At 42.0% G+C, this 541638-nt stretch overlaps 14 protein-coding genes, 1 non-coding gene and 3 pseudogenes across 38 annotated transcripts; 10 read left to right on the top strand and 8 right to left on the bottom strand.

The window, feature by feature from the left end:
* Positions 1–30980: 30980 nt before the first annotated feature.
* On the bottom strand, positions 30981–41274 carry LOC129487945 (cytokine receptor-like factor 2). The gene is made up of 4 exons (XM_055289495.1): positions 41180–41274; positions 39312–39432; positions 36775–36859; positions 30981–31069 (listed from the first exon to the last, which is right to left on the bottom strand). The coding sequence occupies exons 1-4, from the start codon at positions 41256–41258 to the stop codon at positions 31037–31039; spliced, it is 318 nt and encodes a 105-aa protein (XP_055145470.1). The 5' UTR covers positions 41259–41274; the 3' UTR covers positions 30981–31036.
* A 63195-nt stretch (positions 41275–104469) lies between these two features.
* On the top strand, positions 104470–112875 carry LOC129488748 (endogenous retrovirus group K member 25 Env polyprotein-like). Of its 3 annotated transcripts, none has more exons than XM_063645592.1 (2): positions 104470–104524; positions 109968–112108. In XM_063645592.1, exon 2 carries the CDS (start codon positions 109985–109987, stop codon positions 112055–112057), a length of 2073 nt encoding a protein of 690 aa, XP_063501662.1. In that variant the 5' UTR covers positions 104470–104524; positions 109968–109984; the 3' UTR covers positions 112058–112108. The 3 variants fall into 3 exon arrangements, with proteins under 3 accessions (XP_063501662.1, XP_055147279.2, XP_063501663.1); XM_055291304.2 differs by lacking the exon at positions 104470–104524 and having other exon boundaries at positions 109680–110245; positions 111936–112875; XM_063645593.1 differs by lacking the exon at positions 104470–104524 and having other exon boundaries at positions 109681–110188; positions 111936–112875.
* On the top strand, positions 104483–109820 carry LOC129488749 (endogenous retrovirus group K member 8 Gag polyprotein-like). Its single transcript, XM_055291305.2, is given in 5 exon segments — positions 104483–105150; positions 105241–106564; positions 106567–107050; positions 108780–109164; positions 109779–109820. Coding segments are annotated over 5 exon segments (2826 nt in total). The 5' UTR covers positions 104483–104559.
* An 8460-nt stretch (positions 112876–121335) lies between the features above and the next one.
* LOC129488747 (protein FAM47A-like) lies at positions 121336–126160 on the top strand. The gene is given in 6 exon segments (XM_063645591.1): positions 121336–122026; positions 122219–122610; positions 123133–123408; positions 124570–125166; positions 125169–125365; positions 125367–126160. Coding segments are annotated over 6 exon segments (2049 nt in total). The 5' UTR covers positions 121336–121847; the 3' UTR covers positions 125775–126160.
* Positions 126161–237114: 110954 nt separating this feature from the next.
* Positions 237115–262391, bottom strand: RPS29 (ribosomal protein S29). 3 transcript variants are annotated; one of them, XM_055289491.2, is made up of 3 exons: positions 249275–249433; positions 248940–249039; positions 237115–240715 (listed from the first exon to the last, which is right to left on the bottom strand). In XM_055289491.2, the coding sequence occupies exons 1-3, from the start codon at positions 249334–249336 to the stop codon at positions 240674–240676; spliced, it is 204 nt and encodes a 67-aa protein (XP_055145466.1). In that variant the 5' UTR covers positions 249337–249433; the 3' UTR covers positions 237115–240673. The 3 variants fall into 3 exon arrangements, with proteins under 3 accessions (XP_055145466.1, XP_055145468.1, XP_055145467.1); XM_055289493.2 differs by lacking the exons at positions 237115–240715; positions 249275–249433 and adding exons at positions 246499–246602; positions 262081–262391; XM_055289492.1 differs by lacking the exon at positions 237115–240715 and adding an exon at positions 246499–246602.
* On the bottom strand, positions 240251–240656 carry LOC129487938 (large ribosomal subunit protein eL32-like; annotated as a pseudogene).
* A 73-nt stretch (positions 262392–262464) lies between the features above and the next one.
* LRR1 (leucine rich repeat protein 1) lies at positions 262465–275939 on the top strand. 2 transcript variants are annotated; one of them, XM_055289487.2, is made up of 4 exons: positions 262465–262884; positions 264424–264522; positions 269434–270155; positions 275200–275939. In XM_055289487.2, exons 1-4 carry the CDS (start codon positions 262702–262704, stop codon positions 275438–275440), a joined length of 1245 nt encoding a protein of 414 aa, XP_055145462.1. In that variant the 5' UTR covers positions 262465–262701; the 3' UTR covers positions 275441–275939. The 2 variants fall into 2 exon arrangements, with proteins under 2 accessions (XP_055145462.1, XP_055145463.1); XM_055289488.2 differs by lacking the exon at positions 269434–270155.
* A 4308-nt stretch (positions 275940–280247) lies between these two features.
* Positions 280248–282246, bottom strand: RPL36AL (ribosomal protein L36a like). Of its 2 annotated transcripts, XM_055289490.2 has the most exons (3): positions 282104–282171; positions 281082–281147; positions 280248–280700 (listed from the first exon to the last, which is right to left on the bottom strand). In XM_055289490.2, the coding sequence occupies exon 3, from the start codon at positions 280663–280665 to the stop codon at positions 280345–280347; it is 321 nt and encodes a 106-aa protein (XP_055145465.1). In that variant the 5' UTR covers positions 280666–280700; positions 281082–281147; positions 282104–282171; the 3' UTR covers positions 280248–280344. The 2 variants fall into 2 exon arrangements, with proteins under 2 accessions (XP_055145465.1, XP_055145464.1); XM_055289489.1 differs by lacking the exon at positions 281082–281147 and having other exon boundaries at positions 282104–282246.
* An 82-nt stretch (positions 282247–282328) lies between these two features.
* Positions 282329–284847, top strand: MGAT2 (alpha-1,6-mannosyl-glycoprotein 2-beta-N-acetylglucosaminyltransferase). Its single transcript, XM_055289486.2, has one exon. The coding sequence runs from the start codon at positions 282789–282791 to the stop codon at positions 284130–284132; it is 1344 nt and encodes a 447-aa protein (XP_055145461.1). The 5' UTR covers positions 282329–282788; the 3' UTR covers positions 284133–284847.
* Positions 284848–286997: 2150 nt separating this feature from the next.
* Positions 286998–297751, bottom strand: DNAAF2 (dynein axonemal assembly factor 2). 2 transcript variants are annotated; one of them, XM_055289477.2, is made up of 3 exons: positions 295322–297599; positions 289820–289963; positions 286998–287854 (listed from the first exon to the last, which is right to left on the bottom strand). In XM_055289477.2, exons 1-3 carry the CDS (start codon positions 297395–297397, stop codon positions 287348–287350), a joined length of 2727 nt encoding a protein of 908 aa, XP_055145452.1. In that variant the 5' UTR covers positions 297398–297599; the 3' UTR covers positions 286998–287347. The 2 variants fall into 2 exon arrangements, with proteins under 2 accessions (XP_055145452.1, XP_055145453.1); XM_055289478.2 differs by lacking the exon at positions 289820–289963 and having other exon boundaries at positions 295322–297751.
* An 8039-nt stretch (positions 297752–305790) lies between these two features.
* On the bottom strand, positions 305791–351903 carry POLE2 (DNA polymerase epsilon 2, accessory subunit). 11 transcript variants are annotated; one of them, XM_063644588.1, is made up of 20 exons: positions 351808–351903; positions 346621–346721; positions 342572–342647; positions 336870–336947; positions 336641–336734; positions 331935–332009; positions 328126–328209; positions 326908–326964; positions 326427–326475; positions 325129–325201; positions 323841–324026; positions 317730–317902; positions 317068–317157; positions 316849–316903; positions 316229–316288; positions 316064–316141; positions 313490–313598; positions 312485–312661; positions 309566–309633; positions 305791–305906 (listed from the first exon to the last, which is right to left on the bottom strand). In XM_063644588.1, exons 1-20 carry the CDS (start codon positions 351873–351875, stop codon positions 305888–305890), a joined length of 1770 nt encoding a protein of 589 aa, XP_063500658.1. In that variant the 5' UTR covers positions 351876–351903; the 3' UTR covers positions 305791–305887. The 11 variants fall into 11 exon arrangements, with proteins under 11 accessions (XP_063500658.1, XP_055145454.1, XP_055145456.1 ...); XM_063644589.1 differs by having other exon boundaries at positions 305801–305906; positions 323841–323972; XM_055289479.2 differs by lacking the exon at positions 323841–324026.
* Positions 337009–340436, top strand: LOC129487317 (serine/threonine-protein kinase 16-like; annotated as a pseudogene).
* On the top strand, positions 347932–348054 carry LOC129489056 (U6atac minor spliceosomal RNA). The gene has a single exon (XR_008659875.1). It is a non-coding gene; the product is annotated as a U6atac minor spliceosomal RNA (small nuclear RNA).
* Positions 351904–355087: 3184 nt separating the features above from the next.
* Positions 355088–424592, top strand: KLHDC1 (kelch domain containing 1). 2 transcript variants are annotated; one of them, XR_008659524.2, is made up of 14 exons: positions 355088–356903; positions 375251–375321; positions 375793–375910; positions 376355–376473; positions 390616–390694; positions 393062–393145; positions 397099–397182; positions 397652–397710; positions 401160–401272; positions 403375–403447; positions 408866–408950; positions 412813–412865; positions 420565–420976; positions 424158–424592. XR_008659524.2 is itself a non-coding variant. In XM_055289473.2 (13 exons), exons 1-13 carry the CDS (start codon positions 356808–356810, stop codon positions 420749–420751), a joined length of 1221 nt encoding a protein of 406 aa, XP_055145448.1. In that variant the 5' UTR covers positions 355088–356807; the 3' UTR covers positions 420752–422936. The 2 variants fall into 2 exon arrangements, 1 of the variants encoding a protein (XP_055145448.1); XM_055289473.2 differs by lacking the exon at positions 424158–424592 and having other exon boundaries at positions 420565–422936.
* On the bottom strand, positions 370156–370682 carry LOC129487933 (small ribosomal subunit protein eS17-like). The gene has a single exon (XM_055289476.2). It carries the CDS (start codon positions 370639–370641, stop codon positions 370234–370236), a length of 408 nt encoding a protein of 135 aa, XP_055145451.1. The 5' UTR covers positions 370642–370682; the 3' UTR covers positions 370156–370233.
* A 22004-nt stretch (positions 424593–446596) lies between the features above and the next one.
* KLHDC2 (kelch domain containing 2) lies at positions 446597–464690 on the top strand. 2 transcript variants are annotated; one of them, XM_055289470.2, is made up of 13 exons: positions 446597–447104; positions 450238–450317; positions 453212–453329; positions 456496–456611; positions 456835–456916; positions 457061–457144; positions 458213–458293; positions 458366–458424; positions 458821–458930; positions 459317–459389; positions 460978–461065; positions 461146–461198; positions 461433–461744. In XM_055289470.2, the coding sequence occupies exons 1-13, from the start codon at positions 446952–446954 to the stop codon at positions 461554–461556; spliced, it is 1221 nt and encodes a 406-aa protein (XP_055145445.1). In that variant the 5' UTR covers positions 446597–446951; the 3' UTR covers positions 461557–461744. The 2 variants fall into 2 exon arrangements, with proteins under 2 accessions (XP_055145445.1, XP_055145446.1); XM_055289471.2 differs by lacking the exon at positions 461433–461744 and adding an exon at positions 463912–464690 and having other exon boundaries at positions 446952–447104.
* NEMF (nuclear export mediator factor) lies at positions 461886–539610 on the bottom strand. Of its 5 annotated transcripts, none has more exons than XM_055289467.2 (33): positions 539229–539610; positions 538352–538420; positions 538106–538208; positions 533508–533633; positions 523591–523739; positions 521049–521116; positions 516933–517019; positions 515990–516063; positions 514761–514831; positions 514605–514680; positions 513851–513913; positions 511885–511962; positions 511590–511798; positions 511152–511343; positions 510831–510894; positions 504758–504846; positions 494928–495031; positions 494164–494226; positions 486248–486360; positions 483458–483515; positions 482894–482952; positions 482678–482798; positions 480635–480914; positions 479854–479896; positions 479677–479726; positions 476007–476160; positions 469468–469545; positions 469118–469315; positions 465020–465052; positions 463555–463655; positions 463427–463470; positions 463263–463342; positions 461886–463051 (listed from the first exon to the last, which is right to left on the bottom strand). In XM_055289467.2, the coding sequence occupies exons 1-33, from the start codon at positions 539285–539287 to the stop codon at positions 462974–462976; spliced, it is 3234 nt and encodes a 1077-aa protein (XP_055145442.1). In that variant the 5' UTR covers positions 539288–539610; the 3' UTR covers positions 461886–462973. The 5 variants fall into 5 exon arrangements, with proteins under 5 accessions (XP_055145442.1, XP_063500646.1, XP_055145444.1 ...); XM_063644576.1 differs by having other exon boundaries at positions 516969–517019; positions 539229–539577; XM_055289469.2 differs by lacking the exon at positions 494164–494226.
* On the top strand, positions 522622–522720 carry LOC129488933 (uncharacterized; annotated as a pseudogene).
* Positions 539611–541638: the final 2028 nt, after the last annotated feature.

Here is a 541638-nt window from a genome sequence, read left to right as displayed (position 1 = left end):
TCTTCATTTTTTACAAACAGCATAATATTCCATTATGTGGATGTATAATAATTTATTGACCTGGTGAACTTCTGATTCACCTTGAGTTGTTTGCAATCTTTTTAAAATTACAAACAGGGTAGTGATGACTGTTGTTGTGTATATTTTTTCTCACATGTGTGAGTATATCTACAGAATAATATAGAATTACTATAAGGAGATTTGATCAAAGTTCTGTGCACTTGTCACTAGATGGTTATCAAGAAATGTCACTGTTAATAGAAACTAGAAAGTTGTTCCTCAGTGAATTTATATTCATCATAGTCTAGCAAAAACTGAGAGTACATTTCTTCTCACGCCAAAGCTGTTACAGTACGTGTAGTAGGCAGGGTTTCTAAAATAGCCCCTCCACTCATAGATCCTGAACTAATTCACAAAACCTGTGGATATGATGAGTTATCACTCCCACGATTATGTAAATTTGTATGGCATAACCGATCTTAAGATACGGAGAGTATCCAGGTGAGCCTAATTTAACATAAGAGCGCTTTCTCAAGCTCAGGAGTGAGCAAGAAGTCAGACATTTTCATTTCTTTTTTTTTTTTTTTTTTTGAGATGGAGTCTCGCTCTGTCATCCAGGCTGGAGTGCAGTGGCGTGATCTTGGCTCACTGCAAGCTCCGCCTCCCAGGTTCACACCGTTCTTCTGCCTCAGTCTCCCGATTAGCTGGGACTACAGGCGCCCGCCACCATGCCAGGCTAATTTTTTGTATTTTTAGTAGAGACGGGGTTTCGCCCTGTTAGCCAGGATGGTCTCGATCTCCTGACCTTGTGATCCGCCCGCCTCGTCCTCCCAAAGTGCTGGGATTACAGGCGTAAGCCACCGTGCCCGGCCAGTCAGGGACATTTTTAGTATGAGAAGGACTTAATACACCATTACTGATTTGAATTTGAATATTCTAGTATAAATGAATTAAATCCTATCAACAACCTAAATGACCTTGGAATCAAGTTCTTCCTCTAGAGCCACCAGAAAGGAGTGTAGCTTTGCAGGCATCTTGATTTTGTATGCATTTCTGAGCAGAGAATCCAGCCATGCAGTACTCAGATTTCTGCCCCACAAAAAACGTGAGATAATAAATGTCTGTTGTCTTAAGTTGTTAACTTTGTGGTAATTTGTTATGCAGCAATAGAAAACAAAAACTTTATCAATGTTTTGATTTTTTTGCAATTATCTTACATAAGAAATGATATTTCCATGCAGCTTAATTTGCATTTATCTTATTATGATAGAAATGAACATCTTCATTTATTTAAAAGTCATTAGTATTTATTTTTTCCTATACTCTGTCTATTCATATATTTTTTCTTGGAATGTTGATCTATTTATTATCAATAGTGGAAGTGCTTTACATATTAAGGAAATTAGTCTTGTCTGCATAAATATATGTTTCTGTATATCTATTTTTTAAACTTTTCTAATTACTGTGTTAGTGAAATGTATCATTTTTTATGGCTTCAGGTTTTTAAAAAGCATTTTTATTTATTCCTAGAAAAACTCTCCTTATGCCAAAATTGGATAATGAAGAACCCGCGTTCTCCCATGGTTCCTTCTGGTGCTTTTACTATTTGTTTACTATTGTTTCTGTTTGGGGTTTTTTGGGGGCTTTTTCATGTTTTTGTTTGTCCGGGTTTTTATTCATATAAAATTTATCCTGATATAAAAGTGATTTGCTGATCCAAACTACCCCAACATCATTTACTGCATAATTTATGATAATAATTTCAAAATGTAGTATAATATTTTAAAAGTTTCCTCAAAAGTTTAATTTAGTGCATGATTAGCAGAACTTAACAACTGAACATTAATTCTTTAGATAGCACATTCCCTTATTTATTCTCTGGGAATTGCTTGTAGAGTTTCAATACTTCTATCAAATAATCACTTTTGCATATTGGTTTTCCTACTTTTTCTCTTCAATTTCTATTAATAATTATATTTCTCTGTTGTGATTTACTATATCTAGGTAATGACTCTGAATGTATTTTTAAATTGTTTCACTCCAATTTTTTCCATAGTTTCAACATGCCTGAATTTTTGCCCTTTCCCTTTGTTGTATATTTCGAATTCCGTTTTTGTCATTTCTCCCTTTAACTTCATGCTTTTGTCGAAGCAAAAATTGCTGTATCTTTCTATCTTTTATTTAAGAGTTCAGTATTTCATTGCTGAACTATATACGCTGGCGTTTTAGACAAACTAGTTTTGTATCAAATATATTTTGGCTATGGGATATTGATGCCTATTGAATTATGTGACGCAACTACAATCAAATCAGGGCCTGAATAAATGTGACTAGTTGACTGAGAAAAAAGTCCCAAAGTAGTAATTGTGAAAGCAATTATTCATCCAATGATTCAACAATCTTTCATACCTCATTTCCTAGTGCTTCCCGAAACCCCTTTGGTATTAATTATGTGTAATAGAATAAAAAATCTATTTCCATAGGGCTTGTGATATTGGCAAAATAAATGAGATAATTTGAAGATATGTTCTGTAACCAAAGGGGATGAAAAACCTGTGAAACAGGTAATGAAAAAAAAGTTTGATTACAGATTCTAAAATAATATATATGTATAATATAATTATATATCATTTGATATATTAATTTTCAGTATGTTTTGCTTTTCAATAAAAGAAAAGCATACTAAAAATTAATCTATCAAATTATACATATATTATTTTCTTTTCCCTTATAGAAAAGCATACTGAAAATTAATATATCAAATCATCTATATACATATATTATTTTAGAAAGTAAATATATAAAGTAGCTGATTCTTCATAATAAAAAAATGAGTGTTTAAAAATGCACTAATAATTTGCATCTGAAGAGTACCAGTAATACTAGCAATGATATCTTCAGGGGCAGGAGTCAGGAGGTGAGAGTGGGAATAGGAAAGTTTTGTTCTTGTTGAATGGTTAGAGAAAATATAACTTGTAGTGTACCCAAATCCTTTATGTTATTCAATGTTAGATAAACTGCATTTTCATCCCTGTTAGCATACATCAGAAACTCTTTCCTCTCCATGAAAAAGCTCTTGAAAGTTTTGTCTCTTCCCCTCTTCCCAACACCCTCCTACTCCCCTTTTTCCTCTTTTTTTGGTGGCGGGGGGCGGGGGTTTGCTTTTGGCTGAGCTCTCAATACACTGTTTTACAACCAGATTTACATGCAGTTTCCACAAATGACAGCCATTATTTCTATTACATCAATAAAATAAAAAAGAGATTCTGAGACCTAGGACTTTCTTGGTGTGATTGTAAAGAGATGTTATTATACATAACTAAATTTGTTAAGAAAGAGAAAATCACTGGAGGCCAGGGACAGTGGCTCACACCTGTAATCCTAGAACTTTGGGAGGCCGAGGTGGGTGGATCACTGGATGCCAGGAATTCGAGACCAGCCTGGCCAACATGGTGAAACCTATCTCTACTAAAAATACAAAAATTAGCCAGGCTTCATAGTGCACACCTGTAGTCCCAGCTACTCAAGAGGCTGAGGCATGAGAATCGCTTGAACCTGGGTGGTGGAGGTTGCAGTGTGCTGAGATCATGCCACTGCACTCCAGCCTGGGTGACACAGTGAGACTCTGTCTCAAAAAAATTTTAAAAAAAGAAATAAAGACTTTAACAAACAAACAAAAGCTGAGGGATTTCATCAACACCAGATCTGTCCTACATGAAATGCTAAAGGGTGTAATTCATTAAGAAAGAAAAGGCCATTAACATTAATGAGCAACAAGAAATCATCTGAAAGTACAAGACTCACTAGTAATAGTAAGTACACAGAAAACACAGAATATTATAACACTGTGCGGTATGCAAAATACTCTAATCTTAAGTAGAAAGACTAAATGATGTACCAATAAAAAAATAACTACAACAACTTTTCAAGACACAGTAGAGTCAGATGTAAGTAGAAACAACAAAAAGTTAAAAACTAGGGTGATGAACTTAGAGTGCAGAGTCTTTATTAGTTTCCTTTTTGTTTGTTTATGCAAACAGTGTTAAGTTTTTATTAGCTTAAAATAATGGAATTTAAAATAGTATTTGCAAGGCTTATGATAACCTCAAACCAAAACGTATACAATGCATACACACAAAATTAAAAAGCAAGAAACCAAATTATATCACCAGAGAAAATCACCTTCACTTAAAGAAAGACAGGAAGGAAGGAAAGAAGGAACAGAAGACCACAAACAATCAGAAAAACAAATAACAAAATGGCAGGAATAAGCTTACCTATCAATAAAACATTCAATGTAAATAAACTAAACTTTCCAAGCAAAAGATTTTAAGTGGCCGAATGGATAAAAATACAACACCCAATGATATGTTCTCTACAGGCAACACACTTCGCCTATAAAGATACAAATAGACTGAAAATAAAGGGATGGAAAAAGATACTGCATGTAAGTGGAAACCAAAAAAGAGCAGGAGTAGCAATTCTCATATCAAACAAAATAGATTTCAAGACAAAAACGATAAGAAAAGACAAAGAAGGTCACTGTATAATGATAAAGGGGTCAATTCAGCAAGAGGCTATAATAATTATGGATATATTTATATGCACCTGACACTGGAGCACTCACATAGAAAAAGGAAACATTATTACAGCTAAGGAGAGAAATAGCCCCCAATACAGTAATTGCTGGAGACTTCAAAACCCCACTTTCAGCATTGGACAAATCTTCCAGAAAGAAAAATCAATAAAGAAACATCAGACTTCATCTACACTATATACCAAAAGGACCTAATAGATATTTGCAGAACATTTTATCCAATGGCTCAGAATACACATTATTTTTCTCAGCACATGAATCATTCTCAAGGACAGACCATATGTTAGGTCACAAAACAAGTCTTAAAACATTCAAAATAATTAAAATAATATCAAGCATCTACTTTGACCACAATAGAATAAAACTACAAATCAATAACAAAAGGAATTTTGGCATCTGTACAAATAACATGGAAATTAAATAATATCCTCCTGAATGATCAGTGGATCAATGAAGAAATTAAGAAAGAAATTGAAAAATTTCTTGAAACAAATGAAAATGGAAACACAACATAACAAAACCTGTAGGATACAGGGAAAGCAGTACTAAGAAGGAATTTTATAGTTACAAATGCCTACTTCAAAAAAGAAGAAAAACTTCAAATAAACCACCTAATGATGCATCTGAAAGAACTAGAAAAGCAAGTGCAAACCAAACCTAAAATTCATAGAAGGAAAGAAATAATCAAGATCAGAGCATAAATAAATGGATTTGAAGCATATCCTCTAAGATCTAGAACACAACAAGGATGTCCACTTTCACCAGTGTTATTCAATATAGTAGTGGAAATCCTGGCTAGAGCAATCAGACAAGAGAAAGAAATAAAGGGCATCAAAAGTGGAAAAGAAGAAGTAAAATTATCCTTGTTTACAAATGATATGATCTTATATTTGAAAAAACCTAAAGACCAAAAAAAATACTATTAGAACTGATAAACAAATTCAGTAAGTTTGCAGAATACAAAATAACATACAAAAGTCAGTAGCATTTTATATACCAACAGTGAACAATCTGAAAAAGAAATTTAAAAAGTAATCCCATTTACAAATAAAATTAAATATCTAGGAATTAACCAAAGAAGTAAAAAATCTCTATAATGAAAACCATAAAGCACCGATAAAAAAAAATTAAAGAAGATACCAAAAAGTGAAAAAGTATTCCATGTTCCTGGATTGGAAGAATCAATATTATTAAAATGTCCATAAGACCCAAAACAATCTGCAGATTCAATGTAATCCCTATCAATGTACCAATGACATTCTTCACAGAAACAGAAAAAATAATACTAAAAATTAGGTGAAACCACAAAAGACCCATAGTAGCCAAAACTATACTAAGCAAAAAAAGAAAACAGAACAAACCACATTACCTTACTTCAGATTATACTATAGAACTACAGTAACCAAAACAGCATGGTACTGGCATAAAGACAGACACATAGACCAATGGAACAGAAGAGAGAACCCAGAAACAAATCCACATACCTATAGTGAACTCATTTTTGACAAGGTGCCAAGAACATACACTGGGAAAAAGACAGTCTCTTTAATAAATGGTGCTGGGAAAGCTGAATATCCATATGCAGAAGGAAACCAGCCCCATATATCTCGTCATATACAAAAATCAAATCAAAAGGGCTTAAAGACTTAAATTTAAGACTTCAGACTATAGAACTGCTATTAGAAAGCATTGAGAAAACTCTCCAGGGTACTGTTCTAGGCAAAAACTTTTTGAGTACTAAGTACTCCACAAGCACAGGCAAGCAAGGCAAAAATAGACAAACAGGATCACATTAAGTTAAAAAGCTTATGTACAGCAAAGGGAACAATCCACAAAGGGAAGATACAACACACAGCATGGGAGAAAATATTTGCAAACTATCAATCTGACATGGGATTAATAACCAGAGTATATAAGGTGCTCAAACAACTCTATAAGAAAAAAATATATAATAACCTGATTTAAAAATGGGCAAAATATTTGAATAGACATTTCTCAAAAGACATACAAATAGCAAACAGGCATATAAAAAGGTGTCCAATAGTATTGATCAAGATGGCTGAATAGAAACAGCTCTGGTCCACACCTCCCAGCAAGACCAATGCAGAAGGCAAGTGATTTCTGCATTTCAAACTGAAGCACCCAGTTCATTTCATCAAGACTGGTCAGGCAGTGGGTGCAACCCATGGAGAGTGAGCAGAAGCAGGATGGGGCATCATTTTACCCAGGAAGTGCAAGGAACTGGGGGACCTCCCTCCCCCAGCCAAGGAAAGCAGTGAGGGACTGTGTTACCTGTCCCAGGTACTACTCTTTTCCCATGGATTTTTGCATTCTGCAGATCAGGAGATTCCCCTGTGAGCCTATACCACCAGGGCCCTGGGTTTCCATCACAAAACTGGGCAACTGTTTGGGCAGGCACCGAGCTAGCTGCAGGAGTTTTTTCGTACTCCTGTGGTGCCTGTAACTCCAGTGAGACAGGAGAACTATCCACTCCCCTGGAAAGGGGGCTGAAGCCAGGGAGCCAAGCAGTCTTGCTCAGCAAATCCCACTCCCACAGAGTCCAGCAAGCTAAGAACCACTGGCTTGAAATTCTCACTGCCAGCACAGCAGTCTGGAGTCAACCTGGGATGATCAACCTTGGTGGGGGAGAAGGGCATCTGCCACTACTGAGGCTTTAGTAGGCAGTTTTCCCCTGACAGTGCTAAGGAGACTGAGAGGTTTGGACTGGACGGAATTCACCACAGCACAGAAAAGTGGCTGTGGCCAGACTGCTTCTCTAGATTCCTCCTCACTGGGCAGGACATCTCTACAGGAAATGCAGCAGCCCCAGTCAGGGGCTTACAGATAAAATTCTCATTTCCCTGGGATGGAGCACCTTGGGGGAGGGGCGGTTGCAGTCACAGCTTCAGCAGACTTAATCTTTCCTGCTGGCCAGTTCTGAAGAGAGCAACAGATCTTGACAAGGGGGATTCTCCCAGCACAGTGCACCAGCTCTGCTAAGGGACAGATGGCATCCTCAAATGGGTCCCTGACCCCCGTGCCTCCTGACTAGGAGAGACCTCCCAACAGGGGTCGACAGATACCTCATACAGGAGAGCTCCACCTGGCATCAGACTAGTGACCGTCTGGCACAAAGCTTCTAGAGGAAGGAGCAGGCAGCAATCTTTGCTGTTCTGCAACCTCCACTGGTGATACCCAGGTGAACAAGGTCTGGACTGAACCTTTGGCAAACTGCAATAGACCTGCAGAAGAAGGGCCTGACGGTTAGAAAAAAAAAACAAACAAACAGAAAGCAAGGACAACAACAAAATCAACAAAAAGGACACCCCACACACATATACCCCATCCAAAGGTCATCACAGCCTCAAAGATCAAAGGTAGATAAATCCACGAAGATGAGGAAAAACCAGTGCAAAAACACTGAAAATTCCAAAAGCCAAAATGCCTCTTCTACTCCAAATAGTCACAACACCTCTCCAGCAAGTGTACAAAACTAGACGGAGAATCAGATTGACTAATTGACAGATATAGGCTTCAGAGGGTGGGTAATAACAAACTCCTCTGAGCTGAAGGAGCATGGTCTAACCCAATGCAAGGAAGTTAAGAAACTTGATAAAAGGTTACAGGAACTTCTAACTAGAATAACCAGTTTAAAGAGGAACATAAATTACCCGATAGAACTGAAAAGCACAGCACAAGAATTTCGTGAAGCATACAAAAGTATCAATAGCTTAATCGATAAAGTGGAAGAAAGGATATCAGAAATTGTAGACCACCTTGCTGAAATAAGGTGTGCAGACAAGAGAACAGAAAAAACAATGAAAAGGAACGAACAAAGCCTCCAAGAAATAAGGGACTATGTAAAAAGACCAAACCTACAATTGATTGGTGTACCTGAAAGTGATGGGGAGAATGGAACCAAGTTGGAAAACACACTTCAGGATATTATCCAGGAGAACTTACCCAACCTAGCAAGACAGGTCAACATTCAAATTCAGTAAATACAGAGAACACCACTAAGATACTCCATGAGAAGATCAACCCCAAGACACATAATCATCAGATTGTCCAAGGTTGAAATGAAGGAAAAAATGTTAAGGGCAGCCAGAGAAAAAGATCAGGTCACTGACAAAGGCAAGCCCATCAGACTAACAGCAGATTTCTCAGCAGAAACCCTGCAAGCCAGAAGAGAGTGGGGGCCAATATTCAACATTCTTAAAGAAAAGAATTTTCAATCCAGAATTTCATATCCAGCCAAACTAGGCTTCATAAGCAAAGGAGAAATAAAATCCTTTCCAGACAAGCAAATGCTGAAGGATTTTGTCACAACCAGGCCTGCCTTACAGGAGCTCCTGAAGGAAGCACTAAATGTGGAAGGGAAAAACCAGTACCAGTCACTGCAAAAACACACCAAGATATAAAGACTGATGACACTATGAAGAAACCGCATTGAATAATGGGCAAAATCACCAACTAGCATCATGATGACAGGATCACATTCACACATAACAATATTAACCATAAATGTAAATGGGCTAAATGCCCCCAATTAAAAGACACAGACTGGTAAATTGGATAAAGAGTCAAGACCCACTGGTGTTCTGTATTCAGGAGACCCATCTCACATGCAAAGACACACATAGGTTCAAAATAAAGGGATGGAGGAAGATCAACCAAGCAAATGGAAAGCAAAAAAAAAGCAGGGGTTGCAATTCCAGTCTCTGATAAAACAGACTTCAAACCAACAAAGATCAAAAGAGACAAGGAGGGCCATTACATAATGGTAAAGGGATCAATTCAACAAGAAGAGCTAATTATCCTAAATATATATGCACCCAATATAGGGGCACCCAGATTCATAAAGCAAGTTCTTAGAGAACTACAAAGAGACTTAGACTCCCACACCATAACACTGGGAGATGTTAACATCCCATTGTCAATATTAGACAGCTCAACAAGACAGGAAATCAATGAGGATGTTCAGGAATTGAAGTCAGTTCTGGTTTAAGTAGACATAATAGACATCTACAGAACTCTCCACCCCAAATCAACAGAATATATATTCTTCTCAGTGGCACATGGCACTTATTTTAAAATTGACCACATAATTGTAAGTCAAATACTCCTCAGCAAATGCAAAAGAACTGAAATCATAAGAAATAGTCTCTCAGACCACAGTGCAATCAACTTAGAACTCAGGATTAAGAAACTCGCTCAAAACCACACAACTACATGGAAACTGAACAACCTGCTCCTGAATTACTCCTGGGTAAATAACGAAATTAAGGCAGAAATAAAGAAGTTCTTTGAAACCAATGGGAACAAAGAGACAATGTACGAGAATCTCTGGGACACAGCTAAAGAGGGAATTTATAGCACTAAATGCCCACAGGACAAAGTGGGAAAGATCTAAAATCAACACCCTAACATCATAATTAAAAGAACTAGAGAAGCAAGAGCAAACAAATTCAAAAGCTAACAGAAGACAATAACTAACTAAGATTAGAGCAGAACTGAAGGACATAGAGACACAAAAAACCCTTTAAAAAAGCAATGAATCCAGGAGCTGGTTCTTTGAATAAATTAACAAAACAGATAGACCACTAGCTAGACTAATAGAGAAGAAAAGAGAGAAGACTCAAATAGACACAATAAAAAATGACAAAAGAGATATCACCACTGATCCTACGGAAATACAAACTACCATCAGAGAATACTAAAAACACCTCTACACAAATAAACTAGAAATCTAGAAGAAATGGATAAATTCCTGGACACATACACCATCCCAAGACTAAACCAGGAAGAAGTCGAATCCATGAATAGACCAATAACAAGTTCTGAAGTTGAGACAGTAATTAGTAGCCTACCAACTAAAAAATACCCAGGACCAGATAGCTTCACAGCCAAATTTTACCAGAGGTACAAAGAGGAGCTAGTACCATTCCTTCTGAAACTATCCTGAACAACTGAAAAAGAGGGACTCCTCCCTAACTCATTTTATGAGGCCAGCATCATCCCATTACGGAAACCTGGCAGAGACACAACAAAATAAGAAAACTTCAGGCCAAATATCCCTGATGAACATCAATGCAAAAATCACCAATAAAATACTGGTAAACTGAATCCAGCAGCACATCAAAAATCTTATCCACCATGATCAAGTCAGCTTCATCCCTGGGATGCAAGGTTGGTTCAGCATATGCAAATCAATAAATGTAATCCATCACATAAAGAGAACCAATGACAAAAACCACATGATTATCTCAATAGACGCAGAAAAGGCTTGCAATAAAATTCAACATCCCTTCATGTTAAAAACTCTCAATAAACTAGGTGTTGATGGAGCATATCTCAAAATACTAAGAGCTATTTATGACAAACCCATAGCCAATATTATACTCAACTGGCAAAAGCTAGAAGCATTCCCTCTGAAAACTGGCACAAGACAAAGGATGCCCTCTCTAATCACTCCTATTCAACATAGTACTGGAAGTTCTGGCCAGGGCAATCAGGCAAGAGAAAGAAATAAAGTGTATTTAAATAGGAAGAGAGGAAGTCAAATTGTCTCTATTTGCAGATGACATGATTCTATATTTAGAAAACCGCAGCATTTCAGCCCCAAAACTCCTTAAGCTGATAAGCAACTTCAGCAAAGTCTCAGGATACAAAATCAATGTGCAAAAATCACAAGCAGTCCTATATACTAATAATAGACAAGCAAAGAGCCAAATCATGAATGAACTCTCATTCACAATTGCTACAAAGAGAATAAAATACCTAGGAATACAGCTTACAAGAGACATGTAATTCAAGGAGAATTACAAACCACTGCTCAAGGAAATAAGGGAGGACACAAACAAATGGAAAAACATCCCATGCTCATGGATAAGAAGAATCAATATTGTTAAAATGGCCATATTGCACCAAGTAATTTATAGATTCAATGCTATTCCCATCAAACTACCATTGACTTTCTTCACAGAATTAGAAAAACAACTTTAAATTTCATATGGAACCAAAAAAGAGCCCACATAGCCAAGATAAAAAGAATAAAGCTAGAGGCATCACACTACCTGACTTCAAACTATACTTACAAGACTACAGTAACCAAAACAGCATGGTACTGGTACCAAAACAGATACATAGACCAGTGGGACAGAACAGAGACCTCAGAAATAACACCACACATCTACAATCATCTGATCTTTGACAAACCTTACAAAAACAAGAAATGGGGAAAGGAGTCTCTATTTAATAAACAGTGCTGGGAAAACTGGCTAGCCATATGAAAAAAAACTGAAACTGGACCCCTTCCTTACACCTTATACAAAAATTAACTCAAGATGGATTAGACTTAAGTGTAAACCCAAAACCATAAAAACCCTAGAAGAAAACCTAGGCAATAACATTCAGGACATAGGCATGGGCAAAGACTTCATGACTAAAACACCAAAAGCAATTGCAACAAAAACCAAAATTGACAAATGGGATCTAATGAAACTAAAGAGCTTCCGCACATTAAAAGAAACTATCATCAGAGTGAACAGGCAACCTACAGAATAAGAGAAAATGTTTGCAATCTACCCATCTGACAAAGATCTAGTATCTAGAATCTACAAGGAACTTAAACACATTTACAAGAAAAAAACAACCCCATCAAAAAGTGGGCAAAGGATATGAACAGACACTTCTCAAAAGAAGACATTTATGCAGCTGACAAATATATGACAAAAAGCTCACTGATCATTAGAAAAATGCAAATCAAAACCACAATGAGATACCATCTCACACCAGTCAGGATGGCAATTATTAAAAAGTCAGGAAACAATAGATGCTGGTGAGGCCGTAGAGAAATAGGAACACTTTTACACTGTTGGTGGGAGTGTAAACTAGTTCAATCATTGTGGAAGACAGTGTGGCAATTCCTCGAGGATCTGGTACCAGAAATACCATTTGACCCAGCAATCCCATTACTGGGCATATACCCAAAGGAATATAAATAATTGTACTATAAAGACACATGTACACATATGTTTATTGCAGCACTAGTCACATTAGCAAAGACTTGGAACCAACTCAAATGTCCATCAATGATAGACTGGATAAAGAAAATGTGGTACACATACACCATGGAATACTATGTAGCCATAAAAAAGAATAAGATCATGTCCTTTGCCAGAACATGGATGAGGCTGGAAGCCATCATCCTCAGTAAACTAACACAGGAACAGAAAACCAAACACTGCATGTTCTCATTCACAGGTGGGAGTTGAACGATGAGAACACATGGACACAGAGAGGGGAACAACACACACCAGGGCCTTTTGAGAGGTGGGCGGCAAGGGGAGGGAGAGCATTAGGACAAATACCTAATGCATGTGGGGCTTAAAACCTAGATGACGGGTTGACAGGTGCAGCAAACCACCATGGCACACGTATACCTACGTAACATACCTGCACACTGTGCACACATATCCCGGAACTTAAAGTAAAATAAATTCAAAAAAAAAAGAGAGAAAAAGAAAAAAAAAAAAAGAAAAGGTGCTCAACATCATTCATCATCAGAGAAATGCAAATCAAAACTACAACATGGTATCATCTCATCCCACTTAAAATAGCTTATATCCAAAGGCAGGCAATAGCGAATGCTGGCCAGGATGTGGAGAAAAGGGAACTCTCAAACACTGTTGGTGGGAATGTAAATTAGTACAACCACTATGGAGAACAGTTTGGAGGTTCCTCAGAAAACTAAAAATTGAGCTGCCATATGATCCAGCAATTCCACCGCTGAGTATATACCAAAGGAAATCTGTGTATCAAAGAGGTATCTGCACTCCCATGTTTGTTGCAGCACTGTTCACAGCTGCCAAGATTTGGAAGCAAGCTAACTGTCCATCAACAGATGAACAGATAAAGAAAGTGTGGTACTTATACAGAACGGATTAATATCCAGCCATAAAAAGAATGAGGTCCTGTTATTTGCAACAACATGGATGAAACTGGAGGTCATTATGCCAAATCAAAGAAACCAGGTACAAAAAGACAAACTTCTCATGTTTTCATTTATTTGTAGCATCTAAAAATCAAAACAATTGAAATCATGGAGGTAGAGAGTAGAGGGATGGTTACCAGAGTCTGGGAAGGGTAGTGGGAGGGTGGGGCAGAGGTTGAGATGGTTAATGTGTACAAAAAAAAAATGTAGTTAGGAATAATGTGTAAGATCTAGTCTCTGATAGCACAACAGGGCCACTACAGTCAAAAATAATTTAATTTTATATTTTAAAATAACTAAAACAGTATAATTGAATTGTTTATAACACAAAAGACAAATGCTTGAAGGAACAGATATCCCATTTCACATAATGTGATTATTATGTATTACATGCCTGTATCAAAACATCACATGTACCCCATAAATATATATGCCCATTACCTCCCCTCAAAAATTAAAATCAAAATAAAAAAAAAAGTTGTATGTTAATCCAAACAAAATTATGCTAAACTATATGGGGAACTCGGTGATGAGGGAAGTGTTTGTATGTAACCGAGAGCTGCTTGGTGAAAGACCACTAAATTTTCAACTTCTAATATAAAAAATAAGGATAACATCAAATGCTGATGAGAATGTGGAGCCACTGGATCATTCAGAAATTTCTGGTAGGAATGTAACATTTATAGCCACTCTGGAAAGCAGTTTTACATTTTCTTATTAAAGTAAAAATATAACTACCATACAGTCCACCAATTGCAGTCACACACATTCATCCTAGAGACGCAAACTATGTTCACACAAAACTGAATATTCATTGCAGCTTTATTCATAATAATAAAACCTGAAAACAGTTGAGTGCTCTTCAACAGGTAAATTGTTAAACTGTCAAATATCTATACAATGGAACACTACTCAGTAATGAAGAGGAATTAACTACTGATACATGCAAAAACTTGGGTGTATCAATAGTTGAGTGAGAAAAAAATCTATTCCCAAAAGATGACAAAATGCATGATTCCTTTCTGTAATCTTTAAAATGAAACATTTTAGAAATGGAGGACATTTCAGTAGTTAAGTATAGGGTGAGGCAGAAGCAAGCTGGGCATGATTAGAAAAGAGCAGGATAAGGTATCTTTGTGGTGTTGGAAGTGTTATCTTGACTTTGGTTGAGGATACATGAAACTTTAAAGGTGAAAAAATTGTATAGAACTAAATACACACATACACAGACACACACACACACATACACATACATGTACTGGTAAAACTGGCAATCTGAATAATATAGGGGTATTATATAAATGTTAACAGCCTGGATATGATATTATATGATAGTTTTGCAAAATGTTACCATTAAGGGAAGCTTGAAAAATTTTACACAAGAGATTTCTGTATTATTTCTTATAAGTGCATGTGAATCCACAATTATATTAATACAGAATTTAAATAAAATTTTGAATAAATGCAAATAAATAAAATGTATATAGTATCCTCTACTCCCGAAAGTGTTACCATTGAGATATCTGAGGAAAATGTATATGAGGTCTAAGAATATAACAAAACATAGTATCTCGTTGTGTTTGGGCACAATACTCCTGATGGTGAGTGTACCACTTTGCTCAAAATTCTAAACCATTCCACTTTTGTTGTGGATTCAAAGGGAGATTTATTTCATTTATATGAATATAATTCAGCCAGACAGTGTAAAGAATATATAAAATCCTGCAGAGACAGCACACCAGGTGAGAATTCGCTCAGTAAATTTGTGCCAGTGAGGCAGATTGATTATCTGGTTTCCCGTTTCAAGTGTCCTCCACTATATTTATAGGTAGCTGTAAGTTGTCTGTTGTTTTCTTGTGGAAATGTAAATAGCCAGCCAGTTGGTACTCTCTTGGTTGACCTATGTAGCAAGAAAACGTGAAATCAGCAGTAAAGGCCCTGATTTATTTTTAGTGGTAACCCTTTCCCATGCCACATAAGGTTTCAGTATAATCAAAAGTGCTAGCAGACAATTGCAGTTATATTTGACATCCTTGACTGGACTAATTTGTTTGTCCGTCAAACCTCTCCTTTTCTTGTGGGCCATTCACAGGTCTTCTTGGCCAGTGTATCGAATTATGTTTCCTTATAAGGTAGCCACTAGCCACATGTGGCTATTTAAAGCTTAAATCAATTGAAATTAAATGAAATAAAATATGTAGCTCTTGTATCACAATAGCCATATAACAAGTGCTCTGACATTTTATGTTTTCATAATTCTGTTATGAAAACAAACTATTTTCAAAAAAATTCTATGACAAAAGGAATTGAGCTGGGTGCAGTGGCTCACGCCTATAATCCCAGCACTTTGGGAGGCTGAGGCAGGCAGATCACGAGGTCAGGAGATCAAGACCATCCTGGCTAACATGGTGAAACCCTGTCTCTACTAAAATACAAAAAATTAGCCAGGGGTGGCGGCGCATGCCTATAGTCCTAGCTACTCAGGAGGCTGAGTCAGGGGAAATCTCTTGAACCAAGGAGGCGGAGGTTGCAGTGAGCCAAAATTGCACCACTGCACTCCAGCCTGGTGACAGAGCAAGACTCCATCTCTAAAAAAAAAAAAAAGAGGAATTGGCAGTGATATGACCAGTTCATGTTAAATAATGAAAACTCAAGTGTTCAGCCCCAGTTACACAATATGCATGACTGGAGTTGAAAGTATAACTTTTATATTATTTAGCTTTTCATTTCATTTAAAAATTGTATTTATTAACATAGCACAGCATGAGGTATATGTACCTCTAAAACCATCAGTGTTTGCTGTTAAGATCTTAGAGGCCGAATAGTACTATTATTCTCTTCTTTCCAACTCTTGAAATATTTGTCATTCTTTCTTATTTATCTCCTCTTACTTTTAGTCTCTAACCAAGGAACTATGGAGGAAGAGTTACAGACTTTATCTTTTCAAACTTATTTTTAAAATAAGTAATCTAATACTATGTTTATATTTTTAAAAAATAGCGTGTAGATAAGAAAATTGAATCAGTTATTAGAAAAGCAGGTCAATTAAATGATATTTAATTTCCAAAGTTGACAAATATTTTCCCTATTCCTGTGATGTCTTCACATAGGAGTCAGAGAAAGGGAAAGAAGGAAACCTTCATTTTGTCCCCAATAATAAGGCAAAGTAATAGACTCTACTCAAACTGCCCAATCCCTCAATTATTAATTCTTCTCTGAGAAGCCTAGAGTAAGGGAGAAAGTTTCAAGTTGGAGGTTTTGGGTCGACTACCTCATATTTCAAATAAACTATTTGTCAGGGATTAAACTTTCTGAAAAATGGAAGAATATTAGAAAGAATAACCTGTTTACTCTCAATATGTAGAATATTCCATTGAGGTCTCATATTCACCTGTAATCTAATTCAGAGATTCCTGGACATTTTTCAAGACTTCATTTCAATTTTTTATTTCTCTGGAAACTTGAGATAATCAAATGGGTTCTGGGAAGTGCCTAGCAACTGTCATCTTCTCCTTATATTTTCATGTGGGCCTCAAAGGATCAAGATTAAATATTTTCTGCCCCCTCTTGCAAGTATTTTTGTTTCCATCAAGGGTCAACTTCTGAATTTTTTAAATAAAATGAGGGGTTATTGACAGCAAGCTTTCTAGATCTAAATTTCATTTTTCTTTCTGTGATTCCCAGGTAACTCTGTTGTAAGTTTGTTTTGGATCTTGAAGCTACATGCATAAAAACTGTAAATTAGCTTTTCTATTTACTCGTTTAAAAATAAAGTAGGTGGGGTGCAGTGGTTCCCAGCACTTTGGGAGGCCGGGGCAGGTGGATCACCTGAGGTCAAGAGTTCAAGACCATTCTGGCCAACATGGTGAAACCCCGTCTCTCCACAGTTCCTTGGTTAGAGACTAAAAGTAAGAGGAAATAAATAAGAAAGAATGACAAATATTTCAACCCCCTCACTTGTATTTTGTAAAAATATAAAAATTAGCCGGGGGTAGTAGTGGGCACCTATAATCTCAGCTACTTGGGAGGCTGAGGCAGGAGAATCACTTGAACTCAGGAGGCAGAGGTTTCACTGAGCAGAGATCACACCATTGCATTCCAGCCTGGGTAACGAGCGACACGGTTTCAAAAAATAAGTAAATAAATAAAAATAAAGTACATACAATAAAATTTGCTCTTTCTGGTGTAGTTTTATGAGTTTTGACAAATGCATATAGTCAGGTGACCAACATCACAATCAAGATATAGAGCACTATCACCCCAAAATATTACCTCATACTCTCCCCTTATCACCAACCCCAAGCATTGATCTGCTTTCTGCCCCTAAAATATTGTTTTACCTTTAAATTCACATAAATGGAATTATGCAGTACATAGCCTTTTGAGTGGTTTATTTTGGCATAATTCATTGCAATTCATCCATGTTGCTACATGGATTAGTAGCTCATACCTTTTTATTGCTGAGTGGTATTTCATTATATGGTCTGACATTAGAGTGCTACCCAGCAGGGCACTGACTATGAAGCAGTGAGTGGATGATAAATTCAGCTAATGGTGGAGAAGCCATTGGCTGGTACAAGTCATGAACAGCAGGAACCTTGAGTTATACACTGAAAAAACAAACTTGGTATTACATATCTACAGGATATGCCAGCAAGGTGTAGCTTTTCTTAAGAGAAGGACAGGATACCTGTATTGCTAAGGCTGTGTTGCATTCTGATCGACAATTCAATCGCACATGAGTCCTGGCTGTGTGGCTGCTGTTCCTGCCTTCTCTGCTTATCTTTAAAACAAATCCTATTACAGGAAGGAAATTGAGCATGTGTCTTGCAACTTGAAAGAGGCTAACATATGTACAGAAAACTATGTTACAAAATAGAACAAAATTAATCTTTTAAAACACCAATGTTCTTGGGTTTGTTATTCATTTTTATAGTACATAGAAACTAAAAGCTCTACTCAGTTTTTAAATCATTTTGCTGATCCCTTCTTTCTCTTTTTATGGAGATTACTTCCTTATTTATACCAGGCTTTTAAATATAAGATTTATCATAATATATCACAATTATTTGCTTTCACTACTTGATTATGGGTACCTGGAGAATAAAGACAGTGTCTTATCCAACTTTACGTAATAAACACCTCATTTAATGATGACACAAAAAACCAATGCCCATAATTGTTTATTGAATGAAGGACTAAACGTGCTATAACAATTTGGAAACAGTTGATATTACCTTTTTTTTTTTTTGAGATAGAGTCTCATTCTGTCACCCAGGCTGGAGTGCAGTGGCGCGATCCCAGCTCACTGCAACCTCTGCCTCCCGGGTTCAAGTGATTCTTCTGCCTCAGCCTCCGAGTAGCTGGGGCTACAGGTGCGCACCACCACACTCAGCTAATTTTTGTATTTTTAGTAAAGACGGGGTTTCACCATATTGGCCAGGCTGATCTCGAACTCCTGACCTCATGATCCGCCCACCTTGGCCTCCCAAAGTGCTGGGATCATATTACCTTCTAACATTTCTATTCATGTGTCCAAATTTAAAATCCCTCAACTTTTACAGAAGCATATTCGATATTGGTTTATCCATATTTATCATTAGGTTATGTTTGCTCTTTGATGTCTGTAAGATTTTCTTATAAATTTCTTATAAATTTTCTTGATTTCTTTGTAGGCTTTTGTGTTGTTTTTATTAATTTTTGATACTATTTTGAATTAATCATCCATTATTTCAATTATAGACAAACAGAATTAATATATAATGACTTAAATGTTGTATAATACTGACATTGTGTCTGTTTTAAATACATGTCTTGCTAAAAAAAAAAGTGGTACCATATTAAAGAAAATAAATAAACATGTTTATCTGCCCATAATCCTACTCTCTAATATAACCATTTGAATTTCTTCATTTTACCTCAATCTTTATCCACCATTCACTTTAAATAGTAGCTAATACCCTATACGCATTTTTGTGTGCATCTTTGTTTACCTAATATTAGTTTTAAAATATTTTCTCTGCAATAACGCTTTCAATCATTTCAGTTGATGAATAACACCAATCAGTTTGCTATGCTAACAGATATTCGATTGCATCTTATAATTTTTTATACATTTATTATTTTATTTTTATATTTTCTTAATATAATTATGTGTTAGGCTTCAAAATACTCCTCACTGATCCTCACCCCCAGATATTCACACCCTTATGTAATCCCCTCCAATAAAGAATGAGGCAGACCTGCAACCTATGAAATACTAAAAACGACAGTTTGTGACTTGAAAGGATATGCCATAAAAGATTTTGCAGCTTCCTCCTTGTGCTCTTGAATCACTAACTGTGGGAGAAGCCAGCAGGTATATATTGAGGACATGCAAGTAGTCCCGTGGCTGCTCTCCTCATGAGGAGAGGAACTGTGCTCTTTGATCCACAAGCCAGCACTATCTTCCCCGCCATGTAAATGATCTACCTTGGAATCTGATCTTTCAGTCCTGAGACCTAATAGGACACCCAAAGCCAGAAGCAACCATCCAAGGCCCTTTCCAATTTCTGACTCATAACAACTATGGTAAATAACAATTGATTGTTATTTTAAGCCATTATGCAGTAACACCTAGCTTATGCAATTATTTCTATTTTCATTACAAATAATCTAAAAGGCAGCTTCTGTTAATATTCAAAAATGGTTGCCATCAATATATTACTGTCAATTATGAAATAGATTTGCTACTTCATATGAATGCAAAATTATGTCAGAAAAAATATAATGAAGATAGCAAATAAATATCATAGGCATTATATATTATACCTGAATATATCACTGTCAGCATACTTAAATTTTTCTAAACATGCACTAATATATACATTTTTACTAAACTGCATATTCTAATATCTTAAACAATTTTTCACGCAACAAATAAAGATCATCTTTGTCTTATACACATACATAAATCCTCATTTCAATGGTTCTATATTATTCAGTTTTATAGATACACCCTAATTTATTTTACCAATCCCTTCTTTGAATATTTAGGTCATCTCCAACTATTTAGTGTTGTATCGGTGCTGCAATCAGTACCTTTTCACTGTCATTTGTTTCATACTCGTCTGTGTGTTTTTATTATGACTAATTTTTGGGGGCTTGGGGGAAAAGCATATTCACAGACATTTATCATGGAAAGAATCATTTAAATGTATTCTTATGGAGGAGTTGGGGAAGGAGTCTAGCAGTATTTGTTCCCTAAATTTTTCCTGATAGACATTATTTATTGAATACTATTCTGTATCTACAGTGATATAAAATAACTCTTTTGTGATATGCTAAGTTAATTATGTGCTCTTGATCTATCAGTCTATTTAAATCCTGGGGTTTTTCTTTTTTATTTTAAACTACAACAACTTTATACTACTCTTTATTATTTTTCACAGAAAGTTCTACCTCAAAGCTATCAATTACATTGATTCCTTGACTCTTTTCATCCATTCAATTGTCTATACTGTTGAATAATTTTTTTCTGTGTTAAGAAATAAAAAGTTTTGTAATGTTGAATTGGGATGACCTTAAATATATAATTTTCAGAAAACTGATACATTTAAGACATTGAGTTTTTCCATTCAAGAAATGGCAAATTTTACCATGTATTTAAGTTTATCTTTAATATGCACATATATTGTAAGTGGGAAATATTTTTCATTATTATTTTTAATTTGTTATTGCTGATTAAAAGAAAGCTTAATTTTATTTATTTCCATTTCATCTGGCATCTGGTTCCCTCACTGAACTTCTCTGATTATTTCTAGTATATCATCAGTTATTTTTCAAGGTTTTCTAAGTAAACAGTTTCTCAATCTCATATAATGATATTTTACTAAATGTTTAACTTTATGTCAAGAATTTATGCATCTCCATCATCATCGTTATCATTTCCTTTTTTATGATCGCATTACATTGGTCAGAACATCCAGAATTATATTTAAGGTTTGTGGTGATGTCAGGCATGCTGACCTTATTCCTGTCTGTAAGGAAATACATATATTGTTTCATAATTACTGTCAGCCAAGGAAACACAGGGCAAACTCAAAGGAAGTAACTTATCGCAGATGAGTTAAGGCAATCTGTACTCCTATCTCCTCATCTACCATCCCACTCTCTACTCCACTATACTCAAACCACTCTTGCAAATGTCACCAAGAAAAAATCCAGTGGACACTTCTAAGTCTTTTCACTAATGGAACTTACTGCACTATTTTACACCATTGGCCCTTTCTATCATTTGTAAATACCCTCCTACATGTGTTTCCCCAACATCCTCCTCTCCAATTTCCTTCTATTTTTCTCTGTCCTTCTAATGGCTCCTACTCCATTCACCCTTCAGAGGAAAGATTTCTGTTTTCTTCAGGAGATACTCTCAGGGTTTTCTTATCCACTGACAGGTTTCTGGAATTGATTCCACATAGTGATATTTTTGACCTCTGAACATGTTCAGGGGCACTACAGGTTGAAATAAAGTCTGCAGCCTGTGATGCATTTTCAAACCTGGCTTGCTAGCTCTTGCCCACAGCTTTCGCAATGAAATGCCTTAGAAAGTTTGACACTGGGGCTCAAGATTGTCAATTTTATGTGGATCCAACCAATTGTCTCCATTGCAAATTTCAGCATCCCATTCTTAGCCCTAAATTTCACAAGAAACTTGGCAAGCCTGAGAATTTAACTGTCATTGTAATTCAGCAACCCACATAATTAAATTTTGTGTTTGATTTTCAGCAACAACAGCCCTCTGAGTACAATAAGTAATAGCTCCTTTTAGGACTGTCATAGAAGTTCTCTGATTCGTGAACTATAACTGGAGCTGGGATTTAACATTTCTGAGCTTGTCATTTTCTCTTTGTTAGCACTCAAGTGAACTCCAAATAATCTATTCCATACCACAGCCATTCTAGTCATCATTACTGTCATAATAATCAAGTTTAGCAGCCACTTGGGCTCCTAAGGCACAAGTTTCAGTTAGCATTTTATCACAACCACAAGTGATAGCTTGATTAATTTTGAGGCCACCACACCAACATCAATCTCCCCATTGGCAAGGAGATCAGCACAGCTCTCAAACCCAAAGGTATGACCAAACTAAAATCCTATTTTTGACAGAGAGTCTATCTCCTGGGATCACTACTGGTACCAATTGCATATCAATCTGAATCTGAGACAAACCATATTATAATCTGAACAGGGAGGGAGTGTTTCATATAATTAATATTCACTATAATCATTAACTATAGCATAAAAAATTATCAACAATAATGTAATTATATTATTGGCATCATGAAAGACTGGTTAGTAGGAAGAAAAGATGACTCTAAAGAATATACAAATAGCAGATATAATGAGTAGTCACTATGTCAGGGTTAAGATAGAGCACCCCAGGAAGACACCCCTCCCCTAGGGTTGAAATCCAGACCTTGTTGGAGAGACCACAGCCATGGTTCACTGAATAACAGAGACGTTTCTGGAATACTACACTCACAGAACTTTTTGGAAGTCTTCCCTCTATGGTGAGGAGGTAAGTTGCCCATGGAGAGGTATTTCTTTTTCTTTTTTTTTTTTTTTTTGAGACGGAGTCTTGCTCTTGGTGCCCAGGCTGGAATGCAGTGGCACGATCTCGGCTCACTGCAACCTCTGCCTCCCGGGTTCAAGTGATTCTCCTGCCTCAACCTCCTGAGTACCTGGGATTACAGGCATGTGCCACCATGCCCGGCTAATTTTTTGTATTTTTAGTAGAGACGAGGTTTCACCATGTTGGCCAGGATGGTATCAGTCTCCTGACCTCGTGATCCGCCCGCCTTGGCCTCCCAAAGTGCTGGGATTACAGGCGTGAGCCACCGCGCCCAGCGTGGAGAGGTATTTCATCAGAAACACTTTGCTACAGAAAGGCTTTCGGGAGGATGCCAGGGGAAGCTACTTACTGCTGGATACTGCTGGCACTGCACACTTCAGGAGCTAGGTACTGGAGAAACTGCCTGTGCTACAGGAGCCTAATGTCAGAGAAAGCTAAGGATGCTTCAGGAACCCGCTGAGTCAGCGGAACAAGGAAGTACAACCCTTTCCTCCTGCAGTGTATCTTTGGCGCCCTCTATTGAGAATGATTCAATGTCAGTTGGCAAAGGAAAAATTTAAAGAGCCCAGATTCAATTTCAGAGAGCATCCTTTTTTTTTTTTTTTTTTTTTGTTGTTGTTGTTTTTTTAAAAGGATTTTTATACTATATTAAAAAACCACAAAATAAAAAAGGGATCAATCAACATGTATCTTAGAAGTCCTTCCAAGAGTCTTGGTATGCAACAGCCATGGAGGCTGTGACCTTTTTCCTTCTTTTCTCAGCCTGCAGTTCATTTAAGGATCACCGGAGATGACTCGTGCTCTAGTTCTTAAAATCAAACTTGTTCTGCCAAATCCAAGACCCTGAATTTGTCCAAATTGTAGAAACATGCTTTTACCACCAGAGAGCATCCTGAAATTTTGCATTTGGAGCTGAGTCAATAAATTGATAACTAGCAGAATAATATGTAACATACAAAGAAAAACGAAAATATTTTCTTCCAGTGTTTCTTATCTTTAAACATTGTTTTTTGCAGTGCTTTTTACCTTCAAACTTTTTAAAAAAGTTTTAAATTTGCAGACTGTCAGTTATGGGCTTTTTCTTCATGATTTATGGAAAGTGTCAATCTTTAAAAAGGATTTCCCCTACCTGAATTTTTTTTTTTTGAGACGCAATTTCGCTCTTGTTGCCCAGGCTACAGTGCAATGGCGCTATCCCTGCTCGCTGCAACTTCTGCCTCCCGGGTTCAAGCGATTCTCATGCCTCAGCCTCCCGAGTAGCAGGGATTACAAGCATGCGCCACTACGCCCGGATAATTTTGTATTTTTAGTACAGATGGTCTTTCTCCATGTTGGTCAGGCTGGTGACCTCAGGTGATCCACCCATCTGGGCCTCCCAAAGTGCTGGGATTACAGGTGTGAGCCACCGTGCCTGGCCTACCTAAAGATTTTAAAGATATTCACCAAAATTCCTTCCTATGTATTTAAACTTAATTATAGAGATAATTGTTACATTGTCTATGTGTTAGATTTAATCCCTACAAGCTAAATTCCTGGACTTTCAATTTCCTCATCTGGAATAGGGGGAAGATAATAATACTTAATGGAGTTGCTTTGAGCATCCAAAACATTTATTGGAGTGACTGGCATATAGTATAGGCTTACTATAGCGTTGATTAATAATGTTTTCTAGTAATAATTAACATTATAATAAACATTAGCAGGCCCGTGCTATGGCTTACACCTGTAATCCCAGCACTTTGGGAGCACGAGGCGGGCAGATTGCTTGACCCCAGGAGTTCAAGACCAGCCTGGTCAACATAGCAAAACCCCATCTCTACAAAAAATTAGCTGGGCATGGTGATGCGCACTTGTGGTCCCAGCTACTCTTGAGGCTGAGGTGGGAGGATTGCTGGAGCCTGGGAGGCAGGGGTTGCAACGAACCGAAATCAGTCCTCTGCACTCCAGCCTGGGTGACAGAGTAAGACCCTGTCTCAGAACAAAACAAAACAAACATTACTATTGAGTGCATAATATACATATTTGATTTTGCATCTTATATTTTTCACTCTATTTTATTATAAAAACATTTCCAGAATGTTTATTATGTCACCTTTTGTTGCTTCAAAATTAATTTTTTACAAATATTATGTTTTAAAGGTTAGGTAATACATTTATATTAATTAAATCTGATAAAAAGATAGCTAAGGCAATTTTATTTATTACACAGAAATATTTTGTAGTAATTTTTCACAATATAATTTTGCTGTTTTTAACATATCTTAAATCATACAATAATGTTACCTATAAATTATATACAATTCATGTCCCATCTTGTACAATCACAAAGCTTAAATAACTTCTTTTTTTAGTACACATTTGAACATGACCTATGCTCTGATGTAATTTTTGTATTTTGTTTTGAAATATTTTATTAGCTATAACAGAAAATCCTGTATTAGATTACCCAATGTATTGGGTTTTTGAGTATGTCAACTTGGCTTTGCTAAAGTCCTCAGCTATTGAAACACTAGTCTAGGTATTGTTATGAAGGTATTTTGTAGATGTGATTTAAGTCTATAATCTTTTGATTTTTTTTTGACAGCGTCTCACTATGTTGCCCAGGCTGGTCTTGAACTCCTGGCCTCAAGTGATCCTCCCAACTCAGCCTCCTGAGCAGCTGGGATTACAGGCATTTGCCACTGCACCAGGCTCATAATCAATAGATTTTAAGTAAAGTAAAGTACCCGAGATAATCAGGGTAAGGCTAAATCAATCAGTTACTAGACATTAAAATCAGAGCTGAGGCTTCCCTGCACAAGAATAAATTCTGTGTATAGCAGTGGTTCTTATTGTAGCATTCTAGCCTGCCCTTCCTGATGGCCAGCACTATAAATTTCAGACTTGCCTCAACAACCTCCACAATCATGTAAGCCAATTCCTGGCAATAAATTTTTAAATATATATCTCCTTTTGATCCTGTTCAAACCTTGAGTGTTATGCTCAGCAAAACTTCTTTAAAACTTTTTCCTTCTCAAAAGAAAGGTCAGCTGTGATCTGGCAAATAGAGAAGTTGGCACTTACAGTGATAGGTAAGTAAGTAAACCTGAGCTAAAGAGTATTTAAATAACTTAGAAACATAAAGCACAATAAGCACATTTAGAAATTTAATTAGAAACTTAATGTTTCCTTCACAGAAGTAATATAAGTATCATGGTAAAATATTGGTTAAAAAAAAAAGAGGAATAATCTTGCCATTCTAACACAACTGTTAACAGCTTTCCCTATATTCACATGTGTATGAGCTGTTATCATAAAGCCAATATAAATTTGTTTGTAAAAAAATTTGGACTTTAGTTCTTAAAAAGATACATATGGCCGGGCGCAGTGGCTCATGCCTGTAATCCCAGCACTTTGGGAGGCTGAGGCGGGTGGATTACTGGAGGTCAGGAGTTCAAGACCAGCCTGGCCAACATGGTGAAACCCCGTCTCTACTAAAAATACAAAAATTAGCCAGGCTTGGTGGCATGCGCCCATAATCCCAGCTACTCGGGAGGCTGAGGCAGGAGAATTGCTTGAATCCGAGAGGCGGAGGTTGCAGTGAGCTGAGATCATGCCACTGCACTCCAGCCTGGGCAACAAGAGCAAAACTCCATCTCAAAACATAAATAAATAAATACAGATTTCTCTTTGTTCCTCACATTAAACAGAGCTAAAACTCCTATACATGATACATAAAGCAACCATAGAAATACCCTCCAAAAAGTTAGAAAGGATGAGGAATTTGGCTAGAGATCTTGGCATTTGATGAACAGCAAGGCAGTGAGTTTTCTGGGTTTTGGTTTTCTTCTTGCTTCCTATGTATCCCAGACAAGATGCTGGAAAAACTCACAATCTAGAAAAGGTAACAAGTATAGAAAAAAAAAAAAAAAAAAAACAGCTCCCTCTGGAGCCTAAGGACCAGAAAGGGGACTAAACAGGAGAGCAAAAATCACTTTTACGATAATCACCCTTCTTCAGCTGAAGACCACGATGAAAAACACTGACCTGTTCCTCTCTGCTGTCCACACAGTGTCTTTGGAGGCTGAGGAGGAAGTATGAATTTTCATCCCCTCCCCAACGGCAGTGAAGCAGTGCCCCCTCCTCACTGACAAAAACTGAGTGGGAAACCTAGAATTTTATCCACACAGAGCAGTAATGAGGCAATGACACTTCCACTTGCTGCTGCTGATACAGTGTCAGCAGAGATTGAGTGGGGAGCTCAGACATCAACTCCCTGCATAGCAGTAACAAGGAGGTGCCTCTTCCTCTTCCCACTGCTGGTTTAGAATCAACAGAGGTTGACTGGAGGACATGGACTCCCAATTCCTTCCCAGTACAAATGAAGCAGTGCTCCCGCCCCTCCACACTAGAGAGGTGAAAAGGAATTATGGAGAGGGTAGAGGTGAGAAAAAGGGACTCTTAAAACAAATATAAAGTCCTGTGCAAACTCCTGAGTAAGTCTCATGCGAAACTGACCATATCAAAATGTCAGAAGGTTTAAGAACTAAAACCTTAAACCTTCAGAATTTTCCAAGAATCAGATTGCTCTCCGGGTACTGCACAAAAGAAACAGACAAGAATAACACTGAAGTAGTTCTGAAATTCGAAGTTGTCATTTAACCACAGCTCACAAAAGTAGGCTAAGTTCTGTTTGCTAAGTCAAAACTGAAGAGCTGCCTGCTAAAATAGATTATTTCCGTAGGAATAAGAGTCTTAAAACATAATATGCAAAATGTAGAGATACTAAAAACCAGACAAATCTCAACTTGAATAAGAAAAAAAATCAACAAACATCAACATGAGTCTGACACAGAGGTTGTAATTATCTAGCAAGGATTTTAAAGCAACTAGTATAAAAAGAACCAAGGAGAAATTACAAACACTCTTGAAACAAATGGAAATAATAGAACATCTTAGCAAAAAATTTAAAAAAGAAAAATATTTTTAAAAAGAAAATTTTAAATACAAAATATATAACCATGAAACTAAAAAAATGTACAGGAAGCATTCAATAGCAGATTAGAGATAGCAAATGAAGGAATCAGTGAATTTGAAGATAGTTAAAAAGAAAACACCCATTCTGAATAACAGAGAAAATATAGGCTAAAAATAAACAAAATAACAGAGCCTTAGAGACCTGTGGTCAACATCTAAATATCTGAATTTTGTATCACCGGAGTCCAAGAAGGTAAGGAAAAAGAATAATATAGGCATGAGAAATAATTAAAGAAATACAGAAACTTTTCCAAATTTGGCAAACAAGTGAAAACCTATAAAATAATGAAACTGAGCAAATTCCAAATAGGATAAATTTCAAACAAATCAACACCAAAACACATTGTCTTAACATTTCTGGCAACTGAAGATAAACAAAATGTTCTAAAACAGATAGAAATGGCACATAACTTATAGAGGAACAAAATATATTGAATGATGGCATATTTCTATTCAGAAGCCATGCAGTCCAGAAGGAAGTAGCACAACATTTTTCAAGTGCAAAAAATAATTGTGAATGTCAAATTCTATATGCAATAAAAATATACTTAAGACAAAAGGTGAAATAAAGACATCCTCAGGTGGATGTAAACTAAGAGACGTTGTCAGCAGCCCATCCCTAAAAGCGTGGATAAAGTAAGATCTTCAAACAGACAAGAAATAACAAAAGGAAACATTGAACATTAAAAAGTAATAGTGAACAACAGGAAAGATAAAAATAGGGGCGAATATAACTGATTATTCTCCTTTTGAGTGTGTAAAATTCTATTTGATTGTTGAAACAAAAAGTATAAGATTGTCAGATGGGGAAATGGTAGAGAGGCTGAAACAGATATCTACATCTATATAGTTATGTCTGTCCATTGATCCATATATATATATGCATGTGTGTGTATATGTATGTGTGTAAATATGCCAATGTATATACACACATATACACGCATACATACACACACATACACATACATACACACATATATACACACGTATACACACACATATACATACACACATATATACCAATAAAATTGTATGTATGCAAAACATTACAGAAATCATAGATTTAACAAAATAGAATTCTAAAAAAAAACCCCACCTAACCCACAGGAAGGTTAGAAAGGGGGGAAAGGAAGCTGATTAATAAAGGAAACAAATAATAAAGTGGCAGATTTAGTTCTAACATATCTATTATTTATATTACATGTAAATTATCTCAATATGCCAATTTTAAAAAAGAGTAGGTTTTTAAAACTCCCTACAAATATAATATGAGAAGGTGGTAACTAAAAGGATAAATAAGTTATACCATGCAAGCACCCATACCAAAAAAAAAATCAAAAAAGACTATTCCATACATGAATAAATAGCTAGATATAGGTATATAGATTTTATGTATATACAAGTACATATATAGTTACATATATATAGAAACGTATTCACACATGTATATTTATACATATTTATATATACATATGTTTGGGATATATATAGGCAAATATATATAAATATATGTATTATTTCATGAAAAGTAGTCTTCATTGCCATGAAAATTACACGACAAGAACAAAGGGCATTATGTAACGGTAAAAAGGCAAATATATCTAGAAAACTTAGCAATCCTAAATGTATATACTAAACAACAGAGCTAGAAAAATACAAGAAGCAATTTTGCTAGAACTGAAAGGAGAGGCAAATCGGCAATTAGACTTGGTGACTTCAACATACCCATCTGAGGAACTGACAGAACTACTAGACAGTTATTCAGAAAAATATATAGAATAGCTGAACAACATAATCCATCGACATATCTAATTCACACTTAGAACATTCTATCAACAATAGTAGAATTCTGGAGAAAATTTTGCAAACCATACATCAAAAAATTGTATGCAGATTACATAAAGAACTTTCAAAACTTAACAGTAAAAAAACTCAATTAGAAAATCAGAAAAAGACATAGAGATTTCAGTGAAGAATATATACAGATGGCTAATAAGCACATGAAAAGTTGGACACCATTAGCCATTACAAATAAAATACCACACTGACCTATCACTAGACTCCTATTGGAATAGCTATAGTTAAAAATAGTGGCAACACTAAATGCTGGCAAGAATGCAAAGAAATTGGATCACTCACGGATTGCTGGCGTGAATATAAAGTAATACAGTCATTCTGGAAAACAATTTAGAACTTTCTTATGACATTAAATTTGCTATTACTTATATGACATGGTAATGATACTTTTGGGCATTCATCTGCACAAAAACCTATGCATGTACACACATAAAACCTGCACTGAAGTGTTTATAGCAGCATTATTTGTAATAGTCAAAAACAGGAAAAGCCCAGATATCTTTCGATGAGTGAGTGGTTAAAGTTGTTGTGGGCCAGGCATAGTAACTCACACCAGTAATCCTAGCACTTTGGGAGGCCATGGTGAGAGGATTGCTTGAGGCCAGGAGTTCAAGACCAGCCTGGACAACATAGCAAGACCCTGTCTCTAAATAAAAAACAAATAAATAAAATTATTGTACATACACACCACGGAATATTAATTCAGCAATAAAAATGAACAAATTACATATACACAAACAACTTGACTGGGTCCCAAGAACCTTATTATGCTGAGTAAATAAAGTCAATCTCAAAATGTTACATACTATGTTATTATATTTATATAACATTCTTGAAATCACAAAATTTTACAAAAGAAGACCTGATTAATGGTTTCCAGTGTTTAGGGACATAGGCAAGGATGCAGCTCTAATGGGGTAGCACAAAGGAATTTCTTGATGGTGATGGAGTTATTCTTCTATGTCTTGGTTGCTATGGTGGTTATGTGAATCTATAAATTTGAAAAAAATACATAGAACTACACACACACACACAACTCTCCCACAAATCAGTGCATGTAAAAATGGATTAATTCTAAATAAATTTATAGTGTAATTAATCATATTGTACCAACGTTAATTTCCTGATTTTGATATTATAGCATAACTGTAGGATATTACCATTGTAGGGTGCTAGAAGAAGTATACAAGAACTCTGTATTATTTTTGTAACTTTTTATGCATCTATCATTATTTCAACATAAATATTAAAAAACTAAAAGCATACTAAATATTCATATATTCACATCATAGTATGTCCCACTTGAGCATCATTGGATTTTCAAAACTAAACACTAGCAATTTGAATTTTCTCTCTTTTAAGGTGCTCTAGCAAATACAAAAATGACAGAAATACTGGAAATAACTCAACGATGCAATGAGAATGTTTTAAGTATGAACAATTTAAACATACTACATGTCTTTAGCTTTCGGAAATAAGGCATCATGGTAGCTTTATCCCTGAATACTTTTGGAATCTATTATGAACCCAATTTGTTAGATTTTAAATACATAATTTTGTCAGATAATAAATATGGAATAAAAATAATTCGTGATTATATCGAAGAACAAATCATCCATGGCCTTATGTGTAAATATCTATGTATATTTTGGCTTTTTAGTAATGTTTATAATTCAATTCTGTTGCAAAAAAAAAAAAAAACCAGAAAGTGCAATTCAAACCTCAAATTTGCAGATGGTAGAAACCTGTGCAAGCTACCTACTATAATAGATGAATGAGAAAGAATCAAAGTTAAAACATTGACCAGCTGGAATAATATACTGAAACTAACAAGCCAAATTTTAATTGAAAAATTAATACGGAAAACAGAGACAGAATTCTGTCAGGATACTATTTGCCCCTGTATGTTACAGCACAAGTCTGGTGATCAGCCTGCCAGGGTTTAAATGCTGGTACCACCACTAACTGTGAATTAACACTTGGCAATGACAGTTACCTCACTGTGCCTCAGTTTCCTTATTTGGTAAGCATAGATAATGATGATGATAGTAGTAATGGTGATGGTGGTGGTGATGATGATGATGATGCTGCTGATGATTAATGCTTACATCAGAGGATGACTGCAAAGTTTAAAAAATACTTAGAAAAATTACCCAGAATAGTCTCTGGCACCCAGTAAGTTCTCAATAAATGTTCTTGTTAAATTAGCTGCTGTTGTTACTTGAAAAACTTGCATGCAAATAAAGCCTTTAAAGTCACATAAAGATTAAGTAGAGAAAATTGAATAATCCATGAAGAGTGGGGCATCACCATCTCCATTTGAGCCAACCTTCTGATGTGACTTGAGAAGTGTAATAACTGCAGTTTAGTGCGTGATCTTTGGAGCAGGCCTGGCCCAGAATCAAATCCTGCCTCTGACATTTACCAGCTCTCTGACTTTAGGAAAATTACTAGACCTCTCTAAGCCTTGTTTCTTCTCCTATAATAGAGAGTAATAGTAGTGACTGCATCAGAGTTGTTTCGAGAATTCAAAAAGACTGCGCAGACTTGGAACAGAGCAATAGCTCAGCAATAATATCTTTTTTTATTACTATTATGTGGCTGCTGTAAAAGCTGTCCTTTATTTCTAGGATATAATCCAAGACTTGAATGTCACAATATTCTGGGGAGCTTTTTAAATTTTGCAATAAAGGGAATAAATATTTCCTTTAGCTTAATGCTAATCTCTTAGCTACACCAATGCAATATTTTTGGAATGCCAAATCCTGTCTTCTTTCATTAACTTTCTTGGTTTCATTCCTTATGTCTATCCCTAATTTTATCTCCTATTTTCAGTTTTTGACAGATTTGGCCTGAATTATGGCAAGTGCCTTCTAAATTTTTTTCCAGTTTCCAAAAATAGTGAATCTTATGAATAGGGTGGATTAGAGGTTAAGCTGGAATCAATTCTAAGAATTATAATTTTTCAGTGGAGAAGGTTGACTCACATCCGATTATATAAGCAGATAACTACTTCCATTCTTCTCACCTCTGTCATATTCTGTACCCATAGCATCCGTGAGCAACACATTTATATAGTAAGCCATTGATGGAAATGCAGAAAACACATTTCCCCACCTGCTGCTTGACCAAGCTTTCAAAAACAATGCTTTAAATTCTGTCTTTATAGGTTAATAATAGTGAATTTACTAAAAACTCACTATCAGACACACATTATCTCATTGTATTCTAGGATAAAAATAGCTCTTGTGCTCATTTTAATTTTGAGGAAACTGTGACATGGAGATATAATGCCACTAGAAGAGCAAAAGAAAGCTGAGATTAAATGTAAGGTGTGCCAGCACTGAAAGCCCAGAAAAACAGCTACTTTCTGTGTGTATCTAATGGAGCATGTATGGTGTTGAGTTTCATGTAGATCACCATAAATGTACAAGATACAGTCCTTGTCATTGCCCTCCACTTGCCTTTAAAGAACTGAGTGTATAAGTAAAATACACTTCAAACCCTCAGAATATTTAGTTGCTACTGTGCATGATATTTTCTTAAAACTGTAGCAGAAGTACAGAGAAGAAAGAGCACGATTTATCAGAGATGGTCTACTGAAAAAGGCAGAGTTTAAAGTTTGGACACGATGTGGAAGATGGAAGAAACAGGTTAGGCAAAAGTTCTTAAGCAGTCCTAAAAGTGGAATAGATAGAAGTAACTTGGCAAGGGCTTGGTGGTCATGAAGATTAGAAATTGGGCAATGGAAAATAAATGACATTAGAAATTATGGAGCTATTTAATTGCCATAACTTTTTCATAGGCAGTAGGGAGCCGTTTTAAGTTCTTGAGCAAGGAACTGAAAGATTTATAGTACATTTTCAAGAAATTAGTCTGGTAGTGAAGTGTTGAAGAAATAGGTCAGTAGGGAACACAACAGCAGGGGAAGTTGTTATAATAAAATATGTTGGTTACCATAGTGATGACTAGGCAAGAAAAAAATCCCCCCTTCAGAAACCAATGGGCTGGAAGAGGAAAGCTTTGAGAAATGTCGAGATGTTAAAAATACAATCACAGGCCGGGCGCAGTGGCTCACACCTGTCATCCCAGCACTTTGGGAGGCCAAGGCGGGGAAGTCACGAGGTCAGGAGATCGAGACCAGCCTGGCCAATATAGTGAAACCCTGTCTCTACTGAAAATACAAAAAATGAGCTGGGCGTGGGGGCAGGTGCCTGTAATCACAGCTACTCAAGAGGCCGAGGCAGGAGAATCTCTTGAACCCTGGAGGCGGTGGTTGCAGTGAGCTGAGATCACGCCACTGCACTCCAGCCTGGGTGACGGAACGAGACTCTGTCTCAGAAAAAAAAAAAAAAAAAAAAAAATGCAATCACATGACTTTTACCAAAGCCATCGACAAGGGTCCCCAAAAAGACTAGAAACAAATTTGCAGCATTTTAACTGGAAAGAGTGAGGGCGTTAAGATATTATATGATCGGCGGGGCGCGGTGGCTCAAGCCTGTAATCTCAGCACATTGGGAGGCCGAGGCGGGTGGATCACAAGGTCAGGAGATCGAGGCCATCTGGCTAACATGGTGAAACCCCGTCTCTACTAAAAATACAAAAAAATTAGCCAGGCGTGGTGGCAGGCGCCTGTAGTGCCAGCTACTCAGGAGGCTGAGGCAGGAGAATGGCGTGAACCCAGGAGGCGGAGCTTGCAGTGAGCCGAGATCACACCACTGCACTCCAGCCTGGGCGACAGAGCGAGACTCAGTTTCAAAAAAAAAAAGATATTATATAATCATAAATCCCACCTGTAGAGTTTGAGTATTAATGAGTTTCACCTGTATTAGGTAAATTACAGCGGACTCTGAATTTCAGAACATTTATGCAATATTTGGTTAACCTGTACATAATTGCGTTCTGTGTGTGTGTGTGTGTGTGTTTAAAAAAAGGAAACTTTGAATTATTTAACTCTGAAGAAAAGGGGACATTTCATTGTACATGATTTTTAATAATATTTTTATGGGGCTTAATTCTATTGCAAAGTTTCCCTCTCCTGGAAAATTCTTAACAGGTGCCATTTGCTTGGATTATCCAAAGCCCTAAAGTGCAAATGCAGAGGTAAAGACCTCCGTCATTTTATCGCATTTGGTCTCTCCTGGTTCTCTGTTGAGTGGATGTAATGATGGTGATCAATTCTCAATGCTGATTTTGCTTCAGCACTAAAAAAAAACTTTTTTGTTTTGTTTTGAGACGGAGTCTCACTCTGTCGCCCAGGCTGGAGTGCAGTGGCCCAATCTCAGCTCACTGCAAGCTCTGCCTCCCGGGTTCAAGTGATTCTCCTGCCTCAGCCTCCCAAGTAGCTGGGACTATAGGCACCCACTGCCACACCCGGCTAATTTTTTGTATTTTTAGTAGAGACGGCGTGTCACCATGTTAGCCAGGCTGGTCTCGATCTCCTGACCTGAAAATCAGATGAGGTGGCTCAAGCCTGTCATCCTAGCACTTTGAGAGCGGAGGCAGGTGGATCACCAGAGGTCAGGAATTTGAGACCAGCCTAGTCAAAGTGGCGAAACCCTGTCTCTACTAAAAATGCAAAAATTAGCCATGTGTGGTGGTGCACGCCTGTAGTCCAAGCTACTCCGGAGGCTGAGGCAGGAGAATGGCGTGAACCCGGGAGGCAGAGCTTGCAGTGAGCCGAGATCGTGCCACTGCACTCCAGCCTGGGCAACAGAGCAAGACTCTGTCTTAAAAAAAAAAAACCTAGTCTGAGTCATAATGGGAAGTCACAGTTGGACATGCTTCTTTATACCCTCTTCCCTTTGAAATTCAGACACAGCTTACCAGCATTAAAATCAACACATAGGACACATAAGCCGGGCACGGTGGCTCATGCCTGTAATCCCAGCACTTTGGGAGGCCAAGGTGGGTGGACTTAAGTTTGAGACCAGCCTGGACAACATGGTGAAAAAACCCGTCTGTACTAAAAATACAAAAAATTAGCCAGGTGTGGTGGTGGGCGCCTGTAATCCCAGCTGCTCAGGAGGCTGAGGCAGGAGAATCGCTTGACCCCAGGAGGTGGAGGTTGCAGTGAGCCGAGATCATGCCACTTTTCTTTCTTCCTTCCTTTCTTCCTTTCTTTCTTTCCTTCTTTCTCTCTCTTTTTCCTTCTTTTCTTTTTTCTTTCTCTTTCTTTCCTTTTTTCTTTCTTTCTTTCTCTCTTTCTTTCTTTCTTCTTCCTTCCTTTCCTTCCTTCCTTCCTTCCTCTCTCCCTTCCTCTCTCCCCCTTTCCTCCCTCCCTCCTTCCCTTCCTTCCTTTATTTTTTTTCTTGACAGAGTCTCATTCTGTCACCCAGGCTGGAGTGCAATGGCACAATCTCAGCTCACCGCAACCTCTGCCTCCACAGTTCAAGCGATTCTCTTGCCCCAACCTCCAGAGTCACTAGGATTACAGGAGTGAGCCAGCACGCCCAGCTAATTCTTGTACTTTTAGTAGAGACAGGGTTTCACATGTTGGCCAGGCTGGTCTCGAACTCCTGACCTGAAGTGATCCTCCCACCTCAGCCTCCGAAAGTGCTGGGATGACAGGCGTGAGCCACCGCGCCCGGCCGTTAACGTCGTTCTCTAAAAGAGTCGTGCTCACAGAGATAGGAGTGCGGGCACGGTGCACCTGCTTGGTGGAGAAGAGAAGAGACACAAGGAGAGGGTGGATACCTGGAAGTTCCCTTGGTGTATCTCAAAGAGCCCGGGGAAGATGGATTTCGGGTCTGGCACACTGGGCATGAGAAACTTCTTCACTCTGAAATAGAGATGGAGAGTGTGGTCAGGTCGGCCACAGCCCCGCAGGCAGGGTTGGCAAGAAGCACCTGCAGGGCATATACCCCAGGGAGAGACCAAGAAAGGCAGAGCGGGGCCTTCCACGTGGACACATGTGTCTCCTCCCGCTCCCCATGGACCCTGCCTCTGGGTCCTCATAAAGTTCCCACCAGGAGGCGGGGCGTGGTGGCTCACGCCTGTAATCCCAGCACTTTGGGAGGCCGAGGCGGGTGGATCACCTGAGGTCAGGAGTTCGAGATCAGCCTGGCCAAAATGGTGAAACCCCCTCTCTAATAAAAATACAAAAAAAAAAAAATTAGTCAGGCGTGGTGGCGGGCACCTGTAGTCCCAGCTACTCAGGAGGCTGAGGCAGGAGAATTGCTTGAACCTGGGAGGCAGAAGTTGCAGTGATCCAAGATCACGCCACTGCTCTCCAGCCTGGGCGACAGAGCAAGACTCCGTCTCAAAAAAAAAAAAAAAAAAAAAAAAATACAAAAATTAGCCAGGTGTGGTGGCGGATGCCTGTAATCCCAGCTACTTGGGATGCTGAGGCAGGAGAATCGCTTGAACCTGGGAGGCAGAGGTTGCAGTGAGCCGAGATCGCGCCACTGCACTACAGCCTGGGTGACAGAGTGAGGCTCAGTCTCAAAATAAATACCTACATACATAAATAAATAAATAAGAAAATGACTAGAACTCCCAGCTACTCGGGAGGCTGAGGCAGGAGAATTGCTTGAACCCGGGAGGCGGAGGTTGCAGTGAGCCGAGATCGTGCCACGGCACTCCAGCCTGGGTGACAGAGTGAGACTCCATCTCGAAATAAATAAATAAATAAATAAATAAATAAGAAAATGACTCAACCTCACATTTTTGGAACGCTCTCTGTGGTCTGAAAGAATATTGTTTCGGCTAGAACTCTAACTGGATTCAAAGCCAAAAATTCAGTGACAGATGGAGCAAAGACAATATTAGATCTTGGACAGTTCTTCTTGCTACCCTCACCAAGTTGCCCAGCTTACCTGGACTTCTTTAGTTGTTTTTTTTTTTTTTTTTTTTTTTGAGAGACAGGATCTTGCTCTGTCACCCAGGCTGGGGTGCAGTGGTGCAAGCACAGCTCACTGCAGCCTTAAACTCCCAAGCTCAAGCCATCCTTCCACCTCAGCCTCCCAAACAGCTGGGAGTACAAGTGCACGCTACCACACCCAGCTAATTTTATTTTTTCCTTTTTTTCAGACAGAGTTTCACCCTTGTCACCCAGGAGGGAATATAATGGTGTGATCTCAGCTCACGGCAACCTCCACCTCCTGGGTTCAAGCAGTTCTCCTGCCTCAGCCTCCGGAGCAGCTGGGACTACAGGTGCGCGCTACTGCGCCCGGCTAATTTTTATATTTTTATTTTTATTTTTTATTTATTGTTTTTATGTTTCTGAGGCGGAGTCTCGCTCTCACCCAGGCTGGAGTGCAGTGGCGTGATCTCGGCTCACTGCAAGCTCCAACTCCCAGGTTCACGCCATTCTCCTGCCTCAGCCTCCCGTGTAGCTGGGACTACAGGCACCCACTACCATGCCTGGCTAATTTTTTTGTATTTTTAGTAGAGATGGGGTTTCACCATATTAGCCAGGATGGTCTCGATCTCCTGACCTCATGATTTGCCCGCCTCGGCCTCCCAAAGTGCTGGGATTACAGGCGTGAGCCACCAAGCCCGGCCAATTTTTATATTTTTAGTAGAGGTGGGGTTTCGCCAGGTTGGCCAGGCTAGTCTCGAACTCCAGACCTCAGGTGATCCGCCTGCCTCAGCCTCCTAAAGTGCTGGGTTTACAGGCGTGAGCCACCGCACCCGGCTGGGCTATTTTTTTTTTTTTTTGAGACGGAGTCTCACTCTGTTGCCCAGGCTGGAGTGCAGGGATGCAATCTCGGCTCACTGCAACCTCCGCCTCCCGGGTTCAAGCAATTCTCCTGCCTCAGCCTCCCAAGTAGCTGGGATTACAGGTGCACCACCATGCCCGGCTAATTTTTGTATTTTTATTAGAGAAGGGGTTTCACCACGTTGGCCAGGATGGTCTCGATCTCTTGACCTCGTGATTCACCTGCCTCGGCCTCACAAAGTACTGGGATTACAGGGGTGAACCACTGCGCCCGGCCCTAATTTTTGTATTCTTAGTAGATACAGGATTTCACCATATTGGCCAGGCTGGTCTCGAACTGGTGACCTTGTGATCTGCCCGCCTCGGTCTCCCCAAGTGCTGGGATGACAGGTGTGAGCCACCGTGCCCAGTCCCTCCGAAATTTCTTGTAATGCACCATCAGAAAAGTGGGCATTGTATGGAAACTGAGGCCCAGCGAAATGACTCTATCAGGCAATTAATCTTTTTTCCTACTTCACAGACATTTTGCCAGCAGATCCCTCCACCCACGGGCGGCAAGAGTCATCCTTACCTCCATAATTTCCATAAAGACAGAAAGAGGAGAGACACCATCAGAAGGATGGCCAGGCTGGAAATTAAAATAAATTTGGACAGCTTTGGTTTGGGAGGCGTTGGTGTCTCTGTGCAGGAATCTGAAACAAAATGAAAAGGCGGCTGTAAGTTTTCAACATGATGTTACATCTCATCCCTAACCACCCTCCTCATTTTTTTGGTGTTTTTATTTTTTCTTGGTTGTCGTTGCTTGTTTTTTGTTTTGTTTTTGTTTTTTATAAATATTCCTGTCAGCAAATCTTTTACTTACTTTTTTTTTTTTTTTTTTTTTGAGACAGAATCTCACTCCGTCACCCAGGCTGGAGTGCAGTGGTGCCATCTCAGCTCACTGCAACCTCCGCCTCCCGGATTCAAGCGATTTGCCTGCCTCAGCCTCCCGAGTACTGGGATGACAGGCACCTGCCACCATGCCCAGCTAATTTTTTGTATTTTTGAGTAGAGACAGGATTTCGCTATGTTGGCCATGCTGGTCTCGAACTCCTGATCTCAGGTGATCCACCTGCCTCAGCCTCCCAAAGTGCTGGGATCACAGGCTTGAGCCACTGTGCCCAGCCCAGTCTGGTATTTTTAATACAGCAATTCTCCTGCCTCAGCTTCCTGAGTAGCCGGGACTACAGGCATCCGCCACCACACTGGGCTAATTTTTGTATTTTTAGTAGAGATGGCCCTCTTTTTTTTTAAAATGAATATTAGTGTCAGCAAATTTTGATTCCTGTGGAAAATATCCTGGAAAGAGACACTGTGTCTCTGGACAACAACACATCCCACAGCCACCCCAGGAAGTAAGGGTAGGTTCAACACCCAGCCTTTGGAGGCTTGTGGTTGCTGGAGGTCTTTACAGCATATGAGAGCTTGCTTTTGTCTGTTGGTGGCTGTGTACCTTAAATCATGCCCCCTGAAAACATACGTTGAAGGCTGGGCACGGTGGCTCACGCCTTTAATCCCAGCACTTTGGGAGGCTGAGGCGGGTGGATCACAAGGTCAGGAGTTCGAGATCAGCCTGGCCAATATGGGGAAACCCCGTCCCTACTAAGCATACAAAAATTAGCCGGGCTTGGAGGTGCGTGCCTGTAATCCCAGCTACTCAGGAGGCTGAGGCAGGAGAATCACTTGAACCCGGGAGGTAGAGGTTGCAGTGAGCCAAGATTGCGCCACTGCACTCCAGCCTGGGCCACAGACTGAGACTCCCTCTAAAAAAATAAAATAAAATAAATAAATAAAAACATTTAGCCAGGTGTGGTGGCGGGTGCCTGTAATCCCAGCCACTCGGGAGGCTGAGGCAGGAGAATCGCTTGAACTCGGGAGGCAGAGGTTGCAGTGAGCCAAAATCACACCACTGAACTCCAGCCTGGGCCACAGACTGAGACTCCCTCTAAAAAAAAATAAAAATTAAAAAATTAAAAATAAAAACATTTAGTTGGCCGTGGTGGTGCGTGCCTGTAATCCCAGCCACTCGGGAGGCTGAGGCAGGAGAATCGCTTGAACTCGGGAGGTGGAGGTTGCAGTGAGCTGAGATTGCACCACTGCACTCCAGCCTGGGCACCGTGAGAATGTTTCTCAAAAAAACAAAAGAAAGAAAACTCTCCCGAGTGAAAGCAGCCAGGGAGTGAAACAAAGAGAGGTATTGCTTTCAGATGGAGCCCTGGAGGATGACAGAAGGCTGAGCTTGGTCAGACACATCCTGCTCAGACACACCCTCCCTCCCACCTCCCGGGAAGGCAGGACACCTTCCCTCCCACCTCCCAGGAAGGCAGGACAGGGTCAGTGGCTATGCCTACTCCAGCCTGGTAACAATGCTATGGGACACTGCCACATAACAAGCATTACCCCGAATCTCGCCTCTCTGCCAGCACGTCATCTCTGACCAGTTGCTTGGGTATGTGCCTGGCCCATATGCATCCCCCATAGCCTTCACCCTGACCTGGAAGGAGTAACACTTCTTGGCATCCAAGCTTTCTATGGTGACATTGCAGGTATTTTCCTGTTTGGACTGGAGAAACACACACACACACACACACACACACACACTATGATCAGTGAAGAACATTCTAGATGGCTCCTTCACATACCTGGAAGCTGGGCTGAGTGTCATCTGATAGTGTTTGACTTAGGCCATATCTATCTACAAACTTAATAGGTCCAGAACATTCTCAAGGGTCCATTCATTTGGAAGCCCACCTGGAGGCTGAGTGGAAAGTCAGCTGAGAGTTTGACTTGGACCCTATCTATCTGCAAACCTCAGAATATTCTCAAGGGCCCACTGATATGGAAGCTCACCTGGAAGCTGAGCAGAAGGTCAGTTGAGAGCTAGACTTGGACTGTATCTATGTGCAGACTTACTTGGTGTGGAATCTTCTAGATGGTTGACTTACATAGGTGGAAGCTGGGCGGAGACTCAGCCCATTTGTGCTGGAAGGCTGATAGAACCAGAACATTCTAGAAGGTTCACTCACATGACTTTCATTTCCACCACATTCTATTGGCCAAAGCAAACCATGGGTTAGCCCAGACTCAATGGGAGACAAAGTGTACTCCAGCTCTCCTGGGGGTTTGGGAAAAGGCCTCTGTGAAGCATTTGCACCCACCTTTCTTTCTCCACAATAGGTATCTCCTTTCAATAAAGTCTACTGGCCAGGCACGGTGGCTCACGCCTGTAATCCCAGTACTTTGGGAGGCCAAGGTGGGTGGATCACCTGAGGTCAGGAGTTCGAGATCAGCCTGGCCAATATGGTGAAACCCCGTCTCTACTAAAAATACAAAAATCAGCCTGACGTGATTGCGGGTGCCTGTAGTCCCAGCTACTCAGGAGGCTGAGGCAAGAGAATCACTTGAACCCGGGAGGTGGAGGTTGCAGCGAGCCGAGATCGAGCCACTGCACTCCAGCCTGGGCAACAGAGTGAGACTCCGTCTCAGAAAAAAAGAAAAGCAGCCGGGCGTGGTAGCTCACGCCTGTAATCCCAGCAGTTTGGGAGGCTGAGGCAGGAGAATCACTTGAACCCAGGAGGCGGAGGTTGCAGTGAGCCGAGATTGCGCCACTGCACTCCAGCCTGGGCAACAGAGCAAGACTCCATCTCAAAAATGTAAATAAATTTAAAAAAAATTTTTTTAATTAAATAAAAATTAAAAAAAATAAAATACAGGCTAATGTTACATCCAAAAGAAAAAAAAAAACATCACTCTCAGCCTTAACTCAAGATTGGGTCTGCTCATCACAAGGGTAATGCCTCAACCTTAAATGTCAGACACCTTCTGTATTGAATTGAGTCAAAACTGTACATTGTGAGGTGATCTCTTATCTCTAGTCTAGCTGTTTCTATTTCGAAACTCTGCCAGACCAGCTGGATCTAATCATGAAGAAGAAAAAGGGGCTTGCTGCTGTGAGCAGTGTGGTTTGCTGTCAGATTAAGTGCTGAGCCAAAGCCAATTGATTCCACCTTGCTGTGAGGACTCCCCTCCCCTCCCAACCCTCCATTGTCCCCAACGCCCCAGGGTCACTGGAGCTTCCAGCTTTTCTCCAATGGCCTTCTGGGAGCTGTGATTTCAGGAATTTTACACAGGAAGCGGAGACAATTGTAGGCTAATGAGGGGAGACCTGCAGGCCACAGAGTCCAATCCCAAGTCAAAATACATAACCAGGGTTCACCTTGGTCCCTCTGAGACTTAGGAATTGTAATCTGGAGACATGGGTCTTTTATGGAGACAGAAACATGTGGTTCCTGAAAATGGATTATTACAGCTACTCAGCTCAATTAAATTAAAAAAAGGAGTATTTGCTCTTCGGGGGAACCATAACAAAAGGGTTTCCCCACTCCAGCAGAGGGAATGGCGGCTATATGCATAGTACTGCAGTGTTTTATTTTATTTTATTTTTTGAGGCACAGTCTCACTCTGTCACCCAGGCTAGAGTGCAATGGTGAGATCTTGGCTCACTGCAACCTCCGCCTCCCGGGTTCAAGTGATTCTCCTGCCTCAGGCTCCTGAGAAGCTGGGAGTACAGGTGCTCCCCACCACGCCCGGTTAACTTTTGTACTTTTAGTAGAGACGGGGTTTCACCATGTTGGCCAGGCTGGTCTGGAACTCCCGACCTTGTGATCCACCCGCCTCAGCCTCTTGAAGTGCTGGGATTACAGGCCTGAGCCGCAGCGCCCGGCCACAGCAGTGTTTTATAGCACAGAATAATGTGAGGAGTCTGTTGTGATTTCATTTCTTTTAGTCAAGACTTTGTTCTGGGCTGGGCACAGTGGCTCACACCTGTAATCCCATCACTTTGGGAGGCCGAGGTGGGCAGATCACCTGAGGTCAGGAGATTGAAACCATCATGGCTAACATGGTGAAACCCCATCTCTACTAAAAATACAAAAAGTAGCTGGGCGTGGTGGCGGGTGCCTGTAGTCCCAGTTACTTGGGAGGCTGAAGCAGGAGAATCACTTGAACCCGGGAGGCGGAGGTTGCAGTGAACTGAGGTCGAGCCACTGCACTCTGGCCTGGTGACAGAGCAAGACTCCGTCTCAAAAAAAAAAAAAAAGATTTTGTTCTGATTCAGAACCTTTCAGGCTGCAGAGAGAGTTGACTTCAGAGACTGCGTGAGTAGACTAGGGTGGAGGGGCTGTACATGCCAGGGAGAAGGACACCTGTTACCCACCTTGTCCACGATGGTTTATTTTATGGCTATGCCTGTCCACCCCACTCTCTGAGGACAGGTCAGTGGGGAGCATTGTAATGGGGCATGAACCTGTGCTTAATGCTGACATCACAAGCAACAGAAAACACAAATTCTGGCCAGGCGCGGTGGCTGACACCTGTCATCCCAGCACTTTGGGAGGCGGAGGCGGGTGGATCACCTGAGATCACGAGTTTGAGACCAGCCTGGCCAATATGGTGAAACTCCGTCTCTACTAAAAATATAAAAAATTAGCTGGATGTGGTGGCACATGCCTGTAATCTCAGCTACTTGGGAGGCTGAGGCAGGAGAATCACTTGAACCCGGGAGACAGAGCTTGCAGTGAGCCGAGATCGTGCCACTGCACTCCAGCCTGGGTGACAGAGCGAGATACCATCCCAATTAATAAAAAAAAAAGTCTGGGTGCGGTGGCTCACGCCCGTCATCCCAGCACTTTGGGAGGCCAAGGCGGGCGGATCACGAGGTCAGGAGATCAAGACCAGCCTGGCCAACATGGTGAAACCCCATCTCTACTAAAAATACAAAAAAATTAGCCAGGCATGGTGGAGGGCACCTGTAATCCCAGCTACTCAGGAGGGTGAGGCAGGAGAATCACTTGAACCCGGCAGGCAGAGGTTGCAGCGAGCCGAGATGGCACCATTGCACTCCAGCCTGGGCAACAGAACGAGGCTCTATCTCAATAAAAAAAGAAAAGAGAAGAGAGAAAAGAAAAGAAAAGAAAAGAAAAGAAAAGAAAAGAAAAGAAAAGAAAAGAAAAGAAAAGAAGGAAAAGAAAACACAGGTCTACTTTAAATGCATAAATTTTTTCTGGGTGGAATAATTACAACACTGACCACAAGGGATGGCCTTCCTAAGTCATGTTCCCTAAATAAATAACTGAGAAAGCAGGGGTTGAAGGGCAGCTGGGGTTACCTCTGTCTCAGTTTCCTGTCTTCCACCATTCGGACTCACCCCACCCCCTACCCCAGTCTTGCTTCTCACAGAAGTATCCAGAAGGAATATAGGTGGTGACAAGTGTTCAGGATATAAATGGGAAAGTTAAGCCTAATAAAATGCAGGCCAGGCGCAGTGGCTCACACCTGTCATCCCAGCACTTTGGGAGGCCGAGGCAGGTAGATCACCTGAGATCAGGAGTTCGAGACCAGGCTGGCCAACATGCTGAAACCCCGTCTCTACTAAAAACATAAAAAATTAGCCGGGTGTGGTGGCGTGATCTCGGCTCACCGCAACCTCCACCTCCAGGGTTCAAGCAACTCTCCTGCCTCAGCCTCCTGAGTAGCTGGGATTACAGGCACATACCAACACATCCAGCTAATTTTTTGTATTTTTAGTAGAGATGGGGTTTTGCCATGTTGGCCAGGCTGGTCTTGATCTCCTTACCTCGTGATCCGCCCCCCAAAGTCCTGGGATTACAGGCGTGAGCCACTGCCCCCAGCCAATCTGTGCCTGTATTACAAACGTGTGATCTAAACACCAGTGAGGTAAAATGCCCAAGATAATGCAACCACTGGCAGGGTGCTTTGTGTGAGCAATAAAGCTGTTTATTCACTTGGGTGCAAGGGGCTGAGCCCGAAAAGATGTTCAGCAAAGGGAGATGGGGGAAGTTGTGGCTTTATAGGAGCTGGGTAGGTAATAGAAAATTACAGCAAAAGGTGGTTCTCTATTGTTAGCACAGGAGGGGATTGTAAGGTGCACGGTGAATGAGAAGGGAAGGGATAGTATAAAATTATTAATAAATTACGCTAGACGCCAAGGCTCATGCTTGTAATCCCAGCACTTTGGGAGGCTGAAGCAGGCTGATCACTTTCATGCGTGTCCGTGTGAAGAGACCACCAAACAGGCTTTGTGTGAGCAATAAAGCTTTTAATCACCTGGGTGCAGGCGGGCTCAGTCCGAAAAGAGAGTCAGCGAAGGGAGATAAGGGTGGGGCCATTTTATAGGATTTGGGTAGATAAAGGAAAATTACAGTCAAAGGGGGTTGTTCTCTGGCGGGCAGAGTGAGGGGTCACAAGATGCTCAGTAGGGGAGCTTTTGAGCCAGGATGAGCCAGGAGAAGGAATTTCACAAGACAATGTCATCAGTTAAGGCAGGAACAGGCCATTTTCACTTCTTTTGTGGTGGAATGTCATCAGTTAAGGCAGGAACCAGCCATCTGGATGTGTACGCGCAGGTCACAGGGGATATGATGGCTTAGCTTGGGCTCAGAGGCCTGACAATCACAAGGTCAGGAGATCGAGACCAGCCTGGCCAACATAGTGAAACCCAATCTCCACTAAAAATACAAAAATTAGCCGGGCGTGGTGGTGGGCACCTGTATTCCCAGCTGCTGGGGAGGTTGAGACAGAAGAATCACTTGAACCCGGGAGGCGGAGGTTGCAGTGAGCTGAGATTGCCCTATTGCACCCTATCCTCGGTGAAAGAGCAAAACTCCGTCAAAAAAAAAAAGAAAGAAGGGAGGGAGGAAGGAAGGAAGGAAAGAAGGAAAGAAAGAAGGAAGGGAGGGAAGAAAGAAGGAAGGAAGGAAGGAAAGAGAGAGAGAGAAAGAAAGAAAGAAAGATGCAACCACCATTGGATAAGGAAAATGTAGTACATTAGAGGCCGGGCGCGGTGGCTCACACGTGTAATCCCAGCACTTTGGGAGGCCGAGATGGGTGGATCACGAGGTCAGGAGATCGAGACCATCCTGGCTAACACGAGACCAGCCTGGCTAACATGGTGAAACCCCGTCTCTACTAATAATACAAAAAATCAGCCGCCTGTAGTCCCAGCTACTCGGGAGGCTGAGGCAGGAGAATGGCGTGAACCTGGAAGGTGGAGCTTGCAGTGAGCCGAGATCATGCCACTGCACTCCAGTCTGGGCAACAGAGTGCCAAAAAAAAAGAAAAAAGAAAACGTGGTACATTAGGCTAGGAATGGTGGCACGTGCCTGTAGTCCCACGTATTTGGGAGGCTGAGGCAGGAGGATCTCTCGAACCCGGGAGGTGGAGGTTGCAGTGAGCCAAGATCGCACCATTGCACTCCAGCCTGGGTGAAAGAGCAAAACTCCATCAAAAAAAAAAGAAAGAAAGAAGGAAGGAAGAGAGGGAGGGAGGGGGAGAGAGAGAGAGAGAGAAAGAGACAGAAAGAAGGAAAGAAAGAAGAAAGAAAAGAAAGAGAGAAAGAAAGAGAAAAATGCAACCACCAGTGGATAAAGAAAATGTGGTACATTAGGCTGGGAATGGTGGCTTGCATCTGTAGTCCCACCTACTCGGGAGGCTGAGGCAGGAGAATCTCTTGAACCTGGGAGGTGGAGGTTGCAGTGAGCCAAGATCGCACCACTGCACTCCAGCCTGGGTGACAGAGTGAGATACTGTCAAAAAAAAAAAAAAAAAGTGGTACATCTGAGACTAAGATCTGATTTTTTTATCTTGCCCAAGTTCCTGTGTAAGGGATCTGGGGAGTCATGCCTTACAAACCATAAATTTTCATTCAGTGGGTTTTATTTATTGCTATATATCATGACTTACTTTCCAGTCAGACTCTGGCATAACATTATGTGACAAAGAAGGAAGTCAAAATATTTTACCCCCAAACATGTTCCTTTGCTGTATTTTGAAATGGCCTCACAAAGCCATCCTTTGTGGGGGGAAATGGGCATCTGTAAACAATCTGTATTGACGTAGTTAGATCTTTTTCTTTGAGACCCTCTCGATCCTGAAGACATTAACGGAGGGTCTAGCAGCTTTTGAAGATCCGAATAGGAAACATTTGTCTTCTATTGTCTCTAAGGGCAGCCACTTTAGGATTTCAAAAGGACCTTGATCTTGATCTGAATTCACAATCTTTTATCTTTTTTTTTTTTTTTTTCTGAGACAGAGTTTCACTCTTCTTGCCCAGGCTGGTGTGCAGTGGCATGATCTCGGCTCACGGAAACCTCCGCCTCCTGGGTTCAAGCGATTCTCCTGCCTCAGCCTCCCTAGTAGCTGGAATGACAGGCGCCTGCCACCACACCTGGCTAATTGTTGTATTTTTAGTAGAGGTGGGGTTTCACCATGTTGGCCAGGCTGGTCTCAAACTCCCGACCGCAGGTGATCTGCCCACCTCGGCCTCCTACACTGCTGGGATTACAGGCGTGAGCAACTGAGTCTGGCCACAATCTTCTATCTCAACACATCCTTTCTATCAGTCCCAGGTCTAAGACAAACTCAAGCAATTGTCAACCAGAAAATGTTTAAATTTACCTGCAGCCTGGAAACCCCAGCCCAACCCCACCAACTTTGACTTCTCTCGCCTTTCTGGACCAAACCCATGTATTTCTTTTTGTTTGGTTTGGTTTGGTTTGGTTTCAGTTTTTGGTTTTTTTTTTTTTTTTTTTTTTGAGACGGAGTCTCACCCTGTCACCCAGGCTGGAGTGCAGTGACACAATTGTGGCTCACCACAACTTCCACCTCCCAGGTTCAAGCAATTCTTCTGCCTCAGCCTCCCAAGTAGCCGGAACCACAGGCACCTGCCACCATGCCCGGCTAATTTTGTATTTTTGGTAGAGACAGGGTTTCACCATGTTGGCCAGGCTGGTCTAAAACTCCTCACCTCAAGTGATCCGTCTGCCTCGGCCTCCCAAAATGCTAGGATTACAGGCGTGAGCCACCGCGCCGGGCCATATTTTTTCTTTAAGAAAATAGGTTAAACAATTTGTTAAAAATTTTCCATGTTATTTCATTTCTGTAACAGTTGATATCTGGCTGTCCTTTTTACAATGCAGAGTAAGAACTTTCCCTACCGTGTTTGATAAATGTTGTCCTGGTTCCGTTGCCAAGAATGTGTTGTCCAAGTTGCCTGTTTAGCTTTTAAAGATGGAACTCCACCCTTTGCTTTTTTTTTTTTTTTTTCTCTTCTTTTTGACGGAGTGTCGTTCTGTCGCCAGGCTGGAGTGCAGTGGCACGATCTCAGCTCACTGCAAGCACCGCCTCCCGGATTCACACCATTCTCCTGCCTCAGCCTCTGGAGTAGCTGGGACCACAGGTGCCTGCCACCACGCCCAGCTAATATTTGTGCTTTTAGTAGAGATGGGGTTTCACCGTGTTAGCCAGGATGGTCTCGATCTCCTGACCTCGTGATCCGCCCCCCTCGGCCTCCCAAAGTGCTGGGATTACAGGCATGAGCCACTGCGCCTGGCCACCTTTGCTTGGTGTTAAGTATGTATGGAACCTTATGATAGGACATAGTCGTAGCAGTGGTCAGACGTGGAAATGATGGGGAGACAAAAATATACATGTGAAATAAAACTCAGTATTTTAATAAAGTAGCACAGTTTCTATTGAAAAAATAAAAAATAAATAAAAATACAAAAATTAGCCAGGCATGCCGGTGGGTGGTGTATTACATGTGTGAGCCACCGCACCCGGCCTTATCCCCGCCTTTCTACACTGAACCAATGTTCATCTTACCCATACTGATAGATGTTTCACAACTCCCTAAAATGTATGAGAGCAAGCTGCGCCCGGACCACCCTCGGCACATGTCATCAGGACCTTCTGAGGCTGCGTCACAGGGACGAATCTTCACGTCCTCAACCTTGGCAAAATAAACTTTCTAAATTAACTGAGACCTGAGGCCGGGCGTGGGGGCTCACGCCTGTAATCCCAACACTTTGGGAGGCCGAGGTGGGTGGATCACCTGAGGTCAGGAGTTCGAGACCAGCTTGGTCAACATGGTGAAACCCATCTCTACTGAAAATACACAAATTAGCCGGGCATGGTGGCGCAAGCCTGCAATCCCAGCTATCTGGGAGGCTGAGACAGGAGAATCGCTTGAACCCAGAGGCAGAGGTTGCAGTGAGCTGAGATCATACCACTGCCCTCCAGCCTGGGTAACAGAGTTAGACCCTGCCTCAAAACAAAACAATAAAATAAATTAACCAGGCATGGTGGCAGGTGCCTGTAATCCCAGCTGCTTGGGAGGCTGAGACAGGAGAATTGCTTGAACCCGGGAGGTTGAGGTTGCAGTGAGCTGAGATTGCACCACTGCACTCCAGCCTGGGTGACAAGAGTAAAACTCCATCTCAAAAAATAAAATAGGCCAGGTACGGTGGCTCACGCCGGTCATCCCAGCGCTTAGCGAGGCTGAGATGGGCAGATCATCTGAGGTCGGGAGTTAGAGAGCAGCCTGACCAACCTGGAGAAACCCCGTCTCTACTAACAATACAAAAATTAGCTGGGTGTGGTGGTGGGCACCTGTATTCCCAGCTACTGGGGAGGCTGAGGCAGGAGAATTGCTTGAACCCTGGAGGTGGAGGTTGCGGTGAGCCGAGATCACGCTATTGCACTCCAGCCTGGGCGACAGAGCGAGACTCTGTCTCAAAAAAATAAAATAATAAAATAAATAAAGGCCGGGCACGGTGGCTCACGCCTGTAATCCCAGCACTTTGGGAGGCTGAGGTGGGTGGATCATGAGGTCAGGAGATCGAGACCATCCTGGCTAACATAGTGAAACCCCATCTCTACTAAAAATACAAAAAATTAGCCGGGCGTGGTGGCAGGCGCCTGTAGTCCCAGCTACTTGGGAGGCTGAGGCAGGAGAATGGCATGAACCCAGGAGGCAGAGCTTGCAGTGAGCCAAGGTCGCGCCACTGCACTCCAGCCTGGGCAACAGAGCGAGACTCCGCCTAAAAAAAAAAAAAAATACAAAAATTAGGCTGGGTGTGGTGGCTCATGCCTGTCATCCCAGCACTTTGGGAGGCTGAGGCAGGCAGATCACCTGAGGTCAGGAGTTTGAGACCAGGCTGACCAACATGGCAAAAACCTGTGTCTATTAAAAATACAAAAATTAGGCCGGGTGCAGTGGCTCACACCTGTAATCCCAGCACTTTGGGAGGCCAAGGTGGGTGTATCACGAGGTCAGGAGATCGAGAGCATCCTGGCTAACATAGTGAAACCCTGTCTCTACTAAAAATACAAAAAATTAGCCAGGCGTGGTGGCAGGCACCTGTGGTCCCAGCTACTTGGGAGGCTGAGGCAGGAGAATGGCGTGAACCCGGGAGGCAGAGCTTGCAGTGAGCCGAGATCGCACCACTGCACTCCAGCCTGGGCGACAGAGCAAGACTCCATCTTAAAAAAAAAAAAAAAAAAATACAAAAATTAGGCTGGGCGTGGTGGTTCATGTCTGTAATCCCAGCACTCTAGGAGGCCAAGGCGGATGGATCACCTGAGGTCAGGAGTTTGAGACCAGATTGGACAACATGGCAAAAATCTGTCTCCATTAAAAATACAAAAATTAGGCTGGGTGCGGTGGCTCACGCCTGTCTTCTCAGCACTTTGGGAAGCCGTGGTGGGCAGCTCACTTGAGGTCAGGAGTTCGAGACCGGCCTGCCCCACACTGCGAAACCCCATCTCTATTAAAAATACAAATATTTTACCGGGCGTGGTGGCGGGCGCCTGTAATCCCAGCTACAGGGGAAGCTGAGGCAGGAGAATCACTTGAACCTGGGAGGTGGAGGTTGCAGTGAGGTGAGATAGGTCCATTGCATTCCAGCCTGGGTGACAGAGCAAGACTCTGTCTTGGATAGATAGATAAAGAAAGAAAGAAAATTAGCTGGGTATGGTGGCGTGCACCAGTAATCCCAGCTACTTGTGATGCTGAGGCAGAATTACTTGAACCTAGGAAGCAGAGGTTGCAATCAGCCAAGATCTCACTGTTGCACTCCAGCCTGGGCAACAAGAGCAAAACTCCATCTCCAAAGAGGAAAAAAGAGTTAGACTCTGTAAAATATATAGGTATGTATGTTTTTTAGACGGAATTTCACTCTTGATGCCCAGGCTGGAGTGCAATGGTGCGATCTCATCTCATTGCAACCTACGCCTCCTGGGTTCAAGTGATTCTCCTGCCTCAACCTCCTGAGTAGCTGGGATTACAGGCATGTGCCACCAGGCCCAGCTAATTTTTTTTTTTTTTTTTTTTTGAGATGGAGTCTCACTCTATTGCCCAGGCTGCAGTGCAGTGGTGCGATCTCGGCTCACTACAGGCTCTGCCTGCAGGGTTCACGCCATTCTCCTGCCTCAGCCTCCCAAGTATCTGAGACTACAGGTGCCCGCCACCATGCCCAGCTAATTTTTCGTATTTTTAGTAGAGACGGGGTTTCACTGTGTTAGCCAGGATGGTCTCGATCTCCTGACCACGTGATCCGCCTGCCTCGGCCTCCCAAAGTGCTAGGATTACAGGCATGAGCCACTGCGCCCGGCCAATTTTTGTATTTTTTAGTAGAGATGGGGTTTCACCTTGTTGGTCAGGCTGGTCTCGAACTCCCGACCTCAGGTGATCCACCCGCCTCAGCCTCCCAAAGTGCTGGGATGACAGGCATGAGCCACCTCACTCAGCCAACTCTAAAATATTTGAAGAGATTTATTCTGAGCCAAATATGACTGACCCATGGCCCATGATACAGTCTCAGGAGGTCCTGAGAACAGGTACTGAAGGCGGTTGGGGGCACCCCTTGGTTTTATACATTTTAGGGAGACATGAGACCTTGATCAACATGTGTAAGATGCAGATTGCTTCTGTACAGAAAGGCAGGGGTAAAACTGGAAGTGGGGGCTTCCAGCTCATGGGTAGCTAAGACACAAAAGGTTGCATTCTCGGCTGGGCACAGTGGCTCAGGCCTGTCATCCCAGCACTTTGGGAGGCCGAGATGGGCAGATCACCTGAGGTCAGGAGTTCGAGACCAGTCTGAGCAACATGGAGAAACCGCGTCTCTACTAAAAATACAAAATTAGCCAGGCAGTCACGGTGGCTCACGCCTGTCATCCCAGCACTTTGGGAGGCCGAGGTAGGCAGATCACCTGAGGTCGGGAGTTCGAGACCAGCCTGAGCAACATGGAGAAACCCCATCTCTACTAAAAATACAAAAATTAGCCAGGCGTGCTGGCGCGTGCCTGTAATCCCAGATACTCCAGAGGCTGAGGCAGAAGAATCGCTTGAACCTGGAAGGTGGAGGTTACAGTGAGCCAAGATTGCACCATTGCACTCCAGCCTGGTGACAAAGGGAGACTCCATCTCAAAAAAAAAAAAAAAAAAAGACAAGACAGGACAAGACATCCATAAAGATCCCTGAATTGCCTAGGACCACTGAGCAGTCTGCCACGGCCCCATCCCAGAGGCTCATGGCCCCAGCCTCGGAGCCCGCCAGCTGAGTGCGCTCTCTGGGGCACGGTAGAGACTTGGGGTGAGTGAAGGCCTCTGCAGGAGGGATGATTTGGGGTGAGTGGGGGTCTCTGTGAGGGATGGAGATTTGGGGTGAGTGGGGGTCTCTCTGAGGGATGGAGATTTGGGGTAAGTGGGGTGTATCTGACAGATGAAGATTTGGGGTGAGTGGGGGTCTCTGCGGGATGGAGATTTGGGGTGAGTGGGGGTCTCTCTGAGGGATGGAGATTGAGGTGAGTGGGGGTCTCTCTCTGAAGGATGGAGATTTGGGGTGAGTGGGGGTCTCTCTCTGAGGGATGGAGACTTGGGGTGAGTGTGGATCTCTCTCTGAGGGATGGAGATTTGGGGTGAGTGGGGGTCTCTGTGAGGGATGGAGATTTGGGGTGAGTGGGAGTCTCTGAGGGATGGAGATTGGGGTGAGTGGGGGTCTCTCTCTGAGGGATGGAGATTTGGGGTAAGTGGGGATCTCTCTCTCTGAGGGATGGAGATTTGGAGTGAGTGGGGGTCTCTCTCTGAGTCCATCTCGAAAAAAATTAAATCATAAAAAAAAAAGGGCAGGCCGGGCACAGTGGCTCACGCCTGTAATCCCAGCAGTTTGGGAGGCTGAGGCAGGTGGATCACTTGAGGTCAGGAGTTCGAGACCAGCCTGACTAACATGGTGAAACCCCGTCACTCCTAAAAATACAACAATGAGCCAGGCACGGTGGCAGGCACCTGTAATCCCAGCTACTCGGGAGGCTGAGGCAGGAGAATTGCTTGAACCCGGGAGACGGCGGTTGCAGTGAGCCCAGATCATGCCATTGCACTCCAGCCTAGGTGACAGAGCAACACTCTGTCTTGGAAAAATACATTTTAAAAAATAATAATAATAAATAAAATTAGCCAAGCGTGGTGATGCATGCTTGTCATCCCAGCTACTCGGAAGGCTGAGGCAGAAGAATTACTTGAACCTAGGAAGCAGAGGTTGCAGTGAGCTGAGATCGCACCACTGCACTCCAGCCTGGGCAACGAGAGCGAAAGTCTGCCTCAATCAATCAATCAATCAATAAAATTAAATAAATAAATAAATAAATGAATAGGGCCGGGCACGGTGGCTCCTACCTGTAATCCCAGCACTTTGGGAGGCCGAGGCAGGCGGAACACTTGAGGTCAGGAGTTCCAGACCAGCCTGACTAACGGTGAAACCTCCGTCACTCCTAAAAATACAAAAATTAGCTAGGCGTGTTGGTGGGCACCTGTAATCCCAGCTACTCGGGAAGATAAGGCAGGAGCATCGCTTGAACCTGGGAGGCAGAAGTTGCAGTGAGCCGAAATCACACCAGTGCATTCCAGCCTAGGCAACAAGAGCAAAACTCCATCTGAAAAAAAAAAAAAAAAAAACACACAGCAACCCTCCTCTTCCCAGCTGTCATCCCACCTGTGGCTTCCCACTCAGTGCTTGCTTTCAGGGTGTGAGAATATGCCCTGAGGCCTAGGGCCGAACCCCACAGGAGAAAACAGCAGGGGGCTGGACGGCAAAGATACTGGGAGACCCCCCAAGCCAGGAAGGTCCCCCCACCCTCCCCACCCAGGAAGGACCCAGCATGTGGGAGTTACACCCCAGTTTGCGGGTCTCCCAGCCCAGGATGTTTTATCAACACTTAGCAAACCAGAGAGCGTCCTGGCCTTCTTGAAGGCATCTGATTTCTCTTTTCTTGTGAAGATTTTTCAAGCCAAGTGCTGGAGGTGGGAAGGGGGTTTCTGAGGCACCAACAGACAAGATAACTCCAGGAGATAAGGATGCTGAGAGTTTTCAGGCAGAGCCGGTTCTGCAAACACCAGGAAATAGAAACAACACGCAAACTACCGGCCTGGCAGGGCAGCTCACACCTGTCGTCCCAGCACTTTGGGAGGCCGAGGCGGGTGGACCTCCTGAGGCCGGGAGTTCGAGACCAGCCTGGCTTACGTGGTGAAACCCCGTCTCTACTAAAAATACAAAAATCAGCTGGGCATGATGGCGCGCACCTGTAATCCCAGCTACTCGGGAGGTTGAGGCAGGAGGATCGCTTGAACCCCGGAGGCACAGGTTGCAGTGAGACGAGATCGTGCCATTGTACTATAGCCTGGGCAACAAGAGCGAAAACTCCATCAAAAAAAAAAAAAGCGGCCGGGTGTGGTGGCTCATGCCTGTAATCCCAGCACTTTGGGAGGCCAAGGCAGGCGGATCATGAGGTCAGGAGATCGAGACCATCCTGGCTAACACGATGAAACCCCATCTCTACTAAAAATACAAAAAATCAGCTGAGCGTGGTGGTGGGCACCTGTAGTCCCAGCTACTCGGGAGGCTGAGGCAGGAGAATGGCATGAACCTGGGAGGCGGAGCTTGCAGTGAGCAGAGATCGCACCACTGCACTCTAGCCTGGGCGACAGAGCAAGACTCCGTCTCAAAAAAAAAAAAAAAAAAAAAATGGAACCCTTATAAGCTGGGGTTTCTCTGTATAGCCATTAATCCCTAAACCATATCATGGTATTTGAGTTGTTTAGCCACAGGAAGTTTTCAGGTTCAACCTGCTTTCCTTAGTACTCCATGCATTACAGACACTGGTTTTCTATTTAGCAAACCCATTTCCTTTTCTTTTTTTTTCTTTTTGAGACAGAGTCTCACTCTGATACGAGGCTGGCATGAGGTGGCACAGTCACAGATCACTGTAACGTTGACCGCCTGGGCTCCAGTGATTCTCCCACCTCAGCTTCCCAAGTAGCTGGTACAACAGACACACACCACCATGCCTGGCTAATTTGTTTATTATTTGTAGAGCAAGATCTTGCTCTGCTGCCCAGACTGGTCCCAAACTTCTGGGCTCCAGTGATACTTCTATCTCTGCCTTCCAAATTGCTGGGATCACAGGAGTGAGCCACTGTACATGCCTCCTTTTCTTCAGGGACACCTTTCCTGACCCTCCTTGCAGCAGAGGAGGACACCCAGATAGAAGTGATACAAACCACTTCCAGATGTAACCCATCAATAAATCTCTTGAGCTATCCTTTGTGACACAGTATACTGTGCACCAGTACCACTCCTTGAGAGGGGAATGCTATACATAGGTTACCAATGCCAGGGAAGGACTTTAAATGCCTCATCAATTTCTGCACCAGTTCCTAGATCTGGCAGGAAGTTTTGCACAAACTCAGGTAGCAGAGGTTTTGCACAAACCTGGCTGTCAGAGTATGAGTCTAGTGAGACACAACACTTGCATGAATCAGAGAAAGCAAATTTATTAGACACAAATGGGCAGCAAGAATAAACAGAGGCCTAGGATCCACAGTGAGCCAGTTCCCCAAGGCTCAGGAAAGCTTCCCAGGACAAATGAAGTTTTTCTGTGGGTACTCCACAGCTGTGGGACCCCAAAAAGCACTCCACTCTGGGTTTTATACCCCAAAGATAACTTGGCTTGTTGAGATCGAGTGTTGCAGGTTGTCCTGTTCTAGGAGGAATGAGGAAAAAGCCTGGGTCGTTCCCATTTCTCCTTCTCTTAGGATGCTGCATTCTAGGTATATTTCATCTGAGAATTGCAAGCGATAGTGGGGAGAGCTGTGTCAGTCAAGATTATTCAGGGTCCTGTGCTTTTGAATTCTCCACTTTCTTTTTTTTTTTTTTGGTACCTAGAAGATGAAAACCTGGCAGGAGACCTTGAGGTTCTACAAGTTAGCAGCGCTATTAAGAAGGAAAAGTCTGGGTCCTGTATCTCTCCATGTAAGATCACCCACCAAACACACACGGAACAATTTCATGGGCCAGTACTAGATTTGTGTCATATTAAGCAACTAAGATTTAGGAGTTGGTAGTTAGGCAGTTAACCTTCCTGGAATGATACATCCTATTAGTTTAAGCCCTGATTTAGGCCTTATTTGCCTTAATTATCACTCCAAATTCCTTCCTACTGCTCTCTGAACCAGTTCATTTATAAAAGATTTTCAAGAATGTGGAACCTTGAGAGGGAAAGAAGTCAGACATTATATATATATCTTTTCTCAGGAGAATATTCGGCCCCTTTGCCAATTTGACTGCTATGTCTTCCTAACAAACTCACTCTTTCTTCAAAACCTGTGGGAACTTGAATTCATACAACCTCTGAAGCTGAACCCATCATCAATTACTTGGCAGAAGTAAAGGAAATTCTATCTGAAAGATTGTACTTTAAATTCCAAAAATTACTCCACTTAAAGCTCTGTAATATAAGATATTACAGTAACACACACATATACAGAGAAACAAAGTATCATAAATAAATGTCGACAAAAATACTGTGATGTCAAGTTCACAAAGAATATTGGCATTATCAGACACGTGTCTAATATCTTTTTTTTTTTTTTTGAGACGGAGTCTTGCTCTGTCGCCCAGGCTGGAGTGCAGTGGTGCAATCTCGGCTCACTGCAAGCTCCGCCTCCTGGGTTCACACCATTCTCCTGCCTCAGCCTCCCGAGTAGCTGGGACCACAGGCGCCGGCCACAACACCTGGCTAATTTTTTGTATTTTTAGTAGAGATGGGGTTTCACCATGTTAGCCAGGATGGTCTCGATCTCCTGACCTCGTGATACACCCGCCTTGGCCTCCCGAAGTGCTGGGATTACAGGCGTGAGCCACCGCACCTGGCCCGTGTCTAATATTTTTAAATAAATAAAAGTATTAAAAGTATGGCAATGATAAATTACATTAGTTTTCAGCAAATATTTATCTCTCACCCCATCTTCTTGAGAGGAGTGTGTCTATTTATCTCCATCCCATTAATTCTGGACTTGATGATGTGAGTTGCTTTGACAATACAAAGTGGATTGAAGTGACAATGTGCCAGTTTCAAACCTAGGTCAGGAGGCATTGTGTGTTTTCATCCACCCTTTGGGGGCAATTTATATTTCTGCCATAATGAGAATATGCCCTAGGTAGCTAGGGCCCCTTCAGCCTGTGTCCCAGAATGAGGCAGATGGGAAGAGATGAATCTGACTCACAACGTGAAGCAGAGCTTCCTCCAGCCACACAAAAACATCATATTGGCTAGCAATTGTATTGTTCACCTCAATGCTCTTTAAATGTGTTATATGCTATACATGCTATTTTATATGTATAATGGGTGATGATGGTTATGATAATGCTGAGGCTGATAAAAGCAAATATCTTCATTTTTGTTAACAGCTACATTATCTATATGCCTTCCTTAGGGCATAGAATGGGAAACATTTTAGGATGATTGTCTTAAGAAATTAGTCTATCAGTGTCAAAAGCTATGTAATCAAAAAGGGTGAGAGAAATCCTTTATTTCTGTGTGTTAGTGTCCAAGGAAAGGATGAAAGTTACTGTGATTATATCAGCACAAGCTCTGAATTTAGGAGTGAAAATCCCCTATTTCTTAGATAGGACTATTTTAGCTAGTATGATTTTGGAGTGTAGAGTTGAAAATCAATGTAAATAAAGAGATTTGTGGCACTACTGCATTAGTGTTCTGAGAATGAAAAAGTAAGTATACTTCCAATGCTTGCTTAAGATAAATAGAATTTGTGTAAACATGTGTATTCCTAAGTATAGGTTAGTGTGTATCTGGACTTTTGTTGTCTCTGAGCTAAGCTACTGTAATATAGCTGAAAATGCTTACTATTTCCTCCCTTAAACAGTTTCAGCTGAGTCTGGTTAGAAACTGCAGAATCAGGGCTACAGTCTAAAAAAAAGAATTCTTCTGGAACACTTTCAGTAAAAGGAGGACATTTGATGACCCAATTCTTGCCTACACTGCATTTCTGAATAGTGGCTTTTCCCTGAAAGTGAAAGTCAGCCAAACTCTGATTGCACTGTGCCATTCACACTGGAGGCCGTTGAGTGGCTGGTTCTTATTTCTTCCTATGCCACTCCTCTGACTCTAATCTTAAAAAGTTTGTCTTCCTCTATTCAAAAAACCGATTTTCTTAACTCAATAAAGAGATAATCATGATTCTAAGACTGATTTGGAATATCTAGGAAATAAATGACAAAAGTGGATTTATTCTATAGGATTCTGACCACACAATGCATGTCGTATATTTAATTTTGTACTTGGCATCAATATGTTTACAGATACTTAGCTTTTCGGTAACAAAACTTAATGAAGACTGTGTGATAATAACTAATGTATAGGATAATTCTCAAATCAGTAGGAAAGACTATTATTGATTCCCATTGATTAACACATGGTATGGCCTTGGAGACATAATTATTTGTTATATATACGTATGCTTTAGCACCAATTCGAATATAATTATAAACATAGATCAATATATTTTTTCACTGACATTTCAAATCATATCTGTAGTACTAGTTTACATCAGCTCTCACTGATTTTGAAATAGAAACTAATTTGGAAATATTTGCCTTTCTTACACTAAGTAGGATTGAAGAGACTAACAAATATTAAACAGGGTAAGTAGGGGAAAGAAAGGGTCTGAGATCAAGTAGTAGAAGTTAGCCCAAAAGATAAGAAGTCAATCACATGGGCAGGTCCAGAAATTGTGGAATTTGAATTTTATACAATTTGAGGATGTCCCTTTAAGGAAAATAATACAAGATTATGAAAATATAGGAAATTGAATATATATTTAAAATAAGATAATAAATAACACTTTTGTATACTCTTGGAAATCCAGATTCCTTTCTCCCAGAAACTTCAGGAAATTTGCCAACAATGGTTATATAGACAGGTTTCATTTTGGCAAATTTACTTCCTCTCTCTACCTAGAACACTCTACAACTCCCAGAAAATTCCAATGTACTCAAGGGTCCATGCAATTGAAAGGTGCTGATGATGCTGAAGCATCATTTACTTCCTTGGGAATCCACCTCTGGTCAGTAGGATGTCTAAATGCATTTTGTTTCCCAAGTGTTGCCTCTTAAGGATATGAGAAAAAAGTTACATTGCATCATTTTGTAACAGTTGCTCTATAACTAAAAGTGACAGTATCTGTATTGTGTCTATATTCAATTCTAACTTAAAAGACACATAACCCGTAAACTTATTACAGTGCCAAGCAATAAAAATCAAAATTCATTTACACTTGTCTCAAAAATTCTTGTCAAGAAAGCTTGGTTATTAAAAATTTCAAAAGGATTTGATGACCACTCTGACTCATTCATAGTATCATTCCCAGAATCATCATAGACCTCAAGATTGTCTGTCACATATTTTCACTGTTATTATGAGCTGTGTGTGTGTGTGTGCATATGTGTGTGCAACTCCTGCCAAGGACTCTGATTTTTATATCCTTAAGATTATCACAAATTATGTGTTAGTGTCTTCACACTCTCAGAAATGTGGTATATTTGGTAATAATAAGGACAGCAGACAGTGACACTCTGGTAATTGAATGCCAACTCATATTCTTTAGTTATATTTACTTATTTGATGTTTACAATGACCCCACGAGGAAAATTTTATTATTATACTCATATACATTGCATTAGGCCATTCTTGCATTGCTATGAAGAAATACCTGAGACTGGGTAATTTACTTTAAAAAGAAAAGTTTAATTGGCTCATGGTTCTGCAGGCTGTACAGGAAACATAGCAACATAGCAGCATCTACTTTTGGGGAGGTCCTAGAAAGCTTCCAATCATGGCAGAAAGCTAAGAGGAAGCAGGCATGTCACCTGGTGAAAGTAGAAGAAAGAGAGCAATGGGAGACCTGCTACACACTTTTAAACAACCAGATCTCATGAGAACTTACTCATTATCATGAGGACAGTACCAAGTGGATAGTGCTAAACCATTCACGAGAAATCCGCCCTCATGATCCAATCACTTCCCACCAGACCCCACCTCCAACACTGAATATTACATTTCAATATGAGATTTCGGCGGTGACACACATCCAAACTGTATCATTACACCCCTGTAACCTCCAAAATCTCATGTCCTTCTCACATTTTAAAATACTATTGTGCCTTCACAAGATCTCCCAAAGCCTTAAATTATTTCAATGTTAACTAACTCAAAAGTCCACAGTTTGAAGTCTCATTTGAGATAAGGCAAGACATTTCTACCTATGAGCCTGTAAAATAAAAAATAAGTTAGTTACTTCCAAGGTACAATGAAGGTACAAGCATTGGATAAACACTCTGATTCCAAAAGGAAGAAATCGCACAGAAGAAAGGGGCTTGTATTAGTCTGTTCTCACACTGCTAATAAAGACATACCAGAGACTGGGTAATTTGTAAGGGAAAGAGCACTCACAATTTCACATGGCTGGGGAGGCCTCACAATCGTGACAGAAGACAAAGGAAGAACAAAGGGACGTCTTACATGGTGGTGGGCAAAGAGAGCTTGTGCAGGGGAACTCCTATTTATAAAAACATCAGATCTTGTGAGACTTATTCACCACCAGGAGAATAGTATGAGGGAAACCACCCCTATGATTCAATTATGTCCACCTAACCCCACCATTGACCTATGGGGATTATCACAATTCAAGGTGAGATTTGAGTGGGGACACAGCCAAACCAAATCAGGCTACAGGCCTCAGGCAAGTACTAAACCTAACAGAGTAGTCATTAAATCTTTTTTTTTTTTTTTCTTAGACGGAGTTTCACGTTTCACTCTTGTTGCTCAGGCGATGGCGTGATCTCAGCTCAACACAACCTCCACCTTCGGGGTTCAAGCAATTCTCCTGCCTCATCCTCTCTGGGATTACAGGCATGTGCCACCATGCCCAACTAATTTTGTATTTTTTAAGTAGAGACAAGGTTTCTTCATGTTGGTCAGGCTGGTCTCAAACTCCCAACCTCAGGTGATCTGCCTGCCTCGACCTCCCAAAGCACTGGGATTACAAGCATGAACCACTGTGCCTGGCCATCATTAAATCTTAAAGCTCCAAACTAATCTCCTTTGACTCCATATCTCACATCCAGGGACCATTGATGCAGTGGGTGGACTCTGAAGGCCTTGGACAGCTCTGCCCTTGTGGCTTTACAGGGTTCAGTTCCAGATGCTGTACTCAGGTTGTTGAGGGCCTGTGGCTTTTCTAAGTTGAAAATACAGGCTGTTGGTAGGTCTACCATTCTGGGGTCTGGAGGATAGTGGACTTCTTTTCACATCTCCACTAGGCAGTGCCCCTGTGGAGACTTTGTGTAGGGGTTTTGACCCCATGATTCCTCTCTGTACTGCTCTAGTATAGGTTCTTTGTGAGGGTTCTTCCCCTGAAGAAGGCTTCTGCCTGGACACCCAGGCTTTTCCATACATCCTCTGAAATCTATGTGGAGGCTCCCAAGCCTCATTCAGTCTTGCACTCTGTGCACATGCAGGCATAACACCACATGGAAGCCACCAAAGATTATGGCTTGCAGTCTTTGAAGTTGCTGCCCAAGCAGTGCCTGGATTCCTTGGCGATACAGCAGGAGCTAGAGTGGGTAGGATGCAGAGAACCATGTCCCAAGGCTGCACAGGGCAGTGGGGACCTGGGCCTGACAAACAAAACAATTCTGTCCCCCTACGCTTCTGGACCTGTGATGGGAGGAGCTGCCTCTTATGTCTCTGATATATCTTCAAGGGCTTTTCCCCATTGTGTTGGCTATTAGCACTTTCCTCCATTTTAGTTATGCAAGTTTCTCTAGCAAGTGGTTGCTCAGTGTCCACTTGAATTCTTTTTCTGAAAATGGGCTTTTCTTTTCTACCACACAGCCAGGGTGCAAATATTCCAAACTTTTATGCTCTGCTTTCCCTTTAAATATAATTTCCAGATTTAAGTCATTTATTTGCACCCACATCTGAACATAGGCTGTCAGAAGCAGCCAGATTACATCTTGAACATTTTGCTGTTTAGAACTTTCTTATGCCAGATTCCCTAAATTATGATTCTCAAGTTCAAAGTTTTTAGTTCCCCAAAGCATGGGCACAATGTAGCCAAGTTCTTTGCTAATGACTAACATGTGTGACCTTTGCTCTAGTTCCCAATAAGTTGATCATTTCCATCTGAGACCTCCTCAGTCTGGGCTTCATTGTCCATAACAGTATCAGCATTTTGATCACAACCATTTATATAGTCTCTAAGAAACTCCAAACTTTCTTTCATCCTACTGTCTTTTACTGAGCTCTCTAAATTATTTCAACTTATGCTGTTACCCATTTCCACATTTTCAGGTATCTTTATAATGATGTCACACTCCTGGTACTAATTTTCTATATTAGGTCATTCCTGCACTGCTATGAAAAAATACCTGAGACTGGGTAACTTATATTTTTTAAAGTTTTGATTGGCTCATGGTTTTGTGGGCTCTATGGGAAGAGTAGCAGCATCTGCTTCTGGGAAGGCCTCAGGAAGCTTTCAACTGTGGCAAAAGGAAAGGGGAGTAGACATGTCACATGAAAAAAGCAGGAGCAAGAGAGTGAGGAGACACTTCCAAACTTATTCTACAAGGCCAGTATTACAATGATACCAAAACTGGACACACAAAAAGAAGGAAAAAGAAAAGAAAAGAAAACTAGAGGCCAATAACACATAGAAATATTTATGCAAAAATACTCAACAAAATACTGGCACACCAAATTCAACAGTACATTAGAAAGATCATTCATCATGACCAAGTAGGATTTATCCCAGAGCATTTGATAAAATTCATTATTGTTGCATGATAAGAACCTTCAAAAAATGAGGATAGAAGGAACACACCTCCATATAATAAAAGCCATATGCCTCAGACCCACAGTTAGTATCATATAGAATAGAGAAAAACCGAAAGCCTTTCCTCTAATATCTGGAACACAACAAGGTTGCCCACTGTAACCACTGTTATTCAACATAGTACCTGAAGTCCTAGCTAGAGCAATCAGACAAGAGAAAGATATACAGGGCATCCAAACTGGAAAGAAGAAGTCAAATTATCCTTGTTTACAGATGGTATGATGCTATATTTGAAAAAAAACTAAAGACTCCACAAGAATATTATAAGAACTGATAAACAAATGTAGTAAAGTTGCAGGATACACAATCAACATACAAACGTCATTAGCATTTCTACATGCCATCAGTGAACAATATAAAAAATAAATTTAAAAAGTCACATCATTTACAATAGCCAGACATAAAATTAAATAACTAGGAATTTTAAAAAAAGAAGTGAATGATCTGTAAAATGAACTCATTTTTGACAAACCTACTATGGACATGCACTGAAGAACATACAGTCTCTTCAATAAATGGTGCTGGGAAAACTGGATATCTATATAAAGCACTGCTGAAAGAAATTGAAGAGGACACCACAAAATGGAAAAATATTCCATGTGCATGGATTGGAAGAATCAATATTATTAAAACGCCCATACTATCCAAAGCAATCTACAGATTCAGTGCAATATCTATCAAAATACCAATGACATTCTCCACAGAAATAGAAAACGGAATCTTAAAATTTATATGGAACCACAAAAGATACAGAGTAGTCAAAGCAAAGTATACTTAGTACACAAAGTATACAAACTATACAAAGCTTATGCTAAGCAAAAATAATGAAACTGGAGGAATTACATTAACTAACTTCAAATTATACTATAGAGATATAGTAACCAAAACAACATGGTACTGGCATAACACAGAGACATGGATCAATGGAGCAGAATAGAAAATCCAGAAACAAATCCACACACCTTCAGTGAACTCATTTTTGACAAACCTACTATGGACATGCACTGAGGAACATACAGTCTCTTCAATAAATGGTCCTGGGAAAACTGGATATCTATATGCAGAAGAATGAAACTAGACCTCTATCTCTCACCATGTACAAAATTCAAATCAAAATGTATTAAGAGTTAAATCTATGACCTCAAACTAAGAAACTACTACAAGAAAACATCAGGGAAATCTCCGGAACATTGGTCTGGGAAAAAAAATTCTTGAGCAATATCCCAGAAGCACAGACAACCAAAACAAATATGGACAAATGGAATCACATCGAGCCAAAAAAACTTCTGCAAAGCAAAGGATACAATCAAAAAAGTGAAGAGATAACCCACAGAATGAGAGAAAATACTTGCAAACTACACATCTGACAAGGGATTAATAACCAGAATATATTAGGAGCTTAAACAACTCTACAGGAATAAAATGTAATAACCTAATAAAAAATGGGCAAAAAATTTGAATAGGCATTTGTCAAAAGAAGACATATAAATGGCAAACAGACATACAAAAAGGTGCTCAAAAATTGATCATCAAAGAAATGCGAATCAAACCTACAGTGAGATATCATCTCACTGCAGTCAAAATGGCTTATACCCCAAAGGCAGGCAATTACAATTGCTAGCAAAGATGTGAAGAAAAGGATACCTTTGTACAGTGTTGGTGGGAATATAAATTAGTACAATCTCTGTGGTGAACAGTTTGGAGGTTCCTCAAAACCTAGAAGTTGAGTTTACATATGATTCAGCAATCTCACTGCTGGGTATGTACCCCAGAGAAAGGAAATCATTATATGAAAGAGATGTCTATGGTTTTTGCAGCCCTGTTTACAATAGCTATGATTTGGAAGCAATCTAAATGTCCATCAAGAGGTGGATGGATAAAAAAAAGTGGCAAATACACACAATGGAGGACTACTTAGTGATAACTAATGAATGAGATGCAGTCATTTTCAGCAACATAAATGGGACTGGCAATCATTATGTTAAGTAAAATAAGCTGGCACGGAAAGACAAATATCCCATGTTCTCACTCATTTGTGATATTTAATAATCAAGACAGTTGAACTCATGGACATAGAGAGTAAAAGGATGGTTACCAGAGGATGGTAAGGGTAGTGAGGAGTTGTGTGGTGAAGTGTGAATGGTTAATGGGTCCAAAAATAATTTTAAATAATGAATAATACCTACTATTTGATAGCACAACAGAGTGACTATGGTGAATAAAAACTTAACTGTACATTTTAAAATAACTTAGAGTATAATTGAATTGTTTGAAACTCAAAGGATAAATGCTTGAGGGAAAGAATATCCCATTCTCCATGATGTGCTTATTTCACATTGCATGCCTATATCAAAACATCTCATATACCCCATAAATATATACACCTACTATGTACCCATGAAAATTAAAAATTAAAATTTACCAGAAATTTGTATTCGAGAGTAGTTATCAGAGTATTTTCCATGAATCTCCTTGAAGACAAAGCAATTTTGGACTCTAGCTGAATGCAAATACTTTTACATTATAATTAATGTAAAACAATAACTGTCTATGGATGACAATGTCCTTAAAATGGCCACAGTTAAAAATATAATGTGAATTCATTATAATAACGATGTAAATGAAAAGAAAATTTACTTAGCTTTGTGGCATATAACATTTTAACATAATAACCAAAAGTGTCATTTTTTTTAAACTGATAGATTTCTAGGAATTATTAAATATCATTTAATCATTGATTATAATGATTATACATTATTTAATTATACTGATACATTAGATTTCTAGGAATCTTATGAAATTTGGGGGAAACTCATATCAATAATATAGTCATAAATATAACTTAAGTTTTAGCATTTCTTATTTGACAATGCTTCTCATCAAAAAACCAGGATCCAATAGATAGAGAGAATAGGGAGAATAGACAAGCCTCACAGAAAGCCAGGAAGAAGGACCAGTGAGTCAGGGAATAATCCCCACTCAGGAAAAGAGCCAGCAAGAAGAAACTACCAGTCCGAAGAGTCGGGGAATAATGTCAACACAGAACAAGGGCCCAGGTAGAAAACTTTCCAGCCCAGGACATATTTTTCCAGGGAGTCCTAGGACTCTAACCAAGTTTCAGAGAGCACACACTTACCTTAAGAATCAAAATGTGACTTTGCCAGCTTCAACTGACTTTGTTCTGGAACAGTGGTTCAGAAGACTGTCTCACCAATTGATCCCCAATCAATCAGAAGCAAAGACAAAGGCTTCAGAGGCATGCACTTAGAGTTCTGGGTGAAAGTCTGGACCATTCCATGATGAATCTGATCCTATCTGAGTCGTGCTACCATTAAAGGTTAAAGAAAAAAATTATTCAATGATTCTTGTTAAAGCACTGTAAAAAAAAAGACTCTAAAAAAGGCCCTAAAATAGATTTACGGCCATTGTAATAAGTATAGGGACCATTCCAACAGAGTTTTGCAGTGGGGTAGAGAGATTGGGCTAAACTACAAATACAGCATGAGCAAGTGGGAATTTATAGCCAAGGAGCAGTGTGGGGGTCAGTGAATGAAAACATTTTTAAAGGAAACTGTTTTTTTTTTTTTTTCCTAGACGGCTGATTAGGGACACCAGATGCCAGTTCTCCTTAGAAGCGAGCTCAAAGTTACCAGTGAGTGGACAAATTCTGAAGAGAGCCAGGACCTGTTGGAGTGCCCATGGGAAGAAGCTGGAGTACAGAAAAGAAAAGCAGCAAGAGGCTGGCAGAAAGTGACCAAGTATAGATGGGAGTGCTTTTCCGGACCCATTACCTCTCTGACAATCTGCTGACTGCTAAACTGTTGGAAAGCCCCTCTTCCCTTGTGACTCAGTGCAAAACTTTCGGTAGCAATTTGAGGACATCCCAAGGAGGTCCAGGTGAACTGCTTTCACAGGTGTGACTGTACTTCTCTCAGACCTGAACTGAGTTGGTGGGCACCATACTGGTTGTGCACCCAAGATGGGTCCCTGCCCTGCCCAGGGATTCTCCACCCTTGAGCCATCACATCACCTGATCTCTTACAAACATAGCCGAGAACCTGCTCTGACTTTGGCAAGCAAAGGGGACCAGCAGGTCCCGGAGGAGCTGTAGGAACCCTGGAGATATAGCCCTTGGCATTGGACATCCCTAAGGCATGGGGAGTGCTGCTCACCAACGCAGCCCTTGGTGCAAAGAAAATGTGGGTGTGGGACCAACCACTGAAGTGGGCAGCACTTATGCCCCGGAGTGGATGTGGGGAGGGAGTTTTCTCCTGCATTCCCGTACACTGTTGCAGGTGCAGCAGTGGTTCTTCCCACTGGGGGACAGACAACTAGTGCAACTAAAAAAAAGTGTTTTTCATGCCACTTGCAGTGACTCCACCTCATCTGAATGTGAATGTGTGCCCACTCAGGCTTTCATGAAGGGTGAGGCCCACATCCCCATCCCTACACAAAATGACAGTGCCCCAGCAACAGGGGACATACCACAGAGTTGCCTGCCCCAGCCTGGGAAAAAAATGGCTGTGCTCCAAGCCCTATTTTTAGTGGTAGCCATCAGAAAAGCTTGTCAGTAGCCCACAGCCTCACTGAGACTGGGAACCAAATGATGAAGTCTTTATAAACTGAAGGTCATGAGCCCTGAAACAGGGGCACAGTGAGGAAGTGGAGAATATTCCTGCTGGTTCAGAATGAGGAGCCGGTGCACCTCCTCCCAAGACGTCAGTGCAGCTTATTACAATCTCTTCCTGCAACCCACATCAGGGCAGGTGCGTCCACTAATCACCAGCCTACCTGTAGGCTATTATCTTTAATCAACATATACTTGACTGCAGCCTGAAACGCACCACCAAATAAAAAACCTTCAACCTGAAGGGCTTAATGCTAGTCCACAAGATAAAACTCCTGAGTCTTCCACACCGTCAACCCTTCCAGAGATAGTGTGTTGGCCCTTATGTTCAATACACTGCTACAACAAGCAGCAGAAAGCCATCACACAAAAGATATCCACAACTAAGGAATTCATGCAAAGCATTGGACCACGGAAAGCACCCTGAAATTGCACACCTAGTCATATTTTTAAGGGAAAAAGAATAAAATAATTTTAAAAGCCCCATCTGAATGATAGCAAATACAGAAATAAGAAGCAACAGCTTCTTCAAGTGAGAAGGAATCAATACTGAAATTCAGCAGTACAAAAAGTCAGTGATTCATACTTTTAAAGGTTCACGTTAGCTCTCTAGCAAAGAATCTTAACTAGATTGAAATGTCTGATATGACAGACTACAATTCAAAATATGGATTGCAAGGAAACTCAACAAGATGCAAGATAAATTTTTAAATTAAATATAAAGAAAAGAAAAATGATCCAGGATATGAACAACAAGATAACTACATTAAGGAAAAACCAAATAGAATTTTTGGAATTGTAAAAATTTTACCACAGAAATTTTAAAACACAGTTGGAAGTTTTAACAACAGACTAGACTAAGGATATGAACAATGAGATAGATATAGTAAGGAAAAACCAAATAGAATTTTTTTTTCTTTTTGAGACACAGACTCTCTCTGTCACCAGGCTGGAGTGCAGTGGCACAATCTCGGCTTACTGCAACCTCCGCCTCCCAGGTTCAAGCAATTCTCTTGCCTTAGCCTCCCAAGTAGCTGGGACTACAGGTGTGCACCACCACACCTAGTTAATTTTTTGTGTTTTTAGTAGAGACAGGGTTTCACCATGTTGGCCAGGATGGTCTTGATCTCTTGACCTTGTGATCTGCCCGCCTTGGCCTCCCAAAATGCTGGGATTACAGGCGTGAGCCACTGTGCCTGGCCCAAATAGAATTTTTTAAAAAATGAACTGAATCTTATTGAAACATGTGATTGTGTAAAGCAACTGAATCAATGATTTATGGGCATTCCTGAGAAGGAAAAGAAAAAGGAAGAAACTTGGAAAACACATTTAAGTTAATAATTCAGGAAAATTTCCCAAATCTTGCTAGAGGGATTGTCATACAGATACAAGAAATACAGAGAACTCTTTCAAAATACTATACAAGACAACCATCCCCAAGACATACAGTCATCTGACTATCCAAGGTCAAAGCAAATGAAAAAAATCTTAAAGGTGGCCAGAGAAAAGGGCCAAATTAACTATAAAGGGAATCTCATGAGAGTAGCAACAAACTTCTCAGAAGAAACCTTATAAGCAAGAAGAGATGGGGGTCTATTTTTGCCATCTTAAAAAAAATCCAGCCAATCATTTTATATAGAGCCAAACTTAGCTTCATAAAGAAAGGAAAAAAAAAACTAGCCCAGATAAGCAAACACTAAAGGATTTCATCACAAACAGACCAGCCTACAAAAAAAACAAAATAGTCAAAGAAGTTCTAAATATGGGAACAAACAAAAACAACAACAAAAGGTACTTACTATCATAAAAGCACATGCAAGTACAAACCTCACAGACCTTATAAAGCAATTACTCAATTGAGACTACAAATAAACTAGCTAACAACACTATGACAGTAACAAAACCTCACATGTCAATATTAACTTTGAATGTAAATGACCTAAATCCTCCATTTAATAGAAATAGAGTGACACATTAGATTTTTTTAAAAAGGACCCAACCTTCTGCTGCCTTCAAGAGACCCATGTCACATGACACCATTGTTCACGAGAGACAATCTCACATGGTGTAATGATGCCCACAGGTTCAAAGTAAAGGGATGGAAAAAGATCTGTCATGCAAATATAAAACAGAAAAGAGCAGAAGTTGCTATTCTTGTATCAGACAAAAGTGATTTTAAACCAACAACAGTAAAAAAATGACAAAGAGGGCCTTATACGGTGGTAAATGGGTGAATTCAAGAATAAGAATTAACTGTACTAAATATATATGCATGCAACATTGGAGCACCAAGATTTATAAAACAAATATTACTAGACCTAGGAAAAGAGAGACATATGGACATGCATTAATATTGGGGGAATTTAACACTCCACTGACAATATTAGATCATTGTGGCAGAAAGCTCACAAAAATCTCTGGACTTGAATTCGTTTCTTGACAAAATGTATGTAATAGTTATTCCATCCAACAACCACAGAATATGTGTTCTTCGCATCCTAGCGTGGAATGTATTGTAAGACTGACTTCATGTTTGGTCATAAAACAAGTCTCAATAAATTAAAAAAAATCACATCAAGCATTTTTTCAGACCACAGTTGAAAAAATTAGAAAACAATACAAAGAGTAAATCAATATTAGATATCAATACAAAGGTCTTGAACCCACATAAATACACACAAACTAACCAACTTGATTCTGAATAACTTTTGGATAAACAACAACATGAAGGCAAAAATCCAAAAATTATTTGAAACAAATGAAAATAGAGATACAATACACCAAAATATCTGTGATACAGCAAAAGCACTGTTTTTTTTTCTCTTTTTCTTTTTTTTTCTTTTTTTATTTGAGATGGAGTCTCAGTCTGCCACCCAGGCTGGAGTGCAGTGGCACAATCTCAGCTTACTGAAACCTCCATCTCCTGGTTTCAAGTGATTCTCCTGCCTCAGCCTCCTGAGTAGCTGGAGTTACAGGCATGTGCCACCATGCCCAACTAATTTTTGTATTTTTAGTAGAGGCGAGGTTTTTTCATGTTGACTAGGCTGGTCATGAACTCCTGACCTCAGGTGATCTGCCCACCTTGGCCTAAAAGCACTGTTAACAGAAAAGTTCATAGCACTAAATGCCTACATCAAGTAGATAGATTGCAAATTGAAAACCTAACATCACGCCTAAAGGAACTAGAAAAATAAGAACAAACCAAAACCAAAGATAATAAAAGAAAACAAGTAAGTAATACCAGAGTGGAACTAAATGAACCTGAGACTCAAAAGTCATACACAGAATTAACAAAACAAAAAGTTGGTTAGTGGAAAGGAAAATAAGGTTGATAGACCACTAGCTAGATCAAGCAAGCAAGCAAGAAAGAAGATCCAAATAAGCACAATCAGAAGTGACTAAAGTGACAACAGCTACCATAGATGTATAAAAGATTTTCAGAGACTACTATAAACATCTTTATGCCAACAAACTAGAAAACCTAGATTAGATTAATAAACTCCTGGAAACACGCAACTTCCCAAGATTGAACCAGGAGGAAAGTGAAGTGCTGGAAAGACCAAAAAATGACTTACAAAATTGAATCAGTAATAAATAATCTACCAACCAAAAAAGTCAAGGAAAAATGGATTTACAGCTGAATTCTACAAGACATACAAAGAAGATCTGGTACCAGTCCTACTATAACTATTCCAAAAAGTCAAAGAGGAGAGATTCCACTCTAACTCATTCTACAAACCAGTATATCTTGATACCAAAATCTGGCAAGGACAAAACAAAAAAGAAAATTACCGGCAAATATTTCTGATGAGCATAGACACAAAAATCCTGAATGAAATGCTAGCAATCCTAATCCAGCAGCACATCAAAAAGATAATTCACCATAATCAAGTGGGCTTTATTACTGGGATACAATGGTGGTTCAACATACACAAGACAATAAATGCGATTCACCACATAAATAGAATTAAAAACAAAAACTATATGATCTTGCGAATAGATGCAGAAAAAGTATTCAATAAAATCCAACATCTCTTTATGATAAAAACTCACAACAAATTACGCATTGAATGAACATACCTCAAAATAATAAGTGATCTATGACAAACCCACAGCCAACATACTGAATGAGCAAAACTTGTAATCATGTCGTCTAAGAACTGGAACAAGACAAACATTTCCACTCTCACACCTTTATTGAACATGGTACTGGAAGGTCTACCCAGAACAAGCAGGCAAGAAAAAGAAATAGAAGGCATGCCAACAGGAAAAGGGGAAGTCACATTATCTCCCCTCACTGATGGCAAAATCCTATACCTAGAAAACCCTACAGATTCCTTCAAAATACACGTAGACCTGATAAATGACTTCAGTAAAGTTTGACAATTTAAAATCAAGATACAAAAACCAGTAGAATTTCTACACGTCAGTAAAGTTCCAGTTGAGAACCCAATCAAGAATGCAATATCATTTACAATAGCCATAGATAAAATAAAGTACTTACAAATACATTTAGCCAGGGAGTTGAACAATCTCTACAAGAAGAACCACGAAACACTACTGAAAGAAACCATGAATGACACAAACAAATGGAAAAACATTCCATGCTCATGAATTGGAAAAATCAATATGGCTAAAATAACCATTCTGCTCAAAGCAATCTACAGATTCATGCAACTCCCATCAAATTACCAATGCCATTCTTCACATAATTCTAAAAAATAATTCTAAATATCAAACCAAAAAAGAGTCCAAATAGCCAAAGCAATCCTAAGTGAAAACAATAAAGTCAGAGACATCTCATTACCTGACTTCAAACTGTACTACAAGGCTATAGGAACCAAAACCAAATGGTACAGGTACAAAAACAAATACAGAGATAAATAAAACAGAATAAAGAACCCAGAAATAAAGCCACACACCCATAGCCAACTGATCTTTGACAAAATCAACAAAAGTGTACAATAGGGAAAGGAAGCCCTTTTGTAAAAATGGTGCTGGGATAACTGGCTAGCTATATACAGAAGGATGAAACTGGAGCTCTACCTCTCACCATATAAAAAAATTAACCAAGATGGACGAAAGACATAAATATGAGACCACAAACTAAGAATCCTAGAAGAAAACCTAGGAGAATTCCCATGGACATTGGTTTAAGCAAATAATTTATGACTAAGACCCCAAATGCAAATGCAACAAAAATAAAATGTGAGAAATGGGACCCATTTAAACTAAAGAGCTCTGCACGGCAAAAGAAACAATGAACAGAGTAAGAGATAACCTATAGAATAGGAGGAAATATTTGCAAACTATGTGTCTGACACAGGAATAATGCCTAGAATACATGAAGATCTTAAACAAATTTAAAAAACCACATTAAAAAGTGAGCAAAGGACATGGACACTTTTTAAATAAGACATATAAGTAGCCAACAAACAAACAATGCTCAACATTGCTAATTATCAGAAAATGCAAATTAAAACCACAATGAGATATCATCTTCACCAGTCAGAATGGCTATTACTTAGAAGCCAAGAAATAACAGATGTTGGCGAGGAGGCAGAGAAAAGGCAATGCTTATACACTGTTTGGGGGAATATAAATTAGTTCAGCCCCATGGAAAACACCGTGGAGAATCCTCAAAAAACTAAAAATAGAATTGCAATTTGACCCAGCAATCTCACAACTGGGTATCTACCCAAGGAAAAATAAATCATTCTATCAAAAAGGCACTTGCATTTGCACGTATATTATAGCACTATTCACAATAGAAAAGTCATGGAATTACCATATGTGTCCATCAGTGGTGGATTGAATAAAGAAAATGTGGTACATAAACACCATGCAGTACTATGCAGCCATAAAAATAACAAAATCATGTTTTTTTGCAGCAACATGGATGCAACTGGAGGCCATTATCTTGAGAGAAATAACACAGAAACACAAAAATCAAATACCACATGTACTAAGTTATAAATGGGATCTAAATAATGGATTCACATGATCACAAAGATGGAAATAATAGACATGGAACTCCAAAGAAGGAGAGAGTGGGTAAAGGGTTGAAAAACTACCTAGAGGGTACTAAGTTCACTACTTAGGTGGCAGGTTCAGTAGAAGCCTAAACCCCACTATTATGCAATATACCTTCACATGTACTCCCTGAATCAAATATAATAAGCAAAAAAGAATAAAAAAGGAAACATCAGGGGTGAAAGATATTCTGGCTAAACTGATCTAACAGGATCCCTGCTGAAGACAGGCCAGAGTGGTAAAACATCACTTGGGGGACAGTGGAGAAAGACGAACCTGATCAGATATCAGGGATGATCAGATATCAACAATAGGGGTTCTTGACCTGGCAGGAATCACTTTTAAAACTGAATTTTACAGAGAAGTGCTCAGATGGGCTCAGCAGAAGTTTCAGAAGCCTGACCAAAGCTTGGCCAATCAAAAAAATTTTGCTATTACAAGAAGTTCATTATGGGATGATGCCCGAAAAAGATACAATGCGGGAGGGACCAGGATTGGGCAGAGAGGGGCTTAGTTCAAAATTCAGATCTGACAAAGTCTCAGCCTACCCAGAGAGGAGCTGAAGAGCTAGGTTGCTTGTTTGAGTACCCATGCATTGGGCAGAAGTGCCAGGCCTTAGTAACCCCATGTTGCACAGTCATCGACTGACCACTGTCCAAGAAGAGCAGGCATCAGCTGGAAAACTGTAGTAGATCTTGAAGGTCATGCAGCTGGAAGCTGTCAGCCAATTGCACCCCTTGAAGCTGAAGAGTGAGTTTTGTTTTGAAATGAGATCTAAACTGCTCATATCCCTGGCTTCCATCACTGATTGTGTATTCAATTTTGTATTCACAGCTTTTCGTTTAATTGTACTGTGATACTTTTTTGTGGCGCTTCATTATATACTCAATAACCACTTCTATATAGACAAACATCTGGACACCCAGGATGCTCAACTGTTCAGAAGAGCCAATTTAGTACAAATGGAGCAAGAATCACTGTAGGACTTGGCCAGATTCTGTGTCACATTTCAGTTTCATTTTGATAAAATGAAGTGTGGATTCCCTGGCAAAGAGTACTATCTTTTATTCTTATGTATATATTTTCTTTCTTTATTTTTGTGAGACAGAGTCTCACTCTGTCAGCCAGGCTGGAGTGCAGTGGCATGACCTCGGCTCACTGCAATCTCTGCCTCATGGGTTCAAGTGATTTGCCTGCCTCAGCCTCCCAAGGAGCTGGAATTACAAGCATGTGCCACCATGCTTGGCTAATTTTTGTATTTTCAGTAGAGATGGGGTTTTGCTATGTTGGCCAGGCTTGTCTTGAACTCCTGGCCTCAAGTGATCTATCCACCTCGGCCTCGCAAAGTGTTGGGATTACAGGTGTGAGCCACTTTGTCCAGCTATTTATATATTTTCATTGTAATCTCACCCCACACACACAAATTAAGAGCCTAGTGTAGCACCTGCTGCCACGGAGGATCACAGTAAATGTATTTAATAGAATGACTAATCATTGAGAGGTTCACCTTTTCCCCCTCACTTCATGTCCATATATAGAGCTTTTGTATCACTTGCTTTTGCTGATGGATCTGGCTCTGGTTTTGAAATCAATTAATTTGTCTTTTTTTTATGAAAGAAGGAATACAATTCCTATTGGTAAAGGATAATACAAATAAAACAAAATTGAGAAGAAGAAATGTTACCTTAATAAAAACAATAGATTGAATGACAATTTTCTGGGATTTGCCTCACCAGTGACATCCCCAGAAAGATAACCTGCTTTTCAGCACAACACAGCAAATGCTGAGAGCAAGATGTGTTACAGATTGATGGAACCAAGTATTTGTGTGTCAAGAAAAGCTAGAAGGAAGGAGGGAAGGAAAGGAGGGAGGAAGGAAAGGAAGGAAGGAAGGAAGGAAGGAAGGAAGGAAGGAAGGAAGGAAGGAAGGAAGGAAGGAAGGAAGGAGGGAGGGAGGGAGGGAGGGAGGGAGGGAGGGAGGGAGGGGGGAGGGAGGGAGGGAGGAAGGAAGGAAGCACATGTCTTTTGCAAGGTCTGGAAAAGAGAGGAAATGCTCAGTCTGTAGCATGCCCTGGCGGTAACCCAAAGGGTAAGTCTGGCAAGTCAGAAGGCTGAAAGTAAACCTAAAAAGGTGAATAAGAACCAATCCTTTTATAGGAGGTGGCTTCATTTGCAAAGCCTTTCACTGATAGACGCCTTTCAGTGCTAGGAGCCAAGCCTCTTAACTCCCGACTTTCTGAAGCTCCCTGGGAGAGCTGCAAATGCAGAAGTTAAAAACAAAGCAGCATAGGGGCTTCCTGGAAGGCTCTTTTATACAACTGATTATGATATTCTTCTGGATAATTTACTTGTTTCAAGTGCATAATTAATGGAATTATTATTCATAATTAAGACGTGCCCAGAAAGCAAAGAACGCAAACAATGTTCTGACTGGCTGTCAGTAATTTTCAGCCTTACACTAATAATGCTCAGGAAGCTAAAAGGCTCTGGCATTTTCCTTCAATAGTAGTTAGAAATGTCCATTCTTAACAGCAATTTGGTGCTGTGGGCAGTGTATATCCTGTAGATTATGTCACCTCGAAGCACCATTCCTCATGGCATCCCTTGCAGAGTACACAGAGAAAGTCAGTCAGGTATCATTGCTTATTTATAAGTAGGGCCATTCTAGTAGGAGCCTTTGTAAATGATATCTGCCTCTTCTCTTGCTTCTCCTCATGTCTTGGTGTAATCACCTGTGCTGCTGGTCCCTTAAGATGACACACTATGTTAGAGGAACTGAGTTCTGTAAGCTACCAGCTTGGCCTCTAATGAAATGTTTTATAAGGCCCATCAACTAAGTTTTCATGGCATAGCCTCTCTTCTTCGAGTGGTGGGGGAAATGTCTTAGCAGGCTTTTTGATTTGTTCCATCATTATTTTGTTTTATTTGCTACAACTAAGCACAACACTGTCATGCTCACCAGCACAGTGTTGCAACTACAATATGCTCTAGAAAGACTCCAATCGGAGTGAAGACTATTTGTACAGGCAGTTGCCTCTCCAGTCTAGTTGTTTCTGTTGTTGTTGTTGTTGTTGTTGTTGTTGTTGTTTTCAGAATAGAGCAATCAAAAAGCCTGGGCTTCCCTGTGCAAGTGTCCAAATAAATTCAACTAAAATGGGAGAAAAGCAGGTAACAGGCCTCAAACACAACTTGCAGTTTGCTTCTCCATTTGTGTGTGTATGCTAGATTTTCAAAAAAGTGTGTGGCCTGGGGTGCTGGGTAAGATGTTTGACTTGTTTGTGAATCTGGGAGCAGGAAAGGGAGGAGGTGGAAAGCACATTGGTATTGACCAATTCAAAGCAAGTTACATGCAAAAAGCTAAATGTGGCAATTTGGGCCACAGGCAGAGTTAGCCCAAAGTCTCTGCAAAGCTCACAAAAAATTATTCTATTTGGTTCTGCCTCAGAGCACCTAAATCTATAGCAGAACTGTGTAGTTTAATCTCAAAATGGGTCACTTTTGCTCACGCCAAGCTAAACAGAGAATGGAAGGGCATAAAGGTTAAGCTAGTTCATTCCTGCCAGGGCTTTGACCAGAATAAATTTGTCCACTCAGGGTATCCATCTCCTTGCTTGTCAAAGTGTGGTGCATGGTCCAGCATCCCCTAGGAACTTATTAGAAATGCAGAATTTCCATCCCCATACGAGACCCACTGAATCAGAATCTACAAGTTAACAAAATATGCAGGAGATTTGTATAGATGTTACAGTTTAGAATCCTTTATTCAGGGCACTTGTTAAAGTTATCTCTGTAGTTTAAATGGGACGAAGGGCATATTTGGCTTCAAATCATAAATCTATTTAGTATGTTAGGGACTTGACTTTCTTTTCAGAAAGACTTGATTCCCAAACTTTTGAAAACAAAGATTGAGATGTACCATGGGAATGACAAGAGTCACATTTTTCCAGCACTGGGGAATAATTTTAGTGAGCAGTGGTCTATTTTCAGAGAAAACCTTATATTGTTAGCCCCAAAGTTACATGAAATATTATAAATAATAGACTTCTATTTCTGCTTTTTTGAGGCAGCAAATAGACAAATTCAGGGGTACTACCCACTTTCTGTCCCAGGATTCTGAAAATTATTTTTATCAAACTAAGGAGAAATAATCTGTAACATAAAGCGGGTTTCCTTTTTAAAAATGAGAGTATGGTTTGTGGGGTTCCATTGGGGGAAAACACAAACTCTCCAGGGGTCAAATTTTAAGGCACTGGGCTGTTGTGACATTAGAAAGAAGAAGACTTGATGATTCAAAGTCTTGGATCATGGAATTAGGTAATTTTCTCTAAATATCTGTTGGGGCTAGTTTTTGATCTCAGAGCCTCAGCTGGTCTCTTTGCCCAGAGTCCACTCTGCACAGTAGGGGCCCATTCTTTCCTGCCACTGAGGAGAACTTCACAGCTGGCTACAGGAGGAGTGAATTACAAAGAGAATCAAAGAATAGATAAATCTTCCATGCACAATTCCAAATTATTTACGTAGACACTCCATCCTCAAAGAGGTAGAACATAACTTCCTATTTCTTAAGTGTGGCTTGCCCATATTGACTTCCTTCAAAGAGTACAGTATGGGAAGGGGGACAAAAGGATAACTTTACAGTGAAGAATCCCGACAAATATTCCTTCAATCAAGTGATCCAAATTAACTTTAACAATATGATCTAGCAATCACACTACTGGGCATATAACCAAAAGAAATGAAGTCAGCATGTAAAAAAGATGTCTGCACTCCCATGTTTATTGCAGCATTGTTCACAATAGCCAAGATATGGAATCAGACTAGGTGTCCATCAATAGATGAACCGATAAAGAAAATGTGGTACATATATTTACAATGGAATAGTATTCAGCCTTAAAAAAGAAGCAATCCTGTCATTCTTGACAACACAGATGAACGCAGAGGACATTAAAGACCAGGTACAGAAAGGTAAACATTGTATGATTTCACTTACGTATGGAATCGAACAAAGTTGAACTCATAGAAGTACAGGGTAGATGGTAGTTACTAGGGGCTGGGATGGAGCAGATTTTGAGGAGATGTTAGTCAAAGTATACAAAATTTCACTTATACAGGAGGCATAGGTTCAAGAGTTCTTTTGTGAAACATGGGGACTGTAGTTGATGACAATGCATTGTATTCTTGAAAATCACTGAGAGATCTTAGGTGTTCTCACCACAAAATATAGTAAGTATGTGAGGTAATGTATGTGTGACTTAGTTATTTCACAATGTATACATATTTTAAAATTCATATTATACACAATAAATACATACAATAAAAGAAACAAGGGAAACATAGTAATATCAATAATCATAACATTGTTGATCCGATGTGATAAAAATGAAAATTTATCTTTGTGATTTTCCTCTCCAAAACCCAAAATCCCAGTCTAATTGTGAGACAAACAGAAGACATTGATATGGTTTAGATTTGTGTCCCCGCCCAGATCTCATGTCAAATTGTAATCCCCAGTGTTGGAGGAGGGGCCTGGTGGGAGGTGATTGGCTCGTGGGAGCAGATTTTCCCCTTGTTGTTTTCAGGATAATGAAGGAGTTCTCATGAGATCTTGTTGTTTAAAAGTTTGTAGCACCACCCCCTTCACTCTCTTCCTCCTGCTCCAGACATGCCTTGCTTCTCCTTCACCTGCTGCCATGACTGTATGTTTCCTGAGTCCTCCCCAGCCACGTTCGTCATACAGCCTTTGGAACTGTGAGCCAATTAAACCTCCCTTCTTTATAAATTACCCAGTCTCAGTAGTTCTTTATAGCGATGAGAAAATGGATTGAAACATACATATTCCAACTGAGAGGCATGTGATATTGGTAATTGTATGAAACACTGGTATGGAAAAAGACATTAGACAAAGAACACTAAAAATGCAAAAGAAAAAAAACATAATTACAAAATGGACAGAAATATTAACAAATACTTCAACAGGCTTTACATATTTTCACCATCGTCTACCGCATCGCTCTTTATAATTTCATAGAAAGGTATACAGTTCAGAATCAGAATATTCATGTGTTCATTTTTTGTTGGTTGGTTGGCTTAGGTTGGTTTACTTTTTAAGGAGAAAGTATCCACAAGTCTTTCAGGTCTTTTCTGCTGTGTAGGAATCAGACATCTTATGCCACCAGTGAATTCAGTTGGCATCAAACTATTCAAAAGATTAGGAATCACACATTGGTTGAGGGTAGAAGGTTCTAATATAGTCCTCTCTGTGCATCTGATTATTGAATATAATATACGTAGACTGTCACTTAGTGCATGACCAAGTCAGTTGAATAGCCTCTGTAGCTACTTTATGAGGCACATCCCAGTTTTAATATAACCACTGACTCAGGGATACCTGTTTTTTTCACATTTCATCTTTCACGTGGGACCAGAATAGTATACCCATTCTAAGCACTTGAAAGTATCTTATTTTGGAAATTCTTACAAGAAAACTGTCTTCATATTATAGAACAAGTAATAAATTTTAATTTACAAAACAGAAATAACCTTCCAAGGTTTGGGGTTTATGTTCCCAGATCTCTATATGCATTGATTCATCTTACATATTTTAGATTCCGCCTCCCCAAGTATGTATTTGTGCTTCTACATAAAATGGCCCTAATCAGAATGTTCTGCATTAATGAAAAAAATGGCTTTTAAATAGTAATTGTTTATTTGACAGTAAAGAATGTAATAAAAAGTTTGTTTTTAGCAATTTCAATTTGTTTCCTAAGATAAACAATTGAATAATACCCACAAATTAACACCTTTACAATGGAATTAATCCTGCTACAATAAATGAGACATCTAGCCAATGAATATGTTTTTTGCTTTCTTTAATATTCAGGTGTGACATATTGTGTTTATATTTATACTCTTTGTTTGCTTAACAATAGTAAAATAACATCTTCAATTACTCACATTATGTATCTCAGAGGCGTATGTCACAGACATAGTTTTTCAAAAGATAGAATATAATGGTTTACAAATAAAATCAAGCTTCTTTGTAACCTGAGGCATCTTATGCTGAAAATCAGCAGCAAAGTAATGTTGTTGAAAAAAGTATGTCTTACACCAAAATTATGATTCCCATTATTCATATGGTAGGTGAAACATGTTTGGGGTGGAGAAAAATAAGATTAAAAATTATTAATTAATCCCACCAAAGTTTTTGCGGCTTTTTGACCCCGCCGCCGCGGCTTTTTGCTGCCTTTTGCGCCCGCCGCCGCGGTTTTTTGCCCCCCACCGCCGCGGCTTTTTCTTGCCGCCGCCGCTTTTTCTTGCCGCCGCCGCTTTTTGCTGCTTTTAGCCCCCGTCGCCAAGGCTTTTTGCCGCCGCGGCTTTTTACCCCTGCCGCCGTGGCTTTTTGCGGCTTTTTGACCGTGCCTCCGCGGCTTTCTGCCCCCTCCGATGCGGCTTTTTGCCCCTGCCGCCGAGGTTTTTTGCCCCCGCCGCCGTGGCTTATTCGCCAACCACATATTGTTAAATATTTAGTTTATGAGTATTTTACTTTACCAAATGTTACTATGATGAACAACTTTGTAACTAAAGTTTTATGCAATTTATTATTATCTACTTAGAATAAATTCCCAGGTTTCAAATTTCTGAATCAGAGGCATATATATTTTTGAATATTTTGTTACGTGTTGTTAAATTGCCTTTAAGCGAGTTTGCACCAATGATGAGCAATTAAGAAATTTCATCTATCTCCATTATCACTCAAGAAAATGAAAAATATTTGATAATTTTATAAGCAAAAATATCTAATAATAATTATATATAGGTGTTTTGTTAATTTAAAAACCTAATTGTATTATTCTGCAATGCTTTATAACTGAAATTGAACTTTTATTCATATGTTGACTGGACATTTACCTTTATCCTGTTCAGAAATTTCTGGTACTTATTTTTATTATTGTGGCAAAAAAAAAAACCCATAACATTAAATTTAACATCTTAGCCATTTTAAAGTGTACAGGTCAGTAATTTTAAATACATTCACGTTGTTGTACAACAAATCTCTACAACTTTTTTTTTTTTTTGAGACAGAGTCTCACTCTGTCACCAGGCTGGAGTGCAGTGTCGCGATCTCGGCTCACTGCAAACTCCGCCTCCCGGGTTCAAATGATTCTCCTGCCTCAGCCTCCTGAGTAGCTGGGACTACAGGCGTGCGCCACCACGCCCAGCTAATTTTTGTATTTTTAGTAGAGACAGGGTTTCACCATGTTCGCCAGGATGGTCTCAATCTCTTGACCTTGTGATCCGCCCTCCTGGGCCTCCCAAAGTGCTGGGATTACAGGCGTGAGTCACCGTGCCTGGTCGAATCTCTACATTTTTATTTTGAGAAAGTGAAACTCCATAGCCACTAAACACTAATTCTCTCGTTTCTCCATTCAACCCTTGGTAACCACCTTTCAATTTTCTGTTTCTATGATTTTTACTAGTACAGATATTTCATATAAGTAGAATAACACAGATTTAACCTTTTATGACTGGCTTATTTCTCTTAGCACAATGTTCTTAAGATTCATCCATGTTGTAGCATGTGACAGGATTTCCTTCTCTTTAAATGCTACATATTTTATTTTATGTATATACCACCTTCTATTTATCCATTTATCTGTTGACAGATATTTTGCTTGCATATGACTCATTGCTATTGTGAAAAATGCAGTGATGAAAATGAATGTGTATCTCTTTGTGATCTCACTTTACATTCTTTTGGATTAATGCTCGGAAGTGGGATTGCTGGATCATATACTAATTCTATTTTTCATATTCTGAAGAACCACTATAACATTTTCTGTAATTCCCACCAAGAGGGTACGATTCTTCCAACTTCTCCGCGTTTTCACGAAAACTTGATATATTTTGTTATTTTGATAGCGGCCTTTCTGAGGAGGGGTGGGATTATATCTTATTGTGTTTATCTGCATTTCCCTGATGATGAGGGATGTCGAGCATCTTTTCATATGCTTATTGTCATTTGTACATGTTCTTTGGAGAAATGACTATTTCAATCCTTTGCTTATTTAAAAATAATCAAGTTGTTTTGTTGCTATTGAGGTATAGGACTTCCTTATATATTCTGGATGTCAACCTTTTATCATATATGTAATTTGCAAGTATCTTATTCCTCTATGTAAGTTGTCTTCCCACTCTGTCCGTTGTTTCCTTTGCTGTGCAGAAATGTTTGTTTGTTGCATTCTTACTTGGCTATTTAAAAAAATATTTTTCTATGCTTTTGGTGTCATATCCAATAAATCATTGCCAAATTTAATTTCCCGAAGATTTTACCATATGTTCGATTCTACAAATTTTATAGTTTTAATTCAATTCTTACATTTCAGTATTTAATTCATTTTAAATTAGTTTTGTATGTGATGTAAATAAGGGTCCAACTTCATTTTTTTCTTGTGAATATTGTTTTCTCAATACCATTTGTTGAAGAGACTGGCCTTTCTCTACTGTGTAATCTGGGCACACTGTTGAAACATCATTTGAAGATTTATCTCTGGGCTCTGTGTTCTATTTCATTAATTTATACATCTACATTTATGCCAGTAACATACTATCTTAATAATTATTGTTTGGTAGTATGTTTTGAAATTAGGAAGTGTGAAACCTACCACCTTGTTATTTTCAAGACTGTTTTGGCTTTTCAGTGTCTGGAGTTTACATATGAATTTTAGCATTTTTTTCTATTTCTGTGAAAAATGACATTGGTATTTTAATAGGAGTTCTTTGAAAATGTCAATGAAAACATGAACAGACACTTTTCAAAAGAAGACATAAATGTGGTCAACAATCATGAATAAAAGTTCATCATCACTGATCATTAGAGAAATACAAATCAAAACCACAATGAGATACCATATCACACCAGTCAGAATGGCTATGATTAAAAAGTCAAAAAATAACACATTACAGTGAGGTTGTGGAGAAAAGGGAATGCTTATATACTGTTGGTGGGAGTGTAAATTGGTTCACCCATTGTGGAAGACAGTGTGGCAATTCCTCAAAGACCTAAAGACAGAAGTATCATTTGAACCAGCAATCTCATTACTTGGAATTGCCTTTGGAAATACCCCAAGGAATATAAATCATTTTATTATAAAGACACATGCATACATGTTCATTGCAGCACCCTTTACCATAGCTAAGGCACTTAATCAACCTAAATGTCCATCAGTGGTAGACTGGATAAAGAAAATCAGGTATATATAAAACCATTGCATACTATGCAGCCATAAAAAAGAATGAGATCATGTTCCTTTGTATTAACGTGGATGGAGCTGGAGGTCATTATCATTAACAAACTAATTCAGGAATAGAAAACCAAATACCACATGTTCTCACTTATTAGTGGGAGCTAAATGATGAGAACACATGGACACATAGCAGGGAACAACAGACACTGGGGCCTATCAGAGCTTGGAAGGTGGGAGGAGGGAGAGAATCAGGAAAAATAACTAATAGATACTAGGCTTAATAACTGGATGATGAAATAATCTATACAACAAACCCCCATGACACACGTTTACCTGCATAACAAACCTGCACATCCTGCACATGTACCCCTCAACTTAAACGTTCAAAAAAAGGAGGTAGGGTGCAGTGGCTCATTGCTGTAATCACAGTGATTTGTGAGGCTGAGACAGTATGATCGCTTGAGGCCAGGAGTTTGAGACAAGGCTGAGCAACATAGCAAGGCCCCATCTCTACAATTTTTTTTTTAATTAACTGGGCATGGTAGTACGCACCTGAAGTCCCAGCTACTCAGGAGGCTGAGGTGAGAGGATCACTGAGCCAAGGAGTTTAAGGTTGCAGTGAGTTATGGTCATGCCACTACACTCCAGCTTGTGTGATAGAGAGACATCCTGTCTCTAAATACGCACACACACACACACACACACACAAAACACAAACATACGCATATTTATATTATTTGTAGCTACTGTAAATGGGATTGCCTTTTTGATTTGGTCCTCAGCTAGATTGTTATTGATGTACAGAAATGCTACTAATTTCTGTGCATTAATTTTTTATCCTAAAACTTTACTGAATCAATTTATGAAATCTAAAAGATTTTTGGTGAAGCATTTAAGGTTTTCTAGATATGAGATCATATCATCAGCAAACAGGGATACTGTGAATTTTTATTTTCCAATTTGGATAGCTTTTTTTGTTCTATTGCCTGATTGCTCTGGTGAGAGCTTCCAGTACTATGTTCAATAAGAGTGGTGAAAGTGGATATCCTTGTATTTCTCCAGTTCTTAGAAGGAATGTTTTTAACTTTTCTTCACTAAGTATGATGTTGGCTGTAGATTTGTCATAAAGGACCTTTATTATGTTGAGGTGTGTTCCTTCTATGTCTAGTTTGTTGAGGATTTTTATCAGGAAGGGATGCAGAATTTAACTGAATGCTTTTTCTCTGTCTATTGAGATAATCCCGTGGATTTTGTCCTTAATTCTGTTTATGTGATGTATCACATGTACTAATTTGCATATGTTGAATTATTCTTGCATTCCCGGGATAAATCCCACTGGGTCATAGTGTACTATCTTTCTGATGTGCTACTGGATTATATTTGCTACTGTATTATTGAGGACTATTTCATCTATATTCACCAGGCATCACATTACCTGACTTCAAATTATACTTCAAGACTATAGTAACCAAAGCAGCATGGCACTGGTATAAAAATAGACACATAGAACAATGAAACAGAATAGAGAACCCAGAAACGAAGCCACATACCTACAACCAGCTGATCATTGAAATAGTCAATGAAAATATACACTGGGGAAATGAGAACCTACATAATAAATGGTGCTGGGAAAATTAGATAGCCATATGCAAAAGAAAGAAAGACTCCTACCTCTCACCATATAGAAATATTAACTCAAGGTGGATTGAAAACCACAAACTATAAAAATTCTAGAAGAAAACCTAGGATGAACTCTTTTGGACATTGGCCTAGGGAAAGAATTTATGATCAAGTCCTCAAAAACAGATTTGCAACAAAACCAAAAATAGATAAAATGGAACTTAATTAAACTAAAGAGCTTCTGTACTGCAAAAGAAACAATCAACAGAGTAAACAGATAACCTAGAGGAGAAAATATTTGAAATCTATGCATGTGACAAAAGGCTAATATCCCGAATCTACAAGGAAGTCATACATCTCAACAAGAAAAAGAAAAAAACTCCATTAAAAAATGGGCAAATGACATGAACAGACATTTTTTGAAAGGAAATAAACAAGTTGCCAACAAACATTAAAAAAAGTCAACATCTCTAATTAGCAGAGAAATGCAAGTCAAAACCACAATGAGATTTTACACCCATCAGAATGGCTAACAAAAACAATGAAAAGATCAGATGTTGGCAAGGATGCAGAGAAAATGGAGTGTTTATACACCACCATTTATACTGATGGAAATGTAAGTTAGTATAACTGCTCTGGAAAACAGTGTGGAAATTTCTCAAAGAACTAAAAATGGAACTACCATTGATTCAGCAATCCTAATTCTGTGTGTCTACCCCCTCAAAAAATATATTAAAAAGATACCTGAATTTGTATGTTTGTAGAATGAGCAGGTTTTTTAGTTTCCATGTAGCTGTGCGGTTTTGAGTGAGTCTCTTAATCCTGAGTTCTAATTTGATTGCACTGTGGTCTGAGAAACTGTTTGTTATGGTTTATGTTATTTTGCATTTGCTGAGGAGTGTTTTACTTCCAATTAGGTGGTCAATTTTAGAATAAGTGTGATGTGGTGCTGAGAAGAATGTATATTATGTGGATTTGAGGTGGAGAGTTCTGCAGCTGTCAATTAGGTCCTCTTGGTCCAGAGCTGAGTTCAAGTCCTGAATATCCTTGTTAATTTTCTGTCTCATCGATTTGTCTAATATTGACAGTAGGGTGTTAAAATCTCCTGCTATTATTGTGTGGGAGTCTATGTCTCTTTGTAGGTATCTAAAAACTTGCTTTATGAATCTGAGTGCTCCTGTATTGGGTGCATATATACTTACGATAGTTAGCTCTTCTTGTTGCATTGATCCCTTTACCATTTTGTAATGCCCATCTTTGTGTCTTTTCATCTTTTTTGTTTTAAAGTCTGTTTCATCAGAGACTAGGACTGCAACCCCTGCTTTTTTTGGCTTTCCATTTGCTTGGTAAATATTCCTCCATCCTTTTATTTTGAGCCTGTGTGTGTCTTTGCAAATGAGCTGGGTCTTCTGTATACAGCACATTGATGGGTCTTGACTCTCGGTGGGAGTGTAAATTAGTTCAACCATTTTGGAAGACAGTGTGGCGATTCCTCAAGGATCTAGAACCAGAAATACCATTTGACCCAGCAATCCCATTACTGAGTATGTACTCAAAGAATTATAAATCATTCTACTATAAAGACACATGCATATATGTGTTTACTGCGGCACTATTCACAATAGCAAAGACTTGGAACCAAACCAAATGCCCATCAATGATAGACTGGATAAAGAAAATGTGGCACATACATACCATGGAATACTATGCACCCATAAAAAATGATGAGTTCCTGTCCTTTGCAGGGACATGGAGGAAGCTGGAAACCATCATTCTCAGCCAACTGACACAGGAACAGAAAACCAAACACTGCATGTTCTCACTCATAAGTGGGACTTGAACAATGGGAACACATGGACACAGGGAGGGGGACATCTCACACCTGCACCTGCTGGGGGGTGGGGGGCTAGGGGAGGGATAGCATTAGGAGAAATACCTAATGTAGATGACGTGTTGATCGGTGCAGCAAGCTATCATGGCACATGGACACCTATGTAACAAACCTGCATGTTCTGTACATGTACCCCAGAACTTAAAGTATAATAATAAAAAATTTTTTAAAGTTTGATATCACAATTTATATCTTTGTATATTGTGTATCTGTGATGGTTAATATTAAGTGTCAACTTGATTAAGTTGAAGGATATGAAGTATTGTTTCTGGGTGTATCTGGGTGTTTATGGGTGTTGCCAGAAGAGATTAACATTTGAGGCAGTGGACTGGGAGAGGAAGTCTGCTCCCCCCAGCCCCAGGAAGACCCACCCACAACATGGGTTGGCACCATTCAATCCGCTGCCAGCATGGCTAGAAAAACAGGCAGAAGAAGGTGGAAGGACCTGAATTTCTGAATCTTCTGGTCTTCATCTTTCTCTCATACTGAATGCTTCCTGTCCTTGAGCATCAGACACATGTTATTTAGCTTTTGGACTCTTGGATTTACACTAGTGGTTTGCAGGGGTTCTTGGGCCTTCAACCACAGAACGAAACATGCATTGTTGGCTTCTCTACTTTAGAAGTTTTGGGACTCAGACAGAGCCACTACTGGCTTCCTTGCTCCTCAACTTTCAGATGGCCTATTGTGGCACTTTGTGATAGTGTGAGTCAAGTCTCCTAATAAACTCCCTTTCATATATACATATATATATATATATATATATATATATATATATATATATATATATATCCTATTAGTTCTGTCCCTCCAGAGAACCCTGTCTAATACAGTATCCCTTAACAAATTATAATAGATATTTTTATTTTTAGTAGTTTTATTTTTTAACTTTCATACTAAAGAATAATGGTGGTCATTTACATGCCATCATTATAGTATTATAATGGTATATTAAATTTGACCATCTACTTTCTTTTCCCAGTGAGTTTTATATTTTCATGTTTTTTTGTGTTACTAATTTGCATCAGGTTCTTTCAGTGTAGAAGTCCCCTTAGCATTTCTTGTAATAATAGCCTGATTGTGATGAACTCTCTCAGTTTCTGTTTGTCTGGTTAATTCTTCATCTCTCCTTCATTCTGGAGGACATCTTTGGCAGATGCAGTATTCTTGGTTGACAGTTTTTCTTTTTTATTTAGCACTTTTAATGTATCATCCCACTCTCTCCTGGCCTATAAGTTTTCTGCTTATAAATCTGCTGCTAACCTTGAACTTCCTTATATGTTATGTCCTTTTCCCTTGCTGCTTTCATGATTCTTTTTCTTTGATTTTTGACAGTTTGATTATAATATTTCTTTGTGTCGTCTTGTTTAAATTGAATCTGTTTGGAAACCTTTGGTCTTTCTGTGATGGGATATTTATATATTTCTTCAAATTTGGAGAATTTTCTGCTATTATATCTTTAAATGAGCTTTGTACATCTTTTTCTTTCCTCCTTACATTTATGCCTGCTCTTTCGAAAACATGGGCAATTATTTTAGTCTTTATAAACTGGCTTTGTCTGGGACAGCTCTCTGCCAGTCGGCCCATCCAGAGATTCTGAGTAGGCTGCCTGCATATCTGGAGGTAGGCTTGCTGCTGGAGTCATTGTGCAGCCTGGCCTGGTGCCTTGGTCAGCAGGTGGGAAGGCCTGGCACCTGGGTCTGCAGTGTTGGTCCTGAATCCTGGATCCATTGGGGTGGACCTGTTAATTGCATCTGTAGAGATGGCACTAAAGCCTGGGTCCATGAGAATGGCCCAAAACCCACCATGTGTGGAGGCTGGCCTGAAGTCTGGGCCCACAGGGCCTGATATGACATGGGGGTGAACCCTTAACTTTAGTCCTCTAATGCTGGCCTGGCAGTGGGGTGTGTCTGTACCCTAAGTCTGCAATAGTACGTGTGGGTCTTGGGTCTATAAAGGCTAGACTGGAGTCTAGGTTTTCAGGGGTGTTCATGCAGTCTCAGTTCATAGGATTCAACCTGACAAAGCAGTTTCCTGGAGTGGTTCTAGACCTCGGGTTTGCTGGAATAGGCCTAGACCTATGTCTTCTGGAGCCTGGGTTTGACCTGATGCTGGGGCTGGCATGGAGCCTGTGTCTATGGGGGCTGCCCTGGAGAGTATGATTGTGGGTGTTAGCCTGGATCCTATGTCCACTGATGCTGGTCTGGAGACTTGTTGTGCAGGTGCTAGCCTAGAGGCTAGGTCTGTGAAGGCTTGCCCTGTGGGGGATGGCCAGGGACCTGGGTAAACACGTGCCAGTCCAGAATTGTGATCTGCTGGGACCGGCCTGGATTCTTGGTCTGCTGGATCAGGCCTAATCCCTGGGTTGCTAGAACATAGTGCCACAGGTGCCAGTCTGGAGGGTTGGGCCACAGGAGACCAGCCTGGCACTGGGAAGGCATGGAATCTGTGTCTCTGAGTGTCTACCTTGTATTTGAAGTTGGGCTGCTGACTTGGTGCTAGGGCAGGTCTGAAGCACGGGGGTATGAGGGCCACCTCAGTGCTGAGAATAGTCCAGAGCCTGGGGCCACTGGGTTCAGGCTGGCAGTGGGGTGGCTCTGAGACAGACTCCATCTAGTATGCCTAGAACCTGAAGCTACAGGATCTGGCCTCGAGCTGAGGTGGCTGGAGGCTCAGACACAGGCACCTGTGTAGAGTCTGGGGCCCTGGGGTTCTCCCTAGCACCGGGTTTTACTGGGGAATCCTGTGTTGGGGTCCAAAGCTAGGACCATTGCTTACTTCCTTCCCCTTCCCCCATATGGAGGGTATCTCTTTCCATACTGTGCTACCTCAAGTTGGGAGAGAGGTAGTGAGGGTAACATGAAACTATTATTCCTACTCTCATCAATGTGGCTTTTCTTATTTCTTTGACATACTAAGGTGCTATAATCTATCACCTGTCATTTCTGAAGATATATTTGTACATGATAATTGTTCATATTGGTGCTTTTGTAGGGGCACAAATGCTAGACACTCCTGTTAGCTGACATCTGTCCCTTTGAGTTTGAATTTAAGTACATGCCATCTAACCTGAGATCCTGGACACTTAACCATTGTTCTATATGGTAATGAGTAAATCGGAAATTTCTAAGCCCTATGATTATGACAATGTGACATGATCTGTTGTGAGAAGTTAGTAGGGGAGAGATCCTAGAAGCCTGATTTAACAGAAATCTCAGTCCAGTGAGATACAACTACAACAGCTTCAACAGTTAAGTGCCAATAACACAGATTGATATGACCAAAAGTCTGAAAAGTCAAGGATTTGGGGGATTTGTCTAAAAAGGGCAGTTAATTTGAACATAGAGCCAATGCATGTGGTCTTCTGCTTTGTATTAAAGTAATTGCACAGGTCTTAAAAAGGTGAACTGTGGCTTTGATTGAGCAGGAGTAAGCTGCTGGGATCTTTTTAAGAACTTCGTTAGAGATATACAATAAAGATAGAAAGATTAAATGTAAATAAGAAGGGGTTATTTTAGATGGCTAGTAGATCAAGCATATTTTAACTAATCAATATAATACTTAATAAAAAACAAACAGCCCATGAGTGAATGTGGATTTTTCAATGCAACATTCTGTGATAAGTAACAGAGTATAGGCCGGGCGCGGTGGCTCAAGCCTGTAATCCCAGCACTTTGGGAGGCCGAGGCGGGTGGATCACGAGGTCAGGAGATCGAGACCATCCTGGCTAACACAGTGAAACCCTGTCTCTACTAAAAAATACAAAAAATTAGCCGGGCGTGTTGGCGGGCGCCTGTGGTCCCAGCTACTCGGGAGGCTGAGGCAGGAGAATGGCGTGAACCCAGGAGGTGGAGGTTGTGGTGAGCCGAGATCGCGCCACTGCACTCCAGCCTGGGGGACAGAGAAAGACTCCGTCTCAAAAAAAAAAAAAAAAAAAAAGTAACAGAGTATAATTAACATGTTGCTACCAATCTGAAACTCACATTTTGAGAAAAGCTTTTCAATTCCTTTCACTCCTCCAGAGGACTCTAGGAGAGTACAAGGAAACAAGTTTTTTTTTTTCTACATTCTCCTGAAGTTTGCTTTTCTTTTTTCTAGTTCTAAACATCATACAGTTGAAATGCCAACTGTATAATGTTAGTGACAGGATACATCCACATGGTTACCAATACTTTCTACAAAAATGAATCTAAGGCTTTTGTTTTCTGTTGGAGAAAACTAAATTCTGTGCTTACCCAAGAAGAGGCAATTCACAATGTAGGTGAAAGGGGTGAGCAAGTCTGGGAGACCAGGGAAGAGACATTGAAATTGTCTATTTTGGGGTTCATACAGGATAGACGGTACATGTGTATGGGATTGTAACGAAGACTAACAGACTAGACAGAACAAAGGAGGTGAAGAACAAGTTCACAAAGAGCAAGAAATATGGAAAGGTGGAAATATTCACTCTTTGAAATTTGGGTGGTGGTGCTCTGCTGTCAGAGAAGTGGAAACTTGATAATGAGTAGAAGGAGAAAAGTGGAGATTGCTGGAGCTAATAAGGTCTAGGAAGTAAGTTAGGAGGTTATCCAAAGCGTTATTAGCATCAATGTGGACTCTTCTTTCTGTATCTAGGCAATCTGCTCTATGCTGTGAATTCCATGCCTGCAAGATGCCAAGACCTTAAATAATAATTATATGATATATAATAAATTAACTAAATTTCCATATCACTTTATAATGTGATGTCACAGTGGACAATATCTCTTTCTTCTCAGGAGCCCATTCATTCAGATGTTTTCTCTTCTCTGTGAAAGCATCTTAAGACTGTGAAAGATGAAGTCAAGATATTAGATATTATAATATTAAGGCATTTGCAACATTGGAAAATTTGTGTATGATAGTATCTTTTGGGTTTGAGTAAAATCATCTCGAAATTTGCATGTTGAAAACACACATCATCTCACTGATTTGGGGCCTGAGAGTATTAAGAATAAATGGAATATAAAATATATATGAATGGGTTATTTAAAGAAAGCAAGGAGTTCTGGGATTGGACTTCACTCCTTCAAATGATTTTCATGAACTCATTTGGAAGACAAATATTTATGTTTAGTCTTAGGTAACTAAGTCCATCAAGCCTTAGAACAGCAGCCACCAACAGTTTGTCATGGCCAAGCAGCAGCAGTTCAGTGGCTCTGAGTGGTGAAAGGAACACGACATGAGTGTGTATGTGGAGATTCCAGAACTACATTCTTAATGCTACCCGAGTCAGCAATTCATTTGCCAACTGTATAAAATCCCCAAGTACTGCTGATTTATGTATGTATGTATGTATTTATTTATTTATTTTATTATACTTTAAGTTCTGGGATACATGTGCAGAACGTGCTGGTTTGTTACATAGGTATACATGTGCCATGGTGGCTTGCTGCACCCATCAACACGTGATCTACATTAGGTATTTTTACTAATGCTATCCCTCCTCTTGCCCCCCACTCCCAAACAGGCCCAGTGTGTGATGTTCTGCTCCCTGTATCCACGTGTTCTCATTGTTCAGCTCCCACTTATGAGTGAGAACATGCGGTGTTTGGTTTTCTGTTCCTGTGTCAGTTTGCTGAGAATGATGGTTTCCAGCTTCCTCCATGTCCCTACAAAGGACATGAACTCATTCTTTTTCATGGCTGCATAGTATTCCATGGTATGTATGTGCCACATTTTCTTTATCCAGTCTATCACTGATGGACATTTGAGTTGGTTCCAAGTCTTTGCTATTGTAAATATTGCTGCAAAAAACATACATGTGCATGTGCCTTTATAGTGGAATGATTTATAATCCTTTCGGTATATACCCAGTAATGGGATTGCTGGGTCAAATGGTATTTCTGGTTCTAGATCCTTGAGGAATCGCCACACTGTCTTCCACAATGGTTGAACTAATTTACACTCCCACCAACAGCATAAAAGCTTTCCTATTTCTCCACATCCTCTCCAGCATCTGTCGTTTCCTGACGTTTTAATGATCACCATTCTAAAATGTGCAAGATGCTCTCTCATTGTGATTTTGATTTGCATTTCTCTAATGACCAGTAATGATAAGCTTGTTTTCGTATGTTTGTTGGCCACATAAATGTCTTCTTTTGAGAAGTGTCTGTTCATATCCTTCACCCACTTTTTGATAGGATTGTTTGTTTTTTTCTTGTAAATTTGTTTGAGTTCTTTGTAGATTCTGGATATTAGCCCTTTGTTAGATGGATAGATTGCAAAAAGTCTCTCCCATTCTGTAGGTTGCCTGTTCACTCTGATGATAATTTCTTTGGCTATGCAGAAGTTCTTTAGTTTAATTAGATCCCATTTGTCAATTTTGGCTTTTGTTGCAATTGCTTTTTGTGTTTTACTCATGAAGTCTTTGCCCATGCCCATGTTCCAAATGGTATTGCCTAGTTTTTCTTCTGGGTTTTTATGGTTTTATGTTTTATGTTTAAGTCTTTAATCCATCTTGAGTTAATTTTTGTATAAAGGGTAAGGAAGGAGTCCAGAATGACTACTGGTTAAATAACGAAATTAAGGCAGAAATAAAGAAGCTTTCTGAAACCAATGAGAACAAAGACACAACGTACCAGAATCTCTGGGACACATTTAAAGCAGTGTCTAGACGGAAATTTATAGCACTAAATGCCCACATGAGAATGCAGGAAAGATCTAAAATCGACACCCTAGCATCACAATTAAAAGAACTAGAGAAAAAAGAGCAAACAAATTCAAAAGCTAGAAGAAGTCAAGAAATAACTAAGATCAGAGCAGAACTGAAGGAGATAGAGAAATGAAATACCCTTCAAAAAATCAATGAATCCAGGAGCTGTTCTTTGAAAAGATCAACAGAATAGATAGACCACTAGCCAGATTAATAAAGAAGAAAAGACAGAAAAATCAAATAGACACAATAAAAAGTGATAAATGGGATATCACCACCAATACCACAGAAATACAAACTACCATCAGAGAATACTATAAACACCTTTACACAAATAAACTAGAAACTCTAGAAGAAATGGATAAATTCCTGGACACACACACCCTTCCAAGTCTAAACCAGGAAGAAGTCGAATCCCTGAATATACCAATAACAAGTTCTGAAATTGAGGCAATAATTAATAGCTTACCAACAAAAAAAAGTCCAGGACCAGATGGATTCACAGCCGAATTCTACCAGAGGTACAAGGAGGAGCTGATACCATTCCTTCCGAAACTATTCCAAAGAATAGAAAAAGAGGGAATCCTCCCTAACTCATTTTATGAGGCCAGCATCATCCTGATACCAAAACCTGGCAGAGACACAACAAAAACAGAAAATTTCAGGCCACTAACCCTGATGAACATCGATGCCAAAATCCTCAATAAAATACTGGCAAACTGAATCCTCAGCACATCAAAAAACTTATCCAACACAATCAAGTCGGCTTCATCCCTGGGATGCAAGGCTGGTTAAACTTACACAAATTAATAAATGTAATCCATCACATAAATAGAACCAATGACAAAAACCATATGATTATCTCAATAGATGCAGAAAAGGCTTTCAATAAAATTCAGCACCTCTTCATGCTAAAAACACTCAATAAACTAGGTATTGATGGAACATATCTCAAAATAATAAGAGCTATTTATAGCAAACATTTTTAATGTGTGAGAAAGTAAAAGCATAAAGTTTTTGTATGCAATTAAAGTTAAGTTGTTGTCAGATTAAAATATCCTTTTTCAGCAGGGAGCAACTCACTCTCACTAAGAGCCTCTGCAATCCTGACAGAAGGATAAATTATGACCACCATGGACACTTGAGTTGGCAGAGAGAGCTGCTTAGAGAAGGGGCGGGGCAGAACTCCAGCCAGTGTGAGCCCAGAGGGTTTGCTGCGGGAATGTCTGTAATGGAGTATAGGCAGGGACACCCATTTCCCTAGGCTCAACTTGCTGCCATAGGAGACTTTAGTCCTAAGGGATCTGACAGATCTCAACTCCGCACGGTGGTCGTGCGCATGAGATGGGGCTGGTCTGACTTGAGCACCCCTCAGTCTGCTGGCCTCTCCGGGGACACCTAGCCAGGCCATACCTGCTTGCCGTGCAGTCTCAGATGCCCAGGGGAGGAGGACCTCCTGGGGTCCCACATCATAGCTCCTGTGCTGGTAGAATGCACCTCACAGACAGAGAGCTCCAACAGAGCAGCACCTGAGGACACACACCAGCCAGTCTGCACTTCCTGCACTGCAGCCTCCCCTGTGGCAATCTGCCTGTATGCACTTGCCCACAACCACCCCCAAATGCTTTGCCAGTGCACGTGTGTCCAAAAGGACCTGGCCTTCCCTTCCCTGCAAGCACATGTGTGCATGTGCACTCCGCTGTGCCACTGCTGCCAGTGTTAGTGCATTCTGCTCCCCACCCCTGCCGCACTGTTCTCACTGTAGGAGCATTCTTGGGCATGGAATCCACCAGCCTCACCCTTGCCAGCACCTAGCCCCTGTACCAACACTGCCACTAGTGCGAAACTAGGCATGGAGACCAGCAGACCTACCCTCACCCTGAGCAACCACAGCCGCAGCCACCCGTGTGACGGTGAACAGAGGGCGCACACAGCCCTGAGCCCACCAGAACCCCGACCTCATGCTAACACTACCACAGGCGCAAATGCTCACAGACACGCTAGTGGGGGCACCACGCCCTGCTGTGCCATGCTAACACCAACCACTACTGTGAAAATCTACAGAGGCCAGTGTCCTGCTGCGCTGCCACTGGCATGAGCAAACAAAAACTGGTACTGCTGCCACCTCCCTACTAAGGGCTTTGGGTGGCACTACCCATCGGAGTGTTGTGACCAGCAGCCTGGGAGCACCTCAGCCCCTCTAGACCCAGCGATGTTGAAACATAAAATTAACTCACAGTATTATTCATAATAAGTCCAGAGTGAACAGATACAATTTCTAGTATTATAATCTGTGAAAACTCTTTGTTTGGACTTTCACTTATCTTCATCATTTAAAAAACAGTTACACAATTGATAAAACAAAACACGTTCTGGCTCACTGTCAGTGATTAGCTCTCATCTATGCATTCAATACATTTCTACTGAGTACCTATTAGTTACCAGATATTTTTATAGATACTAACATAAAAACTTGTTCTAAACTTTCCTCGTATTTTCATTTTTTTTGTTGCTGAGCAATATTCAACGTTCTGCATCATCCCTTCTTGTGGTGCAAGTTTTCTTTTGAATGCGTCTATAGTAATACACGCAGTAGACGCCATGATGTACTCATAAGGAAGTGGACCATAAGTATTTGGTGGCTTATCTCTTTCTTTCTCTCTCTCTCTGTGTGTGTATGTGTGTGCATATTTATATATATGTTTATATTTATATATGAATGAATTCCTTTAAATTTCCCTCTCTCTATATATATATATAAATATATGTGTGTGCATATATTTACACATCTGTGTATATATGCATATGAATAAACAAAATCACTTTTTAATGAGAGTTTTTTCGTTTTTTGTTTTGAGACAGAGTCTCACTCTGTTGCCCAGGCTGGAGTGCAGTGGCCCCATTTTGGCTCACTGCACCCTCCACCTCCGCGGGTTCAAGTGATTCTCATGCCTCAGCCTCCCGAATAGCTGGGTACCACCACGCTGGTGAAGTTTATTCATCTTGATCCATGGAAACCATGTATCTATGCATTAGTAACTCCCCATTGCCTTCTCCCCCAGCCCTTGGCAACCATCATTCTATTCCTTGATTCTATGAATTTCACTATTTTTGATACCCCATATAAGTGGAAGCATGCAGTGTTTATCTTTTTCATTACTGGTTTATGTCACTTAGCAATCCGTTGCAGTAATTTGGCATAATGTCTTCCAGGTTCACCTATATATGGAATTTTTTCTTTTTAAAGGCTGAATGGTAATTTATTGTATGTATATCCCATGTTTTCTTTTTCCATGCCTCTGTTGGTGGACATTTAGATTGTTTCCACATCTGTTGAGCTCACAACTTGTAAACAGCAGACAGTGACACTCTTAGTCGTATTCCTCCCTATGTAGTTTGGAAAGTTTTGCAGGACCATGAACTCCTCTAGGACAAAGACTGTGTGTAATTTGCTCAATGATCAATTCCACATAGTAAGGGTTGAAAAATATTATTTAAAGGATTGATCAACCTGTTAAAAGTTTTAGTCTTATTATTTCTCCAAATTTAAACAATGAGTGGGAGTGGACGTTGATTATTTATTTAAACAGTGTTTCCTTTGGAAGAAAAAAGAATCAGTGACACTCAATGGTGAGAAATTCTTATAATTTTAATTATTCACTAAGATAAAACTAGTATAAAAATGTGTATGCTTAAGGTATGTTTTTATACCTGTAAAATAAACAATTTATAAATATTAGAAATAAAACTGTAAAAGTAAAAACTAAGAAATTTCTATTGTATTTCACATTGTTTTTTGTCTTAAACACAATCACTTCTCACTGAGAATAGATCTAGTTTCTGTGGTGCAAGTTTTCTTTCGAATGTGCTATGCCTATATACCCTGATATACTTGGAGTATCTTCATTCTTGAGCACTCTTTTTTACTGAAATGTTTGACACACCTTAGTTTACATAATGATTCATAATGTAATTTTTCTTTCAGGAAATGTAAGCCATCCTTTAAATATTGTCCAGTCAAGTTCTTTTTTATGAAGTTGTGAAACGTAAAGTGATACTTTATTCTGATGAAGTTTTTTTCATAAATTACAATAGTCTCGAGAACTTCAATAAATGAAGGTGCTGCACTTTCCTTCTGTTAATGTATTATTCCTTTCCTAATCACCACTTTGCAGCTGGTAAAATAAGCCAACATGACTATGCGGGTGAACACGAGACAACTTCATTTTTACACTAAGAAATGCCATCTGGCAGCAATCTCACTTAACAGGATTGAAAACACACATCCAAATAAGAACACTGAATTTTTGTGGCTGTATTGAACTGTAAAGAGATCGAGATAATCCTGAAAATGCTTAGAGTAGTTTTTCATTTAGATGTATCACAAGAAAAGATCTATGGGATTATCAAATACAGATACAGAATACTGAATTTTAATGGCATGAACACATCAGGTATTCAATAATTATTTTTTGAGGACTTAATGTATGTTAGTCTTTGTGCTAAATGCCAAATGATTGCAACAGACATTGGCTTTAATCTCATGGGCCCAAAAACCTGTTTTGGTTCATTTTCTTTGCCAATATACATATATATATATATTCTATTGTCATATATATATTGTCAAATATATATATATATCTGACAAAAACAAGCAATAGGGAAAGGATTCCCTATTTAATAAATGGTGCTGGGAAAATAGGCTACCCATATGCAAAACACAGAAACTGGACCCCTTCCTTACACTTTACACAAAAATTAACTCAAGATGGATTAAAGACTTAAACATAAAACATAAAACCATAAAAACCCTAGAAGAAAAGCTAGGCAATAGCATTCAGGACATAGGCATGGGCAAAGACTTCATGACTAAAACACCAAAAGCAATTGCTACAAAAGCCAAAATTGACAAATGGGATCTAAATAACTAGAGAGCTTCTGCATAGCAAAGGAAATTATCATCAGAGTGAACAGGCAACGTACAGAATGGGAGAAAATTTTTGCACTCAATCCATCTGACAAAGGGCTAATATCCAGAATTTATAAGGAACTTAAACAAATTTACAAGATAAAAAAAATCCCATCGAAAAGTGGGCAAAGGATATGAACAGACACTTCTCAGAAGAAGACATTTATGTGGCCAACAAACAAGAAACGCAGCTCATTATCACTGGTCATTAGAGAAATGCAAACCAAAACCACAATGAGATACCATCTCATGCCAGTTAGAATGACGATCATTAAAAAGTCTGGAAACAACAGATGATGGCAAGGATGTGGAGAAATAAGAATGCTTTTACACTGTTGGTGGGAATGTAAACTAGTTCAACCATTGTGGAAGACAATGTGGTGATTCCTCAAGGATCTAGAACGAGAAATACCATCTGACACAGCAATCCCATTACTGGGTATATACCCAAAGGAATGTAAATAATTCTACTACAAAGACGCACGCACATGTATGTTTACTGCAGCACTAGTTACGATAGCAAATACTTGGAACCAACCCAAATACCCATCAATGATAGACTGGATAAAGAAAATGTGGCACAAATACATCATGGAACACTATGCAGCCATAAAAAAGAATGAATTCACATCCGTTGCAGGGGTATGGATGAAGCTGGGAACCATTATCCTCAGCAAACTAACACAGAAACAGAAAACCAAACACTGCATGTTCTCACTCATAAGTGGGAGTTGAACAATGAGAACACATGGACACAGGGAGGGGAACATCACACAACAGGGCCAGTCGGAGGGTGGGGGGAAAGGTGAGGGAGAGCATTAGGATACCTAATACATGCGTAGCTTAAAACCTAGATGATGGGTTCATAGGTGCAGCAAACCACCGTGGCACATGTATACGTATGTAACAAACCTGCATGTTCAGCACATGTATCCCAGAGCTTAAATAAATAAAATTAAAAAAAAGAAAATATATATGTCCATTCTCTCTCTCTCTCTCTCTCTCTATATATATATATATATAATATATATATATAAAACTGATCCTATATATAGGATGAATAAATATATTAGTTGCTAATAAATTGATATTCTATAAAATATGTGCTAATATATTTACTTTAAATTATTAAAATATATTCAATAATATTTTCTTTGCTATTTTTACTTCTATTGTCACAAATACAGAAATTGCTACAGAAGTTCTTATACCTTCTCCTACATATAGTGGTAAATTTTATGGAAAAATACATTTGATGTAATTATGTTACTTAACATAAAGACCCGGAATATCTTGGTTGAAAGTGTACATATTTTGCTTCACCAAAATCCAGTGTAAATTTTTCCTAACATGCTAGGAGAAAAGCATAATCCTTGCAAAACCTTTCCCTATGATTCCATAAGCTACTACAATATTAACCCAGTATGTTAAGATAGTAAGTTATGTTTAACGTGATCATTATTTTTATAAGTTGACATGAGTAATGACCTCTCAGTTTTTAATTTTCTGAACTTTTCTTCCACATTCTCAATGGTTTATTTGTTGATTTAATCTTTCATAAAAATATGATCAAGACTTTAACCAGCTAATGTTAAAACTCAGTGAAACGCACAATTTACAAAAGTAAAAGTTTTGTAAAATTTTTCCTATGCATTATTTACATTTATTACCTTCCTTCTGAGCTTTTCATTCTTCAATTCTTGTTCATACATGAAAAATAAACAATGTGATTTTGACTTGTTTTCTTGAAGGCCTTTTCCAGTACGTCTTTTAATATTTAAGGACAGTTACATTTATTTAGGGAGTTTCAAATTTCTAGAAAGTATATTACTTTTAGTAGATTCCTGTCAAGATGATTGTAAACCTCATTTATTTTAATATGAATTAATATGATACACTTTAGGTAGAAATATTATTAACATTTCACTTTTGCTTATGTGTACGGTGCTATTCAGTTATGATTTCTTACATGACAAACAATCCATGAGGAAAAGCTTATTAATAATCTGCTAAGTGCTGGAGGCAGTAGGACTCCATTCTCATTAGTAATCTTATCTATTGATTTTCTCCTGCCAGGAAAGAGGTGATTCTTGAAACGAACAGCAGTAATACAAATTTATACAGCATATGTATACTCAAGCAGTAATATGAATTTATACAGCATAGGTATACTCAAAGAGGAATTTGTGTGCAAAGACAAAGCCTAGCATTTCTTTATATAACCTAAGTTGAAGATGTATTGTAAAGGAAATGGTGGTTTGAGAAGGAAGGTGAAGTAAACGCAGACAATTTGAATGGGAAGAGGCTGTTGAAACTGAAAATTGAGAAGGGAACTATGAAAAATAATTATTAAAAGGCAACCCTCTTCACTTTGACTGTCTGCATGTATGGCAAATTCCTTGGCATGGGGTGAAAGAGGAAAGCTGTGCTGAGAGCAGCTACTGGTAGCAGGGCATATGATTGTGCAGGGCATATGTACGTGTAGGTGCAACATTGCTTAGCATTCCTCAGAGCTTAAATCACTGTCAAGGACTAAAAACTGCAGTGATGACTGGAAATATCTGTTCCACATCCAAAATAATCTGTTTAGAATTGCTTCCTTAGTTCACCAGGTCTCTATCAAATATCAGTGCTTTTAGTTCCTTCCAAATCATCACTCTGGCCTCTAATCCAATGTATCCCTGAATTACGCTGTAGAGAAAAATGCAATTTCCTGCATGTGGGTCTCCCTCCTTAAGTTTTTCTTCCCCACATTAAACATCTCTGACATTTAGAAAAAGACAATAGTTTCTAAATGAATCTATGTGCCCAATTGTCCAAATCATGAAAATGACTTCCTAAATCCTTATTCATTGACAAATATGTTGATCAAATCAGTGTATTTCAGTTGATCAGTTTGTCTGCAGAGATTGCAGCTACAAAATGAAAAATCGCATTCAGCTTATTCATTTGTTATAAATGTAAAAGGAGCAATGGAAAGGATCAGAGGTAGAGAATATCTCTGGTTTTGCATAGAATATTGTGATTCCTATACCTTCTAAGAGGTAGAACATAAAAGGAAAGTCCACTTGCTTTTTTCCCAGAGACAACAGTTTTTAGACTATGGGGCTGATTTTCTTAGCCATGCTATTAAATATAATTGGTTAGATTACATTCTAAATTAAGCCAGTTCATTGGAGTAAACCTCTGTACAGGACACTTGGCATTATAAAGCTGTTACATAGCTGGTTGATGTAGAATACCCTTCAGAGTCTTTGTAAAGGAGTACTGTTGCGTCAAATGAACACAAAGGTAATAACATACTATTAGAACTATTTTTTTTTTTTTTTTTTTTTGAGACGGCGTCTCACTCTGTCGCCCAGGCTGGAGTGCAGTGGCGTGATCTCGGCTCACTGCAAGCTCCGCCTCCCGGGTTCACGCCATTCTCCTGCCTCAGCCTCTCCGAGTAGCTGGGACTACAGGCGCCCGCCACCACGCCCGGCTAATTTTTTTGTATTTTTAGTAGAGACGGGGTTTCACCGTTGTCTCGATCTCCTGACCTCGTGATCCGCCCGCCTCGGCCTAGAACTATTTTTATAAAACCACAACTCAACACTGTTACAGGTTCAATAATATCTTAGAAAACTGTGCTGTATTCACACGTGTATTGTGTACATACATTTGCCTGTACATATTAGGCTTTGATCACTAATGTTAAAACCGGCTAAACTTTGGACCTTTATGTGAATTGTGGTATGAATATATGTGTATATATGCATGTTGTTTTTAAGAGCTGTGGTCTTAACATAGAATTAACAGCCCATATTTCAAAACTGAGGTTAAAATTGTAACGATCTGTCTGTAAATAATACTAATACTGCATATTGTTACCTGCACACGTTGGACATTAGCCAGGTAAAGTGGACGCTATTGAGAACACGGCTTTTAGCTGGTCATGTGTGTATGTGTGGGGAAAAGAAAGAGAGATCAGCCTGTTACTGTGTCTATATAGAAGGAAGTAGACATAAGAGACTCCATTTAGTTCTGTATTTGAGATGCTGTTAATCTGTGACCCTACCCCCAACCTTGTCCTTGCAAGAGACATGTGCTGTGATGACTTAAGGTTAAAAGGATTTTGGGCGGTGCAGAATGTGCTTTGTTAAACAAGTGCCTAAAGGCTGCTTATGGTTAAAGGTCATCACCATTCTCTTTAATCTAGAGAAAAAGAAAAACATTTGTCTTCTGCCCGTCCCTGGGTGATGAGCACAGCACCGGTGATGGTAAAGATAATTGTGAATAAATACTAAGGGAACTCAGAGCCCGGTGCCGGTGTGGGTCCTCTGTAAGCACAGCACCGGTCCCCTGGGCCCCGCTTTTCCTTCTCTACACTTTGTCTCTGTGTCTTATTCCTTTTCTCAAGTCTTTCGTCCCACCTAACGAGAAGCACCCACAGGTGTGGAGGGGCAGGCCACCCCTTCATCTTAAAACCCCCTTCATCTGGCGACCAACGTGGAGGCGCTTTTCTCTAAGGTGAAGGTACACTAGAGCGTAGTCATTGAGGACAAGTCGACGAGAGACTCCCGAGTACGTCTACAGTCAGCCTTGCGGTAAGCTTGTGCGCTCGGAAGAACCTAGGGTAACAATGGGGCAAACTAAAAGTAAATATGCCTCTTATCGCAGCTTTATAAAAATTCTCTTAAAAAGAGGGGGAGTTAAAGTGTCTACCAAAAATCTAAATACACTCTTTCAAACAATAGAACAGTTTTGTCCATGGTTTCCAGAACAGGGAACTTTAGATCTAAAAGATTGGGAAAAAATTGGCAAAGAATTAAAACAAGCAAGTAGGGAAGGTAAAATCATTCCACTTACAGTATGGAATGATTGGGTCATTATTAAAGTAGCTTTAGAACCGCTGCAAACAGAAGAAGATAGCGTTCCAGTTTCCGATGTCCCTAAAAGCTGTGCAGTAGATTGTGAAAAAGAGGCAGGGATAGAGTCCCAGAAAAGAAAAGAAAGTTCACACTGTAAATGTGTAGCAGAGCCGGTAATGGCTCGGTCAACGCAAAATGTTGACAATAATCAATTACAGGAGGTAATATATCCTGAAACGTTAAAATTAGAGGAAAAAGATCCAGAATTGACAGAGCCATCAGAGTCTAAACCACGAGGGCCAACTCCTCTTACAACAGCTCAGATGCCTGCAACCTTAGAACCTCAAATGCAGGTTAAACAAGTACAGACTCCAAAAAAAGATCAAGTTGGAAAAGATAGAGTCTCTGTCACGGCAATGCCAATCCAAATACAGTGTCCACAATATCAGCAGGTAGAAAGTAAGATCCAGCCGCCTGTAGCCTATCAATACTGGCCGCCAGCTGAACTGCAGTATCGGCAGCCTCCAGAAAATCTGTATGGACAGCCAGGAGCATTTTCAGTGCCACAGGGCAGGGTGCCATATCCTCAGCCGCCCACCATGAGACTTAATCCTACAGCACCGCCTAGTACACAGGGTAGTGCAATACATAAAATTATTGATGAGGCAAGAAAACAGGGAGATATTGAGGCGTGGCAATTCCCAGTAATATTAGAAGCAAGACCACCTGGAGAAGGGGCCCAAGAGGGAGAGCCTCCTGTAGCTGAAGCCAGATATCAGTCCTTTTCTATAAAAATGCTAAAAGAGATGAAAGAAGGAGTAAAACAATATGGACCCAACTCTCCTTACATGAGAACATTATTAGATTCCATTGCTCATGGACATAGACTCATTCCTTATGATTGGGAGATTCTGGCAAAATCATCACTCTCACCCTCTCAATTTTTACAATTTAAGACTTGGTGGATTGATGGGGCACAAGTACAGTTCCGAAGAAATAGGACTGCCAATCCTCCAATTAAGATAGATGCAGATCAACTATTAGGAATAGGTCAAAATTGGAGCACTGTTGACCAACAAGCAATAATGCCAAATGAGGCCATTGAGCAAATCAGGGCTATCTGCCTTAGGGCCTGGGAGAAAATCCAAGACCTAGGAACCGCCTGCCCTTCCTTTAATACAATAAGACAAGGCTCTAAAGAGCCATACCCTGATTTTGTAGCAAGACTTCAAGATGCTGCTCAAAAGTCAATTACCGATGAGAATGCCCGTAAAGTCATAGTGGAGTTGATGGCATATGAAAACGCCAATCCGGATTGTCAATCAGCCATTAAGCCATTAAAAGGAAGGGTTCCCACAGGATCAGATGTAATCTCAGAGTATGTTAAAGCATGCGATGGAATTGGAGGAGCTATGCATAAAGCTATGCTTATGGCTCAGGCAATCACAGGAGTTGCTTTAGGAGGACAAGTGAAAACATTTGGGGGAAAATGTTATAATTGTGGTCAAATTGGTCATCTAAAAAAGAATTGCCTAGTCACAAATAAGCCAAATGTAACTACTCAAGCTACTACAACAACAGATAAAGGGCCACCTGGCCTATGTCCAAGATGTAAAAAGGGAAAACATTGGGGTAATCAATGTCATTCTAAATTTGATAAAAATGGGCAACCACTGTCGGGAAACGAGAGGAGGGGCCAGCCTCAGGCCCCGCAACAAACTGGGGCATTCCAAATTCAACCCTTTGTTCCTCAGGGTTTTCAGGAACAACAACCCCCACTGTCGCAAGTGTCTCAGGGATTAAGCCAGTTATCACAATACAGCAATTATCCCCCGCCACAAGTGGCAGTGCAGCAGTAGATTTGTGTACTTTACAAGCAGTCTCTCTACTTCCAGGGGAGCCTCCACAAAAAATCCCCACAGGGGTATATGGCCCATTGCCTGAGGGGACTGTAGGACTAATCTTAGGAAGATCAAGTTTAAATCTAAAAGGAGTTCAAATTCATACTGGTGTGGTTAATTCAGACTATGAAGGCGAAATTCAATTGGTTATTAGTTCCTCGATTCCTTGGAGTGCCAGTCCAGGAGACAGGATCGCTCAATTATTACTCCTACCTTATATTAAAATTGGAAACAGTGAGATAAAAAGAACAGGAGGGTTCGGAAGCACTGATCTGGCAGGAAAGGCTGCATACTGGGCAAGTCTGGTCTCTGAGAGCAGACCTGTGTGTAAGGTCATTATTCAAGGAAAACAGTTTGAAGGGTTGGTTGGTAGACACAGGAGCAGATATCTCTGTAATTGCTTTAAATCAGTGGCCAAAAAATTGGCCTAAACAAAAGGCTGTAACAAGACTTGTCGGCGTAGGCACAGCTTCAGAAGTGTATGAAAGTACAATGATTTTACATTGTTTAGGGCCAGATAATCAAGAAAGTACTGTTCAGCCAATGATTACTTCAATTCCTGTTAATCTATGGGGTCGAGATTTGTTACAACAATGGGGTGCAGAAATCATTATGCCCGCTCCATTATACAGCCCCATGAGTCAAAAAATCATGACTAAGATGGGATATATACCAGGGAAGGGATTAGGAAAAAATGAAAATGGCATTAAAGTCCCAATTGAGACTAAGAAAAATCTACAAAGAAAAGGAATAGGGTATCCTTTTTAGGGGCGGCCACTGTAGAGCCTCCTAAACCCATTCCATTAACTTGGAAAGCAGAAAAACCGGTATGGGTAAATCAGTGGCCGCTACCAAAGCAAAAACTGGAGGCTTTACACTTATTAGCAAAGGAACAATTAGAAAAGGGACACATTGAGCCTTCATTCTCACCCTGGAATTCTCCTGTATTTGTAATTCAGAAAAAGTCAGGCAAATGGCGTATGTTAATGGACTTAAGAGCCATAAACGCTGTAATTCAACCCATGGGGCCTCTCCAACCTGGATTGCCCTCTCCGGCCATGATCCCAAAAGACTGGCCTTTAATTATAATTGATCTTAAGGATTGCTTTTTTACCATTCCTCTGGCAGAGCAAGATTGTGAAAAATTTGCCTTTACTATACCAGCCATAAATAATAAAGAACCAGCCACCAGGTTTCAGTGGAAAGTATTACCTCAGGGAATGCTTAATAGTCCAACTATTTGTCAAACTTTCGTAGGTCAAGTCCTTCAACCAGTTAGAGACAAATTTTCAGATTGTTATATCATTCACTATATTGATGATATTTTATGTGCTGCAGAAACAAGAGACAAATTAATTGACTGTTACACATTTCTGCAAGCAGAGGTTGCCAACGCAGGACTAACAATAGCATCTGATAAGATCCAAACCTCTGATCCTTTTCATTATTTGGGGATGCAAATACAAAATAGAAAAATTAAGCCACAAAAAATAGAAATAAGAAAAGACACGTTAAAAACACTAAATGATTTTCAAAAATTGTTAGGCGATATTAATTGGATTCGGCCAACTCTAGGCAATCCTACCTATGCCATGTCAAATTTGTTCTCTATCCTAAGAGGAGATCCAGACTTAAATAGTAAAAGAATATTAACCCCAGAGGCAACAAAAGAAATTAAATTAGTGGAAGAAAAAATTCAGTCAGCGCAAATAAATAGATTCTTTAGCTCCACTCCAACTTTTAATTTTTGCCACTGCACATTCTCCAACAGGCATCATTGTTCAAAATACTGATCTTGTGGAGTGGTCATTCCTTCCTCACAATACAATTAAGACTTTTACATTGTACTTGGACCAAATAGCTATATTAATTAGTCAGACAAGATTACGAATAATAAAATTGTGTGGTAACGACCCAGACAAAATAGTTGTTCCTTTAACCAAGGAACAAGTTAAACAAGGCTTTATCAATTCTGGTGCATGGCAAATTGGCCTTGCTGATTTTGTGGGAATTATTGATAATCATTACCCAAAAACAAAAATCTTCCAGTTTTTAAAATTGACTACTTGGATCTTACCTAAAATTACCAGACATGAACCTTTAGAAAATGCTCTGACAGTATTTACTGACGGTTCCAGCAATGGAAAAGCGGCTTACACAAGGCCAAAGGAGCAAGTAATCAAAACTCAATATCAATCAGCTCAGAGGGCAGAGTTGATTGCAGTCATTACAGTGTTAGAAGATTTTAATCAACCTGTTAATATTATATCAGATTCTGCCTATGTAGTACAGGCTACAAGGGATGTTGAGACAGCTCTAATTAAATATAGCATGGATGATCAGTTAAACCAGCTGTTCAATTTGTTACAACAAACTATAAGAAAAAGGAATTTCCCATTTTATATTACTCATATTCGAGCACATACTAATGTACCAGGACCTTTAACTGAAGCAAATAAGAAAGCTGACTTACTGGTATCCTCTGCATTCATAAAAGCACAAGAACTTCATGCTTTGACTCATGTAAATGCAGCAGGGTTAAAAAACAAATTTGATGTCACGTGGAAACAGGCAAAAAATATTGTACAACATTGTACCCAGTGTCAAGTACTACATCTGCCCACCCAAGAGGCAGGAGTTAATCCCAGAGGTCTGTGTCCTAACGCATTATGGCAAATGGATGTTACCCATGTACCTTCATTTGGAAAATTATCATATGTTCATGTAACAGTTGATACTTATTCACATTTCATATGGGCAACATGCCAGACAGGAGAAAGTACTTCCCATGTTAAAAAACATTTATTATCTTGTTTTGCTGTGATGGGAGTTCCAGAAAAAATTAAAACTGACAATGGACCAGGTTATTGTAGTAAAGCTTTCCAAAAATTCTTAAATCAGTGGAATATTACACATACAACAGGAATTCCTTATAATTCCCAAGGACAGGCCATAGTTGAAAGAACTAATAGAACACTCAAAACTCAATTAGTTAAACAAAAAAAAGGTGGAGACAGTAAGGAGTGTACCTCTCCTCAGATGCAGCTTAATCTAGCACTCTATACTTTAAATTTTTTAAACATTTATAGAGATCAGACTACTACTTCTGCAGAACAACATCTTACGGGTAAAAAGAACAGTCCACATGAAGGAAAACTGATTTGGTGGAAAGACAACAAAAATAGGACATGGGAGATAGGGAAGGTGATAACCTGGGGAAGAGGTTTTGCTTGTGTTTCACCAGGAGAAAATCAGCTTCCTGTTTGGATACCCACTAGACATTTGAAGTTCTACAATGAACCCATCGGAGATGCAAAGGAAAGCGCCTCCACGGAGACGGAAACACCGCAATCAGGCACCATTGACTCGCAGGATGAATCAAGTGGTGATATTAGAAAAACAGATGAAGTCACCACGCACCAAGAAGGCGGAGCTGCCAACCTGGGCACAGTTAAAGAAGCTGACACTGTTAGCTAGAAAAAGCCTAGCTAGCACAAAGGTGACACAAACCTCAGAAAAAATGCTGTTTGCAGCTTTAATGGTTGTATCAACGGTGGTAAGTCTCCCCATGCCTGCAGGAGCAGCTGCAGCTAATTATACCTACTGGGCCTATGTGCCTTTCCCGCCCTTAATTCGGGCAATCACTTGGATGGATAATCCCATTGAAGTATATGTTAATAATAGTGTGTGGGTAGCTGGTCCCACAGATGATCGTTGCCCTGCAAAACCAGAGGAAGAAGGAATGATGATAAATATTTCCATTGGGTATCGTTATCCTCCTATATGTCTCGGGAGAGCACCAGGATGTTTGATGCCTGCTATCCAAAATTGGTTGGTAGAAGTACCTACTCTCAATCCCACCAGTAGATTTACTTATCATATGGTAAGCGGTATGTCACTCAAACCACAGGTAAACTATTTACAAGACTTCTCTTATCAAAGATCATTAATATTTAGGCCAAAAGGAAGACCTTGCCCCAAGGAGATTTCCATAAAAACAAAAGATTTAGTTTGGGAAGAATGTGTGGCCGATAGTGCTGTGATTTTACAAAACAACACATTTGGAACTGTTATAGATTGGGCACCTCGAGGTCAATTCTACCACGATTGCACAGGACAAACTCAATTCTGTCCCAGTTCACTAGTGAGTCCAACTGTTGATAGTGACTTAACAAAAAATTTAGACAAACATAGGCACAAGAAATTTCAGTCTTTCTACGCTTGGAAATGGGGAGAAAAGGGAACCTCTACTCCAAGACCAAAAATAATAAGTCCGGTTTTTGGTCCTGAACATCCAGAATTATGGAGGCTTACTGTGGCTACAAACCACCTTAGAATTTGGTCTGGGAACCAAACTATAGAAACAAGAGATTATAAAACATTTTACTCTATCAACCTAAATTCCAGTCTAACAGTTCCTTTACTAAGTTGTGTAAAACCCCCTTATATGTTAGTCATAGGAAATGTAGTTATTAAACCAGACTCCCAAACTATAACATGTGAAAATTGCAGATTGTTTACTTGCATTGATTCAACTTTTGATTGGCAGCACCGTATTCTGCTTGTGAGAGCAAGAGAAGGCGTGTGGATCCCTGTGTCCATGGATCGACCATGGGAGGCCTCGCCATCCATTCATATTTTGACTGAAGTATTAAAAGGCATTTTAAATAGATCCAAAAGATTCATTTTTACTTTAATTGCAGTGATTATGGGATTGATTGCAGTCACAGCTACAGCCGCTGTGGCAGGAGTCGCATTGCACTCTTCTGTTCAGACAGTAAGCTTTGTTGACAATTGGCAAAAGAATTCCACAAGGTTGTGGAATTCACAATCTGGTATCGATCAAAAATTGGCTAATCAAATTAATGACCTTAGACAAACTGTCATTTGGATGGGAGATAGGCTCATGAGCTTGGAACATCGTTTCCAGTTACAGTGTGACTGGAATACGTCAGATTTTTGTATTACACCCCAAGTTTATAATGAGTCTAGACATCACTGGGACATGGTAAGACGCCATTTACAGGGAAGAGAAGATAATCTCACTTTAGACATTTCTAAATTAAAAGAACAAATTTTTGAAGCCTCTCAGAGTCACTTAAATATTGTGCCTGGAGCTGAGGCGTTAGATCAAGTGGCAAAAAATCTTTATGGATTAAACCCCACGACTTGGATTCAGTCTATTGGAAACTCTACTGCAGTAAATTTTGGAATTATGTGTCTCTGTTTGATCGGTTTGTTTTTAGTGTGCCGGACCAGTCGAAGAATCCTGCGCCAAAATCGAGAGAACGAACAAGCCTTCATCGCCATGGCACATTTATATAGAGGAAAAGGGAGGGAGAATGTTGCGGGAAGTCAGGGACCTTGAACTGAGGGACTGGCTGAAGCCACAGCAGAAAAGCATAAAACATGAAGATTTCATGGACATTTTATTAGTTTTCCAAACTTTATACTTTTGTAATATCTTATGTCTTTACTTTAATCTCTTAATCCCATCATCTTCTTCGTAAGCTGAGGAGGATATATGTCACCTCAGGACCCTGTGATGATTGCCTTAACTACACAAATTGTAGAGGACGTGTGTTTGAACAATACGAAAACTGGGCATCTTGAAAAAAAAAAACGAGATAACAGTGGTGTTCAGGAAACAAGGGAGGTAACCTTAAACTGGCCGCCGGTGAGCCGGACGGAACAGAGCCATATCTTTTCTCCTTTTGCACACAAATAGGAGAGATATCGCTGAATTCTTTTTTTCAGCAAGGAATATCCCTGAGAAAGAGAATGCGCTCTGAGGGTAGGCCTATAAACGACCCCCTTGGAGGCGTGCCGCCTTTTACGGTTGAAGCCGAAGGGATGAAATAAGCCCCGGCCTCCTGTAGTGCTCCCAGGCTTATTAGGATGAGGAAATTCCCACCTAATAAATTTTGGCCAGTCAGGTTGTCTGCTCTCAAACCCTATTTCCTGATAAAATGTTATCAATGACTATGCGTGCCCAAAAATTTCGTTGGCAATTTTAATTTCAATTTTAACACCGACCTGTGAACTCATCCTGCCTCCACTTGCTTTGTGATATTCTATTACCTTGTGAAGTATGTAATCTCTGTATCGTGATGACAATGGTAGTCTTGTTGAAAAGAAAAGGGGGAAATGTGGGGAAAAGAAAGAGAGATCAGCCTGTTACTGTGTCTATATAGAAGGAAGTAGACATAAGAGAATCCATTTAGTTCTGTATTTGAGATGCTGTTAATCTGTGACCCTACCCCCAACCTTGTCCTTGCAAGAGACATGTGCTGTGATGACTTAAGGTTAAAAGGATTTTGGGCGGTGCAGAATGTGCTTTGTTAAACAAGTGCCTAAAGGCTGCTTATGGTTAAAGGTCATCACCATTCTCTTTAATCTAGAGAAAAAGAAAAACATTTGTCTTCTGCCCGTCCCTGGGTGATGAGCACAGCACCGGTGATGGTAAAGATAATTGTGAAAACCGCCTTTAGGAATAAGGTGGGGCTTGCTGGAGCAATACTGCTAAAAGGTTTATGGAGAGGTTCGCATATACATCTCAAAGCACAGCACCGGTGATGGTAAAGATAATTGTGAATAAATACTAAGGGAACTCAGAGCCCGGTGCCGGTGTGGGTCCTCTGTAAGCACAGCACCGGTCCCCTGGGCCCCGCTTTTCCTTCTCTACACTTTGTCTCTGTGTCTTATTCCTTTTCTCAAGTCTTTCGTCCCACCTAACGAGAAGCACCCACAGGTGTGGAGGGGCAGGCCACCCCTTCATCTTAAAACCCCCTTCATGTATGTGTACAGTACTCTGTAAATTTTGAATTCTGTAAAAGATGCAAACGTTGCATTCAAAGCCAAAGAATAAGATTAAGACAGCACTCGTGGACAACCAAGATTATTGATTATTCTACATTATTCATATCCATGATATGAAGTGATTCTGGATTTTTTTCCTAGCTACTAGAAAATAAGCTAAGATTTATGACAGCTTGTTGAATGCATCTACCAAAATTCCATCAATAGGAAAGTGAGACCAATGTTTTTTGATTAAATCAGAGGATATGACACAGTAACATTTACCTGTCCTCAAAGGTTTATTACTTTAACCATACACAAAATTGCCAAGATTTTAGCCATTTGTTAAGTCCTCTAATTATATACTAATTTCATTTGTAGCTGAACCACCTTATAAAATAGAGCTGCGTTTGCTCGATTATTTTCTAAATATTACATTCTATTTATATTTGTGAATTGAATGGACCAGGTGATACATATGCATGCAAGGAGACAGAAATACTGCCATATTTTTCTACGATTTATCTATACAAGGAAATAGAGTGAATCTTCTAGAAATATAAAAATACTAGCCTGACATTGTTCATTTTCACTTTTTGAGAACTTGTGCAAGTCATTTTTTCTCTTTTTGCCTCAAGTTCTTTATTAATATCAGTAGTGCTGGACTATATCCTGTCTGACACACTGTGATCAAATTATTATGTATCCAGGGATTTCAGCCCTTGACTGTAAATCATTATCAATGGGAGAAATTTTGATTCAGCAAGCTCAGGGCAGAGCCTTGGCATATATACTTTTAAGATGTGCCACAAGTGATTCTGATGATTCAGCCAAAGTATGGAATAATTCTTCTATGCTTTTTTATTCAAAGAACAAAATGGATATCTTTAAGTCTATATTATTTCTTAGGTCTTAACTATATTTTATACCTTGCTGAGAAAAACTATCAGTGGGTGTAGCACTGGTAAAATTGCTGCGGTGTATCTCATTATAAGACAAGTACATTGTTACTGGTAGAAAAATGATCAAAATGAATAGCGTATTAATCAAATTTCTCCAGAAAGATAAGAAAATAGGAATTATACATATCTCCTATTATTTTACACATATGTAGAGACAGAGAGAGAGAGAGAGGAGGGTGATATATAGGATAACAGGAAATAGTTGAATATATAGAATATAGAAATAATAGGATATATATATTATATATCCTATATATTACATATAAATACATAATATAATATATATATCCTATTTTTCCTATTATATAGTATATATAGTATATATATACTATTATATATTATATTATATATAATATATCCTATTACATATATTATATAATAGGATATATATATCCTATTATTTCTATATTCTATATATTCAACTATTTCCTGTTATCCTATATATATAATTTATATAATTTATATAATTTATATAATTTCAACAATTTATATAATATTCAACTATTTCCTGTTATCCTATATATATAATATATATAATTTATATATTATATATATATATATAGAGAGAGAGAGGGAAATTTAAAGGAATTCATTTACGCGACTGCAGGGGTTGGCAAATTCAAAGTCTGTAGAGCTGGTTGTGGGTTAGAAATTCGGGCAAAAGTTGATGTTGCAGTCCTGATTCTGATGGCTGGAAACTCAAACAGATTCCTGTGTTTCAGTCTGGAGGGAGAATTCCATCTTCTTGGGAGAATTTTGTCTTTTTCCTGAAAGCCTTCAAGTGATTGGATGATGCTCACCCATCCTATGGAGGATAAATCTGATTTACTCAAAATCTACTATATAAAATGTTAAATCACATCCAAAAAATACCTTCACAGCAACATCTAGACTGTTTGACCAAATATTTGGGCACCATAGCCTAGCCATGTTGACACAGAAAATTAACCATCACAGAAAGTAAACTTAGCAAGAGCTAATAAAAGCAAAAGAATTCCAAAGATGGTTGGATCAGAGTGAACAAGATTGGGTATCTGAGAAAGGCTTGCAGGTGCTGTGTGTGGGTAGAAGAGACACAAGGTTGCAGATAACTTGAGTCTGCCGGAGCATGAAAATGGTGTCCTGAGTTAAGTCTGCAGTAAAGGTTGTAGGTAACTAAGAGCAGTCAGAGGCACACAAAGATGTCAGAAGTGGGAATACTTAGGCTCCATTAAAGCAATGCACTTCATCGCATTGATTTTCATTGTTTATTCTCATTCCCTTGTTTGCTTATTCATTACATGCTGCTCCACTCAGAGCATTTTGACTTGCTTGAACATTTCTTTATTAGCTTGTTGGTGTTGGTTTTTCTTGTCAGCTACACTATTCATTTCTGGAGTAACACTTCATACTAAGGCAGTTGGTGCTTCTTGACTGAACAGGCCAGTTGTAATTTCTCTGCACTCTACAGTGATGTCAGTTTTCTTCAACCCAAGAAGGGCAGTTTGCACAAGTAAGTTGCTTTCACTCCTAGTTTTTTTTTTTTTTTCACTGCCAGTCACCAAACTTTGTATCTTCTTTACTCTTCTATCATGACTTCATTATCCTGTGGGCTCACCAGGTATGTACATGTTACCTAAGGGAATTATTGTGTTCTCAAGTTCCATCTAGTATATGCAGAAATTTAATTTTCCCCAAATTTGGTTACTTTGGATAATACCATTACTACTGTGGTTTTTAATCTCTTTGAAAGTTTTTGGGGCCTATAAAAGGCACAGGGCTTCAGAAAAGTAATTCTTATATATTGGTGTGTATAATTTAAAGACCATGTAAAATGTAGATTACTGGCTCCACTTAGAAAAAAAATGATTTACTGTATATGGCGGGGGGGGAGGCAACAAGTATGCATTTTAAAGAAGCTACAGTTTTCTCTCTTGTATGATTAATAGTGATATGTTGATAATTCACCATGATGCAATCTATAGTTTAAAATGGAAACCTTTTATTTTAGAATAATTTCAGATTTATGAAACATTTGCAAAGGCTGTACAAAGCATTTTCATGCACATTTCACTCAGCTTCCCCTAAAATTAATCTTACATTGTACATGCATTTAAACTAAAAAATTAGCATTGAAATATTACTATTAACTAAACTTCAGACTTAATTCAGATCTATAGATTTTTTACTCCCAGGTCCTTTTTCAGTGCCAGGATCCAACCCAGCCTACCACATTGAATTTAGTTTTCATGTCTCTTTAATCTGAAGTCTATGACTGGTTCTCAGTCTTTACTTGTTTCCCATGACCTTTATGGTTTTGAGGAATACTTGAGAATTTTATAAAATGTCCCTGGACTTGAGTTTGTTAGATGTTTTCTCCTCATTAGACTAGGATTCCGGAATTTAGGGGAGAATACTACAGAAGTGAAGTGTCTTTCTCATCACATCCTATCAGAGGAGTGCATGATACCAGTGTGACCTCTCACTGCTGATATTAACAATGATCACTTGGTTAAGGAGAGAACTGCCAGGCTTGTCCCCTAAAAGGTCACTATTTTTTCCCATTCCATATTTTACTTTTTAGAATCCAGCCCACACCCTGGGGAGGACAATTAATTTCCACCTGCTGAAGGGAGGAATATCCCTGTATATTTTCTGAAATTCTTTGTAAAAATATTTGTACCTGTTTCCTCATTTATTTATTTGTACAATTATTTATATCAGCATGGACTCATGGATATTTTATTTTATATTGTGTTATAATTTTTAAATTTTAATTCATTTTGTTGCCTGAATTGTTTTAACTTTGGCCATTGAGTGCTCTTTCCATTTGGCTCATGATCTGCTTCTATTCTTTTGTTTCCTGAGAACTTCCATATTTTCTGGCATTACATAATACTCCAGGCTCATCTTGTGTTTTCACTGCCCCGGGCCTAGAATTACTCATTTCTCCAAGGATAGCTCTGTTTTGTTTTGCTTTTGTTATTTTAGAGAATGGTAATTAGAAACCAAGATTTGGGCACTGGATGTACTTGTTGTTACTTGGGTGTCATTTTATTCTAGTTTCTCAGCAGAGACAGAGCTATAAAACATAAGCATGTACACTAACCATATGTACACACATTTATAATTATTTCTTTAGCTATATATCTCTATACATGTTAAACTACTGTGCATTATACATTTTTTGTTTTCTTAAGTTTTAAGAATTATTTATGTATTCTAGATGTGAGTCCTTTGTATAATATTCTACTGTGAAAAGTGAAAAAAATGAAGTGATTTTAAGGAACAAAAACTGTTTTAATAAACAGGCACATGAAAAATTTTATATAGGCCCAATTGAACTTCAGGAGATTCGATACGCGTTTTTTTCTGGGATTATTTGGAATATAGAAGATTTTTTCAAACTCTCACGCATTTTAGATAAGTGAGTACTCACATGAGCTTGCTAGTTGGAGTATTGTTATAGAGAATTGTTGAAGCATTGGCTCTTGAATGTAACATACAGTCCATGGAATTTTTCTATTAAACTAAAGAGCTTCTGCACAGCAAAAGAAACTACCATCAGAGTGAACAGGCAACCTACAGAATGGGAAAAAATATTTGCAATCTACTCATCTGACAAAGGGCTGATATCCAGAATCTACAAAGAACTCAAACAAATTTACAAGAAAAAAACAAACAACCCCATCAAATGTGGGCAAAGGATAGGAACAGACACTTCTCAAAAGAAGACATTTATGCAGCCAAAAGACACATGAAAAAATGCTCATCATCACTGGCCATCAGAGAAATGCAAATCAAAACTACAATGAGATACCATCTCACACCAGTTAGAATGGCGATCATTAAAAAGTCAGGAAACAACAGGCGCTGGAGAAGATGTGTTGAAATAGGAACACTTTTACACTGTCGGTGGGACTGTAAACTAGTTCAACCACTGTGGAAGACAGTGTGGTCATTCCTCAAGGATCTAGAACTAGAAGTACCATTCGACCCAGCCATCTCATTGCTGGGTATATACCCAAAGGATTATAAATCATGCTGCTATAAAGACACATGCACATGTATGTTTATTGTGGCACTATTCACAATAGCAAAGACTTGGAACCAACCCAAATGTCCATCAGTGATAGACTGGATCAAGAAAATGTGGCACATATACACCATGGAATACTATGCAGCCATAAAAAAGGATGAGTTCATGTCCTTTGTAGGGACATGGATGAAGCTGGAAACCATCATTCTCAGCAAACTATCACAAGGACAGAAAACCAAACACCACATGTTCTCACTCATAGGTGGGAACTGAACAATGTGAACACATGGACACAGGAAGGGGAATATCACACACCAGGGCCTGTCGTGGAGTGGGGGGAGGGGGAAGGATAGCATTAGGAGATATACCTAATGTAAATGACGAGTTAATTGGTGCAGCACACCAACATGGCACATTTATACATATGTAAGAAACCTGCACATTGTGCACATGTACCCTAGAACTTAAGGTATAATAAAAATAAAAAAGGAAAAAAAAAGAAAGTTAAAAATAAATCCATATCAAATTTGGTCTTACCAACCTCACATTATGAAATCTACTAGATATCTTGAGACTTTAACATAGATTCTTATAATCAATAAATGAAAATATTTGTGATATGTAAATGTATGATGTTGCTTTTCCTTTATATAGACATCAAATGTAGAATATTTTTATTTTCAAACTGTAGTAATACTATATAAATTAACAATATATTACAGGATGCTTATTCTGTCCCAGACACTATACAAAGTTATGTTATATAGATTATCTTGATTTACACATAATGTAGTTCTTTGATTTAGTGAGAAACCTAAGAGGAGTATACACTGTGTCTATCTTACAGAGGAGGAGCCAAAAGCAAGAGAGGCATTGATCATACCTCATTTACAAGGAGGAACTAGGGTATGCCTGCTTGTAATGGTAGAAAACATTGTTCAGCTGCACCTAACAAGGGACGTAAGAAAACTTCTTTTAAAAAATGAGTAAGAATGTACAGAAAAAATTATTATGAGATGAGAAAATGATATGCTTAAGGAATAATGCAGGCTGAATTTGTCTATAATTAAAATTTTTTATAAAAATGCCTTTCATAGCGTTGTCTTAAGCACTATATGAGAGATAAAAAATTTAATTGATATTATTTAAAGGAAAATGAAGTATTGCAACTGGACTGGTGGGGGTATAACGATATTCAGATTGGAAAGGAAGAAGGGAAACTGTCTTTATTCACAGATGACAGTATCATATATATAGAAAATTCAATGAAATATACAAAAATGCTTCTGAACATAATGAGTGAGTTTTCCAAGGTTGTATGATACCCATGGATATACAAACATCAATATTTATATATGCTAACAACAAAAAACTGGAAATTGCAACTAAAAAATACTACATATAATAGTATGAAAAACAATATTTAGGAAAAATCTGGAGAGAAAAAGATGGGAAAGGCACATACACTAAAAAACACACAATATTCCTGAGAAAATGAAAAAACACATAAACAAATAGAAAGCTGGACATTTCTCAGTGGTCAGATTTCCTATTGTGAACATGCCAATTATGCTCAAATTGATCTACAGATTCAACAGAATCCTAATCAAATTCCCAACAGGACTTTCTTTTTTTGACATTGACAAACTGACTTTAAAATTTCTATAGAAATTCAAAGGACTAGGCCGGGCGCGATGGCTCATGCCTGTAATCCCAGCACTTTGGGAGGCCGAGGCAGGCGGATCACCTGAGGTTGGGAGTTCGAGACCAGCCTGACCAACATGGAGAAACCCCGGCTCTGCTAAAAATACAAAATTAGCAAGGCATGGTGGCGCATGCCTGTAATCCCAGCTACTATGGAGGCTGAGACAGGATAATCGCTTGAACCTGGGAGGCGGAGGTTGCAGTGAGCCAAGGTCGTGCCATTGCACTCCAGCCTGGACAACAAGATTGAAATTCCATCTCAAAAAAAAAAAGAAATTCAAAGGACCTAGGAAGAACTAACTTTATAAAAGAACATTGTTAAGGGACTAAACAGCCTAATTTCTAGATTTATTATAAATCTAAAGTAATCAACAGAGTGTGAAATTTGTGTGAGAGAAAAATCAATGGAAGAGTGTCCAGAAATTGACCTTCAAAAAATATACACAACTGATATTCTACCAATTTCCAAACGTCATTCACTTGAGAAAATTTAGTCTTTACAAAAATAGTTCTAAAATTATCAGACATATGTAAGGAATAGGTACATTTTTAAATAAAAACTTCGATCTATATCTTGTGCCGTTTACAAATATTAAACCTGGACCTTTGGATGGGCCAAGTTTTCATAGATACATCAAGAGAAGCACAATCCATAAAGAACAAATTGATCAATTGGACTTCACCAAATTAAAAATCTTCTCTTTGACACTGTTAAGACAAAGGGAAAAGCCAAGGATGAAGTGAAACATTTGCAAATCATATATCTGATAACCTATTTACATCTAGAACACAGCAAGGATTCTCAAAACTAAATATGATATCCAGCAACACAATTTAAAAATGGGGGAAAAAATCCACAGAAACGTCAACCAAGGGGAGATAAGGATGGCAAATAAGCAAATATAGAGATGTTCAATAGCAGTAGTCATTAGGAAACGCACATGAAACCCAGAATGAGATTCCACTACACACCTGTTAGAATCTGGGCTGTTTGTGACGTCAGCGCTGCTCCACCTCCAGGAAGGAACCTGGGCTGTGCCTGGCTGGCGGTCTCCTAGCGACTAGAGCAGCAGGGATCAGGAACCGCAGAAGCTGGAGACTTGGCACCCCAGCGAGGGCCACCATGGGGGACCAGAGGCCCCAGGACAATTCCAGTGTCCAGTCTCCGCCCGGAGCCTTCCGAGACTGGAGTGACCCATCTGCGCCCGCAGCCTCCCAGGACTCCTCAGGGGTCCAGTCTCCACCCACAGCCTGTCAAGACTCCTCGGGGGTCCAGTCTCCGCCTGTAGCCTCCCAAGACCCCTCGGAGGTCCATTCTCCACCCACAGCCTCCCAAGACTCAGCTGGTGTCCAGCCTCCGCCCGGAGCCTCCCACAATTCCAATGTCCAGTCTATGCCGGGAGCCTCCAAAACTTCTGGTGTCCAGTCTCCGCCCGGAGTCTCCCACAATTCCAGTGTCCAGTGTCCGCCCGGAGCCTTCTGAGACTGGAGTGACCCATCCGCACCCCCAGCCTCCCAGGACTCCTCAGGGGTCCAGTCTCTGCCTGTAGCCTCCCAAGACTCCTCGGAGGTCCAGTCTCCACCCGCAGCCTCCCACAATTCTGAAGTCCAGTCTCTGCCTGGAGCCTCCCACAATTCCAGTGTCCATTCCCCATGCAGAGCCTCCCACAATTCCGATGTCCAGTCTATGCCGGGAGCCCCCCACAGTTCCGGTGTCCAGTGTCCGCTGGAGCCTCCCACAGTTGCAGTGTCCAGTGTCCGCCCAGAGCCTCCCACAATTCCGGTGTCCAGTCTCCGCCCGGAGCCTCCCACAATTCCGGTGTCCAGTGTCCACCCGGAGCCTCCCACAATTCCGGTGTCCAGTGTCCACCCGGAGCCTCCCACAATTCCAGTGTCCAGTGTCCGCCCGGAGCCTCCCACAATTCCAGTGTCCAGTGTCCAGTGTCCGCCCGGAGCCTTCTGAGACTGGAGGGAGCCATCTGCTCCTGCAGCCTCCCAGGACTCCTCGGGGGAGAGTCTCCACCCACAGCCTGTCAAGGTTCCTCAGGGGTCCAGTCTCTGCCTGTAGCCTCCCAAGACTCCTCGGAGGTCCATTCTCCACCCACAGCCTCCCAAGACTCAGCGGGTGTCCAGTCTCCACCAGAGCCTCCCACAATTCCAGTGTCCAGTCTCCACCAGCATCCTCCCACAATTCCGGTGTCCAGTCACCACCCACAGCCTCTCCAGACTCCTCAGAGGTCCAGCCTCCACCTGAAGCCTCCCAAGACTCGGTGGGTGTGCAGTCTCCACCCAGAGCCTCCCAAATTCCAGTGTCCAGTGTCCGCCCAGAGCCTCCCAGAATTCCGGTGGCCAGTCCCCGCGCGGAGCCTCCCACAATTCCGATGTCCAGTCTATGCCGGGAGCCTCCAACACTTCCAGTGTCCAGTGTCCGCCCGGAGCCTCCCACAGTTCCAGTGTCCAGTCTCCGCCCAGAGCCTCCCTCAATTCTGGTGTCCAGTGTCCGCCTGTAGCGTCCCAAGACTCCTCGGAGGCCCAGTTTCCACCCGCAGCCTCCCAAGACTTGTTGGGTGTCCAGTCTCCAGCCAGAGCCTCCCACAATTCCGGTGTCCAGTCTCCTCCCGGAGCGTCCCACAATTCCGGTGTCCAGTCTCCACCGGCAGCCTCCCACAGTTCCGGTGTCCAGTCTATGCCCGGAGCCTCCCACAGTTCCCGTGTCCAGTCTCCACCCACAGCCTCCCAAGACTCGTCGCGTGTCCAGTCTCCACCCGGAGCCTCCCAAGATTCGTCGACTGTCCAGTCTCTGCCCGGAGCCTCCCACAGTTCTGGTGTCCAGTCTCCGCCCACAGCCTCCCAAGACTCCGTGGAGGTCCACTCTCCACCCACAGCATCCCAAGAATCGTCGGGTGTCCAGTCTCCACCCAGAGCCTCCCACAATTCCGGTGTCCAGTGTCTGCCCGGAGCCTTCCGAGACTGGAGTGAGCCATCTGCTCCCGCAGCCTCCCAGGACTCCTCGGGGGTCCAGTCTCCACCCACAGCCTGTCAAGACTCCTCGGGGGTCCAGTCTCCACCTGCAGCCTCCCAAGACTCATCAGGTGTCCAGTTTCTGCCCGGAGCCTCCCACAGTTCTGGTGTCCAGTCTCCGCCCCGAGCCTCCCACAGTTCCGGGGTCCAGTCTCCACCCACAGCCTCCCAAGACTCGTTGCGTGTCCAGTCTCCACCCGGAGCCTCCCAAGACTCGTCGGCTGTCCAGTGTCCACCCGGAGCCTCCCACAGTTCCGGTGTCCAGTCTCTGCACAGAGCACTCCGAGACTGGAGTAACCCATCTGCTCCTGCAGCCTCCCAGGACTCCTCGGGGGTCCAGTCTCCGCCCGCAGCCTCCCAAGACTCTGCGGAGGTCCACTCTCCACCCACAGCCTCCCAAGACTCGTCGGTTGTCCAGTCTCCACCCGCAGCCTCACAAGACTCCTTGGAAGTCCAGTCTCTGCCCGGAGCCTCCCAAGACTCGTCGGCTGTCCAGTGTCCGCCTGGAGCCTCCCACAGTTCCAGTGTCCAGTCTCCGCGCGGAGCCTTCCAAGACTGGAGTGACCCATCTGCTCCCGCAGCCTCCCAGGACTCCTCGGGGGTCCAGTCTCCACCCACAGCCTGTCAAGACTCCTCGGGGGTCCAGTCTCCAGCCAGAGCCTCCCATAATTCTGGTGTCCAGTCTCCGCCCGGAGCCTCCCACAGTTCTGGGGTCCAGTCTCCACCCAGAGCTTCCCACAGTTCTGGGGTCCAGTCTCCACCCGCAGCCTTCGAAGACTCGTCGCGTGTCCAGTCTCTACCTGCAGCCTCCCAAGACTCATTGCGTGTCCAGTCTCCACCTAGAGCCTCCCACAGTTCCGGTGTCCAGTGTCCACCCACAGCCTCCGAAGACTCGTCAGGTGTCCAGTCTCCACCCGCAGCCTCCCAAGACTCCTCAGATGTCCAGTCTCCACACGCGGCCTCCCAAGACTCGTCAGGTGTCCAGTCTCCGCCCGGAGCCTCCCACAGTTCCGGGGTCCAGACTCCACCCGCAGCCTCCCAAGACTCGTCGGGTGTCCAGTCTCCAGCCAGAGCCTCCCACAATTCCGGTGTCCTGTCTCCTCCTGGAGCACCCCACAGTTCCGGTGTCCAGTATACGCCCAGAGACTCCCACATTTCCAGTGTCCAGTCTCCACCCGCAGCCTCCCAAGACTCGTCGCGTGTCCAGTCTATGCCCAGAGCCTCCCACAGTTCCGGTGTCCAGTCTCCCCCCAGAGCCTCCCACAGTTCCAGTGTCCAGTCTCTGCCCACAGCCTCCCAAGACTCGTCGGGTGTCTGGTCTCCACCCAGAGTCTCCCACAATTCCAGTGTCCAGTCTCCGCCCAGAGCCTCCCACAGTTCCAGTGTCCAGTCTCCACCCAGAGCCTCCCACAATTCTGGTGTCCAGTCTCCACCTGGATCCTCCCACAATTCCGATGTCCAGTCTCCACCTGGAGCCTCCCACAATTCCGGTGTCCAGTCTCTGCCCAGAGCCTCCCACAGTTCTGGTGTCCAGTGTCCGCCCGGAGCCTTCCAAGACTGGAGTGAGCCATCTGCTCCCACAGCCTCCCAGGACTCCTCGGGGGTCCAGTCTCCACCCACAGCCTGTCAAGTCTCCTCAGGGGTCCACTCTCCGCCCGCAGCCTCCTGAGACTGGTGTGTCCCATCTCCACCTGCAATCTCCCGACCCTAGTCGGGTGTCCAATCTCCTACTACACATGCTGAAATTGCTGGATCCTGGGAGGACGCTGAAAGTCATGTGGGATCGTTGTGAGGCCCAGGTGAAGAAAACTGAGGAACCCACCAAGACTGATCAATGCCCTTGTGGAGAATCCTGCCTGCAGCCTCCTGAGACTCTGGTGTCCAGTCTCCGTCCGGAGCCTCCCAATGCTCCAGAGTCCCATCAGTTCTCGGAGCCTCCCAATATTGGAGCATCCTACATAAAAGAACTGCTTCAGGAGACACAGCAAGCCCAAAAGACCCTCTTCAATATAGATACACGTCGGAAAAACTCCGTGAATTCTTCAAGTGGGCCGCAGACGTGGGAGTTGAAGAAACAATCTGGAATCTGTTTGACTTCACCACCAAGTACAGAGCAATCCATGAGGACCAAAAGTTTAAGAAAGTAAAGGAGTGTTCCTCAGAGCTGCAGTACATACACCATGGAGCTAGATGAAAAGGATGAGGACAAATTCTTCTCACAGGAAAAATACCGGGGCAGGAAATTCCACATGCCATCAAATTCTTATACCGCACAGCGTGTGAAGATGAAATATGGAGCATGGTACCTCAAGCCTAAGTTGTGGAAAACGTGTAGAAGTGACGAAACTTTGACTGACCCCAAACTCTTACTTAAAAAGCCTGATGAACCTGACGTTCTTGAAGAGCTTTATGGACCAATTGCCTTTAAGGATTTCATTCTCAGCAAGGGCTATGAAATGCCTGGAATCCTTGAAAGGCTGTTTGCCAGGAAAGGATGGACTTATGACTCTGAACAGACTCCTATTCAACGTGCAATACTTTACAGGTATGAAGAAATCGTAGAGTCATCGGAAGAAGATTAGCGCTCTTCAGTTTACTACTCAATTGGGTATTTCTTGCTCTCATTTTAATCATCAATCATAATTTATGATGAAAAATATCCATATCCAGCTATTGAGAGAAAAACAGAACAGATAACAGAGAAATAAGTGTAGGAGACATTTGGGACATGGTGAAAAGTATAAAAATGTATAATTCGAGTTACAGAAGAATAGAAGAGAAAGATGGCACAACAACAACATTTGAAAAACTAATGACTAAGAAACTCTTGAAGCTGGAAAATACCAGTGACAGATTCAGGAAATGCTACAAACCACAAGAATGATAAACATAAGGAAAACCACACCTAAACACATCATTATTAAAATTTCTGAAAACGAAACATGAAAATAAATATACATTTTTGTTTGTTTTGAATTTTGTATTCCTAATTTTTGTGGGTACATAGTACGTGTATATATTTTAATATTGATATGTTAATATCAACAGAGAGATAATTTCACTGCCCTAGTAATTTCTTGTGCTCCATCTACTCCTCCCTCCCTTAGAGCCCTTAAATCTCTGAAAGTTACTGACCTTTTTACTGTCTCCATAGCTCAGCCTTTTACAGAATGTCAAATAGTTGGAATCACACAGTACACAGCCTTTTCAGATTGCCTTTTTCCACCTAGTGAAATTAGTTCATCTATGTCTTTGTTTTTATCACTGAATAATATCCCACTGAATGGATGTGCCATACATTGTTCATCCATTCACCTATTCAAGGATGTCATGGTCACTTCCAAGTTGTGGAAATTATGAGTAAAGCCGCTATAAACATTAGTTTTGTAAGAAAGTTTCAAGCTGTTTTCTAAAGTGGTGTACCATTTTGCATTTTCACCAGCAAAGAATGAGAGTTCTTGTTACTCAACTTCCTTGCCAGCATTAGGTGCTATCAGTGTTTTGGAATTTTCCATTTTAATTGTTATATAGTTGTTTCTTATTGTTTGTATCAATCAAGGTTCTTGAGAGTGACAGAGCCAATAGGATATATGTATATGTAAAAGGGACTTATTAGGGAGAATTGGATCACATGATTACAAACGTGAATTCCCGCGATAGGACTTCTGCCAGCTGGGGACTGAGAAAAGCTGATAGTGAAGCTGACAGTGCTGCCCTCAGTCTGAGGCCAAAGGCCCAAGAGAACCCAGGAGCCTGTTGGTGCAAGTCCCAGAGTTCAGAGGCCAAAGAACCTGGAGTCTGATTACCAAGGGCATGAAGAGAGAAAGCTAACTTCTGGCAAGGGGAGGGATGGTCAGAGCAAGAGACCTCAGCAAGCTGAATACCCCCCTTCTTCTGCTCCCTTTGTTCTATCTCTGTTGGCAGCCAATTGGATAGTGCTTATCCACATTGAGGTGAGGTTTCCTTTCTGGGTACTGTGACTCACATGTTAATCTCTGAAAACACCCCTTTGCACACACCCAGAAACAATGCTTCAGCATCCATCTAAGCATCCTTCAATCCAATGAAGTTGACACATACTATTAACCATCATAATGTTGTTTTAGTTTACAATTCCCTAATTACATATACTGTTGAGCATATTTTCATTTACTTATTTTCCATTTGCAGATCTTCTTTCATGAGATGTCTGTTTAGATATTTTATCTGTTTTTAATATTGAGATGTTTGTTTTCTTATAGTTGAGTTTCTAGAATTCTTTATGTATTGTGAATACAAATTCTTTATTCTATATATGTTTTGAAAATATTTTGTCCACTGTATGACTTGATTTTCATTCTCTGAACAGGACGTTTCACAGGAAAATGTTATAATTTTAAGGAATTCCAACGTATCTACTTTTTTCCATAGATTATGCTAATGGTGCTGTATCTAAATAGTCTTGGCCAAACCGAAGGCCACCTATATTTTCTCTTATGTTATCATCTGGGAGTTTTATAGTTTAGCATTTACATTTAGGTCTACAATGCATTTGATGCTATTGTTTGTAAAATGTGCAAGGTCTGTGTCTACATTCTTTTTTTGCATATGAATGTCCAATTATTCTAGCATATTTTGTTGAAAAGAGCATTCTTTCTCCACTGAATTTTCTTGCTCATTTGTCAAATATAAATTGGTTATATTCATGTAGGTCTATTTTTGGACTTTCTATTCTGTTCCATTGATCTATTTTTCTGTTTCTTTACCAATACCACAATATGTTGATTACTGTAACAATATAGTATTGAAGTCAGGTAGTATTAATGCTCTGATTTTGTTCTCCTTCAATGTTGTGTTGGCTATTTTGGGTCTCTTGCCTTTCCACATAAACTTTAGAATCAGTTTGCTGAAATCTACAAAACAATTTTGAATTTTGATTGGAAATGCATTGAATCTGTGGACAATTTTGAAAAAGTTGACATCTTTAATTATTCATTAACTTTTTAGTTTCCCTAAAGGGAAACTAAATGTACATCTTACACATATTTTGTTAGATTGTGCCTAAGTATTTCATGTTTTTGGTGTCAATATAAATGGCATGGTGTTTCTAATTTCAAATTCCAATTGTTCACTTCTAGTATATAAAAGAGAAAATGGGCCAGGCACGGTGGCTCATGCCTGTAATCCCAGCACTTTGGGAGGCTGAGGCGGGCAGATTATGAGGTCAGGAGATCAAGACCATCCTGGCCAACATGGTGAAACCCTGTCTCTACTAAAAATACAAAAATTAGCTGGGCATGGTGGCATGTGCCTGTAGTAGTCCCAGCTACTCAGGATGCTAAGGCAGTAGAATCGCTTGAACCTGGGAGGCAGAGGTTGCAGTGTGCCAAGATAGCGCCACTGCACTCCAGCCTGGTGACAGAGTGAGACTCTGTCCCCAAAAAAAAAAAGGGAAAGAAAAAGAAAATTGCTTTTGTATACTAACTTTGTAACCTGCAAACTTTCTGTAATCACATATTTGATCCAGAAGATTTTGTTGATTCTTTGAAATTTTCTACATAAGCAATCATCCCAACTAAAAAAAAAAAAAAAGAGTTTTATTTTTTCCTTTTCAATCTGTATACGTTTACTTCCATTTCTGGTTCTATTGCATTAACTAGGACTTCCAGTATGATGTTGATAGGAGCGGTAAGAGTGGACTTTCTTACTTTGCTCCTCATCTTAGCATGAACTTGGTTTCTCAACTTTAAATATGACAGCTGTAGACATACAAACTCCAGGGGAACTCAGTCTTAGGAAGCATGTTCACTCTTTTGTGAGTTTTACCTCCAGGAGCCCAACTATATTTTCACAGTGAAGATCGGAAAAAATTACCATGTGCACCTTGGTGGGGGGAGGGGTGGTAAAAAATAATCCCTTTGAAAAAATATGCCAGAAGAAATAAAAGAACACCTTACCTATAAAATAACAAAGAAAAGAATTATATCTTATTTCTCCCCAGAAAGCATGGAAGAAGAGAGTGAAAATTTAAATTGTTGAGAAGAAAAAAGATACCCCTACCAGCCTAGAATTCTGCATTCTGCAAAATCATCCTTCAAAAATGAGACAGAAATAAAGACTTTTGCAGATGAGATAAGTTGAGGGAATTTGCTGCCAGTAGATTTTCCTTGCAACAAATGTTAAAGGAATATATTCAAAAAGAAAGAAAATCATACAAGTCAGATGATCATATCTCCATAAAAAAAATCTTTAGAGAAGGAATAAGTGATGATAAAATTGAAATGTTTAATTTTATTTTTTTAGTGATATAACAGATAGTTGTCTTTCAAAATGACCATAGCAAAAATATATGATTATGTTTTATATGTAAGTGAATGAATGACAGCAATGATGTAAGGGATGAGAGAAAAATTGGGAATATGTGTTATTATAAGGTGCTTGCATTGCCTAGGAAGCAGTATCAAGTTATTTTAAGGTGGACCTGGAACAAGTGCAAATGTATATTGCAAACTCTAGGGCAACCCATTTTAAAAAGTTGTAAAATAAGTATCACTGATATGCTAAAAAAAAAAAAGTAGATAAAATGGAATCACAAAAAAAGCTGAATTAAGATGACAAAAGGCAGAAAAAAGAAGAAAAAATAGGGATAAAGAACAGAAAAAACATGGTATATCAATAATCACATTAATTGTCAATTGTTTAAATACACCAATGAAAAGACAAAGATTGTCACAGTGGATCAAATATAAAACCCAACTATATGTTTTTTACAAGAAACTCACTTTAAATATAAATGTAGATATATAAGATAGAAGTAAAGTGAGGCAACAAGATGTATCATGCTAACATCTATCAGAGGGAAAGTCAAGTAGCTATATTAATTTCAGCAGAGCAGACTTCAGAGCAAGAACAAGTATCAAGAATATAGAGAGGTACTAATGTGATGCCCTACCTTGTTTCAACCTGATTGACTCTCCCTTAGCTGAGAGAGCCAGACAGACTCCATTTTGGCTCCTTCACTTGCAGCCCCTTACCCACCCCCCTTCCTCAAGGACTTAACTAGTGCAAGCTGACTCCAAGCACATCCAGGAACGCATTTACTGATAAGATATTGAGACAAGCTGCACCAGCAGCTCCTAGGGACGTGCTCGGTGGATGGTACCCAAAGCCCATGCATTATCTGTTTGTGATAGTTTGAGCCCCTGCACCTGAAACTGTTTATTTTTCTGTAACCATTAATTCTTGTAACTTTTTGCCTGTTCTGCTACTGTAAAAATTGCTTCAGCTAGGCTCCCCCTCCCCTTTTAGACCAAGGTATAGAAAAGAAATCTAGCCCCTTCTTTGGGGCCAAGAGAATTTTGAGTGCTAGCCATCTCTCGGTTGCCAGTAGTAAAGGACTCCTGAATTAGTCTCAGACTGTGGCTTTTCTCTATAACTGGCTCGGTTACAACACTATGTAATGATAAAGGTTTCAAGATGAAGAAGAAATAACAAATCTTAATTTGTAAGCACCTAACAGCATCAAAATACATGAGGTCAAAGCAATTTATTTCCCTATTTCTGTTATTCACCATTTTCATTTCACCATTAAATTTTTTTTGGTCCACTGATCTTTCTGAATCACAGCTTTAATCAAGTTATTCTCTGTTTAAACCTTCAACGGCTCTTCATACCCAGAGAAATAAGAATAGTGCTTCAACGTGAATTTTAGGCCAATGCTCAGTGTGATAATTTATTTCATTTTTCACATTTATTTACTACTGGTTTACTGTATCCAAAATAAGGCCTGTGCTGTTCCTGTCTCCGGAGCTTTTATTTCTATTGCTTCATGCTGGAGTAGCTACTTTTCTCTGCTTCCTAACCTTTCTTTTGAACACCATCCAAAATGCCATGTTTAAATACCATGTCGCTTTCCACAACTTCTCATTTATTTGTCATAACCATCTTCTTAGAACGTTGTTATACTTTTAATGTTTTTCATTTGTAGCATATAATATTCTGCCTTACATGAGAGTTACCTGTGAACTTGTCTCTTCTCCTCCTGAATTATAAAATATTTGAGGACATGGTTTAATCATTTATATATGTTCTGCATGATATAGCACAATCACGCTCATAGTGATAAAATACATTGCTTAGATATTGTTTTAAAATTTACATCCATGACAGCAAAATTGACATCCTCTTTCATGACGATTTCCTGACCATTCAAGTGCTTTTTAATTTATCGCTAGTCTGAAGTTCTATGGTACTCAATCTCTGCACCAGTTGTTAGCACTTAAATAGTTATTTAATGGTTTCATGTGTCATCCTCAGTAGTTTAAAAATTGCTTGAGGGCTGGGACCATTTTCATTATCTCTTTTGTGTTCCTTACAATTGCCTCAGCGTCTCCAGTAACTGGGATTACAGGCACGCACCACCACGCCTGGCTAATTTTTTGTACTTTAGTAGAGACGGGGTTTCACCATGTTGGCCAGGCTGGTCTCCAACTCCTGACCTCGGGTGATCCACCCACCTTGGACTCCCAGAGTGCTGGGATTATAGGCATGAGCCACCATGCCCGACCAAATAAGGTGACTTTTTTTGTTTTTTTTTTGAGATGGAGTTTCACTCTTGTTGCTCAGGCTGGAGTGCAATGGCATGATCTCAGCTCACCGCAACCTCTGCCTCCTTGGATTCAAGTGATTCTCCTACCTCAGCCTCCCCAGTAGCTGGGATTACAAGCATGCACCACCGCGCCCAGCTAATTTTTTTATATTTTTAGTAGAGACGGGGTTTCACCATGTTAGCCAGGTTGGTCTCGATCTCCTGAACTCGTGATCCTCCTGCCTTGGCCTCCCACAGTGCTGAGATTAGAGGCATGAGCCACCGCTGCCGACCAATTAAGGGGACTTTAAACAGAAGGACATGTCAAACAAGGTCATGCATTGATTGGTTGATTGGTTGATTACAATTGTGACGAGAAACTTTTGGGATCTAACCTTGTATTTCCTCTAGGAGGTAATGGCTCTGTATTTGTTCTTCCAATGCTTGCAGGAAATCTATGGGCTATAGCTGCCATGCAGAATAAGAATTGCTTATATGTACCATACTGTCATGCACCATACAAACCTAGGCCTCTTTTTTTTTTTTTGAGACAGAGTCTCGCTCTGTCGCCCAGGCTGGAGTGCAGTGGCGTGATCTCGGCTCACTGCAAGCTCTGCCTCCTGGGTTCACACCATTCTCCTGCCTCAGCCTCCCGAGTAGCTGGGACTACAGGCACCCGCCACCATGCCCAGCTACTTTTTTTTACGTTTTTAGTAGAGACGGAGTTTCACCGTGTTAGCCAGGATGGTCTCGATCTCCTGACCTCGTGATGTGCCCGCCTTGGTCTCCCAAAGTGCTGGGATGACAGGCGTGAGCACCTATGCCTCTTTTTCATTCCATCCCGAGGGAGAGTCACAGCCTCTCTTCCTCCTCCTTTGGGTATTTTCCAGACCCTGAGTCTAGACCTTGGATCTCTCTCAGGCTTGTCTGGGACCCACCACCCCCACCCCACCCACTCATAGGCCAAACCAGAAAGCAGCAAAGGTAGACAGCTCCCTTGGAACAAGCTGGGAGGTCAGCCTACCAATGGTAAAGGCTTTAAATAGAGGAAAGTCGGCCAGGTGTGGTGGCTCACGCCTGTAATCTCAGCACCTTGGGAGGCTGAGGTGGGTGGATCACACGAGGTCAGGAATTCGAGACCAGCCTGACCAACATGCTAAAACCCTGTCTCTACTAAAAATGCAAAATTAGCTGCATATGGTGGCAGATGCCTGTAATCCCAGTTACTCGGGAGGCTGAGGCAGAAGAATCGCTTGAACCCGGGAGGTGGAGGTTGCAGTCAACCGAGATCACGCCACTGCACTCCAGCCTGGGCAATAAGAGCAAAACCCCATCTCAAAAAAAAAAAAAAAAAAAAAAAAAAAATTCCATCTCCTTGTCTTGTCTCTAATACCCCAAACAGCTCAGGAAGAGCCCAGTGTGTGTAACTTTTTGGGGCACATAGCATCAACACATAAGCCTTCCCCCTGTCCAGAAAACTGCTCTACACAGATAGAAAACAAAGGCAATTATTGGCTGGGCCCAGTGGCTCATGCCTGTCATCCCAGCACTTTGGGAAGCTGAGGCGGGTGGATCACGAGGTCAAGGGTTGGAGACCAGCCTGACCAACATGCTGAAACCCCGTCTCTACTAAAAATACAAATTTACCTGGCTGTGGTGGTGCATGCCTGTAATCCCAGCTACTCAGGAGGCTGAAGCAGGAGAATCACTTGAACCCGGGAGGCGGAGGTTGCAATGAGCCAAGATTGTGCCATTGCACTCCAGCCTGGGCAGCAAGAGCAAAAACTCTATCTCAAACAAACAAACAAAAAGGTAATTATTTTATTACTGAAGTGGCATGAAACCTGAATGAGATGAACATGTCAGGCAATGTATAATAAAGGATTGCAAGACAGAAAGAAATCTTCTGGCCTGGCACAGTGGCTCATGCCTGTAATCCCAGCACTTTGGGAGGCCAAGGCGGGCAGATCATGAGGTCAGGAGTTCGAGACCAGCCTGACCAACAGGCTGAAACCCCGTCTCTACTAAAAATACAAACAAATTAGCCGCGCGTGGTGGCACGTGCCTGTAGTCCCAGCTACTTGGGAGGCTGAGGCAGGAGAATTGCTTGAACTTGGGAGGTGGAGGTTGCAATGAGCCAAGATTGTGTGCCACTGCACTCCAGCCTGGGCAACAGAGTGAGACTGTCTAAAAAAAAAAAAAAAAAAAAGGGTAAAGGCATAAAGAATGGCTGTAATTCCAGAACTTTGGGAGGCTGAGGCCGGAGGATCACTGAAGCCTAGAAGTCAACACCAGTCTGGGCAACATAGTGAGATTCCACCTCTACAAAAAACTTAGGCTAGGTGTGGTAGGTCATGCCTGTAAACCCATCACTTTGGGAGGCCGAGGAGGGTGGATTGCTTGAGGCCAGAAGTTCGAGACCAGCCTGGGCAACATAGGGAGACCCTGTCTCTACTAAAAATACAAAAATTAGCTGGGCGTGGTGGTGCATGCTTCTATTGCCAGTTACTCCGGGAACTGCTTGAATGCAGGAGGTAGAGGTTGCAGTGAGCCAAGATATTGCCACTGCATTCCAACCTCGGTGACAGAGCAAGACTCTGTCTCAAAAAAAAAATTTTTTTAATTAAAAATTAGCCAGGTGTGGTGATGTTCAGCTGTGGTCCCAGCTATTTCAGGAGACTGAGAGAACAGGATCGCTAAGCCAGGGAGTTTGAGGCTACAGTGAGCCACGATCGTGCCTCTGCACTCCAGCCTGGCAAAGGAGCAAGATCCTGTCTCAAAAATTTAAAAAGGAGGCCAGTCATGGTGGCTTACATCTATAATCCCAGCACTTTGGGCGGTCAAGGAGGGTGGATCACCTGAGGCCAGGAGTTCAAGACCAGCCTAGCCAACATGGTGAAACACTGTCTTTACTAAAAATACAAAAATTAGCTGGGCATGGTGGCAGGCACCTGTAATCCCAGCTACTAGGGAGGCTGAGGCAGGAGAATCGCTTGAACTCAGGAGGCGGAGGTGGCAGTGAGCCAAGATCACGCCACTGCACTCCAGCCTGGGTGACAGAGAGACTCCATCTCAAATAAATAAAATAAAATAAAATAAAAAGACTGGGCATGGTGGCTCATGCCTGTAATCCCAGCACTTTGGCAGGAGAATTGCTTGAACCCAGGAGGCGGAGGTTGCAGTGAGCCAAGATCACGTCACTGCACTCCAGCCTGGGTGACAGAGCGAAATTCCGTCTGAAAAAAATAAAATAAAATAAAAATAAGCTTAGCATGGTGGTGGGCATCTGTAATTCCAGCTGCTTGGAAGGCTGAGGCAGGAGAATCACTTGAACCCGGGAGGCGGAGGTTGCAGTGAGCCGAGATCATGCCACTGTACTCCAGCCTGGGTGACAGTCCAAGACTCAGTCTCAAAAAATAAATAAAATAAAACAAGGAACTAAAGGATCTCCGTCACCAGGGGGTGAAGAAAGCTCTGCAATTTTCTTCCCAGACATCTGCAAACCTCTCCAAAGTCTTTTCCATCCTTTCTCTCAGGAGGGGCTATCAGTGGCTCTGGGGGAGTGGGGCAAAGTCCAACAGCCTGGGGGGAAGTGGAGAAGGTGCAATCACACTTTGGCTAACTACTGCTGTGTCCCACTGACCAGTGGAGAGAAAAGTTCAGCTTCGGCCTGGCGTGGTGGCTCACACCTGTAATCCCAGCACTTTGGGAGGCCGAGGCGGGCGGATCACCTGAGGTTGGGAGTTCAAGACCAGCCTGATCAATGTGGAGAAACCCCGTCCCTACTAAAAATACAAAGTTAGCCCAGCATGGTGGCGGATGCCTGTAATCTCAGCTACTCGGGAGGCTGAGGCAGGAGAATCGCTTGAATGCGGGAGGTGGAGTTTGCAGTGAGCCAAGATCACGCCATTGCACTCCAACCAGGGCAACAAGAGTGAAACTCTGTCTCAAAAAAAGGAAAAAAAAAAATTAGCCGGCCGTGGTGGCAGGTGCCTGTAGTCCCAGCTACTGGGGAGGCTGAGGCAGGAGAATCGCTTGAACCCGGGAAGCGGAGGTTACAGTGAGCCAAGATCGTGCCACTGCACTCCAGCCTGGGTGACAAAGTGAGACTATGTCTCACAAAAAAAAAAGAAAAAAATTAGCCAGCCATGGTGGTGCATGCCTGTCATCCAAGCTACTAAGGAGGCCAAGGTGGGAGGATTGTTTAAGCCTGGGATGTTGAGGCTGCCATGGGCCAAGAGGCGCCACTGCACTCTATCCTGGGCAAAGGATCTTCCTAGCAATCACTTACTTTCCCTCAATAGAATTCCTCTTTTCCCACTCCAGGAGAGAAGATCCAAACCCCAATAGAATTTCTCTTCTTCCTCTTCTTCCACTCCAAAAGCCTGTTTTTCCAGGATGGCAGCCCCATTCTTTCTGTAACCACAGGATGGTGTACAAGCTTGTACCTCCCTGGGAGCGTGGGTCTTTGTTCTGAAGGCTCCTGTGCATACACGTTACAGAAATTTGCATGCCTTGGCCAGGCACGGTGGCTCATGCCTGCAACCCCAGGACTTTGGGAGGCCGAAGTGGGCGGATCACCTGAGGTCGGGAGTTCAAGACCAGCCTGACCGACGTGGAGAAACCCCGTCTCTACTAAAAAATACAAAATTAGCGGGGCATGGTGGTGCATGCCTGTCATCCCAGCTACTCAGGAGGCTGAGGCTGGAGAATCGCTTGAACCCAGGAAGCACAGGTTGTGGTGACCTGAGATCGTACCACTGCACTCCAGCCTGGGTGACAAGAGCAAGACTCCATCTCAAAAAAAAAAAATGCTGGGCGCGGTGGCTCACTCCTGTCATCCCAGCACTTTGGGAGGCCGAGGCAGGCGGATCATAAGGTCAGGAGTTCGAGACCATCCTGGCTAACATGGTGAAACCCCGTCTCTACTAAAAATGCAAAAAAAAAAATAAGCCGGGCGTGGCAGTGGGCACCTGTAGTCCCAGCTACTCGGGAGGCTGAGGCAGGAGAATGGCGTGAATGCGGGAGGCAGAGCCTGCAGTGAGCTGAGATCGTGCCACTGCACTCCAGCCTGGGCGACAGAGCCAGAGTCCGTCTCAAAAAAAAAAAAAAAAAAGAAAGAAAGAAAATATGCGTGTCTTGTTTCTTAGTAATCTATCTAAGATTCTATCTGGTTCATTGTTAGTGATTATTCAGCAAACCGTTAGTGGGGGCAAGCGTGTTGGCCCCACGCCCTCGACACCTCTGTGTCTGGGGAGTCGGCTGCTGGTTTTGTGTTCACACAGGAAGACAGAATTAGGGAACTTGCTCCCCACGGCATGACTCAACAGGATGAGAGATGCAGGCATGGGTGTAGGAGGTGGTGGTGCTGTTGATCTCATTCAGGAGAGCCAGGCACTGGGGAGCCCCACGACGCCAGTGTTCCCTCCTGCGTGGATGGGCAGGGGCTGAACATGAGTCTCCATGGCTCTTCTCAGGCCAGCCCATCTCCAGGAGATAACTTTCTCCTGTCCCTTGTTAGACGCTGTGCACTGAAGACCCAGCCTTACCCAAAGGGGAGTCTTGCCTTGGGTCTTGGCTGGAGGGTGGTGATCCCTCAGGTCCTGGAATGGCCCCTGGTAGTATCTTTGCTGTCCTGGGGGCTTTGGATACTTCACGGTCCAACAATGTGATTTAAGGTGAGGGTCTTGGAACAAGTGAGATCAGTTCCAACTTCCAGGAGGGAGCCTGAGAAATAGCAGATAGATCCCAGCTATCTATCCGTCTGTCTATCTGTCTATCTATCTATCTACCTATCTATCTATCTAATCTATCATCTGTCATCTATCATCTATGTACGTATGTATCTATGTATCTATGTATCTGTCTATGTGTCTATCTATCAATCCATCTATCTATTCTATCTATCTATCTAACATCTAATCTATCTATCATCTATCTATGTATCTGTCTGTGTATCTGTGTATCTATGTGTCTATCTATCCATCTATCTATTCTATCTATCATCTATCTATCTATCTATCATCTATCTATCTATCTATCTATCTATTGGTCTATCTATCTATCTATGTATCTATATATCTGTCTATCTATCTGTCTATCTATTGGTCTTTCTATGTATCTATGTATCTATCTATATATCTATCTATCTGTCTATCTAGTCTATCTATCTATCTATCTATCTATCTATCTATCTATCTATCTATCATCTATTTTCTATCAATCATCTATTTATCATCTATCATCTATTATCTATCATTCCATCTATCATTGATCTATCATCTATTATCGATCTATAGTCTATCTATCTATCTATCTGTCATCTATCTATCCATTCATCTACCTATCTATCCATCTATTTATCCATTCATCTATCTATCATCTATTTTATCTATTTTCTATCTATCTATCTATCTATGTCTATCATCTATCTAAAATTCATCCATTATGGCTGGGCAAGGTGGCTTACGTCTGTAATCCCAGCATTTTGGGAGGCTGAGGCGGGCAGATCACTTGAGGTCGGGAGTTCGAGACCAGCCTGGCCAACAGGGTGAAACCCCATCTCTACCTACCAAAAATATAAAAAATTGGCTGGGTCTGGTGACATACACCTGTAATTTCAGCTACTCAAGAGGCTGAGGCAGGAGAATCATTTGAACCTGGGAGGCGGAGGTTGCAGTGAGGCGAGATCACACCACTGCACTCCAGCCTGGGTGACAGAATGAGACTCTGTGTCTTAAAATAAAATAAAATAAAATTCCATCTATCATCTATCAAGTATCTATCAGTCAATCATGTATCTAGCTATCATCTGTTACCTATACATCTATTCATCTATCATATACATTTTTCATCTGTCATCTATCATCTATCTGTCTTCTATATATATCACCTATTTTTAAAATTTCTTTTGAGACCCATTTTCACTGCACCCGGCCTCATCATAGAATCTTTCTCCCCGCCCTCTCTTTTCTCCACCTGCACAACCCTGATCTCACACAGGTGAGCCGCGACCCCCCCAACAGTGCGAATCCCACCTGAATGCATCTTATAAACAGTCTTCTCCAGTTCAGGCGTGCAAAGGATTGAATGTCTCCATTGCTCTTCCTTTGGTGGAGTGGGGTTGGGCAGGTGCAGTGTGTTTGGGCAGGTGCAGTGGGGTTGGTCAGGCGCAGTGCGGTTGGGCAGTGCGGTTGGGCAGGCGCGGTGCGGTTGGGCAGGCGCGGTGGGGTTGGGCAGGCGCCGTGCGGTTGGGCAGGCGCGGTGCGGTTGGGCAGGCGCGGTGGGGTTGGGCAGGCGCGGTGCGGTTGGGCAGTGCGGTTGGGCAGGCGCGGTGGGGTTGGGCAGGCGCGGTGGGGTTGGGCAGGCGCCGTGCGGTTGGGCAGGCGCCGTGGGGTTGGGCAGAAGCTCCCTCTCAGCCAATATTGACAGCCTCTGCCCACCCATCCCTTGGAAAGGGTCCTTAGGTGCCAGAGAACACAGGGGAGGGGCTGATCTCCACAGCCGCAGGGGCCTCAGTCATCCTACCCTGTCTCTGCTGGCTATTTTATTTTATTTTATTTATTTTATTTTATTTTATTTTATTTTATTTTATTTTATTATTTATTTTGAGACACAGTCTCGCCGTGTCACCCAGGCCAGAGTGCAATTGCATGATCTCGGCTCACTGCAACCTCTGCCTCCCAGGTTCAAGCAATTCTCCTGCCTCAGCCTCCTGAGTAGGGCACCCGCAATTACAGGCGCCACCACACCCAGCTAAGATTTTATGTGTTTAGTAGAGACGGAGTTTCACCATGTTAGCCAGGCTGGTCTCGAACTCCTGACCTCAGGTGATCCGCCCACCTCGGCCTCCCGAAGTGTTAGGATGACAGGCGTGAGCCACTGCGCCCGGTCACTGCTTTTTTTTTTTTTTTTTTTTTGAGACAGAGTCTTGCTCTGTCACCCAGGCTGCAGTGCAAAGGTGCCATCTCGGCTCACTGCAACCTCCACCTCCTGGGTTCAAGCGATTTTCCTGCGTCAGCCTCCCAAGTAGCTGGGATTAGAGGGGCCTGCCACAACACTTGGCTTTTTTTTTTGTATTTTTAGTAGAGACGAGGTTTTGCCATGTTGGCCAGGCTGGTTTTGAACTTCTGACCTCAAGTGATCTGCCTGCCTTGGCCTTGCAAAGTGCTGGGATTACAGGAATTAGCCACTGTGCCTGGCCACAGCTCCTCTCTGTCACCCAGATTGGAGTGCAATGGCATGATCTTGGCTCACTGCAACCTCTGCCTCCCCGGTTCAAGTGATTCTCCTGCCTCAGCCTCCTGAGTAGCTGGGATTACAGGCGTGTGCCACCCTGCCCAGTTTTTTTTGTTTGTTTTTTTTTTTTTGTATTTTTAGTAGAGACGGGGTTTTACCATGTTGGCCAGGCTGGTTTTGAACTCCTGACCTCAAGTGATCCACCTGCCTTGGCCTGGCAAAGCGCTGGGATTATAGGTATGGCCACTGCGCCCGGCCTCTGCTGTCTCTTTGACACCGGAGGCCTCTGCTTCTGAGCTAAATGGGGCCTGAGGTCTCTGAAACCCACAGGTTCCTACCCAGGGATGTGGTGCCCCCTTGGGGAGGTGGACCTGCTTCCTGGGGCTGTGAGGGTCTCCTCCTCTCACTTCTTGCGGGCCCAGGGGATTCCACGGTTTTTCTTCCTTGCTGTGTTAGACACTTCTCCCCGCCAAGAGCCTGGCCCCATCTCTTCCCCAAGCTTTGACTTGTGAATCAGAAGGTCAGGAGTAGAAGGTTCTGGAAGGCTGCCTGTGCTCTATCGTCAAATCTCCCCTGAAACTCGGAAGCAAGGGGCTGGCTGGGGTTTGCAGGAGGGACGCGGAACACTCATGAGGAAGGAAAAGAGCTGCCATCTCATCGTCAGATCCATCCCAAGCTCAGCTCTCTCTCGGCTCCAAGTCCTGAGTCCCCTATAGGCTCTAGACCACCTGTCAGCCACCATCTCAGTTGATGTTTAAGCATCTGTGGCGACTGAATCACTCACTGATAGTGGGAGGCAAAATAATGTCCCGTAAATATGGCCACGTCCTAATCCCATGAGGCAGACAAAATAACGGCCCCAAAGAGGTCCACGTCCTCATCTCTATGTGGGAGACAGAATAATTACCCCAAAGATGTCCATGTCCTAATGCCATGTAGTAGACAAAATGATGGCCCCAAAGATGTCCACATCCTAATCCCATGTGGTAGAATAATGGTCCCAAAGATGTCCACGTCCTAATCTCATGTGTTACACAGAATAACAGCCCCCAGCATGTTCTTACCTGGATGAGCATCCGGTCGACACATTACAGAATGCTGTCTGTGGAAGGAGGACTTTTATTCCAGGGATATTGTCATGGAGAGATGATTCAGACTGTCCACGTGGGCCTGACATGTAATTATAATTGTCCTTATAAGGGCCAGGTGCGGTGGTTCACACCTATAATCCCAGCACTTTGAGAGGTTGAGGCAGGTGGATCACCTGTGGTCAAGTCAACATGGTGAAACCCCATCTCTACCAAAAATACAAAAATTAGCCAGGTGTGCTGGCAGGTGCCTGTCATCCCAGCTACTCGAGAGGCTGAGGCATGAGAATTGCCTGAACCTGGGAGGCAGAGGTTGTAGTGAGCTGAGATCGTGCCACTGCACTCCAGCCTGACTGACAGAGCGAGACTCCATCTCAAATAATAATAATAACAATTAATAATAATAATAATTGTCCTTATAAGAGGGAGGCAGGAGAGTCACAGTCCAGTGAGATATGAGGAGGCAAGAGCAGGCCTGAGTGACAGCAACCACCAATGAAGAAAGTCAGCCTTTTCTAGATGTGGGAAATGGAGGGAAATGAATTTCTGCCTTGTCTTAGTCTGTTTTCTGTTGCTACAAAGGAATTCCCCAGGCTGGGTAATGTATTTTACAAAGAGGTTTATTTGGTTGGACGCGGTGGCTCACGCCTGTCATCCCAGCACTTTGAGAGGCTGAGGGGGGCGGATCACCAGGTCAGGAGTTCGAGACCAGCCCAACATGGTGAAACTCTGTCTCTACTAAAAATACAAAACAAAACACAAAATTAGCCGGGCATGGTGGCTGGCGTCTGTACTCCCAGCCACTTGGGAGGCTGAGGCAGGGGAATTGCTTGAACCTGGGAGGCGGAGGTTGCAGTGAGCCGAGATTGCGCCACTGCACTCCAGCCTGGAGACAAAGTGAGACTCCATCTTAAAAAAAAAAAAAAAAAAAAGGTTTATTTGGCTGATGATTCTGCAGACTGTACAGGAATCATGCCTTCAGCATCGGCTGCTGGTGAGAACCTCAGCAACTTCCACTCCTGGTGGGAGAGGAAGGGGAGCTGGTGTTACATGGTGGGAGAGGTAGCAAGAGGCAGGGAAGGAGGTACCAGTCTTTTTTTCTTTTTACCTCTTTTTTTTTTTTTTGGAGACAGAGTCTAACTCTGTTGTCCAGGCTGGAGTGCAATGGCATGATATTGGCTCACTGCAACCTCCGCCTCCTAGGTTCACGCCATTCTCCTGCCTCAGCCTCTCAAGTAGCTGGGACTACAGGCGCCTGCTACCACGCCTGGCTAATTTTTTAGTAGAGACGGGGTTTCACCATGTTAGTCAGGATGCTCTCAATCTCCTGACCTTGTGATCTGCCTGCCTCGGCCTCCCAAAGTGCTGGGATTACAGGCATGAGCCACTGTGCCTGGTCATGATTTTTTTTTTTTTAGATGAGATGGAGTTTCACTCTTGTGGCCCAGGCTGGATTGCAATGGTGCAATCTCAGCTCACCAGGTCAGTTATTTAAGGAGCAGGCTAGACAGTGCCTCAGTGGTTGGGTTGGAAGAAGATGCAAAAGCGTCTTGGAGTCTAAGCATCTTTGCGAAATATCACTTTTTTTGAGACAGAGAGATGGGGTCTTAGTTTGTTACTCAGGCTGGAGTGCAGGGGTACAATGATAGCTTACTGTCAGCTTGAACTCAAGTGATCCTCCCACCTCAGACTCCCAGATAGCTGGGACTACAGGCACAAGCCACCATGCCCAGCTAATTTTTGCATTTTTTTGTAGAGATGTGGTCTTGCTGTGTTGCCCAGGCTGGTCTTAAACTCCTGTCTCAAACAATCCTCCAAAGTGTTAGGATTACAGGCATGAGCCATGGCGCCCAGCCAAATATCAGGTTTTTATTATTTATTATTTATTATTATTATTTGTTTTGAGATGCATTCTTGCTCTGTCACCTAGGTTGGTGTGCAATGGCGCAATCTCGACTCGCTGAAACCTCTGCCTCACGGGTTCAAGCAATTCTCCTGCCTCAGCCTCATGAGTAGCTGGGATAATGGCCGTCCGCCACCGCGCCTGGGTAAATTTCTGCATTTTTAGTCCAGATGGGGTTTCACCATGTTGGGCAGGCTGGTCATGAACTCCTGACCTCAGGTGATCTGCCCGCCTTGGCCTCCCAAAGTACTGGGATTACAGGCGTGAGCCACCGTGCCTGGCCCTAAATATCATGTTTTTAAATAAAAACATAGAAAGTGATATAAAGGCTCATGGCATCATCAACAAGAAAACAGTTCCCAGTGTCACGGAGGCGGAGATGTCCACGCCATTCCTACACCCTCTGGGTCTGAGGTAATTTCCTTCACGGTCAAGACCTCTTCGCGGTAGCCTTTCCCTTCCTCTGGGGTGAATTCCTCCTAGATGATCTGAGAAAAAGGAGGATTCAGGCTGTCAGATCTTCACGAGCTCAGCCTGGGACTCAGTGGGCTGTGTTTATTTTCTTTTCTACCCTCGAGACGGAGTCTCACTCTGTTGCCCAGGCTGGTGTGCAGTGGTGTGATCTCAGCTCACTGCAACCTCGGCCTCCTGGGTTGAAGCGATTCTCCTGCCTCAGCCTCCCGAGTAGCTGGGATTACAGGTGCCCACCATCACAAATTTGACTGATTAGATGAGGCCCACCCTTCCCCCTTTAGACTTTTGACTGGTTAGATGAGGCCCACCCTTCCCCTATATACCTTTGACTGATTAGATGAGGCCCACCCTTCCCCTATATACCTTGGACAGATTAGATGAGGCCCACCTTTCCCCCTTTAGACTTTTGACTGATTAGATGAGGCCCATTCTTCTCTATATACCTTCAACTGATTAGATGAGGCCCACCCTTCCCCCTTTAGACCTTTGACTGATTAGATGAGGCCCACCATTCCCCCCATATACCTTCGACTGATTAGATGAGGCCCACCCTTCTCCCATATACCTTTGACTGATGAGATGAGGCCCACCCTTCCCCTATATACCTTCGACTGATTAGATGAAGCCCACCCTTCCCCATATACCTTCGACTGATTAGATGAGGCCCACCCTTCCCCGTATACCTTCGACTGATTAGATGAGGCCCACCCTTCCCCTATATACCTTCGACTGATTAGATGAGGCCCACTCTTCCCCCCCATATACCTTCGACTGATTAGATGAGGCCCACCCTTCACCCTTTAATTTTGTATTTTCAGTAGAGATGCGGTTTCACCATGTTGGCCAGGCTGGTCTCGAACTCCTGACCTCGAGGTGATCCACTTGCCTCGGCCTCCCAAAGTGCTGGGATGACAGGTGTGAGCCACTGCACCTGGCCAGGGGCTTTTCCTGGGGTAAAGATCTGAGACAGATCCACCTATGTGGCCTCATAGTTGACGATGAACAGGGTGGCCTTTGGAAGAGCTTGTGAGCATGAAACCTGGGCAGGGTACAGCAGGTGCTAAGCCCCTGGGGCCGACGGAGCTCAGAGAAGGGAAGGTTGAAGCCTGAAGCTGTCATCCTGGCACCTCAATGTGGGGGACCCCTGGGGGTCAGTGGAAAGTGGGGGCCAGGGAGGAGGCTGGCGTGGGGGTGGAAGGTAAGGGAATGACAGATGGCCGGGTCTAGGATGGGGGTGTGCAAGTGGCAACTGGGGCGATGTTAACTATGTGGCAGGGAAGAGGGTGCTGGGGGCAGCCCTGGGCTGGAACTGGAGTTCCCCATGGGAGAAAGACACAGCCCCTGAGCTGGAGAGAGGTGGGTGGGAGAGGGGCACCCACGGGGTCTTGGGATGTGGGTCACGCAGATCCCTCACCCTTAGTCACCCTCTCTGGAGTTTTGCTGTTGAGCCTCTCTCTCGGTCTGTCTGCCTCTTTTCTCTGTCTCTCTCTCTGTCTCTCTTCCCTCCCCCTCTTGCCGTCTTCCACCCCCATCTTTGGGTTTCTCTCTATCTCCATCTTCCTGTGTGTCTACCTCTTTTGGGTTCAGTCTCTCTGTTTCCCTTTCATCTCTTGCTCTCTGTCTCAGATACCTGGCACCAATGACGTGTCCCTGTGACTGGGCTACAGTCCCCAATTATTGAATCAAACCCTGACTCAGGGGCTGCTACAAAGGTGTTTTGTAGATGTCAAGTTCACAATCAACTGATTTCCAGGAAAAGAGATTGGACTGGAGAATGTGGGTGGGCTTTATCTAATCAGTCAAAGGTCTAAAGGGGGTGGGCCTCATCTAATCAGTTGAAGATCTAAAGGGAGAGGGTGGGCCACATCTAATCAGTTGAAAGTCTAAAGGGTAAGGGCGGCCCTTATCTAATTAATAAGCTGAAGGTCTAAAGGGGAAGGGAAGGTCTAAACGGGAAGGGTGGGCTTCATCTAATCAGTTGAAGGTCTAAAGGGGAAGGGAAGGTCTGAAGGGGAAGAGTGGGCTTCATCTAATCAGTTGAAGGTCTAATGGGGAAGGTTGGGCTTCCTATATTGCCCAGGCTGAATTAATCCTCATGCCTTGGCCTCCCAAAATGCTGAGATTACCGTCCTGAGCCACCTGTGCCTGGCCAATAGTGGCTATTTTTGCCTAATCCTGAAATATTGTCCACTTGGACAATAGTTGTTGGTCTATAAAATATACTACAAGTCAGTATCAGTGAATTAACACAGAAGTTTCATTATTGTGAATTGTATGGAAACATGCATAATACATAAATGTACATCTTAACAAAAGATCATAATGGAAACATCATCGTAACTACCACTGAGGTCAAGAAATAGAACATTGCATCCTAGAATCTCCTCACATGCCCCATCGCCATCCCTCTCTGCCCTTCCCTCCCTCTAATCATAACACTCTTTCTTCTTTATGATCATCACTTGTTTTTCTTTACAATTTAATAACTAAGCATGCACCTCTAAACAATAGTACAGTATTAAGTTTTGCTTGTTTTCGTTCTTTGCATAAATGAAATCATACTATTATACGTTTGGATGGTTTCTTTATTCAACAGTAAGTTTGTAAAAGTCATGTTGTTGCATATATCTGTATTCTGACAAATTTTTACTGCTCTATACTGTTCCATTGTATGAATGAATGGTATGAATTACTTTTTAAAAAGATTGAGATAGGGTCGCTCTCTATCACTCAGGCTGGAGTGCAGTGCACCATCTCCGCTCACTGCAGCCTATGCCGCCCGGGCTCAAGAAATCTTCCCGCCTCAGCCTCTTGAGTAGCTAGGACCACAGGCTCATGCCACCATGCCCGGCTAATTTGATGGATTTTTTTGTCTGTTGTTTGTTTTTTGGTGGAGACAGGGTTTTGCCATGTTGCCCAGGCTGGTCTTGAACTCCTGAGCTCCAGTGATACTGCCTGCCTCGGCCTCCCACAGTGCTGGGATTACAGTCCTGAGCCACTGCACCTGACTCGAACCATCACTTAAACATTCTACAACAGATAAATGTTTTGGTTTACTTCCAGTTTGGGGCTGTTAGGGGTAATATTACTATTAAAGTGGAAAACTTAAAAGAAATTAAATCTACAGTTTAAGGTTAAGCTAGAATGGGCATGAAGTAGCCCCCTACCCGAAGTAAGAGTTAAGAAAGAATATTAACTGCTCCTCTGTAAGGTCTGTGAAGCATTAACCATATCTCTCCCCCACGTGTTTTCTAAGTTCTGTAAGCTCCCGTTTTTCTTGCTGTGCAGCTGCAAGGTCACAAGATAGATAAGCATGAGTTGCAAGACATGTTTTCCCAAGATATAAGCTGAGTCCTAAGAATGTCACCTGATAATTAATTGCTTTGTTCTCGCTTTTGTAAGCTAGCTTCCTGCATCATGTAATTCCCGCCTCAAGGTGCATAAAAGGCATTCGTTTTCTTTTTCTTTCTTCTTTTTTTTTTTTTTTTTTTTTTGAGACGGAGTCTCACTCTGTCGCCTAGGCTGGAGTGCAGTGGCGCGATCTCAGTTCACTGCAAGCTCCGCATGCCGGGTTCACGCCATTCTCCTGCCTCAGCCTCCCGAGTAGCTGGGACTACAGGCACCCGCCACCATGCCCGGCTAATTTTTTGTATTTTTAGTAGAGACGGAGTTTCACTGTGTTAGCTAGGATGGTCTCGATCTGCTGACCTCATGATCCACCCGCCTCGGCCTCCCAAAGTGCTGGGATTACAGGCGTGAGCCACGGCGCCCGGCCCAGCAAGTTCATTTTCTTTGTTTGCTGCTCAGGCTTTCAGGATGCATGTCCGCTGAGCCGGTGTACACCTAAAATACACCCTCCTGAACTGCAGTTGGTCTCTCCAGTCTCTGATTTCCCGCTACACTATGACCATATAGTTTATCTCTCCTGATTCACGTGTACGTGCATTTCTATTAGCTGGATCATAGGAAGTGTGTATCTTCAACTGTAGAAAATTAAGCTAAAGTTTTCTATAATTATTGGACTATTTTTCACTACCATTGGCAGTATATTGGAGTTCTCATTGTCAATATCCTTGTCTAACATTAAGGTCTGTATTTACTAGAGTCTTGAGAATGATACATAGATTGCATTTTAACAATTTCTTTCTTTTTTTTTTCTTTTGGTAATATTACCGTGGAGAGTTCTCTTCTTGGTAGTACTTTCATTTAAAGTAGGTGGTTATATCAAAACTGTTTTGCTTTCAAGAGAAAATACTGCAGAAGTGATCAAACTGTCCTCAAGCGTGGCTTAGGAGAACATTTCAAGGCATGATGTAATTTACAGCCTCTCTGGGAAGTTCGTTAACTGTTGAGATGAGTTCTGTTATCAGTCTTATTATTTAAACCAGACATTCTTTACTGTACCTTTTACTTTTCCTGTATGAAAATTCTCTCTACCAAGGGAGAATTCTTTGAACTGGCTCACTCAACAGCATCTTCCTGAGCACCAAGTTTCAAACAGAATTTTGTCACCGGCTTGAAGTCAATTTGAGAAGTTACTTTACCAGAGGTGATTAGGCATTAGTACAGTGCTTTGTACTTAGAAAGCTTTCAATAAATACCCATAAAATGAATGAATAAATACACTTTCTTATTTCCCAGAAAGGGATCACATCCACACAATGCTTTTGGGCAAGGCTGACTCAGATTGTGTGTCTGCGGAACAAAGGACCCTTGGAACTATTTGAAATCACTTTTCTCTTTTGAGATAGTGAACTAATTCGCTGATTCATGCTATTTGGTAATGCAATTTACCAATTTCAGGAGTAAAATGTTCAAATTAATAGTAGGTAGCTGCTTCTCTGTTAAGATAGTTCCCCAGCCATCAAGGGTAGATGGAGCTGAGGAATAGAATCAGGTTTAATTTTGCCTTGTTGAAACAGGTCTTTGATTTTCTGGGTTGGGAATATGAGTCTGCAAAATCCATTGGTTACTATTCTAGTTATATAAACAGTGGAATCTGATATTAGTGATCCAATGTTAAGATAGGTTTAGCAGGAAACTTGAAAAGAAGAAAAAAAACTTTACATTTTTTTGCTTCCTTTCCCAATCACTGTTTGGGAACACCTGAAGGCAGAATGACTTTGGGTGCTTATACTTTTGCAGAATGGCTTTATGTTCTTTTGAGTTAACAGTCTTAACCAGACTGTATTGTTACTTACCTTTTATTACTCATCTCTTCTGTGCAGAAGAAACTATGATGTTTACCTGCCACAAATCCCAGCTGGATTGAAAAAAAAGAAAAAGAAAAAGTGAAAAAACAAAACAAAAGAAAAAGAAAAAATCTAGCTGATTCACCCTGCGTTGGCTGTAGAGGGCACTGTGAACACGGGCACAACACTGTGTTTTTGTACCCAGGCTGCTTGGACCAAGTTAATTAACAACAAAAACTACTTAAAAAAAATCTGTTTACTCATTAAATTAGTCAACCCCAGAAAGCGGGGTGAAGATGGACTATGAAGGAGCCAAGCTGTGTCCCATGCAGTGTGATACGAAGGCACTTGCCTGATACTTTAATGTTCTCTTGAGTAGCTGGGACTGCAGGTGTGCATCATCATACCTGGCTAATTTTTGAAATTTTTTTTTTTTTTGTAGAGATGGGGTTTCCTCACATTGCCCAGGCTGGTGTCAAACTCCTGGGCTCAAGCGATCCACCTGCCTGGGCTTCCCAAGGTGCTTGGATTATAGGTTTGTGTTATCTTTCAATGTGCTTATTGGTCATTTACATATGTTTTTTGGAGTAATGTCTATTTAGATCCTCTTCCCATTCTAAAATTGGGTTTGTCTTTTTATTATTGAGTCATAAGAGTTTTTTACATAGTCTCAATATAAGTACCTAATTGATTGATGATTCAAAAAAATTTGCGTGTGAGACAGGATGTCACACTTTCATGCAGGCTGTGGTGTAGGATTTGGAAATATTTTCTCCAATTCTAATAATTCTACATTATTCTTAATATATAAGTTGTCTTCTCCTTTGCTTGGTAGTATTGTTTTGAGGCAGAAAACTTTTTAATTTTGAAAGAAACCAGATTATTCTCTTGGCACTTGTGCCTTTCACTTAATTTTTTTTTTTTTTTTTTTTACACAGAATCTCTGTCGCCCAGGCTGGAGTGCAGTGGCATGACCTCGGCTCACTGCAACCTCTGCCTCCTGGGTTCAAGCGATTCTCCTGCCTCAGCCTCCCGAGTAGCTGGGACTACAGGCGTGTGCCACCACGCCTGGCTAAGTTTTTGTATTTTTAGTAGAGACGGGGTTTCACCGTATTAGCCAGGATGGTCTCTATCTCCTGACATCATGATCCACCTGCCTTGGCCTCCCAAAGTGCTGGGATTACAGGCTTGAGCCACTGCATCCGGCCTTGACTTCATATTTAAGAAACCATTGCCTAACCCAAAGGCATGAAGATTTTATTTTGTTTTACTTTTTATTTTTTTTTTGGTGACATGTCTATGTAAGTGTCCGCCCATTTAAAAATTGTGTTTTTCTTCTTTTACGAGTTACAGGAGTTCTCGATATGTTCTGGATACAAGTCTTTTATCAGAAATAAGATTCTGCACATATTGTTTCTGTCTGGTTAGTTGTTTCATTTTCTTGGTGGTGTCCCTTATAGCTCAGAAGCTTTTGCTTTGGTGAAATTCAGTTTTCCAAGTTTTCTTTTATTACTACGCTCTTGGTGTTGTATCTAAAGAATCTTTGTCCAACCTAAGGTCACAAAGGTTTAGACTTAGATTTTCTTCCTGAAATTTATAGTTTTATCTCTTATGTTTAGGGGTAAGATCCATTGTGAGTTATTTTTTGCACATATTGTGAGGTAAGAGTTTAAAGTCATCACTTTGCATGTGATGTACCAGAAGCATCTGTTGAAGAGACCATTCCTTCTCCGCTTACTTGCCATAAAACCTTTTTCAAAAATCAACTCATGGGCTCAAGTAATCCACTCAACTTGGCCTTTCAACGTGCTAGGATTACAAGCGTGAAGCACCGTGCCTGGCACTAGTTTACATATTAAGGGATTTATAGCTTATGTGTTCCTTTAAGCTATATAACCTGTCTTTAGGTTATATGTGGGGTCCAAAAATTTTAATCATATGAAACACAATTTTACATTGTTGAAAAATCGTCGATGTCTCTGGGCTTGACCTCTTGCAGAGAGGGTGGGAGCCAGTTGTCAGTTGTGTTATATCTGAATTCTCACTGTTGCAGATCCTGCCATTGTGGGGCTTTTAACTGTGCTTTCACATGAGTTCAAAAAATATCTTATGGCTCAGTGTGATGACTCATGCCTATAGTCTCAGCACTTTGGCAGGCTTGTGGCATGTGGATTGCTGGAGCCAAGGAGTTAAGAGACCATCCTGGGAAACATGGCAAAACCCCACCTCTGTAAAAAAATACAAAAATTAGACAGGTGTGGTGGTACATGTCTGTAGTCTCAGCTACTCAGGAGGCTGAAGCTAGAGGGTCACTTGGGTCCAGGAATTGGAGGCTGAAGTGAGCTAGGATTACACCATTGCACTCCAGCCTCGGCGACAGAGCAAGATTCTATCTCTAGTCCTCTCTTCTAACTAATTTGGAATGTACAATGCATTGTTGTTAACTATGGTCATTCTAATCTGCTGTCAATGGTCACAAAAATGTATTCCTTATTTAGTTTACTACCCTTACATTAATGTTTTTAGTTTTTTGTTTTTTTTTGAGATGGAGTCTCGCTCTTCACCCAGGCTGGAGTGCAGTGGCCCAGTCTCCACTCACTGCAAGCTTCGCCTCGGGGGTTCATGCCATTCTCCTGCCTCAGCCTCCTGGGTAGCTGGAAGTACAGGCGTGTGCCACCATGCCCAGCTACATTTTTGTATTTTTAGTAGAGAGGGGGTTTCACCATGTTGGCCATGCTGGTCTTGAACTCCTGACCTCAGGTGATTTGCTTGCCTTGGCCTCCCAAAGTACTAGAATTGCAGGCATGAGCCACCACATCCAGCCTAGATATTCAATAACAAAGATTTCGTTTGCCTATTTTGACCTTCAAATGAGAGGAATTACCCAATATGCACTCTTTTGTATCTGGCCACAAAGGTCTGCTTCAAATTACCCGTCCTAATTGTGGGCAAAGTTTTATGCAGAAAGTTGTGCTTTGTCCTCTTGTTAATAAAAGCGATTTATGAGAAGGAAAAAAAAACAATGTATCTCATTATTGAAATTGCCAAAAATTATACCATCTCTACTCTGGAATATTGAGTTATTAAAACTGATGTGTATAATTGTTTTTCAATGTTTTATAATAGTATTTTTAATATTCAGTGAACATGGATTGTGACTAAATTTTCTTTAATTCTAAAGATAAGAATTTGCTGGAGAAAAAATTAGCAGCAAATTATTGCAGAATATTAATAAATGGTTAAAACTTTGTCTTGGTTGAGACTATAGGTGATTCCTACACTCTGCTACCTAGGAAACTTTTGTCATTTCAAAGACTTTTAAAGTTATACCCATTAACCATCTCCCTCCTCTTTATCCTCCCATCTCCACCACTCTTCCCAAAACTCTTCTGGTTTTCATTATTCAACTCTCTATTTCCGTAAGTTTTTTTTTTTTTTTAAGCTTCAACATGTTAGCTATAATGTGATATTTATCTTTCTTTGCCTGGCTTATTTCATTTAACGTAAAGTCTTCTAGTTTCATCCATGTAGTTGCACATAACTAAAAAATGGAATTAGAATGCTCCTAACACAAAGAAATGATAAATGCTTCATTACATACTGTATAGTTATATCAAAATATCACATGTATCTCATAAATACGTACAACTGTTATGTATTCATAATAATTAAAAATGAAAAAAGTAGTAAAGTTTAAAAAAATTCTTCATTTGACCTATAAGCACTAAGGCAATGTCTTGTACAGTCTTACATGTAACTCTAGCTATGACCTAAGATTCAACTAAGATTTTGTTTCAGTTGCAACAGAATTTGTATTCCCACTGATGTAATGTATGACCACCAACAAACAATTATTATAGGGTTGGAATGCCCTATTGTATGTAAATGTTTTCTAAATAGGCAGATAATCTTGGTCAGATGACTGATGTGTTTCCATATGTTCTATGATCGCTTGAGTTTCTGAAGTTATGCACTGAATGTCAAATCATTGATATCTTTACATCTAGGGGTCCCTAACCCCTGGGCCACAGGCAGGTGCTATTCTGTGGCTGGCCACACAGCAAGAGGTGAGCCACTGGGAGAGCAAGCACTACTGCCTGAGCTCCACCTCCTGTCAGATTCTCATAGCAGTGTGAACTCTATTGTAAACCGCACATTCTAGGGATCTAGGTTGTGTGCTCCTTATGAAAATCTAACACCTGATGATCTGAGGTGAGACCGTTTCATCCCAAAACCATCCCTCTCTCCCATTCTGTGGAAAAGTTGTCTTCCATGAAATTGGTCCCTGTTGCCTAAAAGGTTGGGGACTGCTGTTTAGATCTTTAAACAAGAAAATAGATGTCAGTTTAAAATACCTTTATTTTGCTCTCTTAGATTTTAAGACAACATTCTTGAAGCCCAATTGACATATAATAAACTATCCATATTTAATGTGTTCAATTTAATATGTTTTGACATGTATATAACTATTAAAATATCATTGCAATCAAGATAGAGATATGCCTCAGTCCCCAAAGTATCCTCTTGTTCCCTGATAACCCCTTTTAATAATCCCTCCACACATCTTTCCTCCCAGACAAACACTAAAATGTGTTCTAATTATTAGTTTGCAAGTTTGCATGTTTTGTAGTTTTGTAGCATGTAAAATCCAGTATTATGTACTCTTATTTTTTCTGTCTTCTTTTAATCAGCATACTTATTTTGATATTTATCATATTGTGTGTTAGAATGGTGCATTCCTTTTATTGCTCAGTAGTATTCCATATGTATATACTACAATTCAGTTATTGATTCATCTTCTGAGGGACATTTGGGTGGTTTCCAATCTTTGGCTACTAAAAACAAAGCTGTTATGTTTGTGTACAAATCTCTATGTCACTTAAATACTTTTAAATTTATTGAGACCTGTTTTATGACCCAGAATATGGTCTAACTTGATAAATATTCTGTGTGCACTTGAAAAGAAGGAGTATTCCAATGTTTTTTTGTGAAAGTGTTTTATAATGTCACTAACTTCTAATTGGTTCATAGTGTTCTTCAGGTCAACTACAACTCTAAAAATTTTTAATTACCACTTCTATTAATTAATGAGGGAGGTATATTGAAGTGTTTGATTTTTTTTTATAATATGAGGAAGTTTATCACTACTTGATTCTCTTTATAAAAGTTAAACAAAGGATGCTAATTAGTAACATTAACATTAAAGTATGAAACTCACTGGTAAAGGTAAGTATGTAATCAACTTCAGATGACTCTAATATTGTAATGTGGATAAACAACTATTTTGACAATAGTATATAAATTAAGAGATAAAATAATTAAAAATAACTATAGTTAAACAATATGTTAATGGTTGCACACTTAAAAAAAGAGGTAAATTGTGACATCAATAACATAAAATTTGGGGTCAGAGAGAAGTATAGTAGTAAATGACTACATTAGGAAAAATATGAATTCAAATAGACAACCTAACATTATACCCAAAGAAACTAGAAAAAGAGCACACTATGCCTAAAACTAGTAGAAAGCTAATTTAAATGAAATAGAGACTAGAAAGAAAAAATAGAAAAAAAGAAAAAAATAGAAAAAATAAATGAAATTAAGAGTTGATTTTTTGAAAAAAAATGAACAAAGTTGAGAAACCTTCGGCTACACTACCTAAGAAAAAAAAGATGACTGAAAAATATAATTATAGTCAAAAGAGGCAATGTTACAACTTATACTACAGAAATACAAAGGCTCATAAGAGACTGCTATAAGCAGTTACATTCCAACCAACTGGGGAGTCCAGAAGAAACGGATAAATTTCTAAGAGATATACAACTTGTGTTTTAAAATTTTCTCCACAAAACGCTGACTAGAACCATTTCCAGCATGCCTCATGCACTTAAATGAACCAAAATAGGTTGCAGACAATCATATTTTTAATAATTATTCAAGGAGGAACATGAGAGATCAACAGGAAATTGAAACTTTAAAATCTAGGAAACAGAAAACAAGTAACCACGTAGCAAATGTAAGACATGCTGGTTATGCTGGAGTAAATCCCAATAAGCGAAAGGGTGAGTGAGTGCCTTTCTGTGGTCTACTTTCTTACCAGGTAATCATGCAATCCAGCCATGGGAGAGCATTTTGACCCTCCCAAATCCTGAATCTAACTTAGGGAGCAACCAGGACATTGTAAGAAGAAACTGCTTTAGGAAGTGTCACGTGACTTTTTGCAACCTAAGTGGCTACCATAAGATGCCATTCTTGACCCTAGCTCTTAACAAACTGTGCAGGAACCTGGAAGCATTTATGTCATTCCTAACCAATAAGGAAAACAGATGTTGATTGCAAAATCAGGGCTTGAGAAGGGAATGAGCTCTCACAACTCAGCTTGAGAAGTGAGCATGGTGTGGTCTCCAGCTGCTGGCACTTGAAATGGGAACCCCAATCCCAGCACTGCCCCACCCACCCTTGAGACAGATTGTGGGATTCAGATTCCTGGGTGTTCCATGTCCCAGTGTGCTACCCGGGACACTGAAGCACTTTTCTTGGGGAACAGAGGTAGGACATAAAAGTCCTACCAATACCATGCAGCTGACTCTTAACTGAAAGTGTCACCTACTGGCCTGGAGGCCAGCCCATATAACCCATTGCAACCACTGCTAACACAAGGGCACAGAACTCAAGAACTTGTAGAGCATCTTGTGTCCACTGCTACTGCCATCACCCATGCCACACTGGCTGCCAAGGAAGTCAAGAGCCCTCTCACCCACGCCATACACTGCTACTGCAACTGGCATTCCAGAAAGCCATCCAGAGGCTGAAGAATCAGCCTGCCTGCAACTGCCAAGCAGACATGAGGAAACACTGTTCTACATAACAAGAATAGACCCACTTAGCCCAACACCTTTACCATTGAAATCTGAAGATAGGGCCATCTGGCATTCCCGCCCCCAGCACACCTTCACCACAGCCCCGCAAATCACTGCACCACAATAAGCCAAGGAAAGCACACATACCACTAATGCTATTTATAGCCAAAGAAATTATACAGAATATTCACTACTGTATGTACCAAGAAGCTAAACCAAATGCCCCTAACCAATCAACATCATAGTCATGTCTTTGAGTAAAAGGACCCTCCCCAATGAAAGTAAATTTGAAAATAAGAAGTGACTATCACTCCAGATGTGCAAAAATCAATGCAAAGATGCAGGAAACTTTAAAAAGCAAGGTTATATGACACGCTCAAAGAACACAATAATTCTCCAGCAATAGATTCTAGCCAAAGAGAAATTCTAGAAATACTATATCAAGAATTCAAAATATTGATTTTAAATAAACTCAGTGAAATGTGAGATAAATCTGAAAACCAATACGAAGAAATCAGAAAATGTATTTAGGAAATGAATGAGAAATTTAAAAAGATAGATATTAAAAAAAGATATTTTAGAACTAAAAACTTTACTGAAGGACATACAAAATACACTTGAAACCTTCAACAATAGGCTAGACCAAGCAGAATAAATAATTTTAGAACACAAAGATAGGTCTCTTGAAATAATTTAGTTGGACAAAAAAATGAATAAAAAGAATAAACAAAGCCTTTGAGACATTTGGGACTATATAAAGTAATCTAATGTACAAATTACTGGTATTTTTGAGGAGGAAGAAAGATGCCAAGGCATAGAAAATACAGCTTATAAAATAATAGATGAAAATTTCCCAAGTCTAGCAAGAGATTTAGACATCCCGATCCCAGAGTACCAACAAACCCCAGTGAATACATCACACACACACACACACACACACACACTGTCACCATGCGATATAATCATTAGACTGTCAAAACTCAAAATGAAAGAAAGAATTCTAAAATCAGCAATAGAAAAGCTTCTTGTCACTTAAAAAGGAAACCACTTTAGACCAACAGCAATTTTTTCAGCAGAAACCATACAGGTCAGAAGAGAATGAGATGGCATAACTAAAGTGCTGAAAGGAAAAAAAAACATGCTAGCCAAGAATTCTATATACAACAAGATCAAGCTTCATAAATGAAGGAGAAATAAATTATTTCCCAGTCAGGCAAATGGTGAAGGAATCTGTCACTAGACTGGACCTACAGGAAATTGTTGAAGAAGTTCTAAACTTGGAAACAAAAGCACAATACTTTTCATCATGAGAACACAGAGTATAAAACCCTCAGGTCTTACAGAAAAATCACACAATGCAGAAAGAGAAAAGAATCAAATTGTCAACACTACAGACTACAGGTCATTATATAGTGAAAAAGGGAACAATTCAATAATAAGATATAACAGTCCTAAATATATATGTACCCGACACTAGAGAACCCAGATTTATAAAACAAATATTACTAGACCCAAAGGAAGACATAGACAGCAATACACTAATAGTGGGGGAATTCAATGCCCTGCTCATAGCACTAGACAGATAATTGAGACAGAAAATCAACAAGGAAGTATTGGACTTAAATTGGACATTAGGCCAAATAAGCTTAACTGCTTTTATGGAACATTCTATCCAACAACTGCAAAATATACATTTCATCAGCACATGGAACATTCTCCAAGATAGACCATGTGTTAGGTCACAAAACAAGTCTCAACAAATTTTTAAATATTAAATCATATCAAAGTATGTTCTTAATATTTTATTCAATCACAGTTGAATGAAACTAGAAATCAATACTAAGAGAAACTTTGGAAACTAAACAAATACATGAAAGATTAGGCAACATGCTCCTGAATTGGGTCAACGAAAAAAATTAAGACAGAGATGTTTTTAAAATCATAAAACCAATAAAAATGGAAACACAATATACCAAAGTGTGTTGGATACAGAAAAGCAGTGGTAAGAGGGAATTATAGCATTAAATGCTCATATAAAAATGTAGAAAAATTACAAATTAATAACCTGTCAGACCTCAAGGAATCGGAAAAACAAGAAAAAAACAAGCCCAACATTAGTAGAAGGAAAGAAATTACAAAGGTCAGAGCAGTGCTAAATAAAACGCAGTCCAAAAAATAATACAGAGGATCAACAAAACAAAATAAAAATGGGGCAGACATGCTCAAGGCTGTGGGAGCCCACCTGTTGCATCACTGCGACCTGGATGTGAGACATGAAGTCAAAAGAGATCGTTTTGGAACTTTAAGGTTTAATGACTGCCCTATTGGATTTTGGACTTGCATATGGCCTCTAGCCCCTTTGTTTTGGCTAATTTCTCCCATTTCTCCCATTTGGAATGGCTGTATTTATTCAATGCCTATATCCCCATTGTATCTAGGAAGTAACTTACTTGCTTTTGATTTTACAGGCACATAGGCAGAAGGGACTTGCCTTGTCTGAAATGAGACTTTGGGCTTGGACTTTTGGGTTAATGCTGGAAAGAGTTAAGACTTTGAGGAACTGTTGAAACAGCATGATTGTGTTTTGAAATGTGAGTACATGAGATTTGGGTGGGGCCAGAGATGCAATGACATGGTTTGACTCTATGTCCCCACCCAAATCTCACCTTGAATTGTAATCCCCATGTGTCAAGGGTAGGACCAGGAGGGGTTAATTGAATCATGGGGGGCAGTTTCCCCCATGCTGTTCTCATGATAGTAAGTGAGCCTCATGAGATCTGATGGTTTTATAAGCATCTGGCATTTTCCCTGCTTGCCCTCACTCCATCCTGCCACCCTGTGAAGAAGGTGCTTGTTTCTCCTTTGCCTTCAGCAATGATTGTAAGTTTCCTTAGGCTTCCCCAGCCATGCTGAACTGTGAGTCAATTAAACCTCTTTCTTTTATAAATTACCCAGTCTTGGGTATTTCTTCACAGCAGCATGAGAACAGACTAATACAGCAGGATAAACAAAAATAAAATCTCTATGGATATTAATTCACTGCTCTAAATAAGAAAACAATCAGATAAAAATATCAGTAAGATTATAGAGGTCTTACACAACTTGGTTGATTAACATCAATTGATACATTTTTAAAAGAAAATCACACATGAAATAACTTCAGAATATGCATTCTTTTGCAAAGGTACATGGAGCATTTAACAAAATGGATACTATTCTGATTAAGAAAAGCAAGTTTTAAAAGATCAACATCATACAGTGAATGTTTCCAGATCATTGTAAAATTCATTTGGAACCCAGTAACATAGTTAAGTAAAATATAACCAAATGTTTGGAGAATATATATTCCACCCTAAAAAGCACGATGAGAAAATGAAGTACATCACAATGGGAATAAAATATTGTAAACTGAATGCTAATAAAAACGTGGGAAACTCCTGGAAATAATATGTGATTATGGTAAGGTTGCAGGATACAATGTTAATATTCGATAGCCCATCACTTTCTTATATAACTGCAATAAACAAGAAGAATTTGAAATTAAAAGCACAATGCCATTTACAAATCATTTAAATTTATAATGGATAGCATTTGAAAAAGACATATCTATTGAACTATATACAATGAACTTTTTAAAAAACATTTTATTACAAGTTCCTGGGTACATGTGCAGGTCCGTTATATAGGTAAACCCATGACATGAAGGTTTGTTGTACAAATTAGTACCAGGTGTTAAGCCCACAATCCATTAGTTATTTTTCCAGATCCTCTCCCTCTCCCACTCTCCACACCCCAGGAGACCTCAGCATTTGTTTTTTCCCTATATGTATCCCTGTCTTTTCATCATTTAGCTCCCACTTATAAGTGAGAACATGCGGTATTTGATTTTCTGTTCCTTTGTTAGGTTGCTAAGAATAATGGCCTCCAGCACCATCCATGTTCCTAAAAAGGATATGATTTTGTTCTTTTTTTATGCCTGCATAGTTTTTCATGGTGTATATGTACCACATTTTCTTTCTGCAGTCTACCGTTGATAGGCATTAGGTTGCAATGAACATAAGTGTGCATGTGTCTTTATGATAGAATTATTTACATTTCTTTGGGTGTATACCCAGTAATGGGATTGCTGAGTGAAATGGTATTTCTGTTTTTAGGTCTTTGAGGAATCTCCAGACTGCTTTCCACAATGGTTGAACTAATTTACACTCCCACTAACATCGTGTAAGTGTTCCTTTTTCTCTGTATCCTCACCAGCATCTGTGATTTTTTGACTTTTTAGTAATAGCCATTCTGAATGGTGTGAGATTGTATCCCATTGTGATTTTGATTTGCATATCTCTAATGATCAGCGATGTAGAGCTTTTTTTTCCCCATGTGATTGTTGGTCGCATGTATGTCTTCTTTTGAGAAGCATCTGCTCATGTCCTTTGCTCATTTTTAATGGGTTTGTTTGCCCTTCTTCTTGTAAATTTGTTTAATTTCCTTATAGATGCTGGATATTAAAACTTTGAAACCGAAAACTATAAAAACTCTGAAAGACAACCTAGGTAATACCATTCTGGACATTGGAACGGGTAAAGATTTCATGATGGAGATGCCAAAAGCAATTGCAACAAAAGCAAAAATTGACAAATGGGATCTAATTAAACTAAAAGAACTTCTACACAGCAAAAGAGACTATCAGCAGAGTAAACATATAACTTTCAGAATTGGAGAAAATTTTTGCAAAGAACTCTTAAACCTCCTAAAACTCAACAATGAGAAAATGAGTGACCTGACCTGACTAGACTACTCACTAAAGATGACATATAGATAGTAAATAAGAATATGAGAAGATGCTCAACAACATAAATCATTTGGAAATTGCAAATTAAGAGATACCACTACGTATCTATTGGAACAGCCAAGACACATGAAAACACATAACAGTGACAGAGCCAAATGCTGGCAAGGATGTGGAACAACAGAAACTCTCATTCACTACAAATGGAAATGCAGAATGGTACAACCACTTTGGAAGACATAAATCATCAGCAAATTGCAAATTTAAGAGATACCACTACATACCTATTAGAACAGCCAGAATATAACAATGACAGGACCAAATGCTAGCAAGGATGTAGAGCAATAAGAACTCTCATTCGCTGCTGACAGAAATGCAAAATGGTACAACCACTTTGGAAGACAGTTCAGCAGTTTCTCATTAAACCAAACATATTCTTACAATAAGATCCAGCAGTTGCGCCCCTTGGTATTCACCTAAATGAGCTGAATACTTGTGTCAACAGCAAAACCTGCATACAAATGTGTAAATCATTCAATTTTGAATGATCCATCATTCATAATTACTGGATCTTGGAAACAACCAAGATGTCCTTCAGTAGGTGGAGTGATACTAACTAGTCCATTTTCTGCCTGGACATTTTACATAAATAGAATCATATGTGGCCTTTTTCATGTCTTGTTTCTCTCACTTAGCATAATCTTTTGACAATTCATCCATATTGTAGCATGTCAGAACTTCATTCATTTTTTATGACTCAATAGTATTATATCATATGAATATACCACTTTTTGTTTATCCATTCATCAGCCGGTGTTCTACCTTTGGCTATTGTGAATAGTTCTGCTAAAAATATTTGTGTGAACAATTTTTTGAGCATGTTTTCAATTCTCTTGGGTATATACATACTAGTTGAACTGCTGGATCATATAGTAACCTTATGTTTAAAAATGAGGAACTGCCAATCTGTTTTCCTTAGTGGCTGCACCATGTTACATTCTTACCTGCAGCAGGTAAGGTAGCACTCCTATTTCTTCACACTCTCACCAATACTTATTTTATTTTATTATGTTATTTCTTATTTTTAATTATGGCCAATTAGTGGATGTAAAGTGGCATCTCATTGTGGTTTTGATATAAGTTTCCCATATGACTAATGATGTTGAACATCTCTTCATGTGCTTCTTAGTTGGCAATTTGTATATCTTTTTCAGAGAAATCTCTATTCAAATATTTGGCTCATTTTTCATGGGTTGTCCTTTTATTGTTGAATTATAAGAGTTCTTTATATAGTCTACATATTAGCCTGTACTGGTTTTCTAGGGGTGCCATAACAAATTGCCACAAACTTGGTGGCTTTAAACAACAGAAATTCCTTCTTTCCCATTTCTGGAGGCTAGAAGTCTGGTGTTGACAGGGCCAGGCTCCCTCCAAAGGTTCTTGGAAAAGTTCTTCCTTGCCACTTCAAGCTTCTGGTGAGTCCAGATATTCCTTGGCTTGTGGTTGCATAAATTCAACCTCTGCCACCAGCTGTACATGACCTTCTTCTCTGTATTATTGTCTTCTCTTCTTTCTCTTATAAGGATGCTTGTCATTGGATTTAGAGCCCTCTCAAGTTCTCCAGGACGATCACCTAAAGATCCTTAATTACATCTGCAAATATCATTTTTCTCAAACAAGGTCATATTCACAGTTTAGAAAGTGAGGACATGGACATATCTTTTCGACGGGCACCATTCAGCCCACTACAAGACACTTATCAAGATACATTACTTATAAATATGTTCTCCCATCTGTGGATTATCTTTTCCCTTTCTTGATCGTCTTTTGATGTGCAAAAATTTTTAGTTTTAATAAAGTTTTTTTCTTGATTGTAACTGGTGTCATTTTAAGGAAATCATTGCCTATAGTGAATTTAAAAATGTTATTATTATAAATAAATAAATATGTTCTTTGGGTACACACTATATACTTCTATGACTATATAATCTTTTTTTAAAAAAAGTTTAGGACTAGGAAAACTGAGGTGATGAAGAGGAGGGTGTTACGAGATGAGGCTAGCACATAGAAACCACATTATGTAGGTTGCTTTGCTCTTGGCAAAATTACATTTTAAATTTTATCCTAAGAATAACATATATTCTTAGAGAGGATATCTGTTTGTAGTGTGTGTGTGTTTATAATGTATAAGACACTGTTAAGAGTTTTACACAAATTATGCATTTAATCCCTAACATATCATCAGGATGAGTATTTTTCAGAAGCTAACTTAGAGAATTTGTGCTTCTTTTCTAACGTATTAGCACCAGCTATTGTTGTCATTTTACAGGTCTGAGTTTCACATACATGGAGCCCTTCTCCAAGCTTCTAGGTTTTAAAAACACCAAATTCTTGCCTGTATTTCTTCAGTCTTAGAGTTGGTATTTTGTTTCTTTTTAAATGATCTCTCAGTGTTTGTTTGTTTGTTTTTTTTCTTCTTGAGTCTTGCTTTGTTGCCCAGGGTGGAGTGCAGTGGCACGATCTTGGCTCACTACCACCGTTGCCTCCTGGGTTCAAGTGATTCTTGTCCCTCAGCCTCCAAAGTAGCTGGGATTATAGGTATGCACCACCACGCCTGGCCAATTTTTGTATTTGTAGTAGAGATGAGTTTTTGCCATGTTGGCCAGGCTGATCTCAAACTCCTGGCCTCAAGTGATCTGCTTGCCTTGGTCTCCCAAAGTGCTGAGATTACAGGCATGAGCCACTGTGCCTGGCCTTTCAGTGTTTTTTTAAGATTATCATTTTACTTCTCTAATATCTAGTTTATCCTCTCTAAATAATATTAATTTGTGAAACCACTGGTTTAGTTTCTCTTTCCTGACTGAACCCTAACTACATAGAAATTTGTAACAGAAGACTTAGTACTAGAACACATACACTCAAATATGGAGTTTGGGAATTTGCTTGGTTTGTTAGTGGGATAACTGATTTTGCCAAGAACAAACAGTAATAAGATTATTACTGGTATAAGATAACTGAAGATTATTACTGATATAAGGCCCTTGCCAATGTGAAATGGGATACCTATAATCTTATTACTAGCAAGTGTCAGAATCATGAATAACTGTGGATTGTACTAAAGTGCCAAATAAAGCAAGTACCTATTATACTTGACCATTTTGGCAGCATGGTATATGATGTAGTCTTCTGAAACTTAGAAAAGGAAAATGACAAGCTCAGATTTTTAAACCTTCATTTCAAATAATAGCCCTAGAATCAGAAAAATTATATGGCAATATTTATATGACATCTTTTAATTTTTGCTACAAAAGTAGTCATGCTATAATTAGCTATAAAATCTAATTTTGTAGGTTGCAGCATTTCAATTTTAATTTGTAAAATGTGTGAAATTAAGGGCATTGCTTAGAAAGAAATGGCATCATGTTTGAAATTAAGCATGCACACAATTTTCCAGACATCTTGGAATATGAGTAATTAAAAAAACACATTGTCTTCCTAGGAGTTGTCCCTAGATTAGAGTAGGTTATTTTTCAGCCAATGTTTGTTCAGAGGTTGTGATTACATCCATGTGCCTACAAATCTTCATACTTCATTCGATTTATGTGTGGCTTTGAAGATGCCTTCATGTCTGCTTCATGTCCTACTCTAACAGGCTTGGTTGATTGCAATCTTAGGAGAATCTTTGGGTGGTTCTGTCCTTGAAATTTCTGTCTTTTCCACTGTTTCGCTTGTAGCTACCACTATCGCAGAGCTTCCAGCACCTTCCTGATTGCTGGAAGCTCTGCGGTTTCCACCTCCATGGTTTTTGGCAATGTCCTTAGGCATGGGACTTTTCACACTGTGTTACATGTGAAGTCAGCCTCTTCAGACAGTGCTCCAGAGCTTTTTGTCACCAAGGTCTGCCTCTCCCTAAGAACCTGTGAACTACTGCCTAGGAGTTAGAGGACAGGACCCTAATTATGATTTCACAATTTGCATCAAAATATTATACATTTTTTTCTTTTTTTTTTTTTTTTTTTTTTTTTTTGAGACAGAGTCTCGCTCTGTCGCCCAGGCTGTAGTGCAGTGGCGCAATCTCGGCTCACTGCAAGCTCCGCCTCCCGGGTTCACGCCATTCTCCTGCCTCAGCCTCTCCGAGTAGCTGGGACTACAGGCGCCCGCCACCACGCCCGGCTAATTTTTTTGTATTTTTAGTAGAGACGGGGTTTCACCGTCGTCTCGATCTCCTGACCTCGTGATCCGCCCGCCTCGGCCTCCCAAAGTGCTGGGATTACAAGCGTGGGCCACCGCGCCCGGCCCATTTTTTTTCTTTAGGTGAATTAATTCTGAATTCTTTAAAGCGTTCCTCATGTAATATGATTCTAAGTTTCATTGTTTTGAGGGGAGTGGTAATAACCATACTTTATTTTATTGTTAAAAAAGCTTTTACATCAATCTAAAATATGCTTTACAAAAATTGTATATATTTAAGCGGTACATGATGATTTGACATATGTATACGTTGTGAAATGATAATCACAATCAGGCTAATTAACATATATATCACTTCACATAGTTACCACCCCCACCACTTTTTTTGGGTGGGGAGAACACACATTTTATTCTCAGAAAATGCCATGTATACGTTGCATAATTATTAACTATAGTTATGTTGTAAGTAGAATCTATTCTTCTTGCATAACTGAAACTTTGTACTCTTTGGTCAACATCTCCTTATTTCCACTAACTCCAGCCCATGGTTAAGCACCATTCTACTCTCTGTTTCTATAAGTTTGATCTTTTTAAGTTTCACATATAAATAATATCATGCAGTATATGTTTTTCTGTCTCTGGCTTATTTCACTTAAAATAATGTCTTCCAAGTTTATCCAAGTTGTCTGAAATGGCAAGGTTTCCTTGTAATTTAAGGCTGAATACTATTCAATTATATGTAAATGCCACAGTTTCTTTATCCATTCTTCTATTTATGGACATTTACTTAAATCATTTCTATATTGTGCCTATTGTGCCTAGTGCTGCAATGAACATGGGCATACAGATATCTCTGATTTCATTTCCCTTGTATATATATCCAGAAGTGAGATTGCTAGATCATATTGTTGCTCAATTTAATTTTTTTTGAGGAACCTCCACTCTGTTTTACATACCGATTGTACAAATTTACATTACCACCAACAGCATACAAGTGTTTCCTTTTCTTTACAGGCTTGCCAGTAGTTGTTATCTTTTAACTTTTTGATAATATCCATTTTGACAAGCGTGAGGTGAAATTTCATTATGGTTCTGATTTGAGCCTGATTGGTAATATTGAGCACCTTTTAACATATCTGTTGGACAGTTATATATCTTCTTTGGAAAAATACTTATTGAGTTATTTGAAGATGTTGTAACTGTTTTCCTTTTTTTACGTGGAGTTGAGTTTAATACATACTTTGGATATTGACACCTTCTCAGATAAATGGTTTGCAAATATTTCCTCCATTCCGTAGGTTACCTTTTTATATTACTGATTATTTTCTTTGTAGTACAGATGTTTCAATTTTATGTGGTACTACTATGTTATTTTAGCTTTTGTTTCCTGTTGTTTTGGTGTCATATCCAAATATACATTTCCAACACCAATGTAAAAAATTTCTTCTCCTGTTTTCTTCTAGGAGTTTTATGGTTTCAGGTATTCCATTTAAGTGTTTAATCCATTTTGAGTTGTGTTTTGTGTATGGTGTAATTAAGGGTTTAAATTCATTCTTTTGCTCATGGATATCCAATTTTCCCCAAGACTATTGAAGAAACTATACTTTCCACATTGTGTATTATTGGTAACTTTATCTAAGATGAAGTGACTGTACATAGGTGGATTTATTTCTGGGTTCTCTATTTTGTTCCATTGGTGTAAGTGACTGTTTTTATGTCAGTATCATACTGTTTTGATTACCATAGCTCTGTAATATAACTTAAAATTTGGACTTGCGATGCCTTCAACTTAGTTCTTCTTCTCAAGATTGCTTTAGCTATTCAGACTCTTTTGTGGTTCCACACAAATTTTGGGATTTAAAAAAAAAACATTTCTGTGATCCATGTCATTGGGATTTTAATAGGAATTGCACTGAATCTACAGACTGTGTTGTGTAGTGTGAATATGTTAACAATATTAATTTTTCTAATCCATGAACAGAGTACATCTTTCCCTTTATTAGTGTTTTGTTCAATTTCTTTCATCAATAACATAGTTTTCATTGTTAAGATTTTTTACTTTCTTAATAAAATTTATTCCTAAATATTTTAATATTTATTTTTATTGTAAATGGGATTTCTGAATTTCTTTTTTCAGAAAATTCATTAATGTATAGGATTGCAAGTGATTTTTGCATGTGAATTTTTTATCTGTCTGCTTTACTGAATTTGACTATTCTAACAGTTTTCTTGGTGGAGTCTTTAGTGTTTTCTTTATATAAGATAATGTTATCTCTATATAAGATAATGTTATCTGCAAATAGAGACAATTTTACATTTTTTTTCTGATTTGGATGCCTCTTATTTATTTTTCTTGCCTAATTACTTTAGCTGGACTTCCAGCACTATATTGAATAGAAAGGGTGACAATTGGTATTCTTGTCTTGTTCTTAATCTTAGAATAAAACGTTTTCATCTTTTTTTACATCAATTGAGATGATTATATGATTTATAATTTTCATTTTATGTCATTGCACATTGACTGATTTGTGTATATTGAATCATCATTGCATTCCAGGAACAAACTCCATTTGATCATGATGTGTTACCCTTTTAATGTGCTGTTATATTTAGTTTGCTAGTATTTTGTTGAGAATTTTTCTGTATATGTTCATCTGGGATATTTGTCTGTAATTTTGTTTTCTTATAGTATCCATGGCTAGTTTTCATATTAGGGTGATGCTTGTCTCAAAAAAATGAGTTTGTAAGTTTTCCTTTCTCTTCAGATTTTGGAGAACATTTGAAAAGGATTGTATTAGATGTTTGGTAGAATCCACCAGTGAAGCCGTCTGGCCCTGCACTTTTTCTACCGAGAGATTTTTGATTATGAATTCAATTTCCTTACTTGATATTGTTCTATTCAGATTTTATATTTTTTATGATTCTATCTTGGTAAATTGCATGTTTCTAGACATTTATTCATTTCTTCTAGGTTATCCAATTTGTTGACATATGATTGCTTATAGTAATCTCTTGTGATCCTTTGTATTTATGTGGTATAGGTTGTAATGTTGTCTCTTTAGATTATAATTTTATTTTTCTGAGTTATCTCTTTTTTTGTTAGTTTAGCTGAAACTTTCTCAATTTTGTTCATCTTTTGAAAAAAACTTAGCTTTATTGATCTTTCCTATTGTCTTTCTAGTCTCAATTTTATTTAATTCCACTTTAATATTTCTTATTTTCTTCCTTTTATTAACTTTGGGCTTAGTATGTTCTTCTCTGGTTCCTTTAGGTGTAAAGTTAGGTTGTTTATTTGAATTCAAAATTTTTTCTCAAGGTAGGCACTTATGACTATAAACTTTCCTCTTAGAGTCCTTTTACTGCATTCTGTACATTTTGGTATGTTGCATTTCTGTCTTTATTGCCTCAAGGTATTTTTTTATTTCACTTTTTTTTTTGAGATGGAGTCTCGATCTTTTTGCCCAGGCTGGAGTGCAGTGGCAAAATCTTGTCTCACTGCAACCTCTGCCTCCTGGGTTCAAGCAATTCTCCTGCCTCAGCCTTCTGAGTAGCTGGGACTACAGGCATGTGCTACCATGTGTGGCTAATTTTGTATTTTTAGTAGAGACAGGGTTTCTCCACGCTGGTCCGGCTGGTCTTGAACTCCTGACCTCAGGTGATCCACCCGCCTCTGCCTCCTAAAGTGCTGTGATTACAGGCATGAGCCACCGTGCCCAGCTCATTTCACTTTTTATTTTCTTTTTGACCCATTTGTTGGTCAGGGTTGTGTTGTTTAACTTTCACATATTTGTGAATTTCCGAGTTTTCTTCTTGTTATTGATTTCAAGTTTTATACCATTGTGGCTGGAAAAACTACTTGATATGATTTGAGTCTTCTTAAATTTGTTAAGACTTGATTTGTGGCCCAACCCAGGATCTATCCTGGAGAATATTCTGTGGGCACTTGAGTAGTATTTATACTCTGATAATGTTGGAAGGAATGTTCTGTATATGTCTGTTACTTCCATTTAGTGTGAAGTGAAGTTCAAATTCAATATATCCTTATTGATTTTCTATCTAAATGATTTATTAATGAAAGTGAAATACAGAAGTGCTCAACTATAATTGTATTGCTGTCCATTTCTTTCTTCATAACTGTTAATATTCATTTTATATATTTAGGTCATCTGGTGTTTATTGAATATATATTTACAACTGTTATATTCTCTTAATGTATTGACACATTTGTAGTTATATAATGCCCTTCTTTGCCGCCTACCATTTTTTACTTACAATCTTTATTGTCTGATATAAGTATAGCTATCCTTGCTCTCTATGGTTTCGTTTTAGTAAAATATTTTGTGTAGCTTTTACTTTCAGCCTATGTGCCTCCTTAAAGGTAAAACAAGTCCCTTGTGGGTCATACGGTTTCCATTATTTCATTATTTCAAGACCCTTGTGGGTCTTGTTTTTCATTATTTTAATCCATTGAACCATTCTATATCTTCTAATTGGAGAATTTAGACTATATTTAAAGTAATTATTGATAGGAAAATATTGTCATTTTATTGTGTTTTAACTGTTTTGTGGTTCCTTTGATTCTTCCTCTCTTACTGTCTTTATGATTTTCTAATTTTCTATAGAGGTATGCTTTTTATTGATTTTTAATGTTTTGTGAATACATAGTAGATGCATGTGTTTATAGGTTACATGAGATGTTTTGATAGAGGCGTGCAATGTATAATAATCACATCAGGGTATATAAAGTATCCATCACCACAAACATTTGTCCTTTGTGTTATAAACAATACAATTATACTATTTTAGTTATTTCAGAATATACAATTAAATTACTTTGGACTATAGTCATCCTCTTTCGCTAGCAAATATTAGGTTTTATTAATTTTTTCCATTTTTTAGTACCTATTAGCAATCCCCACTTTCCTTCAAATGCATCTGTCTCACTACTCTTCTCAGCCTCTGGTAACTGTTCTTCTACTCTCCGTCTCCAAGAGTTCAATTGTTTTAATTTTTAGCTCCAAAATATAAGGGAGAATATGTGAAGTGAATATGAGCATGGAATGTTCTTCCATTTGTTTGTATCCTCTTTTATTTCATTGAGCAGTGGTTTGTAGTTCTCCTTGAAGAGGTCCTTCACATCCCTTGTAAGTTGGATTCCTAGGTATTTTATTGTCTTTGAAGCAATTGTGAATGGGAGTTAACTCATGATTTGGCTCTCTGTTTGTCTGTGATTGGTGTACAAGAATGCTTGTGATTTTCCTACATTGATTTTGTGTCCTGAGACTTTGCTGAAGTTGCTTATCAGCTCAAGGAGATTTTGGGCTGAGACAATGGGGTTTTCTAGATACACAGTCATGTCATCTGCAAACAGGGACAATTTGACTTCCTCTTTTCCAAATTGAATACCCTTTATTTCCTTCTCCTGCCTGATTGTCCTGGCTAGAACTTCCAACACTATGTTGAATAGGAGTGGTGAGAGAGGGCATCCCTGTCTTGTGCCAGTTTTCAAAGGGAATGCTTCCAGTTTTTGCCCATTCAGTATGATGTTGGCTGTGGGTCTGTCATAGATAGCTCTTATTATTTTGAGATATGTCCCATCAATACCTAATTTATTGAGAGTTTTTAGCATGAAGAGTTGTTGAATTTTGTCAAAGGCCTTTTCTGCATCTATTGAGATAATCATGTGGTTTTTGTCTTTGGTTCTGACTGTATGCTGGATTACATTTATTGATTCGTGTATGTTGAACCAGCCTTGCATCCCAGGGATGAAGCCCACTTGATCATGGTGTATAAGCTTTTTGATGTGATGCTGGATTCAGTTTGCCAGTGTTGTATTGAGGATTTTTGCATCAATGTTCATCAAGGATATTGGTACGAAATTCTCTTTTTTGGTTATGTCTCTGTCAGGCTTTGGTATCAGGATGATGCTGGCCTCATAAAATGTGTTAGGGAGGAGTCCCTCTTTTTCTATCGATTGGAATAGTTTCAGAAGGAATGGTACCAGCTCCTCCTTGTACCTCTGGTAGAATTCGGCTGTGAATCCATCAGGTCCTGGACTCTTTTTGGTTGGTAAGCTATCGATTATTGCCACAATTTCAGAGCCTGTTATTGGTCTGTTCACAGATTCAACTTCTTCCTGGTTTAGTCTTGGGAGGGTGTATTTGTTGAGGAATTTATTCATTTCTTCTAGATTTTCTAGTTTATTTGCATAGAGGTGTTTGTAGTATTCTCTAATGGTAGATTGTATTTCTGTGGGATCGGTGGTGATATCCCCTTTTTCATTTTTTATTGCATCTATTTGATTCTTCTCTCTTTTCTTCTTTATTAGTCTTGCTAGTGGTCTATCAATTTTGTTGATCTTTTCAAAAAACCAGCTCCTGGATTCATTAATTTTTTGAAGGGTTTTTTGTGTCTGTATTTCCTTCAGTTCTGCTCTGATTTTAGTTATTTCTAGCCTTCTGCTAGCTTTGGAATGTGTTTGCTCTTGCTTTTCTAGTTCTTTTAATTGTGACGTTAGGGTGTCAATTTCGGATCTTTCCTGCTTTCTCTTGTGGGCATTTAGTGCTATAAATTTCTCTCTAGACACTGCTTTGAATATGTCCCAGAGATTCTGGTATGTTGTGTCTTTGTTCTCATTGGTTTCAAAGAACATCTTTATTTCTGCCTTCATATCGTTATGTACCCAGTAGTCATTCAGGAGCCAGGTTGTTCAGTTTCCATGTAGTTGAGCAGTTTTGAGTGAGTTTCTTAATCCTGAGTTCTAGTTTGATTGCACTGTGGTCTGAGAGACAGTTTGTTATAATTTCGGTTCTGTTACATTTGCTGAGGAGAGCTTTACTTCCAACTATGTGGTCAATTTTGGAACAGGTGTGGTGTGGTGCTGAAAAAAATGTATATTTTGTTGATTTGGGGTGGAGAGTTCTGTAGATGTCTATTAGGTCCACTTGGTGCAGAGCTGAGTTCAACTCCTGGGTATCCTTGTTAACTTTCTGTCTCATTGATCTGTCTAATGTTGACAGTGGGGTGTGAAAATCTCCCTATTTTTGTGTGGGAGTCTACGTCTCTTTGTAGGTCACTCAGGACTTGCTTTATGAATCTGGGTGCTCCTTTATTGGGTGCATATATATTGAGGATAGTTACCTCTTCTTGTTGAATTGATCCCTTTACCATTATGTAAAGGCCTTCTTTGTCTCTTTTGATCTTTGTTGGTTTAAAGTCTATTTTATGAGAGACTAGGATTGCAACCCCTGCAACCTCTGCCTTTTTTTGTTTTCCATTTGCTTGGTAGATCTTCCTCCATCCCTTTATTTTGAGCCTTTGTGTGTCTCTGAAGGTGAGATGGGTTTCCTGAATACAGCACACTGATTGATGGGTCTTGACTCCTTATCCAATTTGCCAGTCTGTGTCTTTTAATTGGAGCATTTAGCCCATTTACATTTAAAGTTAATATTGTTATGTGTGAATTTGATCCTGTCATTATGATGTTAGCTGGTTACTTTGCTCATTAATTGATGCAGTTTTTTCCTAGCCTCAGTGGTCTTTACAATTGGGCTTGTTTTTGCAGTGGCTGGTACCAGTTGTTCCTTTCCATGTTTAGTGCTTCCTTCAGGAGCTCTTTTAGGGCAGGCCTGGTGGTGACAAAATCTCTCAGCATTTGCTTGTCTGTAAAGTATTTTATTTCTCCTTCACTTATGAATCTTAGTTTGGCTGGATATGAAATTCTGGGTTGAATATTCTTTCCTTTAAGAATGTTGAATATCGGCCCCCACTCTCTTCTGGCTTGTAGAGTTTCTGCCGAGAGATCAGCTGTTAGTCTGATGGGCTTCCCTTTGTGGGTAACTCAACCTTTCTTTCTGGCTGCCCTTAACATTTTTTCCTTCATTTCAACTTTGGTGAATCTGACAATTGTGTGTCTTGGAGTTGCTCATCTCAAGGAGTATCTTTGTGGCGTTCTCTGTATTTCCTGAATCTGAATGTCGGCCTGCCTTGCTAGATTGGGGAAGTTCTCCTGGGTAATATCTTGCAGAGTGTTTTCCAACTCGGTTCCATTCTCCCCGTCACTTTCAGGTACACCAATCAGAGGTTGATTTGGTCTTTTCACATAGTCCCATATTTCTTGGAGGCTTTGTTCATTTCTTTTTATTCTTTTTTCTCTAAACTTCCCTTCTCACTTCATTTCATTCATTTCATCTTCCATCACTGATACTCTTTCTTCCAGTTGATCACATTGGCTACTGAGGCTTCTGCATTCTTCACATAGTTCTTGAAACTTGGCTTTCAGCTCCATCAGCTCCTTCAAGCACTTCTCTGCATTGGTTATTTTAGTTATACATTCATCTAATTTTTTTTCAAACTTTTTAACTTTTTTGCTATTGTTTTGAATTTCCTGCTGTAGCTCGGAGTAGTTTGATCGTCTGAAGCCTTCTTCTCTCAGCTCGTCAAAGTCATTCTCCATCCAGCTTTGTTCCATTGCTGGTGAGGAACTGCATTCCTTTGGAGGAGGAGAGGCACTCTGCTTTTTAGAGTTTCCGGTTTTTCTGCTCTGTTTTCTCCCCATCTCTGTAGTTTTTTCTACTTTTGGTCTTTGATGATGGTGATGTACAGATGGGTTTTTGGTGTGGGTGTCCTTTCTGTTTGTTAGTTTTCCTTGTAATAGACAGGACCCTCAGCTGCAGGTCTGTTGGAGTTTGCTAGAGGTCCACTCCAGACCCTGTTTCGCTGCAGCGGTGGCTGCAGAACAGAGGATTTTCATGAACTGCAAATTCAGCTGTCTGATTGTTCCTCTGGAAGTTTTGTCTCAGAGGAGTACCTAGCGGAGTGAGGTGTCAGTCTGTCACTACTGGGGTGTGCCTCCCAGTTAGGCTGCTCGGGGGTCAGGGACCCACTTTAGGAGGCAGTTTGCCCATTCTCAGATCTCCAGCTGTGTGCTGGGAGAACCACTACTCTCTCCAAAGCTGTCAGTCAGACAGGGACATTTAAGTTTGCAGAGGTTACTGCTGACTTTTTGTTTGTCTGTGCCCTGCCCCCAGAGGTGGAGCCTACAGAGGCAAGCAGGCCTCTTTGAGCTGTGGTGGGCTCCACCCAGTTGGAGCTTCCTGGCTGCTTTGTTTACCTAAGCAAGCCTGGGCAATGGCGGGCACCCCTCCCCCAGCCTTGCTGCCACCTTGCAGTTTGATCTCAGACTGTTGCGCTAGCAATCAGCAAGACTCCGTGGGCGTAGGACCCTCCGAGTCAGGTGCGGGACACAATCTCCTGGTGTGCTGTTTTCCAAGCCTGTTGGAAAAGTGCAGTATTAGGGTGAGACTGACCCAATTTTGCAGGTGCCATCTGTCACCCCTTTCTTTCACTAGGAAAGGGAACTCCCTGACCCCTTGTGCTTCCCGAGTGAGGCAATGCCTCGCCCTGCTTCGGCTCATGCACGGTGCACTGCACTGACTGTCCTGCGCCGACTGTTTGGCACTCCCTAGTGAGATGAACCCGGTACCTCAGATGGAAATGCAGAAATCACCTGTCTTCTGCGTCGCTCACGCTGGGAGGTGTAGACCGTAGCTGTTCCTATTCAGCCATCTTGGTTCCACCCTCAATCAATAATAATTTTTAAACAGTTTTTGCACCTTTTGAAGTAACTGTGTATATATATGTATATATTATATATACAGTTTTCCTTTTATTCTGTTAATACAGTGAATTGTATTAAATTATAGTCAAATGTTCATTCCTTCAGTTCATCATCAACATTGCTTTGCTTGTAATCTCAAATGGATACTATTTTATTATTCTATTTTCCTGAATTTGTATTGCTCTGTTTTTAAAGGAATTTTGTATTTTTGCTTTTGAGTGAGATTGGCCTATAATTTTTCCTTCTTATATGACCCTTTTCAAATTTTGAATCAGAATTATTCTAGCTATTATGTGAGTGGAGCAACGTTCTCTCAGAGGAAACAATGGCAGTCTGTTTCAGATGACACTTTATTAATTTTTTAATTTTAATTTTCAATTTTTGTGGGTAGATAGTAGGTGTTCAGATGACACTCTTGCACTGAGAAAATCAACAGTTTCTTTTCTCCTTATGACTTGCCTTACCCATTTCTTCATGAGGTTATATTTTCTACAGTTCATCATGTCCAATATACATATGTATATGCATTTAATTTTATATTACAGAATTAGGGAAGAAATTATTCAATATAGACTCCTAGAAATACAATTATCAGCTCATGAATATGGAAATAATTTGATAAATACAGCAAATTGCTTTCTAAAAGTTGTTCAGTAATTTTTGACCAAATAGAGCTTCCATGTTTTCAAATTTTCCATCTTATTTAGTAATCTCCTTTTGTTTTACCCTTTAGTAATCTAATAGGCGTCCATTTTTATTATCTATTAGATCAATTTTTTACTAGTTTTGTTTTCTATTTGTATATCTTTAAAAAATATTCTACTCATGCCTTCCTTCCTTCCTTCCTTCCTTCCTTCCTTCCTTCCTTCCTTCCTTTCTTTCTTTCTTTCTTTCTCCTCTCTGGCCCAGGCTACAATCCACTCGGCTTGCTGCTGCCCGCGCCGCGGACTGCCTGGGACTGCCGGCACGCGCCACCGCTGCCTGCCTTTTCTCCTTTGGATGCAGGCACGCGTTCGCCATCTTGGCCACGCTGGTCGCCAGCTCCTGACGCCGAGTGCTCTGCCCGCCTCAGCCTCCCGAGGTACTGGGACTACAGACGGAGTCTCGCTCACCCAGTGCTCGGTGTTGCCCGGGCTGGAGTGCGGTGGCGTGGTCTGGCCTCGCGGCAGCCTCTACCCCCCGGCCACCTGCCTTGGCCTGCCAGGGTGCTGGGATTGCAGCCCCTGCCCGGCCGCCACCCCATCTGGAAGGTGGGGAGCGCCTCTGCCCGGCCGCCCCGTCTGGGAGGTGAGGAGCACCTCTGCCTGGCCGCCCCGTCTGGGAAGTGAGGAGCGCCTCTGCCCGGCCACCCACCGTCTGGGAAGTGAGGAGCGCCTCTGCCCGGCCACCCACCGTCTGGGAAGTGAGGAGCGCCTCTGCCCGGCCACCCACCGTCTGGGAAGTGAGGAGCGCCTCTGCCCGGCCGCCCCATCTGGGAAGTGAGGAGCGCCTCTGCCCGGCCACCCACCATCTGGGAAGTGAGGAGCGCCTCTGCCCAGCCACCCACCGTCTGGGAAGTGAGGAGCGCCTCTGCCCGGCCACCCACCGTCTGGGAAGTGAGGAGCGCCTCTGCCCGGCCGCCCCGTCTGGGAAGTGAGGAGCGCCTCTGCCCGGCCACCCATCGTCTGGGAAGTGAGGAGCGCCTCTGCCCGGCCACCCATCGTCTGGGAAGTGAAGAGCGCCTCTGCCCGGCCACCCTGTCTGGGAAGTGAGGAGCGCCTCTGCCCGGCCGCCCCATCTGGGAAGTGAGGAGCGCCTCTGCCCGGCCACCCACTGTCTGGGAAGTGAGGAGCGCCTCTGCCCGGCCTCCCATCGTCTGGGAGGTGAGGAGCGCCTCTGCCCGGCCGCCCCGTCCGGGAGGAAGTGAGGAGCGCCTCTGCCCGGCCGCCCCGTCCGGGAAGAAGTGAGGAGCGCCTCTGCCCGGCCGCCCCGTCCGGGAAGAAGTGAGGAGCGCCTCTGCCCGGCCGCCCCGTCCGGGAAGAAGTGAGGAGCGCCTCTGCCCGGCCGCCCCGTCTGGGAAGAAGTGAGGAGCGCCTCTGCCCGGCCGCCCCGTCTGGGAGATGAGGAGCGCCTCTGCCCGGCCAGCCATCGTCTGGGAGGTGAGGAGCGCCTCTGCCCGGCCAGCCATCGTCTGGGAGGTGAGGAGCGCCTCTGCCTGGCCGCCCATCGTCTGGGAAGTGAGGAGCGCCTCTGCCCGGCCACCTATCGTCTGGGAAGAAGTGAGGAGCGTCTCTGCCTGGCCGCCCCGTCTGGGAAGTGAGGAGCCCCTCTGCCCGGCCGCCCCGTGTCTGGGTAGAAGTGAGGAGCTCCTCTGCCTGGCCGCTCCGTCTGGGAGGTCTACCACGGAGGCCAGAAGCAATGTGGGGGCTGGACGTGGTGGCTCACGCCTGTGGTCCCGGCACTCTGGGGGGCGAGGCGGGTTGATCACTTCGGGCTAGGAGTTCGAGACCAGTCTGGCCAACTTGGCGAAACATGAAGAATACAACAGACAAACCAACCAACCAACTCAATGACAACAAAACAGGTCTACCCTGGAGTCATACTCTAATTTTTTCTATTTTCCTCCCTTTCTGATCCTTTATCCCACTTTCTTTTTCTTCCTCTTCCTTCTCCCTCTTCTTTGTCAAATAGAGGATTGAGTTATTATCACTGATCCATATAAAGTCCCTCTCTCATTTAACTCCCACCCCCATTTCTATTCCCCGACTTCCCATGTGCAACCTTCCTAATATGTTTGATACGCATCTTTTTGTTTGTATGTATTTTTAGAAAATGTTTATTGTTTTTGTATGCAAAAAAAAATTAATAAAAAAATATATATATTCTACTCATAATATTTGTCTCACAAAACTTTATAAGTAATAAAATAAGTCTGAGAGAGAGGGTTAAATTATAAAAACATATATCATGAGTAAGAGAACATATGCGAATGTTCTCTTGGCATGAGTCTTGGCTATGTGTCTTGATTTTAACCTGTTAAGAGATATTAACATACCTAAAGAAAGACTATATTCAGCACCAATTATGTGGATAAATAACAGAGGGAGTAATTAAGATAACGGATAACAGTGACTATCTCAACATTGTTAAGGTAGATATTTTTCTAACAAGCTTTCAGAGTCTGGTAACCTCACACATGCCAATCAAATAACCAAAACTTTTCAACTTAACACAGATTTATCAAACCACTCCCAAGTAATCTGACTTCTGTTCTAATCATGATGCCGTGGCTAATTAATTTCACAATCATATTTTTTAATGTAATTTGATGAATTTCTTCTTCAAATTTCTTGCAGTTAACAATTTGAGGTTTCTAGGTCTATGAGTATGGGGTCAAAACTTAAACTGTCGCAATTCATTAAGTTAATGTCACTTATCTGATTTTCTGGTGGTTTGCCAGGTAAATGTCTTCTCCTGGCCATGTAATTCTGCAACCCTTATACAGATTAAGTCCTTTTTCATTATACATTTCTCTGATTCTCTGCTTCTTTAATATGCAATTACTTCTACAAGGCCAAAAGTCTTTCTTCATCTCTTTTATGTGTACACATATTCTGATATAAGTTAAGTCTTAAAAATTGCTCAAATGCATTGATTTGCTTTGGACAAAACTGAGCATTAACACACTGGGATTATTAGGTTGGTGCAAACATAATTGCGGTTTTCACAACTAAAAGTAGTGTGCTTTAACTATTAGAGACCATGGTGGTTGCTAAGCAACAGTCTTACATTTTTAGAGAAATATTTATGAATTTTTCCCAAAAGTATTTCATATAGAGCTCATATGGATAATGACAGATGCTTGTTGTACAGTTCCTATGTTCTAGACACTGTGCTAAACACATTACATAATTCCTGTTTAATCTTCACTTAATATTTATAAAATGCTTAGAGCAGAGCTTGGCATATAGTAAATGGTGTTAAATAAATAAAATAGCCTAGATTATCCTGAGATGATGTTATCCTCATTTTACATATAATAAACCTGAGTTCAGAGAATTTAAGTAAGCTTACCAGGGTTATACACTTGCAAGTGGCATATCTAGGGTTTGGCCAAGGTTTACCAGGCTCCGCATGCTGCGCTCCATGCCCTATTGCCACTCTCGTACACCTCTTTTCTATATATGGTCTCTGTATTCGTTTGCTAGGGCTGCCATCACGAAATACCAGAGACTGGGTAGCTTAACCACCAGTATTTTCGGTACTGTTTTGTTTTGTTTTGAGATGGAGTTTTGCTCTGTCGCCCAGGCTGGAGTGCAATGGTGCAATCTTGGCTCACTGCAACCTCTGCCTCCCGGGCTCAAGCGATTCTCCTGCCTCAGCCTCCTGAATAGCTGGGATTACAGGTACCCACCACCATGTCTGGGTAAATTTTGTATTTTTTTTTTTTAGTAGAGACAGGGTTTCACCACGTTGGCCAGGCTGGTCTCGAGCTCCTGACCTCAGGTGATCCACCCACCTCAGCCTCCTAAGGTTCTGGGATTACAGATGTGAGCCACCACGCCCAGCCTAAACCAACAGAAATTCATTTTCCCATGATTTTGGAGGCTAGCAGTTTAGATCAAGGTGTCTGCAGGATTGACTTCTTCTGAAGCCTCATATGCCTTGGCTTGTAAGTGGCCGTCTTCTTCACACAGTCTTCCCTCTGTATGTGTCTGTGTCCCAATCTCTTCTTATAAGGATACCAGTTATATTGGATTAGGGCCCATGCATATGACCTCACGTTATCTTAACTACTGCTTTAAGTGCTCTATCTCCAAATACAGTCACATTCTGAGGTACTGAGGGTTAGGACTTCAACATATAAATTTGAGGGGAGCAGAGTTCAGCCCATAACAGTCCCTATCTTAGCTTATTTACTTATTAGACTCTTTCCAGACATCTCTAAGAAGGTATGCCTGCTATATACGCCAGGCACTGATTCAGACACTGAGAATACAAAGATGCATCTTCATAGACAACAACCATATGTAGCAGGAAAAAGTTTGCAAACACAATTATCACAGCTCAACGTGGGGAAAGTACAATAATAAAAGTAAGTACACAGCCAGGCATGGTGGCTCACACCTGTAATCCCAGGACTTTGGGAGGCCGAGGCAGGCAGATCACCTGAGGTTGGGAGTTTGAGACCAGCCTGACCAACAAGGAGAAACCCTGTCTCTACTAAAAATACAAAATTAGCCGGGCGTGGTGGCACATGCCTGTAATCCCAGCTACTCCAGAGGCTGAGGCAGGAGAATGGCTTGAACCCCGGAGGTGGAGGTTGCAGTGAGCCGAGATTGCGCCACTGCATTCCAGCCTGGGCAACAAGAGTGAAACTCTGTCTCAAAAGGAAAAAAAAAAAAAAGTACATAATTCAGAACTGGTTGAAAAGAGAAAAAGGTTTATTCTGGAAAAAGGAGGCCAGACTTCAGCAGAGATGGCCTCTAAGGTAGATTTTGAAAACAAATCACTTAAGTAGACAAGGAAAAGAAGGACCTTTGAAATGAAGACACGGGGCATGAAATAACACCCACACCAAGGATATGCCAAGTCATTCATCCAGTCCACAGGAATATACATTTCAATGCAGAAGAGACTAGAATGAAATGACACTAGAGAGATAGCAAGGGACCCTATTGCGAGGAGGAACTATTGAAGAACAGTGTGTCTGACTCAGTGAGCGGACTGTTGGGGGAGAAGGTGTGATCTGTAACATTTGCTGATTTCTGTAATATAAGCCCTCTTACCATGGCTGATTTTAAGCTGTCAATGTGAAGTCACTGACCTCTGAAGTTGAGAAGAGATGTACAGTAGCACACCATTATATAGTAATTCCACCATACAGAGTTGACAAAACAGTAAATAATCTTGGGCAGTTCAGGCTGCTACAACAAAGCATCATAGACTGGGAGGATTATAAACGGCAGAAATTTATTTCTCACAGTTCCAGAGGCTGGAAATCTGAGATCAGAGTGACAGCAGGGTCGGGTTCTGGTGAGAGCCTCTTCCTGGTTGCAGACTGCCAAATTCACCTTGTATACTTACGTGCTGGAAAGAGAGCTAGCTAGCACTCTAGCTTCTTCTTATAAAGGCACTAATGTCATTCATAAGGTCTCCATCCTCATGATCTAATTAGCTCTTGAAGGCCCATTACACATGGGGAATACAATTTCAACATGAATTTCAATGGGCACACAAATAATAGGGTTCATATAAACCTTATGAATATGGACAACAGAAAAATGTAATAGAATAATTAGAAAGTGATGAGTTTTAAGTATTTATTACCTTTTGTTCTCAATATAATTTATTTGACTAGAAGTTTCTATAATTTACTTTTTAATGAAGGCTGTGTTTAACAGTTGGCTCACAATTCCGGCAATCATCATGGCAGACGGAAGGCAGGACTAGATTGCAGCTCCAACTCAAATGGACGGAGCAGCATGCAGACGCTTGCATTGTGAATTTTAGCTCCAGAACAACTGCAAGAACAAACCAGGAATCCCAAGAGGACCCACAGACCCTCTGAAATAAGCGGACTGCTCCCGCAGGACCTGGGAGACACCCCAAATACTGTGAGTGCACAAACTGTGGAAGTGGGAAAGGAAGACCCTCCATTCCGAAACACACACTTCCACTGGGGAGAATGAAGGTCTAGTTTGCAAGAGAAGTTTCCGACCCTACTTGGGGCTGAGTCCATTTAGAGAGTCGAGAGAAATACAGGGGTACAGGAAGCAGCAGGAAATGCCGTGGGAGTTCGCTGGGTCCCCACGCAGGACATTCCTGCCTGGCACCACAGGGATCCTTTGGGAGGGCGGCCAGAGGAGTAGGGGGAAAACGCCACATGTAGAAGGAAGTCTCCGGCTGAACTTTCTAACAGTTGGAACCAGGCATATGGAACCACCTGCAAACAGCATGCAGTTTCTACAGCATTTTCACTTACCACCCTCCCCCTAACAACCTCCACCTGGCAACCTTCATTTAACCCAAACCTCAGGGCCTCAATCGCCTGTATGGCCTGTGTTCCATGGGACAGGAGAGAGGTGGGGGTCGGGGGTACTCAGATGTTAATCATAGAAACAGAAGGAATCTCCAAATTGGCCACTCCCAGATTCCCTAGCTCAGGAGCACACATTGAGGTTCATCTGCCATACAAGGTTATTCTAAGGGTATGATTAAATTATTGCTATCAGGCGCGTTTACCCTACACCATTTCATACAGCCTAGAAGGGTGATTTGCAGCCTCTGTGGTACTTAGCGGGAGACAGAAAACAATGACAGCAAAGACAGCTGATTAACTAGACTCAATGAAAAACAAATGCTCCAATTAAAATGCCCTCCCCAGACCCAGTGCTTAGTTAGCATTCTCAGATGGGTATGTGGCTAAGAATCACAAAGCCAGAGCTTACATGATTTTTCTTGATAGAGTAGTCTTCACGTGCTAAGAATTGAAAAACAAAAAAAATGCTGTAATGATTAACAGTGGCCCCGAGTTAGGAATAGAAAGGGGAAGGAAGGTGGTAAATGTATAAAGGGCAACACCACAAGGAGTCCTTGTGATGACGGACATGTTTGGTTTCTTGACCTCTGGTGGATACACAAACCTACACACGTGCTAAAATTGTATGGGACCAGAATGAGATAGTAGTGATCATTGCACAACATTGTGAATATACTAAGACCACAAAATCACACACTTTAAACTGGTTAAAGTAGTGAAAGAATGCTTAGAACTAAATACACATATAGGCAGAAACAAGTAAAAGCAAAGATGGGAAAATCTGAATGAAACCATGTAGATTGTATCAATGTCAATATCCCAGTTGTGCTATTGTTTTGCAAAATGTTACCTTTGACAGAAACCAAAGTGCACACTGGGATCTCTCTTATTTCTTGCATGTGAATCTAAAATTATTTTAATACAAATATCAATTTTTTTAATGTAGTTTTTCAACAAGACTAGTTATGTTGTATAATTGTCTAGTAGTACCTGAAGATACAGAGAAAAGAGATTGTCTTATTAATCACAAATACTTTCTAAATGTGAAGTTTTTTCTCTCAGATTCAAAGACTTCTTGCTATCCCAAGTGGTCCGCATTCTTTGTTAACTGTATATCTATATAGCCAGGAGGTTTCTGAGAAACCTTCCTGAGAAGGTGGAACTTACATTTCTTTCTTTTCAATCCACATTTCATGCCTGAGATTCATTTATTTTAGAGATAAAGAAATAAAAATAACTGGGCACAGTGGCTCACGCCTGTAATCCCAGCACTTTGGGAGGCTAAGGCAGGCAAATCACCTGAGGTCAGGAGTTCGACACCAGCCTGGTCAACATGGTGAAACCCATCTCTACTAAAAAACAGAAAAAATTAGCCAGGCGTGGTGGCATGCACCTGCAATCCCAGCTACTCGGGAGGCTGAGGCAAGAGAAACACTTGAACCTGGGAGGCGGAGGTTGCAGCGAGCCAAGATCACGCTACTGCACTGCACTCCAGCCTGGGTGACAGAGCAAGACTCTGTCTCAAAAACAATTTTTTCAAATTTTAAAAAGAAATAAAAACAAATAGCATTTATAAAAGTAGTTATTTCAATCAGTTTTGCTATGGGGCAAAATAGCTCCTCTCATTCAAATTCTTCAATCAATTTTACTAAATGCAAATAGAAACACTGTGAGGGGTGTGGTAGCTCACGCCTATAATCCCAGCACTCTGAGAGGCTGAGATGGGCGGATCACTTTAGGACAGGAGTTCAAGACCAGCCTGGGCAACATGGCCAAACACTGTTTCTACTAAAAATACAAAAATTAGCCAGGTGCAGTGGCACGTGCCTATATTCCCAGGTACTCAAGAGGCTGAGGCAGGAGAATCGCTTGAACCCGGGAGGCAGAGGTTGCAGTGAGCCAAGATCACGCCAGTGAACTGCACTCCAGCCTGGGTGAGAGAGCGACTCTGTCTCAAAAAAAAAAAGGAGGGGGGGGGGTAAAAACACCACAAATATGAACACTGCTCATATGTGCAAATTTGCAGTTATGGTGATGAACCATCATAGCTATACCTGGATAGTCGTAATCCTAAGAGATAATTGTTTCTTCTCTGCTCCATCTTCTCCCTCCATGTCTCCCTCTCCCAAAGCCAGAGTTTACTAAAACCAAAGACAGTGATTCCACCCATCGTACTTGCTTCCTGGCCTTGACACTTTGCACTGTGACACAACACCTCGATTTATGTTATGCGCGGATGCCTTCTCATTCACAGCAGAGTTGTGCTTTTTTAACAAACCCATGATCTTCAAAGTAGCCCCTTTATGTGCTTATATCCTTATTCCAACAACAGTACATGCTGATGCACAAAACATTGTGGACATTCTTACGATTACCTTCAAGGCTTCTACTATATCCTTTTGTCTATCCTAAGTAATGGGATATTTTTTCCTTTAAAGAAAGAAGTTGATGATTGAGAACAGCTAAATAGAATTCACTGTTAAAGCCAATAAATAATGTGGGCAACAAAGGTTGTTAAAACTACTTTTCTTTTTCATCCAAAATGACCATAAAGCAATGAGATTAAATTTTTAAATGTTTATGGTTCTTTTTTTTTTTTTTTTATACTTTAGGTTTTAGGGTACATGAGCACAATGTGCAGGTTTGTAATACTAGTTCTAGAGGCAGACTAAGAAGAATTTTCTCTATGTTTTAGGCAAGGACAGCAGAAGAATAAATGTGTGTTATCGATCTTATGATCTCTTTAGAAGACAACAATTGCTTGGACAGAGAATCTCTAGTAAATGCATATCATCAGGAATACAGGTTATATAAAGAGGGAACCAGGGCTCCCAACTTCCACTGCCAGCCCACTGACAAAGTGATATCCTGCCAAGCCCAGAAGGGGACATAACTCTTGGAACTGAAAGACATGCAATAGGATTGTCAAAACTACATGAAAATAAGTCCATAAATTGTGAAGTAACTCACAGAGTACTATAAATTTTATCCAACACAGAGCATTGAGACAAAGGCCATGAGCCACGTGAGTGCCATCTTGAGGCGAAAACTACCATTCACAATCACTCCAAAATCATTTGTTCCATCCACACCTGAGTAGAATATTCATTCAAAAATTTAAACCTCAGACTTTTTACTTTGTAGATCTCTCATCTGTTTTGTTTGTTTTAAGACAGGGTCTCGCTTTTTCACTCAGGCTTGAGTGCAGCGGCGGAAACATGGCTCACTGCAGCCTCAACCTCCCAGACTTAAGCGATCTTCCCATCTCAGCCCCCCAAGTAGCTGGGACTACAGGCATGTGCCACCACACCTGGCTAATTTTTGTATTTTTTTTGTAGAGACAGGGTTTTGCCATGTTGTCCAGACTGGTCTTGAACTCCTGAGCTCAAGTAATCCACCTCGGCCTCCCCAAAGTGCTGGGATTACAGGCATGACCCACAATGCCCAGCCTAAGTCATCTTTAAGATATATGTAAAGTGCCTGGCACAAAGAAGGTTTTCAATAAATGTGATTGAACTCCTTGAGCTACATTAGGCTGAGCTGAATTACTAGCTCTGTTCTTAAGTAAAGAGAGACTGGGTATGTCTAAAATTACCAAATTCTTCAATCTCAACAGTTGAGTTTAGCAAATTTATTTATAGCTTTCAACACATGGAATTCACTTGAGGTTAATCATGTATCCTTGTAGTTCTCAAAAACTGCTAAAGTGGGAAAGGACTGGAAGCATTAGTGCCCTTTGCAGAATATGCCCTTTACTCTGTTGCCAACAGAGTAAAGCATCCAAGTCTCTGCCTTGTCGGTTTTCTTCCTATCTCTCCCACTCCTCTGTACTTCAACTAGCCACAAGGCTTCCCACAAAAAGACCTCAGAAATACTGTTGCAATGGCTATGCCTCCAAGCAAGGGACATGAAAGGAAGAACAGTCCCAAACTGCAAGTTTCTGTTAAAATGTCTGCCTGTTAAAACCACAAATTCCCATTCCAACAGGTGTAGCTTTAAAAAAATAATAAATAATAAAAACTTTTAAAAGGGTAAGTTTAATGACTGAACTTGCAACCTTTCCCTACCCAATCAAAACCCTGACTCTGCTTCAGCTGGGGAGTGACCTGGTCATCAGCCTTCAGGTGCCCCAAACACACCACCTCACTTAGATTCTTTTCTTTTGACATCACTGTATGGCAGACGCACCTGATAGCAGTAACTTAAGCATACCCTGAGAATGACGCTATGGTCTAAGGAGAATATGTGTTTGGAATTCCAACCTAAGGAATTCAGGAGTGGCCAACCCTGAGTTTCATTCCTTATCTATGAGGAACATCTGAACCCCAGCCCATCCCATGGAACACAGGCCATACAGGGAATCAAGGCCCTTTGTTTTGGATTAAATGAAGATTGCCAGTGGAGGCTGCTCAGGGGAGGGTGCTAAGTGAAAATGCTATATAAACTGCATGATTTTTACAAACAGTAGCAGTTCTCCTGTCCAGCCTGCTGCCACTGGATAGGAGAACCACTACTGCTTGTAAAAAGTAATGTGGGCCAGGCATGGTGGCTCATGCCTGTAATCCCAGCACTTTGGGAGGCAGAGGTGGGTGGATCACAAGGTCAGGAGTTTGAGACCAGCCTGGCCAACATGGTGAAACCCCGTCTCTACTAAAAATACAAAAATTAGCCGGGTGTGGTGGTATGCACCTGTAATCCCAGCTACTCAGGAGGCTGAGGCAGCAGAATTGCTTGAACCCAAGAGGCAGAGGTTGCAGTGAGCCAAGATGGCTCCACAGCACTCCAGCCTGGTGACAGAGCAAGACTCCATCTTGGGGAAAAAAACAAAAAAAAAAACGTAATGTGTAAGTCCCCTTAATAAACCCTATGTCTCATTCACTGGCTCTGGGTCTCCTCTTTGGCTTCCCAAACATGGTACCATCCCTATAGAAGTCAATAGGGGTCTGGCATGGCAAACATGAAATTTATTTGTTCCATCACAAAAACTTAGGAACAATTTTATCAACAACAACAAAAAAAGATTATGTTTTATATAGCAAGTGCTTGTGATTCTTCAGCAGCATTACAACTGTGAGTACCTGAGTCCACAGAAAACCATCTCTCAACTTAGAGCCAGATGGACAGTCTCAGAGTCTCCCATTAACATTCACCTGCACTTTGGTCAGTGATTTGCTGGGTGCTTGAGTTTGCTTGCAATAGTAGATGCCAGTGATTTAAAAACTATTAGGAGGAGAGCTTAAAACAGAAATAATTCTATCTGTTCACTTATTTATTGTGGTCATTGCCTTTTGTCAGAGGTAAAGCACCAGAGTCACAGGATCATAGCCTGAGAGCAGCTGAGGTTCATACACCATTCTCAGTGTCTTCACTGGTTACATTTCCCAAATGGAAATCAGTGTTCAGAATGCAGTAAGGCAAAAACCAACCACAATTAACTCAAAAAGGATACACCTGGGGAGATGTAGCCAAACTCCGAAGACAATACATCTTCCCTCAACCTAATGAATAAAAGGGTATTAACGACAAAGTAAACATAGCCCAGGGCAAGGGATTAAGTGACTTTCCTGGGACTGAAGGGAGATGGAGAATAAAGACAGGTTCAGAATAATGTATATGGGGATTAAGAACTATTAATAAAACAAGACAAGAAGTAAGATGTATTTTACTATTAACTACATTTTTGTTAATATATTGGTAACTCTTTGTGCCACTGTAGTTCCTGTTTGGAAAAGGTAAATGAAGGTAAAATTCTGCATACTAAGAGCCACGTTGACGAATTCAAATTTAAATGCTAATTGGGTACAGGAAAGTTTCCTCCTAGATCCTTAGTGACTCAAAGTTTGGATCTAACTACAGCTGTAATCCTTGTTCTGAATGTCAAAACTCTGCCTTGCATGGTGTCAGCAGCCTAATTAAAGAAGGACCAGGAGAGTAAAACCAATAACCTTTGTTAAATTACACTATTTTCCCAAAGCCTTATCAATAGTAAACAGCATAGCCAAATCCCAGGGATCAAGATGGGGGAATAAAATGTTCCCTGAGGCTTTCAGCGAGATATGACAGGTCTCAAGGGAGACTTCAAAGCCAAGCAAAACCTTCCTCAGTGCCCTACATAGAATAGCACTGAACTCATAATTTACTCTACTGAGCTAGAGCAAGAAATTCTGAGCCCTGTCTGTGGCTTCCTTCTCCCTCCTATGGCCTTCAGGCAGTGGAACTCCAGGGGTACCAGAACCTTGAGGAAAGCATGCTACACTCTATTGTTGAGAGGTAAGAGGGACCTCTCAGATAGAATGAGGTTTCTGTGAGCCTCTACTCATAGTCAGTGCTCCGCTGTCCCTGAGTCCAGAGCAAAAGCCAAGTTCTAAAGTTGGTGGGAGAAAATGTTGCTCTTTAACAGGGATGCAGTGATGCCACCATGCTCATACACACAACCCTCGGTGCACCTCTGGGCAATTAGCCAAGATTCTCTGGTCTGCCACTTATTGCAAACTATGGCTTTGTTAAGATCAGAGATCTCTGACAGCATGAAGACCAATCTCCACAGTTCTTCCTGCTCTCATGCCACTGGCCATGGAGAACGGTAGGGGCCTCCGTAATAACAAGGAGAGTGTTCACCCACGGGGCAAAGGCCTATCCGAAAGACAGGCAGCCCAGTGTGGAGGGGATCCCTGATGCCAGGATGTAGCTGCATGTCTGTCATGCATAGGACTTACAATTGGCTAAGTGATGGCACCCAACAGTATCAGGTCCTAATTCTTGGAATCTGTAGATGTCACCTTCTATGACAAAGACTTTGCAGGTAAGATTAAGAATCTTGAGATGGGGAGATTATCTTATCCTGTATTATCCATGTGGGACCTAAACACAATCACAAGTACCCTTTTAGGAGAGGCAGAGGAAGATTGGACACACACAGAAGAGGAGCTGACCCAAGGTGACCATGGAGACAGAGATTGAAGTGATATGGCCACAAGCCTAGGAATGCTGGCAGCCACCAGCAGCTGAAAGAAAGAGCCTGTGAAGGGCATACAGCCCTTCCAACATCTTGATTTGCATCCAGTGATACTAATTTTGGACTTCTGGACTCCAGAACTCAGAGGGAATAGATTCCTATTGTGTTAAGCCACCAAGTTTGTGGTAACTAGTTACAGTGGCAATATGTAATAGATTCAAATTATCTAACAGGACTTTTCTTATGCAAAACTTAACTAAGTTTACTTCAGGCTTAAAGAGTACAATTCTTAATGAGAAAAATTACTAGTATGTCCACAAAGTAGAAAGTACTGAAACTACATCTGTGTTATCTGAATTATGTCCTCCTAAAATGGAGGTGTTGGGCCAGGTGTGGTGGCTCACGCCTGTAATCCCAGCAGTTTGGGAGGCCAAGGTGGGTGGATCACCTGAGGTTGGGAGTTCAAAACCAGCCTGACCAACATGGTGAAACCCCATCTCTATTAAAATTACAAAAATTAGCTGGGCAGATCACAGATCAGGAGTTCAAGACCAGCCTGACCAACATGGTGAAACCCTGTCTCTACTGAAAATACAAAAATTAGACAGGCATGGTGGCAAGTGCCTGTAATCTGAGCTACTTCAGAGGCTGAGGCAGGAGAATTGCTTGAACTTGGGAGGCAGAGCTTGCAGTGAGCCAAGATCGCACCACTGCACTCCAGCCTAGGCGACCGTGCGAGACTCCGTCTAAAAAAAAAAAAAAAATCAGTGCTCAAGTCCTACTCTTAGTACCTCAGAATGTCACTGTATTTGGAGACAGAACCTTTAAATTAAAGAGACAATTGAGTTGAATGAGATCATATGGTAAACCCTAATCCAATCTGACTGTTGGCCCTACAAGAAGAGCAAATTTGGACACACACAAAGAGATATCAGGGATGAGCACCCACAGAGCAAAGACCATGTGAGGACACGGGGAAATGTAGCCATCTGTGAGCCAAAGACGGAAGCCTCAGGAGAACCCAACCCTGCCAGCACCTTGATTTTGGACTTCAAGCCTTCAGAACTGTGAGAAAATAAATTTCTATTGTTTAGGCCAGGCACGGTGGCTCATGCCTGTAATCCCAACACTTTGGGAGGCCAAGGTGGGTGGATCACTTGAGGTCAGGAGTTTGAGACCAGCCTGGCCTACATGGTGAAACCCTGTCTCTACTAAAAATACAAAAATTAGCCAGACATGGTGGTGGGCACCTCTAATCTCAGCTACTTGGGAGACTGAGGCAGGAGAATCACTTGAACCCAGGAGGTGGAGGCTGCAGTGAGCCAAGATCACACCACTGCACTCTAGCCTGGGTGACAGAGCAAGACTCCATCTCAAGATACATATATATATAGTTTAAGACACCCAGTCTGTGATATTTTGTTTTAGCAGCTCAAAAAGACTGATACAGTTAATGACCAAAACCTCTTGCCTCCCCACTTCCACATCCCTCAAGAAGTTTATGTATAGTCCCACTCAAACAAGATTGGCCCAAGGAACCTGTGACAGGAGGCCAGTGTTCAACCTGTTTTTAACATAAACTCACTTTGTTTGTCTTTCTCTTTGTTGCCTTAGAAGGAGTCATCCTGCTCATTCTAGGGTATAAAGCAACTTTCCGCAGAATGGACTGCAAGCACTTCTCCCTCTCTTCCCTTCCAAGGGAAAGAGCATTTCTTGCAGCATTTCTAAAGGCTACGGCCCTCTTCCAGGAAAAGTGGATGGGCACTTTTGTGGTTTCGGGGTCTAGGCCTAGCTAGAGGAAAACTCCAGTGCTTCCTGATGAGCCAGTAACCCCACTCTGAAAGAAAAAAATATGTGTGGGTGTTGTTGGGTAGGGTAGTAAACATTTTGCTAGACTGAAGGACAAGGCAGTGTATAAGGAAAAGAGTCATGACCCTAGAAAGGGGAGAAGAAAACAGAAGTTGCAGATGGAGACCTGTCATCTTGCTTAAGAGTAACTCCCCAGAGATGGAAAGACCTCTTTATAAGAATGGACAATGGTGACCATAATGGACTTTAGCTCATGGCACTCCAACCTAAGTGGTGGGAGGTAGCCGTGAAAAATGACTTTTTTAAACCTGTGCTCTTGATGAAAAGAAGGGCTTCAAGAAAGACTAAACATAGAGACACCACTAGAAGGAGAGGCCTGAGTGGAACTTGATGAGGACCAGGCAGTGGTCCCTAATGGGTGGCCGAAAGGAACATGCCAGCAAGGAAGGTAAAGCTGTTACACCAAAGGTCACGAAGTTCACTATTTTGTTTCCCTGTAAGGGAATTCTAGGAAGGGAGCATCTATAAGAAGAAACTCTTTGCTGAGTATTTTAAGTTATATTTGGAAAATTTTCTGTATTAATCAGATTTCTCCACAGAAACAGAACCAATAGAATATAGATAGATAGAAAGAAATGTATTATATTGGGCCAGGTGCAGTGGCTCATGCCTGTAATCTCAACACTTTGGGAGGCTGAGGCAGGAGGATCACTTGGGGCCAGGAGTTCAAGACCAGCCTGGAAAACATAGCAAGACCTCAAAATTTAAAAATACTAAAAATTTAAAAATTAGCTATGCACGGTGGTGCATGTCTATAGTCTCCGCTACTCGAAGACTGAGGTGGAAGGAATGCTTGAGCCCAGGAGTGTGAGGCTTCAGTGAGCCATGACTGTACCACTGCACTCCAGCCTGGTTAAGAGAGCAAGACCCTGTATCAAAAAAAAAATTACTATAAGGTATTGTCTCATGAGATTATGAAGGCTGAGAAGTCCCACAATCTGCCATCTGCAAGCTGGAGGCCCAGGAAAGCCAGTGGTGTAGCCGCAGTGCAAACCCAAAGGCCTGAAGACCAGGAGACCCAATGGTATAAGTCCCAGTCCAAGTTCAAAGGCCTGAGAACCAGGAGCATGGATGTCCAAGGGCAGGAGAGGATAGAGGTCCCAGCTCAAGAAGAGAGAACAAATTCCCCTTTCTTCCACCTTTTTGTTCTCTCAGGCCCTCAACAGATTGGATGATACTCACCCACATTGGTGAGGGCATCGTCTTCACTCAGCCCACTAATTCAAATACTGATATGTTCAGAAACACCTTCGCAGACACACCCAGAAGCAATGATTTCCCAGCCATCTGGGCATCCCTTACCCCAGTCCAGTTGATCTATAAAATTATGCATCATACCCTGTGTTATGGGTTGAATTGTTTCCCACCTCCCCGCCAAAAAAGATATGTTGTAGTCCTAACCTTCAAGTATGTCAGAATGTGATTCATTTTGGAAATACGGTCTTTACAGAAGTAACTGAGTCAAAATGGAGTAATCGGGGGTGAACCCTCATCCAATATGGTGGTGGTCTTATTTAATAAAAAAGGAGAGACTGGATGCGGTGGTTCACGCCTGTAACCCCAGCACTTTGGGAAGCCAAAGTGGGTGGGTCACTTGAGGTCAGAAGTTCAAGACCAGCCTGGCCAACATGGCGAAACCCCATCTCTACTAAAAATACAAAAATTAGCCAGGCATGGTGGTGCACACCTGTAATCCCAGATACTCGGGAGGTTGAGGCAGGAGAATCGCTTGAACCCAGGAGGCAGAGGTTGCAGTAAGCTGAGACCATGCCACTGTACTCCAGCCTGGGTGACAGAGCAAGACCCAGTCTCAAAAAGAAAAAAAAAAAAAAAGAAGAGGAAATTTGGGCACAGAGACAGACACAGAGGAAACATGATGTGAAGATGCACAGGGAGAATGCTATGTGAAGACAGAGGGTTAGAATAATATATTCACCTACCAAGAAACTCCAAAGATTGTTGGCAAACCACCAAAAGCTAGGAAGAGGCACAGAAAGAAGCCCTGCAGGTTTCAGAGGGAGCATGGCCCTGTTGGCAGCCTGCTTGGGACTTCTGGCCTCCAGAGCTGTGAGACAGCAAATGTTTGTCGTTTTAAGCCACCCAGTCTGTTGTTATGGCAGCCCCAGGAAACTGACACATCCTTCTTTTCCAAATGTATAATATATGCCAAACTTTTTCATTTTAACTCCCACACCATTCTCCAGCAATTCCCACCCCACCCAAACACACTCATTCCTCTCTCAATGACTCAGGAAGGTAATGACTCCAGTGGATTAATCACTTCAAAGTATGTAGTATCAAGGATTTTCAAACTTTTTTTTAAATGAAAGCAAATTCAACCTGTCAACAAAGTGAAAGAGGTGTTTCTCCCACATGCTTTTACTTTGATTAAATATTTATTTTAAACAATATTACATTATTGTCATTTGACAGCCCCCTCACCACCCCACTTCAAACCTGGTACAAAGAGGAAATAACCACTCTATATGCTCTAAAGATAAAAACCTGACAACAAGGCTTGTGACACTTTCTTCCTCCTGGGCTCCTGAGAAAAAGGGGCCTCCCACATTAGAAGTTTTATATGCAGTTTCCCATAGAACAGAAGGCCCAATGCCAAAGACAAAGAAACAAACAAACAATAAAAAACCCACTAAGCAGTCACAAGTGATTGTTATGATCCTCAGGATATTTTTAATTTTTTGTATGGTGGTTCAAAAAATAATTACATTAAAAGCTAACAAGCAAAATAAGCAATAAATAAGAATATATATGTGTGTGTATATATATATGTACTTTTTTTTTTTTTTTTTTTGAGACAGAGCCTTGCTCTGTCACCAGGCTGGAGTGCAGTGCCGTGATCTCAGCTCACTGCAAACTCTGCCTCCAGGGTTCAAGTGATTCTTCTGCCTCAGCCTCCCAGTAGCTGGGACTACAGGTGCACGCCACCACACCCAGCTAATTTTTGTATTTTTATTAGAGACAGAGTTTCACCATGTTGGCCAGGATGGTTTCGATCTCTTGACCTCATGATCTGCCCGCCTTGGCGTCCCAAAGTGCTGGGATTACAGGTATAAGCTACTGTGCCCGGCCAAGAATATTTTTTAAAACTTAGTCTTTGACATGGAACACATGATTCTGAAGGTCAGAGATAAGAATTTTTTAGATAACTCACTCACTTGGGCAGAGTCATGTTTGTTCAACAACTAAGGTATGACTGTGTTAGGATTGAGTTTGGTTGCATGCAGTAGAAATTTGACTACACTGTCTTCACAAATTATGGTTTATTTTTCTTACAGAACCAGAAATTCAGAGGCAACCCCACCATGATGGGAGCAGCTGCGCAAGGAAATCACAAAGGATCCAGGCTTCTTCTAACTTCTGGCTGTTCCACCTTTTTAGCATGTGACTTTTGCCCTCATTGGCACAAGATGACTGCTTAACCCCCAGTCACTGAATCTTTCTTCCAGGGAAGGGGAAAGGCAAAAGACCAAAGGTAAAGATATGTGCCTACTGAAACTTCCCCTTTTTTCAGGAAAAGAATAGCATTCCTGGACTTACATCCCACTGGCAAGAATTCTGTTGCTCTGTAAGAAAGCCTTGGAAATCCACTTTTACTGGGTTGGTTGGTTGGTTGGTTGGTTGGTTGGTTGGTTTGTTTTTGAGACAGGGTCTCATTCTGTTGCCCAGGCTGGAATGCAGTGGTGTGATCCCAGCTCACTGCAACCTCTACCTCCCAAGCTCAAGCAATCCTCCCACCTCAGCCTCCCGAATAGCTGGGACTACAGGCCCCCGCCACTATGCCGGACTAATTTTTGTATTTTTAGTAGAAACGAGGTTTCGCCATGTTGCCCAGGCTGTTCTTGAACTCCTGAGTTCAAGTGATCCTGCCTAGGCCTCTCAAAGTGCTGGGATTACAGGCGTGAGCCACTGCGCCAGCCTACTCTGTTCCAGTATTGCCCCAAACAAAATCTGAATTGTTAGTAAGGAACATGGAGGTGAATGGCACTGGGTTGTGGGGACATTTAGCAGTTTCTGCCATGAGGTATGGAGAAGAAAAACCAAAAATGCTCTTTCTCTCTTAAACTGTAATATCTCTCCTACTCTTAGGACACAATTAAAGCAGTATGCGCCATCATTGAATCCTATGAGGGGAGGTAAAACCACCTACAAGATAAACGAGCTTAAATTGCTAAAAAGGAGTTCTAGACTGCAAATAAGCAAGAACTTCTTAACAAAGAAAACCAACAAACACAAACTCAACCAGCCATTAGCAACTGAATTCCTCCTTAGAAGAAATAAGAATCATATCCTACAGAAATTGTTGTACATGCACGTCAAATGTATGTACAAGGATCCGAAATGTTGCACTGTTTGTAAAAATTGAAAGTTGCAAACAACCTTAAATACAATAAATAGAGAAGCAATTTTTAAAAATATATATATATATGGTATGCCCATATATTGGGAAGACTAAGCAGCTGTTGGAAAATAGGTGGACTTGAATGTCTAACATGGAAGGGATTCCAAAATGTATTGTTAAATGATGTATGTGTACACATACCACACTGTAGAGGCTGGGTGAGGAGGAGCAGTGCGGAGGACAAAGAATGGGGTCAGTAGGACAAGGGAAATTACATTTTGCTCTTTATACTTCTGTATTACTTGAAGTTTTACAACAAAAATACATCTATTACTTTTGTAACTCTTTAAAATAATAAAAACAAAGACTAAAATTATATGTTTTGTACAACATGACACTTCAGTATTAGGAGACCTAGACTCACTTCTATCACAAATTTTGAATATCAATTTCTTCGTCTGTAAAAATAGGACAGATTGGATAGCCCAAATATAGGACAATTTTGAGAAACAAATGAGAATATCAAAGTTCTTTGAAAAGCTGGAAAAGCCCTATATAGTAGTCCCTCCTTATTCAAGATTTTGCTTTCCAAGATTTGTTATCCACGATTAACCACATGGCCCAAAAATATTACATGGAAAATTCAAGAAATAATTCATAAGTTTTAAATTGCATGTCGTTTTAAGCAGCGTGTTGAAATTTCTCACCATCCCACTCCATCCCAACAGGGACATGAACTAACCCTTGGTCCAGCATATTCACACTGTCTACACTACCTATTATTAGTCACTTAGTCACCTTCCGGGTTATCAGATCGAAAAAACATAATATATATATAGGGTTTGGTACTATCCTCAGTTTCAGCCATCAATTGGGGGTTCTTGAAATGTATCCCCTGAAAATAAGGAGGCTATTGTATAAGCAGATGTAAGATATCATTATTGCTCCCTAAAAACCTTCCAGAACTCATTCATTCATTCAACAAACCTTTTCTTTCTTAGGAAGGGGCCACTGTTCTACACACTAGGGTTCCAAAGATGAGTAATATATTATCACCACTCTCAAGGAGTAACTGAGAATCAATAATCACAGATATTATAATGGAAAAATAATGAAAAGACCTATGCTCCTCCATGAAAATTCTGTAATAGAAACTATAGATAGAGAGAAAGAATGTGAGGCCCATAGGATGGAGTGGGAGGGAGAGGAGGGCTAGTTAAGACATCTAGAGTCAGGCTTCCAAGCCACCTTCCTGGCAGGTATGCCCGTTTTTGCTCCAACCTGGCTCATTCTCAGTCTGCCCAACATGTTCACTATTGCTATTTTAGAAACCAAGACAGAACTTTTAAGGCTGATACCAAAACGTGCATGTGTTTGGGGAGCAAAGATGTTCAGTGTAATCCTGGAAAACAGGGCCCCCATCTGATTCAAGAGCAATAAAATACAGATCATTGAAACAGCAACAACGTTGCTGACACACTTACAAAGAAAGGAAGCACCAAAGTCCCTCTCAGGCTTGGGACTCAATAATTAGAATCCTGTCAAATCACTGGAGTCATAGATGAGAGGGCAAAAGAGGTCACCAAAGTTCCATCCAGAGGACCATTGGTCATCCTCCCCTGAAGCCCCATTTTACAGGTGAGGACATCAAGGCTTCCCCCTAGTCCTCTGGACTTCCAGACCACTCACCTTCCCCTAAGCAAGATAAGTACATCGTTGTCCATCAATCAGAGGGTCAATGATCCTTTATAGATATCAGTAAGTTTTCCAAATCTGGTTTCTTGGAACCGTCAGTACAGTGAATAAAACTGTGAGACACTACATCACGTTGTTTGTTGCTTTTTGCACAATTCAAACTGACATCTGTTCAGCCCAGGGTTATTTAAGGCCTAATGTTCATGGTGCTGGAGTGTACAGTGAAATAAATGGGGTTTCAGCTAATTAAATTCTGGCACAAAGCTGAGGTGTTTGAAAAATCTCTAAATCCATCTAGTGGCCTGTCCCTGAGCCAAGAGCTGCTGCTGTTATATGACACAATAAAAGAGATGCTGTGTAAATTTCAAATATTTTATTGAACATAAATAATTAGAATACCTAACCATTTGCTAAGGCAGAAATATCTAGCAGCTAATGTGCAGAACGCATTGCAGATGTTCGCAAACTACAGAAATGTCAATTTGCTTTTAAGTTCCTTTTAAGCAATTTTTTACTCTAAATAAGTAAACATCTACAACTGTGAATAAATCGTTTGTGGTTTGGGCAAAATGTTTAGAAATATTCAATAAAGCAGCCATATAAATATTCAGTTATGGAGATAATTTGATTTAAATAGATGGTACTTTCAATAAATAAACATTGTTCAACATGAATCAACATTTTAAACAACCAGCAAGCATCAAAACCCAGCTGATGTTTCAGGCAAATCTTTGGAAAACATTTTATTTAGCAGTTCTTCTTATATGTGCTCCACAATGTCAATGATTGCTTCATAGTCTTTATTCTCAGGAACATTTGCATGAAAGCAGTACCTTTTCTTAAGAGAATTCATCTTCTTTCAGCACCACATTTTATTACGATCTTTTCTTCTTTGCAGAGTTACATTGCAGTGTTGTGGAGTCCAAGGTTGAGAACAACAGCAGGAACCAGCCTAGGTTTAAATTGTCTCTGCCATTTAAAACTGTGTGATCTTGGGCCGGCCACGGTAGCTCACACCTGTAATCCCAGCACTTTGGGAGGCTGAGGTGGGCAGATCACCTGAGCTCAGGAGTTCGAGACCAGCCTGGCCAACATTGTTAAACCCCATCTCTACTAAAAATACAAAAATTAGCTGGGCATAGTGGCGCAGGCCGGGCGCGGTGGCTCAAGCCTGTAATCCCAGCACTTTGGGAGGCCGAGGCGGGTGGATCACGAGGTCAGGAGATCGAGACCATCCTGGCTAACACAGTGAAACCCCGTCTCTACTAAAAAATACAAAAAATTAGCCGGGCGTGTTGGCGGGCGCCTGTGGTCCCAGCTACTCGGGAGGCTGAGGCAGGAGAATGGCGTGAACCCAGGAGGTGGAGGTTGTGGTGAGCCAAGATCGCGCCACTGCACTCCAGCCTGGGGGACAGAGAAAGACTCCGTCTCAAAAAAAAAAAAAATTAGCTGGGCATAGTGGCGCGTGCCTGTGGTCCCAGCTACTCAGGAGGCTGAGGCAAGAGAATCGCTTGAACCCGGGAGGCAGAGGTTGCAGTGAGCCGGGATCACACCAATGGGCAACAGAGTGAGGCCCTATCTTAAAAAACAAAACAAAACAAAAAAAAAACTCTGCAACCTTGGGCAGTTTAACCTTGTTTAGCTTCAATATCGTCATTTATGAAATGGAAATCATAATACTCACCTCAAGGGAATAAGTATTAGATAAGATCATGTGAGTCAAGTGCCCAGAAAACACTCGACAAACTTACCTGTTACCATTTTATATTACTTGGTATAAATTGAGCTTTCCATTTGAATAATTTAAAACAGACTTTGGAGTGAATTAACAACATTCAGAGCGACCTGGATGAGATTGGAGACTATAATTCTAAGTGAAGTAAATCAGGAATGGAAAACTAAACATGGTATGTTCTCACTGATATGTGGGAGGTAAGCTATGAGGACGAAAAGGCATAAGAATGATACAAGGGAATTTAGGAACTTGGGGGGAAGGGTGGGAGGGGACAAGGAGTAAAAAACTACGAATAGGGTGCAGTGTGTACTGCTCGGGTGATGGGTGCACCAAAATCTCACAAATCACCACTGAAGAACTTATTCATGTAACCAAACACCATCTATACCCCAATAACCTATGGAAAAATAAATAGATAAATAAAAAGTAAATATCTGATTTTTTTAAATGACAGGGCAAGAGGCAAGGGGCAAACTGTTCCCCTGCCAGGCTGTTTGATAGAAAAAGGAATGGTTATCTTGGTTCTAAAGCTTCAATCACACTGGATCCTTGTGTTTCACATACCTTAAGGTTAGCGCCAACTTTCCAACTTTCCAAAAGAATAATTACAACAGGAAAGAAATGGGGTCAGCTGTTCTCGCAGTGCTTTTAAACAGGAAGTCTCGGAGCTCGTGCAGGGAAGCAGCTCATAGCACTTCTTTCCTACTCATCAACCCAAAGAACCGCTCAATCCCAGGAAGAAGATAGAGGAGCACGTCTCACCAAACACCAGTTGACCCTAACTCTAAATCATCTACAGTCAAAAAATTGATGCTGCATCTGGTTGACACTGCCTATAAAAAAATTTTTTTAAAAATGATTCTGCCTATAAAATGAAAAATAAATATATAAAACAGACTTTGGACATCCATTGTTTTAACTTGTAACTACTTTTTTTAATATTGTTAAGGACAATAGAGATTGGTATGACATTCTTGGAGAGCAATTTGGTAAGAGCTATCAAAATTTGAAATGCACATTTCCTTTGATCCAGCAACTACACTCCTGGAATTCACCTATCACTAGCTAGGTGGCAATATGTTATTAGATCAATGTCCCAGAATGTTCACTGCTACATTTCTATAATAGTAAAATAAAGTGACAAATGCCCATCAATAAATGATTAATTACCACGAACCCCCAGTTATGGAACTTGTCACAGTAGGATTTTACCTTTGTATGTTTGGTTATGGGGTGATTTCTCTTTATTCCCTGTGCAAAGAGAACACTTGTTCCCTCTTCTGAATTTTCCTTTTGTATGGAGAGAATCCTGGCAGTGATACACTGCTGACCTCTCTCTGCCCCTTGAGGTGCTCAACCCAGGGGAGGCAGAGGGACTTGTGTGATTGGCGAATTTTGGAAGAATAACTGGACATGCTCTGCTCAGCAACTCCCTTTTACTTCTTTAGAGAGAGAAGTCCACAGGGAACAGGAGCTCTCTTCTCTCCAGGATATTCACCAGGCAGTCCCCACAGTGGGGAAGTCAGCTATGATCAGCCCTGCCGGTGACTGAGTGGGTACAGCTGCCCAACTCCAGGCATCCGAGTTAGGAAGTCCATGTGGTTTGCACACTATCCTATATCTTCCAACATAGCCTTTAGCAATAAAAGAGGTAAATGATGTAATCTGTCAATCTTTTCTTTTATATTTCAATTTGATCAGAACTTGGGCAAGGAAAAGGGATGCATTCGAAGGTCCTCATGAAGGTTACTGTATGCCCCACAAATGTAAACTCTTTGGAGATGGGAATTATATCTGCCTTGCTCATCAGTATATCCCTAAAACAGAACCTAGACCCAAAAAATAAATGAATGAATGAATGACACAAACGATGTTATTTTAAAAGTATGTAATGTGTCTGTGTGTGATTATATAAATGTAGTTTCCTTAAGAGGGAGGGACTAGGAAAGGAGGCACCTTTTCAGTGTATGTCTACTGGCACTGTTTAGATTTTCTAACCACACTTATGTGGCAGTTATTTCATTAACGAAGTAGAAATGGAAACTGTCCACAAAAGGTTATTGTGAAGCATAATTATGAGCCTTTTTGTGTTCTCCTTTATATCTTCCTTTAATAAATAAACATTTTAAGAGAAAACTCCATTAGAAAAAAAAGAAGGAAGGAAGAAAAGGAGAGAGGAAGGGAAGGCAGGAAGGCCAGAAGGAGGGAGGGAGGGAGGGAGGCACGGAGGGAGGAAGGAAGGAAAGAAGAGAGGGAGGGAGGAAAGGAGGGAGGCAGGAAAGGAGGGAGGGAGGAGAGGGAGGAAAGGGAGGAAAGGAGGGAGGAAAGGGAGGAAAGGAGGGAGGGAGGGAGGAAAGGAAGGAAGTAAAGAAAGAAAAGAGGAAGGGAAACATGGAAGGAAGAAAAAAATTCCTTAACAAGACCTTTTTTAGAATGAGTGATCACTCCTCTACATGTCAGGGTTCTTGGTTGAAAAAAACTAGAAACAAACTAGCTACATTAAACAGAAAAGAAATGCATCTGAAGGCATCAAATGGCTAACAAAGTTGATGGGAAGGCTGGGGAACCAGCTTAAAAATGAGCAGGGTCCAAGGCAGCCCAGAGCACCACCATGATGCCACAGAAACTTATGGTGATGACCATGCCACCTAGGACATGCACAGACAGTGGCCACACTGATGCTCTCACTGAGCCATTGGGTCCTCAATTCTGCTGCCACAGTGAGTCTGCTCTGGTCCTTCTGTATCAAGGTTCAAAGTTCAGAGCAGAAGCAGCCAGTTAGCCAAGGTGAGGTTATCTGCCCAAGTGGAGGGTTGGCCTTTGGTAGGATGAGGGAGGGATACCTCACCCCCTCATTGTCTCTAGCAAGAGGGTGGATAGTTTGGGTACAGATGCTGGGAGGGAGGTGGTTTTGGAGAAGAGAGATGAAGAAATCTGACTGCTTGCTTCTGCTTTCTCAATGCATGATGACAAAGGACTATCATGCCTTTTGAAGAGAGAAGTGAGAAGGCACCGTTAGAGATTTGAAAAAAGAAAAGGTGTGAAATCGCACGTTTGGAGGGGGGTGGTCCAGTTATTTACTGCTACATAATAAATGACCCCAAAACAGTGGCTTACAAGAATATAATAATTTATTTTACTTATGATTCTGGAAGTCAAATATGCCCAGCTAGGCAGTTCTCGCTTAGAGTCCCTCATAAGTTTGCAGTCAGATGGTGGGTGGGGCTGGGGTCACCTGGAAGGCCTATTCACATGTAAGCCTAGCTCCTGGGCTGGGGAGGCAACAGCTGGGGCTCCTCAAAGATGTCTCTCTCTTTCTCTCTTTATATATATTTTTTAAATATTTATTCATATATATACATATACATATACATACACATACATATACATATATACATATATGTGATTTGTTTATATAGCTCTATATGTGTATTCACATGGCAGCTTAAGGTGTCCAATGTCCTAAGATAAGTAAATAGAATCTTCATGGCTTTTTCTAACCTAGTCTCAGAAGTTACCTGAGGTCCTTTCAGCTGTGTTCAAGTCATGAAAGCAGTCACAAAGAGCTGCCCATATTCAAAAAATGGGACATAGACTCTATCTCTTCATGGAAGAAATGCCCAAGAATTTGCTGAAATATTTTGAAATCACTGCAAGTGGGAAGAAAAACAAAAATATTAAAGAAGTATAATAAAACTGTTGGGCTGTATCAAGTGCTCATTTGAGATAGGTACACATGAGTTAAAGAGAGACCCTTTGGCAGAGCTGTGTTTTTATCAATCGACTTTTGGCTGCTTGGGTACCAATCCAGGAAGGAGGACGGTTGGGTGTAACATGGACTTTGCCAACAACTCCTATCATCTCTATGAAGATGAAAGCACTAGGAGAGCAGAGACCTTGTCTGTCGCACTCATGGCAAGATCTCAGAGATTAGAATTGGGCTTTGTACAAAGGGGTACCTCAATATATCTGTGTTATGGTTGAACCTGGCCCTTTTTTGCAGCTTTTGTTTAAGATGTTCTTTCCAATCGGGATGCTTCCCCACCGACCCCATCACCAATTCACTATATGACTTTGCAAAGATCACTTAACTGCTTGGAACTTCTTTTTCGCACCTATAAAATGAAGATTATATGATATTTAAGGTTCCTTTCCAGTGTAAAAATCATATCTTCCTATCTTATCCCATTCATCTGATGACTTCCAACAATGATGCCAAAATACATCAGCTCAGATGAAGGCACTAGCTCAGGTGCCCTCGGGTTTTTGCCTTACAACTGATCCACTTAAGACACAGCCTCTGAAAACACATTGAATCTAAAAGCAAAGCCTCCTACACTCAATAAATCCTTGTTGGATTTCAGCAAGAGACTGCAGATAGAGAAGTATTGATGCTGGAGCTGTAAAGTGCCTTTGAGAAAAGACAGATCTGGCCCATTCTTTGCCCTCTTGGGTGTTCACATCCTTTCTTAGCTATCACCCAACCCAGTCGGATAAATATATTTCTTTTTATCTTTCCACATATGTCAATCCCTTTCGTTCCTGAATCATTTTTGTTGCTTTACTCTCAACCTTCCCCATTCTGTCTCTTCCTTTTCAATGCTTAATGTCAGGACCATCCACAGGGTAGAAGGTAGGGGGGTATGCAGTGGAAATAGAGGGGTGGAGGCAATAGACAAATAACACTTAGTAAGACAGCAATATTCACTGAGCATTGTCTGTGCCCTGAAAGCTGCAGTACATCTGGGAGTCAGATTCGCAGAGCTATCAACTACCTATGTGGTGAATTTGAGGGCCTGAAGTAGGGTCTCCTGCTAAAAAATGGCTAGCCTAGATTCAAATGCCACCTCCATCACTAAGTGTGTACGTGACCTTGAATAAGTTAATCCTTAACCATTCCATTCTTCAGTTTCCTCCTCTAAAAAATGAAGATGATAGTACATCTGACTTCACAAAGTTGTTGTGAAGACTGAATAAAACAATACATGTTAAGTGCTTAGAACACTAACTAGCACATAGTAAGTGCTCAATAAATGTGAGATATTATCTATTATCTTTCATGGTGTCTGAAATTCTACCTATTAAAGACTTAACCCTTGTGATTGAGGCAGAGAATCTACCCTTGGTGTTAGTCAAGGATATTCTATTAAATATATTCTATTATAGTCTATTCATATTCTCAAGTTAAGACACCAGTTGTGCTCCTGCCTTACTCTGTGATAAATGAGATTCCAACCTTGGGCCCCTGTAACTGTTCCTGCTTTTATAATCTGCCCAATGTCCAATTCCTCTACCACAGGCTCTATGCCTTTAGTCTCCATCTAGTTACTAAAATCCAGCTTCTCAAATTCAGACCCATGGATGGAGTTCTTCCAGGTATGCAGTAGCTATACAATACATATTCATTGATTGACTGGCCAGCTACCTTCTACTGGTCTCCTTGATGCTGACCTAGAATGGTGCCCCATATACACCCTCCTCTGTGCTCTCTCACCTGCACTCAGCGGCTGCTTCCTTACTGCCCATATCTGAGCCCTCCTGCCACTCTCCGTGAGCAGACAGGTCCAAAATATCAGCCAAACCACCACCCTGTTTCCATCTTCTTGGCTGATTAAACTAGATCATTAAATCTTTGGGAGCTCTTCTCTTAAACACATATTCCATGAATCCCCTGCTCTAAAACTTCACTTTTCCAGGGTCAGACAACAAGGATCCACTAGTCACATTTAGCAACGTGTACCAGCTTCCTCCCTCTTCTGCATTGCCCTCTGCAGCTCTCCATGGGTGTTCCAGTGAGAGCCCCCCACTCCTCCCCACTGCCCAGGATCCCTGCTGAGTGCAGGAAAAGAGTCAAAACTATGACAGAGGAGATAAGGCTACCAGATCAAAGGGTTCAGGACAAGAGAGGAGTGTAAATTAAGGCTGGAAAAGTAGGATGGTACCAGATCAAGGGGACTTCAAAGGAAGCAGACAAGTCTGAATGGGAGATTGGTATAAGAGGGATGTTTCAGGAGGGGTTCTGGCCCAGGTACACCATGTTGGGATGAGAAGAGTTTGGAGGTGAGAAGACCAGTGAGAGTAGCACAGACCCCTTTGAAACTCAGCAGAAAGGTAGACCTTTGGTCCAGGGAGAAAAAAATACTGAAAATTTTGCATAATATTTCAGGGAGTTGACAGATCTTAAAGCCCATTCATAGGACTCTCTGGGGCATCCCTGAACTTTTAAAAATCCCTGGAGCAGAATCTTACAACCAATCAGCACCTGGCATAGGGTGATCACCCAGATGGTAGTTGTTACGCACTGAATGTTTGTGTCCTTCCAAAATTCATATGTTGAAGCCTATTGTGGTTTGAATGTGTCCTTCCAAAATTCCATAGTAAACTATGGTTACTAGAGCCTAACCTATTGAGGTTTATTAGACCTAACCAACTCTAAGGAAGGGAAACACCCAACTGCAGCACTCCCTAGCCATTCTGTCCAACCTCAGAAGGGAATAAACTGAGAAGCACTTGGGAAGTTCACAGTCCAAGGGCACAGGCTCACTAAAAGCCCCAATCATAGCAAATCATAGCACCACAGATTGCTTCCCCTCTTCCCACACCTTACCACCACATCACTTAAGGCCTATTTAAGAGAGATTTATTTTTACCCAGTGATACGGTTTGGGTCTATGACCCCACCCAAATCTCATGTCAAATTGTAATCCCCAATGTTGGAGGTGTGGCATGGTGGGAGGTGATTGGATCACAGAGGCAGATTTCCCCCTTGGTGCTGTTCTTGTGATAGTGAGTAGGTTCCCATGAGATCTAGTCATTTAAAAGTCTGTGGCACCTCCATCCCAACTCTCTTAAAGGCTGCAGAAATTTGCATGAGTAAAAAGGAGCCAAGTACTAATATCCAAGACAATGGGGAAAAGTCCTTGAAAGCATTGCAGAGACCTTCTCGGCAGACCCTCCTGGAGACCTAAGAGAGAAGAATGGTTTCAGGGGCTGAGCCCAGGGCCCTGCAGCCCTGTACAGCCTCAAGACACTGCTCCCTGCATCCCGGATGCTCCAGCTCCAGCTGTAGCTCAAAGGGGCTCAGGTACAACTTGGGCTGCTGTAGGCCCTTTAGAGGGTGCAAGCCATAAACCTTGGCAGTTTTGATGAAGTGTTAACCCTATGGGTTTGCAGAGTGCAAGAGTTGAGGCTTAGGAGCCTCTGCCTAGATATTAGAGGATGTATGGAAAAGCCTGGATGTCCAGACAGAAGCCTGCTGCAAGGCTGGAGCCCTCATGGAGAACCTCTTCTAAGGCAGTGCAGAAGGGAAATGTGGGGTTGGAGCCCCCACGCAGAGTCCCCACTGGGGCACTGCCTAATGGAACTGTGAGAAGAGGACCACCATCCTCCAAACCCCAGAATGGTAGATGCACTGGCAGCTTGCACCATGCACCTGGAAAAGCCACAGGCACTCAACACCAGCCCATGAAAGCAGCCACAGAGGTGGAGCTGCCCACAGCCTTGGGAGCCCACCTCTCACACCAGTGTGTCCTGGATGTGGAACATGGAATCAAAGGAGATTATTTTGAAGCTTTAAAGCTTAATGACTGCCCTGTTGGGTTTCAGACTTGCATGGGACCTGTATCCCCTTTTTTTTTGGCTGATTTCTCCCTTTTGGAACAGGAGTATTTACCCAATGGCTATACCTCCACTGTATCTTGGAAGTAACTAAATTTTTTTTATTTTACAGGCTCATAGGCAGAAGGGACGAGCCTTGTCTCAGATGACACTTTGGACTTTGGACTTTCAAGTTAATGCTGGAATGAACTAAGACTTTGGGGGACTGTTGGGAAGTCATGATAGCATTTTGCAGTGTGAGAAGGACATGAGATCTGGGAGGTGCCAGAGGTGGAATGATATGGTTTGGATCTGTGTCCCTGCCCAAATCTCATATCAAATTGTAATTCCCAGTGTTGGAGGTGGGGCCTGGTGGGAAGCGATTGGATCATGGGGGTGGGTTTCCCCCTTGGTACTATTCTCATGATAGTGAGTGAGTTCTTGTGAGTTCTGGTCATTTAAAAGTGTGTGGCACCTCCTGCCCCTCTCTCTTGCTCATGCTTTGGCCATGTGGGATGCTTAACTCCCCCTTTGCCTTCCATCATGATTGGAAGTTTCCTGAGGCCTCCCCCAAGAAGCTGATGCTGTCATGCTTCCTGTACAGCATGCAGAACTGTGAGCCAATTAATCCTCTTTTCTTCATAAATTACCTAGTTTCAGGTATTTCTTTATAGGAATGTGAGAACAAACTAATACACCCAGTATATCATGTCAACTTTCAACAACAACAACAACAAAATGACAAGGCAAACTAAAAGACAAAAGCCAAGTTTGAAGAGACCAGAGCAAACATCAGAACCAGACTCAGATATGGCATAGATGTTGGAATTATCAGAGTGGGAATTTAAAACAACTACGATTAATATGTTAAAGGCTGTAATAGGAAAATTAGACCGCATGCAAGAACAAATGGGTAATGTAAACAGAGAGAGGAAATTCTGGGAAATAACCAAAAATAAATGCTAAAGATCAAAGATACATTACAAAAATTAAGAATGCCTTAGACAAGCCTACTAGTAGACTGGACACGGCTGAGGAAAGAATTTCTGAGCTACAGTGTATGTCAATAGAAACTTCTAAAACTAAAGAACAAGTAGAAAAAACATTTTAAAAAGAAAACTGGAATATCCAAAGAACTGTGGGACAACCACAAAACCCTTGGCTTTCCAAAAATCTCAGATAGATTCATAATATTTAGAAAGGACCTCACTTTTCCTCCAGCTCAGGCTCCAGATAAACGAAAATTGTCTGACACTGAGTTAGGCCACCAGCTGCCATTAGTATGGTATTAGAGAAGAGGTGAGTTCCCAGATTGGATCTCAGGGGCATATCCCTGGACAAAAGGGAGTAGAAAGGAAATAGAAGAAAGTAGCATGGCTTCTGGACTTAAATTTTTATGAGGTCAAGAACCTTGTTAAATCCCTAAAGCCTAGCAAGTGTCTAGCACATAGTCATAAAACTGTAAATAATTGTTGGGCACAGTACTCACCTCTGTAATCCCAGCGCTTTGGGAGGTTGAGGTGGGCAGATCACTTGAGCCCAGGAGTTTGAGACTAGCCTGGGCAACATGGCGAGATCCTGTCTCTATAAAAGAAAAAAAATTGTAATTAGCAGCACACCATAGTGTGTGCCTGTGCTCCTGGCTACTAGGGAGGCTGAGGTGGGAGAATCGCTTGAGCCAAGGAGGTTGTGGGTGCAGCAAGCCATGATCATGTCACTGCACTCCAGCTGGGTGACAGAGCAAGACCCTGTCTCAAAAAAAAAAACTATAAATAATTATTTAATGTGATTGTTTTAAACATATGTCCATAAATTCTTTGATACGCCTCTCCTGAAAAGGTAGAGTTTAATTTCCCTCTGACTGAGTATGGATCGAATTTACTGGGTCACATATATTGATTAGAATATGGAAGATGTGATAGAAATGTCACTTCCAAGATTAGGTTATCCAAAGACTGGGATTTCCACCTGCTGTTCTCACTCTCTCTCTCGCTCTTTCTCCTGGATCCCTCACTATGAGGGAAGCCATGTCATAAGCAGTCCTATAAAAAGGCCCACATGGCGTTGAGCTAAAGCCTCCTGCCAACAGCCATGAGAGAGCTGGGAATGGATCCTGGAGCCCTTCAGATGATGGCAGCCCAATAGCTTAACTGCAACCTCATGAGAGACATCAACCCAGTGTCTCGGTTCCCAACCTACAAAAATTATGAGATAATTTTTTTAATTTGTTATAAAATTTGAGGTAATCTGTTACACAACAATAAGTAACAAATAGTGTGGAAAGACAATAAAATTCCAGATATCAGTGGTTTGATTGAAGAATAAAGGCAAAATAGCAAGACTAGGAATAAGAGGGGTTACACTGGAAATGGAGTTATCTGTGTGAATAAAGGGCGTTGGGAGAAGCAAACTGATGCTTCTCCAAATGTCAGCATGCCAATATAGAAAAAGCAGGAAGAAATATGAACTATGGCAAGCTCAGTGGAAACTGGATTCCTAAGTTCATTGAAGCCTCTGGTACTGTAGGGTACACTACCAATAGAAACTCGGTAACATTAAACAAATGCACAGTGCTATCATTAAGGAGAAAGTGAACAGAAACTTTTTCCCTTGGGGAAAGAGAGCAAAGGCAAATCATCAGACCATTAAAAAAGATCAAGAATTAATCTTTACTCTTCTGCAGCTAGAACAAGGAATACCAGATAACACAAACTCTTTGTATTCAGAGTCACTTTTTCTGGTCACCTGAATATAAATTAATGAAGTGTTTGTATAAATTCAATCTTAACTGGATGAATTTCAATAAACTTTCCATTATTATACATTAATAGATTCCCCAGAAATTTTCCACCATGTTCAACTTTTCCTAGACAGCTCTTGCAGCTTTTTTCCCGAAGTTTGAATTACTATGTGATGACCCTGTTTGTCCTCCTGGCATTATGATGGGGGTGAAGTCCAGCAGGGCTAAGACTCGAGTTCTGGTCCCAGCTCTATCTAACCAGTCATAGGACCTCAAATAGGACCTTTCCTTTCTGAAACCTACCTCCTTATATATCAAACAGAGTTGATAATGCCATACTTCACAGCACTGATGTCAGAATAAATAATAGATGAAAAAGCACTTGGGAAACTGTAAAGTGCAGTACAAATTGAAAAGGTGAATTCCTTTTAGTGGCCATATTTTTCAAAGAAGGCCGCCTCTCAGCTACTGTCCTTTCCTCCATCATTTTAGATCTTTTATTAATAGGAAATGTTCTCTCCAGTATCTGCTCTCCCTTTGATTATAACAATAACGATCTATCCGTGCTTTCACCCACCCGCCCACCTCCTTTCCTCTCCTGTTGTTCACATTATTATTTCTGCCTTCTCAGAGCCTGCTCTCCATTTCCTTTCACTCCCTCTCTGCCTTCCTCCACATGGGAGACATTTCTCCCCAGTAAATGCTTCAGGCCTGCCCTTGAAAAAACCGTGGTGGAGTCATTCTGTTACCTCTTTTCAGGAGAAAGAGCTACCCCAGCGAGGGCTTGTGCCACAACTCTAAACGTCAGGTCTGAATTACCTGGGCCAGCGCAGTCCAGGACTGCCTGTAGCCCAAGGATACTTACATTCTGACCAACACTTTCTCGCTTTCCTAAGGCATCAAATTCTCCAGTATTTTAAATTCCAGGAGATCTTATCTCCTACCAAGTTGGTCTACACCGCTTTCCCACGGGGAGACAGTTGGTGATTACGAACACAGGCTTCAGGTCGGGCCAAGGCAGGCGGATAACAAGGTCAGCAGTGTGAGATCAGCCTGGCCAACATGGTGAAACCCTGTCACCACTAAAAATACAAAAATTAGCTGGGTGTGGTGGTGCACACCTGTAATCCCAGCTACTCGGGAGGCTGAGGTAGGAGAATCACTTAAACCCAGGAGGCAGAGGTTGCAGTGAGCCAAGATCACACCATTGCACTCCAGCCTGGGCAATAGACTGAGACTCCGTCTCAAAAAAAAAAAAAAAAGAAAGAAAAAGAAAATGGACTTGAGAATAGAATGAGTCACCCTGGGCAAGTGACCTAAACTTTCTGGGCTCCAGTTGTCTCATGAGGATAACATCTGCCTCCCAAGGTCACAGGTATGTGTCAGACAGGACCCATACACAGAGTGCCAAAAAATGTGCCAGGCACAGAAAATGGCTCCATAAATGTTAACTAATCAGGGATCATTACTGTTCACAAGGGTTCAGTTCTTCTCTCAAGCTATCCTGGCCTCCTGCTGCCACATTCCCTTCCTCTTTCAAAGTTCTCATTCCCTTTCTTCCTGCTGATCCTAATAGGCCCATTAGGGCCCACCCCTCTGCAAAGCTCTTCTTCCCACACTAGCCTACAATGAGGTCTTCCTCATTAGAACTCTCATAGGCCTTGTTTTAACCACTCATTTACTTGTCATGTTCTTCCTAGTGCTGTTCATTACCTTTCTATACGTGATGCCATTTAGCCCGAGCAAGCTTTATTTGCTGATTTTGTGACTTGTTATAAGTACTTTACCAAAAAGTACTTTACCTTTATATAGGCCCAGTCATGTGGATGCTGAATTTTGAAACAATATAAGGATACGCCAATGAGTAACACTGAACAGATCGGTGTCAGCCACATTTAGGGTCCAGCAGTGGGCCAGGCTTTCCTTGCAGCTCCCTTTGTATTTTCTAGAGATGGTCCAACTAATAAGAGGATACAGTTCCAACACTGCTTTGTCAGTAAAATCATCAGAAATAGAAATAAGAAAAGAGATATAGACTTGCGTTCTGGAGTGGTAGTGAGAAGAGTCTACAGTTAAAAGGTAATCAGATAAAAGTCATTAGATTCTGATTAAGGTCATCTGGCTGGAAATTGCAAAATGTACACCTGGAAGTCTTGATCTTTAAAACAGATAAAACCTGGGGCAAAGTTAGTAAAGTTGAAAAGGAGAGCCAGCAATAGACAGCAAGGAGGGGCAGTCAGGAGACAGAGATGTCCCATCACATCATAGGTGCCAGGGAAGGGCTTCCCAGGACCCGGGAATAGATTTCAGCAGCCCCTACAAACTGAGGATGCCTTCTGGGAAGACCACATATTCCTTCGCCTCTCCTCCTGGCCCTATCCAAAGAGACTAAATCAAGGCTATTCCCAAGGCCAATATTAAAGGGGGCCTAGGATGATTTCAAGGATCCCTACCCAAAGAAATCTCTCCCCACCAACTTGCTGATTCTTAAAAAGCCTTTTTTCCTGCAATTAGAGACTGAGGTTTAAAAGGTAAATGCAGTTCACACATTGACTGAATAATCAACAACTGCAGACAGTGCTAAACCACCCTTTCTGAGTTTTATTTGGGTATGAGGGAATCAAAAACACCAGTGAAGGATGAGACTCCAAAGTGAGTCAACCAACTGTGAACTTCAAAGCCAAAGAGAATTTGTGTTCCAGGATAGCTTTCTCCAGCTGTGCTGGTATGCACAAAGGCAGCTCTGCTACTTAGGACACTTTGTGACTCTAGTAAGGTGTAGACTTGAACTGCAAGCAACTCTAAACCCTCCAAGAAGTAAAACATCTTAAGGCTAGACAAGGTAGAAAAAGGCAACCACTAGCAAACCACGTGGGCCTGCCCTGGAACTGTGCCACAGTAAAAGGACAGTGGTTAGTAGTCAGAATAATTTTTGAAGAGATTTTCTCCACACATGTCAATTAGCATTGAAGGGGGTTGATATGGACTGAACTGTGCTCACCCTCCACCATCCATATGTTAAAGCCTTAACTCCCCATGTGACTGTATTTGGAGATAGGGCTTTTAAGGAGGTAATTAAGATTAAATAAGGTTATAAGGGAGGAGCCTTAATTCAATAGAACTTGTGTCCTTATTTTAAAAAAAAAAAAAAAGGGCCAGGAGCAGTGGCTCACACCTGTAATCCCAGCACTTTGGGAGGCCGAGGCAGGCAGATCACAAGGTCAGGAGATCAAGACCATCCTGGCTAACACGGTGAAACCCCATCTCCACTAAAAATATAAAAAATTAGCCAGGTGTGGTGGCGGGCACTTGTAGTCCCAGCTACTCGGGAGGCTGAGGCAGGAGAATGGCATGAACCCAGGAAGCGGAGCTTGCAGTGAGCTGAGATGGCGCCACTGCACTCCAGCCTCGGCGACAGAGTAAGACTCCATCTCAAAAAAGAAAGAAAGAAAGAGAAGATCAGGCATGGTGGCTCATGCCTGTAATCCCAGCACTCTGGGAGGCTAAGGCAGGCAGATCACCTGAGGTCAGGAGTTCCACACCAGCCTGGCTAACATGGTGAAAGCTATCTCTACTAAAAATAACTTAGGCGTGGTGGCACATGCCTGTACTCCCAGCTACTCAGGAGGCTGAGGCATGAGAATAGCTTGAGCCCAGGAGGCAGAGGCTGCAGTGAACCAAGATCACGCCACTGCACCCTAGCCTAGGTGACAGAGCGAGACTCTGTCTCAAAAAAAAAAAAAGTAAAGGAAGAGACGCCAAAAATACATGTACACAAAGGCACTGTGAGGACACAACGAGAAGGCAGCCATCTGCAAGCCAGGAAGAGAACTCTCACCAGAAACGAACTTGACCAGCACATTGATATTAGACTGGTAGCTTCCAGAACTATGAGAAAATAAACTTCTATTGTTTAAGCTCCTTTGTCTGTAGCATTCTGTTATGGCAGCCTGAGCAGAAAAATACAGGGGTCTAATTTATAACTGTCCAACACATACACGCACACACACACAGAGAAAGAGAGAGAGAGAGAGAGGAATATTTACCAGCAGAGAAGGCAATAGGGAACTAGGGCTGGCCCCTGCAGAATTCTTTCAATGGGCTCGAGGATAGGGGATGCAATGTCCGTGAATACTCCCTGATATGGTTTGGCTGTGTCCCCACCCAAAGCTCATCTTGAATTTCCACGTGTTGTGGGAGGGACCCAGTGAAAGGCAATTGAATCATGGAGGCAGGTCTTTCCCAAGCTATTCTTGTGACAGTAAGTCTCACAAAATCTGATGGTTATTATAGCAGGGAGTTTTCCTGCACAAGCTCTCTTTTTGCCTGCTGCCATCCAGGTAAGGCATGACTTGCTGCTCCTTGACTTCTGCAATGATTGCAAAGCTTCCCCAGCCATGTGGAACTATAAGTTCAATAAACCTCTTTCTTTTGTAAATTGCCCAGTCTCAGGTATGTCTTTATCAGCAGCGTGAAAACAGACTAATACACTCTCACATTAGTAATTTTTACCCCATCCCAACATAGTTATTATAATAGAAAAGTTTTTTCATAGGATATTAGTACATACAGTTCAACAAACACTTATGAGGCACCTACTGTGCCAAGCAGTAAGACAGGGAGTACAAAGATGATGATATCTGCCTTCAAGGACCTTATAGCAGGCTCACCAAGATCCTGGGCTGAGCCACGCTCTGCCCACTCCTCCAGGCAGTTAGTTCATACTGTGCACCTGAACCATAAGTATTCCCTAATCCTACAGACCCCCAGCTCTCTGGATGATTTGCTAGTGGACACCTTTTTCTACCTTGTCTTGCCTTAAGAGGTTTTACTTCTTGGAGAGTTTAGAATTGCTTGCATTTCAAAAAGAACCCAAGGTTCTTCATTTGCAGTTTTTCTTGTTTTTGGAAAGCAGAATGGTGGCTGGGAAGAGCCCTGGACATGGAGTCGGGTCTGGATGAGTTCCAGGCTCCCACTTCAAGCCGATGACCTGTCTGACCTAGTCTCCACCATAGGTAAATGAAGACAATAATACTTACCTCATAAAATGTTGTGAGGATTTAAAGACATGTGTATACTTAAGTGCAAAGTTATATAAACAAAATGCAGTAGTACCGATAACTATCACATACAGACTATTCTCTACACACCAGGAACTGTGGTTCTTAGAGATAGATTTAAAAAAAAGGAGTGTTTTTCCTTTTCTCACAGACTCAACAAAACATTCTGACACCAGGTGTGGGGATTTCTTCCCATACATCAAGCAATCAGTGTTCCAGCAGACACCAAATAGATGCCCTCTAATTCAATTCAACTCTGATGCTATCAACCTGGAGATAGCATCAGGCCCCACAGGTTAAGGGTTCCTCCCACAAGACTGCCTCCCACTTCAGATGCCAGTTGCAGGCCCCAGGTTGTGACCTATGCTTCTGCCCAAAAGGCTGTAAATCAGGGTTCCCATGACTTCCTCCCAGGGTTCAATTAATTTGCTAGAGCAGCTCACAGAACTCAAAGAAACACCTTACTTACATTTACCCACTTATTATAAAGGATATTCAAAGGATACAGATGGACTGCTGGATGGAAGAGATGAATTGGGCAAGGTACGGGGGAGGGGCGTAGAGCTTTCATGCCCTTTTGGGCCAGCCAGGCTTCAGGCATCTCCACATGTTCAGCTATCCAGAAGCTCCCCAAGCTCAGTCATTCTGGGCTTTTATGAAGGCTTCATTGCATAGGCATGATTGATTGAATCATTGACCAGTGAAGATCAACCTAACCTTCAGCTTCTTTCCCCTATCTAAAAGTTGAGGGGTGAGGTTGAAAGTCCCAAGGCTCTAATCACGTGGTTGGTATCCCTGGCAACCAGCACCCCCACTCCTAAGGCTGAGAGCCCCGGCCACCAGTCATCTCATTAGCATACAAAAAGACACTTACCACTTAAGGGATTTCAAGGGATTTAGGAGCTGTGTGCCGGGAACAAATGGCAGAGACTAAATATGTATTTCTTATTATATTACAACATAACGGTGGTCAGTCTTCACAATAACCATGACAAGTCTATGACATGGTGCTATTATGATCCTCATTTTTACTAATAAAAAAAACAGTGCTTTGAGAAGTTACACAACCTGGCCACGGTCACAGGACTGAGAATTTGAAGCTTGGTAGTTCAACTCCTGATCTCTAGGTACCTATTAACTTATTATATTTTCCCCCTGGTTGCATAACCTTTTCATCAATTATCTTAGGTACTTTCAAGTCATTTGGATTTATTCCTGATCATCATAATGTAAAGGATTGATACATACTTTACAGATGAGAGCCGCAAAGAAAAGAAAGAAATATAATAGGTAGAAACTTAAGTAACAGGCTAATCATTAGAAAGCTTTAAGAGAGACTACTCATTCAGGCTGCTGCCAAGTCCACGCCTCTAAATGCACTCCATTACTCTTTTAAAGAACCCTAATGCATGAAGTTGGTTATTATTATCAAATCTCTGGCATAAGGGAAATTTTTCTGATTTTTTAACCTTAAAAATTGTTCCTTTTAAATCATCATATTAGACCACCTTTTTTTTACCATTCAGATAGGTAAGCAGGAATGTCTTTTTTTTTTTTTAATTGAAGAAAAGCTTAGTTTTTCCCTGCAACTGTATATAAAGCCTTTTAACTATGTGATTACTCTGCCATCTAGCTTCCTAAGCCTATATAGCTGTTCATGAGATACTCCTGGGGTATATTAGGGGTAAGCACAGCTTTGGTTTAAAATGCCTTGGTTTAGATTACTTAAATGTTCAATGATCATACACACACACACACACGACAATAACAGTAATCATCATGTCTCCTCCTCAACAGGAAACAGTCCTTGTTTGAAATGTCAATCTACAACGTTGTAAGGAACCCCTGAGCCAGTTGAAATTTCTTCTCGTTAAATAAAGGTCAACTGAACAGCGTTCTTTCTTTTCAAGTATCTGGAATGCAGATTTTGGACTTAAACTGTGTAAAGTTAACATGAAAGGCCAACAGATAAATCACTGAGCATTCATCCATCTGTTGTTTGACTAAATCTTATCAATTTAGATGAAAAGAGAAAGCTTTTTCTAGTTGTCTGTGTATGTCATGGGACATACTCTGAAGTTACCCAGAATAGTGTTTATTATAGAAATATTACTGTTCCAGGGCTAAGTGCAGTGGCCCATGCCCATAATCCTAGCACTTTGTGAGGCTGAGGCGGGCAGATCACTTGAGGCCAAAAGTTCAAGACCAGCCTGGCGAACAAGGTAAAACCCCATCTCTACTAAAAATTATTATTGTTCCTAGACAATAGTAACATATCCCTTAGGAAATGAGGAGAAATCTCTATTTTCGGCCTGAACCTGGGTTTGAGACCATATGAAATCACAGTCCTTAGAGCTGGACATGGTGGCTGTATTTGGAGATAGGGCTTTTAAGGAGGTAATTAAGATTAAATAAGGTTATAAGGGAAGAGCCTTAATTCAATAGAACTTGTGTCCCTATTTAAAAAAAAAAAGGGCTGGGTGCGGTGGCTCACACCTGTAATCCCAGCACTTTGGGAGGCCAAGGCAGGCAGATCACGAGGTCAGGAGATCGAGACCATCCTGGCTAACATGGTGAAACGCTGTCTCTACTAAAAATACAAAAAATTAGCTGGGCACGGTGGCAGGGGCCTGTAGTCCCAGCTACTCGGGAGTCTGAGGCAGCATAATGGCATGAACCCGGGAGGCAGAGCTTGCAGTGAGCCGAGATTGCACCACTGCACTCCAGCCTGGGTGATGAGCAAGACTCTGTCTCAAAAAAAAAAAAAAAAAAAAGGAAATGGACCAAAGAGTCTACAGCCATACCATCCCGAACAAGCCAATCTCATCTGATCTCAGAAGATAAGCAGGGTCAGGCCTGGTTAATACTCAGATGGGAAGAATGAACCAAAAAGATAGCTGAGCATTTTCTGTAAACAAAAAATAAAATCCTAAGCCCCTCCACCAACTGAACAGACTCCGTCTGAGCCAAGGGAGCCACAGAAAAACCTGAAAACCTGACTTCCCAGCCATGACCAGGAAGGAGGTTAGATATGCCTCGTTACACCCTCCTCCCTTTTGGAGTTTAGGCACAACTGACAAGCATTAACATTAAAACACTGATCATAAGACTGACAAAACAGACTCTTTGTGGCAATAAGATACCAAATTCCAACCTGACACTAGTATAGCATCACATGACAGAGAGCAGACCCTAAAGAAAATGAAAATATTTTACCCCCAAATATATTTATTTGATATATTTTGAAATGGCCCTGAAAAGCTGTCTTTCATAGGGGAAATTTGCATCTTAGAGAATCTTTATTAATATAGTCAGGACTTTCCTGGATATAGAAGAGATTAACTAAGAGTCTGACACCTTTTATGATTCAAAAGGAGACATTTACTATCTATTCTCTCTGAAGGCTGTTACCTGGAGTCTTCATCTACATAGCAAGAACCTTGGTCTCTTCTGCTGAGTCATGAAAAGAAAATAAAAAGAACCTAGTCCCCTAAACCCCCTTTATCTTAACTAAAGCATTTCTTTCTATAGTCTTTAGACAAAGCTTAATTCTTCAATCAATTGCCAATTAGAAAATCTTTGAATCTAACTATGATCTGTAAGTTCCTCCTCTTCAAGATATCTCACCTCTGTATGCTGAACCAATGTACACACTGCATGTATTGATCTATAATTTCAGCTATAATTCCTTTCTCCTTCAAATGTGTAAAACCAACCTGTAACCCAACCATTCTGGGCAAACTTTCTCAGAACCTCTTAAGGCTGTTCCTGGGCCATGGTCACTCCTATTGGCTCACAATAAACCTCTTTAAATATTTTCCAGAGTTTGGTTTTTTTAAATCAACATTTCAGTGGGAAAAAAATGTATTGTTTCTAGCACTCTCTCCTGGCTTATCTGATTCTATTGATACAAGAGCTAGAAAAAATTATTTAGGCAGATAGTGAGGGTAAGAGAGTCCTCAGCAAGATTTCCCTTTTAATAAAAATCAGCCCCAAAATCATTTCTTTTCTAACAAAGAGCAGCCTGAAAAATCAAGCTGCAGACAGATAAGCAAGCTGGAAGCTGCATAGGTAAATGCCGGCAGCTGTGCGAATAGAAAAGGGATACCTGGAAGCCAGGTGTGTTCAACATGGAGGCTCCATCTTCCCTTTTCTTTGTCACCAAGTATGCAGTAAAGAAGCAGGCAACATGGTGCTGGCCAGGGAGAGAACCTATCTGCATAATAAAGGATTAGGTGGTGAAAGATTAGGGTGCAATGTAAATGGCACACCTGGTCCAAGCAATCCTTTGCACCCTATGTAAATTAGACACCATCTCCTCAAACTCATCTATAAAACCAACCACCTCTTACTGCAAACCAGGAGATCCACTCAGAACCACCTCCCTCTGCATGAGGGAGCTTTTCTCTTTTGCCTATTAAACCCACTCTTAAACTCACTCCTTGTGTGTCTGCATCCTTGATTTCCTTGGCATGAGGTACCTCAGGTATTACCCCCAGGTGGATGATGCCGCCTCACTATTAGGTTTTATTATCTTTGGCCTACTCATAACTCTGTAAATAACTGATAGCAAAGCAAAAATTCTTGTCTACATACATGAAAGTAGATTCTGACTGCTTGGAAGAAACACTGATTTCCCTCCACCCGTAGTGTTAAAGAAAAAAATTATAGGCCAGGCACAGTGGCTCACGCCTGTAATCCCAGCACTTTGGGAGGCCGAGGCGGGCAGATCATGAGGTCAGGAGATGGAGACCATCCTGGCTAACACAGTGAAACCCCATCTCTACTAAAAACTACAAAAAATTAGCCGGGCGTGGTGGCGGGCACCTGTAGTCCCAGCTACTCAGGAGGTTGAGGCAGGAGAATGGCGTGAAGCCAGGAGGCAGAGCTTGCAGTGAGCCGAGATAGTGCTGCTGCACTCCAGCCTGGGCAACAGAGCAAGATTCTGTCTCAAAAAAAAACAGTGGCTCACGCCTGTAATCCCAACACTTTGGGAGGCTGAGGCGGGCAGATCACCTGAGGTCAGGAGTTCGAGACCAGCCTGGTCAACATGGCAAACCCCGTGTCTACTAAAAAAACAAAAATTAGCTAAGTGTGATAGTGGGTGCCTGTAATTCCTGCTACTCAGGAGGCTGAGGCAGAAGAATCGCTTGAACCCGGGAGGCAAAGTTTGCAGTGAGTTGAGACCATGCCACTGCACTCCAGCCTGGGCAACAGAGCAAGACCTCATCTCAACAACAAAACAAAAAAAAAAGAGAGGGAAAGAAAGAAAGAAAGAGAGAGAAAGAAAAGAAAGAAAGAGAAAGAGAGAAAGAAAGAAAAAAGAAAAAGAAAGAGATAGGAAAGAAAGAAAGAAAAGAAAGAAAGAAAGAAAGAAAGAAAGAAAGAAAGAAAGAAAGAAAGAAAGAAAAAGAAAGAAAGAAAGAGAAAGAAAGAAAGAAAGAAGAAAGAAAGAAAGAATTATTCAATGATACTTGTTGAAGCATGGTAAGGCACACTTTATTCAGAACCATTGAGATAAGTATAGGGACCACTACAACAGGATTTTGTAATGAGAGAGAGAGATTGTGCCCAACTCCAAATACAGCATGGGCAAGTGAAAATTTACAGCCAAGAACCAGGGTGGAGGTCAGTGGATGGAAAATTACTAAGAGGAAACATCAAGGGTAAAGGGGATTCTGCATAAACCCACCTAACAGGAGTCTTGCTGAAGACAGGCCAGGGTGATCAGACATCACCTGGGGGATGATGGAGGATCGAAGGTCGAAGATGATCAGACATTGAGAGTAGGGGGTTTTTGTTCAAATGTCTTACCAGAGTTCTTGCTAAAATTGGATTTTACAAATGCATAAATGGGCCTGGGAGAAGTTTCGAGAGCCTGACTAAAGTTTGGTCAAGCAAAGGATCTTTGTCAGTAGGAAAAGCCAGTTTTACATTCATTTGTAAATTTATTTCACGGCCTATTTTTGTTTCTACTCTTTCAAGTTCTTCTTTGAAATCGCTGTAAAATCTTTCTGGTTCCCTCATCAATTAATGAGTTATGCCTGTAAGAAAGTCACGAATTTGCCGAATTTACCTTTTTTTTTTTTTTTGAGACGGAGTCTCGCTCTGTCGCCCAGGCTGGAGCGCAGTGGCGCAATCTCAGCTCACTGCAAGCTCCACCTCCTGGGTTCACGCCATTCTCCTGCCTCAGCCTCCGAAGTAGCTGGAACTACAGGCAGCCGCCACTACGCCCGGCTAATTTTTTGTATTTTTTAGTAGAGACGGGGTTTCACCGTGTTAGCCAGGATGGTCTCGGTCTCCTGACCTCGTGATCTGCCCGCCTCGGCTTCCCAAAGTGCTGGGATTACAGGTGTGAGCCACCTCACCCAGCCCCATTTTTTTTTTTAATTATCCTCTAAGAGACCTTATTTTCTTACCAGCCAACTTAGGAGAGGAGTGGAAATCAGATAGCAAGAGAATAAAGGGCTAGATATTCCAATGGGTTTCTCTAAAGTCCCCAGACTCAGACTCAGTTTAAAAGAGAAGGGGCAGCCAGGTGCAGTGGCTCACACCTGTAATTTCAATACATTGGGAGGCTGAGGCAGGAGGATCTCTTGGCCCAGGAGTTTGAGACCAGCCCTGGCAACATCTCTACAAAATGCCATCTTTACAAAAAATAAAAAATTAGTCAGATGTAGTGATGCACACCTATAGTCCCAGCTACTTGAGAGGCTATGGTAGGAGGATCACATGAGTCTGGGAGGTTGAGGTTGCAGTGAGCCATGATCTTGCCACTGCACACCAGCCTGGACAACAGAGTGAGACCCTGTCTTAATAAACAAACAACAGACCAAGCACGGTGGTTTACGCGTGTAATCTCAGCATTTTGGGAGAGTAAGGTGGGCAGATCACCTGAGGTCAGGAGTTCGAGACCAGCCTGGCCAATACGGAGAAACCTCATCTCTACTATAAAAATACAAAAACTAGCCAGGCGTGGTGCTGCGTGCCTGTAATCCCAGCTACTCAGGGCGCTGAGGCAGGAGAATCCCTTGAACCTGGGAGGCGGAGGTAGCAGTGAGCCAAGATCACACCACCGCACTCCGGCCTGGGAGACAGAGTGAGACTCCATCTCTAAAATGAAATGAAATGAAATGAAATGAAATAAAATAAAAGCAACATGACAATCCAGCCAGGCTTTCAGCCTCAGGTCTGAGCCTCATAGCCTGAGTGTCATTGAAAGGGTCACATCTAGGCTCAGGGATCCCTTTGATTTCCCAGTTTTCTAATTAAACCAGCTTGGATGAATCACGGCTTTTCCCAGAAGAGTCAGGAACCTCAGATATCACATTGTAGACAATGTACTGAGCACAATGATTACTTCCCTTTACCTTAAATAAGAATATTCCAAAAGCATATTCCTTACTTAACAAAGATATGACCATGACCATTCATACAATACAGTAACCAGAGTTTCCCAAAAACTGAGACAAAATTGAGAAAAAAAATACTCAATTTATTTAACATCCCTTTGTGCATTGTTGCAGGCAGTGTAATTAAGACCTTGAACTCTGAAGTCAAACAGCCTGAATTCAAATCCCACTTCTACCTTTTTTTGTAGCACTGTAGAAGTAATTGACCTAACTTCTCTGGATTCCAAATTTCCTTATGTGTTAAATGAAACTAATAATAATTCCCTCGCAGAGGTTTTGTGAGAATTTTAAAGCGTTTGGCAAGAACAGATGCATAGTAAATCCTCAACAAATGGTAGTTATTATTATTGTTATTATATTCTACACTTCTTTTATATAAAACATATAACTGGCCAGGCGCAGTGGCTCACACCTGTAATCCCAGCACTTTGGAAGGCCAAGGCGGGCAGATCACGAGGTCAAGAGATCAAGACCATCCTGGCCAACATGGTGAAACCTGTCTCTACTAAAAATACAAAAATTAGCCGGGTGTGGTGGTGCGCACCTGTAGTCCCAGCTACTCAGGAGGCTGAAGCAGGAGAATCGCTTGAACCCAGGAGGCAGAGGTTGCAGTGAGCCGACGTTGCACCACTGCACTCCAGCCTGGCGACAGAGCGAGACTCCATCTCCAAACAAACAAACAAACAAAAAAACATGTAACTATACTATCGTACAGTAGTAAACAGGATAGGAGTTGAGGCTGAAGGCTTTGTGATCAAAGACTTTTAATTACATTTTGAGGCCCACCCCTCCCCTGCCCCATTCCTAAGGTCCAGCCTCTGGAGCCTCTTTTATAAGGGCACTGCAGTAATTTGAATGTGTTCCCTAAGTTTAAGGGTTGGAAAGTTAATCCCCAATGTAACAAGTATTGGGAGGTGGGGCCTAATAACAAGTGATTAGGTCATGAGGGCTCTGCACTCATGAATGGATTAATGTCATTATCAAGGGAGTGAGTTTGTTATGAAAGCAAGGTTAGCCCTCTCTTGCCTTCTTGCTCACACCCTCTCTTGTCCTTCCAGCATGGGATGGCACAGTGCAAAGGCCCATGCTATATGCTGGTGCCATGGTCTTAGACTTCCCAGCCTCGAAGACTGTGAACCAAATAAACCTGTGTTCATCATAAATTACCCAGTCTATGGCATTCTGTTATAGCAACACAAAACAGACTAACATAGGCACTAATCCCATGACCTTATCACCTCTCAAATGCCCCACGTCTTAATACTGTCACACTGTATCACACCGCGGATTAGGTTTCAACACGTGGAAGGGGGGAAGAGGGGGCTGAGAACAAACATTGAGACCATAGCAACAATAAAACTTCCAGAAGATAATACAGAAAAACATTCTCATGATCTTCAATGAGGGAAATATTTTTAAATTTGTTTTTAAAAACCATAAATATTGATAAATCATACTACATTAAAATAAGTAATAACCGGAGGGTTTACCAGGTGATTACATATAAGATTTTTATGCAAAAATTGTATTTCTTTTCTATATCCAGCAACAAACAACTGGAAAATGTAATTTGAAGAAATACACCATTTAAAATAGAATTAGAAAAAATCAAGTACCTAAGATTCATTCTAATGAAAGATATACAAGAACACTACAGGGAAAAATAAAAACTTATTAAGAGACGTGAAAAAGATCCAAATTAGATGCATACTATATTTGCTGATAGGAAGACTATCATAAAGATATTAATTTTCCCAAAACTGATCCACAGATTCAATGAAATTCCAAACAAAATCCCAACAGGATTTTTCATTGAACTTAACTAGCTGATTTTTAAATGTATATGGAAAAGTAAAGATTTTAGAAAAGCCAGAATATTTCTGAATAAGAAAAGGCATGGGGAGACTTGCCCTACCAAATGTGAGGACTTATTATGAAGCTGTAGCAATTATAACAGTATGATCAAAAATAGACCAATTGACCACTAAAATAGAAAATAGAGCTCAGAAACAGACCCAAGCATGTTTGAAACTTCGGTATATGAGAGAGGTTGCATATCAGATTTGTTAAAGTATAATTTTCTAACGGATTCAAAAAAATTCTTTTATGCAAAAGATTTTATTCAATTCATTGATTAATGAGAAAATCTGTCAGATGCTAAAATTAGCCCAAAGAACATTTAATGCGTTAGATGTGTATAGAGGCAATGTAAAAAAAGAAATTTTAGGTAGTTTTGGGTTTATGGAAAACCAGTTCCTATTTCTCTAAGAGTATTTGTTCTATTGGATAGAAATGATTTACATATCCAGTAGAAAAAAATCTTTAAGTTAATCTCTGTTCCTACAGAGTTGTAACTTGCTCAACCATTGCAGAGTCTAGCCCAGAACCTCACTTGAAGGATACCCAATAATCTCTTTCTTCTATTTCCACATTTCAATCATTATTTTGACACATGAATGGGAAGAAAGGAGACTATTTAATAAAATAAAAAGAACTATTTAATAAAATAAAAAAACCATATATAAATGGTATATATACCATATATTCATATATGGTATTTCATCTCTTTTCATATGAATGACTACTTTCATATGAATAACTACAAATATATCTAAAAATAAACTCCAGGTGAAGTAAAAGTTTAAGTATCAAAAACAAACGTGAACACTCTAAGTATTAAATATAGGTGAATATCTCTTAGAATATGGGAAATTAAAGAATCTCTTTTTTATTTTTTCAAACTTTTACATTCAGAAAATACATACGCAGGTTTGTTACCTGGGTATATTGGGTAATGCTGAGGTTTGGGTTATGAATGATCTCATCACCCAGGTACTAAGCATAATACCCAATAGTTAGTTTTTCAACCCTTGCCCTCCTCCTTCCTTTCCCTCTTTAATGGTTCCCAGCATCTATTCTTGCCATCTTTATGTCCATGAGTACCCAATGTTTAGCTCCCACTCGTAAGTGAGAACACGTAGTATTTGGTTTTCTCTTTCTCCATTAATTTGCTTAGGATAATGGCCTCCAGCTGCATCCATGATGCTGTACAAAGGACATGACTTCATGCTTTTTATGGCTGCATAGTATTCCATGGTGTATAAGCACCACATTTTTTTACCCAATCCACTGTAGATTAACACCTAGGTTGATTCCATGTCTTTGCTATTACTGTGAATAGTGTTGTGATGAACATGTGAGTGCATGTCTTTTTAGTAGAAAGATCTGTTTTCTTTTGGATACATATCCAGTAATGGAATTGCTGGGTCGATTTGTAGTTCTGTCTTAAGTTCTTTGAAAAATCTCCAAACTGCTTTCCACAGTGGCTGAACTAATTTACATTCCCACCAACAGTGCATAAGCATTCTCTTTTCTCTGCAGCCTCACCATACTCACCAGTATCTGCTAGTTTTTGACTTTTTAATAATAGCCATTCTAACTTGTGTGAGATGGTGTCTCTGTGGTTTTAATTTACATTTCACTGATGGTTAGTGATGTGGAACATTTTCTCATATGTTTGTTGGCCATTTGTAAGTCTTCCTTTGAGAAGTGTTTGTTCATGTCTTTGCCCACTTTTTAATGGGGTTATTTGCTTTTTGGGGTTTGGTTTGGTTTGGTTTGGTTTGGTTTGGTTTGGTTTGGTTTGGTTTGGGACGGAGTGTCACTCTGTCGCCCAGGCTGGAGTGCAGTGGCACGATCTCAGCTCACTGCAATCTCTGCCTCCCAGGTTCACACCATTCTCCTGCCTCAGTCTCCCAAGTAGCCGGGACTACAGGCGCCTGCCACCACGCCCAGCTAATTTCTTTTTGTATTTATGGTAGAGATGAGGTTTCACCTTATTAGCCAGGATGGTCTGGATCTCCTGACCTCGTGATCCGCCTGCCTCGGCCTCCCAAAGTGCTGGGATTACAGGCATGAGCCACCGCACCTAGCCTAATGGGGTTATTTGGTTTTTGCTTATTCAATTGTTTAGGTTTCTTATAGACTCTGAATATTAGAAATTTGTCAGATGCATAGTTGTGAATACTTTCTCCCATTCTGTAGGTGGTTTATTTACTCTGTTGGTAGTTTCTTTTGCTGTGCAGAAACTTTTTAGTTTAATTTGGCCAACTTGTCTATTTTTGGTTTTGTTGCAATTGCTTTTGAGAACTTAGTCATAAATTATTTCCCAAGGCTGATGTCCAGAATGGTGTTTCCAAGGTTTTCTTCCAGGATTCTTCTTTTTTTTTTCCACTTTTTTTTTAATTATTATACTTTAAGTTCTAGGGTACATGTGCACAACGTGCAAGTTTGTTACATATGTATACATGTGCCATGTTGGTGTGCTGCACCCATTAACTCGTCATTTACATTAGGTATATCTCCTAATGCTTTCCCTCCCCCCTCTCCCACTCCTCTTTTTTTTTTTTTAAAGTTCCAGGATACATGTTGATATGGTTTGACTGTGTCCCCACCCGAATCTCATCTTGAGTTCCCATGTGTTGTGGGAGGGACCTGGTGGGAAGTAACTGAATCATGAGGGCAGGTTTTTCCCATGCTGTTCTCATGATAGTGAATAACTCTCATGAGATCTGTTGGTTTTAAAAACTGGAGTCTCCCTGCACAAGCTCTCTCTTTGCCTGCTGCCATCTAAGTAAATGCAACTTGCTCCTCCTTGCCTTCTGCCATGATTGTGAGGCTTCTCCAGCCATATGGAACTGTAAGTCCATCATAAACCTCTTTTGTAAATTGCCCAGTCTCAGGTACATTTTTATCAGCAGCATCAAAATGGACTAATACACATGTGCAGGATGCACAGGTTTCTTACATAGGTAAACATGTGCCATGGTGGTTTGCTGCACCTATCAACCCACCACCTAGGTATTAAGCCCTGCATACATTAGCTATTCAACTTCTAGGATTCTTATAGTTTGGAGTCTTACATTTACATCTTAATCCATCTTGAGTAAATTTTTTATATGGTGATAGGTAGGGGTCTAGTCTTTTTCTTCTGCATATGGCTAGCAAGCTATCCCAGAACCATTTATTTAATATGGAGTTCTTTCCCTATTGCTTGTTTTTGTCTACTTTGTCAAAGATCAGATGGCTGTAGGTGTGCAGCTATATTTCTGGGCTTGCTATTCTGTTCCATTTGTCTATGTGTCTGTTTTTGTACCAGTACCATGCCGTTTTGGTTACTGTTGCCTTGTAGTATAGTTTGAACTTGGGTAATGTGATGCCTCCAGCTTTGTTCTTTTTGTTTAGGATTGCTTTGGCTATTCAGCCTCTTTTTTTGTTCTATATTATTGTTTTTTTCTAATTCTGTGAAAAATGCTATTGGTAGTTTGATAGGAATCAAATCTATAGATTGCTTTGAGCAGTATGGCCACTTTAATGATACTGCACCCAGCTGGGATTGCTTCTTGATTTGCCTCTCAGCTTAAATATTGTTGGTATATAAAACGGCTACTGATTTTTGTACACTGACTTGGTATCCTGATACTTTACTGAAGTCAAGGATTTCTTAAACAAGACCCAAAAGTACAAACTATAAAAGATTGACAAATTTAGTATATTAAAACTACCACTTTCATTCATTGAAATACATCTTAAAGAAAGTGTGACATTATAAACTGGGAGAACTACTTTCAATAGGCATAACTGAAAAAGGATTAGTATTAATAATATATAAGGGGCCGGCACTGTGGCTCACACCTGTAATCCCAGCACTTTGGATGGAAGAGGCGGGAGGGTTACCTGAGGTCAGGAGTTCAGGACCAGCCTGGTCAACATGGTGAAACCCCATCTCTACTAAAAATACAAAAATCAGCTGGGCGTGGTGATGCACGCCTGTAATCCCAGCTACTCAGGAGGCTGAGGCATGAGAATCGCTTGAACCTGGAAGGCAGAGGTTGCAGTGAGCTGAGATTGTGCCATGGCACTCCAGCCTGGGTGCTCTATCTCAAAAAAAGTAATAATAATATATAAGGAACTCCTACAATTAATAAGAAAAAGACAAATAGCTCAATTGAAAACTGGGTTAACAACATGAATAGGCATTTCACAGAATAGGAAACACATACGGCCAGTAAAAATATGAAAGGATATTCAATTTTACTGATTATCAGGAAAATAACAATCAAGACTCTAATGTATCATTTTATGCCCATTTTACTGGCAAAATTAAAACAATACACTGACAATTGCAAGTGTTGATGAAGAGGTAGATCCATGAAATATCTTTAAGCTTAACAGTGGGTGTGTAAATTGATACAACCACTTTGGAAAAACATTTGACAATATCTACTAAAACTAAATATATACCCTAAAGTGCATTCCATCCACTATTAGGAATAGACCCAAGGCCGGGCGCGGTGGCTCACGCTTGTAATCCCAGCACTTTGGGAGGCCGAGATGGGCGGATCACGAGGTCAGGAGATCGAGACCACGGTGAAACCCCGTCTCTACTAAAAATACAAAAAAATTAGCCGGGCGTGGTGGCGGGCACCTGTAGTCCTAGCTACTCAGAGAGGCTGAGGCAGGAGAATGGCGTGAACCCAGGAGGCGGAGCTTGCAGTGAGCCGAGATCGTGCCACTGCACTCCAGCCTGGGCGACAGAGCAAGACTCCGTCTCAAAAAAAAAAAAAAAAAGGAATAGACCCAAAAGAATGTACACCAAAAAAAAACACATATGATAATGTGCATAGCAGTACCCTCCACAATGGCAAAAACATGCTAAGGAAGCAAATGCCTTTCAAGAAATACTAGATGGGCCAGGCGTAGTGGCTCATGTCTGTAATCCCAGCACTTTGGGAGGCCAAGGTGGATGGATCACTTGAGGTTAGGAGTTCGAGACCAGCCTGGCCAAAATGGTGAAACCCCCTCTGTAGTGAAAATACAAAAAAATTAGCCAGATGTTGTGGTTGGCACCTGTAATCCTCACTACTCGTGAGGCTGAGGCAGGAGAATCGCTTGAACCTAGGAAGTGGAGGTTGCAGTGAGCTGAGATCATGCCACTGCACTCCAGTCTGAGAAACAGTGGGATGCCATCTCAAAAAAAATAAATAAACTGGATGAATAAACTGGGATATATTCACATAATGGAACATTATACAACAGTCATAAATGATGACATATAGCAATACCCAACAAATATTAATAAATCATAGCAATAGAAAAAAAAGTTGTCAAAATTGTTTAAGATGAAGACACATCAAATGTTTCTAATTCCAAATGTCTTAAATTACAATATAAGTAAAACTGGACATTTAAGCTGAGATGTAGCTGAAGAGCAGTTATGCCAGGTCACAACCTTTAGATAAACAAATTCATCTATTTTTTTGAAGTATAGGAGTAGGTTGCGTGCAGTGACTCACGCCTGTAATCCCAGCATTTTTGGGAGGCCAGGGTGGGAGGATCACTTGAAGCCAGGAGTTCCAGCCTGGCCAACAAAGTGAGACACTGTCTCTACTTAAAATAAAAATAAAATTAGCTAGATGTGGTGGTACACACCTGTAGTCTCAGCTCCTTGGGGGACTGAGACGGGAGGATTGCTTGAGTTCACGAGTTTGAGGCTGCAGTGAGCCATGATCATGCCACTGCACTCCAGCCTGGGCAATGGAGCAAGACTCTATCTCTGAAAAAAAAATTAAATGTACATTTATCACATGAGCCAGTGATTATACTCCTGGAAATTTATCCAAGAGAAATAAAGACATGTGTCCACAAAAAGACTTGGAAAAAAATCATGCTAACATCCCATCTCAGCCTCCCAAGTAGCTGTGACTACAGGCACATGGCACCATGCCCAGCTAATTTTTGTATTTTTGTAGAGACAGGATTTCACCATGTTGTTTAGTCTGGTCTCAAACTTCTGAGCTCAACCAATTGGCCCACTTTGGCCTAACTCAAATGTTTATCAGCAGAAGGCCAGGCGTGGTGGCTCACGCCTGTAATCCCAACCCTTTGGGATGCCGAGGCGGGCGGATCACAAGGTCAGGGGTTTGAGACCAGCCTGGCCAACATAGCAAAACCTCGTCTCTACTAAAAATACAAAAATTAGCTGGGCATGGTGGCACGTGCCTGTAATCCCAGCTACTCAGGAGGTTGAGGCAGGAGAATTGCTTGAACCCAGGAGGCGGAGGTTGCAGTGAGCCGAGATCGCGCCACTGCACTCCAGCCTGGGTGACAGAGTGAGACTCTATCTCAAAAAAAAAAAAAAAAAGTAAAAGGAGATGGTACTTGGAAATTTCCTGGTCCAGGAATTTCATCTAATGGGTAATCAAAAATGTTGGCTCTTTAAAACAAAGCAAAAAAAATTTTTTTAATGTTGGTTCCTTCTCTTTCTCTCTCTTACTCATTCTCTCTCTTTCATCCTAAATATGGAAACTCTTATGCTCTTAAGCACCTTGCTGGCATCTTTGTAGAAGATTTTGAAGGATATGTACACTGGAGAAGACAACAGTTTCTGGATTCGAATTGATTCTGCTTTAGAGCAATTTTTTGTGCCTTACTGCTGTAGGAATGGGAGTCTATTCCAGTCAGCTAGGGAAAGAAACAAAATTGAACTTATAGAACAAACTGATGAAATTCATGGTTTAGGCAATGGTGGTCTATAGTATGCCAAGCAATACCTTCCTGGTATGGAAGCAATATGGTCCTATGCAGCCCTTGCAGATTTAAAGCATCAAACAAAAGACCAACAGATATTTACAGATTCTAAAATGATAATACTCAGAAGGCTGAAGGGGGAAGATCACTTGAGACCAGAAATTTAAGACCAGCCTGGGCAACATAGTGAGATCTCATCTTAAAAAAAAAAAAAAGAGGCCAGGCACGGTGGCTCATAGTGAAACTTCATCTCTACTAAAAACACAAAAATTAGCCAGGTATGGTGGCGGGCGCCTGTAGTCCCGAGAGGCTGAGGCAGGAGAATCACTTGAACCTGGAGGGCAGAGGTTGCAGTGGGCCAAGACTGCGCCGCTGCACTCCAGCCTGGGTGACAAAGCGAGACTCCATCTCAAAAAAAAAAAAAAAAAAAAAAAAATAAGGAAGCTGGGCACAGAGGTGGCTCAGGCCTGTAATCCCAGCACTTTGGGAGGCCGAGGCTGGTGGATCACCTGAGGTCATTGTTAGAGACTAGCCTGGCCAACTTGGTGAAACTCCATCTCTACTAAAAATACAAAAAGTAGCCAGGTGTGGTGGCGGGCACCTGTAATCCCAGCTACTCGGGAGACTGAGGCAGGAGAAGCACTTGAACCTGGAAGGCAGAGGTTGCGGTAAGCCGAGATCGTGCCATTGCACTCCAGCCTGGGCAACAAGAGCGAAACTCCATCTCAAAAAAAAAAAAAAAAAAAAAGGAAGGCCAGGCACGGAGGTGGCTCAGGCCTGTAATCCCAGCACTTTGGGAGGCTGAGGCAGGTGGATCACCTGAGGTCAGGAGTTCAGGACCAGCCTGGCCAACATGGTGAAACCCCATCTCTATTAAAAAAACAAAAAGTAGCCGGGCATGGTGCTGGGCACCTGTAATCCTAGCTACTCGGGAGGCTGAGGCAGGAGAATCGCTTGAACCTGGGAGGCAGAGGTTGCAGTGAGCCAAGACCATGTCACCGCACTACAGCCCGAGCCACAGAACGAGTCTCCATCTCAAAAAAAAAGAAAAATTAGTCTGATGTGGTGTTGCATGAATGTAGTCCCAGCTACTGGGGAGGCTGGGCAGTTTGCTTTCGTTCATTTTTGGTTTTCCCCTGTGTGCTGTCCTGAGACTGAGTAGTCCATTATCTCGGTGTTTTAGTCTGGTAAATGCTAAGTCCCTTTATTTGCAGACCTAACACTCTCGATCAGGAGCCTGGATGTTGCAAGGACCACTGGAATGAGAACAGCGGCAATGAAAATAGGAAGGCATCTCTGGAAAAAGTGTGACCTCTTGGGGTGACCGAGGCATTCATTCCATAGTGGGTTGAGATTGTGCTCCCTGAAGATGTGCCAGGAGGATCAACATACTCTTCAGGCCCCCAGAGTCATAGTAATTCCCATTCTAGGTGATTATCTGACAAAACAACAAGTGTGAGATGTTTGCTCCTAGTGTGTACAGCCTCCCCTTGAGTCCTCAGATGCCTGGAGATGATTTATGCCTCACGTCCCCAGCCTTCAAAGTCCTGCACCATCAAAACCATCCACAGTCAGCTATCTGTGCCCTTTTTACACAGTAACTCATTTGGTACTTGCAACACTTCGGTGCTTATTTTATAGATGAGATTATCTTCTAGACTGACCCACATTTCATTGACATTGTATTATGAAAACAACTATCCAATTGGGAATTTTTCACTAGGACAGGAAGGATTATTTTAGTGCTTAGATAACTGTAAACCAGCTAGTCTTCGTGTAAATACAGATCAAAAAGAGAAAAAAAGAAGTTAAGCCTTCAATATCAGCCAGGAGAGGGTTTTGTCTGTTTGTTTGTCTGTTGCCTAGGCTGGAGTGCAGTGCAGCAATCTCGGCTCACTGCAACTTCCGCCTTCCGGGTTCAAGCAATTCTCCTGCGTTAGCCTCCTGAGTAGCTGAGATTACGGGCGCTCACCCCTACACCTGGCTAATTTTTGTATTTTTAGTATAGACAGGGTTTCGCCATGTTGGCCAGGCTGGTCTCAGACTAACCAGGAGAGAGTTTAATAAATATTCTTGCCTGGAGGTTGCCTCCACTGGATCAGATGCTGATCTATCCTGCCTTACAGGAATTCAGGAAATTAGCTTCACTTATTGCATCTCCCAACTCCTCTGTCTTCACCTCTCCCCATCTCTACCCTTCTCTCTCTCATCTCCTAGGAAGATTTACCTTCAGTCTTGCCCAAAAGCAGACCTACTAATTCCAGGCAGGCCTGAGGATTCTTCTTGGCTCAGGCATCCACATAATGCAATTAGGTTTAGGTAAGGTCTCAAAACCTAGCATCCCCTGCAATTATAACAACGCCGAGCATGTGCACTTATGGGCCAATTACTCTCAAGAAACTTTACAGATATTGTCTCATTTTCTCAACATTGTATTGCATTGAAAGAGGTAGGGGCCAAGTGCAGTGGCTCACACCTGTAATCCCAGCACTTTGGGAGGCCAAGGTGGGTGGATCACTTGAGGCCAGGAGTTCAAGACCAGCCTGACCAACATGGCGAAACCCATCTCTGCTAAAAAGAAATACAAAAATTAGCTGGTTGTAGTGGCACATGCCTGTAGCCCCAGCTACTCGGGAGGCTGAGGTGTGAGAACTGCATGAGTCTGGGAGGTGGAGGTTGCAGTGAGCAGAGATCCCACCACTGCACTCCAATCTGGGTGACAGAGTGAGACTCTGTCTCCAAAAAAAAAAAAGAGGTAGGAAGTCAACATTATCCTGTTTTTCACACAGAGGTTAAGAAATTGAGCGTACAAAGAGTAAATGACAGAGTCAGGAAATAGTGAGACCCTCAGAGCCCTTCTGTTCATTTGCTCTTCACACAGAGACAGAATAGAAAGGAGCAACATGATATAAACCAGCACAGAGTCCTAACTTTCTTACCTCAGAAAAGCCTAAGTTTAACAACTGCTGTTATAGAAATCCTGATCAGTCACCTGGTTCTGCTAGTCTAAATTTCGAAAAAGAGGTAAGAAATCTGGTATAGAGGAAGGAGGTATTATTGCATATAGCAAGTTAGCAAGGTATCTTGGTCTGTTTTGTGCTGTATAACAGAAGACCATAGACTGGGCAATCTATAAAGAAGAGAAATTTATTTTCTCGCAGCTCTGGAGTCTAGGAAGTACAAAATCTGGGTGCCAGTATCTGGCGAGGGCCTTCATGCCATGTCATCCCATGGCAGAAGGGTAAAGAGAGAGACAGTGCAAGAGGGGACCAAAACCAGCCTTTTATAAGGAGCCCAGCCCCAAGATAACAACCCACTCCCAAGATAACAGCATTAATCCATTCATGAGGGTGGAGCCCTTGTGACTTAAACACTTCTTAAAGCTCTCAATACTGCTGCATTGGAGGTCAACATATGAACTTTGGGGGATACATTCAAACCATAACACAAGGCTTTGTAGAAAAAGACTTTTGTAGCCAGAAAGAACCTTAGATATTAAAGGTCTAATAACCCTTTCATTTCACAGGAGATACAAATGAGGCTTGGTCAAGGTCACGCACCATGGTTATGACAGGAGTCTTGGGTATCCTGAATCCCAAGCCAGTGTTCTTAGTTCTTTCTATACAGCATGAATGCTCCAATGACTCCAGCTTCCAGACAAAGTACAGATGTATCCTGCACATCCACTGTTCATAAATGATTTTCCACCATAATGGCTACTGAAAATATCTTCTTTTGGGCCACGCGCAGTGGCTCACACCTATAATCCCAACAGTTTGGGAGGTTGAGGCAGGCGGATCACCTGAGGTCGGGAGTTTGAGACCAGCCTGGCCAACGTGGTGAAACCCCATCTCTGCTAAAAATACAAAATTAGCCAGGTGTGGTGACGCATGCCTGTAATCCCAGCTACTCAGGAGGCTGAGGCAGGAGAATCGCTTGAACCTGGGAGGCGGAAGTTGCGGTGAGCCGAGATCGCACCATTGCACTCCAGTCTGGGCAATGAGCAAAACTCCATCTCAAAAAAAAAAAAAAAGAAAAAACCTTCTTTCTCTGTTACGCCATAAAGCGGTAAGTCAGCAGGCCCAGGTGGCTCAGGAACTACACATTCCAAAGAAAGGCCTGTCTTCGGGAGGACTGGCCCTTGACCCACTCCAAGAAGATAACCTCTGGGCCCTTGGAATATCGAGCCTATTAAGAATGTTTTTCTATTGCTGAAGCCTTGGGTCATTTTGTATCCATGTGAGCTCTGGGGAGCAGTGTCTGAGGAGCTGAGGTCAGTGGGTGCTGCATGTCTATGTGACTGACCCAATAAAAACCCTAAACACCAAGGCTTGGGTTAGCTTCTCTGACTGACAACACTTTGCACATGCTGTCACACATCCTTGCTGGGGAAGTAGGTAGCGTCCGTGTGAGTCCACTGGAGAGGAAAACTGGAAGTTTCTACCCAATTTTTCCTGGATTCCACCCCATGTGCCTTTTCCCTTTGCTAATTTTAATCTGTATCCTTTCACTGTAATAAACCATATTGGTGAGTATAATAGCTTTTCTGAGTCCTTTGAGACCTGCTAGTAAATCATTGAGTCTGAGAGTGGTCTTAGGAACCCCCAGGATACCAATGTACACTTTTTTTTTTTTTTGCTCTAAAACACTCTAAATAAATGTACTATGAGAACTGATCTTTCAACACTACAACTTCAGGCAAAGAGACACCAATTTACACAACAAAACAGAGACCATCACATAGAACAAAAGTGAACTGTGTTTGGATGAACTCAAAATGTTTGTTTTGGGTACATGCACCAACTGAGTAGGAATAAAAGGAAACATCTTGAAAGACTTCATTCTGTGCAAATGAATGAGTACCATTTCCATGAGTTTAGCCTTTATTGTGCCCTAAAGAAGTTTTCCTGCACTGTAACTTTATTTTTAAGAGTAGTTTGAGTGCAAAACAGTAATAATCCCCAGAAAAGGTGAAAATTGGTCAAGAAAATGGTACAGAAAGAATACGCTTTGCAAAGAATGATGCCCTCAGACCTCTCCTACCAACCAATACTCCACCATTGGCAAGTTCCATAGACTTGTGTTTGTTGTGTGACATAGTGTGCACGGTATGTTTTCATATGCTTTCTGTTTTATAGTAAAGAATTTGACTGGCTTTTGTCTCTGGTTCCTAGGAGGCAGATTCAAAATAATTAGAATTCCCTAAGTAACAGGGATATCTTTATTTTTCATGAGCCTCTTGGATCACACCTGAATTTATTCTGGAAGATGAGATGACTCAAGATGGAGGCCACTTACCAGCGAGACCAACCACGTGATTAGATAGTTGGCGCTTTGAACCAGCCTGACCTCCAGAGTAAGGGGTAGGGGTGGAGATTTAGTTCAATCACTTGGCCAGTGATTTAATCAATTATACATATATAATGAAACCCCAATAAAAACTTTAGATACTGAAGCATGGCAAAGCATCCAGTTTGTTGAACACATCAATGTGTTGAGAGGCTGACACACCCAGATTCCGCAGTGCAGGACATGAAAGCTTTGAATCCAGGGCCCTCCTAGACCTTACTTTATGTGTCTCTCCATTGGCTGGTCCTAACTTGTATCCTTCATAATAAAACATAATTGAAAATAAAGCATTTTCCTGAGTAATGTGAGCCATTCTAGCAAATAGGCAAACCTGAAGGAAATCTTCAGAAACCCCTGGGTTTTATTTATTTATTTTTTTATTTTATTTTATTTTTTTATTGAGACCGAGTCTCACTCTGTTGCCCAGGCTGAAGTGTAGTGGCACCATCTCAGCTCACTGCAACCTCTGCTTCCCAGGTTCAAGCGATTCTCGTGCCTCAGCCTCCCAAGTAACTGGGATTACAGGCGACTGCCAGCATGCCTGGCTAATTTTTGTAATTTTAGTAGATACGGGGTTTCACCATGTTAGCCAGGCTGCTCTCGAACTCCTAACCTCAGGTGATCCACCTGCCTTGGCCTCCCAATGTGCTGGGATTACAGGTGTGAGCCACCGCACCCGGCCAAACCCCTACATTTGTAGCCAATTGACTGGGGACTCCCAAAGTGTGACTGGCATCAAAAGTGAGGACAACCTCGTTTGGGATCATGCCCTTTAACTAGTGGGGTCTTCTCTAACCCTAGTTAGTGCAAGAATTGAATTTCAATATACCGGTTGAGGTCAGAATACTTTCAAATATTGTACATTACTTTCATGAGCTTTTTTTCAAAGTTTAACTAGTATATTCTTCTTTTTGTGAAAATTACTCAAGTACCTTGTAGTGTCATAGAATAAATATTTTTTTCTGAAAACTTAATGGAATTTTTTCACTTAATAGCTTTTAACTCAGTGGTGGAGTTTTCTGGAACAAATTAAAGTCATTAACAAGGAGCAAGTGTATTTAGAAAATCTATAATGAAGGACACAAATGAGAAGTGGTCATTGTCATCATGCTTTGCCCCCTTGGCAATAAAGAAGCTATAGTACTCTGAAATCAGATAATGAAGTCTCCTGACCATGTAGAAAACTTTAAAGAAAATTGTATTTAAAGAGATTACCCTGGCCTGGCATGGTGGCTTACGCCTGTAGTCCTAGCATTTTGGCAGGCCGAGGCAGGTGGATCTCTTGAGCCCAGGAATTTAAGGCCAACCTGGGCAACATGGCAAAAGTTTATCTCACCAAAAATATAAAAATTAGCCAGGCTGGTGATGCATGCCTGTGGTCCCAGATACTTGGGAGGCTGAGGTGGGAGGATTGCATTGAGCCCGGGAGGTTGAGGCTGCAGTAAGCAAGATCACACGACTTCACTCCAGCCTGCATGACACAGTGAGACCCTGTCTCCAAAGGAAAAAAAAAAGAAAGAAAGAAAAAGCGAGAGAAAGAGATTACCAAAAGAAAATACAAAAAATAAAAAAAATAGGCTGGGCGTGGTGGCTCATGCCTGTAATCCCAGCACTTTGGGAGACCAAAGCAGACGGATCACTTGAGGTCAGGAGTTTGAGACCAGCCTGGCCAACATGACAAAACCCCATCTCCACTAAAAATATAAAAATTAGCTGGGTGTAATGGTGCGCACCTGTAATCTCAGCTACTCTGGAGGCTAAGGCAGGAGAATCTCTTGAACCCAGGAGACAGAGACTGCAGTGAGCCAAGATCACACCACTGCACTCCAGCCTAGATAACAGAGCTAGAATCAAAAAAAAAAAAAGAGAGAGAAAGGTGACTTCTCCCCAAAAGTCCTGACAACACCAACGATTAAACCACACTGGGCAGAGGACTATTCAGAATTTCAGAAGCTATATTTGACAGAACTGGCCTAAGACAAAATTACACAATGGTAAAATTTGTCTCCTATATCTTTTTACATTGGGTCAACACCCCTTGGATTTCTCAAGCATGTCAGCACTGTTGGAGTGGACCATCTTTACCTTTTGGCCTCAGTTCCAAATATGCATTAGTTTTTATAAACCCTATCTTTTTATGGTTGTCTGAATATGTCATCTGTGCTAGAGGCCCACACTTAGTCTTCATGAATGTTAATAAGAGTTAATTACCATCAAAGGAAGAACAGATGCACAAGTGTCATCATGAAATGGGATGTGTGGGTGTGTGAAAAGAAAATCCAGGGTGAACTAGACTCAGTCTATGAAATTCAACTAAACAGATTGCCAAGGGACAAGTTTCATTTCTTTTTATTTTAGCCTCTTATTGATTTGTCTGTGCTGCCAGGAATATTTATCACTCCGTCAACTTGTCCTTTAATATGTGATCTTGTTATTATTTAGGAAATGAAACGAAAACCTCCTTTGGCATTAAAATAATGAGATATTACTCCTTATGGGCAACTGTTAGGGGTTTTAGTAACCCACATATCTTTGGTTCCCTGGCTTATTGATTTTTCTAGCACTTGCTGTTAATGCTTGATGTTTGGCAATGGAGTCTCAGTCTACACGAGGGAGCTGTTTACACGGTCAGCATAATTATTATTGGGTTGTACAATGTACATGAAGCTACTGGTACTTACACTCTTACAATGTTATTATTAAACTAAACCATTTTTTGTATTTCATTGCTGTTACAGTTAAGGTCATAAATACACCTATGGTGATCCCATTCGAACCTAGATTATATACAGTAAGAAGTTACGAAGTGAGCTCCCGAATATGGACCTGTCCTAAAATGTGTTCAGAGAGATCAGTGGGATCCTGCATTACTGGTGGCAGAACCACTGTAAGATACAAGCAGGAAAAAGGCGTGATTTTTCTCTTAACACCAGTCTCTTTCTCTCTCTGCGTCTCCAGATACTTCACTCTCCTGCCTTTTTTCCAGAGCTTAGTAACTCTAGCCATAGTATCTATCAATGGAAATGCACTCCCTTTCCTATTTGTCAGTGATGTTATGTAAGTATTTCAAGGTTATGTGAATTAATCAAGGTTTTACAATAAACCTTTAGTGGCAGCCTGCTGGGTCTGGTGAGCTGACTCGGAACAAAGCACTGGTAAGAAGGAGTCATCCACGAAGAAATTGGAAGGCCTGAGCAAAGAACAGAAATCGAGGAAGATGACCAGATGGAATATGTCCAAAGTGAAGCCAAGGTTGGTCATTTAGGCTTAGAGCACAGCTTCCTGAAATGTGTCCTTTGGACTCTTGGAACAGGGTCCTCTTGAGGTCCACACCAGCCACTTCTAGAGCCAGAGACTTTGAATCCTTGCCCCAGGATCAGTGGTTCTCAAACTATACAGGCAGTCAGAGATCTCTTTCTCTTTCTTTTTTTTTTTTTTTTTTTTTGAGACGGAGTCTCGCTCTGTCGCCCAGGCTGGAGTGCAGCAGCCTGATCTCCACTCACTGCAAGCTCCACCTCCCGGGTTCATGCCATTCTCCTGCCTCAGCCTCCCGAGTAGCTGGGATTACAGGCACCCACCACCATGCCTGGATAATTTTTTTGTATTTTTAGTAAAGATGGGGTTTCACTGTGTTTGCTGGTCTTGAACTCCTGACCTCAGGTGATCCATCCCCTTCAGCCTCCCAAACTGCTAGGATTACAGGCATAAGCCACTGTGCCTGACATCAGGGATCTCTTTCTAAGGGGCCTAATAGGAGCAATGAAGTGGGTGAGTGACAGAAGGAAGGGGAAGGCATTATGGTTCTACAGGCCTTCAATATTTCTGTCCCATAAACAAATAATGGGAATCCACCATTTGTTTATAGCAGTCAGAAGGTCCAGTCTGGAATCTGCTCAAAGAATTTTCACCAAAGGAAGCCAGTTCTGGCTTCTCTAAATTATTTTCTGGCTGAGCACAGTGGCTCACCCCTGTGATCCCAACACTTTGGGAGGCCAGGGAGGGAGGATTGCATGAGCCCAGGAGTTCCAGATCAGCCTGTGAAACATGGTGAGACTTCCATCTCCACGAAAAATTTTATAAAAATTAGCTGGGCATTGTGGTGCACACTTATGGTCCTAGCTACTTGGGGTCTGAGGTAGGAGGATTACTTGAGCCCAGGAGGTTGAGGTTGCAATAAGCCATGTTTGTGCCACTGAACTCCAGTCTGGGTGACAGAGCAAGGCCATGTCCAAAAAAATAAAAATAAATTCTAATTTAGCAAATGACTTTATGTTCAAGACATTAAATGATAATTACCTCATCCAGATTAAGCTTGTGACTTTCTGCCTCTATTCTTTTAAAATTCTAAAAGATAGAAGATACCTGGAACTAGCACACATAATCTAGGCTTATTTTTGGACCCTGTATAGCCTTGATTCCTACACACACATATACTCAGTCTATCTACAAACTGAGATAGTTTTATGAGATAGATCTTTTATGTTCTACATTAACCTTCCAGCTAATAGTGCAGTCATTTTTTTTTTAAGTGGTACAAACATGACTTGGGCTCAAGTTATCCTCTCATCTCAGCCTCCTGAGAAACTGAGACTACAGACATGCACCACCATGCCTGGCTAATTGTTTTTGGGCTTTTTTGTTTGTTTAATTTTGGTAGATAGGGGATCTCCTGATGTTGCCCAGGCTGGTCTGGAACTCCTGGCATCAAATGATCCTCCTGCCTCAGCCTCCCGAAAGGCTAGGATTACAGGCATGAGCCACTGTGCCTGGCCTCTTTTTTTCAATTTTTGTCGATATCGAGGAAATTAAAACACTTTATTATACGCTTCTTAATCATACCACTAGAAGTGCTTTTTCTCTGCCTACCTAAAAACCCAAATCCCTAATACACCAATTACCATTAAAGATAGTTTTTAAGAACGATGTCCTAGCAGAGGTTATGCAAGCAGGCTGCTTTAAAACTGTTGAAGGCCAGGCGCAGAGGCTCATGCCTTGATTATGGTTTGTGGGCTCTGTGTCCCCACCCAAATTTCATCTTGAATTGTACTCCCATAATCCCCACATGTTGTGACAGGGACCTGGTGGGAGATAACTGAATCATGAGAGCAGTTTCCCCCATACTTTCTCGTGGTAGTGAATAAGTATCACGAGAACTGATGGTTTTATAAGGGATTTCTGCTTTCATGTCTTCCTCATTTCTCACTTGCCGCTGCCATCTAAGAAGTGCCTTTTGCCTTCCACCATAATTGTGAGGCATCCCCAGCCACATGGAACTGTGAGTCCAATAAACCTATTTTTCTTGCCAGTCTTGGGTATGTCTTTATCAGCAGTGTGAAAATGAACTAATGCATGCCTGTGATCCCAGCACTTTGGGAAGCTGAGGTGGAAGGATCCCTTGAGGTCAGGAGTTCGAGACCAGCCTGGCCAACAGGATGAAACCCCATCTCCACAAAAATACAAAAATTAGCCAGGTGTGGTAGTGGGCACCTGTAATCCCAGCCACTTGGGAGGCTGAGACAGGAGAATCACTTGAACCTGGAAGGTGGAGGTTGCAGTGAGCTGAGCTTGCATCACTGCACTCCAGTCAGAGCAAGACTTCATCTCAAAAACAATACATAAAGAAAATTTTAACAAATAAAACTGTTGGGGGCATTAGCCACACGAACAACTGTCCAAAAGCCAGGGTCTCTGGTTTTTGTTGTTTTGGTTTTTACAGTTTTATTGGTTTTATTTAAACCCCAATAAAACAAACACATTCACTGTCTATTCACTTTCTGCACTGTGCAGGCTGGCATTGGCATTGGTGACTCTGATGACCACCTGGGCTGCTCTTTCCAAGATGGCTTTGCAGTTCTTGGAGGAAACATCGTGAATGATCTCAACACAGTAAGATTTGTTGCACACCAGCAGTACTTCCAGCTCCTTAACATTGTGGACCAGGAACTTCCAGAAGCCACTGGGCAGTATGTGCTTTGTCTTTTTGTTTCTCCCATAACCAATGTTGGGCATAGATCTGGCCCTCGAACCTTCTATGAACCCTGTTGTCAATACCTCTGTGTTTCCACCAGTTACACTTAATTTTGACATATCAGTCTGACTGGTGCCCAGTGAACTTCTTGGTGCTCTTTTTGATGATCTTGGGCTTCACGAGCGGTCTCAGGATGGCCATGATGGAGGAGATGGGTGTCACCTCCATAGGCAGTGCCAAGGAAGACAGCTCAGGTCTTTCTGTAATGGTAAAAGAGGACCCATAAAAAGTGAAAAAGCAATGATGCCCAACTAAATTCAATAAATTTGTACTGCACGCCTGCCCTGTGAAACATGTTATGTCACTATCAGGATCTAGATTGAGTGGAATTAATTCAGAGAACAACAAAGATCACTCTAAATCATGTCTTAGAGAAACAGTTGAAATAATCAGAGATGGTTATACTGGAAATAAGAAGATTCTAGGAAAACATGAGAGCCTTCATGCCTAAATATTTAGCCCTTTTTTTCTTCAGAGATTAGACTTGTTTTGTACAGGACAACACAGAATTAATATCAATGAGTATCAGTCAAAATTAGTAGAATGAAATCATAGCAACCTAAGAAAAAACTTACTATCAAAGCAATCTAAAAATAGAATGAGCTGTTTTAGGAGGAGCAGAAGGCTCACTGGCAATATTGGTACCAGGGACATTATATACTGCAGTCTCTGGATACTCAGTCTCTAAGTGAGTTTTAATCAGACACTGCTACAAATCAAATCATAAATCACATTACCCAAAGTCAAATGCTGCTAACATAATGATATGTTTCCTTCTGATTTTTTTCCCTGTGTACTTGTTTTTTAATGAAATAAAATTTTAGCACATATACAATTTTTCACTTTTTATAAAAAATTATTTCTTTCAGCAATTTTGTAGACTACCAATATTTACCAAAGCTTTCACTTTTTTTTTTTTTTTTTTTTTGAGACAGGGTCTCACTCTGTCTCCCAGGCTGGAGTGCAGTGGCATGATCTCGATTCACTGCAACCTCCCTTTCCCAGGTTCAAGCGATTCTTGTGCCTCAGCCCCCCAAGTAGCTGGGATTACAGGCACACACCACCACACTCAACTAATTTTTGTATTTTTAACAGAGACGGGGTTTCACCATGTTGACCAGGCTGGTCTCAAACTCCTGGCCTTGTGATCCACCTGCCTCAGCCTCCTAAAGTGCTGGGATTACAGGCGTGAGCCACCATGCCCAGCCAGCTTTCACTTTTTGTTGAACATTTACAGTTTAGTGGTAAGAGCAGTTTTCAAGACACACTACCTAGTTGAATCTCTCTTACTAGCTATACAATCTTGGGAAAGTTACTTATTCATGGTGCCTCAGTCACCTCATTTGTAAAATGGGGACAGTACCTCAGGGAGTTGTATTAAAGGAGATTCCATAGCCAAAATGTTTGTGTCCCCCATAAAATCCACATAATGAAACCCTAGCCTGTGGGTTCTAGGAGGTGGGGCATTTTAGAAAGAGATTAGGTCATGAGAGGCCAACCCTCATGGTATTAGTTCCCTTATAAAATCAGCCCAAGAAAGCTCATTTGCCCTATCCACCATGTAAGGACACAATGAGAAGGCACCATTTATGAATCAGGAAACAGCTCTCATCAGACATGAAATCTACCAGCACCTTGATCTCAGACTTTCTAGCCTCCAGAACTGTAAGAAATAAATGTCTGTTATTTAAGCCACTCAGTCTACTGGATTTTGTTACAGTGGCCCAAAGACACTAAGACAGAATCCAAACATAAGAATATATCCTCTGCCAGAGTGGTGGCTCACACATGTAGTCCCAGCATTTTGGGAGACCAAGGCAAGAGGATTACTTGAGGCCAGGAGTATAAGACCAACCTGGGCAACATTGCAAGACCCTGTCTCTACAATAAATTTTGAAAAAGAAAGAATAGATCCTTTATGTTCCAATGGTTGTTTGGGCCTCTCCTATAGCACCTACCATCTTTTGCCATCAACACTTATTGAGCTTTTACTAGGTAATTTAGTTCAATTCCCCAACAAATGAGGACCTATTAATCTACAAGGCATCTTGCTATGTGCTTGGTATGCGTGTAAATATGAAAGGAAACATTTGCTCCTGCCCTCAAGCAACTAAGTGATCTTTGGGAATAAGAGATGCACAGTCCTTTAACCATACAGTAAGTGTGTTGTGGATATTAACAGCATAAGCACTGATGTCAGACAGACCCAGTTCCAGTCATTTTGTCTCTTTCTTTGGGAGACCTTGGGGAAATTACTTAATCTCTAAGCCTCAGTTTCCTTGGCTATGTAATGATGACAATATCTACTGAAATGTACTCTAAGACTTGAAAAAGGCAATGTGCATAAAGCACTTAGCATAATGTCTGGCACATAACAAATTTTAAAACAGAATCTTTATCAAGTAAGCATTATTCAACCCCTACTAGAGAAGCCAGACCACCTATCCACAGCAGCCTCCCCACTCACTACCACCATGTATATACACAGGGATAGGACTGGATAGGAAGTGTTTCCCTTCCATTACCTGAGGCACTGCACGTCTCTTACAGAATTTACACCAGGCCATCACACTAGATAGACCAGAGCCCAGCTCACCCAAGAGACTCTCACTACCAAATCAAACACATCTCACACCCTTGTTGACCTAACTCACCACTACATGTGTAAGCTTCTCTCATCATCTCCCAAACTTTTTTACATTTGCTTAGCTGACACAGCTTCTCATCCACTCTATCTGCAATACCAGCTCATCCCATTACCAATAAATCTTTTCTACATCCTCGACCTCATCTCCCAATATTCTTCACATCTCCTTACCCAGACTGAAAACTAGCTCTTTCCTAGACACTTCCCCAACACCAACTTTATCATCACATACACCTGGGGTTCAGGGTTAGGAGCATAGGTGGATTTACTGTGAAGCTTATGAAACTTAAGCTCCAGTATCCCTAACTTCTACAAGCTCCTTCTAAGGGAAGTATACTAGGAATGTGTTCAATCACGTTTTCAAAAAATTGGCGGCCAGGAGCGATGGCTCATGCCTGTAATCCTAGCACTTTGGGAGGCTGAAGCGGGTGGATCACCTGAGGTCAGGAGTTCGAAAGCAGCCTGGCCAACATGGTGAAAACCTGCCTCTACTAAAAATACAAAAAATCAGCCAGGCATGGTGGCAGACCTGTACAGGCACACCTGTAATCCCAGCTACCTGGCGGGCTGAGGCAGGAGAATCGCTTGAACCCGGGAGGCAGAGGTTGCAGTGAGCTGAAATCATGCCACTGCACTCCAGCCTGGGCGACAGAGGAAGACTCCGTCTCAAAAGGAAAAAAAAAAAAAAAAGGCTGGGCGCGGTGGCTCATGCCTATAATCCAAGCACTTTGGGAGGCCGAGGTAGGCAGATCACCTGAGGTCCGGAGTTCAAGAACAGCCATTGACCAGCATGGAGAAACCCCATCTCTACTAAAAATGCAAAATGAGCCGGGCATGGTGGCGCATGCCTGTAATCCCAGCTACTCAGGAGGCTGAAGCAGGAGAATTGCTTGAACCTGGGAGGCGGAGGTTGCAGTGAGCCAAGATCACGCCACTGCACTCCAGCCTGGGCAACGAGAGCAAAACTCCATCTCAAAAAAGAAAAGAAAAAAAAATTGGCAAAGATAATTTATCTGCAACCAGTTAAGATGCTCTTTCCATTCCAGCTTCCCTTCTGTCACAATTCCCCTCCTCTCAGATTAAACTGGGGTTACCAATTCTGTCTTAATCAAAGGCACACAATACAGTTGATCACTCACCTCTCTGCTTAAAACAGATCCTACTTGGATGTCTAAGACACGTCTCAAAGTCAACATGTCCAAACTGAACTTTCTATTCTTCCCAAACCTGGGAAGGCCTATCTCACCAGCAATTCTATCCTTCCAGTTGCTCAGGCCAAAATCCTTGGAGTCATTCTTAGACTGGGTCTCATTCTGTTGCCCAGAGTGCAGTGGCACAAGCCTCCCAAGTAGCTAGGCATGCACAACCACACCCAGCTAATTTTCTCTTTTAAATTTTTGCTATTCTCCCGCCTAGGCCTCTCCAAGTGCTGGGATTACAGGAGTGAGTCACTATGCCCAGCCCCTAGGAGTCATTATCTACTCCTATCTCCCATATCGGTTCCTTCAACAAACCATGTCTCCCACAGTAAGGCTGGTTGTAGCGGTGCTCACCTGTAATCCCAACACTTTGAGAGGCCAAGGCGGGCTGATCACTTGAACCCAGGAGTTCAAGACCAGCCTGGACAACAAACCCCGTCTCTACTAAAAACACAAAATATTATCTTGGCATGGAGGTGTACACCATGTCCCAGCTACTCAGAAGGCTGAAGTGGAAGGATAGCTTGAGCCCAGGAGGTTGAGGCTGCAGTGCGCCACTGCACTCCAGCTTGGGTGATAGAGAAAGACCCTGCCTCAAAAAAAAAAAAAGACTTAGTGACTATCTCAACCACTCCCATCTGTCCTAATGCAAGCCAAAATCACTTGCCTAGACTATTGCAATAGCTTTATTTCTACCTCTGCCTCAGTGAAATGTTTTGCTCTTAAGAACTTAGTTCATTGCTGGGCACAGTAGTGCACACCTGTTGTCCCAGCTACTTGGGAGGCTGCAGGAAGATCAGTTGATCCCAAGAGTTCAGATTAACCTGGACAGCATAGTAATACCCCACCTCAACAAAATAAGTTTCCAAATGGATGCTCATCTCACAATATCTAACTATAACCTACAGGGCTACTACAGACCCTGGCCAGCTTTCTCACTCTTCAGCCACAACTTTGCTATTTCTCTGATTCCATCCAGAATTCTCTTCCCCACAGAATCTATGCTGTAACCTCTATTAAGTCCATAAGCGAAATTTAAGTATGGCTTTCTTCTCTGACCTCAACATCTAGCACATATACCTCTTTTAACCTGCTTTTCTCCAAATAATGCACATTATGTATTGCTGCTCTATCAGCATATAAATTCAATTGAGAACTTTTCATTCACTACAGAATTCTGTGTCTGGCATACAGGAACTCAAGTATTTGTACAATTGTTATCCACAAGTGGTATAACACTATTCCAAACTTGGATAACATAGCGGCTCTTGTTCAAATGTACACCAACTCAGGAGGCACAGGGTATACCCTAACAGGGCATTTCTAATAGGCTTCCAGATGACAACGTGTCAAATCCCAAGAATTTTCACCTACCTTCATTTATTCCATCTCATGTCAGCCACCTGCATTACCAATGTTAAAGCAACCACACACTACACCTACACTTCACCTTTTACTGAGTCCAACTTGCACAACCCCTCCAAGTGCTCCCAACTGCTTTTCTCCACAAATACGCACATGCACACATTGACAGATGAGAGACCCTTTATCTATTCAAAAGTGTGTGAACATATATGTATATAAATTCCTTAAAACATTTTTTTCTTTAAAGAGACAAGGTCTCAGTATGTTGCCCAGGGTGGTCTCCTGGGCTCAAGCAATCCTGCCACTCCAACCTCCCAAAGGGCTGGGATTACAGGCCTGAACCTGCCTGGTTTTGTAAAGTATAAAAATAAAACTGGCATTTACCAGTTTACTGGCTGGTATGATTTTATGTTAAATTCAGGGAAAATAAGCCATTGAGACAAGTTTTTATTGAGAAGGTAATAAAATTTAAGTTTTTAAAAGATTTCTTGCCAGGCGTGGTGGCTCATGCCTGTAATCCCAGAGCGAGCAGATCACGAAGTCAAGAGATCGAGACCATCCTGGTCAACATGGTGAAACTCCCATCTCTACTAAAAATAGAAGAATTAGCTGGGCGTGGAGGCTGAGGCAGGAGGCTTGAACCCAGGTTGCAGTGAGCCGAGATCACGCCACTGCACTCCTGCCTGGTGACAGAGCGAGACTCAGTCTCAAAAAAAAAAATTTTTTTCTATGAACAATTAACTATTCCAGTCACATTAAAACACTCACAAACTGAAGGGTTTTTTCAAATGTTTATTTTATGTACAAAGAACTATCATGGTTTTTCATTGAGTAGATGCCTTGGATAATCCTTTGAAGGAAGATCGTTTAGTCCAACTGAAAAAAAAAAGCAGACAATGATTTATTTCAAAACGCTTTAAATCTCTACTTGATTCTCACAAAAAAAATGGCTCAGTGTATAATGTTATAGAATTACAGAACTGGACCTTTGACCTATCCAAACCACACCAGGTTCTATGTAGTTTAAATATTTACTGAATGCCTACTCCAGAATCAACCCTGTTTTAGAATGATTTTTAGTAACGCTATCCCGCTTCTTCAAAGTCATGTTTCCCAAAACACTAGTAAATGATCTTTACCAAATGCACAGGATAGTTGTTCAGTAGGCAACTATAATTACAGTATTTTTTTTTTTTTTTTTTTGAGACAATCTCGCTGTCTCCCGGACTGGAGTGCAATAGAGCCATCTCCACTCATTGCAACCTCAGCCTCCTGGGTTCAAGCGATTCTCCCATCTCAGCCTCCTGAGTAGCTGAGACCACAGGCGAGGGTCACCATACAAGGCTAATTTTTGTAGAAACAGGTTTTCGCCATGCTGGCAAGGCTTGTCACGGAAACCCCGGGCTCAAGAGATCTGCCCACCTTGTCGGCCTCCCAAAGTGCTGGGATTTCAGGTGTGAGGCACCTCACCTAGCTCAGTTTATCTAGGACACAGAGCTAGGGCGTGGGCCAAAGTCCATTTTCTTACGTATGATATACTACCTCTCGAATTAGGCGAACCTCCTCATTTTAACAAGAAGCATATACTGATGAAGTGTTTGCTCAAGGCTGCCAAGCCTGAGTTTAAAGGTACTTTCTCTGTCCCTGCTGCACTGCAGAATTCATATTAACAATTTACAACATCGCTTCTCGGCCTTTTGGCTAAGATCAAGTGTAGTAACAATTTACAACAGACAGGGCGCCGTGGCTCACACCTGTAATCCCAGCACTCTGAGGGATCAAGGCAGGCCCATCTCCTGAGGTCAGGAGCTCAAGACCAGCTTGGTCAACATGGTGAAATCCCATCTCCACAAAAAAATAAAAATAGGCCGGGCGTGGTGGCAGATGCCTGTAATCCCAGCTACTCGGGAGGCTGAAGCAGGAGAATCGCTTGAATCCGGGAGGGGGAGGTTGCAGTGAGCTGAGATCAGGCCACTGCACTCCAGCCTGGGAAACAGAGGGAGACCCAATTTCAAAGAAAAAAAAAATTAACATCATTATAGGACAGTACTATCCAATACAAAATAATTAAGAATCAGAAAGCTGGTGATTTTTATCTCAAAGAGCCAATAATAAATTCGTTTTCACCTTAAAAAAAAAAAACCAAACTACTATTTAAAAGATTTTTAGAAGCCAAAAGTTTCATATAGTCAAAAGTTTCACATAAACATTAGCTTGACTAAGATGATCAAGAGATAGAAGCACTAAATGCAGACCCTTGTTTGCTGAATCTTAACAATGTCTTTCTGGCCCCAAACTTTTAAGTTCATTCCAGTATATGATGCTATCAAACATTTTGGGTTGGCCGGGTGCGGTGGCCCATGCCTGTAATCCCAGCACTTTGGGGGGCCGAAGCGGGCGGATCACGAGGTCAGCAGTTCGAGACCAGCCTGACCAACATGGTAAAACCCCGTCTCTACTAAAAATAAAAAAAATTAGCCAGGCATGGTGGCGGGCGCCTGTAATCCCAGCTATTCATGAGGCTGAGACAAGAGAATCGCTTGAAACGGGGAGGCGGAGGTTGCACTGGGCCGAGATCACGCCATTGCACTCCAGGTTCGGTGAGTGAGACTCCGTCTCAAAAAAGAAAAAAAGAAAAAAAAAAACACTTGCGGTCAGTGGTTAATACATAGATTTGGTTAGAAAATATCTAGGTACAGCCGCGCGTGGTGGCAAGAGCCTTTAGTCCCAGCTACTCGGGACGCCAAGGCAACAGGATCGCCTGAGACCAGGAGTTCGAGGCTGCAGTGAGCCCTAACAACGCCACTGCACTTCAACCTGGGCGACAGAGGGAGACCCTGTCTCTAAAAAACAAAAAGAGAATAGGTACTTATAAGATTGATAAGTGAAATAAATGTAAAACAATTTTAGTGGCTTCTGTAAAGTGAATTTCACTCAACACAATACATGGCACCTAAAACTGGCTAAGCTATCTAGGTAAAAAAGGGAGTAGGAAAGACTAAGTCCTTCACCTTCTCCATTCTGTTAATCTGACTGCCCAAACCATCAACACTGTCACCAGCTACCAACTAAAGAAAAGAGGAAAAGCTCTTGGTCGAATGCTCAGAATTACCACCCCAGGGAAGATCTGTCCGGTTGTCTTTCGCGGAAAAATAAAGAACCCCCACAACCTTCTCTGCCCAAACAACATGGAGTACGCCTGCAGACGCCTACCTTAATGAAACCAATATCCTTCGCGTACTGACGGAAACACTGGCGGCACATATTGAGGCCGTATTTCCGGATCAGACCGTGCCGGTTTGAACAGACGCGACTGTAAGAAAAGAGACAGCGGTTTTGCAGGTCACAGAAATTACAAGACTCCGCACTCACACGGCTACTACCCGCATCCCGGGACTCCCAGGCCCCACTACAGGCCTGTAATGGCGGCACCAGCGACTCCCAGTTGGCGTGCCCCCTAGTGCCGCCCGTAGCCCCCTCTACTTGAGATTCTAAGCAGCCTACCGCTCCAGGGCAACGCTTCCCCAAAATCACAAACTATGTCTCACCAAGAGCGAGAACCCTGGCCGAATTTACGCGGGTGGCTCCAGTACAGCTGCTGATGACCCATCTTGCTCTCAGCAGCGCAACGAGGTAAAAGGAAGAAGTTGGCCCACGCATGCGCTCTTCAAATTTTTGAGACAGTTTACCCAGAATGCAGTGCTGAAAGGAAACGCGTGCGCAGTGTGGTCAGGTTGTTTCGCTGGGTGAGTAAAATGAAATCTTAGAGGCGTTGAGGGCTGGCCTAGTTGATGACGTCACCATACCACAGCTTCTAGTGCTATTCTGCGCCGGTATCCGACCGCCGGGCGCGGTGGCGCGTGCCTGTAGTCCCAGCTGCTCGGGAGGCTGAGGCTGGAGGATCGCTTGAGTCCAGGAGTTCTGGGCTGTAGTGCGCTATGCCGATCGGGTGTCCGCACTAAGTTCGGCATCAATATGGTGACCTCCCGGGAGCGGGGGACCACCAGGTTGCCTAAGGAGGGGTGAACCGGCCCAGGTCGGAAACGGAGCAGGTCAAAACTCCCGTGCTGATCAGTAGTGGGATCGCGCCTGTGAATAGCCACTGCACTCCAGCCTGGGCAACATAGCGAGACCCCGTCTCTTTTGAACAATAAATACGTTAATTTTGGACTCTCAAGAAATGAATATCCTCATAATCTCTTTTATTGATTAAACCTTTTACTTTCTTTTAATTAAAACGTTACGCTTGGGAAAGGAGTTTTTCCTCAACTCACTAGTGACACCTACTGGAATAAATTTACAAAACAACTTAAAATCAGCTGTAATGATCACGAGTCAACAGTAGGGTTTGCTTTTATTCTGTTAAACAGAGTACGTTTTCAAACTTATTTTTTTGACACACTCCTCCAAGAAATATACCTACACCATTCCAGAAAAAAATGAGATTCTTTGGCATTTAGTGTATTTGATTCTTAAATGTAATTGGCTGAATGTAAAGTAATAAACAAGTAATGTGCAGTGTATGTTGCTTTGACCAGATAATTTGGTGACAAAACAACTAATGAAAAGCAAATGCAAAAATGCAAAAACCCAATGTTAATAAACGAATTTCTGCTGAAAGATGCCTACATTCCATATGGTCATTTATAAAGCCTCCAGATAAAACTGCTCTGAAATCAAAGCTTTAACTAGATTTATAAAATGTAGCACAGGGTGCAACAATTCAAGAAACTTTTACATATAAACTTTTATAAATTGAAATACAACACTTCTTAAGGTATGTTATGTCAGGGTTCTAGTGGGGTCCCCCTACCCAATCATTAAGTTAGGCATTGTATTACATGATTAAGGAAGGAGGGGAGTCAGAGATTTGTAAACTAGATATAACTTGTTTCTTGCCCTCAAAATTTTCTAATCTAATCTGTTGAAAACAAGATTATCTCCAAGACTTCAACGTACAACATTTGTGCATCAACAACCCATATACAGCTAAGGAAAATATTCTGTATTCAATGATGGGTGTGTTCATGAAGTATGAAAGGAGCCAAGAAGAGAAATTAATTCCAGTTTGAGGTACATTTGATAGACCTTTGAGGCAGACCTTGAAGAATGGGATTTCTACAGGCAGTATTTGACAGAAGGGAATGCCTGGTGAAAGGAAGCGCTTGAGCCAAGGTAAGGTGAACAACTTTGTGTAACTAGAATAGAAGATGCACAAAAGGCCTAGTGATAGGAATGAAAAGGTATTTTATTTTAAAGCCTCATTGGGCAAGATCCAATGTCAAGCTTTTACAACTTTCCTATTAATTTATATCAGTCACTAATGTGTGGTTTCCAAAAGCTATTTGCCTCTCAAAAGCTAATCTAACATTTGTCCACACTTTCTTAGGCCTCTTGTAGTTGGTCTCCATAATATTTAAAACATTACAGTGGTTCTGAAATCAATTCCATAAATATTTTTAGTACTCTGATATATAATCCTTTGGGCCTAAAGAAGTGAATTCATTTAGGAGAAAAAAAGACAAATGAGAAGCAATTAGTTTCACTTGAACAATCTTAATCTGAATACTTAAGTAATTCTTTGTTTTTTTTTGTTTGTTTGTTTGTTTGTTTGGAGACGGAGTCTTGCTCTGTCGCCCAGGCTGGAGTGCAGTGGCACAATGTCGGCTCACTGCAAGCTCCGCCTCCCGGGTTCAAGCCATTCTCCTGCTCAGCCTCCCGAGTAGCTGGGACTACAGGCGCCCACCACCACGCCCGGCTAATTTTTTGTATTTTTAGTAGAGATGGGGTTTCACTGTGTTAGCCAGGATTGTCTCGATCTCCTGACTTCGTGATCCGCCCGCCTCGGCCTCCCAAAGTGCTGGGATTACAGGCGTGAGCCACCGCGCCCAGCCTTGAATACTTAAGTAATTCTTAATGCTTATTCTAGTCTATACATTATTCTCTTTGATAGAGATATTGCAAAAGTGCAGCTAAGAAGTCGTACTTCCTTTCAGTTTTAAGATAATGTGACACCGTCTATCCCAAACAATGAAATTATCCATTTCTTTTTCAATAAACTGAGAACACAGCTTTAAAAGTTCATTTTAACTCAGTGTTTATCAAGAGCTTTTATGTTTTTGTTTTTGTTTTTCCTTTTTTTTTGAGACGGAGTCTCGCTCTGTCGCCCAGGCTGGAGTGCAGTGGCACCATCTTGGCTCACTGCAACCTCCACCTCCTGGGTTCAAGGGATTCTCCTGCCTCAGCCTCCCGAGTTGCTGAAATTACCGGCACGTGCCACCACACCTGGCTAATTTTTTACATTTTTGGTAAAGATAGGGTTTCACCATGTTGGCTAGGCTCGTCTTGAAGTCCTGACCTCAAGTAATCCACCCGCCTCAGCCTCCCGAACTGCTGGGATTACAGGAGTGAGCCACCACGCCCGGCCTAAGAGCTTTTATCTTAATCCTGTAGTCTTCTTACAGTTTCTTAGTTCTTTTTTTTTTTTTTTTTTTGAAACGGAGTCTCGCTCTGTCACCCAGGCTGGAGTGCAGTGGCGCGATCTGGGCTCACTGCAAGCTCCGCCTCCCGGGTTCACGCCATTCTCCTGCCTCAGCCTCCTGAGTAGCTGGGACTACAGGCGCCCGCCACCATGCCCGGCTAATTTCTTTTTGTATTTTTAGTAGAGACGGGGTTTCGCCGTGTTAGCCAGGATGGTCTCGTTCTCCTGACCTCGTGATCCGCCCGCCTCGACCTCCCAAAGTGCTGGGATTACAGGCGTGAGCCATCTTAGTTCTCTTCTATACATGGGTTTGAAATGCTTCTTCTTTTAGAACACATTTTCCTTTAATAGGATATTTATTGGGTTTGGGTTCTTTGTTTTTTTAAAAATGTACAATGAAGTGCAAAGAAAAAGAAAAAAAAAGTGCCATAATGTCCTTGCCCAGATAACCCTACTAATATTTTTCTTTTGAAAAACTAAAAGTCATATACATGTAAGATTGAAGCATTCTAACACTACAGAGTATAGATCTTATTTTTAAGTACATTGGAATAATATGCATGTTAGGACACTATTATTCAAGATGTCTTTAATTTTCTTTCTCAAATTATTCCTATAATCTTCTGTGATCATCCATCCAGAATTTAATCATTTAAAAACCTTCATCTTAGGCATATACACTGCTGATGGGAATGTAAATTACTTCAGCACTGTGGAAAGCAGTTTGGTGATTTCTTAAAGAATTTAAAACAGAGCTGTCATTTGACCAGCAATCCCATTACTGGATATATATACCCAAAAGAATATAAAGCATTCTACAATAAAGACAAATGCATGTGTATGTTCATCGCAGCACTATTCACAATAGCAAACACACTGAATCAACCTAAATAGCAATTTTTTAAGCAACAGTAGACTGGATAAAGAAAATGTACATATACACTATGGAATGCTACACAGCCACAGAAAAGAACAAGATCATGTCCTGTGCAACAGCATAGATGGAGCTGGAGGCCATTATCCTAAACAAACTGACACAGGAACAGAAAACCAAACACCACGTTCTCACTTATAAGTGAGAGCTAAACATTGAATACACATGGACCCAAAGAAAGTAATGGACAGCAGGGCCTACTTGAGGGTAGAGGGTGGGAGGAGGGTGAGGATTCGAAAAGTACCTGTTAGGTACTAAGCTTATTACCTGGGTGATGAAATAATAACCCCTGTGACACATAATTTATCTATAGAACCAACCTGTACATGTTTCCTTGAAACTAAAAGTTTTTTAAAAAACACCTGGCTGGGCATGGTGGCTCACGCCTGTAATCCCAGCACTTTGGGAGGCCGAGGCAGGCAGATCACAAGGTCAGGAGTTCGAGACCAGCCTGGCCAATATGGTGAAACCCGGTCTCCACTAAAAATACAAAAATTAGCCAGGCATGGTGGTGGGCGCCTGTAGTCCCAGCTACTCTGGAGGCTGAGGCAGAAGAATCTCTTAAACCCAGGAGGCGGAGGTTGCAGTGAGCTGAGATTGCGCCACTGCACTCTGGCCTGGGCAACAGAGTGAGATTCCATTTCAAAAAAAAAACAAAAAACCCTGCATCGCTCTTGAGTTACTTTCAGTTTCAGAACCTTTGGGAATAGAATTATACTTTTCCTCTAAACTTTACAAAACCTATTTTACCATAGACAGAGTCTAAAATACATGTTTTGCATGTTTGGTTATTACAATATGCACACTTCAGTATCATGCCCCGGTTTTTTCCAGTTGGTTAGAATTAGTTCTTTTTCGTTTTTTTTTCTTTTTGAGATGCAGTCTCACTCCGTCACCCAGGCTGGAGTGCAGTAGGGCCATCCCAGCTCACTGCAACCTCCACCTCCCAGGCTTAGGCGATTCTCCTGCCTCAGTCTCCTGGGTAGCTGAGATCACAGGCGTGCGCCACCACTCCCCGCTAATTTTTGTGTTTTTAGTAAAGACGGGGTTTTGCCATGTTGGCCAGGCTGGTCTTGAACTTCTGGCATCTAGTGGTCTTCCCCCTTGGCTTCCCAAAGTGCTAGGATTACAGGCATCAGCCACCGCACGCAACCAGGATTAGATCTTCATTAATAATAATTAACCCTTCAAAAAAGCCCAATTGTTCAATAGTGTTATGTGTTTGTCCTTATCTATTTTAGCAAATATTAATATTTTAATTAACTGTACATATTATATTTTAAAGTAAAACATACATACTTCAGGAAAGGGGACTCAGAAAAAGGAAAAAAATACATACATACATGCATACGTTAAATATATTGTTAAAAGTCTTTCTCCAACCCTAGACCCCTATTTTATCAGTCTCCCTGTCCAAACCAACAAGTTAGCAGTTTTTAGAGGTTCTTTGTTTGTTTGTTTTGACAGAGTCTCACTCTGTTGCCCAGGCTGGAGGGCAATGGCACAATGCAATCTCAATCTCAGCTCAGGGCAACCTCCGCCTCCTGGCTCAAGCGATTCTGCTGCCTCAGCCTCTCAAGTAGCTGGGATTACAGGTGCATGTCACCACACCCGGCTAATATTTGTATTTTTAGTAGACATGGGGTTTCACCATGTTGGCCAGGCTGGTCTCGAACTCCTTACCTCAGGTTACCCACCCGCCTCAGCCTCCCAAAGTGCTGGGATTACAGGGATGAGCCACCATGCCTGGCCCAATTTGATTTTTTTTTTTTTTTTTTTTGAGATGGAGTCTTGCTCTGTCAGCCAGAATGGAGTGCAGTGGCGTGATCTCGGCTCACTGCAACCTCTGCCTCCTGGGTTCAAAGGATTCTCCTACCTCAGCCTCCCGAGTAGCTGGGATTACAGGCGCCTGCCACCATGGCCGGCTAATTTTTTGTATTTTTAGTAGAGACGAGGTTTCACCGTGTTAGCCAGGATGGTCTCGATATCCTGACCTCATGATCCGCCTGCTTCGGCCTCCCAAAGTGCTAGGATTGCAGGCATGAGCCACCATGCCTGGCCCCAGTTTGATTTTTTAAAGTCCACTTAGCAAGATTCAATTTGATTTTTTGATGAGACAGAGCATATTTTCCTATGTTTATAAGCCAGACGTATATCTTTATCTGGGAACTTTTTTGAGTCCAATTTTTTAATCCATTAGTAAGCTAGTTTATATATTTATAAATACTTATGTATAAGGAAATACACCTTTGACCTTCATATAAGATGCAAAGTTATTTTCTTTGCCACCATACCAGATTCTTATTTATTTTTTAAATTTGTTTATAGTATATTTCGCCATGCAAAAAGTTTTTATATTTTTTTAGACTAGTCAAGTGAAGCAGTGGGAGTGGAGAAGGAACAAATAAATCTGTAACTGGTTGTAATTAATTAGTTGTAAACTCCACTGCACTCGGACCAGCACCACGCAAAAAGTTTTTTTTTTTTTTTTTTTTTGAGACGGAGTCTGGCTCTGTCACCCAGGCTGGAGTGCAGTGGCGCAATCTCGGCTCACTGCAAGCTCCACCTCCCGGGTTCACGCCATTCTCCTGCCTCAGCCTCCCGAGTAGCTGGGACTACAGGCGCCCGCCAACACGCCCTGCTAATTTTTTTTTTGTATTTTTAGTAGAGACGGGGTTTCACCGTGTTAGCCAGGATGGTCTCGATCTCCTGACCTCGTGATCCGCCCGCCTCGGCCTCCCAAAGTGCTGGGATTACAGGCTTGAGCCACCGCGCCCGGCAAAAGTTTTAAAGTCTATTTTTTTTTTTTTTTTTTGAGATGGAGTTTCACTCTTGTTGCCCAGGCTGAAGTGCAGTGGCGCAATCTTGCCTCACCTCAACCTCCGTCTCCCGGGTTCAAGCAATTCTCTTGCCTCAGCCTCCCCAGTAGCTGGGATTACAGGCATGCGCCACCACCCCTGGCTAATTTTGTATTTTTAGTAGAGACGGGGTTTCTCCATGTTGGTCAGGCTGGTCTTGAACTCCTGCCAGCCAAAAGTCTACGTATTAAAATTAACTTGCCAGGTGCGGTGGCTCATGCCTGTAATCCCAGCACTTTGGGAGGCCGAGACACGCGGGTCACCTGAGGTCGGGAGTTCGAGACCAGCCTGACCAACATGGAGAAACCACATTTCTACTAAAAATACAAAATTAGCCCAGCGTGGTGGCGCATGCCTGTAATCCCAGCTACTCGGGAGTCTAAGGCAGGAGAATCGCTTGAACCCAGGAGGTGGAGGTTGCAGTGAGCCGAGATTGCGCCACTGCACTCCAGCCTGGGCAACAAGAGCAAAACTGCATCTCAAAAAAAATAAAAATAAAATTAACTTGTCACACTACTGCCTTTAGGTTTTGCATCAAAATTCTTTAAAGGTTACATGTGTTTTCCTGTGATATTTTTTAAGATTTTATTTTAAATCTTGAAACCACCTAAAATTTATGTCACTGTTCCCCAGGAATGAGGGAGAAATTCAGCTTTTTTCCCCTCCCAAATGGCTACTTATCCCAACACAAGCCGTATTAATTGCATGTAAGGCTGCTGTATTCTAGCACAATGCATGCTTTCAAAAATATTTGCTAAATGAATAAATGAAAAGCCGTATTTGTTTATTCTTTCTACAAATATGCATTGAGTACCGACTGCATGTAACCACTATGCTAAGCTTTGCATATAACAGTAGTGACTCGGAAGCCAGGAAGCATATCATCTAGCGGTGAAGATAAGCATTAAAGAAGTAATTATATAGCAATATTTTGAACAGGATAAAATTCCTCTTACGGTCAACACTCAAATGTTTTGGATAAAATGACATTTTGGTCGGGCACGGTGGCTCACGCCTATAATCCCACCACTTTGGGAGGCTGAGGTAGGTGGATCACCTGAGGTTAGGAGTTTGAGACCAGCCTGACTAACATGGTGAAACTCCATCTCTACTAAAAATACAAAAATTAGCCAGGCGTAGTGTAATCCCAGCTACTCGGGAGGCTGAGGCAGGAGAATTGCTTGAACCTGGGAAGTGGAGGTTGCAATGAGCTGAAATCGTGCCATTGCACTCCAGCCTGGGCAACAGAGCAAGACTCTGTCTCAAAAAAAAAAAAAAAAAAAAAAAAAAAAGACACTTTAAAATGCAGAGGTGAGCTTACAAGAAAGGGGTATACTGGGGGCAGGTGCTAAGTGGGAATTGAAAAACCAGAGGCTGTCCTGGGGCAATTTGTCCTGCTAAGTAATATTAAATATAACCTGGATTCCAAAGGGAGCAAGAGACAAGCCTTTGAGCAACTGTATTTAATCAAATTGTGATGAGTAGAAATCCATGAAGGTTTTTGGGAGAAATTAAATACAGCATCTGAGATTTGAGTTCTAGTCCTGCTTATTCTAACATTGACTATCTATGAGGTCATGGTCAAATAGTGTACCTTTACTCTTAATTTCATTCCCTCTTGTGCAAAATGAGAGAATTGAAGTAAAGTATCTGTAAACGACATTTCAGCTCTAAAACTTGAGGATTCTATGATAGGATATCCGTCTACAAATTTAATTTTGCTGCAGTATGGATGGTGGATTATTACAACAGCATCCTAACTGATCCATCTGCTTTCAGGCTTGCTCTACCTCCAAAATCATCTTTTTATTGACCACAAGAACCTTTCCTGATCAGGTCTAAATTTTATCCTGCTTAAAATTTTTCAAAGGTTTTCCAGAACTTTCAGAGCCTGGGGGACAGGGTGTGAACCTGTCTCAAAAAAAAAAAAAAAAAAATCCTAAGTGTTAAATGAATGAATAAATGTATTGAAGCAAGAAGACCTGGTAAATTTAGCAAGAGCTCTGTAGCAAAGTAATGCAGCTCTGAATTGATATGGCAGTGCTAAGAATGGAAAGGTGGTCATTCATTAGTAAATAATCGTGGAAACACAATCTGTAAGACATAATCAAAGAGTGTCACTGAAGAAAGGCAGCACTTAGAGGAGTGAAAGTTGCAGATACCAGGATGAAATCACTTTTGTCAGAACCAAACAAAATAGGGCCAGAAAGGCAGAAAGGAAGGGGCTCATGTTTGTATGTCTGAGATAAGAACTGTTTCTGAAGACTTTCTAAAAACTCGGCAAGAGATCACTTCACATCCTTCACACATGTCCTCCTTTGCACAGTTGGCAGGTTTCAGACATATACATATATTTCTATGACAAGGCTTATCATTCTTTAGGACTGCAGTAATTTAGATAAGAAGCTCTCAAAAGAACACTTGCCCAGTAACAGCATCTCCACCAATGAACTGATGACAGCTCTGGCTCTGAGCCTCTGGAACCAATGAACTGTTCATTGAACAGAACTCTTGCCTCTGTTTCCAAGCAGCTTTATTTGAACTTGCCCTTTTTGCCAATAAAAGCTTCCTTTTACCCTTCCCTCACTGGACGTACTTTTAGCTTGCCATTTCATGCGTCCTGAATTCTAATATTCTCTTCCCATTTCTGAATAAATTCAACATATTTAGAGATACTTTTCTCCGCTTTTTTTCCTTTTTTGAGATTGAAAGAGGTCTGATTTTTAGGTGCATATTTTTTAACTATTTAGCTGTAGTGAGTCTTAGATGATATTTACCACTAAAAAATAAACTAACTCCAACATCTGGATCAAATGTGCTAGGGCAAGCAAGTCTACATTGTCCATAGATTGTGACCTCCTTCTTTAAGAATCTGACGTGGGTGGGGCATGGTGGCTCATACCTGTGATCCGAGCACTTTGGGAGGCTGAGGCAGGAGGACAGCTTGAGGCCAGGTGTTCAAGACCAGACTAGGCAACATAGCAAGAACCCCCATCTCTAGCAAAAAGTAAAAAAACAAACAAAAAAACCACACACATCTGGCCATGGTCGCATGCACCTGTAGTCTCAGCTACTTGGGAGGCTGGGGCAGGAGGATGGCTTGAGCCTAGGAGTTTGAGGCTGCAGTGAGCTATGAATATTGCCACTGCACTCCAGCCTGGGTGAAACCCTCTCTCCAAAACTAAGCTAAACTAAAAAAACAATTCTGATGTGACTGTGATTTTACTAGCTCAAATATAGTGAGCTACAAAGCGAGCAAAGTTCACTATGACTACAAATGAAAAGTTAAAGAAATCCATTGTCAGCAGGGTGCAGTGGCTCACACCTGTAATCCCAGCACTTTGGGAGGCCGAGGCGGGTAGATCACCAGAGGTCGGGAGTTCGAGACCAGCCTGACCAATATGGTGAAACCCCGTCTGTACTGAAAATACAATAATTAACTGGGTGTGATGACGGGCACCTGTAGTCCCAGCTACTCGGGAAGCTGAGGCAGGAGCATCGCTTGAGCCAGGGAGGCTGAGGTTGCAGTGAGCCGAGATCATGCCACTGCACTCCAGCCTGGGCAACAGAGTGGAAGAAAGGAAGGAAGGAAGGAAGGAAGGAAGGAAGGAAGGAAGGAAGGAAGGGAGGGAGGGAGGGAGGGAGGGAGGGAGGGAGGAAGGAAGGAAAGAAGGAAGGAGGGAGGGAGGGAGGGAGGGACGGAGGGACGGAAGGAAGGGAGGGAGGGAGGGAAAGGAGGGAGGGAGGGAGGGAACCATTATCTGTTGAATGCCTAGTATATGCCAGAAAGCCAGGGAAATAAATGAAAAGTGCTTGCAAAAAGGAAGGTCAAGATGCTAAGGAAGGTGTAGCGGAAACTGAACTGGGATTTGATCATATTAATTAATATGAACAAAAAGAGAGAAAAGAATGTAGTTTGTAGGCCAGGTAGAAGACAAACTAATTTTATAGAAAACAAATCTAAATGTTATATCTTTTATTTCTCTTGTCAAAGACTTGTAGCCCAATTATTTTTAACTCCTTATGTATTTCCATTTTCAGTCTGTCTACAAGGAAAACTAACTCGAGGTAATTAAGGATAGAGATCAAAGGGCAGATTTTATTTGTATGGTGGTAAAGTTCAAAAGGCTCTTTGCTTCACAAGCGATCCACTAAGACCAAAAACTTTAGGTGCACTCTAGAGTGTCAGATCCAAGTATTTAAACCATTAAATTTGCGTGGACAAAGGGGAGGATGTGGAAAGGGAAATGAGATATCAAAAACTGATAGATGTTTAAAAAAGAGGTAGTTTGGAAACTACCTTTTTTGAGACTGACAATTAGGAAGATACGTTTTTGGCAGTATATACCACTGTTTCATTCTAAAATCACCGTTGAACTGTTATGTAACTTTCATCTATTTAATTACTGAATCCATGCTTCAACAACCCAAGCCTAAGTAACACCAAATAAAGGATTGAGATTGAGGCTTTTTTTTTTTTTTTTTGAGACAAGGTCTCGCTCTGTTGCCCAGGCTGGAGGGCAGTTCTTCGCTCACTGCAACCTCTGCCTCCCAGGCTCAAGCTGGGACTACAGGCACGTGCCACTCCGCCCAACTAAATTTTTTTTCTCTGTTTTTTTTTTGAGAGTCTCGCTCTGTCGCCCAGCCTGGAGTGCAGTGGCACTATCTCGGCTTACTGCAACCTCCGTCTCCTGGGTTCAAGCGATTCTCCTGCGTCAGCTTCCCGAGTAGCTGGGACTACAGGCACGCGCCACCACGCCGTCTAATTTTTGCGTTTTTAGTAGAGACGGGGTTTCACCATACTGGCCAGGCTGGTCTCCAACTCCCGACCTCAGGCGATTCTCCCACCTCGGCCTCCCAAAGTGCTAGGATTACAGGCGTGAGCCACCGCGCCCGGCCTAGTTAATTTTTTAATTTAAATTTTTTGTGGAGACGAGGTCTCACGATTGCCCAAGCTAATCTCGAACTCCTGGGCTAAGCGATCCTCCTGCCTCGGGCCTCCCAAATTGTTGGGTTTACAGGCGTGAGCCACCGCACCTGGCGGAACATTTCTACTCTAATGAAAATTATAACAGTTTTTATAGTTTTCCTAGCTCCCAACTGTACTTACAAGTTCAGAGTCCATTTAATATACTTGTAATAATTTAGGCTGGTGTTTTATTATCTTTTCTACATTATTACCCTCTCAAAGAACAAAAGCAGGTAACTCCTATAAAGTCTAATAGTCTGAAAATTGTAGTGTCCGTTTTCTCTTTAGCCATAAAGTTTTGCTTAAATGCTGAGTAGCGTTTTAATGCTCTACTAGATGTACATGTAAGAATACTAAATGGAGGGAAACTAATTTTTTTTTTTTTTGAGACGGGGTCACTCAGGCTGAAGTGCTAGTGCGCGATTACGGCTCACCGCAGCCTCTCGACCTCCCCAGGCTCAAGTGATCCTCCCACCTCAGCCTTCCCAGTAGCTGGGACTACAGACACGCGCCACCACGCCCGGCTAATTTTTTTGTATTTTTCGTAGAGACTGGGTTTTGCCATGTTGCCCAAACTGGTCTTGAACTCCTGGGCTCAAGCGACCTGCCTGCCTCAGCCCCCCAAAGTGCTGGGATTACAGGCGTGAGCCACCGCGCCCGGCCATAATTTTATCTTAATCACTATTTTTCAGGAACTGTTACGTTTTAAAGAATGAGGAATTAACCGACAACACTTCAGGTTCAACATGTAAATAGGGACGCTCATTTGAGAATAAATCACACTTTGTCACAGTTGTATTGAAAAATCGGCATTTCTGAACGTCATTTTACCATTACGGAAGTATAACTCAGACACAATAAAATGTTTAATATACGGCTAGGATTAGGTTAAGGTGAGAGGCGCCTAGAGCACAAATTTTAAGGAGGCAAGACTACGACCCCGACAGTGAGCGCCTCCTTAACATTTGCTCCCAAGGCGCTTCCCACTCCCCAGCCGGGCCCCGTCCTAGTTCAATCAATCAAGAAAATCAAGAGTACGAAGGCCTTGTGCGGTCTGGACGTCTTTCCACGTCTTAGGTGCAGTTAAGCCAGTCACACTCCATCCACCCTACCCGCCATGGAAAATTATTTGTTCAGCAGGAATTGCCAAGTCAAATACAGCCATATAAAGCCCCCCTCCGACGTGCCAGGTATGCCTCCGGAGAGCAGCCACCAAAACCACCAGCAGCCCGTCCGCGCCGGGAAATGCGCCCTCGCTGGCTTACGGGGCCACTCAGACAGTTCTAAGTGCCTTTCCCTGTAACGCAGAGGCACACCTGCCTTCCCTCGGGAAACAGTGGCCCGACGTGCGCCGGCAACGCGTAAAGCGTCAACAGCTGAAACCCTTGGAATCTTCCCCAAACAGAAACAACCACCGCTGCCAGCTGCGCGCTCGGGGGAAAAGACGTTGCGCCCCTGCCGATTGCCGGTTTCCGGGGCGCTAGCCCAGATCTCAGGTGGTCAGTCCCGGTACGCAACCACGGCGAGGACCCGGCACTGCTAAGGGAGATGGGAAGCCGTTTCCCGCGGGCTTCATACAGACACGGTATTAAGACAGCCCGAGTCGCGGACCAGTGCAACAGGCAGGCGGATCAGTGGGCAGCCCGCGTGCGCGAGGACCCCGGTGGCGGCACCGGGTGGCGGGAAGGAGGAAGTTTCAAAGCCAGCTGACCTGGTTGCGGCCGTTGGGCAAGATGAAGCTACACTGTGAGGTGGAGGTGATCAGCCGGCACTTGCCCGCCTTGGGGCTTAGGAACCGGGGCAAGGGCGTCCGAGCCGTGTTGAGCCTCTGTCAGCAGACTTCCAGGAGTCAGCCGCCCGCCCCAGCCTTCCTGCTCATCTCCACCCTGAAGGACAAGCGCGGGACCCGCTATGAGGTGCGTGAAGTGGGCAGGCCCTGTCAGCCTCGCGTTCTCCTCGGAAGCTGAGACGCGGGCCGCCCTCGGTCCTCGTGCGCCCGGCTGCTCCATAGGCGAGAGCCCGCCTTGGGGGTTCCTGAACTCCCAGCCCTGAGACCTACCACCAGCCCGACTCCAGGGTCCTGTACGTCTTCCTACGGACCCCAAAGAAGAAAGCTTTGAGAGTGTACCTTTTCGCTATTTTTTCTCGCCACTTTTATGACTTTGAATTTACGGTGTTGCTATTTAGTAGTGGATGGCAATCCCGCCTGTTTCAAGTTTCTGAAATTTTGCGTGAAACAACTCTAAATGAGGCAGCTGTCCAGCTGGGGATCAGTAAAATAACTGCACTTCTGTTCAGTGAATTCTTTCTCCCACAATATTTTCCCTAGCTTAAAAAAGCAGGTCATAGCATCCTGCACTTGCTTTGTCTTGATATTTGTTATGCTTATAAGTACTTGTTTAATAACTATCTCTCATCAGATTATCGACTCTTTAAGTGTAGTTACCCTGTCAGTCTTATTCATTGCTATGTCCCAAGCCCCTATTAGAGTACCTGGTACATAGTGGGTTCTGAATCAATAGTTGTTGAAATCTAAAGCAGATGCAACAGCAATCATTAATTTTTTTAAAATTTTAAATATGCCATTTATATAGATGATAATCATTAAATTTTTTTGAGCACCCATTGTCAGTCATCGTTCTAGCACTCAGGATAGAATAGCAAAAGAGACAAGATTCCTGCTCTCATGGAGTTTGTATATAACCTACGGGGAGGTGTGCCCACCCCAGGCTAGTGGACTGAAGTTATGAAGGCAAGTAACTGCTATTGGTAACTCTTCCTACAGTTACATAGTTGGAATGGGAGAAGAGGAGCATTCTCTCAAAACATGGTGATCCTGTTCTCAAAGGAGAGTTACTGGACAGACAGCAGTAACATCTACCACCAGCTAGATGAGGAGTATAACTTCCCAACTGCTAAAAAAAAAAAAAAAAACTTTAAAATTTGGCCAGGCGCTGTGGCTCATGCCTGTAATCCCAGCACTTTGGTAGGCCCAGGCAGATGGATCACTTGAGGCCAGGAGTTCTAGACCAGCTTGGCCAACATGATGAAACCCTGTTTCTACTAAAAATACAAAAATTAGCCGGGCATGGTGGCACGCACCTGTAATCCGAGCTACTCAGGAGGCTGAGTCATGGGAATTGCTTGAACCTGGGAAGCGGAGGTTGCAGTGATGGCACCACTTCACTCCAGTCTGGGTGAGAGTGAGTGAGACTCTGTCTCAAAAAAAAAAAAAAAAAAAGTTTTTTTTTTTTTTTGAGGGGTCTCTTTCTGTTGCCCAGCCTGGAGTGCAGTGGCATGATAAAAAGCTTTAAAACTTAAAATGAAAACACTCAGACTCAAGGACTAAAAGCCAGACCAAAGCCTGGCAAAGTAACTGGCACATTCTAGTTGTAATAAATGTTACTGAGTAACAATAATTAGTTTTGTTCTTTTTTTCTACTGGTTTTATGCAGCTAAGGGAGAACATTGAGCAATTCTTCACCAAATTTGTGGATGAGGGGAAAGCCACTGTTCGATTAAAGGAGCCTCCTGTGGATATCTGTCTAAGTAAGGTATGGTATTAAAAACATTAATGATTAATGTTTGGCTGTATTTTCTTTATTTTTTAGAAACAGAGTCTTGTTCTGTCACCCAAGCTGAAGTACAGTGGCACAGTCATAGCTCACTGCAGCCTCGAACACCTAGGCTCAAGCGAGCTTCCTGAATATCTGGGACTACAAGTGTACCTCACCACTCCCGGATAAATTTTTAAAATAACTTTTTGTAGAGACGGAGTCTTGATATGATGTTGCCCAGACTGGCCTCAAACTCCTGGCCTCAAGCGATCCTCCTGCCTCAGCCCCCCAAAGTGTTGGGATTACAAGCATGAGCCACCATACTTGGCCTGGCATGTATTTGCTTGCTTGCTTGCTTTTTTTTGTTTGTTTGTTTTGTTTGTTTTTGTTTTGAGATGGAGTTTTGCTCTTGCTGCCCAGGCTGGAGTGCAGCGGTATGATCTCAGCTCACTGCAACCTCCACCTCCCGGGTTCAAACAATTCTCCCGCCTCAGCCTCCCGAGTAGCTGGGATTACAGACGCCCACCACCATGCGTGGCTGATTTTTTTTTTTTTTGTATCTTTAGTAGAGACAGGTTTTCACCATGTTGACCAGGCTGGTCTTGAACTCCTTGACCTCAGGCGATCCACCCACCTCAGCCTTCCAAAGTGCTGGGATTACAGGCATGAGCCACTGTGCCCGGCCTGGCCTGTATTTTCTTTAAAGAAGGCTGTTTGCACATTCTGATATCCCATATAGCTGAACAGGGACAGACTCTTGCAGGCTTGTTTGAAGGGGCAATGGCACGAGAGGCAGCTTCCCAAATACGCTTGTGTGCCTTCTCAAAGGGCAAAGTCTGCCTCAGTAAGATTCCCAGGATGGGAAGAAAACTGGGTTTGCTTCTGTGCTGAAGATGGAGCCCTAGGGTATTCTTAGACTGGAACTCTATATGGCAACTGCACAGGTCTACATTTTGCCAGCTAAACCACAGGTTACAAATCTAAGTTTGTTGTAATAAAAGAGGAAAAAATTCAATTAGAACCATCTTGTATTTTATTTACTGTAATCATTCTTCTTTCTTTTTTTTTTTTTCTTTTTTTTGAGATGGAGTCTCATTCTGTCACCCAGGTTGGAGTGCAGTGGGAAGAGCTTGGCTCACTGCAACCCACAGGTGGGTGCCACCACTCCTGGTGAATTTTTGTGTACCGCGCCCGGCCCCTACTGTAATCATTCCTTTTCTTTTTTTTTTTTTTTGAGACAGAGTCTCTCCCTGTCACCCAGGCTGGAGTGCAGTGGCGTGATCTCGGCTTACTGCAACCTTCACCTCCCGGGTTCAAGCGATTCTCCTGCCCCAGCCTCCCAGTAGCTGGGATTACAGGCACGTGCCACCATGCGCAGCTGATTTTTTGTATCTTTAGTAGAGACGGATTTCACCATGTTGGCCCAGCTGGTCTCAAACTCCTGACCTCGTGATCCACCCACCTCGACCACCCAAAGTGCTGGGATTATAGGCGTGAGCCACCATGCCCGGACTGTAATCATTCTTATAAAAACATAAACTGAGGCTGGGTGCCATAGCTCACACCTGTAATCCCAGCACTTTGGAAGGCCAAGACTGGTGGATCACTTGATCTCAGGAGTTCAAGACCAGCCTGGGCAACATGGTGAAACCCTGTCTCCACAAAAAAAAAAAATTAGCCAGGCGTGGTTTTCACACCTGTGTTCCCAGCTACTTGGGAGCCTGAGGTGAGAGGATCACTTGAGCCTGGGAGGCGCAGGTTACAATGAGCCAAGATTGCACCACTGCACTCCAACCTGGGCGACAGAGCCAGACCCTGTCTCAAACAAAACAAAACAAAACAAAACAAAAATACCATAAACTGGCTGGGTGCAGTGGCTCACACCTGGGAGGCCAAGGCAGGAGGATCACTTAATCCCACAAGTTAGAAGCTGGAGGCCAGACACGGTGGCTCACACCTATGATCCCAGCACTTTGGGAGCCCTAGGTGGGTGGATTGCTTGAATCCAGGTGTTCAAGATCAGCCTGGGTGACTTGGTGAAACCCCATCTCTACAAAAAAATTAGCCAGGCATGGTGGTGTGCACCTGTAATCTCAGCTACTTGGGAGGCTGAGGTGGAGGGTCACCTGAGCCTGGAAGGTCAAGGCTGCAGTAAACTGTGATTGCAGCCACTGCACTCCATCCTGGTTGATAGAGCAAGACCCTGTCTCAAAAAAAAGTTCAGGGCTTTGGTGAACTATGATTGTGCCACTGTACTCCAGCATGGGTGACAGAGCAAGACCCTTTCTCAAACAAAAAAATATATATATATAAACCATTAGAATTTTAAAACTGGTGGTTTTTTTCTGCCCTCTCCCCTTTTCCTCTTTCCCTTCCTGGTGGGTGGAAACAATGTCTCGTTGTTCAACCTTGCTTTTTTTTTTCTTTTTTTCTTTTTTTTTCTCTGTCACCTAGGCTGGAGTGCAGTGGCACCATCACAGCTCACTGCAGCCTCGACCTTCCAGGCTCAGGTGATCCTTCCTTCTCAGCCTCCCAAGTAACTGGGACTATAGGGGCACAACACCATACCAGGCTAATTTTTTTGTCCTGGTAGAGACAGGGTTTCACCTTGTTGCACAGACTGGTCTCAAACTCCTGGGCTCAAGCGATCTGCCCACGTTGGCCTCCCAAAGTGGTGAAATTACAGGCATGGTCCACCACATCTGGCCCAACTGTGCATTATTCTTAACTCCAAGCAAAGTGCTCTGCAACATTAAAAGTTTGATAGCTAAGGAGTTTGGATTGAATGGAATAATTTTGTCCCATCTCCTCCTTGTGATTTTTCATTTTTTTCTTGACTTGCATCTTATTCTTTCACTAATTCTTCCTTTCTGTCTAAAATCAAGCTGAGATCTTACTGATTTTAAAAAAAGAAAAAAATTTCTAGAAAGACAAGGCTGAATTCATTGTCTCCACTTTTTATCTTTTGACCTTTACTTTTACTGGTTTACTAAAAACACTGTCTCAGAGATCAGTGATCTTTTTACTTGTCTATCACAGTATTATTATTTCTCATTATTTTTGCACTCTGTAGAATTTGACAATGATAATTACCCTTTTCTTAATAAAACTCTTTCTTTTCTTGGTGTCTATGACAGGGCACTATGGTTTACCTTCAGTTTTCTTCGTCACTTCTTTGTCTCCTGCTTCCAGCAACGTTTTTTTCTATCCCCAAAATAAAGGCTTTATTTCAGTCCTCTGCTGTTTTCTGTCATACTTGCCTTCCATTTGATAGTTCAGCTGTTACATGGGTGACTCCCAAGTCTGTGAGCCAGTATGCTTTATTGTACCTAGTTGACCCAGGTCTTCTCCAGACTTTTCCCTACTCTGGTTCATTGTGTACAGTGCTACCAAAATAGCATTTAGCTCTTGTCATGTAACTTTCATACTTAAAATCCCTCCACTTTACGTTGGCATCTGAGCTCATTTGCAATCTGCCCTCATACTATATTTCCAATCTTTTGCTCTACATAGCTTCCATGTTCCAACAAAAATTAGCTTTTTTTTTTTTTTGATATGGAGTTGCTCTGTCGCCCAGGCTGCCATGCAGTAGTGCAATCTTGGCTTACTGCAACCTCTGCCTCCCAGTTTCAAGCAACTCTTCTGCCTCAGCCTGCCAAGCAGCTGGGATTACAGGCGCCTGCCACCATGCCCCGCTAATTTTTATATTTTTAGTAGAGACGGGGTTTCACCATGTTGGCCAAGCTGGCCTCAAACTCCTAACCTCAGGTGATCCACCCACCTCGGCCTCCCAAAGTGCTAGGATTATAGGCGTCAGCCACCAGTCCTGGCCTTTTTTGTTTGTTTGTTTTGTTTTGTTTTGTTTTGAGACCAAGTTTCACTTGTGTCGCCCAGGCTGGAGTGCAGTGGCGCGATCTCGGCTCACTGCTACCTCTGCCTCCCAGGTTCAAGCAATTCTCCTGCCTCAGCTTCCTGAGTAGCTGGGATTACAGGCATGTGCCACATTGCCCGGCTAATTTTTGTATTTTTAGTAGAGAAGGGGTTTCACCATGTTGGCCAGGCTAGTCTGAAACTCCTGACCTCAAGTAATCCGCCTGCCTTGGCCTCCCAATGTTCTGGGATTATAGGCGTGAGTCACTACACCTGGCCTTAAACTCAAATTCTTTTTTTTTTTTTTTTAATTTTTCAGATGGACTCTTGCTCTGTTGCCCAGCCTGGAGTGCAGTGGCACAATCTTGGCTCACTGCAACCTCCGCCTCCTGGGTTCAAGCGATTCTCCTTGCTCAGCCTCCACAGTAGCTGGGATTACAGGCATGCACCACCACACCCAGCTAATTTTTGTATATTTAGTAGAAACGGGGCTTCATCATGTTGGCCAGGCTGGTCTCAAACTCCTGACCTCAAGTGATCCACCTGCCTCGGCCTCCCAAAGTGCTGGATTACAGGCGTGAGCCACTGCGCCCCACCTAAACTCAAATCTTAAGTGGAATATTCAGTCATTTCCTATCTTATTTTATACTCCTATGAGTTCCCTTTTTGTTGTTTTTTGTTTTTTGAGACAGTCTCACTCTGTTGCCCAGGCTGGAGGGCAGTGATATTATCATGGCTTACTGCAGCCTCTACTTCCTAGGCTCAGGTGATCCTCCCACCTCAGCCTCCCAAAGTGTTGGCATGATTTCCCTTTGAACAGTTTTATTTAGAATGTGTCCCTCCATGTAATTTTTTTTCAAAAACTTTTAAACTTGAAATTTAGTCAAAATAAAGTACTAAAAAAAAGTTTTACAGCCAATTTCAATAAATCATTGTATCACATTCATAAGTAATGCTATAGAATTTGTTATGGGAAGAACTAGCATGTATGTATTATCTCCAATGGAATTTATAATTCTACAACTTTTATTTATTCAGGCCAATTCCAGCAGTTTAAAAGGTTTCCTTTCAGCTATGAGACTGGCTCATAGAGGCTGTAATGTTGATACACCAGTTTCAACGCTCACACCAGTGAAGACTTCAGAATTTGAAAACTTTAAAACTAAAATGGTTATCACGTCCAAAAAAGACTATCCTCTAAGTAAGAACTTTCCATATTCCTTGGAACATCTTCAGACTTCTTACTGTGGGCTTGTCCGAGTTGATATGCGTATGCTTTGCTTAAAAAACCTTAGGAAATTAGACTTGAGTCACAACCATATAAAAAAGCTTCCAGCTACAATTGGAGACCTCATACACCTTCAAGAACTTAACCTGAATGACAATCACTTGGAGTCATTTAGTGTAGCCTTGTGTCATTCTACACTCCAGAAGTCACTTCAGAGTTTGGACCTCAGCAAGAACAAAATCAAGGCACTCCCTGTGCAGTTTTGCCAGCTCCAGGAACTTAAGAATTTAAAACTTGACGATAATGAATTGATTCAATTTCCTTGCAAGATAGGACAACTAATAAACCTTCGCTTTTTGTCAGCAGCTCGAAATAAGCTTCCATTTTTGCCTAGTGAATTTAGAAATTTATCCCTTGAATACTTGGATCTTTTTGGAAATACTTTTGAACAACCAAAAGTCCTTCCAGTAATAAAGCTGCAATCACCATTAACTTTATTGGAATCTTCTGCACGAACCATATTACATAATAGGTAAGATTTTAATAGTCATGTAATGTGGTGTCTTTGATAGCATTCTAATATTCTTATCAAACTCAGAGTAATAAAATCTAACATTGCTTACAGTACTATGCACAGTCGGACCCTTTGCTATAATGGTCTTCTTGCTGTTCCTTACCTCTGCTTAGAATGATTTTTCTCCAGGAAGTCTTATCGCTCACTCCCTCACTTCATTCAGTTCTCTGCCCAAGTGTCATCCCAGAAAGGTCTTACCTGTCCATTATATCTAAATTTTATTTCTTACCTCCTTACATTGCTTGATCTTTTTTTTTTTTTTTTTTTTTTTTTTGGTCATAGGATTCATTGCCTATTATATCTTTTTAAACATTTTTTTTGTTTACTGTCAGTTTTCCCCACTAGAATGTAAGATCCATGAGCACATGGATGTTGATTTATTCTCCACTATTTCCCTAGGATCTGAACCATGTATCCCCTGCTCCTAGCATATATTAAGCACTCAATAAGTAGTTAAATGAATGAATGGCATTGTTTCTCAAAGTGTGCTCCCCTGACCAGCAGGATCTGCATTACCTAGGAACTTCTTAGAGATGCAGGTTCTAACATTCCAGACCTACTGAATCAGAAACTGAGAATGGAGTCCAGCTATCTGTGTCTTAGTGAGTCTTCCAGGTGATTTTGATGTACTCTAAAATTAGAGAGTTGGCATAGTGATGAAGGGTGGTCTTTGGAGTCAGACTTGGGTTTGATTCCCGGCTTAACCTTTTTTTTTTTTTTTTTTTTTTGAGACGGAGTCTCACTCTATCACCCAGGCTGGAGTGCAGTGGCGTGATCTCGGCTCACTGCAAGCTCCGCCTCCCAGGTTCACGCCATTCTCATGCCTCAGCCTCCTGAGTAGCTGGGACTACAGGTGCCCACCAACATGCTTGGCTAATTTTTTTTTTTTGTATTTTTAGTAGAGATGGGGTTTCACTGTGTTAGCCAGGATGGTCTCGATCTCCTGACCTCGTGATCCGCCCGTCTCAGCCTCCCAAAGTGCTGGGATTACAGGCTTGAGCCACTGCACCCGGCCTTTTTTTTTTTTTTTTTGAGACAGGGTCTCACTCTGTTGCCCAGGCTGGAGTGCAGTGCTCCAATCTCAGCTCACTGCAACTTCTGCCTCCTGTACTCAAGCAACTCTCCTGCCTCAGCCTCCTGAGTAGCTGGGATTACAGGCTCCCACCACCACGGCTGGCTAGTTTTTTGTATTTTTAGTAGAGATGGGGTTTCACCATGTTGGCCAGGCTGGTTTTGAACTCCTGGCCTCAAGCAATCCACCTGGCTTGGCCTCCCAAAGTGCTAGGATTACAGGCATGAGCCACCATGCTCAGCCATTGTTCAGGCTGCTTTTTATTTTTTGAGACAGTCTCTCTCACTGTTGCCCGGGCTGGAGTGCAATGGCGTGATCTCAGCTCACTGCAATCTCTGCCTCCCGGGTTCAAGCAGTTCTCCTGCCTCGGCCTCCCAAGTAGCTGGGATTACAGGTGCCCACCACCATGGCCGGCTAATTTTTTGTATTTTTAGTAGAGACAGGGTTTCACTATGTTGACCAGGCTGGTCTCAAACTCCTAACCTTGTGATCCACCTGCCTCGGCCTCCCAAAGTGCTGAGATTACAGACATGAGCCACCACGCCAAGCCTGTTCAGGCTTCTTGAACGCATGTGTACCAAAGTATTACTGAGAGCCTATAAAATGGTAGAAAGATCATATTTCAAATAAGAAATTCTTAACTTTTTTAGGGAGGAGGCGCTCTTAAAACTGACCAAAGTTAAGGATCCAGAAAACTGTACACATGAGTACACAGAATTTTGCATAAAAGGAACCTGGCTCCCACTGAAACCCAGTCCAGTCCTCTCTCCTGGCCATCCCCAGTGTAAGAACTCTTAACTCTAAACCAATGGTTCTCAGATGTTACTTCAAATTTAGAATAACCTGAGAAACATTTAAAACATCTGAAGGCCGGGTGCGGTGGCTCACGCCTGTAATCCCAGCACTTTGGGAGATCGAGGCAGGTGGATCACGAGGTCGGGAGTTTGAGACCACCCTGACCAACATGGTGAAACTTCGTCTCTACTAAAAATCCAAAAATTAGCTGGGCATAGTGGCGTGCACCTGTAATCCCAGCTACTCAGGAGGCTGAGGCAGGAGAATCACTTGAACCCAGGAGGCAGAGGTTGCAGTGAGCCAAGATGGCACCACTGCACTCCAGCTTGGGAGTGCAGATTGAGACTCCGTCTCAATCAATCAATCAGTTAATTAAATAAAATCACCAGAGGTGATACTGATGATTCAGGTTAAATCCACTGATTTGAGGGAACTCCAAATGGTATCTTTTGGCAGTGAGGTACACCTGAGGCTATTGTTTCTCTAAGACATACATAAAAGAAATTGTAAGAATTATAAGGCTGGGCGCAATGGCTCACGCCTGTAATCCCAGCACTTTGGGAGGTCGAGGTGGGTGGATCGCTTGAGGCCAGGAGTTTGAGACCAGCGGGGCTAATATGGTGAAACCCTGTCTCCACTAAAAATACACAAATTAACCGGGTGTCGTGGCGGGCACCTGTAGTCTCAGCTACTGGGGAGGCTGAGGCAGGAGAATTGCTTGAACCCGGGAGGTGGAGGTTGTAGTGAGCCGAGATCGTAGCACCTCACTCCAGCCTGGGCTGCAGAGTAAGACTGCGTCTCAAAAAAAAAAAAAAAAAAAAAAGAGAAAGAAATTGTATATTGTGTTTATTCAAATTTGAAAATTATGTCCAAATGAGAAATGTTATAGTTTTGATTTGAAAAGACTATAACAAGTTTGGCTAAATGATCAGGTAAAAACATGCTGAAGTCCAACTCAAAAAAGTACAAAGTTGGAAGGAAAAAAATAGATGATCAAAATATGATATAATTGGCAAGGCACAATTTGGCAGAATAGTAATTTATTAGTGCTGAATGATTTCGCATTATAGCATTTATATTGCTTTTTAAATCTTACCCCTATTAATATAGCTTTCTTGTAAGATGACCGAACCTTTGTTGAAGTGTAATTTTGCATGTTTTAAGCTCCCTTGTTTTAAAAAGTATATAGATTTAAAGCTGTGACACCAATACCTATTATCTAGCTGTTGATAAATGGCTCTAACTACTGGTTACAAGCATACAGTTATGATCTATTAGGAAAATATGTGGGAATTTAAGTTATGTCAGATAGAAAATACAGTTTTTAACTGTTATCTGTTTCCTCAATCTAGAACCATCTATCCTGAAAGAGATTAATGTAAACATGTGGGAGACACTCCCTGGCAGAGTTTTTTAAAAAATGGTTACTTAAGCAACATATTAATAAGTCTTTTTATGAAAAATTTAAAAATTGCAAATAGGGCCATCCTAGCTCCTGTACCAAAGGTAACCGCTGTTTTTTTATTTGAAATGTGTATCTTTTCAGACTTTTCTGATAGGGTTTTAAACTCTCATTTTAAGTTATAAGACTAGGCTTGTTTATTTGTTGAAAAATATCTGATCACCTATTATGTGCCAGCCTAAGCTAGAGACTAGAGAAACAACAAAGAACAAGACACTGTGTGGGAGGCAAAGTGGCTGGAGGAGCATGGTTGTGTTTAGCGGGGAGGTTTGGGCAGTGGGCAGGCAGTCTCAAGACTGTCTTTTAGTGTCTTGTAGATGATTTAAAAACTTGACCTCAAGGCCCAGCGCAGTGGCTCTTGCCTGTAATCTCAGCACTTTGGGAGGCCGAGGTGGGCGGATCACTTGAGGTCAGGAGTTCAAGACCAGCCTGGCCAACATGGTTAACCCCCGTCTCTACTAAAAATGTGAAAATTAGCCAGGCCGGATGCGGTGGCTCAAGCCTGTAATCCCAGCACTTTGGGAGGCCAAGGCGGTGATCGAGACCATCCTGGCTAACATGGTGAAACCCTGCCTCTACTAAAAATACAAAAAATTAGCCAGGCATGGTGGCAGGCACCTGTAGTCCCAGCTGCTCAGGAGACTGAGGCAGGAGAATGGCATGAACTCGGGAGGCGGAGCTTGCAGTGAGCCGAGATTGTGCCACTGCACTCCAGCCTGGGAGACAGAGCGAGACTTCATCTCAAAAAATAAATAAATAAATAAATAATAAAAATTAGCCAGGAATGTTGGCGTGTGCCTGTAATCCCAGCTACTTGGGAGGCTGAGGCAGGAGAATCGCTTGTACCCTGGAGGGGGAGGTTGCAGTAAGCCGAGATTGCACCACTGCACTCCAGTCTGGGCAACAGAGCGAGACTCCATCTCAAAAAAAAAAAAAAGTTTGGGCCAGGCTCGGTGGCTCACACCTGTAAGCCTAGCGCTTTTGGAGGCTGAGGCAGGCGGATCACGTGAAGTCAGGAGTTCGAGACCAGCCTGGCCAACATGGTGAAACCTCATCTCTACTAAAAATACAATACAAAAAAAAATTAGCTGGGCGTGGTGGTAGGCGCCTGTAATCCCAGCTACTTAGGAGGCTGAAGCAGAAGAATTGCTTGAACCCAGGAGGCAGAGATTGCAGTAAGAGCGCGCGCCACTGCACTCTAGCCTGGGTGTCAAAGCGAGACTCTGTCTCAAAAAATAAAAATCAAAAGTTTGACTTGGGCACCATTGAAGGGTTTTAAGTGTGAGAATGAAATGCCTTAAGCAAGGTAAGGTTAGCCTTACTTGCCCAGCCACTAAAGTAAAACTCATGTCCCAAGTAACATGTATTTTAAACTTGTCTTACAGAGTTTAAATTTCCCTTTTGAACAATTGATCCCTGGAAGAGCCTATTTAAAGGACAGGTGACTTTTTCATTCTATTTAGGGAGTTATGCTATTAAGTGGTTGTGCTGGAAGATATTTTATGGTGTGGTATCTGAAGTTTACAATATGTCATATGTTGTATTTTAGTATATTTTAAATATACTAATCACTTAATAATTTTATTTTTCATTGTTACAATTCCGTGTCCTAATAATTCATGTCCTGAATCTAGTAACATGTTATAAAATATTTTTATCATTCTTTCCAATAGGATTCCATATGGCTCTCATATCATTCCATTCCATCTCTGCCAAGATTTGGATACCGCAAAAATTTGTGTTTGTGGAAGATTCTGTCTGAACTCTTTCATTCAAGGAACTACTACCATGAATCTGCATTCTGTTGCCCACACTGTGGTCTTAGTAGATAATATGGGTGGTACTGAAGCACCTATTATCTCTTATTTCTGTTCTCTAGGCTGTTATGTAAATTCCTCTGATATGTTAAAGTAATGAGTGAGACCTGAAAAAGAAATTTCAATAACAGATCAGTTTGGGGTGCATGTATGATTTAGCAGCATCAAATTGGAGTAAGGGATGATTTCTGTATACTTGCTGGAGAGGAGGAATGTGTATAGTTACTCATTTAAATGACTCCAGGCCGGGCGCGGTGGCTCACGCTTGTAATCCCAGCACTTTGGGAGGCCGAGGCGGGCGGATCACGAGGTAAGGAGATCGAGACCACGGTGAAACCCCGTCTCTACTAAAAATACAAAAAAATTAGCCGGGCGTGGTGGCGGGCGCCTGTAGTCCCAGCTACTCGGAGAGGCTGAGGCAGGAGAATGGCGCGAACCCGGGAGGCGGAGCTTGCAGTGAGCCGAGATTGCGCCACTGCACTCCAGCCTGGGCGACAGAGCGAGACTCCGTCTCAAAAAAAATAAAAAAATAAAAAAAATAAATAAATAAAAAATAAATGACTCCAAAACTTTTATTAAAACCAATTTTAATTTTACTGTGGTGTTAACTTTTTTTTAATTTATTGCACTTGTGTTTATTTCACCCTAAAGTTATCTTTTAATGTTAAACATATTGATCCCAGTTACTCTGTTCATAAGAATTTTATCAACTTTCTTCTTGCATTTCAGTTAAACACATCTGAGTTTCTGTACACAGAAAATATCTGTTGGAGAACTAATATGTCCTAAATTATAGTGAAAATTTGTTTATTATGAAATTATATGTAAGTTTTTAAGCATACCACTTTTTGTGTTTTTCAGATACATTATTCTACATGTGGAATTTACATTTACCAAGCAAAAAGTAGGAATTGTTTCAGGAAAGTCTTTAGGTTTTATAATTTTTTAAAATGTTCCCATAGTAATTGTTGTGATTTCTTTTTTTGTTTTTGTTTTTCTGAGATGGAGTCTCTCTCTGTCTCCCAGGCTGGAGTGCAGTGGCGTGATCTCGGCTCACCGCAACCTCTGCCTCAGCCACCTGAGTAGCTGGGGTTGCAGGCGCACGCTACCATACCCAGCTAATTTTTTGTATTTTTCAGTAGAGACGGTGTTTCACCATGTTGGCCAGGCTGGTCTCGAACTCCTGACCTCAAATGATCCCCCCATCTGGGCATCCCAGAGTGCTGGGATTACAGGCTTGAGTCACCATGCCTTGGGATTGGGTGGGATGGGAAAGGGAACAGAAAATTGCTATTTTTTTTTTTTTTTTTTTTTGAGACAGAGTCTCACTCTGTCACCCAGGCTGGAGTGCAATGGCATGGTCTTGGCTCACTGCAACCTCCGTCTCCCAGGTTCAAGCAATTCTCCTGCCTCAGCCTCCCAAGTAGCTGGGACTATAGGTGTGTGCCACCACACCCGGCTAATTTTTTTGTATTTTTAGTAGAGACAGGGTTTCACTATGATGGCCAGGCTGGTCTCAAACTCCTGACCTCATTATATGCCTGCCTTGGCCTCCCAAAGTGCTGGGATTACAGGAGTGAGCCACCATGCCCGGCCAAAAATTGCTACTTTTTGCTGATTACATTTTGTATTATTAGGGTGGGTTTTTAAATTATTTTTGTCACATAATATGACAAAAATGTATTAGTGACAAAATGTTTAATACATTATTTTTGTCATGTTAAATGACAAAATGTTTAATGTTTTTAATTTTAAAAGTAGTGGCAATACACCAGCTAAATGGTGATTTGGGCCCGGTGCAGTGGCTCACGCCTGTAATCCCAACACTTCAAGAAGTCGAGGCGGGCATATTGCCCGAGCCCAGGAGTTCAAGACCAGCCTGGGCACGAAGACAAAATCCTATCTCTACAAAAAATGCAAAACTTAGCATTGTGGTCTACGCCTGTAGTCCTGGCTACTCTGGAGGCTGAAGTGGGAGGATCACTTCAGCCTGGGAGATTGCAGTGAGCCAAGATTATGCCACTGCACACCATCCTGGGTGACAGATGGAGACCCTGTCTCAAAAAAAGGGCATAATGGAAAAATAACCAACTTGAAAAACTCATGGAAAATAGAACCAGTATTAACTTTTTCATTCTGTTCATTCCCACTGACCTACCTCAAGTCAGCCTCTCCACCAGAACATTGCAATAACCTCAGCCTGGTGTTTGTGAACAAAGGAAAGAATAAAAGTTACTGGAGAAAAGCCCTCTCCAGTGTTAATGTAATTGCTGTTTTGGGCTTGTTAGCAGGGTCTCTGTAAGATTATTTCTTACAAAATAATTACTGCCTTTGTTTTCCTAAAATGTTTATTTGGGTCATTTTTTTTTTTGCTTTTTTGGAAATTCAGATACTCCTGAGTAGATGCAGTTTTTTTTGTTTTTTGAGATGGAGTCTTGCTCTGTCACCCAGGCTGGAGTGCAATGGCGTGGTCTCGGCTCACTGCAACCTCCGCTCTGCCTCCCGAGTTCAAGTGATTCTCCTGTGTCAGCCTCCCTAGTAGCTGGGATTATAGGCATGTGCCACCATGCCTGGCTAATTTTTGTGTTTTTAGTAGAGACAAGGTTTCATTATGTTGACCAGGCCGGTCTCAAACTCCTGACCTCGTGATCCGCCCTCCTCAGCCTCCCAAAGTGCTGGGATTACAGGCATGAGCCACCACGCCTGGCCATCTGATTTTTGTATAGTGGAGACAGTGTTTCACCATGTTGGTTAGGCTGATTTCAAACTCCTGACCTCAAGCGATCCGCCCACCTCAGCCTCACAAACTGCTGGGATTACAGGCATGACCCACTGCTCCCAGCCATTCCAGGTGTTTTATAAGCAGCATTTAATCTTTAAAAATCACCCTATGAGAGAAGTACTATGAACCCAAATGAGATTTTAAGCCCAGGCTACTGTATTCTAGTTAATTCACTTTTGGTCTTTAAAACCAAGAATTCCCTAAGTAAAATTTTAGGATTTTCTAAACTCATAGGTTGGTGAGGGATTGTCCATAAATATTACAAAATAGATGCATTAAAACATTCTTTAAAAAGTGATGGTAGGGGCCGGGCGCGGTGGCTCACACCTGTAATCCCAGCACTTTGGGAGGCCGAGGCGGGCAGATCACCTGAGGTCAGGAGTTTGAGACCAGCCTGACCAACATTTGGTGAAACCCCCGTCTCTACTAAAAATAAAAATAAAAATTAGCCGGGCGTGGTGGTGCGTGCCTGTAATCCCGGCTACTCAGAAGGCTGAGGCAGGAGAATTGCTTGAACTTGGAGGCAGAGGTTGCAGTGAGCCGAGATCGCACCACTGCACTCCAGCCTGCGCGACAGAGTGAGACTCTGTCCCCCCCCCCCAAAAAAAAGTGATGGTAGGCCAGGTGAGGTGGCTCAGGCCTGTAATCCCAACACTTTAGGCTGAAATGGGTAGATAACCTTTGAGCCCAGGAATTTGAGACCAGCCTGAGACACAAGGCAAAACTCCGTCTCTATAAAAAATACAAAAATTAGCCAAGCATAGTGCTGCATGCCTGTAGTCCCAGCTACCAGGAAGGCTGAGGTGAGAGGATAGCTTGAGCCTAGGAGGCCAAAGCTGCAGTGAGCTGAGTATGCCACTGCACTCCAGTCTGGGCAACAGAGCAAGAACACTGTCTCCAAAAAAAGGAAAAAGTGATGGTGATTATTTAAAAATAAAGTTGTATACATGATTTTTACATTTTTTTTTTACAATCAAATGCAGCTATAATAATTATTGGGATTATGTGCAAACCATCTGTTACTCCTACACACCCTAGCCCTTTGCATTGCTCTATTCAGTCATTCCCATGTATCTTAGTCAACTTAAATTCATATACAAAAGGCAGAATTTGTCCTCTTATAACCCCTACCTTTTCCCAGTTTTTCATTTGATACTGAACTTTTCTTGCCTTTCATAATTACAAGGCTCAACTTTTTTTCATTGTGAATTTCAACCTCTTTGTTTTCAGTCATAAATCCTAAACCTTCCCAACTGTCAAGAAGTTCTGGCCAAGCACAGTAGCACACTGTAATCCCAACACTTTGGGAGGCTGAGATGGAAGAATTGCTTGAGCCCAGGAGTTGAGACCAGCCTAGGCCAACATAGTGAGACTCGATCTTTTTTTTAAAAAAAAAAAACAGAAAATTAGCCAGGCAAATTCGCCAGGCATAGTGGTGCCCAACTACTCCAAGGCTAAGGCAGGACCTATAGAGCCTGAGAGGCCACAGTAAGCCATGAATGTGCCACTGCACTCCAGTGTGGGTGACAGTGACAGATTGTCTCAAAAAAAAAAAAAAAAATTTGAGTACCTCCCAGAGTGTTCTAAGAGGTTCAAAAAACAAAGTTTATACCATCTTGGACTTTCACTAGATTGAGAACTTTAGTTTGAAGTCAATTTTGAACTATCCTTTTATATTCAAGGCCACAGTCTGTAACAGTACTGTCCAAAAGAACTTTCTGCAGTGGAAATGTTTTACATCTGTGTTGTCCAATAAACTAGCCACATGTGGCTGTTGAGTACTAAATCTGACTAGTGTAACAGGAAACACATTACCTGGCCAGTGGCCCCTACTAGGCAGAATATTTGCAGTCAGCTCTTACTATCCCCCAACTTCCATCCTTTGCCCAACCCAGCCTGCTATACACAAGCCTAGCATATCTTGTTTCTTCTCTTGCAAAATCTTAAAGATCCTTCTAAGCTGCTCAATGTTTATGAATTCATTCAACATTGGAAATTGACCAGAAAACAAAAAGTAGTAAAGTAGTATTTTCCCTTCATATATATATAAACTTGTTAGTAAACTTTGAGGTGGGACTACACTAAACATGGAATTCTATTTATAAGTAAAAACCACAAAAGGTTTGCGTAAGAATATCACTGTATTTATTTTCCCTCAGGTAATTTTTCTATGGCTTCACCATTTTCTCTTCAAAATTAGAAGAAAAATATCTCAAAGTTTAGAACTGGATCACTTGGCCCTTCCTCTTCTTATCTCCTCCCAGTTCAAAATGCTTGCACCTCTTAATGGCCAGCATTCTTTTGGATCTGCAGTTAGGCTCAACACATTCCAGCCTTAGCACAATCTTCTTTGTGGTCTTAGCCTTCTTCCGGAAAATTGGCTTTGTCTGCCCACCATAGCCACTCTGCTTCCGATCATAGCGCCTCCTTCCCTGGGCATACAAAGAATCCTTGCCCTTCTTATACTGTGTCACTTTGTGAGGCTGATGCTTGCCACACTTCTTACAGAAGGTTCTCCGGGTTTTAGGTACGTTGACCATCTTTGCACAGGGCTGTTTTGTCTATATGATGAAAACTGTAGTAAAATATTTAAAATAAGATAGCAGACATTAAACATTCCGAAAAGTGAAAGTGCTAAACAAACATATACAGGAAAACCGTATACATAAATGAGTAATATAAAAATCCACCACGTACTCATTTTCCACATGAATAAACGCACATACAAGTACATACCTTTTTGAAACACTTCGTTTAAATTACTGGAAGACTAATTTGTCGACCTAAAGAACTGAGGCAAGGCCGGGCACGGTGGCTCATGCTTGTAATCCCAGCACTTTGGGAGGCCGAGAAGGGCGGATCACCTGAGGTCGGGAGTTCGAGACCAGCCTGACCAACATGGAGAAACCCCATCTCTACTAAAAATACAAAATTAGCCTGGTGTGGTGGTGCATACCTGTAAGGAGAATCGCTTGGGCGGCGGAGGTTGCCGTGAGCCGAGATCGCACCATTGCACTCCAGCCTGGGCAACAAGAACGAAATTCAGTCTCAAAAAAAAAAAAAAAAAAAAAAGAACTGAGGCAAAATTCATATAAGTAGTGTTTATTTGGGCCAAGTTTGAGGATTGCAACCCAGAGCACAGATTCAAAATGCCCTGAATAGCAGCAGTTGCAAGTGGGTTTTTAGAGGAAAAAACGGCAGTTCCTAAATTGTTTACCAAGAATTTACATTAAAATAACACACGCGATTGATTGGCTATACATCATTCTTTTTATGACAAATTCCAGGAACGCGGACAGAATGGGTGAAGCAGCTAGTCAGGAATAAAATGCTGGGGGAGGCGTCTAAAGTCCCATACCGCTGTCTCTCTGGGCCCAGCAAATTTTGCACATCTCAAATAACTCACAATGCTCCGAGCCATTTTTCTTTTCTCATATAGAACAAGACTCACGAAAACCGACAGCAGCAGCTTTAGGAGGCCCAATACAGTCAGTTTTCTGTACGAAATGGGTTTAATTTATTGTGACTGCCCCAAAAGAAAAGCGCGGTTCATCTAATTTTCTTCCGCAGAAAAGAAAGTTAAGGACCAGAGTTTGACTCCCTTCCCCCCACACATCCTCCTCCATTTTCCAGCTCTAGAGAATGGCTGGGGCAGTGCGCGACGTTGTAGCTACGGTTACGACCCGCCCCGTTCCTTCTCCGAGAACCACATCAGCGTGGTATCACTTTTACCCGCCGAAGCACAGTCACCCGTCAGCAGCCTCCAGGGCTGACGTGTCCTTAGCAAGCCGGCGCGCCTCGCGATCCTACAGCCGCCATGCCTGAGACCTTTTCCTGAAGGGAGAAGCCTGCTCTCGAACTAAGGCCGGCAAGGGCCGTGGGTCTCGCCTTCCCTTTCCTAAGAAGGCCTAGTCCTACCCAGGATTCTGAGCAAGGGAGGCTCCTATTGGAACCGCTACAGCCTCGTTCTTAGCTTACCGAGAAACAGCGTCCGACACCCTCGCCTTTCGCAGCTCTAGCCTAACAGGAAAAGGAAGAAAGAGGCGGAAGTGGGAACTACACCTGAGCGACAGTACTGCGAACCAATAGGCAGCCGGCCACGGCGGCCAGGCGCCTTCAGTTGCGTCTGGAAAGCACCAACCAACGGTCTAAGGGGCGGGCCGGAGGGGTGTGGGCCGGAGGGCCGCGGTGTGCCGCGGGCTAGTTGCGGGTTGTCATAACGGTCCCCGTCGGAGTCGGGGGAGGCCGCTTCGCTCGGTCCTGGCCTCTGTAACGATGAGAGCGCAGAGGACGCAGGGCCGCTGGAGGCGCAGGTAACGAAGCTAGGGTGCGGTGGGACCGCGGCTGGGCTTCTTCCGGGACCTGTGGTGCTGAATGGAGAGGATGGAGATGTAGCCGAGCCGCGGCTCCTAGCGGCGGCGCTGATGCTGGAGCTGTAGCTGCCAGGCGAGGATGTGTGGAGCGCAGGCGGCGCGGGGTAGCTGAGAGGTCTCGGGCCCCTGGACCCCCGGGGCCCGGGATGAGTTAGCGAGGGCAGCCGCGGGGGCCAGTTCCGACCGTGACAGGCCAAGGCGACGGCCGCCGCCCGCCCGCCCCTTCCGTGCAGAAGCAGCTACTCCTTTCCGCGCCCGGCCGCCCGCCCGCGCTCCCGGCCCTGGAGACCATGAGGTTCCGCATCTACAAACGGAAGGTGCTAATCCTGACGCTTGTGGTGGCCGCCTGCGGCTTCGTCCTCTGGAGCAGCAGTGGGCGACAAAGGAAGAACGAGGCCCTTGCGCCGCCGTTGCTGGACGCCGAACCCGCGCGGGGTGCCGGCGGCCGTGGCGGGGACCACCCCTCTGTGGCTGTGGGCATCCGCAGGGTCTCCAACGAGTCGGCGGCTCCCCTGGTCCCGGCGGCCCCCCAGCCCGAGGCGGACAACCTGACGCTGCGGTACCGGTCCCTGGTGTACCAGCTGAACTTTGATCAGACGCTGAGGAATGTAGATAAGGCTGGCACCTGGGCCCCCCGGGAGCTGGTGCTGGTGGTCCAGGTGCATAACCGGCCCGAATACCTCAGACTGCTGCTGGACTCACTTCGAAAAGCCCAAGGAATTGACAACGTCCTCGTCATCTTTAGCCATGACTTCTGGTCGACCGAGATCAATCAGCTGATCGCCGGGGTGAATTTCTGTCCGGTTCTGCAGGTGTTCTTTCCTTTCAGCATTCAGTTGTACCCTAACGAGTTTCCAGGCAGTGACCCTAGAGATTGTCCCAGAGACCTGCCGAAGAATGCCGCTTTGAAATTGGGGTGCATCAATGCTGAGTATCCCGACTCCTTCGGCCATTATAGAGAGGCCAAATTCTCCCAGACCAAACATCACTGGTGGTGGAAGCTGCATTTTGTGTGGGAAAGAGTAAAAATTCTTCGAGATTATGCTGGCCTTATACTTTTCCTAGAAGAGGATCACTACTTAGCCCCAGACTTTTACCATGTCTTCAAAAAGATGTGGAAACTGAAGCAGCAAGAGTGCCCTGAATGTGATGTTCTCTCCCTGGGGACCTATACTGCCAGTCGCAGTTTCTATGGCATGGCTGACAAGGTAGATGTGAAAACTTGGAAATCCACAGAGCACAATATGGGTCTAGCCTTGACCCGGAATGCCTATCAGAAGCTGATCGAGTGCACAGACACTTTCTGTACTTATGATGATTATAACTGGGACTGGACTCTTCAATACTTGACTGTATCTTGTCTTCCAAAATTCTGGAAAGTGCTGGTTCCTCAAGTTCCTAGGATTTTTCATGCTGGAGACTGTGGTATGCATCACAAGAAAACCTGTAGACCATCCACTCAGAGTGCCCAAATTGAGTCACTCTTAAATAATAACAAACAATACATGTTTCCAGAAACTCTAACTATCAGTGAGAAGTTTACTATGGTAGCCATTTCCCCACCTAGAAAAAATGGAGGGTGGGGAGATATTAGGGACCATGAACTCTGTAAAAGTTATAGAAGACTGCAGTGAAAATCACAATTACAAAAGCAAAAGTGACAGTCTTCTATTTTTGATATTTGTCCAAACAGGACATACAATTGAATAAAAGAGTTTAGGAACTGGTTTCTGCTTTAATACAAAAACAAAATCTTGTAAAAGGTGTCCAAATACATAGTAATCTTTTCCAGTTATATCTGATTAAGATTTAAAACTGAAGGTTTCATTTTAGGAGTAGGGTTTTAAAGCTCAATCTGTATCTGCTAAAACTGATTATTGTTGATTGAGAGAAGAGGGGAAGTTTTATTTAAATTGCATCTATTAATCTTTTTATCTGAAAGTTTGTACGCTTTTCCACTTTCAAAACCTATTTTAAGTACAGCAAAATTTATTTAAAACTGTCATAGCAGTAAAAAGTATTACGATGAAATTGTTAGGGTATTAATGGAACAAACCCAGTTTCACTCTCTTGACACACTTATTAGAAAGGGATTGCTTCACGGGTTTAATAATTAAAAAGTTATGTTCGTTAAACACCCTGTCAGAACAGTCATTTTCAGTATTAGATTCCTGTACTATTGTGTTTTGAGTGTGTTTTGGAACCTTCACAGAACACACTTTCTTTTGGAATGTATTTGATTAATAAGAAAGTTTAAACATCGTTTTCACCTCAATGTAGAAATACAGTGGTTTTGTTTTTTTTTTCTTTTAGTGCTGACAAAATAAAATACTCATTTTTGCATAAAAAGATTCCTAATCCTTTTGCAGAATAAGTTTTGTTTACTCTTTATACCAAAATTCAGTGAAGGCATTCTACAAGTTTTGAGTTAGCATTACATTTTAGTATTTACTATTGCTACATTGTATAATTGAGTTTGAAATAAAACCCAGTTTATGACAATGCATTCCCTGTGCAATAAACTGGCTTTCAAATTACCCAGGCATTGAAAATGAACGATAAAAAGTTGCTGTGTAAGGGAAATACAGCCTGAATTGTTTTTGAAAGCCAGAAATGATACAAAGTTCAGTCATGCCAAAGTGAAATACTTTCTAGTGCCAGCTTTAATTTAAATCATACTTTTTAAAAGGACAGATACAGAAAATTATAGGAAACAGGCTTAAATTTTGCTCCATATTTAATGTAGACGTTTATGGAAGTTTCCCTTAATTTGTAATTGCATTCAACCAAAAATTTCTCATAAAAGACTAATTTCTGTGTAAAGATATTAGGGGCCGGGTGTGGTGGCTCATGTCTGTAATCCCAGCACTCTGGGAGGTTGAGGCAGGCAGATTGCTTGAACTCAGGAGTTTGAGACCAGCCTGGGCGAAAACCCATCTCTACCAAAAATACAAAAAAATTAGCCGAGTGTAGTGGTGCATCTGTAGTCCCAGCTACTTGAGAGGCTGAGGTGGGAGGATCCTTTGAGTCTCGGAGGCAGAGGTTGCAGTGAGCCTAGAGCATGCCACTGCACTCCAGCCTGAGCAACAGAGCAAGGCTCCATCTCAAGAAAAAAAAAAAAAGTTATAACTATTAAGTGGCAGTCTCAAAATTATTGCATCAATTTAAGATTCATAGTAGTTTAAGAGCACATATGCTTATCTAAGGTGAGGCAAATAGTTCTCTTGCTTTACGAGCTACCTTTAGACTTACCCTCACAGCCCAATCTGGTGCAAGATTTTGTCTGGGGGTTATAAATAAGGGTGAATCGGGAGGCTTTGTACCTATTTCTGGTACTCTGACCTGACATCACTAGTTCAAAGAACTAAAAAATTAGGTTATTTCCAGGACTCAGCTAAGAAGGCCAGAGTCTGAAGTAGTAGCTGTTTTTGAAACAAGTAGATCAGCTCCTGGCTTTGGGGTTAGTGATTAGATCAACAGATATTTCCCTTTCTGCATTTCCTTCCTTTCATTTTCTTTGGCTGCCCTAAAATTTTTTGTAAGAAAAAAACCTGTTAGGATCTTCTCTTTGCCTCACATTTTAGGTGTTATAAAGGAAATCGATTATGCAGGAGGCTGAAATGAGAGGATCACTTGAGCCTAGGAGTTTGAATCCAGTCTGGACAACATAGCAAGACCCATCTCTTAAAAAAAAAAGTGATTGGCTGGGCACGGTGGCTCACGCTTGTAATCCCAGCACTTTGGGAGGCCGAGGCGGGCGGATCACGAGGTCAGGAGATCGAGACCACGGTGAAACCCCGTCTCTACTAAAAATACAAAAAATTAGCCGGGCGTGGTGGCGGGCGCCTGTAGTCCCAGCTACTCGGAGAGGCTGAGGCAGGAGAATGGCGTGAACCTGGGAGGCAGAAGTTGCAGTGAGCCAAGATTGCGCCACTGCACTCCAGCCTGGGCGACAGAGCGAGACTCTGTCTCAAAAAAAAAAAAAAAAAAAAAAAAAAAAGTGATTAGGAAACACTGGCTTTTTGTGTGTGTGTGTGTGTGTGTGTGTGTAATAATGTAATGAAGGCAATTTTCCTATCAGAGCAAATTGCCAGATTTTAAAACTTCCAGTTTTACTCTTTAATTTCTATAAAACCACAAGATGTTTTAATATTTCAATAACTTCTAAGAAATACTTCACAATTGAATTTTGAAAATCATTACTAAATAACTAAATCTATTATATATACTTTGTGACAAAAATATATATAGTTTGTGTGACAAAGTAAAATATAGAGTTGATGAAAAATACATTTTATCTGGTGAATTTGTATTGTAATTGTTTAGATTAATATTGGTTAGTAAAGTTCTTTCCCCTCTAAGCTCTATTTCAAGCTTAAATATGTCCTACTTAGTGAGACTGAGAAACAGTTTTGAAATTCTACCCCTCACACATGTACTCATAATTCCAGTTAATTGCATTCTTGAGAATTACTTTGTGTGACAAACACAACTTAGTATTTATTTTGAAATTTTATTAAAGTAATGACAAAGCAAAATTTAACACAGAAGTATATACACATAGGTTGTATTAAAACTAAATGTTTTAACTCTCAAATAGAAAACATACACATCCATTACAGGAATCACAAAACTTATCTGCATAAGGAAACTTTAAACTCCAGAGGCAAAAAAAAAAATTATCTCCAATTTCCCCCATGAGAATAAAAATTAGAATTTTTTAAAAAAAATTGCAAATTTTAATTTTATACTTTAATACCTTTAAGTTTTAAGACAACAGTTAACAGAATCAATTTTAGATACAGGCATTTTTTAACCTTAATATTTAAAAGTCCAAAATTATATAGAATTAATCCAAATCATATAGCAAAGAATTCTGAAAACTGAATGCACAATTGGTCACATGATCTTTAATGACCTGCACACTACCATCCTGCATATTGGTTTCTTTTATGCTGTCAAATCCAGGTATATTGTGAACTGTAGTTTTGTTCAGTAATGAAGCTAGGTGATCTCCATCTGTTTCTTTCTCTTCAGTTATTACTGACTCGTTTAAGTTATCTTTTTCCTCATTTGAACAAGTAGCACTTTTTTCTTTTATAAATTCAGATTGCATTTTTGACTCAGGTTGCTGAGATTTTCCAAGTATCATTTGAGAAACATCAAGAGACTCTTGTTGAAAGCATGTAACTGAACCAAAGCTATCTATTTGTAGTGCTTTAACTGCTATAGATGAATCAGAATCAGTTGTAGAGGTGTTACAATGTTCTATATATTCCTTTTCAGTTAGATGACTTTCTTCATTTACTCTTTCCTCCTTTCCTTGTAGGTGATCAGAGTTACTACATTCTTGCAACTGTGTCAAGAGAAACAGCAAATTAATAATTATTTTAAATAATACAAAATTAAATTGTACTACCCTCTGGAAATAAAATTTTTAACAGTTATGAGGTAATAGCCCTTACAGACCTGCAGGTATACTTCCAGGCTTCCCTGTCAAAATTCATCCTCCAGGCTGGGCACAATGGCTCATGCCTGTAATCCCAGCACTTTGGGATGCCAAGGCGGGCAGATTACTTGAGGTCAGGAGTTCGAGACCAGCCTGGCCAACCTTGTGAAACCCCATCTCTATGAAAAACACAAAAATTAGCCGGGTGTGGTGGTGCACACCTGATAATCCCCTCTACTTGAGAGGCTGAGGCAGGAGAATCACTTGAACCCAGGAGGTGGAGGTTACACTGGGCCGAGATAGTGCCACTGTACTCCAGCCTGGGTGACAGGGTGAGACCCTGTCAAAAAAAGAAAGAAGGAAAAAAAAAAGACAGGCAGCATTTGAAGGATGACTTTTTTTTTTTTTTTTTTTGGAGATGCAGTCTTGCTCTGTCGCCCAGGCTGGCACAATCTCAGCTCACTGCAACCTCTGCCTCCAGGTTCAAACAATTCTGCCTCAGCCTCCCAAGTAGAGGGGATTACAGGCATGCACCACCACGCCCGGCTAATTTTTGTATTTTTAGTAGAGACAGGGTTTCACCATGTTGCCCAGTCTGGTGTCGAACTCCTGACCTCAAATGATCCACAAACTGCTGGGATTACAGGTATGAGCCATCATGACTAGTCTGCTGCCAGTCTTTTTTTTGAGATTGAGTCTGGCTCTGTCGTCCAGGCTGGAGTGCAGTGGCGTGATCTTGGCTTACTGCAACCTTTGCCTCCCAGATTCAAGCGATTCTCCTGCTTCAGCCTCCCACGTAGCTGAGATTACAGGTGCCCGCCATCACACCTGGCTAATTTTTATATTTTTAGTACAGACGGGGTTTCATTATATTGGCCAGGCTAGTCTCGAACTCCTGACCTCAGGTGATCCACCCACCTCGGCCTCCCAAAGTGCTGGGATTACAGGTGTGAGCCACTGCACCCAGCCTACTGCCAGTCATTTTTTAACAATGTAAACCTGGCACTAATATCCTGATTATATCCTTTCACAACAATAATCCATACTTTTCAACATGGTCTACAAAACTATTTAACAGTTATAAGCACATTGTTGAATTTCTTGAATTTTCCTGAATTCCTCTAATTTTTCAGAGCCGCCCTTCTAATAAGTATGTCTGTCGATTGTGGTAGTTACTAAATCATTTGCCTCTTCAATACTGAAGACTATAAAAATGACCAAACTTAAGACTGAATTAGAACGTACAAATTGTATAACATAGTCCCCATGGTCGGAGAGTCAAAAAAGATTGTATGTCCCTGGACTAATACTCAAACTTCCTAAGTGTTAGTTTCTCTTTGTTCCTCATTGTAGGGTTATTTTGGGATTAAATGAGATAATGTGAATATGAATAGCAAAGTGTTTAGCACATAATAAATACACAGACAAAAGGCTTTTCTTGGCTAGGCGCAGTGGCTCATGCCCATAATCCTAGCACTTTGGGAGGCCAAGGTGGGTGGATCATGAGGTCAGGAGATTGAGACCATCCTGGCTAACACGGTGACACCCAATCTCTACTAAAAATACAAAAAATTAGCCGGACATGGTGGCATGCTCTTGTAGTCCCAGCTACTTGGGAGGCTGAGGCAGGAGAATCGCTTGAACCCAGGAGGCAGAGGTTGCAGTGAGACAAGACTGTGCTACTGCACTTCAGCCTGGGTGACAGAGCGAGACTCCATCTCAAAAAAAAAAAAAAGACTTTTCTTCTCTTAACATCACTCTGCCCAACCATTATGTAAATTTTTTTAAAGTTATGACATTAAGAAATCAATAATTTGTTAGGTTTTAACTCTGTGCTTCATTACCCTCTATAGAGCCCACCAACTTCCTTACCTTTGCATTAATTTCAATCTTATTATCAGTTACTTGAAGAACTTCAATTAATGGTGGGGTTAAGGACATAGACTGTTTGAATGGAGAGCTCAGGACCTCTTCAAGAAACTCATTAACATTTTCTTCATTGACAAATAACCTTTCCTAAAATAAAAAGGGAAGAAATATTCTGCCTTATAAGTCACACTTGACAACAGTTGTATCTAAAGCAGCTCACAAAAATTCTCACATTGTTCAGGGTTACACTTTTTAAAATGTTTATTTTAATGTTATTCCTATGAGCTGTCTTGGAAAAATTTAAGTTTGGTATTGTACGGAGCAATAAGAGCTGTACTGAGAACAAACATAAATGTATAGAAAAAGAACCTAAAAGAAAGAGGTCTTGGTACTTTTTCTGTCTATTAAATCTGACCTTTTAGTATTTCTTTTCTTTCTTTTTTTGTTCCTTTTGTTGTTGTTTTGAGACACAGTCTCACTCTGTTGCCCATGCTGGAGTGCAGTGGTACAATCTCGGCTCACTGCAACCTCTGCCTCCCAGGTTCAAGCAATTCTCTTGCCCCAGACTACCGAGTGGCTGGGATTACAGGCGACCGCCACCATGCCGGGCTAATTTTTGTATTTTTGGTAGAGATGGGGTTTTATCATGTTGGCCAGGCTGGTCTTGAACTCCTGACCTCAAGCTATCCACCTGCCCTGGCCTCCCAAAGGGCTGGGATTACAGGGGTGAGCAATCAAAGCTGGCCTCTTTTAGTATTTCATAAGAATAACATCATCTCTGGGGCTATAAATGGGATCCCAGATACAAAATATAATTCAGCTTTAAAACATTTCCTAATACGGTGGCTAAGAAATACACATGAAAAGATCTATTCAAATTTTGTGTGACCAGTTGCCTCTTAGTTCTTGGGCAGGTAAGAGCCAATTACAGTATTTTATTTCAAAGAAGTGGTATGTTTTTTTGTTTGTTTTTGTTTTTGAGACAGTCTTGCTCTGTCACCCAGGCTGGAGTGCAGTGGCATAATCATGGCTCACTGCAGCCTTGACCTCCCAGGCTCAAGTGATCCTCCCGCCTCAGCCTCCACAGTAGCTGGGACCACAGAACATGCCACCACTCTCGGCTAAGTTTTGCATTTTTTTGCAGAGACAGGTTTTTGCCATGTTGCACAGGCTGGCCTCAAACTTATGGACTCAAGTGATCTACCTGCTTTGGCCTCCCAAAGTGCTGGGATTACAGGCGTGAGCCACCACCCCCAGCGCCCCCCCCTTTTTTTTTTGGCCTTGAGACAGGGTCGCACTTTGTTGTCCAGGCTGGAATGCAGTGGCACACTCATAGCCCCCTGCAGCCTTCACCTCCCTGGCTCAAGCATTCCTCCCACCTGTGCCCCCAAGTACCTGGGTACCTGGGACTACAGGTGCATGCTATAATGCCCAGCTAATTTTTACATTTTTGGGGCCCAGTGTGGCAGCTAACGCCTGTAATTCCAGCACTTTGGGAGGCCAAGGTGGGTGGATCACTTCAGGTCAGGAATTCGAGACCAGCCTGGCCAACATAGTGAAACCCTGTCTCTACTAAAACTGCAATCACTTGAACCCGTAAGACGGAGATTACAGTGAGTCCAGCTTGGGCAACAGAGTGAGACTCTGTCTCAAAAAAAAAAAAATTTAACATTTTTTATAGATACATGTCTCACTTTGTTGCCCAGGCTGGTCTCCAACTCCTGGATTCAAGCTGTGCTCCTACCTTGGCCTACCAAAGTGCTGGGATTGCGGGCGTGAGCCACTACACCCAGCCAAGTGTATTATATTTTTAAGCACTAGGATACTCCAGCGTGACATTAGCAAAGTGTATAGTTATTAAAAGAATGAAGTGGAGAGCATATATTCAAGGCATTTTGAATCTATGCTCCAGAGAAAAAGTAAATTATGAAAAAAATTAGGCTGGGCACAGTGGCGCATGCTTATAATTCCAGCACTTTAGGAGGCCAAGGCGGGTGGATTGTTTGAGCCCAGAAGTTCGAGACCAGCCTAGGCAACATGGCAAAACCCGTCTCTACAAAAAATACAAAAATTAGCCAGGAGTGGTAGCATGCACCTGTGGTCCTAGCTACTCCAGAGGCTAAGGTGGGAGGATCGCTTGAGTCTGGGAGATTGAGGCTGCAGTGAACCATGATCGCGCCACTGCACTCCAGTCTGGGTGACACAGAGCGAGACTCTGTCTCCCAAAAAAGTAAATACATAAATAAATAATGAGGTAGATTTTGAGATGCTGACATGAAAAGATTTCTAAACTATTACTAGGAAATGCAAAAATCACTCTTTTACCTGAATCCCAAACACAAAGCAGTTTGTTCATGTCAAGTAAATACAGGTATATAGTTAGGGTGTGGGGAGAATAACCATATTAACCATATTTTAAATTACTTAATTTATAAAAGCAGTTCATTGTTGCCCCAAATAAAAATGTTTTCCTCTGTAGTTTTATATAAGCAAATTTTGTAATTACAAAATAAACACAGCTCATTATTTGGTCCAAATAGGTGGAAAATATCAGAAAGAAACAAGTTTCAAGTTATCTTATATTGGGAACATATACTCAGGGCAACGTGAATATGTGTCTCCCAGGTTGCAGTCCTCTATTTTGGCCCAAATAAACTCTCTCTCTCTCTCCACACACACACACACACACACACACACACAAACATATTTCTTTTTTTTTTTTTTGAGAGAGTCTCGCTCTGTCACCAGGCTGGAGTACAATGGCGTGATCTCAGCTCACTGCAACCTCCACCTCCCGGGTTCAAGCAATTCTCCTGCCTCAGCCTCCCAAGTAGCTGGGACTGCAGGTGCGCACCACCACGCCCAGCTAATTTTTGTATTTTTAGTAGAGACGGGGTTTCACCTTGTTGGCCAGGATGGTTTCAATCTCCTGACCTCGTGATCTGCCTGCCTCAGCCTCCTAAAGTGCCAGGACAACAGGCGTGAGCCGCCACGCCTGGCTATGTATTTTTCTTCCATTAAACAGTATTTAAAATCGTGAAAACCTACCAAACAAAAGTGAACCTTGGGAATAGAAAAATTTTACATTTAGAGTAATTGGCTTTGCTATTATTTGAAGATCCAGAATAACACAGTGTTACAGAAACATCCCCATCGAAAGCATTTCTAAGGTTCATGCCTCTGGAAAAAGACATCATCTTTGACTCATTGCAAATAATACACCAAATATTTTAATTTTTAGTTATCCCAAGGAATATATAACGGAAATGGTTATGATTAAAACACAGAAGATTTGCAGCCGGGCATGGTGGCTCACGCCTGTAATCCCAGCACTTTGGGAGGCCGAGGCGGGCGGATCACAAGGTCATGAGATCGAGACCATCCTGGCTAACACGGTGAAACCCCATCTCTATTAAAAATACAAAAAATTACCCGGGCGTGGTGGCAGGCGCCTGTAGGCCCAGCTACTCGGGAGGCTGAAGCAGGAGAATGGCATGAACCTGGGAGGTGGAGCTTGCAGTGAGTGAGCCGCCCCACTGCACTCCAGCCTGGGCGACAGAGCCAGACTCCATCTCAAAAAAAAAAAAACAACCAGAAGATTTGCATAAACTTGCCTTCTCACTCTAATGACTGATGAAATGACTAATGAACTGAAAAAGTTACTGACCTCAGAGGCTCTGAAGATTTAGGAAAATTGTCAGTGAACACTGAAAACTTCAGTACATATATTTAGTATTTATTTGTAAAGTTCTGACCTTGAAAGCCACAAAACGGTCTCTTTATGATTATTTTCATGTAATGCATATAATATTATCATTATATATGTTCCACTACTCATGATTTTTTTCCAAAAATTTAACACTGAGAGCCTGGTCCAGTACAAAGTAAAGCAAAAGAGTTACATGCTGTTGTTCCATCAGCCGTAGTAAAATGTGATGATTAGTGAAGTAATTACAAATCTATTTCAGGCTTCAAAGATATAAAATACAGTTGCCCTAATCCCATTTTTGTCAAGTTTGTTTTCTAAAATGTTAGCATACTTGAAAATCGGATTAAAATGTATTATTGAATATTTTCTTAATTGCTTGTCTACAAAGTTTTCTTCCCACATTGTGGGAAGTTACAGGAAAACAACTGCCCTTTCCTAAATGTCCCACTTCTGATGACATAAACAGATACTCAGTTTCATATTTTATATTCTAACAAACTACCTTAGCTAGCCCAGCTATTTATTTTACCACTTTTGGAAGGTTTCCAATTAGCCACTTCTCATAGAGACACCCAACTCAAAAATTACACATGTAACTTCCTAGCAAATTTCTAGAAAAACAACAGGGAAAAGTAAAATTTTCTGGTAAGTTAAAGCCCAAAGTCTAATACTTAATTTTTCTTTTTTTTCTTTTTTTTTTTGATACAGAGTTTCGCTCTTGTTGCCCAGGCTGGAGTGCAGTGGCATGATTTTGGCTCATTGCAACCTCCACCTCCTGCGTTCAAGTGATTCTCCTGCCTCAGCCTCCCAAGTAGCTGGGATTACGGGTGCCCGCCACCACGCCCAGCTAATTTTTGTATTTTTAATAGTGACGGGGTTTCCCCATGTTGGTCAGGCTGGTCTCAAAGTCCTGACCTCAGATGATCCACCCGCCTTGGCCCCAAAAAGTGCTGGGATTACAAGCGTGAGCCACCGCACCCAGCCAACTAATACTTAATTTTTAATATATAATCTGTGCAGCTAGTGTTGTTTCTTAGCACTCAACTCTCGTTTATGTTAAAAGAGCTAAAGAAAATTACATGTAACATTAACAAAAACCACCAATTGTTCATTTATGAGTTTAAAGAGTCTTTAGAACTTCAAAGTTTTTTTTTTTTTTTTTTTTTTTGAGACGGAGTCTCGCTCTGTCTCCCAGGCTAGAGTACAGTGGCGCGATCTTGGCTCACTGCAATCGCCTCCCGGGTTCAAACGATTCTCCTGCCTCAGCCTCCCGAGCAGCTAGGACTACAGTCGCCCGCTACCATGCCCGGCTAATTTCTGTATTTTTAGTAGAGACAGGATTTCACCATATTGGCCAGGCTGGTCTAGAACTCCTGACCTCGTGATCCGCCCGCCTCGGCCTCCCAAAATGCTGGGATTACAGGCGTGAGCCACCGCGCCCGGCCCGTAATAGCAAATTTTTTTTTTTTTTTTTTTTTTTTTTTTTTTTTGAGACGGAGTCTCGCTCTGTCACCCAGGCTGGAGTTCGGTGGCGCAATCTCGGCTCACTGCAAGCTCCGCCTCCCAGGTTCACGCCATTCTCCTGCCTCAGCCTCTCCGAGTAGCTGGGACTACAGGCGCCCGCCACCACGCCCGGCTAATTTTTTTTTGTATTTTTAGTAGAGACGGGGTTTCACCGTGGTCTCGATCTCCTGACCTTGTGATCCGCCCGCCTCGGCCTCCCAAAGTCCGTAATAGCAAATTTTTAAAGTGAGATGGGATATTTCAAATATGAGGACTCTGGAAAGAACTGTTACCTCCAAAGAATCGTTGTTTACACCATAATACCACTCTCTCCAATGTCCACGGCTCTCTGGAGATTTTGCCAGTTCTATCACTGCATTGTTTGAAGAAATGCTAATCACAGGTTCTGTGGTACTCAATTTATTCTCTGGAGCAAATTGCAAAAAGAAGGAATAAACTAAGTCTTGTGTGGAGAAGCGTAATTTGTACCAGAGGGGATTCAAATCTCCTTGAAGACTTTGCGGCTGGATCCGAGGCACCTGAATGAGCAGAGTCAAGGTTTCTTTGTCCTGATTACACAGTAACGGAGGACACAAAGGCTCCCCGCTCTTGGTCCCGGGACCACCCATGGCGCGGGCTGAGCGCTCGCCGCCTGAGCCCACCGACTTCTCGCGCGTTTCCACACTGCTATCTCCGCGCCCACTCTCTCTTCCTGCAGAAGACTGCCAGGCCAGGCCCCGGGAGGACAAACAAGGGGAGCCTCCGCCACCAGGTGAGTTTTCTCCTCCGGGAGATGGCTCCTCCACGCTGCCCGGCGGTGACCCCGCGTGCCTGCTCAAGTCCTGCTCCCCCGGCTTGGGGGCACGCTCCTTTCCAGCGCCGGCCGGCGGAGGCGCCACCTCGGGGTCGCCCAGGGTGGTGACCCCGGAGCCCGCAGCCCCAGCCACGCAGGTATCGCGGCCTCCGTCCTCGGCGCGACTCCCCGTGGGTCTCGTCTCCCCCTCGCGAGCGGAAGCGCAGGCCTGGCCGTCAGTTCCGGACCGGTCGGCGGACTCTTCCGGCGCGGCGGCGGCGGCCGCGACGGCGGGCTGCCGGCGCGCGGCCGGCAGCACCACTGGCAGCGTAACCACCAGCTGCCGCCGGGCCTTGTTGAATTGTGCCTTGCCACGGCCATCGTCCACTGGGTACGGGAGCGAGAGCCGCAGCCGGTAGTCGGGTTTCCTTGAGTCGAGGCACAGCAGCTTTCCTGTGACCTCCAGCGCCGCCTGCTCGGCCGAGCGCAACAGCGGCAGTTCGATGGTGACCACCAGCTCATGGGGCACGGGGCTCGGGGCTGAGTCCCTTGAGCAGCGGTAATCCTGGAGGTCCACGTGGTGGCGCTGCACCACGCTGTAGCGAGGCTCGGTGGGGGCGGGCTGCAAGGCCGCTTCCGGAGGGGAGGGCGCCCGGGGCCCGGGGGCTGCAGAGTTCCTGGCGGCTGCCGGGTACTGGTAAGGGTAGGGGAAGTCCGGGAGAGGACCCTTCGGCTCCCCCTCAGGCTTTGCCGGGATGACCCCGGGCAGGGGCGTGCGCAGTACCGCAGCCTCCGGGGTCCCCTTATACTTCGCCTTCAGGGTCTTGGCATTCCTGCGGTCCAGCTTCACGCCGAACTGCTTCTCGACGGCCTCCAGGGCCGTAGCGTCCAGCATTTGGCGGAAGCCCTCGTGCTGCCGGGCCAGCGCGAGCGCGTCTGGATGGAAGACCACGTCGTAGACCATGTAGCGGCTGCTGCTGCGCCCCGCGTACTCGCGGCCGGGCGCCAGGCTGTAGGGCAGGGACCAGTGGCTGCCAGGAGCTGCGCCCCGGTCGCCACCGGAGCCGGGCTGGCTGCTGGGCGCGCCCACTAGCGCGTTGCTACAGACGTTCACGAAGCAGCGCCGTGTTCCGTCCAGGCTGGTGCGCAGCACGTGGCCCGGCTCCGGGTGCACGAACCGCACCTCCACCCCGCGCTCACGCTCTAGCGCAGTGATCTCCGCCTCGTAGCGCCGCCGGTTCTGCGGGTCGGTGAGCTCCTCGGCGTACTGGGAAAACATTCGCCGGAACTCCGGGTCCTGGAAGGCGGAGGTGAGCCGCTGGACCTCCTCTCCGCTTAGGTCCAAGTCCTCCAGCGATGAGGAGGCCGCCGCTTTGGCCATACTGTCCTGTGGCTCCTTGCCCTCGGGCCAAGGGGGAGCAATCTGAGACTGGGCTGGGGGATCCGCCTCAGAGTCTCTGGGTAGCGGACAGTGACGCAGTGGAGGTCGGTAACGGCTGGAAAATTGAGCCTTGAGCAGCGCGTGCTTGTTGTCATAGTTACACCAGTAACATTCGGGAGGAGGGGTAGAGATCATGGTGGAAAAGGCCGGGCGCGGTGGCTCAGGCCTGTAATCCCAGCACTTTGGGAAGCCTAGGCGGGCGGATCACGAAGTCAGGAGATCGAGACCATCCTGGCTAACACGGTGAAACCCCGTCTCTACTAAAAATGCAAAAAATTAGCCGGGCATGGTGGCGGGTGCCTGTAGTCCCAGCTACTCGGAAGGCTGAGGCAGGAGAATGGCGTGAACCCGGGAGGCGGAGCTCTTGCAGTGAGCCAAGATCGCGCCACTGCACTCTGGCCTGGGCGACAGAGCAAGTCTCTCAAGGAAATCATGGTGGAATAGTGGAAATGCCAGAAATAGCCCTCTTAGATTCTTCAAACCAACCCACCACCGTACTTTCTCTGTTTTGTTTTGTTTTTTTTTCTTTTTTTGAGACGGAGTCTCGCTCTGTCACCCAGGCTGGAGTGCAGTGGCGCAGTCTCGGCTCACTGCAAGCTCCGCCTCCCAGGTTCACGCCACTGTCCTGCCTCAGCCTCCCGAGCAGCTGGGACTACAGGCGCCCGCCACCACGCCCAGCTAATGTTTTGTATTTTTAGTAGAGACAGGGTTTCACTGTGTTAGCCAGGATGGTCTCGATCTCCTGACCTTGTGAGCCGCCCGCCTCGGCCTCCCAAAGTGCTGGGATTACAGGCGTGAGCCACCGTGCCAGGCTACTTTCTCTGTTACATAGATTCCTATGCCATGGTGCAGTTACTTCTGCAGAATGACTATTGTAACTGTTATAATTTCCAGCATTACGTACGTTATCCCATTCATTGTTCACACCACTTGAAGTTAAAAACCTCATCCCCATTCCACAAACAAGAAGATGGGACCTGAGAAGTGGGACCAAGGTCACAGAGCCAGTGTATTCAACAGGCGAATCCAAACCTAAGTTTATCTGCCTTTTTTCACTTTGCTAAACCAACATTTCAATCTTTTTTGTTGTTATTGAAATAGAGTCTCACTCTGTTTCCCAGGCTGGCATGCAGTGGTGGGATCTCGGCTCACTGTAACTGTAGCCTCCCGGGTTCAAGCAATTCTCCTGTCTCAGCCTCCCGAGTAGCTGGGATTACAGGCGCCTGCCACCACACCCGGCTAATTTTTGTATTTTTAGTAGAGATGAGGTTTCACCATGTTGGCCAGGCTGGTCTTCAACTCCTGACCTCAGGTGATCCGCCCTCCTCGACCTCTCAAAATGTTGGAATTACAGGCGTGAGCTACAGCGCCCTGCCAACATTTCAATCTCCGTGTTCCTCTTTTGCATTTTCTGGCGATTCCACTATCATATTTACCCAGTTAAAACTCATTTGGGCCAAGACATATGGACAGGCTATTCATAAGCAATTACCAGTGGCCCGTGAACATACAAAACTAACTTCATTAATAATAAAAATGCAAATATACCACATTTAAACTACCAAAATAGCAAAGATTCTTACAGTTACTGTATTTCCTTGGGGTGGGAGTGGACTTTAATAAAATCTTTCTAGAGAGCAGTTTTGCAATTGTATCAACACCATTTATTCATTTATGTATGTATTTATATATTTTTGAGACAGGGTCTCTGTTGCCCAGGCTGGAGTGCAGCTTCAACCTCCGGGGCTCAAGCAGTCCTCCTGCCTCAACCTCCCAAGTAACTGGGACTACAGGCATGTGCTATCATGCCTGGCTAATTTTTTAAGTTTTTGTAGAGATAGGGTTCTCACTATGTTGCCCAGGCTGGTCTCCAACTCTTGGATTCAAATGATCCTAACACTTCAGCCACCCAGAGTGCTGGGATTATAGGATTACAGGCATGAGCCACCACACCAGGTCCAAAACCTTTTTTTTTTTTTTTTTTTTTTTTGAGGCTGTCTCACTGTCACCCAGGCTGGAGTGCAGTGGTGCAGTCTTGGCTCACTGCAACCTCCGCCTCCCAGGTTCAGGCAATTCTCCCTGCCTCAGCCTCCCAAGTAGCTGGGATTACAGTGACTCACCACCACGTCCGGCTAAGTTTTGTATTTTTAGTAGGGATGGGATTTCACCATGTTGGCTTAGGCTGGTCTCCCACTCTTGACCTCACGTGATCTGCCCACTTCAGCCTCCCAAAGTGCTTATGACAATGAAATTCTCCTCCCAGATACACATTCAACAGAAACACATATCCCCACCAAAGACATGTACTACAATGTGTGTATTCATAGTGGCACTATTCATAATTGACAAATTCTGGAAACAACCCAAATTCTCATTCATAGTAGAATGGATAAATGTAAATATCCACCCACACAATGCACTATTCAACAGTATAGATGAGTATCATTAACATAATGGTGCTTGAAAGAAACCAGATGTAAAATAATACATATGACTCTGTCATATAATACACAAAACATGGCAAAATAAATCTGTTAAGCCAAGCTAGTGATGGCCATGTTGGGAGAGCTTCTGGGTGAGGGTCTGTTAATCTTGGTTACATTGGGTGTGCAATTTGTGAAATTCATTGTGCTGTACACTGACAGTAGATGTTATGTATCTTTTAAAGTTAAAAAAATGTACTTTTTTTTTTTTTTTTTTTGAGACAGTCTCCCTCTGTTATCTAGGCTGCAGTGCCGTGGCACAATCTCAGCTCATTGCAACCTCCGCCTCCCAAGTTCAAGCAGTTCTCCTGCCTCAACCTCCCGAGTAGCTGGGATTACAGATGCCCGCCACCACGCCCGGCTAATTTTTGTATTTTTAGTAGAGACGGGGTTTCACCATGTTGGCCAGGCTTCTCTCAAACTGCTCACCTCAGGTGATCCACCCTCCTTAGCCTCCCAAAGTGCTGGGATTACGGGAATGAGCCACCTTGCCCAGCCTAAAAAAAAAGAAAAAAAAAAAACAACTTTGCCCTCGTGGATCTCATCTGGGGTAAGACTAGTGACTCCAAAATGGTATCTCCAGTTCTACCTGACCACTGAGCTCTAAGAGACTCACATGCCACTGCCCCGCAGAGTTATCCACCTTGATGTTTGATGGGCATCTCACATTAACAATTCTACATAGAAATCTTGATTTTTACATCTCAAACTTGTTCTTTCCCCAGTTGCACTAAATAATACCGCCTACCCAGCTACTTAAACCTAAAACGTAAGCTGATTCCTTTCCCTCACCCTGCTGCCGTTCAGTTGCATAGTCCTGTTGTCTCTTCTTGTACACTCCAAATATATCCACTTCTATTTCTGCTCTGAGCCACCATCATCTCCATCGTGGACTTGTGCAATAGCTTCCAGTCGGTCTCTTCAGCTCTTCCCTTCTGACAATCTCTTTTCCACACAATTACTTTAGTGATCTTTAAAATCAAATCAACTTACATCATTATCTGCTGAAAACCTAGTAACTTCTTATCCAAGTTCCTTACATGTATCTACAGTTAATCCCTAACACACTTCGTATTCACCGTCTAATTATTCTTCCCCAGATCAGTCTAATGTCAATACTCTTGACTTCTGTGCAGCCTGGGCACAGGCCATTGAACCTCAAGACCTTAAATGATGTCACCTCAGTGACTCCCTGCAACATGCTTCTCCCACCTCCAACACCTCATATAAAATGGTCAGCATCGTTTTTTGTTCTTGTTTTGAGATGGAGTTTCACTCTGTCACCCAGGCTGGAGTGCAGCAGCGCGATGGCGGCTCACTGCAACCTCTGCCTCCCAGGCTCAAGCAATTCTCGTGCCCCAGCCTCCAAGCACCTGGGACTACAGGCACGCACCACCATGACCAGCTAATTTTTTTTTTTTGTATTAGTAGTGATGGGGCTTTCTCCATGTTGGCCAGGCTGGTCTTGAACTCCTGACCTCAAGTGTCTGCCCGCCTCGGCCTCCCAAAATGCTGGGATTACAGCCATGAGCCACCATGCTTGGCTTTTTTTTTTTTTTAACCATGGTTTGTATTTGGTATTTTCTTGTTATAGGGTATGGCTCTCCCCATTTGAAAAGGTAAGCATCATGAAATCTAGGACCTTGCCTTTCTGGTTTACCACTGGATTCTCTGATGCCTAGAACACTACTGGGCAGGCAGATGAATGAATATAGTAAAGAAAAAAGTAAGTTTAGTATGTATAGTATGATCCCAAAATATTTTTATAGGAAAAATGTATACATAGAGAAAAATCTGGAACCATATTTACCAGAATACTAACAATATTTCTGATAGTGGAATTGTAGGTTGTTATAACTTTTTCTTTATGCTTGCTTACATTTTATAATTTTCTATATAATAATTTTCTATTATAAGACTTTTAGTAAAAAGTCTTAGAATACCCTACCATTAGGTTTTAAAGCTTTGCATCTAAAATAGCTTTGAGACATAAAGATGAGTTCCAAAAGGTTTAAAGCACCTGAGGGATGTGTAAAATTGCACTCTTTTCTATTATAACCCTGAGGTCAGTGAGCATAACCAAGGATTAATTGTCAACTTATTTCCACTCACCTTTGTAAACATCAAAATTCTGGACGTTTGACCTTAAAAAAGGCATTTCCAAACATGAACACATGAACACACCATACTTCTCAAAGGACAACAAACTACAACTGGTTGTTTAGAAGTGATAATGGCCTTTAGGGTTCCTGAACCCTCTGAAATTATGTGTAGGGGCAGGCTCATGTGGGGCTGGGGGACATGGGTCTCAGTAGAGGCCCATAGGGCCTGTAGCTTTCATTAGATTTTCTAAGGGTTCCTGCCCTCCGCTTTGCCAAGTTTCTTACTATGTGATGTTCTCTTTCCCAGAAGAATCTCTTTGGGAAAAGACAGTGTACAGTTGTGGAAGAGCCCCCTTGACCAAAACAAATGTTCTGTTGCCTAAAATTCATCCATTAAGGAAAGCTATCCTTAAAAAAATAATGGGCTGGGCGCAGTGGCCCACACCTATAATCCCAGCACTTTGGGAGGCCGAGGTGGGTGGATCACCTGAGGTCAGGAGTTCGAGACCAGCCTGGCCAACATGGTAAAACATAACCTCTACTAAAAATACAAAAATTAGCCAGGCGTGGTGGCAGGCGCCTGTAATCCCAGCTACTTGGGAGGCTGAGGCAGGAGAATCTCTTGAACCCGGGAAGCTGAGGTTGCAGTGAGCCAAGATTGCACCATTGCATTCCAGCCTGGGCGACAAGAGTGAAACTCCATCTCAAAAAAAAAATGCCTTTTGGAGGGAGAAGGTCCTAGGTATTGAGCCATTATCAGTTATTAACCCCTTTCTGCAAACTGTCTTATCCTATCCTTCCACAAATACTGCATTTGCTCTCTTCAGATGCCATTTGCTCTATTTGCTGGGAAGTAGAGGTCCAGAGTAGATGGCTGAGACCTACTGACTTAAGTGAGACACTGATAGCACATGCCAGATCCTAATACATAACAGCTTTATGAGACAAAACTTAATGCACTGGAATTTTCTATTCTGCTATGACCCATTAATATTTCAACCCACTGATCAGTTTGACCTTCAGTCTGAAACACTGCTCAAGATAAATGATCTTGTATAGCTTCAGTAGCATGTTCAGTAAGGAAGTAGACGAAGGCAAGACAATACCATGCTGGTGAGGCGCCTGGACTCGTCAGATAACCCAGCATCAACTCTGCTGTGACCCTTACCAGCTGTGTGACTTTGGGCAACTTATTTAACCTCCCTATGCCTGTTTTCTTCATGTATAACTAAAGGTAATAGTGAACCTAATGAGGATTAAATTGTGCAATGAATAAGCACTTAGCACAGTGCCTAGCATAGTAAACATTTAATACATGTATTAAGGTATTGGAGCAATGGTCTTGCAACCTTTTCTGCAACCCCCCCAGCCCTTTAATTCAGAAAACCTGCCTAAAAATGAAGCCCAAAGTGTAAGCACAATAAAAAAAATAAAAGTGGAGTCTTTGAATAGAGTGGGTAGGAGCCTTGGCTCCAGAGAAAACGCATATATGTGCATAGGATCAGAATGAAATATCCCATTTTAAGTTTACCTTCCCTGCTCTGAGCTACCACCACCATTACAAGAGGACACTAAATTTCACAGATGGTGGTGAATGATTGGGGCTCACCTGATTTTGCTTAATAGGGATATCTTATGGACCACAAAATTAAATTCCTGTGCCTATAAGGCAGAGAAAACAGTTCATGAGCACAATCCAATCTGTAAGCATGTCTTCTTGGTTGCAAACTGCAGTTTAAATTAGTGCTTGCGAAGTCAGGATATTGTACCGAAAAATCCAGATTTCTCTAAAATGGCCCCATAGGCCTGGTTTCCTGCATGGCTGCCCCTGGCGGAAGAATGCTTCATTCGGTCTGTCCAGTCTCTGGCATTCTATGGTTTCCCTACAGAAACCACGTGTTTGCTTTTCTTATAGTAGAGAAATCTGAACACTACCTTTGTGTGTTAACAATCTGGCTCCTGCTTTGAGGTGCACGTTCACTTAATGGTGCCTCGTAAACAGGTTGCAGCAGTGAGATCAGCCGGGCTTCAGCTGATTAAACACCCAGTTGGGAACACCCAGCTGGGAACACACTGTTTTTTTTTTTTGTTTGTTTGTTTGTTTTTGAGACAAGAGTCTCGCTCTGTCACCCAGGCTGGAGTGCAGTGGCGCAATCTCGGCTCACTGCAAGCTCCGCCTCCCAGGTTCACGCCATTCTCCTGCCTCAGCCTCTCCGAGTAGCTGAGACTACAGGCGCCTGCCACCACGCCCGGCTAATTTTTTGTATTTTTTTTTTTTGGTAGGGACGGGGTTTCACTGTGGTCTCGATCTCCTGACTTTGTGATCCGCCCGCCTCGGCCTCCCAAAGTGCTGGGATTACAAGCGTGAGCCACCGCGCCCGGCCTCTGTTCTTTACTAAAGCGAAGTCCAGACACTTTCACACCGGCTCCTCTGCTGTCCCATCTTACAGACCTTGGCTTTCTTTTCCATCTCTGGACGATGTTGATCCTCACCTTGTTCTAGCTCCTGCCTTACCTTATTCTAATACTGATGGCCTGCTTCTGGCAATTTACTGCTCTGAGTTAACTGCCTTGTTTCACTTCACTTCATCTTGTTTAACCTCTAAATGCACCCTACTTTCACTGTGTTCTTGAAAAGGTCTCAAAATACCTCTGCTTTAATTATAGAAGCAATTACGTATCCAGTGAATGAGAGGACACCTTGATTTCAATTTCCATTTATAAACTTCTGCCCATCATCATGCATATTTAGCTCTGTGAGTCTCATAACTGGACCAGCAGCCTTGCATATCTATTTTACTGCGACTTTCTGGGCCCAAACTGTTTAAATTTATGTCTTGATTTCATCTTTAAACTTCGATTTTACCAGGTTATTCTTGAAATTAAAGTTAAACCTTGCTCTTCTAACATTGGGCCCCTTCTAACATTCTTCCAATTTTCCATCCCCAAACCACATATCAGATTGTCATGTCCTCTTTGCTGCTAAATTCACTTATCACTGCATTCATATTAAATTTCCTTGAGGAATTTCCCTTTCACTGTGTCATTTTTATATTTTTTATTAGTACCTTTTCTCTCAAAAGCTAATTCTCTTTGAAAGCAATGTCTTCCAGTCCATGCTCTTCATAATTTTTTTTTTTTTTTTGAAACAGAGTCTCACTGTGTCGCCAAGGCTGGAGTGCAGTGGCCTGATCTCAGCTCACTGCAACCTCTGCCTCCCAGGCTCAAGCGATTCTTTCATCTCAGCCTCCCAAGTAGCTGGGACTACAGGTGTGTGCTATCACGCCCGGCTAATTATTGTATTTTTGGGGGTTTTTTGTCTTTTTTTTTTTTTTTTTTTTTTTTAGATGGAATCTCTGTCGCCCAGGCTGGAGTGCAGTGGCGCAATCTCGGCTCACTGCAACCTTTGCCTCCCAGGTTCAAGCAATTCTCCCTGCACTCTAGCCTAGGTGACAGAGCTAGACTCCATCTCCAAAAAAAAAAAAAAAAAAGTATATCTTTATACATATCCACATATTTTCCTTTCTTTCTTTTTGACAGAGTTTTGCTCTGTCACCCAGGCTGGAGTACAATGGCACAATCTTGGCTCACCGCAACCTCCGCCTCCCAGGTTCAAGTGATTCTCCCTGCCTCAGCCTCCCGAGTAGCTAGGATTACAGGCGCCCGCCACCACGCCCAGCTAATTTTTGTATTGTTTTTAGTAGAGATGGGGTTTTGCCATCTTGGCCAGGCTGGTCTCGAACTCCTGACCTCAGGTGATCCACCCGCCTCCGCCTCCCAAAGCACTAGGATTACAGGCGTGAGCCACCGCGCCTGGCCCCCATATATTTTTCTTAAAAGACTATGCAGAAAATATTTTTCCTAGAAAACTTTCTCAAGTATACCATCATATTTATCACTTAGTATCAAAATTTCACAAAATACAAATTTAAGCAGAACATCCTAAAGTTTACCATAATTTTATTGTAATATCAAAATCACATAAGATATAGAGTTAAGCAGAAAACTGATGAATTTTCTTCAGATGGTCTTTAAGAATCTCAAAAGCCTTGAAGTTTGCTGAAAATAGAAAAAAAAAATTAAATATTTGGAAGCCTAAGTTGTATACTTACTAATACTTAGTTGTAGTTAATTTTTTTAAATAGGTATAGTTAATTGATTTTAAAAAATAGGTCAGTACGTACATACTGTTTCAAATTCAAAAGCAGACTCTAAAAAAATAAGTCATTCTCATGCCCCCTTTTCTGCTCCCAAAAAGCAAATGTATGTCCTTTTTTTTTCTTTTTTTTTTCCCGAGAGGGTCTCACTGTCGCCCAGGCTGGAGTGCAATGGCGCAATTTCGGCTCACTGCAACCTCTGCCTCCTGGGTTCAAGTGATTCTCCTGCCTCAGGCTCCTGAGTAGCTGGGATTATAGGCACTTGCCACCACGCCCGGCTAATTTTTGTATTTTTAGTAGAGACGAGGTTTCACCATGTTGGACAGACTGGTCTTGAACTCCTGACCTCAGGTGATCCATCCGCCTCGGCCTCCCAAAAAGTGCTAGGATTAGAGGCATGTGCCACCGCGCCCGGCCGACAACTGTATGTCCTTATAAAGGTAGACTAATTTAAAAAAAAGGTAGCCAGGCGCGGTAGCTCACGCCTGTAATCCCAGCACTTTGGGAGGCAGAGGCGGGTGGATCACCTGAGGTCAGGAGCTCGAGACCAGCCTGACCAACTTGGAGAAACCCCGTCTGTACTAAAAATACAAAATTAGCCAGGTGTGGTGACGCATGCCTGTAACCCCAGCTACTCGGGAGGCTGAGGCAGGAGAATCTCTTGAACCCAGGAGGCGGAGGTTGCAGTGAGCCGAGATTGCGCCATTGCACTCCAGCCTGGGCAACAAGAGTGAAACTCCGTCTCCAAAAAAAAAAAAAAAAAGTATTCTAATCATATATAAGCACATGTATATGTGGGCTTATGCTTTAAAAACACATACAGAAGTGATAGGATATTATGCATACTTTCTACACCTTTTTTCCATTAGTAGTAAATACATTATATTTACCTATATTTAATTATTTGAGGCTTGGAAATTTAAGTAAATCAGAAAGTTCTGAATAAGTACAAATATTTAGATATATATACATTTTTAAATTTTCTTGGTATAAAAACTGCAGTAAAAAGGCTGGGCACAGTGGCTCATGCCTATAATCCCAGCCACTTTGGGAGGCCAAGACTGGTGGATCACCTGAGGTCAGGAGTTTGAGACCAGCCTTGCCAACATGGTGAAACTCCGTCTCTACTAAAAATACAAAAATTAGCCGGGTGTGGTGGCATGTGCCTGTGATCCCAGCTACTTGGGAGGCTGAGGCAGGAGAATCGCTTGAACCCAAGAGATAGAGGTTGCAGTAAGCCGAGACTGTGCCACTGCACTCTAGCCTGGACAACAGAGCAAGACTCCATCTCACAAAAAAAACTGCAGTAAAATTGTACCTAATTCTACATGATGTACCTACTTGTATGCATAGGCTTAAGGATACCTATAGGATAAATTCCTAAAAGTGGAGTTGTTGGTGTAGGCATTAATAAATCTTGTCAAATTGCCCTCCATAAAGGTTTTTGCCATTTTTCATTCTGACCCACTACATGTGAGAATGTGTATTTCCTCCAAAATATCACCAATATTGTGTTTTTAAATAAAACTACTTGAAAGTCATGTTGAAACAGGGTTAATTTTATCAACTTTGACTACATTTCTGTGATTAATTCCACAATATGATTTCACAAATATTCTAACAGAAGGCTTCTTAGGAGAAACTAAGTGGCAAGAAGACCAGATTATTTCAATGTATCTTGAAACTTTTCTAAGTTTTCCTAAAACATAAACTTACCTCAGTTTGTTTGATCTAGCACTGAAAGATTCTCCAGTTACCAATACAAAATTATAGTTTGGAAATTATGTCAAGGCTTTCAGCATCTGAGGCCACAGCAGATAAAGGAAGCAACTATTTCAGTTCGACAAAGAGTGAGCATCAACTACAAGTACGATGAGACAGGGTACTTGACAGCTGTCACCCAGGCTGGAGTGCAATGTGGACCAATCACAGTTCACTGCAACCTCCGACTCCCGAGCTCAAGTGAGCTCAAGTGATCTTCCCACCTCAGTCTCTCCAATAACTGGGACTACAGGCGTAGGCCACCACACCCAGCTAATTTTTTGTATTTTTTTGTAGAGAACAGGCCTTGCCATGTTGCCCAAGCTGGTCTTAAACTCCTGACTTAAGCCATCTGCCTGCCTTGGCCTCCCAAAGTGCTGGATTACAGGTGTGAGCCACCACGAATGGCTGCAGACTGTTTTATGTCTACAAGTTTTATGCCAAATCTTATTTTAGTAAAAGACATTCTAACAGTGGACAAGACCGTATGCTCCAGGCTGACAGCCCTCAGAGTTGACTTAGTCCTGGGGTCACAAAATCAAGCGCCCTCAGGATATCCAGCGTAGACAAGTGGGCTGGAAAAGAGCCACAGCGTCTGGCCTCCTTTTTAATTTTATATTTATAAGCATTGTTTTGAAAATTTTCTTATTCATTTTGTATTCACTTTTATTTTAAATAAATATGTTAATTCCAAAAAGACAATTGGGCTGTGTTCAAGATTATATTCTCTGACAATAACCTGGTGGGGAGTTACTTGATTTGGTCACTTGTTTTTTTTGTTTGTTTGTTTCTGAGATAGAGTCTCACTCTGTTGCCCGGGCTGGAGTGCAGTGGCGCCATCTCTGCTCCCTGCAACCTCTACCTCCCAGGTTCAAGCAATTCTCCTGCCTCAGCCTCCTCCTCCTGAGTAGCTGGGATCACAGGCACATGCCACCACACCCGGGTAATTTTTGTATTTTTAGTAGAGACGGAGTTTCACCACGTTGGTCAGGCTGTTCTCAAACTCCTGACCTCGTGATCCACACACCTTGACCTCCCAAAGTCCTGGGATTACAGGTGTGAGCCACCGTGCCCTGTCTGGTCACTTGTTCTTAACCAGTGGTGGGAACTTTTTCAAAATATAGTTATCTGAGAAATCACGTTAGGATGCCTGAAATTACGGGAAATAATATCTTAAATGCCTATTCTTTACAATTAGAAAGTCATTTGATGAGTCTGGGGCAAAATCCTAACTTAACATTTTTAACAAGGACCCCAGAGGATTCTGATGTGGGTGATCTATGTAGATCACCCTGTGAAAACTACTACCCACTAGGTGATTATTTTCTTCTTTCTCAAGACCTTTCTGTAACTCCAACCCCATACCATCACCAAACTCACACACAGCTCCCTCACTGTCAATTTAAGGGAAAGTACCTAAGAAGCAACCATACGGAGGGCAGGACCGACCTCTCAGAAGAATGAGACCATCGTCAGGAGTCAGCCTGTAAGAGAACTAGCCCACCTCCACAGCCGGCCTGAGATTTCTCCCAGAAAACAGTTTCTTCATCTATTTCAACACAAACGTACCGTCATGTACGCACAATTCTATGTCACACAGCATAACCATGATAAGCTCAGCCAATAATATTTCTTTTTTTTTTTTTTTTTTGAGACGGAGTCTCGCTCTGTCGCCCAGGCTGGAGTGCAGTGGCTCTGTAGACATTTTCAAAAATCCCAACACACTGATAGAACATCTCATTTTCAGTAATTTAACACCTAGAGAAAGATCTTTCTTGCTGTGTCTGTGCACACACTTACCTATCTTCTACTGTCTTATTAGAAGGATAAAAAACTTTGAATGAAAATCCACTTCTTGGAAAAGAGCCCTTTGGGGGAGAAAAATGCCTGTAAGTGAATGCTCAGACTTTTTTTTTTAAATAAATTTTTTTAAACACTATATATATTTTATTTTTTATTTTTTATTTTTTTTTGAGACATGGTCTCACTCTCATCACCCAGCCTGGAGTGCAGTGGGGCAATCTCACTGCAACCTCCATTTCCAGGATTCAAGCGATCTTCCCATCTCAGCCTCCCAGGTAGCTGGGACCACAGGCATGGGCCACCACGCCTAGCTAATTTTTGTGTTTTTTTGTAAACATGGACGGGGTTTCACTGTGTTGCCCAGGCTGGTCTTGAACCCCTGGGCACAGGTGATCTGCCCACCTCGGCCTCTCAGAGTGTTGGGATTACAGGCATGAGCCACTGTGCCCAGCCGAATACTCAAGTTTTATAAAATAATCCCTGTTTTTTAAAATTCCTTGGTCATGACTTAAAATGACAAGATGTGACTATAAAGTAACACAACAGATTTTTACATGATCTTTGTACAGAGTTGTTACTATAAAATATCTCCACTTGAAGCAAAAGTCTTTCAAGTTGGCTAGACAGTCTTAGGCTAAAAGATGAGGTTGGAAATGCTTAGGAGGAGCTCTACTTAGTGTAAGAAATAAACAGACTGTGTAATGTCAAATATGCATGTGAGACAATCAGCAAGTTCAAGAAGTCTTTCCTGCCCCTCCCTCTAATGCAAAACTGATTTGCATTCCTATGTGCCTGTTTGATTCCCTTCCTATGTGCCTGTAAAGCAACTGAGCAATAATCACACACACAATTGTTTGTCTACTATGAAACTCTCAAGTGGCTGAGCAGAGGCCCTGTCTTTTCAGTCTTTGTGCCCCAAGCACTGAACCCAACACCTAGCCTATGGCACGCATTCGTTAATGTGAATAAATATCAAGAAACGATGAAGTAATGTTTAAGGCTAGTTTTGAGCTTGCCCAAAAGGTATAAATAAGGTAAAAAAGATATAATGATGGTGTGGAGGTGGTGATTTACTCACAGGAATGAAAAAGTAGAAAAATTCAGAAATAAGGTGTATTCAAATAGAGCATTAACTACGAGAATGCCCAAAGTTTAAGTAAGGAAATAGCATCACCATGAAAGACTTTCAATGTGAATAAAAATCAGGTCATAAATTTCTAAGCAATAAAACCAAATCAGTTAACTGTGTTCATTCTTAAAGCAGAGGTTCTTAACCAGGGTTACTTTGTCCCTCAGGGGGCTATTTGGCCAATGTCTGGAGACATTTCTGATTGTTACAGCTGGAGAATACTACTGGCATTTAGTGGATAGAGGCCAGAGATGCTGCTAAACAGCTTACGACGCACAGGATAGCCCCCACAACCAAAAATTACTTGGTCCAAAATGTCAAAAGTGCCAAGGCTGATAAGCCATGTCTTAGAAGAAGCCGGACAAACTGTGTGTTTTGAGGAAAGCAAAGTAAGTAGAGACAGGCCCTTTCTATGTTGCCCATGCTGGTTGTGAACTCCTGGACTCAAGCCATCTTCCTGCCTTGGCCTCCCAAAGTGCTGGGATTACAGGCCCAGCATCATGCCAAAAATAAGGCATGATGTTTCCAGAAATTACTCAGATGAAACAAAAAATAAAGTCTAAAATTCACAAGAATCAAGGAAGCATGCATATCAAAAATCTCTAGTGGAGATATTTTGACATAACTGTGTTTATGTCATTGTTTTTTTTTTTTTTTTTGAGACGGAGTCTCGCTCTGTCACCCAGGCTGGAGTGCAGTGGCGCAATCTCGGCTCACTGCAAGCTCCGCCTCCCGGGTTCACGCCATTCTCCTGCCTCAGCCTCTCCGAGTAGCTGGGACTACAGGTGCCCGCCACCACGCCCGGCTAATTTTTTGTATTTTTAGTAGAGACGGGGTTTCACCGTGGTCTCGATCTCCTGACCTCGTGATCCGCCCGCCTCGGCCTCCCAAAGTGCTGGGATTACAAGCGTGAGCCACCGCGCCCGGCCTATGTCATTGTTTATGCAGTATTTATTCTCCAAGTACAAAAAGTTAACTATATTTCTTTACTTTTCTTTTTTTTTTGAGATGGAGTCTCGCTCTGTCGCCCAGGCTGGAGTGCAATGGCATGATCTCCGCTCACTGCAACCTCTGCCTCCCTGGTTCAAGCAATTCTCCTGCCTCAGCGTCCCGAGTAGCTGGGATTACAGGCGCGCACCACCACGCCCAGCTAATTATTGTAAATTTTAGTAGAGACGGGGTTTCACCATGTTGGTCAGGCTGGTCTTGAACTCCGGACCTCGTGATCCACCCACCTCGGCCTCCCAAAGTGCTGGGATTACAGGTGTGAGCCACCACAGCCGGCCTAAAAGTCAATTATATTTCTGCAGAAATTCTGAAGCAACCTCAAGATTCTGAAGCAATTTCAAGGTTCTACATAAAATTAAGTAATAAAATGTGTACCAATGAGGTTTCTACATTAATCGGGCTTAGATTTTTGGGACCTGTGCAATTTCCAAAAATCAAAATCATTCTCAAAGGACGAGTACCAGCAATATGCAGGCTCTGAAGCAATTCCCAGAAAGGAATCCCAAGATAAGTTCTGAAGAGGAGAAAATTACTCTTTTGGATTTATGTTTTGGTATGCTTTTTTTTTTTTTAAAGTCATGTTACTTTATAGTCACTATACTGAAAGTTTAAGAACTTTCTGTGTATACCAACTTTCTGTGTATAGAAACTTAATTCAAGGTTTCACTAATAGCATGTTTTTACTTCAACAATAATTTTATTAAATATATATTTTTAAATTAAAAAACGCACTCTAATCTTGATAAATAATGACTATATAATATTAACTACATTCTTACAGGGTTTATGCAGAGGCATTCAGTATTTGTCATAGTGAAAGGATCGTATTTATCTGCAATGACAAGTAGATCGGGCACAGGATACACTCTCAAAGCATAGTCATATGCCCAATAAACTGGGCAGACATAAAGAGGTAGGGGAGTCAGATGTCCTTGGGATAAGATAGTCTTTACAAACTACAAAAGAGCACAAAACAAAGCAAACTTCAGTTCATTTGCAAAAGTGAAAATAGCTAAACAAATAATTTCAAATTAAATATTAATTACCAAAAGGAACCAGAAAATTTGAGAAACTAGGAAAGCTTTGACTCACAGAGCTTTGGGAGACACTAATTTAAAAATGAAATGAACCATTCTGTATTTTAGGAAAAAAATCTATGAGTTTTCATTTAATAACATATACATCATTATGCTGCCCAGGCTGGTCTCGAACTACTGGCCTCAAGCAAGCCTCCCAAAGTGCTGGGATTACAGGCATAAGCCACTGCACCTGGTTGGTCCATAAACTTTAAATATTATAAAATGAATAATAAAAATGCTCTGTAACATCTATATCCGTACTTCTCAAATGGGGGTATATGTAACCTGGGATTGACAACTATTGTCAGGGAACCTCGAAGCTACAAGATAAATACTGCACATTCTTGTGATATGGACATACTATATAAAATATGTAACCAATGTGATAAGTAAGAACAGTTTATTAAAACAAATGTACATATATTTTCAAGTATAATTTAAGAGTTTAAAAGGCAAAACACGAAGCTTGAAAGAAATTTCATGCTTATTCTCAGCTTTTCTCTGTCCTTTAGGGTATACACTTCGGTAGAAAGCTGAGAAACACTGACTTCACTAACAAAAATTAACTTACTGACAAAAGTATGTTCAAACTATTTTGAACCATAAATAAATGTCCTAACCCAAGAACAAATTATTAAGTGGCTTAATAAAATTTTATATAATGCAACATGTAAGGCAGTTTAATAAAAAAGGTGTTTCACTTACGTGATTAGGAATGGCCAAATTGCTGCTAGGAAAACGGACGCAGTTTCTGCACATTTTATTTACTAAGTCTTCACGGAAGACAATAATTTCCTGTGTACAGTACTGAATTCTGAAATGAAAACAGAAGTTGAATTTGACTTCTCAGAAAAAAATGAGATTAATTTTAAAGGTAAAATCTCTTACAATACAACCCCATTCCCACGTTCACTGTTCACTACACAAAACTTCAACCAGAGTCTGTCTATTCATCCATTCATTTAACAGCTATGTATTGAGCTCTTAATATATGCCTACCCCATTCTAGGGATTAGCGAACAGAACCAAAAGATCCCAGCCTTCATACAGTTTACATTCTAGTAGGGGGTGGGGCTGAGAAAATAAAAAGCGAACATAACCATATAGTATGTTTTAAGATAAGCATACGAGAAAAAGAAAAAGACAGGCTAAGAGGGATAGCATATGTGGTAAGAGAGAGCCTAGAAGGCGGGCATATTAATAGGATGATCAGAACAGGCAGGGCTCATAATTTAGTGTGACTTGAGCACAGGCTTGAAGTGGAAGAGAGACTTAGTCAAGCAGATATCCAGAGGAAGCGCACTGCAGGCAAAGGGAACAGATGGAGCACAGGCCCTCAGACTGAAGCTCGTCTGGCATCCTTGAGGAACAGAAGGGAGGCTAGTGTGGCTGGAGTAAATGGGGAGGAGACGACATCAGAGAGGTAATGGAGCCAGATCACACAGGGCCTTGATTACCACTGCAAGGATACGGCTGTCACTAAATCACATGAGGGGTCCCTTTTTCCAATGAGGGTCCCTTTTTCCAGGATCAGGAAGGTGGATGGGATATGCCTTATGCTTTACAGGATCACTTTCACACTGCATTAAGAATAGAATATGGAGGGGAAGGGGTAGAAGCTGGAGACCAATTAGGAGGCTATTTAATAATCCAGACCGAGAAGATGGCAGAGCAGGGCTCCTCAACCTCCAGGCCATGGACTGCTACCAGTCCATGGTCTGTTAAGAATTGGACCACACAGCAGGAGGTGAGCGGCAGGCTGCAAGCAAGCAAAGCTTCATCTGTATTTACAGCCACTCCCCATCGATTGTATTACATCCTGACCTCTGCCTCCTGTGAGATCAGTAGGGGCATTAGATTCTCACAGGAACACGAATCCTGCTGTGAACTGCACATGTGAGTGATCTAGGCTGCACACTTGTTATAAGAATCTAATGTCTGATGATCTGTCACTGTCTCCCATCATCCCCAGATGGGACCATCTGGTTTCAGGAAAACAAGCTCAGGGCTCCTACTGGTTCTATATTATGGTAAGTTGTATAACTGTTTTATTATATATTACAATGTAATAATAACAGAAATAAAGTGCACAATAAGTGTAATATGCTTGAATCATCCTAAAATCACCCCCACCCCCCTGGGGTCTGTGGAAAAACCGTCTCCCATAAGACCACTCCCTGGTGCCAAAACGGTTGGGGACCACTGTGGTAGAGGGTTGTGGAGGTAGAGGTATAGAGAGGTAGCAGATTCTGGATATAATTTGAAGTTAATAGGACTTCCTGAAAAAAACATATGTGAGAGAAACCCCAAAGTGTTTGGCCTGAACAACTGGAATAATCATTGTTCAGACCATGAAGGTGCCATGAACTAAGATGGAGAAGTCTACAGAAGAGGTTAGAGACACTGGTGGGGAGGAAGATCAGGAGTTCACTTAGGTTGGGATGGTGATAAGTAGGCAACTGGATACCTGAGTCTGGAGTTTGGAAGGTAGGTTGAAGTGGAAATATAAATGTGGAAGGTGTCAATACATAGATGATACTTAAAGCCAGAGGACACTGGATAAGGCCAGCAAAGGAGTGAATGTAGGCAGAAAAGAGGCGAACCAAGGCTGATTCTGATGGTATTCCCACAGGAAGAGCTTATGATTACAATGAGCAATACCAACAGTAAATAAGTAATCTTTGTATTCTTCCTTTGTAACCTTTCTTAAAGGATGTGTAATAATAATATCTATTTTTAAATTGCTATCCATTATTCAAGAGTCTGAATTGACTACCAATAAATTATTTAAATATAGTTAAACTATTTTCAAAGTTTTGAGAAACCTAAAACAAAAATAAATTTTCTTCTTATATTTATTTCATAACAGTCGAAATTCAGAGACACATTTTACGAATCAAGTTAGTTTTTTTTGTTGTTTTTTTTTGTTTGTTTTTTGTGTTTTTGAGACAGGGTCTTGCTCTGTCACCCAGGCTGCAGGCTGGAATGCAGTAGTGCATTCTCAGCTCACAGCAACCTCTCCACCTACCAGGCTGAAGTGATCCTCCCATCTCAGCCTCTTCAGTAGAACCACAGGTGCGTGCCACCAAGCCCAGCTAATTTTTGTATTTTTTGTAGAGATGGGTTTCACTGTGTTGCCAAAGCTGGTCTCGGAACTCCAAGCAACCTGCCTGTCTCGGCCTCCCAAAGTGCTGAGATTACAGACATGAGCCACCACACCTGGCTGAGTTAATTTTTAAATGAAAGGAAAAATGTATAACACAAAATACTAATTCTTACCTGCAAGGATTAGTAGTAAAAACTGAAAATGGTACCCTTTGTCTAAATTCATTAGTGATGCTTTCAGCAAGTGGTGGCCTATGAAAACAATTTATGTGATATAGTTTATCTTTTTAAATTTTACAAAATGTTCTACACTGTTGCAAAAATTTGAACAAAACTTACCTTGGTAAGATGGAACCAAATCCAGGATCCTCTGGACCAGGTACAAACACAAAACGACTACTGTAGCAAAATTCAATACAATTCATTTAAAAATATTGTAACACTATCCAATAGCTTAAAAGCAAGTTATTCCCTTTGTTTTCACTTTAAAATTAAAAAACGTTTAAATTTCATGCATTATAATAAATGAACTATTAAGTCTTCAGACCAACACTGTCTAGTAATGTCATGATAGAAAAGTTCTATATCTGCACTGTCCAATTGAACACTTGAATTGTGGCTAGCATAGCTGATGGACTCAATTTTATATTTTATTTAACTTTAATTAAATTTAAAGAGACATGTGGCCAGTGACTATCATATTGGAGAGTGAAGCTCTAGACTCTTAAGAGTAATGCCACGAAGAAATTCCAAGTATTGCTGAAATTACCTCTATCCCTTTCAATACTTTTCATTATAAACCTCTAGTACAATGTGAGGATAACTTTATCTCTTAGCTCTTTTAATTTTCTCAACTTTATCTTCCTTAGTTTTGTAATAATTGCTGATATAACAAAATTCATTTTGTTTTTTTTTTAAAGCAAAACGGTGAAAAAATATATAGTGGTAGAGATCATTACCTTTGGTGAATATCTGGGTATTCACATATTATATCTGCCAAAGTTTTTAGGGAATCTAAAATTTTAAAAAGGTATTGAATTAAATTTGCATATAATGCCATAAATTATATTTTATTAGATACAGTCCTGTATATTCTTAATTAAAATATTATGGATAATTTCTTATTACTTTAGTTTATATGACTATAGAAACACTTCTTATTAAATAGATCTTAATACCTTTCAAAGCTTGAACTTGATTTTTTCCATATGGTGCAGATGAAAAATTACCACACAGAATAAAGCAGGTTGGAGGTGCTGGTGAATAACCTAAAGAATAAAAGAGTAAATGAACAATACTTTTCTAGTCTACAAATCAAGTTAAAAACCCTTTAACCATGACTTTCTAATAATAAAAATTTATTTTAATTAAAATGACATTTTAATAACATTAAAATAATACTAATAACAGTACCCATTTATTGAGCACTTACTATAGGCCAGGCCTGCATTGGCTTAATTACTCCTCAGAACATCCATAAAATCTGAGACTTAGGTTAAGTAACCTGCCCAAGGTAATAGGCTCACACTGAAACCCAGTTTGTTTTTGTTTTTGTTTAGAGATAGGGTCTCACTATGTTGGCCAGCTGGTCTTGAACTTCAGGACTAATTCTTATTTATCATGACTATAAACACACACACACACACACACACACACACACAGGTTTTTTTCTTAATGTAAAAATTTAAGTCTTTAAAATGAAATCTAATTTAAATTATCTCATTGCTAACTCAGTGTTTTTTTTTAATTGAATACTCAAAAAGATAAATAGAATACTCAAAAAGTTTTAAAACATGAACCCTCATAAGAGTTCAAGAAAGAAGAAAAAAATAAGACCTACCAGCAAACATTATGCGAAGCTTTTCCAATACTTCCACTTGGTCCAACCAAACATCAGATAAAAACACAAACATAGCATCTTTATTCTCCTCTTCTAGTTGTTTTAGTTTTGCAGAAGTCTTCACAGATGTATTAGAAGGACCTCCAAAAAAATTAATATTTCCATAGTATGCCCTAGATAATTATAACATAATTATCTTCTATATACTACCAGAGATATTTTTCTAATAATTGTATACATTTAGCTTCTTTGTATCTAATGAAGTTATTTTCCAGTGTAAATAGGTGAAAATGTACTCTTTGTAACACTTTAAAAGTACAAAGGTTATCTAAATATTCTAAAATAAGACAAGCAATATGGAAGCAGTAAATAAAATAATAGGCTATATCTGTGTCTTAAAACTGTCTAAAGCAAACATTAAAATAATAATTTCCTATGTCACTGAAAGTAGGAGAAATGAGTACACCATTTGAACGATATCTAATAGAAACCTCAAAATATGTGCTAACCATCTGCCCAAGTAATTCCACTTCTGGAAAGGCTAATTGTAAGGAATTAAGGATATATACAAAGACTAGCCTATATCCAAGAACTTCGAAAAAATTATTCAACGGTTCCTTCAAAGCTTGGTTTTATTCAACGCTCACCAAGCAAGGGTCAGTAGGAAAGTGGGTAATCTACACGCTCCCAGCCTCCACCACTCTTGCCCACTCTACACTGACATCCTGCAGTTCCCAGCTTAAATGCAAATACCCCAGAGGCCTCCTCTGAGGATCCCAAAAGAGGTTAGATTTTCCCATTATACACTCTCATAGGAACCTGCGCTTCTCCTTTGCAGATCTTATCAAATTTGTAATCAGGCCAGGGTGGCTCACACCTATAATCCCAGCACTTTGGGAGGCCAAGGTGGGGGGATTGCTTGAGGTCAGGAGTTCAAAACCAGCCTGACCAACATGGTGAAATCCACCCCGTCTCTATTAAAAATATGAAAATTAGCCGGGCATGGTGGCAGGCACCTATAATCCCAGCTACTCGGGAGGCTGAGGCAGGAGAATCGCTTGAACCTAGGAGATGGAGGTTGTAGTGAGCCAAGATCATGCCATTGCACTCCAGCTTGGGCAACAAAGCAAGATTTCGCCTCAAAAAAAAAAAAAAAAAAAAATGTAATCGGCCAATTGTAATTGGGTGATTGTTTCATGTCTGTCTCCCCCACCTAGTGGCAATACAGTATGTGCTCAAAACATATTTCCTGAATGTCACAAATCATGATATAAAACAATATTTCACAGTAATAGAAAATGTTGATAGCATATTATTAGATGAAAAACACAGGTTACAAAGCAAGGTACAGTATGTATCCATTTATAGTGCCAAAAAAAAGGGAATAGATATAGACCTGTGCATTCATGCATAAAAAGAAACTCTCCAGATATACACATACATATCTTGTTATAGTTGATTCCTTTTTTTTTTTAGACGGAGTCTCGCACTGTCTCCCAGGCTAGAGTGCAGTGGTGCAGTGGTACGATCTCAGCTCACTGCAACCTTCGTCTCCCGGGTTCAAGCAATTCTCCTGCCTCAGCCTCCCAAGTAGCTGGGATTACAGGCACGTGCCACCACGTCCAGCCAATTTTGTATTTTTAGTAGAGATGGGGTTTCACCATGTTGGCTAGGCTGGTCTTGAACTCCTGACCTCAAATGATTCACCCTTCTCGGCCTTCCAAAGTGCTGGGATTACAGGCATGAGCCACCAAGCCCAGCAAGTTGATTCTTGTTATTAGTGATAGTTATGTTCTATAAAATCTCCACAAACAATGAATTGGCAAACACTGAACCACTGCTCCTTGGGAAAATTTGTACATAGATATACATGGATTGATTATAGTCTTAAGTCCTAAAACCAATTTATCCTGGTAGATTCTATTTTTACAAATGAGAAAAGTTGGTTCAGAAATGTTAAGTGTCTTATCTGAGGTTGCTCCAAACACAGGTGCCAGAGCTGAGATTCAAATGCCCCCTCCCCACACACAACTGGCCCCAGGGCCAGAGCTTCTTGCACTACCCTGTACTGCTCTCTGCAGTCTCTGTCCTCTGGTCATCTCTTTTTTTTTTTTTTTTTTGAGACACGGTTTTGCTCTGTCTCCCAGCCTAGAGTGCAATGGCATGATCTCAGCTCACTGCAAGCTCCGCCTCCCAGGTTCAAGCCATTCTCCTGCCCCAGCCTCCCAAGTAGCTGGGACTATAGGCACCCGCCACCATGCCTGGCTAATTTTTTGTATTTTTAGTAAAGACAGGGTTTCATTGTGTTAGCCAGGATGGTATCCATCTCCTGACCTCGTGATCTGCCCACCTCGGCCTCCCAAAGTGCTGGGATTACAGACGTGAGCCACCGTGCCCAGCCCCTCTGGTCATCTCTTAATGAGGCTGAAACAAGAGGGCAGTGTGGCCTTGTTCAACTTCAGCTGGGAACATGCATGCCAGGTGACTCAAAATTTTTTGCTGTTTTGCTGAGCAAAAATGACCACTAAAGCACCTTTAGTATTGACTTTAGGAGGTACAAAAACATTTTAGCACAAATCTGTAAATGAAGATCTACTATATATGGACAGTCATGCACGGCATAACAACGTTTTGGCAATGACGGACTGCATATATGAGTGGTTTCATTGAATGATAATGGAACTGAAAAGCTCTTATTGCCTAGTGACATCTTAGCTGTCAAAATGTCCTAGTGCCACACATTACTGTGTCTGTAGGGACACTGGTGTATACAACCTACTGAGCTGCCAGTTGTAGGAAAGTACAGCATATATAATAATGTACAATATGTAACACTTGATAACAATAATAAATGACTATGTTACTACTTTATGTATTTACTGTACTTTTAATCATTATTTTAGAGTGTAGTCCTTCAACTTTTTTTTTTAAGTTAACTGTAAAACAGCCTCAGGCAGGTTCTTCAGGAGGTCCTTCAAGAAGAACGCACTGTTACTACAGATGGCAGCTCCATGAATTATTGCCCCTGAAGACCTTCCAGTGGACAAGATGTGGAGGTGAAAGACAGTGATACTGATGATTCTGTGTATAGGCCTAGGTTAATACATTTGTTTTAGTTTTTAACAAAAAAGATTTTTAGAAAATATAAAGATGGGAAAAAGTGGCTGGGCATAGTGGCTCATGCCTGTAATCACAGTACTTTGGGAGGCTGAGGCGGGAGGATTGCTTGAGGCCAGGAGTTCGAGACCAGCCTGAGCAAAATAGTGAGACCCCCCCCACCAATCCCTACACAAATTTTTTTTTTTTTTAATTAGCAGTCTTAGCTACTTGGGAAGCTGAGGCAGAAGGAACACTTATGTCCAGGAATTTGAGGTTGCAGTGAGCTATAATCGCATCGCTGCACTCCAGCCCGAAGAGAGAGTACGATTGTGTCAGTAAATCAATTAATCAATAAAAGAAAAAAGCTTACAAAATCAAGATATAAAGAAACAATTTTTGTGCAGCTGTACAATGTGTTTGTGTTTTAAGCTGTTTATAACAAAAGAGTCAAAAAGTTTAAAATTTTTTAAAGCTTATAAAGAATGTTAAACTAAAGTTAATTTTATTAAAAAATTTTTATTTCAAGACAGGGTCTTCCTTTGTCACTCTGGCTGAAGTATAGTGGCACAATGATAATTCACAGCAGCCCTGAACTCCTGGGCTTAAGCAATGCTGCCACTTCAGCTTGCCAAGTAGCTAGGACTACAGGTACACACTGCCACACCCAGCTAATTTTGTTGTTGTTGTTGTTGGTAGAGATGAGGTTTTGTTATGTTGTCTAGGCTGGTCTCAAACTCCTGGCCTTAAGCAACACTCCCTTCAGCCTCCCAAAGTGCTAGGACTGATTACAGGTGTGAGCCACTGTGCCCAGCCTAGGTTAATTTCTTACCGAAGGAAGAAAACTGTTTTTAAACAAATTTAGTGTAGCCTAAGTGTACAGTGTTAATAGCCTACAGTAGTGTACAGTAATGTCCTAGGCCTTCAAATTCACTCACTACTCACTCACTGACTCACCCAGAGCAACTTCCAGCCCTGCAAGTTCCATTCATGATAAGTGTTCCATATAGGTGTACCAATTTTACATTTTATACCATATTTTTACTTTATCTTTTCTATATCTAGAGAGACAAATACTTATCACTGTGTTACAGTTGCCTATGGTATTCAATACAGCAACGCGTCATACAGGTTTGTAACACAGAAGCAATAGGCTGTACCATACAGCCTTGGTGTGCAGTGGGCTATATCATCTAGGTTTGTGTAAGTACACTGTGATGTTTGCACAATGACATAATCACCTAACAACACATTTCTCAGGACATATCCCCGTTGTTATGCAATACACAACTGTATATACTTATATAAAGTAATGTTAACAGTTTTTTTCTGTTTAGTAAAATTACAGGTGATTTTCCTTTCCTTTTGTGTGCCTTCATATATTTTCTAATTTTTTTTTTTTTTTTTGCAATCATGAACCACATTATTAATAAGAAAAAACTTTTCTTTTTTTAAAGATTCAACTACTTTTCCAATGCAGCATACTGGCTTGAGTTGGAAACCTTGGGATCAAAGCACATCTCTAACAGTAAAAAGTTTGGGCCAGGTGCAGTGGCTCACACCTATAATCCCTGCCTCCCTCTGGGAGGCTAAGGTGGGTGGATCACCTGAGGTCGGGAGTTCGAGACCAGCCTGACCAACATGGAGAAACCGTGTCTCTACTAAAAATACAAAATTAGCTGAGTGTGGTGGCGCATGCCTGTAATCCCAGCTACTTGGGAGGCTGAGGCAGGAGAATCACTTGAAACCGAGAAGTAGAGGTTGTGGTGAGCCAAGATGGTGCCATTGCACTCCAGCCTGGGCAACAAGAGCAAAACTCTGTCTTAAAAAAAAGTTTGTGACTGTGGATAAATTACCCAACCCTTCTTTTTTGGGGGGTAGGAGGACAAAGTCTCAGTGTGTCGCCCAGCCTGGAGTGCAGTGGCAGGATCTCAGCTCACTGCAACCTCCGCCTCCAAAGTTCAAGCAATTCTCTCGCCCAAGTAGCTGGGACTACAAGCGCATGCCACCACACCTGGCTAATTTTTGTATTTTTAATAGAGACAGGGTTTCACCATGTTGCCCAGGCTAGTCCTGAACTCCACAGCTCAAGCAATCCACCCACCTCAGCCTCCCAGATCGACACTTCTTAACCTAACTCTTCAAATGCAAAAAAAACTAAACTGGTATCTACTGCACAGGGTTACTAGAAGAAATACAAGTGATAATGTACAGAAAGCCCATAGGGCACAGTGCTCAGTATGGTGTGAGCCCTTAGACATGGTAACTGATACTGTTATTGTTCTCACCAAATGGACCAACTAGCATTTTCAAAGGTATAGTAATAATTTTGTAGTTGCTAGAGGAATGCAGTAAGTAGACATAATTGTATGATGATTTCAGTTAAGCATATACCCAAACATAAATCAGAGCATCACAGAAAGAAACACCTATTAAGCTAAATATTGAGAAATTAAACTTCAGAAAAACCTTACTCACATCTTCCATTTTAAAAAAAATTATTTGCATTAACTACACAATAGTAGGGAGGGTATTGAGTCAGTGTAAATCTCTTTAGGATAGGACCATGCTGTAGACCTATTTGCACTTGTTTGTAAAATAGTATTTTACACATAAAACATACTCAGTAAAATATTAGTTGTTGAATTGATTGACTACCACCAGATTTAGCCCCCTGAATTTTATATTTTGAAGGCATTTTAAAAGTAATTTATAATCCTAACAAGAATAAAATGATCATTTTATTTTAGTGTACTTTATTACACCTCACACCAATCCTTTGGTTTACTAAGCATATACTAAACAGTTGGATTTAGAGAAAATGGTATAATTTAAGTGGAAAATTATTTGAAACATTATAATAATGATCTCTTGGCTAAAGAGAAACGAATGGTAAACTCACAGCCAGCCAATTCTACTATACCTCTCATTCCAAAGTAGTAATTTTGAAGCTTGTACAAAACAAAAACACGACAATGGCAATTTTGCTCTAAACATATTCCAAAGGAAACTTACCATATTGAAAAACACCACAAACTGCACCAAAAGCACTCAAATAGAGGTGAGCTTGGCTTGATTAGGGCTTGTGTTCTCCTTAGCAAGATCAGCACCTTTCCCTCAGTTACTTCAACAGGAAGAGTAGATGCTCTGCAAAGGCCGCCCTGCCAGTAAACTCCCAGCCAGAAAATGTTGCCTTTGCACCTTGAATTTATACAGGCATACTAAAACTAAAATCTTTGTTGTTGTTGTTGTTGTTGCTGAGACGGAGTCTCGCTCTGTCGCCAGCCTGGAGTGCAGTCGCCAGGCTGGAGTACAGTCGCCAGGCTGGAGTGCAGTGGCGCGATCTCAGCTCACTGCAACCTCTGCCTCCCGGTAAAACTAAAATCTTAATCTTTATGCTTCCTTTTGAAATCATCACCATTATACAGAATCTCATGGTTAGAAGGCAACTACTTTAATTCCCCCAGAGGTGGCAAACTCAAATGCTTACAGGCTCCAGGAAGATAACACCAAATAGCAAAGCAGCAGTCCACTGACACTAACTAAGGCACACATACATGCCCTGCCCAAAGTGGGCAACCACTGCGGTTTAGTTTTTGCAGTGTGAGAATTCAGGCTCTGTACTGCCAGATCCTCCTTTTAAGAGAACTCCAAAACCTAGACCTTTATGAGAAATCATCTAATTTTTATACACTGGAAACTAACTCAAAATGTTTTTAAACACCTCAAAGTGGGGAGAAGAAAAGAAAGGTCTATAAACTACTTTCAACCCATGGGCCACCAAGTACAATTTTTATACTATCATTCAGGCTTTGCCCAAATAATTCAATTGAAAGGGAGCTCAGCTCCTCTAAGGGAAGGCCATTTTGGAATAGCTCTAATATTATGATACTTTTACTTATATTAAGGAGCTATAAGCTACCTCACATAACTTTCATTCATTAGAATATAAAAATGAGAATTTTATATGAACATGGAATTATATTCTTCTAAGTGTTATCCTATCTCTCTTACCTCACTTGAACTTCTCATCAACTCCAAAGATAAATAAAACAGATAGACTGGAAATCTTTCCTAGTTAAAGCCGAAGTACAAAGACGGTATTGCAACTAATCTTTGGCCAATCTGCTAGTTTTCACATTACATATAAAACCTAGTCTTCTAATTCTCATTTTCCATTGCTCTTTCCATTTTGACACAAAGCCTGACACCTTGTAGTAACTGAGATATGATGTACTATCTTACATTCACTCCTGCCAGTATTACCAAATTCCCATAGAGTATAAACCAAACATTTTAATACCTAGTAGTACTAGAGGGCTCAGTGGGGGGAAATCCAAAGGCATTGACATGAAACACTTGATCTTCAAACCAACCTGAAAAAAAGTAACGTCACTTTCATTGTCTAATCCTCTGTGTTTGAAAGGACAAAATTATGTTACAACAAAGCAATAATGCCAGGCTAGTCTCACGCCCTGTGAACTAATTACAGAGGCTGCCAACCTCAATGAACTACACAACAACTTTAGATCCACAGAGAGTCTCAACTTATAAAGTTCATTAAATAGAAATAGATTCAGAACTTTCACTTTTCAGTTTGGCACCACGTGTTGAAATACAGATTAGGAAATGTTTCATTTTATGGCCCTATATAAAATTAAGTGTTTTTTTCAACTTTATTGAGGTATCATTCACATACTATACAATTCACCCTTTAAAAGTATATAATTCAGGGACGGGTGCAGTGGCTCACACCTGTAATCCCAGCACTTTGGGAGGCTGAGGCGGGCGGATCACAAGGTCAGGAGATAGAGACCATCCTGGCTAACACGGTGAAACCCCGTCTCTACTAAAAATACAAAAATAAAAAAAAATTAGCCAGGCGTAGTGGTGGGCACCTGTAGTCCCAGCTACTAGGGAGGCTGAGGCAGGAGAATGGTGTGACCCCGGGAGGCAGAGCTTGCAGTGAGCCGAGATCATGCCATTGCACTCCAGCCTGGGTGACAGAGCGAGACTCTGTCTCAAAAGAAAAAAAAAAAAAGTATATAATTCAGGCCGGGCACGGTGGCTCACGCCTGCAATCCCAGCACTTTGGGAGGCCAAGGTGGGTGGATTGCCTGAGCTCAGGAGTTTGAAACCAGCCTGGGCAACACGGTGAAGCCCCATCTCTACTAAAATACAAAAAATTAGCCAGGCATGGTCACATGTGCCTATAATCTCAGCTACTCGGAAGGCTGAGGCATGAGAATCACTTGAACCCGGGAGGCGGAGGTTGCAGTGAGCCGAGATCGCGCCACTGCACTCCAACCTAGGTGACAGAGTGAGACTCCACCTCAAAAAAAAAAAAAGGTGTGTAATTCGGTGATTTTTAGTATATTCACAAGTTGTGTAGCCATTACTACTATCTAATTTCAGAACACTTTCATCACCCCAAAAAGACTTCTATTAGCCCATTAACAGTCTAAGAGTTATTTTGCCAAAAATATGCTCTTCTAATTAATAGTATCCATAAATTATATCATGTTAACATATTTTACCCAAAGCAGAAATAGTTTTACTGGAGAATGAGAAGAAGGACAGTAACAAAGTATACTGACTTACCTTCTGCTAAGACAAAGCATGCCTCTGTGTATAAACCACTATGGAACTGGTACACAACAGTTGAGGAAAATAATTCTATTCTTGAGGCAGTAATAAAGTCAACATACATTTTGAGTCCAACAAGGCTTCTAAATAATAAATTCAAAGACTTCCCATTTGAAACTGTGAATAGACCACAGCTTAGAAAAGAGCTTAAAAAATGTAGGTTTAAATGTCCTTATGTTTAATTCTTGGTAATACTGACAGGGTGGATCATTCTTACCATGATATAAACTTCATCAGTGATTCGTCTAGATTCTCCAGATAAGAGAAAATTAAAGTTGTTCTGTCTCTGTTTATGATTATATCTCTACATTCCTACACCAGCAACACAGAGAAGTTACATTGAGAACCCAAATAGGTAAATTTTAAAAGGATATATAATCAATTTCCCCAATTCATGTAATGCAGATTTTAAGAAATACAGACAAGCAAAGGATATAGCTTTACTAAGGTCTAGTTGTACTGTTCCAGTAGGATCTTCCAGAAAAAATTTTCCCTAAAAAAAATGAAAAGAAATAAATCCACATTTATGTAACAATGAAAACCATGACAAAAAAATTAAACTACAAGTTTGACAACAGAATACAGTAGGGAGAAAAGTGGATTTTAAAAATCAGCTATTATTTCTAGTCTAGGCTCTTCCATTTACTAGTCTGATAACCCCAGACTAATCACTTAACTGAGATTCTGACTCCTCACAGGTACAATGGAGAATGACTCCTACAGATAAGAAATGGCAAGAGGGACACTCAGTGTCTGCCATAAGGAGGGTCTCCCCAGGTACCTTCTAAGACAGCCAACAGCATCTCCAAGGGACCAGGACATACTCTGCAGCTTGCTTGTTCAGAAACCCAGTACTCTCCGTTTATCCAAAGGTTACTAGGGGCCTAATTTCAGGCTATGCAAACTGGGCTCCTGGACAAGACACTCTGTCCTGATGTCTTCTCAGGAAACCAAACACAGAAGAAAAAGACACTTGGTGACCGAGAAAAGGTTTTTGTTTTTTCTGGTTTTCTTTTTTTTTTTTTTTTTTTGACTATTACAAAACAAAAAGTCTAATATGAAAATGTACATGACCTAATTTTTACATCATTGTAAAACAGGCCCTATGGAGAGAGGAAATGGGTTTCTGTGCTGAACAGCCATTATTATTTTATTTATTTATTTATTTATTTATTTTTTTGAGACAAAGTTTTGCTCTTGTTGCCCAGGCTACAGTGCAATGGCACCATCTCGGTTCACCTCCCGGGTTCAAGCAATTCTCCTGCCTCAGCCTCCCGAGTAGCTGGGATTACAGGCATGTGCCACCATGCCCGGCTAATTTTGTAATTTTAGTTGAGACAGGATTTCTCCATGTTGGTCAGGCTGGTCTCGAACTCCCAGCCTCAGGTGATCCACCCACCTCGGCCTCCCAAAATGGCTGGGATTACAGGAGTGAGCCACCGTGCCCAGCCAACAGCCATTATTTATCCTTGTTCCAAGGCTTCTAACATGATGATACAATTTCCTCGTATTACCACTATTCCAATATTGTTCTGTTGGTGAGGCAAGTTTTCAATAAAAAATACATTCCTGTGCCTGCTACAAAAATGTTCTATGTAACCGACATTTCATCAATCCAAGGCCAAAAATAAAAGTTTGATGCTTATTAAGTTACCTCTTTTAACTGCGTTATCATTCCAAGAACAATCACATCTCCGATTTTGGTTGTACTACCCAATAAGGTTTCTATTGTTTTAAGCTAAAATAAAACAAAATAAATTTTAAAGACTGTAAGTATATTCTTTCAAGAAACAAAACTTTTTATAAATAAGTAAATTTGGGGTACACATTTCAGCATTTATAGCTACTTTACAGTAGAAAATCAAATAAAATGGAAATAAAGTTGTAAAATTAAATTTAAGATGTTTAATTTTGTCCTACAAAAAGGCTGTAAGATCAAGTGTATGATGCCTAAAGAAACACCACATCAACTCAGGCTCTTACCAATGACTGAATCCACACCATATCATTCTGAATAATGATAAGTACATTTATTTTTTAAATATAGAAAAGAATATCAATTTTATTTTATTTGAATAGTACCTTTTGAAAATTAGCAAGCTATTTAAAAATATATATTCCAATTTTACTTAGTATTTTAAAAGGCTCTCATTATTATTTACATTCTCAATCTGATCTTTTTTTCTAATCAGAAAGTTTAAGGTAGTAAAAATTGGGACACTATTGTAAAAAATCCTTTCCGGCCAGGTGCAGTGGCTCACACCTGTAATCCCAGCACTTTGGGAGGCCGAGGCGGGCGGATCACAAGGTCAGCAGATCAAGACCATCCTGGCTAACATGGTGAAACCCCGTCTCTACCAAAAATACGAAAAATTAGCCGGGCACAGTGGTGGGCACCTGTAGTCCCAGCTACTCAGGAGGCTGAGGCAGGAGAATGGCATGAACCCAGGAGGCGGAGCCTGCAGTGAGCCAAGATCATGCCACTGCATTCCACCCTGGGCAACAGAGCAAGACTCCATCTCAAAAAATAAAAAAAATAAAAAATAAAAAAATTGCCGGGCGCGGTGGCTCACGCTTGTAATCCCAGCACTTTGGGAGGCCGAGACGGGCGGATCACGAGGTCAGGAGATCGAGACCACGGTGAAACCCCGTCTCTACCAAAAATACAAAAAATTAGCCGGGCGTGGTGGCGGGCGCCTGTAGTCCCAGCTACTCGGAGAGGCTGAGGCAGGAGAATGGCGTGAACCCGGGAGGCGGAGCTTGCAGTGAGCCGAGATCGCGCCACTGCACTCCAGCCTGGGTGACAGAGCGAGACTCCGTCTCAAAAAAAAAAAAAAATAAAAAATAAAAAAAAATAAATAAAAAAATAAAAAAATTATTTCCATCTTTTTCTATATGTAATCCTAAATATATGTAAATACATACATATATAATTTATAACACACACCTATACAGTTTATTTACAAAGATGAAATCATAGTGTATGTACTATTCTGCAACTTAACTATTTGAAGTTAATACTATCTAAGACATCTTTCCATTTTTCTACATATAGATTTCCTTCTGTTTAAAGAATAGAGATATCCATATTATACATATGACCATTTATTTCACCAAACTCCTATTAAAGGACATTTAAGTTGTTCCCAGTTTTCTACTAATAAAAACAATGGTTAATATTTCTGTGCACTTTCTTGGCCCACTACACAGAAACTTTTTTTTTTTTTTTTTTTGAGATGGGGTCTCACATTGCCCAGGCTGGAGTGCAGTGGCGCCCTCGTACCTCACTGCAGCCTTAAACTGGGCTCAAGTGATCCTTCCACCTAGCCCCGAGTCACCAGGATTACAGGCACTAGCCACTGCATCCAGCTACACATAATAACTGTTGAATAAAGTTCTACACATTCTAGAAACACAATTGCTAGATAAAAAGATATGTAAGTTTTCATACTTATAGAAATTATAAGTGGAGCTTCTTTTATCTTTAAGTTTTATCTTTATGTTTTCTTATAACAAATAATTCATGTTTACTATAGAAAAAAATTTAAAATATAGACAAGAAATAAAAACTTATATAATCCCATCATTCCATAATAATCACATTAACATTTAATACTGGAGTTACTCTTAAAAAATATGAACCTAGGCCGGGCAACGGTGGCTCACACTTGTAATCCCAGCACTTTGGGAGACCGAGGCGGGTGGATCACGAGGTCAGGAGATCGAGACCATCCTGGCTAACACGGTGACACCCCATCTCTACTAAAAATACAAAAAATTAGCCGGGCTTGGTGGCGGGCGCCTGTAGTCCCAGCTACTCAGGAGGCTGAGGCAGGAGAATGGCGTGAACCCTGGAGGCGGTGCTTGCAGTGAGCAGATATCGTGCCACTGCACTCCAACCTGGGTGACAGAGTGAGACTGTCTCAAAAAAAAAAAAAATGAACCTAGGGCTGGGCGTGGTGGCTCACGCCTGTAATCCCAGCACTTTGGGAGGCTGAGGCGGGCGGATCACTTGAAGTCAGAAGTTCAAGACCAGACTGTCCAACATGGCAAAACCTCATCTCTACTAAAAATACAAAACAGTTGGGCATGGTGGTGTGCACATACAGTCCCAGCTACTCAAGAGGCTGAGGCAGAATTGCTTGAACCTGGGAAGTGGAGGTTGCAGTGAGCCAAGATCGCACTATTGCACTACAGCCTGGGTGACAGAGCAAGACTCTGTCGGAAAGAAAGGAAAGGAAAGGGAAGGGGGAAGGGGGAAGGGAAGGGAAAAGAACCTAGCTAAGTGTAGTGGTGCACACCTATTGTCCCAGCTACTCAGAAGGCTGGGGCAGGAGGATCACTTGAGGCCATGAGTTCAAGACCAGCCTGGGCAACATCACAAGACCCCATGTCTCTATCAAAAGAAAAAAAAAAGAACCTAAAACAACACAGGAGAAGTAAAAATAACACTATTTTTTAGCACATCATTTTTGTAATCTGTAAAGGGATATTATCATACAGATAGATAAATGTAATTTAAGTAGGGAATGTGCCATCACAGATACAGAATTAGACAGTTTGAAAAGAATAATTAAGCCTTAAAATTACTTTGTCAAAGAGGAGAAAAGGGAAAAGGCTCCTGCGCTGTGGGCATCACAGTTGCCAGAGAAAACCTAATATAGAAAACATATAGATGATCTTTGGTAGGGAAATATAGGTAATGTCAATTTCTAAAACCTAATTTATACTCCAATAAAAGTTTTGTTTGTTTGAGACGGGTCCTTACACTGTCACCCAGGCTGGAGTACAGTGGCATGATCTCAGCTCACTGCAGCCTCAACCTCCCAAGCTCAAGTAATCCTCCCACCTCAGCCTCTCAAGTAGCTGGGACCACAGGTGCACGACACCACACCTGGCTAATGTTTTTTATTGTTTGTAAAGATGAGGTCTTGCTATGTTGCCCAGGTTGTGGGAGCCATTTGTGTTCTCTCATTCATTCTATAAATGTTGTTTCCTTAGTACCTTAAGTAAAGTTTTCACTTCAACCAATATAACACATTCTAGTTCAATAACTGTGTGTGGTGGTCACTGAGGGATGAGTTGGGCAAGGAACCAGCATTTGAGTTCCTTAGTGTTACGGTCACTAAGGGATGAGTGATGGCAAGAAAAGAAATGTTGAAAAATTCTCAGAAAGCCAGTGTAGTATCCAAATGGGCTAGGAATCTATCTTGGAGTCCAGAGTGTATCTGGGGCTAGCATCGTATCAGGGCCTTCTCAAAGGAAGCAGTAGCTTCTGTTAGAGATTTGTGGGACACAGGACTCTAGGAATGGACTGTATCAAAAGTGGGCATGCAGCCAGTCCAGTTAGCTAAACAGTTACCAGTAGTTTATTTTCATTTAAAATTCAGTGAATTAGAATTAAGCAATAAATATTAAACTTATACACTTATACCCCCTACATAACTAGGATAATGTTCTAACCTGGAATTTGCTTCCGCTTTCATCAGGGTGAGAACCTATCACCGGAGGAGTAAATAATTCATGCCTGTGGGTCCTCTATAAAAAAGAAAGATTCACATGAATTCCTGAAACAGACATTTAAACATAAGATTCATTAAAATAGTGCCCTGATGAAACATCGTCCTTAAACTAATGTCACTATTACCTATTCTCAACAAATTTGAAAACCCACATAATTTAACATACAAATATCTAGTAAGTTTTAAAATTAAAAAAAAAAAAAGTAAAAATTTTTAAAGGTCTATTGTATGTATGGCAGCAGCACATTGTGGGCTGAGGATATGAAGAACAACCAAATGTCACCCTGAGAGCACTGGGGCGAGTGAAAGAGAAGTGCCACCACACAACAAAGTACTGTGAGGGCTGACTGTACCCCAGGCCAAAGGGGCCACTGAACCACAGCCCAGATGATAAATAAGATTTGGGTAGTAAGAAACAAAAGGAGGCTGAGATAAGACATTTCAGGGCCAGGCGCAGTGGCTCACGCCTGTAATCCCAGTACTTTGGGAGGCCGAGGAGGGCAGATCACCTGAGGTCAGGAGTTCAAGACCAGCCTGGCCAACATAGTGAAACCCCATCTCTACCAAAAATACAAAAATTAGCTGGGTGTGGTGGAGGGCACCTGTAATCCCAGCTACTCAGGAGGCTGAGGCAGGAGAATTGCTTGAAACTAGGAGGCAGAGGTTGTAGTGGGCCAAGATCGTGCCACTGCACTCCAGCCCAGGGAACAAGAGTGAAACTCTGTCTCAAAAAAAAAAAAAAATCCCATGTGCAACCTTCCTAATATGTTTGATACGCATCTTTTTGTTTGTATGTATTTTTAGAAAATGTTTATTGTTTTTGTATGCAAAAAAAATTAATAAAAAAAAAAAGACATTTCAGGCAGAGAAATTATAAGAGTTAGAGTATTTAGGAAGCTATGCAAAGTTTAATACAGTTGAATTATGGCGTGCACAAGGTAGAACATGAGACAAGGCCAGAGATTAGTAAGATCCATGTGGGGATACTTCCCTCCCCAACTCTCAGTCCATATAGTTTAGGTAGGATTGATACCCCTTCCTCCTTCTATAGATAGGAATTCAAGGCCTAGAAAATGAAAGTACTCCATCCTTTGGCCAGTGATTGGTTCAAGGATGAGCAAGTGCTTCAAGGTAGGCTCAAAAGAGACAGATTCAAGACTTTTGCTAGAACTAATAGAAAAGAGGAACTCTCTTTCCAAGAGTTGCTAAGGCTACTAGTGGAGATCTTTGTCACTTTATAGGGAGAACCTATTTGAAAGTAAAATCAATTTTTTTAAAAGAGCTGGGACATGGAAAGAGACAGATGCCTGCTGATATTGTGTGAGCACCTGAATCCAGCCAGGCTTGAAACTAGTGAACTTCCAGACTTCACAATACAAGCTAAGCCAATATATTCCTTTTTCAGTTTTAATCAATTTGAGTTTCTGTAACCTCCAACTCAAAAAGCCCTGATAATACGAACTTTGTCTGCCCAGCCAAGAAGTTTATCCTATAGACAATGAGAAACAAAGATTTTGAAGTAGGATAATGATAACATCAGATTCATTTTCTGGAAGATAATTGCAATGAAAATATGGATGGACTGAACTTCAACCTGTTTATTTCACAGATGAATAAATGAGGCTCAGAAGGGATAAGTGGCACACCCACAGTAATCGAGTAGACTTCAAAACATACTTAAGAAAAAAGAAATGTGGTGTTTACTGAGCACCTTCTCTGTATAAAGGACAGTGCCAAATGTGGCACAGGAGATAAACAAGGAATCCACAGTCTGATCACAGGGATAAGCACCTCAAATGCAAGGCAGGGCCAAGTCCAGTCAGTGACATAAAACACGTACTACTCAGCTGGGCGCGGTGGCTCACACTTGTGATCCTAACACTTTGGGAGGCCGAGGCGGGTGGATCACAAGGTCAGGAGATGGAGACCATCCTGGCTAACACAGTGAAACCCGTCTCTACTAAAAATACAAAAAATTAGCCGGGCGTTTTGGCACATGCCTGTAGTCCCAGCTACTCAGGAGGCTGAGGCAGGAGAATCGCTTGGAGGCAGGAGAATTGCTTGAACCCAGGAGGTGGAGGTTGCAGTGAGCCGAGATTGCACCGCTGCACTCCAGCCTGCGCAACAGAGTAAGACTCTGCCTCAAAAAAAAAAAAAAAAAAAAAGATGTACTACTGGGTTCGAGCAGAAAGAGATTCAGCTGGGCATGGTGGCTCATGCCTGTAATCCCAGCACTTTGGGAGGCTGAAGTGGGCAGATCACTTGAGGTCAGGAGTTCGAGACCAGCCTGGCCAACATGGTGAAACCCCATCTCTACTAAAATAAAAAAGTTAACTGGGTGTAGTGGTATGTGCCTATAATCTCAGCTACTTGGGAGTCTGAGGAAGAATCACTTGAATCCAGGAGGCAGAGGTTACAGTGAGCCAAGTTTGCACCACTGCACTCTAGCCTAGGCGACAGAGACTCCATCTCAAAAATAAAAAAGAAAAAGATTGCATCCAACTGAAGATCAAGAAGGGCTCCAGAAAGGAGGAATCTGAGAAAAGCCTTCCAAAATAGGACGGTTTCAACAGTGGAGATAAGAGGGAAGAGCAGTCAACAGGATAAACAAAGTCACAGAAGTAGTGAAACAGAAACAATAATTCCATATTTCAGTTTTGGCTCCAGCCCAGAGTATGATTAGAGGAAAAGTAGAGATTAGGCCAATTATGTGTGAGAGAAAATCTGACATATTAAGGATAATCTGCATTTAATTCAATAGGCAGTGAATTTCCTTGAAAGACTTCTGTGCAAAACCCATGAGGTGGTCAGAGCTACACTTGGGACAGATTAACCTGGCAACACTATGTCAGCAATGGAAGCAGCAGAGGATGCTGGTTCCTCAAGATCATTCTCTTCAACCTTTATTTAACCTACTGCTGACCATCTGCTCCTCCTTGAAGCCTTCTTGTCCTTCTGCCATATAACACCATCCTCGCCTGGCCCCCAAGTTCTATCCTCTTCCCCTCTTTTTTTTTTTTTTTTTTTTGAGACGGAGTTTCACTCTTGTTGCCCAGGCTGGAGTGCAATGGCACCATCTCGGCTCACCACAACCTCCACCTCCCGGGTTCAAGCGATTCTCCTGCCTCAGCTTCCCGAGTAGCTGGGATTACAAGCATGCGCCACCATGCCCAGCTAATTTTGTATTTTTAGTAGAGACAGGGTTTCTCCATGTTGGTCAGGCTGGTCTCAAAATCCCGACCTCAGGTGATCCACCCGCCTCGGCCTCCCAAAGTGCTGGGATTACAGGCGTGAACCACTGCGCCTAGCCTCCCTTGTCTTTTTATCACTTCTCTTTCTCCGAGGGTCTCATCCTTGCAGTTCCATTTTTTACTCTATGCAGATGCTCCCAAATCTCTCTCTTGCTACCAACTCTCTTTCCTTAGCTCCAGATGTATACTTCACTTGATACTCTCCTTGCAATCTTAACTCAAATGCTTAAAACAGAACCTGCCATCACCTTCTACAAACATTCTCTTTTTCCTGTTTAACATATTATTCTATGTTCTGCTCTCTCAGACTCTAGGCCTTACTCATCTCTGATTCTTCACCCCCTCCCTTCTCCTTCACATCCAGACGGTCACCATGTGTTATAGTTTCTGCTGCTTCAGTGTGATGCCCTCATTCTACACCCCTTGCCACTTCCTTCACCCAGGCTATAATTTATGCCAAGACTAATACCACAGACTCCTAGAAGACTTCTCTCACACTCTAAGTCATCCCCATATCTGCTGGTGGAGGAAGCACTCAAAAAACCTGGCTGTGACTGAGTTTCTCTGGTATTCCAAAACACCTCACACAAGGACAACAGTCCCAACTCCCAAGGGTGGCATCCAAAGTGCTCCTACAATGTGGCTCCCACTTGCCTTTCCAAACTGATCCCACGCTACTCCTGATTTTCTCATCATTCCCTGCACAGAGTCCATTTTTTGCTGTACCTTTGTTCACAATCACCACCACCTTTTCCCCACTTCCATAAGATTAAAGCAATCTAGGTCCATGCCAAATGCCATCATTTCCTTGAAGCTGTCCCTGATTTTTCTATTGAATACATTGTTTGTATCTCTTTTATAGCACATATAAAATTCTACTTTATGTATTTGCACAAATGTCTATGACTTCATAGGCTGTAAGCTACTTGAAGGTAGTAAAGTATAGTAGGCAATGGTTGGGCTTTAGAGTCAGGCTGGATTAAAATCCTGTCTTACTATATGCGATCTATGGGCAAATTACTAAACTTCTTTAAGCCTCAGTTTCCTCATCTGTAAAATGGGGATAATAATAGCATTTACACATTATTAGTATTATGAGGATTAAATGAGGTAAATAATGTATGTTAAGTGCTAACTGGCAACTGGCATATCATGTATTAAATGGTAACTACTATTTTTACCATCATCATTGTTGTTAAGGGGAAAATACCTTTTTCATCTCTGTATCTTCTACATGGTCTCAATCACAGAAATCTTAATAACAGTTTATTGAATGACCAACTTTGGACCACAAAATTCCATTCTTTCAATATCCCTGAGATTTCCCTAAACTGAAACAGTCTCCTTTTCTCTCAGTTTACCTAGTATCCTCCCCTCCGCCCCCTACCAAACTTACCTGGTGCAAAATGGTATATCGCTCACGAAACATCTCTGCCTTATCTCTTGCTGTTCCAAATAAATTTGGTGCAGGGTGGTTGGTCATTAACAGACTAGAAAAAAAGAATGCCTATTTTTGACTATCATAATACACAAAGGTGAGCCAAAAGTGAAGCAAGAGTCGATACCTTCTGAAAAAAAAAAAGTACATTTGAAATTAATTTAAAATCAGTGAATGACATACTTACGGAAGAAATTTTTTTCTTTCTGAATTGTACACAAAGCGTGGAATATCAAATGCTCCTATGATATTGAAAACGTGCTCTCTGAAAAACATCCCACAAAACACAGACCTGATTTACTAAAACATAAGTACTCTAGGTGAACATGATAACTTGCATTGTAAGTCTTTGTAATAACACACTTTTCACATTTTCTCAGGCCAGGCATACAATTTCTTTCTCTTTTTCTTTTTTTTTTTTTTTTAAGACAGAGTTTCGCTATTGTCGCCCAGGCTAGAGTGCAATGGCAGGATATTGGCTCACTGCAACCTCCGCCTCCTGGGTTCAAGCGATTCTCCTGCCTCAGCCTCCCAAGTAGCTGGGATCACAGGCATGCACCACCATGTCCAGTTAATTTTGTATTTTTAGTAGAGACGGGGTTTCTCCATATTGGTCAGGCTGATCTCAAACTCCCAATCTCAGGAAATCCACTCACCTCGGCCTCCCAAAGTGCTGGTATTATAGATGTGAGCCACCATGCCCAGCCCATAATTTCTTATAGTGTCAAAAATACTATGGGGGTAAAATGTTTAGCTTGTGCATTTTCATCTCAAGGGACAAGAATGCATTGCCAAAACTCACAAGAAAAAAAAATTAATCAAGTTAACTTCCAGTTAAGAATTTCATCTGTTGAAAAAGAACAATTATATAAACAATAGTCACATCTTAAAGAAATCTCTCCCTATATGTACTACTCTTATGAGCTACAGTATTTTTTTTTTTTTTTTTTTGAGACAGAGTTTCGCTCTTGTTGCCCAGGCTGGAGTGCAATGGCTCAGTCTTGGCTCACCACAACCTCCGCCTCCAGGGTTCAAGAGATTCTCCTGCCTCAGCCTCCCGAGTAGGTGGGATTACAGGGATGCACCACCACGCCCGGCTAATTTTGTATTTTTAACAAAGACGGGATTTCTTTATGTTGGTCAGGCTGGTCACTGACTCCCAACCTCAGGTGATCCACCCGCCTCAGCCTCCCAAAGTGCAGGGATTACAGGCATGAGCCACCGCGCCCGGCCATGAGCTACAGTATTATTAAAGGATATGATTAAGTTCCAACAATTTTTATTTTTTTGTTTTTGTTTTTGTCTTGTTTTTTGAGACCGTCTCACTCTGATGCCCAGGCTGGGGTGTGATCTTGGCTCACTGCAACCTCTTCCTCCCAGCCTCAAGCGATTCTCCTGCCTCTCAAGTAGCTGGGATTACAGGCATGTGCCACCACACCCAGCTAATTTTTGTATTTTTAGTAGAGACAGGGTTTTCATTTTGGCCAGGCTGGTCTCAAACTCCTGACCTCAAGTGATCCGCCTGCCTCAGCCTCCCAAACTGCTAGGATTATAGGCATGAACCACCACGCCCAACCCCAACAATTTTAAAAATCTAAAATGTTTTTTGTTTGTTGTTTGTTTGTCTGAGATGGAGTCTAGTTCTGTTGCCCAGGCTGGAGTGTAGTGGCATGATCTCGGCTCACTGCAACCTCTGCCTCCTGGGTTCAAGTGATTCTCCTGCCTCAGCCTCCCAAGTAGCTGGGATTACAGGCACCCTCCAGCACGCCCAGCTAATTTTTGTATTTTTAGTAGAGACGGGTTTTCACTGTGTTGGCCAGGCTGGTCTCAAACTCCTGACCTCATGATCTGCCTGCCTTGGCCTCCCAAAGTGCTAGGATTACAGGCGTGAGCCACCGCGCCCTGCCAAATCTAAAATGTTATGCAAAAGTGTCCCAGGAAAAGTTATACAATGGAAAAAGAACTCCCCCTACCCAATTCTGGCCATACCTTTCAGACTTATACTATATATATATAGTGTTAGAGATGGAAGACCAAAAAAAAGTATTTAATTTCAGATACTTTTAATAATATAACCATGTTTAAAAGAAGTTAAAAATTTCCACAGCACTATTGTATAAATATCCCAACCCAAAAATCTTTCCTAAAATTACATGTTTATCTCCCAAATTGAAAATGATCAAAAAAGATTCATGCTACCCTAGAGGAGAGGTAACAAGTATAGAGTAGCTGAGAATCACTTAACTTGAGGAAAACCTAGACTCCAGACACTGCTCCACTATTTTCTAGTGGATCAGTCTGACTAAGTTATTGAACTTCTCATGCCATCTCTTCATCTATGCGAACAAGAGCCTCTATTGTGGTATGATATAATGACTCTCTGACAATTGAAGGTACAAAAATCCTTTAACCGTTCAGTCCCCACTGGACCTCCATGTAGGCTGGCTATAACATATAAACAGCCTGACAGAAATAGCCGAGCCAGGTCAGTGAGGAGTGCAGGCTGGTGGACCCAGGCACTGCGCACTGAGGCCAGGGATGGGCCTGAGCCTCGCACCTCCTCTGAAACTACCCTGTGCCCTGCCTTTGAAGCCTGACAGGTGTGGGAGCAGGAGCTGCCCAAAGGTGGGCTGGGGTTGGAGGAGGCAGCCTGGTCGTTGCTATGTGCCCTGAGGCTTTAAGGCACCTGACCCCACCCTTGTTGGAACTGGCGTCACCAGGACCTGTTTACTCTAGATGAGAATCATGATCCCTGGGCGCTTAGTGCATTGCCTGGAAGAGCCCACTCACCCTGGACAAGCCCTTTGGGAGCCTCAGACAGTCCTTGAGGAGGATGACTGAGACATCACAGGCCATGCACTGTGTGCCTGCTCTTAGGGAAATGTCATTATTGACAATAGCTATTTCTTCATCCAGAACCTGGGGGAGAGTGGGTTCAGCTATGTGGACCTAGTGGAGGGGTTACAGGATGGACACTTCTAAGCCCTGAAGTGAATCCTGTGTCACGAGCAGCAGGACCGGGAGGAGGCCCAGCCAAGAAGCAAATATGCATCACCTCTTCAATAACCCCAACATCCTTTACCTCACGGCTTACTGTCTGAGGGAGTAGAGTGCTAAGCATGAGGCCTGGCTGCTGCTTCCGTTCTTTAAGAGAGGTATACTGTAGAATGGAGAGAAAGGCCGAAGGATGGCAACTTCCTGACTTAGGATCAAATCCTTCAGCTGCTGCTGGGTATCTACAGCAGCCATGAGGCCATTCATGCCAAGGGTTAGGCCCACAGGGACCTGAAGCCCACCACTATCTTGCTTGGAGACGAGGGACAGCCAGTTTTAAGACTTGGATGCCATGAATCAAGCATGCCTCACATGAAGGGCTCCCACCAGGCCCTGACCCTGCAGGACTAGGCGACCCAGCAGTGCACCATCTCCTACTAAGCCCTAGAGCTCTTCACTGAGCAGTCACTGTGTCACCGATGAACAGACTGATGTCTGGTCCCTGGGCTGTGTGATATATGCCACAATGTTTGGGGAAGGCCCTTACGAAATGGTGTTCAAGAAACGTGACAGTGTGGCCCTTGCTGTGCAGAACCAACTCAGCATCCCACAAAGCCCCATGCATTCTTCAGGAGTGTGGCAGCTCCTGGACTCAATGATGACTGTGGACCTGCAGCAGCACCCTCACAATGCTTACCTCCTCAGTTAGCTGGAGGTACTGCAGCCCCCAGCTCCTGGCCAGCACACTGCCCAAATCTGAACAAAGCAGTGGCCATGTTGAGAAGGTGGCCCCTTGTGCCTTGGAAAGAGGCTCCCATCCCTCACTGGAATCTCTACCCATTCTTTCTTTCTTTTTTTTTTTTTGAGAGACAAGTCTCACTCTGTCGTCCAGGCTGGAGCAGAGTGGCACAATCTTGGCTCACTGCAACCTCTGCCTCCCCGGTTCAAGCGATTCTCCTGCCTCAGCTTCCCAAATAGCTGGGACTACAGGCATGCACCACCATGCCCAGCTAATTTTTGTATTTTTTAGTAGAGATGGAGTTTCACTGTATGTTGGCCAGGCTGGTCTCGAACTCCTGACCTCAGGTGATCTGCCCACCTCGGCATCCCAAAGTGCTGGGATTACAGGTATGAGCCACTGCGCCCAGCCTGCTTTTCTGCTTTCTTACCCCCAAGAGCAACACCTGGACAAGAGGCTTTACTGAGTGGGGGTGGAACAGGGGTTGGGAAAAGGAAAACTGATGGGATATGATACATGGCTCTGTGCAAGACTGTTGAGCTCATATTACGTTCTGCCTCCAAATCTGGGAGCAAGAGAATGTATAAACAGAAGAAGAAAGTGAATGCAGATTGGTGTGGGGGAAAATAAGTAAATAAATAACAGGTAATTTTAGGGTAAACAACGAGTAATGTCTATTTTAGAATAATAATCAAACTTCAGTACAATCATTTTGAATTTCTATTGATGGCTATAGGAACATTCATTACACTGTAGTATTTATTTTATTTATTTTTTTTTGAGACAGAGTCTCAATCTGTCACCCAGACTAGAGTGCAGTGGCGTGATCTCAGCTCACTGCAACCTCCACCTTGCAGGCTCAAGCAATTCTCCTGTCTCAGCCTCCCAAGTAGCTGGGATTACAGGTGCACCCCACTACCACCCGGCTACTTTTTGTATTTTTAGTAGAGATGGGGTTTCACCATGTTGGCCAGGCTGGTCTTGAACTCCTGACCTCAAGTGATCCACCCATCTTGGCCTCCCAAAGTGCTGGGATTACAGGAATAAGCCACTGTATCTGGTCACACTATAGTATTTTAAATGAGTTTCCAAGGGTAAAATTAAAAATCTTCAATTTCTCTATTTTGTTTTTAGCAGTTATAAGTTCTGACAGGGGCCGGTTGCGGTGGCTCACGCCTGTAATCCCAGCACTTTGGGAGGCCGAGGCGGGTGGATCACAAGGTCAGGAGATCGAGACCATCCTGGCTAACACAGTGAAACCCCGTCTCTACTAAAAAGACAAAAAAAAAAAATTAGCTGGGCGAAATGGCGGGCGCCTGTAGTCCCAGCTACTCGGGAGGCTGAGGCAGGAGAATGGCGTGAACCCGGGAGGCAGAGCTTGCAGTGAGCCGAGACTGCGCCACTGCACTCCAGCCTGGGCGACAGCGAGACTCTGCCTCAAAAAAAAAATAAAAATAAAAATAAAAAAATAAGTTCTGACAGGGAGAAGATTATAACTTCTGACTAAAGATAATGACTCCTTTCAATCATCTCCATTGCCCCAAATAGGAAAGAAGTGGCAATGTTAAAAATGTCTCTCAGCGCATTTTCCCCAGTGTTTTCCTTCCAGTTCAATGCCATGAATTTGTATAGAAGTATCATATCAAGAGGAAAGAGGGATATTCAGAGAAATAAAACCCAGAAGAATTACTGCCATATAAATTCTTAAACCTAAAAACATGACATAGTGGAGTCACAAAACTGAGGTCCTACCCTCATTTGCCATTCACCATGTGACCAAGTAAAGTTGCTGAACTTCTCTAGACATGGTACTTTCCTAAAAGCAAAGTAAATTATACTTCTGAATATTCATTTCAATTCAACTCATTTGTAGCATACAGAATAAAAAGTCAGATTGACCGGTTGGGTAGGCAGCAAAAGTTAGTAATGAATGGTACAAGCAACATTGTAACCTCAAATCCTAGGAAAAACCAGTAAAGATGAGTCATTTAATAATGAGGTTTGCAAAGAAAGCCATTATTTTAAAAGACATACAGAAATAACAATAGTAACCACTGTGGAAATGTTGATCACTAATAATTTTCCAAGACAATAATTAAAAATAAGTGCTCAATAACACCTCCAAGGAGGAAAAAAGTTAAACTGTACCCACATACATAGTTTCATCAACAGACTGACTGCATTCCTGGACTGCTGCTTCCACCACAGATCGTTCAATCATGTTTGATGACACTGAAAAGAGAATTTCAAAGTCAAAATTTAAAAACAAAAAAAATTAGTTCTTTCCACAGACAGCTCTTTTCCCAAAAATAATTTGCAAATATTAATACTGAGATTCTCATTATACAGTTTTTGGAGAAAAAAAGTGTTAGGTCAGAACCATAACAAAAGCCTTATCTCAAATACCTTAATTTTCCACACTCAAAGTTACAATACCTTAATATACAGTCAAATGCCTTAATTTTCTAAACCCTGGTTAGTTATAAGAACATTTCTGAGCCACGGTCGGTGGCTCACACCTATAATCCTAATACTTTGGGAGGCCGAGGCAGGAGGATGGCTTGAGCCCAGGAGTTTGAGACCAGCCCAGACAACATGGTGAAACCCCATCTCTACAAAAAATACAAAACTTAGCTGGGTGTGGTGGCACATGCCTGTGGTCCCAGATACTCAGGAGGCCAAGATCACCTGAGCCCAGGGAGGTGGAGGCTGCAGTGAGCTGTGATCATGCCACTGGCACTCCAGCCTGGGCCACAGAGTGAGATACTATCTCAAAAAAAAAAAAAAAAAAAAAAAATTCCCTAAGCTCCCAGTTTTAATAAGGTTACATTAGTATAACATTATCATCATAACTGCTCAATTTCAATGAGCATGATAGTAACAATAGTAACAATAGCAGCTACCACTTATTAAGCATTGAGTAAATGTGTGGCACCATGCTCAGTACTTTATTTACAAGTATTATTCCATTGCGTAGATGTCCTGTAAGACTGATGTTAATATGCCCATATCTTACAGATAGGGAAAATACAACTTTAAGAGGTTGAAAATTTTGCCCAAAAACTAGAAGAGATAGAAAGCAACAAAAACCCAGGACTGATTCCAGAGTGGGCTCTTTTAATCACTTTGATATGTTGTCAAGCAAAATACCATGTGCCATCTTAAATCAATGTACACAGGGACAAGTATCTTTTTTTTTTTTTTTTTGAGACGGAGTCTCGCTCTGTCAGCTAATTTTTTGTATTTTTAGTAGAGACGGGGTTTCACTACGTTAGCCAGGATGGTCTCGATCTCCTGACCTCGTGATCTGCCCGCCTCGGCCTCCCAAAATGCTGGGATTACAGGCGTGAGACAAGTACCATTTTCTAAATTTTCAACTGTAAAGGAATTTTTTAAGCAAAGGTATATGTAAAATTCTGCCTTTAGGAATGACAATGAGATATAATAACCATTTATCCTGTATCACAGAGTATGTTTCTTCCTATATAATTGAAGTGACTAGCATCTATGTAACATTAAGAGTGAACTCGGCACTTCTCAGCCTTTTGGCTAAGATCAAGTGGAGAGTGAGCCATACCCACTTCTATCCTCAGGGTGCTATAAATATCAGACTTTTTTTCCGAGGGGAAGAGCATTTCTTCTTTCCAGGCCCATGCTTGTGGTATTAAGTATTTAACAAAAAGGTCCCTGAATCCCTATGGCAGTGTGGCAGTGGCAAGAGGAAACATGCTGATACAGTTTTACTGACAGGTTGAATAGAGAGGTGTCTCAGAAAACTCCCCCAAGTATACGGCTGAAATGGACTGCAAATCATAAAACAGTGGAACAGCGGTTTAGTTCATGTATTGGTGGCCCCATTCTAGCTTCTTTGGGAATGTTTCAACAGATGTGAATTTCCAAAAAAGAACATGAAGAAGGAGAGGAGGGGCCGGGCGCGGTGGCTCACGCCCGTAATCCCAGCACTTTGGGAGGCCAAGGTGGGTGGATTACCTGAGGTCAGGAGTTCAACACCAGCCTGACCAATATGGTGAAACCCTGTCTCTACCAAAAATACAAAATTAGCTGGGTGGCGAGCACCTGTAGTCCCAGCTACTCAGGAGGCTGGGACAGAAGAATTGCTTGAACCTGGGAGGCAGAAGTTGTAGTGAACCGAGATGGCACCGCTGCACTCCAGCCTAGGCGACAGAGTGAGACTCTGTCCCCCTCTCACCAAAAACAAAAAAGGGGGGCCAGGGGAGAGGAGGGAAGCAGTGTGTAGAAAGGAAATGCCTTGAAGGAGTTCCCAAACCTCTACCTTCCTGGGTCACCTTATGTTTCATAACTTTGGTATACTCAAGAAAAAAATGACCATCTTTTATAGAATGTGCTTTTCTTGAAATCCACTTATTCTTTTTTTTTTTTTTTTTTGAGACGTAACCACACTCTGTCACCCAATCTGGAGTGCGGTGGCATAATCAGCTCACTGCAACCTCTGCCTCCCAGGTTCAAGCGATTCTCCTGCCTCAGCCTCCCAAGGAGCTGGGATTACAGGCGCCTGCCACCATGCCTGGCTAATTTTTGTATTTTCAGGAGTTCCCACCAGCCTTGGCCTCCCAAACTGCTGGGATTACAGGTGTTAGCCACCATGCCTGGCCCCACTTATTCTTATCACAAGCATTATGTAACTTTGTATAAATGTCTATTTTCACTGGGCACAGTGGCTCACGCTGGTAATCCCAGCACTTTGGGAGGCCGAGGTGGGCGATCACCTGAAGTCGTGAGTTCAAGACCAGCCTGGCCAACGTAGTGAGACTCGTCTCTACTAAAAATACAAAAATTAGCCAGGCGTGGTGGCGCATACCTGTAATCCCAGCTACTCGGGAGGCTGAGGTAGGAGAATTGTTTGAACCCAGGAGGCGGAGGTTGCAGTGAGCCGAAATCATGCCACTGCACTCCAGCCTGGTGACAGTGCAAGACTCCTTCTTGGAAAAAAAAAAAGTCTATTTTCTATAGTCTGCTTTCAGTAAAATGCTTTCCAACTCTGTTTAGTATACTCATTATCAGTGCATTAGTAGAACTGCTTTTTATTGAAAAGTTACTGTCTCTGCCCTTTAACTTAGACTTACAAAATTAAGTTAAAATGACTAGCCATTCTATTAAAAAAAAAAAATCCCTGAAGAAATCAAGAAGAGATGGCAGCTCTGCTTACTTTACTCTTCTTTTTTTCCTCCCAAACATTTAGGAGTACCTGACTTAAATAAGACATGGTAATAGCCACTAGGAGAGACAAAGTGACCGTAAAGGACCAGATCAAAATCAGAAGCCAAGTGCAGGAAACACAGTGGTGACACCTCCACAGGGGGAGAGGAACTATAAAAGGGCCCTTGGGGATCATCCTGAGGTTCCAACTAAACTAAAGGTTTGGATGTCATCAACAGTTAAAATAAAAAAGAAGGCCGGGCGCGGTGGCTCACGCTTGTAATCCCAGCACTTTGGGAGGCCGAGGCAGGAGGATCACGAGGTCAGGAGATCGAGACCACAGTGAAACCCCGTCTCTACTAAAAATACAAAAAAAATTAGCCGGGCGTGGTGGCAGGCGCCTGTAGTCCCAGCTACTCGGAGAGGCTGAGGCAGGAGAATGGCGTGAACCCGGGAGGCAAGCTTGCAGTGAGCCGAGATTGCGCCACTGCACTCCAGCCTGGGCGACAGAGTGAGACTCGGTCTCAAAAAAAAAAAGAAAAAGAAAAAAGAAAAAAGAAGGCCGGGCATGGTGGCTCCCGCCTGTAATCCTAGCACTTTGGGAGGCCAAGGCGGGTGGACTGCGTCAGCCCAGGAGTTCGAGACCAGGCTGAGCAACACAGTGAAACCCCAACTCTACTAAAATACAAAAAATTAGCCTGACATGGAGGTGTGTGCCTGTAATCCCACCTACTCAGGAGGCTGAGACAGGAAAATTGCTTGAACCAGGGAGGTGGGGGTTGCAGTGAGCCAAGATAGCACCATTGCACTCCAGCCTGGGCAACAGAGCGAGACTCCATCCCAAAAAAGAAAGAAAAAAAATTAAACTAAAGGTATTACCCCTTGGGAAGAAATGCTACCATGCATACATCTTATAACACTGGGACATCTTAATACTGAATCCTCAACTTCAATTTAAATCTATACATCTAACTGAAGATGCAGAACTATATTAACAATTTAGGAGTTATCAGAAAATATTACTTACAGGGTTGCTTCTCAACTGCATCAATTATCTTTTCCAGTTTATCTTCAAGCTCTAATTCACTGATAGACTGAAGAGCTTCTGTGAGGTACTTAATAGCTTCACTAAGAAAAGGAAAGAAAAAATGAGGCAGGTAATTAGTAATTAAAGGCTAAAAGTTTTCTGCCAAAAAGCAGCAAACACTCATCAATCTGGCATTGAAAGGAAGAACCACTAACTTCTCTCTTCAAGTAGCACTCATCTTTCCTGTGCTTTCTGAACAAAATCATCCTCCTATGCCTTGCTAACATAAAGCCTCAAATCACATCCTCCCTCTAAGAAGCTTTCCTAGACCAGCTCTACCTGCTGCAATCTCCCCTTTCTTCTGAAATTGTTAAAAATCCCATTTACATATACCTTAGATCTGATATATCACATTAGCCTTGTATTACGTACTACCCTACATTTAAGGCAAGAGTCCATCTGTTTCAATGTCAAGCACCATATCCTGAACATAACAGACACTCATATATTTAATTTTTTTTTTTTTTTTTTTTTTTTTTTTTTTTTTTTTTTTTTGAGGCTGAGTCTCGCTCTGTCGCCCAGGCTGGAGTGCAGTGGCGCGATCTCCGCTCACTGCAAGCTCCGCCCTCCCGGGTTCACGCCATTCTCCTGCCTCAGCCTCCCGAGTAGCTGGGACTACAGGCGCCCACCATCGCGCCCGGCTAATTTTTTTTTGTATTTTTAGTAGAGACAGGGGTTTCACCATGCTAGCCAGGATGATCTCGATCTCCTGACCTCGTGATCCACCCGCCTCGGCCTCCCAAAGTGCTGGGATTACAGGCGTGAGCCACCGCGTCCGGCCTCATATATTTAATTTGATAATGCACTTGTTCAAAGTAAATTCCAATAATCACTGTTTTCAATTGTAAAATAAGAAAAAAAATAGGCTTGGCCGTGCGCGGTGGCTCACGCCTGTAACCCCAGCATTTTGGGAGGCCAAGGCAGGCGGATCACGGGGTCAGGAGATCGAGACCATTCTGGCTAACACATGATGAAACCCTGTCTCTACTAAAAACACAAAAAAATTAGCCAGGCATGGTGGCGGGTGCCTGTAGTCCCACATACTCGGGAGACTGCGGCAGGAGAATGGCGTGAACCCAGGAGGCAGAGCTTGCAGTAAGCCGAGATCGCGCCACTGCACTCCAGCCTGGGCGACAGAGCGAGACTCTGTCTCAAAACAAAACAAAAAAAAAAAAAAAAAAAAAGGCTTTAAAAAACTATGACATTTGAATATAATCATAGAAGCAACACTCATTAAAATCACATGAATTTGTGTTATACGAAAGGAGAGGTTGGCACTCCACTTGACAAAGATGGAAGAGGCCCTCGGGCCTGACAATACTGCATATGGTAAGGCATTGCCACCTGCTTCATGGAGTCTGACCATCACTTAAAAAAAAAAAAAAAAAAATCACGGCTGGGCATGCAGTGGCTCACGCCTGTAATCCCAGCATTTTGGGAGGCCAAGACGGGCAGATCACAAGGTCAGGAAATCGAGACCATCCTGGCTACCACGGTGAAACACCATCTCTACTAAAAATACAAAAACAAAATTAGCCGAGCATGGTGGCGGGCACCAGTAGTCCCAGCTACTCGGGAGGCTGAGGAGGGAGAACGGCGTGAACCTGAGAGGCGCAGCTTGCAGTGAGCAGAGATCGCACCACTACGCTCCAGCCTGGGCGACAGAGAAACTCCGTCTCAAAAAAAATAAATAGCCGGGCGCGGTGGCTCACGCTTGTAATCCCAGCACTTTGGGAGGCCGAGGCGGGCGGATCACGAGGTCAAGAGATCGAGACCACGGTGAAACCCCGTCTCTACTAAAAAAATACAAAAAATTAGCCGGGCGCGGTGGCGGGCGCCTGTAGTCCCAGCTACTCGGAGAGGCTGAGGCAGGAGAATGGCGTGAACCCGGGAGGCGGAGCTTGCAGTGAGCCGAGATTGCGCCACTGCACTCCAGCCTGGGCGACAGAGCGAGACTCCGTCTCAGAAAATAAATAAATAAATAAATAAATAAATAAAATCACATTAATTCCTTACTTAAATCCCAATAATGATCAGAATGAACATTATTAACTAGTTACATGCCATTACATGCCATTCTGTATTTGTAGCACACAACTTTACACCTCACATCAATATTATTGCTGATTACAATATGAAACAATTAGCTAATTACATGCCATTCTGTATTTGTAGCACACAACTTAACATTTCACATATTATTGTTATAGTCATAACACTAATTGTTCTATATATTGGGTTGCTTATTAGTTGTTTTGTGTGTAGGTGTTGCATCTCTCCAATTTATTATAGATAACTGAGAACTGAGTTATTATAGATATTATAGATAACTTTAAAACTGTGCCATCCTTCCACAGAGTTCTAAATACACTTGAAGGTGGTCCATAAATATTTGACCACTGAGTCCCCAAAATCATATACATTTTGGGTGCATCTTGGGACAGTTCTTAGCATAGACCAAAGCCTGCAAAGCCATACAGGATCTTGCCCCTGCCAAATCCCATTAAGCTCATACCATGTCCCTGGCCTTCCTGGCACTCTCCTGCTTCAGGGTCCTTATATGGCCATTTCCTCCCACTCTTCTCTCCACCTAGTCGGGTCCTGTTCTTTCCTTTTTTTTCTTTCTTTCTTTTTAGAGACGGAGTCTCGCTCTCTTGCCCAGGATGAAGTGCAGTGGTGCAATCTCGGCTCACTGCAACCTCCACCTCCTGAGTTCAAGCGATTCTCCTGCCTCAGCCTCCTGAGTAGCTGTGATTACAGGTGCGTGTCACCACGCCTTGCTGTTTTGTTTTTTGTGGTTTTTTTGTATTTTTAGTAGAGACAGGGTTTCACCATGTTGGTCAGGCTGGTCTACAAATTCCTGACCTCGTGATCCGCCCACCTCAGCCTCCCAAAGTACTGGGATTACAGGTGTGAGCCACTGCGCCCAGCCAAGTCCTGCTCATTCTTTAACAGTCAGCCCAAACCACTTCTGCAGTGAAGTTCTTCCTTGACTCTAGGGCACTTTATAAACCTTATCATACACTCTCATAGCACTTCTTTCCTGGAATCCCTTTCACAATTGAGATTAAATAGCTGTAAAATAGTCATTTAATATCCATGGTAGACAGACTTCTAAGATGGCACCTAATAATCCATTACTCCTGGTAGTTACACCTATGTAATCCCCTGCCCTTAAGTGTGGGCTGGACCTAGTAACTTGTTTCTAAAAATAGAATATAGCAAAAGAGATAGAATAACTTACTGTACTATAATTTTGAAAGTAAAATTTAAAAGTAAAAAGAAAAAATTTAAAAATAACAAGATGTCACTTCCTTCATTAGGTTACTTCAGAGTTACTAGCGGACTCTCTCTCTCGATGAAGCCATGCTGGGGGCACACATGGCAAGGGACTGAGGGTAGCCTCCAGCCAACAGCCTGCCAGGCAATCAGGAACTGAATCCTGCCAACAACTGAATGAGCTTGAAGCGAATGCTGCCTGGGCAACATTTGAGATGATCCCTCTTGACCGCAACCTTGTGAAAAGACCCTGAAGTTGAGGACCCAACTAAGCCACACCTGAATTTCTAACCCACAGAAAATGTGAAATAACGTGTACTGTTTTAGCCTCTAAGTTGTAGGGTAATTTTTCACACAGCAATAGAATACACTATCTGCCCCCTACAAAGCTCTTGCTCTCTCTTGCACCCCCTTACCCCAGCACAGTGCTTTGCAGCTAACAGATTTAAGTATACTTATGACTGAAATAATTAATGAACAAAAGCTTAATATTAGGTCAAATTATCAGCGAAAAGAAAGTTAATTCATCAGTTGCTCATGCTTTCAAAATGTCAAGGACCAATTGAACAAAATTCATTATTTTCCCCCCAAGGCATATCCACTACTAACCCAAAGTACAGTTAAAAGTCTCATAAAACTCACAAAAAACAACCAAAAATCTACACACACAAAAGCAATAAAAACTGATACAGAGAGGTATATCCAGTCCAGCAGGTATTTCAATATGTATAAAATATTGTGTTCTAGGCCAGGCGCAGTAGTTCACGCCTGTAATTCCAGCATTCTGGGAGGCCATAGCGGGAGGACTACTTGAGCCCAGGAGTTCAAGACCAGGCTGGGCAACATAGCCAGACCCCATCTCTACAAAAAATACAACAACAAAAAATTAGCCAGGTATGGTGGCCCACGCCTGTAGTCCCAGCTGCTTGAGCCCAGGAGGTTGAGGCTGCAGTAAGTCAAGTTCGCATCACTGCCCTCCAGCTTGGGCGAGAGTGAGACTATGTCTCAAAAAAAAAAAAAAAAAAAATACACACACACACACACACACACACATAGAACTCTAAAACACGGAGCACATTTAATGAGAGAAATCTTGGAAAGGTTCGTATGTTCTATAGGTCCTCAAAAACACGGATATGCCCAGGAAACCTGACTTTCACATAAATTGGCAACTGCAGACGTGCAAGTAGGCTTTCTCGGGTCTCTGATCTTACGTCTCAGCAACCCTCCCGCGAGCCTGAGAGCTGTCCAGGTCACAATGCTAATAACTGGCTGCCATAGACAGGTTGCAGCTTCTCGGGCTCAGTTTGACATGTGCAGAAGAGCCTCGGCCCGCCTAGAAGAAATATTAAACTCCTCGCATGGGTCGGGGAAACCAAAGAAGGCACGGCAGCCTCAAGATCCACCTCGCTTCTTAGAACTTTTTTTTTTTTAATGGAGTCTCTCTCTGTCGCCAGGATGGAGTGCAGTGCCACGAAATCGGCTCACCGCAACCTCCTCCTCCTGGGTTCAAGCGATTCTCCTGCCTCAGCCTCCCGAGTAACTGGGACTACAAGCGCGCGCCACCACGCCTAGCTAATTTTTGTATTTTTAGTAGAGATGGGTCTTCACCATGTTGGCCAGGATGGTCTCGATCTGCTGACCTCGTGATCCGCCCGCCTCGACCTCCCAAAGTGCTGGGATTACAGGCGTGAGCCACCGCGCCCGGCTGCTTCTTAGAACTCTGTCATTTAAGGTCAAGCCCCATCTCGGCGCGCGGGGAGCCGCCGCGGTGCGTCCCTCTGCCGCACGAGGCAGCCAGGCCCCAGCTCTTCCCTTTCGCCCCTCAAGCTGCCCGAGCCCACTCACCCACGGAGTAGCAAGCCCCGCAACTTGAAGGCGGAGAGCGCCCGGCTCCGCAGCCGCTCCGGCGCCATATTCGCGATTTGGCGCCACCGCCGCAGCTCCGCCTCTTCCCAGGCGCGCCCCGGCCCAGCTCCGCCCCCGGCCCTGGCACGGGTCGCGTTCGACCCTGTTAAGATCCCTGCTTGGTGCCCGCCGCCTGCGCCTCAGCAACTTAGACCTAGCAGTTCGCATCCCCGGACTGAGTAGGCTGAAAGGGGAGACCACCTCGCGCTCCTTTGCTGCGGGGAAACTGGGGGCCAGAGCGTCTTCCCCGGTGTCGGGCTGCGTTGAGACAGCCACAGCGCTCTCACCGCTGCCCTAGACATTGCACGACTGCGGCCGAGCTTCCCGGACACAGGATCCCCCTAATTTCGAGGCCATGAGAGCTGTTGGGTTCCCTACTTCGCACAAGCTCTGGAAATACTGTGCCGCGACATTTACCGGAAGCTGTTATAAATCTCCATCGCTCCCACCTACCCCGATTTTTATTTAACTTGAGGGCTTCGTTTGCGCCATGCACTATCATAAGCACTTTAAATGTGTGAATTGATGTGTTGCTCATGACAGCCCAATGAGCTGTCTACTGTCTTTTCCACAACAGCCTCATTTTACAGATGAGAAAACTGACACACAAAAATGGTAAAGGACTTGCTCAAGATTAAACGACGAGTTAAGTGGTGGAGTCAGGATTTGAACTCAGTTATTCTGATTTCAAGTAGACTGTCAATCTGCCACACTTCAAAACGCTTGCTCCAATGAGTTGACTAAACCATGGAGTACTTGTAAGTAAACACGCGGCTCATAAAACAGGAGGATGATTTCACAGTACCAATATAAAATGACCTCCAACGTATACGGGTTTTTTTCTTTTTCAAAAAAGAGCAAAGTTTAATGAAGGAAGGGAAACAAAAATACATGTATTTGTTTTTGCATTTTAAAAAACCTCTGGGCCTGGGCGCGGTGGCTCACATCTGTAATCCCAGAACGTTGGGAGGCCGACGCTGGCAGATCACTTGAGGCCAAGAGTTCGAGAACAGCCGGGCCAACATGGTGAAACCCCATCTCTACCAAAAAAATACAAAAAAATACGGAAATTAGCCAGGCGTGGTGGCACGCGCCTGTAATCCCAGCTCCTGGGGAGGCTGAGGCAGGAGAATCTCTTGAGCCTTGGAGGCCGAGGGTGCAGTAAGCCAAGATCTTGCCACCATTCCAGCCTGGGCAACAAAGCAAGGCTCTGTCTCAAAAACAAAAAAGGCTGGGCGCGGTGGTTCACACCTGTAATCCCAGCATTTTGGGAGGCTGAGGTGGGCGGATCATCTGAGGTCGGGAATTTGAGACTAGCCTGACCAACATGGAGAAACCCCGTCTCTACAAAAATACAAAAAAATTAGCCGGCACATGCCTGTAATCCCAACTACTCGGGAGGCTGAGGCAGGAGAATTGTTTGAACCCGGGAGGCGGAGGTTGCGGTGAGCCGAGATGGCGCCATTGCACTCCAGCCTAGGCAACAAGAGCGCGACTCTGTCTCAAAACAACAACAACAAAACAACTCTGGAAGGTTAAACCAGAGACCACAAAAATGGTTAACTATAAAGAGGTGAGGGGATAGGGATGAAAGTGGAAACTTTCTTTACAGTGAGACTTTTAATCGATGTGTATGTTTTACATATTCAACAAATAGAAAATAAAAAGGTGAGCTTAAAATTGAATGCATACTAAAACTAATACACCTAATTGTATATTAAATTGGTAACATAACATCACAAGTGATTTTTGAACACAGTTCTCTTTATTTAGTGAAATATTTTTCAAAGACAAAAAGTACAAAGAAATTTTTAATTTTTATGTAAGAAAGGATAGGAAATAGGAATAGAAAGACATATAGTTAATTCTCATTACTGTACCTGTGATAGTTAGATTTTATAAGTAGCCACCAACAAATAATTATTGAATACTAAACCATTGCTACTAGGGGAAGTACAGAATTAGGTTCCTATGAGCCTCTGGTGACAATGTTTGCATCAACTGAACAATATATAACCTTGTTTTATGTGTGTTTTTATTTAAAGACATCTTTATATTGTGATTCGTTAACACTGTACTCAGGGCCGAAAGCCCTATAACTCATAGCTGAAGGAAGCTTATTTATCACATGTATTTTCTCCATAAGGCACTCCCACTCTCAAATAATTTAACAAAATGAAAAAGACACATTCCAACAAACATAAAGCTAGTATGGTATTATTAATAATTATTAACCTGGAGTGGAAGATACACAGGTACTCCTTGAACTATTTTTTCAACTGTTTATGGTTTGCTATTTTTTATATTAAGAAATTGGAGAGAAAATAATTCCAGTTGCCCAGCTTTCTCTCACAATCTGACCTCACAATTCCCCTTTTCCCATAAATTTTCCCAATCATAATTCTCTTTCTCTCATAAATTTTTTTTTTTTTTTTTTTTTTTTTTTTTTTTTGAGACGGAGTCTTGCTGTGTCACCCAGGCTGGAGTGCAGTGGCGCGATCTCGGCTCACTGCAAGCTCCGCCTCCCGGGTTCAGGCCATTCTCCTGCCTCAGCCTCCCGAGGAGCTGGGACTACAGGCGCCCGCCAACACGCCCGGCTAATTTTTTGTATTTTTAGTAGAGACAGGGTTTCACCGTGTTAGCCAGGATGGTCTCGATCTCCTGACCTCGTGATCCGCCCGCCTCGGCCTCCCAAAGTGCTGGGATTACAGGCTTGAGCCACCGCGCCCGGCCTCTCTCATAAATTTTCAACTTCTTCCTCTATGGCTCCTTCACCTGGCCAGCTCATAAAGTCCCAATACTTAAATGAACAATTATATGCTGATGACTCCAAAATCCCTATCTCTAGCCCTTAGCTCTCTTAGACTTCAAATCCAACTCAATATGCCTCCAAATGAACTCACCATTGCCCCTGCCCTCCCCCCGCCCCACCAAAACCTGTTCCTCCTCCCATGTTCAATAACTTAGTGAAGGGCTCCACCCACCTTCCACCCAGTGACCAAGCTGGTAAACTAGGCATATCCTTGACTCTTCCCTCTCACGAATGAAAGTTCCCTGAACAACTTCCATTCATCTTTCAGTTCTTAGCTTAGACTCTACTTTCTCTCAGGAACCTTCCCTGTCTCCCCTCAATCTGAGTTAAAGGGTCTCTGTAGACCCAAGGTGCCCTGGACGTTTGCTATTTTCACACTTACTGCACGGTATGGTAATTGTGTGTTTGCTGGTCTGTAGACTCCACCAGACTCTACAGTCCAGGAGGACAAGTGCTCCATTTCAAAAATACAATACCAATATTACTAGTAACAATAAAGTGATGGAGTGAGAATTATAATTGACATATAGCTTACACTAAGTAAAATGCACATATCTGTATGCAGTTCAATGCATTTCAATAAATGTATACACCCATGTAACCACCACCTCAATCAAGATACAGAACATTTTCATCACTCCAGAACACTTCCTGTACTCCTTTCCATCAATCCCCTCCCCCTCCCTACTCCCAAATAACCACTTTTCTGCTTTCTATTATCATAGATCACTTTTGTCTATCTTGAATTTCTTTCTTTCTTTTTTTTTTTTTTTTTTTTTTTGAGAAGGAATCTTGCTCTGTCGCCCAGACTGGAGTGCAGTGGCGCGATCTCGGCTCACTGCAACCTCCACCTCCTGGGTTCAAGTGATTCTCCTGCCTCAGCCTCCCAAGTAGCTGGGATTACAGGCATGCGCCACCGCGCCCGGCTAATTTTTGTATTTTTAGTAGAGACAGGATTGCCCGGGTTGGCCAGGCTGGTCTGAAACTCCTGAGCTCAAGTGATCCGCCCACCTCATCCTCCCAAAGTGCTGGGATTACAGGCGTGAGCCACTGCGCCCGGCACAAAACTCCTATTGAGGGAAATCCAGTTACATTTGTAAAGTTAAATATGCATTTATCCTCTGACCCAGCAATTCCACATCTAGAACTCTACTCCAAAGGTAGGCTTGTAGAAATACAAAATAACATATGCATAACGTTATTCATCGCAGCATTATTTATAATAGCCAAAAAACCTGGAAATAACCGATATGTCCATCAATAAGAATCTGTGACACATCCAATCAGTGGAGTGCTATGAAGCTATAAAAAGGACTGAGGAGACCACTGTACCCTGACATGGATCGTCAAGTGAAAAGAGAAAGTTAAGGAACACTGTATATACTTCCTTTTGTGTAAGAAAAGGAGCAGATACTCTGTTTATTTGTATCGTCAAAAATAAACAATAGAAAGAATCATTAAAGTGCACCAGACTTAAGTGTCTTCTAATGTGATGCAATATGAAGTATTTTCCAAAAAAAAAAAAAAAATCTGAAGTAGAATCTAATAAAGATTTTAGATACAGCTTCCAGCCTAAAAGAAATACGGGGAAAGGATGCACAAGTTATTGGGAAACGACATTGAGGAACCAAACCCAGAAGGTGGTATGGCTGTAGGAAAACAAGAAAACTAATCTATATAACAAACCAATGGCACAAAAGAGAAGGGAGAGAAGCTAGAGTAAAAAAGACGTAGAGTCTTAAGAGGCGTTAACAACGAATTACAGTGCTGGACAAACCAACTGGAGAAAAGACAGTTTGAGATAATCAAGGAATCTGACTACAGACTGACTACTAAATGAGGCTGTACTGCCAAAACACAATTTCAACAGAGGAGAAATCTGCGCGTGGGAAGACCAGGCCCCTTCCCCACCGCTAGGAAGCCAGAACGTCCCTCCGCAGCCGCGCCGCCCCTGGCTCGCCTTCCTGGGCGAGAGCCGCGGGACGTCGCAGACGCACTGGCTCCGCCTTCCCACCAATCTCGACCCTCGCCGCATTCCGTTCGTGCGTGGAGCAATCGGGACTGGAGGCGAGGCCGCCGGGCGGGCAGGGGCTGTGGCGCGGCAAGCGGCGGGCCAGCGACGGCGGGAATGGCGGACTCGCAGCTGTTCTGTGTGGCGGAGGAACGCAGCGGCCACTGCGCCGTGGTGGACGGAAACTTCCTCTACGTGTGGGGGGGCTACGTGGTAAGGGGAAGAGGCGGGACGGGGCGGACTCGCGCCGGGAGACAGTCGGCCTGAGCGGACGCAGCGCCCGCCACACCCGCTCCCGAGGCTGCGGCCCAGGCCTGGCGCGCCCGGCGCCTGCAGCGCCCCCCCAGCCCCTCCGCTGGCCGCCGCCCCCACAGCCGAGCCAGGGCTTGACGTCGTCCCGCCGTTGCTTCTTCTGTTAAAGCCTCAGACCCGGCTCCGGGCCCCTTTCCACTCCGCCCCCCTCCCGCAGCAGTTCAGTAACCCCGGTTTGCCCAATGCAAAGGCAGTTACAGCGCGATTAATTATTATCCTTAAATACTGGCGCAGACTTAGAAGGATCCCAGGACGCCGTGCTGTATCATTTTGTATATATTTCCTTATTCCCACGGCGCGATTCGAAATAAAATATCGAAATCACTGAAGCATTTAAATATTTCTTTTCTTTTTTTCTTTTTCTTTTCTTTTTTCTGAGATGGAGTTTCGCTCTTGTTGCCCAGGGCTGGAGTGCAATGGAACGATCTCAGCTCACCGCAACCTCCGCCACCCGCCCCGGGTTCAAGCGATTTGCCTCAGCCTCCCTTAGTAGCTGGGCTTACCGGCATGTGCCATCATGCCTAGTTAATTTTGTATTTTTGGTAGAGACAGGGTTTCCTATATTGGTCAGGCTGGTCTTGAACTCGCGACCTCAGGTGATCCGCCCGCCTTGGCTTGCCAAAATGCTGGAATTAAAGGCGTGAGCCACTGTGCCCGGCCTGCATTTAAATATTTCTAAGCTATTTTTAGTGGCATTTCTTTACTAATGACTATGAATATTTTTTCTAGTCTCAAAATAGATCCATGTTAGCAATAATATGCTAATGAATATTATGCTTTAAAATTCTTATTATAATGGAGGTTTGAACGTATGTGTGTGTTGTGTGTCCATAATCACAGAATTATAGAAGCAAGAATGGTAAAGCTGGAAAACAGGAATACTATATGCCAACCCTCTTAGTTTACAGATTTTTTTTCTTAAGCCATCTGGAAGTTCTACTGATAGTAGAACCTACATCTTCTGTCTCCCTACCATTATGTGACAGACCTGTAACATGACTGCATCATATTGAAATGACCAACATACAGGCATACCTCGAAAGTATTGCGGGTTCTGATCCAGATCACTGCAATAAAGCGAGGTCATACGAATTTTTTTCATATCTCAGTGCATATAAAATCATGTTTACACTGTAGTGTGTTAAGTATGCAATAATATTATGTGTAAAAAAAATGTACATACCTCGCTGGGGGCGGTGGCTTACACCCGTAATCCCAGCACTTTGGGAGGCTGAGGCGGGTGGATTACCTGAAGTCAGGAGTCCGAGACCATCCTGGCCAACATGGTGAAACCTCGTCTCTACTAAAACTACAAAAATTAGCCGGACGTGGTGGCGGATGCCTGTAATCCCAGCTACTCGGGAGGCTGAGGCAGGAGAATCACTTGGACCTGGGAGGCGGAGGTTGCAGTAAGCCAAGATCGCGCCATTGCATTCCAGCCTGGGCGACAGCGAGACTCCGTCTCAAAACAAAACAAACAAACAAACAAAAAACTGTACATACCTAATTTCAAAATTATTGCTAAAAAATGCTAAGGATTATCTGAGCCTTCAGTGAGTTGTATTCTTTTTGCTCATGGAGGGTCTTCCTCCATGTAGATGGCCACTGACTGATGAGGGTGGTTGTTGCTGAAGGTTGGAGTGGCTGTGGCAATTTCTTAATATAAGACAATGAAGTTTGCCACATTGAGCCTTCCTTTCACAAAATATTTCTCTGTAGCATGCAATGCAATTTTGATAGTTTTGCGTGTGTGTGTGGTTTTTTTTTCTTTTTTGAGACAGAGTCTCTCCTGCAACCTCTGCCTCCCAGGTTCAAGTGATTCTCCTGCCTCGGCCTCCTGAGTAGCTGGAATTACAGGTGTGCACCATCATGCCTGGCTAATTTTTGTGTTTTTTACAGGTGTGAGCCACCATGCCCAGCCATGAAATGTATTTTCTTAAATAATAAGGCTTGAAAGTCAGAATGATTACTTGATCCATGGGCTACAGAATGGATATTATGTAGCAGGCATGAAAAGATAAATCTCCTTGTAGATCTCCCATCAGAGCTCTTGGGTGACTAGATGGGTTGTCAATGAGCAGTGAGTGATATTTTCTGAGCAGTAGTTCTCAACAGTACACTTAAACTACTCAGTAAGCCATGCTGTTAAAGAGACATGCTGTCATCCAGGCTTTCTTGTTCCATTGTTAGAGCACAGGCAGTGTAGATTTAGCATAATTCTTAAGGGCCCTAGGATTTTCAGAATGATAAATGAACATTGGCTTCAACTTAAAGACAGCTACTACATTAGCCACTAACAAGAGAATTAGCTGGTCCTTTGAAATTGGGCATTGACTTCTCTCTAGCTATGAAAGTCCTGGATGGCATCCTCTTCCAATATAAAGTTGTTTCATCCACATTAAAAATCTATTGTTGGCCAGGCCCGTTGGCTCACACCTGTAATCCCAGCACTTTGGGAGGCCAAGGCAGGCAGATCACGAGGTCAGGAGATTGAGACCATCCTGGCTAACACAGTGAAACCCCGTCTCTACTAAAAATACAAAAAAAATTAGCCGGGTGTGGTGGCAGGCGCCTGTAGTCCCAGCTACTCGGGAGGCTGAGGCAGGAGAATGGCGAGAACCCAGGAAGCAGAGCTTGCAGTGAGCCGAGATCGCGCCACTGCCCTCCAGCCTGGGCGACAGAGCGAGACTCCGTCTCAGAAAAAAAAAAATCTATTGTTTAGTGTAGCCATCTTCATCAGGTATCTTAGCCAGATGTTCTGGATAACTTGCTGCAGCTTCTACATGAGCACATGCTGCTTCACCTTGCACTTTTTTTTTTTTTTTTTTTTTTTTTGAGACAGAGTCGCCCAGGCTGTGGTGCAGTGGAAAAGTCTCAGCTCACTGCAACCTCCGCCTTCTGAGCTCGAGCAATTCTCCTGCCTCAGCCTCCTGAGTAGCTGGGATTACAGGTGTGTAACACCACACCTGGCTAATTTTTGTATTTTTAGTAGTAATTTAGTAACTTTTGTATTTTCACCATATTGGCCAGGCTGATCTCAAACTCCTGACCTCAGGAGATCTGCCCACCTTGGCCTCCCAAAGTGCTGGGATTACAGGCGTGAGTCACCATGCCCGGCCTTACCTTGCACTTTTATGTACTGAAGAACAGCTTCCTTCCTTAAAACTCATGTTAGCTTCAAACTTCGGCAGTTTCTCAATTCTCTCAGCCTTCATAGAATTGAAGAGAGTTAAGACCCTCCTGTGGGTTAGGCTCTGGCCTAAGGGAATGTTATGGCTGTTATGATCTTGTATCCAGACCACTAAAACTTTCTCCACTCAGGAATAAGGTTGTTTTGCTTTCATATTACTCATTTTTCATTAGAATAGCACTCTTGATTTCCTTTAAGAACTTTCCGTGTGGATTCACAATGTGGCTAACTGACACAAGAAGCCTAGCTTTTGGCCTGTATTAGCTTTTGACATGCCTTTTTCACTAAGCTTAATTGTTTCTAGCTTTTGATTCAAAGTGAGGAACATGCCACTCTTCCTTCACTTGAACACTTAGAGTCCATTGTAGGGTTACTAACTGGCCTATGGCCTACTTTCTTTTTTTTTTTTTTTTTTTTTTTGAGACAGAGTCTCGCTCTGTCCCCCAGGCTGGAGTGCAGTGGTGCAATCTTGGCTCACTGCAAGCTCCGCCTCCCGGGTTCACACCATTCTCCTGCCTCAGCCTCCCGAGAAGCTGGGACTACAGGCGTGTGCCACTACACCCAGCTAATGTTTTTGAATTTTAATAGAGATGGGGTTTCACTGTGTTAGCCAGGATGGTCTCGATCTCCTGACCTCGTGATCCGCCTGCCTCGGCCTCCCAGAGTGCTGGGATTATAGGCGTGAGCCGCCGCACCCAGCAAGGCCTACTTTCAATATTGTTGTATCTGAGGAAATGAGGAGGCCCAAGGAGAGGGAGAGAGATGGGGGAATGGTTGGTCAGTGGAATAGTCTGAACACACACATTTATCAGTTAAGTTCGCCATCTTATACGGGCACAGTTTATGGTGCCCCAAAACAATTACAGTAGTATATCAAAGATCATTGATCACAGATCACCATAACAGATATAATAATAATAATGCAAAAGTTTGAAATACTGTGAGAATTGCCAAAATGTGACACAGACACGAAGTGAGTATCACATGCTGTTGGAAAAATGGTGCCAATGGACTTGCTGAGTGCAGGGTTGCCACAAACCTTCAATTTATTTAAAAACTGCAGTATCTGTCAAGCACAGTAAAGCAAAGCACAATAAAATGAGGTATGCCTGTACTGTGTATGTTAAATAATTCTCAGATTCAAGTTGGTTTTTGTTGTTGTTTTGTGTGTTTATTTTTAATTTGGTTCAGTACCAGTGGGGGAAAATTAGAACTAACTTTTGAGTGCTTACTACATCTGGCATGTGCTAGGTACTGTCACATCCCTAATCTTACATATTCTTACTATATTCCTGAAAAGTAGGTAATATCCCTATTTTATAAATAAGGAAAAGGAGTCGATTAGAGTAGGTAACTTTAATGGCCATTTCACCTCAAGGGCAGCAGATACCAACCGACGTATATAGGATTTCCAAAGGCAACTTTGTAATGATAAACTAAATTAGGTGATTGTGCTTTATTAGTGTCTGATATTTCCACCATTTATTCTTGATGCAAAGAGTCTAGATATAAAAGTGGCTATATGCACAAGAAATAAATTTTGATTGTTTTGAGTTCTGCCGCTTGTAGAGGTGTCAGACTTCATCTGCTGTGTTCTTGAGGTTGTAAAAGTTAAGTGAAAAATTCACGTAAAACAGCAATCTGTAATATATCTGTATAGATTTCTTTTGAGCCCATAAATAAACACTTTTTTCCCCCCGGAGACAAAGTCTTGCTCTGTCGCCCAGGCTGGAGTGCAGTGGCACAATCTCGGCTCACTGCAACCTCCGCCTCCTAGGTTCAAAAGATTCTCCTGCCTCAGCCTCCCTAGTAGCTGGGATTATAGGCATACGCCACCACACCCAACTACTTTTTGTATTCTTAGTACAGACGGGGTTCCACCATGTTGGCCAGGCTGGTCTCAAACTCTTGACCTCGTGATCCACCCGCCTCAGCCTCCCAAAGTGCTGGGATTACAGGCCTGAGCCACCGCGCTTGGCCTTTGTTTTTTGTTTTGTTTTGTTTTTTGAGACAGGGTCTCCCTCTGTTGCCCAGGCTGGAATGCAGTGGCACCATCTCGGCTCACTGCAACTTCCGCCTCCTGGGTTCAAGCAATTCTCCTGCCTCAGCCTCCCAAGAAGCTGGGATTACAGGCACACGCCACCATGCCCAGCTAAGTTTTGTATTTTTAGTAGAGACGGAGTTTTGCCATGTTGGCCAGGCTGGTCTCAAACTCCTGACCTTAGGCAATCAGCCTGCCTCGGCCTCCCAAAGTGCTGGGATTACAGGTGTGAGCCACTGTGCCTGGCCTAAATGTCTGAATTTTTTACATCTCGTTTTATTCTTGAAAATTGTATAATTGATAAGATCACACAGTTTTTACCAGGCGCGGTGGCTCACGCCTGTAATCCCAGCAGTTTGGGAGGCCGAGGTGGGCGGATCGCGAGGTCAGGAGATTGAGACCATCCTGGCTAACGCGGTGAAACCCTGTCTCTGTTAAAAATACAAAAAATTAGCCAGGTGTGGTGGCACGCGCCTGTAATCCCAGCTAATCTGGAGGCCAAGGCAGGAGAATCGCTTGATCCCAGAAGGCAGAGGTTGCAGTGAACCAAGATCATGCCACTGCACTCCAGTCTGGGTGATAGAGCAAGACTCTGTCTTAAAAAATAAAAAAAATAAAAAAAATCACAGTTCTTCAGGTGACAGTTGTTGAATTGAAATACTTCTTTTCCTCCTGTTTATTAATTCGGTCAGTAGAGATGCTGTAAGAACCACTCTGGAAAATACAACACAGATGTAGATCCTGAGTCTACCACTTTTTTAAATTCCAGGGATTATCAGCAGTCAAGAAGCGTCTAAGGCATAAGTGGAAGGAAAGGGAGACTAGGAGGCAAAAAAGAAGCCATATGGGTAGCATAGGCTTTAAAAAAAAAAAAAAAAAAAAAAAGGAAGACATGGCATATAAGGAGAAAAAGTAGAATTCTTCTAACAATTATCTTATTCCAGTCATTCTAAACAGAAGATAGTTAAAAGGCCCTGGAATCTGGTGGTATTCCAGTACTCAGTAGTTAAGTATAATGATCAGATGGTTCCAGATTATATATTCCAGTCACAATTTTCCTCTTCATTGATACAAACAGTGTATTAAAATGGACAAACATGTTCCAAAGCTCACTGATACTTGTCTAAATTACTACTTGCTCCATTGTCAAACATATTCTGAAGGCTATTATATTAGTATCTGAAAATAGCCCCCCCAGAGGTAAAAGTGATAATATCAAAAAAGTAAATGGTCGATTCTAATTGGTGTCAGGATATGATTTTGCTCTTAGTTCTACATGCTTTCCACATTACAGAAATTCACACAGACTTTGGTGCTACTGCAAGGAACATTAAAAGTTGTGAATAGCTTTTCCAAATTTAAGGGAAAAACTCGGTATCTTGGCATGTTTGCAGATACTATGGTTTTCCTATTATGGCCCTCATCATTTGAACAGTATTATTTCTGTAATACAATTTATATTAATACGTTTTGCTCTGAACCTTTTTTTTTTTTTTTTTTTGACATGGAGTCTCACGCTTGCCCAGGCTGGAGTGCAGTGGCACGATCTCGGCTCACTGCAACCTCCACCTCCCAGGTTCAACCGATTCTCCTGCCTCAGCCTCCGGAGTAGCTGGGACTACAGGTGCTTCCCACCATGCCCAGGTAATTATTGTATTTTTAGTAGAGACGGGGTTTCACCATGTTGGTCAGGCTGGTCTTGAACATGTGCTTAAATACATAAACATGTGCTTAAATACATAGTTCTGCTATGGATATGGACTTAAAGGGAAGAAGGATCAATTTAGAAAATGTTTGAAAAGAATGAAGATGGAAGGCTTACCGTGTCAGATATTAAAACATATCACAATACCATAATAATTAGTTGACTTGATGCCAGTAGAGATAGTACAATGAAATGCGAAAGGAATTACGGAAACAGCCGGGCACAGTGGCTCACACCTGTAATCCCAGCACTTTGGGAGGCCAAGGTGGGTGGATTGCCTGAGCTCAGGAGTTTGAAACCAGCCTGGGCAACATGGTGAAACCCCATCTCTACTAAAATACAAAAAATTAGCCAGGCATGGTCGCATGTGCCTATAATCTCAGCTACTCGGAAGGCTGAGGCATGAGAATCACTTGAACCCGGGAGGCGGAGGTTGCAGTAAGCCAAGATCGCGCCACTGCACTCCAACCTAGGTGACAGAGTGAGACTCCATCTCAAAAAAAAAAAAGAAGAAAAACTACAAAAACAGCCAAGCATATAAGGAAAAAAAATAAGGCCATTTTGTATTTAAAAGGTAGCATTTCAAATCTGGGAAAGTGATCACTTATGCAATAAATGATCCTAGGATAGCTAGAGGAAAATATTATTGGTGCCTTCAGATTGAAGGGTTAAATACAGAAAAATTAAGCTATATAATACTGGAAGAGAATACATGACTTCTAAAATCTTGAGGAAAAAACTATAATGGAAAAAATTGGCAGATCAGACTTTTAAAAAACTGATTTTTGGCCAGGCACGGTGGCTTATGCCTGTAATCCTAGCACTTTGGGAGGCCGAGGTGGATGGATCAACTTACGTCAGGAGTTCGAGACCAGCCTGACCAACATGGTGAAACCCCATCTCTACTAAAAATACAAAATTAGCCAGGCGTGGTGGCGCATGCCTGTAATCCCAGCTACTCAGGAGGCTGAGGCAGGAGAATCGCTTGAACCTGGGAGATGGAGGTTATGGTGAGCCGAGATCGCGCCATTACACTTTAGCCTGGGCAACAAGAGCAAAACTCCGTATCAAAAAAACAAAAACAAGGCCGGGCGCGGTGGCTCACGCTTGTAATCCCAGCACTTTGGGAGGCCGAGGCGGGTGGGTCACGAGGTCAGGAGATCGAGACCACAGTGAAACCCCGTCTCTACTAAAAAAAAAATACAAAAAATTAGCCGGGCGTGGTGGCGGGCGCCTGTAGTCCCAGCTACTCCGAGAGGCTGAGGCAGGAGAATGGCGTGAACCCGGGAGGCGGAGTTTGCAGTAAGCCGAGACTGCGCCACTGCACTCCAGCCTGGGTGACAGAGCAAGACTCCGACTCAAAAAAAAAAAAAAAAAAAAAAAAAAAAAAACATACCAAAAACTGATTTTTAAACACCAGAAAATTAGGAGGCAAATGGCAAAGGAGAAAATATTTGTAACCAAGGTCGGGCGTGGTGGCTCATGCCTGTAATCCCAGCACTTTGAGAGGCCGAGGCAGGCAGATCACCTGAGGTCTGGAGTTCGAGACCAGCCTGACCAATATGATGAAACCCCATCTCTACTAAAAATACAAAAATTAGCTGGGCATGGTGGCTCACACCTGTAATCCCAGCGCTTTGGGAGGCCGAGGCAGGTGGATCACCTAAGGTCAGGAGTTTGAGACCAGCCTCACCAACATGGAGAAACCCTGTCTCCACTAAAAATAAAAAAGTAGCCAGGCATGGTGGCACAGGCCTGTAATCACAGCTACTCGGGAGGCTGAGGCAGGATAATCGCTTGAACCTGGGAGGCAGAGGTTCTGGTGAGCCAAGATCATGCCATTGCACTCCAGGCTGGGCAACAAGAGTGAAACTCTGTCTCAAAAAAAAAAAAAAAAAAAAAAAATTAGCCGGGCGTGGTGGCATGTGCCTGTAATCCCAGCTACTCAGGAGGCTGAGACAGGAGAATCGCTTGAACCTAGGAGGCAGAGGTTGCAGTGAGCCGAGATCACACCATTGCACTCAGCCTGGGTAACAAGAGCGAAATTCTGTCTCAAAAAAAAGATAAGGATAACATACCTATTGAAAAATGAGCAATGGATAAGTGCAATTTACAAAATAGATACAAATATACAAACAAAAGAAACCCAAGTAAAAATTACAATAAGGTTTTTCTTCTCCAATTTGTGAAGATTAGAATTCTGGCAAAGAATGTGGAGAAATGAATTACTAGTACACTGGTAATAAGAGTACAAGTTTGTATAACCTTTTTGAGGAGAAATTTAGCAATGTGTATTAAAAATGTAAGATGTGTTTTCTCTTTAACCTAATAGTTCTACTTTCTATATTCATAAATGATCACATTGGTCATCTATGTCATATGGAAGACATTTATCATTCTTTTTAAATGACCAGAATATAAACCTTCTTTCTCTATTTGTGGTATTCCCCTAGTGAGTGAATATTGTCAGGGTATTTATTCTAGTTGTCTCCTACTTATCCTCATAAAATATAAGATATATAACTTGTTCTCTGTTGTATCCTCAATGTCTAGAACTGGTTACAGCTCATAGTATGTACCCAATAAAAATACTTGAAAGTCAGGTACTAACTTTTCCTGCCTCACTTGCAGCTAGGTTGCAGGCAAGTGTCTAGGACTCCATTGGTTAGATGAATCTGTGCTAGATTTGGACTTGGGAATACAGATATAAAAAATCACGACCTGGCCGGGCGCGGTGGCTCATGCTTGTAATCCCAGCACTTTGGGAGGCCGAGGCGGGCGGATCACGAGGTCAGGAGATCGAGACCACGGTGAAACCCCATCTCTACTAAAAATACAAAAAATTAGCCGGGTGCGGTGGCAGGCGCCTGTAGTCCCAGCTACTCAGAGAGGCTGAGGCAGGAGAATGGCATGAACCCGGGAGGCGGAGCTTGCAGTGAGCCGAGATCGCGCCACTGCACTCCAACCTGGGTGACAGAGCGAGACTCTGTCTCAAAAAAAAAAAAAAAAAAAACCATGACCTGTAGAAGATTCTTAGCCTGCAGTACAGTTTAGGAAGATCAAGTTTCCTTGCATAAAAGGCAGCAGTGTGGTGTGCACCAGTGACCACAGTCCTGCTCTCTTGGCATGGTTTCAGACCTCGCCCTTCCTTACATAGACCAGAGGCTGGTTCTCCAGCCTCCCTGATGATTCTGTGAGCTACTTAATATTCATTTCTTAAAATTTTATTTACTTAATTTTTGAATTTGAAATATATATACAATAGACTGTATAAAATAAGTATTATTTAAATGTAAACAACTTTTTAGTTTCCAGATTAAGAAATAAACAATACCTTAGAAGCTTCCTTTTCTCCTGTGTGGATTACATTGCTCCCACCACCCCCACTCATACAGGTTACCACTATCTTAAATTTCTTTTCTCTATAGTTTTACCTCACATATATCTCTAAACAATATATTATTTGGTTTGGAATCATAGCATATGTTTTCTTTCATGAATTTTTTTTTTGAGACAGAGTTTTGCTCTTGTTGCCTAGGCTGGATTGCAGTGGCGTGATCTCAGCTCACTGCAACCTCCGCCTCCCGGGTTCAAGTGATCCTTCTGCCTCAGCCTTCCAAGTAGCTGGGATTACAGGTGCCCGCCACCACGCCAAGCTAATTTTTGTATTTTTAGTAGAAACGGGGTTTCACCATGTTGGCCAGGCTGATCTTGGACTCCTCACCTTAGGTGATCCACCCACCTCAGCTTCCCAAAGTGCTGGGATTACAGGTGTGAGCCCAGCCTCTTTCATGAATTCTTTTAGTTTTTAGATTCATACATTGCTTATAGTCAACTGGTGTGTACTTGTATGGCTGTACCTGTTGTTGTTTGACGTCTATTCTGATTGGTCAATGCCTATGCTGCCCAGTTGTTAAATAATTTGAAAATCATCATCTCTAGATCCATTCATTTGATGTATATCCTGTATAACATTCTACTGTATGAGTTTACTGCAATTTATCCATTCCATTATTGGTGAATATTTGAATGTTTCTAATTTTTTGCTATTGTAAGCATTCTTATAACATGCTTCCTATTGTATATTCACAAGGGCATGTACATTCCCTAGGGAATCTACCAATGAATGAAATGTTGGATCACTTGATATGCACATCTCTAAAATTATTTGGAAATGTCAGACTGTTACCAAAATATTTGTATCAATTTACACTCCCACCAGCCACTTCCTTGCCCCATATCCTTGACAACACATTTGGTACCATCTGGCCTTACATTTTTGCCATTCCAGTGAGTGTGACATGATAGTTCATTGTGGTTTTTGTTTTCATTGCCCTTGGTTACTGATAAAATTGGGTGTCTAACTTTATGGACTTTTTGTGTCTTCTGTAAAAATGCTGGCTCATGTCTTTTGCTCATTTTTCTATTGGATTATTTGCTTTTTTTAAACTAATTTATACAAGTTTTAAAATACAAAATTGTGTGAGTTGAATATGTCTTCAATTTATAGCTTGTCTTTTTATTTTTTTTCCTTTTCTGTTTCTTTTTTTTTTTTTTTTTTTGAGACGGAGTCTTGCTTTGTCACCCAGGCTGGAGTGCAGTGGCGCAATCTGGGCTCACTGCAACCTCTGCCTCCCAGGCTCGAGCAATTCTCGTGCCTCAGCCTCCTGAGTAGCTGGGATTACAGGCACCCGCCACCACACCCAGCTAATTTTTTGTATTTTTAGTAGAGGCCGGAGTTTCACCATGTTGGCTGGGCTGGCCTTGAACTCCTGACCTCAGGTGATCTGCCCAACTCGGCCTCCCAAAGTGCTGGGATTACAAGCATGAGCCACTGTGCCTGGCCTTGTCAAACATATTCTAACCATTCCTAGAAATAGGAAGAGAAGGAGTCAAGGGAGAATTTTTTTTTGAAAGATGAGATGAGGCATGTTTGTATATTGATAGGAATAATCCAGTAGAGAAGGAAAACTTGGGCTGGGCGCGGTGGCTCACTCAATCAATAAATATTTTATTTGTCTTTTATGTGTGAGGCACTGTAGTAGGCTCTGGGAGCATAACAAGATAGACAAGATCCCTGTACTCATGAAGCTTACAGTTTAGCAGTACTGGTGGTGGTGAGGGTGGGTGTGATACAGACAAAGAACTTCAAAGGGAAAGTACAGGACTATGAGAGCCTTTAATAGGGGACCTTAATAATTTAAACTATTTTAGAGAATAGGTTAGAGAAGTACATTTAAGATGATTCCCAAAAAAGGAGGAGTTAGGCAAACTCTGAAAGAGCACTATAAGAAGAGAAAGGAGAATAGATGAAGGGTCCTACCATAGCAAGGAACTAGGAGATGTTTAAGTACTGAAAGTGTACTGTGTGTGAAAGGCAACTTGAAGTTTTGAGGGATAGCAGGTACCATATAATATAGAATCATAAACATTTTCGACTATGCTAAAAGCAATAGGGAGCCATTGAAAGGACTTAAACACAATAATGACAATTCATTTCTTTCTTTCTTTCTTTCTTTTTTTGAGATGGAGTCTCGCTCTGTTGCCCAGGCTGAAGTACAGTGGCATGATCTCAGCTTACTGCAACCTCCGCCTCCCAGGTTCAAGCAATTCTCCTGCCTCAGCCTCCCAAATAGCTAAGACTATAGGCGCCTGCCACCACGCCTAGCTAATTTTTTTGTATATTTAGTAGAGACAGGGTTTCACCATATTGGCCAGGCTGCTCTCGAACTCCTAACCTTGTGATCTGCTTGCGTCGGCCTCCCAAAGTGCTAAGATTACAGGTGTGAGCCACCGTGCCCAGCCTATAATATTACTTTCATAAAGGAGTACACATGAGGCTACTGGAAACTAATGCCATTAAACCTTAGATTCATTCATACAGTAGCTCCCCTTCTTATAATTATTTGTTTACTTAGCCATTTAATATGGATTCCTCAGTCAGACATGAGTGTAAGTTTATGTTTTTTCACTGTCCGAAAATTTTTTTTATTTTAATTTTTGTGGGTACATAGTAGGTATATATATTTATGGGATGCATGAGATGCTTTGATACAGGCATGCAATGCATAATAGTCACATAATATAAAATGGGTTATCTATCCCCTCAAGTATTTATTGTTTGTGTTACAGACAATCCAGTTATATTCTTTTAGTTATTTTGAAATGTACAATTATTATTGACTAGTCACCCTATTGTGCTATCAAATACTAGGTCTTTTTTTTTTTTTTTTTTTTTTTTGTTGTTGTTGTTGTCCCAGATTTATTGAAAATAATACAGCACTACAGAAAAAATTCAAACAGGTCCCCGAGGCGTTTTGAAATTCATCCCAACTGTAGGCTGAGTGACCTGAAGGTTGGACAGACTGCCGAAGTCCAAAAGCTTCAGCATTTCCTTAGTGTCAGGATCTACTTCAATTATCTCCTGATCCAAGGCTGAGACCTCAGGAACATAATTGTCTCTCCTTTCTCTCTCCTCCTCCTGCAGCTTGATGGAGATACCTGTTACTGGGCCTCTCTGAATCCGCTTCATCAGATGCGTGACATAGCCTGCTATTTTGTTGCGGAGCTTTTTGCTGGGGATGATGGCGATCTCCTCGCACACGCGCTTGTTAGTGTGGAAGTCGTTGCCCAGGCGCGTGTAGTACTTTTCTACGATGACCCGGGCCGCCTTCTTCACGGTTTTGGTGCGAACGCGGCCCATGTTAGCGGGTCCTTGGTAAAAGAGCAGGTCTTTTTTTTAAAATATACAAATATAAATTTTTAATATCTTTCACGTCAAATTAGAAACACATATTTGGAATTTACTGCTGCAGTCTCACCTGTGCTTATCATGGTAGTGGCTGAAACTGGAAGACATTTTTTTTAAACCCTGAAGTCATCCATACTTGCTACTTCTTTAGTCTTCTTTCTTGGAATGAAAAGTATTCACAAATACCACCACCTAAGCATCTGTTTCAAATGAAACTCAGCCTTCAGCTTGCAAAATGATGTCTTTATTAAGCAAACAGCAGAAGACCCATGCGAGTTGCTTCTTTCTTCCTGGAGATCTTACCAGGATAACTGGAATCCTAGGAGCTCCTCCGTGTTAAATTTGAGAGGCAGAACAAAAAGAAAAGTGGCCTTTTCCATTCCAAATCATGGAGGTAATGTGTAGAGAAGTGATAGCCACATTTCAAGAATAGGGAAAGTAACTGGGTAAAAGAAGCAGGACTACCCACTCTAGGAGACAACATAGAGACACTTGCCAAGTCCTGAGTTCAGAATTTTGTTTTTGAGATTAATATAAAAGCACCTAAAGGTCAAGGAAAATTTTCTTCCTGTGCTGAGGAACACAAAGCCTGTTTGGTGGTCTCTTCGCAGGGACGCACGTGACACTTTGCTTTAGTGTAGATGACCACTCCCCTCTGTAAGGTAGGGAGGAAGAATGTTCGGTTAGTTCCTTCTTCTGGCCGATCTCTTTTTTTTCTTCTCCTTGCAAGGTCCAACAGATGCACTCGGCCTCCCGGGGGCTGCCCGCCCCCAGCCCAGAGGCCAACTTACAACGGCACGCCTTACTCCGCCATCTTCGCAGCTTCCTCAAATACTAGGTCTTATTCTTTCTATTTTTTGGTACCCTTTAGCCATCTCTACCCACCCACTCCCACCCTCCCACTACCCTTCCCAGCCTCTGGTAACCATCCTTCTGCTCTCTCTCTCCATGAGGTCAATTGTTTTGATTTTTAGATTTCACGTAAGAACATGTGATGTTTGTCTTTCTGTGTCTGGCTTATTTCATTTAGCTAATGACCTCTAGTTCCATTCATGTTATTGCAAATAACAGGATCTCATTCTTTTTTATGGCTGAATGGTACTCCATTGTGTATGAGTACCACATTTTCTTTATCCATTCATGTGTTGATGGACACAAGTTGCTTCCAAATTTTGGGTATTGTGAACAGTGCTGCAACAAACATGGGAGTGCCGATATCTCTGCGATACACTGATTTCCTTTCTTTTGCATATATACCTAGCAGTGGGGGTGCTGGATCATATGGTAGCTCTATTTTTAATTTTTAAAGAAATCTCCAAACTGTTCTCCATAGTAGTTGTACTAATTTACATTCCCACCAACAGTGTATGAGAGTTCCCTTTTCTTCACTTCCTTGCCAGCATTAGTTATCGCCTTTCTTTTGGATGAAAGCCGTTTTAACTGAAGTGAGATGATACCTCATTGTAGTTTTGATTTGCATTTATTTGATGATCAGTGATGTTGAGCACCTTTTCCTATGCCTGTTTGCCATTCATATGTCTTCTTTGGAGAAATGTGTATACAAGTATTTTGCCCATTTTTAAATTAGATTGTTAGATTTTTTTCCTGTAGAGTCGTTTGAGCTCCTTGTATATTCTGGTTATTAATCCCTTGTCAGATGGGGAGTTTGCAAATATTTTCTCCCATTCTGTAGGTTGTCCCTTCATTTTGTTGATTGTTCCCTTCACTGTGCAGAAGCATTTAAACTTGATATGATCCCATTTGTCCATTTTTGCTTTGGTGGCCTGTGCCTGTGGGGTATTATTCAAGAAATTTTTGCCCAGACCAATGTCCTGGAGAGTTTCCCCCATGTCTTCTTTTTTTTTTTTTTTTTTTTTTTTTTTTTGAGACGGAGTCTCGCTTTTTCACCCAGGCTGGAGTGCAGTGGCGCAATCTCGGCTCACTGCAAGCTCCGCCTCCCGGGTTCACGCCATTCTCCTGCCTCAGCCTCTCCGAGTAGCTGGGACTACAGGCGCCCGCCACCACGCCCGGCTAATTTTTTGTATTTTTAGTAGAGACGGGGTTTCACCGTGGTCTCGATCTCCTGACCTCGTGATCCGCCCGCCTCGGCCTCCCAAAGTGCTGGGATTACAAGCGTGAGCCACCGCGCCCGGCCCCCCATGTCTTCTTGTAGTAGTTTTATAGTTTGAAGTCTTAGATTTAAGTCTTTAATCCATTTTGATGTGATTTTTATATATGGTGAAAGATAAGAATCTAGTTTTATTCTTTTGCACCATCTATTGAAAAGACTCAGACATGAGTGTAAGTTTAATTTCCTTGGAACTAATACAACAGTTTTCTATTTTTACGTGTGTGTGTGTGTGTGTGTGTGTATGTGAAAGAGAGAGAGAGGAGAAAAGAGAGAGAGAGAGAGAGACATGGTAGACAAGATACTCTTTTTTTTTTTTTTTTTTTTGAGACAGAGTCTCCATCTGTTGCCTAGGCTGGAGTGCAGTGGCACAATCTCAGCTCACTGCAACCTCCACCTCCAGGGTTCAAGGGATTCTCCTGCCTCAGCCTTCCGAGTTGCTGGGATTACAGGCGCGCGCCACCACACCCAGCTAATTTTTGTATTTTTATTAGAGACAGGGTTTCACCATGTTGGCCAGGATGGTCTTGATCTCTTGACCTCGTGATCCACCTGCCTCTGCCTCCCAAAGTGCTGGGATTACAGGCCTGACCCACGACACCCGGCCTTTTTTTTTTTTTTTTTTTTTTTGAGAAACAGGGTCTGCTTCTGTCACCGAGGCTGGAGTGCAGTGGTACTATCATAGCTCACTACAGCCTCAAACTCCTGAGCTCAAGTGATCCTCCCACCTCAGCCTCCTGAGTAGGCAGGACTACAGGCATGTGCCACCAGGCCTAACTAATTTTTTGGTGTTTTTTTTTTTTTTAGAGACAGGGTCTGGCTATGATGCCCAGGCTGGTCTTAAATTCCTGGATTCAAGCGATCCTCCTGCCTTGGCCTCCCAAAGTGCTGGAATTATAGGAATGAGCCACTACACCCGGCATATTTTTAAATTTAAAGAAGATACAATGAGAAGCAGCTAAATCTTCTTAGCATGTTAATAACTTATGTATTACATAGTTTTAGAAATTCTTAAAGTACTATTTTAAAACTGTAGCTTTTTTTTTTTTTTTTTTTGAGACGAATTCTCACTCTTTTGCCCAGGCTGGAGTGCAGTGGCATGATTTCAGCTCACTGCAACCTCCGCCTCCCAGGTTCAAGCAATTCTCCTGCCTCAGCCTCCCGAGTAGCTGGGATTACAGGCATATGCCACCATGCCTGGCCAGTTTTTTTGTATTTTTAGTAGAGGTGGAGTTTCACTATGTTGGCCAGGCTGGTGTCAAACTCCTAACCTCAGGTCATCCACCTGCCTCAGCCTCCCAGAGTGCTGGGATTACACTGTGCTGGGATTACAAAATGCTGGCTGAGCCACTGCGCCCAGCCGGTTATTTTTGAATTATTATATAGATTCTGAGAACTATGACAGACTTATGTAAAAATTTATTTTAACCCCTAAGTTTGTTTAAGCTCAAAATAAGTAAGATTGTGATACAAGTCTTATTTATCTTTTCTTTTCTTTTCTTTTTTTTTTTTTTTTTTTTGAGACGGAGTCTCGCTCTGTCGCCCAAGCTGGAGTGCAGTGACGCGATCTCGGCTCACTGCAAGCTCCGCCTCCTGGGTTCATGCCATTCTCCTGCCTCAGCCTCTCCGAGTAGCTGGGACTACAGACGCCCGCCACCATGCCCGGCTAATTTTTTGTATTTTTTAGTAGAGACGGGGTTTCACCGTGGTCTCGATCTCCTGACCTCGTGATCCGCCTGCCTCGGCCTCCCAAAGTGCTGGGATTACAAGCGTGAGCCACCGCGCCCGGCCTTTGTTTATCTTTTCATCATGAATGTCAGAATGTGCTATTCTATTTGTGATCGACTTCTTTAGAGATTATTCAAGTTCAGAGTTGTCATTTTAACTAGTTAAATGTATTGTGAGCCTTATATTCTAGATTTAATGAACAACTAATACTATGCCTTGCATATAGTAGACACTCAAAAAATATGTTCAGTGAATTAAAGTACCTGAGATATCTTAATAAGATATTTAATTGTATCTTTAAAAAATTTCCTCCATTAATACTTCCTGTCACCCAAAATGTATTGCCCTTTTTTTGATGATCTTTTTCTTCCTGGCTTTATAGTCTTTAATATTCTGCTCTAAATCTTATTGTTTTGCTATTTTCTTTTACATAAAGCCCCTTTTAAAGGTTTAATTGCCCTAATTATTTTCTTGAGACTTGTATACTTGCTGTGTTTTATTTTGATCCTTTATTGTTTTCCCACTTTCTCTTAGAAAATCTTCTTTCCTTTTCTTTTGATATATTTTATTTTATAGTGAAAAAAATCCTTGAGCCTTCTTTTGTGTTTTATAGTATTTTACTAGCAATTTTTCTCATCCTAAGAAGCTGTGTAACTGTTTGCTATGTAATTGATAAACATAATTTTATGTATTCTGTATTTTTAGTCTATTGAAGACAATGAAGTATATTTGCCTAATGATGAAATTTGGACCTATGATATTGATAGTGGGTTGTGGTAAGTAATTTTAAATTGCATACTGTCTGATCTTAATATCTATTATACATGTTTCTGTAGACTTTTAGGGAATCTGAGACCATACTTTGAATATACTGCAGCATTTTTGAAGTCTCCCTTTCCTTTCAATGCTTTTATTTTCTGACTCTTTCATTCCCCTGCTGTCTTCCTTTCTCTATTTTTTGTCTTTTAGTATTTCTCTCAAGACCAGTGCTGTCTCTGAAGATTTCGTTTTATTCTGCAAATTTCCAGTTCTAGTGATGTGTGAAATTTTTGTGATTTTTTTTTCCTAGCAGATTGAAAAATTTTTACCCTGGATCTTCTTAGAGTTTTTACATTATTGGCCACCATTACATTGTAACTGTAATTGGCAGTGACAGTTTTCACTGACAAAAGTAGTCATGGAATTTAAAGAGAATTTTAATTTGCCTTTCTGGAAAGTTATGGGATTCCATGTTATTCTTGCTGCAGGAGAATGCACCTCATGGAAGGAGAACTCCCAGCCTCCATGTCAGGAAGCTGTGGTGCTTGCATTAATGGAAAGCTGTACATTTTTGGAGGATATGATGACAAAGGATACAGCAATCGAGTAATAATTTCTTTAATTCAAGAGTGCAGCAAAATGTAATATTTAATGTATCATTTCATCTCACAAGTTACAAATATTTTAAAAAGAAGATATATATAGAAAACCTTAAACTTGTAATTAAAGATTTTAAAGCTAGATTGAAAATGCAGCAGTCCTGCTCTTCTCTTCTTCTGTGTCTTTCTGCTTCAGAATTAACTGCATATTTAATTGATATTCATAGGATAAGAGCAGGATGGGAAAGACTCATTTTAATATGTTTTATATATCATTTTTACTCCTAAAACAGTCTCATTTTTATTAATTCTACAATTTTTAATTTTTAATAGGTAACAAGCTTACCTATTAAAAAGAAAAAAATAGTATTAATTCTTGGATCACATTCCCTCTGATATAGATTTAATTTTTAAATGCCCTGTCTGCTAATAGTGTTCTCATCTTTTAAAGCTTTATTTTGTTAATTTACGAACAAGAGATGGAACCTACATTTGGGAAAAAATCACCAACTTTGAAGGACAACCACCTACACCACGTGATAAACTTTCCTGCTGGGTATACAAAGACAGGTAATGCAGCAGTTGCACTTAATGCATTATATCTACCTAAGCAAAGATAATAGCTTTTGGCTAAAATACAGAACGCTTAAAGGTATGAGTTTTTTTCAGGATAGCAATTGATTTTCTAAATAATCAATATCTGACAATGCCTGTTTTATTTCTTCCTTTCTAATCTTTAAACTTTTTGTTGCCTTATTGCACTGGGTAGAACCTTGAGTAAATCCAGTGCTTATATTTATACTTTCATATATTACTCATTCTTTTTCTCTGAACAATATCTATCATTCCCCTACTCTGAGCGTCAATAAAACTAGATGGTAGCCTCTTCATCCCTCTCTCCTTCCTATTCCTTCAATGCCAGTTTTTGTGAGTTATGTTTTTAATCCTTCTGTTCCATTTTTGGGAAGAAGGGAACTTTAGTTATGAACATTTTAGCTCCTCACTCCCTGCTTATCATTTCTTGCTAATTCTTTTTAACTATTTTTTGTGGTTTTTCACATTTTTACTCTTTATGTCCTCTACTGTATTTTCTGTGATAACTGTCTCTTTGCTATTTGTAACATTGTCTTCATTTCTGAAATGAGTTTTTCTCCCCTTTTATTTCTTTCCTAATTTTTTTTGTTTGTTTTTTGTTTTTTTGGAGATGGAGTCTCACTCTGTCGCTCAGGCTGAAGTGCAGTGGCATGATCTCTGCTCACTGCAACCTCTGCCTCCCGGGTTCAAGTGATTCTCTGGCCTCAGCCTCCCGAGTAGCTGGGATTACAGGCGCCTGCCACCATGCCCGGCTAATTTTTGTGTTTTTATTTTATTTATTTATTTATTTATTTATTTATTCATTTATTTATTTTTGAGACAGAGTCTCGCTCTGTCGCCTAGGCTGGAGTGCCATGGCACGATCTCAGCTCACTGCAACCTCCACCTCCCGGGTTCAAGCAATTCTCTTGCCTCAGCCTCCCGAGTAGCTGGGACTACAGGGGCGTGCCACCATGCCGGCTAATTTTTTTTGTATTTTTAGTAGAGACAGGGTTTCACTGTGTTAGCCAAGATGATCTCGATCTCCTGTGCTTGTGATCCGCCCACCTCAGCCTCCCAAAGTGCTGGGATTTCAAGTGTGAGCCACTGCACCTGGCCCTAATTTTTGTATTTTTAGTAGAGATGGGGTTTCGCCACGTTGGCCAGGCTGGCCTCGAACTCCTGACCTCGTGATTTGCCTGCCTCAGCCTCCCAAAGTGCTGGGATTACATGTGTGAGCCACTGCGCCTGGCCTTCTTTCCTAATTTCTAACAATTCTGTTTCAGCTCCTCATATTTTCTGGCCATCAACTCTGTTATTTGAGTTCTTATATTTTTGTTTTAAGGGTTTTCTTCATTGCTAATTATTAAATTTTATTTGTGTTTTAAAATATCATTCATTATTCGATTTCCAGTTTTCAGATTTGCTTGTTTGTCTCTTAAATGTTTTTAAACAATTTGTTCAGTAGAGGACTAGATAAGGTCTATACATTATAATCGATTTATATGTCTTTTTCTTTTTTCTTTTTTTTTTTTTTTTGAGGCAGAATCTCGCTCTGTCACCCAGGCTGGAATGCAGTGGTGCCATCTCGGCTCACTGTAACCTCTGCCTCCCGAGTTCAAGCAAGTCTCCTGCCTCAGCCTCCCAAGTAGCTGGGATGACAGGCGCATACCACCATGCCTGGCTAATTTGATTGTATTTTTAGTAGAGACCGGGTTTCACCATGTTAGCCAGGATGGTCTCGATCTCCTGACCTTGTGATCCACCCGCATCGGCCTCCCAACGTGCTGGGATTACAGGCATGAGCCACTGCACCCAGCCAATATGTCTTCCATATATATAGTTGCTGTTATTCTAGAGATTTCCTTTTGGTCTTTTTTGTTGTTTTCTTCTTGAAATTTATTTGATAAAGAAACCATGTCATTTGGCTATAGAATCCCAATAGTCTACACTGTGTTCGTTGTATCTCTGTGATACCATTTAACATATTCATCTACACCTTCTATTTTCTGTAAATTGGTACTTAGATCTAGAAACTTAAGCAAATTCATGTTCTTGTATTGGTTGTTGGTTTGGGAGCAAATAAAAGGTACTTCATAGCTTTTTTTTTTTTTTTTTTTTTTTTGAGACGGAGTTTCCCTCTATTGCCCAGGATGAAGTGCAGTGGTGGAATCTTGGCTTACTGCAACCTCCGCCTTCTGGGTTCAGGTGATTCTCCTGCTTCAGCCTCCCGAGTAGCTGGGACTACAGGCGTGTGCCACCACGCCTGGCTAGTTTTTTTTGTATCTTTAGTAGAGACAGGGTTTCACCATATTGGCCAGGCTAGTCTCGAACTTCTGATCTTGTGATCTGCCTGCTTCCGCCTCCCAAAGTGCTGGGATTACAGGCATGAGCCACCGCACCTGGCTTAATTTTTGTATTTTTTAGTAGAGACGGGGTTTTACCATGTTGGTCAGGCTGGCCTTGAACTCCTGACCTCAGGTGATCCACCCGTCTTGGCCTCTCTCTGAAAGTGCTGGGATTACAGGCACGAGCCACCACGCCCGGCCCATAGCTAACTTTTTTTTTTTTTGAGATGGCGTCTCGCTCTGTCACCCAGCCTGGAGTGCAGTGGCGCGATCTCAGCTCACTGCAAGCTCCGCCTCCCAGGTTCACGCCATTCTCCTGCCTCAGCCTCCCGAGTAGCTGGAACTATGGGCGCTTGCCACCACACCCGGGTAATTTTTTTTTTTTTGTATCTTTAGTAGAGACAGGGTTTCACCGTGTTAACCAGGATGGTCTCTATCTCCTGACCTCGTGATCTGCCCGCCTCGGCCTCCCAAAGTGCTAGGATTACAGGCAGGAGCCACCGCACCTGGCCCATAGCTAACTATTTTTAGACATTAGTGGGCACATAATGTTTGCTTGTCTCTGTATGTTAGCAAGCACCAATGATTGTTGCCTAGATCCATTTTTGTACGAGAAGATGCAAAGTGATGATATTCTAATTCTAATATTTGTTCTTAATTTATTAGTGGAATACTTCTATAAAAAAGAAACTTTAACTGTGTATTAACCCTAAGGTACTGTTTGTATAGGAAAATCAGGATAAATGCTTGATTCTTTCCCCTTTAGAATCAATTGAGTCATTTCTCTAGTATCCTTCAAAGTGGTCAGTAAGGTTTTAAATTACCATTTTAAAATCATGGATTTGAAATATTTGATGTCGGCCTGCCCTAGTGGCTCTTACCTATAATCCCAGCATTTTGGGAGGCTGAGGTAGGAGGATCGCTTGGGGTCAGGAGTTCGAGACTAGCCTGGCCAACATGACAAAACCCCATCTTTACTAAAAAGACAAAACATTAACTGGGTGTGGTGGCGCACGCCTGTGGTCACAGCTACTCAGGTGGCTGAGGCAGGAGATATATATATATATATATATATTTTTTTTTTTTTTTTTTTTTTTTCTGAGACAGAGTCTCACTCTGTCGCCCAGGCTGGAGTGTGGTGGCACGATGTTGGCTCACTGTAACCTCCGCTTCCTGGGTTCAAACAATTCTCATGCCTCCCAAGTAGCTGGGATTACAGGTGCATGCCACCATGCCTGGCTAATTTTTGTATTTTTAGTAGAGACAGGGTTTCACTATGTTGGCCAGGCTGGTCTTGAACTCCTGGCTTTAAGTGATCCACCCGCCTTGGCCTGCCAAAGTGCTGGGACTATAGATGTAAGACACTGTGCCCAGCTAGAATATATAAATATGGTTTTTTTTTTTGTTTTTTTTTTTTTTTTTTTTTTTTTTTGAGACGGAGTTTCGCTCTTTCACCCAGGCTGGAGTGCAGTGGCGCGATCTCGGCTCACTGCAGGCTCCGCCCCCCGGGGTTCACGCCATTCTCCTGCCTCAGCCTCCCTTGTAGCTGGGACTACAGGCGCCTGCCACCTCGCCCGGCTAATTTTTTGTATTTTTAGTAGAGATGGGGTTTCACCGTGTTAGCCAGGATGGTCTCAATCTCCTGACCTTGTGATCCGCCCGCCTCGGCCTCCCAAAGTGCTGGGATTACAGGCGTGAGCCACTGCGCCCGGCGATAAATATGTTTTAAATAAAGTTTAAAAATCTAGGCTGGGCTGGGCGTGGTGGCTCACACCTGTAATCCCAGCACTTTGGGAGGCCGAGGCGGGCAGATCATGAGGTCAGAAGTTCAAGACCAGCCTGGCCAACATAGTGAAACCCTGTCTCTACTAAAAATACAAAAAATTAGCCAGGCGTGATGGCAGGCACCTGTAATCCCAGCTACTTGGGAGGATGAGGCAGGACAATGGCTTGAACCCGGGAGGTGGAGGTTGCAGTGAGCTGAGATCGCGCCATTGCACTTCAGCCTGTGCGACAGAGCGAGACTCTGTCTCAAAAACCAAAAAAAATCTAGGCTGGTTGTAGTGGCTCATGCCTGTAATCCCAGTACTTTGGGAGGTCAAGGCCGGAGGATCCCTTGAGGGCAGGGGTTTGAGATCAGCCTGGGCAACACAGTGAGACCTCATCTCTACAACAAGTAAGAAAAAAAAATAGCCAGGTGTGGTGGCATGCTATGCACCTGTGGTCCCAGCTACTTGGGAGGCTGAGGCAGGAGGATATGTATAGTATAGTATTTGACTCATATACTCATGTATAGTATAGTATTTGACTCAAATACTCTGACTCATATACTATACTATACATGTATAGTATATGTTATATAACATATATTTTAGCATATACTTAACACATAGTATATATAATATAAAATATGTCTATTTATATATTATATATACTTTTACATATATACTTAATATATATTTATATATACTTTTTTCCATATATGGAAATTACATATATACTTTATTTCCATATATATGGAAATTATATATATACATACTTTATTTCCATATATATGGAAACTTATTTTTATATAAATATATATACATATATACTTAATATATATTATATATATTTTTTGTATTATATATACTTACTATATTATATTAAATGTATATATATTTACATATATTTTACTTTTTTTTTTTTTTTTCTGAGATAGAGTCTCATTCTGTCACCCAGGCTGGAGTGCAGTGGCATGATCTCGGCTCCCTGCAACCTCTGACTCCCTGGTTCAAGCTATTCTCCTGCCTCAGCCTCCCAAGTAGCTGGGATTACAGGCACGCATCACCACACCCAGCTAATTTTTGTATTTTTAGTACAGACGGGGTTTCACCATGTTGGCAAGGATGGTTTTGATCTCTTGGCCTCATGATCCGACCGCCTCAGCCTCCCAAAGTGCTGGGATTACAGGCGTGAGCCACTGTGCCCGGCCTACTTTATTATATTAAGTATATTATATTAAGTACATATAAAAGTATATATAAAATATAGGCCGGACGTGGTGGCTCATGCCTGTAAGCCCAGCACTTTGGGAGGCTGAGGCGGGCGGATTACTTGAGGTCAGGAGTTCCAGACCAACCCGGCTGGCATAGTGAAACCCCGTCTCTACTAAAAATACAAAAATTAGCTGGGTGTGGTGGCAGGCACCTATAGTCCCAGCTACTTAGGAGGGTGAGGCGGGAGAATTGCTTGAACCTGGGAGGCGGAGGTTGCAGTGACCTGAGGTTATACCATTGCACTCCAGCCTGGGTGACAAGAGTGAGACTCTGTCTCAAAAAAAAAAAAAAAAAAAGTGTATATATACACACACACACACATATATATACACATATATATATCCACATACATATATATATACACATATATATATAACATAAAAGATAAAACATAGCCTTACCTTTTAAACCTAGATGTTTATGAGCAATGAATATTGATTTTTATTAAATACTTTTTCTTTTGAAGTCGTTTGAGGTTTGTTTTCTCATTTAAGTACTGATGTCATTAAATATTTTCTAATATGCTATACTCGTGTTTCTGACATAAATCTTACTTGGTTGTAACAAATATTTCAATGTATTGTTGATTTTTATTCACAGGTATATACAGAATTTTTTAGGAGGAGTAACTGATAGTTTTGTTGATTTGCCTCCTGGTTACGCTTAATTTTTTGTCATTTTGGTTTGCAAAAAGCATTTTAAGGGCTAGAGGCAAACATAGGACTGAACTCTTATCTCTGAACCTAGGTAGGCTTGTATAAAGGGAGTATCTTTGAATGCTTATGGCAATGACATGTGTTTCTGTAAACCACTATGGTTTTCTGTCTTTGTTTTTCCAGGTTAATCTACCCTATAAAGTATTTTTGGATCTTTAAAGGTTTTTTTGTTATTGTTAGTATGTAAAAGAAACCAGTAACAGTGATTGCCCTAGGCAAGGGAATTAAGTGACTGAGAGTAGGAGGGAGACTTAACATTTTGCTACGCTTTTTTTTTTTTTTTTTTTTGAGACAGTCTCACTTCTGTTGCCCAGGCTGGAGTGCAATGGCGTGATCTCCACTCACTGCAACCTCTGCCTCCCTGGTTCAAGGGATTCTCCTGCTTCAGCCCCCCAAGTAGCTGGGGTTACAGGAGCCTGCGACCATGCCCAGATAATTTTTGTATTTTTGGTAGAGACGGGGTTTCACCATGTTGGCCAGGCTTATCTCAAACTCCTGACCTCAGGTGATCCGCCCACCTCAGCCTTCCAAAGTGCTGGGATTACAGGCATGAGATACCACGCAGGGCTTGCTATACCTTGTTGAAAGGTTGTGGTAAATACATAAGACATAAAATTTTTCATTTTAACTATATTAAGTGTACAATTCAGTGGCATTAATTACCTTCATAATGTGCAATCATCACCAGTACCTACTTCCAAACTTTTTAATTACTCCAAACAGAAACTCTGTACCCGTTAAGCCGTATCTCCCCATTCTCTCTTCTTTCCAACCCCTGGTGACCTGTAATCTTTCTGTCTATAATAATTTATGAATAAGCAGATAATAGGTATTTCATAAAAATTGAATCATAAAATGTTTGTTCTTTTTGTCTGACTTATTTCACTTAACGTTTTCAAGGTGCATTATGTTGTAGCATATATTATTCCTTTTTATGGCTGAGTAATATTCCACTGTATGTATATACCGCATGTTGGTTAGCCATTTATATGTTGATAGATGCTTGGGTTGTTTCTACCTTTTGGCTATTTGTGAATAATGCTGCCATCAATGTGGCATATAACTTCGTGTGATTCAGTTTTCAATTCTTTTGAGTATATACGTTAAGAATAGAACTGCTGGGTCATTTGGTGAGTCTATGTTTAAGTTTTTGAGGAACCACCAACTATTTTCCATAGTGACTATACCATTTTATATTCCCACCAGCAAGGAACAAGGGTTCCAGTTTCCCCACATCCTCACCTATGCTTATTTTGGGGGTGTGTATGTGTGTTTTTAATAATAGCTATACTAGCAGATATGAAATGGTATTTCACTGTGGTTTTGATTTGTATTTTCCTAATGACTAATGATGTTGACTTATTGGACATTTGTACATCTTCTTTGGAGAAATGTCGTTCAAATCCTTTACCCATTTAAAAAAAATGAGTTGTCTGTCTTTTTGATGTTACGTTACAGTAGTACTTAATGTATTCTGAGTGTTGATCCCTTATCAGATATATTTAATTGTATTTTATTTGTCTTGCTTTGGTATCAGGGTAATGCTAGCCTCAAAGTAAGTTAGGAAGTATTCCCTCCTCACTTTTTTTTTTTTGGAAGAGTTTGAGTGGGATTGGTGTTAATTCTTTTTTAAATATTTGGTAGAATTCGCCAGTGAAGCCATTCTTAGGCTTTTCTTTCTTGGGAGGGTTTTGATTACTGATTCAATCGTCTTACTTGTTATAGGTTTATTCAGATTTTCTATTTCTTCTTGAGATATATTTTATTTTTGTTTTTATAAGAGTCAGGGTCTTTCTCTGTTAACCAGGCTGGAGTGCAGTGGTGCTATCATGGCTTACTGCAGCTTTGAATTCCTTGAACCCTCAAGCAGTCCTTCCATCTCAGCCTCCTGAGTAGCTGGGACTACAAGCATGTGCCACCATCCCTGACTACGATTTTTATTATTCGTAGGGATAGGGTCTCATTATGTTGCCAGGCTGGTCTCAGACTCTTGGCTTCAAGTGATGCTTCCACCGCAGCTTCCCAAATTGCTAGGATTACAGGCATGAACCTCTGTGCCCGGCATTGAGGGTGTGGGTCTTTCCAGGAAGTTTTCCATTTCATCTAAGTTATCCAACTTGTTGATACACCCTTCTTCATGGTATTCTGGTGGTTTTGTTGTTGTTGTTTGTTTGTTTTTGAGACAGGGTCTCACCCTTGCCCAGGCAGGAGTGTAGTGGCGCTGTCTTGGTTCACTGCAGCCTCTACCTCCTAAGCTCAGGTGACTCTCCCACCTCAGCCTGCCAAGCAGCCGGGACTACAGGTGCATACCACCACGCGTAGCTAATTTTTTTTGTACTTTTAGAGACAAGGTTTCACCATGTTGGCTAGGCTGGTCTTGAACTCCTGGACTCAGGCAATCTGCCTACCTCCACCTCCCAAAGTGCTGGGATTACAGGTGTGAACCAGCATGTCCAGCATAGTATTCTTTTGTCATCCTTTTTATTCTGTAGTATCAGTAGTAATATTTCTTCCTCACTTCTGATTTTAGTAATTTGAATCTGCTCTCTTTTTTCTTAGTGCAGCTGTCTAAGCATTTGTCAATTTTGTTGATGTTTTCAAAGAATCAACTTTTGTTTTGTCGTTTTTCTTTCTTTCTTTCTTTTTTTTTTTTTTTTGAGTCGTAGTCTCAGTCTGTTCACTTTGTTGCCCAGGTTGGAGTGCAGTGGCGCGATCGTAGCTCACTGCCTCCTGGGTTCAAGCGATTCTCCTGCCTCAGCCTCCCAAGTAGCTGGGATTACAGCTGCCTGCCACCACACCCACCTAATTTTTTTGTATTTTTAGTAGAGACAGGGTTTCACCATGTTGGCCAAACTGGTCTCGAACTCCTAACCTCAAGTGTTCAGCCTGCCTTGACCTCCCAAAAGTGCTGGGATTACAGCCATGAGCCACCCCGCCCAGCCTGTTGTTTTTCTTGATTGTTTTTCTATTCATTCTTTTATCTTGTCTCCAACCTTTATCATTTTCTTCCTTCTGCCCTCTATTAAGTTTAGCTTGTTCTTGTCTAATTCCTTAACTTGTACAGTTATGTTATGGATTTGAGATTTTATTTTTAATGTAGGCATTTACAGCTATAAATTTCCCTCTGAGCCCTGCCTTTGCTGCATCTCGTAAGTTTTGTTATGTTTTTATTTTCGTTTATCTCAAGATAATTTTGAATTTCCGTTATGATTTCTTTGACCATTTGGGTTGACAGGATTTTTTTTCTTTCAGCACTTTACAGGTTTTATTTATTTATTTATTTATTTTTATTTATTTATATATATTTTTTGAGACAGTCTCACTCTGTTGTCCAGGCTGAAGTGCAGTGATGAGATCGCAGCTCACCACAACCTCTTCCTCCCGGGTTCAAGTGATACTCCTGCCTCAGCCTCCTGAGTAGCTGGGACTACAGATATGCGCCACCATGCTCGGCTAATTTATTTTTATTTTTTATTTTTTGTAGAGACAGGGTTTCACTATGTCGGCCAGGCTGGTCTCAAGCTCCTGACCTCGTGATCCACCTGCCTCGGCCTCCCAAAGTGCTGGGATTACAGGCGTGAGCGACTGCACCCAGCCTACAGGTTTTATTACATTGCTTTTTGGCCTCCATTTTTCTTTCTCTTTTTTCTTCCCTTCCTTTCTTACTTTTTATTTCTTTCCTTTATTTATTATTATTATTTTTTTGTTATAGAGATGGTCTCACTCCATCACCCACCCAGGCTGAAGTGCAGTGATGCAGTCATGGCTCACTGCAGCCTCAAACTCCTGGGCTCAAGCGTTCCTCCTTCCTCCTCTCAAGTAGCTAGGACTACAAGTGCATGCCACCACACCCAGCTCATTTTCTTTTTTGGTTTTTTTTTTGAGACGGAGTCTCGCTCTGTCGCCCAGGCTGGAGTGCAGTGGCGCAATCTGGTCTCACCACAACCTCCACCTCCCGGGTTCAAGCAATTCTAACTCAGCCTCCCTTGTGGCTGGGATTACAGGCATGCGCCACCAAACCCAGCTAATTTTGTATTTTTAGTAGAGACGGGGTTTCTCCATGTTGGTCAGGCTCGTCTCAAACTCCTGACCTCAGGTGATCCGACTGCCTTGGCCCCCCTAAGTGCTGGGATTACAGGCTTGAGCCACAGCGCTCAGCCTTTTTTTATTTTTTGTAGGGATGGGGATCTCACTATGTTGCCCAGGCTGACCTGAAACTCCTGGGTTCAAGCAGTCCTCCTGCCTCAGCCTACCACATTGCTGGTATTGCAGGTGTGACCCACTGTGCCCAGTCTGGCCTCCATCTTTTTTGTGACAAATTTACTCTCATTTGTGTTTTTGTTTCTCTGTGTCTTTTTTTTTCTTTATCTCTTCTATATTTTTGCTCTTAAATAATTTGATTAAATATGCATTGGTGTAGTTCCTTTGTATTTATCTTACTTGGAGTGTGCTGAGCTTCTTGGGTTTGTAGGTTGATAGCTTCCATCAGTTTCTTAGTAATTATATTATCAAGTATTTCTTCTCCATATTTCTTTGTCTCCCCTTCTGTGACTCCCATTACATGCATGTTAGGCCATTTTGATACTGTTCCACAAAGCTTTGGCTACCTGTTTCTTTTCTTCCCATTCTTTCCTTTTCTTTGTGTTTTAATTTGGATATTTTTTATGAATCTATTGACTTGTCTTCAAGTTTACTAATGTTTTCCATTGCCGTGTCAAGTTTGCTGTTAATTACCAAGTTCCAGGAAGGAAATTTTTTCTAAAAGTTTGCTGTTTAACCTATATAATGAATTCCTTAGTTCTGACATCTTATTTTCTATTTTTAGCATTTCCATTTTGTTCTTTTTTATGGTTCTATCTCTTTGCTGAAATTACCCATTTATTCCTGCATGTTGTCCATATCTTTCTGCTATTAGTATCCTCATCATAGTTTTTTTTAAAGGCCTTTTCTGATAATTCCATTATCTAGACCACCTCTGAGTCTATTTATATTGAGTCTTTTCTCTCATCATCATGGGCCACTTTTTTGTGCCTTTTTGTGTATTTTGTAATTTTTATTTTTTTGAGACAAGGTCTCACTCTCACTCAGGCTGGAGTGCAGTGGTGTGATCATAACTCAGTACAACCTTGAACTCTGAGTTCAGGCAATCTTCCCACCTCAGCCACCTGAGTAGCTGAGACTACAGGTATGCACCGCCACACCTTTCTTTCCTTTTTTTTTTTATTTTATTTCTTGTGGAGACAGGTCTCCTTATGTTACCCAGGCTGATCTGAAACTCCTGCCCTCAAGCAATCTGTCTGCCTCAGCCTCCCTGTAGTTTTTAAATTATATGCCAGATCTTCTGTCTGAAAGAACAGTAAAGATTGGAATAAATTATATTTATCTTCAGAAAGGGACATGCCCTTTCTTCTTTTTTTAGGTTGCTAGAGTAAGAGTTGAGTCAGTCTAATTTGTAGGTGATTTGTATTTGGGCTTTGTTGTAGCTTTAGTTTGATTGAGTTTTACCTCTGGCTTCAAATGTTTTGGGACAGTACTTTCCTTTACTAGGGCCCCTTATTTGAGCACTGAGATTTTCTAGAGATTTGCAGCTGTGCTTCACGGCTGCGTTCCTACCTCTCAGAACTGTGGGAGATCTCTCTGTGTTTTATAGTCCAATTGGTAAGTCATTGGCCACAAGGGAGTTCTCTTTGCTCTCTGATCCCACTTTATGCTTTCTGCACCCTGGAAGACCTCTTTCAGCCTTGCATCTCCTCCCCTGGCCTTTGGAGGGCAGGTATTCTATACGGTGTAAAAGTTTGGCATGCCCCTGAGGTGTTTCTTTCAGATCTCCTGTTTGCATCCCAAACTTTAGTAGTCCAAAACTCAGATTGCCTAAAGGGGATTTTCTCAGCTCTCCTCTGCCTCCAGCTGTTGGTGACTGACCCTGATCCCTCCCTGCAGATTATGCGAAAGAGTTAAGGAGTAGGTTAAATTCCCTCTACTGGGTTTTCTTTTTTTGTTGTTATTATTATACTTTAAGTTCTAGGGTACATGTGCCCAACGTGCAGGTTTGTTGCATATGTATACATGTGCCATGTTGGTGTGCTGCACCCATTAACTCGTCATTTACATTAGGTATATCTCCTAAGGCTATCCGCCACCCCACGACAGGCCCCGGTGTGTGATATTCCCCTTCCTGTGTCCAAGTGTTCTCGTTGTTCAATTCCCACCTATGAGTAAGAACATGCAGTGTTTGGTTTTTTGTCCCTGCGATAGTTTGCTGAGAAGGATGGTTTCCAGCTCCATCCATGTCCCTACAAAGGACATGAACTCATCTTTTTTTATGGCTGCATAGTATTCCATGGTGTATATGTGCCACATTTTCTTAATTTAGTCTATCATTGATGGACATTTGGGTTGATTCCAAGTCTTTGAGGCCGGGTTTCTTAAGATGCTAATTTGGGGCCAGGCGCCATGGCTCAAGCCTTGTATTAGGCCTTTTTCACACTGCTGATAATGACATACGCAAGACTGGGCAATTTACAAGAGAAAGAGGTTTATTGGACTTACAGTTCCATGTGGCTGGGGAGGCCTCACAATTATGGCAGAAAGTGAAAGGCAAGTCTCACATGGTGGCAGATAAGAGAAGAGAGCTTGTGGAGGGAAACTCCCCTTTTGAAAACCGTCATATCAGCGGGCACAGTGGCTCACGCCTGTAATCCCAGCATTTTGGGAGGCCGAGGTGGGCAGATCACTTGAGGTCAGGAGTCCGAGACCAGCCTGGCCAACATGGTGAAACCCTGTCTCCACTAAGAATACAAAAATTAGCCAGGTGTGATGGCAGGCGCCTCTAATCCCAGCTACTCAGGAGGCTGAGGCAGGAGATTCGCTTGAACCCAAGAGGCAGAGATTGCCTTGAGCAGAGATCACGCCACTGCACTCCAGCCTGGGCGACAAGAGTGAGAGACTCTGTCTCAAAAAAAAAGAAAAAAGAAAACCATCAGATCTCATGACGCTTATTCACTATCATGAGGTCAGGGAAACACCTGTCCCCATGATTTAATTACCTCTCATTGGATCCCTCCCACAGCACATGGGAATTCAAGATGAAATTTGGGTAGGGACACAGCCAAACCGTATCATGCCTGTAATCCCAGCACTTTGGGAGGTCAGGGTAGGAGGATAACTTGACCCCAAGAGTTCAAGACCAGCTTGGGCAATATGGTGAAACCCCATCTCTACAAAAATACAAAAATTAGCTAGGCATGGTGGCACGCACCTGTAGTCACAGCTACTCAGAGGTCTGAGGCAGGAGGACTGCTTGAGCCCGGGAGGTGGGGGTTGCAGTGAGCCGAGATCATGTTCATGCCACTGCACTCCAGCCTGGGTGACAGAGGGAAACCGTGTCTCAAAAAAATAAATAAAAAAAAATCTAATTTGCCATGCCAATATAAATGTAGCTGTTAAAAATTTGGGTAGTTTCTTCTTACAAGCCCTGTATGTGCTGGATTCTTCCTCTTGCTGTTACACAAGGGATGAAAGCAGCTATGGGTCTCTTCTTTCCCATTGAGAGCTCATCACTTTCTGGAATTGGTTTATTTAGGTCTCTTTGTTCCCTCAGCTCTTTATTCTTTTTGAACTGTGATTTTGTGTTAGGGTTGTTAAGGTGAGAGGATCTTTTTCAGCTTTCTTTTTTTTTTTTTTTTTTTTTTTTTGAGATGGAGTCTCACTCTGTCACCCAGGCTGGAGTGCAGTGGCGCAATCTCGGCTCACTGCAAGCTCCGCCTCCCAGGTTCACTCCATTCTCCTGCCTCAGCCTCTCCAAGTAGCTGGGACTACAGGCGCCCGCTACCACGCCCGGCTAATTTTTTGTATTTTTAGTAGAGACGGGGTTTCACCGTGGTCTTGATCTCCTGACCTCGTGATCCGCCCGCCTCGGCCTCCCAAAGTGCTGGGATTACAAGCGTGAGCCACCGCGCCCGGCCTTCTTTTTCAGCTTTCTATGAACAAACTGGAAACAGAATTCCTAAAGTGTGTCATTTCGTATTTGTTTTTCAGACTAATATATTTTGGTGGTTATGGGTGTAGGCGACACAGTGAACTCCAAGACTGTTTTGATGTTCATGATGCATCTTGGGTAAGATAGTAATCACTGTTTACATTTTCCTCCAATTCAGTATAGCCTTAACATCTTAGAAATAATGAGTCTAGTCTTTCTCATTTTTGGAGCTACCAATTTGTCGTAATTTACACTATGAAAAAATGTGTTTTTTCTCTTTAACATTTGGATCCATTTGGCAAAAGGTATCTCTCTAGTGGTATTAGCCTTCATGGCTATTGGCAGAGTAATTTCTTTTCTTATATCATTAATCAGATACCTGCTTCTGTTAGACAGGTAGAAGCTTTAGTGCAACTTGGAAAAATTATGTTCATATTTAACCACAATAGCTATTGTTGACATATACCTCTTTTTAGATATGTCCACTAGAATTATTCACAGGTCAGACTGGCCTCTAGATAAGAGTCAGTTGGTAATGATATTAATTTTTCTACTTATTCTTACTGATTAGACAATAAATCATTATTAATGAAAGAAGTCATGAATTACAAAAATGAAATTTTTAAACAGATAATTTAAAAAACCATTGATCCTACCACCAAGATGCAGTCTTATTAGTTTTACCTTCTACTAGTGTATATTATTCTACATTAGTGTAAATAAATATATACGTATGTATATGTGTGTATATATCTATACACACACATTTCATGTATATTGCTTTGTATATGGATATTATTGAAAATTCCCCATGTTTCTATGTTGTTTTCGAGTTTTTTTGTTTGTTTGTTTGTTTTTTGAGACGGAGTCTTTCTCTGTCTCCCAGGCTGGAGTGCAGTGGCGCGATCTCGGCTCACTGCAAGCTCCGCCTCCTGGGTTCACGCCATTCTCCTGCCTCAGCCTCCCGAGTAGCTGGGACTACAGGCGCCTGCCAACACGCCCGGCTAATATTTTGTATTTTTAGTAGAGACGGGGTTTCACCGTATTAGCCAGGATGGTCTCGATCTCCTGACCTCGTGATCCGCCCGCCTCGGCCTCCCAAAGTGCTGGGATTACAGGCTTGAGCCACCGCGCCCGGCGTTGTTTTTGAGTTTTAAAAATGATATATCATTAAAGCTTTGCTACTTAAAGTATTGCTGAGAATTTTCAGGAATATAACTTCTATTTATATCTAGTTATTTTTATTTTTTATTTTATTTTATTTTATTTTTTTTTGAGACAGAGTCTCGCTCTGTCGCCCGGGCTGGAGTGCAGTGGCGCAATCTCGGCTCACTGCAAGCTCCGCCTCCCGGGTTCACGCCATTCTCCTGCCTCAGCCTCCGAGTAGCTGGGACTACAGGCGCCCGCCACCGCGCCCGGCTAATTTTTTTTTTTGTATTTTTTTAGTAGAGATGGGGTTTCACCGTGGTCTCGATCTCCTGACCTCGTGATCCGCCCGCCTCGGCCTCCCAAAGTGCTGGGATTACAAGCGTGAGCCACCGCGCCCGGCTAGTTATTTTTATTCATCAGTGAAATAACTCAATTTTTTTCTCCTACAATACAGTTACTAAGCTAATTATCATGTCCTGAAGTTTCTGGAACACAAATGGGTTTGTTTTTCATTTAGACTCTAAATGAGCTGGGTGTGGTGGCACATTTCTATAATCCCAGCTACTAGGGAGGCTGAGGCAGAAGGATCACTTGTACCAAGGAGTTTGAGACCAGCCTGGGTAACATGGCGAGACCCTGTTTCAATTTAAATAAAATTTAAAAATAGAGTCTAAACTAAGTAAATTGTTTAGCTTATTTTACTTGCTTAACAAGGCCTGACAAAAAAAAAAATGATGTCTTTCTGACACACAATATAAAACTGGCACAGAGATCATCTAGAGTAGTGATAGAGGATTTCAGCACCCTGGGAGATGCTAAATATGGTGTAGCTGCTAAGTCTTTGCCTTGCTGACCAAGAATTTTATATCTTAGGAGATAAAGAAGAGAGTGGTCATAAGTTTAATCTATAAGAACAAATTGCTTGGTGAAGTAGAAGTGATTGGAAGTTTTTGGAAACAGGAACCATGACCCACCCTCTAAAGTTTATTACGGCAAAAATGAGGAGTTCTGAGCATGTACTTGAGGAAAACAGACTTAAAAATGTAAACATCATTCCACCCTCTGCAATTTTAAAAAAGATAATCCTTTGAGAAAATATAAAGATTGTCAACAAATAAAATTATGATTCACGGCAAACAATACTATGAGAAGAGAAGTTGCCAGGTGGTGCAGCTACTGGTCTGGGGACAACGCGTTGGGAGGTACCCGTGTATCCATTGGCTTTGTGACTATGGTAACACTTGACTCTTATTTTTGTAAGGTGTCTATTATTTTACCAGTAAATATGTGATAAGACTGTAATAATAATGTAAAAATTATTAAAGCTTTGAGATATTTAAAACACTTCTCTTTTAGGAAGAGCAGATATTCTGGGGATGGCATAATGATGTCCATATATTTGACACAAAGTCACAGACTTGGTTTCAACCAGAAATTAAAGTAAGTGTTGTAAAAAGTCATCTTTATATATTTGTATTTAAAAATCAATTTTTTTACTGTGGATTTTGGGGGTTTTTTTTTGTGTGTGTGTGTTTTTGAGACAAAGTCTTGCTCTGTTGCCCAGGCTGGAGTACAGTGGCACAATCTCAGCTCACTGCAACCTCCACCTCCCGGGTCGAGTGGTTCTCCTGCCTCAGCCTCCTGACTAGCTGGGACTACAGGTGTGGACCACCATGCCTGGCTAATTTTTGTATTTTTAGTAGAGATGGAGTTTTGCCATGTTGGCCACGCTGGTCTCGAACTCCTGACCTCAAGTGATCTGCCCACCTCAGCCTTGCAAAGTGCCCGGATTACAGGCATTATAGGTCACCACACCCAGCCTGTTATTTGGATTTTTGTAATTAAGTTTGTAATCACATACCAAGTAGTTCTCTTGAGTACTTTTATTAATAGCATTAAGAAAAACATCAGAACCGTAGATGGCACTTGTAGTCCCAACTACTCAGGAGGCTGAGGCAGGAGGATCACTTGAGTCCAGGAGTTCAAGGCTGTAGTGTGCTACAATCACACCTGTGAATAGCCACTGCACTCCACTGCATTCTAGCCTGGGCAACATAGTGAAACCCCATCTCTCAAAATAAATAAATGCAACCAAAAAAATGTATATTCTTCTCCTTGTCAGCTAAGGTTTTCTAGAAAAAAGTCTTTTAATGAGGTGCCATCATCATTCTTCACCCACGAGTGTCATGCCCTGATTTAATAAAGGCCTATTTTTAAAAATCCTTTTATAACAAAGCCCATGGTTTATATACCCTTGAATTCAGAGGTACATGCAATCATGGCATGACAAAAAATACATTATCAGCATTCTTTCATTTGTTAGTGACCAAACACAAATTCAAAGTAGTTTAAGCAATAATGAATTCTCACATAGCTGGAAAGTATATTGGAATGGCACACAAAGTAGAAGGAAGAGCCGCAGGGACCATGGCCTCAGGAACCAGAGCAGGTTACTCAGCATCCTCGCAGTACTTTCTGTCTTTCTGTCTGCTTTTTTTTTTTTTTTTGAGACGGAGTCTCGCTCTGTCACCCAGGCTGGAGTGCAGTGGCGCAGTCTCGGCTCACTGCAAGCTCCGCCTCCCGGGTTCACGCCATTTTCCTGCCTCAGCCTATCCGAGTAGCTGGGACTACAGGCACCCGCCACCACGCCCGGCTAATTTTTTTGTATTTTTAGTAGAGACGGGGTTTTACCGTGGTCTCGATCTCCTGACCTCGTGATCCGCCCGCCTCGGCCTCCCAAAGTGCTGGGATTACAAGCGTGAGCCACCGCGCCCGGCCTCTGTCTGCTTTTCTCTGCTTCTCTTTGTGTGCTTGTTTCATTCCGTCTGTGGCAGACACACTGGCTCGTTTAGGAGGGAATATGGTCCTGGATACACACACAGTTATTTGTATTGTACTCTCTCAACGTCTATATATTAGTCTTAGAAAAGGGCTGGGCTTGGTGGCTCACGCCTATAATCCTAGCACTTTGGGAGGCCGAGGCGGGCAGATTGCCTGAGCTCAGAAGTTCGAGCAACTTCTGGGCAACACGGTGAAACCCTGTCTCTACTAAAAATACAAAATAAATTAGCTAGGCGTGGCAGCATGCGCCTGTAGTCCCAGCTACTCGGGAGGCTGAGGCAGGAGAATTGCTTGAACCTGGGAGGCGGAGGTTGCAGTGAGCAGAGATTGCGCCACTGCGCTCTAGCCTGGGCAACAGAACGAGACTCCGTCTCTACAAAAAAAAAAAAAAGAAGAAAAGAAAAGAAAAGGACTCTGCCTCTACTTGGGCATGTTCCTACTCTTTACAGCAATTCCTGATGCCAAAGGGATGATTGGCCAGTCTTGAGTCACATGTTCATTACTAGGAACAGCAGGGTATTGTGACTGATAAGCTTACCAGAATTGAAGAGTGGAATGCTAAGCAGGTCATATATGTGCAGTTACATATGTGTCTACTAATACACATATATGACCAGAATTCCTTACAGTCCAGCTTCTGTTCATGGAAATGATGGGAAGGTCTATGCAAAATAGTAAGTGTTAGAGTTTGGTCATTCTCTGGATCCTCTTTTCCAGGCAATAAATTTCAGATTTCCAGTGCTCTTCTATTCTCTTCTATATAGTAGAAGAATTCTTCAAAATTTCAGATCAAGCCTGGGATAATAATAAAAATTTTGTTTTGCTGGAAGGGCTGGGAACCAAAATTCTTAAATGGTTCTCATTTAAGTGTTATATAGGCAATATCTGAATTATTTCTTACTAAGTTGACCTCAGCACAGTTATTCAAATAAGCCTGAAAAGTTTAGGAAGTTATGATATTGGATGCAGAGCTTTAATTTCCTATTCCCACTTTGAGTAGCCAGTGAGCTGAAAATGTCAGGTTCTTTCAGAACTTGAAATTAAAATACATACATAAAGGCATCTCCCATGAAAATATGGAAATTATGCAGAAGATTCTTCCCTCAAATCTTATTCATTCATCTACCCATGATACTCACTTTTTCCACCAATTAAAAACCTCTCTAGGGTGGCGTAATGGCTCACGCCTGTAATCCCAGTACTTTGGGAGGTCGAGGCAGGCAGATCGCTTGAGGCCAGGAGTTTGAGACCAGCCTGGACAACACAGCGAAACCCCATCTCTTTTTTTTTTTTTTTTTTTTTTTTGAGACAGAGTCTCGCTCTGTCACCCAGGCTGGAGTGCAGTGGCGCAATCTCGGCTCACTGCAAGCTCCGCCTCCCGGGTTCACGCCATTCTCCTGCCTCAGCCTCTCCGAGTAGCTGGGACTACAGGCGCCCGCCACCACGCCCGGCTAATTTTTTTTGTATTTTTTAGTAGAGACGGGGTTTCACTGCGGTCTCGATCTCCTGACCTCGTGATCCGCCCGCCTCGGCCTCCCAAAGTGCTGGGATTACAAGCGTGAGCCACTGCGCCCGGCGCGAAACCCCATCTCTACTAAAAATACAAAAATTAGCCGGGCCTGGTGTTGCATACCTGTAATCCCAGCTACTGGGGAGGTTGAGGCAGGAGAATCGCATAAACCCAGGAGGTGGAGGTGGCAGTGAGCCGAGATCCTGGCAGTGAACCGAGATCGCGCCATTGCACTCAAGCCTTGGCGACAGAGCAAGACTGCCTCAAAACAAAAAGCGAAACTTCTCTAAAGAAAAGATCCGCTGGCCGGGCGCGGTGGCTCACGCTTATAATCCCAGCACTTTGGGAGGCCGAGGCGGGCGGATCACGAGGTCAGGAGATCGAGACCACGGTGAAACCCCGTCTCTACTAAAAAATACAAAAAATTAGCCGGGCGTGGTGGCGGGCGCCTGTAGTCCCAGCTACTCAGAGAGGCTGAGGCAGGAGAATGGCGTGAACCTGGGAGGCGGAGCTTGCAGTGAGCCGAGATTGCGCCACTGCACTCCGGCCTGGGCGACAGAGCGAGACTCCGTCTCAAAAAAAAAAAAAAAAAAAAATTGAAGCACCAAGAGTTTTGGGTCCATTTTTTATTTTACAGAGTTTCTGAGATAATCGCAATATGCACCGCTCACTTCTAATAGGAGCTCTGTGTGTGAAAGAGAGAGGAGAGAGTGAGAGAGAGAACATTTTAAAATTTGATTTTAAAATCTTTATACAGTATTTCAAACAAAAATTTACACGAAACCTTATTTTGCTAAATAGCGTCAGACGTATAAGAAAAACATTTTCAAAAGTAAAGATCAGGGAGAATAAGATTTATTCTGACGAATAGTATTTGTCTACAATTAGTACTATTTAGAATAAACTTTTGCATTAGCATTTTTAATTAATTACATAGGTAATGATAACTTAGTGATTAAGACTTTCTCATACTGAGCATAGAAATGTAACTTTATTACAGATATTTCAAGTCTTTGCAATCTGTTCTGATGTCTACTTGCAGGGTGGAGTTCCACCACAGCCACGAGCCGCGCATACATGTGCAGTTCTTGGAAACAAGGGTTATATCTTTGGCGGACGTGTTCTGGTTAGTGTTTTTAATGGAAATGGTATTTTTATGTGCAATGCTCCTTATAAAAATTTATCCTCTGATTTTGTGGAATAATTGAACATTCATGTAATCTAGAGATTAAAATGGCATTCCATACTAACTTTTATTTATCTTCTAATTTGTAAACAGACCATACGTGAACAATCATAGATGATTATAAATCATATTTTAATGAGGAGAATCTTTCAGTGCAGTATCAGAAAAAATTAATTTCTTGTCATCTAAAGCCTGTGAATTTAAACCTATTTCTTCCTTTCCCCTTTGACACATTGATTTGGGAGCTCTGTGTCAGTCTTATTAATGCTTAGCATCGTTTTCCAATATTTAAACTTCTCATGTGAAGTAAAATAGAGAGTCTATTTTTAATCTGAACTTACTTTAAAAGAAAAATTTTAGCTGATAAAAGATGTGAAATACTTACCAACGTAACACACTTTTCTTTTAGCAAACTAGGATGAATGATTTGCACTATCTAAACCTAGACACCTGGACTTGGTCTGGAAGGTAAGTTTGAAGTCTTAAGTACGTTTTAATCTATAGGCATGGGTGTGTGTCTGTATGTGTCCATAATCCAAATGTGGGTCTTTAAAACTGAACTGGTATTTTTTTCCTTCAGATTATATGTCTAAGCAAGGACTATATAGATTTAAATAGAGTTTGTTCCTTAACCAAACAAGATAAAACATGAAAATACTAACAGTTGAAATTAGATTATATAAAAGTACTGGTTTTATACTAAGTATTTTTTGAGGATTGATCAGTAGAAGAAATGAAGAAGTGGTTGAATGGGGTCATCTCAGGTGAACAGGTAATAGAGTAAAGTCAGATTTTATTTGTACCTCCTAATATGTATTTAACAATAGAACAAATATATTTAGCTATCAACTTAGCAATTTGTATAATGAGATGGAATCAGAGCGATATATTATTCCAAAGTATAAGGACCATTAAATACCATAAAACCATGAAAGTCTCAGAAGAAAATATAGCAGATTATCTTTAAAATCTTGGCATGGAGAAAGCTTTGTAAAGATGATATGAACTTGGCCAGGCGCGGTGGCTCACGCCTGTAATCTCAGCACTTTGGGAGGCCGAGGTGGGTGGATCACGAGGTCAGGAGATCGAGACCATCCTGTCTAACATGGTGAAACCCCGTCTCTACTAAAAATTCAAAAAAAAATTAGCTGGGCGTGGTGGCGGGCGCCTGTAGTCCCAGCTACTCAGGAGGCTGAGGCAGGAGAATGGCGTGAACCCGGGAGGCGGAGCTTGCAGTGAGCCAAGATCACGCCACTGCACTCCAGCCTGGGACAGAGCAAGACTCCGTCTCAAAAAAAAAAAAAAAAAGATGATATGAACTCAAAATTCATAAATGAAAAGACTGATCGATAAGACCACTTAAAAATTAAATATTTCTCTATAGAAAAATGTACCACAAAAAATTAAATGGCAAATTGTAAAATGCAAACAAAAAACTGGAAACAATATTTGCAACTTTTTTTTTTTTTTTTGAGACAGAGTCTTGCTCTGTCACCAGGCTGGAGTGCAGTAGCATGATCTCAGCTCACTGCAACCTCTGCCTCCCGGGTTCAAGCAATTCTCCTGCCTCAGCCTCCGGAGTAGCTGGGACTACAGGCGCGCACCACCATGCCCAGCTAATTTTTGTATTTTTAGTAGAGACGAGATTTCACCATGTTGGCCAGGATGGTCTCAATCTCTTGACCTTGTGATCTGCCCGCCTCGGCCTCCCAAAGTGCTGGGATTACAGGTGTGAGCCACCGTGCCCAGCTGATATTTGCAATATTTTTAACAGAGAGATGTCAGGGCAAAGATCCACAAGAACTCAGTAAATCGGTTAAAAAAAGACAAATAATCCAATAGAAAAGTGGACAAAGAACATGCATGAACAACTCACAGAATAAATAATAATAGGTAAAAATTATTTTTAAAAGATGTTCAATCTAGGCCGGGTGCAGTGGCTCACACCTGTAATCCCAGCACTTTGGGAAGCCAAGGCGGGTGGATCACCTGAGGTCAGGAGTTTGAGATCAGCCTGGCCAACATGGTGAAACCCTGGCTCTACTAAAAAATACAAAAAAAGCAAGGAGCGGTGGTGGACGCCTATAATCCCAGCTACTCAGGAGGCTGAGGCAGGAGAATCGCTTGAACCTGGGAGGTGGAGGTTGCAGTCAGCCAAGATCGTGCCACTGCACTCCAGCCTGGGCAACAAGAGGGAAACTCTGTCTCAAAAAATAATAATAAAAATAAAACCAGGCATGTGCAGTGGTACATGCCTGTAATCCCAGTACTTTGGGAGGCCAAGGCCAGTGGATCACCTGAGGTCAGGAGTTCTTAACTGGCCTGACTAACATGGTGAAACCCCGTCTCTACTAAATACAAAACAATTAGCCGGGTGTATTGGTGCATGCTTGTAAACCGAGCTACTTGGGAGGCTGAGACAGGAGAATTGCTTGTACCTGGGAGGCGGAGGTTGCAGTGAGCTGAGATCACGCCATTGCACTCCAGCTTGGGAAACGAGCAAAACTCTGCCTCAAAAAAAAAAAAAAGTTTCTTATAATCAACACAAACAGTAAAAATATTTTCGTTTTGTAAAAAACAAATTGTATCTTCCAAAAATGGCCTGTGATATTCTGGAACATTCCAGACTGTGGAAGAATGGTATCTTCTCACCTCCTAAATTAAGTTCTTTTGCTTCTAACTTATGCTTTTTTATTTTATTTTATTTATTTATTTTTTTTGGAGATGGAGTTTCGCTCTTGTTGCCCCGGCTGGAATGCAATGGCGCGACCTTGGCTCACTGCAACCTCCACCTCCCAGGTTCAAGTGATTCTCCTGCCTCAGCCTCCCTAGTAGCTGGGATTACAGACACTTGCTTATGTATTTATTTTTCATGCCCCATCTCTTTTAAATGTCCGTTTTATTATTATGATTATTCTTGTTGTTATGTTTTCTTTTGTTTTAAGAGACAATGTCTCTATTTTGCCCAGGATGGTCTGTCCAACTCCTGGGTTTGAGCAATCCTCCTGCCGTGGCCTCCCAAAGTGCTGGGATTACAGAAGTGAGCCACTGTGCCTGGCATTGTTTTTATTTTAATTTTTTTGAGAAATCCTTAGAGGTTTACCCTGGATCTGGAATGGCTTTCATGCTTTTATTTTGAAGTTAGAATAGCTAGCATTTTCAGAGGAAGATAATGTTTTGGGAAATTCTAGAAGTAGATCAAAGTAAAAACAACAATATAAAAACCCGTAATATCCTTGGGGAAATCAGCTAAAAACACAAAATTAACTATGAAACAACAGTAAAAAGTTACAGACATGAAAAAAATTGTGTTGAAAAACTAAGGAAGCAGCTGATTAACCAATAAGAATGATGCTGAGTATGCATTGTGCATTAACGGAGAATTGACTTTTTTTATTTTTTCTTGGAGAAGCAGTCTCACTCTGTCACCCAGGCTGGAGTGCAGTGGTGCAATCTTGGCTCACTGCAACCTCCACATCCCGGGTTCAAGCAATTCTCCTGCCTCAGCCTCCTGAGTAGCTGGGACTACAGGCACATGCCACCAGGCCCAGCTAATTTTTTGTATTTTAGTAGAGACGGGGTTTCACCGTGCTGCCCGGTCTGGTCTCGAACTCCTGAGCTCAGGCAATCCACCTGCCTCGACCTCCCAAAGTGTTGGAATTACAGGCAAGAGCCACTGCATCCGGCTGAGAATTGACTTTTATTTTCACTGTGTAGCCGGGTGGAATGGTCATTAAATGGAAAGATTTTTAAAATTCATCTAAGAATTTAATAATGTTTTTCAAATATTCATGTAGGTGGGACTAGTAAAAGTTTTTTGGAGCAGTGAGGGCAGATTTTTTTTAAGATCTAAGATGATTAAAAACCTTTTATTTTGATTATTATAGTACCTAGACTTTTTTTTCTCCTTGCCACAGGATTACTATTAATGGAGAAAGCCCAAAACATCGGTCATGGCATACTTTGACACCTATAGCTGATGATAAACTTTTCCTATGTGGTGGACTAAGTGCAGATAATATCCCATTAAGTAAGTTGATTAAGGTTTGGCCTATAATTATTGTCTCATTCTTTTTTCTTAATTGTATTTCATACTTACAGTGAAGTAAATCTTTCTTTTTTCCTGTTTTTTCTGGTTTGCCTTTATCCTCAACTATTTTCTTGCATGAATTATGACCTCCTTGCTTTTGTACCCTTGGCTCTCCACATTCCCCTGTTTTCTAGGGAAAGAGAAGAGGAAAGGGTGATTGAAGCTAGATGAAATAAAGCCCCTTTCTACTACTATATTCTGTGATTCTGTGTCTGCTGATTTTTGATCCAGCTGCTTGTACTGTAGGGTAGGATGCTTGCACTGTTCGCTTTTGCTGTACTCCAGGCTAGGGGGTTAGAAGAGCAGCCTTTCTTAGAAGGCCCTGGAAATACAAAATGGGAAGCCCAGTTGCTTCTCTTTTTGTTCCAGAGCTGTAGAGGAGTGTTTAGCTAGGTTTTTTAAACTCCTGTCATTGCTGGTCCCAGTGGCTATGCGTTTTGGAATGCAGTTTTTCTTTCAGCAGTAGAACTGTGGCATCAGGATAGACAGATGACCAAGCATATTGACTTCTTAATTTGGCATGTTAGATGTTTTATGTTTTCTATTTTCTTTTCCTTTTTTTTTTTGAGATGGAGTCTTGCTCTGTGGCCCAGGCTAGAGTGCGATGGTGCAATCTCGGCTCACTGCAACCTCCACCTCCCGAGTTCAAGTGATTCTCCTTCCTCAGGCTCCTGAGTAGCTGGGATTACAGGTGCCCGCCACCATGCTCAGCGAATTTTTGTATGTAGAGGTGGGGTTTCACTACGTTGGCCAGGCTGGTCTCGAATTCCTGACCTCGTGATCCGCCCGCCTCAGCCTACCAAAGTGCTGGGACTACAGGCGTCAGCCACCGCACCCGGCCGTTTTCTATTTTCTTAACCCAGAAGTTTTCTCTGGCTAGAGATGTTTTCATTAAGAAACATTATACGCTATTCAAACATTTATATAATTATATATTAGGGTCTGGAAACAACTATTTTTCAACAAAAGTTTATCGAGCATCAGCTGTGTGTCTGGCAGTCAGCTGGCCACCAAACAAATTCCAGAGATTAGTTGGAGAAACAACAGTTCCTAGTAGGAGATGTTAGTTATTCTTGCATATTATTATACTTCTCCAATTTGTGAGATTTTTAATTAAAAGAGATTTGGAATCTAACAAAAAACTAACGTCTGTACATTTCTTTTTTTTTTTTTTTTTTTTTGAGACGGAGTCTTGCTCTGTCTCCCAGGCGGGAGTGCAATGGCGCGATCTCGGCTCACTGCAAGCTCCGCCTCCCGGGTTCATGCCATTCTCCTGCCTCAGCCTCCCGAGTAGCTGGGACTACAGGCGCCTGCCAACACGTCCGGCTAATTTTTTGTATTTTTAGTAGAGATGGGGTTTCACTGTGTTAGCCAGGATGGTCTCGATCTCCTGACCTCGTGATCCGCCCGCCTCGGCCTCCCAAAGTGCTGGGATTACAGGCTTGAGCCACCGTGCCCGGCCTAACGTCTGTACATTTCATTAGGGGCTGTTTAATATCATATCTTCATGATCTCTAGTGTTTTTAGTTGCTGTTTTCTGTTTTTGGTCATTGACCTATGGGAAATTAAATGTCCTAACTCATAAGCTAATCAATTTCCTCCCTTAAAGATTCTGTTTCAGTCTAAGATTTGGTCATATGGATATTAGATGATCCCAAGACTTTTTTTTCAGTTTGGTTGACTGTGATAATGGCATTGTGGTTATGTAAAAAATGTCCTTTTATTTTCAGTAATGCATACTGAAGTATGTATGGAGAAAATGATAGGAGATCTAGGATTTCATTTAGAAAAATTAAGCAATAAGAATAACAAAAAGATAAGTGGAGCACATGTAGCAAAGTCTTGATAGTTGTTGAATCTGCGATATATGGAAGTTCATTGTCATGGTCACTCTATTTTTGTAAATGTTTGAAAATTTGTATGATAAAATAGGTGCACTCAGAAAAGATAGTCATTTAAATGTAGCATGATAAATTTGGGGGAAAATTAAAATTGTATCCCAAAGACCTAATCTTAATTTCTGAACTGTCATGATATTACAGGTGATGGTTGGATTCATAATGTTACAACAAATTGTTGGAAACAACTTACACATTTACCTAAAACAAGACCTAGGTAAGTCTAGAAATTGACAAATAGTAAAATAGTTAAGAATTTTTAAAGTATTAAAATATAGTCCTGAATTTATAGTGTTTGCCATTGAAACCATAAGCCATTGAGAAGGATGTCTTTCAAATGAGCTTGATGTTACCTAAATAATTTAATTATTACTTTAATTATATCTGATTGTTAGAAATGATCTATCCAGTTTTCACCCATACTTGCATATTTGAAAATGTTATTCTTTTATGCAAATGCATAATCTTGCCTGATAACTGTGAAGATTAAGATAATTAAAAGCATCATATGAGATTAATGTTTTTAATGTTAATATTTTTAATAAGCAGACAAAAATGGGGTTGGCTTTAATAGTAGTTATTTGTTTTTGGAAGAGGTTTAAAGCAAGTTAGTCAGGAACTTTGCTTCCATGTTGATCCAGTGGATGGCAGGTTATTATTAATCTTTATTAACTGCATAATATATTCATTGATGGGAATTTTTTGAAAACGAAAATATGTTATTTATTTATGGTATATTATAGGATTAAAAATTTTAGAAGTTATATACTATTATTAGACTACAAAGAAAACCACATTTGTACTATAATTCTTATTTTTTTCTAATTTTATTGAATAGTATAATAATATCTTCATAGGAAATTCAGATTCAGCACATTATGATCATTATAACTGGTAATTCTTTTTTATGCTATGTATTTTAGAATTTTAAAAATACAGATTATTTATGCTAGTGTGAAATCAATTTAATGATATATATTTTATTTAATAAATGACAGCTTACTTGAGAAAAAGGCCTGAAAATATTTATATTTATTTTGGTATATGTATCTATATTAATATTCACAGTACATTTAGAATTCATAATTGCATTTGTGATTCTTATGTCTTCATGTATAAAAATTCATTGGAATGTATTACTTTAACAATTCTGGCTCTTTTGAAATTTTTTTTTTTTTAATGTAAAGAGTTTTGTACTAAGACATGGGAGCTCAGAGTTCTAGTCCTTGCTCAGCTACTACCTACTTTTTTGGCTTTGAAAAGTCACTTAAGGAAACTGAGCATTGGCCAGGCGTGGTGGCTCACGCCTATTAATCCCAGCACTTTGGGAGGCCGAGGCAGGAGGATCACTTGAGTCCAGGAGCTTGAGAGCATCCTGGGCAACATAGTGAGACCCCATCGCTACAGTTTTTTTTTTTAAATGGCCGGGTGTGGTGGTGCATACCTGTAGTCCCAGCTACTTGGGAGGCTGAGGTGGGAGGATCACTTGATCCCAGGAGGTTGAGGCTGCAGTGAGCTGAGATTGCACCACTGCACTCCAGCCTGGGCAGCAGAGCCAGACCCTGTTTCAAAAAAAGAAAGAAAGAAACTGAGCATTGACTTTTTCATCTGTGAAATAAGAGAGTTGGACTAGATAATCTCTTAGTTTATTCCAGTTGTTTGATTGTATGAATGCATTAATTATAGACCAAAGTATTAGTAAAAATGCTTAATTTTAAAATTGCTCCTATTTTATATTTCAACCCTTAATGAGTAATTAGAGCAACACAACTATTATCTATAATATACTATTAGTTAGAACTAGAGCTATGTAAAGAGATTTCTTTTAATTCAGCTGATGTGTCATGTAAATAATATGCTTTATTAGAATGTTTAGGTGATAAGTTTAGAGCAGCTGTGAAAGGACATAAACTATCAGTCTGTAGAAAAAACATCAGGTTGCAAGCTAGATGTCACCAAAATCAAGGCAGGAAAGGCTTTCCAGTGTTCTTCGATGATGAAATGGCCAGAGTTTCCCTAAGGCAGATAAGACAGAGGCAGATCTACAGGTATAAGGTGAGGAGAAGAACAGGTGGGATACAGTTGAGTGTAAGGAGAACATACATATGTGTCTATATATATATACTAATTTTTATAAAAGTGACAATTTAGCTAAGATCTATAAGCATTTTGTACAAATTTTTCAAGTTGTAATTTGAAATGTAAGCTGCCCAATTCTCCTCTTAGAACTGTACAGCTAGGTTTCTCAACTTTGGCATTACTGACATTTTGGACCACATAATTCTTTGTCATGAGGGTGTCCTGTGCATTGTAGTATGTTTAGCAGCATCCCTGTCCTTTACCCAGTGGATGCCAGTTGTACTACCTTTTCTCTCCCCAAGTTGTGACAACTAAAAATATCTCCATATACTGTGAAATGCTTCTTTAGGGAACAAATAGCCCCTGGTTGAGAACGACTGTTCTACAGTGTAGCACTCCTATTCTCTGGGTCTCACCTTAGGTAAACCTATGGCTGAAAAGCCACATATGTAGCCAGATCTGATAGCCTATATAGTTGGCTATCAGCAAGGACCCTTTTTTATGTGTCTGAAAAAGATGTTAGAGAAAATATTAGTGTATAGATCCCCAAGTACTGTTGGATCTCATGAGTATCACCAAGGTTACACATACATAGCCTTCTCTCCAGGAAATTAATCTGTTCCTTCCCATGTATAAGGGCATTTTTTGTATTCTCTCTCCTTTACCTAACCCTCTTCCAGTCCCCATCCTCAACCCCACCACGTAATCTGAGTTCTTGTTGAAGATTTTTATCAATGTATCTTCTAAGATAAGAGTTGGAGAATTGGGCAAAGTATTTCCCAAACAACATCTATAACGACTTAGTTCGGTTTTGGGCCACAAGTGTGTTTGTCATTGAATGTGTACATGATTGTTTGAGGAAAGTATTTGGTTTAACAAATTGTGCATAATTCTACTGTTTGCACTTGTGAAATTTAAGTAAAAGGGATTAATGTACTAAAAATCAGTTATATGTCCCAGTTCTTGGGAAGTAGAAAAAATAAGTTGTGTGGTAATAAGTTATGATTTATAATTGTTTTAGGTATCTGTTGCTTCAACAGTTGGTATATTAAGAAAAGTAATCAAGGCCAGGTGTGGTGGCTCACACCTATAATCCCAGCACTTTGGGAGGCCAAGGTGAGAGGATTGTTTGAGCCCAGGAGTTCAAGACCAGCCTGGATAATACAGTGAAACCCCATCTCTGAAAAAAAAAAATTAGCTGGGTGTGGTGGCGTGTGCCTGTAGTCCCAGCTACTCAGGAGGCTGAGGTGGGAGGATCACTTGAGCCCGGGAGACAGAGGATGGAGGAACCAGAGATTGTGCCACTGCACTCCAACCTGGGTGACAGAGCCAGATCCTGTCTCAAAAAAAAAAAAAAAAACAAGGAATCAAAGTACTCTAAAAGTCAAAGCAATGACTATGTAAAAATCCCTAATTTACCCCCTAAAATTGGGAAATTTTTTTGAGAGTTCTCTTACTCTGGAAATATTCAACTTTGTTAAACTATAAAATTAGTATTTTTTGTTTGTTTGTTTGTTTTTTGAGATGGAGTCTCGCTCTGTCATCAGGCTGGAGTGCAGTGGCATGATCTCGGCTCACTGCAACCTCCGCCTCCCGGGTTCAAGCGATCCTCCTGCCTCAGCCTCCTGAGTAGCTGAAACTATAGGTGAAAATTATTATTTGTTAATAATGTGATATTGGAAATAGATGTGAACTATCAGACCACTTCCAAAAGAATATTAGATGCTCTACTCCTTTATGAAATAATTTGTGTATCTAATGACTGAATATATTATGTTTTTTTTCATGTTCTCTTTTGTTTGGTTGGTTTTTTTTTTGAGTCAGAGTGTCGCTCTGTCGCCGAGGCTGGGGTGCAGTGGTGTGATGTCGGCTCACTGCAACCTTCACCTCCTGGGTTCAAGCAGTTCTCCTGCCTCAGCCTTCTAAGTAGCTGGGATTACAGGCATGCGCCAACACGCTCGGCTAATTTTTTTCTTATTTTTAGTAGAGATGGGGTTTCACCATGTTGGCCAGGCTGGTCTTGAACTCCTGACCTTGTGATCTGCCCACCTCAGCCTCCCAAAGTGCTGGGATTACAGGCTTGAGCCACCGTGCCCGGCCTCATGTTTGCTTTTGTTAATCACAAGTTTTTGAGCAGCTACTGGGTACAGAACACCACATGAGGCATTTTTAAGAAGCCATAAAATTAGATTCCTCAGGTTCCCATGGTGTGCTGATAATGGCCAACAACCACTCTCCAGGTGGGAGGGTGCCCTAATTTGTAGCATTTGCTGATTTCCAAGGTGTAAATACTCCCACCATGGCCGATTTCAAGCTTCCAACGTGATGTCACTGCACGTGGAATTGGATGCAGATATGTACAATCAGCTTCTGCTAGCCACTAAGGCAGTTCCAGCACACCGCTGTGACAGTTTCTTACCTCAAGGACCTCATAATCTTAGTTAGCTAGTCGAACAGCTAAAGTAGCATGCAGAGCAGTTCTTCCTCAAATGTAAGTGAGGCAAGTGTAAAATGAGCACATAAACATTAAAGGGTGCTGAATAAAGATGGTAACAGAACCAGTTTTGGGTGGGTATTTGGAATACTTTCTGGGTGTTTGGAGCCTGTTTTTAAGGCCCAGTAAGAATGGCTTATTATTCTAAGCATAAGAAACAGAGTGAATAAAAGCCTAGAGATAGATAATAAGCTTTTCTCATAGGGGAAGCAAGGAAATGAATTTAGCTAAGTAGAGGGCTCATTTGGGAAAAGCCAAGAATTAAAGATTTGTGGGAAAAAGAAACAGTGGTTTATCACAAATATTAGGCTAGGAAAAACAGCCATTGGTAGTGCAGATACTTCATCATCAGGAAATTTCCATGGTTAGAGACAATATTTGAAAAATATTTGTTATTAGCCATATGTAGCTGGAGGAGATGAGAGACTGAAAAACTAGGAACATATTATGGTGTTCTGTACTCAGAGTGATGAGTAGTGTGACAATGGAAATGTGAAGGAGTGCCAAATTGGATTTGCTTGGTGATGGGGAACATAGAGTAGGAAAAAAAAAAAGACAAAAATTATAAGAACAGTAACATGGCAGATAGTAATAAGAAAATGGGAAAGTGCCTGTTTCAGCAATAAGGTGATCAGTTCCTTTTTAATTTATTTCACTGCAGGGATAATATGTATGAGAGAAAAAGGTTATAAAAATATTGAAGGATATAGTAGAGTTATTAAGAGTCATTTCTGGCTGCGTGTGGTGGCTCATGCCTATAATCCCAGCACTTCAGGGGACTGAGGCAGGAGGATTACCTGATCCCAGGAGTTCAAAACTAGCCTCGTCTCTTTAAAAAACAAAAACAAAAACAAAAAACAGAGACAGTCATCTCTTTAATGGTGTGATTTAATGAACTCTAGAGGAATCTTTATAACCCTTTTTAGGATATTCCAAAGGTTCAAGTTCAATCATGTTTCTTTTAAATAGATTACATTTTAGAGTATGAAATTTAGAATTGATTTATATATAATGTACAGTTTCTCCCATGATAGTGTTTCTGTTTATAATTTTCAATCATAGGTTATGGCACACAGCCTGTTTGGGAAAAGAAAATGAAATAATGGTATTTGGTGGGAGCAAAGATGATTTACTTGCCTTGGATACAGTAAGAAAATCTTATATCTAACTATTTCCTCTGAGTATTTGTGTTATTCACACTAAATGGCTATTCAGCAAGAATGTTGATATTCTAACATTGCAAAATATGAAGGGCATGAAATGTTACTCTGTGGTTTAATTAATCTTCAGGATGACTGACTTTTTTTTTTTTTTTTTTTGAGACAGAGTCTTGCTCTGTCCCCCAGGGTGGAGTGCAGTGGCGCGATCTGGGCTCACTGCAAGCTCCACCTCCCGGGTTCACGCCATTCTCCTGCCTCAGCCTCCCGAGTAGCTGGGACTACAGGCTCCCACCAACACGCCCGGCTAATTTTTTTTTGTATTTTTAGTAGAGACGGGGTTTCACCGTGTTAGCCTGGATGGTCTCGATCTCCTGACCTCGTGATCCGCCCGCCTCGGCCTCCCAAAGTGCTGGGATTACAGGCTTGAGCCACCGCGCCCGGCCTGTTTTTTTTTTTTTGAGACGGAGTCTTGCTCTGTTGCCTAGGCTGGAGTGCAGTGGTGCGATCTCGGCTCACTGCAAGCTCCGCCTCCCAGGTTCACACCATTCTCCTGCCTCAGCCTCCCCAGTAGCTGGGACTACAGGGGCCTGCCACCATGCCCGGCTAATTTTTTGCATTTTTAGTAGAGAGACAGGGTTTCACCGTGTTAGCCAGGATGGTTTTGATCTCCTGACCTTGTGATCCGCCCGCCTCGGCCTCCCAAAGTGCTGGGATTACAGGCGTGAGCCACTGTGCCCAGCAAGGATGACTGGCTTTTATGAAGCCTTTCTGGATATTTTGGATTTACAAATCAAAATAGGTCTATTAGTTTGATTAGCAAAATTATTAAGTAGACCTTTTAAAGGATGTCTCCTCTTTCTCTTTTCTCTTACATGGGTTTCTCTAATATTATTGAATTAAAATATTTGTATGTAGGCTGGGTGTAGTTGCCCACGCCTCTAAATCCCAGCACTTTGGGAGGCCAAGGCAGGCAAATCATTTGAGGCCAGGAGTTCGAGACCAGCCTGGCCAACACAGCAAAAACCCATCTCTACTAAAAATACAAAAATGACCCAGGTGTGGAGGTGCATGCCTGTAGTCCCAGCTACTCGGGAGGCTGAGGCACGAGAATCACTTGAACCCAGGAGATGGAGGTTGCAGCAAACCAAGATCATGCCATTGCACTCCAGTCTGGGTGACAGAGTGAGACCCTGTCTCAAAGAAATATATATTTGTATCTAATATTTGATACATAAAAAGAATATTAATAATGTAGATGCTAAGTGTAATAAATACCAACAAATTTTGTTAGCTAATTTTAGAGTTAGAACATCATCAGTAATGTTGAAGCCACCTGATTATTCCTTCTGAATCTTACCTACTAGCTTGCCCCTTCAAGAGGAAACTACTTTGTTGAAATATTCCAAGTATATTCTTCTTTTTTTTTTGAGACAGGGTTTCGCTGTTACCCAGGCTGGAGTGCAGTGGCATGATCTCGGTTCGCTGCAACCTCCACCTGCTGGGTTCAAGTGATTCTCCTGCCTCAGCCTCCCAAGTAGCTGGGATTACAGGTGTGTGCCACCACGCCCAGCTAATTTTTTGTATTTTTAGTAGAGATGAGGTTTCACCATGTTGGCCAGGCTGGTCTTGAACTCCTGACCTCAAGTGATCCACTCACCTCAGCCTCCCGAAGTGCAGGAATTACAGGCATCAGCACCGTGCCTGGCCTATACTCTTTTTTACTATATGTCTTTTACGACTGCTTTACTCAGCTGTTTTACATTTAAGTTTAAAGCATTTCAATTTTAAAATTTGATAAAACTAAGGTCAGAGGTATAAATGAGTAGCATTTGGAGAGTATGGTTCTTTCACTCCTAGCACCCTGGGAAATTCAGAGCAGGGCGGCCATATTTATACACTATACACAATGGGACAGGAGTTCAGGAATGATTGATCTGGTTTTGTGTAGGACACTCAAAAATAGAGGATTCTGAGCCATCAGGGATGGAGTACGGTGAGCCAGAGCCTAACCCAGAGGGCACTAGCTCCCTTTTATCTCTTCAGGCGCAGTTATCTCCAGAGCTGCCCCTATGGAGTGACAAACTCCAAAATAGGATGGCTTCTCTCCAGGGAATTTGCTTTATTTTGTAGTTATGAAGCCCCTAACTTAAATGTTTTGGATATTCAAAGTTTTAGAGCTTTCTTTGGCTGAGAATTCAGTGCTTCACTAAAAGATTAAAACTATAACTTTGCATTTATTAAAAAAGCAAATTTTGTGGTTTGTCTTCTTTTTCTTGGCACTAGAAATCTTCATTTAGGATACAAAGTTTATCATGAAAACAGGAATTCTGATTAAAAGCATGATCATAAATTATGAAATTCTAAAGAGCTATTTGAAAGGATTAGATACATTTTCTGTGACTTTTCTACCACATTAACTTTTAGATGAGAGACTCATTATTCAAATAATCTTCCAGATCTTGACTTTCAAATTAAGAATTCCCGGGGAGGGCTGGGCGTGGTGGCTTACGCCTGTAATCCCAGCACTTTGGGAAGCTGAGGTGGGCGGATCACCCTGAGGTCAGGAGTTCAAGACTAGCCTGGCCAACATGGCAAAACCCCATCTCTACTAAAAATTACAAAAATTAGCCAGGGTGTGGTGGTGTGCACCTGTAATCCCAGCTACTCAGGAGGCTGAGGCAAGAGAATCACTTGAACCTGGGAGGCAGAGGTTGCAGTGAGCCGAGATCGCACCACCGCACTCTAGCCTGGGCAACAGAGCGAGACTCCATCCTAAAAAAAAAAAAAAAAAGAATTCTCAGGGAATCTTGAAACCACCTGGAAAAGGAGGACAAGATAAAGAGGAAATTTTTACATATGAGTTATTTGAAAGAAAAAGTTCAACTTAAAAACAAAAAAAGTGCCAGGCATGGTGGCTCACACCTGTAATCCCAGCACTTTGGAAGGCTGAGGCCGGCAGATTGCTTGAGCTCAGGAGTTTGAGACCAGCGAGGGCAACATGGTGAAACCCTGTCTCTACAACAGCTGGATGTGGTAGCCTGTTCCTGTGGTCCCAGCTACTTGTGGGGCTGAGATTGGAGGATGGCTTGAGCCAGGAAGGCAGAGGTTGCAGTGAGCTCTGATTGCGCCACTCCATTCCAGCCTGGGCAGGAGAGCCAGACCCTGTCTCCAAAAAAAAAAAAAAAAAAAAAAAGTTTGAAAACCACTACTGGGCTGGGTGTGGTGGCTCACGCCTGTAATCACACTTTGGGAGGCTGAGGGCTGAGGCGGGTGGATCACCTGAGGTCAGGAATTCGAAACCAGCGTGGCCAACATGGTGACACCTTGTCTCTACTAAAAATACAGAAAAAATTAGCGGGGCATGGTGGTGGGCACCTGTAATCCCAGCTACTCAGGAGGCTAAGGCAAGAGAATCGCTTGAACCTGGGAGTTGGAGGTTGCAGTGAGTAGAGATTGCACCACTGCACTCCAGTCTGGGTGACAGAGCGGGACTCCATCTCAAAAAAAAAAAAAAAAGAAAAGAAAAGAAAACCACTACTGTTATTTTTTAACTCACTTCTCGGTGAAGAATGTATTTCTTATTTTCAAATTTGCAATTATGTAGGCTATTGGTTAGGTTAAAATTTGGTCACCGAAAATTGGAAACCACAAACTCAAAGTTTGTAGGTAGCAGGTATATGTATGTACGTGTATGTTTATGTGTGTGCATGAATTTGTGTGTGTGTGTCAACAACTAGATTTATTTGCTGCCTTATACAATACCTTTTACATTTATAAAATTAAGAAACATTCAATTATTAATTCATTGTTATTTTTATCAAAAAATAATGCCTTTTTTATGTTGATTAGGGTCACTGCAATGATTTATTGATCTTTCAAACACAGCCTTATTCACTACTCAGGTAAGCAAATTTAATATTTTCTATATATTTGCTATGAATATATGATAATTTCCTTCTCATTTTTGGGAAGCGTTGAAATATTTTTCAGGTTGTTTATTACATGAATTCAAGAATATGTTCACATCTTCCTAAGAGTATAATCAAATTTATAATGGTGAACTATACACCAATGTGAGTTTTAAAAATTAAAATATACATGCTTGGCATGATGGCTCACACCTGTAATCCAGTGCTCTGAGAGGACAAAGCAGGAGGATCACTTGAGGTCAGGAGTTCAAGACCAGTGTGGGTAACATCGTGAAACCCACAACTCTACAAAAAAAAAAAAAAGTAGCTGGCGTGGTAGCTTACGTGTGTAGTCCTGGCTACTGTGGCTACTAGGGAGGCTGAAGTGGGAGGATGGCTTGAGCCCAGGAGTTTGAGGCTGCATTGAGCTATGATCATGTTTCCTGTACTCCAGCCTGGAAATAGACTGAAAGCCTGTCTCAAAAAATAAATAAATAAATATATATATATATACACACACATATGTGTGTGTGTGTATATATATTTTGTGTATATATATATGTGTGTGTATGTGTGTGTGTGTGTGTGTGTACACATACAATACAGTCACTGTTTTGTTTGTAAAATTGCCTTTAGTTTATATGGTAATATTAAACATACTATATTTCCTTAATTCTAAGCCTGACATTTTTCACATTTTAACTTTTTGGAAATTGGAATGTGCCTAATAATATATATCATATATATGTTATATACAGTCATTCCTTGGTATTTGTGGGGATCAGTTCCAGGAAAACCCCCACTCGGATACCAAAATTCATGGATGCTCAAGTTTCTTATATAGGGTGATGTAGTATTTGCATATAAACCTATGCCCATCCTACTATATACTTTAAATAATCTCTATATTATTCATAATTATTCCTAATACAATTTAAATACTATGAAAATAATTGTTACACTGTATTGTTTAGGAAATAATTACAAGAAAAAAATGTCTGTACATGTTCAGTACAGATGCAACTGTCATGCGGCCGGGCGCGGTGGCTCAAGCCTGTAATCCCAGCACTTTGGGAGGCCGAGGCAGGTGGATCACAAGGTCAGGAGATCGAGACCATCTTGGCTAACACGGTGAAACCTCGTCTCTACTAAAAATACAAAAAATTAGCCGGGCGTGTTGGCGGGCGCCTGTAGTCCCAGCTACTTGGGAGGCTGAGGCAGGAGAATGGTGTGAACCCAGGAGGTGGAGGTTGCGGTGAGCCGAGATCGCGCCACTGCACTCCAGCGTAGGGGACAGAGAAAGACTCCATCTCAAAAAAAAAAAAAAAAAAATAAGCCTAACTACATTTTCAATCTGCAGTTGGTTGAATCCACAGAGGAGGAACTTACAGATACAGGGGGCTGACTGTATATACACACATACACAGACATTTAATATAGAATAATTTCTTTTTTAACCCCAAAGCTAGTATTAAGTTGGTGATATGACTTATAGTGTCTTAGCTCATACATTCTTGCTCTAAAAGGAATCTATACAAAGTTTAGTGGGAGGATTACGGAAGAAGCCCCTATTTCTACCTGTGAGAGTTGGGAGGAAGGATTTGAGAGATGTAGAAATTGCCCAGTGAACAAGTGTGGGAATTTTATGCAGAGGGAATAACATAATCGAAGACATATGAGAAAGAGAGAGATAAAGAGAGGGGACATGTTATATTTCAAGGAGTATACTGTAACATTTAGATGTTCTATAACATGAACCACCTGAAAACCATTAGAGTAGCTCAAACTGGACCTTTCTGACATCTTTCTTTTTTTTTTTTTTTTTTTTTTTTTTTTTTGAGAAGGAGTCTCGCTCTTTCACCCAGGCTGGAGTGCAGTGGCGCGATCTCAGCTCACTGCAGTCTCCATCCCCCGGGGTTCACGCCATTCTCCTGCCTCAGCCTCCCACGTAGCTGGGACTACAGGCGCCCGCCACCTCGCCCGGCTAATTTTTTTGTATTTTTCAGTAGAGATGGGGTTTCACCGTGTTAGCCAGGATGGTCTCGATCTCCTGACCTCGTGATCCTCCCGCCTCGGCCTCCCAAAGTGCTGGGATTACAGGCGTGAGCCACCGCGCCCGGCCTCTGACATCTTTCTTAACTACCCCTTCTCTTAGCACAGTAGTTCTTAAACTAAACTCTCATGAGGGGCTTCAAAAAAATTAATGCCTGTGCTCTGCCCCCACAGATGGTGATTTAATTAGTCCAGGGTGTGGCCTGCACTTTGGATTGCAAGTTCCTCATGTGCAGGGATCAAGAAACACTTGAGTGCCTACTTGGGAAGGCACTGCGCCATGAAATAAGAAGGCATGGCCTTTCCCTAAACTTGCTAATAATATAGAAGGTAGACTTTCAAGCTTCCAGACTTTTTCTACAATAGAAAAAGGAAATTGCCTCAAGAGAAACATACACAAAGTTTATGAGAATACTGGAGAAGAAGGCCTTTTGTCTGTCTATGATTAAGATGGCAAAGGTTAGGGAAGAAAGATTTGAGCTAAGAATTTGCCATGAACAAACAGTGCAAGGGTGTTAATGTAAAGATATATATAAAAGCATAGTGTGTTCTGGATGCTGAATTCTTGAGCATTCCTGGAATGTAGTGTGAGGCAGAGAGTTGCAAGAAATGATGTTGGACAAGAAATCAGAAATCATATGTCATCTAGAACTTTATCTCTCTTTTACACTATCTGGTGTAAAAGAAATCAAGAGCCATTGAAAAATTTGGAGGAAGGGAATAAGATGATCATATTACAAGTTAGACAATTCCTCTGGCAACAGAGTGGATGAAAAATTGAAGGGATGTGTGACTGGGTAAAGAAAATCGGTAAAGAGACTATTACAGTGGTCAGGTACAGAGTGAATGTCTGATCTGGAAAGTATCAATGGGGCTGGAGAAGGAAGGGAGATGGAGACATTTAGGAGGGAGAATGGACTTGGTAGTTAAATAGATGCCAAGGAAAAGGAGTGGGAAGAATTAATGATAGGAGGAATGTGGAGAAAGGCAGCAGTCTGAAGATGGCATAAGCGTAGAAATGATGAGTTTTTGGTTTTGGACGTGCTAAGTGTTTGTGGGAACTCTAGTGGAGCTATCCATTAAATGCTTAAATATATGGAAAGAGGTCTGGGCCAGACATAAAATTTCAGAATCATTGGAGAATCAGTAAGTGTGGATTAGCTCTGGCCAGGAGGAGTTTTAGGAGTAAGGAGGAAGCCAACAATTCAGCATTAGAAACTTAACTACATTTGAGGGGTAGGGAGAAGAAAAGGAGGCAGCAAGAGAGTGACCAGAGAAGTTGAAGGCTAGCCAGGAGATAATGGTAGCACAAAAACCAAGAGAAGGGAGATCTGAACAAGGAAAGACTACTGTAAAGAGATCCTAGAACATTTGGATTGAAAAGCACTGTGGATAGTATGTATTTTCCCTCATCTCCATTTTCACAGTCAAGGATCCAGTGTCCGTAGTCTCACTTCTCACCACTGCTTCCAGGTTTTATCATTTCACATGCAGGTGTTGCCATCTACTAACCTCCGGCTCATTTTCCCCCAGTCACTGAGGACTTTGGCCCTGGCTCACCACAGTCCCTTTTCTTGACTGATTTTAGCGTCTGTGTGGAGAACTCTTTTCATTCTTTATGACCTTGCTCAGCACAGTTACACCTGTGAAATCTTAAACTCCCATCCTCCTCTTGGACCAGAAACCTCTTATCCTTTTAATTCTTACACTCCCTTACTCCTTGGACTCTTCTCAGTTTTCCAAATAATAAGACCCTTCCACCCTTCCAGTTTTAACTTTCTTTCTTTTTTTTTATTTTTTTTTTTTGAGATGGAGTCTCACTGTGTCACTCAGGCTGGAGTGCAGTGTGCCATCTCGGCTCACTGCAAGCTCCGCCTCCCGGGTTCACGCCATTCTCCTGCCTCAGCCTCTGGAGTAGCTGGGACTACAGGTGCCCGCCACCACACCCGGCCAATTTTTTGTATTTTTAGTAGAGATGGGATTTCACCATGTTAGCCAGGATGGTCTCAATCTCCTGACCTCATGATCCGCCCGCCTTGGCCTCCCAAAGTGCTGGGATTACAGGTGTGAGCCACCGCACCTGGCCTTAACTTTCTTTCATATCCAGCCTAGTTCACCTGCACTTCTTTCTCTTGCCAGCAATTTTAATCCCCTTCTCCACCATTTCTCTGTTGGTGAAGGGTGACTTCTGGGGAAGAGCACCAAGACCAAGGGAGGATGAATATGTTTGTTTATATGCCAGTTGGGCAGGAGAAGCCAATGGAGAGTAGGTTGTTAGAAACACAAGAAAATGCAGGAAAAGCGGGTAGAGCAGTGTCTTGAGAAGGTGATTTTAGCAAACAGATTTTTAAATTAGTCCTTGACTGGAGAAAGGATTCTTTTCTTTAAAATAGTAGAGAAAGAAGGAAGTATGGATATCTAGATAGAAAACTTTTTGGGTTGGGGCAGGACATTGAGAAGTTCTAGTTGATAGTGAGGTCATCTGATAAGAGAAAAGAGAGGTGAGGATAAGAACTTAAGATGAATGGTGAAGATTTGAAGTAGCTGCCTAGGTGACTGCAGGAAGATGCTGACGTCTGTCTGTGGGATATATAACAAAGTAGCACGCAGCTGAGGTAGAATATCATCAATATGTGGTGGCACCATAGCTGAGAAACATGACTTTCCCCAGTAGCACTAAACAGCTGGGTCGCAGGTGCAGAAAGGAGATGACCGGCTGAATTTATCCATCATTGCAGTTTGGCTGGGATGGGTAACAGAAACGGTGAAGGGGATTAAAATTGCTAGCAAGAGAATGAAGTGCAGGTGAACTAGGCTGGATACAAAAGAAAGTTAAATACATATACTGAGAGAGAAATTTTTTTTCTTTTTTTTTTCTTTTGAGACAGAGTCTCACTCTGTCACCAAGGCTGAAGTGCAGTGGTGCAATCTTGGCTCACTGCAACCTCCACCTCCCAGGTTCAAGCGATTCTTCTGCCTCAGCCTCCCGAGTAGCTGGGATTACAGGCACGCACCATCACACCCGGCTGATTTTTGTATTTTTAGTACAGGCAGGGTTTCACCATATTGGCTAGGCTGGTCTCAAACTCCTGACCTCATGATCCACCCGCCTCGGCCTCCCAAAGTGCTGGGATTACAGGCGTGAGCCACCCCGCCCAGCAGAGACAGATTTTATATATAAATCATTTATATAATGATCAATATATAACCATATATACATGATTTTAATGATTTTATTAAATGATTAGAGTGAACTTAATCATGCTAAGAGGTCATTGGAAACCTCAGCAAGAGCAGTAAACATATATGTATATGTGAGTGTGTATAAAGGATCAAATTATGCAGGCTGTTTTGTAATATCTTTCATGTAAATAATCATTCAGTGTAATAAATCTATACTTAAGTTAGTAATGGCTATATAGGTTCTATCTTGTGGAAATAAAATTTATTGGCAATGGCTCAAACCTGTAATCCTAGCACTTTGGGACGTCAAGGCAGGTGGATCACCGAAGGGCAGGAATTCGGAGTTCAAGACTAGCCTGGCCAAGGTGGTGAAACCATGTCTGGACTAAAAATACAAAAAAATTAGCTGGGCACGGTGGCACGTGCCTGTAGTCCCAGCTACTCGGGAGGATGAGGTGGGAGAATTGCTTGAACCTGGGAGGCGGAGGCTGCGGTAAGCCGAGATCACATTACTACACTCTAGCCTGTGCAACAGAGTGAGACTCCGTCTCAAAAAAAAAAAAAAAAAAAATACAATTTATTAACTAGTCTATTAATAGATATTTAGGATATCTGCAATTTGGGAATTTGGGGCTATTATAAAAATTAGGCATGAGGCTGGGCACAGTGAGGCCTGTAATCCCAACACTTTGGGAGGCCAAGGTGGGCGGATCACCTGAGGTAAGAGTTCAAGACCAGCCTGGCCAACATGGCGAAACCCCATCTCTATTAAAAATACAAAAATTAGCCAGTCGTGGTGTGGCGCACACCTGTAATAACAGCTACTCAGGAGGCTGAGGCAGGAGAATTGCTTGAACCCAGGAGTGGGAGGTTGCAGTAAGCTGAGATCAGGCCACTGTTACTCCAGCCTGGGTAACAGAGAAAGACTCCATCTCAGGAAAAAAAAAATTAGTTATGAAATATTCTTATATATTACTATGGAAAGCTGACGTATTACATGTTGTGTTGTGATGATTCCTGCTTGGCTCCCACTGCCAGAGATAAACTGCAGATTCCTTCGCATGGTACTCAGGGCCTGCATTCATCTGTCTCGCTCTGGCCAGGCCCCACTCTCACGCTCTGCCCTCCAGCTGTATTTAGACAATAGAAGCGCAGTTTCTGTAATCTTATTTCTCATCTCTAGGGCTTTGCAAATGTGGTTCTTCTAGCTGGAATACCTTTGTTTCTTTAATTTGTTGAGTACCTCAAGGTCTCAGCTTGGACCTCCCATCTGGAGAGTTTCCCCTGGCTTGCTAAGGTTGTCTTAGTTATTCTCCTCCTCTGATTCCCACAGAACCCTGTACCTGTACTTCAACCTCCCAGGACATTTTAACTCACTTCTTGTTTAGAGTTGTTCCAGAGTGGAGGGAAAAAACTTCGTAAGAGTATGGAAGAACATCTAAATCTCTAGAGTATAAGTGCTTGTAAAAATGACAACTAAAGTTAACCACAGCAGAATCAAATGAGTCTGTTAAAAAAATTTTTAACACTTATTTTTTTGAATTAAAGTTTATTAATTGAAACAGATGCTTTTTTGATAGTTCCTAAGTTTCTTGTGGTTTTACAGTACAAAACCCTCTTCAAAATAGCATAAGATTAAAAAGGGCATTGTACTTGGAAGGATACTGCCCTCTAGTCTAATGGAATCAAAGGGGAAAAGAAATGAATACCCAGGCCCCAAGAAGAGTAGAAACCCAAGTGGTCTCTTGGCACTTTCTGTATTGCTCCATTCCTGTCTTTCACCCTGCTCTCTCTGGGTCAAATAAGTCAAGTGTGTAACCCCCGTGCAGTTGTTTATGGAAGAAACGTGGAGCAGATATAAAAACAGATGTTTCATCTTGAGGTGACAGAAGCAAAGGACAGTTCTGGGAGAAGGGTATGTGGTTATTGGGCCGACTGAAAGGATAACATAAACAGGAGCTGCTACAGACTCATCTGGTTTGAAATTAAGTCTTAATCATTTTTACTTAAAGAACATTATGCATGGTAAGCCATATATTCTGTTTCCATTGGATTTTGGTCAGATTTAGTCTCTATTCTATAAAAATATATGATTATTGTGGTGCACTGGGAAAAAAATCCTATCATGTTCCAAACAAAACATATGAATACATTGCCATGTAAAATTTTTATGATGATTTTAAATTTTAGGAATACTTAACTATAACAAAGGATAAATGTTTGAAGGGATAGATACCCCATTTTCCATGACATGATTATTATGCATTGCATGTCTGTATCAAAACATATGTACCACATAAATATATATACCTACTATGTACTGACAAAAATTAAAAATTAAAAAAACCCGTGAAAGTCCAATACTACAATGTTAAAAAAGAAAGAATTCTTCACTGTAAATGTTTTATTTTATAACCTCAGGTTCAAGACTAATAATTCTGTTATGTTTTATTTACAGGTCATGTCTTGACTGCATTGGTAAAAATTCTATCATGTTAGAAAGTCAGATATCTTTATTACCTCCTAAACTTCTGCAACAAGTACTCAAAAAAATAACATTTTGGGCTGCAGCTAATCACCGAGAAGAACAAAGAGTCCAAAAAGAAGAAACAGAAAATAAATATCAGTGGATCAGTAGCAATTAAATTGTTATATACTGTACATATTTAGTATGTTTTAACATTTTAATCAGACTATACATTTACACTCCCAAATTGCAGGCTTTATTTAAAGGATAAAATTTGGAATACAAATAGTCTGTTAAGTGACTATATGCCATGGGATGTATGGAAAAACGAAGTTAATGCAGATTAATTTATATTTGTAAACAAATTGCCTTACAAGCTGCAGAACAAATGTTCTTTCTGAAAGTAAGTACAGTTATAACAGATTTTAACTCAATGTGTATTCTTTACTGGAAAGATTACATACATTTGAGAATAAGAAATTACTCTCAAGAACTTCAGAAATCCGCAACATAATTTTATAAATATATAAATACATGTATGTATGTCAAAACACTACAAATACACTTTCAGAAAGAATAAAGTTTCTCAAGTCATTTTAAAATTACCTAAGGTTCTCCTTGAATAACTAATACAGTGGGCCAAATATTATAAAATAGGCAAACACGAGAATGGTATTAAATATTGAACTCCTGCCCTTTTCGACACTTACCTAGTAAAGTATTCTTAGGCATCATCATAACTTTTCCTCACCTTTATTTGAATAGAGGAATAAATGTCTTCAGTTGTCTCTCCATTACCCCTAAGTTATTAGTTTGTTTAGTTTATATATAAAGACCATGTTTTAAAGTACATAAAGTGGAGGTTTATCATACAGGCTTTGAAACATTGAGAAGCAGTATTTTTATTAACTTTTGAGACATATGAAAATACATTTTGCCTTAGAAGACTGCTTCTAAAGTAATTTTTGTAAGTAATGAGATGGGATGGTAATCTAGTAATTTGACTTTATAGAAATCCCTCAGTTTGGCCCATACCATTCTACAGAGTTGTGCTCAAGACAGATACTGAAAAAATCTAATACCTTCCCTTTCATTTTCAGCATTACCATCTATACAGAAATGGAACACTGTATCTTTATATTCCTAAAAATGGTACTTTTGGCATAATTAAGAAATTTTTCTTTATATTATCACAATCATGCCCTTCCATTGAATTATTAATTACAATTAATTACTAAAAAGCTTGGTATATAAAATTATTCTCCACAATATTACCATGCAAGTTATCTCTGAAATTTAAAATGTTAAAGAAAAATATTTCTATATTGAAATATATATAATTTATAATGGAAATTATAGTAGTTTGTAGTATTTCATTGAATTTTAGAGAGATATTTCATATATATGTACTGTATTTTGGATGTGTAAAGCTTCTATTTATGTATTGAAATTTTTTTTACATTTTATTTATTGTACAAAGTGTATATAATTACTGTTACCGTTTTTGTCAGTGTAAAGCAGTCATTAGAATTGATTATACAAAAAATATTTCATTGTCAGTTTTCATTTTTCTCACTATTTTTAGGCTGAATAACAGATTTAGAAAATGAATCTCACAAGTAATTCACATCTTAGAAATAATTACCTTATTATGCTGTGATGCTGATGAACTTTAGCATCAGCCTTTTATATTTAAGGCAAAAATATATCAAGACCTAATTAGGTAACTGATAGATAACATTGAGCAGAAGGAACACCGTTTTAAAATGGCTTCTGGATTATGTGAATGCCTTGTCCCGCCTCTTAGAAGAGCACCTCTATTTTTAAATGGTGTATTTGGAACATTAAAAGTTGGATTAGCCCCCTCAAAATACACACTCTCATGGGCTTTAAGAGAATGAAAATCTGGCCAGGTGCAGTGGCTAATGGCTGTAATCCCAGCACTTTTGGGAGGCTGAGGCAGTAGGCTTGCTTGAGGCCAGGAATTCAAGACCAGCCTGGGCAACATAAAGAGACCCTATCTGTTAAAAAAAAATAAAAATCTCAGAATATTCTTACCATTGTCAGAAAGGATTCTTTTAAGGTTATTATTATTTTTAATGTGATAACTAACACATCAAAATTAGTGTACTTTTTTTCCAAATAGTATTTTTGCAAAAGCACCTTTAAAAATATTTTTTAGAGGCCGGGCATGGTGGCTTATGTCTGTAATTCCAGCACTTTGGGGGACCATGGTGGACAGATCACTTGAGGCCAGGAGTTCGAGACCAGCCTGGCCAACATGGCGAAACCCTTTCTCTACCAAAAATACAAAAATTAGCTGGGTGTGGTGGCATGCACCTATAGTCCCAGCTACTCGGGAGGCTGAGGCAGGAGAATCACTTGAACCTGGGAGGCAGAGGTTGCAGTGAGCCAAGATTGCACCACTGCACTCCAGCCTGGGAAACAGAGTGAGACTCCATCTCAAAAAAAAAAAATATATATATATATATACATATACATACATATATATATATACTTTGGAACTTTGTACTGTCAGCTGACACACACACTGATGTTTTCACCAATGTGGGGTTTTTTTGTTTTTTGGGGTTTTTTTTTGAGACAGAGTCTCACTCTGTGGCCCAGGCTGGAATGCAGTGGCGCGATCTCGGCTCACTGCAACCTCCACGTCCCAGGTTCAAGTAATTCTCATGCCTCAGCCACCCGAGTAGCTGGGATTACAGGTGCACGTCACCACGCCCAGCACTAATTTTTGTATTTTTAGTAGAGACGGGGTTTGTTGGCCAGGCTGGTCTCAAACTCGTAACCTTAAGTGATCCGCTTGCCTTGGCCTTCCAAAGTGCTGGGATTACAGGCGTGAGCCACCACGCCCGGCCACCAGTGTGTCATTTATACATGTATGTGAGAGAAATAAAGTCACCGTGATAGAATAATTGTCAGGGTAGTGCATACTATTGATGAATTAAAATTTAGATTTCAGAATTTCTGGGAGGAAAAGAAGCAATTTTAAGGAGCAGATGATCCCCCCACTCATGTTTTTTGTGCCTCTCTTTCCATTGTATTAATTTAATTCTTTTGGAATTTCCAGTTTGATGAAGTTGCCATACAGTCCAGCCTGTGGGCACAGCATGATTTTTTCAAATGATTCAATGTCTGTTGTTACATTATGGCTCATTCTTGGTGTTGTATATTCTGTGGGTTTTGACATGTATATAAGTACATGTATTCACCAGTGTCGTATCATACAAAATAGTTTCACTGCCCTAAAAAATCCTCTGTGCTCTGCCGTTCATTCTTCCCTCTTCTCTAACCCCTGGAAACCACTGACCTTTTTACTGTTTACATAATTCTGTCTTTTCCAGAATGTCATATAGTCATACTGGCTTCTTCACTTAGCAGTATGCATTTACTTTTCTTCCATTTCTCTTCGAAGCTTGATAGCTCATTTCTTTTTAGCGTTGAATAATATTCCATTGTCTGACATGCCACAGTTTATCCATTCATCTACTGAAAAACATCTTGGTTGCTTCCAAGTTTTGGCAATTATGAATAAAGTTGCTATACATATGTTTTATTTCCAGTTCATTTGGATCAATACCAAGTTTTCAGTTCATTTGGATCAATACCAAGGATCAAGATTGTTGGATCATATGGTAAGAATATATTTAGTTTACTAAGAAACCACCAGACTACCTTCCAAAGTGGCTATACTCAATGAATGAGAGTTCCTGTTGCTTCACATCCTTGCCAGCATTTGGTGTTGTCAGTGTTTTGGGTTTCTTTGTTCTACTAGATATGTAGTGGTATCATATTGTTTTAATTTGCAATTTCTTAATGACATATGATGTTGACATTTTTCGTATGCTGACTTGCCATCTATATACTTTGGCGAGGTGTCTGTTCAGGTCTTTTGCCCATTTTTCGATAAGGTTATTCATTTTCTTATTGTTGGGTTTTAGGAATTCTTTGTATATTGTAGATAACAGCCCTTTATCAGCAGTGACTTGTAAAATTTTCTCCCAGTCTGTGGCTTCGGTTAACATTGTCTTTCACAGAGCAAGTTCGTCTCATCAGTTCTTTATTTCATAGACTGTGCTTTGGTGTTGTATCTGAAGTCATCACCAAACCCAAGATTATCCAGGTTTTCTCTTCTCTTCTACAAATGTTACAGTTTTATGTGTTACATTTAAGTCAGTGGCCCATTTTGAGTTAAGTTTTTTTAAAGATGTAAAGTGTTTGTCTAGATTCATATTTTTGCATGTCAATGTCCAGTTGTTCCAGCACCATTTGTTGAAAAGACTATCTTTGTTTCATTAATACTGCCTTTTCTCCTTTATCAAAGATCAGTTTACTATATTCATGTGGATCTATTCCTGAGATCTCCATTCTGCTGCATTTGTTTATTCTTTTGCTAGTACTATGCTGTCTTTAATACTGTCACTTTATGGCAAGTCTTGAAGTTGGGTAGTGGCAGTCCTCTGATGATGTTCTCTTTCAATATTTTAGATCTTTTGCATTTCCATATTAATTTTAGAATCAGTTTGTCAATATGTACAAATTAACTTGCTGGAATTGTTATTGGGATTGCATTGAATCTGTAGATCAAGTGAGGAAGAACTGATATTTATTTATTTATTTATTTATTTATTTATTTATTTATTTGAGATGGAGTCTCACTCTGTCGATCAGGCTGGAGTGCAATGGCGCGATCTTGGCTCACTGCAACTTCTGACTCCCGGTTTCAAGCAATTCTCCTGCCTCAGCCTCCTCAGTAGTTGGGATTACAGGTGCGCACCACTACACCCAGCTAATTTTTGTATTTTAGTAGAGATGGGGTTTACCATGTTGATCAGGCTGGTCTCGAACTCCTGACCTCTTGATCCGCCCACCTCGGCCTCCCAAAGTGCTTGGATTACAGGCGTGAGCCACTGCACCCAACCAGAACTGATATCTTAACAGTAAATCTCCTGTCCATGAATATGGAATATATCTCCAATTATTTAGATGTTCTTTGAAGATTTTCATCTAAGTTTTATTCATATTTTGTTAGACTTATACCTGTGTATTTCATTTTGGGTGTTGCTAACATAATGCTAATGTGTTTTTAATTTCAAATTCCACTTACTCATTACTGATATAGGAAAATGATTGGCTCTTATATATTAATTCTGTATCCTGAAACCTTGCTATAATTGCTTATTAGTTCCAGGAGGGATTTTCTGGTCAGATTTTCTACATAGATGATCATGTCATCTGCTAACAAAGACAGTTTTATTTCTTCCATCCCAATCTGTATAAAATTTCCTTTTCTTATTTTATTGCATTAACTAGGACTTGTAGTATGATGTTAGAAAGCAATGGTGAGAGAGGGCATCCTTGCTTTGTTCCTGATCTTAAGGGAAAGCTTTGACTTTCTCACCATTATGTCTTATGTTAGCATAGGTATTTTGTAGATGTTCTTTATTAAGTCGAGGAGATTCCTGTCTATTCCTAGTTTGCTGAGAGTTCTTATCACGAATGAGTGTTGTATTTTGTCCAGTGCTTTTCCTGTATCTATTGATATGCTCATGTGATTGATTATGTAAATTGATTTTTGTTGTTGTTGTTGTTGAGACGCAGTCTCCCTCTGTTGCCCAGGCTGGAGAGCAGTGGTGTGATCTCGGCTCACTGCAACCTCCACCTCCCAGGTTCAAGTGATTCTCCTGCCTCAGCCCCCCAAGTAGCTGGGATTACAGGCTCCTGCCACCACACCAGGCTAATTTTTGTACTTTTTAATAGAGACAGGAGTGCACTACGTTGGCCAGGCTGGTCTCAAACTCCTGACCTCAAGTGATCCTCCCACCTCGGCCTCCCAAAGTGCTAGGATTACAGGCATGAGCCACCACACCTGGCTGTTAATTGATTTTCAAATGTTAAATCAGCCTTGCATATCTGGGATAAATCCTACTCAATTGTGGTATATAATTATTTTTGCACAGGATTTGCTAATATAGATGTTCCTCAACTTTTGTTGGTGTTAAGTCCCAATAAGCCCATTGTAAATTGAAAATATAAATAAAAAAATGCATAGTACACCTAACCTACCAAACATCATAGCCTAGCCTACCTTAAACAGGCTCAGAATACTGGCCAAGCACGGTGGATCACATCTGTAATCCCAGCACTTTGGGAGGCCAAGGTGGGCAGATCATAAAGTCAAGACATTGAGACCATCCTGGCCAACATGGTGAAAACGTGTCTCTATTAAAATACAAAAAATTAGCCAGGTGTGCCTCCGGACGCGGTGGCTCACGCCTGTAATCCCAGCACTTTCGGAGGCCGAGGTGGGCGGATCACAAGGTCAGGAGATGGAGACCATCCTGGCTAACATGGTGAAACCCCGTCTCTACTAAAAATACAAAAAAATTAGCCAGGCGTGGTGGTGGGCACCTGTAGTCCCAGCTACTCGGGAGGCTGAGGCAGGAGAATGGCGTGAACCCGGGAGGCAGAGCTTGCAGTGAGCTGAGATCATGCCACTGCACTCCAGCCTGGGCAACAGAGCGAGACTCCATCTCAAAAAAAAAAAAAATTAGCCAGGTGTGGTGGTGTGCTCCTGTAGTCCCAGCTACTCAGGAGGCTGAGGCAGGGCAATCGCTTGAACCTGGAAGATGGAGGTTGCAGTGAGCCAAGATTGGGCCACTGCACTCCAGCCTGGTGACAGAGCAAGACTCTGTCTCAAAAAACAAAACAAAAAAATGCTCAGAATACTTATATTAGCCTATTGTTGGGCAAAATAATCTAAGACAAAGCCTATTTTATAATAAATTGTTGAATATATTGAATACAGTATAGTACAGTATTGGTTATTTACCCTCATCATTGCATGGCTGATTGGGAGCTGCAGCTTGCCACAGGTGCCCAGCATAAGCGAGTATGATATTGCATATAACTAGCCCAGGAAAAGATCAAAAATCAAAATTTGAAGTATTATTTCTACTTAATGGTTATTACATTCACACCATCATAAAGTCAAAAAATCCTTAAGTAGAACCATAGTAAGTTAGGGACTGTTTGTATTTTGTTGAGAATTTTTGCATCTATATTTATGAGGGGTATTAGTCTGTAGTTTTTTTACCCTGTCTTTGCCTGGCTTTGATATTAGGGTAATGTTGGCCTCATATAATTAGTTAAGATATATTTTCTCAGGCTGGGCACAGTGGCTCACGCCTGTAATCCCAGCACTTTGGGAGGCCGAGGTGGGTGGATCACTTGAGGTCAGGAGTTCGAGACCAGCCTGGCCAACATGGTAAAGCCCCGTCTCTACAAAAAATACAAAAAAATTAGCCAGGTATGGTGGCAGGCGCCTGTAATCCCAGCTACTCAGGAGGCTGAAGCACGAGAATTGCTTGAACCCGGGAGGCGGAGGTTGCAGTGAGCCAGTCGCATCATTGCTCTCCAGCCTGGGAGACAAGAGTGAAACTACGTCTCAAAAAAAAAAAAAAGGAAGAAGAACTATTTTCTCTGCCTCTAATCTTCCGAAAGAGATTGTAGAGAATTGGGGTGTTAAAAATCTCCAGCTATTATTGTATTGGGGGTCTATCTCTCTCTTTAGCTCTACTAATATTTGCCTTAAACATCTGGGTGCTCCAGTGTTGAGTGCATAGATATTTAAAATTGTTGGCCGGGTGCGGTGGCTCATGCCTGTAATCCCAGCACTTTGGGAGGCTGAGGCAGGTGGATCACCTGAGGTCAGGAGTTTGAGACCATCCTGGCCAACATGGTGAAACCCTGTCTCTACTAAAAATACAAAAATTGGCCGGGCGCGGTGGCTCACGCTTGTAATCCCAGCACTTTGGGAGGCCGAGGCGGGTGGATCACGAGGTCAGGAGATCGAGACCATGGTGAAACCCTGTCTCTACTAAAAATACAAAAATTGGCCGGGCGCGGTGGCTCACGCTTGTAATCCCAGCACTTTGGGAGGCCGAGGCGGGTGGATCACGAGGTCAGGAGATCGAGACCATGGTGAAACCCCATCTCTACTAAAAATACAAAAAAATTAGCCGGGCATGGTGGCGGGCGCCTGTAGTCCCAGCTACTCGGAGAGGCTGAGGCAGGAGAATCACTTGAACCCGGGAGGCAGAGGTTGCAGTGAGCCAAGATGGTGCCACTGCACTGCAGCCTGGCGACAGAGCAAGACTCCATCTCAAAAATATAAAATTGTTATATCCTCTTGCTGAATTGACCCCTTTATTATTATATAATGACTTTGTCTCTTCTTACAGTTTTTGTCTTGAAGTTTATTTTGTCTGAATAAGTATAGCTTCTCCTGCTCTTTTGTTTGTTTGTTTCCATGGGCATGGAACATCTTTTTCTATCCCTTTATTTTCAGACTCTGTGTCTTTATAGGTGAAGTGCATTTCTTCCAGGCAACAGATCATTGAGTCTTGGTTTTTTTTTTTTTAATTCATTCAGCCACAACATGTCTTTTGATTGGAGACTTTAGTCCATTTACACTCAATATTATTATTGATAAGTAAGGACTTACTCCTGCCATTTTGTTATTTGTTTTCTGGTTCTTTTGTGGTTTTCTCTTCCTCCTTTCCTTCTTATCTTCCTTTTAGTAAAGATGATTTTCTCTGGTGGTATGATTGAATTTCTTGCTTTTTATTTTTTGTGTTTCCATTATATGTTTTTTTGATTTGAGGTTACCGTGAGGCTTACAGATACTATCTTAAAACCTATTATTTTAAGCTGATAGCTACTTAACACTGCTTGCATAGACTAACAAGCAAAAAGAAAACTAATAAAACCTCTACATTTTAACTTCATTCCCCGGCTTTTTAACTTTTTGTCATTTCTATTTATTATTGTCCTATATATCTCTTGAAAATTTGTTGTAGTTATTATTTTTGGCTAGTTCATTTTTAGTCTTTCTACTTAAGAGTAGTTACAGTGTTATAATAGTCTGTGTTTTTCTGTGTATTTACTATTACCAGTGAGTTTAGTACTTTCAGATGATTTCTTACTGCTCACTGACATCCTTTTCTTTCTGATTGAAGTACTCCCTTTAGCATTTCTTGTAGGACAGGTCTGGTACTGATGAAATCCCTCAGCTCTTGCTTGTCTTGAAAAGTCTTTATTTCTCCTTCATGTTTGATGGATATTTTCACTGGACATACTATTCTAGGGCAAAAGATTTTTTTCCTTCAGAATTTAATTTTTTTTTATTATACTTTAAGTTCTGGGGTACATGTGCAGAACGTGCAGGATTGTTACATAGGTATACACGTGCCGTGGTGGTTTGCTGCACCCATCAACCCATCATCTACATTAGGTATTTCTCCTAATGCTATCCCTCCCCTAGCCCCCCACCCCAGGACAGGCCCTGGTGTGTGATTCCCTGTGTCCATGTGTTCTCACTGTTGAACTCCCACTTATGAGTGAGAACATGGTGGTGTTTGGTTTTCTGTTCTTTTGTTAGTTTGCTGAGAATGATGGTTTCCAGTTTCATCCATGGCCCTGCAAAGGACATGAACTCATCCTTTTTTATGGCTGCATAGTATTCCATGGTGTATATGTGCCACATTTTCTTTATTCAGTCTATCATTGATGGGCATTTGGGTTGGTTCCAAGTCTTTGCTATTGTGAATAGTGCTGCAATAAACGTGTGCATGTGTCTTCATAGTAGAATGATTTATAATCCTTTGGGTATATACCCAGTAATGGGATTGCTGGGTCAAATGGTATTTCTGGTTCTAGATCCTTGAGGAATCACCACACTTGTCTTCCACAATGGTTGAACTAATTTACACTCCCACCAACAGTGTAAAAGCATCTCTATTCCTCCACATCCTCTCCAGCATCTGTTTTTTCCTGACTTTTTAATGATCACCATTCTAACTGGTGTGAGATGGTATCTCATTGTGGTTTTGATTTGCATTTCTTTAATGACCAGTGATGATGGGCTTTTTTTCATATGTTTGTTGGCCACATAAATGTCTTCTTTTGAGAAATGTCTGTTCATATTCCTTGCCCACTTTTTGATGAGGTGGTTTGTTTTCTTCTTGTAAATTTGTTTAAGTTCTTTGTAGATTCTGGATGTTAGCCCTTTGTCAGATGAGTACATTGCAAAAATTTTCTCCCATTCTACAGTTTGCCTGTTCACTGTGATGACAGTTTGCTTTGCTGTGCAGAAGCTCTTTAGTTTAATTAGATCCCATTTGTCAATTTTGGCTTTTGTTGCCATTGCTTTCGGTGATTTAGTCATGAAGTCTTTGCCCATTCCTATGTCCTGAATTGCCTCAGTTTTCTTCTAGGGTTTTTATGGTTTTAGGTGTTAACGTTTAAGTCTTTAATCCACCTTGAGTTAGTTTTTATATAATGTGTAAGGAAGGGGTCCAGTTTCAGTTTTCTGCATATGGCTAGCCAGTTTTCCCAACACCATTTATTAAATAGGGAATCCTTTCTCCATTGCTTGTTTTTGTCAGGTTTGTCAAAGATCAGATGGTTGTAGATGTGTGGTGTTATTTCTGAGGCCTCTATTCTGTTCATTGGTCTGTATATCTGTTTTCGTACTAGTACCATGCTGTTTTGGTTACTGTAGCCTTGTAGTATATTTTGAAGTCAGGTAGCATGATGCCTCCAGCTTTGTTCTTTTTGCTCAGGATTGTCTTGGCTATATGGGCTCTTTTTTGGTTCCAGATGAAATTTAAAATAGTTTTTTTCTAATTCTGTGAAGAAAGTCAATAATAGCTTGATGGGGATAGCATTGAACCTATAAATTACTTTGGGCAGTATGGCCATTTTCATGATATTGATTCTTCCTATCCATGATCATGGAATGTTTTTCCATTTATTTGTGTCCTCAATTATTTCCTTGAGCAGTGGTTTGTAATTCTCCTTGAAGAGGTCCTTCACATCCCTTGTAAGCTGTATTCCTAGGTATTTTATTCTCTTTGTAGCAATTGTGAATGGAAGTTCACTCATAATTCAGCTATTTGTCTATTATTGGTGTATAGGAATGCTTGTAATTTTTACACATTGATTTTGTATCCTGAGACTTTGCTGAAGTTACTTATCAGCTTAAGGAGGATTTGGACTGAGATAATGGAGTTTTCTTTTTTTTTTTTTTCTTTTTTTTGAGACAGAGTCTTTGCTCTTGTTGCCCAGGCTGGAGTGCAATGGCACAATCTTGGCTCACCGCAACCTCCACCTCCCGGGTTCAAGCGATTCTCCTGCCTCAGCCTCCTGAGTAACTGGGATTACAGGCATGCGCCTCCATGCCCAGCTAATTTTGTATTTTTAGTAGAGACAGGGTTTCTCCATGTTGGTCAGGCTGGTCTTGAACTCCCGACCTCAGGTGATCCACCCACCTCGGCCTCCCAAAGTGCTGGCATTATAGGCGTGAGCCATCGCACCTGGCTGACAGTGGGGTTTTCTAAATATACAATCATGTCATCTGCAAACAGAGACAATTTGACATCCTCTTCTCCTATTTGAATGCCCTTTATTTCTTTCTCTTGCCTGATTGCCCTGGTCAGAACTTCCAATACTATGTTGAATAGAAGTGGTGAGAGAAGGCATCCTTGTCTTGTGCCAGTTTTCAAAGGGAATACTTCCAGTTTTTGTCCATTCAGTATGATATTGGCTGTGGGTTTGTCATAAATAGCTCTTATTATTTTGAGATATGTTCCATCAATACCTAGTTTATTGAGAGTTTTTAGCATGAAGGGGTGTTGAATTTTATCAAAGGCCTTTTCTGCCTCTATTGAGATAATTATGCGGTTTTTGTCACTGGTTCTGTTTATGTGATGGATTACGTTTATTGATTTGCATATGTTGAACCAGCCTTGCATCCCAGGGATGAAGCCCACTTGGTCATGGTGGATAAGCTTTTAGATGTGCTGCTGGATTCAGTTTGCCAGTATTTTATTGAGGATTTTCACATCGATGTTCATCAGGGATATTGGCCTGAAATTTTCTTTTTTTTTGTTGTTGTGTCTCTGCCAGGTTTTGGTATCAGGATGATGCTGGCCTCATAAAATGAGTTAGGGAGGATTCCCTCTTTTTGTATTCTTTGGAATAGTTTCAGAAGGAATGGTACCAGCTCCTGTTTGTACCTCTGGTAGAATTTGGCTGTGAATCCATCTTGTGCTGGCCTTTTTTTGGTTGGTAGGCTGTTAATTACTGCCTCAATTTTAGAACTTGCTATTGGTCTATTCAGGGATTTGACTTCTTCCTGGTTTAGTCTTGGGAGGGTGTATGTGTCCAGAAATTTATCCATTTCTTCTAGATTTTCTAGTTTATTTGCGTAGAGGTGTTTATAGTATTCTCTGATGGTAGTTTGTATTTCTGTGGGATCAGTAGTGATATCCCCTTTATCTTTTTTTATTGCATCTATTTGATTCTTCTCTCTTCTTTATTCTTCTGGCTAATGGTCTATCTATTTTGTTGATCTTTTCAAAAAAACAGCTCCTGGATTCATTAATTTTTTGAAGGGTTTTTTGTGTCTCTGTCTCCTTCAGTTCTGCTCTGATCTTAGTTATTTCTTGCCTTCCGCTAGCTTTTGAATGTGTTTGCTCTTGCTTCTCTAGTTCTTTCAATTGTGATATTAGAGTGTGAATTTTAGATCTTTCCTGCTTTCTCTTGTGGGCATTTAGTGCTATGAATTTCCCTCTAAACACTGCTTTAAATGTGTTTCAGAGATTCTGGTACGTTGTGTCTTTGTTCTCATTAGTTTCAAAGAGCATCTTTATTTCTGCCTTCATTTCATTATTTACCCAGTAGTTATTCAGGAGCAGATTGTTCAGTTTCCATGTAGTTGTGTGGTTTTGAGTGAGTTTTTTTTTTTTTTTTTTTGGAGACAAAGTCTCACTCTGTTGCCTAGGCTGGAGTGCAGTGGCACAATCTTGGCTCACTACAACCTCCACCTCCCGGGTTCAAGTGATTCTCCTGCCTCAGCCTCCCAAGTAACTGGGATTACAGGTGCCCACCACCATGCCCAGCTAATTTTCGTAGTTTTAGGAGAGACGGGGATTCACCATGTTGGCCAGGATGGTCTCAAACTCCTGACCTCGTGATCCACCCACCTTGGCCTCCGAACGTGCTGGGATTACAGGCATGAGCCACTGCGCCCAGTCTTGAGTGAGTTTCTTAATCCTGAGTTCTAATTTGATTGCACTGTGGTCTGAAAGACTGTTATGATTTCCGTTCTTTTGCACTTGCTGAGGAGTGTTTTACTTTCAGTTATGTGGTCAATTTCAGAATAAGTGTGATGTGGTGCTGAGAAGAATGTATATTCTGTTGATTGGGGGTGGAGAGTTCTGTAGATGTCTATTAGGTTTGCTTGGTCCAGAGCTGAGTTCAAGTCCTGAATATTCTTGTTAATTGTCCGTCTCATTGATCTGTCTAATACTGCCAGTGGGGTGTTAATGTCTCCTACTATTATTGTGTGGGAGTCTAAGTCTCTTTGTAGGTCTCTAAGGACTTGCTTTATGACTCTGGGTGCTCCTGTATTGGGTGCATATATATTTAGGATAGTTACCTCTTCTTGTTGCATTGACCCCTTTACCATTATGTAATGGCCTTCTTTGTCTCTTTTGGTCTTTGTTGGTTTAAAGTCTGTTTTATCAGAGACTAGGATTGCAACCCCTGCTTTTTTTGCTTTCCGTTTGCTTGGTAAATTTTCCTCCATCCCTTTATTTTGAGCCTATGTGTGTCTTTGCACGTGAAATAGGTCTCCTGAATACAGCACACTGATGGGTCTTGACTCTTTATCCAATTTGGCAGTCTGTGTCTTTTAATTGGGGCATTTATCCCATTTACATTTAAGGTTAATATTGTCATGTGTGAATTTGATCCTATCATTATGATGCTAGCTGGTTATTTTGCCCATTATTTGATACAGTTTCTTCATAGCATCAGTGGCCTTTACAATTTGGTATGTTTTTGCAGTGGCTGGTACTGGTTTTTCTTTTCCATGTTTAGTGCTTCCTTCAGGAGCTCTTGTAAGGCAGGCCTAGTGGTGACAAAATCTCAGCATTTGCTTGCTGTAAAGGATTTTATTTCTCCTTTGCTTATGAAGCTTAGTTTGGCTGGATATGAAATTCTGGGTTGAAAATTCTTTTCTTTAAGAATGTTGAATATTGGCCCCTACTCTCTTCTGGCTTGTAGGGTTTCTGCAGAGAGATCTGCTGTTAGTCTGATGGGCTTCCCTTTGTGGGTAACCCAACCTCTCTCTCTGGCTGCCCTTAACATTTTTTTCCTTCATTTCAATCTTTGTGAATCTGATGAATATGTGTCTTGGGGTTGCTCTTCTCAAGGTGTATCTTTGTGGTGTTCTCTGTATTTCCTGAATTTGAATATTGTCCTGTCTTGCTAGGTTGGGGAAGTTCTCCTGGATAATATCCTGAAGAGTGTTTTCCAACTTGGTTCCATTGTCCCTGTCACTTTCAGGTACATCATCAAACGTAGATTTGGTCCCATATTTCTTGGAGGCTTTATTCATTCATTTTCATTCTTTTTTCTCTAATCTCGTCTTCTTGCTTTATTTCATTAAGGTGATCTTCAATCTCTGATAGCCTTTCTTCTGCTTGATCAATTCTGCTATTGATACTTGTGTATGCTTCACGAAGTTCTTGTGCTGTGTTTTTCAGCTCCATCAGGTCGTTTATATTCTTCTCTAAACTGGTTATTCTAGTTAGCAATTCATCTAACCTTTTTTCAAGGTTCTTAGCTTCCTTGCATTGGGTTAGAACATGCTCCTTTAGCTCAGAGGAGATTGTTATTACCCACTTTCTGAAGCCTACTTCTGTCAACTCGTCAAACTCATTCTCCATCCAGTTTTGTTCCCTTTCTGGCAAGGAGTTGTGATCCTTTGGAGAAGAGGCATTCTGGTTTTTTGAATTTTCAGCCTTTTTGCGCTGGTTTCTCCCCATCTTTGTGGATTTATCTACCTTTGGTCTTTGATGTTGGTGACCTTCGGAAGGGGTCTCTGAGTGGACGTCCTTTTTGTTGATGTTGATGCTATTCCTTTCTGTTTGCTAGTTTTCCTCCTAACCGTCAGGCCCCTCTGCTTCAGGTCTGCTGAAGTCTGCTGGAGGTCCACTCCAGACCCTGTTTGCCTGGGTATTACCAGCAGAGGCTGCAGAACAGCAAAGATTGCTGCCTATTCCTTCCTCTGGAAGCTTCATCCCAGAGGGGCACCTGCCAGATGCCAGCCGGAGCTCTCCTGTATGAGGTGTCTGTCGGCCCCTACTGGGAGGTGTCTCCCAGTCAGGAGACACGGGGTCAGGAACTCACTTGAGGAGGCAGTCTGTCCCCTAGCAGAGCTCAAATGCTGTGCTGGGAGATCTGCTGCTCTCTTCAGAGCTGCCAGGCAGGGACATTTAAGTCTGCTGAAGCTGCGTCCACAGCCACCCCTTCCCAGGTGCTGTGTCCCAGGGAGAGGGGGGTTTTATCTATGAGCCCCTGACTGCGGCTGCTGCCTTTTTTTCAGAAATGCCCTGCCCAGAGAGGAGGAATCTAGAGAGGCAGTCTGGCCACAGCAGTCTTGCTGAGCTATGTTGGGCTCCACCCAGTTTGAATTTCCCGGTGGCTTTGTTTACACTGTGAGGGTAAAACTGCCTACTCAACCCTCAGCAATGTTGGGTGCCTCTCCCCCTACCAAGCTCAAGTGTCCCAGGTCCACCTCAGACTGCTATGCTGGCAGCAAGAATTTCAAGCTAGTGGATCTTAGCTTGCTGGGCTCCGTGGGGGTGGGACCCACTGAGCCAGACCACTTGGCTCCCTGGCTTCAGCTCCCTTTCCAGGGGAGTGAACAGTTCTGTCTTGCTGGCATTCCAGGTGCCACTGGGGTATGAAAAAAAAAAAAAAAAAAACTACAGCTAGCTCAGTGTCTGCCCAAATGGCTGCCCAGTTTGGTACTTGAAACCCAGGACCCTGGTAGTGTAGGCACCAGAGGGAATCTCCTGGTCTGCAGGTTACGAAGACCTTGGGGAAAGCACAGTATCTGGGCCAGAGTGCACCATTCACAGTCCCTCATGGCTTCCCTTGGCTAGGGCAGGGAATTCCCCGACCCCTTGTGCTTCCTGGGTAAGGCGATGCCCCACCCTGCTTCGGCTTGCCCTCCATGGGCTGCACCCAATGTCCAAGCAGTCCCAATGAGATGAACTGGAAACCTCAGTTGGAAATGCAGAAATCACCTGCCTTCTGCATTGATCTAGCTGGGAGCTGCACTCTGGAGCTGTTTCTATTCGGCCATCTTTGAAGCTTTCCTGTAACAACCTATTTTTTTTTTTGAAATGGAGTCTCACTCTGTCACCCAGGCTGGAGTGCAGTGGCGCAATCTTGGTTCACTGCCACCTCCGCCTCCCGGGTTCAAGCGATACTCCTGTCTCAGCCCCCTGAGTAGCTGTGATTACAGGCACGCGCCACCACGCCCGTCTAATTTTTGTACTTTTTAGTAGAGATGGGGTTTCACCATGTTGGCCAGGCTGGTCTTGAACTCCTGATCTAGTGATCCACCTGCCTAAGCCTCCCAACATGCTGGGATTACAGGCGTGAGCCACTACACCTGACTTCCTTCAGAACTTGAAATATTTCGTACCACTCTCTTCTGGCCTGTAAGGTTTCCAATGAAAAGTCTGTTGCCAGACATATTGGAGGTCCATTTTATGTTGTTTCTTTTCTCTTGCTGCTTTTAGGATCCTTTTTTTACGCTTGACTTTTGGTAGTTTGATTATTAAATGCCTTGAGGCAGTCTTCTTTGGGTTAAATCTGCTTGGTATTCTATAACCTTCTTGTACTTGGACGTTGATTTCTGTTATCCCTTTGAATAAGCTTTATACCCCATCTCTTTCTCTACCTCCTCTTTAAGGCCAGTAACTCTTAGATTTGCCTTTTGTGGCTATTTTCTAGATTTTGTACGCGTGCTTCATTTTTAATAATTCTTTCTTTTGGTAGGGCGTGGTGGCTCACACCTGTAATCCCAGCACTATGGGAGGCCCAGGTGGGTGGATCACCTGAGGTCAGGAGTTCGAGACCAGCCTGGCCAACATGGCAAAACCCCGTCCCTACTAAAAGTACAATTAGGCATGGTGGCACACACTTGTAGTCCTAGCTACTCAGAAGGCTGAAGCAGGAGAATCACCTGAACCCCGGAGGTGAAGGTTGCAGTGAACTGAGATCACAGCACTCTACTCTGGGTGACACAGTGAGACTCCATCTCTCTCTCAAAAAAAAAAAAAAAATTATTCTTCTGTTTCCTCTGTGTATTTTCAAATAACCTGTCTTCAAGCTCACCATTTATTTCTTCTGCTTGATCAATTCTGCTATTAAGAGACTCTGATGCATTCTTCAGTATGTCAGTTGCATTTTTCAGCTCTGGAATTTCTATCTGATTCTTTTTAATTATTTCCATTTATTTGTTAAATGTATCTAATATTGTTCTAAATTCCTCTTCTGCATTATTCTGAATTTCTTGAATTTCGTTGAGTTTCATCAAAACAGCTACTTTGAATTGTCTATCTGATAGTTCACATATCTCTGTGTCTTCAGGATTGGTCCCTGGTGCCTTATTAAGTTCATTTGGTGTGGTCACGTTTTCCTTGATGGTCTTGATACTTGTGGATTTTCATCAGTGTCTGGGCATTGAAGAGTTAGGCATTTATTGTAGTCTACACAGTCTAGGCTTGTTTGTATCTGTCCTCCTTGGGAAGGCTTTGCAGGTATTCAAAACGATGTGGGTGTTGTGATCTAAGCCGTTATCTGCATTAGGGGGGATTCCGTGCCCTGTAAACTGTGGTTCTAGCAGACTAATAGAGGTGCCACCTTGGTTGTCTTGGATAAGATCTGGAAGAATTGTTTGGATTAACAGACAGAGACTCTTGTTTTCTTCCCTTACTTTCTCCAAACAAATTGAGTCTCTCTGTTCTGAGCTACCTGGAACTGGGGGTATGGTGATGCAAGCACTCCTGGGGCCACCACCACTGGGACTATGCTGGGTCAGACGTGGAGCCAGCACAGCACTGGGTGTCACCCAAGGCCTACTGTAACCCCTATGTGGCTACTGCATAGGTTTCCTGAAGGCCCTAGGGCCAGGTGGCATAGTCAGCCAGGCTTTTGTCCTTCTCTTCACAGTGGACCTTTCTCTCTTTCTAACCCATTACACTTAGGTTACACCTTTTGTGATTGTGCCACAGTTATTGGATATTCTAGGGGAGTCGGAGGTGCTTTTTTTTTTTTTTTTTTGGTCTTTTTTCTCTTTGCGTTTCAGTTTTGGAAGTTTTATTGACATACCCTCAAACTCAGAGATTCTTTGCTCAGCTACGTATGTCCGGCCTACTAATTAGTTCATCAAAGGCATTCTTCATCTTTGTTACAGTTTATTTGATCTCTAGCATTTCTGTTTGGTTCTTTCTTAGAATTTCCATATCTTCTCTATTTACCTTACCCATCTGACTTAAGCAATCCTCCCACCTCAGCCTCATGAGTAACTGGCTGGTTCCACAGGCGCATGCCACCACGGCTGGCTAATTTTTGTATTTTTTGTAGATAACAGTGTTTTGCCCTGTTGCCCAGGCTAGTCTTGAACTCTTGGGCTCAAGCGATCTGCCTGCCTAGGCCTCCTAAATTGCTGGGATTATAGGCATGAGCCACTGTGCCTGGCCATTACCCATCTGTTCTTGCATTTGACTACTTTTTCTATTAGAGGCTTTAGCATATTAATCATAGTTGTTTTAAATTCCTAGTCTGATAACTTCAACATTCCTGTCTTATCCGAGTCTGCTTCAGATGCTTGCTCAGTTCTTCATACTGTGTTTTTTGTTGTCATTGTTTTTTTGGAGACAGAGTCTCACTCTGTTGCCCAGGCTGGAGTGCAGTGGTGCGATCTTGGCTCACTGCAACCTCTGCCTCCCAGGTTCAAGTGATTTTCCTGCCTCAGCCTCCGGAATAGCTGGGATTACAGGCATGTGCCACCACACCCGGCTAATTTTTGTATTTTTAGTAGAGACACGGTTTTGCCATGTTGGCCAGACTGGTCTCAAACTCCTGACCTTAGGTGATCCACCCACCTCGGCCTCCCAAAGTGCTGGGATTTCAGGCATGAGCCTCCACACCCAGCCCACAATATTTTGACTTTTATTATGCCTTGCAATTTTTTGTTGAAACCTAAACATGATGAGCTGGGTGAAAGAAACTCTAGTAAATAGGCCTTCCGTGGTGTGGTGGTAAGAAGTGTGAGGAGGGAAAGCATTCTGTAGTCCTGTAATCATCTGTCTTTTTAGGAGCCTGTGCCCCTGGACTGTCAACTTCACCCCAGTTCTCAGTTTTTCCCCCACTTAAGTGGAACAGAATGGCTAGAGGCGGCTGGAATTAGGTATTTTCCTTTTGCCAGGTAGAGTAGGCTTTGATAAAATAGTTTCTCCTGAGGCAGCCCTTGTTAAGAAGAACTAGCGTATTTCAAAATTTTCCTTACCCTTGCTGGAGGCATGAGATAATTTTTCTCTGGTATTTACTGTAAGGACCTAAGAGACCTCCTGGAGGTAAAACTCAAAAAAGTGTGAGGATCGTCCTATGACTGGGTCCCCCGGAGTTGTGGTTTTATTTGTTTTTTTGATACAGGGTCTTACTCTGTTGCCCAGGCTGGAGTGCAGTGGTATGATCTCAGCTCACGGCAGCTTCCTGGATATAAGCAATTCTTGTGCCTCATCCCCCCCAGTAGCTGGGAATACAGGCGAGTGTCACCAAACCCAGCTATTTTTTTTTTTAATTTTTTTTTTTGCACACAAAACAATAAACATTTTCTAAAAATACATACAAACAAAAAGATGCGTATCAAACAAATTAGGAAGGTTGCACATGGGAAGTCGGGGAATAGAAATGGGGGGTGGGAACCAAAATAAATGAGAGAGGGACTTTATATGGATCAGTGATAACAGCTCAATCCTCCATTTGACAAAGAAGAAGGAGAAGGAAGAGGAAGAAAAAGAAAGTGGGATAAAGGATCAGAAAGGGAGGAAAATAGAAAAAATTAGAGTATGACTCCAGGGTAGACCTGTTTTGTTGTCACTGGGTTGGTTGGTTGGTTTGTCTGTTGTATTTTTAATATGTTTCGCCATGTTGGCCAGACTGGTCTCGAACTCCCAGCCTGAAGTGATCAACCCGCCTCGGCCCGCCAGAGTGCCGGGACCACAGGCGTGAGCCACCACGTCCAGCCCCCACATTCCTTCTGGCCTCTGTGGTAGACCTCCCAGACAGGGTGGTCGGGCATAGGCACTCCCCACATCCCAGACGGGGCGGCCGGGCAGAGGCGCTCCTCACTTCCCAGACGGGGCGGCCAGGCAGAGATGCTCCCCACTTCTTCCCAGATGGGGCGGCCAGGCAGACGTGCTCCTCACTTCTTCCCAGACAGGGCGGCCGGGCAGAGGTGCTCCTCATTTCTTCCCAGACGGGGCGGACGGGCAGAGGCGCTCCTCACTTCTTCCCAGACGGGGCGGCCGGGCAGAGGCGCTCCTAACTTCTTCCCAGATGGGGCGGCCGGGCAGAGGCGCTCCTCACTTCCCAGACGATGGGTGGCTGGGCAGAGGCGCTCCTCACTTCCCAGACGATGGGTGGCCGGGCAGAGGCGCTCCTCACTTCCCAGACGATGGGTGGCCGGGCAGAGGCGCTCCTCACTTCCCGGACGGGGTGGCCGGGCAGAGGCGCTCCTCACTTCCTAGACGGGGCGGCCGGGCAGAGGCGCTCCTCACTTCCCAGACGATCGGTGGCCGGGCAGAGGTGCTCCTCACTTCCAGACGATGGGTGGCCGGGCAGAGGTGCTCCTCACCTCCCAGACGATGGGTGGCCAGGCAGAGGCGCTCCTCACTTCCCAGATGGGGAGGCCGGGCAGAGAGGCGGCCGAGCAGAGACGCTCCCCACGTCCCAGAAGGGGCGGCGGCCGGGCAGGGGCTGCAATCCCAGCACCCTGGTAGGCCAAGGCAGGCGGCTGGGAGGCGGAGGCTGCCGCGAGCCAAGACCACGCCACCGCACTCCGGCCCGGGCAACACCGGGCACCGAGTGAGCGTCCGTCTGCAGTCCCAGCACCTCGGGAGGCCGAGGCGGGCAGAGCACTCGGGGTCAGGAGCTGGAGAGCAGCGTGGCCAAGATGGCGAAACCGCGCCTGCAGCCAAAGGAGGAAAAGCAGGCAGCGGTGGTGGCGCGCGGCGGCAGTCCCAGGCAGTCCGCGGTGCGGGGCAGCAGCGAGCCGTGTAGATTGCAGCGTGGCCACAGCGGGAAGAAAGAAAAAGAAAGAAAGGAAGGAAGGAAGGAAGGAAGGAAGGAAGGAAGGAAGGAAGGAAGGAAGGAAGAGAAAGAAGGGAGGGAGGGAGGGAGGGAGGGAGGGAGGGAAGGAAGCAAACCCGGCTATTTTTTATATCTTTAATAGAGATGGGATTTCACTATGTTGCTCAGGCTGATCCCGAACGCCTAACCTCAAGTGATCTGCCCGCCTCGGCCTCCTAAATTGCTGGGATTACAGGCATAGCCACCACACCCAGCCCCCTGGAGTTTTTAAGTCTAAAACGTGTTCACACTGAGCCTCCAACAAGTCATCGATTACTGTAAAGTTTTTATGCCCCCGAACTGGTTGCTCAGAAGGTTTTTGCTCATGGGTTTCTGCTTTGGTAAGTTGTGATTCTCTGTATTCACCCATCTGTCTCTGCAGTTTGACAGGCAGTGGTTTGCACCGTGACCTCACTTCTCTGACTGATCTAAGAACAGTTGTTGATTTTTCAGTTTGCTCAGCTTTCTGTTTGTTGTTAGGATGGAGTGGCAGCTTCTAAGCTGTTTACATGCCAGACTAAAAACTGGAAGTCTTGGGCAGGGCACAGTGGTTCATGCCTGTAATCCCAGCACTTTGGGAGGCCGAGGTGGGTGGATCACTTGAGCTCAAGAGTTTGAGACCAGCCTGGGCAACATGGTGAAATCCCGCATCTCTACCAAATATACAGAAAAGTTAGCTGGTGTGGTGGCACACGCCTGTAGTCCCAGCTACTTGGGAGGCTGAGGTGAGAGGATAGTTTGAGCCTGGGAGGTGGAGGTTGCAGTGAGGTGAGATCACACCACTATACTCCAACCTGGGTAACACAGTGAGACTCCACATCAAAAGGAAGAAAAAAAAGAAATTGGAAGTCTTACAAGAGTATTTTTTTCAGCAAAAGATTTTTTTGCACACATTCTGGGTTATGATTATAATGATAGCATTATCAGTCATTGAATTTCAAATGACCTATAGTGGATTTTTAAAAATTTTATTATCTTTACAAAGAGACTTTTATTCTTAAACTAACTTCAATTTTCTCTTCTATTTTTATTTGATAAGATGTACAATTTATAGGCAGTGATTAAAAGGTTGGAGGTCTTTTGTTTTTGTTAAGATAATTGAGGGATATTAAAAATGAAGGAAGTGAAAATGTCTGGGTATCAATATAGATATACAAAGTAGGATAAGTAATGTACTCTCAAGTTGTGAAAGGCCTTGACATTTTTTTGATTCTATGCCATTTAGGTCAAAATTAGAAAATTTTCCTCAAAAGAAAGTGATTCTGAAAACAATGTGCTTTTGCTTTTTTCTTTTTTTTTTGAGATGGCGTCTCGCTGTATTGCTGGCTAGAGTGTAGTGGCATGATCTCAGCTCACTGCAACCTCAGCCTCCCGGGTTCAAGTGATTCTCCTGCCTCAGCCTCCCGAGTAGCTGGGACTACAGGTACAGGCCACCACGCCCAGCTAATTTTTTGTATTTTAAGTAGAGATAGGGTTTCACCATGTTGGCCAGGTTGGTATCAATCTCCCGACCTCTTGATCTGCCCGCCTCACCTCTTAAAGTGCTGGGATTACAGGCGTGAGCCACCGCGCCTGGCCACAATGTGCTTTCGCTTTTACAATTAAGTTGCTGATTGTATGCCAGCCATGATCAGAGATGGCTGTTAGTTTAGTTTAGGACCCCTTTACACTCTTAAGAATGATTGAGTTCCTCCAAGAGCTTTTGTTTATGAGGATTTTATCTATTGATATCTGCCATATTAGAAATTAACACTAATTTTAATTTAGTTTAATGTTTAAATTTTTTAATTTATTACAAAATAACAACAAAATTGTTAACATAAATAACATTTTAAATTAAAAATAACTTTATTTTCCTAATCAAAAGAATTTCAAAAAGAATGACATTGTTTTGCATTTTTATTTTATTTTTATTTTTGAGACAGAGTCTTGCTTTCTCACCCAGGCTGGAGTGCAGTGGCATGACCTCAACTCACTGCAACCTCCAACTCCCGGGTTCAAGCAATTCTTCTGCCTCAGCCTCCCAAGTAGCTGGAATTACAGGCGCCCACCACCACGCCTGGCTAATTTTTGTATTTTTTTAGTAGAGACGGGGTTTCACCATGTCGATCAGGCTGGTCTCCAACTCCTGACCTCAAGTGATCTGCCCAGCTCAGCCTCCCAAAATACTGGGATTATAGGCATGAGACACTGCGCCAGGCCGATTTAAGTGAAGAAAATCTGGCCTCACACAGATACATAGTTAGAAAAGAGAGTTCCCTAAGGAGCCCCTGAAAAGGTCTCCAGGTACCCACGGGGCTTGGAAATATACTTTGATACACTGAGAAACTCTGCTTATAGTACAACTAATTAATGTGTTTCAGAGACTCTTTATTTATTTATTTATTTATTTATTTATTTATTTATTTATTTATTTATTTTTTGAGATGGAGTCTCGCTCTGTCGCCCAGGCTGGAGTGCAGTGGCACAATCTCGGCTCACTGCAAGCTCCGCCTCCCGAATTCACGCCATTCTCTTGCCTCAGCCTCCGGAGTAGCTGGGACTACAGGTGCACGCCACTACGCCCGGCTAATTTTTTGTATTTTTAGTAGAGACGGGGTTTCACCGTGGTCTCGATCTCCTGACCTCGTGATCCGCCCACCTCGGCCTCCCAAAGTGCTGGGATTACAGGCGTGAGCCACCGCGCCCGGCCTCAGAGACTCTTTTTGTTGTTACTAAGTAGGATAAAAGTATGGTTTGAAACATAAGTAAATCAAAGTGGATATTATTTTATTAAATGGCATATATATACGAAATATAGGCTGGGTGCGGTGGCTCACGCCAGTGATCCCAGTACTTTGGGAGGCCGAGGCGGGTGGATCACCTGAGATCAGGAGTTCGAGACCAACCTGGCCAACATGGTGAAATCCCGTCTCTACTAAAAAATACGAAAATTAGCCGGGCGTGGTGGCAGGTGCCTTAGTCCCAGCTACTTGGGAGGCAGAGGCAGGAGAATCGTTTGGATTCGGGAGGCGGAGGTTGCAGTGAGCCGAGATCGAGCCGTTGCACTCAAGCCTCGGGGACAAGAGAGAGACTTCTCTCAAACAAACAAACAAACAAAGAACAAAAACGATGATAGAAGGGTAATGTAGCTGGAAGGAGGACACAGCCAGGAATTGAAGCTGGAAAGGCAAGCTGGGTCTGGACCATGCTGTGTCTTCTTGCACAGCACTGTGATATGAATTTTTTTTTTTTTTTGAGACGGAGTTGCGTTCTCGTTGCCCTTGCTGGAGTGCAATGGTGCCCTCTTGGCTCACTGTAACCTCTGCCTCCCGGCTTCAAGAGTTTCTCCTGCCCGAGCCTCCCAAGTAGCTGGGATTACAGGCGCCGGCCACTACGCCTGTGTAATTTTTTTGTATTTTTAGTAGAGACAGGGTTTCGCCATTTTGGCCATGCTGGTCTCGAACTCCTGACCTCAGGTGGTCCGCCTGCCTCGGCCTCCCAAAGTGTTGGGATTACAGGCGTGAGCCACCGCGCCCAGCCAAGATACGAATTTCGGATTCTACTAAGGACGACAGGAGCCACCTCAAGGTTTTTAAGTGACTCGATCAGATTCACAAGGTTGGTTCACAAGGAACTTCGATAACCCCAAAGTCTAGTGAGCATAATTCGACTGGGAGAAGACACTGCTGCAAGAAATTCTGTGAGCCAGACAGGTTTGAGGGCACCAACCAGGGTGGATGGCAGAGAAGCTCTTAACAGCCTCAAGGTGATTTGCTTCCTTGTTGAAGGCTTTAATTAATCCTCTTAAGTAACTTTCAAGTTCTTAAGTTCAAGTAAACACACTGGCACACTAGGGGAGGAGTATCAGGCTATAAACATTTTAATAATTAAAAAAAAAGCCTTTTGTTGTTCAAAGTATTCCTTTTCTATGGAGTGCTCCCAATCAGAAGGTGAGGGAAATGGAGATGATGAAGCACGCCCCTCCTACCAAACACGATAAATTCTAGAGGCACTGTAAGATCAGGAATTTAAGGTTATTTTTGTCCCACCCTATTTTACAGGTGAGGTATCAAGTACAGTAACTCGTAATTTTCTTTTGGCCCAATTGAAAGGTATCACATAAAATAAGAGAAAGCTGTGTGTGCGTGAAAAGGATCCGCCTTCCTTTTTGAAGAAAAGGGTGGTTACGGCTATCGGAAACGCTTTTCAAGCCAACTCTGCAGCCCGGCTGGCGGCGGCAACGTCAGATTCCTGCAGAGGCGGCGCCCGGCAGGGGCGGCAGGAGCTCGGGAGAGGCCGCCGGGGATCGGGCTGGGCCCCGCGTGAGAGCTGCGCGCCTGCCCTCGCGCCCGCAGAACAGTAGGGCCTGCATCGACTCTAAGGCGAGACCAGAAACTTGCTAGTGGAGCAATTCTGGTGCCCCTGCCCGGGCGGTGAACCCTCTGAGATCATCCCTCAATCAAACGAATAGAAATTCTTGGGAAGAAAAAAAAATTTGCACCAATCTAGCTAAAATTCAGCAGCTTTCAGGGACCGATTCAGGGCATTATCCCTGTGGTTCCCTCGGTGAAAGGAGACTCGAAGCGCGACTGGAAGTCGCCGGGCCCCACAGAGCTGCGGTGCCCAGGCCGTAGGCAGAGGCGGCGGCGACTGGAGGACCCGGCACTGGGGGCGCTGAGCGGCAGCCTCGCTTCCGGAGCTCGGCGGGCGGCGTCAGCGGAACTGGCGGCTTCCGGCCGCGGCGTAAACAAGGCCGTGGACTGCAGGAGGCGGGGCGGACGGGCTGCAAGAGGGAGCCGGCCCGACGCGGACCGCTTCTCTGCAGTGCTCCGAGTCCTGGGCCCGCGCCGCCGCCGCCTGGCTCCGCTCGCGGCCCCGCTGTCTGCAGGCGTGCCCCGGCGGCGGCGGAGAGCCGTCCTCGGCTGAGGACACTGGGAAACGCGAGCGCAGGCGGCAGAGAGGCCTCAACGCCGTCCCTTTTCGCCGCCGCTTTCTCCTTGCCTCGCGCCGCTGTGCATTTCTCTCCTTTTCCTTTGTTTCTTTGGCCCCTCGCGGGTGTGGGCATTGTTGGTTAGCAAAAGTGCAGCCTCAAGATGGCTGATGGCAACGAGGATCTGCGGGCGGACGACTTGCCTGGGCCAGCCTTCGAGAGCTATGAGTCCATGGAGCTCGCCTGCCCCGCCGAGCGCAGCGGCCACGTAGCCGTCAGCGACGGGCGCCACATGTTCGTCTGGGGCGGCTACAAGGTCAGTGAGTGGCCGGGCCGCGGCGGACGTCTCTCGGCTGTGACTCGGTTCTGGGTTCGCGGCCAGGCGGGTACGCCAGAGCGGGCCGCCGAGGGCGCTCCCCGCCTGCGTCGCGCGCCCCACCTCAGACTCTGCCCGTTGGTGGTTTTTTCTTGCGCGCGGGAATCTTCCTTCTCTCGAGTCCCCCAACCCGTCTCGAACCTCCAGGGCTGCTGTCACGTCAACCTGGTGCTCACAAAGCCAACTCACTCCCACCCCCGTTGTTGCCATTGGAGCGTTATTCCGGGGAAGGCCCTGTTAATGTTGCTTGGGCGGTGCATTCGGAAGGGTTGGGGTGTGAAAGGTGACGGTGTGTGATATCACTCAGACGCGTTATCAGGACAGCCTACGAGGACTTTACCCTCTGGAGCTGGGAACCGCTGCCCACTTACGGGGAGGCCGAGGTGTGGGAAAACTGGAATTCAAAAGGTTACAGGAACCACCTTATTCAGCCTTCCCGCCTGTGCAAATGGCCATCAGGACTATTTTCCTTCTGGCTTCAGCTGGGTTGAAGTTTTTCAGCAGACACCCCTATTAAGATAATGGAAAAGCGGCCGGGCGCGGTGGCTCACGCCTGTAATCCCAGCTCTCAGGGAGGCAAGAGGCGGGAGGATAGCTTGAGCTCAGGAGTTCGAGACCTGCCTGGGCAATATAGTGAGATCCCGTTCTCCAGAAAAAGGAAAAAAAAAAAAAAAAAGATAATGGAAAAGCTCCACCAGTAACCAAAAAATCCCCAGCATCAAATCAACTACAGAGTGCAGCTCTTTGAGTCTCCGATCCCCTGGTTATAAACAACGTGATTAGTTAGCAGTTTAAAGCCAGTTGCCTTTCTTTACCCTGCTACCTCGGAAATCTAGAATTTTATTTGCTGGGATGGCTCTGATCCAGTCCTACCACAAAATTCCTCTTTGGTCTTGAAAATATTCTCCGCCCTCCCCACGCCCGTGCCTTGGATGACTTGCTTTGTGATTGTTTTTAGCTTACGGTACAGCTGACTTGATCATAGTTGACCATTTTTGAGATAGCTTTCAAAGATAGCTGTCCTGATACTTTAATTTGGTTTAACTGCAAAAGTAATTTTTTGCCAATCCTAATTAATCTGCAGTGTTTTCCCCAGTCTCCAATGAATATGGTTAGAAAATAGGGGGCCGGGCGTGGTGGCTCACGCCTGTAATCCTAGCACTTTGGGAGGCCAAGGTAGGTGGATCACCTGAAGTCAGGAGCTTGAGACCAGCCTGGCCAACATAGTGAAACTCCGTCTCTACTAAAAATACAAAAGAAATTAGCGTGGCGTGGTGACGGGCGCCCTAATCCCGGCTACTTGAGAGGTTAAGGCAGGAGAATCATTTGAACCCGGGAGGCGGAGTTTGCAGTGAGCTGAGACGGCGCCATTGCACTCCAGCCTGGGCAACAAGAAGGAAACTGTCTCAAAAATACTTTAGAAAGGGGTAGAGAATTGCAAGAAGGGGCGGGGGGGCAAGCATGTAGTCACCCTTATAAAAATGTAAATTCCCCTGGAGAAACCTGTCAATCACACTTACGTCTAAGCTACCTAATTCATAATTGTATTTTTAAAATGACAGCATGAGAGAATGAGACTTTGGGAGTGGGGCAGGGGAGGATTCTTAGTGTGGAATATTTCTTGTGGTGGATTTAAAAGGGGCTGGATGACTGGGGCTGATTCAGGGAGGAGCAGCACAATCACTGAATTGGATGGTTCTGAACAGACTGCCCTCCCCATTTATGGCTGGTGGCTGGAACCCTGAGGGTAGGCACGGAAGTCCTTGGAGATCGTTTCAAAGGCAATAAACCTTGGCTTCCTACATAGTAGGCAGTTTCCCTCCCCAGGACAGGCTGGTCCCCTGTGGGTCAGCCCGCTTCCAGCCTTTCCCTTCATCACTGGTGGGGTGGAAAAAGAAGTGTTTTACGTGGTCAACTGTTCTGTTTCTGTATGTTTAATATTCAAGCTTGCTGGACTTTTGACACCCATTTTTGGCTAACCGCAGTTGTTTACTGTGTCAACATTGTTCAGAAAGTGGCTAGGGAGTATCCAAGGCTGGGAATGTCAGGCAGTTGTTAAAGTTCAGGGAAAGGATAGAATCCTGGCTCCACCATTACTTCATAAATAACCTTGGGCAAATTACTTAAACTCTAAACTTGTTTTCTCATAACATCAGCTACTTCTTAGGGTTGTTGTGAAGATTAAATAAAGCAATCCATGGATAGCTTTCAGCTCTGGCATATGGTAGGCTCAGTCTGTGTTAGGAATTAATACCTGAAGGGAAATGGAGCAGAACAAAGAACTTAAAATTCTGCAGAAGGATTTACTATTTTGCATATTTGCAGTTCTGCCCTCTCTATTGCTGCTTAGAGAATGAATAGGTGAAAGGAAGGCGTGGCTAGAAAACCACGCATCGTGTTAGCATGGATCAGGCACTTTTCAGTAACAGCCTGCTGACCATGGTACAGGCAGTCTCCTGAAGTCATGCAGCTGAAATTTGGTGCATGGTTCTGTTCAGGATAAAGCTGCCTTAGAGAGTTCCCAGAGATCTCTTGGCTGGGCACAATGGCTCACAGCCTGTAATTCCAGCACTTGGGGAGGCTGAGGTGGGTGCATTGCTTGAGGTTGGGAGTTTGAGACCAGCCTGGCCAACATGGTGAAACCCTGTCTCTACTAAAAATACAAAAATTAGCCAGGCGTGATGGCGAGTGCGTGTAGTCCCAGCTACTTAGGAGGCTGAGGCAGGAGAATCGCTTGAACCCAGGAGGTGGACGTTGCAGTGAGCCAGCTGAGATCACACCACTGCACTCCATCCTGAGCAATAGAGACTTGGACTCAAAAAAAAAAAAAAAAAAAAAAGTTCCCAGAGATCTCTTCTTGCACTATTGCAACTGCTGTATCAAAATTCTGAATTAAGAGCTATCTATATGGAGCTTTACCTTGAGTGTGTGGCATGGGTGGGGGAGGATTGTGCACTGTAATACCTATTTTTCATACTAATTATGAAATTAGTATCTCAAGATCGATTTAAAAAATACAGTAGTGCCTCTTTAAAATATCAGTTTTTATATTTATAATTTTTTTTATTCTTAGAGTAATCAAGTCAGAGGACTATATGACTTTTATCTGCCTAGAGAAGAACTATGGATCTACAACATGGAGACTGGAAGATGGTAAATGTGGATATTTAAGGGGGACTAAAAAATTCAGATAAGGGCTGGGCACGGTGGCTGGCTCATGCCTATAATCCCAGCACTTTGGGAGGCCGACGCGGGCAGATCACTTGAGGTCAGGAGTTAAACACCAGCTTGGGCAACATGGTGAAACCCCATCTCTACTAAAAATACAAAAATTAGCCGGGCGTGGTGGCATACACATGTAATTCCAGCTACTTGGGAGGCTGAGGTGGGAGAATCGCTTGAATCTGGGAGGCGGAGGTTGCAGTGAGCAGAGATCAAGCCACCGCACTCCAGTCTGGGTGACAGAGCAAAACTGTCTCCAAAAACAAACGAACAAAAAAATCAGATATGGCTGCAAAGAAAAAAATGTAAAACCCTTTCTAAGCTACTTATATATTCTAAAAACACTGTTCTGCTACTTTAGCTTAGCTGCTAAGCATAATTTAGCACCTGTTCTGTAGTTACTAGATACTTTTATGAATTTAGAATAAATTTCTATCTCAAGTATCATAGTAATATTTAAAATAGATGTAGAGGCTTCAGATCTAGAATGGAAAGATAATAAATGTTCCATTTTTTTCAAGATGTTAAGTCTTCTGTTATATCTTGAATAAGGAAAGGAATTTAAATAGTTAAATTGTTAGATTTTAGATTGTATAGAATTTTATCTGCTAAAAATAAAGGTGGTATTTTAATGAGCTCTCAAAATTTGCATGCAAATCTTTTTAAAAATAGTGTTGTTCTGTTTAAAAACCAAAATGACCTCCAGTTTGCCCTTTTTGTAAACTGGAGATAATCTGAAATGATCTTTTGCAGTTTCATAATAGTAGTAGTCAAGAGCATGCCCCTGGTGGAATCAAGGTGTTTCTCAAAATGCTCGGTTAGCCATGTTTGGAGATTTACAAAGTAGTTTTCCCCATGGTGTGCTTTGTGAGAACTTTGTGCTTTAAATATTTTACTTACTGCAGATCTCAGAATTAGCATAGTAGTCCCACTTAAGAGTTAGGCCGGATGCTGTGGCTCACGCCTATAATCCCAGCACTTTGGGAGGCCGAGGCAGGCGGATCACCTTAGGTAAGGAGTTCAAGACCAGCCTGGCCAACATGGTGAAACCCCATATCTACAAAAATACAAAAATTAGCCAGGCATGATGGCAGGTGCCTGTAATCCCAGCTACTAGGGAGGCTGAAGCAAGAGAATCACTTGAACCTGGGAGGCAGAGGTTGCAGTGAACCGAGATCATGCCATTGCACTCCAGCCTGGGTGATACAGTGAGACGCCATCTCAAAAAACAAAAACATTTAAGAGTTACAGACTAAAAGTAAGTCACGATTATTTCTGTATATAACAAATTGGTGTTAATATGAAGCTCTTTCTTAATCTTCTTCTAGAGAATTGGAAATTTATAATTGTATTCTCTTAAAAGCGGAATGCTACATATTTTTAAAGATAATTTTTAAGGGGCCGGGCGCGGTGTCTCATGCCTGTAATCCCAGCACTTTGGGAGGCCAAGGCGGGTGGATCATGAGGTCAGGAGATCCATACCATCCTGACTAACATGGTGAAACCCTGTCTCTACTAAAAAATACAAAAAATTAGCCGGGCGCAGTGGCACGCGCCTGTAGTCCCAGCTACTCAGGAGGCTGAGGCAGGAATGGCGTGAACCCGGGAGGCAGAGCTTGCAGTTAGCAGAGATCACGCCACTGCACTCCAGCCTGGGTGACAGAGTGAGACTGTCTCAGAAAAAAAAAAAAAAAAAAAAAAATTTAAGGCCACATATGGTGGCTCACACCTGTAATCCCATCACTTTGAGAGGCCGAGGTCGGAGGATCACTTGAGCCCAGGAGTTCAAGACCAGCCTGAGCAACAGAGTGAGACCGTGTTTCTATTTAAAAATAATAACTTTTTTTTTTTTTTTTTTATGAGAGGGAGTCTTGCTTTGTCACCCAGGCTGGAGTGCAGTGGCACAATCTCGGCTCACTGCAAGCTCCGCCTCTTGGGTTCACACCATTCTGTTGCCTCAGCCCCCTGAGTAGCTGGGAATACAGGCACCTGCCACCACGCCCGGCTGATTTTTTGTATTTTTAGTGGAGACAGGGTTTCACCATGTTAAACAGTATGGTCTCGATTTCTTGACCTTGTGATCCGCCTGCCTTGGCCTCCCAAAGTGCTGGGATTACAGCATGAGCCACCGTGCCCAGCCAAAAATAGTAACTTTTTAAAAAATGAGCCTTCTAAAACTTTTAAGTTTAGCAAAGATAAATATTATTATATCTGACAGTTTTAGCAGAAGACCTTGAGTATACTATTAGAATTTCAAATCTTAGATTCCTTAGGTTGATTCAGATCAATTTTTAGATTCAGAATGAGTTAATACATACAAAGCACTCAGGAATGCCTGGCACATGGCACTACCTGTTTGTAGTGTTACATAAAGGACTGAATCTGATGCATATGAACAGCTAAAAGGTGACTGAAGAAAAAACACTGAATTAATCTATCAGGACTGGGAATGTTGAGGTTATCCTTCTGGGCTCCTGGCCCACTCAAAAACAAAACAACTTATGGCCATGTAAATAAACAGCAAACAATTTAGTCTGAGTAACATGAAATGGTGTGCTCCTAGAATAATAAAATATGACTTAGGCTTTCAGAATCTCTCATGCCTGTACACATGGGGCCAGCTGGCACTGTTTGTGGAATGGGTAAAGAGGGAAAAGCACATTCCTTGAATTAAGTTTAGACCTAGAAGAGATCCTAGAGGCACTGTCTACTCTGCCTTCTCGTTTTATTCCTTTATTGGGAGGATATAAATAGAAGAAGAAAAATTAATAGACTTTTGCATTTCTTCCCTTTAATTTACATACATTTAATTTATTCACCCTCAGGAAAAAAATCAACACTGAAGGTGATGTTCCTCCTTCTATGTCAGGAAGCTGTGCTGTGTGTGTAGACAGGGTGCTGTACTTGTTTGGAGGACACCATTCAAGAGGCAATACCAATAAGGTTAGTGTTTCTAAGGATTATGGCTTGAGGCATTTTTATTCTTATTATCTTTCAAACAACTGCAAATTTCTAAGGTTAGCCCCAGACTTATTTGTGTCCCAGTTAAAAATGATGTGTACTTGATTATGATATGAATGTGCATTTTAGTATTTTGTGTGCCAATCTATATTTACCTAGGCATTATGTAAAATCAACTTTTGTTGGTAACCTGTGTGCAGTAACTTCCTGGGTGGTTTTCCTTTGTGCTTTTTGCAGCTACTTGTTCTCTTAGAACCTTAAATGTTAGATGAACATTAGTAATAAAATTGCAGACAAAATGAAGACAAGATATAATGGAGGGAAGGGTAAAAACGAGGAGGTAACCAGTCAGAAAGCCGTAAGGATAAATTAAAACTGACAAAACTTTACCTGTTAATAACATTCCTATAAAGTGGTGCCCAAAGACACTGCTGTTCAGACTTTGCCATTTTGTTCCAAGTAGGAAAAAAATACCACTTCTCTTTCAGACCAGTAAGAGACAGATAAGGTCAATCAGAAATGATACATATGATATATATTAGCACTTACTGAGTTGCCAAATAAATGAATCCAAATAGGAGTCTATTAAGTTGGCAACTTAGCACTTTATGTGCTGAGCACTTGGCTGGACACTGGAGACAGAAAGAATCATACAGGTCTCAACTCTTGGAACTCACATTCTAGAAGGGACACATATAGTAAGTAAACCACTGCAGTAGCATCTGCTAGAGAGATACACAGCACCTGGCATATAGAAAATAGTAAGTATTGTTGAATCTCAAAAAGTCTTTGACATTGTGTTTGGTGGGATGAGGGAACAGAACAAGGAAAATCTTGACCAAAGAGGTGATGCTTGAACTGAATAATACAATTGGAAGGAGTACCAAGATACAGAGATATAAATAAATGTATTTTTTTGGGGGGGCCGGGGGGGAAATGAGGACAGAGTCTCGCTTTGTCGCCCAGGCTGGAGTGCAGTGGCACAATCTTGGCTCACTGCAACCTCCGCCTCCCAGGTTCAAGTGATTCTCGTACCTCAGCCTCATGAGTAGCTGGGATTACAGGCATGCATCACCACGCCCAGCTAATTTTTTATATTTTTAGTAGAGACAGGGTTTCGCCATGTTGGCCAGGCTGGTCTTAAACTCCTGACCTCAGGTGATCCACCTGATTCGGCCTCCCAAAGTGCTGGGATTACAGGCGTGAGCCACTGCGCCCGGCAGCAAATGTCTTAATTATGGAAGTTCCAAGTGGATGGAACATGTGACTGAGATGGTTTCAAACTATGTTCCTAGAAACTTTAGGGATTTGAGATGCCTTGGGACACCTGTGGGAGGAGCACATGGTGTTAGGTAGGCTCCAAGCTGCCCCTTCCTCCTCCATTTTAACAAGTGTAGCTCCACTTTTGTTTGTATACATTGGGCTTTTGCTTAGTATTTTGCCTGAAGAAAGAGTTCTATGCCCGAAAGATTCTGTGAGGCACATCTATAGGCTATCATTGAGCCATATGTATTTCAGAGCCAAGGGGGAGAATAATAACTGACACACCTTAAAAGCTTGGGGGAGGAGACAAGCTGTGGTTTTATGGAGGTAGTTACAGAAACAGTAGTAGTTTGTCAAGTGGCTAGGGTTGTGTGTTTTAAGTTTGACTGAATGGAAGCTTGGGTGTCTCAGAGAGGTAAAAAAAATATGTAGTGGTCAGATATGTTCAGTTGCCTGGATGTGAACCCTTTAAAGGAAAGATGAATATTTAATCTTTTAAGTATTGATCCTTAATTAATCTCTTTAATCTTAAAGATTAACTCAATTAACTGTTTAATCTTAGAGTTAAATAGACACCGAACACATATTTGTTAAAATGAATTTAAAGGTAAAATTACTAAACCTAATTTTTTTGGGTAATACCATTCTGATACCCATAAAATAAATAACTACAATTCAGAGTCCCTATATCAGGGCCGGGTGTGGTGGCTTATGCTTATAATCCCAGCACTTTGGGAGGCCCAAGTGGGCACATCACTTGAGGCCAGGAGTTTGAGACTAGCCTGGCCAACATGACAAAAATTCGTCTCTACTAAAAATACAAAAATTAGCTGGGCATGTTGGTGCATGCCTGTAATCCTAGCTAGTCGGGTGGCTGAGGCACAAGAATTGCTTGAACCCAGGAGGCAGAAATTGCAGTGAGCCGAGATCATGCCACTGCACTCCAGCCTGGGTGACAGCAAGATTCTGTCCCCACCAAAAAAAAAAAAAAAAAAAAAATATATATATATATATATATGGCTATCAGCACAGTTTTGCAGTTGCAAAAATATGGAGCCAGACCAAATGCCCACCAATCAACAAGTGGATAAAGAAAATGTGGTGCATATATATACCAGGGAATACTACTCTGCCATAAGAAGGAACAAAATAATGGCATTTGCAGCAACCTGGATGGAACTGGAGACCATTATTCTAAAGTGAAGTAACTCAGGAATGGAAAACCAAACGCTGTTATGTTCTTACTCGTAAGTGGGAGCTAAGCTATGAAGATGCAAAGGCATAAGTATGATACAGTGGACTTTGGGGACTCGGGGAAAGGGTGATAGATGGGTGAGGGATAAAAGACTACACATTGGGTACAGTGTACACTGCTTGGGTGATGAGTGCACCAAAATCTCAGAAATCACCACAAAAGAACTTATCCATGTAACCAAACACCACCTCTTCCCCCAAAACCTATTGAGATAAAAAATAAAAAAATAAAAATGGGAAAAGTATGGCTGTCTTAGCCAGGTATGGTGGTACATGTCTGTAGTCCATCTACGTGGGCAGATGACTTAAGCCCAGGAGTTTAGGTTACAGTAATCGATGATTGTGCCACTGCACTCCAGCCTGGGCAAGAGAGACCCTGTCTCTTAAAAAAAATAAAGTGTGGCTATGAAAAAAAATTAGTTGCGCTAACAGTGTGCTTAGTGACTTAGGAAATTGGTATTCAGTGACAGAATCCTCATCTGGACTCTGAGCAGTCTGGCAGCCAGTCTGCAGTCACAATTTCAGTAGCACTGAATTAGATGGCACTCATCATAAATCATAGTAAAATTAAATGCTAAACTTGAATTTCTTTCATATAACCAAATCTAACTGAAATCATTGCTTCTCACAGTTCTACATGCTGGATTCAAGGTCTACAGACAGAGTGTTACAGTGGGAAAGAATTGATTGCCAAGGAATTCCTCCATCATCAAAGGACAAACTTGGTGTCTGGGTATATAAAAACAAGTGAGTTGGCAGCACTACAGGTTTGGGTTTTTATGTGTAAAGTGGTTTACCATTCAGATATCCTTAGCCAGTAAACATTTGCACAGAACATACCTCATAGGGCCCATATGAAGATTAACTGAATAAATACATGAAAGCATTTAACACAGCACCTAAGATAAATTGCTTGTATCCTATCCTATGGGTATTTGAATTTTTAGTGTTTTGGTTTTTCACCCAACAGGTTAATATTTTTTGGAGGGTATGGATATTTGCCTGAAGATAAAGTATTGGGAACTTTTGAATTTGATGAAACATCTTTTTGGGTAAGTGAAGTTTCATATGGCCTCCTTAGTATGTTGAAATAATACATTTTATAAGTTTTGTGCATTTTTCTTTGGTAATCAGGCAGGCTATCTAATTTTTATAAGTATCATTTGTAAAATAACGCAGATTCTTATTTTCTGTAGAATTCAAGTCATCCAAGAGGATGGAATGATCATGTACATATTTTAGATACTGAAACATTTACCTGGAGCCAGCCTATAACTACTGTGAGTTACTGAAGAATAATGAATTGTTAAGGATACTTAGAGGCAGCGGGGAGGGGTGGGGTGGGGGAGAGGGATGCACCAGAGTTGGAAGATACTGTAAAAGTGACAATTCATTCTTGTTTTCTGGGGAGAAGATCCGTAACTTTAATGATTTCCAAGGAATCTAGAACTCAGAAGTTTAATGAATGTATGAAATGACTAACCCAGCATCTATTATGTAATTTTTTTTTTTTTTTTTGAGACAGAGTCTCACACTGTTGCCTGGGCTGAAGTGCAGTGGCGGGATCTCTGCTCACTGCAACCTCCACCTCCCAGGTTCAAGCGATTCTCCTGCCTCAGCCTCCTGAGTACCTGGGATTACAGGTGCCCGCCACCACGCCCAGCTAATTTTTTTGTATTTTTAGTAGAGACGGGTTTCACCACGTTGGCCAGGCTGGTCTTGAACTCCTGACCTTGTGATTCGCCCACCTCGGCCTCCCAAAGTGTTGGGATTACAGGCATGAGCCACCATGCCCAACCTATCTGGCACATTTTACGTGGTAGAAGTGTTTCAGATTTTTTTCCAGATTTTGGAATATTTGCATTATATACTTAACAGTCAACTATCTCTAATCCAAAGATCCGAAATGCTCCAATGAGCATTTCCTTTCAGCATCATGTTGGCACCCAAATTTTCAGATTTGGAGCATTTCAGATTTTGGATTTTCCGATTACAGATACTCAACCTGTAATTAAATAACTGCTAGATTGCAACTTGTATTACTTAAATATTAGATTTCTTTTCCCTCTGACACAGATACTATATAATATGCCAGCCTTTATTTTAAAAGAGAAAAACTAAAGCAGCCTATTATGTTAGGCAGCCCATTCAGTAACACATTTCAAAAATAGAAAATTAAAATGCCCAGTTTTGATAGTCAGCTTGTAGTACAACTGTTGTCTAGAAGTCTACACTCCGACTTTTAAAAGCTCAAGTGCCTTACATATTCTTATCCCATATCCAGAGTAGACTCTGGTATTTTCCCTGTTTATAAAAAGTTCACTAACTTGCTTATGTGACTCTAATAGGGTAAAGCACCTTCACCTCGTGCTGCCCATGCCTGTGCAACTGTCGGAAATAGAGGCTTTGTGTTTGGAGGCAGATATCGAGTAAGTATTCAAACAACTTCAATGACTTGCTTTTGAATTCTTCAAAATGATAACTTAATTATCCTTTTTTAGGATGCTAGAATGAATGATCTTCACTGTCTTAATCTGGATACATGGGAGTGGAATGAATTGTAGGTATCACTTTAGATAAGTTTTTCCAAAATTCAGATTGTTTTTACCCTATATTCCCTACTATTGGTATATTATGTCCCTGCTTAACTTTTCTGTAACTATGAAATTAAATAAACATAATTACTAGGTCCTTAAGGAATTTATTTTTGTGTTTCCGGTTCTTGTAACTGTGTGCCTAGTACATAGCATGTGCTCAGTGTTTGCTGAAAAGGTCTGAAGTTGATTCTAACTTCAAAGAAAATATTTCAGTATAAAGCATGTAGTTTATACCAAGAAGCCTTTTTAAAAGTAAGGTCTCTTTTTTCATAACATGTACGTATAAATTTTAAAAGAAAACTTAAAAATGCAGTAGCTGCTTCTAAATGCAGATATTGTAACTTAGCTATTATTTTCAGAATTCCACAAGGCATATGCCCAGTTGGTCGATCTTGGCACTCAATAACACCAGTTTCTTCAGATCATCTTTTTCTCTTTGGAGGATTTACCACTGATAAACAGCCACTAAGTAAGTCCTTGAAAAATATGATAATGAAATCATCATATATCATCCATATATAATAGCTGAAAATCAGTCTATTAGAGAGACTGATGAGACGGCTTATAGGGTTGGTTGGAAGGTTTGAAATTAATTTTGATCCTGTAACATAGCTATAATTGTACTATATGGCATACTTCTGTTCAATAAAGAACCTGGAGCACTTAAGAGCCCTGCTGAAGGGCTATAACATGCAAAGGGCTTACTTGGCTAATTGCAGGGAAAAAAAAAAAAAAAAAGAAAATATACTCTCTGTATCTACTCATGATCTATTACCTTTCTTGCCAAAGCTGTGCCCTTTAAATGTCAATGTCATATTGACAGACTAACATACTTCATTTCTTTGCTTGAATCAGGTGATGCCTGGACTTACTGCATCAGTAAAAATGAATGGATACAATTTAATCATCCATATACTGAAAAACCAAGGTATTTAAAGGCAGTTCTTATACTGAATATCCATAAGACATTGAGAATTGAGGTTTTGGCTGCATTATATCCAGCATTCTTATTTATAAAAATCTTAGCATTCACTAAGGTTTGAAATACTATTCAAAGAAAAGAAAACCAATGTTATCCTAGTATCGAATGCTCTCCTTTCCATCATCTGTGTATGAAGAATAGGGCTGGATTTTTATTTTTGCTTCTTCCTTTCATTATAAAATTGACATACAGTTAAAATATACAATCAAGCTTTTCACTTCAGTAAGTTGAATTGCATCTAAGTTTATTAAAAATGAGGGTCGGCCAGGCATGGTGGCTCATGCCGGTAATGCCAGCACTTTGGGAGGCTGAGGAAGGTGGATCACCTGAGGTCAGGAGTTCCAGCCTGCCCAACAAGGTGAAACCCCGTCTCTACTAAAAATACAAAATTTGCTGGGCGTGGTGGTGTATTCCTGTAATCCCAGCTACTTGAGAGGCTGAGGCAGGAGAATTGCCTGAACCAGGAAGGCAGAGGTTGCAGTGAGCTGAGATCATGCCATTGCACTCCAGCTTGGGCAACAAGAGTGAAACTCTGTCTCCAAAAAAAAAAAAAAAAAGGTAGAGGTGCTGGAATGGGTAAAATTTTTAAACCTTAATCACATGGGAGGCGAGGTGCAGTGGGATTACAGGATTACAGCTGTAATCCCAGCACTTTTGGAGGCTGGGGCAGGCAGAGCGCTTGAACCCAGGAGTTCAAGACCAGCTTGAGCAACTTGGCAAAACCCCATCTCTACAAAAAATAGAAAAATTAGCTAGGTGTGGTAGCATATGCCTGTAGTCCCAGCTATTCAGGAGGCAGAAGATGCAGTGAGCTGACATTGCACCACTGCACTCCAGCCTGGGTGACAGAGCAAGACTCTTTTTTTTTTTTTTTTTTTTTTAAAGGGAAAAAACAAGAACTGTCAATTAGATTTGCAGTAGCACTGTATAACAAAGATGAAGAAATCAAATCATCCAAAAAGAAGAGCTTATTAAACACCGATAATTTTCTCTAATCTCAAAACAAAATGCTAAAGGAAATGATACAGTCAAAATTCATGTTCAAAGCCTACATTTTTTCCCCAAGCCTCTAAACCAAGTATAGTCATGCCAGTAAGACTTCATTTGCACAGATGATCTCTCCATAAACCTACCAGGCTTTCTGAGACTTTATAGTTTACTCGAGCAGAGCTTTCACCATCCCTCAGATGTTCTGTGTAAGGCCAGCTGGCCCTACCTATGGAAGAAGGCATATACCACTCAGCTCCCATACGATTTTTATTGCTAACAAAGACCTAGAGAACAGATCGTTCAGTTCAAACTCTTCATTGCATAAATGAGAACTGAGCAGAGAGAGAAAATAATATCCAGATAAAATAGATATTGATTGATCTGCTTTTGCTACTTTCCCTTAAGATTTTACTTCTCACCATGATGTTTTGGTCTGAACTACCTTAAGATCTCTAGTCTTTATTTCATAGCTCCATTCGGTAGTATAAAATGACCAACTGGTGTTCTGGGTCACTTCAAACTCAAGTTTTTGTTTTAAATGCAGGTTATGGCACACAGCTTGTGCCAGCGATGAAGGAGAAGTAATTGTTTTTGGTGGATGTGCCAACAACTTGCTTGTCCATCACAGAGCTGTAAGTATACTACTTTCATATTATTACTGAAACTTACTTGCAAAGCATTTGCTTTTAAATATGTTCTTCCTATTTTTCAGGCACACAGTAATGAAATACTAATATTTTCAGTTCAACCAAAATCTCTTGTACGGTAAGTAACTTTGTACTTGGCACTTAGATTATTTAAAATTGTGTTTCCTAAGACTTAGCACTCTCGAAAAACTAGGTTTATGGATTATTTAAGGGCAGTAATAAAACTTCATTGCTATAACTGGTTCCTATGAAAATCTTTGAAGAAAGAGGGATGTTTTATGTAGTTTTTCAAGTGAATGTACTTCTAAACAGTAAAGTGAAATTACTTTTCTCTTTTGTTGTCCACTTTCAGGCTAAGCTTAGAAGCAGTCATTTGCTTTAAAGAAATGTTAGCCAACTCATGGAACTGCCTTCCAAAACACTTACTTCACAGTGTTAATCAGAGGTTTGGTAGTAACAACACTTCTGGATCTTAAGGCTTCATAAATAATGCCTATGATCACCTTGCATGGACAGCAATCCTGTAAACATCACGGAGTGGCATCATTTGTATAATTATATGCATTGTTGTAGTAGTTTGCAGCTCTTGGTTTTAATGTGCATGTGAATGGCCTAGAGAACCTATTTTTGTGTCTAAAGTTTACAATAAATGTATTTAACACCAGTAGCTGTCCTCAAAGTAAAAGAAAAGTAATGGTTGGGCTTTTTACCCGAAGAATGGTTGCTACATTTCCTTTTCGGCAACTTGAGGATATGTATCTATCTGTAGAAACATAGTCTTACCATCATCAAAATGCTGAAGTCATTTTTTAAAAACATAGATTTTTAATGGCAAGAGTAGTCTATAGCTATGTAACCTAGTGTTGTAAATACAATATAATAAAGGTGTTTTTTTTAAAAAACATTAAAACATTAACATTCACATTATGATGAAGCTGGGAAAACAAAGTGTGGAGGGACCAACAACTGTTTAGTACTTTGACCTTAATGCTTCAGTGTAGGGGCTGGAGCAAGTGGTCATGCTGAATACAGGCACGTGTTGTCCAGTCAATTAAAAAGTTTTTTTTAATAAGTTTTATAGCTCATGAAGGAATGGAAATAATGATGACTTCATTTTCCATTCTGTTAAGAGACAGAGGAAAAGTGGGTCAGAGTCTTTAGTGGTAAGCCTAAAATGCACTTCTGGTATTATAGGTTAAGATACTCTGTAATGTGCTATATTGGTAATTAATTAGTAAAGGTGGAAATTAAAATGGTACAGAACTGAATCAGACTACAAGGAAAAAATTAAGGTCAAACCTGAAGGTCTACAAATGAATAGAAATGATTAACAAACACCAATTTCTTCTAGAGTTATTAAGCTGAGTCATGAGAATTATTACTTATATTTTACATTTTGGTCTAATATATTTTTTGACAAGTATCGATGAAAGCAGAAGAAAATCCACTCCAATACTTAGTTTTCAAGACACAATCCTAAATATTTAAACCCCTTGTGGCTGGCCTGTAATATATATATTAGATGTTATATACAGTAGACTTAACAAGTCAATAGTTTAAGCAATCCAGCCACTTCACTGTTCAGTTTCTTTACATCATGAAATGAATACTTGGTGTTAACCTCCCAGATTTCAAGAAAATGTAGAATAACTACAGATGTATCTAATTAGCATTTAACTGTCCACAAATACTTTGGGAAATCCTATCATAGTGTTTCCTCTGTATAAAACTGGGAAAAAAAAAACAAGAATTAAGTCCTTTTGGTGAATATAGCAAGGCAATGTTTAGTTCATTTTTATAATGCAGAAGTCCTGATACATGGTGTTTTCATCTTTGAACTTCCAAAAGGCTATAAAATTGGCTCTTCTCAAATATTTTAGAATTTCATTTCAGCTATTTCCTTTTTACATTCAGAAGATTGGGTGCAGACACTTTCACTTTGCCAGGAATGTTTCTTGATAAATCTGTGTCCTAAAAAAAGAAAATTGCTGAATATCTTCACATCCTGTATGGTCAATCATGTTTCTTTTATGACAAAAAAGAAAAACATTTCCAAACTTTTAGCTGAAATGGTTTTACTGCTTCTAATAAGACAGCATTTTCTACTAAAATAACAAAAAACTGCTAACATTTTAAATTGTACTGTCAGTCTCCACATTCCTTTTCTGAAGGAGAACTTTACCTTTACGCTGCGGAATAAGTCTTTTTCTCTTGCTGTTGCTTCTTTGGAATGCATGAAACTATTCAAGGCTGTTTTTGCAGCTGTAAAAAAGAGTAAGAATAATCTAATCCTGTTAAGTCACTGAACTGTTTAAAATCATAATTCAAAAAAACAAATTTAAATACCTTTTCCCTTTTTCTGCACTCCAGGAGTAAGTTTCACTTTATATCTTTAAAAAGGAATTACATGTGTTACTAAATAGACATTACAAAATAATTCACAAAAGCCATTCTATCAACTAATGGTAACTTACTTGTAGTTTGTCATGGTGGTGTAAGGGGCACATATTGGAATGGCAAACAGTAGTACATCTTCAGGATGTGGCTGGCCCGTCAAAGAATCAAATAGGTTTTCCTAAAAAGGGAAAATAACAGTTACAAAGGCAACTTATACCACTCTTTAAAAAAAATGCTAAAACACTTGAATTAATATCTCAACATATTTTTTACCTTTTCCTGATACACATACCATCCAAGCTGGAACAGCGGTACTTAAACTCTGCTTCACAGTTCCAAAGAGTTGAAGACCAATGTTTAAATATATTCTTTACTACTTAATTTTTGCCTAGCATAATAAGTAATGAGAACAATTTTCAAAATCCTACCTACAGTTACAGTTAAGAGAAAGAAGGCCCAGGAGCAGTGGTTCACGCCTGTAATCCTAGGACTCTGGAAGGCCCAGGCTGAGGCGGGTGGATCGCATGAGCCCAGGAGTTCAAGACCAGCCTGGGCAACATGGAGAAACCCCATCTCTACAAAAAATACAAAAGTTAGCTGGGCATAGTGGGTGCCTGTAGTCCCAGCTACTCGGGAGGCTGAAGGGGGGAGGATCACCTGAGCCCAGGAGGTAGACGTTGTGGAGAGCCATGATCCTGTCACTGCACTGGGTGACACCAGCCTGGGTGACAGAGACCCTGTCTCAAAAAAAAAAAGGAAAAAAACTATTGGATATTACCTGAGTTGCAGAAACCTGTGTTGTGGATTAAAATGATGCAGTAATAACCACAAATAGATGGGACTAATACCTTGGCTATACCACTATTTCTCGTCCTGGGGAGATTCTGCCCTCAGAAGACAATGGGCAATGTCTAGAGATAGTTTTGGTTGACACGATGAAGGGTGAGAAGGAAGAGGTAGGGGCTGCTACTGGGATCTAGTGGGTAAAGGCCAAGGATGTCGCTAACCATTTTATAATGAATGGGACAGACCCCATAACAAAGAATTAACAACCCCTAATGTTAATAGTGCCAAAGTTGAGAAACCTGGGCTAGAACAGCCTTCTCTCTTACCCATTATTCAGGAGAAATCCCAGAGTTCTTATTTGCTGTGCTGCCTGTGAGACTGCCCCCATTTATTGAACAATATGAATAAACTTAGATTTAGGACAGAATGCTTGGTGCTGAAGTATAATTGGAAGAGTGTTTGCTATGTGCCATAAACTTTTCTAAATACCCTTTACATATATTAGTTATCAAAACAACCCTCTCCTGGGTAGGGACATTACTCCCATTCTTCAGATGAGGAAATTGAGGCACAAAGAATGTTTCCAAGTTTGTACAGTTACATATAGCAGAGTTGGGATTAAGACCCTGAAAGTTTGACTTCATAGCCTGCAGTCTTGTCTTAGGTTTTTAAGTTTTAATAAGTTGTGTTTCAAACATTCTGGAAACTGAATTGTAATCACAGTGTTGCAGTAGGAACCCCAACATAAAATCATACCTCATTTCCCTGTTGATCCAGATCTTGCTCTTCCTGTTCCAAACATATAAAAATAAAAATGTCAGCTATAACGTAAAATGAAATTCCACACCATTAAACCATAAGGAGAAAGAAACAGTGATATAACCAGACTGTCATTTCTGACCCACAGGATAGGGGGCCTCAAGGTTATATTCTTCCTAAGACCCTGAAGTGGATTCGTATGTGTGTTTTTGTGTGTCTGTGTTTATTAAGAAAGTAATGTCATTCAAGAGAAGAAGGGTAGTTCTCTGAAGTAGGGGAGGTGGGAACTGAAACTTTCATATAAAGTATATGTTAAAGCAGCAAAAGTTACAAGGACAATTTAAAATGACAACTAAGGTTGGTAAGTTCGCCAGGAGAAAAGCAAATGGAGAATTCTGGTCAACAGAACTTTTATTTTTAAATATCTGTTCAACAGTTTTGGATAAATTTTTCCCATATCCCATAAAATATGCTTAATTTTGTTTGCATACTTAAGAAAAAATCTATCTGGAGAGAACCGACTGTTTCAGTCTGTTCAGGCTGCTGTAACAAAATACCTTAGACTGTATAAACAACAGAAATTTTACTTCTTACAGTTCTGGAGGCTGGGAAGTCCAGCATCAAGGCACCAGCAGATTGAATGTCTGATAAGGGCTTGCCTCAAAGATGGCACCTTAGGCTGGGTGTGGTGGTTCATACCTGTAATCCCAGCACTTTGGGAGGCCAAGGTCGGGGGATCCCTTGAGCCCAGGAGTTCAACACCAGCCTGGGCAACATAGGGAGACCTCATCTTAAAAAACGATGGCACCTTATTGCAGTGTCCTCACATGGCAAAAGGGCACTCATCTCATTCATGACAGAAGAGCCCTCGTGACTTCACTTCCTAAAGGCCCAACCTCTTAATACCATCACACTGGGTATTTAGGTTCCGATAAATAAATTGTGGGGGGATATTAACTTTAGACCATAGCACCTACTCATGAAAGAACATTAATAATTAACACCTCTAGTGAGTATTTGTGAGTCTAGGATTTACAGAACATAAGAATAACGTACAAATTTTAAGAGCCAAAATGAGTTTTAGTATTACTAAACAACTGTTCAGCAGGAAAAAAAAGAAAATAGTAATACAGAATCCCTGTAAGCATTACCTGCACTAAACTGAGCACACAATTATAACTCAAGCTTTACATAAAAAAAATGCTGGTGACAAAAGTAAAAATTTTTTCTCTGGCCTCTATTTTAAACCAAGTTATTAAAAAATAAACGGGCTGGGCATGTGGCTCACGCCTGTAATCCCAACACTTTGGGAGGCCAAGGCAGGCGGATCACCTGAGATCAGGAGTTCAAGACCAGCCTGGCCAACATGGTGAAACCCCATCTCCACTAAAAATACAAAAATTAGCCAGGCGTGATGGTGCACGCTTGTAATCCCAGCTACTCGGAAGGCTGAGGCAGGATAATTACTTGAATCCGGGAGGCAGAGGTTGCAGTGAGCCGAGATTGTGCCACTGCACTTCAGCCTGGGCAACAGAGCAAGACTGCCTAAAAAAAAAAAAAAAATTTCAAGAAGATGTACATATTCATATAAGAAGATATACAGAAGGCTGGGCTTGCTGTACTGTTAATAAAACAATTCGGCAATCATCTTAGCTGGAAAAATACGAACTTCTCACTGGTTTTGTAACCAGAGTACTTGGCTCTTAAATGGTGTACCCATTTTCAACATTTTGTAAGACCATATGGCATAGATTCCTATAGAAAAGCTTAGAGAAAGTGAAAATTTATTTTCTACTCATCTTCAAGACAATCCCAATTCTCTCTTTTTATTTTATTAATTTTTTTTGCACACAAAAACTAAACATTTTCTAAAAATACATACAAACAAAAAGATGCGTATCAAACATTAGGAAGGTTGCACATGGGAAGTCAGGGAATAGAAATGGGGGGTGGGAGTTAAAATAAATGAGAGAGGGACTTTATATGGATCAGTGATAACTCAATCCTCTATTTGACAAAGAAGAGGGAGAAGGAAGAGGAAGAAAAAGAGAGTGGGATAAAGGATCAGAAAGGGAGGAAAATAGAAAAAATTAGAGTATGACTCCAGGGTAGACCTGTTTTGTTGTCACTGAGTTGGTTGGTTGGTTTGTCTGTTGTATTTTTCATGTTTTGCCAAGTTGACCAGACTGGTCTCGAACTCCTAGCCCGAAGTGATCAACCCGCCTCACCCCCCAGAGTGCCGGGACCACAGGCGTGAGCCACCACGTCCAGCCCCCACATTGCTTCTGGCCTCCGTGGTAGACCTCCCAGACGGAGCGGCCGGGCAGAGGCGCTCCTCACTTCTTCCCAGACACGGGGCGGCCGGGCAGAGGCGCTCCTCACTTCCCAGACGGGGCGGCCAGGCAGAGACGCTCCTCACTTCTTCCCAGACGATGGGTGGCCGGGCAGAGGCGCCCCTCACTTCCCAGACGATGGGTGGCCGGGCAGAGGCACTCCTCACTTCCCAGACGGGGCGGCCGGTCAGAGGCGCTCCTCATTTCCCAGACGGGGCGGCCGGGCCGAGGCGCTACTCACTTCCCAGACGATGGGTGGCCGGGCAGAGGCGCTCCTCACTTCCCAGACGATGGGTGGCCGGGCAGAGGCTCTCCTCACTTCCCAGATGGGGCGGCCGGGCAGAGGCGCTCCTCACTTCTTCCCGGACGGGGCGGCCGGGCAGAGGGGCTCCTTACTTCCCAGACGGGGCGGCCGGGCAGAGGCGCTCCTCACTTCTTCCCGGACGGGGTGGCCGGGCAGAGGCGCTCCTCACTTCTTCCCGGATGGGGTGGCCGGGCAGAGGCGCTCCTCACTTCCTCCCGGACGGGGCGGCCGGGCAGAGGCGCTCCTCACCTCCCAGACGATAGGTGGCCGGGCAGAGGCGCTCCTCACTTCCCAGACGATGGGTGGCCGGGCAAAGGCGCTCCTCACTTCCCAGACGATGGGTGGCCGGGCAGAGGCGCTCCTCACTTCCCAGACGATGGGTGGCCGGGCAGAGGCGCTCCTCACTTCCCAGACGATGGGTGGCCTGGCAGAGACGCTCCCCACCTCCCAGACGGGGCGGCGGCCGGGCAGGGGCTGCAATCCCAGCACCCTGGTAGGCCAAGGCAGGCGGCTGGGAGGCGGAGGCTGCCGCGAGGCCAGACCACGCCACCGCACTCCAGCCCGGGCAACACCGAGCACCGGGTGAGCGAGACTCCGTCTGCAGTCCCAGTACCTCGGGAGGCTGAGGCGGGCAGAGCACTCGGCTTCAGGAGCTGGCGACCAGCGTGGCCAACATGGCGAACGCGTGGCTTCAGCCAAAGGAGCGCGCCGGCAGTCCCAGGCAGTGTGCGGCGCGGGCAGCAGCGAGCCGAGTAGATTGCAGCCTGGGCCGCAGAGAGAGGAAGGAAGGGAGGGAGGGAGGAAGGAAGGGAGGGAGGGAGGGAGGGAGGAAGGGAGGGAGGGAGGAAGGGAAGGAGGAAGGAAGGCAGGCTCTCTCTCTTTTTTTTGAGATGGAGTCTCACTCTGTTGCCCAGGCTGGAGTGCAGTGGCGCGATCTCAGCTCACTGCTAGCTCTGCCTCCCGGGTTCACGCTATTCTGCCTCAGCCTCCCAAGTAGCTGAGACTACAGGCGCTCACCACCACACCCGGCTAATTTTTTTGTATTTTTTTAGTAGAGACAGGGTTTCACCACGTTAGCCAGCATAGTCTCAATCTCCTGACCTTGTGATCCGCCTGCCTTGGCCTCCCAAAGTGCTGGGATTACAGGCGTGAGCCACTGTGCCAGGCCTCTCTGTCTTAATTTAACTCAGTTTCCATCAGAATCAAAGCCTCTCCATAAAACTGATTACTTCCTAAAGGCTTGTAACAAAATTTTTATCAGCTATTAGTACTACCATTATCATGCTTAGATAAGATATTACAATTTTAGTCTTTCAGGTTATATTGGATGACATTCCATTAAGAATAGGGTTACTCACTTGTCTTGGTTTTAGCACTGAAAGTCCCATGTCCTGGGAACCCCAGGATGGTTAATCACCCTAATTAAGAAGCAGAAGCCCACATGTATAGTAGCCTTACCTTGTCATCATGTGGATCATCTACAGCAAAGTCTTGTAATTCATGAGTTATAACCTCAAGGAACAGAGTTTCTTTCTTAATGTTGTCTGAGACCCTCTGTCCACCTCTGGGTTTCTGGGGCTGTTTCTTCACAGGTTCGTCTTTTGTTTTTCCTTTCTTCCCCTTCTTCCCTTTTTCTTCTTTGTTTGAACCTGCAGACTTTAATTCATAGAGGAAACATCAGTCAGTGTTATATTTTCAATATTGTGAATATTTTAACAAGAATGTATTGAATGCCTGTCATACACTAAGCAGTGGGCTAGATGCCCATTTGAAAAGCAAAAGGAAAAATGTTTTTAGATGTTATTTACCCCCAGCAATTTCATGATAAGTTCACGGTCTTCTTCATCCTGGTCTTTGTATTTTTCTTTCATTTTTTTCATTTTACTCTACAAAATCAGAAGATTTTGGTTGGAAATATTCAGCAGCAAAAAAATGTCAACAAATACTTGCAAAGAAATGGTGTTACTTTATATTCTGTCAAAAATGCTTACTAAGGCACCATTATAATAAACAATATGAAGGGCTACAAAGTTGGATAACCGAAGTCCTCATCCTCAAGGAATTTACCATAGGGTGGAGAGAAGATACATAGAGAAGTAAGAATACATTAACAAAACATAAAAGAACTGTGAGGAGGAAATAAAGTAAAACAGTATTGGAAAAGCAAGTCTAAAAAGGAAGAGAACAGTAATAGCAAGTCATCACATTTGGTTTGAGTCAGGGTACACATGGAGGAAGAGCAGGAAATAAAGCAAAAAATTAGTCTAGGCACTTATTCTAGAGGCTTTCAAGACTCTGTATTTTATTAAATAAACCAATGATTCTTTACCCTGATTACATCCCCAAATCACTCTAGTGGTTTTAAACTATAAACATCTAGGCCCCACCCTAGAGATTTTTGTCTTGATTAACTGTATTAACTGGGACTGAAATAACACATTTTGAAAATTGTAAAGACTTCCCTAAACAGGACACAAACACCATAAAAGACTGATAAATCAGACTCAATTAGAATTTTAAAATGCTACTCATCAAAAAAGACTATTAAAAAGTGAAAAACAGCAAGCCCCAAAGTGTGAAAAGCACTTGCAATACATATATCCGAGAAAGGACTTGTATTCAGGATTGCAGAGAACCCTTATACATCAGCTAGAAAGATAGGACAAACCAATTTTTAAAATAGGCGCTTCGGAAAGAGGATATACAAAGGTCCAAAAAACATGAGAAAGTGCTCAATATCATTAGTCATCAGGGACATGAAATAAAAGTCAAATGAGCTATCAGCATATACACACTTAAATGACTGAAAAAAGAAAACCTAACAATACTAAGTGTTACTATGGATGGGGGACAACTGGAACTCTCATACACATGCTTGGTGGGAAATTGATACTCTGGAAAACTGATTGGCAGGATCTAATAAAGGCAAACAACATGTATGCCACAACCCAGAAAATTCCACTCATATGTATATGAACAGAAATGCATACTTATGGATCCAAAAGTCATGTGAGGGTCTGGCATGGTGGATCACCTAAGGTCAGGAGTTCAAGACCAGCCTGACCAACTGGTGAAACACTGTCCCTACCAAAAATACAAAAAAAATTAGCCAGGCGTGGTGGTGCATGCCTGTAATCCCAGCTACTTGGGAGGCTGAGGCAGGAGAATTGCTTGAACCTGGGAGACAGAGGTTGTGGTGCACCAAGATCAAGCTATTGCACTCCAACCTGGGCAACAAGAGTAAAACTCTGTCTCAAAAAACAAAAGTCATGTGGGGATATTCTTAGAAAGTGGCAAGCATGAGCCTTCTGGCTGGGTGCAGTGGCTCACGCCTGTAATCCCGGCACTTTGGGTGGCCGAGGCGGGTGGATCACAAGGTCAGGAGATCGAGACCATCCTGGCCAACGTAAGTGAAACCCCATCTCTACTAAAAATACAAAAATTAGCTGGGTGTGGTGGCGTGTGCCTGTAGTGCCAGCTACTCAGGAGGCTGAAGCAGGAGAATCGCTTGAACCCAGGAGGCAGAGGTTGCAGTGAGCTGAAATCACACCACTGTACTCCCGCCTGGCAACACAGTGAGAATCCGTCTCAAAAAAGAAAAAAAGAAACTGGCAAGCAAGCATGAGCCTTCTGGGATGCTGGAAACATTCCAAGTAAAGTATCTGGATCTGAGTGGTGGTTTCACAGATGTGTGTGCTTAAAAAAATTCACTGAGGCCAGGCACAGTGGCTCACACCCGTAATCCCAGCCCTTTGGGAGGCCGAGGCAGGCGGATCACGAGGTCAAGAGATCGAGACCATCCTGGCCAACACGGTGAAACTGTCGGTACTAAAAATACAAAACGTAGCTGGATGTAGTGGCGCACGCCTGTAGTCCCAGCTACTCAGGAGGCTGAGGCAGGAGAATTGCTTGAACCCAGGAGGCGGAGGTTGCAGTGAGCTGAGATCATGCCACCACACTCCAGCCTGGGCAACAGAGCGAGACTCTGTCTCAAAAAAAAAAAAAAAAAAATTCACTGAGCCAAAGATTTGTGCATTTTACTACTATGTACACTGTACCTCAAAAAAATTGAGAAAAAATATTGTTACCAATAAACAGGACTGAGGAATGGAAAACCTGATGACAACAGAGTTTCTTAGAAAATACAACTTCTAAGCCGGGCGCGGTGGCTCACACTTGTAATCCCAGCACTTTGGGAGGCCGAGGCGGGCGGACCATGAGGTCAGGAGATCGAGACCATGGTGAAACCCCATCTCTACTACAAATACAAAAAAATTGGCCGGGCATGGTGGCGGGCACCTGTAGTCCCAGCTACTCGGAGAGGCTGAGGCAGCAGAATGGTGTGAACCCGGGAGGCGGAGCTTGCAGTAAGCCGAGATGGCACCACTGCACTCCAGCCTGGGCAACAGAGCAAGACTCCGTCTCAAAAAAAAAGAAAAAGAAAATACAACTTCAGAAAACCAACTTCAAAAAAAAATCCCAGAAAACCTGAATAAACCTAAAATAATTAAAGAAATTGAAATTAGTTCTTAAAAACCTCCTCAAAATAGCCAGGCATGGTGGCACACACCTGTGGTCTCAGCTACTAGGGAAGCTGAGGTGGGAGGATTGCTTGAGCCCAGGAGGTCGAGGCTACAGTGAGCCAAGATTGCAACACTACATCCCAGCCTGGGCAACAAAGTAAGACTCAGTCTAAAAAAAAAAAATCTCCTCACAAAACCCAAAACATTAGGTCTAGTTTTATAAGCAAATGCTATCCAATTTCAAGGAACAATCTCCATTTTTTGACAGTCTTGCTCTGTCACCCAGGCTGGAGTGCAGTGCATGACCTTGGCTCACTGCAATCTCTGCCTCCCAGGCTCAAGCAATTCTCCTGCCTCAGCCTCCAAGAAGCTGGGACCTACAGGTCCCAATACACCCGGCTAATTTTTGTATTTTTAATACAGATGGGGTTTCACCATGTTAGCCAGGCGGGTCTTGAACTCCTGACTTCAAGTGACCCAACTGCCTCAGCCTCCCAAAGTGCTGAGATTACAGGCATGAGCCACCGTGCCCAGCCACAGTCTGCATTTTATACAAAGTTCTAGAGAGCAGAAGAGGGAAAGGTCCTAAACTTATTTTATGAAACTGGTATAATGTAAACACAAAAACCAGGCAGAGACAGTATGAGAAATTAGAGGCCAATTAATAGATTTTTCTCAACTAATATACCATACTGACTGATTAACAGAGAAAATAATGCAATAGGCTGGGCATGGTGGCTCATGCCTGTAATTTTAGCACTTTTGGAGACCAAGCAGGAGGATAACTTGAGCCTAGGAGTTAGACCAGCCTGGGCAAATAGGAAGGGCTTGTCTCTAAAAATAATAAAAATAAAAATTAGCCAGACATGGTGGCACATGCCTGTGGTCCCAGCTGTTTGGGAAGCTGACGTAGAAAGATGGTTTGGGCCCAGGAGATTGAGGCTGCAGTGAGCCATAACCATACCACTGCATTCCAGCCTGGGCAACAGAGTGAGACCCTGTCTCAAAAACAAAAAAAACAAACAAAAAGAATGCAACAGATACAGAAAAACCATTCAGTAGCATTTAACTCATCGTTATTAAAAATAACTTTCAAAAAGGTGTCCTCCAACAACCCAAAGGAAACATCCCGCAATGATAAAATCTTAGAAACAGTTCCTTTAATGGAATTAACAAAGATATACACGATTACTACTTCTATGAAACACTGTATTTTTGCTTTTCAGTCACTGCAAAAAACATGGGGTAAATAAAAAGATATTAAGACTATAAGGAAAGCCGTAATTTGCAGACGATATGACTGCCTACAGACGAATTATTAAAATTAGTAAGTGCTCTATAAGATTGCCCATTACTTGATCAACATGAGAGTTGTCTTCCCATGTACCAGCAAGTAACAGCTAGGAAATGAAAGTTTTAAAAATAGGTAGGGCACAGTGGCTCACGTCTGTAATCCCAACACTTTGGGAGGCTGAGGCGGGCAGATTGCTCAATTATAGTTTTATAATTGCACAATTATAGTTTTCCACAGGAAGACTCAAAGTGATTAAATGACAATTCCCCAGAAAATAATCTAAAAATCTAATGCATTTTAATAAACATTCTATCAGGACTTGCCTTGAAACTTATCTGCAGAATATTTCATTGTAAAAATGTATCATTTATTGTTATTTCATATTGTTGTATACTTAAGATTAATTGCAGGTTTTTTTTTGCTACTACAAATATAAACTTCAACGTCCTCAGTGCATACCCATAATTTTTTTTTAGGATAAATTCCTATAAGACGAATTGCTGAGTCAAAGGGCAGAAGCACTGTTAAGACTTTTGACTGGAATTCTCATGTTGTATACTCAAACATTTACTGAACGACTGACAATGTAGTATCTATTAATTTGATGGGTGAAAAAAATTCCCCAGGTTTACACAGCATTTCTTTCATCACTTTTTTTTTTCCAGATTTGCTATTTGTTTTTTAATTTTATTGGTGGTTCTTTACTTTCTCCACCTGCAATGCACTGTGGTACCATTTTCACATGGTTAGCCATCATTTTGAATATTTCGTATCTTTTCAAATGATCTGCAATATTATTTTATCACATACTAAAATGCTAAATATCAGGTAGTGGTCCTGTGTCTAGATTTTATTCTGTCTCATTTTTTCTGTCTAGCTATTCCTCTGTTAATAACATGTTGTAAAAATTCTAGCATTAAATATTTTACTACCTCATAGGGAAATCCCTCCGTATTTCCTTAGCTATTCTCAAGCATTTACTCCTGTCAAAATAAATTTAGAATTATTTCATCAAGCATTAAAATCTCAATTCTGATTAAAGTCATGTTGAATTTATGTATGAGGGGAATTTATATTTTTATTATGTTGAGTCTTCCCTTCCTTATGCACATATCATTTGCAGCTCACTGGAAAAAAGCATAGGAAAATCCGACCTCTATGGAAGAAGGAAAGATCATAAAACATCTTTATAAAGATTATAGCCTAGTGTGGTGGCATGCACTTGTGGTCCCAGCTACTTAGGTGGCTGAGGTAGAAGGAATGCATGAGCCCAGGAGTTCAAAGCTGTAGTATGCTACAAACATGCCTATAAACATCCACTACACTCCATCCTGGGCAACAGAGCAAGACCCTGTCTCTAAAAAAAAAAAAAAAAAAAAAAAAATTGAAAAGAAATTTAAATTTTAAAAGGGGTACATTGATAAATTAGCCCATAATCCCCTCATTTGTATACTGCTACAGCATTTTTTTTTTTTTGAGATAGGCGAGTCTCGCCATGTCACCCAGGCTGCAGTGCAGTGGCGTGATCTTGGCTCACTGCAACCTCCGCCTCCTGGGTTCAAGCAATTCTTCTGCCTCAGCCTCTCGAGTAGCTAGGACTATAGGTATGTATCAGCATGCTTGGCTAATTTTTCTATATTTAGTAGAGATGGGGTTCACCATGTTGGACAGGCTCGTCTTGAACTCCTGGCCTCAAGTGATCCACCTGCCTCAGCCTCCCAAAGTGCTGAGATTGCACAGGCATGAGCCACTGCGCCTGGCTGATACAGCATTTTGAAGAGTATATTACATTGTAACCAGACATGGTGGCTAACACACCTCTAGTTACAAGCACTTTGGAAGGGTGAGGCAGGAAGATCACTTGAGCCTGGGAGTTTGAGACCAGCCCGGACAATATAGTTAGACCCCATCGCTACAAAAAATAAAAGAAATTTAGCTGAGCATGGTGGCATGCACCTGTGTGGTCCCAGCTACTTGGAAGACTGAGATGGGAGGATCACTTGAGCCTAGGAATTAAGGCTACTGCAGTGAGCCCTGACTGCACCACTGCATTCCAGGGTGGGTGACAGGGCAGAGCAAGACTATCTTGTGGGAGCTGGCAGCGGGGGGGGGGTGGGGGCGGGGGCGGTGTGGAAAGAGTATGTTCTATCACAAGTACTTCTTTCTTCACCATCCATCTTTAGCAAAATATCTAAGAACTCTAACCAAAATCGAAAAATTACTGAGCTCAATTCTCAATAAATATCAGTTCTGCTACTTAACTAGCTGGGTGACTTTGGCAAACCATAATCTCCTATTACTCTTCCAGATAAAATGACAGCTTCTCTGCAGATGATCTTGAAAGTCTGAAGAACTTCTAATAGTGATCTCTATGTTCCCTAAATGCTGTATCTACTCAACTAATTTTTAGTCAAAGGAAATCACACAGGATTATTTTTTGGCCTAAATTTTCTATTTCACTTCAACTTCAAAAATTAAAAAGGAACCTCACAACTTAACTGTGAACCATATAGATCATTCTGAAGTTTACCTTTTGTCCTCGTTTCATTGGCTGCACAGCCGCAATGTTTTTGCTTGTGTTCTGATGAGTTTCAATGTGTACAGTACTTTCTTTTTCTTTATCCTTTCCCTCTAACACTTCTAAATCTCCTGAGTCACTTGGAAGTTTTTTCTTTTTCATTTCCCTGAATAAAAAAGATATGGAAACATTTCATTCTTAGAATTTGAAATTCTTAGTGCCCTAGAAAAGTTCCATGGGAAAGAGCACATATACAGTATATAAATGGTCATGGCTTCTGCTTCACTTGATAATCACCAAGTTAGAAAATACAAAGATGCTCAAAATCATCATGTGGGAAAAAGATGAAAGTTTTTCATCTCTCATGGATTTATCTTTCTTTCCATCATCCAAGCTCAACATATTGTCACCCCTGACTCATCCTTACTCACTAGGCACATTTTGCCCCTGAACATCTTGATGGCCAGGCACTGGGATTTGTAGTTTTTGTACCAACATAGCATTGGCAGGTCTTAGGCATTCAATAAAACATTTGTTGACTGGTTGGTTGACTAAATGGATTAAAAAATACACAGGATAAGAAGGATGGGTAAATTTTATTACTGTGGTATTCTTCTTTCTGTTCCCAATGCCAACGTCTTAGTTCAGGCCCTCATTACATCCCACCCAGACTTCCTCCAGAGTCTACATACTCTGAATTTTTTTTTTTTTAAGATGGAGTTTGTGCCACCACACCCAGTTAACTTTGTATTTTTAGTAGATATGGGGTTTCACCATGTTGGTCAGGCTGGTCTCGAACTTCTGACCTCAGGTGATGTATTCACCTCGGCCTCCCAAAGTGCTGGGATTACAGGCGTGAGCCACCACATCCGGCCATTAACTTCTATATTAATCTTCCTTAATCATTTGCCTATGTCACATTCTCTTCATATCACTTTAAAGGGTACAGTCCAAAATCCTTAGCTTTTAAGTACTCCACTTTTAGTCCAAATTTACTTCTCCAACCATATCATCTACCATTTAATACACAAACTTTCTCCTCCTTCCAACTCAGTCTATTTATCATTTCCCCAAAGCACTATGCATATTACCCCAAAAAAGCACCCCCCTTTGTTAATGCTAATTCTCCTTGGAGTCTCCCTCATTTACTTAACTGCTAACATATCTTTCAAGGTGTACTTCTGATGTTATTTCCCCAAACATCTGAACTCACAGCAATCTCATACTCTTGAACTACTCTATCACTTTCAGATACTATTTACATATTTATGACTACTTCCTGAATCCAGGACTCAAAAGCCTCTTGAAGGCATGAGCTTTATACTTTACCTCTTTGTATACTCAGTAAGTATCCAGCACAGGGCTATGTGCTCAGAATTCTCTGTAATTGTTTAATGATTATCTTTCTCAAATGAAAAGGCTTTATTGTCCATTCTGTTCTAGGGCCTCTTCCGGGAGTGCTTTAGTTTTCTTAGTCTTTCCCACCCTACAGTAGTTGTTCCCTTCCCTTCCACCCTTCCCTTGCTTCTACTTGCTTCCTGAGACCTGTTATTTAAAAAAAAAAAAATCGGCCAGACGCGGTGACTCGCACCTGTAATCCAGCACTTTGGGAGGCCAAGGTGGGCAGATCACAAGGTCAGAAGATTGAGACAATCCTGGCTAACACGGTGAAACCCCGTCTCTACTAAAAATACAAAAACAAAATTAGCCGGGCGTGGTGGCGGGTACCTGTAGTCCCAGCTACTTGGGAGGCTAAGGCAGGAGAATAGTGTGAACCTGGGAGGCAGAGCTTGCAGTGAGCCGAGATCACGGCCACTGCACTCCAGCCTGGGCCACAGAGCAAGACTCCATCTCAAAAAGAACAAAAAACAAAAAATCAAGTCTTCTACCTTACATAAAACTTTCCTAATTTCAGGTATTCATATTTATTCCTGACAGTATCACCCTAGAACTAGTCTATGTAATACACTGAAATCATTATTGTACATGTTTATGTAATAAAAGGTCTTATTAGAGCAAGTCCTCAAATAACATCATTTCATTCAACATCGTTGTGTTATAACTTTGATGAGAACAAAATTGATTCCTGGCCACAGCCACCATCTGTGCAGAGTTTACATGTTCTCCCTATGTCTGTGTGGGTTTTCACCAGGTACTCAGGTTTTCTCTCACATCCCAAAATGCGCATGTCAGGTTAACTGGCGTGTCTAAATTATCCCAGCATGAGTGAGTGCAGGTATGCGTGCCCTGCAATGGAATGACATCCTGTTCTGGGTTGGTTCTGGCCTTTTGCCCTGATCTGCCAGGATAGGCTCTAGCCACCAATGACCCTTAACTGGAATAAACGGTTGAAAAACGAATGAATGAATGAATGAATGAATGAATTACTTAATAAAAATGATTGTCAAAAATTCATAAACTATAGTCATACAAATGTGCAACAATCAACAATGTAGTATGAAAGTGTTTAATGAATGTGCCGTATTGTTTTTGAACCTCATGGTAGTAGGAGGTACTCTACAATTTTCACTTTGCAAATAGTCCTTGATTTAACCCACTACCACTACAACTGCCATCACTCATTGATTTGCCAAAAATTGGGTAATTATCTTGCTTGCTTTCATTAATCTTTCTTAAATATACGTACAGTTTACATTTATTTTAATGTTTAATATTAGAAGAGTTTTCGGTCTTATTTAGAAGTTTGGTGATGGTTTTGTGACCAAAAATATGCCAGAGGAACTTAACTCGTTTGTATCAATTAGCCCATGGCAAAATTGGTTTCATTACACATTGCTTCCCTTAAGTCCAAGTTTCCAAGAACCTATTGAAAATGTTAAGTGGGCCGGGCGCGGTGGCTCATGCCTATAATCCCAGCACTTCGGGAGGCCAAAGCGGGTGATCACGGGGTCAGAAGATCGAGACCATCCTGGCTAACACGGTGAAACCCCGTCTCTACTAAAAATACAAAAAATTAGCCGGGCATAGTGATGGGCACCTCTAGTCCCAGCTATTTGGTAGGCTGAGGCAGGAGAATGGTGTGAACCCGGGAGGTGGGGCTTGCAGTGAGCCAAGATCATGCCACTGCACTCCAGCCTGGGTGACAAAGCGAGACTCCGTCTCAGAAAAAAAGAAAATGTTAAGTGAAGGCTAGGCACAATGGCTCATGTCTGTAATCCCAGCACTTTGGGCAGCCAAGGTGGGAGGATCACTTGAGCCCAGGAGTTCAAGACCAGCCTGAGCAACATGATGAAACCTCGTCTCTACAAAAAATATAAAAATTTTTGTAGTGGCACACGCCTGTAGTCCCAGTTACTCAGGAGGCTGAAGCAGGAGACTGCCTGAGCCTGGGAGTTTGAGGCTGCAGTGAGCCATGACTGCACCATAGCACTCCAGCCTGGGCAACAAAGCGAGACCGTTTCAAAAAAAAATAAAAAGAAAAGAAAATGTTAAGTGAGGACTTACTCTACTAGGTCTATTTCACTGATTATAGTTACAGATTAGGGCCCTTAAACAGAAAAATGTATTAGAGCTTAATATTAAAAACTAAAAATTTGTGCTAAATCTTGGTAAATTTAATGAAGGAAGTCTTTAAACAGCTAAGTAATCTGTGGTAGCTGAGCTATAAATAAAAAAAAAAAGAAAAACATGCTTTTTAGTTAATTAACACAGGTGTGTTTACCTTCTTTCCTTGGCTGACAGATGTCTCCGGCTCTGTGATTTACTGTCACTCTATTAAAAAAAAAAAGCAGGCAAATGCAAATATCACTACTATTAACTTTTTTGAAAAGTAGTATTAAAAAGTAGAAAATTATTCATTGAGAATAGGGTGTTCTTCATAAAACTGAAAATAGCTTACAGAATTAGAAGATTCCTCTTTTGAAGCCAATTTCTGGATGGACCTATGAAAATAAACAGAAGGGAGTCTCTACTAGCCTGTAAAAGACATTCATTTACAAAGTCCCAAAACATTCCCATATCATACTCTTAAGTACTGGCAATCCAACAAATTTTCAAATTTGGTAAAGTGAGAAAAACATACAACCAAATTGCTCCTCTCTCCACACTCCCATATACATTTTTAAATAGGTGACGTGTACTGAAAACTTACTGTGTGTCAGGCACTGCCAGATGGTATACACGCATAAAACCTTCACCAAATCCCTATGAAAGGGATACCATTCTGTTTTCACCAAGAAGGAAACTGAAGCTTAAGCACAAAGTAATTTTCCCAAGGACACACCCTAAGACCCAATACTGGTCTGTCTGACTCCTAGACCATTCTGAATTACCCCGTTAATTATGCATTTATAACTATGGACTATTCACCTGATGATCTGTAAAACATTATATAGACTAAAACACATTTCTTTGATGCAATTGCCTTTGTTATGTTTTTAGCATTTATAACCATGTACTTGTTTCTATTTGGATCTAGTTTGGCCACTCTATATGCACTGTATTTTTCTACCTTGGTCCTGGGAATTTCTTTGCAGAGAGACCCAATCAAATGGTGAAAAAGTAGTAAGACAATGGAGGGTAAAAGTACTGATGTCAATCTTGGTATTATCTTTGTAAGGATTACCTCATCATCATTCTCAGCTTACACAATAATATGTAAAATTTTATTTTTTAATTACCTTTGGGGTTGAAGGTGAGACAAGTCAATGGTAGTATCAGGATAATTTAATGTCTCTTCCCCTTCATCCTTCATTTCACCAGCAGAATCCTGATCTTTTCTAACCTCTTCATATTCTCCTTCATCTTCAGAGCTTTCTTCCTGAATGAGCTCCTCATTTAGTTCATCTCTACCACTCTGAAGAGTGATAACCTCTTGGTCAACCTGAGTCATGAGTTCTACTTCCACAGGAGGAGTTTCATGTTCTTCTTTATCCTCATCACTGCTAGTGTCACCTCCATCTGTAGAATTACCATAAGGAAAGTCAGTGTGGGACTACCAACCAAGCCAGGTGATTTCCTAAAAATGTCATAAAAATATTCCACTGACTGTTTCTCCCATATTTCTCCAAAAAATCACCAGAAAAATGCCTGATCATTCCCAAAGGGTACTCTTAGACAAAAGAATAACCTGTATTATGAATAGGTTGAACTAAATGATCTCCAAGATCCTTTACCACAATAAATTTCTTGGACATTGCTACCCTTTCAACAATGAAAACCACAACTCTGCCTTAGTTGGGTATTTCCAAAAAGCAAGACAGCAAAATTAGTTGCATAATTTTTGCTGCTTTTATTATAATTTGCACATAAAAACTTAAATATGTATTATATAACGCCCACATAGCAGGTGCTCATTCTTCTGCAAAAGGACCACTGTCTAATAGTAGTAGCAGGGTCTACTGCCTCACCTGCAAAATGAGACGCCACCACTCATCTGACAAGGACGGTTGTGAGAATAGAAAATAACGTAAATAGGCCAGGCGCAGTGGCTCATGCCTGTAATCCCACCACTTTGGGAGGCCAAGGCGGGTGGATCACGAGGTCAGGAGTTCAAGACCAGCCTGGCCAAGATGGTGAAACCCCGTCTCTACTAAAAATACAAAAATTAGACAGGTGTGGTGGCAGGCACCTGTAATCTCAGCTACTCGGGAGGCTGAGGCAGAAGAATTGCTTGAACCTGGGAGGCAGAGGTTACAGTGAGCCGAGATCGTGCCACTGCACTCCAGCCTGGCAAAAGCCTGAGACTCCATCTCAGGGGGGAAAAAAAAAAAGAAAAGAATGTAAATAAGGCACTTTATACAGTCCCAGGGAAACGGTGAGCCTCAATCAACAGAAACTTGCAGCACAACAGTAATAGTAAATGAAACAATGCAATATTACCTGTAAAAAGGAATGACCTTAGCAGAGAGAATAACTACAAAAGTAGTTTAGTGGGAATATTTTCCCTAGTTCCCTCAGGTAGGCAGGTAAATTTATTCCAGCAACTATAATTGCTCTCTACTTGAAACAAATATTTTATTAAATCAAGCCAAATTTTCATATGAGAAACTGCACTTTATAAATTCATCTATCACTTGTAATTCCTAAACCCAAAACTAAATGCTAATCCACATTTACCCGAGTCTATCTTTGTTAAACACATTTATGCATTACCCATTAAATACTGAAGTTTCACTATATAAACATACATTAAAGTATGTTAGTATGGATCCAATTAAATACTTTTTTTTTTTTTTGAGACAAGGTCTTTCTGTGGCCCAGGCTGGAGTGCAGTGGCAGTGGCGTGATCTAGGCTCACTGTAACCTCTGCCTCCCAGGTTCAAGCAATCCTCCTACCTCAGCCTCTTCAGTAGCTGGGACTACAGGTGCTCACAATGCCTGGCTGATTTTTTTGGTAGAGATGGGGTTTTGCCATGTTGCCCAGGCTGGTCTCAAACTCCTGAGCTCAAGCAATCCACCAGCCTTGGACTCCCAAAAGTGCTGGGATTACAGGCATGAGCCACAATGCCCGGCCTGATAAATACTTTTAAATTCACCAGAATAAGTATATTTAGCATTTCCAAAAAAAAAATTTAGTAAAACTTATAGCAAGTACTTTGGGTTTTCGGGTTTTTTTTTGAAATTTAGATTATCCCAAAAGCGACATGATCTTCTAAGGATTTAGAAGCAAAACTAGGTAACAAAAAACAACACAAGCTAATTTCTTAAAATCTATAAACTACCTAATTGTTCCATTTCTTCTGATATGAGTTCACTTGTGCAACTTGCCAGTGTCTCCATGTCTTCATCCTGTACTCTGACTTTTCGTTCACCCCGATGTCTCCAAACACAAGACTCATCTACCTAAAGAAACAGTTATTTTTCGGTGATGGAGCTTCAGACAAGACTAATGAAAATCAGGAAAAAAATAAATAAATAACCAAGAAGCTGAAGAGTACCTTAAAAAGGAAGCTAAACCCCATCATTAGATATGAGGGAGGAAGAAAATTCTTTTTTCCTACAAAAGATAATGTACATTAATGCTTTAAAAATCAGTTTTCTCCACTTTTTGCTTGTAAAACAAAAAAAAATTAGTGTCAGATGACACTAATGGTCATATCCATTTTGTCTTTTACTATGTGAAGAATAACATTTCCCATTTATAGAACTGGGCAGTATGTACAGGAACAGTTATTAAGAAGAAAAAAAATACATACTTGCTCTGATATTCTGGGTCAGTCAGATCCTGAATATTCTATTTTCAGAAATAAGTTCATGCTATACTTTCTTACCCTTATAACTCAACTATGTGAAGTGCACTGCCCTCAATAAAAATATACATGAAGATATGACAAACACTAAACTTGTCACACCAAGGCAAAAATTTCTTTACTTCATAGCAGACGTCATATAGGAAATCCGAGTAATTCGTTTCTGTTCTAAGAGTATTGGTAAACTGTCCTCAAACCTGTCTCCATAATCCATTGACAAGTCTAGTGATATTTTTCCTGTCAAGACATTACCTCTTATCATGAAGCTTCCTGTTGTCAAATATTCTCCAGTTGGTGCTGTTTTAGATACCTGAAGAACACAATAATACATTATATTCTTATTTAAAAAAATACTCTGGTTTTCTTTTTCCACTTGAGAAAGTAAAGTCAGAGTCAAGTAAGCCACACTGTCTTCTGAAAAGTTTATAATTTCGTATAAATTCTCAATACTAAAGGGAAAGATACCCCTTTAATGACAGATAAGCCTTTGGAAGTAACAAAGAAAAAAACAAAGAATGCACTACATCAATAATTTTCTTTTTTCTTTTTTTTTTTTTTGAGATGAAGCCTCACTCTGTTGTCCAAGCTGAAGTGCAGTGGCACAATCTCAGCTCACTGCAACCTCCACCTCCTGGGTTCAAGCGATTCCCCTGCTTCAGCCTCCTGAGTAGCTGGGACTACAGGCACGCACCACCATGCCCGGCTGATTTTTGTATTTTTAGTAGAGATGGGGTTTCACTATGTTGGCCAGGCTGGTCTTGAACTCCTAACCTCGTGATCCGCCTGCCTCGGCCTCCCAAAGTGCTGGGATTACAGGCGTAAGCCACCATGCCCGGCAATAATTTTCAAGTGCCATGGACAACAGCCAGAACTGGTCCACTCATCTCTTCCAGCATGAGATGTAATGAGAAAACTAAGGATAGGTTAATGAGCTTATCATAAAGCTATGTTTACTAAAATAAAAGCTCTATTTATTAAATAAAATCCTTGTCTAAGATACTGTTTTTGATAATAAAGTTTTGCTTTTTTTTTTTTTTTTTCTGAGACGGAGTCTCGCACTGTCACCCAGGCTAGAGTGCAATGGCCCGATCTTGGCTCACTGCAATCTCCGCCTCCCAGGTTCCACAGATTCTCCTGCTTCAGCCTCCCAAGTAGCTGGGATTACAGGTGCACACCACCATGCCCAGCTAATTTTTGTATTTTTTAGTAGAGACGGGGTTTCACCATATTGGCCAGGCTGGCCTTGAACTCCTGACTTCATGATCTGCCCACCTTGGCCTCCCAAAGTGCTGGGATTACAGGCATGAGGCAAAAGTAACTTTTCTCTATATGAAATAGCAGATTTTTAAAAATATATCCTATTTTGGCAAAACAGAAGGTGAGTAAACTTATCCCATAATTTAAAAAAATTTTGGGGCCAGGTATGGTGGCTCACACCTGTAATCCCAGCACTCTGGGAGGCTGAGGCAGGTGGATCGTGAGGTCAGGAGTTCAAGACCAGCCTGGCTAAGATGGTGAAACCCCGTCTCTACTAAAATTAGCCAGGCGTGATGGCGGGTGCCTATAATCCCAGCTACTCCGGAGGTTGAGGCAGAGAATCGCTTGAACCCAGGAGGCAGAGGTTGCAGTGAGCCGAGATCGCGCCACTGCATTCTAGCCTGGGTGACAAAGCAACACTCCATCTCATTAAAAAAAAAAAATTTATACATCTGTGAAACCCCCAAATCTTGAGAGTATCTTTATTAGTCATAGTCATTACAATAGCAACGGGCCGAGTGTGCTAGCTCACACCTGTAATCCCAGCACTTTGGGAGGCAGAAGCAGGAGGATCACTTGAGGCCAGGAGTTTGAGACTAGCCTGGCCAACATGGCAAAACCCCATCTCTACAAAAATAGAAAAAGTAGCCAGGTACGGTGGGACACTCCTGTAGACCAGCTACTCAGGAGGCAGAGGCAGGAGAATCGCTTGAACCCAGGAGGCAGAGGCTGCAGTGAGCTAAGATTGCACTACTACACTCCAGCCTGGGCAACAGAGCAAGACTCCATCTCAAAACAAACAAACAAACACAAAAAACCAGCAAGTGATTAAAAACACACTAAATTTCATTCTAAAAAATTTCTTAATAAAAGAATTAAAACCACTTTTATAACAGCGCTGAGGTAGCAATTTATAATCCCCCTATATGACAGTATCACAGCACAACATATAATAAATATAAAAAGATATAAAAATGAAACTAAATCTAAGGGAGTATAATGAAACTGAACTCTTTTTATCCTACTGTACAGCTTTAGGAACTTATAAAAGTACATCATCATCAATTACAATTCTCAAAAGTATGATAAGAAATCAATAGCAATGTGAGGTCAAATATGGAATGAAGTATCACCAAACTAAACAGCACTGGCCAGGCACCATGGCTCACGCCTGTAATCTCAGCACTTTGGGAAGCTGAGGCAAGAGGATCACTTGAGGTCAGGAATTTGAGACCAGCCTGGCCAACATGGTGAAACCCCATCTCTACAAAGAAAAAAAAAATGCAAAAAAACCCCAACAACATCATTAACCACAAAGAAGGGCAATTAATAAAAACAAGTGAATTTTAAAAAAAACAAACAGGATATGCCTACTTTTCTGGAAGGGCCCAAGAGAATTCAGAATATTCCAACAAAGATGAACAGGAGAAAGGCCTTTTAGGTCAGTATGCCAATAATAATCAATAATAACTGGAACACTCTTTATCCTGTATAACTATGTGGATCACTCTCTCTTCATTTACCTCTCTGCTCAAATCCTACCTCCCTAGAAAGGTTCCCCCAATACTTCAACCAAAATGGTATCCCCTATCACTCTCTAACCCCTTCCATGCTTTAAAAAATACTATTTTATGGCACTTATTACCTGACATTATGTACATATTTTCCTCTACCAAAAAAGTTAGCTCTATTGAGCCTTGTCTGCTTTATTTACTTCTGTACTCTCAAAATTTGGCACACAGTAGCTCTTAGTAAATTAAGAAAAAGGACAAGAGCCTTTATTACCTGATGATGGTACACCCACCAAGCACTAGTGATAACTCGTGCATCCCAAGCAGCACTGTAGCAAAGTGCCATTGTGCCAGCTTCAGTCAAGGTCCGTGGGGGGATGAGTTCTCCTGGAATAACAATGCATAATGTTTCAATACCAAAGTATGGACTTTCTCCAGAGCAAGATATGAAAATCACATGCCCCATGACAGAGTCAATGATATATCTTTTTTTGAGATGGAGTCTCACTCTGTTGTTCTGGCTGGAGTGCAGTGGCGCAATCTCAGCTCACTGCAACCTCTGCCTCCCGGGTTCAAGCAATTCTCTGCCTCAGCCTCCCGAGTAGGTGCAATTACCAGCGCCTGCCACCACACCCGGCTAAATTTCTGTATCTTTAGTAGAGATGGTTCGCCAGGCTGGTCTTGAACTCCTGACCTCGTGATCCACCTGCCTCGGCCTCCCAGGGTGCTGGAATTACAGGCATGAGCCACTGAGCCCGGCTGGTCAATCATATATCTTAAATACTAATACATTTTTACTTTGCCATTATAAAAAGTTACTAATTAAAAATGTATTTTTAATATTGCTATTTACAGAGCAAGATTTAAATGACCTACGTAAATAAAACATGTCAGAGAAGAAATATCCTTTCACATCAATAATTCTAACTTCACTCCAGAAAAGATAATTTAGAAAAATCCATTTAAAGTTTGAAGACTTCCAAAATTAAAACAGATTGGCTGAATCATGAACATGAAGAGCATATATGAATAACATGTCCCTTATGGTTAGATTTCAAATATTTTTAAATTGGGGTATAATTTACATGCCATAAAATTCACCCCTTTAAAGTATACAATTCAATGGCTTTTTGTATATTCACAATGCTGTGTGACCATGACCATCAATACTATTTAATTCCAGAATATTTTCATCATTCCAGAAAAGAAACCCTATATTCATTAGCAGCCACTCTCCATTTTCTCCTCTGTACCCAGCCCCTGGCAATTACTAATCTATTTTCTGTCTCTATGGTTTTGCCTATTTTGGACATTTCATACAAATGTAATCATATACAGCATTTTAGGTTTGACTTCTTTCACTTAGCTTAATGTTTTTCAAGGTTCATCCATGTTAAAAGCACATATAAGTACTTCTGTTCTTTGCAAGTCTGAATAATATTCCATTATAAGGATATACCACATTCTGTGTCTTTATTAATTGAATGGCATATGGATTGTTTACATTTCTTGGCTATTATAAATAATGCTGCTATCAATATCTGCAAACAAGTTTTGTGTGGACACATACCTTTGCTTATCTTGGGTATATACCTAAGAGAGGAATTGCTGGGTCAATTATGTTTAACATTTTTTGGAACTGCCAAACCACTTCCCACAGCAGCTGTATCATTGTCCATTCCTACCAGCAGTATTCTATTTTCTCCACCATCATCACCAACACGTGTTACTGTTTTCTCCAGCATCATCATCAACACGTCTTAGTGGGTATAAAGTGGTATCTTGTGATTTTTTTTTTTTTTTTTTTTTTTTGAGATGGAGTCTTGCTCTTTTCGCCCCGGCTGGAGTGCAGTGGCACGATCTCGGCTCACTGCAACCTCCGCCACCTGGGTTCAAGTGATTCTCCTGCCTCAGCCTCCTGAGTAGCTGGGATTACAAGCGTGCACCACCACGCCCGGCTAATTTTTATACATATATATATTTTTTACTAGAGATGGGGTTTCACTATACTGGCCAGGCTGGTCTCAAACTCCTGACCTCAAGTGATCCACCTGCCTCTGCCTCCCAAAGTGCTGGGATTACATGCATGAGCCACAGCACCTGACTGGTATCTTGTGATTTTGATTTAAATTTTCCTAATGACTGATGATACTGAGAATCGTTTCATGTGACTGTTGGCCATTCACGTATCTTTGCAGAAATACCCATTCAAATCTCTTGCTCATTTTTCAGCTGGGTTACTTCCCCTTCTATTGTTTAAACTTAAGAATTCTTTGGACACTAGTCTCATCAGATAAATGATTTGCAAATATTTTCTCTTATTCTGTGGGTTGTCTTTTTACTTTCTTGATAATGTTCTTTGGATTAAGGTTTTATTTATTTATTTTATGAGACGGAATTTCACTCATTGCCCAGGCTGGAGTGCAATGATGCCATCTCAGCTCACTGCAACCTTCGCCTCCAGGGTTCAAGTGATTCTCCTGACTCAGCCTTCCAAGTAGCTTGGCTTACAGGTGCCCACCACCATACCAGGCTAATTTTTCATATTTTTTAGTTGAGACAGGGTTTCACCATGTTGGCCAGGCTGGTCTCGAACTCTTGACCTCAGGTGATCCACCTGCCTCGGCCTCCCAAAGTGTTGGGATTACAGGCGTGAGCCACCATGCCCGGGCTGAATTAAGGTTTTTAACTTTATGTCTAACTTACCTGTTTTTTGTTTGATTACTTATGATTTTGGTATCATATCTAAGAAATTATTGCATGACAGAAGATCATGAAAATTTATGCCTTGTTTTCTTCTAGCAGCTTTATACTTCTGGCTTTTAAGTTTAGGTCTTGGATGCATTTTAAGTTAATTTTTATAAATGGTGTGATTAAGAGGTCTAACCTCAATCTTTTGCATGTTGATATCTAGCAGTGCCATACTACTGTTAAAAAGTTAAGCCACTGACTGGCAGAAAATACTTGCAAAAGACATAGCAGATAAAAGATTGTTATCTAAAATATAAAAAAACTCTTAGAACTCAACAGTAAAAACACAAACAGCCCAATTAAAAAATGGGCCAAAGACTTTTAACAGATACTGCATCAAAGATATACATATGAATATCTAATAAGCATATGAAAAGATGCTTTGCATCATATGTCATCAAGGAAATGCAAATTACAATAACATTGAAATACACTATGCATCAATGATAATGGCCAAAATCCAAAACACTGACAACACTAAATTCTGGTGGCAGTGGAACAACAGGAACTCCCATTGCTGGTAGTGATGTAAAAGGGTACAGCACTTTAGAAGACAGTCTGGTGGTTTCTTACAAGACTAAAAATACTCTTATCATGTGATTCAACAATCTTGATGTTTGGTATTTACCAAAATGAACTGAAAACTTGTATCAGTACAAAAACCTGCACAGATGTTTATAGTAGCTTTATTCATATTGCTAAAACTTGGAAGCAACCAAATTCAGTAGATTAATGGATAAACTGTGGTTCATCTAGACAACTGAATATTATTCAGGGATAAAAAGAAATGAGCTATCAAGCCATGAAGAGACATGGAGAAAAGGTAAAAGCATACTACTAAGTGAAGAAGCCAGCCTTTAAAGATCAGTGGTTGTCAGGAGGGATGAACAGGCAGAGCACAGAGGATTTTTTTTAGCACAGCCAAACTAAATCTGTATGATAATATAATGGCAGATACATGTTTTATACATTTGTCAAGACTCAAAGACTATATACATCATCAAGAGTGAACCCTGGCTGGGCTCGGTGACTCATGCCTGTAATCCCAGCACTTTGGGAGGCCGAGGTGGGCAGAACACTTGAGGTCAGGAGTTCGAGACCAGCCTGGCCAACATAGTAAAACCCTGTTTCTTCTAAAAAATACAAAAACTAGCCGGTTGTGGTGGCACGTGCCTGTAATTCCAGCTACTCTGGAGGCTGAGGCAGGAGAATCGCTTGAACCCGGGAGGCAGAGGTTGCAGTGAGCTGAGATTACGCAACTGCACTCCAGGCTGGGCAACAGGGCGAGACTGTCTCAAAAAAAAAAAGAGTGAACCCTAATGCAAACTATGGACTCTGGGCCATAATGATGTGTCAATGTAGATTCATTAGTTGTAACAAATGTACCGTTCCGGTGGGGGATATTGATAATGGGGAGGCTATGCATGTATGCAGCAGGGGGTATGTTGGGAAATCACTACACATTCTGCTCAATTTTGTTGTGAACCTAAAACTGGTCGAAAAAAATGTCTATTTAAAAAAAGAGGCCAGGTGCGGTGGCTCATGCCTGTAATCCCAGCACTTTGGGAGGCCGAGGCGGGCAGATCACAAGGTCAAGAGATCAAGACCATCCTGGCTAACATGGTGAAACCCCATCTCTACTAAAAATACAAAAAATTAGCTGGGCGTGGTGGTGGGCGCCTGTAGTCCCAGCTACTCGGGAGGCTGAGGCAGAAGAATGGTGTGAACCCAGGAGGCGGAGCTTCAGTGAGCCGAGATCGCACCACTGCACTCCAGCCTGAGAGACAGTGCGAGACTCCATCTTGAAAAACCAAAACCAAAAAATTAAAAAAAAAAAAAAAAAAAAGAAAGAGGAAATTCTATCCCCATTGGTCTTGGCACCCCTGCTGAAAATTAACTGACCATAAACTACAGGTTTATTTCTGGAATCTCAATTCTATCCCTTGATCTATTTGTCCATCCTCATGCCAGTACCACAGTGTCCTGATTACTGTTACTCTGTAGAAAGCTTTAAAATCAGGAAACATGAGTCCTTCAAAATTTGCTCTTCATTTTCAATACTGCTTTGGCTAATCTGAGTCTCCTTGCATTACCACATGAATTTTAGAATCAGCTTCTCCATCTCTGAAAAAATAAGATAAAATGCAGGGCCAGGGGCAGTGGCTCATGCCTGTAATCCCAGTACTTTAGGAGGTCAAAGTGGATGGACTGCTTGAGCTCAGGAGCTCGAGACCAGTCTGGGCAACATGGCAAAACCTTGTCTCTACAAAAAACACAAAAATTAGTTGGGCACAGTGGCACGTGTCTATGGTCCCAACTACTCAGGAGGTTGAGATGGGAGGATCACTTAAGCATGAAAGGTCAAGGCTGCAGTGAGCCAATCGCACCACTTTATTACAGCCTGGATGACAGGAGACCCTGTCTCAAAACAAAACAAAAAAACCAGCTGCAATTTTGAGAGGGATTACATTGAATTCCTAGATTACTGGGGAGTACTGCTATCAGAACAATATTAAGACTTCCAATACATGCACATGGGATGTCCAATTTAGGTCTTTAATTCCTTAAAATAATTTTATAGTTTGTTATCTATAAGTGTTGTAAGTCTTTTGGTAAATTGATTCCTAAGTATTTTATTCTTTTTAATGCTAATTACAAATTGAATTGTTTTATTAATTTCCTTTTCAGATCGTTCATTGGTAGTGTATAGAAATACAACTGTTTTTGTTTATTGATCTCATATCCTGGACATTGCTGAACTTGTTTATTAGCTCTGATAATTACTGGTGGATTCTTTGGGTTTTTTAAATGTGTGAGATCATATCAACTGTAAACATATTTAGTTTTACTTTTGCCTAATTTGGATTTTTTTAATTTCTTTTTATTGCCTAATGACCTATATAGAACCACCAGTATAATGTTAAATAGAAATGGCAAGAATAGACATATTTGTCTTATTACTGATGGGGGGAGGAAGGTACCCAATCTTTCAGCATTAAGTATGATTGTTAGCTGTGGGTTTTTCATAAATGCTTGTTTACCAAGTTGAGGAATATCCCTTCTATTCCTAGTTTGCTGAGTGTTTTTATCACAAACAAATGTTGAATTTTGTCAAATGGTTTTTCTTCATAAGTTGAGATAATCCATGTGTGTTTTTTGTCCTGTATTAGTAGATTGTATTACATTAATTTCCATATACTGAACCAACCTTTCATTCCTGAGATAAATTACACTTTGTCATGGTATATAGTCATTTTAATATGCTGCTAGATTCGGTCTGCTAATATTTTGTCAAAGATTTTTGTCTATATTTATAACTGGTATTGGTCTGTAGTTTTCTTGTGTTATCTTTGGTTTTGTAATACTGGCCTTGTAGAATGAGTTAGGAAGTGTTCCCATTGATCCTATTTTTTGGAAGAGTTTGTGAAGAACTGGCATTCGACCTTCTTTATAATTCACCAGTGAAGCCATCTGGCCTAGGGTTTTCTTTGATGAGTTTTTTTTTTATATTTTTCTTTATTATTAATCCAATCTCTGTACTTACAGGTTTATTTCAATTCTCTATTTCTTCTTGAGTCAGTTTTAGTATTTACATCTTTCTAGGAATTTGTCCATTTCATCTAGGTTACATAATTTGTTGGTATTCCCTCATAATCCTTTCAATATCTGTAAAGTCCGTAGTAATGTTCCCTATTTCATTCCTGATTTTAGGGATTTGAGTCCTCTATTTTCTTGGTCAGTCTAGCCAAGGGTTTATCAATTTTGTTTATCTTTTCAAAGAACCAACTTGGGTTTTGTTCATTTTCTCTATTTTTTTTTCCTATTCTCTGTTTTATTCATTTCTACTCTAATATTTACTATTTTCTTCCTTCTCCTTGCTTTGGGTTGTTTTTCTAGTTCTTAAGGTGCAAAGTTAGGTTACTGATTTGAGATCTTTCCTCTTTTTAAATATAGGCATTTACAGCTATAAATTACCCCCTAAGGGCTGCTCTTCTTGCATCTCACAAGTTTTGATACATTGTATTTTCATTTCATTCATCTCAAAGTGTTTTGTGGCATCTTTTGTGATTTCCTCTTTGTTCCATTCCTTATTTATAACTGTGATATTTGATTTCCACATACTTATGAATTTAAAACATTTTCTTCTACTCTGGGTTTCTAATTTCACCCCATTATAGTCAGAAAACTTACTTTGTCTAATTTCAATAGTTTTAAATGTATTGAGGCTTTTTTTTTTTTTTGAGATGGGAGTCTCGCCCTGTCGCCCAGGCTGCAGTGCAATGGCGCCGTCTCAGCTCACTGCAACCTCTGCCTCCTGGGTTCAAGTGATTCTCCTGCCTCAGCCTCCCGAGTAGCTGGGACTACAGGCGTGTGCCACCACACCCAGCTAATTTTTTGTATTTTTAGTAGAGACAGGGTTTCACCATGTTAGCCAGGTTGGTCTCGACCTCCTGACCTCATAATCTGCTTGCCTCAGCCTCCCAAAGTGCTGGGATTACAGGCGTGAGCCACCACATCCGGCTGAGGCTTGTTTTATAGACTATCCCATGGTCTACTCCAGAGAATATTTCATGTGCACTTAAGAATACAGGGTGAGCACCCCAAATCTGAAAATCCAAAATGCTCCAAAATCTAAAACTTTCTGAGTGCAGCAGGATGACTCAAAGAAAATGCCCACTGGAGTTTGCTAGAAATGTTTTGGAGTATTTTGAATCTCTGATTTTTGGATTTGGGATGTTCAACTGGTAAGTATAATGCAAATACTTCAAAATATAAAAACACTTCTGGTCCCAAGCATTTCAGATAGGATACTCAACCTGTATGGTGCTGCTAAGTAGAGTATTCTAGAGATGTCTGTTAGTTTATAGTGTTGTTCAAGTCTTCCATTTCTTTGCTGATTCTGTGTCCAGTTATTCTATCTATGACTGTAAGTTGGGTATTAAAGTCCTCAATTATTATTGTAGAACTATCTCTTTCTCCCTTCAATTCTGTCAGGTTTGCTTTATGCATTCTAGGGCTCTGTTATTAGCGGCACATATGTTTGTAATTGTTACATCTTCTTGATAGATTGATCCTTTTATCATTACATCTTTTTCTATTACGTGTGTGTGTGTGTGTGTGTGTGTTTTAGAGACAAAGTCTCACTCTGTCACCCAAGCTGATCCTCCCACCTCAACTTTCTGTAGCTGGGACTACAGGTGCATGCCACTGCACCCAGCTTATTAAAAAAATTTTTCTAGAGATGAGGTTTCACTTTCTTGCCCAGTCTGGTCTCAAACTCCTGGCCTCAAATAATCCTCACACTCCAGCCTCCCAAAGTGCTGGGATTACAGGCGTGAGCCACCACATCTGGCCCTCTATTAAATTTTTGTCTTACAGTCACACTAAAAATATTTTAAAGAAAGGAACAGGAATTCTGAATAGAAAGAAATATATTACCTGTTGGATTCTTAATTACACAGCTAGTAGCTCCATGAAGATCAGCATGTACATAAATGTCTCCTTAAATACAGACAAAAAATGACACTTTAAGTGCTAATTCTTTTTTTCCTTTTTTTTTTTTTCAGATGGAGTCTCGCTCTGTCACCCAGGCTGGAGTGCAGTGGTGCGATTTTGGCTCACTGCAACTTCTGCCCTGGAGGTTCAGGCAACTCTCCCACCTCAGCCTCCCAAGTAGCTGGGATTACAGGCGTGCACCACCACGTCCAGCTAATTTTTTTGGTATTTTTAGTGGAGACAGGGTTTCACCATGTTGGCCAGGCTGTTCTTGAACTCCTGACCTCAGGTGATCCACCTGCCTCAGCCTCCCAAAGTGGCTGAGATTACAGGCGTGAGCCACCACACCCGGCCAAGTCCTACTTCCAAGTGTGAAAAATGATTGCAAACTTTAACACCGCAACAGTAAGCTTTTAAAAATTTAACCTACAATAACTTCGAAGACTGAAAGTTACTCTGTTAATGTAATAGAGTACTGAAAGTCCAACACTGCAGATTAGCTCAGCAATACCATTTTAGGAATATTCACTTAAGAACTAAAAGCATCAAAACACATATTGAACAAACCATGAAGCATCATGCACCAAATCTTTCTACTAGTTAAATCTATCAAACAAAAGAGTATAACAAGAAAATCAATGCCTAATATTGAGATAACTGATCCAATCATTTAAGAGAAAATTTTTCTGAATTTTAATGTTACCTACCTGGTGTCAAGTATCTTTTCACAATTATTTCATTCTGTTGCTGATCTCGTCCACCTATAATTAGATAGTTCTCTGAGCTAATGAACCATAGAAATTTCTCAAACCTATCAAAATGAAAGAAAAAAGTTAACTTTTCTTTATAGCTGCCTGAATTCATACCCTTTTTGCAAACAAAACAAAAAAGGAAGGTATCCTGCCTGTGTAGTTTAAGACAAGTTGATGGTTTAATTTGTTTTAAGGCATCAAGCTGAATTTTACTAAAAACCTATAATACAAATTGCCCTAGGATATTCTTAAGACAGTCTTAGAAAAAAGAAATTAAATTCTATGTTTAAAAAAGTCATCTCCTTACTCCATATAGCCTTCTTAAACTGAACTTCTAACAACAAATTTCATAAAGCAAAAGTATAAAATGTCATACGGTCCTTAGGTTTAGCTTTCTTTTAGTGAGGCACTGAATAGGCTTTAGATCACTAATAAGAAAGAAATGTTTTCCCACTCTGCTCTCAATAAATGAATGTAATTAATCTTTATATATGATATTCTTTACATTTTTTTAAACACAAAAGACCAAAAATTGTCTTTAGGAGGGTAAAATTATAACTTTTCTCAAAAGACAAAATAACTTGGGTTTTCATGTTAATACCTGCAAGATATAGAGTATATTATCTGTATGACATTTAGAAAATGACATGCAAGACAGATGAACATAAATACTTGCTACATTATATATGACTACAGAGATTATCTTCTGTATGACTTAATCCACAATTTTTAAAACTTTTGGTTAAAAATGGTAGACTAAGCACAGATACTTAACTTAAACTCCCTAATATAATAGTGAAAGGACTTTACTATTTTCTAATCTGATTTTTTGATTGGGTAACACATACTCATGGTTGAATAAAATTTTTTACTTATATAAAAAAGGTCAGCTGGACACAGTGGCTCACGCCTGTAATCCCAGCACTTGGATCACGAGCTCAGGAGATCGAGACCATCTCGGTTAACATGGTGAAACCCTGTCTCTACTGAAAATATGAAAAATTAGCTGGGTGTGGTGGCGGGCACCTGTAGTCTCAGCTACTCGGGAGGCTGAGGCAGAAGAATGGCATGAACCCAGGAGGCAGAGCTTGCAGTGAGCTGAGATCGCGCCCCTGCACTCCAGCCTAGGCAACAGAGCGAGACTCCATCTAAAAAATAAATAAATAAAAAATATAAAAATATAAAAAAGATAGTGAGAGATCCTGCATCCCTTCAGTTCCTGTCACTACACCAAAGAGGGAGCCATTGTGACTGGCTTCCTGAGTATCCGTCTCAAGATTCTTTATATATAGAAAAGCTAAAATATTTATCCTAATCTTCTCTCTTTTGTTGCGGGAAGTCAGGGACCCTGAACGGAGGGACCAGCTGGAGCTGTGGCAGAGGAACATAAATTGTGAAGATTTCATGGACATTTACCAGTTCCCAAACAATACTTTCATAATTTCTTACGCGTGTCTTATTTTAATCTCTTAATCCTGTTATCTTCGTAAGCTGAGGACGTTATGTCACCTCAGGACCACTGTGATAATTGTGTTAACTGTACAAATTGATTGTAAAATGTGTGTTTGAACAATATGAAATCAGTGCACCTTGACAAAGAACAGAATAACAAGAGATTTTCAGGGAACAAGGGAAGACAACCATAAGGTCTGACTGCCTGCAGGGTTGGACAAAATAGAGCCATATATTTCTTCTTGCAGAAAGCCTATAAACGGACATGCAAGTAGGGAAGATATCACTAAATTCTTTTCCTAGCAAGGAATATTAATAATTAATACCCTGGGGAAGGAATGCATTCCGGGGGGGAAGTCTATACAAACGGCCGCTCTGGGAGTGTCTGTCTTACGTGGTTGAGATAAGGACTGAAATACACCCTGGTCTCCTGCAGTACCCTCAGGCTTATTAGGGTGGGGAAAAAACTCCACCCTGGTAAATTTGCTGTCAGGGTTCTCTGCTCTCTAACCCTGTTTTCTGTTGTTTAAAGATGTTTATCAAGACAACACGTGCACCTGTGCACCACTGAACATAGACCCTTATCAGTAATTCTGCTTTTGCCCTTTGCCTTGTGATCTTTGTTGGACCCTTATCAAGAGTTTCTGATTTTGCCCTTGTCCCGTTTCCTCAGAAGCATGTGATCTTTGTTCTCCTTTTTGGCCTTTGAAGCATGTGACCTTTGTGACCTACTCCCCGTTCTTGCACCCCCTCCCCTTTCGAAATCCTTAATAAAACTTGCTGGCTTTAAGGCTCAGGTGGGCATCATGATCCTACCGATATGTGATGTCACCCCCCGCAGCCCAGCTGTAAAATTCCTCTCTTTGTACTCTCTTTATTTCTCAGCCGGCTGACACTTATGGAAAATAGAAAGAACCTATGTTGAAATATTGGGGGTGGGTTTCCCCGATACATTTTTAGACATAGCACAAACTGTTCTGCATATTGCTTTTTTCACCTAAAAGTACATTTTCTTCATTGCTGAATGGATGCACTACACTTACTTAACCATTCCCCTATTGATAGTAAAGAGGTTTGTAAAAAGACAAAGACATAGGGACAAAAAGAGAGAAAAGTCAAAGATGTATTTTGTAATCATCCTAGTAAAGGAATGTATAGCCAACAAGTCAATAAAAAGTAGTCAATCAAAAGAAGGCAATAATGAAGACAAAAGAGGACACAGAACAAATGGGACAAGCAAAAAGCAAATAGTAAGATGGGTAGATTTAAACCCAAATATATCAGAGATTACATTAAATATAAATGCATTAAATGCCCAGGTAAAACGCAAAGACTGTCAGACTGGAAAACAATGACAATGACACATATGATGCTCCTTTAAAATATAAGGATGGAAAGGTTGAAATATAATGATGAAAAAAGATAGGCCAGGCGTGGTGGCTTATGCCTGTAATCCCAGCACTTTGGGAAGCCAAGGCAGGCAGATCACTTGAGGTCAGGAGTTTGAGACCAGCCTGGCCAACATGATGAAGCCTCATCTCTACTAAAAATAGAAAAATTAGCCAGGTATGGTGGCGGGCGCCTGTAATCCCAGCTACTCAGACGGCTGAGGCAGAATTGCTTGAACCCAGGAGGCAGAAGTTGCAGTGAGCCAAGATTGCACCACTGCACTTCAGCCTGGGTGACAGAGCAAGACTGTGTCTCAAAAAACAAAAAACAAACAAACAAAAAAGATAGACCATGTAAACACTAACCAAAAGAAAGCTGATCTAGTTACACCTGACAAGGAAAAAATAGTTACAAGTTAGAAGGACATTTCATTAAAGTTGACAAAAGACTCAATTCATTAGGAAGACCTAACAGTTATATAGTTTTATCACCTAATTACATTGTCTCATATATAAAAAGCAAAAACTGGCAGAAGTAAAAGGAGAAATTCGCAGAAGAATATTATAAACTTTCTGCCAATATATTTTAAACTTTAGACAAAGTCTTTAAAAAAACACTGCTTACCAAAACTAGGAAATTTGAACAGTCCTTACATTTACTAAATAATTTGAATCTGTAATGAAAAGCTTTCCCAAAGAAAACTCCAGGACTACTCAGCTTCACAGGTGAATTTCATCAGCTATTTAAGAACAACTGAAAAAGGAACACTTTCCAACTTATTTTATGAGGCAATATGACCTTGATACCAATACCCAACAAGAACATTACAAGAAATGAAAATTACAGGATAATCCTATTCATCAACAGAGATGTCAAACAAAACAGAGGGAGAAGAGACAAATACAACCAAATTTTGAAAGCTGGAAAACAAATGGACAAGTGATCAGACTTAAGAAGCTGAATCCTAAGCTGATGGTGAAAAAAGCAACAACTAAATAGCAATGTAAAACTCATAAAAGGCTAAACAAATGACAGCACAAACACTTGAGGAAATGAGTTTAAGATGGGAATGAAAACAGGAGGACTGGCTGAGAGTCTGTTCAAGAAGCAGTTAGTTCCATATATGTTCTTTCCAGCTAATTCCTGTTCCATTTCCTAACAGAAGGCCAGAGGTTAATTTCTCTAGAAAGGGTATAAAGAAGATCTCTGGACAAGGGTAAATGTGACACAGCTATATAATCAGGAGTAATATATGTAAAACACAGCAAATAAGTAAATGAATTACTGGATCCTAAGACTCTCAGCCTATTATTTCCACTGGGCTCTCCAAATGCTACAGCAGCCAGGTCTTCACCTTAAAAGCAGGAGAAAAAAAGAATCTTTTCCGGGAAATGAGACTATCTCAAGGGGAAAAGGGCTAAAGACAATGAAGATTCTACACAAAATGGCCAACACAGATCATTTCACAAGCCCAACCACCCAGGGAACTTCCAATCGGCATTTTAATACCCTACCACAAAATGTAAAACGTTGAATAGACAATCAAGGAGCACCAGACACTAATATGAAAGATGGAGACAAAAGCAACATTTTTTAAAAAGTGCCTGTAGTCCCAGCTACTTAGCAGCCTGTGCGACAGAGCGAAACTCTGTCTCCAAAAGAAAAAAAGAAAAGGAGGGTGCGGTAGGGCAGATGTGGGTATGTCAAAAACTAACAAGTTACGGTAACATGATTAACTCTAGACATCCAATATATGGCATGAGGAATACAGTTAACAATACTGTATTATATATTGGAAATTTGCTGAGAGTAGATTAAGTGCTCTTACCAGACACACAAAAAACAGAGTAACGGCCGGGCGCGGTGGCTCACGCTTGTAATCCCAGCACTTTGGGAGGCCGAGGCGGGCGGATCACGAGGTCAGGAGATCGAGACCACGGTGAAACCCCGTCTCTACTAAAAGTACAAAAAAAATTAGCCGGGCGTGGTGGCGGGCACCTGTAGTCCCAGCTACTCGGGAGGCTGAGGCAGGAGAATGGCGTGAACCCGGGAGGCGGAGCTTGCAGTGAGCCGAGATTGCACCACTGCACTCCAGCCTGGGTGACAGAGCGAGACTCCGTCTCAAAAAAAAAAAAAAACAAAACAACAACAAAAAAAAACAGAGTAACTACATGAGATGATGGATATGTTAATGTGCTTGACTGTTTCATTTCATTATGCATATGCATATAATAAAAACATATTATAGACCTTAAATATATATATGTTTATTTTTTTGAGATGGAGTCTCGCTCTGTTGCCCAGGCTGGAGTGCAGTGGCACAGTCTTGGCTCACTGCAACGTCTGCCTCCTAGGCTCAAGTGATCCTCCCACCTCAGCCTCTCAAGTAGCTGGGACTACAGGTGTGCACAACCACACCTAGCTAATTTTTGTATTTTTGTAGAGACGCGGTTTCGCCACGTTGCCCAGGCTGGTCTCGAACTCCTCACCTCAGGTTATCTGCCCGCCTATGGCCTCCCAAAGTGCTGGGATTACGGGCGTGAGCCATTGCACCCAGGCTATCCCTGTCTTTATAGAAACATCTTGAAAAGGAGAGAGTTCTGAAGGTTGATGTCCCTGAGGTAGAGCAATTGCATGTACCCAAAATCTGTGTGTTTTCGTTTGTGAGCATCTGGTCCAATGCCCTCCCTTTACTTGCTCCGAGGGTGTAGGATGTTGTGATACCCATTAGCTAATTACCTTTGGGAAATGATTTCAGAGGATTAGAGTGCCACTTCAGCCACCCATTTGTTTTTTTTTGTTTTTTTTTCTGAGACAGAGTCTCGCTCTGTTGCCCAGACTGGAATGCAGTGGCGCCATCTCGGCTCACTGTAACCTCCACCTCCCAGGTTCAAGCGATTCTTCTGCCTCAGCCACCCGAGTAGCTTGGTCTACAGGCATAGGCCACCACACCTGGCTGATTTTTGTATTTTTAGTAAGAACGGGGGTTCACCTTATTGGCCAGGCTAGTCTCGAACTCCTGATCTCATCATCTGCCTGCCTCGGCCTCCCAAAGTGCTGGGATTACAGGCATGAGCTACTGTGGCTGGCCCCCATTTCCTTTTGTTTGACAGCAGGCAAGTGTCTGTGTGTTTGTTGAAATGACACATTTGATCCTTTTTATGGCTCAAAGAAAAGTTAATGAATACCTTTTGAGTTTGGTGCCATGACAGAGTCATTCCTCAAACCTGTCAGCACTTATGCGTTGTCCTCTGGTCACTGCATGACTTTGCTTAAGTTCCTTACCCTCTCTGTTTCAGATTCTGAAAGTATTGTATCAAGAGCTAATAATGGGCTGGGTACAGTGGCTCATGCCTATAATCTCTGCACTTTAGAAGGCCGAGGAGGGTGGATCACTTGAGGTCAGGAGTTCGAGACTAGCCTGGCCAATATGGTGAAATCCATCTCTACTGAAAGTACAAAAGTTAGCCGGGCATGGTGGTGCACACCTGTAGTCCCAGCTACTTGGGAGGCTGAGGCAGGAGAATCCCTTGAGCCTGGGAGGTGAAGGTTGCAGTGAGCCAAGATCGCGCCACTGCACTCCAGCGTGGGCAACAGAGCTAGGACTCTGTCTCAAAGAAAAAAAAAGTAATAATGGTAGGGCCAGGCACGGTGGCTTTTATCTGTAATCCCAGCACTTTGGGAGGCTGAAGCGGGAGGATCGCTTGAGCCCAGGAATTCGAGATCAGCCTGGGCAACACTGAAAGATCCCGTCTCTACTTAAAAAAAAAAAAAAAAAAGGTAATGGTGGCCCCTTTCCTCTCATTTACACACTGCAGGGATGAAAAGGATGACAATGTCTATGTGTGTGATAGATTATGGAAAGACTACCGCCATGTTAAGTGAAGAAAGGGAGTATGTCTGCTGAACAGATTAACTTCTGGTCTCCAATCAGTATGTGTGGTGGGGTAGCAGGACTGCATGACTATAACTTTTTGTTTTTGAGAGGTCTAGCATTATCAGAGTCCCCTTAGAGATTTTTATATTTTTTATTTTTTTTTTGAGACAGAGTCTTGCTCTGTCACCCAGGCTGGAGTGCAGTGGCACAATCTCAGCTTACTGAAACCTCTGCCTCCCAAGTTCAAGTGATTCTCGTGTCTCAGCCTCCCTAGTAGCTGGGATTACAGGCACCTGCCACCACACTCAGCTAATTTTTTTTGTATTTTTAGTAGAGATGGGTTTTCACCATGTTGGCCAGGTTGGTCGCAAGCTCCTAACCCCCAGTGATCCACCTGTCTTGGTCTCCCAAAGCGCTAAGATTACATGGGTGAGCACCACCGTGCCCAGCCTAAATATATATAATTAAATAAAATTTAAAAAGAAACAACTTGGAGAAGACAGCGACTTGCAAAAAAAGAATACTAAAAAAATTTAATTCATCAAAACTATTCTCAGAGAGCTAAAAGAAACTAAAGCAGAAACTTCTTTATTTTTTTAAAAAGGTATATCCCGAGAACCAAAAAAAAGTCCTCTCTTTTTTTGCCAGGAACACTATGTTAAGAAGACAGTTCTTAAAATTAAAACATGATAGGAAGTAATAAAAAATTCAGTGGAAGGATTTGGTGGAAGATAAAGCTGAGTAAACTCCCAGGATGTAGAGCAAAACGATAGACTTGAAAATAGAAAATACAACAAATGGAGGACTGGTCTTAAAAACAAGATTTCCAGAAGGAAAAGAAAAAAGAAAGCAGAGGTCAGGCAGTTTTTCAAGAACTATTTCCAGAAAATGTCTCAGAACTGAAAGTTTCTGAATTAAAACAGCCCACAAACTATCCAACATAATGGATTAAAACATCATCACCAACCCCAATTGTAAAATTGGAAAAATTTGGAGAAAAAATTGGGAGGGGAGAAAAATCTACAAGCTTGTAGAAAGGCAAAAACAAGTTTCATATAAAATATCAACTATCAGCCAGGTGTGGTGGCTCAAGCCTGTAATCCCAACATTTTGGGAGGCTGAGGCGGGCGATCACTTGAGGCCAGGAGTTAGAGACCAGCCTGGGCAACCTGGCAGAAACCCTTCTCTACTCAACATACAAAAATTAGTTGGGCTTGGTGGCGGGCACCTGTAATCCCAGCTACTTGGGAGGCTGAGACAGGAGAATCACTTGAACCCAGGAAGCGGAGGTTGCAGTGAGCCAAGATCACGCCACTGCACTCCAGCCTGGGCAACAAAGTGAGACTGTCTCAAAAAAACAACATAAAAAATAAAATATCAACTATCAAAATAATACCAGATTTCTCAAGTTACTATAATGAAGCAATACCTTTAAAAGTCTGAGGAGGCCGAGTGTGGTGGCTCACACCTGTAATCCCAACACTCTGGGAGGCCGAGGCAGGTGGATCACGAGGTCAGGAGTTTGAGACCAGGGTGGCCAGTAAGGTGAAACCCCATCTCTACTAAAAATACAAAAATTAGCCAGGCATGGTGGTGGGTGCCTGTAATCCCAGCTACTCGGGAGGCTGAGGCATGAGAATCACTTGAAACCGGAAGGCAGAGGTTGCAGTGAGCCAAGACTGTGCCACTGTACTCCAGCCTGGGCAATAAAAGTGAAACTCCATCCCCAAAAAAAAAAAAAAAAAAAAGTCTGAGGAAAACATATTTTCATAGAATTCTATACTCAATTTTTTTTTTTTTTAAGAGATGGGGTTTGGCATGTTGCACAGGCTAGTCTCGAACTCCAGAGGTCAAGAGGTCCACCCACCTCACCCTCCCAGAGTGCTGAGATTACAGGAATGGGCCACCATGCCCAGCCCTCTCAAACTATAAGAATAAAATGTTTTATAAATTGGAGACCTCAAAAACTTTGCTTTCTATACACCCTTTCTTGTGAAGCTTCTGGAAAACACACTCTTTCAACCAAGAAAGAAGTATGAGATCCAGAAAAGAGTTTCCAAAACAGAGAAGGGTAAAGATAACTTCCAAGATAACAATAAAAGGAAATTGTATGATGCTTAGAGAGAACCAGTATAAAATTAAGTAAGTCAAAAAGCTCCAGGAGAGACTTCTGATCTCTGCAAGATGATACTGATTGAATTCCAATGTGTCTGAACACACTTGGAAGATAATATTTAGATAAATTAGTGATAAGAACAAAAATAAAAAGCAAATGAAATGACAATTAATAACTCCAGGGAAGATTTTTAAAACTGCGAAAGGAAGGAAAAAGAAAACAGAATTCCATGTGGGTCAACTATGACATATAAATTATATGACTATAATTTAAATATTTATAATGATGCCAATGCTATTAATCTCGACAAAATCATGCTGTAACTGTGTGTGTATGTAATGGAACACAAGTGGAAAGAGGGAAATCCTCATCTTTCCCAGTGGGAAGTTAGTAAGAATGTAAAACAGAAAAATTAAAAAGTAGCAATATAAGCATATTACTAAGATAAATAAAGGCAAATATCAAAAGAATCAACTAAAAGAGCTAAAAGTAGTTTCCTTCGGAGAGCAGGCAATAGGAGTAAAGGCAAGGAACTGGAGAACTAGCTGAGTGCAGAAGCGTATGCCTGTTATCCAGCACTGAGGCTGAGGCAGGAGGATCTCTTGAGCCTAGAAGTTTGAGATCAGCCTGGGCAACAAAGTGAGACCCTGCCTCTACAAAAAATTAAAAAATTAGCTGGGCACAGTGGCATGTGCCTGTAGTCTCAGCTACTTGGGAGGCTGAGGTGGGAGAACTGCTAGAGCCCAGGAGGTCAAGGCTACAGTGAGCCATGTTCACGCCACTGTATTCCACCCTGGCTGACAGAGACCCTGTCTCAAACAAACCAACAAAAAATTGCAGAGCTACTGGTTTTGTAACAAGCTTTGTAGAACTGTTTGACTTTTCTAAACAATGTGCATGGATAATTTTAATAAAAACAAAAACTATATTTGAAAGAGACAGAACACTTACCAATATACTTTTCTTGCTTTTTGAATAGAGGTAACAGTCTGAACTTCTTTTAATGTTTGCTTTGTTTTCTTTTCTGCTGATTTGAATGCCTGTTTATAGAAAAGAGTTTTAAAAACAATTTGTTAAGATTTATTTTTTTATTTTATTTTACTTTTTTTTCCCTGAAGACATACCAGTTTTATTATTAATTTTTTTTGCACACAAAACAATAAACATTTTCTAAAAAGACATACAAACAAAAAGATGCATATCAAACATATTAGGAAGGTTGCACATGGGAAGATGGGGAATAGAAATCGGGGGTAGGAATTAAAGAAAATAAATGAGAGAGGGACTTTGTACGGATCAATGATAATAACTCAATCCTCTATTTGACAAAGAAGAAGGAGAAGGAAGAGGAAGAAAAAGAAAGTGGGATAAAGGATCAGAAAGGGAGGAAAATAGAAAAAATTAGAGTATGACTCCAGGGTAGACCTGTTTTGTTGTTGTTGGGTTGGTTGGTTGGTTTGTCTGTTATATTTTTCATATGTTTCGCCATGTTGACCAGGCTGGTCTCGAACTCCTAGCCTCAAGTGATCAACCCTCCTCGGCCTCCTAGAGTACTGGGACTACAGGCGTGAGCCACAACGTCCAGCCCCCACATTGCGTCTGGCCTCCGTGGTAGACCTCCCAGATGGGACGGCCAGGTAGAGGCGCTCCCCACTTCCCAGACGGGGCGGCCGGGCAGAGGCGCTCCTCACTTCCCAGATGGGGCAGCTGGGCAGAGGCGCTCCTCACTTCCCAGACGGGGCGGCCGGGCAGAGGCACTCCTCACTTCCCAGACGATGGGCGGCCGGGCAGAGGTGATCCTCACTTCCCAGACGATGGGTGGCCAGGCAGAGGTGCTCCTCACTTCCCAGATGGGACGGCTGGGCAGAGACGCTCCTCACTTCTTCCCAGACGAGGTGGCCGGGCAGAGGCGCTCCTCACTTCTTCCCAGACGGGGCGGCCGGGCAGAGGCGCTCCTCACCTCCCAGACGGGGCGGCCGGGCAGAGGCGCTCCTCACCTCCCAGACGGGGCGGCCGGGCAGAGGCGCTCCTCACCTCCCAGACGGGGCGGCCGGGCAGAGGCGCTCCTCACCTCCCAGACGGGGCGGCGGGGCAGACGCGCTCCCCACTTCCCAGACGGGACGGCCGGGTAGAGGCGCTCCTCACTTCTCAGACAATGGACGGCCAGGCAGAGGCGCTCCTCACTTCCCAGACAATGGGCGGCCGGGCAGAGGCGCTCCTCACTTCCCAGACGATGGGCAGCCGGGCAGAGGCGCTCCTCACTTCCCAGATGGGGTGGCCGGGCAGATGCGCTCCTCACTTCCCAGACGGGATGGCTGGGCAGAGACACTCCTCACTTCTTCCCAGACGGGGCGGCCAGGCAGAGGCGCTCCTCACATCCCAGATGATGGGTGGCCAGGCACAGGTGCTCCTCACTTCCCAGACGGGGCGGCCGGGCAGAGATGCTCCTCACTTCTTCCCAGACGGGGCGGCCGGGCAGAGGCGCTCCTCACTTCTTCCCAGACGGGGCGGCCGGGCAGAGGTGCTCACTTCTTCCCAGACGGGGCGGCTGGGCAGAGGCGCTCCTCACCTCCCAGATGGGGCGGCCGGGCAGAGGCGCTCCTCACTTCCCAGACGGGGCGGCCGGGCAGAGGCGCTCCTCACTTCCCAGACGGGGCGGCGGGGCAGACGCGCTCCCCACTTCCCAGACGGGACGGCCGGGTAGAGGCACTCCTCACTTCCCAGACAATGGGCGGCTGGGCAGAGGCGCTCCTCACTTCCCAGACGATGGGTGGCCGGGCAGAGGCGCTCCTCACTTCCCAGACGGGGCGGCCGGGCAGAGGCGCTCCTCACTTCCCAGATGGGGCGGCCAGGCAGAGGCGTTCCTCACTTCCCAGACGGGGCGGCCGGGCAGAGACGCTCCTCACTTCTTACCAGACGGGGCGGCCAGGCAGAGGCGCTCCTCACATCCCAGATGATGGGTGGCCGGGCAGAGGTGCTCACTTCCCAGACGGGGCGGCCGGGCAGAGATGCTCCTCACTTCTTCCCAGATGGGGTGGCCGGGCACAGATGCTCCTCACTTCTTCCCAGACGGGGCAGCCGGGCAGAGGTGCTCCTCACTTCTTCCCAGACGGGGCGGCCGGGCAGAGGCGCTCCTCACATCCCAGACGGGGTGGCCGGGCAGAGGCGCTCCTCACTTCCCAGACGGGGCAGCCGGGCAGAGGCGCTCCTCATTTCCCAGACAGGGCGGCCGGGCAGAGGCGCTCCTCACATCCCAGACGATGGGTGGCTGGACAGAGGTGCTCCTCACTTCCCAGACGGGACGGCAGGGCAGAGACACTCCTCACTTCTTCCCAGACGGGGCGGCCGGGCAGAGGCGCTCCTCACCTCCCAGACGGGGTGGCCGGGCAGAGGCGCTCCTCACCTCCCAGACGGGGCGGCCGGGCAGAGGCGCTCCTCACCTCCCAGACGGGGCGGCCGGGCAGAGGCGCTCCCCACTTCCCAGACGGGGTGGCCGGGTAGAGGCGCTCCTCACTTCCCAGACGATCGGCGGCCGGGCAGAGGCGCTCCACACTTCCCAGACGGGGCAGCCGGGCAGAGGCGTTCCTCACTTCCCAGACGGGATGGCCAGGCAGAGGCGCTCCTCACTTCCCAGACGGGGCGGCCGGGCAGAGGTGCTCCTCACTTCCCAGACGGGATGGCCAGGCAGAGACGCTCCTCACTTCTTCCCAGACGGGGCGGCCAGGCAGAGGCGCTCCTCACATCCCAGATGATGGGTGGCCGGGCAGAGGTGCTGCTCACTTCCCAGACGGGGCGGCCGGGCAGAGACGCTCCTCACTTCTTCCCAGACGGGGCGGCGGGGCGGAGGCGCTCCCCACTTCCCAGACCGGGCGGCCGGGTAGAGGCGCTCCTCACTTCCCAGACGATGGGCGGCGGGGCAGAGGGGCTCCTCACTTCCCAGACGATGGGCGGCCGGGCAGAGGCGCTCCTCACTTCCCAGACGATTGGCGGCCGGGCAGAGGCGCTCCTCACTTCCCAGAGAATGGGCGGCCGGGCAGAGGCGCTCCTCACTTCTTCCCAGATGGGGCGGCCGGGCAGAGGCCCTCCTCACCTCCCAGACGGGACGGCCGGGCAGAGGCACTCACTTCCCAGACGGGGCGGCCGGGCAGAGGCACTCCTCACTTCTTCCCAGACGGGGTGGCCGGGCAGAGGCGCTCCTCACTTCTCAGACGGGGCAGCCAGGCAGAGACGCCCCCCACCTCCCAGACGGAGTGGTGGCCGGTCAGAGGCTGCAATCCCAGCACCCTGGGAGGCCAAGGCAGGCGGCTGGGAAGCGGAGGCTGCAGCGAGCCAAGACCACGCCACCGCACTCCAGCCCGGGGAACACGGAGCACTGAGTGAGCGAGACTCCGTCTGCAGTCCCAGCACCTCAGGAGGCCGAGGCGGGCAGACCACTGGAGGTCAGGAGCTGGAGAGCAGCGTGGCCAACATGGCAAAAGCGCACCTCCAGGCAAAGGACAAAAAGCAGGCAGGGGTGGTGGCGCGCGCCCGCAATCCCAGGCAGCCCGCAGGCCGAGGCAGGACAATCACGGGAGCCGGACACAGGGAGTGTGCAGCAAGTGGAGTATACTCCAGCCTGGGCCACGGAGGGAAGAAAAAAGAAAAAAAGAAAGAAGGAAAGGAAGGAAGGAAGGAAGGAAGGAAGGAAGGAAGGAAGGAAGGAAGGAAGGCAGGCAGGAAGGCAGGCAGGCAGGCAGGCAGGCAGGCAGGCAGGCAAGAATGTATTTAAATAACACCAAAGTAAATGATGGGGCAAGAAATTTTTTAAATGTCACAAAATGGCACAATCTACACACATACACACACACAAATACGCATACTTGAAAGTAATGAAGAAATGAAAATATTTTTGCCTTAAGTATTAAAATAATCTAAACCAAAGAATTACTACATGAAAATATTTGCCCAAGACCTACAAATTAATAAACACCTTGTCATTTTCTAGATACTGCGTACCTATCATGTGCTAGGTTCTAGGCTAGATGCCATTAGAGACACAAGAGTGAACAAGATGGACAAAGCCCCCACTCCCACCCCACTACGTCTAGAAGAGACAACTATTAATCATATAATCCTTTAAATAAATATATAATGGTGAGTGCTTCTAAAGATGCTATAGGAATATAACAAGGAAACTCGATTTACACTGGATTATGGTCAAAGAAGGTATCTCTGAGAAAATGACATTTAAGCTGAATCCTCGACGACTAACGGGGTTATCAGGCAAAGAATAGGAAAAAGGGTATTATAAGCAAAAAAAAAGGACACGCAAGTAGTAATCAAGGGCAAAATGTCAAGAAAAGAGGTTGAAGCAGTAGACAGAGAGCCAAGTCACGAAGGCCACTCATTTAACAGCTATTAAAGTGCCTACTCTGTTCCAGGCAATATTCCAGGGATTGCGATGCAGCAATGAACAACACAAAGATTCTACTTCCATGCAATCTATATTCTAGAGGAAATCCAGAAAAAATATTCAAATAAACATATGCTGGGCTGGGGGGAGTGTTTTTCAAGAAGAAAATAAGGCAAAATAAAGAGAGAGATTCAGGGTGGTACTATCGTTAGTAATGAGTGGTCAAGGAAGGATTCTCTGATTAAATCTCATTTAAGTAGATACGTAAATGAAGAGAGGGGTCAAACTGAAAATTCCAGGTAGAGAGAACAGCAAGGGCAAAGACCCTGAGAGGAGAGCACGTGTCATTATTTTATGAACAGCTAAGATCCCAGTGTAGCCAGAAAGAGTGTATGAGAGGAGGAATGCAGGTGATGAGGTCAGAGGGGAGCAGATCTCCTGTCCTTCTTGCAGGATAGGAGAAGGGCTCTGAATTAAGATGGGAAGCAACTAGAAGATTTTGTCCAGAGAGAAAGGACTTCACTTTTGCTTTATTTATTTTAATATATTTTTTGAGACAGTCTCGTTCTGTCTCCCAGGCTAGAGTGCAATGGCATGATCTCAGCTCACTGCAACCCCCACCTCCCGGGTTCATTAGATTCTCCCACCTCAGCCACCCAAGTAGCTGGGATTACAGGTACCAGCCATCACGTCAGGCTAATTTTTGTATTTTCAGTAGATATGGGGTTTCACCATGTTGGCCAGGCTGGTCTCAAACTCCCGGCTTCAAGCCATCCACCGGCCTCCGCCTTCCAAAGTGCTGGGATTACAGGCGTCAACCACTACACCCAGTCTTCACTTTTGATTCAAAAGGATCACAATGGGGCTAGGCGTGGTGGCTCACACCTGTAATCCCAGCACTTTGGGAGGCCGAGGGTCAAGGCCCGAAGCAGGCGGATCACCTGAGGTCAGCAGTTTGAGACCAACCTGACCAACATGGTGAAACCCCGTCTCTACTAAAACTACAAAAATTAGCTGGGCATGGTGGCGGGTGCCTGTAATCCCACCTACTCAGGAGGCTGAGGTGGGAGAATCACTTGAACCTGAGAGGCAGAAGTTGCAGTGAGCTGAGATCAAGCCATTGCAATCCAGCCTGAGCAATAAGAGCGAAACTCCATCTCAAAAAAAAAAAGGGGTCACAATGGCTGCTATGTGGAGAACAGACTGTAGTGGGAAAGAGGAGGATGAGAGAGATCCAATAAGAGGCTACTGTCATAGTCCATGTGAAGAGGTGATAGGGGACTAACCAGTGGAAATAATGACTAGTAGCTAGATTCTGGCTGTACTTTAAAGAAAGAATCAAAGGGATTTACTGATGGATTGCATGATTTATGGGAAAAGAGTCCAGGATATCACAAACGTTTTTAACCTCAGTGAACAGAAAAATGAAGGTGCTATTTACTGAGATGAGGAAGAATAAGGGATGAGCAGTCCTGGGGGGGAAAAATACTGGAAATACATACATTTAAAGCAAAGTTAAGTTTGAAAGATACTTCTGAATTAGAAAACCTCATTTAAACAGAAGAAATAATTATGTCCATTAAATTAAGCAGGCAAAAACAACTAACATTCACTCTAAGAAATACTCAGTACCTTCTCAGCAGCTTCAACAGTCTTTTGTGTTTTCTTAGCAGCATATCTCTTGTGATCATAATACCTAGAAAAACATATCTCTCTTAAATTTTAAATATAATATTTATTCTTTAGTTTTCTACTTAGTTCTAACTTTACAAATTCTCAAATTATGCAGAACAAATCAGAATTGTATAATTAACCAAACAAAATTTTAAAAAGTATTTTCACCCAAAAAAGGTATGCATATACAGGTGAAATTTTAAATTTTTTTAAATGTCCTTAATTCCTTAATTTATTGCAGATAATACTTGGCCTAAAATGTAAACTTAAATGACTTACTTTTTGGCATTGGCATATGCTGACAAGCTGAGATCAACATCTACAAGTAAGGGCTTATTTTTCTGAGGCTTCTGCAGCTGTTTATTCTTTTGTTTTTTCTTTTTTCCTTTTGGTGGTTCGGTTTCATTTTTCTCAACATTGACATCACCATCAACATCATCATCTTCCTCCTCTGATAACAAGTATGGATTTCTATTAAAAATATTCAATAGCATTTCACTAACGTCAATGACATCACTTTTATTTTCAATTTTCTTCTTCAATAAAATTATAAATGGTTTACAGTACTGAAAGTTTCATTATTTTAATCTAAATTAGTTTTTTCCCTTTCTTTGAGAATAAATTTCAAAATATGAAGAAAAAATGTTTAACACAGTGAACAATTAAAATAACAAAATAAAGACAAGCATTAACTGCTTGACTAAGAGTTAAACTTACCTTAGAAGCATTGTAACATGGTTTGTTTGTAGTTTTAATTCTTTGATTGCACTTGCAACAGGGTCTCCTTGAGCCTGGGCTTCTTTCACAATTAACCCAATTTCTGTCCAATCTATCTGGTTAGCTAAAGCACTTCGAACTACCTGAATGGCTCTGTCAACTATTTGTAGGTTCATTTCTATGAGCTCTCCTTTCAGTTTGTCTATTTCCTTAAGAAACAAACCACACACATTTACTACATTGTCAGTTAAAGTTAACATTTTTGAAAAAGCACTGAGAAAGCCAAATATAATACCTGAGCCTGCTGAAGAGCTTCCAATCTGTTTTCGTGATCCTTTCGAACATTATCTAATTTCTTCAATGCCTGCTTTTCCTTTTATTGGCAAAACAGATTTTTTAAAAATTAGATTTCTCCTACCTCATGACATCCCTCTCTTACTTCCCAACACTCACTATCCTGACCCCATCTATGCTGTTATCTAGCTGGCTGAAGTTCCCATAGTCTACCACCCTAGGCCTATCCCACTACAATGCGTTCCATGCCCCAAAATTACTTCTCCTGTTTCCCTAACTCCGACTCCTTATATAGAAAGGTATTTTGATTACAGGTTACTATGTATATAAGATATACCCCTAATACCCTTGGCATTATTCAAACAGGCAGAAATCAGGACATTTTTTTCCTATGGCACAAAAGTAAAGTTTGGGAGAACAAATTCTTTATTTTTTTTTTTTTTAAATAATAGAGACCGGGTCCCACTATGTTGCCCAGGCTGCTCTCGAACGTCTGAGCTCAATCCTCCCACCTTAGCCTCCCAGAGTGCTGGGATTACAGGCCTGAGCCACTGCACCTGGCAGGGAATGAATTCCTAAAGAGCATAAATTACCAAATGACTTTGTATTTTTTGCTGCTTTTGATTTTCTCAGAACTATTTCCAGTATTTTACAGAAACTTTTTCCCCTAAATTAATAAGACAAAGGCTCATGGTAGTTATTTGACCTTCTATATGGCATTTTATCATATATAATTTACATTTCAAGGTTATCAATTGGGGGGCAAAATTTCTAACGCTAGTAATATCATCAATTAATGAGTATTTAAATGCTAGATGAAATTTTTTTTAAAATTTAGATAAGAATGATGACTATTAAAACCCATGAAATGATTACCAAAATAAATCACTAGTATTTTGACACCCATGAAAACATGGGGTTCAGTTTACTAGCCAAAGTGCTGCCACCATTTGGTAATTACATGAGGTATATAATTCATCTGACTGGCCTACCTGCTTTGAAATTGTGCTATGATTAACTAATTTTTAAAAACTGAAGGGGAAGTGGTATAGGGATTCAAACAATTTGATTTTTTTTTCTTTAAGATAGAGTCTCACTCTGTCTCCCAGGCGGGAGTACAGTGGCACAGTCTCAGCTCATTGCAACCTCCACCTCCCAGGGTCAAACAATTCTTGTGCCTCAGGCTCCTGAGTAGCTGGACACCCACACCACACCCCGTTAATTTTTGTATTTCCAGCAGAGACAGGGTTTCACCATGTTGGCCAGGCTGTTCTCAAACTCCTGACCTCAAGTGATCTGCCCGCCTCGGCCTCCCAAAGTGCTGGGATTTACAGGCGTGCGTCACCGTGCCTAGCCTCAAATAATTTGAAATTTTTGCAAACATATTTTAAGACTATTTTTGAAAAAATCAAATCCCCTTCAAATCAAGAGTGACTATTAACAATTTATGAAACTGTTCTGCAGCAAATGCTCTAAAAATATGGTCAAATGTGCTGGGAAAATACCGTGTATCACTTCTTTTGGAGTCATGATACACAGAAAACATATTAAGACCTAGCTTTAAAGTCCATTTAAAAAAGAAACGGTTTAATGATAAACAATATCCCCTCCTCTGGCCTATTTAAAATCTCCCCTAAAACAGTATCTCCTTAACAGCAATGTTTGAGAAGCTTTGGGTTGTTCTGAGCAAACCACATTAAGGTGTAAATAACAGGCCTCACCTTCCCACTGTATTTTCCTTTTTTTACAGAATATCTGAAATACTCATGAAACAAATGCGGACATACTTTTCAACAATAAAATCCCCCATGGACCTTCCTCATAAACCTTCATCATAAATAAGAGGCAGGTCAGAGAGTTCCCGTACTACTTCTTACACTCTTTCTGAAAGCCTACCCTTTCCTATATCATCTACCCATCAAACCACTAGACTAGCTGGTTTAATATGTGTTTTTAATAATACATACCTGTTGTAAAGCTTTTAAGTCAATTTTCTGGCCTTCTATCTTGGAATAAAATTCATCCACAGCCTTATTAAAAAAACAGACAAACAACTAGTTGAAAAAAAAAAAGCACAGTCTTTACTTCAACTTGCATACACAGAATTTTACTTTTTTTTTTTTTTGAAACGGAGTCTCACTCTGTTGCCCAGGCTGGATTGCAGTGGCACGATCTCAGCTCACTGACCTTCCACCTCCCAGGTTCAAGTGATTCTCCTGCCTCAGCCTCTCAAATAGCTGGGACTACAGGTGCACCCCACCACACACCGCTAATTTTTGTAGTTTTTCGTAGAGACAGGGTTTCACTGTGTTGGCCAGGCTGGTCTTGAACTCCTGACCTCAAGTGATCCGCCTGCCTTGGCCTCCCAAAGTGCTGAAATTATAGGCATGAGCCAGCATGTCCAGCTGCATACACAGAATTTTAGATTCCACTGTGTTTCATAACACCACTCAAAGAACTTGAACAGATTTCCAGTAAATATATTATATGGCTAAACAGTATCAAGAATCAAATGAAGCTGAAATCTCTTGTCCTTCATCCTGAAATAAAGTGGCAACAATTATTTCCAACAACTGTATCTGTGACTACACTGATCTTTAATGCCCAGATTCACAGTGAATGTAAAGCAAGTACAGTTTCAATTTCTCAATAGAAGCAAGTTGATATTAACAGCTCATATCATGCTAACTAACTTGTAAAGGAACAGAATGGAAAACCCACCTTGTCAAATGATTCAAATTCTATATATGGACATTGTGAATGTTGAGAAAACAAGAAAGGATGAAATTCCTCATACCTGTAAAACATATTTATTATATCATATTCGAGAACATTAACAAACATCCAAAGCAAATTGACCCATGCCTATATGCTTACGTGAGTATGTCTTCAACTGGTTTATCTGCTTCCAAGCTTGGTTTTATTTCTCTTTTCTGAATGATATATCCCTACAAAAATGCAATATTAAAATCATTCCTATTCATAATTAACAAAAATTTACTTTCTCTTTTTTTTTTTTTTGATACAGTCGTGCTCGCTCCATCACCCAGGCTGGAGTACAGTGGTGTATTCTCGGCTCACTGCAACCTCTGCCTCCTGGGTTCAAGCGATTCTCATGCCTCAGCCTCCCAAGTAGCTGGGATTACAGGTGTGCGCCACCATACCTGGCTAATTTTTGTATTTTTAGTAGAGACAGGTTTTGCCATGATGGCCAGGGTGGTCTCAAACTCTTGGTCTCAAGTGATCCGCCCACCTTGGCCTCCAAAAGTGCTGGGATCACAGGTGTGAGCCACCACACCTGGCCCAAAGATTTAGTTTCTGTGACTGATAATAATTTGCACCTAGCCCAAAGGTTTACTTTCTATGACTGATATTAATTTTAATTTTCTATAAATAGAGTTATACTTTGAAAAGGGAAGAAAAACACTCATAAGCTACTGGGTAATTCAAAAAATATTTAATAGTTGGGAGCTGCAAATCACAACATTTTTGAAAAGGGCTGACAAATGAAAATGTGCTTCTCTATCTAAAACAACTAAAGAAATAATTGTAAATTCCTCAACTTTTCTGAAGAGCCAATACTAACCTGACATTAAACTTTCTATAAAAGATAGGGAACAGAAAAAAACTTACAAACCAACAGAAATTTTTAAAACACTATCCTGGGCTGGGTGCAGTGGCCCATGTCTATAATCCCAGCACTTTGGGAGGCCAAGGTGGGCGGATCACTTGAGGTCAGGAGTTCGAGACCAGCCTGGCCAACATGGTGAAACCCCGTCTCTACTGAAAATATAAAAACTGTCTAGGCATGGTGGCACGTGCCTGTAGTGCCAGCTACTCGGGAGGCTGAGACAAGAGAATCACTTCAACCAGGGAAGTAGAGGTTGCAATGAGCCAAGATCATGCCACTGTACTCCAGACTGGGCAACAGAGCAAGACTGTCTCAAAAAACAAAACAAATCAAAAAGAGTATACTGGTATAAGCATATTACAGATAACAATTTTCCAAATTAAAATACAATTTATATACTGATCCTTTAATGAACATTTAATTTCTGAAAACCCAAATAAATCACAACAATATATGTAAGTATACATGGTGCTACCTTCCCACTGAAGTTGGATGTTGTTTTCATATAGTCTTCTGCTTTCTGCAGAGAAACAAGTACTTTTTCAATATCTAATGGTGGGGGAAAAAAAGGAAAAAAAGAGTGCCAGTCAAGTGTCAATTAACCATGGCTAAACAACTATGCAGAAAAACAGGAAAGTGCTTATGAAATAATGTAGTGTTCAAGAAAATTAGAGATAGCGATTTCATGTTTGTAATCAGTATATATGGATATATGGTTACGTTTTGAACAGCCTATTGTCCAAGCAGCTTTTACTGAATCATCCACCTTTCCCTCCATGACCTGAAAGGAACTTTGTTCATAAACTAAATTCCCATATTATTTCAAACTATTTTTGGAATCTTTATGCTATTCCTTCTCCAAAAACTTAGTTTTAATTACTATAGCTTCATATTTTAATCTGTGAAGGGTTGCACAGACAGTAATAATAGTAAACCATTACTAGTATTTTCCAGAGTTATCCTGAACATTTTTACATGCTTTTGCTCCATATAAACATCAGAGTCATTTTATAAAAACAAACAAAAACAAAACACCACCACCAGCATCTGTTGTCATTTTATGACTGCACTGATTTAGTATATTGCAGAAACTAAAACATTCACTAAAATCTCATTCAATTTTTTTTTTGAGGGTGGTGATACTTGTTTTTGTGGGATTTTTTGAGATGCGGGTCTCACTCTGTTGCTTAGGCTGGAGTGCAGCGGTGCAGTCACCACCCACTGCAGCCTCAAACACCCAGGCTTAAGTGATCCTCCCACCTTTGCCTCCCAAAGTGCTGAGACTGCAGGCATGAGCCACTGTGCCCGGTCAAATGTTTTTCATTCTAGAACCACCTGCTCCCTTATTACTTTCCCAGAAAAAATTTTCATAGTTTAAAAAAAACGAAATAAATGAAAAATGTGCCATGCAGACATACCTTTAGTTTCAAGTTTTTCATCCACTTTGACATTACCTGAGAATCCATTTTCTATAAGACAGTGTTCAATGAGAGCTGGTCCATAGGCTATAAATGCAGAGGATATTACTTTCAGTATTTTCCTATAAATTCTTTTTTGTTTTTGTTTTTTGATATGGAGTTTTACCCGTCGCCCAGGCCGGAGTGCAACAGTGCAATCTTGGCTCACTGCAACCTCCACCTCCCACCTCCTGCCTCAGCCTCCCGAGTAGCTAGGATCACAGGCACCCACCACCATGCCCAGCTAATTTTTGTATTTTTAGTAGGGACAGGGTTTCACCATGTTGTCCAGGCTGGTCTCGAACTCCTAACCTCAGGTGATCCACTCACCTCGACCTCCAAAAGTGCTGAGATTACAGGTGTGAGCCACCATGACCCAGACTAAAATTTAACATTCAAAATATAGCACAAATTTATATCCCAATATCAATGTTCTACTCAATAACAGTGGCTGGTGAAAACAACAATAAGTTTACTTATTTTGAAGTGTTACTTGGAAATGACAATTCTAGTTCTTAGACTGGGTGCAGTGGCTCACACCTATAATCCCAGCACTTTAGGAGGCCAAGGCAGGCAGATCACCTGAGGTCGGGAGCTGGAGACCAGCCTGACCAACAATGGAGAAACCCCATCTCTACTAATAATACAATAAATTAGCCAGGCATGGTGGCACATGCCTGTAATCCCAGCTACTCGGGAGGCTGAGGCATGAGAATCGCTTGAACCCGGGAGGCGGAGGCTGTGGTGAGCCAAGATCATGCCATTGCACTGCAGCCTGGGTAACAAGAGTGAAACTCCATCCCCCGCCCCACCCCCCCACCCAAAAAAAAAAAAAAAAACAGAAATGACAATTCTAGTCCTTAAAGAAATTTGAGACTACAATTAACTTACAAAAGTCAGTACAAGTTATAGGAATTTAATGGGCTTCAACCACAATGAGGACTTTTCCCTGGAATGCAAGGTTGGTTTGGCAACCAAAAATTGGTTAATATAATACTCCATATTGATAAAATAAAGGAAAAAAGCCATATATCATTTCAATAGATGCAGAAAAAGCATTTGACAAAATTCAACACTAATTCCTAATAAAAACTCTCAATAAACTAGGAATAGAGGGAGCATTCTCAACCTTATAAGGACACCTATGAAAAACCTACAGCTAACATGATAATTACTGGTGAAGGACTGAATATTATCCCCCTAAGATCAGGAACAAGGAAAGAATATTCAGTCTCACACTGCTATTCAACATTGTACTGGAGGCTATAGCTAGCACAATAAGGCAAATTAATTAATAGCATTCAGATTCTAAAGGAAGAAGTAAAGCATCCTTATTCACAGATGACATGATCCTGTATGATAAAAAATCCTGGACAGGCGTGGTGGCTCAAGCCCGTAATCTCAGCACTTTGGGAGGCTGAGGCAGGTGGATCACCTGAGGTTAGGAGTTTGAGACCAGCCTGACCAACATGGTGAAACCCAGTCTCTACTAAAAATACAAAAATTAGCCGGGCATGGTGGCAGATGCCTGTAATCCCAGCTACTTGGGAGGCTGAGGCAGGAGAATCACTTGCACATGGGAGACTGAGGTTGCAGTGAACTGAAATAGCGCTACTGCACTCTAGCCTGGGCGACAGAGTGAGACTCCATCTAACAAAAAAAAACAAAAACAAAAAAAATGTAAAAAAAAAAAAAAAAAAAAAATCCTAAGGAACCCACAAAAAAAACCTACTAGAATGAATAAACAAGTTTATCAGGTTTGCAGGATACAAAAACCAAAATATAGAAATCAATTGTATTTCTATGCAAAAATGAAATTAAGAAAACAATTCCACCGACAATAGCATCAAAAAGAATAGAATGTTTAGGAATAAATCTGACAGAAATTAAAGATCTAAATAAATAGTCAGACATTCTCTCTTCATTGAAGACTCAATGTAGTTAAAACGGCAATTCTCCCCAGACTGATCCACAGACTTAATGTAACCCTTACCAGGCCAGGCAGTGGCTCACAGCTGTAATCGAGACCAGCCTGGCCAAGAGGGTGAAACCCCATCTCTACTACAAATACAAAACTTAGTGGGTGTGGTGGCACACACTTGTAATCCCAGCTATGTGGGAGGCTCAGGCAAGACAATCACTTGAACCCAGGAAGTGGAGGTTGCAATGAGCTGAGATCATGCCACTGCACTCCAGCCTGGGCAACAGAATGAGATTGTCTCAAATAATAGTAATAATGTAATCCTTATCAAAATCCTACGAGGCTTTTTTCGTAGAAAGTAACAAGTCAACTCTAAATTTTATAAGGAAATGCTGGCCAAGCGCAGTTGCTCACGCCTGTAATCCCAGCACTTTGGGAGGCTGAGGCGGCCAGACTGCTTGAGTTCAGGAGTTCGAGACCAACCTGGACAACATGGTAAAACTCTGTCTCTACCAAAAAATAGAAAAATTAGCCAGGAGTTCATCCCTGTGGTCCCAGCTACTTGTGGGGCTGAGGCAGGAGGATGGCCTGAACCTGGGAGGTTGAAGCTGCAGTGAGCAGTGTTCGTGGCACCACACTTCAGCCTGAGCAACAGAGCGAGACCCTTGGGAAATGCAAAAGATCTTTTGAAATGCCAAATGCCAAAGCTCTTTTGAAAAAAAAAGTGAACCGTTAGAGGACATATAAGTTAAGTATCCCTTATGTGATGTGTTGGGATAGAAGTGTTTCAGATTTCAGATTTTTTCACATTTTGGAATATCTGCATATACATAATGAGATATCTTGGGGATGCAACCCAAGTCTAAACACAAAATTCATTTATAACTTTACACAATATAGCCTGGAGGTGATTTTATACAATATTTTAAATAATTCTGTATAGCTGTCACATAAGGTTGGTGTGGAATTTTCCACCTGTGGCATCATGTCTGTGCTCAAAAAGTTTCAGACTTCAGGCCAAGCATGGTGGCTCACACCTGTAATCCCAGCACTTTGGGAGGCCAAGGCAGGTGGATCATGAGGTCAAGAGATCAAGACCATCCTGGCCAACATGGTGAAACCCCATCTCTACTAAAAATACAAAAAAATTTAGCTGAGTGTGGTGGCATGCACCTGTAGTCCCAGCTACTCGGGAGGCTGAGGCAGGAGAATCGCTTCAACCCGGGAGGCAGAGGTTGCAGTGAGCCGAGATTGCACCACTGCACTCCAGCCTGGTGACAGAGAGAGACTCTGTCTCAAAAATAGTAATAATTTTAGGCTTAAGATTTTCACATTAGGAATGTTCAACCTGTACTACCTGATTTCAAACATTACAGAAATTTGCCAGGGGAAGGCCAAGTGTGGTGGCTCACGTCTGTAATCCCAGCAGTTTGGGTGGCCAAGGTGGGTGGACTGCTTGAGCTCAGGAGTTTGAGACCAGCCTGGGCAACATAATGAGACCCTACCTCTAAAACAAACAAAAAAATAAATTAAAAAAGAAAAGAAATTTGCATTTGCCAGGGAGACACTGGCTTAAACATACAAATTTTACAAATGCTATACTAACAGTTGGAAAGTTCTAAAGATAACTTTTGAATGCATTCCAATTTCATAAGAGAGGAAGAGTAACTCTCTAGTGCTCAGTAATCAATGGTACCTGCCTCCCCCAGGTCTTCTCTAGATTCCTTAATATAGAGCTAAGTGATGATCTTCTCAAGTATAAAAGTGTATTGGGATCAAAAATGCTTACTGGGATCAAAAGGACCTGTCAGATGCTGGGATGCCCTGAGACCCACGAAATTAAAAAAAAAAAAAAAAAAAAAACTAAGCTAAGTGGTTATTAAATCAAAGACTCATAATGAAAAAATCTGATTTCTTAGAATACTACCGTTAGCACTGAAGTACTAGATAACACAATCTGCATTGCTTTTAAATAAAATATAACAGATAAAGCTCAAACTTCATGTGGTTTAACTTCTCTTCCTTTGACAGTAAACTCCTACTTACTCCAAGGATCACTTGTTCAAATTTTCTAATAAAACCTAAAAGATTTCAATATATTCCTGAAAACCACACTGTCTTGCAAACATTTCACTGCTACTCGCAGGAATACTCACGAAGTAATGGGTTAAGCACCCTCTTCAGTAGTTCACCCTTAGCTGTGCTGGCTACTATTTCAGTCAACCTGTGAAACAAAATTGACATGCCTCTTACTATCATATATTAAATAAACCTTACAGCAATCTTCATATTCATACTACTTTCATCTGTATCAGTTCACTGATCTTTATAATAATCTGAAACATAACAGGAATTCATTCTTCTATTGTGAGAAAATGGATCATAAAAGTAATTTATCCAAGATTAACAGGTTCTTGAAAGCAGCTGTCTAAGAGAAACCAGTATTTTTTTGACCAAGGCATATTGTCAGCAATGTGCCCACATATAAATGACATAAAAATGACATTTTTCTATAAAAGTTAAATGTTTGTAAATTTTCATGCCATATCTTAATATCCAAAATGGCTTTACCTAATTAAGCATCTAACAACTTTTTTTTTTTTTTGAGATGGTGTCTTGCTCTGTTGCCCAGGCTGGAGTACAGTGGTGCGATCTCGGCTCACTGCAAGCTCCGCCTCCCTGGTTCACGCCATTCTCCTGCCTCAACCTCCTAAGTAGCTAGGACTACATGCCCACGCCATCACACCTGGCTAATTTTTTGTATTTTTAGTAGAGACGGGGTTTCACCGTGTTAGCCAGGATGGTCTCCATCTCCTGACCTTGTGATCCGCCCGCCTTGGCCTCCCAAAGTGGTGGGATTACAGGCGTGAGCCACCGTGCCCAGCCAGCATCTAACGATTTTTAAGAACACTGTACATCAATGTGGTCCCCACACCAGCATCAGCATTACCTGAGAACTAGTTAGAAATGCAAATTCCTGGGCCCTAGACTAGATCTACTGAATTAGCAGAGGGTGGGGGTGGCAATCTATGTTTTAACAAGCCCTCCAGGTAATGCTGATGCATGTTAATTTTTTTTATTTTTGAGATAGAGTTTTGCTCTGTTGCCAAGGCTGGAGTACAATGGCACAATCTCGGCTCACTGCAACCTCCGCCTCCTGGGTTCAAGCGATTCTCCTGCCTCAGCCTCCCAAATAGCTGAAATTACAGGCGTGCACCACCACGCCTGGTAATTTTTTTTTTTTTTTTTAATTTAGTAGAGTTGGGGTTTCACCATGTTGGTCAGGCTGGTCTGAACTCCTGACTTCAGGTGATCCATCCTCCTCGGCCTCCCAAAGTGCTGGAATTACAGGCGTGAGCCACCGTGCCTGATCAACTTCATTTATTTATTTAATGTAGGCTAGTTAAGTGAAGCAGTGGGAGTGGAGAAGGAACAAAGAAATGATGTATGTTAAACTTTAGGAACCACTGCTGTAGAATATGAGTCAGCAGGGCCTTCCAGCTAGCTAGAATACAGTTGAAATACAAAATAAGTGATTAATACAGCTACAATCATCTTTACCTCACCTTACTTCCCGTTTTCTTATGTAAACCAGAATTTCTCTCCCTTTGCCCACTGCACAAGATATCCATCTGTCTTCTCACAGAGTAGCTAATAAGTCTCCTCAATTTACCAAGAAATCATAACCATTTGAAGTAACCCAAAACTTAGCTAAAAAACACATTGGGCTTGCTTCAGCAGCATATATACTAAAATTACAATGATACAGAGATTAGCACAACCCCTGCACAAGGGTGACATGAAATTTGTTAAGTGTTCCATATTTTTTAATTTTAAATTTAAAATTTAAAAAAATTAAAATGAAAAAGAAAAACATGGGCTGGGCCCGGTCGCTCATACCTGTAACTCCAACACTTTAGAAGGCTGAAGTGGGAGCATTGCTAAAGCCACAAGTTTGAGACCAGCCTGGGCAACAAAGCAAGACTTAGCTTAAAAATGAGCCAGACATTGTGGTGTGCTCCTGTAGTTCCATCTACTTGGGAGGCTCAGGCAGGAGGACTGCTTGAACCCAGGAGTTCACGACTGCAGTGAGCTATGATCACACCAACTGCACTCCAGCCTCAGGGAAGGGGGAGTGACATACCACCTCTAAAAAAACTAAAGACAACCGAGCACAGTGGCTCATGCCTGTAATCCCAGCACCTTGGGAGGCCGAGGCAGGCAGATTACCTGAGGTCAGAAGATCAAGATCAGCATGGCTAACATGGTGAAATCCCATCTCTACTAAAAATACAAAAATTAGCTGGGCGTGGTGGCGCACGCCTGTAGTCCCGGCTACTTGGGAGGCTGAGGCAGGAGAATCGCTTGAACCTGGCATGCAGAGGTTGCAGTGAGCTGAGATTGCACCACTGCACTCCAGCCTGCGCAACAGAGCGAGACTCCATCTCAAAAAAAAAAAACACCTAAAGACATACATTTGCCTCTCCCAAATAAGGCTTAATTGCTTACATGCACATTTATGTAGTTCAAACAGTCTAAATTGAGTTATGTTAACTAAGTAAAACAAAATATTTTTTCTCACAGTTCTTTCATGTTCTGACATATGACCCATTTTACCTTTTAAGAGACAGGGTCTCATTATGTTGCCCAGTACATTTTAATACAATATGAAATGGGTTTAAAAACAAAACACCTTACCTTTCCAAAGTAAGCAAAGGTTCAGCAGCTCTAGCATGATCAAGTGGATAGCGTTCACGAACAGCAAATTTAACATCATCTGCCTCATCAGTTCGAAACCTTAGAATATTTAAAATTACGTACTCATAATCTGTAAGAACAATGTTCCCCTGCAATAGAATAAAATACAATTTAGGGCTCTTTCAAATCATTTTTGAGGCCAGGCACAGTGGCTCACACCTGTAACCCCAGCACTGTGGAAGGCCGCGGCAGGCAGATCACTTAAGGTCAGGCCTTTGAGACCAGCCTGGCCAACATGGTGAAATTCCATCTCTACTAAAAATTCAAAAGTTAGCCAGGTATGGTGGCGGGTGCCTATAATCCCAGCTACTTGGGAGGCTGAGGCAGGAGAATCACTTGAATCTGGGAGGTGGAGGTTGCAGTGAGTCGAGACTGCACCACTGCATTCCAGCCTGGGCAACAAGAGCAAACTCCGTTTCAAAGAAAAAAAAAAGGAAATAACAAAACAAAACAGAAAAAAACAAAGCAAATCACTTTTGAAACTACTTAAAAATTGAGAAAGAAGCCAGGCGCAGTGGCTCACGCCTGTAATCCCAGCACTTTGGGAGGCCGAGGCAGGAGGATCACCTGAAGTCGGGAGTTCAAAACCAGCTTGACCAACATGGAGAAACCCTGTCTCTACTAAAAATACAAAATTAGCCAGGCATGGTGGCACATGCCTGTAATCCCAGCTACTTGGGAGACTGAGGCAGGAGAATCGCTTGAACCTGGGAGGCGGAGGTTGCAGTGAGCTGAGACTGTGCCATTGCACTCCAGCCTGGGCAACAAGAGCAAAACTCCATCTTAAAAAAAAAAAAAAAAAAAAAAAAAATTGAGATAGAAAATGTGGTCAATTTCAGAAGCCAGCCAGGCAAGGAACATATTACACTTTCACCTGCAATTTGTCTTTTAATATTAATAGTTACATGGCAAGAGCAATACAGTTAGTTATACCATTTGCCCACGTATTTCCACATTTGGTAATGTAGCCCAATGAAGTCACTCCAACACTCCAGTAAAACCAAAGGCAACATGCTTAAAGATGTTCACTAAATGGCTGGGCGCAGTGGCTCACACCTGTAATCCCAGCACTTTGGAAGGCTGAGGCGGGCGGATCACCTGAGGTCTGGAGTTCAAGACCAGCCTGACCAACATGTAGAAACCCCGTCTCTACTAAAAATAGCTGGGCATGGTGGCGCATGCCTGTAATCCCAGCTACTCAGGAGGCTGAGGCAGGAGAATGGCTTGAACCCGGGAGGCGGAGGTTGCTGTGAGCCGAGATCACGCCACTGCCTCCCAGCCTGGACAATAAGAGTGAAACTCCGTCTCAGAAAAAAAAAAAAAAAAAAGATGTTCAAGATGTTCACTGAAATTTATTTACAATAGAAAAAAAAAACCCAAACAGCCTAAATGTAAAAGTTAGAGAAATTAAATTATGATAGATCAACACAACAAAATAGTAGAAAGAGGTTACCTAATGGAAACAATGTTAAAAAAAAAAGGAAAATATAAATAATGTTAGGTAAAACATACCAAAGACACAAAAAAGTTGTATCCTAGAAAATGGAAGGCATATGTAGGCTAAAATGAAATTACTTCTTATAGATTTAGAATTAAAGACTTTTTAAAATTTAATATTGCTAGATAACCTTTTCAATAAAAAAGAAGGGGGAACATGATGAAAATAAAGCTAACGAAAGAATACCACCTTCCAAATTTATTACTGACAGTGAAGATAAGAGTTACTCTACAGGTGTAATTAAAATACAAAGAAGCATCCATGAAAATAGTCAAAAATGCCTTACAACTGCTTACAAGATAGTCACAGAATATGGTGGGAGTAATCCCAAATTCATCTGAAATGACAGGTTGCAACATAAGTGGCTTCAGTAAATGTAGCCACCATTTACCTTGGTTAGAGAGATAGATAACCTGAAATTACTAAGTGTTGAAAAACTAGTACCAGGCTGGGTGCAGTGGCTCACGCCTGTAATCCCAGCACTTTGGGAGGCCAAGGCGGGCAGATTATCTGAGATCAGGAGCTCAAGACCAGACTAGCCAACATGGTGAATCCCTGTCTTACTAAGAGTACAAAAACTAGCTGGGCATGGTGGCAGGCGCCTGTAATCCCAGCTACTCGGGAGGCTAAGGCAGGAGAATCGCTTGAACCCAGGAGGTGGAGGTTGCAGTGAGCCAACATCACACCACTGCACTCCAGCCTGGCAACAGAGCGAGACTTATTCTCAAAACAAAATTAAAAAAATAGAAAAAAAGAGTAAAAACTCAAGTTAGAGTAGAAAAGGACATTTACAACACATAATCAGCAAAGGGCTCATAATCAGATTAAAGAGCTCTAAGAGATCATATCAAATGTTGCTAAGGATGTGGAGCTAAGGGAATTCTCAACATCAATGAATCTCACAGACATTATATATTGAATAAAAGAGCCAGGCGTGGTGGCTCACCCTCATAATCCCAACACTTTAGAAGGTTGAGATGGGAAGATCGCTTGAGCCAGGGGTCCAAGATCAGCCTGGGCAACAAAGTGAGAGTCCGTCTCTACAAAAAATCAAAAAATTGGCCAGGCGTGGTGGTGCACATCTGTGGTACCAGCTACAGGAAAGGCTAAGGCGAGAGGGTCACTTGAGCCCAGGAGGCTGAGTTTGCAGTAAGCCCTGATCATACCACTGCATTCCGGCCTGACCAACAAAGCAAGACTCTATCTCAAAAAAATAAAAAATACTGCATTAAAGAAGGCAGACCCCATGTCATGCATTGCTTAACAATGGGATACATTCTGAGAAATGCATTTAGGCAACTTCGATGTCGTGTGAACATAATAGAGTATACTTACACAAACCTAGATGGTGTAGCCTACTACATCCACCAAAGATATGATATAACCTATTGCTCCTAGGCTAGGAATCTGTATAGCATGTTACTGAATACCGTAGTCAACTGTAACACAATGCAAAGTATTTGTGTATCTAAGCATATCTAAATATAGAAAAAGTACAGTAAAAATATGGTATTACAACAGCAGTTCCAGGCCGGGCGCAGTGGCTCATGCCTGTGATCCCAGCACTTTGGGAGGCCGAGGCGAGCAGATCATCCGAGGTCAGGAGTTTCAGAACAGTCTGGCCAACATCGTGAAACCCCATCTCTACTAAAAATACAAAAATTAGCTGGGCATGGTAGTACATGCCAGTAATCCCAGCTACTCGGGAGGCTGAGGCACTAGAATCGCTTGAACCCAGGAGGCGGAGGTTGCAGTGAGCTGAGATCATGCCCTTGCACTGCAGCCTGGGCAACAGAGTGAGACTGTGTCTCAAAAAAAAAAAAAAAACCAAAACCAAAAACCGCAATCCCCAACCTTTGGCACCAGGGACCAGTTTCATGGAAGACAATTTTTCCATGGATGCAGCGTGCAGGGGTATGGTTTCCAGATGAAACTGTTCCACCTCAGATCAGCAGGCATTAGATTCTCACAAGAAGCACTCAACCTAGATCCCTTGCATGCACAGTTCACAATAAGGTTCACGCTCCTATAAGAATCTAATGCCACCACTGATCTGACAGGAGGCAGGGCTCAGGCGAGTAATGCTCACTCGCCTACTGCTCACCTCCTGCCATGTGGCCTGGTTCCACAGACCAGTTCCAGTCTGCAGCACAGGGGTTGAAGATCCCTGGTATAAAAGATTAAAAATGGAACACCTGTATAGGGCGCTTACCATGAATGGAGCATGCAGGACTGAAAACTGCTCTGGGTGAGTGATGATGAGTAAATGTGAAGGCCTGGGACATTACTGTATACTACTGTAGACTTGATAAATACTGCACACTTGGGCTACACTAAATTTTTTATTTTTTAATTTTTTAAAAAATTATGCTTACTTCAGACCAGATTAAATTTATGTGTGTGTGTATATATATATATATATATATATATATATATATATATTTTTTTTTTTTTTTTTTTTGAGACTGAATCTCACTTTGTCACCTGGGCTGGAGTACAATGGCATGATCTCGGCTCACTGCAACCACTGCCTCCCAGGTTCAAGTGATTCTCCTGCCTCAGCCTCCTGAGTAGTTGGGACCACAGGCACGCACCACCACACCAGGCTCATTTTTGTATTTTTAGTAGAGATGGGGTTTTGCCACATTGGGCAGGCTGGTCTCACACTCCTGACCTCAGGTGATCCACTTGCCTCGGCCTCCCAAAGTGCTGAGATTACAGGTGTGAGCCACCACACCCGGCCCAGATTAAGTTAGTTAGTTAGTTAATTTATTTATTTATTTTTGAGACAAAGTCTTGCTCTGTTGCCCAGGCTGGAGCACAGTGGCACAATCTTAGCTCACTGGAACCTCCGTCTCCCAGGTTCAAGTGATTCTCCTGCCTCAGCCTCCTGAGTAGCTGGGATTACAGGTGCCCGCCACCACGCCCAGCTAATTTTTGTATTTTTTAGTAGAAACAGGGTTTTGCCATGTTGGCCAGGCTAGTCTTGAACTCCTGACCTCAGGTGATCCACCCTCCTCAGCCTCCCAAAATGCTAGGATTACAGGTGTGAGCCACCGCACCTGGCCTGAGTCACTGCGCTCAGCCAAGTTTATTTTTAAGATGTTTTTCTTTCTTCAATAATAAATTAACCTTAGCTTACTGGAACTTTTTTACTTTATAAACTTTAAACTTTTTAACTTTTTGACTCTTGCAATAACACTTAGCTTAAAACACATATCGTACAGCTGTACAATATTTTCTTTCTTTAGATCCTTATTCTCTAAGCTTTTTTCCATTTCAAATTGTTTTGTTTTTACTTTTTTTTTTTATTAATTTTTTTTGCATACAAAAACAATAAACATTTTCTAAAAATACATACAAACAAAAAGATGCGTATCAAACATATTAGGAAGGTTGCACATGGGAAGTCGGGGAATAGAAATGGGGGTGGGAGTTAAAATAAATGAGAGAGGGACTTTATATGGATCAGTGATAATAACTCAATCCTCTATTTGACAAAGAAGAGGGAGAAGGAAGAGGAAGAAAAAGAAAGTGGGATAAAGGATCAAAAAGGGAGGAAAATAGAAAAAATTAGAGTATGACTCCAGGGTAGACCTGTTTTGTTGTCATTGAGTTGGTTGGTTGGTTTGTCTGTTGTATTCTTCATGTTTCGCCAAGTTGGCCAGACTGGTCTCGAACTCCTAGCCCGAAGTGATCAACCCGCCTCGCCCCCCAGAGTGCCGGGACCACAGGCGTGAGCCACCACGTCCAGGCCCCACATTGCTTCTGGCCTCCGTGGTAGACCTCCCAGACGGAGCGGCCAGGCAGAGGAGCTCCTCACTTCTACCCAGACACGGGGCGGCCGGGCAGAGGGGCTCCTCACTTCCCAGACGGGGCGGCCAGGCAGAGACGCTCCTCACTTCTTCCCAGACGATAGGTGGCCGGGCAGAGGCGCTCCTCACTTCCCAGACGATGGGTGGCCGGGCACAGGCTCTCCTCACTTCCCAGACGATGGGTGGCCGGGCAGAGGCGCTCCTCACTTCCCAGATGATGGGTGGCCGGGCAGAGGCGCTCCTCATCTCCCAGACGATGGGTGTCCGGGCAGAGGCGCTCCTCACTTCCCAGATGGGGCAGCCGGGCAGAGGCGCTCCTCACTTTCCAGATGATGGGTGGCCGGGCAGAGGCACTCCTCACTTCCCAGATGGGGCAGCCGGGCAGAGGCGCTCCTCACTTTCCAGATGATGGGCGGCCGGGCAGAGGCGCTCCTCACCTCCCAGACGATGGGTGGCCTGGCAGAGGCGCTCCTCACCTCCCAGACGATGGGTGGCCGGGCAGAGGCGCTCCTCACCTCCCAGACGGGGCGGCCGGGCAGAGGCGCTCCTCACTTCTTCCCGGACGGGGCGGCCGGGCAGAGGCGCTCCTCACTTCCCAGACGGTGGGTGGACGGGCAGAGGCGCTCCTCACTTCCCAGACGATGGGTGGCTGTGCAGAGGCGCTCCTCACTTCTTCCCGGATGGGGCGCCCGGGCAGAGGCGCTCCTCATTTCTTCCCGGACGGGGCGGCCGGGCAGAGGCGCTCCTCACTTCCCAGACGGGGCAGCCGGGCAGAGGCGCTCCTCACTTCTTCCCGGACGGGGCGGCCGGGCAGAGGCGCTCCTCACTTCCCAGACGGGGCGGCCGGGCAGAGGCGCTCCTCACTTCTTCCCGGACGGGGCGGCCGGGCAGAGGCGCTCCTCACTTCTTCCCGGACGGGGCGGCCGGGCAGAGGCGCTCCTCACTTCTTCCCGGACGGGGCGGCCGGGCAGAGGCGCTCCTCACTTCCCAGACGGGGCGGCCGGGCAGAGGCGCTCCTCACTTCCCAGACGGGGCGGCCGGGCAGAGGCGCTCCTCACTTCCCAGACGGTGGGTGGCCGGGCAGAGGCGCTCCTCACTTCCCAGACGATGGGTGACCAGGCAGAGGCGCTCCTCACTTCTTCCCGGACGGGGCGGCCGGGCAGAGGCGCTCCTCACTTCTTCCCGGACGGGGCGGCCGGGCAGAGGCGCTCCTCACTTCTTCCCGGACGGGGCGCCCGGGCAGAGGCGCTCCTCACTTCTTCCCGGACGGGGCAGCCGGGCAGAGGCGCTCCTCACTTCTTCCCGGACGGGGCGGCCGGGCAGAGGCGCTCCTCACTTCTTCCCGGGCGGGGCGGCCGGGCAGAGGCGCTCCTCACTTCTTCCCGGGCGGGGCAGCCGGGCGGAGGCGCTCCTCACTTCTTCCCGGACGGGGCGGCCGGGCGGAGGCACTCCTCACTTCCCAGACGATGGGTGGCCGGGCAGAGGTGCTCCTCACTTCCCAGACGGTGGGTGGCCGGGCAGAGGCGCTCCTCACTTCCCAGACGGTGGGTGGCCGGGCAGAGGGGCTCCTCACTTCCCAGACGGTGGGTGGCCGGGCAGAGGCGCTCCTCACTTCCCAGACGGTGGGTGGCCGGGCAGAGGGGCTCCTCACTTCCCAGACGGTGGGTGGCCGGGCAGAGGCGCTCCTCACTTCCCAGACGGTGGGTGGCCGGGCAGAGGCGCTCCTCACTTCCCAGACGGTGGGTGGCCGGGCAGAGGCGCTCCTCACTTCCCAGACGGTGGGTGGCCGGGCAGAGGCGCTCCTCACTTCCCAGACGGTGGGTGGCCGGGCAGAGGCGCTCCTCACTTCCCAGACGGGGCGGCCGGGCAGAGGCACTGCTCACTTCCCAGACGGGGCGGCCGGGTAGAGGCGCTCCTCACTTCCCAGACGGGGCGGCCGGGCAGAGGCGCTCCTCACTTCTTCCCGGACGGGGCGGCCGGGCAGAGGCGCTCCTCACTTCTTCCCGGACGGGGGCGGCCGGGCAGAGGCGCTCCTCACTTCTTCCCGGGCGGGGCGGCCGGGCAGAGGCGCTCCTCACTTCTTCCCGGGCGGGGCGGCCGGGCAGAGGCGCTCCTCACTTCTTCCCGGACGGGGCGGCCGGGCGGAGGCGCTCCCCACTTCCCAGACGGTGGGTGGCCGGGCGGAGGCGCTCCCCACTTCCCAGACGGTGGGTGGCCGGGCGGAGGCGCTCCTCACTTCCCAGACGGTGGGTGGCCGGGCGGAGGCGCTCCTCACTTCCCAGACGGTGGGTGGCCGGGCGGAGGCGCTCCTCACTTCCCAGACGGTGGGTGGCCGGGCGGAGGGGCTCCTCACTTCCCAGACGGTGGGTGGCCGGGCGGAGGCGCTCCTCACTTCCCAGACGGTGGGTGGCCGGGCGGAGGCGCTCCTCACTTCCCAGACGGTGGGTGGCCGGGCGGAGGCGCTCCTCACTTCCCAGACGGTGGGTGGCCGGGCGGAGGGGCTCCTCACTTCCCAGACGGTGGGTGGCCGGGCAGAGGCGCTCCTCACTTCCCAGACGGTGGGTGGCCGGGCAGAGGCGCTCCTCACTTCCCAGACGGTGGGTGGCCGGGCAGAGGCGCTCCTCACTTCCCAGACGGTGGGTGGCCGGGCAGAGGCGCTCCTCACTTCCCAGACGGGGCGGCCGGGCAGAGGCACTGCTCACTTCCCAGACGGGGTGGCCGGGTAGAGGCGCTCCTCACTTCCCAGACGGGGCGGCCGGGCAGAGGCGCTCCTCACTTCCCAGACGGTGGGTGGCCGGGCAGAGGCGCTCCTCACTTCTTCCCGGATGGGGACGGCCGGGCAGAGGCGCTCCTCACTTCTTCCCGGACGGGGCGGCCGGGCAGAGGCGCTCCTCACTTCTTCCCGGACGGGGCGGCCGGGCAGAGGCGCTCCTCACTTCTTCCCGGGCGGGGCGGCCGGGCAGAGGCGCTCCTCACTTCTTCCCGGGCGGGGCGGCCGGGCAGAGGCGCTCCTCACTTCTTCCCGGGCGGGGCGGCCGGGCAGAGGCGCTCCTCACTTCCCAGACGATGGGTGGCCGGGCAGAGGTGCTCCTCACTTCCCAGACGGTGGGTGGCCGGGCAGAGGCGCTCCTCACTTCCCAGACGGGGCGGCCGGGCAGAGGCGCTCCTCACTTCCCAGACGGTGGGTGGCCGGGCAGAGGCGCTCCTCACTTCCCAGACCGTGGGTGGCCGGGCAGAGGCGCTCCTCACTTCCCAGACGGTAGGTGGCCGGGCAGAGGCGCTCCTCACCTCCCAGACGGTGGGTGGCCGGGCAGAGGCGCTCCTCACCTCCCAGACGGTGGGTGGCCGGGCAGAGGCGCTCCTCACCTCCCAGACGGTGGGTGGCCGGGCAGAGGCGCTCCTCACTTCCCAGACGGTGGGTGGCCGGGCAGAGGCGCTCCTCACTTCCCAGACGGTGGGTGGCCGGGCAGAGGCGCTCCTCACCTCCCAGATGGGGCGGCCGGGCAGAGGCGCTCCTCACCTCCCAGACGGGGCGGCCGGGCAGAGGTGCTCCTCACCTCCCAGACGGGGCGGCCGGGCAGAGGCGCTCCCCACCTTCCAGATGGGGCGGCGGCCGGGCAGGGGCTGCAATCCCAGCACCCTGGCAGGCCAAGGCAGGCGGCCGGGGGGTAGAGGCTGCCGCGAGGCCAGACCACGCCACCGCCCTCCAGCCCGGGCAACACCGAGCACTGGGTGAGCGAGACTCCGTCTGTAGTCCCAGTACCTCGGGAGGCTGAGGCGGGCAGAGCACTTGGCGTCAGGAGGTGGCGACCAGCGTGGCCAAGATGGCGAACGCGTGCCTGCATCCAAAGGAGAAAAGGGGAGCGGTGGCGGGCGCCGGCAGTCCCAGGCAGTCCGCCGCGCGGGCAGCAGCAAGCCGAGTAGACTGTAGCCTGGGCCAGAGAGGGAAAGAAAGAGAGAAAGAAAGAAAGAAAGGAAGGAAGGAAGGAAGGAAGGAAGGAAGGAAGGAAGGAAGGAAGGAAGGAAGGAAGGAAGGAAGGAAGGAAGCTTGTTTTTACTTTTAATGTTTTTGCTAAAAACTAACACACAAACACACACACCAGCCTAGGCCTACACAGGGTCAGGATCAAGATGTCACTAAGCAGTAAGAATTTATTAGATCCATTACAATCTTACAGGACCAACGTTTATATGCAGTCTGTTGTTGACTGAAACATCACTATACATACAGTGCATCAGTGCATGACTGTATTTGACTATTTTCTGGTTGCATGATATTAGTCCTGAAAAATGTCAAGTACCAAATAATTTACTTCTCAGATCTTCATCTCCTACATTCTATTCTAAATGGCTAAAGTCTGCCTAAACTCAGACCTATACATAAAATGAAGGTTATTACTGGAAAATTTTATTTTATTTGTGTGGCGCCCATTTCCTAGCCTTTGACACAGAAAATAAATGTTCCCCCACTCATGTTATATAGCACTATTACAAAATGATTAATAATGAATTTTCCTTCACCATATCCCACAAATTTAACTTACCCTATCATAGAGCTCAATGATTAAATGATAAGCAGCTTCATCACTTCCAAATTGAAAATCTACAATTCTATCGACACCAAGCTGTTTTGCACTGACTAATCTCCGACTCTTCAAATGTTTTCGGCACTAGCAAGAGAAAGAAAAAGGCATTCATTTAGTAAAAGTGAATTTCTAACCATTTGGTATTGGTTTATAAATAAGCTTCTTTTCATTATCATCAGGAATATTTAAAACGTTGTAAATAACAGTATAGTCATAAAGTAAAAGATTGCAGATGATAATCAGAGGGAAAACATTTTATTATAAACACTGCTAACTCTGAAACAGTGTTTTATTTGCATTTTTTTAAGACAGGGTCTCGCTCTGTCACCCAAACTGGAGCCCAGTGGTGTGATCATGGCTCGCTGCAGCCTCGACTTCCCTGGCACAGGTGATCCTCCTGCATCAACCTCCTGAGGAGATTGGGACCACAGGCACATGCCACTATCCCCAGCTAATTTTTTCATTATTTGTAGAGACAAGGTCTCACTATGTTGCCCAGGCTAATCTCAAACTCCTGGGCACAAGCAATCCTCCTGCCTTGGCCTCCCAAAGTGCTGGGATTACAAGCGTAAGCCACTGAGCCAGGCCTTTATTTTCAATGTTTAAGTAGAGAATGATGGACCTATAGCAAAATTTGCTTTGTTGCTTTATACCACTGCTAAATCCCTTGTAGTTGTCCTAATGACCTCACTCAAAGCCACAACCTTTATTTACTTATTTTATTTTATTTTGAGACAGAGTCTCGCTCTATCGCCCAGGCTGGAATGCAGTGGCACAATCTCAGCTCACTGCAACCTCTGCCTCCCAGGTTCAAGTGATTCTTCTGCCTCAGCCTCCCGAGTAGCTGAAATTACAGGCGTGTGCCACCACGCCCGGCTAATTTTTCTATTTTTAGTAGAGGCAGGGTTTCACCATGTTGGTCAGGCTGTTCTCGAAGTTCTGACCTCGTGATCTGCCCACCTCAGCCTCCCAAAGTGCTGGGATTACAGGCGTGAGCCACTGCGCCCGGCCAACCTTTATTTATTTATGATTTTTTTTTTCTTTGGAGACGGAGTCTCACTTTGTCACCCAGGCTGAAGTACAGTAGCACAATCTTGGCTCACTGCAACTTCTGCCTCCCAGGTTCAAGCAATCCTCCTGCCTCAGCCTCCCGAGTAGCTGGGACTACAGCTGCCCACTACCACTCCTGGCTAATTTTTTGTATTTTAGTAGAGATGGGGTTTCACCATGTTTCCCAGGCTGGTCTTAAACTCCTGAGCTCAGGCAATCTGCCCACCTCAGCCTCCCAAAGTGTTAGGATTACAAGCGTGAGCCACCGCGCCCAGTCCCTTTATTTTTTTTAAGTCTCTTTGATGACACTCTAAGTATACCAAATTCCCTTTTGTATGCTTCATTTATGTTCAAAATTAATTAATTGTTTCCACTAATCTTCTACTTCTAATATATATCAACTATGGACCATAAGCTTATGGCTTATGGTATCCCGTAAATAGTCCACCACCTTATATCCAGTTACCCCTACTAATTCTTTTTTTTTTTTTTTTTTTAAGAGACAGAGTCTTTGCCAGGAGCAGTGGCTCAGGCCTGTAATCCCAACACTTTGGGAGGCCGAGGTGGGTGGATCATGACATCAGGAGTTCAAGACCAGCCTGGCCAACATGGTGAAACCCCATCTCTACTAAAAATACAAAAATTAGCCAGGCATGGTGGCGTGTGCCTGTAATCCCAGCTACTTGGAAGGCTGAGGCAGGAGAATCACTTGTACCCAGGAGACTGAGATTGCAGTGAGCCAAGACTGCACTGCTGCACTCCGGCCTGGCGACAGAGGAAGACTCCGTCTCAAAAAAAAAAAAAAAAAAAAGACTTAAATACAAAACAAATTTTACAGAAGTTAATCTAAAACCACCTTTAAAAAACACAAAAAATTCACTCCTTGACAAAGGTTGAAAAAAAACAAGAAACACATAAATTCATTATTAAAATTAATGCTAACATTTTCATAACTAAGAAGAGTTCTTCTCCAGACCTTATAGTCCAAATTGACTGAAATTCGCTTTTTATATACTTATATACTTAGGCAGAATAACTGCCTAGAATAAACAATCTGCTCCTCCTTAACTCAGTAGTTTTAAGAATGACCTATACTGATTTAACAGTAACCTACATGTAGAGCTATCTTTAAATCCCTAAAGGAAAATCACAATCAGTTCTTCCAGAGTCCCTGAGTAATAATTTTATTCAAGAAAAATAAAGATAAAAGGCATCATTGAAAGGACAGAAGTTCACACAAAGGAATAGTATAAAGGGGATTATTTATCATGGAGAGTACAGATGGACACATAATACATATTTAAAGCTTGTTTCATTTCCCTATCAACAGCCTGGTGAAATCAACCTTCTGCTGTGTGCCACAAAGCTATAGCTGTCATCCCCAAATGTGAATACTGGAACAACCACTGTGATTTATCACATAATAGACACAACTCTGCCTGTACCATAAAACAGTAACAGCTCTTTGATTCATAAAGTGCTTAACATTGTCTGCTCCACTGAGGAAATCTTTCTATACATTTAGATTGACATGTACACCTAACCCATAGAATTGTAAGTATTTTTTAAAGTGACTGACCTCCTATTAATGTAGTCTGATTTGGAGATGTTTATACAATCCCAGTGTCCTATCTCATTGGCCTGTTACCTCATCCATAAAACTGAAATTGTATTTGTTCTTCGCAGTCCACTGAGTTGCTAAACAACTTAAATGAAATACATATTATTCATCTGCCTTAAAAAGTGCTACGTAACAGGTAGCATTATTATTGTCATTATTATTAAGGACAGGCCCCAAAAGAACGATTTTGGGTTACTATTAAATTAAACTTTAATAATCTGAGAATTTTGTGAAAGCCCTTGTGATATTGAAACACCTAATTTGTAATCCAAAACAGACTCTAAATTGCTGGGGGGTAAGGCTCTTCTCTGTAAAGCCTCTAATGAAATAACTCAATGCCATAACAGATACATTTCCAAAGTAAGGAGCAGAGCAAGAAGGAAATGAACACGTATGGAGTTCTAATATGTGTCAGGTATTGTTTCAGGTGCCTTTTTTTTTTTTTTTTGGAGATGGAGTCTCACTCTGTCGCCCAGGCCGGAGTGAAACAGTGCGACCTCGGCTCACTGCGATCTCTACCTCCCAGGTTCAAGTGGTTCTCCTGCCCCATCCTCCCAATTAGCTGGAATTACAGGCGTGTGCCACCACACCTGGCTAGTAGAGACAGGGTTTCACCACTTCGGCTGGGCTCGCCTTGAACTTCTGACCTCAAGTGATCCACCTGCCTTGGCCTCTCAAAGTGTTGGGATTACAGGCATGAGCCACCGCGCCCAGTCTGTTTTAGGTGTTTTATATGTCATTTCAATTAATCCAATAATTTCATGAGGGAGGTACTATCCACATTTTACATTTAAATAAACTAAGTTCCAAGAGGTTAAGTAACCTTTCCAGGTTATAAAATTACTTTCTGACAAAGCCATTAATTCAAAGTTAAGTACATCTGACTAAAAAGTCTTGGGTACCACATGCATTTTCAATCTATATGTTACATCAATAAAAGAATGGGTAGCATGCCCACACATGTAAAAATCTGTTTTAATAGTAAAAACAAAACAGAAAAGTAAAAAGACTTAGTAACATATTAATGTCAGCGAGTATTCCAAAAAAAAAAAAAAAAACTGACTGGATATAGAGGAATACAATTCACAAAAGTGAGCTCTGGAAGATAAGACTAGGAAAAAAAGGTGGGGCAGGGAGAAGGAAGAACACAGAAAGCCAAGAATGTTAGGCTATAGAATATGGATTTAGAAATTAGGAAACCATAAAAGGTGAGATAACTAATGAAAATTATACTTTAAGAAAATTAATGTTGGGCCAGGCAGGGTGGCTCATGCCTGTAATCCCGGCACTTCAGGAGGCTGAGGTTGGTGGATCACCTGAGGTCACGAGTTTGAGATCCGACTGGCCAACATGGTGAAACCCCATCTCTACTAAAAATACAGAAATTAGCTGGGCCTGGTGGCACGCACCTGTAATCCCAGCTACTCAGGAGGCTGAGGCAGGAGACACTTGAACCTGGGAGGCAGAGGTTGCAGTGAGCCAAGACTGTGTCACCGCACTCCAGCCTGGGTGACAGAGCAAGACTCCTTCTCAAAAACAAACAAACAAACAAAAACAAACAAAAAATTAACGTTGGTCTAATTTAGAATTGTTTTGATGCGGAGAAGTGAACTACAGTTAAGGAACTGTAAGGCTGAGTGTGATAAAAGCTTGAACCCTAATAGTGACTGTGGAAACAAGATCTGGAGCAGAATAGGATGTGAAAGGTAATGGGGGTGAAGTCAATTAATAAATATTCACTTTATTCAACCCATTATCTGTCAACCACTCCCTTTACCTTCATTTTATCTGCACTTTATTCATAAGAGTGAAGGAAACCCCAATTAAAAACTTAACTGTTAGTGAGCAATCTCTTAAAATTTAGCTTCAAGTGTAACAAGTTTACCTTCATGGCAAAACTAGACGGCATCACATTCTTAGGCCACTCAAATTCTGTTGTATGAATTCGTATGCCAGATTCAAGTAAAAGTGTAGCTTTGAAGTCCGGTCTGTAGAAGAAAAAAGTCAAATTTTTCTTTAGGGTATATGCCAAAGCTAATTGTTAAACAGACTTAAAATGCAGGTTAAAAAAAAAATCAGTAATCTCATACTTAATTGCCAAAGAGAAAATAAGCCTATAAAATGTTCTTACTTTTGAAGACGAATAAGATATGTCTTATTATCCACATCATAAACATTGTTTACTCTCATTCCTAGCAAGCTGCAAAGATAAAGGAAACATGTAACATATCACACTATTGCCTGAAACATAAAACTACACATAATTTAATAAAAGCTTCGAAAGAGCGGATCTCAGTCTCTAAGGATATGGGGTCAGCCGGGGAGCAGAGTCTGAAAGTCATTTGGGCATTCAGTTCAAAACTTAAGAGTAACGATTTAAAAACAAAAGTGGTCTATCAGCTCTAGGAACAACACACTATAGCTTGCGTCTTCCAAATGACCCAATTTTTGGGGAGAAATACAGTAAAATATAATCCAATTAATTTATTACAAGGGAGAAAAAAAAGATAAAAGAGGGCCCGAAAACATGACAAAGCTCACACGGCTGAATAACAGAATCCAGACTAGAATCCAGATCTCAGTCCAAATCTGCTCAATCCAGCTAAAACGGCGATGCTCTCTCTCTCTCTGGGGTGAGGGGCGGGAGGTGTTCAAGAAACCAAGCCTCCAGTCGGGAAACCTCTGGAGCAAACCGGCGTCTCGTGTTTTACCAAACGTTTCCTGCCCGACCCGGACAACCCAGGCCAACAACGCAAGAGCGTCGCGCTAGCAGGGCAAGCCAGAGAGCTGGGAGGACGCGGGGAATGGAGCACGAGGTGCCTAGGACCCCCAGGGGTATCCTAAGGGCCACGGGAAAGACACCACACGCCTGCCCACTCAGGCCTAGGCAGGTCCACAGACGCAGTAGGAAATAAGGTAACACATCAAGCCGGTCTGTTTGCGTCATGGGACCCCGGCCTCTGCCTCCTGCACTCCCCGCACGAGCCTGGTCACTTAGGGGACTGTACCTAGCATTCAGCTCCGCGAGTACGGCGCGGAGGTCAATGGTGCTAAAGCGGGTCTTCATGGCGAGGTCCGAGGGTCACTACCGCAATTTCCTCTACTGCCCGGCCGGACTCGACGCCGCTTCTCTTCCGCGCAGGCGCTGTTGGCGGAGCTCTACGGCCGCGCAGAAGACCCAATATTCCTTGAGGCGAACGTATTTGTGTCGCTTTTCTGAAGATTTCGATTGTCAAGTTGCAGTTGACTCTCTTCATTGTACCAAAACTCAAATTCGAATAAAGATCCAAACTGTTCTCTTGAAACTTCATTCCTTCCTAGAACCCTTACGGACCAGTCTGGTTACCTTGCCCCTTTGCGTTTCGGGCTCAAGCCAGCCTTCATAGTGACCCCTGCTGGTCGAAACAATTTTCGAGATGATTATTAGGAGTATTTGCCCACAGGGGGGCCGTAGGGCTCAGTGTAGACGAGCAAGGACCCCTTTCTGCGCGCTTACTTTGACATAAGATTTTGAAATGTAACGAAACGGAACTGCTTCGGTCCTTCTAAGATTATCCTCAACGATCAAGGCGAACTCTCAAAACGGAGTTCCTATTTGGATGGGTCCTGCTCTCTGAAAGAGCATTCTGCAGTTGATTACAGGATTCTCATCGAACCTCGGTCTTGGTACACCTGAGACTCACCGCAGTACCTTGTGTACCATCGGTGCTCCATGAACACTTGGCAACATGAATGTGCAAGTGTTTAGCTAGATAATGGTGAAATAAGATAAAAATAAAAATAAGAAGATTCCCAATGGGGGTGGGGTGGGAGGGGGGAGTCACAGTGTAGTGAGGAAAATAGTCCTGTAAGAATGTAAATTCTGCATTTCTTTTGTCTTAGGATAGATGCGTGGGAAGAAAGGATACTTTATAAGGTGAGAACTCAAAAGAGGCAGGGTCTCACTATGTTGCCCAGGCTGGAGTGCAGTGGCTATTCACAGGCGCAATCCCACTACTGATCAGCACGGGGGTTTTGACCTGCTCCGTTTCCGACCTGGGCCGGTTCACCCCTCCTTAGGCAACCTGGTGGTCCCCCGCTCCCGGGAGGTCACCATATTGATGCCAAACTTAGTGCGGACACCCGATCGGCATAGCGCACTACAGCCCAGAACTCCTGAACTCAAGGGATCCGCCAGCCTCAGCCTCCCGAGTAGCTGGGACTACAGGCACGCGCCACCGCGCCCGGCGCTCGGCGTCGCTGCAAAGAGCTGCTAGGGGCTTGCAGGCTACACATGGTAGCAACCAGAATTCCTACCACCAGAAGGCGACTCTAAACAGAAAGGGCGCCGCTGCTATTTCAGAAGAACTGGTATCAGTAGATGCAAAAATGGCTACAGCACATACTGCACAGCATTACTGTCATACGGTACAGTAAACCATACAGAATGGCCCAAAATATGAAAGCACTGGCGAGAATGTGGAGAAAAGGGAACTTTTGTATGCTGTTGATGGGAATGTAAATTAGAGCTATTGTGCAAAACAGTATAAAGGCTCCTCACAAAATTAAGAATAGAATTACCATGTGATCTAGCAACAAAATCGCTATCCTGAAGATATATGTTCATGTTCATTGCAGCATTATTCACAATAGCCAAGATATAGGGATAATCTACTTTTCATCAATGGATGAACGGATGAGTGCAAATATATATGTACACACACACACACACATACATACAGTGGAATATTATTCAGCTTTTAAAAAAGAAATAAATCTTGCTGTATGCAACTGGCATGGATTTAACAACATGGATGAACCTGGAGGACATTATGCTAAGTGAAATAAGCCAGACACAAAAAGACAAATACTGCATGATCTCACTTATACGTGGAATCTAGAAGTTTCTCATAGAAACAGAGAGTAGAAATGTGGTTTCCAGGACTTGGGAAGTGGGGGAAATGGGAAGACACTGGTCAAAATGCACAAACTTTCGGTTATAAGTGGAATAAGTTCTGGAGACTTAATGTACAGCATGCTGATTATAGTTCATAGTAACGTATTGTATGCTTGAAATTTGCACGGGAACAGAAAAACAAATACCGTATGTTCTCACTTATAAATGGGAGCTGAATGATGAGAACACATGGACCCATGGAGGGGAACAGCATACACTGGGGCTTATCAGAGGGTGGAGAATGGGAGGAGGGAGAGGGTCAGCAAAAATAACTAATGGGTACTAGGTTTAATACCTGGGTGATGAAATAATCTGTAAAACAAACCCCATGACACAAATTTACCTATATAACAAACCTGCACATATACCCCATAAACTTAAAATAAAAGTTAAATTAAAATAAAAAACAGAAATTTGCTAAGAAAGTGGATCTCAAATACACACATACGAAGTGTGAGGTTATGGATGTGTTAATTGGCTTC

The sequence above is a fragment of the Symphalangus syndactylus genome, chromosome 8 (assembly GCF_028878055.3).
Source record: "Symphalangus syndactylus isolate Jambi chromosome 8, NHGRI_mSymSyn1-v2.1_pri, whole genome shotgun sequence".
NCBI classification, from domain to species: Eukaryota; Metazoa; Chordata; class Mammalia; order Primates; family Hylobatidae; genus Symphalangus; species Symphalangus syndactylus.
Note: the sequence above shows the minus strand (reverse complement) of the source record. Positions and strands in the feature narration are given on the sequence as shown.

Coding starts and splice junctions, on each gene's coding strand:
- RPL36AL (XM_055289489.1), bottom strand. CDS start 280,665: ATGGTCAACGTACCTAAAACCCGGAGAACCTTCTGTAAGAAGTGTGGC.
- LOC129488748 (XM_063645592.1), top strand. CDS start 109,985: ATGAACCCATCGGAGATGCAAAGGAAAGCGCCTCCACGGAGACGGAAA.
- RPS29 (XM_055289491.2), bottom strand. CDS start 249,336: ATGGGTCATCAGCAGCTGTACTGGAGCCACCCGCGTAAATTCGGCCAG. Junction 249,040..249,274: donor GGCCAGGGTTCTCGCTCTTG/GTGAGACATAGT, acceptor CTTTTCTTACAG/TCGCGTCTGTTCAAACCGGC. Junction 240,716..248,939: donor AGGATATTGGTTTCATTAAG/GTAGGCGTCTGC, acceptor TTACCATTACAG/AAAGACCTGAGCTGTCTTCC.
- MGAT2 (XM_055289486.2), top strand. CDS start 282,789: ATGAGGTTCCGCATCTACAAACGGAAGGTGCTAATCCTGACGCTTGTG.
- DNAAF2 (XM_055289477.2), bottom strand. CDS start 297,397: ATGATCTCTACCCCTCCTCCCGAATGTTACTGGTGTAACTATGACAAC. Junction 289,964..295,321: donor TAAACAACGATTCTTTGGAG/GTAACAGTTCTT, acceptor TTTTTATTTTAG/GAAAGGTTATTTGTCAATGA. Junction 287,855..289,819: donor AGATTGAAATTAATGCAAAG/GTAAGGAAGTTG, acceptor CTCTTGACACAG/TTGCAAGAATGTAGTAACTC.
- LRR1 (XM_055289487.2), top strand. CDS start 262,702: ATGAAGCTACACTGTGAGGTGGAGGTGATCAGCCGGCACTTGCCCGCC. Junction 264,523..269,433: donor TGGATATCTGTCTAAGTAAG/GTATGGTATTAA, acceptor TTATTTATTCAG/GCCAATTCCAGCAGTTTAAA. Junction 270,156..275,199: donor CGAACCATATTACATAATAG/GTAAGATTTTAA, acceptor TCTTTCCAATAG/GATTCCATATGGCTCTCATA.
- POLE2 (XM_063644588.1), bottom strand. CDS start 351,875: ATGGCGCCGGAGCGGCTGCGGAGCCGGGCGCTCTCCGCCTTCAAGTTG. Junction 326,965..328,125: donor TGATAACGCAGTTAAAAGAG/GTAACTTAATAA, acceptor CATTTTTTTTAG/GGAAAATTTTTTCTGGAAGA. Junction 313,599..316,063: donor TTTACTACTAATCCTTGCAG/GTAAGAATTAGT, acceptor TTTTCATTTCAG/AATTCAGTACTGTACACAGG.
- LOC129487945 (XM_055289495.1), bottom strand. CDS start 41,258: ATGGGGGATGCATATGGGCCAGGCACATACCCAAGCAACTGGTCAGAG. Junction 39,433..41,179: donor GCAGAGAGGCGAGATTCGGG/GTAATGCTTGTT, acceptor ATTTTGTTTCAG/ATTCCTGCACAGAGACACCA. Junction 31,070..36,774: donor TACACCAAGGGAACTTCCAG/GTATCCACCCTC, acceptor TCAAATTTATAG/ATTCACATAACCACCATAGC.
- LOC129487933 (XM_055289476.2), bottom strand. CDS start 370,641: ATGGGCCGCGTTCGCACCAAAACCGTGAAGAAGGCGGCCCGGGTCATC.
- KLHDC1 (XM_055289473.2), top strand. CDS start 356,808: ATGGCGGACTCGCAGCTGTTCTGTGTGGCGGAGGAACGCAGCGGCCAC. Junction 397,183..397,651: donor TCTTTGGCGGACGTGTTCTG/GTTAGTGTTTTT, acceptor CTTTTCTTTTAG/CAAACTAGGATGAATGATTT. Junction 403,448..408,865: donor TTACCTAAAACAAGACCTAG/GTAAGTCTAGAA, acceptor TTTCAATCATAG/GTTATGGCACACAGCCTGTT.
- KLHDC2 (XM_055289470.2), top strand. CDS start 446,952: ATGGCTGATGGCAACGAGGATCTGCGGGCGGACGACTTGCCTGGGCCA. Junction 450,318..453,211: donor AACATGGAGACTGGAAGATG/GTAAATGTGGAT, acceptor ATTCACCCTCAG/GAAAAAAATCAACACTGAAG. Junction 456,917..457,060: donor TTGATGAAACATCTTTTTGG/GTAAGTGAAGTT, acceptor TATTTTCTGTAG/AATTCAAGTCATCCAAGAGG.
- NEMF (XM_063644575.1), bottom strand. CDS start 539,287: ATGAAGACCCGCTTTAGCACCATTGACCTCCGCGCCGTACTCGCGGAG. Junction 494,227..494,927: donor GAAAAGATACTTGACACCAG/GTAGGTAACATT, acceptor TCTGTATTTAAG/GAGACATTTATGTACATGCT. Junction 479,727..479,853: donor AAGAGGAATCTTCTAATTCT/GTAAGCTATTTT, acceptor TTTTTTTAATAG/AGTGACAGTAAATCACAGAG.